Source organism: Podarcis muralis, chromosome 14 (assembly GCF_964188315.1).
Source record: "Podarcis muralis chromosome 14, rPodMur119.hap1.1, whole genome shotgun sequence".
Lineage (NCBI taxonomy): Eukaryota > Metazoa > Chordata > Lepidosauria > Squamata > Lacertidae > Podarcis > Podarcis muralis.
Genome location: NC_135668.1, coordinates 29,283,667 through 29,840,121, shown reverse-complemented (window position 1 = coordinate 29,840,121; position 556,455 = coordinate 29,283,667). Strand labels below are relative to the sequence as shown.

The following is a 556,455-nucleotide window of genomic DNA, read 5'->3' as shown; positions in this document are numbered from 1 at the left end:
TTCTCGATCAGTACTGTACCTTGTGGCTGTACTAAAATATACCTCCCAAACATGCATTCCTAGGACTCTGCTGTTTTCCTGTACTCTGTGGTGACCCCCAGTGGACTTAGGCTGCATAGACACCCTGGTTTTAAAGTGCACTTGGAGCACATTCTTTTCCTCAAAGAATTGTGGGCCCTGTAGTTTACCCCACACTGCGTTTTAATTTCCAGCAACCCTTAACAAACTATAGCTCCCAAAAATCCTTGAGATGGGAAAAATGTGCTTCAGATCATGGGACCTGTAGTTTAAGGGTGCTGAGAATTGCAGCTCTGTAAGGAGAAACGACAGTTCCCATGATTATTGGTGGGTGAGTGTGCTTTAAACATACAGTATAGTTTGGATGCAGGCCGAGTATCTGTGAGCCAACTTCCTCACTGGATAAGTGCTTGAACATCTGCCATGGATGGCATCAGCAGAAACGCAACAGAGCAGTTTGTTCTTGCCACCTTCCCACAAGGCAGGATAATTGCTTGGCTGGTATCCACACTTCCACGTGTCCTGCAGATCGACAGCAGTCTGCCCATCCTAGTCCCTCAGTGGCTGAAGAATCCCTTCCTCTCTCCCAGGAGTGCAGGGATCAATAGTGGGAATGAACGGACAGCAGAAGTGATGCTTCAGTTTGAAGGAAGAGGGCAACGCTTCACTCTGAGCTGACAGTCAGGGGCTAGTGAGAACCAGTATCAGATGAAAGGTGTTATTGGTTATCTCTTCCCACCTGCCCCCTTTTTTGTATGAAGACACCTGTGTCCAGACAAAGGACATGGAAACATGTGCACAGGTGTTCTGAGCTGTGTGAAGCAAGACCAGGTGTTATGTACTGAAGTTCTCACCCTGGGCCAACAGGGGGATACTGTAGATAGTTCAGGTCCACATATGCAAATAAGGGATTGAAAGTAATGTTCAGTGATTGGATAGTTACATAAAGTTGTTACAGTTACGTTGTAGTGGAGCTCTATATAAGCAGGCTGGCTGAACCCTTCAGTTCACTTCTGTTCTGGCCTGTGAATGAACAAGAGCTGTTTGAAGAATCGCTGTGTCATCTGATATGTTCACCCACAACTTAACACCAGGCTTGTCCAAATGGAAGGAGGCCAGCAGCGCCCAGTTGAGCAGGTTTGCTGAAGAAGATACAAATCTATGTTGCAACTACCATGTATATTTCTGGCCACCTCACCTCGAAAACGATATTGTTGAGTTGGAAAAGGTTCAGGAAAGGGGCAGCCTAACTGATCATGGGGTTTTCTATGAAGAAAGGTTGTGGCATTTGGAACTTTTTAGTTTAGAGAAAAGGGGAGTAAGAAGCAACATGACAGAAGTTTATAAAATTATGCCTGACGTGAAGAAAGTGGATAGAGATAAGTTTTCCTCCCTCTCTCATAACACTAGGAGTCCTGTGTTTGGCAGAGAATAAAAGGTTCATTCTTAAGAACTGAGCACTCACTCCCCATACTTTTTGAACCCTGGGAGCTCCAGGAGGATGCCTAACACAATGGCTCCCCCGACTGATTCATTTTCTTTTCTCTTTCAGTGAGACGATCATGTTTTTACACCAGATCTTTTACCAGGGCCTGAAAGCACGCATCTCCAGCTGGCCAACCTTGGTGCTGGGTGAGTGCCACTCTTTGCTCTTTGTTCTCTTCCTGGTTCAACAGGAGGACAAGTGTCAACCACAACAAATGTTGCCACGCAGAGTTGCTCCTATTCAGCCACGACCTCTCCTCGGATGCGGCATTCCATGCCCTCACCCCCTGGTTTTCCGTATCCCTGCAACAACCAGCCAATATCCTGTGCCCACTAGGCTCCAGGGTAGAGTCAACAGGGGCTGGCTGCATCTCCTACACCCTCCTCTTCTCACTGTCACCTCTTTGCTCACAGCTGACCTCTTTGACATCCTGTTGCCGATGCTCAACATCTACCAGGAGTTTGTCCGGAACCACCAGTACAGCCTGCAGATCCTGGCTCACTGCAAGCAGAACAGGGATTTCGACAAGCTGCTGAAGCACTATGAGGCCAAGCCGGACTGCGAGGAGCGGACGCTGGAAACTTTCCTGACATACCCCATGTTCCAGGTGTGGGAGGAAGCAGCAGGTGTCTGTCACAAGGGGGTGCCCAAGACAGCCTCTCTCTCCTTGCCCAAGTGCAAGGAGAAATTCCAGTGTAGGTCCCTGGTGCCAGGATGCCAACTTGAATAAAATATTGGGGGGCCCAGGTAAGCCCCACCCGCATAATTGATCAAAAATATTTTATCGGGGGTGTGGATCTGAAGCAGTGGCATGCAGTGAAATTTTTCATAGGGGAACAGTTAGGGCCAGAGGCGCTAGGTTGCAAAGAAGATGGGGGGGGGGTTGAAGTCATGCATGTGACATTGTGGCGTCCTGACGTCACACATGTGAGCATCATGCCTGCCTCCCTAAATCGGTCAGAAGATTCCCAGGCTTTGCAAAGGATGTGCCAGGGCTCTGACAGGATGCTGGAGCCCTCCTGCCTCATTCCAAAAGCCGGGTGGGCTTTGGGAAGATGGCAGGATGGATCTTGAACCCATCACAGCCTTGCACCTCCCTCCCTAAGCCGGGCAGAAGCTTCCTGGGCTTTGGGAAGGGAGGCCAGCGGAACATTTAGGGGACTAGTCACTAGCCTAGTCCCCTTAGTCCAATAACCGCACACCCCTCAGTCCCTAGGAGTTGACTCTTATGCCTATTGCTGGGATGGAACAGAGCTGCAGGGCATCTTTTTAAAGCCTGGCTCTTTCTGAATCAGGTCTCTTAAGTACCCTATTAACATTTGAAGAGACTTTCAGGATATTTGTGACAGGCTGGTTTAGGGCAGATCAGGGCATTGCTCTTGGGATGGAGAGCCTCACTTTTTGAGCAATGGGGCCCAATACATTTTGCCCACCCCCAACACAAAAAAGAGGCCTGAGTGAACTAGAGCCACCTTCCCTCACCTGGTGCTCTCCGGACATTTTGGACCAATGCCAATGCCATTTTGGATATTCTGCCAGTGGCCATGCTGAGCTTCCCCCGCTTATTCTCAACAGCCATGGGGATTCTAGGGCAGCTCCAAAAAAAACCACATAAACCAAATAGCTTGGATCGAAGATGCCCAGAATTTCCTCCTGCTGCTTGCAGGTCTTACCTGTGGACTTTTCTGCATTGCACGGTATTGTTCTCCCACCCTCTCTCACCTGTCTCTTCTTCGCCCAGATCCCCAGGTACATCTTGACGCTGCACGAGCTCCTGGCTCACACGCCCCACGAGCATGTGGAGAGGAACAGCCTGGACTACGCCAAGTCCAAGTTGGAGGAGCTCTCCAGGTGGGGAGATTTGGCAGTTCAGGCTGTCGGGTGGAGGGTGTGGTGTGTTGAATTTTGGGCTCAAATTTTGCCATGAGGTTTTGGTTCTGGAAGGCGAGAATGTAGCCGGGTGCTACGTGACTGTATGTGCACCCCCGAATACTCGCCGCCATCCACGGAGAGAGCTCCCCACAGCACGCTTAGCTCAGTGCCTTAATGAATGCTGAACTTCTCACATTTTTGTATAATTATCACATTGGGGAAAATAAGCCCCCATCTGTACTCCAGCAGAGACACCGTGTTCAGGATGTGTGAAGGGCAGGATGACAAGGCAGCATATGCTATTTTAGAAAATGCTGAGAAGGGAAAACACACATCCCCGAGGAGAAGTTTCAAGCTTGCTTGAGAAACTTCAAAGGCGTGTTGGTCTCAGAGAGACTCCCCGTCTTTGGTTAGACCCGGGACTCTTCCACCGGCCAAGGCTTGGCCACATGGGCCAGAGATGGACCAGCTGGTGGGAAAGGGGCTATGTTGGGTCAAGCAGAGGAAGAAGAGGAATCATAGATCATAGAACCGTAGAGTTGGAAGGGATCCAAAGGTCTAGTCCAGCCCAAGTGATGGAGACCAGCTCTACCATTAGGCAGAGGGAGGTAGCTGCCTCAGGCGGCAGGTGCTGGGAATGTGGGGAATGACTGAGAGGCCTTAGAATCATAGAACCAGAGAGTCATAGACTTGGAAGGGACCCGAAGATCCATCTAGTCTAACCACCTGCAACACTGGAACCCTTGGTATCCCACATAGGCTGTCTGCCATCTTCTGCTAAGCTGCCCTCAGGGGCACTGGAGGGTGTTGTCATGTCACCCATCTTGAAATAAGATTCAGCTTATAGAATCCAGTCCAATGAACTTCTGTCCATGGAATGGGAGGGGCGCCATTTTGTCCTTCACCTCAGGCAGATGAATGGCTGAAGAATGGTCCGGTGAGTGACCTCCCCTCTTCCCGAATGGCCTTTCTGTTCTCCTTGGGGTGGAGAGAAGGCACAGAGAACAGCCGCCTCCCCTGAAAAACAGCTTTTCTGTCAACCCTTCACCACAAATGGCTTAAACTGGTGGAATGCTTGCTACACTTGGAACTATGCTGAGTGGTAACTCTATGCCAGGTGCTGTTATCTCCCCCCCCCCCCATCTATGGGTCCATTTTCTGGACTAGGGGTGGGGAAATAAAATCAGCTGCAGCCGTCCCAATGCAGTTGGCGTTTTGCTGACCTTTTTCCTCTTCCCGTAGGATAATGCATGACGAAGTGAGCGAGACAGAAAACATTCGGAAGAACTTGGCAATCGAAAGGATGATAATCGAGGGGTGTGAAATCTTGCTGGACACCAGCCAGACATTTGTCAGACAAGGTAGCTTCCCTGCAGAGGAGCGACAGAGTGGCCTTTTTCTAGCCTCTCAGCACAGCACCATTTCCAGGCCATTGCTACCCAGTCACCCCTTTGGTCGGGGCAGACCATGATGGTGCCCTCCAGGTGCCGTTGAACTCCAACTCCCATCATTCCCCTGAGCACTGGCTGTGTTAGAAATCATTTGTAGAGTTGGAAGGGGACCCCAAGGGCCACGTAGCCCAACACCTTGCAATGCAGGAATCATAGCTAAATAATCCATGACAGGTGGCCATCCAAACCCTGCTGAAAAGCCTCCACTGAAGTGGTCCATTCCATTGCAAAACAGCTCTTACCATCAAAAAAGATATTTAATGATAGCTATCGTACCATCTTTCAAGTCTCTTCTTCTCCGGGCTAAACATACCCAGCTCCCTCAACCATTCCTCATAAGGCTTGGTTTCCAGACACTTGGTCATCATATTCACCCTCCTCTGCACACATTTCAGCTTGTCAATACAGTGGTACCTCAGTTTATGAACTTAATCCATTCCGGAAGTCCGTTCTTAAACCAAAACCGTTCATACCCACAAAACCGAGGCCCACTTTCCCTAATTAGGCCTCCCGCCGCCAGTGCCCTTCCACCATTCGGATTCCATTCTTAGGCCGAGGTAAAGTTCTCAAACCAAGACACTATTTCTGTTTTTGCGGAGTTTGTAAACCAAATTGTTCTTAAACCAGACTGTTCTTAAACCGAGGTACCACCATATCTTTCTTAAATTGTGATGCCCAGAATGGGACACAGGACTTCTGTGGATGCAGCCTAGAATAGCATTATCTTTCGGGGTGTGTGTGTGTTGCTAATTAGATGTTGTCTGGGACTGATGGGATTCCTAGAGCACTACAGGTTGGCTCCCCCTACTCTTGAGGAGCCCTCCTCTTCTGTTGGGGAGTGAGAGGGGACGATCCAGTCTAGGGCCAAGCTAATGACTCTTGCCTGCTGCCCCAGCCTGTCTCCTGACTGTGGTGCCTGGGAAGGAAGAATGGCATGTGCCCAGCCCCTGTGACTTAGTGTTTTTCCTCCTCCTCCAAGGTTCCCTCATCCAAGTGCCGATGTCTGAGAAGGGGAAGATCACGCGGGGTCGCCTGGGCTCCCTTTCCCTGAGGAAGGAGGGTGAGAGGCAGTGCTTCCTCTTCTCCAAGCACTTGATCATTTGCACCAGAGGCTCAGGTGGGAAGCTGCACTTGACCAAGGTGAGTGGATGGGAGCAGGTGGCACCTGGCCTTGCAGTGGAGGGCAGTGGGTTCCCTCTGCCCTCGGAAGCCCTCTAAGAAGTTGCTGCAGGAGAGGGACTGTGAGCAACATCGTGGGAGGGGTGTCTCTAGGACCAAGGTGAAACTGTCAGGCTCCCTTGTTATTTTTGCTATTGAGTGCTGGGTGTTGTTTGCGTAATCTTGTTCTAATTATAGTATTGCCATGTTGCTTTTTATATGTTATTATATTTGCCATTGTGTTGTTTTGCTCTGCTCTACATTATTATTATTTTTGCACTGTTTACTTTTGAAATGCCTTTCTGTTTTCCTTGTCATAAGTCCCACTGAGCATGATTTTTGTGTTTGTGGAATAGCAGCATACAAATAAAATGAGTGGCTGGCAGGTGCAAAAGGGATCCATTTCCCACTCTTTGAAGAAGCTCCAGTCTCCCGTCACTCCCCTGAAAACTCCTCTTGCAGCCCATGCATGTCCTGGGAAAGAGACTTCCACAACTCTTTCAGAACATCTCCAGCCACAGCTTTTTTTACACTATTCGTTTCCACCTTGTGAAGGAAAGCTGAGTGTGGAGTTCCTTGGCTCTGTGGACCCAGGAAGGGGGCCTGAGCTGGACCGTGACATCCTTTCGATCACCTTTGTGAATGAACAGTTTATATCCAAAAAGCCCAGGCTTTATGTGCACACATACATTTGAATCCCATTATTTTCCTCAAAGGATCCTGAGAAGTGTAGTTTACCTGTTGCAGAGTGACAGTTCCCAGGACCTTGGACAAAGTACAGTTCCCAGGATCCTTTGGGGGGGGAATAATGGGCTTTAACTGTATAGTGTTGGCATAGCCCCAGTCAGAAACCGCATATCAACCCCTCCCCACCCCAGTACAGCTTTAGAAACATTCAGTGGGTGGGGTAATGGAAACCCAAATCCATACATGGGGCTTAAGAGACATTTCTGCGGAGTGGAGAGCTGTGCCTGAGAAACACTTGCAATAAATCAGGCAAGGACTCTGCAAATTGGAAAGGGTGAAATCTGGCTTGGCCAAGACACCTACTAAAGACCTTGTGCAAATTGTTCATGTCCCTGGCAGGTGAAATCAAAGGGTAGGTGCTGCCATACTAAAAGAGGTATAAGGGAGTCATTGGAGCACCCCACAATAGCCTAACCTTGGCTCCCATAGGTTCAGGTCAGGGGTCACAAGCAAGAGGCTTCAGCCAGGAGACAGAAGCAAAACAGCGCCCAGTAGGCCTGATCTTTATTGTTGCAACAAGACATCAAACTACCACACAGACCCAAACAATGGTTATATCAGTACTTTAAAGTTTCCCAAAGTTTCCCATAATACATTTCCAGAAGCATCATCAAGACATCACAGATATGTCACAGAGATCCAGGCATGCCCCTGTCATTCAGATATAATCTTTCACATGTACTCCATCACAGTACAAAGACTCAGTTCTCTGGTCCCTGAGTCAAGTCAAATACACCCCTTTGTCTTGTCCCGGCTTCAACCCTGACTATGGGGTGGGCAGGCATTGTGATTGAGATGCTTATCTGTCTGACACTTTGGGGGCAGGATATCACAGGTCATGATGACTAACTCTGATGTGACTGTACATCTCAGAGATTATGGTGGGCTCACTCACCCCTCCCCTTATACCTCACTTCCCTAGGTCCTAAATGCCATTGGAACTGAGACGATTGATACAACGATGTGATTTCTTAGGAATTTCTAAAGTTTTTCCATTGAGCCAGTACATAGATACATTTATCAGAGATTTGGTAATGTGCAGCGGAGGCTCTTTGCCTTGTAGTGTGGAGAGGCAAGGCTTGTAGGGTATGGTTAACAGATTTTTTTCAATGAATCCAGGGACACTGGTTTCTATTTAAGCTGAGTAGCAACAGGGAGTCAGTAGTGGGGATGGTGAGGCAAAAGACCCTGAGGCCAAGGAACATGCATATTGTATAAAGGTGCAAAGCCCTTCTTTCGAACCCTGGTTTTAAAAAACTGGGCAACTGCGTGCTGCCTGCCCATGACTTTCAAGCCTTCCCTGATATCCTGCCCCCTTCCCCCTTTGTTTTGACAGATCAGGGGAGGCTCGGGAGTTGCAGGCGGGCAGCCATTGCCCAGTTTTTAAAAAACTCTGTACATTTATGTTTCGCAGGGTGCAAAAGAAGGGCTTTGTATCTTGCCTGGCAGAGAAACCGCGCGCCTTGTGCCCCTTCTGGGCAACGACCACCCACCCACCCACGACTCCTGAGCCTCCCCCGATCTGTCAAAACAAAGGGGGAAGGCGGCAGGAGATCTGTACCGCCGGCCATCCCCGGTTCACCTTCAACAGTGACGGAGGCAGCAAGCAGCTCCTGAAGCCAGCCAGAGCCAACTGTGCTACCAGGCTGGCTCCGGGCTGCTGAGGCTGCTGCCACCACATTTCCCGGGACAGATTTGCAAATCTGGGGACATTCTGGGGACAGAATTTGTCCGGGGACAGATTTGCAAATCCAGGGACTGTCCCTGGGAACTGGGGACGTCTGGTAACCCTATCATTGGGGGGGGGGGGTTCTCTCAACCCCCCCTTCCAATTTAAAGTTCTTACAAATGCAATACAGGTGTAATATGGCACTTGTAATAGTGCCAATTCCGCCATTCAAAGGGTTTCTATGGGGCAAGACAACCTTGTAGGTAAACTGGTCCCAAGTTGCTAAGGGCTTTATATACTAATAGTAACACCTTGAACTTGGTCTGGCGTTTGACTTGACACCCTGACTAATGTAGCCAGTAAGTTATAACATCCAAACCTAGAGAGGCAGGTCTCACTAGGCAGCACCACCTCCTGCCCCTCCTCTGCCTCCCCAGGTGGGAGGAAAGACCTGCAAGAGAAACAGAGTGTAAGAACTTCCCGCTCAAGCGGCCCCCTCTTCATGTTTCTTTCTTTATTCCAGAATGGCGTGATCTCCCTAATTGACTGCACCCTGGTGGAAGACACAGAGAGCACCGATGAGGACAGTAAGTACTACTCAGACCTTAAGCAAAGTCTACAAACCAGAATGAGCCTCCTTCCTTGCCCCCTGCAAACTATGGCCCCACCCATATGGCACATTTAAAGCAGTACCGCACCACTTTAGGTAGTCATGGCTTCCCATGCATTTAAATGAAATAAAAGAATTTTTTAAAAAAAGAACCTGGGGCTTTTTGCATGCAAAGTAGATACTCTGCTTTCCCCACCCCACAGTTTAATTGAAGCTGGCCTATGAAGTGGTTAAAAATTGTATCTGTGAAGTTATATTTTGAAGAATGACTAAATTCCAGTGTGGGGGGAATCACAGATGGTCCCTGAGCAAAGACTGAGCCTGAAGACTGAGCTATGCAAATGCTGCAGAGATGGCTGCTTCTCTCCCACAGACAGCTGAGGAGGGTTTGATCCTGATGCTGCTCACAAACGCAGCAGTCACTGTGCCACCCTCTTGGCGTTGCACCAAGGCAGGCCCCAGCGCAGTTATGGTTTGCACCCCCAAAGTTATACTCACCCACCGTCAATCTGTAATTCACCCTCACAAATCGTCTCGCTGTTCTGTGCTCTCGATTCCAAAGCAAAAGGATCGGGACAAGATATAGACCATCTTGACTTCAAGATTGTGGTGGAGCCAAAAGACAGCCCATCCTACACAGTTATCCTTGTGGCCTCATCAAGGCAGGAAAAGGCAGCCTGGACCAGTGACATCAGCCAGGTAAGGCGGAGTCAAGCCCGGGAGAGGAGGGGCTACCCAAATCAAGGTGCCAGAGGATTGGGGAGTGAGGCACACCCTCACCCCACAGGCCACTCTATAAAGGAAGGAAAATACCCAAAAGAAGTTGTGGGGTGTAGCCCGGGAGAGGGCTTTCTCTGAGGCTGACCCTAAGCAACGAAATCCCTTCCACAGGTGCATCTGCCATCTTTATTCTTATTTATTTACTGCATTTATGTCCCACCTTTCACCTCAAGGTGTGGGGTACATGGTTCTCCTCCTTATTTAACCCCCACAACAACTTTGTGATTTGAACTTGGGTCTCCCAATTCCTGGTCCAACATCCTAACCACTAAACCACATTGGCTTCTGTTATACGGATTTCTTTAGGGACTCGCCTCTTTGCCCTTGCCTTTTGACACCTGACCTGAGATATGTGTTTTGGGGACCCAAATTCCTGTGGCTGTGATTTGTTTTAACCCTTTTAATGTTGAATTTTAGATGTTGTAATCCACCCTAGGACCTGCTAGTGAAAGGCTGTTAATAAATTTAATAACACTATCATCATCATCATCATCATCAAATGAATCATTCAGTGTGACTATAATCTTCAGGCCATCTTGCATAAAGGTTATTCTAAGAATAGTTTGGGATTGGGGGGGTGGAGTTTTGAATGGAGCCAGCATGGTGTACTGGTTAGAGCAGGCTTCCTCAACCTTGGCCCTCCAGATGTTTTGAGACTACAATTCCCATCACCCTTGACCACTGGTCCTGCTAGCTAGGGATCATGGGAGTTGTAGGCAAAGAACATCTGGAGGGCCAAGGCTGAGGAAGCCTGGGTTAGAGAGTCAGACTAGGACCTGGGAGACCAGGATTCAAATCCCCACACGGCCATGAAAATCACTGTCAGTCGGTCACTGCCTCTCAGCCTAACCTACTTCACAGGGCTGTTGTGGGGATTAAATGAGGAGGAAGAGAACCATGTGTACCACCTTGAGTTTCTCAGAGAAAAAGGTTGGATAAAAATGCAAGAAATAAACTAATAATAATTTTTTAAAAGATGTGATAATGGGTGGGCTTTCCAGAGTCTACGCAGACATCCAGATACCTCAGAAAGATTCACCAATGCAGAACTCTGTTGCAGAATTGCAGTCCCTTTGCTCTTTTTGAATGCAGTTTTGAATGCAGCTTTCACACTTCATCCACCTCATTCTTGTGTGTGTGTTTCAGTGTGTGGATAACATCCGCTGCAATGGCCTCATGATGAATGCCTTTGAGGAGAACTCAAAAGTCACCGTCCCCCAGATGATCAAGTAAGTGCCTGAGACGAACGGAGGCACAGGAAGGTAGTTTTCATGGAGTGTTTTTGACATTGTCGGCTTGCAGTTTTGTTCTCCACCCTATTAGGAGCCGGCGTCCCAGAGATTCAGTCCTGAAAGACTTGCCTCTGTTGTGAGAGGGATGTGTGAGCATCCCAGGGCCCTTGCACAACCTTCCCAGACCCCAGTAAGCAAGGCAGAAAGCCTAAAAAGCTCTTTCTGAAGCTGTTTTACCCTGCTCTCCATATATTTATTTATTTTTCAGCTGTGTACCCAAGGTTTCGATCACATAAGTACAGACATCCCCAAACTTGGCTCTCCAGATGTTTTGAGACTACAATTCCTGTCATCCCTGACCACTGGTCCTGTTAGCTATGGATGATGGGAATTGTAGTCCCAAAACATCTGGAGGGCCAAGTTTGGGGGTGCCTGCATAAGTAAATTAGGAGTAAGTGGCTGGTCAACTTTATTTTAAAAAAAAACTTCGTTCAAACTTTTCCCTTTAGATACACAATATTTTTTCAAGAAAAGCAATTTGCCAAACCCTAGGATTCCAGCAATCCAAATTATTAATTATTAATCCAAATTATTAAGATTAAAGGTCTTCTAGAATTTGGCAATACAACCCTGGGCTGCTGTTAAGAGATGAGAAATAAGTTATTTGTTTTTCAAACCCTGTACCGTTTCCATAGACAAGTTCAAAAGCACTAGGTGGAAAGATGGAGTAGCAGTTTATTTATCGAAGAGATCTTAGCAAACACCTTATTCCAAAAGTCAGCCACCTTTGAGCAGTCCCACCATATCTGTTCGTAGGTACTAACTATGGGGCGGGTTGAGGTGTATTCTTGCTTCCTTTGTTTAAAGTGGCTCTGAGCAAGTTGTGGAACAGTGGCAAACAAATAAAATGATGAATGCACAACTGAACCAGCTTACCCGGTTTGTCAGAGAATGCCTGCATGGGCCCCATGAATATTCTGGTTCCCCTATGTTCTGTGGCCAGAAGGAAATGATGGTTTGCCATGCTGCCGTTTATCTGCATCTTTGCACTTTCCAGGTCTGACACCAGCTTGTACTGTGATGATGTTGACATCCGATTCAGCAAAACAATGAACTCCTGCAAAGTCCTCCAGATCCGCTATGCCAGTGTGGAGCGGCTCCTGGAGAGGCTGACAGACTTGAGGTTCCTCAGCATCGACTTCCTCAACACCTTCCTGCACTCCTACCGGGTCTTCACCACGGCTATGATTGTCTTGGACAAGCTGATCACTATCTACAAGAAGCCCATCAGTGCAATTCCTGCAAGGTGAATCTTGCAGGGGTGTCACCTCCTCTTCCGCCTGTTGGAGGAGGATACTTTCTCCTGAGAAATGCAATATGGGCTTGTGGAGGTGAGGCAAAAACACCATGCATGGAGGAGAAGGCTATCAATGATTATTAGCCACGATGGCTATGCTCTGCCTCCACAGTAGGAGATGGCAACACTTCTGAAGACCAGTTGCTGGAAACCACTGGAGAGGAGAGGGCTCTTGTGCTCGAATCCTGCTTGCGGGTTTCCCACAGACATCTGTTGGTCCACTGTGAGAACAGGATGCTAGGCTAGATGAGCAACTAGGTAGATTTCCCAGCAATTAGAAGTTCCAGCCTCTGCACTGCTTGGGGATGGGGCAGACAAAGGAAAGGGAAAGGGAAAGCGATATCAGGTGCAGAGAGTCAATGAGGTCTCTTCTGGTTTTCTTGCCCACCAGGTCTCTGGAGCTCCTATTCGCCAGTAGCCAGAACACCAAGCTCCTGTACGGGGAGCCTCCCAAGTCTCCGCGAGCCAACCGGAAGTTCTCCTCCCCACCACCCCTCTCCATCACCAAGTCCTCTTCCCCAAGCCGGAGGAGGAAGCTGTCCTTGAACATCCCCATCATCACAGGTGGGAAGGCCCTGGACCTGGCTGCCTTGAGCTGCTCCTCCAATGGCTACGCCAGCATGTACTCCTCCATGTCGCCCTTCAGCAAGACCACTCTGGACATCAACAAGCTCTACGTCTCTGCCAGCAACTACTCCAACAAGATCTCCGATGAGGGGGAGGCGGGCACAGAGAAGCCGGAGGAGACCCTTCTGAACAAGCAAAGTAAGTGGTTTCTGGAGGAAGGGGATGTTCCTGTGTAGATTAGGGTCATAAAATTGTAGAACTGTAGGATCATCTAGTCCAACCCCCTGCAATGCAGGTATCACAGCTAAAGAATCCCTGGCAGGTGGCCATCCAACCTTCCAGTCATAGAGAGTCCACCACCTTCCAATGCAGTCCGTTCCACTGTCGAACGGCTCTTGCCATCAGAAAGTTCTTTTGTGTGAAATCCTTAAGTGATGCCTCCGTTTGCTCCATCCAGGCCCAGAGACGTCTGTCCGAGAAGAGGCTGACATGGATCCCAACCAGAGTGATGAGGCAGAAACGGAGACCTCGCCAACCAAATCGCCCACGACCCCAAAACTGGTCAAAGGCAAAAACTCCTCAGGTAATGCTAGCAGCCAACGAGAGCCCTCTCCTCCATGAATTTGTCCGGTCTTCATCCAAAGCCATCCAAGTGGGTGGCCTTCAGTGTCTCCTGCGGAAGTGAGTTCCACAGTTTACCTATGTGCTGTATGAAGAAGGACTTCCTGTTGTATGATGAACATCATCATGAACATCAGCTCTCAGCCATGCCTTTCTGAACACCATTGCACAGACCACTTGAGAGAGGCTGTTGACTCTTGTCGATGAGTGTTTGCCAGTGCAGTTCCTGGGGAAGGATCTGGCCCTCTCTGAGTCTCCTTTAACAGCCAGCAAGTGGGGAAGGAGCCCTTGGGGAGTGTTTCATGCCAGACGAAAGCTCAATGAGAATTTTCTCTCCCTCTTCCTGATGCAGAATTCCCTTTGTTCTCCTATAACAATGGGGTCGTGATGACATCCTGCCGGGAGCTAGACAACACTCGCAGTGCCCTCTCGGCTGCTTCAGCCTTTGCCATCGCAACCGCAGGCGCCAATGAGGGCACGCCAACCAAAGAGAAGTACAGGAGGATGTCCCTTGCCAGTGCAGGTGAGAGAATGGGGATTCTTCCCCTTCTTGGGGGCCCCACCCCACTTTCTCTGCAGAGAGAAGAGGCCATGGGGACACTGCAAAAGCCTCATTGATTTGCACGCTCCCTTTGCAGGAATTGTATCCTGAAAGGTAGGGCATAAACACTTGCATTGTGCTGCTGAGGGATTTATTTATTTAATATTTGTATATCACTATTATCATGCTTGTGTGCGTGTTTCACAACACCCCAGTCTCCAAGCAGTGTGAGGTTCTAGGAGCTTACCCATAATTTGTGTTTGCTTTGGAATGAAGTATAGCGGAAATTGTGGTGTCTTTATGATATGTGGTTTATTTACACATATATACAACCTGAGCCTGCGATGGATGGGTTCACAACATTAACACCCCAAGACGGCCTTGCTTTTCCTATAGTTACAGCCATGGATTCCCACAGAAATCAGGCATGGCTCTTTCTCTCTGCCTTTTCAACCTGCCCGCTTCCTCCAGCTTCTAGCTCACATATCTCAGCTCTCAACTCTGGCCTTTTGCCTTTCTAACTGGCAGCCAGTTGAGGGAGTAGAGCCCATCCTTTTGCTATCTAGCACAGAACCATTCCCTTTGTTTCCTTAATGGCTCATTTCCTCACCAGGAAGCTGGACTGGCTATTCCAGGACTTAGACAGGTCTTGACATACAGCCTATTCCCCTCCCCATGCCCCCAAGCTATACATATACCGTATTTCCCCGTGTATTGGACGAGGTTTTTTGACTCAAAAATCACGTCAAAAAACTGGGGTCACCCAATACATGGACAGTGGCATGGGGGGGGGGGAGAAGCTGCGTGCCACCAGCCAGCTTATTGGAGGGAGCGCTACTTCCCCTGATGCTGCAGTGCGCGGTGGGCGCTCCCTAGATCATTTTCCACGTGGCAGCATCAGAGGAGGTGTGCTCCCGGGAGCGCAACTTCCCCCGATGCCGCTGTGTGTGGGGAACGATCTAGGGAGCGTTTCCTGCCCACAGCTGCTTGGGGGGAGAGGCTCAACAACTTTGGGCCATCTCCCCTCATTTTCCTAAAACTGAGTCCCCCAAAATAGGGGAGGTCTTATACAAGGGGGCGTCCTATAGACATAAAAATACGATATATGCAGTTTCAGCAATAAAAACATAAAACCACACAATAAAAACCATATATAAAAAAGTAAAAACAGACATCAATTAACCATTGTGGGAGGATGTAGTCTTAAACTGGGTGGAACAGAAAAGTTTTCAGCTGGCATTTAAAAGTTGACACAGAAGGTGCCTGCTAAATCTCACCATCTAGGAGAACTTGCTGGGTCTTAGAAGGCAACCCTGGGCAACCCTCCTGACCTCCCAGCTAGGTTGGAGCTTATCCTCCCAGGCATCCCTGCATGGCCTCTTCCCCTCCCCTGCTCTGAAGCTGACTCGGCCTCCTCTGTGCTCCTTGCTCTCCTTCCAGGCTTCCCCCCTGACCAAAGGAATGGCGACAAGGAGTTTGTGATCAGGAGGGCAGCGACCAACCGGGTCCTCAATGTCCTGAGACACTGGGTCTCCAAGCACTCCCAGGTATGCTGCTCCCAGAACAAGTGGCGGCAGGAAGCTGCACTGGTAACGGTTTAATTAATTCAACGAGATGGATGAACTTGGTCCAGTGATTCCAGCTTCTCGAAGTCTGATAATCATTCACACCTCCTGCTACCCCCTTGCCTATTAGTGTTCCCCCTAGATAACCCCACCGTCCTCCAGGGGGCAATGCCACCCACTTTGGGAGCCACTGCTCTGACTTGTGAAAATGCAGAATTGATATAGAGGCTGGTTTTTTAAAACTAAGTCTTAGAGTAGATTCATTGGAATGAGTGAACAGGACTAAGTTAGGCCCATTAATTTCAATAGGTGTACTTTGAATGTAGCTTAGTGGAATAACACCCAAACATTTCTATTTTTCTTTTTGCAGGATTTTGAAACAAACGATGAACTGAAGTGCAAAGTGATCAGCTTTCTGGAGGAAGTCATCCATGACCCAGAACTGCTGACACAAGAGAGGAAGGCAGCAGCCAATATCATCAGGCTAGTTACCCTCCTGCAGATCTGTGGTCGGCTGGCAAGTGAGCTGGCCAAGGGCAGGGCCGAATCCCTGGCCACCCAGCTCTTATCCACTGCCACACTCAGTGTGATGTGGGTGAGGCTGCGGGTGCTCATAGACCAGGGTACAATTAAGCGTTGAGACAATAGGCTGGGCTGGGCCTGTGAGCCGCTAGTTGCCACCACTTAAACTAAAGCAGCTAGCAGTGAGAAGGCGCAGAGGGTTCTTCATGGTAGTTCCTCAAAAGTTGGTGGAGTAACTACCAAGAAGGCCCTCTCCCTTCTTTTCATTGGTAGCTGCTTAGGTAGGTCCAGGTGGTGGCAACTGGTGGCCCATAGGAAGTGGCCCAGGGGAGGGCTTTCTCTGTGGCAGCCCCTCAGTTGCGCAATTACCTTCCCATGGAGGTGCATCTGATACCTTCATTATACAGCTTCCAGGGAATGCTGAAGATGCACCTCTTGATGCTGGCCTTTGCCATTTGAGATGTGTATTTCCAGGACCCACCTCATCCCTGTGACTACAATTTGTTTTAGTTTCTGGGTCTTAAATTGCTGTAATCCGCCTGGGGCCTGCTGCTGAGGGGTTAGCAGTACATTATTATTTTTAAAAGAGAGGGAGTGATGTTTTCCCTAGGCCTTTCCACCTCGATGCAAAGAGGCTTCTGCGGGGAAGCAATGAAAATCTCCCATGTGCTTTGGGCTCTTATATTCCAATGCTGCCATTTGTCTCTTGCACCTCAGAACCTTGACTCAGGAGGACCCTGGAGACAATCAGATCACACTGGAAGAGATCCTGCAAATGGTAACTGTCCTCCCACAATTTTTGTCCTCCCGCAACTGGATCACAACAAAGAGCTGTGCTTATTTTTTATTTCCCTTCTGCCTTTATTTCCCTCCGATCCCTTTGTGTTTTGTGGGAAAGAGATGCTTTCATCGCCCACTAGTGAGCATTTCACAACCCAACATAAATTACGAGAGCCTGCTGGGCTTTGGGGCTAAGTGTCTTTGGGTGGTTTTTGTGTAACTCCCCGGTCGTCATGCAAAGGGCCATTTTAAGGATACGCCTGCTTGCACCAGTGAGTCAATGCTGGAAGTTTTGGGGCAAAATTCTTCAACAGCCACTTTAGAAGTCAAGCAGAGAACAGGAATGTCCCTCCTGGATGGCAAGTGGGCTGCCTGCCCAGGAGTCAAGTGGCTTATCCGGGAACATCCTGCACTTTTCTCAGCAAAAAGGAAAAGAGGGTGAGGGCTTTCTAGTCCAGAGCCCCACTCAAGGCAAAACCACTTTGGGAAATTCCTCCAAAGAGAAGAGCAGAACAGAGTAGATGTCACTTTACTTTGCAAGAAAGCGGAGTAGCAGGGGGCATTTTCATTTGCACAGTAAGTTCCTGCTTTACCTTGGTCCATCTAGGCCAATGATGGCCAAACTCGGCCCTCCAGCTGTTTTGGGACTACAATTCCCATCATCCCTGACCATTGGTCCTGTTAGCTAGGGATGGTGGGAGCTGTAGTCCCAAAACAGCTGGAGGGCCAAGTTTGGCCATCACTGATCTAGGCCATATTGTTGACACTGACTGTCAGTAGCCCTCCAGGTTTTCAGGCAGGGAGTCTCTCCTCACCCTTGCCTGGAGAAGCCAGGGTTCGAACCTGTGATTCTGTGAAGGGAAAGCAGATGCTCCACCAGTGAGCTAGATCCCTTCCCCTTTTTGTGTGTGCAAAGAGGCAAAACTGGTGCATTGCGCCAAGCATTTGAGGAGCCCCTTGGAGTGCAGGCTTGAGGCTGCATGGAGTGCAGAGTGCATTCCCCGCCCCCCCTTCACGTCAACAAACTTGTAGGGCTGCCATACATCCGGACATTACCGGGATTTCAAAGGAGGAACTGACATCGGGGGGGAGGGGGGAGTTCCCACTTAGAGAGGATCCTCATCCTGAAGCAGGCCTCTGCAGTCCAAGCTCAGCACTACTGTCATGCTGCCTCTTGTTCCAAGATGTAGATGCTTCCACTCTGTGGCACCTGTAACAGTGCCGGTTCTGTGAATCGAAGCAGTTGAATGGGCATATTTGGGGTAAGGCAATAGCTTGTAGGTATTGCCCACCTGGCCTCCAATGTAAACAGGCCTCAGGGTGAGCCCTCTGTGACTCTTGCTGGTGCTCACAACACACACACACACACACACACACACACACACACACACACGCACATATGCATAGATGCTCACCCCATTGAAGAAGAGGCTGAGCAAGGCCTGGGAGGAAAAGGGACCTCCTCATAGTAGCTCTCTGAGTCTTTGCTTGCTACCAGCAGATTTTGCGCTTGTTGTCTTTGCTTCCATTGAGGGGCTTAAATAAATGCTGGGGCTGTCTTCTTTCTCTCCAGGCTGCAGGAGTCAAGGCGGAGCCCTTTGAAAACCACTCTGCATTGGAAATCGCAGAGCAGATGACTTTGCTGGATCACCTGGTCTTCAAAACCATCCCTTATGAGTGAGTCACAAAGAGGCTTCTTTTTTCCTCCTTTCCATCTCTGGCATGTATGGAGAAGGCAATATTTATTTATTTCATTTCTCTTCTTCGCCTATTTCTCCAACGAGCTCAAGGTGGCAGACAAGTTTCCCTGCCGCCGCCCCCCCCCCCCATTTAATCCCCACGACATCCCTGTGAGGTAGGTTAGGATCCTGATCCTAGGCTCAGATGCTGCTGGCTGGTTTCCCATGGGGATATCTGGGTAGCCACTGTGAGAACAGGATGCTGGACTAGATTTGGCAGTTTGGCCTGATCCAGCAGGCTCTTCTAACATTTCTACTGTATATTCTTACCACTTTGCATTTTCAGAGAGTTCTTTGGGCAAGGCTGGATGAAATTGGAGAAGAACGAGAGGACTCCGTACATCATGAAGAACACCAAGCACTTCAATGATGTGAGTTCGGGCTCTAGGGATCTGAACAGCTTTGGAGGAGCCCAGAGGGGAAGAGGGAGCGGTGTCGTATAGCATTGCAGTCAGTGGGTGGCCAGGCTGGAGAGGTCCTTGTTCCCAGATCTGCCTCTGTGGTTTAGTGGTTAAGAGTGGTGGACTCGTAATCAGGTGAACCGGGTTCGCTTCCCCACTCCTCCACATGCAGCTGCTGGGTGACCTTGGGCTAGTCACAGTTCTCTGAAGTCTCTCAGCCTTCTCAGCTTCACAGAGGTGTTTGTTGTGGGGGAGGAAGGGAAAGAAGATTGAGAAGAAGAAGAAGAAGAAGAAGAAGAAGAAGAAGAAGAAGAAGAAGAAGAGCAGGAGTAGTTTGGATTTGATCCCGCTTTATCACTACCTGAAGGAGTCTCAAAGCGGCTCAGAATCTCCTTTCCCTTCCTCCCCCACAACAAACACTCTGTGAGGTGAGTGGGGCTGAGAGACTTCAGAGAAGTGTGACTAGCCCAAGGTCACCCAGCAGCTGCATGTGGAGGAGCGGAGATGCGAACCCGGTTCCCCAGATTACGAGACTACCACTCTTAACCACTACACCACACTAGCCTCTTTGAGACTCCTTATGGGGAGTGAAAGGCGGGGTATCAAGTCTAAACTCCTCTTCCTCCTCCTGTGAGAATCTGGATCTGCTCTCCTTTTCAGAAGGAAAGCACTCAGGCAGAAGTTTGACTTTGGCAGGATTTCAGAGGGTCTGCTTGACATGGAATGGCTGGAAAGCTTTGATGTTTGTTCAGCAAATGGCCAACTGGCTAAACCAGTCTCCAAAACCACCACCCCTCCTTCTCTCTTCTAAATAGCATTAGCACTTGTCGATTACAGTTGAAGATTTCTCCTGAGGTGCCGGAAATGCACACGTGGTTGGAAAGGGCAGAGGCAGAGGCAGGGGGCAGGGCAGGGATTGTTAAAACTGAGGCCAGGTGAAAATGAAATGCAGAAAAGCATAGATGGCCATAATGATGTCATGATCATTTCAACCTCCCAGAATTCTCTGAAACTGACCTTAGTACTTTGAACTGAGGCTGCCAAGTTTAAACTGTTTTTGAGAACCCCAAAGCTTGCCACACTTTGTGACACTTTCCTCCTTTGTCCTAATAAAAGGTATTATTATCCTACTGAAGACTGAAGCTCCATCCCCCTTATTGACCTCCCTTTTTATGCTGAATTACAGCTCGCCAAGAGGTTCAGGGCAGATAAAAGAAAGTCCTCCTTCACGCAATACATACGGTAGTTAAACTGTGGAACTCACTCCCACAGGAGGAGCTGGTGGCCACCAACCTAGATGGCTTTAAAAGCGGGTGAGGCAAATTTGTCAAGGAGAGGGCTATTGGTGCCTACCAGCCATGATAACTATGCTCTGCAATTGCTGGAAACCACTGAAAGGAAGTGCTCCCAAAGGAGGACTGTGTAATTGCAGTTATGAACACGGATGATTGTCAGAGACGCTGAGGGAAGTTAAAAAAAAAACCAAGAGGTAATTTGTTGTATTTTGGAAAACTGTATAAATGTTTGAAAAATAATAAAAATTTATGGCGAAAGGAAGAGTGCTCCCGTGCTTGGGCCCTCCTTGCTGGTTTCCCATAGGCATCTGGTTGGCCTCTCTGAGAACAGAAAGCTGAAACAGATAGGGTATTGGCCTGATCCAGTAGGCTTTTGTTCTCTTCTTATGTTCTGAGCTATTTTTTGTGGATGGAAACAGGACGCAGGTTTTTATTACATGATGTGTAGTAGTAGAAGTAGTAGTAGTAATATATTTATACCCTGCCCATCTGGCTGGGTTTCTTCAGCTACTCTGGGTGCCTCCCAACAGAATATTAAAAACACGATAGAACATCAAACATTAAAAACTTTCCTAAACAGGGCTGCCTTCAGATGTCTTCTGAAAGTCAGATAGTTATTTATTTCCTTGACATCTGATGGGAGGGCATTCCACAGGGCGGGCGCCACTACCAAGAAGGCCCTCTGCCTGGTTCCCTGTAACCTCACATCTTGCAAACCGCCAGAAGGCCCTCAGAGCTGAGCGATAGGGGTGGAGAAGCTCCTTCAAGTATACTGGGCTGAGGCCATTTAGGGCTTAAAGGTCAGCACCAACACTTTGAATTGTGCTCGGAAACATACTGGGAGTCAATGTAGGTCTTTCAGGACCGGTGTTATATGGTCTCAGTAGCCGCTCCCAGTCACCAGTCTAGCTGCCGCATTCTACATTAGTTGTAGTTTCCGGATCACCTTCAAAGGTAGCCCACATAAAGCGCATTGCAGTAGTCCAAGCAGGAGATAACTAAGGCATGTACAACTCTGGCGAGACAGTCTGTGGGCAGGTAGGGTCTCAGCCTGCGTACCAGATGGAGCTGGTAGACAGCTGCCTTGAACGCAGAATTGACCTGCACCTCCATGGACAGCTGCGAGTCCAAAATGACTCCCAGGCTGCACACCTGGTCCTTCAGTGCTAGGATGTCTGTTCATATGGGCACGGTTTATAACGTAATTATACCCATCTGTACTTTCCTGTGTCCCATTTATTTCTGATCTCCCTATTTACAATCCTGTGTAAGTGTGTGTAAATAGTTAGGTCACAATAACCTCCAACTCTGGATAACACTTCATGCACCTGCTGAAAACAACAACAACCTTATGCCACAATGAATTTGTTAGTCAGCTGAAGCAAAACAGCAACCAAGGTTCTTGCGGCACCTTAAAGATGAACATGGAAAACATGGATTTCAAACTCTTTACCCATCTTAGTTACAGATAGATGTCCAGTAAAGGTAAAGGTAAAGGGACCCCGACCATTAGGTCCAGTCGTGACCGACTGGGGTTGTGCACTCATCTTGCTCTATAGGCCGAGGGAGCCGGCGTTTGTCCGCAGACAGTTTCCGGGTCATGTGCTTTCGAACTGCTAGGTTGGCAGGAGCAGGGACCGAACAACGGGAGCTCATCCCGTCGCAGGGATTCAAACCGCCGACCTTCTGATCGGCAAGTCCTAGGCTCTGTGGTTTAACCCACAGCGCCACCTGCATCCCAAAATGTCCAGTAGGAGGCAGCAAAAAAAATGTGGTGAAACCTTGGCGACCTCATGCTTTAGGAGCCAACCCTGCGGACAAGTTCTGTAAACTCAGAGCCCTGTCAAGTCCATGCATGTGCCCCTGAGATAAAAGTACATTTGTTTTCCTGTCCTCATGTTTTTGTGCTTGAGCTTAGGGCTCTGTGATCCTTTTAAATGGCACACAGGCGGTCCTGATGACCGCCGGCCTGTGCGGCTCCCCTCCCCCCCCTACAGATCAGCAACCTGATCGCCTCCGAGATCCTCCACAACGAGGACATCACCGCCAGGGTGAGCGCCATCGAAAAGTGGGTGGCCGTGGCCGACATCTGCCGCTGCTTGCACAACTACAACGCGGTCCTTGAGATCACCTCGGCCTTCAACCGCAGTGCCATCTTCCGCTTGAAGAAGACATGGATGAAGGTGTCCAAGCAGGTGGGTATGCCAGCGGGGAGCACGAGGCAAAGCTCTGGGGTCACTTTGGACTCGTAGAATTGTAGAGTTGGAAGGGACCCCGAGGGGCCATCTGAACAAACCCCCCTGCAAGGCAGGAAACTGCAGCTAAATAATCCCTGACTCTCATATATTGAAATTTTGAGAGCTGTCATGGTAGTAAATAATATAAGAAAATAATTGTGGGGTTTATTTTATTTAAATGCATATGCTCACTATTAGTAAAATTGATGCAATATCAAACACATCTATCTATGTATCATCTATCTATCTATCTATCTATCTATCATCTATCTATCTATCTATCATCTATCTATCTATCTATCTATCTATCTATCTATCTATCTATCTATCTATCTATCTATTATCTATCTATTTATCTATCTATCTCTATCTATCTATCTATCTATCTATCTATCTATCTATCTATCTATCTATCTATCTATCATCTATCTATCTATCATCTATCTATCTCTATCTATCATCTATATCTATCTATCTATCTATCATCTATCTATCTATCTATCTATCTATCTATCTATCTATCTATCATCTATCTATCTATCTATCATCTATCTATCTATCATCATCTATATCTATCTATCATCAATCTATCTATCATCAATCTATCTCTATCATCTGTCTGTCTATCTGTCTATCTAAAATCATTCAGGGAAAAGGGTTGTAGCTCAGTGGTTGAGCATCTGCTTTGCGTGGAGAAGGTAAAATATTCAGTTCCTGGTGGCATGCCCAGGTAGGGATGGGAGCCCCCCCCCCCCCAAGAACTCTGAAGAGCCATGGCTGCCAGGCAGTGTAAAGCTAGAGGGATTATTGGTCTGACTTGGTAGCTTCTGAGAATGCAGATCCCTTCAGAATCATGAGAACTGGGCACCGATCCACGCAGCCCAGCACAATGACTGGCTTTGTTTGATCTTTGACTTCTGCTGCATGCCAGTCTATGTGCAGAGGCGCATGCTAGCTGTGGAGTGCTGAGATTTTTTTACTATGTAGCCACCCCACCCCCCTCTCCCAGCCACAGCAGAGAGCTTTGCTTGGCCTATTTTGTGCAGCTCCCGCTTCCTCCTTTCATCCAGAACTCCCCTGCCAGACCACTTAAGAGGCTGAACTTCCTTCTTTGCTGGAACTGAGACCTGGCATTCTCCCCGCAGATACTTATCATACGCTCAGATGGTTCCTCATAACACAAAAGTGCAGCCAAACCAGATGCAGCAGATTTCTGTCTCAGCTTCAGTTTCCGCAGAGGATTCACATAAAGAAAACATTGAGCTGGAACCTCTGTGGTCTTAAGGCAATTTCACAAGTGACCCCCACCCTGTGTTTGAACTTCTGTGTTGCCTTCAGCCCAGTTGTCTCTATTAGGCAACTTAGCTGTGATTCCAGCATTGCAGGGGGTTGGACTAGATGACCCTTGGAGCCCCTTCCAACTCTACAATTCTATGATTCTAGGGTTGCAAGCTGGGATTATTTGGTACAACTAACTGAATGAAAGTTTCCCTGGCCAACTGATAATTTGCCCCGCTTCCTGATTTTGATTCCAAACTGCTTTTTGAATTTGCTGGGCCTGCCTCTTCAGCATGTTGACCAATGCACCCATTTGATTTTCAGTAGCTCAGAAGCAGATCCTTGGTATCATTCCCCAAAAAGGCACACCCCCCCCCCGCCTCCCACCCCAGCCTGGATTCTTCTTTCTCCCTTAACCAGAGTCTGCACTTTCCACCTTACGTCTTTCTTTTCAGACGAAAGCTTTGATCGACAAGCTGCAGCGCCTGGTGTCTTCGGAAGGCCGTTTCAAGAATCTGAGGGAGGCCCTGAAAAAGTAAGTGGCTGGCAGCAGAGCTCGTCCGCCTGGGGGTGGTGCCCATCATGCCTTTGTTTGCAGAATGTGAGACCTTGCGCTGCGTCTGAGGTATGCGCACACAGAATGACAAAGCATGGCACACCTGTGAGCACCTCCAATACGTGCTCCTTCCCACTAGGTATTTGGCAGATATTGCCAGGACCTGAGAAAGTTCAGCTCTATTTATTTATTTGTATTTATAGTCCACATTTTCCCTCCAAGGAGCTCCAGGTGGCTCACCTGGTCCTCCCCTTCCTCGTTTAATCCCCTAGACAACCCTGCAAGGTAGGCTAGGCTGAGAGGGAGAGTGGCTGGCCCCCAAGGTCACCCAAGTGAGCTTCATGGCCGAGTGGGGGTTTGAACCCTGATCATTCAGGTCTTAGTCCTCACAACAGCCCTGGAAGGTAGGTTAGGTTGAGAAGCAGGGATTTGAACCCTGGTCTCTCCCAGGTCTTAATTTGACACTAACCGCTGCACAACACTGTCTCTCCCTGCTCAAAGCCTCAGCTGAGGAGGAAGAGCCACGGTGGGTAGCATGCTGCACAGCTGGGCCTCCAGCCCCTGGGACTTTGCACGCCCCTCATGAGCAAGGGGAAGGGATATCAGCTAAATAACCAGGCGTGAGAGACTGCGAAAAGGAAGAGGCCCTTCAGAGGGCAGGGAGGAATGCTTTGGCCTCTGCACTGAATGCAGAGAATCTCATAGGTTCCAGAATTCTAAGACATTCCTATTTGCGCAAGGGAGAGGGGTCTGCGAAGCTGGAAACTCATTCATACTTGATGTGGACTACATTGGAAAGTACCGTATTTTTTGCTGTATAAGACTCACTTTTTCCCTCCTAAAAAGTAAGGGGGAAATGTGTATACGTCTTATGGAGTGAATGCAGGCTGCACAGTTATCACAGAAGCCAGAACAGCAAGAGGGATTGCTGCTTTCACTGCACAGCGATCCCTCTTGCTGTTCTGGCTTCTGGGATTCAGAATATTTTTTTCCTTGTTTTCCTCCTCCAAAAACTAGGTGCGTCTTGTGGTCTGGTGCGTCTTATAGAGCGAAAAATACAGTATGGCATGGAAAGAGGGAAAGTTTTTCTCCCTCTTTCGTAAGGCTACAACTGGCGGGCATCCAACGTTGGATGATTCAAGACAGATAATAGGAATCCCTTCTTCGCACATTGCATAATTAAGCTCTGGAGTTCACTCAGGTGGCAGTGGTGCCTATCAACTTGGATGGCTTAAAACGAGGATTGGACAAAGTGATGAAGGAGGAGAGGGCTATTGATGGCTAGTGGCTCTGCCTCCCACAGGCATCCAGTTGGCTTCTGTGAGAACAGCATGCTGGACTAGATGGGTCATTGACCTGATCCATCAGACCCTCCTTATGTTCTTAAGTGTCAGACCTGATGTGAGGGGGACACAAAAGCTCTCCCTGCAGGGTGTAATCTGTGGTGACGGTTTACGAACCTATCTGAGCTGACATGGAGTGAGGACAGTGCCTGTATGAACTCAGGAGAAAGACTATTGGATCACATTAAGCCCATCACATTAAGTGGGACTTCTTTTCTCCCTTCCAGCTGCGATCCACCCTGTGTCCCATATCTAGGGATGTACCTGACAGACCTGGCCTTCATTGAGGAGGGCACCCCCAATTACACTGAAGACGGCCTCGTGAATTTTTCCAAAATGAGGATGGTAAGTTTCCTGGCACAGTGCCTTTTGCCAGGGAGAAAGGGCAAATCATAAGGAGGTTTCATAAGTCTGATCAGATGTCAAGAATAGCCTGACAAAAGGATAGTCCGTGAAGATGTGAACCGCCTGATTACTCCATTCACCAGCCTCAGGCCCTTTTATTTCATGAGCTTTGAGTGTTTCCCCAACAACTTTTATTCCCAGGAGCACAAACATAAGCACCAATTTGTTTTCTTTCTGCACAGATCTCCCATATCATCCGAGAGATCAGGCAGTTCCAGCAGACGGCCTACAAAATTGAGCATCAGGCAAAGGTAACTTCACCGCAGACCCTTTCGGGGGGTCAGGCCTGTCCCTTGCACCCACTGCCCAGAGGTGAGGGTGTCTGAGAGCTCGTTTGAAAGCAGCCTTCTCCATCCTGGAGTCCTCCAGATGTTTTGGAGGACATCTTCCACTAGCATGGACATGGTGGCTGGGGTTGATGGGAGCTGTGCTTCAAAACATCTGGAGGGCACTAGGTTGGGGAAGACTGTTTGGATAAAAACAATGGCTGTAGCTTGAGATCCACCTTGCAGGCTTCCTATAGGCATATGAGTGGCCCCTGCGAGAACAGGATATATTCCTGAATAATTGTTCCTAGGTAACCGTTGCTGAGGAAGGTACTTATAACTTCACGGAGGAGAGGGCTATCAATGGCTACTAGCCAAGATGAATGCTATGTTCTGCCTCCACAGCTGGAGGAAACAATGCTTCTGAACTCTTCCTACAAAACTAGCTCCCATAAAGAGAGAGAAACTATAAGCAGAAGTAGTCTGCTTCTGAATAGCAGTTGCTGGAAACTGCAGGGGAGGAGAGATGCTGTTGAACTCAAATCCTGCTTGAGGGATTCCCACAGGCATCTGGTTGGCCACTGTGAGAACAGGATGCTGGACTAGATGGGCCATGGGCAGGTGCTTCTTCTGAGGCCATTAAGGAACCCTATGGTTAGTTTGTTGCACGGTATCCCAAGACCAACAGATCTGTTCCCAGCCATCTGACAACAGGCTCACAGCACTGGGCTCTCTCCCCTTGGGTCCAGAGGGAGCAGTATTGACCCCTTGCTGCCTCCCTTTCCTTCACCCTCTCTCTGTTTTCTTTCTCTTCCAGGTCACCCAGTACCTCCTGGACCAGTCCTTTGTGATGGACGAGGAGGGTCTTTACGAGGCCTCGCTCCAGATAGAGCCAAAGCTGCCCACCTGAGTCCAGAGTGGCAGCAGCCCCCTGGGGGCCCTTCCCTGTACACCATGTACCATATTGTACATAGCAGCTGTTTGTTTCTTTTGGGAACCCTCAGTTGACTTCCTCGTATGTGCTTCTCCAAGACCCCACCACCACCACCACCACCCCTCTCCTTGTCCTTAGAATCTGACTAGCCACCGTTTGTCCTGGGGAGTCCGGCATAGACCACTTTGTTGACTGCAGTCCTGGTTCCTATTCAGCTATGTTCTCTTTGTTGTTGATTCTTTGCGTGCGTGCACTGGGGGCGGGGGGAGGGACGGAGGGGGTGGCAGCCGGGAAAGCCACCCATGGGGGCATGTGGGGCATTGCACAAGGGAGCCCCTCCTTACCTGAGGAACAGCTGCCTGCTTTCCAGGCCTCTGCAATCTGGGCACGGCCTTCCATTTTGCCGGGAGGGGGGCGACGGAACACACACACTCACTCCGAGTCATTTCGGACGGCAACCGCTAAGTCCCCCAATACAAGTCATGTAATAAGGGAAAGCAAATTCTTGAGGACGCATTTCACTGAGCAGCGGCAGGAGCAGAGAGAGCCAAGGGGACTCTGACCTCCTGTTGCCAAGGAGATAAGAGAGGCTTGAAGGAGAATCTGACCCGTGGTGGTCAACTGGGCAAAACAGGCTTGATAGTGGAAAGATGGTGGCTCTCTTCAATGGCCTCAGTAGGGTTTGGGTGACAGAGTAGGAAGGAGACAGGCAGACAGGTCTCCCCTGGGGAACAGGTACTCTTGGTGCAAGAGGACTCCCTTTTGTGGGGGTGCTGTCTGTCCCCACACAAATGGGTAGGGAAGCAGGGCAGGGAGGAGACAACCACCATTTGGGTTTCCTGCCTCAAGCACCCAGGTGGCTTGGGCCAGCCACGAGAGGAAGACAGACAGACAGAGACCAACCATATCTTTGAACCTTCCTGCTTCATCGCCCTCCTGAGAGGCTCTGTGTGAATTTCGCTCCTCCGTCCGTAGACTTTAGTGACTCTTCTTAGTAACATAATGTAGAATTAGAGAGGGGAGGGGAGGGAGGGAGGGGAATGGCCAAGTGTTTTTATTACATATACTGTAATCCTGTCTAACCACTTGCTAGCAGGACTACAGTAATGTACTGCTTATTCTGTGAATATTATCACGTATTTTTTACATTGTACAGGATATAAGCCCAGGTGAATTTTTGAGTGGCAGGCATGCTCCACAGTAACGGAAAAACCAGAAGAAGAAAAAAACAAAACAAAACCTTTTGCTGTAAGCAATACCCATTGGTATGAGAATTCTCTTTCAAGACCTAAAATATTTCGACTTACAGCTTGTTTGTTTGGGAAAAGGAAAAAATTTCCATTTTTGTAAAAATATATGTTTCCTGATTACCTCTTGCTAATAAATCTATTCTATCTCAGGGTGAACAGTGGCTTTGCAAAGGTGTATTTTGGACCCATCAGGGTGAGGTGTTTGGGATGGGCAAGTTTTAGCAGGGGAGGTTGCCTAGTTCATCATAAAAGCCTGGTTAAGACCCCCAAAATATGGCTAAGCAGAAGGTCACCTGAGAGGAGGACGGTCTGCAGGAACTCTATGGGAAGACAGGGAGTGGTAACTGTTGTAACCCATCAATCACCAGTTACCAGCCATTGCAGCAAAGCTGGGGGCCATGTTTCCTTATGGCAGAGGTTTTCAACCTTTTTGAGTCCATGACTTCCTTGACCAACTGCATTCTTTCTGCGGCAGCCCTGTGGGGCTCAGGAGCCCAGTTATGTCACCCCTTGCCAGCAGGGCTGGCAGCCTCTCATCCTTTCTTCAACATCCTCCCTTATGCAGTGTTACCTCAACCTCCTCTCTTCTCCCCTCTCCTTGAAAGTCCTCTGGGCTTCTGCCCCTGGTCTCTGAGCTGCCCCTCCCTGCCCCAAAGAAACACGCCTCCTCATACTGCCCCACAGGGGCCTGGGACTTGTCAGCCCATTCCCAACAGCAAGGGGTGGTGGACTGGCTGGCTGAGCTCCCTTGCCTGTCTGCTTGCTTACTCCAAGGCCACCTCAGCTCCTGGCAACCAGCACCCCCTGGCCAGCCCCAGAGGCACAATTCACCCGCAGAGCTTGTAGCCAGGTCTGCTGCAACAAACCACTGTGTAAGCCTTTGGAAGGCAGAGACATGAGAGGGCATCAGAGGAGGGAGGGAAGGAAAGAAAGAGGGACAGAGGCCAGTGTTGCCCGTGGCACCCATGACCATCCCTCAAGGCACCTCAGGGTGCCACAGCACCCTGGTTGAAAACCACTGCCTTATGGGTAACCTTCCAAGGCTCTCATCCCAGAAGTGGGTGGGGCCAGAGGCAAAAGTGGGTGGTTCAATTAATGGAAATATTTCCTTCTTTCACTAGCCCACTTTCTGCACACACTTGCACATCCCTCTCTGTCTTCCATCCAGATAAGCAAGGCATTGCTTATTTTATTGCTCATTTTAATTACAGTGGTGCCTCGCAAGACGAAATTAATTCGTTCCGCGAGTTTTTTCGTCTTGCGATTTTTTCGTCTTGCGAAGCACGGTTTCGGAAAAGTTTTGGAAAAGCTTCAAAAATCACCAAAGTCTTCAAAAACCTCAAAAAAGGCTACCACGCCGCGTGCTATGAGTTGCTCCTCTAAGTCAAGTCGCAACTGTATTAATGGTTTTAAGAAAAAGGAAACAAACTTGCAAGACGTTTCCGTCTTGCGAAGCAAGCCCATAGGGAAAATCGTCTTGCGAAGCAGCTCAAAAAACCAAAAACCCTTTCGTCTAGCGAGTTTTCCGTCTTGCGAGGCATTCATCTTGCGAGGTACCACTGTACTCCATTTATATCCTGCCCTTCCTCCTGAAGGAGCCCAGGGCTGCAGACACAGCAATTGTGTGTGTGTGTGTGTGTTTGTGTGTGTGTGTGTGGTTTGAGAGGAAGCATGGTGTAGTGGTTAGAGCATTGGGCTACAACCTGGGAGACCAGAGTTCAAATCCCCACTTGACCATGACACTCACTGGGTGACCTTCAGCCAGTCACTGCCTGTCAGCCTAACCTACCACACAGGGTTGTTGTGGGGATTAAATGAGGTAGGGAGGAGCCATCTACATCACCTTGAGCTCCTTGGAGAAAAAGGAGGCATGTTCCATCCCACCAAAAACACTTGAGGTTTGAAGGAATGTGGCCTGCGGAGAGTTCCTGGGGCCCAACAGAGGGGCTGGATGGGGGGCCACACTTGGGATTTTCCGTGCATAAGGGGTCTTTGACTGAGATGAACCCTTTGACTGGGATCAATCCCAATGGGAGAGGCAAGGAGGCCTCTGGCAGCCAAAGGGATGAGTTGCTCTAACCTTCTGGTCCTGGCTGGGTTGATGGGAGTAGCAGCTCCAAACACCATGAGGGCCACAGGTTGGGACAGGCTGGAGGTAAGCTGGGGCAGGAGTAGTAGAAGAAAACAGGGAGGGAGTCCAAGCTTGAAAACAACTGGTCCAATTGGGCTCTCACTCTGCTTCTGCCCCCACCACTGAAATGCAGTGTGGTGTAGTGGTGAGAGTCTTGGACCAGGTTTTAAATCACCACTCGCCCATTAAGCTCATGGGGGCAGGGACTGCATTTCCCAGCCTAACCTACGTCATAGGCAGTGCTATTTTTATGGACAAAGAGGTGCCGGAACTCACCATGAACACCTCCCTCGTTCACTTAGAATGGCAATGCCGTGGGAACTGTTCTGGCTAGTTCCCCCCTGGGGGGGGGGGGGATCCCTGCTCCCAGGGGTGCTGTGAACATAAGAAGAGGCTGCTGGATCAGGCCAGTTGCCTATCTGGTTCAGCATCCGTTTTCCACAGTGGCCAACCAGATGTCTGTGGGAAACCTGCGAACAGGATCTGAGCGCAAGAGAACTCTCCACTTTCCAGTGACTGGTATTCAAAATAATTACTGCCTCCAACTTTGAAAGCAGAGCATAGCAGCCATCAATAGCTCCCCCCCCCCATGAGTCTGTCCAATCCTCTTTTAAAGGCCTCCAAGTTGATGGCCATCACTGCCTCCTGTGGGAGGGAGTTCCAGAGGTTAACTTTGCGCTGCGTATGCGCCACGTGGGGATTAAATGAGATTGGGGAGAAGCAGGTCCGCCACCTTGAGCTCTTTGAAGAAGAATGCTGGATGAAAGAAAAAGAAAGAAAGAAAGAAAGAAAGAAAGAAAGAAAGAAAGAAAGAAAGAAAGAAAGAAAGAAAGAAAGAAAGAAAGAAAGAGGAAGGGAGGGAAAGAGAGAGAAAGGAAGGAAGGAAGGAAAAGAAAGAAAAAGAAAGAAAGAAACTCCTTCTTGACAGCCTCCTTGGAAGCACCTGCTCTTCGTTGGGAGAGCGGCGGCGTGGCTTCTGAGCGCGGGCAGAGTGCGCCTCTCGCCTTCCCCGGCCACGGGCTGGAAGGGGCCGGCCTTTCCTCTGCCCTCCCCGGAGGCGGCCACCGCTGCTGCTGCTCCTCCTCCTCCCCGCCGGCGTCCCGAGGCTCGCAGTCCGACTCCGGCCGTCTCCACCGCGGGCGAGATGCGGGCGCAGCTGCTGCCGCTGTTCCTGCTTGCGGTTTTCTCCGCGCTCGGCTCCTGCCTGCTCAGCCACCAGGAAGGTACGGCGGAGCGCGAGCGCGCGTGGGGGGCACGAGAGAGGGAGCCATTCCCCCTCCCCCGAGAGGAGGAGGGGCAGGAGCCGGTGACGATTTGTGGGGGGCTCCGAAGGGGGCGGCTGGCGCAAGAAGCGCACCTCTATGGGGGGGGAGAGAAAGAAAAGCGGGGGCGGAGGAGCCTCCGCGCCTGGCCCCGTTTCTCCCCACGCCACATTCCCTTTCGCTTTCACTACTTCGCCCTCGGAGGGTTTGGCCAGGAGCGCGCGTGTCCTCAGGCGCCCGCAGAAAAATGGAGGCGGCTAGGGCGAGAGCAGTCAACGTGCGCCTGCCTCCCCACGCTCAGAGTTTTGTGTTTTTATCTTGTATTTTATGCTGTGAACCGTCCTGAAATCTCCGGATGAAGGACGGTATACAAATTTAATAAATAAGGATTATTCAGTATTATAATATTATCTCCTCTGCCTCCCTTCACTGGCTGGGATGGCAGGAACTTGGGTGGGTGGTCACCATCGTCCTGGGCGAGGGGTGTGCGGAGGCGCAGCTTGCTTCTGTGCATAATGTGCGGTGTAGTGGTTAGAGTGTTGGACTAGGGACCTGTGTGAGCAGGGTTCAAATCCCCACACAGCCATGAAGCTCACTAGGTGACCTTGGGACTGACCGACCTCATAGGGTTGTTGTGAGGATAAATTAGTTATGCCTGCTATCTTGAGTTCCTTGCAGGAGAGGCAGGATATACAGGGTGAGTCTTTTAAAAGAGGCCCCGTGGAACAGGTGTACGGTACAGTGGTACCTTGGGTTAAGAACTTAATTTGTTCTGGAGGTCCATTCTTAATCTGAAGCTATTCTTAACCTGAGGCACCACTTTAGCTAATGGGGCCTCCCGCTGCCACTGCACCACCGCCACACGATTTCTGTTCTCATCCTGAAGCAAAGTTCTTAACCCAAGTTACTATTTCTGGGCTAGCAGAGTCTGTAACCTGAAGCGTCTGTAACCCGAGGTACCACTGTACTCTGTATCCACCGGGCCTCTTTTAAAGGACTCGCCCTGTAAATGCTAATACTGTAATAAGATGTGAAACAGAATCTTGCTAATTAGTAGCTTAGGGTAGCATTTAATACACATCCAGCTCACACTGAAAACAGATGACTTCCGCCAAAGACTTCTGGAAACTCATTTGTTAAGGCTGTTGCAGCCTATAGCTCTGTGAAGGGGAAACTACCATTCCCAGGATTCTTTTGGAGACGTTAGGTGGCTTAATGGGGACTTGGATGTGCATTAAATGTATTGTGCGGATCTGCCCTTTCTTTTTTTAAAGTCTCTCGTTTTGTCTTTTTCTTCTTCCCTCAACAGAGGAATTTCTCTTCAAGACATGGATGTCTCAGGTAAGGCCCTCCTGCCCATTCATAAGCCGCCACTCCCCCAAAGTTAGGTATAACCCCCCTATGCTCAAGGCCTGTTTCACTTTCCCTTGGCCTGGTTCCACTGGAAGGGACTTTCCTGCGGACTTTCAAGGGAGAGTGGGAGGGAAGAGAGCAAGTGCCGCCTTCGCCTCCCTCCCTCCCTCCTTCCTTCCTTCTCTCCCTCCCTCCTTCTTCCTTCTGTGTTGTCCTGGCTGTTCTCTAGTAGTGTGACCCTCCAGAGGGATTTTTTAGGTCTTTCTCAAGAAGTGCTGGATTTGGAGAGTCACTTTGAATTAAATCGGAACTAATGGGAAATATCTCCACAAGAATCAGCATTTTGCATAACTGTCTTCCAGACAGCCACCTCTTTTTGTCACCTTTCAGCAAGCAGTAAAAGGCAGCTCATTTCCTTCCATCCAGGAAGTACCTCACCCTTCCTATTCTCTATTCTATCCCCCAGGGAGGGTGGTCTGAGCTGTGTGTGTTTTTTTCCACACAGGTGCCTGCCTGCCAGCCTGCCTGGAAACAAAGGTGCAAAGCCATGCAGCCCCAGTAAGCCAGTTGCTAGGTCTGAAATGATGACAAACTGGTTTCTGAGCATCTCTCTTTATTATTATTATTATTATTATTATTATTATTATTATTAAATACTTAGGATATACTGTTGTTCATAAAAATATATAGAGAGTCATACATGTAGCCATGCAATAAAAACTGAAATTTTAGATTTTTTTGAGCATGTGGCCAAGAGGACCCCATGCTAAAGAATTGTTCGTTACAGGACCAGCTCAGGCACTCAGTGGCCTTTTAAACTGGGTTGGGGCGGGGTTATTGGTTTTGTTTGTTTTTATGGTTTTTATATTGCAATCTGCCCTATGATCTTTGGATGAAGGACAGTATAGAAATTTAATAATAGTAGTAGTAGTGGTTGTTGTTGTTTAGTCGTGTCCGACTCTTCGTGACCCCATGGACCAGAGTACGCCAGGCACTCCTATCTTCCCTCCCACAGCTTGGTCAAACTCATGCTGGTAGCTTCGAGAACACTGTCCATCCATCTCGTCCTCTGTCCTTTCTCCTTGTGCCCTCCATCTTTCCCAACATCAGGGTCTTTTCCAGGGAGTCTTCTCTTCTCATGAGGTGGCGAAAGTATTGGAGCCTCAGTTCAGGATCTGTCCTTCCAGTGAGCACTCAGGGCTGATTTCCTTAAGAATGGAGAGATTTGATCTTCTTGCAGTCCATGGGACTCTCAAGAGTCTCCTCCAGCACCATAACTCAAAAGCATAATTCTTCAGCGATCAGCCTTCTTTATGGTCCAGCTCTCACATCCATACATAGTAGTAGTGGTAAGGTTTACCTTACCACTACTACTATGTAAAGGGACCCCTGACCGTTAAGTCCACTCGTGGCCATATCTGGGGTTGCGGCGCACATCTCGCTTTATTGGCCGAGGGAGCCGGCGTTCAGCTTCTGGGTCATGTGGCCAGCATGACTAAGCCGCTTTTGGTGAACCAAAGCAGCGCACGGAAACGCCATTTACCTTCCCGCCGGAGCGGTACCTATTTATCTACTTGCACTTTGACGTGCTTTCGAACTGCTAGGTCGGCAGGAGCTGGGACTGAGCAACGAGAGCTCACCCCGTCGCGGGGATTCGAACCACCGACCTTCTGACGGCAAGTCCTAGGCACTGTAGTTTAACCCACAGCGCCACCCACATCAGGAGTAGTGGTACTAAATGGAATAAATGATGCCTGAAGAGCCACAGGTTCACCACCTGCATCACAGTAGGCAGCTTATGCCTTGGTCTCTTACCACCCACCAGTTCCCATGTCTCAGTTCCATGACTGAAATGGCTACTTCAGATTGAAGTGGGGTGGGGGATTTCCAAAGAAGGTGCGGTTTGTGAGCAAGGGAGGGGGAGGCACTTCTCTGTTCTAAATCTGCCCAGGGTTGCACTTTCAGTTCTGTGTGCTGCAGCTGCTGTGTCCTTCCTCTCTCCCACAGAACAATAAGCAGTACGGCCTGGAGGAGTATCAGCGGCGCTTTCAGATCTTCCTTAGTAACAAGCAGAAGATTGAGAAGCACAATGCTGGGAATCATACCTTCCAAAGTACGGACCCTGCTCTTGAGATACCTTTTAAAAGAGGGCAAGGTTGACGGCAGACCTGGCTTCACAACTCCCTCTTCTCTCTCTCCTTCTTTCCTCAGTGGGTCTCAACCAGTTTGCCGACATGACATTTGCTGAATTCAGAAAAAAGTATCTCTGGCGCGAACCCCAGGTAAAGGCTTGCACCTTCCTGCCCTTTCCCTCCCCACCCCACCACCCCCATCATACAAGGAACCTTTGGGGGCTCACCATGCAACCCTGGGCTTGCGTCCTTGCCATGTTCTCTATTGCACATGTCTTTCGGAAGTCACAGGTGCGCGTCCTTCACACCTAACCCTTAAGCATGCTTGTACAAGAGAGGAATCCTTACATGGGTTGACTGTGTGCCTTTGCCCCAGAGAATGCATCTAAGAAAGTTCAAAATCCAGGAAGCCAGACCCACACACAAAGCCCGGGATTGAATGCCAGTGCATCTGTTTATTGCAGAAGGTGGCGGGAGGGGTGGGGGTGGGGATTCAGTTTCACAGCAAGCAATGCACTGCAGCATACCAACATAAATTTATTGTCATAGTTATCATTATTATGTTTATTTATTTATATCCTGCCTTTGCCCCAGAATGGGACTCCAGGTGGCATACCCAAATTAAAGCAACACAGATAAAACGCCAAAAGCTAAAAACATATAACAGATAATGGTTAAAAAGCAATTCAACTCCGAAAGAATTAAAAATGTATAAAAAACAAATATACAAAAATGCAAATAGTATAAACAGCACAGCAATACAGTCGTACCTTGGATCCCGAACGCCTTGCAAGTCGAACGTTTTGGCTCCCGAACGCTGCAAACCTGGAAGTGACTGTTCCAGTTTGCGAACTATTTTTGGAAGCCGAATGTCCGATGGGGCTTCTGCTGCTTCTGATTGGCTGCAGCCAATCAGAAGCTGTGCTTTGGTTTCCAAACGTTTTGGAAGTCGAACGGACTTCCAGAACAGATTCTGTTCGACTTTCAAGGTACGAGTGTATTAAAACCCTTTCCTTTTAAAAGCAGTCCTTTACCAAAGCCTGTCAAAATAAAACAGTCTTCCCCTGCTGGCGGAATGGCAACAAGGAGGAAGCCAGTCTAATTTCCCTAAGAAAGGAGTTCAAAAGTCTGGGAGCAGTCACTGCCAGAGCCCTCTCTCATGTCACCACCAAGCATGCCTCTGAGGGTGGCAGGACTAAGGGAAAGGCCTCCTCCAAAGATCTCAGAGCCCAGGCAGGTTTGTATGGGAGAAGATGATCCTTCAGACAGCTTGGGCCCAAGCCAAATAGGGCTTAATAGGTCCTAACTTGTGCCTTTTGCACCAGCGTCAAAGCAATGATTCTTCAACATCAACTTCGTTGGACTGGTCATGTTGTGTGGATGCCTGATTATTGTCTTCCAAAGCAACTACTCTACGTATTCCGAACTTAAAAATGGAACGCGTAATGCTGGTGTTCAACAAAAGAGGTTTAAAGACTCTCTCAAGGCAAATCTTTAAAAATGTAGTATAAACGCACACCAACAACTGGGAAACACTGGCCTGCAAGCACTCCAGTTGGAGAACAGCCTTTACCAAAGGTGTCATGGGCTTTGAAGATGCTCGAACTCAGGATGCAAGGGAGAAGCACACTAAGAGGAAGGCACGCTTGGCAAATCCACACTGTGATCAACTCCCACCTGGAAACCTATATCCCTACTGTGGAAGGACGTGTGGATCCAGAATTGGCCTCCACCGTCACTTATGGATTCACTGTTAAGACCATGTTCATGGAAGAGAATCTTACTTGGCTACGAGTGATCGCCAAAGAAGAAGACTGTGCTCTTCTACTTTCACAATAAATTCTCAGAAGAGAGGGAGAAGCACATTGTCCTAAAGAAAAAGGAAGGAAGCACATCAGTTTGGTGCGAAGCTCTGGAAGATAGAACAGAGCTTAAAATTTACCTGTCACAGTAGTGTGTGCGTGCATGCTGTATTTAATTTTTTTAATTTCATAGAATTCATATACAGACAGTTAAAATGACTATTTAAAGCATTCAGTAAATTAAAATTATTATCAGTGATAAACTAAACACAGATTAGAACACAGATCGACATTCAACATACCTGGATAGGCTTTCCTAAATAAAAAATTACAGCAAAGGCTCTGTCAATTGGCAGGGAGTTCCAAAGTGTATGTGCTAAAAGACTTGAGTTTTTATACCTCTCTTTCCGAAGGATAAACATTGGACTTAGTATTTATATGGCCCCCTTTCAGGTGGTCAGTGTTAAGTTGTGGGTGAACATATCAGACAACACAGCGATTCTTCAAACAGCTCTTGTTTATTCACAGGTCAGAACAGAACTGAACTGAAGGGTTCAGCCAGCCTGCTCATATAGAGCTCCACTAGAACGCATCAGTAACCACTTTCTGTAACTATCCAATCACTGAATGTCACTTTCAATCCCTTATTTGCATATGTGGACGTGAGTGAAAACTATCTACAGTATCCCCCTGCTGGCCCAGGGTGAGAACTTCAGTACATAACAGTCATAGTGATTCACTTATACTATCTCAAGCCTGAAATTAAAGGTGATGCTGGACTAGCAAGGACCCAGCACCCAGGGGGCATTTCAGGAGGTTCCTTCACCTCCGCATGCCATATTCACGTGCCAGGGGAACCCATGGACCAGGCAGGTGCTGTATGGGGAGTGGCTGAGCACCCAGTTTAAATATGGAGTACTGCATTTTGTGAACACATTATTACCCAAATTGCATTCAGGTTCTGAAAATAGAGCTCTAACCGTCTAAAAATAAGGCATCCTGGAAACACACAAAGTCTGGAGGAGGAAGACAGCATGTTTTAAATAGAGGCTTTAAAAATACTTTCCTGTAAGCAATAAAATGCTGTGGTTGTGTTTTGTTTTTTCAAAAATAGGGACTTGAGCAGTTTTATTTCATTGCCTTATTTTTGCTCTGTAATGCATTGAAAGTGAAAAATATTTTTGTAAACCATGGAATCGGAAAAAAATATTTTCTTAAAACAGGCTAGCCAACTTACTTGTGAATTTTACTCTCAAGTCATTATTGCAATTCCCAGTAGGATTATTTTACATATAATTAGTGTAATATGGAGAAGGGTTGCCAAGCGTCATATGGTGAACTCGTGGTGGTGGTGTCTGATACTATTTTGCTCCTGCAGCTGATGTGAGGCTGTACGTGGGAGATGGTGGCTTGCGGAGGTGGCAATTGAGCCAGAGACTCCACCAGCCTCCAAGCCCCCGTTCTTATTTGATGTGCCGCAGCGGATTGTGGCCAACCAACCTGGCAACGCTCACCACTTGTGGCTCAGGGGCTTCTGTGTCTGGGGTACATCAGCTGCCAGCTGAGTGAGGGGCTCTCTTGTTGTTTCCAGAACTGCTCAGCCACCATTGGCAACTTCATCAGCCGTGGTGGGGCATGTCCAAAAACCATAGACTGGAGGAAGAAAGGAAATTTTGTGACACCTGTGAAAAATCAGGTAAGGAACTGATCCTGAAGGCCACTCTCCCACCCTCAACTGTTGGTCCCACAGAGCAATTGAAAATATGTTTCCACTGGAGGCCCAAAAGGGTTTTAAATGTAATTCCAGTTGTGGGCTTATGTTTTCTTAAGGTTTTGCTGATAGGGATAGTGCTACAGATATAAACTTGGTTTGCACATAACATTAAAACACAGTTTATTAACCCACGGCTCAGTGTTATGCGTGAACTATAGTTTCTCTGCTGCCAACAAACCACGACCTGAAGCCATGGTTTGATGTCAACTTAAGCCCTTGGGCTTGGCGTTACATGCGAACGTAGCCGCTTTCCTTAACTATGGTTTGTTTGGCTTCCCCACCCCAGATGCTCACCAAACTACAAAGGCACAAGTTGCTGGAAAACAAGCTGTGAGGAACAAACTGTGGTTGGTTTGACTATCTGTGGCACAGCTTTTGGTTTGTTGAACAAACCATGGGTTAGAATTAGGTGTGAACCAGGCCACTGTGCCTTCCTTTACCTGTGGGAAGAGAGTTGTTGCTTTTTCTCATGCCTTCCCCTTCCTTCTTGCCATTTTTGAATTTACTGACATGCTCTGTGTGTTGTATATTTATCTGTCCAACGAGCTGTATTTTGATGTTCTGGATGTTTGCTGTAAGCTGCTTTGGGTGCAACTTATTGTGGAAAAGCGCCATATAAGTAAACTCAGTCAACCAGTCTTCTTCTTCTTTCCTTACTTCCATCCATCTGACTTCTCCCTCCTCCTCAAGGGTCCCTGTGGCAGTTGCTGGACTTTCTCAACCACTGGGTGCTTGGAGTCTGCTATTGCCATCGCAACAGGAAAGCTACTGGACCTGGTAAGGCTCCCCTGTTGAACTCTGGCCTTGTTGAACTCTGGCCTATCTGGTCCCCTCTCTTCCATGTCTGTGTGGCCTGTGTTAACCTCATGAAAGTCTAGGCCACATCTGGGTTAAGAAAAAGTGGCTTGCCTCTTCAGAACCAAGTGGAGACAAAAGGACTGGGCATCCACGGCAGCAAAAAGGGAATGTTAGAAGCTCAACGTGCATTTAAAGCAGCTGAAAGCAGCAAAGCTCATGTACGTGCAGGAACACACAGCCAAACAGCTGAAAGTCTTGCTCAAGGAGATTTGTCCACAGCCAGAGGCAGGTGTTACAAGTTAATTAACAGTTAATCCTCTAACTTGTAATGCCCATTCCCTTTCAGGAGCCTGCCTCTGGCTGTGGACAAATCTCCCTGAGCAAGGAAAACATCTGGAGGGCCGAGTTTGCCTACGCCTGGATTAACTGAATGCAGGTTTTGGAAGGGACAGGCTTCCACTTCCTACTTTTAGTGCAGGCCAATTTACCCAGGGACGCGGGTGGCACTGTGGGTTAAACCAAAGAGCCTAGGACTTGCTGATCAGAAGGTCAGCGGTTCGAATCCCCGTGATGGGGTGAGCTGCCGTTGCTCGGTCCCTGCTCCTGCCAACCTAGCAGTTTGAAAGCACGTCAAAGTGCAAGTAGATAAATAGGTTTCCAGCGGGAAGGTAAACAGCGTTTCCGTGTGCTGCTCTGGTTCACCAGAAGCGGCTTAGTCATGCTGGCCACATGACCAGCATGGCCACATGACCATGACCAGCTGTATGCCGGCTCCCTCGGCCAGTAAAGTGAGATGAGCGCCGCAACCCCAGAGTTGGCCACAACTGGAGCTAATGGTCAGGGGTCCCTTTACCATTACCTTTAATTTACCTGGAAACCAGGGATTGAAGAAACCCTTCTTTGGCTGTAGTTAATGTAATCTTTCTATAAGGGGTGACCGGAAAGTTCGGTGAATGGTCACAGAAATCAGACAGCAAGAAATATTTGAACCTACCTTACAGGCCTTCAAAGTAGCCCCCCTCTGATACAATGCACCATTGACTACGTTTGTAGAACTGTTGGAAACTTCTGGAGAAGTCCTCTTTTTGTACTGCTTTCTGGAGAAGTCCTCTTTTTGTACTGCTTTCAGTTCCCTCGTCACAGCAGCTTGGACATGTGAAATGTTGGGAAATCTGTGCCCATTCAGTTCAGATTTCAGTTTTGGAAAAAGAAAGAAATCCGGTGGGGCCAGATTGGGAGAATATGGAGGGTGGGACAACTCAGTAATGATTTCATGCGGAACATACCATCATTTGGACAGAGAAATGACGATCCCATATCAATAACTCACGAACTCTGTCATTGCCGCCGTTCTGCTTGTTGACGGTCTGACAGACTGAGGCTCATCTTCAATGGTTTGCCGCCATTCACAGAAACGCTTAAACCACTCATACGCCGTCTTTCGAGTTACAGCTTCATCTCCGTACACAATTGTGAGCATTTTGTGGGTTTCCAGTGCCGATTGTATGTTTGAATACTTCTCGCTGTTCAATTTCTGTGACCATTCACCGAACTTTCCAGTCACACGTTTATTTATAGTACTGAAATTTTTTTGTATGTTCTTTTGTATGCTGTTTTATTATGTTACTATAACATTGTTTTTGCACTGTTTTGATTTTGGAATGCATTCCTGTTTTCTTTGCTGTAAGCTGTTATGAGCATATTTATTAATTTTTTGTGTGAAAAGGCAGTACACAAATAAAATTATAAATGAATGCAGGAGTTTCTCCCTCCCCCAGGCTGAACAGCAACTGGTTGACTGTGCTCAGGCCTTCAACAACCATGGATGTAGTGGGTAAGTTCAAGGTGTTACTATTAGTATATAAAGCCCTTAACAAGTTAGTACAAGTTTACATGCGTTATCACTTTACCTCATATACACCCACTCAACTGCTTTGGTTGGCGGAACTGACACTGGTGCCAAGTAACTTGTTCTGCATTTGTAATATTCATTCTTTTAGTGTTCCAGCACCTACACTTTGGAACTCCCTGCCTCTTGATATCATTGGGCATTTTTCGGTGCCAGCTGAAAACATTTTTGTTTAGATCGGCCTATTTAGACATTTAAAACATTGATGCGAGTTTTAATCTCTTTGTATTTTAACTTCCTGAAAGTGTTAAATTATTGTTAATTTTTCTAAGTGATAGTCTTATGGTTTCATCTTTTCTGTAAACTGCTTTGGGGATTTTCACAATCTAGCTGCATATAATTTTTATGAAATAGATACGTAAGTGGCAGCATCTGGGAAACAACCCCCCCCCCATATCTTCTGAGTAATCTCAGCCCTTCCTTATCATAGTAATACCTTCAAACTCAGTGTTCCATCCCCTGCACCCCCCTTCCCACAACCTTCCTCAATCTCCACAGCGAGAGAACGAGCTCAGAATGAGCAGGCTGATTTGTACTGTTGTGTCTCTGCCTCCCCAGGGGACTCCCTAGCCAAGCGTTTGAATACATCCTGTACAACAAAGGGCTGATGGGGGAGGATGACTACCCATACACCGCACAGGTATTGTTGCTAGGATTAGGATTGCAGAGTAGAAGAGGGCAGGCACTGCCCTCCCCAATGAGCCATCTCTAACGGGCCTCCCTTGTCTCATGCACAGAACGGGACCTGCAAATTCCAAGGTCAGAAGGCCATTGCATTCGTCAAAAAAGTCGTCAACATTACGCTGGTGAGTGACTCCTCCTGCCATGCATTTTGCTTTTCCCAAGAGGTGAAAATAAAATGTAACTGAACTTCTACTGGAAGTTCGAACTTGTCCGGCCCCTTCTTAGAAAGAGGGGTAACAGTAAACAGAAAACACCTGGCTGTGAGTGGCGGATTGCTCGTACTTTCCCACTTTGCACATCTTCTCTGGCCCTTAAGAAATGGGTCCTGAGTCTGGCCATTGTTTGCTTTGTGTCCTGGGGAGTTCCTCCTCAGCCTTTGCTGAGCCAGGGCCAAGCATTGCATGTTAAGCTCCGAGACGGAGAAGAGAAAGGACTTATTCATGCAGCACATAGTTAAACTCTGGAACTCTCTGCCACAGGAGGCAGTGATGCCCACCAACTTGGATGGCTTTAAAAGAGGATGAGACAAATTCACAGAGGAGAGGGCTATCAATGGCTATTCTCTGCCTCCACTGTTGGGGGCATCTTTGCTTCTGAATACTAGTTGCTGGAAGCCGCTAGAGCAGCCTTTCTCAACCTGTGGGTCCGCAGATGTTGTTGGACTACAACTCCCATCACCCCTAGCTAGCAAGGCCGGAGCTCAGGGATGATGGGAGTTGTAGTCCAACAACATTTGTGGACCCACAGGTTGAGAACCGCTGCGCTAGAGGGAAGGGTGCTCTTGTTCTCAAAATCCTGCTTGTGGGTTTCCCACAGGAATCTGGTTGGCTTATGTGATAACAGGATGTTGGACTAGATGTGCCCCTGGCCTGATCCAGCAGGCTCTTCTTATGCTCCTATGACTTTCTCCTTCCAGAATGATGAGCAAGGCATGGTGGAAGCTGTGGGGAGGTACAATCCATTGAGCTTTGCCTTTGAAGTGACAGACGACTTTATGTTGTACACGAAGGGTGTTTACACCAGGTGAATATATTGAGCCATGAACAAGGCAGTGTGTGTGTGTGTTTGTGTGTGTGTGTGTGTGTGTGTGTGTGTAATGGGACTGGTTTATAGATAATGCCAAGGGTCATTGTCATGGCCCTGTAGCTCATCTTGCATCTTGCAGGGCATGTTAGCATTTGTGTGGTTGCACCACTAGGACTCAGTGTTTGTCGAGCAAAGAAGGGAGAGCAGGAAAAGATGCTTGACTTTCCATCTGCTCTCTTACCTGGGTTACTTCAGTCTCTTCTGATTTGGTCAGATGACCTCACCTGGAGACTGCTGAAGCCATCAGGGTCAAGGCTCCACCTGCCTTTCCTGGGTCAAATTGCAAGAACAAGTACTGAGATTGAACACTAGGAAGCCTCAGTCTTGATGGTCTGAGCTGCTGGGCAGCGCAAGGGGCTGTCTTCAAAGGTGGTGGGCTCTCTTTCATGGGAGGGTTTTAAGCAGAAACTGCATGGCCCCCTCCTCTCATGGATTCTGCAAGAGTAGGTTTCCTGGACAGTAGGTTCCATATTCAACACACAGTAAATATTTTTTTAAAAATCATTTTCTTTCTACAGCAAACACTGTGAGAAAACTCCAGACAAAGTCAATCATGCTGTCCTGGCTGTGGGCTACGGAGAGGAGAATGGCCTTCTGTACTGGATTGTCAAAAATTCCTGGGGCCCCTCGTGGGGCATGGATGGGTAAAGTATTCCTCTTTAGTCTCTGAAGCCACCTCCTTTGCTACAGACTCTCTCAGATGCTAAGATCTGCAGAAGATGCCCTTTTGGTAACTCCTCTGCCTTTAGAGGCATAGGGTGGTGGCGGCGGCGGCCCAAGAGATTGCCTTCTCTGTGGTGGCCCCTAAGCTGTGGAATGCCCTCCTCACAGTGGTTTGTCTGGCCCCTTCATTATACAGCTTCTGGAGAATGCCAAAGACACACCTCTTTCCTGTGACTTTTGGTACCTGTGGTGTATGTTTTTAGGACTCACCTAATTTTATGCTTCTGGGTTGTTTAAATGGTTTTTAAGGCTTTAACCCGCCCTGGTACCTTAGGGTGAAGGACAGATAATAAAATTATTATTAATAATAAACCAACCTTTGCCAACCTGGTGCTGTCCAGATGTTTTGGGTTACAATTCCCATCAGCCCCAGCTGGCTGGTGGGAGTTGTAGTCAGAAATATATAGCTAGACTCAATGGCTGTTTTGGGATTCTTAGCTGATCCTCTGGCACCATCTAGTGGCTTGCTTCAGTGCTGAGGATAATAATATCAAGAATTAGGTTGCCAATTTCATCCATAGAAAGCCCACAAAGGATCCCCCCTGCCAGCTCTCCTTAGACTTGATCAGGCCATAAATATTCAAGATTTACTTGGGCATCATGTAAACCCCACCCCTTCTCCAAAATCTGATTTATAATGCAAAAGATTATTTGGAGTTTGTTGTACATCTTCATCCTGCCTATGCGGTCCTGAAGTAGTAGTAGTATTATTATTATTATTATTATTATTATTATTATTATTATTATTATTAAAATTTCATTCTCATTAGACAGCTGGGAAATGGGGCAAGAGAGGGTTTGGGGCTGGCAGCATCAGCTCCCGTAACTTCTAGGCTAGATTACTGCAATGTGTTGTATGTTGGGCTGCCTTTGAAGACTGTTTGATGCTAGTACAGAATGCAGTGGCCAGACTACCAGTTGGGGCTAGGCTGGTTTGAACATAGAGCAATTCTGGCCTGGGTTCACTGACTGATCATTTGTTTCTTAGCCCAATTCCAAAATGCTGGTGTTGAACCACAAAGCATTGCAGGGCTTGTGGTCACAGTACCTTAAGGACCCTATTTCCCTATCCAGCCAGACGCTCAGATTAACACCAGAGGCCTTTCTCTGTGTGCAGTGGCCCATCAGCTGCAGAATACTTTCCTCTGAGGCCCCTCTGGCACCAGTTTTGTTATCCTTCCAGCACCAGGCAAAGATGGGTTTATTTTCTCAGGTATTTGGACAGCGCTAATGGTCTGGCTTTTGGACATCTATTTTTGGTACTCAGCCTTGTGGTAATGGGGTGGTTATTTTGCTGACGGGTTTTTGTGGAAGAACACTGTTGCATATTTGTTTCATTTTAATGGATTTTTAATGCATAGTTCTGCTGTTATGTCTGTAAATTGCCTTGAGACTCCTTTGTGTGAAGTGAGACACTTAATAAATTGAACTAATCTAATCAAGAGAAGCACCATCCTTCAAACTGCTTCTCATCTTCAGGGTGCAGCGGGACAATTTTCTAGCAAAGCCTCAAGCATTCCAAGACACACCTTGTTGAATCGCGTCTTAGGAACATAGGGAGCTGCCTTAGACCAAGGGCTTGTCCACACTTCCACTTGTCCTGTGCCTAGAAAGTACAGGTCTGAACAGTTTTGCTTTTGCTTCGCTGCTTCCCCCTGGAAAACCAGCTCTCCAGCTCTAAAGAGGAGCAAACATTAATTCATAGAAAACCCAATTGATGTTTGCTCCGATTCAGAGGTAAAGATGTTTTCTCAGGGAAAAGCTGCAGGACAAGCAGAAGTCTGGATGAGCCCCAAGTCAGAACACTGGTCCATCTAGCCCAGTGTTGTCTGCAGTGATTGGCAGTGCCTCTTCAGGGTTTTAGACAGGGAGCCTTTCCTAGCCCTACCTGAAGATGCCATTGGGGATTGAACCTGAGAATTTATGCATGCAAAGCAGAAGCTCTACCTCTGAGCCACAGCCCAACCTGCCCTTAAGGGTTTTGTGTGCATTCCTCTCTGATAAGGCAACGCCTATGAATGAAAACCTGTTTTCTCTTTTAGATACTTCTATATTGAACGTGGAAAGAACATGTGTGGCCTTGCTGACTGTGCCTCCTTCCCAGTCCCTCTTGTCTAAAGCCAGCCTGGATTCTGGTGCCAGGGAGCTGGTAGTGATGGGCCGCTATGCTGAAAATCGAAGCTGGAATGAAGTTCATCGAAGCCAAGAAGCGGGGCAGTTTATCTTGTAATGGATTTTCAAGCACACACCTCCTCTACATGTGTGTCTGATACTGTGAAAAAGTTTTTGACCCAAGTTGCTGCACTTTCCTAGTTCCCTGTGTATCTTGTTTTTCTAGCACAGTTGCTCACCTTATCCAAAATCATGCTCCTTTTCTTAAGATTTTCTTTATTCCCTACCATTCCCCTAGCACGAGCTTAGGGCAGTACACACAATCATAAAAATCCAGCACTAAAACCAAGAGTAAAATCACAGTTTGCAACAAAATCCAGTAAAAATTAATGTATCACAGCCAGCAATAAGTTAGGTAGGCCAATTGCACTTATGTTATGAAGGCAATAGGACAAATTTTTAACTACTGTCTAAACACAGACCAACTGAAACAAGGTGGGGAAAACAAGTGCCATAACTGGGGGTCATGTGTACCTTTTACACCCTTAGAAAACTTGTTGTTGGGCTCATTGCTTTGTCTTTGTGTGCCCCAACTCCACTTTTTCTGCTTTCCAGAAACACCTCTTAGTGACTGACTTGAAATCTGTTCTCTCCCTTTCAGCAATTTCAGTGAGGCCTCAACCCATATGCCAAGAAATGCTGAGTTCTGACCAATTACTTTACACTATTGTTGGTTATCAGCTGCTTTCCCCCACTGCTGCCCCCCTCCCCGCCACAAGGGTTGAGTGTCTTTCTAGTGCCTTTCTAGTGAATTCAGCTGGCATGTGGTATAATGCTCTGGAAGCCTTAGAGCAGGGGTCAACAAAATTTCTCAGCAGGGAGCCAGTCCACTGTCCCTCAGACTTTGTGGGGGGGCGGACTATATTGGGGCGAGGGGGAAATGAACGAATTCCTATGCCCCACAAATAACCCAGAGATGCATTTTAAATAAAATAAAAGCACACATTCTACTCATGTAAAAACACCAGGCAGCCCCACAAATAATCCAGAGATGCATTTTAAATAAAAGGACACATTCTACTCGTGTAAAAACATGCTGAATCCCAGACCATCATTGGGCCGGATGCCTACCCATGCCTTAGAGCAGGCATGGCCAAACTTGGCCCTCCAGGTGTTTTGGGACTACAACTCCCATCATCCCTAGCTAACAGGACCAGTGGTAAGGGATGGTGGGGTTCAAAAAGCTTGGCTTTCTCATTCAGCCCAAACTGCTTCATATCTCCCAATTCCCAACATTTTGCACAGCTTTTGTTATCAGAATCCTACAATAAGAAGCCTTTGTGGAAGAGGTGGCATGCTTTTAAACCAATCCGTTCGTTATACAGATTGGCAAGGGGGGCACTTTTACAGCCCTTGTGATCACCTTGTTGATCACAGAAAGAACAAAACAGACACAAGGCTGGATTTTTCTTTATTGCTCTGTTTGCAAGTGAGAGTCTCTTCCCACCCTTGCCCCCAATGCAAGGGAGGTGAGAATTCTAGAACAAAATGAGGAACAACTTTAAAATACTTCAGAAATAGTCCAGCTCCTTAGCCAAGACCACTCAAAACCATAATTCAAACATCACAGAAATGGGTTGTACATGCAAATCAGATCATGCTCAGGGTTTTGTGTTTATTCAACATTTTTACAAGTCTATCACTCAGAGATTTGAACAATACCTGCTAATTGCTTTTCCAGGCCAAGCATCTTATTGAAAAGGTGAAAACCTTGATGTCAGAGATTATTGACACATACTGGCCCCATTCAAGTACAGTATTTTCTTTTGACATGTTTAATTGAGTGCTTGCAAGTGTAAAGATTTGTGGGCTGTGAAGGAGTGATTTTATCTCGAACTTCCTGCAACCTGTTTGGAGGGGTCTCACAGTTCCACCTGAGGCTGAAGATCGCCTTGCTCTTGCTCTGATGATTTGCCTGGTTCATGTTTTATATGTACACATATTCCTGAGCACATTTATGTACAGTACATATAACCCAATTTTGTATAACAAGTGATAATGTCTTTGCACAGATTGTTTTTAAAATTACAGTATTTGAACTGTTCTGCTTGAATTGGGAAACTCCTGTATGGTGTTAATATTGTAATGCTGAAGAAATCTTTAAGATGTTGGCATATTTGAAATAATCAGTTGCCTTTTACAGTTTATTTACATTAATCCTGTGTTTAAGCCCATAGCAATAAAACCAAGGGCTCCTGTAGGTGGTGATGATGAAGATCATGGGCTTAGGCAAGTAAAACAATAGAAATACTTACCGTAACTAATTTACCAATCACATCCCCAACAAAGTCTTGCTTCCCCCAACAAAAACCTTGGCTACACCCATAAAGATGGCAGAGCCCCCTTGTTCCTTTAACAGTCCTAATGAAGTGCAAATTCCCGGAAGCTTTTCTGTCCTCTTTGCTAAAACACTGCATCAGGGGGGAGGGACGGGATGTTAACAGTTTCTTTGCATTTAAGAGCCTGATTATTTTTGTAAGGATGATGTTTCTAGTTTTGACAAATAAAGGCTCAAAAAAAGGCTGGTCGTGAGTTTGTTCTGGGGGTGCCGGATCTGCATCTATCAGATGAATTAGCCGGGGGAAATGAGGTTGGGGCGGGTGGGGGGTTGCTTCTTCGGCGGAAGCCATTCCCCGGCCCGCAAAGGCCCGGAGGTGTCCTTTTCCCACCGGACCTTCTGCGGGCGCTGGACCTGTAGGTGACGTCACTTCCTTTGCAGCCGGGAAGGAGCTCTTCCTTAGCCAATAGGATACTCGGGAGGCTGAGAAGGCGCTAAATGCGAAGAGGAGGGAGCGAGGCGACTGCGGCGAGAGCCGCTTCTGCGGTGAAGGTAGATCCTTGGGAGCGGTGAAGTCGTGGGGGGAGAGGGGGTGCCACGCGGACCGATGCATCGCAGGGGGTTGGACTTGATCATCCATTGGGCTCCTTTCGATTCTGCGAGAGGCCGCCTGCTGCTGGACGACCCCCAGGTCTCCCGCCCCACTGCAAGCAGAGCTGGAGGGGGGCGGGAGCTGCGCTGGGAAGCGCAGACTGGGGTTGTGGGGGCGGCGCTCGGAGCGGCTATGCTGCTGGCAGTGCCAGATTTATGTATAAGTTAAACAAGCTTATACATACCATTGTCAAAACAGAGGCTCAAGCTCCTGCTTCTGCCTACAGTGGGGAACATAACTGCCCTTGAAGTCATTTTCAACTTCTTATTGACCAAAGTTTATTTTCGCTTACGATACTTTTGTATTTCAAGTGTGTAGGTTTTGTTTGTTTTCTCTCCCCCAGCCTACTTAAAAAAACAGAATGGCAGCCGTTCCTCAGAATAACCTGCAGAAGCAGCTTGCACTTCATTCAGCCAAAGCCCCTCTAAGAAACCTGGCGCCTCTCAAACCCAAGACTATGTAAGTATTGCGCCCCCCCCCCCCCGAGCATCTCAAACTGAACATGATCAAAAAGTGGCAATCAATATTTACCAGATATTGAGCATGTACTAGACATTAATGATAGTTACTTGGGGAAATATTTATTTTCCTCTTGCCATAACATGGAAAATACCTTAAGAACTGCATAAAAATAAGGGGGAAAGTAACTCTCTCTCTCTCTCTCTCTCTCTCTCTCTCTCTCTCTCTCTCATACACACACACACACACACACACACAAATAAAAGTGAACGATGTATACAAAATCCTTTTAGAAATTTTAAAAATAGGAGTCCCGGAAAGCTTGGGTAAATGTAAAACACATTTAAAGGTAATTTCTGTCTAATTTCAGGCATTAGTAATGCTTAGAAATAGTTAATGAGCAACATGTTTGGGAATTTAAATACATGGCTTGAAATGAAATGAAAGGCTAATTTTTAAAAAAATCTGGGCATGCTCACTTTCCTGGTCCAATTATCTGTTTCCTGGTACATACTGTATATTGATTGTTATATTTCAAGATACTTTGGTCCACTATAAACATGAATACTAATTTGCTGTTTAAAATTTAAACAGAAAAAGTGATAAGAAACTGAATGCCAAAATGAGACTAAGATTAAATATCTCATTTATTTATTTTTTGCAATGTTTGTATATAGTATTCAAGCATATGTTTGAAAGCAGAGGAAAATACCATGGCATAAAGAATGCAGGACTTGATGAATCACTCAAAGTCTAAATAAACTGTTTGGCTCTTTTGTAGGGGATTTACATTCAAAAAGAAAACCTCTCTTGGTAACTGTACGCCAGTAAAATATTTAGCTGAAACGAAGGATTTGACCTTAAAAGAGAAGGATGCTAACTCTTCCTTGACAAATCCAAGTGTGTCAAAGGATAAGCAGATGAGAATCAGTGAAGTTTTTGAAACAACATTGAAAAAGCAGGAAGGAAAGCACAATTATCCAAATGAGCAATGTCGAGATGTTCTAGATTGTTTCCAGTCTTCTGTAAAAGAAAGTGATGTGGGCAGCAAACCAGATGACCATCAGCTCCTGAAATCAGACCATAATTCTTCATACAATTCAGTTATTAATATTGATGATGTCTGGGATGACACTGATGACTTTGAAATATCTGGTCCACAAAAGGTATGCTCAAAGCGGCCTGGTTCCTTTTCAGACACTCAGTCTGTAAAAGCTAGGAAGGCTCCAAAAAACCATAGTCCCATCCCCAGAAAGTCATTAAAGGCAGATGGCATGGGAAAAGCTAACCAAGAATGTAATGGACCCTCTGTGTGTGAGAAGAACAAAATACAGATTCTTTACAAGGTACCAGATCCTGCTGGAAGCCAGTCTGTCATTTGCCTTGATTCTCCCACACCCAGCCCTTGTGAAAGCTTTGTAAGTGAAAACCTTCAGGAGGAGAAGCCTGTGGAAAGTCCCTTCGGTGACAAAAAGGAAGAGCATTTGAAAGGTAAATGGCTTTCTTTCTAGTCAAGTCTATTAATAGCATTATTTATTTTAAATGTTTATATAGCGTCCTTTGTCCAAGATCTCGATCTGAGTAACAAAGAATCATTAAACCACCCAATACAGAATAAGCCATAAAACTGCATATACTAGTTCATTTTCACACCATGCAAACAGATGTATTCAGTCAGTAAATGCTTTCTAGCACATAGTAGGCTAAATATAAAGGAGCAGGGAGTTTTAGAACTGGGGTCCCACCATGGAGAAGGCCCATCTCCATATGGGCTACAGCACCCAAAGGTGGGGTTTTTTTGCAGGGGGGATAGGTGGCTGGGTTTTTAAGTTGTGTCTGTTAGATTTTTTTCCTGGGTGGATTTTATGTATTACTTGGTGGATTTTATTGATTTTTTAAATTGTCCTCAGTGTGTTTTAAAACTGCTGTTAGTCAAATATTCTTATTGCTTGTGTTAAAGCACAGAATGACGCTGACTTCATCCTAAATGAAAGTGAGGAACCAGATGAAGTGTGGAATGATCCAGCTATGTATGATGTGTTTGAGGATGAAAACTACGTAGACTGCATTCCACCCTCTCCAGAGGAAGAGATACCGTCTTCTGCATCCTCTTTGAAAAGCATTAGGTATGATGGAAATGATAAGTCCACAACTTTGTTATTTACCAGGACCATCTCTGATAGAAGTAGCCCGGGTAGGATGGTGAAATCATGGATCTGGAGTTTTTTCATCAGTGAATGACCAAAATGCTGGTGGAACAAATAAGCTTAGTAAGAAGTGTTTTCTAGCTGATGCGAAAAAGTTTATTCACAGCAGTGTATTTATACGGGATGACTTAACGACTTCTTCTTAATGTTAGGTATGTTTCCAGAGAAGCTGCTGTTGAGAAAACACTGGCCCCTGAAAGTTTGAAAAGCAGCCTTCCAGACTTTGGAGAAACCACCCATGGAAACAGTGATAGGCAGGAAGGTAAAATAACTCCTCCTGAAGGGGCTTCACCTGCTTGCTTTCAGAAAGTGCAGACCTCATTGTGGTCTTCAGATACAGACCTGTCTGCAGCCTTGCACCTGACTAAATCACAGGACTGGGTAGTAAGTGCTTCAGCTTCTATTAAGATTTTTGCAATGTGACTTCAGGTTTTTAAAAAAAACACCTAAGAACTGTGTGGTGGGCATGTTTTCCTGTAAAACTTCCTTTGTTTCCCTTTGAATTACAAACATGCTTAAATTCCACTGAAGTCAGAATGAACTACTAGCACATGGGTAGTCCAAGGATTAGAGAATCTTAAGGACTTCCTTGAAAAAGCAGGTTATTTTCAAGTTGCTGGTAGATTGTGACTAAAGTGGTGCTTTAACCTTACTGTGTTTCATTTCAGACAAGCATTCACTTTTGGGATGGTCCCTCTACAGTGTGATGGAAGACATCTGCAAGCTGGTGGATTCCGTTCCAGAATGGGAGCTGAAATCTTTGTCGTGTGGAAAAGAGCTCCTTCAGCATAGAGATCGCAGGTCTGTCTTGAGATGCCACTAACCCAGAGTGTGTTCACAGACTCTGTTTATCTCTTGTGTCTCTGAGATAAATAGGTAAAGGTAAAGGGATCCCTGACCATTAGCTCCAGTCGTGACCGACTCTGGCGTTGCGGCTGTCATCTCGCTTTACTGGCCGAGGTCATGTGGCCAGCATAACTAAGCTGCTTCTGGCGAACCAGAGCAGCGCACGGAAACACCGTTTACCTTCCCGCCGGAGCAGTACCTATTTATCTACTTGCACTTTGACGTGCTTTCGAACTGCTAGGTTGGCAGGAGCAGGGACCAAGCAACAGGAGGTCACCCCGTCGCTGGGATTCGAACCGCCGACCTTCTGATCGGCAAGTCCTAGGCTCTGTGGTTTAACCCACAGCGGCACCCGCGTCCCCAAAGGGGGCTTTTTTTTGCCACCAGTGTCCCTCCTGAGATAAATACCCTCAAGAAATCCTGGTCTGGCAATTGAGGCAAGTTTATATCAAATTTTTTGGTAAGCAAAGGCATCTTTATCTGGCTCTTTGGCTATTAACCTGACCTATAAAAAGTTGAAATAAGAGGAGACTTGAGAGAAGATATGATAGCCATCTTCAAATATCTAAATGGCTGTCACATGGAGTAAGCTTGTTTTTGCTGAGATCCTTGCATTGCAGGCGGTTGGACTAGATCACCCTTGGGGTCCCTTCCAACTCTGTGATTCTGTGTATTAATAGTTCATATTTTTTCTTTATTTCCAGAAGAAAACTCTTAAAGAATGGCACTAATGGAAGTAGAAAGGACAGTGGCATATCTTTGGATGAAAATTGCAAACTTTATTCTGGACATGAAAGATCTATGGATGGTGGTGTTTCTTTTCAACTGGGAAAAACCTCTGCCACTGACCCTTGTAGGGAATTGTTCATGTCTAGACAACCTTCCCCAAAGGTTGCGCCCCAGCATAACTTTCATTCAACCCCCTCCTTTGTACCAAGCACTCAAGACTCCAGTAATGCTGACCTGTCAATTTTTTCCAAGACTTTTGCTATGGACAGTAGCATCTCGGAAAATGCAGGGTTGTCTCTTTCTAAAAGAGGAGTCGACAACAGAATCTCCTCTCTGAACAGTTCCATCAAAAATCCAAGGACAGAATGGGGAGAAAAGGGTTGGCTGTGTTCAAAGGGGAATCAAGACCAAGAGAAACTCACTCTCCTTCAAAGTAATTTGAGAGAGAATTCCTCAGCAACAGAGAATGTGGCCTTTGATGATGATTTTGATATTGATGACTTTGATGAGTTGGACAGCATAATAAACACTTCAACTTTACAGCCACCTAGTACTTGCTACCAGCGTGCTGAGGAAGCACAGCCTGCCAAACCATTCCTGGAAAAAAGCTCCCTTACAGCTAAGGGAAATGGTCATTTTTCAAATCCTATTTTTCCCAGAGCAAACTGCCAGGGTGCGCCTGCCAAGAACTGCTTGGGTAAATTATGCTAATTCTCTGTCACAGAAGCTAGTTGTGCCAGGGAGCTATTGTGTAATTAACTAATCTGACACATTGCTTGAGTTGCAATGGGAATACTATTCATTGCTTCATCACAGTCACTTGGTAGCAGCTTTGCTTTTCCTTCACGAGGTCACACTTTTGTCACTGCATTTCTGAGTTCTGAAATACTTTGAGAAATGTGACACACACACACACAGGATTTTTCTTCTGTACCGATACCAAATTCTGCTGTAGGGAGTGTATAGCATTTTCCTTTTCAAACAGCAGGAATTTGCTCTCGCATTAACTTGAGCAGTGACGTTCTCTGGTTTTGCATTGTGGTTGTGCTGCTGCTGCTTCTGTGGGGGTTAGGGCTGCTGTTGTGAAATGTCAGCTTTGCTGCCCGACACTGTTTTGTTTCGAAGATAAATTTTGAAAAGATTCACTGGGTCATGTCCAAAGTGAGAGTTAAGCTGGTGCCAAACTCTGCTGTTGTAAATAGTGGGGACAAAAATTGCTTAGATGTGTGAATCAATTACATTCAGTGAGACCAGAAGCATGACTTTGAGTTTAGATTTCACAGGGTCCTATAGTTATATTATTAAGGAATCCAGGATAACTCCCAGCTCTTGATTTTGCATTGCCAACACAGTTGAGGATCACACTCCACCTATCTAGTTCCACTAGTATACTTATAATTATGCAAAATGGGTTAAGAGTAAGCTGTTGATATGCTACAGAGCACACACAAAAACCAAGCAATTGTTATTTATTCTGGTAACCTGTTTTCTTCTAGATCCACAGGTTAAAAATTCACCTTCCAGAAATCCATTGCTAGAGCACTTCAGAGGCTTAGCATTTCCCCATTCTAACGAAATGATGAAGATATTTCACAAAAGATTTGGTCTGCATCACTTCCGGACGAATCAGCTTGAAGCCATCAATGCTGCTCTGTTGGGCGAAGACTGCTTCATCTTAATGCCCACAGGTGTGTGATGGCAAGGGTGCCTGCCAACCGCATGTGGTCTAGGGGGCTAGTCTGGCAACCTGGGAGGTTTTCAGAAGGCGTGCAATGGGTAAAAAGGTGCGGGAGACTCCTGGCAGATGACCTTTTGCCTCCTGAGGTGATGAAGTGCCACAACCTTTTATTGTGTATGTCAGCAAAGTGAAAGGTGCTGTCGTTAAGGACACACAGTGTGCATTTGGACAGCAAAGTTGAAGACTGACAAACAGGTTGTGGGGAGATCTGGATCATAGTGGAGGTGTGGGGTTGCTAAATGCAGGGTGAATTGATTTAAATCGCTGAATATAATCCATGAGTTGAATCATTACTTGTACCCGGCCCATTTGACTAGGTTGCCCCAGCCACTCTGGGCGGCTTCCAACAGGATATAAACAAGTTGCTAATATTTTCTAAGCTGGCATGCATTTCCACTGGCTCTAACGATTAAGCATGATTCTTTGCAACTGGTTAGAGACTTTATGTGACCTAGACAAAGTCATGGAGGAGGGGCTATTGGGGGCTACTACCCACGATGCCTGTGCTCTGCCTCCACAATTGAAGGCTGCAGTGCTTCTGAATACCAGTTGCTGGAAACCACGAGAGAGGAGCGTGCTCTTGTTCTTTGGATCCTGCTTCCGGGTTTCCCAGAAGAGGCATCTGGTTGGTCGTTGTGAGAACAGGATTCTGGTCTTGATGGGGCCCCCTTTGGCTTTATCAAGCACAACTCTTCTGATGTTCTTATGTAGACAGTGTAGCAACTCTTAAAGCATGACATAATGAGAATTTTCGATTAAAAAATAAAAAACACTGTCTGACAAAAGTTACCAGAACTAAAATTCCTAATGCATTGATCATAAAACCTGTACTTAAGTTGTGTTTGCAGTGAACCATTCTTAGTAGGAGTTGGAGGAGTGCAGAAAGTAATTTTGAAACCCAGATTGAAAATTTGTTGAAATATTCTAGGGCGGAGGTTTCTGGCTTTTGCTAAATCTCATCTGGACAACCTGCATTTGCTTACTGCCCAGGTGAGCTTTCCAACTAATCCTTGGTTTTTTCCCTTCCCACAGGAGGTGGGAAGAGCTTATGCTACCAGCTACCAGCTTGCGTTTCAGCGGGAGTCACCATTGTGATCTCCCCCTTGAGGTCACTGATAGTGGATCAAGTTCAGAAGCTAACATCAATGGATGTGAGTTCAAGCCCATGGTTTTCTCATTGATCCTTTGCATGAGGAGAGTTGTCTGCATCTTCATTAGTCGTGACCGATTCTGCTCTTTGCTCTGGGGTATGACTTCATGCAAATTAGAATCTTCCGTTCCTTATTTCCAATATTTGGGCATTGCTATTCAGATTCAAGTTGATCCAAATTTTGGGAGCTCGGCACCATAGCAGGCAAGGAAGGGAGCATGGACACACATTTAGGCCTACATCATGGAAGCTAGTACATTATCTGTGTGTACCGTTTTTGACTTACTGTAGATAATAGTGTAAAATGAGTGTTGAATTCACCTATCCATTTGCTGTTGCATCTATTTAGTCTATCACTGTATCTCAGTGGGAGAGCACCTGCTTTTCATGCAGAAGATCCCTGATTCAATCTAGGGCTGGGAGAGAACCGTATCTGAAATCCCAGAGAGCCGCTGCCAGTCTTTGTAGATAATAGTAAATGGACTAATAGATCTGACTCGGGAACACAGGGAGCTACTTTATACTGAATGCAAACAGCTCTTCTTCTGTCATAGATTCCAGCAACTCACCTGACAGGTGACAAGACTGATGCTGAAGCATCCAGAATCTACATGCAGCTGTCGAAGAAAGACCCCATCATAAAACTCCTCTATGTTACTCCAGAGAAGGTTTGTAGAAGGTCTAAGCACCATCAGCATTGGGTTTTATCATATATAGGATACAGCCCACCAGCCAAAAGAAGCCAGCAGGTTTGGATGGAGGAGAGCTAGGCTTCCATCCCTGCTCACACATGAACTCTGCTTGCATGACTAGAGCAGGCCTCTGCTTATCAATGGTGTAGAAAAATTGGGGTTTAGTTTTTTTGCTGCCCAACTCCCCAAGGGACTGAGACTCCTAAGTTCATGATCACTCAGAGATGAGTGGATGGAGGCAAGGATCTAAAGAAAGCAAAACAGATCCTTATTTATTTATTTATTTTGCAACAGAGTTCCCTCCCCTCCCTGCAAAGGAGGTAAAAGAGACCAAGTGCAAAGAAAAAACATCTCTTTTTAAAGGGCTACATTTTGGCCCCTTTACAAACCAGAAATTACATCACACACAAGGTGGGGCTACAGTGGCTCAGGCAGGTCAAGGTGTGACATTCCCGAGGATTTAGCAAGTTTTACATAGTTCCAGACAAGGTTTATGCAAAATATTAGCATTTGTTGAGACAATCAGGATGCCCAGCCAACATCCCTCAGTGCAGAGCATTTCGGCAAACAACGACAATTAACACAAAGGAGGTTCATAGATTTGGGAGAGGAATCCCTTCAGGAACTTTCCCTGATTGCTATCTGCCTTTGTGTTCTCAGGCAAGAGGGATTATGGAGGACTCGAATTATACAGTTATAAATGATTTTATGCAATGTTCCATAGGAAATTCAGGTTGTCCTTGTTTTAACAGGCTAGAATGAAAGTATACTGGTTCTCCAAGATACTTCCCTCTGCAGAGAAAACATTTAGAGTCCTTAGGAGAGCCAAGATGGCTTTTTGACATTGTTCTGTGTGTAAAGTGTAATTTCTCTCGATAAATTTTCCAAATGTTGAAGGGTGAAGGATTGGTTTTCTGTGGACTGGGTGTCTGCTATGTGTGCACCCTAACACCAAGTCTATCTGAAATGGTGGATGAGGGCAAATGAGATAAGGAGGCTAAAGCACTTTTTATGCTGAAAAGTGATGTAGGAAGGAATTTGCTACGTGCGAATATACAGTGATAGCAATTCTCCACTAAAGTTTCTGGATCCTTGGGTGTGGGTCTTCCTTAGGTCTGCTCGAGTGGCCGGCTGATGTCAACCCTGGAGAATCTCTATGAGCGGAAGCTGTTGGCGCGCTTTGTGATTGACGAGGCACACTGCGTTAGTCAGGTGACCTTCTCTTTTTTGGAAATGTCAGAGAGGTTGGGGAACCAGCTGAACCCTTGCATTGATCTGTAAGCAAATTAACTTTTTAAAAAAAATATTTTGACTAGTGGGGCCATGACTTCCGCCAAGACTACAAGCGGCTGAATATGCTTCGTAAGAAATTTGCTTCCGTTCCTATGATGGCTCTTACTGCCACCGCAAACGCAAGGGTGCAAAAGGATGTCCTGAATCAACTGGAGATGCTGAAGCCACAGGTGTAAGTTTGATCTACACCAGGAATTCTCCAGCTTACTATACCCAGTGGCCCACATGAGATCGCTGAAAACCACCAAGGCTTAAAATGGTGGCTAGTGGCATTTGCTGTGTCTGGCATCATCAGCTGGCAATTGCTGACATCTTTTTCTAAGCGATATCTAAACAGTCTTTGGAAATTCTCTGGCACAGCCTTTAGCTCATGAAAAGGAGTTCCATAGGTCAGCTTTCCTCAAGCTACCTGCAGGCATTTGTTCTGGAGGTATTGTGACTCAGCCTTACCATTTTTGTCAGAATTCAGTCCCATTTTAGTCGGGTAAGGTAAAGGTAAAGGTACCCCTGCCCGTACGGGCCAGTCTTGACAGACTCTAGGGTTGTGCGCCCATCTCACTTAAGAGGCCGGGGGCCAGCGCTGTCCGGAGACACTTCCGGGTCACGTGGCCAGCGTGACAAAGCTGCATCTGGCGAGCCAGCGCAGCACACGGAAACGCCGTTTACCTTTCCGCCAGTAAGCGGTCCCTATTTATCTACTTGCACCCGAGGGTGCTTTCGAACTGCTAGGTTGGCAGGTGCTGGGACCGAACGACGGGAGCGCACCCCGCCGCGTGGATTCGAACCGCCGACCATGCGATCAGCAAGCCCTAGGCGCTGAGGTTTTACCCACAGTGCCACCCGCGTCCCCTTTTAGTCAGGTAGAGAAGGCCTTTTATTTTTATATTTTCCTTGCCCTGCCCCCAAGCATCCCAGAAGTTGTTTTTTAATCCCATCTCCTATGATATCTCCCCCCTATTTTCCTTTCACACTCAGCTTGAATCTTCTCCCCACCCCACAAGCCCCAGACACTAGTTTTTCATCCTTTTGGCCTATTTCCTTTAGATTGACTTCTTTGCCCTATAACAGATCTGTTATCTCTTTCTCTTCCTTTCTCTTCCCTGTGTGTGTTTATTTCCTTCAGTGCCACTTCTGGCCCTTTCCTCTAAGAGAAAGAAATGACTTACCTGCCCTCCTTGGCCTCTCAGCCTCCTTTACTCAGCATACAAGGAGCTGCTGGTGTGTCCAGCCCAGACGCTATGGCATGGTGGGAGCCATACAAGTACATGAGGAGGCACTGGTGGCTTTTCTTAAGATATCATTTAAGATACTCATATCCTTTAGCAATTTACTGTTTTTTAAAGAAGAAAAAATTACTTTTCTTGTGATGGATATTTTCTAGGTTTAGTATGAGCTTTAACAGGCGGAACCTGAAATACGATGTTTTGCCCAAGAAGCCCAAAAGTGTTGCGCTGGACTGCTTGGATTGGATCCGAAAATACCATCCAAGTGAGTTTAGTTCCTTTCCTTCCTCTGGCAGGATGTATTTGTGTGAATTGAGGCTTTTTCAAAGAATGAAACAATTGTAGAGTTGGAAGGGGCTCCTGAGGGTCATCTAGTCCAACCCCCTGCAATGCCGGAATCTCAAATAAAGCATCCACGACAGGTGGCCACCCAACCTTTGCTTAAAAAGCTCCAATGAAGGAGAGGCCACCACCTTCCGAAGGAGTCTGTTCCACTATCAAACAGCTATCACTGTCAGAAAGTTCTTCAGTTCTGTGAAATGTAGCTCAGAGGGGTGTGCGACTTCCGCTGTCACTTTTAATTTACTTTATTTGAGAGGACTGAATACTCCAGCTCCCATATTTCGCCTGTTTTTTCCTTTTTCTTTAGATGACTCTGGGATAATTTATTGCCTCTCCCGATACGAATGTGACTCCGTTGCCAGCACTTTGCAGAGCTCTGGCCTTTCTGCACTTGCCTATCATGCTGGTCTCACGGACAGCACCAGAGACCATGTGCAGCAGAAGTGGATTAATCAGGACGGATGCCAGGTAAAGGAGACGAAACTGCAGAAGATGCTGATATCACACACAAGTAGAAATATTAAAAACGAACACAGGGTGTAGCCAGCACAGATCTAAATGGTTGTTAGCTCCTGTGGCAAAACAAATGGCCCTGTCTGTTTAGCTGGTCAGTTTTCTGTGGCCTTTCTCAATGGATTTGTGTGCGTGTGTTCATCTTTACCTCCTTGAGGTGAGCCGGAAGTCGATCAGAGTATCAAGCCAGAAAGCACTGTGTCAGTTCAGTGTATAAAGTGTGTTTGTGATGCACTGCTTGCCCTTGGCAGTATGCAAATCCTGTTTTTGTTCTCTTCCAGATTATATGTGCAACCATTGCTTTCGGCATGGGGATTGATAAACCTGATGTGCGCTTCGTGATCCATGCCTCTCTTCCTAAATCTGTTGAAGGTTACTATCAGGAGTCGGGCAGAGCTGGGCGTGATGGAGAAATTTCTCACTGCCTGCTCTTCTACACCTATAGTGATGTCAACAGGCTGAGAAGACTCATATTTAGTAAGCATTTCTCTGCGACATCTCAAATCTTGTGACCAGAATCATGCAAGAATAGGCTTCAGTGTGTGTGGGGGGGGGGGTAATTTTATAATTGTTGTCATAGAACAGTTTTAGCAGCCCACTTCAGCCATCATGGCTATAAAACATAGAAGCACCGCCTGCAATAGAATGACTTGGCGTTTGCCTCTCAAGTTTTAGGCTTTAAGCGTTTTCACTTAGGTTGCTTGGAACAAGCAGTGTGCAGCATCTAACCATAGGAGACTATAAATACTGTAAACTTCCTGAAGAATTCCTTTCCCATAAACAAATCAATTTTTATATGGAAAAAATGCTGCAGTGTCTCATTCCTTTCTCTTCTGTGTATCCTACTAAAATGGGTTGAAATGCAGCTCACAAACTTAAAGTTTGAACCTTTTGGCTTCTTCTTCATGCATGTCTGCAAATTGTTGGTCGGAAGGAAAAGCAAGCTCTCGCTCTGTGTGTATGTTCCGTAATAAGTCAAAAGGTGCATTATTTGAATTTCAGTGGAAAAAGATGGGAACAGCCACACACGGCAGACACATTTCAACAATCTCTACAGCATGGTCCATTACTGTGAGAATATCGTGGAGTGCCGGAGAGTACAGCTGCTGGCCTACTTTGGGGAAACAGGCTTCAACTCTAGGTTTTGCAAGGAACACCCTGAAGTCAGTTGTGACAACTGCAGCAGGAAGCAGGTAAGCTTCTTAACTCTTCAAAATGTGTTATCTCTTTAGAGGTTAGAACACATGTATTTCTGGTAGCGACTGGGCAGGAGTGATTTTTGGGCTGAAGAAACTATGGATGGCAACTTGCAGACAATGACTTTCAGCTGTTTTCTTCAATGTATGACTCGTTTTTTCTTGTATTTCCTTCAGATGAATCGCTCAAATTTAAACTAACACTTCACTTAGCTTGTATATCTTGAGTTTGGAACGGTATCCAAATTGGGGCCAATACTGTATTGTCAGGTGTAGTGCAACAAATCAATCTTTCCTCCTCAAAACTGTTTTTGTTAGGATTATAAACCACGGAACGTGACAGAAGATGTGAAAAACATTGTTAGGTTTGTTCAGGAGCATTGTGGCGAGAATCGAGTAAGAAGGAATAACACAGGGAGGTACACCTTGAATATGATGATTGACATTTTCTTGGGTAAGTTGCAGTGTATGCTGTCAACACTCAGTGTTGGATTTGTTTCTTGATCACTGGTTCCCAAAGCGAGTGGTACCAGCTCCTGGAAGGGGGGATTACCTAGGGGAGTGCTAAGAGGCAAGGGGGAGGCAGAGAGGTGTCAATTACTATCAGACTTTGAAAAGCTGGTATCACTGGATTAATTTAATCAATTTTGTCGAATTAATTAAAAAGTTTTAATTGGATTTTGAACAAATGTGCAATTAGTTGTTACTGTTTTGACTTCTGTTATCTTCCTTAGTGGGTCATGTATGTTAAATAATAATAAATATTCCTTACATAATTTTCTGGTGAGTGAGGAGTAGCTAGCCAACCTCCCAAGTGGTTTTGGTTCATTTTGCCATCTGCCCTTGGTCATGAGAGGGAAGGTATTTAAATCACTGGTGAGTCCTCACTCTGGGGATTCTTGTGCTGAAGCATCCTGCTTTTGCCTTTATTAAGAAGACACACTGTGTTTTTCTGTACAGGTACAAAGAGTGCCAAGATTCAGTCTGGCCTGTTTGGCAAAGGAGCAGCCTACTCACGCCATAATGCTGAGCGACTCTTTAGGAAACTGGTACTGGACAAGATTCTAGAGGAAGACCTTTACATCACTGCTAATGACCAAGCAGTTGCATATGTCCAGATTGGTGAGAAAGCTTATGCTGTGCTGAATGGATCTCTGCAGGTGTGTAAGAGCTAAATTCATCTATTTGCCTAAAGTGTCATGCCCTGTCTCCTCCTCAAGTAGGTGTTAGAAGCTTGGAGCCACCCTTAAGAAAATCTCAAGTCTTGCAGAGATGCTCCTTTTCCTCTAATGAGTACCTTCATCCTCTTCCTGTGTTGCTGTCATAGTCTCAAGCTGTATAGAAGGAAACTGCACATCTTAGTTTCAGTTGTACATTAGTGAGATTTTCTTCTGCTGCTTCCTTCAGGTAGAGTTCCATGAAACTGAAAGTGCCAGCAGCATTCGCAAGCACCAAAGGGCGTCCGTGATCAAAATTTCCCAGCGGGAAGAGATGGTTAAGAAATGTCTCTCAGAACTCACAGATGTCTGCAAAAACCTTGGGAAAGCGTTTGATGTCCATTACTTCAATGTTTTTAACACTGCCACGCTGAAAAGAATTGCAGGTGATGTTGGTGCTCATGGAGAAATGGTTCAAGTCTGTGTCTGTGAATGAAGTACAGTACCGTTGCGTCTTGTATGCACAATTTCAACCTTGTGTGGTTGAAAGCCAGCCAGCTGAAATCCTGCAAATTAATTGCATGCAAGCTCCTTTTACGCTGCATTTTCATGGCGTGGAAAGAGCTTTTAAGCTCTCAGACTTTCTTACTCAGCTGGCCCAGCAAGATTCTGTGAGAGCGTTCCTGAGCCCAGTAAGCTAAGCATGAGCTTAAAACTGCTCTGCCTTGCTTGGAAGGTGTAAGGATGGTCATGCAGGGGTGGTCCCAAGGGAGTGGTTCAGGTGTATGTGTTTTTGCATATATGCGCCATCCCCAGAGCATATCCCCCATGCAAGACGTGGTTGTACTGTAACTCTTTCCCTCTGTGATATTCCTGGTGTCTGCCAGGTGGCATGGCTTGCATGGGAATTTCAGAACAACTCTCTTAATAGCAGAACTGAGAGATTTTGCTGTGCTCTTTTTGTATGAAGATAGAAAGCAAATGGACTGTTCTGCTTGTAAAAGAAGTCACCGCCTTGTGTGGTGATCAATCTTTTCAACAACAAAAAATGTTCAGCATATGTATCCTTGTCCCTGCTTATAGCAGACATTCTCAGATGTCAAGCCATTTTAAAGATCTGTTTTTCTTTCCCGGTCTCCAGAGACACTGTCTCCAGACCCTGCAGTTCTGCTTCAGATTGATGGTGTTACGGAGGACAAGTTAGAGAAGTATGGAGCAGAAATCATTGAAGTGCTGCAGAAGTATTATGAATGGACACTGCCAGGTATTGTGTGACTTCATTTTCCGGTTATGCACGTTATTTATTTATAAGTGTGGTCACTTCAGTTATTGTTTTTCTCTGCATGATTACCATTGGAACGAGGAACTCCTTGGGGAGCCCTTTATATAAATGGCTTTTTATGCAATCTCGGTCACTTCAGTCATGATGATGATACTCCCCCCCCCCCCATGATGGAAGCAACTCAAACCATGCCAGCAGCCATTTATGCAGACTGCTCACATATTCCTTTTTCCGTGACAGTGGTGCAAATGGCACTGCCACCCTGAAGTGGTTTTCAGACCAGCAATTCTCTTGCTTTACATCATAACACTATCTGTGCTAAGGGGAAGCGGAGAAGCTGCAGGGTTATGGTCTGTGTTTGGCAACATCCAAAGCCACAGGATTAAAGACACCTGGGTCTGTTTCAACAGTGGAAAACAAGCCTCTTTCGGCTACAGAAGCCGATGCCGAAAGAAATTCCAGTACTGATGAAGCAGAGGAGGAGCTGCATACAACATCTGCCTATTTCCACAACAGACCCAACAAGGGAAGGAAGAGAAAAAAGCCTCAGTTCTTCAGAGAATCAAAGAGGAAAATGAGGTCTGGAGGCCAGCAGGCTCGTTCTAAAGGGTATGGCTGGTTGTTTTTTAATCCTTCGGTGGCAAGTAAGCCAGATATAACACATGGGATTAAAGCCCTTCTACGGTGCCAATTAAGAACACGTTTACAGTAAAGTACAATAATTTTTATTGTGAAGACCTCACAAGGAGTGAGGAGCACATTGCCATAGTAGCAACATGGGATCACTTAATTTTAAGCCATCCCATAAAATCTTGACTGACAAAGCTGCGATGCCAGCCTGGAAGTGCTGTCCCTTTCAGGGTGTCCTTGTGGAACACAGCAATTCCCACCTTACTTATGTGTAAGGCTGGGTGTGTAGGGCTGGATGAAATGGACAAAAACAATTGGGAGAATTCACCTAGAAGAGGGAGAATTCGCCTAGAAGAGAAGCACCTAGAAGAGAGGGATGTGCTGGTGCTAAAGGGTTAGTGTCTCAGCAGTGAGGTCAAGAGCCCCAATGCCAAACTGAAATCATGTTGGTATTCTGTTCTCCACCTTATAAATGTACAAATGAAACATTTGGCCAAAATGCAGAGCAGAAATGTTGGAGGTTGTTTTTTAGGGATTTAAATCTCATAAGGCTCTTGAGACAACAGAAAAAGTATATATGCATGCTTACAAAATTACTGGGTCAATGACCTATATTTCCCTTTCTAACTTTCTAGGGGTTACAGAACCGGCAAGAAGACATCATCTAACTCCAAAAGTTCCACATCTTACATTCCTCCTGCCAAGCCAGGAATTGGCAAAAGGCCTGCAATTATGGCACCGCCAAAACCACAAAGCAGACAATACCTTAAGCCTTCTTTCTCATTTTTGTAATATCCTTAGAGACTTTTTAATTTCTATGGAAGCTGTTTAACTAATTTTTTATTGAGGTGTAACACTCATGCCTAATGTTAATAAATACATTTGCTTGAACCATACTGTGAGAGTTTCTAGCAAGGCACCTTGTGAGCCACGCTAATAAAGTGTTTGGTGGTATCTAAGTCCTCTGTTGTATTGGTCCCCATTTCCCCAAATAGCTTGCTGACTTCAGTATTCTATTCTGAACATTTTGTCCATGAGAGATGGAGAACTTCATGCATTTGTGGATCATGCCACATCTATTTCATTTTACTTTGTTTGTTTAAAACATTCAAAGCAGCCCACTGATAGGTAATGAAGCATGAGACTATTTTATTCCTAATGATAAGAAACCTTGCAAAATGTATGTTAACAGACAAGCTTCTGGTCTGAACAGCTGTGAATACTAGAGTTTTGAAATTTGTCTTTGCAGAACTTTTTACACGGACGACAATAATTAAATATATGAATACAAACTCTTGAAGAAAAAGACCCCAATGTTATTAACTGATGGGTAATAGGACTAGTAACTTCATGTAGTATTAGCTGAGGCTTGCATGTTTTGGGTAAGTGTACTGAACACATCCCAAGGCCTTCCTGACTCCCAGGTTTAGCCCTCAGGGCCTGTCTGAGAAAGCCTCCTTCAACCTCTCCAAAATATTTCTCAGGATGCTTGCCAGGGTTCCCATCTGCCTTAACCTGCTCCACATGGATTCTGCCACAGTGCAGAGCTGATCAATGCTCAGTTCCCTCTCTAGGTGTTCAAAATTATCCTTTATTATATCAAAGAGCAAGATGAATCCTCAAAAATGTGGACTCCGTTATTCTGTGGCTGCAAGTAGTGCATGAGATCTGTGTGGAGTTTCTCTCTCTCTCTCCAAACTTGTAACTGAATTGGTACTCAATTCAGTTAACTCTAAAATAAATAAATTAATAATAATAATAATAATAATAATATATTTATGCCCCACCCATCTGGCTGGGTTTCCCCATTAAACATAGCCTCATTAACCACGTGACTAGAGGTATTAAGCACATTTTTTTGCTAGGATATCTCAAGTAAGTGTTCTAGAACAGGTAAATGCCTTTAAAATGCTCCAAACCAATGGCTGCCAAACACCTAAGGTCTAATATTTATGTGACAATAAACAAATTGGTCATTTTACCTAAGTAAATTTGGACTTCTGGATCACCATATCAAAAAGGCTGGGAACCACTAGTCCAGATGAATTCTAATGTACTGCAGATTTCACTGTGCAGCTGTACAAGCTAAACTGCATCCCTCAGCTTGTCAGCATTAACCTACCTGGCTAGCGGCTGTTCAACAAGTTATCTTAAAATATCTTTTTAAGTTACACTCCTGCAAACATGGCAGGTGTTCTGTAAGCTGTCACAATAAGAACCCCCTTCCTGTGTTCTGTCAGGCCTTGCAGAACAAATGCATATGAATGCAAATACTGATGCTGTCTTTTTGTAAGTAATGAGAACACGAGTCTTGTCACAGTATATTAAGATATACATGTTACCTGAAGAGCCAAGCAAACAAAATTAATTTAAACATTAATCTGCAGAAACATCAAAGCATGTTGGTGACAAGTAAGGGTGGAAAATATCTTTTGAAGATATTCAAAAGATTCACTCGGCAGAATACTTAGGAAAAAAATCTGTAAAATGTATAGTTTTAGCAATGAGTACATAGTTCACTGTAGCCTGGACATCCAAATCTGAAATACAGCAGTATTGCATATTGCCATTCCTCACTGCTCAGGTTATTGTATATTGCAATCCTAGTTACTTGCAATCCTAGTTGGCAAAGCCACCCCTTGGCTCCCCAGAAGGCTTATTCTTGCCCTATTTTACCACCATAACCTTTCTTCATGTGCTGCCAAACTCCAGCACCTTGTAACTGGTGCACAGGTGCAAAGGTTCCAAGCCGAAGTTTGTGGGAGCCATTTCTGGCTGCATTCTTCCAAGGCAAGCAGGATGCATGCTGTTATAAGAAAAACTGCTCCCTTTCCCTTATGGGGTATTCTGGAGCTTGTATAGAGTCCTTAAGTGGGTTCCCTATCGGTAGGAGAAAATAACAGAGGCCAACAAGAGTATATTGAGAAGCAAAGAGGATGGTAAGCCTGACTTTTATTCAAGGAACAGTTGCAACAGGCTCCCCACTCACCACATGCAGGAGGGAGAACCCTGAACAATGGTGCGCAAGCAGTTTTTTGAAATTGCCCACCCTGTAGCCCAAGACCACCACCCCTCAAAACATCATACATACATCACAGAAGGAGGTGGCCTATGGCAAAAATCCTGTCTGCTAGGATACCTACTTACTGATTGCATTACCTACTTACTGTCTGCTAGGATACCTACTTACTGATTGCATTGCCTGGGCAGTCTCTTGCCATTCTTTTGTGATGGTTAATACTTAGTTCCTCAATCCAGGTCACAGGCTCACCCTATTCATACACAGATATGCCCTTAAAACAGGATTTGTCAGTCCCCATTTGCCTCCCTTACTGCAGAGGAATATTTGAGGTCATTGTGAAGGACCCTTCCTTTGTTTTTTCCTTATCTGATACTAGGAGCATCAGAGACGCTGCAAGGAATCAAAACGACAGCAGTAAAAGGATCGGTTATTTTGTCATGACAAAAATGGTACAGACAAGCGTTTGCCCAATGTCTGCCCCCCCCCCCCCGGGCGTGCCAGCCGTTTATGCCCTGTAGAATGGACAGTCATCTGATTTCCGAGAAAACACGTGTTTTACAAGAAATGCCATAAAAATTAGGTTTCGTTTTTCCATATTTGGATCAACTTCCTTATTTCACATATTTCCAGCCCCTCCTTCCTCCTGTTTCAGCCTCCCTCCCTCTGGTGTTACAATAACACCCATTCAACCTTGCTCTTATCTCTACCCACCTAAGCCAGACATTCCTGAGAGAGGCCTATTTTCACTGTAACATCTAAAGCCTTGTTCTTCTGGCTGGTGTAAAAACCTCCCCCCCCCCTAGGGATAACATGAGAGAGGAAAAAATGCCTCAAAGTGTTTTTGGGATCATATATAGAACAATATTTTAATGGCCCTTCACTTGGGAGAGTCAAAATGGCTTCAGGATTGCTCTCCCATACTATTTCAGACACATGGTTCATATATGCAGATATGTGCATTTATGAATATTCTATATTTGAGACCTTAAAATTCTTATAACCAAGGAGATAAACCTGGCATTGCTATTCATTCTCTCTCCACCTCCACACAATAGCTGCCACATGGACTTTTTAAAGTGGATGTCTGAGCCCCAGACTTTACCTTTTGCAAGACTTCCTGTGCCTTTTCAAAGCTGTTTGAGTAAAGTCTCTCCACATCTGTTCTTGAGGCAAGGCTGCTCATTCACTTGGGGAGACCCAAGTTCAAATCCCTCCTCCGCCACTTAGCCATGAAGCTCACTGGGTGACTGGGCTAGTCACGGCCTCTCAGCTTCACCTACCTCACAGAGTTGGTGTAGGGATAAAATGGGAAGAGAATTATGTATACCGCCTTGAGTTCCTTGGAGGAAAAGCAAGATAAAATGCAATAAATGAACAAACAAAACTATACGCTTTAAGGGCCTAGTTGTGTGCGTGTGCTTTTTAATTGTTTACAACCAGGTGGTATATAAATTTTATTAATAATAAATATGCAAAGTCAAAATGGGCCGAGTGTTTCCTCCCTGTACCTCCGCATAGCAGCAACCAGCTCTCTCGCCCGCTTTGTGCCCGAAAGGCTGAAGCAAGAATGGCGGCATTTTTACTTATTTGGGGGTGTACAGTATGTGAGGGAGGGAGGAATGTCCCACATTTTAGCGTGGTGCTGCATTTGCAGGTGGCTTTTCAGCGTTTGACTCGTCTTTCGTTGCAACCCGCTTCGAATTTACACAGAATGAATTGGAATTTAAAAAAATAAATAAATAATCACAAGGGGCGCGCAAGGTTTTAGGAGTAGCCCTAGGCCAGAAGGCAGTAAAGGCGGGAAGCGACACAGCTGAGCGGGTCACGAGGAAGAGGAGGAGGAGGAGCGGAATTGGCGCCTTTTCCCCGCCCCGCGCGGAGCCCAGGAAGCCGCTTCAGCGCGCGGGAAAGGAAGGGAAGCCAGGATGAGTGAGCCGGCCGGCATGGAGACGGAGCGGATAGTGGTCGAGGAGGAGAAAGAAGCGGCGGCGTTGATCCAGCAGCGGGAGCAGGTGGGTTTTTCTGCCTGCTTGCCTGCCCTACCTTACAGGGAGGCGGGGAGGGCAGCGAGGTGGCGGGAGGCTCCGCAGGCGCGGCGGGCTTAAAATAGGCAGCGGCCACTTTTAAAATGGAAGCCCCACCTCAGTCGCCCTAATAATGAAAATGCTGCTCCTCGTGTGGCTCCTGTGGCGAAGGCGGCTTCCTTGCTATTCGTAGTAGGCGGCTCCCAATGGACATGCTGGAATTAACACTCTTAAAATTGGCCATGTCTGCTTTCATTTCAGCGGGTCGCCTCTGAGTTGCACCCAGCTTCGCTGAGATTAGACCCACTGGGCCCAAATTAATCAGTTCATCAGTTGCAGGAGGTTTACTCTTGAGCAGCGGTGCATAGGCTGGGACTCAAGGCCTGTTCCTGTTTCAGCTGCTGCAGGGGTCCCTGCCAGGTCCAGCCTCCTAGGGCCGCCTCATCAGCATGAAGGTGAAGCTTTTAGGCCACTGCACGCTCCAAAATTAAGCACTGAAGGACACTGGAAAGGCATGGGGCGCTTTTTGGGTTCAAGAGAATGGGGAGAAAACTATGTTCCAAACCCTGGAACTTAACAGGAGTTAAGTCACTCCAGAAGAAGATAGTGGAGCACTCCAAATAATTTGTTCCTGGTAGTGCAATTATGGAGTTCTGTGCTGGTTGCTGTAGTTCACCCCTAATCACTATTATTGTGTAAGTAATAAGGTTATTGTATAATCTTAGAAAGTTGTATAATCTTGGGAGGGGTGTGGCTGTGACTATCACGAGGGAACCCATACTTCTAAATTTGCCACTATGCTGCACTTAAGTAGCACTAGTATTGGATTATTATTACTTCTTACCTGCTCTTCACTGTGAGGGTCCTGGGTGGGTTACAAGAATCTGAAAACAAGATATTCAAAACAAAGCATGTTGCAATCAACATAAAAGTCCTAAAATACATGCATATCTCAAGTGTAGGGGGGTGGGGGTGGGTAAAGAGGTTGGTGTTCACTTGGGGCTCACTGGCAGGGACAGTACCAAGTTTTGCTGCGACAGCCTTCCTAGTTGATGTGATGATAATAGAATCAGAGTTAGAAGGGTCCCTGAGGATCATCTAGTCCAAACCCCCTGCAATGCAGAAATATGCAGCTGTCCCTTACAGGGAGGGCTGGTTTGGGATGACAAACTAGTGAGAGGGCCCAGGATGGACACAGGCAGCCATCCTCCCACATGGATGGATCCCAGAGTCTGTAAATTAACAAAATCTATACACTGCTTGAGCATAATAAAATCTCTTTAGTGGTTTACAACGCAATGGTGCACCTTGTTGCACGGGTCCTTATGGGTGTACTGTTTAAAGAAGACCATGCAGATGGACCTGTGGTACAATGTGTGGCCTTCCCCAGCCAGTGGTTCTCCAAATGTTTTGGACTGAAACTTCCATCAGCCCAGCCAGAATGTGCTCTCTGAGATTGATTGGAGTTGTAGTCCAAAACATCTGGAGGGCGCCAATTGTGTGTGTGTGTGGCATTCCTGCTCCCCAGTGTTAGATGTTTGTTCTCTGTGAGCTCTTAGTGCAGGCATAGGCAAACTCTGGCCCTCCAGATGTTTGTAGTGAAAATACAAAATTAGGGGATTATTAGCTAACTCTTTATACTGCATGTTTTTTCGAAGCAACACCCCAAGTGTTCGATGGTGATTACATCTTACATGTGTTTCTGGTCAGCGTTCATTTCCCCACTTGCAGCTGAGCATAAGTACCTCAGGGGCTGAGGTTACCCCCAATAAAATATTTGAGAGGGCTGCCTCCCAAAAAAGTTGAGGAAGATTGTCATTCAAATGGGGGGGCATGTGCTGCATCATGTGATCAGTTATGTGGGGGGGCTCCCCCCCCCCAGTATTTTATTCAAGTTGATACTCCTACAGCTGAGAACACCGTATCAGATTTTTAGAAGGCAGAATACGTTTTTTTTAAAAATTGTTCTTTGGAATGGAGTGCATCACTAGTGATATGATGATCTGGAGTAGAAAACAATTCTCAAATGACAGACAAACTTAGAACATTTCTGCTAATGGATTTCACGTAACTCCCAGTAAAAGTTCATTGGGAATGTATTGCAATAATAAATCAATAGATAAGGAATAGATAATGGTTTTTTTTTTATTATTCCTTACACATCTTCAGGAGACAACACCCACTGAAAATCCGACCACATGTCTCCCCAGAAGCCCTGTGAAGAGTAAGACTTTGACAAAACAAATCAGAATTCTTCTCACGCCTGTGTCAGCCACATGCGGAGAACACAACAAGCATTTGCCTCAGAAACGTTTGTTAGAGCAATTTTCCAGCTGTGAGGAGTCTTTCGGTAAAGAACCCAAAGCCAAGAAAATCTGTAGCGATTATTCAAGTCCAGAAACGAGGGCTATATCTCATGGCGTAAGCGAGGTAGTCTCCAACACGGATTCTCACAGATGTGGTTCAGTTGTAGAGGCTGTCGTCAGTGATTTGGAAACCGATGGGGATTCCGAGAGTGACAGAAATGATGTAAGTGTCTCTTAATTTGGTGAGGAAAATAACTGCTTATATACCGTGCTTAGAATTACATGTAAGATATGGCTTAAAACTTCAACTCCTGTGAATATTTTGAAACATAATTGCTTGCTTGCTTGCTTGTTGTTGCAGGAGGAAGTCTCAACACAACTATCGGCTTATGAGAGGAAAAGACTGAAGAACATAACAGAAAATGCCAAATTTTTTGCTTCCCTGAAGCTGTTTGAGGTTTGTTGGAGTGTCTTCTGGATTAGAACAAGAAGTTCTGATACTTGGGGTGCAGCCTTGGAAATACCAACCTGGAAGTAAGGCCCATTGAACTCAATGGGTCTTACTTCGGAATAGGACTACGCTGTTGATCTTGGTCTTCATCACGGCTTTAGCCATATTTTTAAGTGGTATAATTTACTTGAGAATCAGTGTTTGAAACTCCTATTGTTCTAGGCGCATTGTGCGACAGGGAATTCCATTAGTGCAAGCAGTTTCTGAGCTTTGGGCGCAGTACTGCGCCTAAGATTTCAGATTAAAACCGCAGAGTGGGAGGAAAGGAGGACCTTTTTCTGCCTCCCCACTTCCAACTACTCTCTGAAGACTGGAAAAGAAACCCTCTTAAGAATATTAGGGGGTGGGCAGGGGAAGGACTAGGTCATGTGAAAAATGAACATATATTAGCTGCAGTTCATTGATTTTCAGCTTTGTATTCTTGTTATAAAAAAGCGCACCTAGACATTCCGTTGTTGCGCCCGTAACCTAGGTTTAAGGTGCCATTTAGCTCCTAGCTTTCATATATCAGTTTCTAACACTGTTGAGAATCTATCTTCAGCAGTGGTTCCATAGCTAATAGTTGATACAGCAAACATCAGGGCCTTCCAAACATTTCCAGTAAGTCATAAAGCAGAATGGGTGGCATTGAGTTAAGTTTTGCCAAATTTTGCCATTCAAACTGAAGTGAATGGACCTACCTTAGTTATGTTCATTAATTTTAGTGTGTCTACTCTGAGATAAACTTAGCTGAGTACCACTCAATAAAACAGTAACAGCAATTGATATCAGTAAAGGGTATCGCTAAAGCCAAACGCAACAGAAATAAAAATACCTCAGAGGTTAAAAGCCCAGGGAAATAAAAAGATAAATGCAGGATATAAATGGAATAAATTGAAGCAGAAACAAAAATTTTGAAATTTTATGAAATGGATAAATCTTACATTCTATGCATCTGATCTTACTCTTTCACTCTTAAGTCGGCAGCAAGTCTTCGTAATATGACACCCAGAGTGCAGTCTCCGAAAATACAAAGGTAAAACTACATACCCATTCATTATGGTTAAATATTTTGGCAATTTTTTTCCCTTTCCCTCTTTATGTCGTGACAGTACCTGAATCTACTTAACTAATTAATACTGAGAGCTGAACTGCTGGTTGGCTATTGGGAATTCTTACCTGCTGTATTATACAGTGGTACCTCGGGTTAAGTACTTAATTCGTTCTGGAGGTCTGTTCTTAACCTGAAACTGTTCTTAACCTGAAGCACCACTTTAGCTAATGCGGCCTCCTGCTGCCGCTGTGCCACCGCTGCACGATTTCTGTTCTCATCCTGAAGCAAAGTTCTTAACCCGAGGTAGTATTTCTGGGTTAGCGGAGTCTGTAACCTGAAACGTATGTAACCCGAGGTACCACTGTATGTGATCATTTTAAAAGTAGTACAGTGGTACCTCAGTTTAAGGATAGCCCTGTTTAAGAATTGTTTGGTTTACGAACTCCGCAAAACCGGAAATAGTGTCTCAGTCTAAGTCTAAGAACGGAATCCAAACAGTGGAAGGGCACTGGCGGCGGGAGGCCTCACTAAGCAAAGCACACCTCGGTTTAAGAATGGTTTCGGTTTAAGAATGGACTTCTGGAACAGATTAAGTTCGTAAACTGAGGTACCACTGTATTTGGGTTAATAACGTCATGGCTGTGACAGTAGGAGAATATGCAGTTGCTCCGTCACCTCCTCCTCTGCCTTGTTTTTGCATGTGGGACTCCAGTTTTACTCTTGGCAAGTGAGAGGGGGAGAAGTGGAGTAGCAACATAATGTTTGCTATTTTGGAGCATTGACAGCTTCGTTGCATTTTTGCTGTTTAATTTCTAAAGTACTCTGGGAGTTTCATTGCAAACCGAATGGTAAGCTGTGGGTTATATTAAATGTACAGAGGGACAAGCAAGGTCTCCAGGTTGTAATTTTGCAACCATTGTGGTGTCTGACGGAGGCAGATAGAAAAATACGATGGAGGGAGATGGAAAGCAATAACAGAAAATGCAGAATAATCTAAAGGAAGAAATAAGGCTAAATCTTAGCGGCATGAATGAGGAACACTTGAAACCCTGCAAGGACTTAATGGAGAAATTATGTTGTCACCGTAGAATTAAACATTCCAAGGCAAAAACTGAGACAACTTGTCGAAGATCGATGCGCTTGCAAAAAGTGGATCCACTGAGCATTCCCCTGCCAGAAGCACAAGCACATCCAGAACCTTCAGTTGACGAATATGTAAGTTGACAGATACAACTTGCACTGGGTGCCGAGCAGAGGGGAGAGCCAGTGTGGTGTAGTGGTTAAAAACGGTGGACTCGTAATCTGGTGAACCGGGTTCAATTCCCCGCTCCTCCACATGCAGCTGCTGGGTGACCTTGGGCTAGTTACACTTCTCTGAAGTCTCTCAGCCTCACTCACCTCACAGAGTGTTTGTTGTGGGGGAAGAAGGGAAAGGAGAATGTTCACTGCTTTGAGACTCCCAAGGGTAGTGATAAAGCGGGATATCAAATCCAAACTCCTCCTCTTCTTCTCTCACTGAAATACCCAGACTTTGCAAGAGTATTTTGTTCATTCATTTTATTTGTATGGCTTTTCCACAAAAAAATCATCCTCAAAGCAGCTTACAACAAAGAAATAGGGCTGCATTTCAAACAAACACTACAAAAAAATTCAGAATAACATAACGAAACAATAACATAGCAATGATTTCATAATATAGCAACAATTTTATGATGGCATAACAAAGCAATAGCAAATATAATAGATATAACAAGATCCCTTAAACAACATGCAGCTTCCAGTGTAACAAAAATAGCAGGGAAGCTTCACAATTTCACCTAAGTTCTAGAAACACCCCTCCCATGATTTTGCTCACAGTCCTCCTGCAGCCACTTGCAAGGCATTTTACTCTGATACGTGAGAGGTTGCTGAGAGAGCTTTTCTGCTGTCCGGCACTGTAATTTGGTCTGAGCATCCTTGGACTTCCTTGGTTCCTCACAGATCAAGTGTATAGTTGCTTCAAACAAGTCTTAAGAACTTGGCTTTGTGAAAATAATTTGGGTTGGTGAATAAAGTGGAAAGATTGATTGGGATGTGGGAGAATAAATTTTTATTCATTATTTAACAAAATTTGTATACTGCTTAACTAAATAAATGCCCATGTGGTTTACAAAAAAGCATAAAATATTTAACGTTATCAATAAAAGTCAAAGTTAAAAAAAAAGAAAATACAATTATTATTTCATAATTAAATGGCTCTCTTCGTTATTTTCTGTGGGGTGCACTGATGAGCAAGTTGTAAAGCAAGCCAGTGATGTTTTGTGCCAATTCCTCTCTTGAAAGCCTCGTTTGCCACCTGGACCGCTTCAGATGATACCCATAGATCAAGAGGAAGGAAATGATGTAACTGAAGGTTTTCTGAATATGTGGGCAAAAATAAGTCAGGTATCATTGTTTTGACATGTAGCGAGCCTAAATACTTTTTTAAAAAATTAATTCAATATCTGCATGGTAAATTCCTTTTGTTTTCCAACCAATTTTACAGGTAAAGCCTAAGGTGATTGAGACGCCTACATGTAACTTGGAAAGGTAATTTAAAAACCAGTTTTATCTCCCCCCCCCCCCCATTTGCTTGGTTTTTGTGGATGTTAACATTCTAATGGTTTTGTCCCAGTTACCAGGCTCGTCTGCGTAAAATGGTCCTCCGAGAAGATTCTGTAGCAAAAGTGGTCCGAAACCGGATTCACTCCGTGGCTATCCATCCATCTGAAAGCAGAACTTTAGTAGCAGCTGGAGACAAGTGGGGACAGATCGGTCTCTGGGATTTGGTAAATAGCTTGCGCTCTATTGTCTTTGCTATCTATTACTGTTTATATCATAGAACCATAGAGTTGGAAGGGACCCCAAGGGTCATCTAGTTCACCCCCTGCAATGCAGGAATCTCAGCCAATGCATCCAGGACAGATGACCATCCAAGCTCTGATTAAAAAGCTCCAGTGAAGGAGCAGTCACCACATTAAAGCGTATTCTGCTGGGTCAGGCCAAAGGGTGCCCATCTAGTCCGGCATCCTATTCTCAAAGTGGCTAATCAGATGCCCCAATGGGAAGCCCACATGCAGGACTTGAATGTAACAGCAGCGCACTCCCTGCTTGTGATTCCCAGCAGCTGGTATTCATCAACAGTCTGCCTTCAGCATTGGAGGTAATACATTGCCATGGTAGCTTGGAGCCATTGATAGTTTTGTCCCCTGCAAACTTTTATGGCTCTGTCTTCTAACTGAGAAGGGAACCACACTGTAAGTTCTATTTCCAATTTTGAGAAGAGAAATTATGAGAAATGTACTAATTCTGTGTCTGTTTGTACTTCTTAGGACAGCGGATTGGAAGATGGAGTACACACCTTTGTTCCCCATAGCCAGGCAGTTAGCTGTATGTATTTTTCTCTGTCTAATCCTGCTCATCTTCTATCTGTGAGCCACGACGGCACGTTACGACGTGGGGATGTAACCAGAGCGGTCTTTGATGAGGTGAGTGTTGGTTGCAAAGTTGCATCTATTGCAAGGTCTCAATAAAGATTATTTATTCATTTATTTGATTTCTAATTCACCCTTCACCGTAAGTTCCCAGGGTGAGATACAATCATTAATGGAAAATAGAGTCATAAAAACAGATAAAATAATTAAAATTATAAAACAAGTAAAACCATTCCAAATGGAACAGAATAGTATACTGCTGCAATGACTTCTGCTAAATAGTAAAACTTGCATTTTAACTGAAAGAATGGAAGGAAATGTCATAAATTATGTGGTCAAACATTAGCAGAAATGCAACAAAATCGCAGTATTCCCTTGTTTAGAATGAGATCCCTTTGGATGTAGAATGCAAAATCAGATATGGTATTTCTCCATCTTTCTATCTTGCTCAAGCAGCTCCTCCAAGATGGATGGAAGATGGAAAAGAGCAGCTCTCTCTTGTGCTCTCTCCCTCTCCCCTTTTCACTTCTGTCTCATTAAGGACCATAACATAGTATTACAGCACGTGCTTTACAAGCATAAAGCCTGAGCTTCAATCCTTGGCACATCCAGAGGAAAAGGGGTGGCCATGGTGGGAGGGGGCGGTAATCAAATAGCAGGTGATAGGAATGACCTCAGCCTGAGACCCCAGAGAGCTACTGCCAGTCAGAATAGACAGAACTGGGTTAAATGGACATACAGTTCCACATAGCACAAGGCAGCGTCCTGTTGTTTTTATCCATTGCTACAGGCAGAATTCAGTTTCTTAGGCGGGGATGGAAAAGTCAGGATTTTTAACTCTGTACGTTTGGAAATCTTGTCTGTCTGCAAGCGTGCTTGTAGTAATTGGCAAAGAGGATTGAGGAAACCATGGTGTGGCAGCCAGAGAAGCATCCTACAGTTGTAGGGTATCCTACAGCTATTGTGATTTATCAGCATAAAATTGGTAATTTAAAATAGGTTTAGACTCCACCTAAAAGTAAACCTTGTTTCTCATTCTCAGGTGTACAGAAATGAAGAGGACGACCTTTCCTCATTTGATTTCTTGGCTGCAGATGCCTCTACTCTGATAGTGGGAATGTGGGATGGAGAGGTAGCTGTAGTAGATCAGAGAACGCCAGGAGCTTCCGCTGAGCTTTTTGTAGAACTTAATTCGAAGACGACAAGGACCATCCATACCAACCCACTCAGCAGACATTATTTCGTAGCTGCTGGAGCAGGGTAGGTGCAAGCTGTGATACACGATTGCTTGTTGCAGTACATTAGGAATTAGGAGCCCAGAAATCAAAGAGATGTGACGCTAGTAAGTGAATAGAGGCCTCCTCTTGGGACCGGAGTCACAATAGATTCTTCCCAAGCCTAAGACCTCTGGACATTCTCCAAATTTAGGGGAGGGGGGACTCTGAAGAGATTACAGTGGTACCTCGGGTTACATACACTTCAGGTTACAGACTCTGCTGACCCAGAAATAGTGCTTCAGGTTAAGAACTTTGCTTCAGGATGACAACAGAAATCGTGCTTCGGCGGCAGCAGGAGGCCCCATTAGCTAAAGTGGTGCTTCAGGTTAAGAACAGTTTCAGGTTAAGAATGGACCTCCGGAACGAATTAAGTACTTAACCTGAGGTACCACTGTATAGTGTTGTTATACAAAACTGGTCACAGCCACTGACTAAAATCTTAAGTAGTTTTGCTTTCCTGTGCCCTTTAAAATTCATTTCCACCCCAAAAGAAGTGTCCTGCACAAATTATAGCATTACACACACTGTTTCCCTGTTTTTAATTTACAGAGAAAACAGATTTGTGGTAAAAGATTGCATAAACTTACAGATTTTATGTGGGGCACAGAGAGAACTTCACGTGCTCCAAGATGATGAATGCTTTTCAGAGATTACAGAAAGAGTAAGCCTTTCTGTAAGAGCAATCTTATTTTTATCTCCTCATTCTTCAGTGGAGGGGGATATCCTGGTGAGGACACCCCCCCCCCCAAATGAACGCAGAGCCATTACACTCTCTGCCCCCTCCTTTGGAGAATTCAGTTTTTGGAGGAAGAGAGGAGCTCATTTAACACACTCAGTGGTAGATTAAAAACTCTTCACTTTGTTCGAGCCCTGGATAAACAGAAGCAAAATTTCCCAATTTCAGCATTGGCAGAGGGAGAAAAATATGGGAAGGCCCTAGGACCCCGTGGTTGCAGGGGAGCCTAAATGGCCATGGAAATTAGGAGTTACAAGAGGGGGGGGGTGATGTCAGAGAGCTGTACCCACCATGCTAGCTAGCATCACAATCTCTCAAGGAACTCCTTGTGACCTCACAGACTGGTTGAAAAAAGCTGTAGCAGACAGTTGAGAGTAGTAGCTTTTCTCCCTCCCTTACTTCAAAACTTTTTAAAAAGTTTTAGCACTTCCTTTTGCTTTCCCTGTGTTTGCAATTAGCCATCCACGGGAAATGAAATGAGAGAAAGAAAGAGGAGAAAAGCGACTGTCGCCAAAGAACCCACCCACACTGCACACTTGGGGACCAGTGAATCCCCCAGCCATCCCACCTCCACACCCCGAAGCAAAGAGGGAGCAGCACCTTGGACTGCTGTGATCCAGCAGACTCCTGGTCTTGAGAACACAGCATAGGCAGAAACAGTGCTCCCCTTTGAGCCAGAAAGTGGGCACCAATTCAGAGATGTGGTCTCATGGGTTCTGCGGAACCTTAGGCATGAGGTCTCCTCTGAGCTTTAGCATGGCATCTGGTAACTCATCCACAATGGGGGGGAGGAAGTGAGTGTATCTGCTGAGCAGCTCCCCTTAACCCCCTCTCATAGGAGGAAACTTGTTTCACTCAGAATTCGTACCAGTGTATTAAGATACTTTTATATGTTTATGATATCAAGAACATAAAATCAAACAGATCTGCAATTTATAGGCCAAAAGGGAAACGGGTACACACAGGGACATCCCATGACTTTTTCCTTCCCCAAATAATTATTGTCTCAATTGTAAGCAAACAGTGGAATCGTCCTCAAATTCTGTTATTCCCCCCACCCTCATATTGATACAGTGGTTTCGCATTTTCTTAAGTGCAGTTTGTCCCAATATTTTGTTTAACACCTGCAGGGTTCTATGTTTTCAATGTCCTTTTTTTCCTTGATGTGTGAGGAGCTCTCGCCACCACAAGAGACAGGAAGTCTAATAGATTAGCTATGCCTGGATAGTCCATTGGGAGGAGATGTCCCATTCAGGACACCCTCCTAGCCACTGAAGAAGAGACACCCAGGATGAAAGTCTTAACGTTCCCATTTATGCTGCAGGGATGTTGATATTTATGATGTTCGGCACCTGAAGGCGAGTGGCAGCAAGCCCGTGGTCTCTCTTGCTGGGCACACCAAGAGTGTTGCTTCTGCTTATTTTTCACCTGTGACTGGCAACAGGGTGCTGACTACTTGTGCTGACGATACATTGAGGTATGTGAGAGTGGGAAGGGAGCTGGCTTTTGTATTAACAATTTCCTCCTGTGAAAGTCCTTTTTCACAGATAACTGAATTTGCTGCCATGAGACTTGGCTGTGGCCCATGGCTTATATGGCATCAGTAGCGGATTTGAGCAAGTTAATAGGACTGTTGAAACATAGGGATGCTGTAGATCCTACCATGTTCAGAGGCATATATTGCCAAGGGTGGGAGAGGTTTGGAACTCATGCCTCTTGCTGACCATTGTTGGAAACAAATGTAGGAGATTCTGTGAGAGATGTGTATGGCTGAGTTACGGCAATTAAATATTTTGCATTGAGGTGTGTGGGCCCTTGCTTATGACCTTTTAAAAAATCTACCTCAAAATACTTGCTTGTATTTAGAAATCCATAGCATATTTTCACTCGATGAGCAGTAGGGAGACCCCTTGCAATATAATTGTTTACATAGTCTAAACCAGAGGGTAGGGAGCTAAATGTGGCCCTCAGGACTGTCCTCAGGCAACACACCTTCCTTGAGTGTTTTTGCCTGACGACTGTGTCCTTCAACTCTTTGATAATGTTTTCTGTTGATCCTCATGCTGGATTTGAATAAGTAAGTAAGTAGTTTTTGGGGGGGGCTAAATCAAATATTTAGGGTTTTTTTTTTAAGCCCCCACATTTTGTTTCTTGCAGGATCTTTGAAACCACATGTATATCGTCTTCAGTTCCTGTTCTCACAACTATCAGGTGAGTTAGAACAGGAGGATTTACTCTGGTGCTAAGATTCAAGTTTGGTGGAGGGGATTATGAGATCACAGACTCCACAGTGAGCAAAACACAATATTTGACCGTAGCAGAGTGGTTTTTTCCATTAGGGAGCATGCGCATCAGATTTAAGAACCCTGGTTTTCTAGATCAGCCCTCCCCACCTAGTGCCCTCAACCTTAACATCATTCAGTTGAGCTGGCTAGAGCTGCTGGCATGTTGCTGTCCAGAACAACTGGAAGGCAGCGATGTAGATGAATCTTAACTATTTCTCCCCCCCCCCTTCCCCTTTCTGAATAGGCATAATAACTACACGGGAAGGTGGCTCACAAGGTTCAGAGCTATTTGGGACCCAAAGAGGGATGACTGCTTTGTGGTGGGGAGTATGTCTCGACCAAGGCAAATTGAAGCCTTTCATGCGACAGGAGATTTGGTGCATTCCTTCCTCAGCGAAGACTACCTTGGCTCTGTTTGTTCCATCAATGCCTGGCACCCTACCAGGTACATTCTCGCAGGTGGTAACTCTAGTGGCCGCCTCCATGTTTTCAAAGAGTGAAAAAAAGTTGAAGAGAATGTTGAACCTTCAGGTAACAAAGAGTATGAGTTGCATTTTGGTTGTGTTAGGACTTTGTCCCTGGAGAAAGACAAATATATTCATTTTCAAAACTTTCTAAGTGATCTAGATTACCAATAACAAATAAATAAGGCTAGCCTTGTTATTCGAATGCAGTGACTTATTGCAGGTTTCTGCAAGGTTGTTTATGTGAAACTGTTAAATGGTTTCAATATATTTAAGTTCATTCATAGTGGCTTAAAAATCTACAGAGCAGGCTGTGTACTAGATTATGTTTAATTCAGAGGTCAATTGCTAACAATTATTCTGAGATCAAAAGGGCGTTTTGGTGTGTATCAAGAGTGGTGAGAAGGCACAGGCTTTCTCTTAACACCCACTAACTTGAACATAAGCAGCATGTTAATAATGCTTATGCATCGTTGCAAGATGGAAAATGCAATTATGTCTGTTGTGTTGTAACACCAGATGGCACCTTACACCAGGGAAGCATTCATAGTAAATGAATCAGTGTTAGACCTGCTCATCATGTTCAACTTTTTTAAAGTACGCACAATAAATGCTTTGGAATCTGTGTAGCATCATGTGGTGGTTGTACCAAAATCTTATGGATGATCTGGCAGTAAAAGTATATATATCCAATTTAAGTTGGTTAAGCATTCAAGTTCTGAAAACGTTAAAGACAGAGAGGTTGAAAGAAATTTTCCACAGTAGCAGGTAGCATTTTGGGAATTGTCTAAGCAGACATGTCACATGAGCAGAAGCATCAATTTACTCAACAGAAAACATTTTCATCATAATTAAATATTTATTTAAATTTAAAAATACTTCTATATGGCACCAATGATTTATGCTAACTACATGTTGAATATGTAGAAAAAGGTACATTATTTTGAAGGGAAAATGTAACACAGCATTTGGCACATGAAAGGTTAACGTCTATATTGTTATGAAAACTAAAATTCACATTTTCAGGTAACTTACTTTCTACTGCTTTTAAATATGCAGTACGCTAGTCCTTATTAAGAGTTTGTTTCCTCTGATACAGCAACCTATGGAAACCACCACAGTTTATACAAATGAGACCAGGAACAACTTAGTAGTAAGTGAAACATGAAACGTAACATGGGGCAAAACAGGAAAAATGACTTTTTTTTCAGTTGCCAGCTGGAAAGTTTTCAGGATAAAACATTTGGCAAAAACGAGACACAATCCATTAGGAAGAGGTTCTGCAGTGCAAGCCCCAGAGAAATGAAAGTGCACGGGAGACCTTAACTCTAGGATTGTGGCCAGAATTTTTAAAAAAGTAAAATAACTATCTAAAGCCACCATCAGTATTCATAAGTTGTCCACTTTGAAAATGAAAATGTCCATTGTACAAAATAGTTACAGATAACAGGACAGGTGTGTGGCATGATCAACAATACCAACAATTAAAACATGAAATAAATACTGCATCGTTATCTGGGATGGAGAATGTTAAAATTAAGACTTTTCACTCACTGCATAGAAGCATCGTTTACTACAGACTGAGGTAGGAACACTACACTAGAAGTTAATTTTGTTGCTGTGTTGCATAAAACAGTGTGTATCCTTGTAAAATCTATCCCTTGTATCTTCTTGGCAGGCATTCAAAAGTTTGTTTTTATGTACCTGTATAAGCAAAAGTGAAAGCCAATATCTCTCTTGGCTCTTGTGACTTCCAAGCTGGCAGTTGCAGTTAATGGTCAGTAATCAAACAGATCCTTGTAGCACTTCCACGATGTGTTCAAATAACAGGGAATCCTTTTCTAGTGTACCGTACACCCACACCCACACCCCAGTCTGCGTCCAGTAACCTTTGCCAATATTTAGTGTATTGCTAATAGTGTCATTGTGCTCTTTTCCCCCCTAAATGATGAATGACCAGCTGTGGGCAGAGTGTAACTGAACTTGGAAAGGAAATCAGTGCTTGAGATTCCCACGCCTATCCACGCACCCTCCCATTGGGCAAGTCCTGGCAGTGCTTCAGTTCTGCGTGAACTTGAAGGGCTTGTGTGCCTGCTGAAAATTGTAGTAGCCAAGTCAGAGACAAGATAAATGAAACCAGCCTCTTGAAATATTTCTGATTTAGATTCCCAAGTGACTTGAAATCTCTCCCTGAGATGAAATAAAACACTTGCCAGTCTGATTTCATTCTCTTGCTCTGCTCATCTTGGTGAGTACTCTCACCATGTTTAAAATTTATTGCTCCTTTTACAAATGAGCTGCTATTTGTCAGGCTTTTAGATTAGACTATCCACATCACAAGACAAAAAGTAGGAAAAAAATTTCTGAATTGCCTTCAGGATGGAAACGTGTGGGTCAGATTGTTCTATGTGTTTTCATTCCAGTGCTACCTCCCCCACGTCCTTAAGTTCTCCATCGTTTTAATGGCACAAGGTAACCCATTTTGCTTCCTCCAGAAGTTATGAATGGGTTAGCTTGATGCTCAAATACCATCCTAAAAACAGCCATAATATTTTGTTTACCACCAATCACTTTGAATACCACACTATATTCACCTAATCCATAAAGTAAAAAAGACTTGGTTTGCTCGTTAACAAAATAGCATTTTGTTCTTAAAATATATAGGTTGAAACAAGTTTGTTCTTTTGTAGTACAAAAACAAGTACAGCTTTCTGAGGCAAAATGTCTTTCAAAGAAATAGGATATGATCACTACTACTTAATACAGCAAGACTCTGTCAAGTATAATCAAATACATATATTTATTTCCCCCATATACTAACTCTTGCTTTATATGGGGACTTTACTGCTCTAAGAAAAACTGCATTTCTGGGATCCTAAAGGTCAGAAGTTGAAATTCACAAAGGACAGGTTTCTCCTAGTCACACTTTTCAACGCTAGGGGGAAGAATTAGATTTACACCTCGTTGCTGCCTCCTTGTCTCGTGCCTTACCTATTGCTTATAAAGAATTGAGTGTGTTTGGGTGACCATATGGTGTCAGAACCTTAATCCCCCCTGCCCCCACCTTCAAAATTCCAGATTAAGCCAGAAGTTTGATTGGTAAAATAGCAAGACTATGTTTAAGGTGGTGGTGCTGTACACAGTGGCAGTTTTAATAAAATAATAAAATACTAAAGTTACAACTCAGTAGCACCATTACAAAAGCTCCTGCATAAAATGACGCTGCCTTCTTGAACTAATGTCCTAGCTGGAGGCTGGCACTTAATGCAATAATCAATAGTAATAAAATAAACTCTCTTTACTTGAAATTTTTGAAATGGCCACCTCTAGGAAAGCTTAAAATTAAACTTAGAAGAGTGCAGAATAATTTAAAAGTTGGAAAGCAAACCAGTTGAAGACACTTCCAGGAAGAGGACGTGTAAAGAAATGGGCATTGTTTGAATCTGGCGCATGTGAGAAAGTCTTATCCCTTTCTTCTGCTTGGAAACAACTCTCCTAGGCCGCTGTTTACTTTGATTCATGAAAGGAGGACTTATTTTATGTGCCGATGGTGCCACGATGTGTCCCATTTTTCTGGGAATGGGTAGCAGGGATCTTCTGCAATCCACCTGGCTAGTTACTAGGAGTCCTGCCTTCAGGTGTCAATGAGTAGGCTGAGCACGGAGCGGATTTTGCAGGCAAACCATCGCCTGAGGGGACAAAAGTATTGATAATGGAATTGTTCAAACTCGGGGGTCTGGCGAATATCACGGAAAAAGGCAATGTCAAGGTCAGACTCGGTAAGGATGATCAGGAGGAGGAGCAAAACAAAGAGGAGCCCACCGGTCACAAGGAGCAAACGGAGGACACTGAAAACAAACTTATTCACCTGTTCTGCTTGGGCTCCGCCACCGCTGCCCACACCCTGGCACAAGGCTCGGAGCTCCCTCCCCAGCTCCTCTGCCTCGGCCACCGTGGGCGTGTTGGCCTCAGACTCCTTTTCTTCCTCTATGCTGCAAGGGGCTCCGTTGATCTGCCTGGTGAGCAGCATCAGCTCAAGGCTCTGCTCAGCTACCGGCGTGGGAAGGACGCTGTCCGAGGGACTGTAGACCTCGTCTGAAATGATGGCCACACGCTCGCTGCTCTCGACCCGGTAGGCCCGTGAATGCGGCAGGAAGGCATCGCTGTGGGAGGCTGACCGTACCGGGGTGGAGTGGGCGCTGTCCCGCAAACACTCAAGCCCTGGAGAGAGGGAGGGAGAGAGGAAGAAAGGGGCTGGCTATGGAGAAAGATGAGGGGAGTCGCCAACGCATTAGCCAGCCTCAGCATGGAGACACGGAAATTGGGCTTTCAATATAAAATACTGTTTATCCCAAGATCAAGATATCACTGTAAGTTGAACATGGAAGTGAGGGCTATAGTCTGGCCAGGTTCAAAAGAATCCTGGAGGAAGTTAACCTTCCCCAACCTAATTCAAAACATTCCTTAGATTCCTTTTCAGTGATTCTGAATGCCAAAAATTCAAGCACAATGCAGGCTTGTGCCTTTTAGTGGTTTGGTGGAAATTGGTTGCATGTTCCCAAAATCTGAAACTCCAAAAATTCCCCATCTGTATGGTAAGCAAATTTAGGGCATGTTTGTGAACACCTGGAGGCTTCCTGGCTGGATTCCCCCCCCCCTCCAAAAAAAAGAAAGAAATGACTGTCACCACACTGAGCAGGCTGAGAGCATCTCTGAAGGCTTTCACATCAATGGCTTGTTCTGTCCTGGCCCAGAGAGCAGACCTAGATCTCATGGCCTTAAATTACAGGTAGATTTTGGTTGGAAACATTTTGATGAAAGGAGCGACTCAACAATGGAACCAGTTGTGTGTTTTAGGAGGAGGGCTGTTATTTGCTGGGCAGCCATGTCTGCAAGGCTAGATGGTCTACAAAGCCTCTCTGCAACACCTCTGATGATAGAATTGGCCACATAAGAAAAGCAGGCCAAAACAGAATCCTGTTCTCTTAGTATCCAACCAGATGCCCATTAAGGGACACCTGAAAACAGGACCTGTGTGCAACAGCAGTGCTTATCTCATTTGTGATTCCCGGCAGCTAGTATTCAGGCACATTGCCTTCACTGCTGGAGGTGGAGCCCAGCATTCATGGCTAGTAGCTTCAATGTTGCCCCAACCATGAGAAGAAGCGACGTGGAGCTAAAACGTATGGGGAAAGTGTGGGTACATGGAGCACCACAAGTGATTGCACTGCTTACCTGGTGCAGAAGTCGTGGCCTGGGTGAATTTGCAACAGCCCAGACTGCTCTTTAAAGTTCAAGGTTTTTAAATTCTTCTACTCTTTTAGTTACGCCTATCATGTTAGTGGCACAGTACACACCACCATTGCACACTGTTCACATAGGCCCTAGGGAGTGACACTTTTTAATTGGGAGAATAACTTGCTTGGCTGATAAAATCTGCCAGATTTTATCCATTGTGGTTGTACAACAGATTAAAAGAAGGCTATCTCATTTCACAAGTTAAAAATCCAGCATCTTGCTAAAAGGTTCCATCAGCACTAGCATTTCCACCTACCTGATGGAACCACCTCCTTTCCCACCCTCCTGTATGCTGTTCAGGTGGGCAGGGGAGTGGGGGGGCATTGCATTAGCCAGAGCCCTTCGTGTTGGATCTCCCATTAGTGGAACTGCTTAGTTGAAGCTGGCCCCACATAAAAACTGCCTTTTTGTAGCCCAAAGTACACTATAGAAATTGGCAGTACACCCCAGAAGCAGCAGCCTCTGGCTTCACCTTGAGTCTTGCTCTTGACACTCAACCAACTTCAGACATTAAACTCCCGAGCTTGGTGTAGCACGTGCAACCCTGATGCAGACTGGCTTTTAATTTCCTCCGTGGGGCCTTGCCAGCCTTTAGCTAGTGTGCTGTGTGTGTAGAAGGGGAGAAACCCTTCCACAGCCATGTGAGAAATTTCATTTAAAAGGGTCAATCTTGCAAAGGATTTTGTCTTCTCCCATTAAGATGCAGGTGGCAAAGCAATTGTAGCAAGCACACAGCATTCTAAAACCACACACCAGCAGAATAACAATGCATGGAGTTGGCCAGCCCTCCCTACGGAAATTAGCATAAGTGCATATGAAACGGTCTCCTGTCCTTGCATTCCATAAATCACTTGAGACAGCTGCATCCCAATTTGGCCACAAGAGAGTGATACAGCACATACGAAAAGGACTCTGTGGAAAGGCAAACCTGGCATTTGTGAATGTTTCTTTCATTAAGACTGAAACCGAAATCACATTTAAAATAACACTCCCCGCCCCCGGTAACTACAGTAGTTCCACAAAATAGACTCAGATTCCATTCCGAGAAAGGAATAACAATGGATGAGGAGTTTGTAGCACACAGACCATCCTGACATCCCAAGGGAGGCGAATGTGCAAATGTGCCCTTGGCTTTGTTCAGAAGAGAGATTCAATCTGGAGAGTGTGCTGCAAAGCTACATGAAGTCACCATTGTGTCCAGACCTCACCTTCCATGATAGAGATGTGCACAGCTCTCCTTCGAGTTCTGGGGACGCTGCTTAGCCGTGGCCCATGAGTGATGGAAGGACAGCTACGGCTAGGAACCAGCCCTGCCCTACAGAAAGGAAGCACACAAAACGGTGTTGGGAATGCAGCCGGCATCAGAGGCGAGCCTCCTTAAGATTATGAGCCAAACCCAGGAAATGGCCCCTTCCAGAAAATGCAGGGGTAGAGCTGGAAAACACACCCTTTTGCAACTAGCAGAGGAACAGTCTGCTTATACTGAGTCAGACCACTGGTTCGTTTAGGCCAGGACTATCTACACTGACTGGTAGCAATGGCTCACCAGCCCAACCTGGAGATTGAATATGGGGCTTTCTGGATGCTTTGCTACTGAGCTATGGATCTTCCTCTATGGGGAAGCTGTGTCCCCCCCCCCCATTTGTTACTGAACTGCCACCAGCTGCAGCCAGTGTGGCTTTTCCCAGGTGAGCCCACAGCTTGTCTTCCAAGCTGCCTCTGCTGAGCCTTACCTGTGTATTTCTGGAGGCTCCCTCTTGATCTTGGCACTAGACTCCATCACTTCTTTTGCAACTCGGCCACTGAAAGTGGTTGGAGAACAGAAGCCGTGACAATAGCAAGAAACCACCCTTTCCCCCTTCAGAGTTTCTGCTAGCAACTCTTGCCTGCTTTAGACACGGGACTAGGACTTGCTTGAAGCTCAAAAGAAAAGCCATCCTTCCTGGCAGGCCCATTCAATGAGCAGAAAGGACACCCTCAGTATATTGGCTGTGCTATTTACTTCAAAATGTTATGTTGTTTTCCTTCCCTTGTTGCATGGCCTTGGCTGCAGCACTTTCCTTGTCACCTATTACTGGCTTTTGCTTCTTGGCTGTGCACTAGAGTGCATGGAAGCAGAATTTGGCCCAGCTATGGCAGTCCTTTTATTTCAGATTTTTACTTATTGTATTTATATCCCACCTTTCTTCAAGGCAGCTCCCCCAGTTTAACTTTGCAACAACCTTCTGAAGTAGGTTAGGCCGAGAGGCAGTGGCATAGCCCAAGGACACTCAGCATGTCCCATGGACAAGTGAGGGTATCAACCCTGGTCTCCCAGGTCCTACTCTGGCACTCTATAACCACTACACCTCACATTTAAATTCTGGCATCCGACAAAACAGCTCGCTCAGAAAACAAAGGGGAAGGCACCTCTTGAATCCCTGCATTATATTGGGAGCATCAGATGAGCAGCCTTGCCCCAGGGAGGAATCCAACCTCACCACCTTCAAACTGTTTAGTCAGTACCAGCATTTTAACTTGCCTGATGAAATGATATCCACCACAACCCCGTGTGCTGTTCTGGGGGTTCTCCCAACCTCCCCCCACAGCCAATTGTGGGACAGGGAGAGGAGAGAGGGAGAGAAGCCCTGCTAAGCTAGAAGGAAATCCTATTGCACTGGCAGGGCCAGTTAGCTGGAAATGGCCCTATAATTTTATCTCAAGATTCAACACAGCTGAACTTATAACAGACTCATTCCTCAAGCCACCCAGAGGAAGCATCCAATCACATACCCAGTAACTGCTACTTACGGTCATTATTTACCTGTATCGGAACCGACTCCCTTTGAAAAATAGGTTACTGCTGGACACAGTGCGGACCTGGCTTGACTTCTCCAACCTAAAACAAAAAGCAGGCATTGGCAGAAGGCCCATAACTTGGGTTTTGGCAGCATTCTGCTGGCAGACTTTGTTGGAAATGATGTCAAAGCTCCTGCTCTGGGAGCAGGTAGAGAGATACTTTCTGGTTTTCAAGAAGCCCCTGCGCTCCCCTCGGTTTGGTACCCCTGCCAGTGTCCAAGGTGAACAGTTTTTTAACTCAGCATCTTGACTCCTCCAGAAGCTGCTCTTTACTTCCCTCCCTTCTTTTTGCATTCCAAGTCAAAGCGAAGGGTCTGACATGAGAATATAAAAAGAGCCTGCAGGATCAGGCCAACAACTCCATCTAGTCCAGCATCCTGCTCCCACAGTGGCCAATCAGAACCAGATGCCCCAATGGGAAACTCCCAAAGAGGACCTAACAGCAACTTTCCCCTCCTGAGGTTCCCAGCAACTGACATTCAGAAGCATTGCCGCTTCCAAGTGGCAGAGCACAGCCATCATGGCTAGTAGCCACTGCACTTGTTGCCCACCCTGCAGTGCCTCTGCGTGAATTTCAGACTCTCGGCCCAGAGAGAGGTAACTTAGCTGCAGAGGAGAAAGAGGTGCAAACTGATCCAGAGTGGTAAAGCAAATGCAAAAGTCTCTCCGCAATGGAACATTATCGGCTAGAAAAACATTCCGCCCAATCTTCCTCACCTAGAAGTAACTGGGAGTGCACAGGAGGTTCAGGGTTGACACCTCACTGCTACCGAACTGCTGGAGCTGATCAGCAACCCCAACACTGGCTACTTCACTAGGAGGAGGAATGGGCTTGCTTTTTGGATAAGGATACGGGTTCTGGCTGCTTCCACTGCCACAGTTTTGCAGGTACACAAGTAAATTTTAGTCATGTAATTAAAGTAGATTTTGTGCTGTTATAAAGCAAACCCAGCTTCCAGGGGAGAGGGGGAATGTGGTAAGGAAAGTTATGAGAAAATGCACTGGAAAGTGTGGGTTAAGTGGGACATCACACAGCATCATACAACCTCCACGCAAACAGAGAATGAATGCTCACAGTGGGTGTTGTATAAACTTCCACACACATTTTAGCTCAACAAACAGGTTGTCTGGAAGAGCCCCTAGCCTAGAATCTTTAGGAGGGGTGCTTTGGGTGAGGCACTGGTTCTGTATAGAGGGGATCAAGGATAGAACAGAGCGGTCTTAATTGCATCCATCATCTGGTTTCTGGGGATGCATAAGCAGAAGACAATGTACCAGTGCTGCTATTCATCTGGAAAAGAAGCAAAAAGATTTGTGAAGCAAAACGGCAGCTGTGCTTCATGTTAATATAATGAGAAATGAGACGGCCTGATTGCAGCTTACCCAAACAGAACAAAGCAGCACACATTTTCCTTGCAGCCCACCGACTACAAGGAAGCACACTAGAGAAAGCAACCTTCTATTTTATAAGCAAAACACCAAATTAGAGGGAGAGAACAAAGGATTCTGTTTGGGGGCTACCAGAGATGAAACGCCTCTTCACAAACAGTCCGTGTTTCTGGCCCATTGTTCCTTAGTTACTTCTCAAGCTGGCTGTTCAGTTGCTGGTCAGAAACTTTCTGGGGCCAAGATATTCTTGCAACGCCCAGTCAGCCTACACTTGTCCTAGATCCAAACTGCAGCTAAAAGTGGGGTGGCCTAGGCAGAAGTGAAAAGGAAGCTGGCAGGAAAGCAGCCCTGATCTCTTCCTGCAAGTAGCTTTGGTGTTGTTTTTTGCAGAAAGGAGGAGGGCAATCCACATTCAGAGCAGCCCCCCCACATACACACAGTTTGCCCAGGCATGTTTCCACATCCACACCCGACACTGTCAGCGGCTGCTGGGAATGATCACAACTGCCCCACGGACAAAATTAATCCTGGGGAAATTTATTTCATGCTTACTTATAAAAGGCTTGATTTTCAATCCCACATTTCCAGAGGTGCTTGCAGGCTTCAGGAGTTGGAGCAAAATATGTCAGAACAATTTTCTTTTCCTATAGAAAGCCCAGGGGGGAAAAACCCGTAAGGTTAATTCACAAGCTTGGTTCACAGACAGCATGCTCAGTGAGCTAGCTTTAAATGCAAATGCCCCGAATGCTATTTGAACGGAAGAAGGATGGGAAAGCAATTTCCCTGAAGGAGCTGTGGGTTTGCTTTCCATAAATAAATATATGTGGCTCTATAAGCAGCATCACACACTGCAAAACCTGGAAACCGCTCAGCATAAGATGGCGATGGCATACTACAAGGGGTGGTGTGATTTTTACTTGGGCCGCGTAAACAGTGGATGAGATTGCAGTGCTGTTTGTGAGGAGTCTTGCACAGAAGGCTCTGGCTGTTTGTTTCCACTGTCAGAAATGATGGCAGGATTTGACTTTCCTCCTGGCAATACCAACAATGCTACCTTTGCAAATGCACCTGACCCTTAAGGGTACCTAACAGAAGTTATTATAAGGCCAGTAAGTATTAGATTGAGCATCCTTAAACTTAGCCGTGCCTCTCAATATATGTGGTGCTTCAGGATGGTGTGTGGCCAGAAACAGAGTCAGGAATCCTAAACATTGCATCTCTCTTGGAACAGAGGCAAAAACTATACCTACAGAGTTACAGCGGCTGAAGAAGGTACTCACCTCTTTCTGACTTACATATAAATAGAACGTCTTGCCTTCAAATTTCATTTTTGTCACTTCGTTCCTACAAGCACAAAAAAGGCACTTGTGTAAACCAGAGGACGCAGCCCGCCTCCCATCGCACAGCATTACGAATGCAGAGCCCACACACAGCGTGGAATAGATTCCGGCAAGATGCAGAAATTGAAAACCAAATTGTTTGCATGAAACGCAAAGTCAAGAAACAAAATGTTTTAGAGGGCAGCAGTTGCAGGAGTTTCAAGTCCAACATTTGCAGTTCATCCAAAGTGTAACATGGTTAGAGAAGAGGACTCCTGGCTCAAAAACAGTGGCTGAGGTGAGAGAGGAATCTCAGCGCAAAAAGGTGAGTCTTAAGTGGGGGGTGTCCAGGAGCCACCTTGCAAACTTTTTGCTTTATTAAAACGGGTGCATATCCGGATGAGAATACCAAATGTAAGATAACCACACTTAGCTGATGAGGCCAAAATCTGAGATACAGCAAAAGGATGAGCAACAATGCGACCAGGTCTGGAGCAGGGTCTGGAGGGGCTTTTAGGTGACTGTGCCAATAAACATGGACAATGCAGTTCAATGCAGACAGATGTACAAAATAATACATTTTGGGGCAACAAACCAAATATTGAGAGTACAGATTACATGGAACAGTCATGCAGCGTACTGACCAGGAAAGGGGTTTAGGGGTTATTGTAGAAAAATCCTTGAAGCCATCAGCCCAGTGTGTGGCTGCAGTAAAAAAGGCAAACAGGATACTGGGGTACATCAACAACGGGATACAATACAAAGCAAGAGAAGAAGAAGAAGTGACACTAACTACATTGCATGGACCAGATCACAGCTCTGCTTCTTGTGCCCTGAGCAGCGGGGTGGGGAAAGAGGCACTCTTGCCCCTTGTGACAAAACACAGCTGAGCATGGGAGGAGCCCCCAACAGGCATGGCGGGGGGGGGGGGAGGGGAAGGAATGTCATTCTTTTCTGCACTGGGAAATTCAGGGCAGATTATCCAGCATGGAAAAACTACAGGAGCTTTTTTGCAGGGGACGGATTCTCTGAATAGCTGTGGGCGTTTTGTACAAAACCCCATGGATCATGCTTTCTTACTAGGTGGGTAGATGAAAAACTATCTCATCGGAGGAGAAGGAGGGCAGGAACAAGAATCTTGCATCACTGCATGGCCGTTTTTTTGCATGGCAACAGTAGGATTGGAGGCCCAGGTGAAAACTGGTTCATAAAGACATCAGAGCTAATAGGTGAACAATCTGTCTTGGGAATTCCAGATGAAGCATTTTGCATATTTAAAAAACTACAGAAATAACCACAAAGGAAAGATCTTGAGGAAATGAACAGTATTGTGCATTATTGAGTTTCTCCCAGGAATGCTGCTCCTTCTATGTATTGCCCTGCGCAGCTATCTACCTTTGGGGCAAGGACAGTTTTCAGGGTGCCTTGGTCCTTTGTAAGGAGAGAAATTTGACCCTGGTGAGTAAATGACTTATTTGGAAATAGCCACTGGTAATTTCAGAGATAACAAAAAACCTGGGCAACTCTGAGCCTTAGTACCCATCGACCAGGTCCCTAATTACCAGGAACTCTCTTAGAGAAACATAATATGCTTTCAGTAAGCAAGGGACACAGCTCCTTGGGTTGTGTCCACTGACTGCCAAAGCACATTCCCTCCAGCAGCTAAAATGCAATGCCCCAATCTTTAACCAAGGGGATAAATTCTGGGAAGGATAACTGGTGGAGGGTGGGGAATCCTAAGGCTAAAAGAACAAGTAGGCTTGGGTTTTGCAGAATGACAAGATTTTGGCTTTTCTCTTCCAAAAATGAAGTGTTGTTGCTGCTAGCTCTGAGAGCAATAATGTGGTGCTAATAGGACACAGATTGGGCATACGTCCCAAGTGCGGCATGCTAATGGCTTGCCTAAAGCTTTTCCTGGAACAAAATGCCTAGCAGCCATTTTCACTAGCCATAATAAAGTCTGGAGCGACAGTGTGTAGCTCAAGGCCAAACACAGCTTCCAGGGTTGCAGACAGCCCTCCACAACCTCATTGCACAAGGACACCAGGATTCTCTTCCAGGTACATCAGATTGCCAGTTGCCTAGGTGTGAAACTGCACAGAGCTGGTTATTTACTTGTCACTGAAATACGGTACTTAATGTGGTCACCTGTGCACTCACAGCTCAACTTCCTTCCCTACCACAGGTCCTCTGACTTTAGAGTGGATGCCTTGCAAGGAAATGGGTGAGAAGGTGCTAATCCTGCCCCCCCTTGATATAAGTGCACATATCAAAAAGTCCTGGTGCTCCAACTCCCTGGCAAGAGCTTTGGGATGTTCCTAGAGAATGACACAGGGCAGGTGAGGAACCCAGAGATAGGTGTGACTGCACAGGTGACCACTCAACACTAGACTGAGAGAAGTTTCACAAATTCAAAGCTACACTTCTGAAAATTCCCCAGATTTTTCAGAACAAAATACTTGTACGCTACATGTAAAATTAATAGTATCCTTTACATCTCCGCTGTCACAATAAAAAGGCTGACTTGCCACATTGTCTCATATCCGGCTGACTGCCCATTTGCTTTTAACCACATGATCCCCAAGAAGGTCAAGGGAACAGGTAGATTCATGGCAAGTGTCTTCCAATATAATCATGACTTGAGAGAGGCCATCAGGAACACTGTGTCCAGTAGAAGCAGGTGGGACCAAAACCTGCTACCGTATTGGCCCGAATATAAGCTACACTTTCCCCCCAAATTCTGATCATGAAAAGTTAAAGTGCGACTTAAATTCGTGAGCCTACAAAAATGGGCTTTTATGATATCGCTGCCGAAACAGACATACAGTAAAACGGAACATTTGCCATTTGCGGGTGTGAGTGCCTGTGGAATTTTAAGGGAGTGGCTTATATTTGGGTATTGTCTTTTTTCTCTCCCCCCCCCCCTGAATTTTAAAGGTGCGGCTTCTTTGCAGATGCGGCTTATATTCGGGCCAATACGGTATATCTGAAATTATTTCCTTGCATTTCAGGTATCATCCCCCACAACTCCCAGCTAAGTCAGCTCCCTACCCTCTGCACCTATTGCATTGTTTAGCAGGAAACAGCTGCATGCTGGGTTGCTAAGTATTTGTGCCCAGTGGAATCTGGTTTGTCTATGTAGAGCAAAAGCAGTAGCATGCCTCTCCCCCCCCCACATGTTCTGGGGACTGCAGTTCCGACCCCAATTCACCATTTATAAAGTCACCAGTTGCACTCGCCACTAAGTGAAATGCAAATGGTACTTGTCTGGGGCAAGAATTAGACAAACTCTGTGTGTGTGTGTGTGTGTGTGTGTGTGTGTGTGTGTTTGTGTGTGTGTGAGTTCCAGCTCAGCTCACAAAGTCCTACCCACGTCATGTGTAGAAGCTGTAGAATTTAGTCGTGGGTTCCAGGAGAACGAATGGATGCTAAATCTGACTAGAAGAGGAAGCAAGGAAGGAAGGCACAAAACCTGAAGTTCTCACCCTCACATTAGAAGCAACGTACTGTCAAAACACATCAGCTGGCTGTGAAGGCCTCCCAGCCTCTGGACAAAAGGGGCAGAGCAGAGCAAAAGTGGGATGCCAAGCCAACTAGAAGGTCAGATCCTGTCTTGGTCAGCAGGTCTCTGTTCTGCACCAAAGGGGGTAAATGAGGGGCAACAGGGTGATATCAGAGAAAGCTTCCAATGCCACCCAAAAAGGAATGGTAGAACTGGGGTTTCCAGAGCAGAACTCACCATTTGATGAAGTGGACTCGCTTGTTTCCTTGCAGGACAACAAATCCAAACGGGGTGAAGGCCAAAAAAGCAGCATTTCCAGACACATCCTGCAAGAGAGCAATAACTTCTCGTCACACAGTGCAGAGCCAGTAAGGCTTGCAGGACAACTTCCACTTGCATCTACTGGCACAAGAAGCTGTTGGGTAGGAAAGAGCTGACAAGAGGCCTGTGCTATGAAAATCTCCTTTTTCAGCAGCAGAGAAATGAATCAGGGACGAAAGCAGATCCCACGTCTCTCCTCTTGAGCACGGGGAGGAGTGGCAGGTTCCTCACCTGCCCTTTCAGAAGACCCTCGGTGCCTTAGATCGTGTTCCTGGTTTCCAAAATGACTTTGCCCATCATTTCTTCACATCATTTACTGCATAGCAGGTCATATTCTTTGTTCCCTCCAGCCCAGCCAGCCAAGGATCCTGCCCCAAAGTCTAATAACCTCTTGACCACCCTGGAGACAAGTTAATTGCTCTGTTTTTAATAGTTAGAACCTTACGGGAGGTTTTCATACAGAAGTTGGATGGCCATCTGTCAGGAATTCTTTATCTGTGCTTCCTGCATTGAAGTATGGGGTTGGACCAAGTGACCCTTGGGGTTCCTTTCAACTCTGCAATTTTATGATTCTGTGTCTTGCAAGCCCCTTTTTGTTCTGAAGTCTCTCTAGCCATGAGGCACAACTCTTAAGGCAGGCTGGAGAATTCACACAGGGCCAGCCCAAGAGATTTTGCCACCTGAGGTAAGGACAAAATGGCACCTTCCTCAATCCCAAGCAGGAAAGCCAACCACTCAGGCAGTTGACCTTTACTTCAATGTTGGCAACAGGACATCAGAGTGCCATGTGGCACACATCCCTGCAGTGTTTGCCACCCAAGGCAGCTGCCTCCCTTTGCTTTATGGTAGGACTGGCCCTGGGTGGAGACATTATTGGGAGCAACCTCAGCCTTTGTCAGAGAAGAACTGGGGCCTCCCTGAGGCTTTCCCTCCAGCTCACCCACCTGGTCTGGAGGTGGGCACTTCTCTGTGGCCTCTCATTAGCCACATTCCCTGCATGACTGAGCAGGCATGGTAGGGTAGTGTGGGAGGCACCCAATTCCCCAGGCTGAGAGGAAGGTACCCACAAGGGTTCTGCAGGCTCTTTACTCCTGACAACCAGCCTCCTTGGTCCCAGTATCAGGATGAGGAGCCTGGTCCAGCTCTTTAGATGTTGGCACAGAAAGCCTCAGACTTGGTCCACCCACTCGCCTCTGGCTCCAGACCAGGGCCAGGACCCCACAGGGGTTGTGAGATCAAAAGACTGGCTAGAAAGAAACATAGGCGCCGACTCCATGGGGCTTGAGGGGGCCCGAGCCCCCTCAAAAATTCGTTTGGGGGGGCTCCGCCCCCCCAATAATCTCCGGCGCCCCTCCAGCAGAGCGCCATCGCCGCCCCTCCCCCAGCCCAAAATGCACAGGGAGGGGCGGGCTGCATGCCTCCTGCCCTCCCTCCCGAGCAAAAGCTCCACCCAATTTCCTTTGGAGCTGATTAATAGGCGCAGCACGCTCTCCCCTATTCGCTCACGAGGAGGCGGCGCCACTTTATTTGCATATTCATGAGCTTATTTATTATTCATGAGCTTTCCCGGCCCCCCCCAATATTTTTTATAAGTCCGCGTCCCTGGAAAGAAACCTTGGGGGGGGGGGGACTGTGATGCGAGAATTTGTATTGTCAGGCTTGTTAGTTGGCTAAAGTGTAATCTGACCCTAGCAGTTGTTTTGGAAGTAGGATGCACCCAGTTATTTCATGACACCTGATTATCTTCCCACAATCGGAGAAACTGAGGCTCTTATGCGTCCCTTTTCAAATGCTGAATTTATGAATTAGAGCTAAATTTCTAGCACCATTTGCTAGAAATCAAGGTGAGGAAGATGGGCCAGACCTTCAAAACCTTAGTTTTTTTCTTAGCAAACAGGTGTCTAGAAATACCTCTTTAAACCAGCAGCTTTTGCAGCTTTTACTGAATTTCATGGCACAAAATCTTCCTATGATCATGGTAGTGACTGTGTGTCCTATCTCTTGCCTATTGCAACACTCTGCAAAGAGATGGTTCCATTAATAATCATTTAATGTACTTCATTTTCTCATCTTTCTAGTGACCTGTGGCCAATACAGAAATGAAAATGAATGGAAAATTTAGATCCCTTGAAGTTGACTCATCTGTCTTTTGCAAGGGAATTCCTTCACGGACACGTAAATAGTGTGTGTGTGTGTGTGTGTGTGTTTTGCGGGGGGGGGGGGGGGGATTATGCTAGAATCAGACCAGTGCACAGCTTCCAGCATGCCAAGGAGCAAATTGGGGGGAGTTGGTGGCAATCCTCTGGGCTTGCTGCATTGTAGCACACAGCCTACTAAGCACAGACCCCCTCCTCCAGGGCTGACAAGGGGAGTGTGTATGGGGAGAAACTGGTACAAATTACTGGGGACCAGCAGTCCGGAAGGGGCTCCAACTATCTTGCATATGTTTTATGCAATTCTTAACAAAATACATATTTCGTGTTCAATGCATGCACAATTCTAAACAGTGCCTTTGCAAACTTCTCTTGTGACCTGAGCATTTCTGACTCTCTACGAACATTTGCACTTTGACAGTACAACAGCGTAGCTTCATCTTATTAAACACAGTCGCATTCATATGTTTTCATAAGTGCAAATACAACAAAGTTGTTGTGTGGTGCACACTGCATTGCGTTGCATGTACAAGTTTAACGTTCAAAGTGTCTGGTTAGTTCAGCAACGATGGTCTGGGTGCTTCTATTATTGATAATAGTCAGTAAGATCTTAGTATTTTCAACAGACACGACTATTACCATATTATTAACATAAAAAATGAGATCACACTTTTATTTCACACTCTATGTAAATATTTTTAGCCTGTTTGCCCTTGCTGGGGGGACCCCACAACCTGCTCTTGGCACCCCTGCCCTCCTCCTCCATTGTGGCAGAACCTGCAGCACCCACTGCGTTCATCACATCCCCCCCCCCCATCTGAATCGCAGCCACCTTCCACAGAGAGGCCTGCCAGGGCCCCCTGGGGATAAATTAGTGCTTTGCCCTGTTCAGCCTAATTAAATGAACTGGTAGTTTCTTCTGCAGATGAAGATCGCTCCCTAGGAGGGCAGCAGTAGGAACAGGAAAGGGAGGCATGACACTGGTTAGGTGAAAGTGAAGAGCCATGTAAATTATGACTGTCTTTGTGCCATTGTTAATATTCTATCCTCAGGCTGATTGCAACTCGTTTTGCTGAATTGTGGAATGCTTGAATTGTAGGATATTGTAACATTAGACTTCATTGCCGGCTGCCCTGAATGTCTGATCGAAGACCAAAAGCAACAACCACCAAGCATAGAAGTTTTACAAAACCATCTCACTGCAAGTCAAAGCTAGAGGGAAAGGGCATCTGCTTTGGATGTGGGACATCCCAGGTCCAGGTCCTGACAGCAGCTCCAGGTAAGGTGGAAGAGAATGAAAGACCCCTGCGTGAAACTCTGGAGAGCTACTGGGTACTGTGTGGGATGGAGGAAGGGTCTGATTCTACTTAAGGCAGCTTCCTATGGTCTCCAAACTGTCTCCATTAGCTGGGCTGGTCTCCATTAGTACTGGGCCTAGAGTACTTCCTTCAAAGATGGATACAGCCACCAAATTGTGGTTTGTTTTACTTTCTGGTTGCATGGCCAACTGGTATGTGTTTGAAGCAGCTACTTCCTCCATTACTGACCTGCAAGGCCAGTTAACTTCTAGAAAAGAGCTCCATGTAGAAGTGACTGAAATCCCACAAGAGATCTCCCTAAGGCACCGCCGAGTGTCGGGGAGGTTGCTGCTTTGTACCTTACACGGATGTGGGTCAACTCCGTACGTCTCCAGGGTCTGAGCTTTCCTTAAAAAGTTTAGCTCTGAAGTAGCTGGTGTCTGACCACTGGAAGAGAGGGGAGGGGAGAGAGAAATGGGGGCAATCAACTTGAATCAAAACATGCCCTGTTTACATTCATAGGTAAAGAGACAGTAGCATACAAATGAAGTAGTATACAAATTGTTGAAATGAGGAGAAAAGGAAAAGTTCACGTCTTAGCCATATGGTGCCTGTTGAATTTCTGCCTGTCACACAGGCAGAACAAGGTGCAACCCTTAGGAAGTCCCAGGGTACCCATCTGGGTCGCTGCCTCGGCCTGACCTCTTGTCGTCTGCCTGTGGCCTTTCCCTTTTGCCAGTGTGGGGGTGCCCATCCACAGTGCATTGGAAGAATCCCAGAAGTGTAGAGTTGGAAAGGACCCAAAGGGTCAGCTGAGGAATCCCAGCTAGGAGAGTGAGCCCTGCTAGGCCAACTGCATCTAAGACCCTCTGGGCTGCTGCAAATGCTTATGCCAACTGGCCTATTTTTTTTAAATAAAACTTTACTTAGGTCTTCCTGTTCTAGTTATTAACAGCTGGATTTATTATGTCGGGGTTGTTTCATGGCTTTTACTTCATCAGCACATGGCAACTAATAAGCCTAATAAATAAATAAATGAATAATTTCCTACTGGGATGGCTAGCAGCTCTGAAGGAGCAGCCTAGGTGGATGGCCACTACTCACACACACCCCTAATTCCCTCACCCCCAGGCACATCCCATCTCAGGGCAGATTTGTGTCTGAATGAATTTCCACTGCAGACCTAAGAATGGATTGCGTACCCACCCCCTGCCCCCAAGTAAGGATCCGGACTAAGCACAGAGCTGGAAGGTCACCTGAGCTCAATCTTGTGGATCTCCGCAATCTTCCTTTCCAGCTTTTCTGAATGCTTGGGAAAGAACTGGAACTTGGAGCTGTAGCCCTCAGGGTGCTTTCCGGGGTCATAGTCACCAATCTCCGCTGAAGGACAGAAGAGAGAGAGAGAGAAGAATCAGCGCAGGCAAGGGCTGCTCTGTTCCCTTTCAGTATATGGAGCAAGTCAAGTCAGAGAGCACTAAAGGCCACAGCCTTCCCCAAGCTGGTGCTCTCAAGAAGAGCCTGGCTGGATCAGGCCATTGACCCATCTAATCCAGCATCCTGTTCTCACAGTGGTCAGCCAGATGCCTGTGGGAAACTCACAAACAGGATTCGACCACAAGAGCACTCTCCCCCCCTGCGGCTTCCAGAAATTGGTATTCAGAAGCATTGCTGCTTCCAGGTGTGCAGGCGGAACATAACATCCATCATGGCTAGTAGCCATCCATATGGGACATATAGGATTCCACCAATCCCTGCCCCGGATGGCAGAGCAGCCCAGAAGCAGGAGCCCAAGACAGCAGCCATATGGCATTCCTATGCACGCTGCCCTTGTAGATGAAATTATGCCATCAGTACTTATCATGGAAAGCAAATGTACCTTGCCAAAAGGCATTACCTTGAAGGATGTAGGCAGCTAACAGAGCAGCGTCTGATGTCTTGCACAGGAGGCGGCCGTGATAGAGATCTCTTTTGATCTGCAAGAAGACGAGATACCTGACAAGAGAACCACAGCAAACAGGGAGTCAGTGACGCCTCTCATTAGACCCAACCAAGAGTAGCTTCCGCTACGCAGTTCTTGCAAGGAGCAGGGCTTCATAGCAAGGCCTCTCCCATTTGTTCCACTTGCAGAAATAAAGAACAGAAGGAAGGTTCTCACAGTGGCCAGCCAGATGCCCCCAAAGGGAAGACTGCAATGAAGACTTGGGTGCAACAGCCCTCTCCCCTCCTGAAGTTTCCAGCAGCTGATAATCAGAAGCATCGCTGTCTCCAACCATGGAGGCAGAACATAGCTATTGTGGCTTGAAGCCAATAACACCCATATCCCCCTCCAAGAATTCATCTGATCTTTTAAAGTTGGTGGCCATGGGAGAAATTTGGGTAGTTAGATCACCTGCCTTTATACATCTGTGCCTTTGATTAACTCTGTATTGCCCACTGTGCCTCAGCAATTTGCATATAGATCGCACCAATCTAAGCATTAAAGCAGGGCAGTCCAACCTCCCAGACCAAATGGGCTGCAAGAGCGTTTTGACAGAGAACCCGGCAGCCACACACTGAATTAAATTTCTGTATCGTAAATTAAAGTGTTTGCAATATAGTGTTTTTTTTAAAAAAAATACATACACAATTAATGTATTTAATTAAACATATATATTTAAATAGAACAACAGATTTAATTAAATACAAAAACTAGTAGATTTAAAACACTTATTTATTAAACAGATTTAATATGCAAACAGAGGCATGCATTTTTGTTAACAATGCAGACATCAGTGGGATGTGCGAACTAGAGAATTCTTCACATGTTGATCTATGTCCGCCTTGAGGTTCGTTGTTCCACAGGCATATCTTGAGTAAACTGTCTTGCTAAGTTGTTTATAGAGTTTTGGACTTTATGAAGTTCATGTTTGAAAATGCTTGTTCACAGACCTACCCCATGCTTCTTGGTACCAAAATTCCTTTCTCTCCCCCACCAATTGGTGCACCCCAAAGCTCAGACCTCTCTGTATTGCAAGAAAGAAAGCGAAGTATTCCATGCTGAACCACACACACACACACACACACACACACACCACACTTCTTCTCTGTACTGCCCGCATCCTGGGAAGCTCCAGTGCTCCAGAACCCTGTCAGTCTGGTGATGCAGCCACACTCTGAGTGGGCTCGAGAGCACAGCCTGGTGGCTGCACAGAGCTCCTGCAACAGCGGAGGAGGAGGAGGAGGAACAATAGCCGCAGCAGCCTACCTTCAGCGGCAGCACACGCACTCACTACTGTCTCCCCCAGCTTGGCTGTGTTGCCCTGGATGAGGTAGAGGGTGGGGAGTGGGAAAGCCACCAAGATTGGCCTCAGGGGCTGTGTGTTGGACCACCCTGCCTTTGGAAAGAATCTTTCTTTGGGTTCCTGTTCTTCCAACAACTGGGAGGCAGGATAGGTCTGTGCACAGTTGGATGCACGCTGTTCTATTCCTGCACTTTTGCAATGGAATATTGAGCCACACTAGTCAAGGCAGGAGCAAAGGGGGCCCCTAGGGTGTTCAAATCCATTTCCCCAAAGAGCCGTTCCTCCTCTGAGCACCTGATTGCTGTCCAACCTTTTCAGAAGCACTTTAATTTCATTTGCTTATTAAAATGAGAAGTTTTACTTTGCCCTGGTCCTTGCTTTGCCCTAGTGAAATCAGTGCTCAGTTGTGCCATTTTCCCTTTTGATTTGAAGCGTTCCAGTAAATACAGAGTTTGCCTGTATCTTTAGCAAGCAGAAATGATCATCTTTCTTCAATAAACCCGAATTAAGAAACTCTTGGATTTACTTTCACTGGAGATATTAAGAAATGACATATTTTTCAGCTGAAATGAACTGACTCACCAGCGGCCAGGCAGTTAACCATTTTGATTCCTACTTTCTCATTTGTTACATTCCCTGACTTTCCAACCCAGAAGATTTGAGAGACGACATGAATTAGCTTACAGACATGCCAGCTAAAATTAGGTTTGCCCCCATTTAAAATCTCCTGGCTATGAAAAGCAGAAATTGCTGGGTTGCAGGGACAGAGAAAGTAATCTAATTCCTCACCTGCAGGAGGGAGATATGCCAAGAGAGGGGGCCAGGCAGCCAGAAAATATGTAAAGCCAGATTATCCGGGAGCCAGGGCAGCAACTGGCTCCATCCCCCACCTGCAGCAACTCAGCCTCCTCCTCTGCAAATTCTGGGATTGCAAGGATTTGCTTTGATGACCTGAAGTGGTTGGGTTTCCATTGCCTCCCCAAATATATTTCTGGATGGGATTTCAATTTGCCTTATTATCTTTGATGACTGTCAAGGCACTGACCTCTGAGCAGTCCTGATTAGCATATCAACCATGGAATCAATGCCAGCCATACCTCCTACTGACCATTCCACATTCAAATTCAGGCCTAATGGCTGCACAATGCAGCAGTTGCTGAAAGAAGCATTTACCATAAAATCTGCAAATCAAACAGGGCAGCTGTGAGGGTAACTTGGAAGCCTGGGATCTAGCCTGGCAGATTCCAAGGAGAAGGGAGTTGTGCACTTTTTTCAAATAAGGACCCAAACTGAGCTGTCACCACCCAGATTGTACCCTGTTATTCTGCACTCTGTTAGGCTTGAAGAACCATCAATTGCAACAGATGAGCAGCCATGGTGGACTAAAATGGGTGAGAAGAATGAAAAAACAAAACTCTGCAAGTTGCTTGCCTTTTTTTTTCTTTTTTCTTTTTTTTGCTGACTCTAGGTAACAATTGTGTGGCATCTTGGATGATGCTACTATTGAAGGGAACATCATAGCACCAGTAAAATGCTGATAGCCAGAGTGTTGCAGTAGTTAGCATGTCAGACTAGAATTTGAGAGACCAGGGTTCAAATCCCCACTTGGTCATGAAGCTCACTGGGTGGCCTTGGGCCAGTCACTCCCACTCAGCCTAACCTACTTCACAGGCTTGTTGTGAAGATTAAATGGGGAAGGAAAGAACCATGTGTACCACATTGAGCTCCCCCAGATACGTTTTGGTAATCCACAGCCTGCATTCCACTTGGGCTCACCTAGGTAACTAATCTTCTCCTGGTCCAGTTCCTGATCATGATGAAAGTTGTACAGAGCATCATTTATTTTCTTTCTTTCTTTCTTTCTTTCTTTCTTTCTTTCTTTCTTTCTTTCTTTCCCTCCCTCCTGCCTCATCTCTTATTTACCTGCTCCCTCCCAGCTGTTTGGGTAAAGCAGGACATTATCCCAAAGTGCCCAGTAAACTACAAAATAACAGAGATTAGAAATGAACTATGGAATTTAGAAATTATGTTTCACCAGCAGATGGGCTGTGGGGGCTAGGAAAACAAATCTTCAGTTGGGAAAGGAAATAAACTCTTTTAATTGGAGCATTGTACAACAACAAACACATTGATTTGCTTCAGTAATAACCTTGAGTCTGCGGAGTTAACTCGTTATGCTTTACTCCCTATGCCCCTGTGTCACCAGTAGTGAGCAAATTTCAACCCTGATTAAAGGTAAAGGTAAAGGGACCCCTGACCATTAGGTCCAGTCGTGACCGACTCTGGGATTGCGGTGCTCATCTTGCTTTATTGGCCGAGGGAGCCGGCGTACAGCTTCCGGGTCATGTGGCCAGCATGACTAAGCCGCTTCTAGAGAACCAGAGCAGCGTACGGAAACGCCATTTACCTTCCCGCCGGAGCGGTACCTATTTATCTACTTGCACTTTGACATGCTTTCGAACTGATTAGATCCCCAAATTAAATTAAATTAAATTAAACCCTGATTAGATCCCCAAATTAACCGACCCAAGCCAGAGGTGGACACCGACATACTGTCAATAACTCAGATCTTCCTGGCAGCTGTTTTGGGGAGGAAAAAGCTAAGCTCATCAACTTCGCTGTTCAAGACTCCCCAGGCTGCCTCATCTTTCCATCTGATAATGTGTTTACGGACCACCTGAAATGGCCAAAATCCATGTTTTCTACACTTGCACTGGCTGCAAGCTGCCCCAACCAAGCCCCACTTCAGAACAAAATAGGCTTTTGCCTGCTGCTCTGATTTTTGGCAAGGGGGGAAAGGAAGCAGAGCCAATGTTCCACCTCTGATCATGATGGTGAGCATATCTGCAAAAAGCCACCTTCTCAATGCACACAGGTAAAAGACCTTCTTTCCAGAAACTTCCACAAACTTTCCATGTATATGACTTACAGAACCTTGCACTTGCTCAGTGTGCAGTATGTGCAGTCATCAATGAAAACAAAGGAGTAGCAATTCAATAGCAGTTCTCTGTGAGGCTCCAAGCACCCCCTCCACACCCTTTTTGGCTTCAGCCCTACAGAAAAGCTGATTAGAATGAGGATGTCCCACCAGACAGCCTCAGGGGACTCTCAGGGAGCGTCCAGGCAGATGTTTACTGAGAAATGGGGGCTCCTCATTCATGTAAAGTCTGTTGTTGTTTTTTGCAGCATCGACATGCATAAAAACACAGGCCCATAATTCCCTCTGCCACTGCTTTAATCTGGATTTACCCTTTAAAAATATATATCAAAAACTGATGTGGCGATATTACAAAAAAAATGAGAAACTGAGAAAAGCTGGAAAGGACAGAATCCGCCCATCCCTGTTGGAGGACCACAAATTTGGGAGCCAGGGCAGCTGGCCAAAGCCTCACCCTGAGGCATTCAGTACTGGACATTTTGCACTGCCAAAATAAATCACTCCCTGTTCCAAAGTATGGCATTCTAATTCTGGACTAAGACCTTAGAGAGTTTAAACCTCGCAAGAGGCTTTTTTTGGAGGAAAAGTCAGGGGAGGCCAGGTGAAGCCGTCCCAGCCCAGTAGAACACTGTGAAATCGGGGAGGGGAGAGCGAGATAGAGAACAGGTGGCCATTATTGATTCATGAGCATCCTGCTTCCCTCCTTCAAGCAAAACCATGACTATTCTTCTTAACGTTCTTCTGTCATCTTTTAAGAAGGACATCTGGGCCCCCAGAAACAGTTACAGAACATCACATCTTGCAAATTAATATTAAGTGGCATTCAGTTTTTTTTTTAAAAGTAGAGCAAGTGTTGGTGAAGATTGATCAAAAACAATATTATGCCCTACATTTTTTTGAAAATTCAGAATAGTCTTCTAGATTTTAAAAATACCTGAGATATAAGAGGAGCAGAGAAGAAAACCTGGCTTCCAATTTATGAAACAGATTGCAGCTTTACAACCCCAGACATGACTTTGTTTCCTGCTATACAAATGAGCAAGAGCTCATCGCCACACACAATTTCTCTGAGAAGAACCTAAATCGCTCTTCTCTTACAATCAGAGAAGCTGACTTGGCACAATGGGAGTCTGCAAAGAAATCAGTGTCCTGACTGTCAAATAACATTTTTTTTTTGCGTTCAGGAAAATGGTTAAGTGGATCATCTGCTTCCAAGGCTCCGCAAAGCTCTTTTTCTACAAAATGGCAACATCAGGAAAATCTGGGACTCTTGCTTTTGGTGAACCAAACAGCAGTAAAGAAAGGTGCCTTGGATGGGAGAGTTGGTCGCTCAGCAGCACAGCACCTGCTTTGTATGCAGAAGGAGCCCCTTTAGGCAAGGCTGGGAAGGTCCTCTGCCTAAAACCCTAGGGGCTTCTAGGGTCGACAGTACTAAGTTAGATGGACCCAAGTTCTGACTGGGTATAGGGCAGATTATAATGTCTCCACAATGTCTCAATATGCAGACACTTTCTATGTCTTTAGAGTGAGGAGGCAAAGCTACTCCTTTGCAAAATGCCCAAGGATCCTCCACATCACAATCAGCTCCTTTTGTGGCCAGACCCAATGATGTGGGAGGTGTTGGATTTCTGTTTTGTGCCACTGTGCAGTGCTTGGAGTCACAAGACTCGGTTTACATTCCAGAGATTCCAGACTGTTGGAAGTCTCACGGGAGACGGATGTTGATATTACTGGTTTCCTGTTCCTTTGTTCCAGTTGCCCCTCTGCTTTCACAGAGAGAGGATGTATATTTCTTTTCTGTGTGCGTAGTTAGAAATAAAACTCTTAGCAAAGTAGCTCCTATTTCTCATCCTTTGCTGATGCTTGAATACTCTGCATAATGAGGGAACGTGCCTGGAGCCTCATCAAAGGCTCAGGTCGTTAATCACCGTCGGAGGGCTTGACCGGAGGAGTAGCTCGGCCAAACGCAAGTTCCAACAGGAGGCACCCCCCCACACCTTACCTGGTGATTTCCTCTTTCAGGGCCGCAGGGTCGGTAGGGTAGAACTTCACCCGGAAGCACATGGTGAACGGAGGCTGTGCTGCAGGAGAGAACAGCATCATGATTAGCATATCAGCTGGAGAATCAACAGCAGCCTCCCCACCACCACCACCCATGGCCTGTTAGAAGCCTGTCCCTCCAGGCAAGATCCAGGGACAAGGCACAGCTCGCCAGTCCCCCTAACTCCGTCTTCCCAAACGCTACACTCAAATTCCAGTGAGCAAATACACTCTTCCTCCTGGTGCAAGCTCATCTTTGTAATGACCACTCTAGCAAGTCATTGAAACAACTCTGTACTAAGAAAGAGCACTTATTTCCTCCTCCCCATCAATCCGCTTTCCTTTTGTGCCATAACTTTTCAACTGTAAGCCAGAGGGCTTAGGGTTTCTTTTTGCTGATATTTGCAAGCCGCTCTGGGAGCTGAAGAGCAGAAAGGAAAAACCTAGGCTGGGAACTGGACACCCAAAAAGATGTCTAATGAGGAAACTGAATGGCTGAAACTAGAGGTGAAGCTTATGATGAGGAACTTGCCCTTGGACACAGACACAAGTGCACATACAACCCATGGCCACATGTGCAGAAGAAAGAATGAGCCTTCTGTGCCGCAAAGTGATGTTATTAGGAAGAGACAGATTTGTTTGGAGTTTGTGGGTTTAAAAAAACACCAATACAGGAAAAAGTCAAGTCGAATAATGCATGGTGTGAGAAGTGGGATCAGCTAGTTCCTTAGAAGCAAGTGTGGTAGCTCCTAAAGTCCAAAGGTGCTTAGAAAATACTAGGAAAGTATGATGTCCCATGAGGACATTCCTGCACAAGGAGAGTCCCAAAGGTGGATCCAGGCCAATGGCCCATCTAGTCTAGCATCCTGTTCTCACAGTGGCCAAACAGATGCCCATCATGGGAAATCTGCAAGCAGGATCCGAGCACAAGAGCCCTCCCCCCTCCTGTGGTTTTCAGCAACTGGTATTCAGAAGCGTTACTGCCTCCAACTCTGGAGACACAGCATAAGCATTGTGGCTAGCAGCCATCCAAAGCCCTCTCCTCCAGGAATTGGTGTAATCCTCTTTTAGAGCCATCCAACTTGGTGGCCATCACTGCCTCCTGTGGGAGGGAAGTGCATACATTATCTGTGTGCTGCATAAAGATATACTTCTTTTCATGTGCTTCATGAAGAAGTTATTTCTTTTATCTGCCCTGAATCTTCCTACATTCAGCTTCATTGGATGTCCACGAGTTCTAATCTTATGAGAGGAAGTAAAACCTTTCTCTATCGGTTTTCTCCATACCATGCTCAACTATAAACTTCTACCATGTTACCTATCATTTGCCTTTTCTCTGAACGAAAAGGTTCCAAATGCTGCGAGCTTTCTTCGTAGGGGAGTCACTCTATAAAGCACTATCCAGACCAGTGCAGAAGCCTTTTTCTCCTACTTTATTTTAGTAATTCAACAAAATGTAAATACAACCTGATTGTAATAAAACCTCAAAAACACTTTGCAACAAAAAGACATGCCACCCCCAACCCCCTTGGCAGAATCGAAAGCTGCTCCCTCCATCACATCAGGGGCTGCTTCACTGTCTCGGCTCTCTTAAGGAGGCAATACTTACATCGCATTTGCTTCACAACAGACTTTGTGAATTCCAACCAGTGCTGAAATGAAGAAGAAACCAGTTTTCAAAAGGAGGGGAAGAAAAGCACTAGCTACAAAACCTGTGGGGAGGGCCTCATGCAGACAACCAAACTGGATTAACAAAGGGTCCTGACCTAGATGGACCAGGGCGAGTTTCAGGGGCAGTCTTACTGGGATGTTTTGGTTGGCCGTTGTGTTGTTTTACGGAGGCAGCCTGCAACTTGGATTGGAGGAACGGCCAAGGGGAAAAGATGCACAGCTTTGGATGGCCATCTCACTGGATCTCTTGGAAGATCAGCAGCCTTTGGCTCCCCAGCTACCACCTACGGTAGCAGCAACCATTCCATCAGGCTGCAATGGAAGAAAGGAAGCAGGACCACTCCACTGGCTTTGCTGAGAGACCAGCTGTGTCCAGCTCTTCCTCTGCCTCAGCTGTCACTATCGGCAGTTCTTTCATCAGGCTGCCATAGAGGGAGAGAAGGGAAACAGGGCCACCGTATCAGTTCTGCTTAGAGACCAGCTCCTCTTGGCTCCTTCCCTCCCTCCCTGAACTGTGTCCACCCCAGCTGGAACCACTACGAGACTTTTAAAAATCAGTGATTAGGTTTATTGGTTTTTTCCCTCTTCCCTCCTCATCTCATTTTCCTTTCATATCACATCTTTTAGATTGAAAGCCTGAAGGCAGGGTCTGTCTCATTTCTTACTGATTTACTTTTGGGAGCCTTTTTGAATGCAGAGCTAAGTAAAACACTTTACATAAATAAGCACACAAACCTTTTCCGCATGGGCCATTTTCCCCCTGTTTGAAATGAGATCCCTTCAACTGTTTTTCCACCCATGAAAGCAAAGATGCAATTATCTCCCCCCCCCCCACTGCTGCCAAAGCAGCTTAGGGGATTTTAAGTAAGAAAATGTCCAGTGGGGAGGGGGGTACAGTATGCATCCTCTCTGATCAAATGTGCAGCAATCCCAGGGCTGCTTTTCATTTAAAAATAACAAGTTGGGTGACTTGGAAGAAAGGTGAGATATAAATGTAATTAATAATATAAACCCTGACAACTAAGTCAAGTAATGGGAAGGGTCCCTGCAGAGGGGAAAGCAGAGCACCAAACTGGAAAAACCAAAGCCAGCCTCAACCAACCAACCCCCCAACCCCCACGGTCAGGAAGCAGGAGTTGGGGCTGTATCCACATTTTGCATTCTCTCTCTGGAGTGAAGGGCTGGCTCACAGTTGAATGGCAGGCAACCAAGAAGCCCCATGCTGCAGAGCAAGGAGGTCAGATTTTGCACCCTGAATAAATTTTGCAAAGCCAGCCAATTTGCATAGAGTGCTTTTGCTTCTGCATAATTTATTTGTTCTGCTTTCACTGCAGCACCAGGCCTTGCTAACTCCCACTCCTAGCTTTGAAGCCTGACCAAGCTGGGCCTGCTGGGGCCTTTACCGCAGGACTCACCCGTTGCTTGTCGGGGTCCACGTAGCGGATCCCAAAGTAGTCCTTCTCCAGCAGGTTCAGGTGATGGCAAAGGAGGTCGAAGAGGTACTGTCCTTTTGCATCTCTCTGCAAAACAAAGGAAGGACCCTGATCAGAGCGGGAACAATAGCCACCACCGTGACTGTTACCAAATGGCCTGAACACATACTCCTCATGAAGCAGGAAGGGTCCAGTTACAGAGCATCTGCCTTGCAGACAGGTGGTCCCAGGTTTAATCCTCAGCATCTCCAGGTAGGACAGGGAAAGAATCCTGCCTGAAACCCTGGAGAGCCACTGGCAGTCAGTGTAGATGATGCAGAGCCAGGTGGACCAAAGGTCTGACTCAGCATAAGGCAGCTTCCTATGACATGGAATCGCTGAGATATGTGGACAAGGGGACACGATAGCATGAGTCCCACCCCAGGGCACCTGGGCTTATGAAAGGGACCCTGGACCTCCATCAGCTTTTGCTAAAGCCAGGTTGGAACCCTCTGAGGCACCTTCACTGCTTCCCTGGGCTAAACCAGCCATTTCAGACCATTGTTTGGCCAGGGACACCTCTCCTGGTAAATCCCACCTTGTGCTGAAGCAACCTCTTGCACATAGGCAGAACGATGCTCTGAACAGATCTGGAATTGGCAACAGACAAGTAATTACACAAATCTATAGAAACGAGGGAGATCAGTGCTTAAACTACAAATGTCAGGTTTACCGTTTTCCAGCAGGTAAAGAAAGGATAAATGCACTGCTGATGGTGGAGCATTTGACAGCAATGCCAATATATCCAACCTCCAGGCTCTGCAAAATCCTCATCCTTCCCAGAAGACCCGCTGGGTGGATAAATGACCTCTTCCATCTCCTTAATTCTACAATACCCACTTTCTGCTTTCCCCTCTACTGTCCGCTGCCATGTTTGGCATTTCTCCTCCACCTGCCTCTTGCCCACCGGAGGCAGAGCTCTCCTTCCGGCAGAGACCACATCACTCCTTGTCTTCTCTGCAATGCCAAGCACCCAACTAGCACTCAATCCCTGTTAAGCAGGCCAGCCATTGATTTAGTTGGCACTGTCTATTGATTTAGTTGGCACTGTCTATACCTTTTAGACAACAGGGAGCTATTGTAGTGCTCTCCAGACATTGTTGGACTACAGCCCCCATAATTTCTGACCAATGACCCATCTAGTCCAGCATCCTGTTCTCACCGTGGCCTAACAGAGAGCTCTGCAGGAACCCCACAAGCAGGATTTGAGCACAAGACACTCTTTCTTCCTGCAGTTTCCACCAACTAGTATTCAGAGGCAGTTCTGCCTCCAGTTGGAGTAGAACATAACTCCAGTTGGAGTAGAACATAACTATCATGACTCAAAGCTATCAATAGTGCTCTCCTCAATGAATTCGTGTAATCCTCTTTTAAAGCCATCCTAGTTGGTGGCCATCGCTGCCTCCTGTGGGAGGGAGTTCCATAGTTTTAACTATGAGCAACATGAAGGAGGTCTTTCTTTTATCTATCCTGAAGCTTCCAATATTCAGGTTCACTGGATGTCCATAAGTTTGTGTTGGGAGAGAGCAATAAACATGTTTCTCAACCCACTCCCTCCATGCCATGCACCATTTTATAAACTTCTATCATGTTGACTCTTATGTGTCTTTTCGCTAAACTAGAATGTCCCAAAGGCTGCAACCTTTCTTCATAGGGGATTCGCTCCACCCCCTTAATCATTCTGGTTGCTCTTATCTAAACCTTTCCCAACTCTACAATATCATTAACCTCCCATCAACTCTGTCTAGATGAGACACATCCCATTTTTATGAGCAACCACGGAAGGTAGGAGGGCAACCCATTGCCAACCCCCTCCCTGGCCCTTGCAGGGCCCCCAGTGTGGGCGCCTCTCCCTGCTGTTGTTGGGGAATCTGGTAGCAGCTCCTTCCTATTCCTCCCGGCTCCCTTCAGGGCACTCTCGACGACGTCCCTGCAAGGCGGAGAGTGCAGCAGACCGAGATAAAGATTGAGTTTAATTTCAAGCTCTGTTAGGAATATTCACTGTTGCCAGAAGGGAGGAAGGAGAAATGAAAGGAGGAAGATCAGCTGGGGAAGAGGCAGCCTTGTCAAGAGGCCACCAATACTAAGTGTGGCACTTCACAGTTCACACACGTTCAGAGCTGCCTGTTTAGGGTGTGTGTGTGTGTGTGTGTGTGTGTGTGTGTGTGTGTGTGTGTAGACAGCAGCACCCCCTCCCTTTTGAACTCATGGTAAAGGGAGCCCAAATCTACAACTAACCATTTAGCACAGGGGAAGGAAGAGAAACCTTTTTAAACTGAGGGCCACATTCCCTTCCAGGCAGTCCTCTGGGGGCCACATAGCAGAGGCAAAAACAGGCAGAGAAATGCGTGAAAATGCTGCCTTTGGCCCATCATAAGAAGAGCTCCGATGGATCAAGCCAATGGCCCTTCTAGTCCGCCTCAGTTTCTAACTTGGACCAGTTCTTAGGGAGAATTGCAGCCCTGAGCCCAGCTTGTTGGCTCCCTCCATCCTGTGTCCGCCTGCCATCCAGGAAATCCTGTATTTTCCAAGCAATTTATGGTGTTCTATTAAATCAGTCCAGTGATTCACAGCCAAGTTAAAATGCCATCCTATGCACACCCAGGGGAGTTAGGTGCATTCGACAACCACAGTTTCTCTGCAGCAGCGAACTCCAAACAAAATCCTCTCTGGAAACCTGTTTGGGATACTTTTGAGTGCTTTGTGTCGCGAAAGCGCCAAATGCCCTTTCGAAGAGGCCAGGGGAAGACAGAAAATACAGCTTGCGTCTGCAGCCAGTGGACTGATTAATTGTGCTAATTGATTGATTAATGCACTTGGCTCAGCTTCCTTTGGGTTCAGCATCTAGCAAGATCCTCAGGCCAGAATCCTCCCCATGATTCCTCTACGCACATGCAGGAATGTGCTGTCTTCATGAAGTCCAGTATCTCCAAAGATCATGCCCCCCCCCCACTGCCTTCTCTTAGTGCTTATAAAAGCAGAAGGGCACTGCTTGGCTGCTGTGACAGAATGTGCCAAGACAGAATGTGGGGCTGCTGACCTGATAGAGATCTAATCCTCCTCCTTTCACACAGCACATGCTGGGATGGGGAGGTGTTGGCTGGCTGGCTTGGTGGCATCCGTGCCTCCCCTCCTTCTTGCACATGGACTGAGCAACTGGGCTGTAAGTGATCAAACAGCCTCCAGCCATGGCGAGTTGTGCCATGTGACTTTGGAGCCCCCCGTGGCTTGGGCCACTGCTTCTTTTCCGGGGTCTCTGCCGCTAAATGTCACTGCATCTGGAATCGTCAACAAGCCCTGCCTGGATTCCGGCTGCCGCTGCAATGACAAGCTTGATGTTCCCATTTTGCTCGCTGAGAGAGGTGACCTTTTGCAAACAACTCTCCAAGCTTCACAAAGGCCACCACGACTGCAAGGAGAAGCAGGAGGGTGCATGGTGGCGTGGAGCCCGGCTGAGGGCTAAGCTAGACCTCTGGGCCAGGCTAGCTTCCTCTAGCCGATGCTCAGGGCCAAAATGTGCTCAACAAAACACAGACAGTGCACACAGCACCTGCACTCTTGGAGCTGTGAAAGCTGCAGCCCCCTAAAAACCAGCAAAATCAAAGGGAAGCTGCAGCTGCCTCAGGAGGACAGGAGAGGAGGCTGCTCCTTGGCTGCAAGAATTTGATCATCAGGGACATGGCCTCTGCCCTGCTTCCCACCCGCAGGCATCACACAGCCCCAGGCAAATGCTCTCCTTCACTGCTCCAGTCTTTGCCTTCAAAGACAAGATTGTTATCCAGCACTCAGCAGCACTGACAGGAGTCAAACGCAGCAAAGCTGGGGGGGGGTATCAATAGCCCTCTAGATAGCCTCAACACCCCCCAGGCCTCAGCCAGCAGGGCCACAGCAGAAGGTGCCAAGTTCCCTGTCCCTTGATGCATGGACCTGCCTCTCCATTGTTGCTCTGATCATTTGCTGCAGAGAAAGAGATTTTGCCCGAGAATTTTCGTTCTTTAAAAGCAATTATGAGAAAGAAAAGGAGACATTTTAAAGTTCATACATCTCATTCCTTTGAGCCACTAATAATATCCAGCTGAACCAATATCCTAGAATCAAAGGACTAGCCTTGTCTTTGAAAACCCATCAAGACTTGGAACAAGGGTACCTAAAAGATGGATGGTTCCCCAATCAGCTCAGGTGGCTGCAGGGTTTTCAAAGGGGGCTTATCTGCAGTGGCCTCAGTTGTGGGGCCCTTTCCCCAAGGAAGCTCACCTGGGCCCTAGGGTCCCTTCCAACTCAACTGTTCTACGATTCTTTGCAAGCTGACCTGGAAGCGTCTTTGAAGAGGAAGGCAGGAAAAAGGGCCCACAAGGGCTTGCCTCTTTCAACAGAACCACATTTCTGAGGTTTCTATATGTAGGGGAAGGAAACGTCTGTGCTGCCGTCTCACTCTTTTCAGCAACGCTGGAACCAGAGGACTGTGTGCTGTTGTCAAAGCAGCCTCTCCCCCCCTCCCCTCACACACACAGACATCTCTGTTTAGGTACATCAATCCCTTCATTGAAAACCGTCTGATGGTTTGGTTCAAGAGGCTTTGTTAGAACAAGACACCCATTTTCTTTTTTGACACATGATGTGGAACCTTGGGGTTGTTGGATCAATCAAAGATTAAGCCGTGAATCACCACCTTGCCTCCACTTACTCCCCTTCACGGATGAGCAGCCCCTAATGGGCACCACACTCTTTTACAACGGCACCTTACACCACGTGCAATGTGGCTGTGTGTTATCACGGAGGCAATGAAGCAGGCATCCCGCCGGAGATCACAAAGACAGCCTTCCGAAGCACATGCTGAAGCTTAGCAAGGGCTGCTTAACACTGCTACACAAATATATGGTGCGGCTGCACTTGGAATATGGTGCACAGTTCTGGTCGCCCCAGGATATTGTAGAGATGGGAAAGGCTTTAAGAGTAATTTAAACGATCAAGGGGATGGAATGACTCCCCTATGAAGAAAAGTTGCAGCTTTTAGGATTTCTTTTTTAGTTTAGAGAAAAGGCATGTAAGAGGTGACATTATAGAAGTTTAATAATGATGGTGGTGGTGATAGTGGTGGTGGTGATGGTGATGATGATGATGATGATGATGATGATAATCAGTGCCTTGAGCGGTACTCAAGGGTACACAGTACTGGCACCTTTTCTTCCTAGAGGAAAAGCACTGATAATAATAATGTTATTTGTACCCCACTCAACCTAGATGGCTTTAAAAGAGAATTGAACAAATACATGGAGGAGAGGGCAATCAATGCCATTAATTAATTAATTAATTAATTAATTAATGAAATGGCATCACTGCCCGATTGTAAAATCAAACAAACCTCACAATAGTATACAAAAATAAAAAAATAAAACAACCATTTAAAGCATTCAAAAAGAATTAATAATCAGTGGTAAACTAAAAACAGATTAAAAAACACATCCACATTCTGCGTATCTGGGTAGGCATGTCTATAAAGAAATATGTTTTTAGCAGGTGGCAACAAGAGTCCAGCAGAAGCACTTGCCTGATGTCAACAGGCAGGGAGTCCCGAAGCGTTAAGTACTCCCCTATGAAAATATTGATTTATTACAAATATAGAATGGGTATCATGTGGCACCTGTAACAGAGCCGGTTCCACATGAATGGCAGAGATGTATAAGATCATGAACAGTGTGGAAGAAATAGATAGTATTATGAGACAGTGAGAAAAAGTCTCAGAGGCCAGAGGGGTCATCTAGCAATGGGGCAGACATGGTCAGGAGGTGATGGCGTTTCCTTCACTGGGGATATTTAAGCAGAGATTTGACAGCATCTGTCAAGGATGCTGTAGTTCCATCCTGAGCAAGGAGGGTGGCAGGATCCTCCAAGATCCCTTGGGACATTGCTTTTTTATCTTGCCATGACAAATGGTAATGTTTTTCATTATTTCCGCATGCAGACAGCAAGATCCCAGGAAGCGGAGGAAAGGAAACATTTGCACCTTCTTGGAAATTTGATCTAAAGTTATAATGCAGAACTTTATGCTTCATTCAATAGAGAACTCTGTCTCTCTCTCTCTCTCTCTCTCTCTCTCTCTCTCTCTCTCTCTCTCTCTCTGCTTGGGCAGCCATGCAAAGCCTGAAAGCTGGATTCTTCTGATATTGTTGCAGCAACTTTAAATAGTATTTTACTGTAGTGACAGCAAATGCTGCTAATAACCCAGGAAGGCACCAGAGGCTGCAGGATTTCCACTTGAAACAGACACTAGCAGGCAGCAGCCCGTACTCTCTTCTCCAACCTGCTTCAATGTTTCTTAAAAGCATTTTTAGGGGGAAGATGCTCGGAGTTCATCCTGATGCCTGCAAGATGTTTTCCATTTCAATTTCAACAGAGAAAACATCACAGAAAACAAGTCAAACCGCATCCTGCTGAATTGCAGAGAAATGAGGTTCCAGTGTCAAAAAGCAAACACTGATATGCATAAAATTGTTTCCTCTTTGATCTCCCTAACTTGAATTAAACAGGTTTTAAATTAATCATTAAGAATGTGTCCTCCAAGGAATTCTCTGCATTCTTATGAAAGTAACAACTTGAAAAGGGAGGCAAGTCCCTTCCAGAGATCCAGATTAGGAGGTTTTTGGGATCGCTGTTTTTCATCTTACAGAAATGAGATTTCCATCTGTCTTAGTTGTTTGGTTGCTCTCTTAACTTGAGTGTTAAGTCCTTTGCAATTTGGAAACGGGGGTTGGCAAAAAGGAAGGCGTTTGCTTTCCCATTGCTATGTCAGTTCAAAAGCGGCTCAATAAGCACCACCAGTCTTTCAGAAATCCCTGACACAACATTTCCACATAAATTGTCAGCAGGGACCAAGCAGGCAAACTCATTCCAGAGCACTGATGCTGCCTCTGGGCACCAACTGGGGGTAAGAGGTGGTCTCCATCCATTTGCACCCTTTGCTGTTGCACCTGAGCACCAGGAGCTGGCTCAGCAGCAGAGCAAACCAAGAGGGTTATTGAAATTGGGTATTTCTCAGCATTTGCAAATGCTCCACGACAGTGCAAAATGCAGGTGTTTTCAATCATCTGCAACTTCCCCTTTGCAAACAGACTGTTACTACAGTATTTGCGTTTCAAATCAGCTTCCTCTACATATTCCTGAGATTATTATTTTTTATCATTTTGGGTTGGCACAATAAAAGCAAACCGCTCTGCCTGCTTCTGATCTCCCATCCCTGGGGAATAATGCAGGAGCCACTCTTGACTGAACACTGGATAATAGACACGTCTCCACCACTAGGAACACCGGCCTGTGTGTGCAAATGCGCACAGATTGCCTGCATGGATCAGAGAGGAGCTTGACCCTGTGGGTTTCATTTTATTGACAACCAGCTCCAAGGAAGCAGCTGCTCTAAGATAATCATCTGGAAAGAGCAGCTCACTTCAGACACTGCTTTCTTTCCAAAAAGCCCATCCTTGCGACAGTGGGGATATTTCTTGCAACTGGGAGGCTGGCAAGGCCTCAGTCAGGAAGGGGGAACCTGTTTCAACTCCAAAGCCACATTCCCTCATGGGTAGACGTCTGGCGGTGTGGGAGTGTGGCGCATGGGCAGGTAGAGCAATGAATGATGTGACTGTTCCCTTTGTACAATTGGCTTTGCAAAGCTCACAGGTACCTACATGTACTCAGACAACCCTTTCTCTGTCTACCCAGGCAAACACAACAACAACATTTATACCCTGCCCATCTGCCTGGGTTTCCCCAGTCACTCTGGGTGGCTTACAATACAGTGGTACCTCAGGTTACATACGCTTCAGGTTACATACTCCGCTAACCCAGAAATAGCACTTCAGGTTAAGAACTTTGCTTCAGGATGAGAACAGAAATTGTGCTCCAGCGGTGTGGCGGCAGCAGGAGGCCCCATTAACTAAAGTGTTGCTTCAGGTTAAGAACAGTTTCAAGTTAAGAATGGACCTCCGGAACAAATTAATTACTGGTACTTAACCCGAGGTACCACTGTACAGATAAAAACATAGTAAAATGTCAAACATTAAAAACTTCCTGATACAGGGCGGCCTTCTAAAAGTTCTGTATTTCTTTATCTCCTTGACATCTAATGGGAGGCTGTTCCACTCCGAGGGCAGTACTGCCAAGAAGGCCCTCTGCCTGGTTCCCTGTAACTTCACTTATCGCAGTGAGGGAACCACCGGGAGACCCTTGGAGGTGGACCTCAATGCTTTTCAGCATCTTATTTCTTGTCATTTGAATTCCTTGGTTCGGATCCTACCCTCGAGCAGCAGAAAACATGCTTTCTTGGAGCAGGCAGGGAGTTCTCTTTTGCTTCCCTTTTTAGGATATGCTGGGTACAATCTTCCCTGCACAGGTTTTCAGGCAAGGAGGATGGCATTAATATTCCTAACTGCAACTCAATTGTTCTTTAGATATAAAAGAGAAATTAATGAGATTCTGGCTGGTGTCACAGTGGTATTTATGTAATTACTTTTGATAATGCCGCCAGCTTCAGGCAGTTGGGGATGAGATCTCCTAATCAGCCCTCTGCAAGCGAATGACACCATCCAGCCCAGGCAATTGGGAGGCTCTGTTAGTCACCAAGCCATTCTGCAAAGGTGATGGTTGGTTAAACCACCGACAAGATCCCCGCCCATGCAAATACCATTCTCCCCCCACTCAATTTTGCCAAATTGGTTTGTTCCATCGCAGCAGCCTGGCTCATTCCTTGCCTTGCACTTCGCTGTGTGTGACTGAAGAGGACATGACTAGGCACAGGTGAGGACAAAGCGAGCTCAGCTGACGGCACCACCTCCAAGGCTGAAAGAATCAGCCTTGCCAGTCCTCAGAGCCACAAGCAACGTGATGGGGATTGGGCAGACAGTTCTGTTATTAGAGCACGAGACTCTTAATCTCAGGGCTGTGGGTCTGAGCCCCACATTGGGCAAAAGTTCCCTGCATTGCAGGAGGATGGACTCGATGACCCACGTGGTCCCCTTTCAACTCTACAATTCTATGATACTGTTGTGACGTGGGGTTTGTGATTTCAGCTCTCTTGACATAATATGCTGGAGACAGTTCTCTAGTAACACTTCTTTATTAAAGCCAACAAGACTAAGACCTGAGGAGGGGAGAGCTACATTTATAGGGACAGGGAACTAGCTAGAAAGGATACATTTTGGAGGGAACAATATCAGGCAATCACAGTCCTGCCTTTTGGATGAAACCAATAAGACAGAGGATCCAAATACAGCAGCTTAAATGAACCAATAGTAGCTGTACCCTCTGGAACCAAAAGGCAGTTACTTTACCCTAATGCAAATACAGACAATAATAATACAGATATAAAATCCTTTGACTCAATACACAACAGATACCAAATCTGTTTTTTGGAGGCAGCAATGCTGGATACCACAGGAAAGGAGAGGGTTCTTGTGCTTGAAACCTTGCTTGTGGAATTCCCACAGGTATCTGGTTGACCACTTTGAGAGCAGGATGCTGAACAAAATGGGCCATTGGCCTGATCCAGCAGCTGCTTCTTATGTTGATGCTGTTTTTTAGGCTTACAGAGCAAAGGCTGTGGAGTTATTCATATATGATATACAATACCTTTATTGTCATTGTCCCATACAGAACAACGAAATTGAAAATCTACATAAAACATTCAAAAACCCCTAAAAACCCTGAAACCCCATTTTAAAATACACTATACTATAGAGACCCCTTGAGGGACGCGGGTGGCGCTGTGGGTAAAAGCCTCAGCGCCTAGGGCTTGCCGATTGAAAGGTCGGCAGTTTGAATCCCCGCGGCGGGGTGCGCTCCCGCTGCTCGGTCCCAGCGCCTGCCAACCTAGCAGTTCGAAAGCACTCCCGGGTGCAAGTAGATAAATAGGGACCGCTTACTAGCGGGAAGGTAAACGGCGTTTCCGTGTGCGGCTCTGGCTCGCCAGAGCAGCGATGTCATGCTGGCCACATGACCCGGAAGTGTCTCCGGACAGCGCTGGCCCCCGGCCTCTTGAGTGAGATGGGCGCACAACCCTAGAGTCTGTCAAGACTGGCCCGTACGGGCAGGGGTACCTTTACCTTTACCTATAGAGACCCCTTATGCTGCGTTTAGAACCAGAATTGCATTTGTGTAGAAACTGTTTCTCAGATGGCTAGTCCTGGTCTTTATAACCCTATACTTTCTTCCAGAAGGCAGAAGCTGAAAGAGATCATTTCCAGGGTACGTACTATCCTGTGCTATCTCTGCAGCTTTCTTATGGCACCTGGCAGCATAGATTTGATCTAAGGGTGGTTTGCAGGAGCCTCTCCCATTCTGGTACCATCCAGATGCATCGCCCTCAGGTCCTGCATGTGGGCTTCTCATCTTAAGAAGGTCTACTATGACAGCAGAACCTCCATGCCCAGAGACAGTCTACCTCTTAATACCATAAGTTGGAAAACTGCTGTTGGAGAGCTGCTGTTGCTTGTGGGCTTCCCATTGCAGTATCTGGTTTGCCACTGTGAGAACAGGAAGCAGAACTAGACGGGCTCCTTTCGGCCTCATCCTGCAGCTTCAGGGCACTTCTTACATCATCACTACTCTTGCTGTGCTTACAGATCTGCTCAGAAAGTCAAGGGAGGGAAGGGTGCAAAGTTTCTTCAATCTTTAATCTCAACTTTTAAGTGGTGATCTTGACATATTTGAGGCAAATACATTTTGAGGCTAATTCCTTTTTCCTCTCTAATCCTCCTTCCTGTTAACTGACATTTTAATCTCTCCCTTCAAGGCTCATTATGGGAGGTCTTTTTTCTCCATATGTTTATATAAGCCCGCAGGAAGAGAACTTACTTAAGAGAAATGAGCTTCAAGTGCCTCTTGGTTCCTTAAGCCCCAAATTAGAGTCTTTATCTCTTTAAATTTTAATTCGTGCGCTGGATTTCAAAAGTCTTTCATCTGCCTTCACCCTCTCACCAGGTGCTCTCAGTGGGACAGATTCCCCTTTCCAACTTCTCTCTTGCTCATTTGGGCAAATGTCAACATGCTGAAAACCCTCCACTTTGTTCTTGGACTCTTCTCCATCCTCCCCCAAAAATTCTGGGAGTTGTAGTTTGGTAAAGGTGCTTAGCATTGTTAGGAGACCCCTATTCCCCTTCCAGAGCTACAATTCCCAGAGTTCCCTGAGAAGAGGGATTGATTGTTAAACTGCTCTGGGAGAAGAATAGGTTTCTCCTAGCAACTCTCTAAGGTCCGTATAGTTAAAGCCATGGTTTTCCCAGTAGTGATGTATGGAAGTGAGAGCTGGACCATAAAGAAGGCTGATCGCCGAAGAATTGATGCTTTTGAATTATGGTGCTGGAGAAGACTCTTGAGAGTCCCATGGACTGCAAGAAGATCAAACGCATCCATTCTTAAGGAAATCAGCCCTGAGTGCTCACTGGAAGGACAGATCATGAAGCTGAGGCTCCAGTACTTTGGCCACCTCATGAGAAGAGAAGACTCCCTGGAGAAGACACTGATGCTGGGAAAGATGGAGGGCACAAGGAGAAGGGGGCGACAGAGGACGAGATGGTTGGATAGTGTTTTCGAGGTTACCAGCATGAGTTGACCAAACTGCGGGAAGTAGTGGAGGACAGAGGTGCCTGGCGTGCTCTGGTCCATGGGGTCACGAAGAGTCAGACACGACTAAACGACTAAACAACAAAAAGCAACTCTCTGCACCCTTAACAAGCTACAGCTCCCATAATTCTTTGGGGTAAGCCATGACTGTTTAAAGTGGTGTCATAGTGATATTAGGACAGGTAAAATTATTTTTGTATACAACCACAGCTGCCAGGATGTTCTTTGGCCAGAGGTGGAAAGAGGACACTGTCCCAACAAAGGCAGAAAAGCAAGTAAAGTTAATGGACTATGCAGAAATGGCAAAACGTACGGGAAGATTAAGAATTCAAGAAGAAAGAACTTAAAGAATGGGGTAGACATGTGGATTATTAAAAAATATATTGTAAACATTTCAATACTTTAGCAGGATTAATTCAAAATCTAGTGGTTAAAAGGTGACTTTGGAAGACTTACAAAGAGTGATAAACAAAAGGTGCTAAGGAAGAGATACCGTTTTTTGCAAATGTTTGTATATGTTTGTATAGGGAACCAAGGAAGGGGAGGAGGGAAGTCTAAACAACTACAACTATGTATGCAATCGTATTTGACGGTTATTGCCGTCAATTTGAAAAACTGAAAAATAAAATTATTTTTAAAATAATTAAAAATAAAGTTGTGTCATAGTGCTTTAAATGTACGGTGCAAATGTGGTGTTGGTCTAAGGCAACTTCCTGTGTTTCAGTTCATAAAAACTAAGAAGATCCCTGCTGGATCAGGCCCATGGTCCATCTATTCCAGCCTTCTGTCCTCGCAGTGGCTGACCAGATACCCCAATGGGAAACACCCAAGCAGGATTCGAGCACAAGACCCCTCTTTCCTCCTTAGTTTCCAGCAACTGGAATTCAGAAGCATTGCTTCCTCCAGCTGTGGGGGCAGAGCACAGCCATCATGGCTAGTGGCCATCGATAGCCTTCTCCTCCTCCATGAATTTCTCCAATCCTCTTTTAAGGCCATCCAAGTTGGTGGCCTCCTGTGGGAGCGAGTTCTGGAGTTTAACAGTTCACAGTGAGTGAAGAGGCAGTCCAGGTCTCCTTCCTTCTCTGCCCCCAAAGCCATCAGAGTTGGAGAAAAAGCCCTAACCAGCTTGTACCAAGGCACCTCCTCCAAAACAAAGGAGAAACCCAGGAGCGCTGGCCTCATTTGCCCCCGAGCCCAGGGTGCATCAATCCCTCTGCCAGTCGTGGCCATCTGTTTCCTGCTCCTCCGTGGCTCCCAATTAAGGACACGCCGGAGACACGTTTGTGCCGCCAGAACAAGCCACTTAGCACCATTCAAATATTCATAATGAACGGGGCGCAGAGGAATGCTTCAGAATGCATTTTTTCAAAAGACAACATTGCACTCGGCAGAAGCCGCAGGAGCCTCCAGGCAGCCTCCTGCGGAACAAGCCAGGCAACAGAGGATGTGTCAGGAAAGCAGAGTTCCTGCCATGAAGGACTTTAATAAGGAATCCGTCAGCGCTGGGGAAAGAGACGCTCCTTCCACCCCCTGGGATCTGTGTCCCATTACCCACACTTGGGTTATTTGTCTGGATAAGGCAGCCCTGCTGGGCTGGGGATTGGCATCACCGCGGGCCACTGCAACTTCTGGCATCTGAGGAGTTATGAGAAGAGGAAGGAGCGGGAGCAGCTCAGAGAAAATCCAAATTCCCATTTAGATCCTCCGCTCTCTTGGTTGCAGGAAGGAAGCACAGGTCGCCGCGACCCCATTATTACAGAAAATTGAGTTATTAATACATGCGGGAACCTAATAGCCGAGGAGTGGAAATCTGCCTCCCCAGCGACATCTCCAAACCAGAGGCTGCCTCGTTTTTAAAAACAATTATCTAGAAAAGGGATGTCGCTTTCTTTCCTCACCATGTTAATTAAACGGTGGGGCAAAACCAACCTCCCTCCACTTACAAGGAGTCAGATCTAAAGGCCTGCAGTTGTCCTGCTCGCTTTCTGCAAAAAATCATCATTTGGGGATTTCAGGCCAAACTTTCTCCATCAAAACAGGTCACGGGGGCTAAATCAGGGCTGTCACATATGAACACGCAGCTTCAGGTCTTGAGTGAAGGAAGTGCAATCCCAACACACCGGCAGGAAAAATGAACAAGGCTGATTTCTGAAAAATCCGACTGCTAGCAGAGAAACAACTGAATTAAACTTCAGGTGCCCCTGTGAGATTCTGTCTCGTTCTTGGTTAATTTCACAGAGTCCCTCTGAGGTTGAGGCTGTCACAATTGAACCATTGCGCAAGGAGCCTCTACCAGACATAAATACAACATCTGCCCATCATAACAACCTAAGGAGAGGCTGCTGGGATCAGGTCAATGGCCCATCTAGTCCAGCATCCTGTTCTCAAAGTGGCCAACCAAATGCCCCAATAGGAAACCCACAAGCAGGATTTGACCATAAGCACACTCTCCCCTCCTGTGGCTTCCAGTCACTGGCATTCTGAAGCATTGGTGCCTCCAACTGTGGAGGCAGGGTATAGCCATTGTGGTTAGTAGCAATTGATAGCTCTCCACTCCATGAAGTCGATGCTAGTTCAACTATATCCTAGGAAATTTATGGACATGATGGTTTAGAATTGATGTATTCAATCACTGTTACTCTCTTATTGCAGAAATCTAGATCCAAGCTAGGCACTTTTTGCTTTGAAGTCCACAGATGCCTCTCCTTTGAAGGCTCCCATTTTTTGCCTGGAGGAGAGCAGCAGAGTACAGGGTGACTCTCTGCTTAGCATCTGCACAGCCTGTGTCTTGGCATAATTCCACTTGCAACCACTGCAAACGCTCAAAGGAATACCTATGAGCTGGTGTCCGTGGCGTTGTCACGACAATCAATTTTCCAGAGTTGTCTGTATGATTCAACAGAGCGATTGTCTGATGAACACAGGACCCACGCAATACTCAGGTAATACAAAACCCATTCCACAGCTCATTCACCTCACCAGTTATCGTGGCAGGTATTATTTATTTATTATTATTATTTTGATTTCTTCATGGGAGAAATGTTGGAGGGTATGGAATCACAGCTATGGCATTTCCCAGAACAAAGTCTTCTCAGAACAGCTCACAATCATGGAATCCTGATGTTTAATCAAAATACATTTTCATGCAATTCGCCCCTGCTGTTCTGTTTCCTGCCTTCTGGAGCAACAGAAATGAGGTCCATCACCTTTGTGAGAGTCCTCCTATATGTGATGACTATTTTGCCTCCTCATCTCAAAATGCCCAACTTCTCCTGCCACCTTTCCTCCTAGGATTTGACCCTTCAGCCTCCTCACCATCTCTGATGCTCTCCCCTTTGGAAACATCCGAAGGCACCAATATCCTTAAAGAGGAATGCCTAGAAGTGGACCCAGCACATCAGGTAAAATCTGACCAAAGTAGAACACAACGAGGCCATGACTTCTGACCTTCTGGATAGTATATTTCTTGTTGATGTAGCCCAGAATACACTCGCTCTTTGTTGCAGCTGTACCACACAGCTGGCTCATGTTCAATTTGTCGTCTACTAAAACCCCAGGTCCTTTCCCATTTTTTAAAATCAAGGAAGGTGCCACCCACCAGATGTATTTGTGCATCTGATCTTGCCTCGTGAAAAGGAGGATTTTACATTTATATTGGTTGAAATCCATTTGGTTGGCTTTGGCACTGTTCCCCCATCCTGTTGTTTCTTGAAGGTGCTGGTAATTGCAGCTCTGTGAGCGCTCTCAGGTTTCTTTGGGAAAAGCCATGTGCTCTAAATGTGTGTGATAGCACATGGTCGCTGCCTAAAGTCAAGCTAATTTGGTCTCAATAGGAATGAGACAGAAAATCTGAGTTCCAGCTGAAAGGATGCGTGCTTAGGTTAAAGCTAAGCATGCTCTCTCTTGAGTCTGGGCAAAAAATAGTAAACCAGGTCACTTAAGTTAAAAAGTTAACCATAAAACTGTAGATTTTGGAAGGGACCCTAAGGGTCTTCTAGTCCAACCCTTTGCAATGCAGGAATCTCAGCTTAAAGATTCCCTGGAGATGTCCAATTGACCTCTATTTAAAAGCCTCCAAGGAAGGAGAGTACTCCAGCTTCTAAAATAGTCTGTGCCACTGTCAAGCAGCTCTTACCGTCAGATAGGCCTTCCTAATCAAAATAACACCGTCTTTGCTCCCATGGCTCCCAAACAAGCCCCATCCTTCACATTTCACAAGCATGGCCAAAGCTTCGCACCTTTGCCTACACAGCCTTGCACCTTCCAATGCCAGCATGGAGGAGCAGGAGCAGAGAAGTGCCTTGGGCTGGATGTTTGCTGTCCTCCCCGGACTCATAAAATAATGAGTCTCCTAATAAGGTGCATTTGCTGCAGTGATAAGTGGAGCCAGGCGTCTTGCTTGCGCTCCTGATTGGAGAGGACAATAAGCTCTAATCAGCATAGCCCTATTTTTTCCCTGCGTAATCTTCCAAAGCTGTTTATGGGAAGATTTCCGCTCTTTCGCTCCACTTCCAGACACAGCCTCCTCCTCTCCCCCCGCCTCAATTAACATGTTTCAAATTTTAAAATATTGGTTCTTGGAGTTGGAGAGGCAGCAACAGCACAGCTCCCCACCACCCTGATGTAGGAAGGAGCAGGGGCCTCTTTCCCATCAGCAACAGGAGCAACCCTCAAAATGCATTATTTTGGCAGTTGCTATTTTACCATGGGACACGGGTGGCGCTGTGGGTTAAACCACAGAGCCTAGGGCTTGCCAATCAGAAGGTTGGCGGTTTGAATCCTAGTGACAGGGTGAGCTCCCATTGCTCGGTCCCCTTTCTAACTCTATAATTCTTTTATTCTTTATTGTGGACAATTCCTCACAGCACCAGCCACAAATTGAGCTGCTGTCGTGCAGGGCAGGGGGTGGGACTGGGAGGCTCTCCTCCGTCCTCCTTAGCTGTTTACCAAGGATCATTCCTGTATGGAAGAATTTCAACCTCATACTTTTCGTTTGTGCAAATACACCTCCCCAAATACCACAATGCACATGCCTGCCTTGTCTTGTGGAAAGGGCACATGGCTGTATATGTTATAACAGCCTGGTGCCTTCCAGATGTTTGGGACTACAACTTCCACCAGTCCCAACCAGTAGAGCTGAACGATGCTGAGGCTGATGGGAGTTGTAGTCCAAAGCATCTGGAGGGAACCAGCCTGAGGAAGACCCAGCCCACAACTGAACAGACCTGGCTGAAACAAAGCCGAGAGGGGCCAGGTTTTGAGGACACGTCTCAGAGAAAGAGTTCCATAGCTGTAGAAGAAGAAGAGTTTTGGATTTGATATCCCGCTTTATCACTACCCGAAGGAGACTCAAAGCGGCTCACAATCTCCTTTCCCTTCCTCCCCCACAACAAACACTCTGTGAGGTGAGTGGGGCTGAGATACTTCAGAGAAGTGTGACTGGCCCAAGGTCACCCAGCAGCTGCATGTGGAGGAGTGGAGACGCGAACCCGGTTCCCCAGATTACGAGACTACTGCTCTTAACCACTAGGCCACACTGGATTTGAGGAATCATGAGGGAGAACGTAATTATTATGGCAGCCTTCCTCCACCTGGCACCACATGTTTTGGACAACAGGTCCCATCAGCCTAGGCTGCCTGGGGCTGATGGGAGTTGTAGTTCAAAACATCTGGAGGGCGCCAGGTGGAGAGAGGCTGGTGTGCTTCATGGGCAGAACAAACCCTGCCCCAGGCAGCTTCTTACCAAATGAATAAAACAGCACAACAAAACACCCCCAGTGGACAAAGGCTGGAAGCCCAGATAAGGCACGAAGGCATTTGGCAAAACGGGGGGGGGGGGGGAAGGAGGCAAAGAATAAACACTTCCTGCACCCGAGTGAGCCTGTCATGCAAACACAAAGCATCTTGCAGCACCTTAAAAGAGGAGCAAAGGGAGCTTTCTGGAAACGGGGAGCCCTTGTCAGCAGAAATGGCTGCCTGAGACATAGCCAAGGGTGGCTGGAAGGAGGAAGGGGGATGGGGCCTGGTCCTTTACCCACCAAGGAGCTGCCTGCCTGCCTGCCTGCAAATCTCCCTCCTAGGAGAAAGTCCTCAGGAGCCCTCACAGGATCATGAGCTCCTGTGTCGTGAGCAAACCAAATACATGTGTCCTCAAAGACTCTCTGCTTTCCACTGCATCTTTGAAAAGGAAGGAATCGTTAAGCGCCCCCATGTGCAAAAGGAAGGTTCCATCAAAATGAGGGGGGATGGGGAATAGATGAGAAGAAGAAAACCTCCAGCCAGGAATCACATAGTACATAGGCTTTTTTAAAAAAGGCTTCTTCAGCAGAGGTCAGGCATCCTCAGAATCCCACCGGCAGCCTTCCCCTGCTGCAGCTGCTCCCCCTGAAACCAGGACCATGGCATCTCCACTCCCTTGCAGAGGCTCACAGACAGTGTCACAGCTCAGAAAATGCAACCAGGGAAGCATGCTGGCCAGGAAAGGAGGCAGGATCCGGCCCAGAACCTTCCCAGCCCATCAAATCAAAGAAAGGGTAGAGAGAGGGGGGTGTCAAGGAAATTACCCCCACCACTCAAGTCATACCCATTGAGGACCCATTGAAACGAATGCATCTGAGTCAGTTGTGTTCATTAATTTCAATGGATCTACTCTGAAAGGGATTAAAACTGGACACAACCCCTTGGCTTCAACACTACTTTAGACTGGGCTGCAACTCTTACTCAGGAGCAAGCCCTACTGTGGGACTTGCTTCTGAGTTTGTTTATGATTGTTAATTAATATTGTTTTGTGGATTATGAGTGATGTAATGCTTTGTGAACTTTATGACTTTTCTTGTGGTTGTGCTGTGGTTTTTAATGTTTTAATAGTGCTTATTTAGGACGTTAATTATTTCGTATAATTTATGTTACAATTGTGATGTTCTACTATATTATTTATTGTATGTAAGCCGCTTTGTGACTCATGTGAGTGAAAAGCAGCATAGAAATAGAATGAATAAATGAAACAAATATACTTGGAGTCGAGAGTGGATTTCATGCTCTTTATTCAGCTCATAGTGGTGAGGAGGAATGGAAGTTCCCCCAGGATGTCTGCTTTATATACATTATTTACACAATGGGCCCCATGTGATTGGCTAATTCCGGGATTCTCCTGTAGGCCAATCAGGTTGTGGATTCACTTCCACCTGGAGCTGGATTGGGTAGCTCCTGCGGACCAATCATACTGCTGCATTGTTCTAGGACCAATCAGACTGCTGCATTCTGAATCCTATTGTTCTAGGACCAATCAGACTGCTGCATTTTGGATCCTATTCAAATCAGTACATAACAGAAACACACACCTGGCCCCGCCCTTCATGCAGGATACATGGGTGAGAGTGTAGAAACCAACCTATAGCACAAAGGCAAAATTTACATTTGTTGCTCCACCTCCTTTTGCCTCTGTCCCCATCAGCCACTGGCCCGTGGCCCCCAGAAGGTTGCCCAGATGAAAATGCGGCCCCTGGAATGAAAAAGGCTCCCATTCTTCTGCTGTCACATTGTTTAAAACCATTTTTATGCTGTGCTGTTCTTGTGGGCTGCTCTGGGCTCCCTTTGGGGAAGGAGGAGAGCCAGCTACAACTGTGATTGTACCAGACAGAGCTCTCTCCTGTGGCTCCTCCCCTCAGAATGACGCTTGAGGATGGTGGCCTTGCTTCCGCCGGCGCTATTTGTCCCCATGTGCTTTTAGGGTCCTTTGATATCGTTTTAATCATTCTGATTGCTGCTTTAATGTTTTATTGCTGCTTTGATGTTTTAATTATGGAAGCCGTCTATAAAAACCCTTTAAATGCAGAATAAAAATGGCTGTATTCATTTATTTAATGGAAAATAGCTGTTGGTAGACCTTTTCTGCGTGGATCTGGCACTTAAATGGGGGCAGGAGTCAGACTGTCGGCAGTGAAACTGTTCCTTTGCAGGATTTTTGTCTTCTTCCCTATTTTAAATATTGATTATATTTTTATGGGTTTCTTTTTACTCCTGCTATAATGGAAGTGGTGAAATACAACCAACCAATCAAGGAAGCCATTTAGGTCATTGGCAAGTGTGATGTCCTGAGGCAGCAAGTTCCACAAGTTAACTCTAAAATGCCAGAAAGTTCTTCCCTTTGTCTGTTCTCAACCTCCTTAGCCCATAAACTTCTCAGTGACCCAGAGTCCTTCTATTAGGAGGGTGTGGGTGGATGCAAACCTTTCTACGATGTTCCTAGAGACAATATATAGCTATTATTACTAATAGCCATTGATAGCCTTATTCTCCATGAATTTGTTTAAGCACCTTTCAAAGCTGCCCTTGGTGGCAGCTATTAATACATGCAGGGGCTATATAGGATTTCAGACAGGGAGTTTCCCCCAGCGCTACCTTGAGATGCCATCAGGGACTGAACCTGTGACCTTCTGGATGCAAAGCAGATGTTCTGCGCTTCCCCTCACGGCGGATCATTTATGAACATGTTCCAACTCATGGCTCCCTACTGCTGGGCTGAACTTCTGAAAATCCTAAAGTCTAGCCTGGAAGGGAGTTTGCATAGGCATGGGTAGGAAAACTAAGGCCCGGGTGCCAGATCCGGCCCAATCACCTTCTAAATCCGGCCCGCGGACTGTCTGGGAATCAGCGTGTTTCTACATGAGTAGAATGTGTCCTTTTATTTAAGATGCATCTCTGGGTTATTTGTGGGGCACAGGAATTCATTCATTCCCCCCAAAAAATATAGTCTGGCCCTCGACAAGGTCTGAGGGACAGTGGACCAGCCCCCTGCTGAAAAAGTTTGCTGACGCCTGGTAGAGGGAACAAAGTCCTTCTGGGTCTTTAATAAGAGGAAGTTGCATGACTTAAAGCAGGTGCTTTTTTGTATGGCAAAATGTTCTAAAAAGGTGCGCAGCAGCTCTCTGCTTGCCATCTCAAGGACTTCTTACTTTGCCTGCAGGGTTTAACATTTCAAAACAAGAATTCATTTAAATGTTTTTCTTTTCTTTTTTTGTTGTTGTTCCCATTAGGGACTCGACACATACAAAAATCTTGCTGAAGTAATGTTGAATTTTCGCATTAATTTCTCCTTCCTCCTTGATCCCCTCCTTAACTTATCAAAGCCATGAAACAGGACTCAGTTTCCCACCCAAAGCTGTGAGATGAAGAAGAGTTGGAGATGGCTGAAGATGGAGGCTCAGCACCCCTGAAACAAGGTCAGGGTGCCCTTTTTGCCAAAGACACAATCGATGCAGGCAAAGAAAAAACAGTGTGGGATGGAGTTGTAAGTGTTGAATTACTAGGACCTGGGAGAACCAGGGTTCAAATCCCCACTTGGCCATGAGGCTCACCGAGTGACCTTCTGCCACTCACCGCCTCTCAGCTTAACCTACCTCACAGGGTTGTTGTGGGGATTAAATTAAATGGGGCAGAACCACGTGCACCACCTGGATCTCCTTGGAAAAGAGGTGGGATATTAACACAATATATAAAATAAAAAATGAACGGCACAGCTAGGTGGCAGTGAGAGAATATTGCAGAGGCAGGATTTTAATCTAGAGTAAGGAACACAATCAGAGATGGAGGCAGCATTTCCAGGGAAGGAAACCCACTCATTTCTCCAAGCCACTGCTTCCCTGCTGCTGCTGACTTCCTCTCTTCCAGAACCTGTATGCATTGGATTATTCAAGGTGGAGTTGTGGGGCAGACAGTCTCCAGGGCCTGGCTAATTCAATTGCACACATCCATTCATGCAAGGTGTGCGCAATCACCCCGGGGCCCAAAGGAACCAAAGCGTGTGGCTTGGTGGCGCATGGTGTCGCTCCTGACAATGAGCCCCACACAGCCTCCCTGCACCTGAAATCACACAACCCGACAGCTATATTCGTGACACACGCCTCCTGTTTCCCATTTATCAGCTGAGCACCTGTAATGAGAGATCATCCAACTTCCATTAAATAAATTAGTCTTCTCAGGCACAGATACGCAGAAATGCTCCCCCAGCCACAAGCATTTTACGACAGGCCTTTCAAGGTGCGCTCCCTGAAATTTCCTGTTGCATTAAGGGACCTAGTCTGCCTTCCTGTCTCTCCCGCTCCCCATTCTGGCCTTAAAACTCCTCATTCCCTGGTTTCATCTTGTACTCTCCCATTGCATTGCTACAGGATCTCTGCAACTGCTCCAAGTGAAAGCCACTGCCCCCTTTGATATGACCTAGAGAACAGCTGCTGCTCCAGGGATGCAGATTAACGTTGTGCCTGATTTGCTCTGCCTTTGAGGTGGAGTAAGAGGCATCCAGGTCTGAACTTCAACACAAGAACATAAGAAGAGCCTGCTGGATCAAGCCAGTGGCCCATCTAGGGCAGCATCTTGTGCTCACAGTGGCCAATCAGATGCCCTTATGGGAAATCTGCAAGCAGGATTTCAGCACAAGAGCAACCCTCCCCTCCTGCAGTTTTCAGAAACTGGTTTGCAGAAGCATCACTGCCTCCAATTGCAGAGGCAGCTGATAGCTATCATGGATGGCAGCCATCAATAGCCCTCTCCTCCATGAATTTATTTAATCCTCTCTTTTAAAGCTATCCAGCTTGGTGGTCATCACTGCCTCTTGTGGAAGGGAGTTCCATAGTTTAACAATGCACTGCATGGAGATGGGCTTTCTTTTAGCCACATCTCAGGTTCCTCTTTGCCAGCCAGCCCTCTTTCCAAGCCCAGCCTTGACCGTGCTGATGAACCCTTTGAAAAGAATGCTTTTTTTGCGGATAATCGGAACACACTTTCGCCTAATTAGAAAGGTATGTGGCGCTCTCTGCTGGTCAAGGTGGGGAGGAGCAACCAAAGGAATTGCCAAAATTAAAATGGAAAATGCATTTGCTTCTGGAAGGAAGGGCTCAGCCCCATCGGTCTACCCCTTCCAGCATGATGCACTTCCTTAGAATAATCTGAAATGTAAGGTATGAAGAATGGAGGTAGGGGTGCTCAGGAGAGTCTCCCACACTCCCTCCCTTACCCAACTGCAACACAACAGCCCTGCAGTGCTGCTAGTTGAGTCTTACTCTCCAGTACCTGCTGCCACCGCCCCCTTTTTGTCACCCACAACCCCAGAACCAAAGGGGGAAAACTGGGGATGCATCAAAGTGCTTAATTTGAAAAGGCTCTGAGACTGTGCACCCGGCACACAAATTACTGGGGAACGCAGGGCCAGCTCCCAGCTGCCTTATCCTGGTCCAATTTCAAAGCATCTTGTTTGATTCCCTGGCAGACCCCCACTAAACTACCTTAAACCCAAGAACTCTGAGGCCAAAGCATTCTGCATTTCCCAGACAGTTCCCATATAAGCCACTCAGGGTGGAAAGGCAGCCCACACGCCCTACACTCTCCCAGATGTGGGAAGAATGTGCTGGTCCCTTGCAACTCTGACCCTTCATTTTCAGGAGCATGGAGCCCAAGCATCTAGGCATGCAGATTCTGAGGCTGGAAGGTGCACACATTGCAGTGGTGAAACTGTGGAACTTAACTCAAACTAAATAGTGGGGTAGTAGAGCTGAAAATAATGGCAATATGTTTAACATCTGGCAGGCAAGTCTAAAAAGCCTGGGACACAAATTTTCACAACCCTCTAGCAGCTATGGTGGCTCATAGACCAGAAGTAATGTATTTAGCGTTAACTCTGAAAGTGTATACTCGATTCTGACCAAACTACGCCTCAGAGAGAGAGAGAGAAAATCAAACTTGGAAGTTGGGAGTTTTTCAGCTGAAAAGTTTTAATTCCCAGGAGACGTGTGTGTGTGTCTGTGCTATTTTTGTCTTACTTAGTCTGAAAATCTCCGCCAGCTGCTAGACAATAGACACACACATGTGGCAAACTCTTGACCTTCATGAGGAGAACTGTCAGATCAGAATGAACTTCTGAGAAAATCTGATCGAGGGGATGGTAATTTGGACTGACAGTCACAAGAACCAGAAGCAGCTTGGTATTTCCATGGGACTCGTGCAAAACACAAATCCTGTTTCTGGGGGAAATTAGCAAAACAAGGGCAAAAATTTCATCATCAAAGAAATCAATCTTGTCTTCCATGTACTTTACAGAAGACACTACCCTTTACAATCACGGAGGAGAGGGGGATGCTATAAATAACTGAATTCTGTTTATTACAGGGGGGAAATGCTATCCACTCATTCATCACACCCGAGTGATATGCTATTTTAGCACCTATGCTAATCCCCACAATGGTGAAACAATCTCCCTGGTCTATAAACCCCCATTTCCCATTCATTTCAATAAAGGCCTCACTAAGGAATTTTGTCAACCCCTCTTTATGTGGAAATCCTGAGTGTTTCATGAAGTGAAAAAATTCCTGTCGTTTCCCCCCCAATCTTTCAGTGAATACCCCAACATGAGTATTTAACTTTCCCTCCAAATCTCTTATTTCAGGTTTTGGAAACCGTGTCAGCCTTCAGCAACCAAAACGCCCTCCATTTCCAAATAATTCCCATCAGCCACTGTGTTAATTTGTCTCATCTCCTTTTAAAGTGAGTTTCTATCATCAGCCTGTCCTGCAGCAGGCAGTTCCGCCAATTAAGTAAGTATATGCTGTGAAAAGAAGTCCTCCTCTCTGCCTGTCCAGAATGCCTCAGCGCCACTGGCATTCACAAGGATGAGACAGAGAGAAAAAGGTATCTCTCCCCACTTTCTCCACACAAGGCATAATTGTATACAGTGGTACCTTGTGTTACGTACTTAATCCGTTCCGGAGGTCCATTCGTAACAGGAAACCGCTCGTAACATGAGGCACACTTTCGCTAATGGTGCCTCCCACCGCTTGCATCCCAGGGCAAAGGTTGCAACAAGGGGCATCTGCTTCTGGGTTAGCGGAGCGCATAACCTGCAGCATTCGTAAGGGGGCGGCGGTACGTAACATGAGGTACCACTGTAAATGTATGTCATGACCCCACTGAAGTAACCTTTTTTGTAAACTGAAAACAGGTAAACAGGTTCCTTTCCTTGTCAGATTACACACACCATTTAGAGGGCACTTTCCCACATTCCTTTCCAGTTTTACAATATAAAATTTAACAACAGCAACAACAACAACCACAACATCTGGTAACCTTAACCTGCATGTACTCAGACAACCCTTTCTCTGTCTACCCAGGCAACTACTACTACTACAACAACAAAGACATCCCGCCCATCTGGCTGGGTTACTCCAGTCACTATGGGTAGCTTCCAGCACATATAAAAACATAATAAAACATCAAACATTTAAAACTTCTTCTAAAAGTTGTATAGTTATTTATCTCCTTGACATGTTCCACAGGGTGGGTGCCACTACCAAGAAGGCCTTCTGAAGGCCCTCGGAGCTGGGATGGGAAGATCAGAACAGCACACAGTATTCCAAGCAAAGCTACCCCATAGATTTGCATGAAGGCATTTCCAGTCCTTTCCCTAAATTATTCCTAGCATGGAATCTGCCTGCCCATAAGACAAGAGCAGCAGGGAAGCAGGTCTCCTAGGGTGATTTGCCTAAGATGTCGCTGTCTTCCTAGAGCCAAGTGCAAAGGGTCTCATGCCTGTTTCTGTAGGAATCTGCCTTATACCAAGTCAGAACGCCAGTTCATTTAGCTCAATATTGTCTACATTGACTGGCAGCACCACAGCAGGGTTTGTGTCAAGGGACATTCCTAGCTCTACCTGGAGACGCTGTTGGGATTTGAACATGGGACGTTCTGCATGCAAAGCGGGGGCTCTACCACTGAGCTACGATGGTTCTACCATTAGAAAGGGTAAGATAATTTTGGTCTGGGTGGCAAAGAGGGTGACTGGCAAGGGCTCAGCCTCCTTTCCCCAGACAGACCCTTTTTAACATGAAAGCAGGAACTAGTATCCCAGATGGAGGATTCTGACATCAAGTCTCTGCAGCCTCACTCCATGAACAGAGCAAGTGGAGAGTTCTGGGGGTGGAAGGAAATGACTCCATCTCACTTAGCGCAGCCCGCAGGGGTAAACTCAGCAACCCTTGTCCTATTCCAGAGGCATATAATGAAGTGCCCAATCCATGCTAACCCCATTGCAGCCATGGCCTCTTGGCCGTCAGTGTCTCTCGCTGGAATAATCTAATTGCTTACATTTGGTACTAGACTCTATTCAAGGGAATCATCAATCTGAGGACATAGGCAGCTGAGTGCAATAAGAGATTTTCGCTTTGCTAAATACTAGGCTCCAAAAGGCACCCATTTGGAGGGTGGGGCAAGAGGGGGCCACCAGTCTTGATCTCACACAAAATGCAGTTTGGTGATCCTCAAATGCATCCCAGTTGACTCTTTGTTCGTTGGGAGAAGCCAACAGATTTAAGCAAAAACAAATGCCCCAAAGCTGCAAAATAATCACCTTCTGCAACATTTGCAAAAATGCTTCGGTGGTTGGCAAAAGCCGCGACGGCAGAGCATGCAGCTTAAACCGCTGAGCCTAGCCCAGCCCAGGCCTCCAACTCCAATTACAGTTGTGGCTTTGCTTTTAACAGCAGCAAATACAGCTCACCAACAACCTTTTCCGCAGGACTCAAAATGTGCCCAGACGGGGCCAACCCAAACTGCCTGCAGGATGGAAATAATTAGCAGAGCTGCACGCTCTGTGGTTTTCTCAATCGCCTCAACCATAAAATGGGAGCAATTAGAACCCAGGCCCGTTGGGGATTGTCGGAAGGGGAGGAGGAAGACGCTTCTCCGAGCTGCAAAGCAGGAACGGAAATAGAAGCAACTTTTGTTCTCTGTCGATAGCAAAGTCCGTTTTCTGACTCTCCTCCAGCCTCCAGTATAACCACCCTCCCCAAACAAGGGCTAAAATGCATTGCAAATCCCATTACGTTAAGTGAGGAGAGGTCAGCCCCTTCAATTACTGCAAGGTTTTTAGCTGGGTGATAAAGTGTTCCAGGGAGAGATGACAGCGATGCCTTTGGAGCCTCCCCCACCGAGAAGAGCAATCCTTTTTGTGACACACGCACGCACAGTCCAGCGCAGCAGAAGCTGCCCAGCTCACAGACACAGTGCTCAGCCATCCCAACACGTCTCCACCAGAAGGATGCTAACAGGGCACAATCTCCGCTCTGTGCTCTGAGGCTCCTGCGCTGCTCAAGGGCAGCTTTGTGCCTCCTCGCTTGTGCTTCTGAGATTTGGAGCCTGCCCTTGCAAATCCTACCCTGCTGCTGCAGGAGAGGAACTGTGAGCAATCTCATATGTGCATCATTTTATTTGTAAGCCGCTTTCCCACAAAAAAAATATCATGCTCATAGCGGCTTACAGCAAAGGGAGCAGGAAAGTATTTCAAAAGCAAGGCTGCAAAACAATTTCATAACAAGCCAGTAGCAAATGGAACATACCAAACGTAAGTTACCTTGTTATCTAACAGCAACCATATTCAACAGCAAGGGCCACCCTTTTCCTTTTTTACCTATTTTTTAAAAAACCCAGCGATGATGTTGCTCACCGTCTTCTCTCATCATGGAAGGGGTCTCTCTAGGACCAACGTAAAACTATAAAGCCCCCTTGTTATTTTTGGTCCTGGATGCTACAAATGTAATCTTATATTTATGGTACTGAAATGTTGCTTTTTGTAAGTTATTATATTTGCTATTGTGTTTTGCTGTATTGTTGGGAAATTGTTTTTGTACTGTTTGGCATTCCTGTTTTCTTTGCCGTAAGCTGCTTGGAGCATTGTGTGTGTGTGTGTGTGTGTGTGTGTGTGTGTGTGTAGAAAAGCAGCATACAAATAAATGAATGCATTTTAAGCAAGGCAGGGAAAGGGCAGTTTGCAACTTAACCCAAAAAATTCTGTTGCAAAAAATCAGAATGGGGGCCTGATTGTAGGGCTGCCCACAGGGCTGCCCACTCTTCTCCCAATAGCCAAATGATGCTCCTTCATGCCCACTCTCTCGGTGTGGCCATGGCTGTTCCTGGAATAGAAGCCACCTTCTTGGGGAAAACATCCTTCCAGGGCACTGCCCCTCAACCTGGTGCCCTGCAGAAGTTTTGGATTACAGCTCCCATCAGTCTCAGCCAGTACAGCTGTCCAAATCCTTCTGGAGGGCACCAGCTTGGGGAAGGATGGACTGGGGCATCTCACAGCTTTTCTACTCCTGTGCCAAGGCCAAGTTCAGGCTCTGTCTCTGAGTGCCACCAGCCTGGTCTCCACGTTGCCATTCCCCCATTCTTCTGTTCAGCCATTCTGAGGACAACCCTGTGCACACACTTTTGTGGACTGCAGCCAGGGTGCTCCCACTACTGGCTTGGGAAGGAGTGTGTACACATCTGCCAAATCTATATTGTTGTGATTTTGGCATGGGGGGTGGTGGTTAAGTCTGAATGTTGCCCTGAGTCTCTTCCCATTCTTGGGTTCCTGTAACCGTGGGGCTAGAGAAGGCATAGGCAAACTCGGCCCTCCAGATGTTTTGGGACTACAACTCCCATCATCCCTAGCTAACAGGACCAGTGGTCAGGGGTGATGGGAACTGTAGTCCCAAAACATCTGGAGGGCCAAGTTTGCCTATGCCTGGGCTAGAGGGTATGAGAGCAAGTTTGCCAGAATAATCCCTTTGCCTAGCAATAGTTTTTGGCCAGCCAGTCATGGAAGAGAATAATAGGATTGTCAAGATTAAAGGGAGTAATTGTCTTGTATTTTTGGAAAATATATATAAAAAAGAAGCATGAAACCCATCCCAGAACTCATTTCTGTTTTCTCTCAAAAAAGCCTTCCTTGCAAGATTCAAGATCTCAAGCCTGTTTCTTGCACAGGAACCCCGTGCTCCTAGAAGGCTACTCTTGCTTGCTGCAGCTCCTAACGTGTTCAGGTATGAGTCAGAGCTCTCTGTGTGTTGCAGAAGGAAGATGCATAGAGCCGAGTTCTGGGGATTTTGCTGCTTTAGGGTGGTATACCAAATGTTTGGGCGCCTGTGGTCTGCACACTTAACTCCCTCTAACCCCTATGGCTTCCCCAGGTAATGCTTAAATCTTCCATGCATAGATAGCCATAGCAGGGAAGAGCTGCAGCACAGAGGAGAGCATCTGCTGGGCATGTAGAAGGCCCCAGATTCATTCCCCAATGGCATCTCCAGCTAAGTCTGGGAGAGAACCTTGCCTGAAACCTTGGAGAGCTGCTGCCAGTCAGTGTGATCAATACTGAGTGAGATGGACCAATGGTTTGACTCAGCAGAAGGCAGCTTCCTATATCCCCTATGTTCAATCTCTGGGCCCCTTCTGGTTTGAACAACACTTTGCCTAACAAAGATCCAGCAGCTTAGCAAAGAAGAGGGGGGCTCTGGAGGTCCACACCTTCTCAAAGAGGGTGCCATGCTGGCATAGACAGGGTGGGTGGGGAGTCTAATTAGCTTCGCACTCCTCCCTTGGGCCTCTCTGGCTGAGATCAAGGCGCTCATGTGTTCAGAGGGCTCCGCCGAAAACCTGACTCTTACTCTTTGCAAACACTCAAATTAGAACTGACAGGAAAACAGAGGCAAGATCAGGAGCTGCCCAGGGATGCTTACAGAGTTGCACTGCTCCCTTGGGAGCGCAAGGGGGGCACTGCTGGCCACGGGGGGGGGGGGGAGCTGACCTGACAAGCAGCAATCAGGTCACAGAACATCACGAGGGTCATAACTGTGTCCGGCTTGCAAGGAGGCCATTTCTGTACAAGGGGACCCCACCTTTGAAAAAGCAAATCAAGGCTGTTTTCCAGCCTTACTTCCACCTGAGGGTTAAAGTTTCCTAAATTGGCAAAAATGCTTGCAGGAGGTCGGCGGTTCGAATCCCCGCGACGGGGTGAGCTCCCGTTGCTCGGTTCCAGCTCCTGCCAACCTAGCAGTTCGAAAGCACATCAAAGTGCAAGTAGATAAATAGGTACCGCTCCGGCGGGAAGGTAAACTGCGTTTCCATGCACTGCTCTGGTTCGCCAGAAGCGGCTTAGTCATGCTGGCCACATGACCCAGAAGCTGTACGCTGGCTCCCTAGACCAATAAAGCGAGATGAGCGCCGCAACCCCAGAGTCGGCCACGACTGGACCTAATGGTCAGGGGTCTCTTTACCTTTACATTTTACAGTATGGTTGCTGCATGGTTGGAATTAGGGATGTTTCCAAAATTCTCCTCATGCAAATTCTGGTATTTCAGAATTACCTGATCCAGCTTCCAAAGAGGAACAGATGTGTTTGCAATCGTTTCCCGTTTTTATTTCCAAATGTGTGCAAAGCACTTTGTACACATTCCTTGGGCTTGAGAACCGCACTGCAAAATTCAGAGAAGTGTGAATTTCAAAGGGCGGCTGTGTTTTGCTGTTTAGGGATTGTTTCAGAAAGTTTTTGAGTTAGGTAGGCTTGCCTTTCAATGCGAACTGCATTGAATCCATACCACTTCCATGCCGCAATCAATCCCTAGCCACCAGCACATGGCAATACAGTCAGAAGCTACAAAAAAAAAGCCCAAATCCACTTCCCCTGGGCTTGTGCTGGAAGCATAAAGCCATTTTTAAAAATTCATTTTGTGGGACTGCAGAGAAATTAAAAGGCACAGGATGGATGCAGTTGAAAATGGGAGAGATGTAACAGGATGGAAATTACCAACAGAACTGACTGTTTTGCTTTGAGGGAAACCCTGTGATGTGAATCAGATTAAGAACTTCAAAATGACAGGTAAGATGTTGACTGTAGCCCAGATCGGAAGGAAAGCAAATATATGGCAGAGGATTTTCGTATATAAAACAAGCTGACTGCAACAGACTTTTTTGGGGCGGAGGGCAATCTAAATCAATCCAGGGCATTTAGGAACGCTGGCACAGCTTTATAAAGCCCCAGTACAGAAATACCAATTATGAAAATGTTAAGTGGGAGGAATTAAAATGTAATTTAAGGACTTGAGAAAAACCAGACAATACCTTGTTTTGGTTTTTTGAATTGCTGATCACCAGGGACTGCTGAGTTGTTGTTTTAAAGCAAGGTTCATGACTGCGTAACTTTCTGGATTTAAGTTATGATGATCTACAATTTAATGCATAGTTATACTTCATGTAAGAATGATTATTTGATTACTCAAATCAGCTCTTAAGACTACGATAATTATATTATGTCCTGGTTAATTTTATACATTGCCCTTGGCCCAAAAGGCACCCAAAGCAGTGAAAAATACAGTAAATCAATTGAAACCGTTTCAAACAGCAAAGCTACCAAAATACCCACCGATTACACTGATACACATTCATGAGCTGCCTCTGTGTTCCCACCAATATCAACCTAACAGTGCAATCCTACTTCTGTCTGCTCAGAAGTAGGTCCTATTGAATTCAATGGGGCTTACTCCCAGGAAAGTCAGGTTAGGGACTGCAGCCTTAGACAGGTTTCCTTCATACTGATTTTGCTGTGTACTTCCTTTGTGTGCCCAGTTCCTTAGTTTTAATAAGACAATCCACCATACAGCTGTACTGTCTGGGGCCGATGTGCACTGTAGTCCAAAACATCTGGGGGGCACCCAGTTGGGGAAGGCTGGTCTATGCTCTCCCTTGCTTTTTTCCAGCGCCCTTAAAGGCAGACAATTTAAAGCAGAGTAGAACCCAAGTAGGAAATGCTACAATTTGCAAGATTCAAATGAGAGGGGGGGGGGGCATTCATAAGGTTTGGGAAATGCTACCTTCCACACACCCCTAAATACATTTTTACAGTGTGAAATCTCTAGCCAAACTTCTTGTTTCAATAAACAAAAAGCAGAGTGCACCATCTGTGTCCATGTTACTTGATGAAGCAAGGAATAGGTTCCTTTATGCATCCAATGAAGCTGAATGTTGGACATCTAAAGGAAGTAATGTCTTTATGGAGAGGAGGGCTGTCGATGACTACTAGCCATGATGGCTCTGCTCTGCCTCCACAGCTGGAGGCAGCAGTGCTTCTGAATACTGGTTGCTGGAAACCACAGGAGGAAAGAGGGCTCTTGTGTTCAGCTCCTGCTTGCTGGCTCCTTCCCATTGGGGCATCTGGTTGGTCCCTGTGAGAACAGGATGCTGGACAAGATGGGCCATTGGCCTGATGCAGCAGGCTCTTCTTATGCTTTCTGCTCCAAGGACACAGGAACACCAGAAGAGGGCTTCTACCAAGTCAGACCACTGGCGGTCCCATCTAGCCTAGTACTGTCTCCAGGGTTTCATGCCAAGAGTCTCTCCCAGCCATTCATGGAGATGACCTCGGGGACTGAACCTGTGAGCTTCTGCATGCAAGGCAGGTGCTCTTCCCCTGAGCTACGCGAGTCCTTCCTCCCAAAGGACCTTGCACTCTAAATGTAGATATTGAGCAACGGGGGAGGAGGAGGCATCCATGAGAGGGGAGGAGGGAGAGGGGGCACCATGTTGGTGTTCACAGAGACGCAGATATGAGCAAAAGGGACAGCAAAGGAGAAGAGCTGGGATTCATTTTGAAAAGGCCCTTTTGGAAATTAGGTCTGCACGGATTCCTTCATCAGTTTTAAAGTTAGGCACACAAAGAAGGTTAGGCCTCGGGGAGAGTGTCCCATCCAATCACAGCTCCAGCGAGCCCCAGAATTGCCGCAAGCATTTCCCTCTCCTTTCTCAGAGAGATGCCAGATTGGGCAACTCAAAGGGAGCTATATTTATCCCCTCTGCTATGATCCAGGCACTAGGAAGATCCTGCTCTCGTCCATGCTCTGAAGGTAGGTGTCGGACCCAATTTTGTTTGCCTGAAAAGAGTGACATAATTTGCCGCAATAGGATCAAAAATGTCACCCCAATCTCGGCTGAAGAGCAGCAACTCTGCCGTCTTCCACAGAGCCTGTTTTCCCCGAGCCTCCTGGCCGCATCAGGCCGGCCGGCCGCTTATCCGCCCTGGCACTGCGTTCAAGGAGCCACAGATTTGCCATCTCCTAAAGGCGCCACTCGATGCCATCATCCAGCCCTGGGCCTTCTGAAATCCAGCCCCCTCCTCCACCCAACCCAAGACGTGCGTAATGCTGCCCCTCACAGGTCACTGGCCCATATCAGGGGTGTCTCGTGGCTCCCACCAATTTTCCTGGGACAGGAGAAGAGTCAGCAGAGCCGCTGGAGAGGAAGTGAAGGTGGCACACCTGTGAGTCTGCCTTGAGATGGCAGGGCCCGTTTTGAGAAACTAATGGCAAATCTAAGCAACTCGGTCACAAGAGCCTTGGGAAATCCAGAGGGGCACTAAGGGAAGAAGACATAGAAATCTCAATGGCTTCCACTCACAAAGGAGCAAGTGGCAGGTGAGGTGTCAGCTCAGCCCAGCCTGCAGAAGCTATGATCAATTGCACCCTCATTTGGAGCCAATCTGAGCACATCTTCATGCTGGGTGAAATTGCATACTTTATAATGTTAGGCAGGAAGCCTGAAGCCCATGGCAGGTCTTGAACTGGAAGCCTCAGGATCATTCTGTGAGTCAGTGGGGGCTAGTCCATGAAGGCTAACGACTCACTGCCACACCATAAAAACCTACATCTCCTCTGTTGTGTCATGGTCAGTGACTACTGAAGCTAACTGGGCCCCTTTAAATGAAGAGGCATCTCCCACCAAAGACAGAGCCAGCTATTGAGACAATGCTGCTGCTATAATATAAGGCACAGTCTGAGGCTGGCTGGTGCTGAAGCAACATCTGAGCTCTCCTATCAGGAAGTCTCTAGTTTGAATGCTGCATGGAGCTGTCTAGGGTACCACTGAATCCTCACATCAGTACAGTTGAGGCTCAAATTCAAAACAGCACAGGGTCCAATGTAGGAAATGCTGCAACAGACATCATTCTAATAGCAAGGTGGCAGAACTAGAAAGGTGAATCATGTATGTGGATCCTGGTGACTTAAGACGCCCGCCCCCCGCATGCATTGAAAGCATTGTGTGAGGAGAGTTTTGGAGGCATGTGAGCAAGTGCCACCACAATGCTTCACTGCATGATCCGCTTTTAAAACCGTGCTTTGCTTCGATCTCCAAATGATCTTGGATGGGGGGGGGGTTAGGTTGCATTTTATTTTGCTTTTTAAATTCTATTTTCAATCTTATTCTCTACTTCAGTTTACTTTTTTGGTGAAAGCATCTCCTTTTCTAGAAACACGGGCTATACATTTGTAAATTAATAATGCACAACTAGGCTGCATGTTTAACTTGTTTTTATAGCGCTGTTTCTGGTTTTATGTTTCTATCTCTGTGTTTATGATACATTCATTCATTCATTGTCTACTCTAAGGCCCCGTGGTGGGTTACAAAATTAAAACACAATATTAAAAACAGTTTAAAACAACTTAACAATTGCAGAAATAAGGTGGGCCTGGAAAATGTACCCCCCCCCGAAGTGTCAAAAGTCAGGGTCGAGAGGTGCATAGGCAGCATTCTCTAGAAGCTATACAATGAAGATGCCAGAAAGCCTCTGTGGGGTAGGGCATACCACAGCTTAGGGGCCACCACAGAGAAGGCCCTCTCCTGGGTTACTGCCACCCACTGTCTCAGAGTGGAGGGACTACCAAGAAGGCCCCTTCTGCCAATTAAAAAAAAATCAAGCTGTTTAAAAAGGTGTTTGAATAAATGCTAGAATTCTGAGCAGACTTGTAGCTTGCCTGTGTTCTGTTCTTGGGAGCAGTGGTGGGATTTCAGCTCAGCTGACAGCACTGCCTCCACTGACCCTTTGGGCCGAAAGGGCTCACCTGGGCTTCAAATGGCCCTAGCCATCAAGGAGAAGGAAAAACAGAAAGCAGTTCAGACCATCATTTCCCATCCAAAGCAATTTCTTGGCAGGAAGCATATTGCAGCAACAATACATTATGATAAGTGCTTTTGTGCTACATGAATGGGACAGCTGTGGCTCTTCCTCAGTGGGCCCGTTTCACGGATAACAACAGCACAGACCATGTCGAGGAAGGAACCAGGAAGAGAGGCTGGTGTTTGTCTGCTTAATGACGCAAGTGCTGTTTTGTCAGCTCTACCTGGCTGCAACATCCCACCTTCTGTTGAAGAAAAAGGAGGGGTTGTTGCCCAACTGGTGTTTTTCTGCAGGTATAAAAGAGTTCAGATCCAGCCTGTAAAAAGCCACATGCTAATGTTTACAAACACACCTAGGAGTCCCTCTTCTTCCCAGGACATTCTCTGTGGTTCAAAGTACAGTGTGATGGCATCTTATGGAATGGGTTCTGCATGTACGTGAAAATGGTGCAGACCCAAAGCCTTAGAGCCATTCCACAGCTAGCAGGTGAAGAGGGCAGAGAGAATCCCCAGCACTCAGAGAACACATGCTCTGTGCAGGCCTTGTCTGCCTCTCCCCTGCCCTGCCCCCAAGCCAAGCAAGATGGGGAGCTTAAAAGCTTTTTCTTCCAGGTCTGCTTTGGTTACTTCGTGGGGAAAGAGCTTGGTCCAACTAGTTCAGTGTAGTCTACCCTGACTGGCAGCAGCTCCCCAGGATTTCACGCAGGGGCCTTTCTCCCAACCCTACCTGGAGATGCCAGGGATTTAACCTTCTGCTTACAAGGCAGATGATGTACCTTTGAGCCATGGTCCTTCCCCAATTATGAGCTATGGTTCATCTCACCAGTGCTGGCCTTGTACCTCCCTTGTGAAAATGATTTTTGGGAAACAAATCATTTCACCGTTAGTACAAAGAGCTGGCGAACCCAAGCCAATTTCTGGAAGCAAAAAAATGCAACAGGCTCCTGTCCCACATGGCAGTCAGTTAACGCACCAGTATCTGTTCCAGGCTAAGATGCTTCAGTGACCATGCTAATTTAACATCTCTCCGCCCAGCAAAGTTCAACTTCTGGGTCTCTGGAAAGGTAGCAGCATTTGCCTGGAAGAGAAACCCCATGGAATGTCTGCTTCTTGCTCCCAGGAAACTCAGCGGTGGCCTGCCCTGGATAGTGTGTGTGTGTGTGTGTGTGTGTGTGTGTGTGTGTGTGAGAGAGAGAGAGAGAGAGAGAGAGAGAGAGAGAGAGAGAGAGAAATACTTAGGAAGATGATTTAAAGTGCTAATTACCCTACAAACACCACTCCAAAGAATAATTAGAGCAAATTGAACTGGTGGGAAGAGGGCACAGGAGACTGGGAGAGGGAAATGTGGCTTGTGGTATTTCACACGCCATTGCTCAGCCAGAGTGGAGAGCAGAGCAGCTAGGAGAGAGAAGGAAGCCACCCATCTGAAAGAGAAAAGGGCACCTCTAGGTCTCGAGTCAGTCTCTTGCCGAGAGCCCCTCTTTTTGCCAACCTCTGCAACCCAGGCTCCTCCGTGTCAATCAGCCTGCCCCAGCCAGGTGCTGAATTTAAGCTGCTGGATCAGGGCAGTGGACCACCTAATCTCCACAGCCCACTTCTCACACTGGCCACACAGATGCCTCTTCTGGGAAGCCCACCAGCAACTTCAGGGGCGTTTACTGCCTCCAGCAGTGGAAAAAAGAACAGGCAGAAGATCAGGCCAATGGGCCATTTAGTCCAGCATTCTTTTCTCACAGTACCTAGCCTGTGGGAAACCCACAAGCAGGATTTGAGCCCAAGTGCCCCTCCTGCAACTTCCAGCATCTGGCATTCAGAAGCATTGCTGCCTCCAGCAAGGCAGAGGCATAGTCATCATTCCCCATAGTTGTTGATAGCTTTATCATCCTCCATGAATTTGTCCAATCCTCTTGTAAAGCCATCCATGTTGGTGTCCACCACTGCCTCCTGTGGGAGGGAGTTCCACACTTTAACTATGCTCTGCATGAACCTTCCTACAAGACATTGAGGCCAGTAGCCATTCCATGAATTTGTCTATTCAGGGAAGGTGACAAACCTGGACTGCCACACTTCGGCATTTGGATGCTTCCTAATAATGGAGGGAACAAAAAAATCAATACCAGAGAAAATGGCTTGTGTGGAAACAGCTGAAGGGAACATCACAAGTCTTGGAGAGGCCACATCAGAGGAAATATGCCAAGCAAACACCCACTCCCTCCAGGGGCCCCAGACCACTGCTTTTCTTAATTTAGTTTACTTATTCCATTTCTATCCCTCTTCCTTCCACGAAGTAAACATCTCCCCTTCTCCATCTTATCCTCAGAACAACCTTGTGCGGTAGGCTATGCTGAGACACAGTGGCTAACCTAAGATCACACACAAAGCTTCATGGCCAAGTGGGGATTTGAACCCTGGTCTCCTAGGTTCTAGTCTAACACCCTACCCACTGCACCACACGGGCTTCTAGACAGCCAAGGAAAAGTCTGGGTCTCAAATCATCATCATCAATAATATTTATACGCTGCTTAATATGCAAAATCCCTGGCGGTTTACACAAAACACAGTAAGGTAGCTTAAAAAAGGAAAAGGGAAATGAATACACAACATTTAAAACCAGAAACACAAATACATCAATAAAAATAGGAGCCATCAATAAAACATTCAGTTAAATATCAATAAATAATGAAACAGAACAATGTGATGAATCTTATGCGTCCTGGAATGCCTGCTTAAGTGAGACTTTAGGAGGTTTTTAAAGCCAACCAGTTTCTGCCTCATGAACAGCACACAGAAGGGTGTTTGACCACTGACTAGGTTGACTGGGGCAGTTGAGAGTCCAATAGCTGGAGTGCCACAGGTTCTCTATTCCTGGTTTAAAAGATACACCGAATATCAGGATGGGAGGGGGCTCTCAGACAAGGGATCCTCCATGGAACCTCTTAACCCGTAAGAAAAGGGCATGCAATTCTTTCCCACTCCCAGTTCTCCATACAAAGTGAGAATTGTGCCTGTAGCCAGACATTTTATGGGTGATCATTGCAGGGCAGCTGGAACATTAGCTGGAATAGTCCAACACCTTTGCTTCATTGTGTTAAATACTAATATGTAAAATGTGGGGGGGGGGGGGGGGCTTAGTGCTTCTCTGTTATTCCAAAGAACATCCATGAGACTTCCTGTTTTCAGAGATGGGAGGAACCAACTAAAGCCAGAAAAGGGTGGGGGCCTTGCCAAATGACATCCAAGGTGGCGAGGAAGTTGTGGAGTATAAAAGAGGACCAACAATCTTGTAGCTGAACAGGCAACAGGTAAGGAAAGCAACCATCAGGCTGAGACACACAGGTGAAGCATGGTAGCTAATCAGAGCATGTGTAGAATAAGCCTTGCTGAAGCACAACCAGCATGGCTTGGCAAATGGAAGCCCTGTCTCACCAACCTATTAGACAGGGCATTCAGGAAAGAAGAGGAAGCCTTTGCAGCCACCAGCGAGAAACTGGGTCAGGGGGTTCAGAGCCATCATCTCCCCAACACACTATTTTAAACATACACACCAGTTAACTTTTGCCAAGAGGCTTTCCCACGTTGCTGCAACTATATGTTTAGTGTTCAATTAGCATACTGTAAGCTGCTTTAGGCACAATCAGTGTAAAAGTGGCATACAAAGAAATGAATTCGCATTTTGTTGCCTCTCCAGTTTCTACATGGTTCCACATTTCAAGTTTTTTGTTGTTGCTGTTGACCATTCAAGCTGGAAAACTGGGTTTATCCCACCCAATCTACTTGCCTTTCTCTCAGGAGACCTGATGCAGCGAATTACGTTGCCAGCTAGAAATTCATTAGTATACATTGTCAGCAACAGCAGAACCCACTTCATGCATATGGATGGGATTTCTCTAAGGGGGAAAGTATTTTCAGCTGCATTGACTTTTAAAATCCCTGCCCCGCCTCCAAAGCACTGATTTTGCGGCAAACAGGTCATGTTCACAGAATGGAAGATGGCAGGATCCCCAAGGATGTGCTCTATAGGGAGCTGGCTTCAGGCACCAGGCCCATTGGCAGACCAACTCTGCAAGACAAAAGTGTCTGCAGATAAGACATGAAGGCTAGCAGAATCAACCATGCCACATGGGGATCCCTTGCAGGTGACCACAGTGCATGGAGACAATCAGGTTGTGCATTATTATTATTATTGTTATTGTTATTGTTATTGTTATTATTTCTACCCGCCCATCTGGCTGGGTTTCCCCAGCCACTCTGGAAAGCTTCCAACAGAACATTAAAAACAGAATAAAACTTCAAGCATTAAAAACTTCCCTAAACAGGGCTGCCTTCAGATGTCTTCTAAAAGTCGGATAGTTGTTTATTTCCTTGACATCTGATGGGAGGGCATTCCACAGGGCAGGTGCCACTACCGAGAAGGCCCTCTGCCTGCTTCCCTGTAACCTCACTTCTTGCAGGGAGGGAACCACCAGAAGGCCCTCGGCGCTGGACCTCAGTGTCCGGGCAGAATGATGGGGGTGGAGATGCTCCTTCAGGTATACTGGGCTGAGGCCGTTTAGGGCTTTAAAGGTCAACACCAACACTTTGAATTCTGCTCAGAAACGTACTGGGAGCCAGTGTAGGTCTTTCAGGACCGATGTTATATGGTCTTGGCAGCCACTCCCAGTCATCCATAGCAGTAATCAGAGGAGGAATGACGGCTGGGAGGAGACCAGAGAGAAGAAACCCCATGGTGCATTTGCAGCAGCAGAACCTGATGGCTTCGTCTGCCCCAGCTGCAGCAAAACATGTCTTTCCCTATGGCCACAGCAGGCATTGTAACTCTTCAACAGTTTGAGACTTCACCCCCAAAAGGTGCACTCCTCCATTGCCTCCCGAGACAGACAGATGCCAACAGGTCACTTGGTCCGTCACAGAGTCTGGCCTGATCTGGAAGCTACAAGAGGAGAGAGTGCTCTTATGCTTGGATCCTGCTCGTGGGTTTCCCACTGAGGCATCTGGTTGGCCACTGTGACACCAGGATGCTGGACGAGATGGGTCCTTGGCCTGATCCACCAGCCGCCTCTTAGGTCCCCATCACTTCAGCCATCCTGGCTCTCACCTGAAACTTTGCAGCAATGGATCTGCACCTCAAAAAGCTGAGATCATCAACCAAGACGATCCATCAGGTCAGTTCCAAATCCAACCACATCCCTGGAAACAGAAATGCTACATAATCTCCAGGGAACAAGGGAGAGCAGCAGAGTCAAAGAAACCCCAAGTCATCCTTTTTGCTTTTTACTCACTACTTCAAAAAAACCTTCTTGTTATTTCTAATCTCATTTTGGCTTTTGTTTTTTTCTGATATTCTCTCAATGTATTTTTTTATTTCAGGGATTTATTATGCTCCCTTTTTTGATGAAATCCTCCCTGAAGCAGCTTATGTTTTAAAATACAGGCTTCATATACAGTGAGGGGGGAAGTATTTGATCCCCTGCTAAATTTGCCCGTTTGCCCTCTGACGAAGAAATGACCAGTCCATAATTTTAATGGTAGGCTTATTATAGCTGTGAGAGACAGAATACAGGTACTGTACAGGTACTGTAACGAGCTGGGATTACAGGTAAAACCTCTCCATTACAGCAGGTGCTTCTAATCTCAGCTCATTACATACAGTGAAGATACCAGGTAGCCTGACATCTGGCTGCTTGATAGGGGATCAAATACCTATTTCACTCATTATAATGCACATCAATTTCTGACTTTTGTCTTCTGAGTTTCTGGGGGTTTTCCTGTTATTCTGTCTCTCACAGCTACAATAAACCTACCGTTAAAATTATGGACTGGTCATTTCTTCATCAGAGGGCAAACGGGCAAATTTAGCAGGGGATCAAATACTTTCCCCCCTCACTGTAACTTTTTAAAAACACATAATCAGCAATGAGCAGCATGAAAACCAACAGCACAGAAAAACAACTTAGCCAGCTACTCTTCATTCTGTCCCAATCAAAAGTTTTTAAGGAAAGCTAAGTTTGTTAAGTCTTCTTAACACTCACTTCCCATAATTGCAAGACTGCCACTGAGAAGACTCCCACTGCATTGTCCTGAACTCCTGTCCTACCTTGTGGTATGTCAAGTCCCCACTCCAGAATCAATCCACATGTTTAAACATAGCACAGTCCCACTGAGATCCATCAACATAAACAGCTGAGCAGACACAGCCCATCACCTCAGCTTCCCTTTTCTGCTTTGCCTGCTGATTGCAGCATCTGGGCTTAATGAGGCAGGTGACCATCACCTGTTCCAAGCCATCGCCAGCTGAGGAACCACACACCCCTCCTCCCAGAGCTAGCAAGCCCCACCTGGTCAGCTAGGGAGCTGGGCTGGGATCCTTGCCTGCCTCAGCCTCCTGGAGCACCCTGCCCGCTGCTCCCTATGCCTAAGAGCCCACAGTGTTTGGGGAGACAGGGGCTCCTCTGGTGATGGGTCCTGCTGCTCTGGTTCACGTGCACTGACCTCCATCCACTTGTCAGCTGCTGTCACCTTGTGAGTACTTCCTATACCAACCTCTCCTTCCCTATCCCCAGGCATGCCCATGTGTCCCAGTCCCAGCTACACCCCCCACCAGGATCCTCTTCCTCCCCCCAGTTATCCTGCCAGTTCATGGCATGCATGTGCTCCCCAGTTTAATGGAATCAAATGAACTCCAAAATGATCAAAGGGATGGAGTAACTCCCCTATCGTTTGTTTGTTTGTTTGTTTGTTTGTTTGTTTGTAGAAAATGTGAGTAAGAGGCAACATGACAGAAGTGTATAAAATGATGTGGAGGAAAGGGGCGGAGAAAAGCTTTTCTTCCTCTCTTCTTGTTGTTTAGTCGTGTCTGACTCTTCGTGACCCCCTGGACCAGAGCACGCCAGGCACTCCTGTCTTCCACTGACCTGGATCACCATCTATAACAGTGAAAGATTCCAGACCCCTTCAAAGAAAGCTCATGGGCAACTGAGACGAGAACCAACTTGTCTTGATAGTCTGGTGCATCAGCTGTGGCCCTACGCAGATGAAGGACCCTCCCAGGCAGTGATGAATACAGCAGCATCCCCAAATGGCAAACATGACCCATTAAGGAGGGTGCAGCCCTGACAAAGGCAAGTTGACCACAACCATCCAGGATTACCATTCCTCCACCTTGCCTTGTTTAAACGTCAGCTTGCTTCCCACCATCCAACCCAAAATGGCCCCCAAGCACAGGCTTAGAAGTCCCACAGACTCCCTGGGATGCACAGGTGGAAAAGAAAAGGCAGAGTGGAGTGTCATCTGCATAGAACATATGAGCCTCCTGCGCCAGGCCAATGGCCCCATCTAGTCTAGCATCCTGTTCTCACACTGGCCAACCAGCTGCCCTAATGGGAAGCCCAGAAACAGGACCCTGAGCACTCCAGGCCCCTTCCAAGCCTACAGTTCTATGACTGTGTCCCATTTCCATTATCCAAAAAGAAGCATCGTTGTTCAACGCATATACAAACAGATTTTGAACAGGTATTCTGCTGTCTGCCTTTCCTCTTTGTTTTTAATGGAGGCAAATGGTTTTGTTTTGCTTTCTGCTTGGATTCCAAAATGACAGGCACATGAAAGGCAGGAAGATCACAGAGCGGGAACGCTGAGCTTCGTGTCGCCACGCTGTTCGACGAGGAACGCCAAGTGTCCTTCATGGATTTTTAATGAGGATTTCCCAAAACACAGTAAAGATCTGTTCTCGTAAGCGCATCTGGGCTGACATCACTGATGCTGTTAATTGTCCAACCCCAGCGAGCGCAGAGGAAAGGAAAGCACTGGATTTGGGTTTCTTAGCCCTCTGATGGTGCTGCCTTCTGTGTGACAGGCACATTGGTGTAGGAGGCGCTTCAGAGCACACCTGGTGATGCAGGCTGCCTTCAGAAGGAGAGAAGTGGCAGGCAGGGAGATAGGAGAAGTCGGGCAGTGAGTCAGACTGCATTCAGGAAAGGAGTATTGGAGCTTCAAAATCACCTGTAAACCGTATCCCCTGGAAAGCTGGAGAAGAGAGCTTGGGAAACATTAGACTGGGACTGCTAGTTTTCAGCCACATTACTGAAGTTTTCCACACTTCCCCTATTGGTGCTTTCCCATTCCAAGAGTCCCCAAGGGCCACTGCGATCTCACAGGGTCAAAATGATTTGGAGCTTCCAATGAAGCCCAGTCAGTGGTGAGGTGGTCTGGAGTTACGGGAGCGGGATGGGTTGGAGGCCTGTTAATATTTCTGCAGCAGGGTCCCTGTCCCCAGTGCCCAAGAGCTTCTCAATCAGCATGAAAACAGGGGCTTTTTAGCCACAGTGTGCTCCAGAATCAAGCACTGAGGAACGCTGAAAAGACAAGGCGTTTCAGTTCACGAAAATGGGTTGCAAGTTCTGTTAGGTGTGATGCAATTTCACAGAAAACACAACTTGGGTCACCCTGATATAAGATGCAGGAGCACTGCAAGTCATTTGTTCCTGTTTGTGCATGGAAAATTCAGATCTTGCTGAAGGGCAACACATACAAGGTCTGACTTATCAATTGTTATTATTATACAATAATTGTATAATCTTAGAAGGCTGTATATCATAGAATTGTAGCGCTGCAAGGGACCAAAGGGGTCCTCTTGTCCAACCTCCTGCAATACAGGAATCACAGATAAAGGATGACGGACAGATGGCCATCCAACCTCACTTTAAAAACCTCCAATGAAGGAGAGTCCACCACATTTGAAGGTGGCCCATTCCGCTGTCGAATGGCTCTTACCTCAGGAAGTTCTGAATTGATTTTAGAATGTATTTCAATTAATTGACTGTGCTATTTTTATTTGTTGTTAGCCGCTCTGAGCCTGGCTTTGGCCGGGGAGGGTGGGATATAAATAAATTATTATTATTATTATTATTATTATTATTATTATTATTATTATTATTATTATTTTATTCCTAACATTTAGTAGGAATCTTCTTTCTTGCCATTTGAATCCATTGGTTCAAGTCCTCCCCTTCTGAAGCAGAAGAAACCAAGCTTGTTCCATCTTCCATGTGACAGCCCTTCAGGTATTTGAAGGTATTCGTTCCAAAAATTTCTGTACATTTCCCCATCACATTCCAAATCCTAAAACGTGAGGTGTTTTTTGTTTGTTTGTTTTAAAAAAAGTAAGTGGTCCGTTTTGTCCACTAGAACTCATGGACATACAACGAAGCTGAATGTTGGAAGATGCGCAGCAGATTTAAAAAGTCCTTCTTCAAACTGCACATAGATAAACTACGGAACTCTCTCCCATAGGAGGCAGTGACGGCCACCAATCCAGTTGGGCTTTAAAAGAGGATTAGACTGATTAATGGAGGGAGAGGGATATCAATGGCTATTGGCCACGATGGCTATGCTCTGCCTCCACACAAGGCAGCAGCAGTGCTCCTGAATATCAGTTGCTGGAAGCCAAAGAAGCAGAGAGTGCTGTTGTGCTTGCATCCTGCCTATGGGCTTCCCACTGGGGTGTCGCGAGAACAGGATGCTGGACTAGATGGATCATCGGCCTGATCCAGCAGTCTCTTCTCATGCTCTTATGCCAGCCTGGAGGCTGCTCCTTCTGCTGATTCTGCTGTTAAAGAATCTCACCCCCCCTCAAGGCATTTGATTCCCTGGAATTTATGGGCATCTCCTCCCTCACTGCATAATTATTGCCTGTTTTATGTTGCAAGGTGACAAATGCAGCATAACAGGAATCCTCTGTGGCTGAATCCAAAGAACGCCTGGCAGTCCAAAGCTGCCAGCAAAGGATTTGAAAGGCCAGCATCCCTCCTACAGAGGCAGTATTTAATCCTCCGACAGCAATTTCTTCAAAAATTATTTCTGTATTGCAGAACAAGCAGTGCCTTTCTTTTTTAACTTTTGGGTGGAAATGGGGGGTGGGGGGAGAGAGAGAGAAGGGAAGAACTACTGAAAAATCTCCACCTGATCAGTAAGGATCAGTTCAAAGGATGTTGCCCATTACAAACTGGCTTCTAATGCCTGCTTGAGCCCAGGCTGCCCAGCAATGCCCATATATTTAAGCATGGATCTGGCCCAGTTATGGAGAAAGAGGGGTGGTCAGGACTCCCAGCTCTGTCTCCAGCATTAACTCCACTGCATATTCCAATGGGAAACCCAGCCATAGTTTGCATAACAAGGACAAAAAAAGGATGGGAGGGGGGAAGGCTCAAAGAAAATATTTTCCCATGCCAATTTGGAAACAGGTTATTCTTCAGCAAGCCATTCCAACCACTTTTCTGACGTTGTCTAAAAAGAAGCCAACGCAACCAGAAAGAGTTAGACCCCCTGCTGATTTTGTATTCTTAAACATGCAACTCATAAAACTTTGGAAGCGGCAGAGGAATCCCAAAAAGAAACCCAAAATATAAGGAAAGGAGGATCTAATGATGCCTGAAAACAAAATCCAGCACACTTGGAGAAATCGTTCCTCCTGATTTGAAGGTAACGAGCCTCTGTGTTGATGCCTGACACCAATTATACAGAGACCTCTAAGCCTAGCCTGATTTGCACTATCAAGAGCAAATCTGTGCTAAGGCACCATATACGGCAGAAAAAACACCTCTTTCCCAGTCGGATGTCCCTGGACGGGCAGCTGTGCTCATTTCGCCATCCCTGACCCTGACATCTGGGCACACGCCGCCTCTGGCAATACAGATCTTCACTTTTCCCATTAGGCAACCCCCTCCCCCAAAATCCTAACCAAATATCTTGCTCCTAAAGGCACCCCCAGCTCACCCTTCCTTTCACCCACAAGTTTGCTAATGAAAAGGAAAAATCACCATCAGCAGAAAACAGGGGCACTTTTCTTACAAATGAGGATTACTTTTTTTTTTTTTAAGCCACCACCTTCCCATTATTCTGCAACTTGGCCAGAAATAAAGAGAAGAATCAGCTGGCATCTCAGCATGAGATCAAATGAGGAAGTATCGCTGAACCTCTGACTTGAGGTTCTCTTTTTCTCATCTTCTTCCTAAACCTCCAGCAAAAGCACAGGAGACTTGGAAAGGCAGTGGAAGAAGACGATGCTCCCATCTTTCGGGGGGAAAGGGGCACAGCTCTGGGGAATGCCCACAACACCATGGCAGCAGAGAAGGACCAGGCAGGGATGAATGTTGGGGCAGATAAAAGAAAGTGCTTAATAATAAATTTATTCCTCTTTGTGCTTCTTCATAGCTAAACTATGGAATAAGCTCCCAGAGGAGGCAGTGATGGCCACCAACTTGGACAGCTTTAAAAGGGATTAGAAAAACTCACAGCAGAGACAGCTATTGATGTTCTGCCTCCATAGTCTGAGGCAGCAATGCTTCTAAATTTCAGTTGCTGGAAACTAGGGGGCGGGAAGAGAGAGAGCTCTTGCGCTCAAATCCTGCTTGTGGGGTTCAGTCACAGTGAGAACATGATGCTGGACTGCATGGGCCATTTGCCTGATCCAGCAGGCTATTCTTACATTCTTATGATGCACCCCCACTCAAAGATACCCACTAAATAAGCCAAGCAGAGGACTCAATATTCCCCCCCCCCGAGTCCCCATGGCCCTCAAAGAACAGCCCCATTTTTACTCTTACCCTATATACACCCGCTCAACTGCTTCGATCAGCGGAACTGCCACTGTTATAGGTGCCACATAACCCATTCCACATTTGTATGAAATTGGTCTTTTAGTGTGGAGGCAACTACACTTTGGAACTCCCTGCCTATTGATATCAGGCAGGTGCCTTCGTTGTACAGTTGTACCTCATGTTATGTCTGCTTCATGTTACGTTCTTTCAGGTTACGTCCCGCGGCAACCCGGAAGTACTGGAAAGAGTTACTTCCAGGTTTCACCTCTCGTGCATGAGCAGATGCGCAAAATGACGTCATGCATATGTGCAGAAGCGGCAAAACAAAACCCGCGCATGCGCAGATGCAGCATTGCGGGTTGTGCTCTTTTCATGTTGCGAACAGGCCTCCAGAACGGATCCCATTCGCAACCAGAGGTACCACTGTAGTCTTTTTGATGCCTACTAAAAGCATGCATTAGACAAGTTTTCCCAGATATCGAGAGTTTTAATATGTTTTTAGTCTATTGTTATTTTAACTTTTTGAAAAATTTGAATTAATGTTAATTTTCCTTATTGGTGATTTTATTGTTTTATTTCCCCCCGGAAACCACTTTGAGGGTTTTGTTTTTTACAATCAAGCGGTGCACAAATTTTATGAAATGAATAAATAAATACTCCATATTCTGCCCCCACCCCAGTGAACCTGGAACAGCAATAACATGCTTGTCTCCTTCCTTGACGGAGCAGTGGGGCTCTTCTGGAAGAATGAGTGGGCAAGGCTGAAACCGAGGATGTGGCGTTTGCTGCTGACCAGCTACTCACGGAGACTCCTGCTTGTGTTTGGACTCGGAATCCAAAGGTAATCTGAACATAACCAAGGGATGGGTGAAGGTCGTTGTGCTGTCTGGGCTACGCAAAACAAAAGTCAGCACACAAACGCTGCCAGCCAGAGGCCACAACAGGATGTCCTCTCCTCCTCAGATGACCTCCATATAGCATCACTTCGCAATGTGCTGTGACCATCCTGGGGGCACAGAATCCAGCTTTTGGCCTGGCAAAGACTGGTTGTTGTTTTGTAGTTCCATGTCACATTTTGGAGCATAATCTGAAGCATCCAAGCATGAGCTCCTTTGTGCCCAAAGTGTCCCGAAAGCCACTTCCAACAGTGAAGGAAAATGAGATCTCAGCATCACAAAAGGGCTGCCATCTCCCTCACCCCCAGGAGATCTTTCAGCAGCCTCACGGCAGGCAGAAATTCAACTAATGCAGCTTCCCTTCACACCTCACTGGGTGCAGTGTTGTTTTGCTTTCACAACTCCCCCACAACCTCCCCACCACCTGCATTATTGATATTATTTTGGCACAGGGAATCCCTGCAGAGCCTTCCCAAGCCCAAGCCCTGGGAGACAGAGAGGCCTTGCCTGTTCCTGTGTTCAGGTTCACTGCGCGGGCCTTTTCCTCCAGCACTAACATCCTTTGTCACGGAAGGTGACCTTGCAAGACTTTCTCACAGGTGCTGGAAGAATACAAGGGGAGGGAAGAAAGTGCGAGTTGGGTGCTTCTGCCCTATTTTTGCACAGGAGAAAGCGACTTCCAAAGCCGATTCACTGTTCACAATGACATAAGGACCCGGCATAGCTCAGGTAGTAGGGCATGAGACTTTTAACCTCTGGGTTGCGGGTTCGAGCCCCACATTGGGCAAAAAGATTCCTGCATTGCGGGAGGTTGTTCTAGATGTTCCTTGGGATCCCTTCTACAATTCTGTGATTCTCTGATTAGAAGAGTGTGCTGGATCAGGCCCACCCAGCCCAGCATCCTGTTCCCACCGTGGCCAACCAGATGCCCATAGGAAACCCACAAGCAGAATCCCAGCAGCTTAAAGCAACTGGTATTCAGAAGCATTGCTGCCTCCAATTGTGGAGGCAGAACATAGCTACCATGACTAGTAGCCATTGATAGCCCCCTACTCCATGGATGTGTCTAAATCTCTTTTAAAGTATGGTTACCAGACGTCCCCGTTTCCTGGGGACAGTCCCCGATTTACAAATCTGTCCCTGGACAAAATCCGTTCCCAGAATGTCCCCGGATTTCATTTAATGTCCCCGGATTTATATTTTAAGTGTTGTAGATTTATTACTAGGGAATGAATGCTGCGTGAATGGTTCAACGGCACAAGACACATCATATGGGGACTTCTGGGGAGGCAAAATGGCGGGTGCCACGGCAGCAAGCAGCTCCTGAAGCCAGCCAGAGCCAACTGCGCTACCAGGCTGGCTCTGGGCTGCTGAGGCGGCTGCTGCCACTGCCACTGCCGAGGGGGAACCGGGGATGCCTGGCGCATCAACTGGGGGAACTGCTGCCCCCCCCCGGTGACCCAAATCAAGCTGGGAGCAGGAGCACCTGGCCGACTGCCCAGCAGCGCTCTGGGGCCAGGAAAGCCCCGGAGCTGATGCAGAGAGAAGGAGGAGAGGAGAAGTAGAAGGAAGAGAGAGAGGGAGGAAGGAGAAAAAAGAGGGGAGCCCGGACCCTGCCATCCCACCGCTGAGGGGAGGTAGGAGAGCACAGGGACGGCAAGAACACATGGCTGAGTCCAGGCCCAACCCGAGCCTACTCCACGGTGGCTAGCGCTCCAAGAGAGCAGGCCGGGGCCCAGAGGAAGGCTGGTGCGACAGAGGAGACAGAGAAAAAAATCTTTGGAAAAAATCTGGTAACCTGACTTAAAAGCCATCTAGGTTGGTGGCCATTCCCTGCCTCTTGCAAGAGTGAGTTCCATAGTTTAAGCTCAGGCACTTGCCCAGGTGCTTCGTGGCCCAGGGCTAGGGCCCTGCTCTGACCCAAGACCTGTCTTAATCAACCCAGATGTCAAAGAGGGCACAGATGCCTGCAGCACCATCAGAGTGTGGGTTGCCTTGCGCTGTTTTTAGTCTGTGAGGGGCTAACACCGAGCGCAGGAGAAGGCAGGCACGCGATGCCTCTACTTGCCACCCAGCATGATCCTGGCTGCCTTTGAACTTGACTTCAACCGTCATGAAGCTCACGGGGCCCCACCTCACACCCCCTTGGAGGTGCAGAGAGGCGAAGATCATTACTAAGCCTTCATGACAATATGGAAATTCACTGCCATCAGCGACGGGAAGGGTTGCCAGCCGTGCCAGAGTAGGTTCCTGCCTGCACCCGGCTGCCGCAGAAGGACTTTGGGAGACAGCTCAGAGTATTTTTATGCTGCTGTGACAAACATGCTCAAACATGTCACTTTGCTTCACGTCACGCAAAGGTCCATGAATAAACTCTGGGCCCCATCCAAGGTTATGCAGCCATCTGTATCCTCAGAAGAGCAGCCAGCCTGTGGGCATCATCAGTGAACCAAATCCCTGGACCCATCTCCCCCCCTTCCCTTGCCCACATCCCCTGGTTGTCACTTTTCTGAGCTTAACAGTAGACTGAACCCGTCAGGACAGAGCTGTCTTCCTTCCTCTATAAACTAACTCCCAGCCCGAAAAGACTCCCCCCAAAGAAAACTAAAATGGGAAAAAAGTCCTGCTTTCCTTTTTGCAAAAAATAACAACAGTGGTTTCTTCTATTTAAGATATGAAATATATGATTTATCTATTTCAATAGTAATTATACTCTGTCTGCTGCCAAGAGAGAGTCAGTGTGGTATCATGGTTAGATGAGGACCCAGAGGACCAGGGTTCAAAGCCCCACTCGGCCCTGAAGCTTGCTGAGTGAGTGATCTTGGGCCAGTCATCCACTCTCAGCCTAACCCACCTCACAGGGTTGTTGTGGGGATTAAATGAGAAGGTAGAGAAATTTGTATGAGATCTTTGAAATGCAATAAATGAGTCAAATAAAATGGTAGAAAAACACTGTGGTGCTGTTGTTTTAATTTTATTAGTATTTTCCACACAACAACAACACAAAAGATATCAAAAAATAACAATACACAACATACAAAAATCAACATTAGAAAACTAAAGAAAGCAACAACAACAAAAACACAAATCCATATCTTACAAGTTAATATTATAAACAATAAAACAACGACAACAAGACATTGACTTCCACCAATCCCACAGCACCTCCTTTATCTCTCATTGTGTCTTCCTGATTTCCTGTTTTCTTTATCATCTCTATCCTAACATCTAGATATAAATCCTTCTTTCATATCCTTTCACTTCACAAGGTTATTCCAGACTCAGCCAGATTTCTGCCCTCGAACCTTGACTTTTGAGGTATTCATTTAGGCACTCCCATTCTTTTTTTACTTCACTTTTTGGTTTTTGTCTTATTATGTCTGTCAATTTGGCTAATTCTAAGTATTCTGAGAGTTTACATAGCCACAGTTAAGGATAACACTGTTAAGGATAACAGTGGTGATGTAAATATACAGAGGTAAGGCAAGGCTTTTCAAATCTCATCGTTATGATTTTAAAAGGGGCCAAAAAGTTTATTAAATAAAGGTGTCTAGAAGGAGAGAAATTGTCACAATGTTGATGAACACACTATGTGTGCCCCCCCAAAAAAAAATTAGCTATAAGACGGAATGAGGGGCCAGCCCTTGTGTGATTTGTGGGGTGTGTATGTGTGTGTAGCAGACCATGCAGGGTTTGTGTGTGAGCACACAGCTCTTACTTTCTATTTTTAACTGCCTGATGTTCTCAGCTGTCAAAACCTGCTCATCTCTGTGAAACAGACAGGAGAGCCAGATGTTGCCCTTTGAAAGATGTAAAATTGAAAATAAAAAATTACTGAAGTTGAAGCACTGAGGGATCTCCAACGTGGGACCAGCCCTCACTGACCCTCTTCCATGCCCGTCACCTGCCTGGTGCTTCCATGTTTGTTAAAGCAGAATCAGAAGCTCACCTGGCCTAGGTCCACTGCTTCCTGCCAACGGCATTGCACAGCGAGGCTTTGTGATCTGCACCTTGACATGCCATCACCTGTGAAACAGATGCCCAGAGCCTGGCTGAGATGCAACTTCTGTACCTGTCCAGTGAATTATCACCTGCTCTAAGTTCCAAGCACTAGTAGGCCCCCTCTGTCTAGTTTCCTTTTAAATCCATCTGAACCCTCCAAAGTCCTGCTCAGTGATCCCACAGAAGAGACACTGGTACCACTTTAACCACCGCAGAATCACAGAAGGGACCCAAAGTGTCACCTAGTCCAATCCCTGCAAATGCAGGAATCATGGCTTCCCCCCCAAGAACCCTGGAAACTGTGGTTTGTTAAGAGCACTGGGAACTGTAGCTCTGCGACAACAACTCTCTTCACCCTTAACTAACTACAATTCCCAGTATTCTTTAAGGGAAACCATGACTGTTAAAATTGGGGTAAGAGTGCTTTAAACGTATCGTGTGGGTGTGAGCCCTGTCATGTATAAGTGGTCTCAGTGCCTGTTTCAGGACAATGCAGAAGGTTTTCTGCTGTCACAGATCCAGAACGGAGAGGGACTTCAGGCACTCTGGCACCTTGAGAAGGTCTTGAGCACAACAGCCCCAACTCTCTGAGCTTCCAACCATCCAGAATTTGTTCTGTTGCGGTTGCATACATGTCGTCTATGATCTGTGAGGGACAGCCTCAAGAGCAGACCTTGAGTTTTGGGGGTTGAGACTAGGTGACCCACTGGGTCCCTCCCACTTTGACAGTCTTATGATTCTATGTCAGGTCACCTGGACTACATTTTATTTTTATTTTTTTATAAAATATTTATTGAGATTTTTTAAACAACAAGAATAACATCAAACAGATAAGAAACAAAGAACACCTGGACTACATTTTAAAGCAGCAGCAGCATGGCAGGAAAGAAAAAAGGCTTCTGTTCCCTGATTCACATGAGCTTCCCCAGGTTTTAAGATCTTCAAGAGGGGCCCTTGTCTCCGTCCCACCAACATCCAAAGCATATATGCTGGTAACTTGAGAGAGGACCTTCTTTGTGGTTGCTCCCAGGCTCTGGAATTCCTTGCCACAGGAAGCCTGGCTGTGGCCGTCTCTAACAGACTTCCTTCAGCAGGCAAAGACCAAACAGGCCTTTGGTCCATATGTTAAGCACTTTAGAAGAGTCCTACTATATCAAACCAAAGGGAGCCCATCTGTTTCCACAGCAGTCACCCAGATGTCCCAACAGGAAACCCACAAGCAGGACCTGAATGCAACAGAGCAATGCTCTCCCCGCCTGGTATTCAGAAGCAACGCTGCCCCTAACACTGAAGGGAGGACATAGCCGGATCCTCCACCAATTTGTCTAATCCCCACTGAAAGTCATCCAGGTTGAAGGCACCTTTTATCATATGTGGTGGATATGCAAGATAGTAAAAGCATTTCGGGAAATGATATATAATGAATTGGAAAAAATGTTTAAAATAACTTTTATTTAAAAAAGGTCGAAGCTTTTCTTTTAGGAATTATAGGTGCAGAAATTCCAAGGGAGCAGAAAAGATTATTTATGTATGCAACCACAGCTGTGCAGATGTTATTGGCCCAGAGATGGAAAGAAGACAAAGTCCCTTACAGAGAAGAATGTCAGACTAAGTTGATGGATTCTGCCGAAATGGCCAAAATGACTGGAAGAATTAGAAATCAGGAAGGCCAAATTTTTAATAAGGAATGGGGGGAAATTATAATTTATCTTAAAAACCATTGTAAACAGCTAAAACCGTTAGTGGGATTAGAGTAACACTTGTAGTTTAATGGTGAATTTTGGACATAATGGAGATGTAAAAGATTTGGAATATCATAAAAGATTTAGGAGGAAATGATTAACAATAGGGCCCACAAAGGGGAGGAGGGAAGTCCAGGAGATTCCTTGGAATCTTGTCTTTATGTTGTATGTTGGATATGTGATTGTAAAAATTTAATCTGAAAACGAAATAAATAAATTTATGAAAGTCATCCGGGTTGGTAGCTGTCTCTACATAACGTGGCAGCAAATCACACAGTTTAAAAAGGCAATGCATGAAGAAATTCTTCCTTCTGTGTATCCTGAATTTCCTAACATTCAGCTTCACTGGATGACCCCACTGAGTTCTAGTATTATGAAAAATGTCTGTCTTCACCGTCGAAGATGTAAGGCCAAGTCTGCCCTGACATTTTTGGGCAGCAAGTCCGAAGAACTGAGGCAGGTGGCAGTGATAAGCGATGTTCCAAGTCTTACCAATTAAAATTAACAAGTCACCAGGTCCAGGTGGCATCCACCCAATAATTCTTAAAGAGCTCATATGTGAAATTGCTGGTCTTCTAACAAAAATATGTAACTTGTCCCTAAGATTGGCTTCTGTACCTGAAAACTAGAAAGTGCTCAATGCTATACCATTTATTATTATTTTTTAAAAAAGAAAGGGATCCAAGGCTGATCCAAGAAATTGCAGGCCAATTAACTTAATGTCTGTTCTGGGAAAATGGAAAGCATTACAAAAATTAAGAGAAGAACAAGCCTTGCTGAAGCAAAACCAGCATGGTTTCCAAAAGGGTAAGTCTTGTATAACTAAATGTGTAGATTTCTTTTTGTGTGTCAGTAAGACTGTGGATAAGGGATGCGGGTGGCGCTGTGGGTAAAACCTCAGCGCCTAGGACTTGCCGATCGTATGGTCGGCGGTTCGAATCCCCGCGGCGGGGTGAGCTCCCATCGTTCGGTCCCAGCTCCTGCCCACCTAGCAGTTCGAAAGCACTCTTAAGTGCAAGTAGATAAATAGGTACCGCTTTATAGCGGGAAGGTAAACGGCGTTTCCGTGTGCTGCGCTGGTGCTGGCTCGCCAGAGCAGCTTTGTCACGCTGGCCACGTGACCCGGAAGTGTCTGCGGACAGCGCTGGCCTCCGGCCTCTTAAGCGAGATGGGCGCACAACCCCCGAGTCGGTCACGACTGGCCCGTACGGGCAGGGGTACCTTTACCTTTACTTTAAGACTGTGAATAGCGGTGATTCTATGCAGACTGTGTGCTTGGACTAACAAAGGCCCTCAGCAAAGATTCCTGAGCAAACTTAACACTCATGGGGTAAGACGAAGGGCTTTCTTATGGACTGGTAACTGGTTAAAGAACAGGAAGCAGGGAGTAGGAAGGAATGGGCAGTTTTCACATGGAGTCCCCCAATGAATGGCTCTGGGACCAGTGCTTTTTTAACTTGTCCGGAAATGCTAAACCGGAAAGCACACTATAATGGAGATGAATTTTCATGCTGACTTTTGAAATCAATCAATCAATCAATCAATCAATCAATCACAAACCTCTGCAGAATTGTGGTGCACTGATCTTAGGTTTGGGGAAATGCGTAATCAAGACGCTGACACTGGCAGATTTGTCCATCACCCAAAGTTTTCTTGAGCTGAGCCTGTCTCATACCTTATTAGTCTCGACAGAACAGAGCAGCCAACCCACAATTCAGGCCTTACTACCCAAGGCCCGTCCTCCATACTCAGCCACTTCCATGAGGGTGGGGAGAGGTCCAAGAAGGCCTCAGGTGGCAGCTTGGAAATGCAAGAATGGACTCCAGGCTTGGCTGCCTCTTCATGAAGGAACAACAGCAGGACTTGCATTTGCTCAGAAAATATGGCAGAGCCAACAGCCTAACAGCCTAAAAGTCTCCAGCTTGGTTCTTTTCCCTCACAGTTCCAATTATGATGATATATTTGACTATCGATTTGCTACAAATGGCTCGCCTTGTGTTTTAGTCTCATTTAAATTTCCACCTTGAGCAACTCAATGAATTAAAAACTCAGAGAGAGAGAGAGAGAGAGAGAGAGAGAGAGAGAGAGAAGCCCTTGTTTTTTTTGTGTGTGTGTTTTTTGCAACAAGGCGCAGACTTCTGCTGTGCAGAGCATTTATCAGCCCCATCAAAAACTGAAGCTGCACCAAGAAAGGGGAGGGGGAGGAGCTTCCTCACCAGCTGCGTCAAAAGAAATGCAGCAAAAACTTTAAATCAATTACTTGGATTGGAGAAAGATGCAGCAGAAAGAATGGGCCCCCTGGAAACAAAGGGAATTCCTCCACTGAGTGGGTGGGTGGGTGTTGGGGGGGGTTAATGGGTGCTGCACAAATGGTAACATGCAGTCTGGATTAAAAATAATAAATTCAAAAGCCCTCCCCATACAGATCTTCTCTCTCTCTCTCCATCCCCCTCCCAATCTCCCCAACTTCATTTCAGATGCTGCAGTTTCCTGGGAGAAGGAGACAAAACGACACCCCCCCCCCCCGCCCTTTGCCTTCCGGCTTCTGAAGCTCCTCAACAAACAAAAAGCAGCATTTTGTCAGGTAGGGAACAAGGTAACCTCAACCCTCACAAGGATCCAGATCTTGGCAGCACTTTTATGTCTCACTGCGTGCTTTGAAAAACACATTGGATTTTCCCAAGGAGCGAAAAATAAAACAAATCTGTATTAACAGACAGCTCGAGATTTCTGCTGACGAACCAGTGAGAGACTCTTCGCACTCGGGCTTTGCAAAGGCACCGTTTTGGACAAGTCAAAACTGCTACTCTTTCGCACACAAGGACGCGATGTGTTAAGGAGAGGCACCAGTAGTAATTGCTGCAAATATTTCAAGCACAAACAGCCCTTTATTCTTGCCAGAATCTGTATCTCTTTCTCACTCATTCGCCACAAGTGACATACCAAAAAACCTGGGTGATATTGCACAGGACAGAAGAGCCTGCCTAGATCAGTGTTCATCAACCTTTGCTGACAGGGATGAAGGCAGTTGTAGTGCTTGGAGACCCAGGGCGGAAGAATTCTGGGCTGGACGGTATTCAGATCCGCCGCAATGGTTCTGTAATGATCACAGCAAGCTCGCTAACACTGTGTCAGACGCCTGGTCCATTTAGCTCAGTGTTGTCTAAAGTGACCAATAGCAGCTCTCCGGGGTTCCAAAGCAGGGGACATTCCTGCTGGATACTGAACCTGTGACATTTTGCATGCAAGACGATGCTCCACCACCAGGCAATGGCCCCTTTGCTGGTGTGGATCTGGCTCAGCTGGGCCACTGACATTCTGACGTAACCAAGACTCAACGCCACATCCTTCTGCTGTCCAGTCTGCTTGGGCACACATCAGACCTTGTCTACGTCAAGGTGTCCTGCTCCACTGGCCATGCATTCCCTCCTTTGACCAAAAAGGAGGGGGGGGGGGCTCCCTGGTGACCTGCTCACCTGCCACATGCCTCATTTCCCTGCCAGCTCAGAAAAGCCTCTGATTCCTCCATCATTTCTCTCTTCCAATTTATGCATCTCGCTGCCTGAGCTGAGTCTTTGCTTCATCACAAAGGGGAGGTCATCGCAAGAAGAGAAGCAGCAACAGCACCAGACCCGGCAACAGCCACATGGAATCTAGAAACACACACACAGCTACCAAAACTAAGCCACTTCCCAAAATAAGCCACCCCCAGTGAAGTAGATGACTGCTCTTGAAAGCTCCAGCTACAGTAAGTAAGCATGTTACCCGTTAGAGCAGGCTTCCCCAACAAGTGCCTTCCAGCTGTTTTGGACCACATCTTCCATCAGCCCCAGCTAAAGTTGCCACCTTTGTCCTGGCAAAATACAGGACAGGGCGGTGCGGTTGAGGGACGATATTTTTTTCCAATCTGGTGCCGAAGTGACTTCAGAGTAATCCATTACAATCTATTGCAGCCCAACAGGATGGCTCATCTGAAATTTGTCACACATGCTCACAGGCACAACATTTTATAAATCTGTCTATGCTTGCCTATCCGGAGCTTAAATACATGACACTTCACACACACTTTCAAACACATGTATTTGGAGAGAATCCCAGACTTGGCAGAGAGAGAGAGAGAGACAGACAGACAGACAGACAGACAGACAGAGAAGACCTGAAACACAGGACTAAACTGCATCAATACAGGATGTAGCATCTTACACTGAAATACAGGACAATCCTGCATTATAAAAAAAGGTAAAAGGTGATGGACCCCTGGATGGTAAAGTCCAGTCAAAGGCGACTATCGGGTGCGACGCTCATCTTACTTTCAGGCCGAGGGAGCCAGCGTTTGTCCACAGACAGCTTTCCGGATCATGTGGCCAGCATGACTAAACCACTTCTGGCGCAATGGTACACCCTGACAGAAACCAGAGCGCACGGAAACGCCGTTTACCTTCCCGCTATAAAGTGGTACCTATTTATCTACTTGTACTGGCATGCTTCAAACTGCTAGGTTGGCAGACGATGGGACAGAGCAATGGGAGCTCATCCTGTCGCGTGGATTCGAACCGCTGATCATCCAATCAGCAAGCCCAAGAGGCTCAGTGATTTAGACCACAGTGCCACCCACTCCCAGGACATGTGGCAACCCTAGCCCCAGCTAGCAACATCTGAAGGGTATCAGAATGGGGAAAGCTGCTTTGGGGAGCCACAAGGTCCTTTCTATCTAGCCAAAGCCACCATTTTGCAAGACACTTAAACACTTTGGAAATTGAGACAGACTTCCAAAGAGGTACATAAATGACATTTTTTCCCCTTTATGTTTGTCAAACACTAGCCTGACTGGTGCACAGAAAATCATTCTGAAGCTCAAGGCAGTCTAGAGAGAATCTCACTGGATTTGACATCCGCAAGGGAGAAAAGCTTGCTGTAAAAGGGCAAGATTTGACACTCAGAACCAAATACCACAGGGCTATAGTTTAATCACAGAGGCTGAGAGCACACACAGTGCTGGGCACAAGATGATCAAGGGTCTGCAAACCAAGTCCCATGAGGAATGGTTGAGGGAGCTGGGGGTGTTTAGCCTAGAGTGGAGAAGACTGAGAGGTGATATGACAGCCACTTTCAAATATCTGAAGGGCTGTCACATGGATGATGGAGCAAGCTTGCTTTCTGCTGCTCCAGAGGGCAGGACCTGAAGCAATGGATTCAAATGATAAGGAAGGAGATTCTGATACAACATTAGGAAGAACTTTCTGAAGGAAAGAGCTGTTTGACAGTGGAAAGGACTCACTCAGAAGGTGCTGGCCTCTCCTTCACTGGAGGCACATTGGAAAAAACCCAACAACCAGAAACCTGAACCTTTTCACAGTGGAGAAGGAGGAGGATGGCCTGACACTTGGTTTTGCTGTGACCCCTCCTGCCCATATACGATGACCTGCCACCGCTCACCCAACTTCATGACAGCACACTGCTCCTGCCACAGGGTGAGCAATCGTGTTGGCAAGGCAGAGGCACACACACAGAGGCTTAGCTGTGGAAATCAAATATGGCCACAGGGAAATATTCCCGTCTGCTGCGACTACACTCAGCAGCTGGAGTTTACACAGAGTCTTATTCAATAAAGATGACAGCAACCATTTCTGTGCCTAGGTCTGAAAAAAGAAGCAGAGAGGGAGGGGAGAAAAATGTGTCTCGCCTGCTTTTCTTCACCAGGTGCTTCTGTTCAGGGGGAGGACGAGTTCCAAAAAGGAAGTGAGCAACTAGCCCAAGCCAGGAAGGGAAGCCAATGCGGGGAGCAGTCTCAATTTGAGTCACTATGAACAAGAACGCAGAGCCCCCTCTTCCAAATGGGAGGTGAGCAACCACTCCTTCCTTGGAACATGTTAACTGACTAGACCAGAAGCTGTCTAGTCAGTTTCACAGCTTTACTGTCTTTTCTGGGGCTAGGGAAAGCAGATGCAATTAGGAATAATTAACAGGCTTCTCCATCGCTGTTAAGTCTATCCTGTTAAGTCTTGGGGCTAGGCTACCCAGAGGGTCATCTCATAAGAACATAAGAGCCTGCTGGATCAGGCCAGTGGTCCATCTAGTCATAAAATCATCGAATTGTAGAGTTGGAAGGGAGCCCAAGAGTTATCTAGTCCAACCCCCTGCAATGCAGGGATTGCAGCTAAAGAATCCCTTACAGATAGCCATCTAGCCTCTGTTTAAAAACCTCCACTGAAAATGAGTTCACTGCCTTCTAAGGGATTCTGTTCCACTGTCAAACAGCTCTTACCACTGGAAAGTTCTTCCTAATGTTGAGCTGGATTCTCCTTTCTTATAATTTGAATCCATCGGTTCAGATACCACCCTCTGGAGCAGCAGAAAACAAGCTTACTGTATCATCCATGTGATAGACCTTTAGATATTTAGACAGGCTATCCTGTCAGCTCTCAGTCTTTTCTTCTCCAGGCGGAACATACCCCACTCCTCCAATTGTCCCTCACAAGGCTTGGTTTCCAGACCCTTGATCATCTTGGTCACCCTTCTCTGCTCATGTTTCCAGCCTGTCAATATTGTTCTTAAGCTGTGGGGCCCAGAACTGGACACAAGGCTCCAGTTGGGGCCTGGCCATGTTCTTTCCCTACCCTATCAGCCACAGTAGAACAGCATTACCTGAAGCAGTGTTTCCCAACCGGTGTTCCGCGGCACACTAGTGTGCCGCGAGACGTTGCCTGGTGTGCCGCGAGATGTTGCCTGGAGGGAGGCGGGCGAGTCGAGCGGCGAGAGGCGGGGCGGCGGCGGCGAGGAGAGGCCGCCCAGCGCGGGGCTCTCGCCGTCTGCCTGCCTGGCTGCCTGCGTGGCGCTGACGTCACGGGGCTGTAACGTGCCCCACATAGGCACACGCGGGGCGGCTCCCTCCCTCCCTCCCACATCCCATCGCCGCTCGCTTCGGCCGGCCTACTGGGCTGTCGCAGGCGGAAGGCCTGCGCATGCACGAGGTTTTCGCGCCTTCGGGATTCCCTTCACGCCTTCCTCCTCCCGGGTCCTTGAGAGCGCGGGAAGCGGCAGCGCGAGACCGGCCTTGAGCCTGGTAGGTATTGCGCTTGCCAAGGCAGTCATTTGGGAAATGAAAACTTGCAAAGCAAGCAACCAGTTCAATCTGAAGTACGTGTATGCTTAATATCCTGTATCTGAAACCTGTTCTGCCCCCTCCCCCACACTTGGTGCCATTTTCATCTACACATGCAGCAGAGTAAGTTGACCCAGAATAGTACCAATTCAGATGGCAGATGGGAGAATGACAGTGCTGAATGCTTTCCCATGTAGAACAGTCCCTGCAAATAAAAACCTAGCATATTTGGAAGAGGGATGCTAGCCTAACCATTACCTTCTATGCTGTTACTATTTTTTTTTTTTTTTTACATAAGTAAAAAGTGACCTTTCCCCATCTGGCATGGTGGTGTGCCTCGAGATTTTTTTCATGACACAAGTGTGCCTTTGCCCAAAAAAGGTTGGGAAACACTGACCTAAAGCAGCAGCAAGATGTAGCCTAGGGAAATACTCTCTCCCTCTCCAAAATCACCAGGAGGAAGATGATCTGCAGATCTGAATCACCAATGGGCCATTCTGGACCCATCCGTAACTTGTGAGACTTCTTAATTTAAGCAGTACCTACCAGCAGCAAATCCACAGACCCAGCCCTGTAGCCATGGAAACATAAGCTAACACAAATTTTAAAAGTACAATTTTAAAAAAAAAATGATCTGAGTTCTGATTTTTGATCAAGAAATCCGCAGAGGCACAACGTCGTTGAAAAGCCGGCACACCCTATTTATCATGCATCATTATTGTCTTTTTAATGAGCTCTCTAGGAAACCCTGAAGTACGTTGACAGAATGGACGAGAGGGAAGGAAGGAGCATTTGGGGAGCTCAGTGCGCTCGCCAGTTATTCCCTCACCTTGGCCTGATTAATGATTGATAACCAAGGCCTTTACAAACAACACATTCGGGGTCTGTTTTTGTGCCATTTCCCCCCCTGCCTAAGCATTTGATGTGTCGGTCGTAACAAGATCCATACAAGATCATGGTGTATGTTAAGACGCTGAACATGGAAACTCACTCTCTCTCTCTCTCTCTCTCTCTCTCTCTCTCTCTCTCTCTCTCTCTCACACACACACACACACACCACTACCCCTGCTCAACTCTTCTCATCAGGCCTTGGGCACACAAAGAACAAATATCCCTACCTGTGCGCACTATACAGTATGTGCAAGAATCACCACAATCAGCTACTCAGCTGTTATGACGTGGGCCAAAAGAAGCATGAGGCGCTTTGGGTTCCACATCTACATTTATGTAGGCTATAGGTTTATAAACATGGAATCTGCTGCTGCTGCTGCTGTTGCTGTATTTATATTAATATTAATATTTATATCCTGCCTTTTCCCAGCCCAGAACTCAAAGTGGGTTACACAGACAAAGAAAACATAGAAAAGATGATCACTAAATGTAATTAAACCCTAACGGAATTAAAATAGTGTAAAAACAGCCATTAAAAACACCGATAATAACAATAAAAACGACCCTTTCCTCAAAAACAGTCAGTTCCCAAAGGCCTGTCAGAGTAGAAATGCCATCAAATGCCAGCAGAAGGGCAACAAGGAGGGAGCCAGTCTGGCTTCTCCAGGGAAGGAGTTCAAGAATCTGGGCACAGCCCTATTCCACAGCAAACATCAGAGTGCATACGAGTGTCCATCTCCTTGGCACTCAGGTGCCCGCTTTGAGCCCTGGACTTTGAAGTGAGCTAATGCCAAGTTGAAGCAGAGGAGAAACAGTTTAGGGTCTGCCTCAGTCTTGGGCTTACCAAGGAGAATGCCCTCCACCCCACAATCTTTCATGAAAACCAAGCCAAATGAGCATTTGCATATTGCAACCCCTTGGAGAAAAGCACAATCAGACTCCTTCCTGAAGACAACAGAGAAGTTCTGGCAGAGAAGAGACAAAGGCCCCAATCTGTGGAATCTATAACTCATTTCATAAGCCGACCTTGAGGACTCACTAAGGTCGTTCCCTGGACTCCTGGCCATTGGCCCAAACAGAGAGTTGCTCTTTGCCTGCCCTCTTGCAGTTGTTTTGTCATTCTGGTTTGTTCTGCTTGCTACTCATGCTGACTCCCCACAGAGCAGAAACACAGCGACTTAACTGCCCCAGCCTCAACCAAAATCCACCACCATTGGCTCCCAGGTCTTACAGAGATTGCTGGCTGATTTTGAAGAGCACCAGTGCCATCTCAAGGCTTTCTAACAGCCTGGCTAAACAGGAGGCTGCACTTTGGCTCCCAAGATTTTGAGCTGAAATGCGTTCAGCAAGGACTTCTGAACAAGGCGTAATGGTAATTACATAGGGTTTTTTATTTTATTTTTAAAAACGTTAGAAGGAAGGAAAGGAAGAGACATATTACCCAAGGGAGAGGGGGAAAGAAATGGTTTTAAAGTGTCAAGCAAACTATTATCTACAGAGGAATGGGAGCAGCCCAACCTTTTAGTGGCCTTTTCTGATCATGAAAGTCACTCGGTGCTGCCTGCTAATAATTCATTTTTCACTATGGCAACATATGAATTCTCCAAAACAGCCTGTCACCAATACTTGAAATTTTTGAAAAGAAATAATCACTAACTGCAGAGGCAGTTTAGTCAACGCACGGGGCTTGACAGGAGGTTGGTGTTTTTTTTAAAGCCAAACACATTTTGTCTTTACTGTGATAGCCGTGATCCAAGAGACCCCCAGATGCCAGACTGGAAGGCAGCCCTGGCAAACAGTTAGTACGTTTTTGTTTTTAAGTGTACTAGGCATGCACCATCTCAAACGGGTCTTCACGGCACATTGTTTGCAGAGAGTATGCTGGGCTAGGGCCGCAAGCAAGATTGAGCCCTGAGCCAGGCTCAAAAGTCCTGTCAGCCATGAACTCACAAAGGTGGCCTTTGGAACCTCTCCTGTAAGCCATTCCACACTGGCAAGGGTTATTCTTGTTATAGACTACTGAGATAATGGACTTGCAGGACTCTGAACAATCCAAACCACAGTGGCTGCTATGCTTAGAATTATTATTTCACAGGTGCCAAAATTACAGCCCCAGAAGCTCTGTGTCGTGGCACTAAAGCAGGAATCCTTGAAGGAATCTCCAGACGCTGGCTGAACCTTGGAGAAGATGGATCCACTTTTTGGTTCATCCCATGTAAAACCAGACGCATCAGAGCTCACATCTCCACCCATGAACTCCAAGGAGACAACTTGGCCACCAAACTCCAACGATGGGTCCATAGACTCCTTAGAGGACCAGGAGAGCCCTGAGGATTTACCCCAACTTCTTGGAACTCCAAGGTCTCATATAAGACAACAGCTGTGGAGGAAGGTACTGGCTCCTTAATGGGAAAATGAAATATTTGGGGGGAGTCAATGAATACATAGCTCAGGCTAGAAAGATCTGCCAGTTGTTCCCAGACCCTGCTGAAACAATTTGCATGCTCTGCCTCAGCTTCAGGGCCTCTAGCCATGGTCCTGAAACCTACAAGTACTTCCCTCTCCAAGGTGCTGATCTCACCTTTCCGCATGGAGTTCTGGGACTCCTGGGCTCCCCCTTGCTTGAGCCATCACCTCTCTATGGCACTGGGCATCCCCATGAATAAGGTAGGGATGACATATGTCTGAAATTTCCAAGACATATCTGGGATTTGGCTGTCAATACTTCAGATTTTGCCCCAAAAGCTCAACGTTTTGAAATATGGCAACCCTAAGATAAGGATGCCCTAAGTTATATCAGGAGAAAGGACCCCTTAGTGACCATACTAGAACATCTGCCTGGTTGGCAAAGACTGTCCTATAACTTTATGGCAATAGTATTAGGACTTAAGGAGAGACAACAGTCAACCACTGGAAGGAAGTCACTGGACCACCCACTACCACCAAGAGGTTTCTAGATAGAGGAACAGCCCTTCTAAACCTTTGCAAATATGCAAGAAAAAAACAACACAGCTGCCTCTGCTGACTTTTTTCTTGCCTGGCAGGGGTGGGGTGGCTATTTTCAAAGTCAGGCTCCTGGCTCCAGTGGAACCAATTTGGTAGTGGAAAGCTCTGACCTCTGTCCTGGGCTCTGCCTCTTCTCGGAAAAGAAATGGCCCAATTCAGAGAGCGTTTGTTCCAGGGTCAGCACTAAGAGCCAGAGACTCCCAGATTAGTGTCCAGGCTAGGAAAAATGGCAAAAATAATTGGATACTTGCAACTGCAAATGCATTCCTGCATACGAATCTGCCCTGAAAATTTGGCTGGGCACTCAGCATAATGGAAGGATCAGACCTTTGTTCCAACGGCTCTCGCAGGAGGCCACGCTCAGGAGCGGTCTCTGGCCTGTGTGTGTGTGACTAAAACAGTTGCCAAAGCCTTTCAAGAGCCAAAACCCATTTGCAAACAGAGCACAGGGATCCCCTCTCCATTTCAGCATGAAACCAGCTCCAGCTTTTAGTTATTCCACTGCACATTTTTACGGGCAGGAAGATGATCAGTCGGTTTTCATAAATCCATCAAATAGACGTGAACCTCTGGTGATCAGCCTTATTCATCCAGCCTCATGATTTAACTGATGCTGGTGCTTCCACGCACTTGGGCTGTGCAAGAGGATGCCACATCAGCCTTGGCTGTGTTGCTGGGGAACATGATGCACATCCACCAATGGCAGAGTCCCCAAGGACAAAGCAGCCGAAGTCTCTGAAAGCCACCAGCTGGCCTGTGCGTGAGGAGGGGGAAAGGAGGAAGCAGCAAAGCCAGAGTTTTTTGTTTAAAAAACCACGCCAGTCTAACTGGCTTCAAGGGGATGACTTGGTGGAATTCCAGTATCCGAGGCTGGAGAGGAGGGGAGAATCTCTTTGCGTGGCTGCAAGGAAGGGGTGTGCGCGTAAATCTGGCATAAGCAGTCGTGTGCGCATCAGAGTGAAAAGGCCTTTTGTGCCACACACTGGAGTGTTTTGTCCATCAGCCAGTGGTCTTTGCAAAAGAAGCGCTGCTCCAGAGAACCGGCCAAGACTGATGTCAACCGAGGTCATCCGTCACTCACAGTAAAGCTGCTCATGACTGAAAAGCAGACATCGTTGGGTGATGGGGTGTGCATTTTTCACACTTTGTCATGTTTCATTTCAGAACAAGGCTTTCGCTGCCCTCTTTCTGGCACACATAAGGGAGTGCAGCTCCTCACACAGGACACAGCCACCCCCAGGAACAGCAGGAACAACAACAGGCATACATTGCAATGAGTAAGTGGAGATAGTGGACATGAGAAGGGTTTTGGCAGCACGGCTGGATAGGTAAAGTCCTGAAGGCCATCTTGTATCATCACAGAGAACACCAGCACCCACTGATTGTTGCAATTGGCTAAAACATCTAAGCAACAGAAGTTACTCATCTGCACACTGCTATTGGCTTCTAGGGCACTCAAGAGTAGTTTTGCAACATTTATTTCTTACATTTATATCCCTCCTTTCCTCCAGGGAACTACCTACTTCTCCTCCTACCAATTTTTTATCTTCACAACGGCCCTGTGAGGTAGGTTAGGTTGAGAGCAGTGTTAGAAACTCAGGTATATAAGCTAGACACCAAACGGCTCCGTAAACCAGGGTTATAGTTGCCGAAACAGAATGATGAGTTGCTGTTTGTGGACCAGACGGCTCAAAAGTTTTATTTTCAATATGACTTTTTGGTTCCTGAAATTCATTTGGATTGTGCAAATAAAATACAGCTGATAGAATTCTACGGGATGTGTTATTAGTGTGTGAAAACGGGCAAGAGTCAAGGCTCCCCAGGCATGCACCTCCAGATGGAGGAGACATCAGGTGCCATCCTGGGCATCTTCACCTGGTCGCAAGTGGCCGATGGCCAGGTGTAAAATGCACCTGTTACCTGGCAATTTCGAATGCTGGTTGAGAGTGGCTGATGGCTCTGCTCTGCCTCCACGGTGGGAGGCAGTAATGCTTCAGAATACCAGTTTCTGGAAACCCCAGGAGGGCTCTTGGGCTCAAATGCTGCTTGCTGATTTCCCAAAGGCATCTGGCTGGCCACTGTGAGGATGTTGGGCTAGATGGGCCACTGGCCTGATCCAGCAGGCTCTTCTTAAATTCTTCGTAACCCCCATTTAGAATTTGTTAACACTTCGAAAGCCCAAAGCAGAGCAAAGCACATGCCCAAACATTTCCCAGATCACTACGATCATGAACAGCTCATTTAGCCAGATCAGAGCCGGGATCTCCCAGAAGTCCAATGCGGGTGCTTTTAGCATGATAGGACTAGCCTTGGGAGTGTCTTTTGACTCTTCCTTGTCCTATTCGCTTTGCCCCAGAAAATGGAAAGAAGTGTGGCTTCCTTCCGGACTTGCTCGTTTTCTGACCCATTAATTGGGACTTATTTCCATGCCTTGTTTCTCGCGGCTTGGCTGGTGGGGTGGGGGGGAGTCACATGGGCTGCCACTTGTCCTGGTGATGTCCATTAGCTGTAATGAAAAGCTACATCTCCATTACTTCCTATTAGAACTAAGTGGGTGTTTAACTTGGTTACTTTGCAATGGGAGGAAGCAACTTCCCCTTTGGGATCAACAGCCACAAGCAAGCTCAGTTTATATCCAACACCAGTGGTTTCCAGATGTTTTTGGGCCACCCCCTTGGTTCCATAAACGTATCCCTATTGCCTCCTACTCTATGAAAAACATAGTTCAGAATACCAGTTTGCACAACCCACGGAATAAGATAGCAACACAATAAAATTCAAAACAGTAATCATGAACTGCACATTTATTCAAAATCCAATCAAAACTAAGTAGTTCAATTAACTAAACAAAATTGATCCAGTGATACCAGTTTCTCAAAGTTTGACAGTCATTTATACTTCCAGTTCCCCCTTCCATCTCCTTGCCTCTTAGCGTAATGTCATCCAGCCCCCCAGGGAGCAATATCAGCCTCTCTGGCAACCTCTGCTCTACACCCTAGCTCCAGTAAACTCAGGAAGGTATCGTATTTACCTGAATCTAATGTGCCATCAAATCAAATGCGCACCTCAATTTTCAAAGCCTTGAAAACAAAAAAGTATTTGCTGGTGAATGTAAACGCACCACCAAAACTAATGTACACCTTGATTTTTGTGATGTAATTTGGCCAAAGATTGTGTACATTACATTTGAGTAAATACGGTATGTGTGAGCCTTCTCCCCACTTCCACTTTATCCTCAGAGCAATCATGTGAGGTTCTGAGAGATCAAAGTCACCCAGTGAGATTTGTGTCAATCTGAACCTGGCCTCTCCATTCCTAATCCAATATTTGGACCACTAGACCACACTAGCTCTCAGCACCATCTGGTGTGATCGAACCAGGAGGTGACTCTTTTTTTCCGTGGGTGGGAGGGGGACTTACGTAAGATTCCACTCATGTCCTGCCCTCTCTCACAAATCTCTCCAGCACCTCTAACACTGGGGTCACCAGTGCCCTACTACTGGCACCCACAAAAGTTATACACTCCCAGGGCTGGACTTTGGTGGTCTTTCATAATATGAGCCCCCCCCTGGATAACCTAAGTGTGTGAGTGCACATGTGAAGGCACACTATCTCTGTGAACAAGGGCGCATGATTCAGAGGGAGGGGAGGATGCACCTGGACCAGGTGGTGCCGGCACGCCCTCAAAATTCCACATGCGCTCGCAAGGTCTCTAAAGGCTGGTGACCCCTGAGCTAACATCTCACTCTCTGGAGTCTTTCACACCACGCTGCTGCTTTGTCGAAACTGCACTTCCCCAAAGTGCTCCCAAGAGGACAGGGATATTATTTTTAGTTCCCACTCTATTTTTGTTTCGGAATCGACTACAATGTTGACCTAGCATCCAGCGCGAATGGTGAGAAGTAACTGCTGAACCTCGCCCCTCCCCCCCTCTAGCAACAGGCTGGGCTGCTCCAGGTACCACCAACCAGACCCCCCACCCCCTTCTATCATGGAGGGCTTAGAAATGGCTGCTTTGAGGAAGGCGGGGTGTAGGTTTTTCAAAGGATAATGTTGATTCCGTGCTCCCCCCTCCATCAGCATCTAAAGAGCAGCTACCTAGGACCTGCCGATCAGAAGGTCTGATCGGCGGTTCGAATCCCCACAATGGGGTGAGCTCGCGTTGCTCGCTCTCTGCTCCTGCCAACCTAGCAGTTCGAAAGCACGTCAATGCGCAAGTAGATAAATATGTACCGCTCCGGCGGGAAGGTAAACGGACCTACACTGGCCGGCAGCAGCTATTCAAGGTTTCAGACAGGGAGTCTCTCTTAGCCCAACCTAGGGATTTTTATTCATTCTTTGAACAAAGTTTCTGTATCGTTCGATTGTAACAGCAACTCTAAGTGTGTGTCTTTTTTTAATTGAAATTATCAGACATTATTTTAAAACATTTGAAAGAGGATTAAATTTAGCCAACAGGTAAAACACATGCCGATTAAAACACATGCCGACGTTATGCATGTTTGGATAGGTTTCCTGAGCAAAAGAAATGTTTTTAGAGGGTGCCAAAAAGAGCTCAGTGAAGGCGCCTGCCTGATGCCAAAAGGCAGGGAGTTCCAAAGAGTGGGTGTTGCCCTGCTAGAATACCAATTTTTTACAAGGGCAGAATGAGTATTATACAGTGCCAGTTCCACAGAATGAAGCAGTTGAGTGGGAATATATGGGTAAGGCAATCCCACAAGTAAACTGATCCCAAGCTGTTAAGGGCTTTGTATGCCAAGAGTGGATACAAGGGATGCGGGCGGTGCTGTGGGTTAAACCACAGAGCCTAGGACTTGCTGATCAGAAGGTCGGTGGTTTGAATCCCTGCAATGGGGTGAGCTACCGTTGCTCGGTCCCTGCTCCTGCCAACCTAGCAGTTCAAAAGCACGTCAAAGCAAAAGTAGATAAATAGGTACCGCTCCAGCGGGAAGGTAAACGCCGTTTCCGTGCGCTGCTCTGGTTCACAAGAAGCGTCTTAGTCATGCTGGCCATATGACCCGGAAGCTGTACGCCAGCTCCCTCGGCCAATAAAGCGAGTTGAGCGCCGCAACCCCAGAGTCGGTCACGACTGGACCTAATGGTCAGGGGTCCCTTTACCTCTATGCCAAGAGTAGCACCTTGAATCTGACCTGGTAATGAATTGACAACCAGTGCAGATCATAGACCAGCAAAGCTCATAGAAAAATAAAACTGCAGATTTGGAAGGGAAGCCAAAAGTCATCTAGCCCAACCCACTGCAATAACAAGGATCACAGCTAAGGAATCCTTGACAGATGGTCACTCAACCTCTGTTTTAAAACCTGCAATGAAGAAGAGTCTGCCACCTCCCGGAGGAGTCCGTTCCACTGTCAAACAGCTCTTACTGTGAGAAAGTTCTTCCTAACGTTTAGCTGCAATCTCCTTTATTGACATTTGAATCCATTGGTTTGGGTCTTGCTTGCTGGAGCAGCAGAAAACAAGCTTGCTCCATCTTCCGCGTGACAGCCCTTCAGATACTTGAAGATGGCTGTCACAGAGAATTATGGAATTGGAGTTGGAAAAGACCCCAAGGGTCCTCTAGTCCAACCCCCTGAAATATAGGAAGAAAAGAAGAAGAATTTGGATTTGATATCCCGCTTTATCATTACCCTAAGGAGTCTCAAAGCGGCTAAGAATCTCCTTTCCCTTCCTCCCCCACAACAAACACTCTGAGGTGAGTGGGGCTGAGAGACTTCACAGAAGTGTGACTGGCCCAAGGTCACCCAGCAGCTGCATGTGGAGGAGCAGGGAATCGAACCCGGTTCACCAGATTGTGAGTCCACCGCTCTTAACCACTACACCACACTGGGTCACAGCCAAAGAATTCCCGACATCCAACTTTTGTTCCTGGTCTTTTTTTTTTCCAGGCGAAAGAGGCCCAACTCTCTCAATTGTTCCTCATACGGTTTGAACGTGTGGCCTTCTGCATGAAAAGCAGTTGCTCCACCCCTTTCCCAAGTGTCAAAAAGACCAGGAGAAGTAGCTGCAGGTTGCTTCTCCCACTGCAGCCGAAGGAATGCCATGCTCCTCTGGCGATGCACGACTGTCACCTCAAAGAGGGGTGCACATCCGCCGCTGCCTCCAGCTCTGCATGCAATATTGAAAAGCCTTCTTAAATATTTTAGTGGAAGGGTGGCCAAGTGCCTGCGCCCCTCCTGGCGTGCTTGGGCTGCGTGCTCCACGCCAGCTGCTTCGCTGGCTCGAAATCCTCCTGCCAGCACACAAGGGAGGCGACTCTGGGCCCCAGAGTCTGTTTCTGGATGAGGAACAGCCAAGCTGAGTCTGGCCAGGGAGCCTCCAAGTTCAGGCCACCCAGGCCAAATGCATTCTCTGTTCAGAAAGCAGGTCCTCCCCAGCACAGGTCACCTCTGTATGTGCAGAATGAGTGCCAAAGGCTTCCTACACATTGCAAACTACAAGCAGGGCATCTTTTTAATTGGACATAAGAAGGGTCTGCTGGATCAGGCCAATGGCCCATCGAGTCCAGCATCCTGTTCTCACCGGGGGCAACCGGATGCCTGTGGGAAACCTGCAAAGAGGATTCAAGCACAAGAGCCCTCTCCCCTCCCCAGTGGTTTCCAGCAACTGGTATTCAGAAGCATTGGCGGCTCTGAATGTGGAGGCAGAGCAAAGTCGTCATGGCTAGTCACCACTGATAGCCATGAGTTTGTCCAATCCTCTTTTAAAGCCCATGCAAGCTAATGGCCATCACTGCCTCCTGTGGGAGCGAGTTCCAGGTCAACTATGTTTAACAAAGCAACCCCAGATTCTGTGCTCGATGCAAATGAAGGAATGTGAATATTTCCATTTGGGAATTTGGGTTTTCAAAGGATTTGAAAATTGGGGAAGAACAGGGGCAGCCAAGGGAAAAGAAAGAAAAGCAGAGGTTGGCAGATGGGCAACAGGCAGCATATCAAGGAGAGGGGACAGGTTGGCTTCATCACAGATGGAACCGTCTCTGAGTCCGGCTGTGTCCAGAGAGAGAAGAGGAGATGAAGGAGGCAAAACTTAAATGTAGTCCGGACAAGAATGGCTCGTCCACCAAAGTTCCATCTCTCCTGCCCTGGAATATCTGCCCTGCCCAGGCCCATTCTGGTTTCAGACACCGTCTAAAACTTGGTCATCTTTCAGAACTGAGGACTAGGAACTTTTAAAAACAAAATACTAAGGATCCCAGATTCAGCTTTTCCATGGAACAGAGCTGTTCACAGGTTTAGGGAAGAGTGGAACATCCACCATGTTTCTCCATCACCTTATAGACAGTTGAAGACTGTTCTATTTTAATTGGCCTTTAAGAAGTGACTGCTTTTTAAGGAAAGGGCTTTATAACAGTGCTGTGTTTATCTGCATTTTAAGAGATTTTTAAATATTGTTTTAATTCTATTACCATTTATTTTTAACGATGATCTTTTATATCATATTATAAACATCTTTTCAGCTGTTTGTATTTTATCTGCCTTGTTTTAATGTGTGTCCAGGGATAAGGTGGGATAGAAATAATAAAAATTAATAATAAAAAAAATAAAAAATAGCAAGAGCAACCAGTAACTCTGCTGCATCTGTAATACAAGAATATCACAAAGGCTTTGGGGCTGAAAAGATCTATCTCGGAACGTAACGGTACAGAACATTTCTATTTTGCCAATGCCAGGAAATCTGAAACGGAGATTTCAGCTCCTGCCAGCTCCTGCCGCAGCTTCAAACTCTTTTCCCCGCATATCGGCAGCCATGGGGGCACCTGGGGGAGAGAGGAGTGGCGGCTGTTTTGCTGCACAGGCACTGGAGATGGCCAATAAATCTCTCTCCGGAAAAGGCTGCTGCAGCAGCAAGTCTGGCAAGGATCCTCCTGGAGGCCCAGCCCAATAACTGGGCCAATCCCTGCAAGGAGCACCCAACCAAGGCTGCCCAGGAAGAAGGAAGGGAAAAAGCAGAGCAACAGTGGACTTGGATGATGCTGACAGTGACATGCATGGGGACATGCTGGTTGGGGGAGGCATCCAGTCTGGCTCCCATATTAAATGCAAACCAAACTCAAATTCACGCTTCCCGAAACAACGCCTGAACCAATATGCAGCTACCTTTCCAAACCATCCCTTCTCCACATTTTTTTTGCAATGCAGTTCTCCAACCAACACTTGTGTGCAAAAGAAAAAAAAAGGGGGGGAAGCATCTATTAGAGGGAAATGCCCATAAGAATGCACAATATTAGTGGAATCAAACAAAAATGCATTTTGCTAAGGGAAATGGCTTGCAAAAATGTGCGCATTGGGCAAAACTGCATTTAAAAAGTGAATATTCATTCTTATGACACTTGAAACCAAAGAGTCTGTTGGTTGGGGGTGGAAGGAAGGGATTTAGTTTTATTTCAATTAGTCAGCTTATTTTTTTTTATAGCGGTTCGCTTGCTGAGTGAGGGAAGTGTAATGCAATTGTACAGAGGAACAGATAGCTTCCTCTGCTTATATATTTACTTATTCTTGAAAACCTAATAATATTTAAAGGTGAATATTGAAAGAAAACAGCACTAAAATTTGCTGTTGTTTAAATTGCAAACTGATGCAGAAATGTGGCAAACCGAAGAACAGAAAAATGAAGAAATGAGAGAAACTGAAATTGACAGATCCACCCATCCCTAGTTGACAGGCAACCAAATATGACACTCCAGGTATTTAAAAGCATCTCTCAGAGATATTTGTGTACAGGAACCTGAGGCCACCAGGGGCAAGTAAGACAATAAACCCAGCAAAGTGCAGAATGCAGAGCTGAAGCCGCCACAAATCAATCTCTGAGAAAGAAGAAAGAGATGGAGAAGCAGAGTGGTCTGGCAGCTGGAGCTGAAAAAAGAGGCGTTGGAGGGGGGGGAGCTCTCCAGGGGTGTGTGTGTGGAATCGACACAATTAACCAAGCTAGGCTCCTGCTATCAGCAGGAGGAGAAGCTTAAGGGCTGTTCTACAAGAAAGCAGTTAGGGGGCTTTTACAGCACCCCAAAACCTGTTGGAGACCCCAAATGGAAGACCAAAGAAAAGGGGGTCAGTGTGGCTCATACCACCCCAACCTGATCCAATGAGAAAGGTGGGCTTGGGCCAGGCATGTCTGCAGGGTGCTGTAAGGGGGAAGAAACTGCATGTAAAATGTTTTACCGCAGGAGTGTTATCGGTCTCCAGTGACCTTCATTCAAGGCATGTGCTGGGAACCCCCCCAAACCCCTCACTACTTAGAGATAGGGGGCAGCTAACAATACTTGGGTCTACAGCAGCTGCAGTCAGCTGTTAAGCTCCTCCCCTTCTATTCCAGTATGCATTAAGCCGGGGTCAGCAAACTTTTTCAGCAGGAGGCCGGTCCACTGTCCCTCAGACCTTGTGGGAGGCCAGACTATAATTGGGGGGGGGGGGGATGAACGAATTCCTATGCCCCACAAATAACCCAGAGATGCATTTTAAATAAAAGGACACATTCTACTCATGTAAAAACACACTGATTCCCGGACCGTCCGCCGGATTGAGAAGGCGATTGGGCCGGATCTGGCCCCCGGGCCTTAGTTTGCCTACCCATGCATTAAGCAGTTATAAGTGATGCCATCTGCATGCCAGGCTGGAATCAGAGATGGGTTTTACGTTGCTAATTTGCAGTTTAGTTTAGTTTTCAATTACAGAAAATCTGCACCGTGCAGAGAATTTTTCTTTTCTTCTCCTCCCAAACTAAAATGCACCCTTTGTTGCATCCTAGAGGGACCAAAATCCCCTTTTAACCTTGCTGCATGAGTCTTCTCAGACAAAACATTTAAGACTTATTTCAAATCCTCTGCCCGCCCAGTCCCTGGCTCTCTGCAAAGATGTAAAAGGGGTCTCTTTAAAAGGAGTTTCCCAGTAGACTATTCCAAAATCTCCAAACACACACAGGCGCACGTACCGAGGCGGAGAGGGCCCTTTTCGGTGTGCATGACGCACTGGATGCTGATTACATACCGAACATTCTTGACCTTTACAAAAAATAAAAAATAAAAAAAAATCCTCAAGGACATTTCCTCAGTTGTGTCAAAGTCATTTGCCTGATTAGATAATTGAGTCATCTTTCATGGTGCTGTTTCTAGTCGTTCTCAAATTTCTAAGCTACACCTTCCAATTCCAGCTCCCCCACCCACCTCAAGACACATTAAAGGTACCTTGCAAGGAGATTGCTGCAGAAATGATGCCAAGCATTAAAGCCATCATTTGGCTAAGGTCTCGCTTACATTGGCTCCCAGAACTGTTGAGGAGAGGAAAGAGAAGAACTAGTGTTCACTTGGGGACAGGCCATAGTTCAATGGTAGAGCAGCAATTCACTTTAATCTACAGATAGGACTGGAAGAGACCCCTGTATGAAACCCTGGAGAGCAACCTGTGTAGACAATGTTGAGCCCGAAGGACTCCTCATAAGGCAGCTTGCTATGTTCCTAAGGAAAGCCAGAATAGGAACGTAAGAAGAGGCTGCTGGATCAGCCAATGGTCCACCTAGTCCAACATCCTGTTCTCACAGGGGCCAACCAGATGCCTGGAGGCAACCCACAACCAACACCTGAGTCCAAGAGCCCTGTCCCCACCTGTGGTTTCCAGCAACCAGCATTCAGAAGCATTGCTGCCTCAGCTGTGGAGTCTGAGCATAGCCATTGCAGCTATGTAGCCATCAGCAGCCCCCTCCTCCATGAATTTGTCCAATCCTCTCTTAAAGGCATCCAAGTCAGTGGCCATCCTGTGAAAGAGAGTCCCATAGCTTAACTATTTGTTGTGTGACAAAGGATTTCCTTTAACTCTCCTGAATCTTCCAACATTCAGCCTCATTGGTTGTCTATAACTTCTAGTGCTATGAGACAGGAAGAAAGAATCCACTTTCTCCAGGACATGCATCGTTTTATAAACCTCTTATCATGTCATTAAAAACACACCTCATTACGTCCGGCTGTAAATTTACAAGCTACAGCGGTGTTCACGTAAGGCAGCAGACTCCAAAACATAACAGAATTATGCTTCTGTGAATTCTGGACTCCCTTGCTGGCTTGCTGTGAGAGGCAGAATTGTGCCTTTTCCTAGCAGTACCTTCGCTGATAAGGGAAAGTAATTTCCATCAGCCGCTATCTCCCAGATCCCTTTCACTCAAGCAAAGTTCCCTAGAGTTTAAAAGCGGAAATCAAGTCTCCGGTTTGCATTTCAGAACCCGCATGAAGGTGCTTCTAACTAAAGCAGTCCGGAGATGGAAGAGGATGTCATGACAACTTAGGTCACTGAGGAAGATTTGAGGGTGATTGGTTTTATTCAGCAACAGGTAGCAGGAGCCATGTATGGCTGTGCCCAGGGCTAGCCTACTCAGAGTAGACCCGCTCAAATTAATTAGCATGGCTACATTAGGTCTACTCTGAGTATAACTTCATTGGATCCAACTCTTAGATTCTAACTTGCAACCCCATAATAAATAGCAAGCATAATGTTCGGGTGTTCATCTTTTAATAGGGTGCCCCCCATTTTTGCATTTTTCACCTGTGGTCTCTCTGGATTATCTGTGGGGGGGCAGGGGGTCATATGGCTCCTGGTTGGGAAACACTGAACTAGATGACCCTTGGGATCCCTTCCAACTCTAGGATACTAGGATTGTTCAAAGTAACTCTGGCTTATTCCACCTTCCTCCTTGATTGGAAGAATTGCTGCAGTGTTTCTTCCCTGCAGTCCTTCAGTCTGAAGGACACTGAAAATCTCAAGCTGGGCATTCACTTTTTATAGGGCATCTACTTGATACTGTCATTCTGCTGATCCAGAGGGATCAGCGGAATGACCCACACCTTCGCAGACAGATTATGGCCCAAGCAAAGGAAGTTAAGTAGTCCAAGCAGTCAGGAAGGAGAGGAGAAGCAGGATCAGCACCTTTGAGAGGGACCCCTGTGTGGGTTTCAGGACCATGGCTAGCGACCCTGCAGATAAGGCTGAGCTTGCAAGTTGTTTTAGCACTGCACTGTCCTAAGGTGAAACTGGAAGGCCTTTATAGATAGGGATAGGTATTCGTTGATTAAATGTCCTACTCCCCGGATGCTGAACATGGCTGGTTAAAGAGCTGGTGCCTTCCTCTGAAGCTGCTGGCTTCTTCTTGAGGCATTCACAGTGTAAGAAGATCTCAGTGTTCTCCTGAGAAGTCTGGGGACCAGTCATCAGTCTCATAGTGGAATTTTCTCCTTATGGTTCAGAGAGGACATGCAGGCTCTGGTGACCATGGCTCCACATGCGATGGAGCAGGGAGGGGACTCCGTCTTCTCCTCAGGGCTGCTGACACCAGAGGGCTCTCCCTCCAGTAATTCCTGGTATGAGGCCATGACAGTTCACGGAATTAAGGTCACCCTGCATTTCCTCCATGGCTCTTCCACCTTTCCCATCTGCCCTGAGAAATTCAAATTAATTTAAAAAAAGAGTGGAAGAGGAGTGCAGTCTCCCATCTTCATTTAGAGCTTTATTTATTTAATTTAGAGCTTTATTCAGAGCTGCAATTTTGACCCCTGAAATGACATAAGGGAGACAGCCATGCTCTTTTACTTCTATTCTTGAGCAATTGTTTGCCATTTTTACTTCCACCTTTGCAATCTGGGTTGTGTGCATTTTAATTACTCTGCTTGATTGTTCTAATTGTCCTTTGCTTTCTTATGAACATTACGACCAGGCTAAATTTAAGGAAACTCCACACACACACACACACACACACACACACCAAACTCCACTTCCCACCCCATTCCCCCTTAATGGAAGGGAGAGGGGATGACCTTTTGAGTTCGGGAGAGTGCAAAAGAGTATGCCATTATTTCTTTTATTTAACAAAATGTATCTGTTGCTTGACTGCAAACAGAATCTCTAAGTGATTTGCAAAATGTGTTATAGAATCCACATACTTGCAGAAGGTTTCTCCCTACTAGCAACCTGAAGTTAATGTCACCTCATCCAATATGTTTCTCTGATAATCGCATTAAGATGAGATAGTCTGGAGACAAAACCTGGAGGTTTGCCGGATCTGTTACACCAGGGCAAAGCAACAGCCATGTTTAAGTAGCTAAGAGTCCAGAAGAGTCATGGTTGTGTGTGAGAGTGTGAATGAACATCTAGGTGTGTGTGGAATGTGAATGTGGAACAGAAAGAAAAGAGGTTCCTCTCCATCTGAAGCCTGCTTCCCTATGCTTCCACTATTCTACCACTCCATCCTTTTCAAAATATCTCAAATTCTAGAAACACCCCTCTCACCCCCCCAAAAAAACCCAGTCTAAAGGAGCAGGGCAAATGACACAACAGCACACCCGTTGCACTCCTTAATTGAACACCATTTGAACTCTGCTAGCTGGTGCAGACTTCAACTTCCCCAGGGAAGAGAGAGGCTTGTAGATGCGGTTTCTCCTGAAATCTGCCTGCAATGAATCAATAGGAATGATTTCAGGACAAACCGAATGCCAGAATTAGTGGGATCCTCTTGCCCAAGAATCTCGGGTTGCAGCACCAAGACCGCACCAAGCTGGGTCAAAAAAATCTGAGGTTCTTCACGTTCCCAAGGAGCAGAGCACTGTGCAAAAACACCTCGGTCCTTGCCCTCGCTATAGCTGCCTTGTCAGGGAGAAAGAGTGGCCAGCCGGTCTCTGGAAAGCATGGAAGACCCAGCCAACCTCCAGCTCCCTGGCAAGGTTCATGGAACCAGTAATGACAAGTGGGAGGCTGCCAGGGTGCAGTCAGCCAACCGGCTGAGATTGCTAGGAAAAGGAGGCCTCGTTGCACCAGCAGATAAAGCTTGGCAAGCCCTCTGGTTCTGCTCCTCAGAAGGCTGCTGGGAGGCCAGCATAGGAAGCTGCCTTATACCAAGTCAGACCACTGGTCCTTCTAGCAGCAGCTCTCCAGGATTACAGAGAGAGTGTCTCTCCCTGCCCTACCTGGAGATGCTGGGTATTGAACCAGGGGATTTCTGCATGCAAAACAGATGCTCAACCACTGAGCCACAGCACTGCCCTGATATGCTCACAGAAAGACCACAGAATGCTTGCAGCACTTTGTAATGCCTATGTGCTGGTCCCGGGGGCTAACTGAGAGGCGAGGTCCGAGTCCAGTCTGAGGTCGATGGTGCAATATGAAGGCAGTCCGTAGATGTAGAAGCTGGGTGCAGGGCGTCGGATGAGGTCAGGAGCTCCGGAAGGGAAGCAGGTCAGGGATCAGGCTGGAACTGACAACCAACGATGTTGCTCCCGCAACTTGGGACTGGGGCTGGCTGGCTTTTATCTTCCCTGAGGCATCCTCAGGTGACACACCTCTCCTGGCCTGGAGGCGAGAACTCCTCATGCGGGAACTTAGTTCCCTCCACCTCTCTGCCCGGAGTCTCTGCAGCTCAGGAGAGGCTGGAGGGTTACCGGACCCAGAGGCAACCTCAGCTTCCTCTGACGGGGCTGAGAGTGGAGCACCTGCAGGCAATGGGCCCTCCATCCCCTCAGGAGCCAGAGCAGACTCAGCTGGTGCCTGCACCTGAGGATCCAGCACAGGTGAGGACCCTTCAGGCTCATGCCCCAGCCCTGGCTCAGCTGGTTCTGGAGGCGGGGAATGCTGTGCAGGCTGGGATTCCTCAGGTTCAGCATCCGAATCCGATTCCCAGGCCATCACAGCCTGGATCATTGACAGATATACACAGAGAGCATAAGTGGAACCTGGGGCCAGGTGACCCAACGTAGGACCAGGAACCCAGGAACTCAAGAGCCAGCCCTGCAGTCTTGACAATCAGGCATTTTCTCTCAGGCTACATCATTTGCAGGACACCACACTCACTGTAAGGAGCACTGTGTCTTTGTAATTGACTATAGTAGGTGTGTGTTTGTAACCTGGTGGGCTGCAGGTGCCCCTTCTCTTGCGAGGGTTTGTCATCAGGCACACTAATGGAGCATCCAGGTGTGGACTTCCAAGATGGGTGGCTGTGCAATTCAGACCTAGACTGGAGTCCCAGGATCCACAGCCCCATCTTTGGGACCACACAAGGGCAAACAGAGGAAGAAAGTCAAGCCAACACTACTAGCTTTATATTTATACCCTGTCTTTTTCCTCCAAGGAGCTGAAGGTGGTATACATGGTTCTCCCCCTCCTCATTTAAACCCTCACAACAGTCCTGCGAGGTAGGTTAGGCTGAGAGGCAGTGACTGGCCCAAGATCACCCAGGAAGCTTCATGGCCAAGTGGGGGTTTGAACCCTCATCTTCCAGATCCAAGTCTGGCACTCTAACCCCTATATCATACCCTATATCACAATATGCTCTTGGCATGTTCCTAAAGTGTCTTGCGAGCAGTTAGCATGCCTGGGAGCCTCTTCCGCATGACTCCTTCCTTCTGCTAAAGGAACAGATGCAAACTAAATGGTCATTTTTAAGTCAATGGCACCAATAGCCACAACCCATCCAAAGAGAAGCTTCAGCATCCTTGCTTGGCTGGCTCCCTACACGTCCGCAGGCGGATGCGAGAATTGCTCGCAATTTTCGTAGCAGGAGAGGTGGCTCACTTGCCTACCGCACACACTCACACAAAATGAAAGGAGGCAAACGCTCCACTCCCCCCCCCCCACTTTAAAACAATGCAATTTTCAAGGAAACTTGTACGAAGCTTGTTAGCCTCGTGATGAGTCAATCAGCTCCCCATCACAGAATTTCCCAGGGATTCGGGGGCAAGACCTCCTGGCCTTCAACCTACACCTGCGGGCACCTCTCCCTATCTTGTGGAAGGCAAGAGACTTGTCATAAGAGTGCAGGGGCAAGTCATGAGAAGGGCAAGGCCTTCTCCAGGAGCCTCCTGCTGTTCTCTGTCCTTCCATCTCTCCCCTAGGAGGGCTGCCATAAAGCTGACGTTCCATTTTCAGCAGAGAAACAAAAACAACCTTCAAGCCACCCTGAAGCAGCTAACTCTCCCCTCCCACCCCAAAACCCCTCCTTCTTCAGCTGCTGAGAAGAAAATTGCTTTCTGATCCAAGAGTCCCTTAAGGCTCAGGGCTCCAAGCCTCAAAGGCCCCTCCTAGGAGAACATGCCCAGTCCAATATTTCACTCTCGGCTCCAAGCACCAGGGAGCCACCTGGGCATCCCTCCTGGAACAGCAGCACCAGCCTCAGGGCAACAGGGAAGCTCAGAGATGCACAGGTGTGCTTAGGCACATTGGCATGCAAAAGCAGGCAAGGAAGCGCTAAACCCCAACCCAGGCTGTTCCCTGCAGGAAGGAATGCAGGTTTGGATTTCACCTGGAATACCTGGCCCTCCCCACACGCACATCTCCACGCTAGAACTTGGGGGCATCCAAGGAAGCTGAACGTTGGAAGATTCGGGGGAGATAAAAGAAAGGACTTTTTAAAGCAGCACAAATTGTGGAAACCCGCTCCCACAGGAGGCAAGGATGGCCACCAACTTGGATGGCTTTAAAAGGGGATTGGACAAATTCATGGAGGGCTATCGATGGTTACCACAATGGCTATGCTCTGCCTGTGCTGTCAGAGGCACTAATGCTTCTCAGTACCAGTTGCTGTTAACTGCAGGAGGAGAGAAGGCTCTTGTCCTCCGATCCTGCTTGCTGTTTTTGCATAGGCGTCTGGTTGGCCACCGTGAGAACAGGATGCTGGCCTTACACGGGGCATTGGCCTGATCCAACAGACCTGTTTTTCTATTCCTGTGTACTGCCTGCCACTATTTTGAATCCAAGATTTCCCCTCCTTTCTCATATCCTTCACTAGAGCCACCACACACAAACACACCCCGACCCTCTCCTGCCCCCTTTATCCCTCTGGCTCTGACTTCCTTCACTCTGTTCATGTAACTCTTGAGACCTGCACTTCACACTCAGGAAAATTACCAGACAAACCCAATTTAGTATTTGCAGAGACTTGAAAAATTGGAGGCTCACCCAGAGCCCTGGCAATTATCTCTTGCTTTCAACAAAGCTAAGCAGCCAAGCGTTGGGGGGGGGGAGGGAGTGGGGGGGGATCCGTGCATCTTCCTCATGCTTGGTTTCCTACTCTCCATACACACACCCCAGGCTGGAAGTGACCATAAGCCTCCAGTTCATCCCCTTCTTCCCATGAAAGGGAGCGAGTAGTGCCTTTGGCTCCAGAGGGCATCGCCTGGGCAATACGGCATTCATCTCCCCCTGTCCCCGTTCCCATAGCAATGGTGGGCCCTGCAAAGGTCAGCTCCTTGTTTCTTAAAAAGACTCACACAACAAAGGCAAAAGGGAAACCCTTAAAGATTCCCTCATGGGGTCAACGTGCTGACACCCCATTCAACACACACATTTGCACATCCCGTAGTCTTGTCTGAAAGATCAACTGGAAATCTTTTATTCACCCTCCCCTCTTGCAAAACAGAAACCATTTCTCCCGGTTTAAATCCAAGTCAGGCAACCCATTTTTTTGTGAGACCCACAAGTCACAGAATCTTAGAGACAAGGAGTCATCTAGTCCAACACCCTGCAGTGAAGGGATCACAGCTGAAGTCACTGGTTCAGGCCCAGCCATGTGGGCACAACGCAGCTCCCCACACCTTCCCCTGTGTTACAGTCAGATTTTAGCTGGGATGTGAAAATCCGATCTGGCAGAAAGGTTCTTCTGGAGATGTATAACCCTGCTCTTCACTGAAACGTTCCTTTCCTTTTCTCTGGCTGGAAAAATGCTGAAGCCCTTGGGTGAGGGGAGGAAAGCAGGGTGGGAGACAGGAATCCCTTAACTCCTCCTGTTCATAGTAACACTGGATCCGTTTCCCCTTGGAGTCATATCCTCTTAAGCCCCCTCTTCCACAGCAGAAAGGGGTGGCTGCTGGATCTACTCAGCAAGCAGACTTCAGGCTTGCAGGGCCTGATGTTTCGGTAAATCGGACACCAAGATCCACCCAAAGAGAAATTGCCTAATAAGGACTACATACTCTTAGGATTAGAGAACACAAGTGCCTCTGAGCACATGCCCTCAGAGAGAGACCACAGCATGGTACTCAATGCTAGTCCAACTCACAGTAGACCGACTGAAGTTAATTGCAGGTTGGACTGGATGACCCTTTAGGTCCCTTCCAACTCTACAGTTCTATTACTCTAACACACATGGCTTAATCAATTTTAATGGGTCTACTCTGAGTAGGATTTAGCTGACTACAACCCACAGTTCCGCTGCACTAAGATCCACTCTTGGTTTTTGCTGTAAGCTTTGCTCAACTCAGCAGCCTAATTTAGAAGGCGGCTTTTCGTTGTTGCACTTGTTGAACAACTTGAGAGTGCTCTTGTGCTCGAATCCTGCTCGAGGGTTTCCCATTGGGGCACCTGGTTGCCTAGTGTGAGAACAGGATGCTGGACTAGATGGGCCATGGGCCTGATCCAGCAGGCTCTCCTCATGTTCTCATGAAGTTCTGCTCTTATAATAACCAGAGGGAAACCAAATATTCCAAAGGAATTAATTCAAATCAGTTTACAGGGAAGGCCCCACAAACAAAACACAACAAATGAGACCAGCCTTCAGCACCCTGGCGCCTGCAAAATGTTCTGGACTACAACTCCCATCAGCTCCAGTCAGGGTGGCCATATGGTGCTGGGGCTGATGGGAAAAGGGACCCCTGACCATTAGGTCCAGTCGTGGCCGACTCTGGGGTTGCTGCGTTCATCTTGCTTTATTGGTCGAGGGAGCCGGCGTACAGCTTCTGGGTCATGTGGCCAGCATGACTAAGCCGCTTCTGGTGAACCAGAGCAGCGCACAGAAACGGCGTTTACCTTCCCGCCGGAGCGGTACCTATTTATCTACTTGCACTTTGATGTGCTTTCGAACTGCTAGGTTGGCAGGAGCAGGGACCGAGCCACGGGAGCTCACTCCGCCGCGGGGATTCGAACCGCCGACCTTCTGATCGGCAAGTCCTAGGCTCTGTGGTTTAACCCACAGTGCCACCCATGTCCCTTGGTGGCTGATGGGAACCGAACTTCAAAACATCTGAAGGGTGCAAGGTTGGCAAAGGATGGGAGAGGCAGTCCTTTTTTGTAAAATGAAAAAGATGTTCCGCACCACAGTTCTCTCTGCTGCTCCACTCTCGCTTTCTGAACCAATTTGAAGCCAGAGCCTACGCAATTGCACAGGCTGGAGAGTTGCAACACGTTTAAAGTTTAAACATATTGTTGCTCACTTGGAGCTTTTGGGCAAGTTCCAAATCTAAATTGGTTCAGGAACTTCAAACAAACAACACAAAACCCAAACTAAAATATTAAAACAGGAAAGGTAGGGGAAGCAAAACAGCAATCATAATCCGAGTCCCGATGCAAAATGTAAGCAAACTTTGTCCCTATTCCAATTATTACGCTGCGAGGAATTTCCTTGGATAATTCCACCGATCAGCCTGCTACGTGATATGAAAGGCTGCTCTTCAGATTGTGCAACCAAAGTTCTTTTATTTGTCGAAAGAAACAAACCTGTGGTATTAACAAGTCCTCGTTTTCACTCCTGCATGACAGCTACAGAACTCCGTCCTCAGAGGACGCTTTACCCAAAAGCAACGTTGCAAATAACTGCCAAACAGAACATCTCCGGAAATGGCAGGCAGGGAAAAATAATATAGATGAAGTCCCTGTTTGTAGGGATGTATCTGGAATGTACTTAAAGGGAGTCTTTTATTAGCACTTTATTTATAGGTGCTACAAAGCACCTGCTAAAACTCTGGCTAACTGAGATGTGGAAGGAAGTGTCTACAATACCATTAGAATTCACACACTGCTCTCGGAACAGTTGCTGAGAAAAGCCACAACCCAACACTGCCTCTAGGGCAGCTTCTGCCAGCCTAAAGAAACCTGATCTTAATGAAATCTATTAACACTCATTCAGGGCAGGAATGAACAAGGGGGTTGTCTTAACATGAGAACATAAGAAGAGCCGGATGGATCAGGCCAATGGCCTATCTGGTCCAGCATCTTGTACTCACAGAGGCCAACCAGATGCCTCAATGGGAAACCAACCAACAGGATTCAAGCACAAGAGCCTTCTCCCCTCCTGCAGTTTTGACCAACTGGTATTCAGAAGCACTGCTGCCTCTGACTGTGAAGGCAGAGGATAGACACCCAAGTTATCCAATATTTCACTGGTTGAAAAAGTCAAGAGTCCACGGGAAATGCCAATGAACCTTCAGAAGGGAGTTGCTGCCATGGGCATGATGTGTACAGTATATATATTTTAATGAACTGAATAGAGTGAAAGATTATGAGTCATGGGGGTGTGGAGAGTGTGTGCATGAACTTAACAGTGCTTAGTTCATTTTTTGGGTTGCTATTTTGTTAATGTTCTTAATCTTGTTTTATAGATTATAAACGCTGTATTGATTTGGTAATCTTATAATATGACATTTGCTTTAATCAGTGATGTTTAGCTTAGAGTGTTACCTTGGTTCTTAAACTTAATCTGTTCCAGGTCCGTTCCAAAACCAAAGCGTTCCAAAACCAAGGCACGCTTTCCCACAGAAAGTAATGCAAAATGGATTAATCCGTTCCAGACTTTTAAAAACAACCCCTAAAAAAAGCAATGTAACATGAATTTTACTATCTAACGAAACCATTGATCCATAAAATGAAAACAATAAACAATGTACTGCAGTTACACAATCAATCAATCAGTAGCTGAACTGGGTTCCACACAGTCACCAAAAAAAAAAAAAAAAAAGAGCCACAAAAACACAAAATAAATAGCAAAAACAGACGGAGCTCAGTGTAACACTCAAAACAGAAACGTGGCACTCAAATCAGAAGTGTAATACTCAAATCGTCAGTGTAACACCTAAAATGGAAGTGTGGCACTCAAAACGGAAGTGTGGCATTCAAACTGGAAGTGTAACACCCAAAACGGAGCACGTTCGGCTTCCAAAAAACGTTCACAAACCGGAACACTTACTTCCGGGTTTGCAGCGTTTGGGTTCCAAGTTGTTTGAGAACCAAGGAATTTGAGAACCAAGGTACCACTGTATTTTTTTAGCTGTTGCTTTGTTAACAGAGTTTCATAGATTGAACTTGTTTCACTGAAGATTTTTTAATTATTCTAGATGATTTATGCTGCATTTGTGATGTTATACTTATTTATTGTTTCTAATCTGCTTTGGGATTCATGTGTATGGAAAGAGGCACAGAAACATGGTAAGATTCCCATACTGAGTTGCTTTAACCTACCCACCCGACCTCACATCCCACCCCCAGGAGCTCCTCTGCTTTGCCACTGCTCCTGGCCAACTCGCAAGGCAAAAGAGATCCTGAGATTCATACCTTAATGCTATTTTAGCTCCTCGGCTTTTGGCCACAAAGGCATCATCCACAAAAGCCAGTCGTAGCCGCTGATGGCGAAGGAGGCTTTGGAAAATGTGCTACTATCTCTGTTGAATCAGTACGCACACAGAGAGGGAGCAATCTTATAAAAAGATCAGAGTGTCAGAAAATTGCAGCTGGCGAAGAATCTGCAACAGAAATGTCACATGGAGAAAGACTGCAAGATGATGGTCGTCTCGAAAGTGTGCTTGATGCATGCATGCTGGGCACTCGGTTCATTATGTGCTTGTAACAGCACACATACCTCATGCTCATTTTGGACAGGTAGATGCAGGAAGCAGGTCCAAACAACCCTCCAGCTGCAGGTACCACTTGGCAAAGTACCGTATTTCTCTGTGTATAACACGCCCCCATGTATAAGACTTTTTTGGGACTCCAAATAGAGAAAATGGGGGGAGATGGCCTCCGTGTATAAGACGACCCCCACTTTTTAGCATTAATTTTAAATTTAAAAAAAAAAACCCAGCCTTATACACGGAAAAATACGGTAAGTCCCAAAAGCCAGATCTACACTGTGAGATATGGATTCCTTGTAGCACGTCAAGTCAATAATAGGATTTGCCACTTCCAAAGCATCCTGTTGAAAATCATTAACTTAAAATAAAAATATTGCTATCTATGCTGTACCCAGAATACTGTATAAATAACTCATATTGAACCAGTGTGTAAAATGTTTGGTCTCCAAGTCCACAAGAATCAATAGGAAGCTATCCATGCCCACCCTTTCATTTACACTCAAGAGGGGTTCGTTTCCCAAGCCCTGTATTTCAGCTTTAAAACTGATTTTTTTTCTTTTTGTTTTACATAATTTCTCTCTAGCTTACAGGCTGGTGATTGACAGGTGAGTCATGTCTTTCCCTGAGGGAGAGCATCATGGCCCTGGACCAGAAATTGTCCGATGCAAAGTCCTCCTACAACAGGAACCCAGAGGAGGAGCTGGATCGACTCCCTTGTCCTTCCCATGTAAATCCAATGGCAACACAGGCCATATCACACCCCTCAAACTCCAACTCCAGACTCCAATAACTGGACCACAGACTCCTGAGAATATCAAAATTACCCTGCAGGAAAAGTCAGCAGCCCATTGGTGGTCAAAGCCAACCCCCAGGGACCTGGGTCTTCCAGGGCAGCCCGTTGCTCCAAGACAATGCAGAGTCTGTTTAGTGTAGCGGTTAGAGTCTTGGACTAGGACCTGGGAGACGAGAGTTCAAATCCCCACTTGGCCATGACACTCACTTGGTGACCTTGAGCCAGTCACTGCTGCTCAGCATAGCCTTCCTCACAGGGTTGTTTTGAGGATTACATGTGGAAGAGGAGAACTATGTACAGGCAACTCCTCATTTGCCTGGGGGTTGCGTTCCGGGCATTCACAAGTGTCAGTGAAGCACACATAAGCCCGCCCTGCCCCTGTTCTCTTCTGCCCTGTCCTGCCCCCATTCCGCCCTCTTCTGGGTCCAAAATGACCCATGCGTCAGCGGTTGCATGTCAATCAAACATGCGCAAAATGGTTGCCATTTGTGCACCACCTTGAGGTCCTTAGAGGAAAACGTGGAATATAAATGCAATAAATAATAAAACCAATACAGCTTGGATTTTGTGCCTATTTGCAGGGCTGCTCACCATTGTCCGGAACAAGCACTTTGGTCTTTATCCAAGGTCCTGACCTTGTCTTGCCAGGCGATCCATTACATAACCTCAGATCTGTCGGCCCCCACCTTGGCGTACGTGGCCTAAGCACCCAATATGCTTTTTGGGAGTGTCAACCTGAAAAACTTCAACTCCAGCTGTTGAGAACTGGCCTCTGAGACAAACTGGGGCAGCGGTCTCCATCCAGATGTTTTGGATCACTACTGCCATCAGCCCCAGCCAGCACAGCCAGACCCTCATCAGCCCCAGCATAATACAGCTGTGCTGACTGGGGCTGCCATCCAAAACATCTGAAGGGCACAAAGTTGGGGAAGGTTGGGTGAACTCAAGTTGCTCTGCCCTCTCTCCCTCTGCTCAGAGAATCTTTCCAACCAGATGCACAGAATGGGTGCCAGACTTGCAATGAGACCATCAGTTAATACCAAGGACTGGCTGTTGAGTAAAGGAAGCAGAATCCATTGCTCCAGGAATGAAAATGACTTTTTACATAAGATGGCATTCCAAAGAGGGAACTCGAGCCAGCTAAGACCAGTGGCCAAAAGACAGAGACAGAGAAGAACCTGAATAGAAGGACTCTCTCTCTCTCTCTCCCCCTTCTCAGTTGAGAAAAGGAACAAACTCTGAACAAGGAACAAGCTCTCTAGTCTGGGTGCCAGAGGAAAGCCACTCTGGCAAAGACAAATAAGGAGCTGGTTTTGCAGGCACTCTGCTGCCTTGTCTAGGCTTGATGGTGTGTTTCTTCCAGAGCCAAGGCCTAGGGACTGAAGCATGCAAAAGATATCCGTGGACAACCATCAGTCATGCAGAGAGGGAGAACTAGAATATAAGATAAAGGTAAAGGGACCCCTGACCATTAGGTCCAGTCGTGACCGACTCTGGGGTTGCGGCGCTCATCTCGCTTTATTGGTCGAGGGAGCTTCCAGGTCATGTGGCCAGCATGACTAAGCCGCTTCTGGTGAACCAGAGCAGCGCATGGAAATGCCGTTTACCTTCCCGCTGGAGTGGTACCTATTTATCTACTTGCACTTGATGTGCTTTCGAACTGCTAGGTTGGCAGGAGCGGGGACCGAGCAACGGAAGCTCACCCCGTCTCGGGAATTCGAATCGCCGACCTTCTGATTGGCAAGTCCTAGGCTCTGTGGTTTAACCCACAGCACCACCCACATCCCACATTCCTCTAGGTAGCCGGAACCAAAAGGCTGAGCAGCACTGTTGGGAGGCCTCACTCTCCAGGTGCATCCAAAACGGAGAGGGAGAAAGCCCGCCACCTCCTCCCAGGCCACCTGCTTTATGGAACCCATTCCTCCAGCTGGGTTTTGAGAGCCTGCCTGTGTACGTGTGTGTCCCACTTTCCCAGCCTCTGCCTTCAGTGACCAGCTGGCAAAAAGCCCCCTTAAGATGTGGGTGGCATGCCTTGAGACCGGCCTCCTCCCTGGCTTAATCTGAAGTGGCATCCGTCAAAGCATCTTGGTAATCTGTGTGATAGTTTTACTCGGGACAGCAGCTAGGCTGGAATAATGTTTGCATGTCACTCTGTAAACTTTGTAATTTGACTGACAAGCCACTATATCTCTTGGAGGGAAAGATGGATGCACACGACTCTATGCTCAAGAAAGAGGCAACCTGGAAACTATTCAGGGTGAAGAGACGCCCAGATGTGAAGCCTCCTCTGGGGCAGAAGCGCCCCGATGAAACCCCTTTAGGAAAGGAAGTGGGGAGAACAGAGAGAGGCCACTGCCCCAAACTCTGCCCTTGACCTTCCCAATGCTTCTGTCACAGGGTGGCGCTGGACCCAACTGTGTAAATGAAGGTATCAGAAGAAAGTAATGTCTGCAGAGACTTCTGGAGTTCTTTATGAACAGCAGGCTAGAAGTTCTATTCAGCTACAGTGGTACGTCAGGTTAAGTACTTAATTCGTTCCGGAGGTCTGTACTTAACCTGAAACTGTTCTTAACCTGAAGCACCACTTTAGCAAATGGGGCCTCCCGCTGCTGCCGCGCCGCTGGAGCACGATTTCTGTTCTCATCCTGAAGCAAAGTTCTTAACCCGAGGTAATATTTTTGGGTTAGCAGAGTCTGTAACCTGAAGCGTATGTAACCTGAAGCGTATGTAACCCGAGGTACCACTGTATTACTCAAAGAGGATCCATTGAAATTAATGGACCTAGGTTAGTCATGGTCATCGTTTGAAATGCATCTACTGTAAAAGTTGGTTGGATACAACCCAAAATGTTCAGTCCCAAGGGCTGCCCCATGGAAGATGCAGCAAACTAGGTTTCTGCTGCTCCAGAGGGGAAGAACCCAAACTAATAGATTCAAATGATAAGAAAGGAGATTCGACTCAACATCAACAATTTTCTGACAGTAGAAGCTGTTCCATAGTGGAATGGACTCCCTTGGAAGGTGGTGGACTCTCCTTCACTAGAGGTTTTTAAACAGAGGTTGGGTGGTCATCTGTCAGGGATTCCTTAGCTGTGATCCTGGCATTGCAGGGGGTTGGACTAGATGACTCTTGGGGTCCCTTCCAACTCTACAATTCTATGATTCCATGACTATAAAACAGCCTTTCCCAGCATCTTAGGGGCCTCTCAGGCTGAACAGAAGCAATGGGCATCACGCAAATACAAATGTCAGTTGGAATCAGAAGGTGCCAACTCAACTGAGCAGCACACAAACAGCCATGAGATTCTCTGCTCCAATAAAAAGAGAGTCCAAGTTTCACTGAGCGGGGAAACAAAAGGAGACTGTGAGCATTCAAGCCTCAGGCAGAGCTGGCACAAGGGCGCTCCTTGCATTGATACAAAGCCACAAGTGGAAGAAGTGTTATGTAAAAGGACAGCACAATGCCCAGAATGCAGCTGTGCAACCACGGTGCAAGTGGAAAGAGCAGCGGGGTGGGTGGGTGGGTGTGGAATTGCAAGGGGGTTGTTGCAGCACGGAGCAGAATGCTGGCCACACCAGCAAGACCTTTGGCACCAGTGCAGCACCAGTATGCAAGTACATCCAAAGGCAAGAGCCAGCACCCAACAGAACTTCTACCCAAGCTTGCATCTTTCCTTCTCCCTCCTGATCCATTTTTCTTCTTGTGTCATGTCTTTTTAAATTGTAAGGCTGAGGGCAAGGATGGTCTTCTTTTTGGAACGATCTGTATCCTGCCCCCAGAGTCTTATTCATTTTTTTTTTTAAGCCAAAGAATGGGACAAAAGATATTTAAATAAATAAGTCAGCTTGCAACCCGGGAAAGGTGAAAAGAAAAGTCATTTCTAACCAGCCTCTTCAAGATCATTCTCATCCAGATAAAACTAGCTTTTGAGGCTGCGGAATAGGCAACAGAACTCTGAATGACCAAGCGGCCCCTCCAGCTGAGTGGTTTTCTTGCAGGTGTATTCTGCAACATATAATTATTGACAGAAGGATAGTGCATTAGTGGAAGATTTACCCTGGACAGTTCATGTGTCATTCCATTTGACTGCCTCCCCTATTGAGCCATTTGCTCTGCCTCCGCCTACCTGCCACGTTCATCAGCCACCCAACCAAGCACACTAATGGCAACTTCCATTTTGAGAAGATTTCCGCTGGGACAAAACGCTAGGGATCCAAACCACCCCAACTCTGAGCAAAAAGAAACAAACCCCAAGCCACCTGATTATTTTTGTGAACTGTTTTAAAGTGCTTTTGCTGGCGATCCAAATGAGTCATTTTTGTCCCTTCTGTTTGGAGTCCAGGATCTTCCAAACAACTTGTGACACTTAAAATTATTCCATTAACAAACAAGTACTCTGTTTTTAAACAAGGCCAAGTTTCTACTTCTCATGCTTGCGTGGGCTTGTTTATGACTACTGTATATAAAAAAAACCCAAAATAAAATTTCAGTCGAGGTTAACAAAGATTCTGCTGCTGTTAACACGATAATCTCCTACCTATTCACCCCTTACTTCCATCAAAAGTCCCTCTGCTAGAGGCAAAGATTCCAACTAGTGCCTCACAAGGTTGTTGCAAAAATAAAATGAGTCAGGGACCATTTACACCACTTTGAGTTACAGGAGAGGTAGGATATAAATGCAATTGAGCAGTGGTTCCCAAAGGGGCAGTGGGATTACCTGGGGGTGGTGGTAAGAGGTCAGGTGGAGGCAGCGGGTGCTGGAGGTGTAAATGACTCCTAGACTTTCAAAAGATTGTATATTGCATCAAGGTCATCGATTTTGTCGAATTAAACTAAACAGCTTTCGTTGGACTTTGAATAAAGGTGCAATTAATTGTTTTGAGTTTTACTGTGTTGTTATCTTCTTTGCTGGGGTGTACAAACCGCTCTTCTGAATCATGCTTTTTATAGGGCACGGTAGGGGGCACTGGGGATGAGCTTATGGAGCCAGGGTGGGAGCAGGCAGAGCCTCCAAAAAAGTTTGGGAACCGCTACAATAGATAAAATTAATAATGTGATAGTTATCTTTGCGGCACAAAGGATGAATAGATGCAGCCACTGCTTGTTCCTGCCATGCTCCAGTTCTACCAGGTTTGACTCGGGAAGAGACTGATGGGCAACGCTGCCTGCCCTTGGCTCAGCAGCTCTCAGCCCAGCGGCTCTACCGTGGCAGACCTGAAACCCTGCTCAGCAGCTGTGAGTCTCTCCCGGTGCAGCGGGAAGAGCAGCAGCGGACTCCCATTTATAACAAGTGACAGCTCCTTCTCCGCAGTCCCTCAGACCTGCAAGCCTGGCCATTCCACGAGCCTTCTCCCTGCGATAATTTAATTTCCTATTCTGAGGAGACAGCGGCGGAAACAAAGACGACAGACTCGCCTCTTAATGAGGTCACACCACGCATATCCTTGCTGCATCCTCCTGGATCTGGGTTTCCTCCGGGACTGGCCTATATAAGGCTAAAATAGAATCACGAGGCTGTCATGACCCTAATGGCCACCTAGACCAACTTTCTGCAGAGAAGGCGGAATTTGCAAAAAAGCAAACAACCCCCAAAAGGAACAAAGACATTGGGCACCAAATTCAGGCTCACCTGGTTCCTGCGAATAAGCCTAATTCTCTGCGACTCCATGGCTGGAAACCCAAATCTGTACCTTAGGACTAGCAGCTTGAGGGATCTAATACTTCATAGTAGGATGGGAAACCTGTGGCCCTCCCAATGTTGCTGGATGCCACACCAGGGGCCATGCTGGCTGGGGCTGATGGGAGTCGGAGGGTATCAGCTGCCTCTCACTTGTGAAGGCTCATGTTAGCGCATAGGTAGAGTGTTTGCTTTGCATGCAGAGGGTCCCGTGTTCAATCCCTCGCACCTCCTCTTCGGTGTTCAAAATTGCCCAGGTGCATTTTGCTACTAGCATGGGTCCAGTTGTGACTATAGTGGTGCCTCGGGTTAAGTACTTAATTTGTTCCGGAGGTCCGCATTTAACCTGAAACTGTTCTTAACCTGAAGCACCACTTTAGCTAATGGGGCCTCCTGCTGCCACCGCACCGCCGGAGCATGATTTCTGTTCTCATCCTGAAGCAAAGTTCTTAACCTGAAGCACTATTTCTGGGTTAGCGGAGTCTGTAACCTGAAGCGTATGTAACCCGAGGTACCACTGTACCTGGATATTTCTGAGCACCGGGTTGGTGACTGATATTTTCATTGAGGCAGCTGACTCGTGAACAGCAAAAGACAAGCGTCTTGTGCTTCTGTGCTGCAGCACGAATCATGGACCCCTTTGCTGGGCATCTTAGTCCTCCATCATCATATCAAGGAAAGTAAGTGTAGGGCTGAGCACAGATACATTTGACTGTGCTGCAGCCTTTCCACAGCCCACCCAAATAGAACCAAAAAACAACAGTTTAAAAACCTCTGCCTTGGTCCATAATTAATACCATTTGGAGCCTAGCTTATATATCTGAGTTTCTAACTCTGCTCCTCTTACGGCTAGGAAATGCACACACACATACCCCATCTAAAACCCTGTAGAGCTGCAGCTAGTCTGTGCAGACAACACAAGGCTTAGATGGACTTGGCAAAAGGCAGCTACCAGCAAACCAGACTCTGGTACTGAGGGATCTGAGATCTTGAATAAACTCGTCAACAAAACACCCCATCATCATTACCACCACCAAGGCGGCCTTTCACAGGAAAGAGTTACATTCGCATAGCCTCAAATTGGCCCATTCTTCCCATCCCTTATGAAAGACCCCAAGCGAGCTCACTGCTGCCTTCAGTAAGCAGAAGGCCAGTTCCAAAATCACAGGGAGTCTGGCATCGGGAACGAAACAGCAGATGGCATCTCAAAATGCCCTGTGATGGAACACACATTCCCAACTAATCGAGAACATCGCCTGTGTTCAAAGCATCCACTCTAAGCACCAGAGTCAATAGCACCGGAAGGCCGAATTTCTGGTACGTGAAAGATCATGTTCGATGTATGTGCATAAGCAGCAGGTAACAAATAGGCCAATGAACTAAGTGAAGAGCTTGTCTGTGTTCCTGGGGTTAGCAAACAGGATAGAGGTGTACCTTCAGAGGTACTGTATTAATTCTCAAGGCAAAGAAAGAATTAGCCATAGGTGAATTTACCCTGACTGAATTCAGAACGGAGCTCAGAAAGCTACATTACTGTCTAAACACGGCTGTGCACATGCTCCTGTTTACTCTGCATCCAGTGCACTCCCGTTGCTGGTTTGGGAAGAGGTGTACACATGGTGTCAGCCACAATCCACATTAATCCTGTCATTTCTGATTAAATACTGCGTTTGGACACATTTCCCCTCCAAATTGGGAAAAGGAATGACCTAGGCTCTTTTTCTGAGTCCGCTTCCAAATCTGGGAACCCGTTATTCTCCTAATGATTTATTTATTTAATGCTTTCCCCCCGCCACTCCTCTGTTGAAAAAAAAACTCTTAAAACAGCATGCAACGCTAAATGGTAACACAACCATTGCTTCGAGACTTAACAATTTAGAAAAGGCACAAAAGGAAAGGGAGTTGGGAGGGAAGAGGAAAAAGAAACTAACTCAGGCACTGGTTCTTAGTTGCATATTTGGTTTGCTTTCAATAACCAAAACACTTTCTCAGGAGTGGCTAGGATGCTGAATTTTCAGGGTGGGACCTCAGACTTCCTGGGCCTAGCAGAAATCTGCTTGCAACTTGTCAGTACTTCCCTGAACAGTAAGGCTCAAGGTGGTCTAAATGACGGACACATACACCCCCCCACAGAGCAGATGGAGCTGCTGCTGGATACTCACAGTTCAAGACAGGCCTTACTGAGCCATCAAAAAAGACGCTGGATAGGCTTTCCTAAACAAAAATCTTTTTAGCAGGCACCAAAAAAGAGTATAGCAAAGACATTTGCCTGAGATCAACAGACAGGGAGTTCCAAAGTTGCAATGCAAGTGGGAGTTACTGACCCAATTGGGTGGGGTCTTCACCTTCAGGGGCCTCACTGGAATCTGCTGGTGCCTCGCCATTCCCCCTCGTGCCAGGAAACACTCAGGAGGGGCCCAGATGACACCCCCCACCCCAGAGCAGATGATCCTGTTGGAAAGCGGAAAGCTCAGCTATTCCCACAATCTGGACTTATACCCCTGTGAAGCCAGGACCCCCTCCACCTCTACAATCTCTCTCTGGCATCCTGAAAAAAATGTGTTTCCTGAGGCTTGTTACTCAAGAGATGCTCTAGGTCAGCCTTTCTCAACCTCTGGGTCCCCAGATGTTGTTGAACTACAACTCACATCACCCCTAGCTAGCAAGGCCAGAGCTCAGGGATGATGGGAGTTGTAGTCCAGCAACATCTGGGGACCCACAGGTTGAGAACAGCTGCTCTAGATGAAGGAGGAAGGTGGGGGTGAGGCTTCCTCAGAGAGAAACCTTATCGTATCACCAACTCGACTCAAGGGAGAGGGAGTTGCAGAACAGAGAAAGCTTTTCTTTTAAGACAGAGAAGACTGGGGGTGGGGGGGCATAAGGCTCCCCTCCCATCAAAGGAGAGTCTTTGGAGCATAGAAGTGGCTGTCATCAGCATCACCAGCAAGAAGCGTAATAGAAAAGGGGCCCAGAACCTGCTAACGTTGACCGTAATCCCCCACTGAATTCTCCTATAAACTGAGCACTTCAGAGTGAACAGCCTCCTCCGGGCGATACGATGGTGTGTTATGCAAACTCATGGATTCCCCTGCTCATTTTAGAACTCCAGAAAACCAAGGAAAACGACACAGAAAGCTGCCTTACACTGAGTCAGACCCTTGGGTCCATCTAGCTCTGGCAGCAGTTCTCTAGGGTTTCATACTGGGGAAGCCTCCCAGTCTTACCAGAAGATGCAACAGGAGATTGAACCAGGAAGCTTCAGCATGCAAAGCGGATGCTCTGCCATGGAGCCACAGGCCTTCCTCAGACTAAAACATGGACAGGGCTCAGAAGGCAACTTGCTTGACTGCTGGCCATAGGGTGATAAGAATGGCATGAGAGGGTCGGGTGAGCATGCTTACCCCCGCAGACCTCCAACCATGTGCTTTTACTTAACCCACTGTCATCATAACACCTGAAAAGGGCTTATCATAGAACTGCAGACTTGTAGGGTCACCTATTCTAACCCCTTGCAATGCAGGAACCAGAGCAAAAGAATCTCTGACAGATGGCCACCCAACCTCTGCTTTGCAGGCATTGACAAACTCCGGCCCTCCAGGTGTTTGGGACTACAATTCTCATCATCCCCAACCACTGATCCTGTTAGCTAGGGATGATGGGAATTGTAGTCCCAAACATGTGAAGGGCCAGAGTTTGCCTATGCCTGTTCTAACGTTTCTCTTTTCTTGCAATCCATTGGTTCGGCTCCTACCCACACCCTACCAAACCGCGCTGAGAGCTGCATGGTGTGCACAGAACCTGTAGCTCTATGCGCAGGGCAACCTAGTGCGCTGTCCCCGTTGCTGTCGTCTTTTAAAAGCAACCCCTCCAAACGTTATCGGTGAAAATGCTTGGGACTTAAATGAACAAACAGTGAATTTTAGTTACAGTGCTTGTACGAGATCGACAGTCAATTCGGCACTGGCGGTGGCGGAGGCAGAGTGGGGCCTGCGAGGTCTGCTCCCAGGCAGTAGCCCCTCCAGAGGGAGCCCCAGCACATCCGCGGTTATTTGCCGTGCAAGAGTGTCAGCATCACAGCGAGGCAGGTTGGTGGGAGGCTGATGGAGAGACAGCTGCTACCCATCCACTTCCAATGCCACAGCTCTCTCTTGGGGGTCTTGGGGTCCTGCCTCTGGAAGGTGGAAGAACAGAGATGTCCGTGGTTCAGGCTGCATTCAAGGGCAGCCAGGATGAGTGAAGGGGATTTTTCATTTTTCTTGCATTAGGAGAGCAGGTCATTAATGTAGGGAACATGAGAGAAATTTACTTTTGGAAAGGGAAAAAATGAATCAGGGATAATTCATTAATGGGGTTATTTTGGGAAGGTCCAGGACGAAAATTAACTCCTTAGGATTAAATCCAATCTAAAATTAAATCCAACTGAGAAGGGAAATTAATCTGAAAAGAGAGGAGACAGAATTATGCAGTTTGACACAACCCCAAGGGTCATCTAGTCCAACCCCCTGCAATGCAGGAATATTTTCTTAAATAAGCATATTCTTAAACGAAAGCAGAGCAGCAGTAGCAGCATGGTTCAGGGTTTGGGCTCTTGCAGCACACAGGAAGCTGCCTTATATCAAGCCAGACCCATTGGTCCATCCAACTCAGTGTTGGCTACACTGACCGGCAGCAGCTCTCCGGGATATAAGGCAGGGGACAGTCCCATCAGTTTGACACTGATTTCAGAAAGAAGCTAAAACTGCATTTTGGATAACATCATGTGAACACGGGTTAAAAGCCCAGCCCCAGAAACGCAGTGAGTGTCCAGTCCATGAGGGTGTGAACACAGCCACAGTAAACAGGGAAGGAATCCAGGAGCAATAGAATTATTTTACCCATTCATCCGCTGCAAAATTGGGCTCTACAATTCTCATCTCTTTCCCCTCAACTTTGGGTAGAGTTGAAGTGAGGTATGGTGGGAGCGGTACTTGGAAGCGGTGAGGCTTGGAGCCCCCCACCTTTGAAGAATCACCAGCCATCGGCACGGATTTATGCCTGAAATCATCCCACCCAAAAGATTCCTTACGATGCAACAAGACTCTTCACTGCCTTTGCTACAACACAGACCAGCACAGCCACTCCTCTAAAAATAATCTAATGTGGTACCTGGATTTATTCTCCATCACAGGTCAGGCACAAACCAGAACTGTACCACTGCCAGTTTTTCAGGAGCCCCCCAGAAGTGCTGATGGATTCATATCCACTATTATCTGGAAGACTACTGGGTCTTTCTGACAAGCGGAGCGGGACCCTCCCTCAAAGGCAAATGCTCCCCAACACAAAAAGAGACACGCACTTCAGATGGGCTCTGCCATCATTTGAATCCACCACCCCAATCCAAACACAGCACAGCCATGAGTATGGACAGATCATTTATACAAATCATTTCAACTAAATCTCCAACAGTGAGTGTTCAAATATATCTTCTGTCTTGGAAACCTATTATTCTTTGCCTGACTTAATTAAAACAGTATGAGGGACAAGAAAGTGCATATACCTGCATTCATATTTTTAAAAAGTCAAAATGGTGCATATAGGTGTTTTTTTTAAAAATGCTCTTGAAACCAAATCCCTGAACCCAAGTAAGTGGATTCGGCATTTTCCAAAGGAATGACCTTCAGAACTCACTCTCGGTTTGCAAGACTGCACACCGAGCAGGCAGCAATTCCTCTCGATTGTGAAACATTACCCATCACCATTGTGCATACAGATGTCCATTTCTCACAGCCTGCAAATGCTTTTCCTCAGACCGAGCATGCGAAAAACAGGGTTCACAATCTTTCACTCTCTCCCCCTGATCCACGCAAACAGACAGGCGCAGATGTGACTGCAGCCACCCAGGTGGCCAAAGGAACACCAGCTAATCATTTCTATCCTCAGTGCAGCGGAACCACCAGAACCAAGCAATTGGATCACACACTGGATGCAGCAGCACAAGAGGCAGAAATCTCCATCAACTGCAAAAGGTGGCTTCAATTTTCTTTCCCCACCAGAAGCCAAAACCAAAACATTATATGCCGTGTGGCCCCCACCTTGCAACCTTGTTCATCCACTTCATTTACCTGATAGACATTCTATCCCAGATTAAGCATACACAAAAGTCTATTGGGGTTAAACAGAAGGAGTCAGTTTGTCATCTGAAGAGTGTGGCAGAAAAGAGATCCACAGAACAAAGAATATTCCCTCGGCAAATGACCGAAACCAGCATCTGTTAATGCCCACCCCCCTCTGGTTACAAGCAAGAATTTTGTGTCCCAAAACTCTTCCTTGTAGCAAATAAGCCAACAATGTATTGTAGATGTCTACACGCAATATCGAGACACAGATACACATCCTAGGGGGCTTTGCAATACTTGGCATTACCAATGCACAGAGAAAGCCAGAGGAAAATTAGGCTGCAGTGCACTCCTACCTACGAATTAGCCCCTGTGAACATAGCAGGTCTTACTTCCAAGGCAACGTGGATTGCATTATTAGAGGCAGCTGGAGTGATGCATGAATTACACATTCAGCCCCAAACCTTGCCAGCGTTCGCTCCTGCTCACACATTGCAGCAGTAGCAGCAGCAGCAGCTGCTACTACGAGCTTGGCAAGACCCACATTCGTTCAGAAGAGTCCAAGGATGAAGCTGCCTTCAGTCCACCTGGGCTCTCACTTGAAATGGTACATCAGCTTTTGGAAACACACAAGGGACGCACCCCCCTTCTGCCGAGGGTGCTGTGATTAAGCCACATCCAGGCCTTTGTGCTCACAACAGACAATGTGGAAAGAGAAATGCCACCTAAGAAAAATTAATGCACATCCTTAGGGGTAAAACAGACACGCGCTGACAATGCAACATGTCAAAAAAAAGCGGGAGAGGAGAGAAGAGAGCAGACTGTGTAAAGAGAGACTTTCTCCGGCATGGGTGTCGTTCCTCCAGTGACCTTGAAGAGAATGTGCCCGATTACCTTTACAGATCACCTGAGCAGGTGCTTCAATATCTCCCCCTCTCTCCAGATCTCCTACCTAGGACATTACTGCTCAAGCACAACATGAGAACTGCACCATTTGCTTCAAGTGAAAACTGAAAAAGTGTCTAGTCCTCAAGGATTGGGGGAGGGGGGATCATGGGGAAAGCTCTGGCTAGATCAACAAAAGCCTACAAAGTAAAGTAGGTGTCAGTGGGAATTATAGCCTAACCTCTAGGTTCTAGACTAAACAGTGGGTCCAGGGGAGTCTGAAAAAGGGCCCCCATGAGATTTAATGCCTCCATGTAATGGAGAGGAACTACTGAGCCCACCCTGGGCTAGGGGGGGGGGGCCCTCAGCCTTTCGGCTGCTGCCCATAAGTCTTAATGATCTGGCCCTACTCCCCTCTGCCCAAGATGATGGCAATGCAAACAGAAAGAGTTCAGCGAGCATCCCCATTAAAGAAAAATAAGATGCATCCAACCCCATTAAAGGCGAAAGAATTGTGGGCACGTCGTTATCTCTCCTAAGAAGATCTGCCACTCTCGGGAGCTAGCCAGCCTGGGGTGTTTTCAGGCTCTCTGCTGCACCCAATTACGGAGCCCGTCCTGCTGGAAGCCAGGAGGGGCCCCCAAAGGGAGAGAGGGTGCTCCATGCCCCGCTCTCTGGAGACAAAAGAGGTCGCCCCCCTCTTGCCCAGATTTTCGCTGGTCCCAGGCTAAGCAGAAGCCCCCAAGAGGTCTGTGCTCTCCTACGGGCGCCCCTCTTCTCTCGGGCGCTCTGCCCTTTCTCTACCACCCCGGGTCTGCTGGGTCTCCCTTACAGCTCCTTTCCCACCCTTGGGGACGGAACACCGACGGGTGGGGGAGACACCCCCTCCCCCCCCACCCCACCCCCTTTTAGCCAAAAAGGCACGGAGCTTTGCAGCCGAGGCGGAATTCTCTCCCCGCCCCCCTTTTGGTGCAACGCCAGCCCAGAGGGCGCCCCGAGAGAGAGAGAGAGAGAGAGAGAGAGAGAGGCAAGGAGCGCACGGCTCCTTCGCCTGGATGGCGGCGGCGGCGGCGGCGGCAGGAGAGCCACAGGTCTCGCCTCCGCTTTGTTCTGCGCCGCCGCCGCCGCCGGCTGCAAAGTTAGCGCTGCCAGCGGGGAAGTTGCGCCGCTCTGCCCTCCGGCAAGCTGGGCAAGGCGGGCGGAAGAACGGGCGGAGATCCCCGCTGCCTCCCCGACGGCTGGGGCAGGAGGCGAGCGGGCTCGTCGGGGCGCGGGTGCCCGGAAAGGCGGCGGCGGTCCTATCATCTCCCCCCCCCCACCCCACTGCACATTCGGTCGGTCAGTCGGTCTCCCGGCGCCGGGACGCACCTGGATGGTGCAGGAGTACTCGCTGTCGTCCAGGAGGCGGACGGTGCAGCTGTAGTCGCGCTCCAGGCTCCTGCTGCTGCCGCTCATCAGCCGGCTGAGCATCTTTGCCTGCCGGCAGCCCGGCCACCAGGAGGAGGAGGAGCTGCTGCGGGGAGGCGGCGCGGCTCCGGCGGGCCGGCGAGCGGGCCTCTCACATGGTGGGCGCCTGCCTTTGGCCGCCGCCGCCGCTTCTGCCGCCGCCTCCTCCTCCTCCTCCTCCTCGCGTTCCGTCCGCACAAAGCCCGGCCGGGAGGAGGCGGGCGCGAGGCTGGAGCGGTGCAGCGGCGTCGGGCGCAGCGAGGGAGAGGCGGGAAGGTTGCGCTAGGGCGGCCGTCGACCGCGGCAAAGGCCAATCCCAGCGCCGCAACGCGTCTGACGGGCTTCGGCGCCGACCAATAGGGCGCCGCCTGGGAGGGTCGCTCTTGGACGACTCCTCCTCGCGCCCACCGCCGGCGCTGCGTTTGCAGTTGCTGCTGCTGCTGCGGGTGACCAGGGCGCGCAGCACCCGCAGTTATTGCAGCAGCAGCGACGGCGGCGGTGGTGTCTACAAGCGCTCCCGTGCAGCAGCAGCAGGACCCCCGCCCCCCCCCCCAGAAGACTGCAGGCCGGGAGAGTCCCGGGTTTTTACTGCTGGGGGGCCCGGCCGGTAGCTTGCCTGCGAGGCAGAGCGCTTCTCCAGGGCACTGCCGAGAGCTCGCCTCTTGCTGCCTTTGGCCTTGACCCTCTACGGGTCCCGGTACAAAGGAGGGGGCGGGGTAGAAAAGGCAGGCATGTGCTCAGAGGAACGGGGGCGGGGGAGGCAACCTCCAAGGGAGAACAACCCAAGGGGGGGAGGAGGACTTCCTCCTCTGCAGGAAGGCTCCAGGGAAAGACGGGCATCTCGAGGATTCAGGGCCAGTTAAACATGGGACATGCTTCTGGCCAGCTGTAGCAAAGCCTCTCTGCCTTTTTGCCATAAGGCCACAAACCTTCAAAAGCGGGTGAGTGAAAATTAACCAGACAGGCCTGCTGAGATTGGGAGAAGCGGCGGCTCGAACCCGAGCCCCCAACGCCCGTCTGTAAATTTCATCCAATTCCGTCAAAAGGGAAGGGGGAGTACGGTAATAGCCGTTGTTTTTTGTTTTAATTCCCCTAAGAGTGAACAGAGAGGAACAGGTCTTTGGTTTTCCCGAACTGGTACATCAGAGCTGAACTGGAAAGCCTCCAAGCCTAGTCAGACTGTTTCCTAAACCATCCAATTGGGGGCTAAATTATCTTCCGGCTGGTGCACTCTCCCAATTTAAATTCATTCCTGATATCTGATCTGTTGTTTTGTAAATTCGTTTTGGACCTGTGGGATCACTTATACATCGAATAGAAGAATTTGGAGCTGTCAGCCTAATCTTCCTCTTCACCTAGAGTTTCAGCTCTTAAGTGCTCCAAGTGATCTCTCATATATATATATTTGAGTCATGCTAGAACATGGCATCAGGCCCTGAATTTTAATGTTGAAAGGGGGATCCCCAATTATAACGGATGCCCAAATGTTTGGCAGCTTGCTTGTGAAAGAGCATGGAGTCCTCTTGAGAAATATTGATACTGGTGTGTTTTTAGTGGTTACAGCTTCATGAGTTCATAATATATTGTTGGTTTAAGGGTACATCACACAAATCTGATTGTAATACAATAAAGTACAATATATGAAATAAAAGCAGCAATTAAAATGCAATTAAAATCAATATGAATATTTAATGCAGGCATGCTATAGTTCACCTAAATAAAGTTTGTCAATCACAGTTTTGGGACCCCTTGGCTTACATACATATAATCAGAAAGTTCTGCCTATAATGATAATATCACACTTTAAATAATACAGAAACAATCATCCAGTTATCACTTCAGGTCACATTGAGTTAAAGTGTACAGCTGGATATTATCTAGAAATTTCAAATTCCAATACTGTAGTTTATAAATGAACTCCATCTTTTGATACATCTATCATCAGCTCATCCTCCTCTGACAGCAGTGTACTTTTAAGTTTGTAAAAAACTATATTTCAGATTTTCATGTACTGTTACATTGTATCTGATTAATTGCTATCACCAACTTTGCTGGAGTTAATGTGAAAGCGAGTTCTTAAATCTGTCTTCCAAATGATACCTTTTAGGCTACCAAGGAACATTTACTTTGGGTCTAAAGCGATATTAGATCTAATTATATCACTGATAAGATTCAAGATTTCCTGCCAAAAGGGCTTGTCTCTTGATTCTAGTGCTCTGAAGCAGCCATCCTGATCATTGGCTAGCCATGTACATGCACACACAGGAACATCAGTTTTGTTCCTGGGACACGCACAAGCACAAACATCCGAAGAGTCGGATTGTTGGAGAATTTCAGCAGAAAAGAACAGAAATTAACTCTGTCTGTTTTTTCGTCCCATGTCTGGAATGGAAATCAATCCAGTCAATACAATCAGTATTCACTGTTGTTTTCAGTTCACAAATAGTACCTACTACACCCATTTGCACTGCATTCCATTTGCATTTAAATGATGTGGAATGACATAATTGTAATTAATTACACAGAATTTTGCCACAGCCGGCAGCAAGACAGATAACATAGTTTTCATTGGAAGCTAAACTGCAGTGGAATGGAAACAGCACTTCATGCGAAAGACATGGGGCAGAATGGAAACCGATGCTTTATTACGCAAGAGCATTCATCTTTTATTTGTGTCAAGTATACTGTGTTTTCTATAGTGGTGTGTGTTCATAGAGTTGGATCTAGAAGCCCTGCTGAACATTTTTGTTCTGTATGAGGCAAGAGAGTCCCTCAGTGGTCGAGTAAGCAAATTCAGTCATAGCTTGAGGCTAGTCACAGCACCAAGGCTGGCCTTCTCCTCCATCCACTGTGCGGCAACATCACAGCATTTGACAAGCACTGGATTTAATTTGCATTTCAGCTAAACTACTCCTGGCATTCCTTGCTTTGAACTCTGCTCGAATCTTCCAGTGTCTGATTTCAAAGACCCAGTTGGAATGGATGCCTTCCCAGCAGCTCACGCACAGCATGGCTCCATGCACACTGAATGCACATTCATGCTTTTACCTGTTGCATTGCTTTATCAGATCAACAAGGCAGGCAATTTGACCGGGGGGGGGGGGGGCGGGCGGCAGTGGCCTACCATGACTTTTCATGATATAGTGATTTACTTTGGATCAACTGATAGGTTTAAAAGGCAAAATATCAATTAGCTAAACGGATTTCATTGGTGCCTAGGTTGCATCCTTATCAGAACACTGCCTCAGCTAATATGGTCATGGCTTGGGACAGTTAGACCAGGTTAACCAGGCAGCCAGGGAAGCAAATGTAATCCCAGAGCAAGGATATAGTTCAGTGTCTATACAAATCAAATAAAAGATTAAGTTATTAGAATAGCCACACCAAATAATAATCATCATAAACATCATCTACAGTATGTCTCAGTTTGGAAGTTTTTTCTTATTGGGCATGTAGACTGAACCACAAACTGAAACTAATAAGGGATGGAGGCAATGACCTCTGGTGGGATACAAATTCAATAAAAAAGAAAGAAAAAGATGTTTGTGGAAGGGGGGTGGATCCTGAGAGGTTGGTGGGAACCCAGGTAGCTGGTGTGGGGCAGGGGTATCTGGATCCAGTGATCTGCTGTGTTGTAAACAAAATCTGGCCTTATTCCCTTATGGGGGGCACAAGAGCCATTATAGAGCCCTTTTGTCACCAAACTTGAAACCTGTCCGAAAGAGCTGGGGAAAGGCTCCAAGATGCTGTCTCAAACTTCCTTGACTACTATTCAAATTTTGTGAAGAAAAAGCTGCCTTTTACCAATCTGGCTTTTAAATAATGCCCCAGTTATTACAACATTTATATACTGTACAACCTTTCGACCAAGAAGCTGAAAGTGGCAGACATAGTTCTCTACATCTTTACTTCACAACAAGCCGATGTGGTGGGTTAGGCTGAGAGAGTGACTGGCCCAGGGTCACTCAGTGAGGGATTTGAACTCTGCTCTCCCAGGTGCTAGTCTGACACTCTAACCACTACACCACACTGACGCCTTACAGTAAACAGTCAACAACTCAGTTCTGTTAGCAGCACTTTGTTGTCTCTCCCCCCCCCCCCCAGCAACCAATTAGCAACCAGACACTCATGAATCTCAGAATAAGATGGCATGTTTTGAGTGTGACTTGAAAAGAGTATGGTTGGTACTTTGGGGTAACCAAGTAAATAAATGCTGCAGTCTTCCTTTTGGTATTCCTCACTCTCATTCCTACTTTCTTGGTAAGCAAAACACTCAATGGAACTGTGTATTTGCTGCTACACGTAAAACGCTTCACACTTCCTCACACACAATCTAGGAAGATTCAGCGCTGTTTATATTGATGTCATCTAAAAAATCAATACCTTGATGCCTTGAGTGTTTTTACTCAGTATATGGCAATTTTCCAATAAAAACATGGTTATAAATAACTTGATGCAGACCGTTTGAGGGGGCTGAAGTATTACCAGAACTTGATATGGTCAAGGAAGAAGTGCCTTTTTCTAAGACAGCATCCATCACTCACTGCAAAGGAACTCGGGCTTTCTGTACTCCCAAGATGAAACAAGTAAGCAAGCAAGCCCACCCTCATTTTCTTCATTATCTGCATTCCTGGATATGTGCATTTGGAGCCTGGAGGACCAAAGCGCAAACATGAAAACACTAAGATTTAAGATGGCAGTTCTACAGGATGCAGCCAAGTCATTTTGGGGAGGACCTGATGATGCAGCTGCTTCAAACAGTGCCTACTATATCCAGTGGTCCCATTTTGTCACAAGCACAACCTTCTGTCTGAACAAAAGGTGCCATTTGCTGGCATTTCATGCAAGCCTGAACCAGATGTTTCAACTTGGCATTAATGTTGCCACCAATCATAGAACTGGAGTGTTGGAAAGGACCCTGAGGATAATCTAGTCCAACCCGCTGCAGTGCAGGAATATGCAGCTGTCCTATACAGGGATTGAACCTGCAACCTTGGTGTTGTCAGTAATCATGAACTTCCTTCTTTGTTTTCATTAAGAAAAATGCAATCCCTTAGGAACAGTGGAAGAAAAATGATAAAGTATTAGAAGGAAGTTGGTAATAGACAAGAATTTGATATATAATGCATTGGAAGAGTTTGAATAAAAACACAATGGTGGTGAGGGTGGGAAGTCAATACATGAAACAATGCAACTATTTAATTAAAAGCTAATTTGGAAAAAAATCCATAAAATTATATTGGAGAAGTGCAATCCCACATTTGTTTATAATTATTCCCACCCTTCAATTTTTTGCATCTTTTCACACAGCCCTTTGGAACTGTCCTCTACATGCCATACGATGATTGGATTAGCAGGGCACCACCACCATGGCTTTTCATGTGCCATCTGTTTGAGGTTTCAAATGATAAAACCTTCATAAAATGACTGGCAATTCTGGCCAAATTTTCAACTGTTTGGCTGGCTTGCTGCTCAGCAGTTTACTCCATACCCCAAGGCACACAAACCCTTATGCGTCTCCCAACCACCTGCATCTGCTTTAATAAAAACTGGCCAGCTTAGGTAAGACAGTAGCATAAGCGTTCTTAAGAACACCTGCAGTTTTTGATAAGTTTGAGTTTCTTTCTGCTTCTGCCAGTTACGGGCAGTGTGTAAAAAAATCTGCAGGGCTCTACATGTCTCACTGAAAATGGGCTGCTGTTCTTTGTATATTGCATTTAGCAAGGAAAGTGCAGATTGTTCACTCTTTTCCACTTACCTGTAGCAGAACAGCCTGGCTCTGTCATTTTGGGTTTCACTCGAGTCTGTTGTGGAAGTCTTACAGACTCTCAATCTGTTCTTTCCATCTTCCAAGTATTATATGCTGCTCCATAGACCCATGAGGACCAATTATACCATTGGATGCACAGTTTTTCATACCGTCCTCATGATCTACTAGTTACAAGCATTTATTTCCTCTTTCTTCAAATCTGAAAAATAAACAGCTACTGATCTCTTGTCTAATAATGTTATATTTTGAGCTACTGGGATTTAAAATAATGTAAGTGCCTTTTCTTTTGCTTTGCTAAATTTTACCTAATGACAGGGGCATTAACTCAGTAGATTTAGAATCATGGCTAATATACAGCAGCCAAAAAGAAATACAAACAAACACAGTTATTAAAGATGGTGTCTTACAAAAGCAAAACTCAGGAAGTGACCTGAAAATTACGGTAACTTGTTTATTTTCACTGTCTTGAACTATAAACAACACGAGTGAGCCACTGCAAAAGAGGAGAAGAGCAATGCAAATACCCCGAGTGTCAGGCAAGATTCAGACAGAAATGAAAGGACAGGAGTGGACTGCTGCATCTTGCTGACTGGCAGTATAAGAATAAACCTTTCAAACAGACCTGAATCTGCAATGTTCTCAGATGTCAAACTGCCTCAGCTAATATGGTCATGGCTTGGGACAGTTAGACCAGGTTAACCAGGCAGCCAGGGAAGCAAATGCAATCCCAGAGCAAGGATATAGTTCAGTGTCTATACAAATAAAATAAAAGATTAAGTTATTAGAATAGCCACACCAAATAATAATCATCATAAACATCACCTACAGTATGTCTCAGTTTGGAAGTTTTTTCTTATTGGGCATGTAGACTGAACCACAAACTGAAACTAATAAGGGATGAAGGCAATGACCTCTGGTGGGATACAAATTCAATAAAAAAGAAAGAAAAAGATGTTTGTGGAAGGGGGTGTGTGGATCCTGAGAGGTTGGTGGGAACCCAGGTAGCTGGTGTGGGGCAGGGGTATCTGGATCCAGTGATCTGCTGTGTTGTAAACAAAATCTGCCCTTATTCCCTTATGGGGGACACAAGAGCCATTATAGAGCCCTTTGTAGGTTCTCCATCGGTAGGAGAAAATAACAGAGGCCAACCAGAGAATACTGAGAAGCAAAGCAGCTAGTAGGACTGATCTTTATTGAACTGTTGCAACAGGGTGCTCCCCTCGCACGCAGGAGAAAGGAGGACCCAGAACAAAGGTGTGCCTGCCCTTATATAGACATTTTAAATTGCCTTCCCTGGAGCTCAAGACCACCCCCTCCATACATCACACATACATCACAGAAGGGGTGTAACCCAAGACCACCGCCCACAAACATCATACCTACATCACAGAAAAGGCGGTCTACAACAGGAATTTGAATGTTGTTGTTTTTCCTGTCTGCCAGGTTATCTGTCTTTCCTGGCAGTCTGGCAATTCCTTTGAGATGGTGATTACCCAATTCCTGAGACAATGGGAAGGTTCCCTCACCCCCTCCCTCCTTGCAGAGAAAACATTTGGTCAGTTTGGGAGTCCAAACGGTTTCAGGACTGTATTCCTGTGCTGCTCCAGACATGTGGTCCACATATCTATGTATGTGCTTGGTTGGTACATTTATGAACATTTATTATTATATATATAAGACCTTAAATTTTTTATTACAGCTGGAAGAGGGGTACTCTCTTTGCTCCTCTGAGACTCCAGGTTTGATGTCTGTGCAGGGCTGAACCGTGACAATAACATGTCAGCCATGTTGAAGGTGACTGCTGCAAGGAGTAGATGATAGCAAAATAAAAATGCAATAATGAAATTGGGGCAGTGGGGTGAAGCACCGAAAGATGCCTTGTACATGCTAGGGATGTGCAATAAATCACCATATCCGTTGAAGGTGATATACCAGTGAAAAAGGTGGAAACTTACCCAGGGGGTAGCTCAGCTGAACAGATACTTTACAGATAATATGCAGGCAGGGTGTCTCCAGCTTTGTTTGCTCCTTCCCTCCTCCCTCCTAACTAATAAGAAATGAAGAGAGTACAGTGGTACCTCGGGTTACAGACGCTTCAGGTTACAGACTCCGCTAACCCAGAAATAGTACCTCGGGTTAAGAACTTTGCTTCAGGATGAGAACAGAAATCGTGCTCTGGCGGCACAGCAGCAGCAGGAGGCCCCATTAGCTAAAGTGGTGCTTCAGGTTAAGAACAGTTTCAGGTTAAGAACAGACCTCCGGAACGAATTAAGTACTTAACCCGAGGTACCACTGTACCCCTCACACAAACCAGCAAACTCACCATATCTTTCCACAGTGCTGGCCAACACTGACTTAAGAGCTCAGCTACTGTAATTATGCAGAGCCTTAATAAATAACAAGATGAAAGATGAAAAAATCTTTTTTAAATAATTCCAGTGGCACCTTAAAAATCAACTAAATATAAGCTTTCAAGGTATGAGCTTTCGTATGTAATACACACTTTGTCAGATACTCTGAAGCAGAGTATTTATGCAGAGCCTGTTAACAATACAGAAGAGACCTCCCCCCCCCCCATGCTAGACAATCAAAGAGGCAAAGTAAACAAAGAACTAGAAAGCACTTATTTCTTCCCTCACCAGTGAAAAAAAAGAGGGGGAAGAGTTTTAATTTTTATTTTCTGGTGGTGTTGGTTTCCCCTAAATAGCTTTCCTCCATTTTATAAATGGTGTTTTTTAATTTAAAGGAGACAACCTTTTTGTATGCTTGCTTGCCCTCCCCTCCTTTTGATAAAAATGGAGATATTGGTGGGATGAGGGCTTCTGGGGGGGCCCTTCTGTGGGGGTGGGGGCGAGTGGACGGGAGATGATTTAGCTGGCTGCCTTATGCTGAAATGGGAGGTTAAGTACTGTGCAAAAATGATGGGGAGGGTGTTTTTCAGTAAGCGGTGAAAGCAAATGCATGTCTACTCACAAGCAAACCCTACTGAATTCATTGGGGTTTACTCTCAGGAAAGTAGAAGTTTTTGAACTCAGTGGGGCTTATGCATGCACAGATTCCACTTAGACCTCTGAGTGGGGAAGCAGATGCAACTTGACTAGTAAATCACTTAAACTACTCATAAATTAGTTTAAAATATATTAAATATAATATATGGAAGTTTATTTAATATTTTAATTGAATCTACCACTTCCTTACATTTTAGGCCCTCCACCGCTGCAGGGAGCCTCGTCAAGACCCTCTGCTGCCATGGGGAAGCGGGGTGCAGCCTCCGCCGCTGCAGGGAGGTATGGTCCCCCCCCCCACAGGCCCAGCAAGACCCTCTACCACCAGATATATTATATTTAGCTGGCGATATATTGTGATGTTGAAAACCAGATATCGCCCAGTCCTAGTACAGGCTATAGTGGGGGTGGCGGCGGGGGGGGGGGGGGGGGGAGAGAGAACAGAACCGCTTCCTCCAAAGCCCTCTGTACTTGCCAGAAGATATAGGGGAAAGGGAATTTGTGGTAACCATAAATAGAGATTAGCCAGTGATAACTTGTGGTAGAATAGACCCTTCCGCCAGCTGTTGAAGACTCTTTTATTGCAATAGGCTTTTGCAGCCTGAATGTTTTTTTTAAAGAAATGGGCATTTAAATAGCACTGTGCTGTTTTTACTATTTGTGTTTTAATAGATCTGTTTGTATATTGTTTAATTCTATAACAGTTTAATTACTTTTTAATTATTATCTTTTATACGGTTATAGCCTTCAGTATTTTATCTATGTTGTTTTAATTTGTGTAAGTCTTCTTGAGTCCTGATCTGGGGAAAAGGTGGGATATAAATAAATTAATAGTAATAGACTGCTGATAGAAGAGGGGGAGGCACAAAATCAAGAAGGATGAATAGCTTGAAGAAGAAAATGGGGTACATTGGTTTAGTACTTGTCAAAATTAGAAGGCATCCAATCAAAGCTACACACAAACATCTACATAATTTAGCACACACTGCCACGATTTTTGACAAAAGTCAAATGGAAATGACTAAGCAGACTTTAGGATAAACGTTTTAATTGCTTTAAACAACATTGGGGTAGAGACTCGATCATGCACACTTTTTTTCTTTTGTCCAGAAGGCAGGACTAAAAGGTGGAAATTGCAAGGAAGCTGATTTGGGGGAAACATGAGGAGACAGTCCCTAATGATACAAGCTGTTTGCCTCAGGAAGTGTGGGCTCTCCTTTGCTGAAGGTATTTAAGCAGAGCCAGGAACTTCTGGCAAAGTTAAAGACATGCCACAACACTGTACAGACCTTTATGTTTATCATGTCCAGGAAGTGTTGCCAACTGGAAACTGAAGTCATTTGGGCATTAGTTTAACAGTGTCCCTGCCCATAATCCGTTATTCCTAGATCCATATAAAGATTCACTTCAGAGTGGTTGAAGCTGTCATCAAGGATGGCATCACATGGGGCCAGCTTCCTCACTCCCTTTCCTTGCCCAGCAGATGGTGCCCAAGCCACATGGAGACAAACACAGAGCAAGCCTTCAACAATGGTGTTTTCAAAATGTGAAATAAGATAGGGACCCAGGGAGCTGACTTTTGCGAAGTCAGACCAGTGGTCCATCTACCTCAGGGTTCAGCAAACTTTTTCAGCCATGGACTGGTCCACCATCCCTCAGACTATATATTGAAAAAAAATATGAACGAATTCCTATGCCCCACAAATAACCCAGAGAGGCATTCTAAATAAAAGCACACATTCTACTTACCGTATTTTTTGCTCTATAAGACTCACTTTTTCCCTCCCAAAAAGTAAGCGGAAATGTATGTGTGTCTTACGGAGCGAATACAGGCTGCGCAGCTATCCCAGAAGCCAGAACAGCAATTCTGGTTTCTGAGATTCAGAATATTATTTTTTCTTGTTTTCCTCCTCCAAAAACTAGGTGCGTCTTATGGTCTGTGCATCTTATAGAGCGAAAAATACGGTATGTAAAAACACCAGGCAGGCCCCTCAAATATCCCAGAGGTGAATTTTAAATAAAAGCACACATTCTACTCATGTAAAAACACACCGATTTCCGGACCATCCGCGAGCCGGATTGAGAAGGCGATTGGACCGCATCCAGCCCCTGGGCCTTAGGTTGCCTACCCCTGATCTACCTCATCTACTCTGACTGGCAGCAACTCTCCAGGATTTCAGGCAGGAGACATTTCCAGTCCTACCCAGAGACTGAATCTGGAGCATTGCATGGAAAGTAGAGGTTCTACTGCTGATCTATAGCCATTCCTGGGAAAGAGGAAATGTATTCACAATGCCACCTATGATTAATCAGGTTTCAACAGCCAAAGAAATCCCATGTTTTATGTGCCACTGGCTTCAGCACAAATGACTGTGAATACACAGCTATACACTGACATCTTTAGGCAAAAATGGTTTTAGATTTTTATGTAAGGTATTTATATACATCTTTTCAGGCAAGCCTGAAAAGGTTTTAAAAACAAGCACCAGTAACTCCCTTTAAATCCATATCAGCAAAAACAACATGAACCCACCGACATCACACAATTCAATATGAAAATTCCTTTCAGTAGCACCTTAGAAACCAACTAAGTTTGTTATTGGTATGAGCTTTCGTGTGCATGCACACTTCTTCACATACCAAATAACAAACTTAGTTGGTCTCTAAGGTGCTACTGGAAGGAATTTTTTTATTTTATTTCAACTACAGCAGACCAACACGGCTACCTACTTGTAACTAGAACAATTCAATATGGTTAACTTAACCCAACAACCCCCTCACATTCACACAAACAAATCCAACTGCAGCCAAAGAAAGAAAATCAACCACATCCAAGGCCACCCCAACCTGTCTCACCACCAAGGAAACGTATAGAAAGAGAACCTACCCAAGTGAGAGTTGACACAAAAACCCCATGCATACACTAAGTAAAAGAAAATAAACTTTAGCACCCCTTCCTCTCTTTTGCCCCCCCTTTTCTTCCCAATCCTATGCTGCATATAACAAACACCAATATCTCAGGGCAAATCTGATCTGTAGAAAACACAACCTGAAGAAAGAGACAATACATGTGCTTTTGTAAACGAGGAAAATCTTTAATATTTTTTTTTTGTTATTTTAAAAAAGCAGCAGCAATGAGTGCGCAATGCTAGAGAAAAGGCAAGCGACTGAGGATTTTTATTTTTGAAATTCTGGTCTTTCATGCCCTAATTTTAAACTAGGACATCTCTCTTCCTTTTTAAGTAACTGGCTGGCAGGCACCTGGCGCATCTGGATAGGGACGGCAGCTCCATTTCTGAACCGGGGACTGCAGTGCCACCGACTCCCGCCACCTCTCTTTGCCCCATGATCAGCAGCGAGGCTCCTCTGTAGCCGGACAAAGCCCGCCCCAGGCTCCTCCACACAGTCCTTCATTCCCCCGCCCCGCACCCCTCAACTGACTCTTCCCCGCTCAGTTAAGAAACTCAAAGCAACCAAGAAGGACACCGTCCCAGGAACAAAATGGGTTTGCGGAAGGGAGGGGAACCCAAGTCCCGCCGCCGCCGCTGGCAGTTCCCCGTCCCCCACCTCGCGGCGCTGTGGGAAGCAGCTTCCAGACAGGCCTCGGGGCTCCGCCGTGGCGGTACTCTGGGCCGCCGGACGAACAGGCGGCAGCACCAATGCAGACCGGGCTTAACCATCGGGGCCTCCCCTACCCGTGTGGGCACCTCATTGAGGCGGCGGCGCGTCTGGTGTGAGGGGCGCCCTTCCTCGGCCGCCCCTTGCCTGAGAGGCCTCCCGCCAGCAGCCGAATCCCACCCGGCAAAGCCGAGGCCGGATCATTTTTCTATCCGCGCCCGGCCACTCTGCCGCTTCATCTCCTCAGAGACGGCTCTCGCTCTCTCCGTCGGGCAAGACGGAAGCCTCGCGAGACCTGGAGCGGGAACGGGGAGGGAGGGGAAAAACCTGCGCTGCTTCCGCCGTTCTCGCGAGAAGCGGCTCCACGGCGACAGGAACGCGAATACGGAAGTGGCGGCGGCGCCGCTGCATCGGAAGGCGAAGACGGTTGGAAGGCGAGGGGGGAAAGGCCAGGAGAGGCGGAGGCGCGCGTGGCGCGGTGGCCGGGGGAGCAGAGGAGGTAGAGCGGCGCCTCCCGCCACCCCCACCCCCCGGGTAGTGGGATGGGCCTCTTCCTCCCGCATCAGCCCCTCCTTCTCCCCTCCCGGCGGGGACGCGACCTCGCGGGGCTCCTCGCTCGGCCTCTCTCGCGCTCCTGCAGAGGCGGCCCGAGCGAGAGAAGCCTGGGCAGCTGCAGCTGCTGTTCTTTGCACGGCGGGCCTGGGAGCTGGGGAAACGGGGTGCGGTGGGGGGTGGGCGACGTTGGCTAATAGCACCTCCCCCACCCGCGGCCAAGAGGACTCAACTGGGGAGGGGTTAAAATGTAGAGGGGAGGCGGGGAGAGATGCGGCCAACACAGCAACGGAGACAATTCGGGGGAAGCTCTTGCACGCAGCGCTGAACCAGCCCCCTCCCCTCTACGATCCCCTCCCCTACCTATCTTCCCGCACCAAAGGTGGGCGCAGGGTTCGGCTTTGCAGATGCAGAGCATGATTTAGACTGAGCTAGGACCTGGGTGCTATACGGGCTTTCCCCCTCTTCCCCTCCTGCCCTGAAAAGTGGGAGAGGGTCCATCGTCTGGCCCCACTTTTGGTTTCTGTGACGGTTTCTACGTTGCCTTTATTGACTTGGATTTGGCTTTCTCTAGTCCAGTGGTTGCCAAACTCGGCCCTCCACATGTTTTGGAACTACAGTTCCCATCATCCCTGACCATCTGTTATCTAGGGATGGGAGTTGTAGTCCTGCATCAGTCTAAACTTTATTTTAACCTGCTCCCATAACCCTGGCATACAGAAGAAAAAAACAAACTTGTTTCTATTTATATACATGCAATGGAAGCTGAACACATCCCAGTCAATGATTCTGTATATTCCTATTTCTTATATTTTGTTTCTGAAAAGTCAGTGGGGTTTTTGTTGTCTTTCTCTACTTGTGCTGACTTGGGAACTTTCTTTCCAGGTAGGTGCAGTGAGAAGCTGAAGCGCCCCCCTCCCCAGCCTCCCCCATGGTGGGGTTTGGGGCCAACCGGAGGGGGGGCCGTCTCCCTTCGTTCCTCTTTGTTGCCTTGCTGCTAGTCATTGCCGTCCTTGCCTTCAATTACTGGACTACCTCATCCCGCCAAACGGTCCTGCAGGAGGAGGTGGCAGAGTTGCAGGGCCAGGCCAAGCGCAGTGATGTTGCCAGGGGGCGCTTGGAGAAGAGGAACTCTGAGCTCTTGCTCCAGGGGGAGCTGCACAAGAAACAGCTGGAGCAGAAGGAAGCTGAGCACAGTCAGCTGAGCAACCAACTGCAAGCCAGGGAAGGCCAGATAAGGAAGTGTGAAGAGAGCAGGGTGAGGTGTCATTGCATATGATGGTTGCTTGTGTCTATTTTATGCTGTCTAGTACTGAATATTCCAAACAGCATGTCCGAAACTAACTGGTCACCAGCTGCCTTTTGTGAGTGCAAGGGCAGCTGTTATCAACCATTGAACTTCTAGCTTTCCCTTTCCGAGCTACTCCCATGAAGCCTTTTGATATGCTGGTACCTTTTGCCTATATAAAAAGCTTTCATGTGGTTTCTGCCCACCCACCCCCATCTCTCCCTCTGCCGCTCCCTTTCCCCCCCCTGTTTATGAGGCATGTTTTTAGTTTTCAGCTTTGCTTTCTGTTCCTAGATAGATTCCCCTCCTCATCTTATTTCAGAAGAGAAGGGGTATGTATGGGTGTGCTTTTAAGCAAACTGAGCTTTGTTTTGGGAGAGAGAGGGAGGGGGAATGAAATCAAGGAAGTTGCTTTGTTGTTGTTGTGACAAGTTTACTTCCTTCTGCTTGTGGGCATTCCTTTCTTTTTTACATAATAGTTTGGGACCTCCTCTCTTCACCCATCCCCCATTATTCAGAAGGAATATTATGGCATTTTAAAGACGGAACACATTTAAGCCCACTTGGTCAGACTGCTGAATGCATCTCATGAAGGAAACTAGCCTACAAATGCTTGTTTATATCACAGAAGTCTGACAGCTAGTTGTTTTGTTGTGTTGAATCTCTTAAGACTGGAGTCCCATTAGCTGTATTTACACAAGAAAACACTCTTGAGAGGACAAGGCACCCATCAAGGGAGAGAAAAGATGGTGCTTACATTAATCTTTTAATGTTTTAAGAGATTCTCAGATTCTAGGTTTTCAAAGGAAGGTTTGCAAAATGCATTAACATTTACAGAATTAGTTTGCTATGATAAATGTGGCATCCCAGATACCCATAACTTTTCATGTAACAAAATTTTGAAGGCTGAGATGTACAGGCAGTCCTGCAAAAAAATGTTCTTTTTGTGGAGGAGTAAATCGTGGCTGGGAGTAAGGAGCCAATTTGTCTAAAGCCTTGGTTTTCATAGATTATTCCCTATTCCCAGGATGTGTCAGAGCACTTCATTGTTCCAGCTGCCAACACTTTCATTGTGTGATCACACAGGAATAATTATGTGGCAGCAAAATGCTTTATCAATCAAGGCCATATTCCCAATGTGAATGCCTGGGTAGTACATTAATATCTGACCTCCAGGTACAAATGGTATCGAAAGTCAGAAGTAGTAGTCCTGGGATTAACATTGCAGCCTAATTAATGTAAGGCAGGCATATCAAACAGGAAGATCACGGCGTACTGGTAGAGCACAGGGTGTCTCAGGTTGATCGCCACCCCCCCAGGTCGATCTCACCCCCCCAAAAAAAAGCTCAACAACTCTGGTCCATCCATCAATGACAATGGGTAGATCATTGCCAGGTGTTTTTTTTAATACTGTGAATAGATCTCAGTCTCTTGGTAGTTGGACATCCCTGATGTAATTGTTAAATCATATTGACATAGCAACTAATGTGCAGGCACTCTAGGTGGGGAGGCTGATTATCATGACCTTTTTGGGTCCAGAATGATGTGTGACTTCCTGCAAGAGTGACAGGAGAAGTGTGTCTCTGTGATCCTTTTGGATGTGCAGCACCTTTTGAAACGGTTGAGCACAGAGGACTGGCTCTTTGGGTTGGGAGTGCAGTGGTTCCTCTCCTCTCTTCAGGAGCGAAAGGTAGCCTTGGGAGACTTCTGTTGGACCCCATGGCAGTTGATCTGTGGAGTCCCTCAGGGTTCCATTCTGCCCACAATGCTACTAGCCATGCAGATTCTCAACCAATGTCTGGCCACTGTAATAGGCTGGATGAGGGAGAATAAATTAAAAGTGACTTCGGATAAGATGACAATGCTGTGGCTTGGTGGTTTCTGAGTTCATGAATTAGCACAGGGAAGTCTAACTTTTCATACCAAGTGGGCTGCAAGAGTACTTCAACATGGAACCTGCTGGCCGCACACTGTGCGGGTGGGGTGGGGTGCATGCCCAAAATCTGATGCCCCCTGCACCCCTCACATTGCCTTCCCAAAGCTGGGAAAGTTCTCACAAGGATTTGAGAAGAAGGTGGGAGGACTCTAGGAACCTGCCCAGAGCCTTCACACCTCCTTTCCAAAGCCTAGCGCCTCTGCCTGGGCTTTGGGAAGGCAGCATGAAAACAGTTGTGGGGCATAAAATATTGCTAAGGGGTGGCTCTTGTGCCACACATTGGACCATTCTGAATTAGGAGAACAACCTATTCTTGGTGGGGTTCAATTCACTTGAAGGAGTAGGTACAGATTCTTAAGGGGTACCTCTGGATACATATCTCTTACTGGAGACAAAAGTATTCTCAGTATTGTGCAGTGGCTTTGCTCACCTTTGGCTGTTCCTGGACAGGGTTAGTTTAGCCACAATGATCTGTGTTCTGATAACTTCGTCTGGACTACTGTAATGCAGTAGTCATTACAGTATGTGGAGCTACCTTTGAATACTATAGTACTTGGGAACTGCAGCTTGTGCAAAATATAGTTTTCCATTGTTTGAGTGGGTCCACCAGCCAGAGTGGTTGTTACTCGGGTTCTTAAGGAACTTTCTGCAGTGGCTGCCAGTACATTTACAAGTCAAATCCAAGGTTTTTCAGATGATGTATAAAACCCCGATATGCCTTGGTACTTAAAATCTTGAGGGAGTCTGTCTCTGTCATTGTGTGGGAGATTGGCTGGGGCAGGGGGCTCCTTAGCATCCCACCACTAGCTTCTGTGCACTTCACTGGGATGTGGGGTAGTCCTTTTCTGTTGTGGTATCTGTTTGTAGGAAGGGATGCCCCAGAATTTGGTTGCTACCTTCACTGCTGCCTTTTAGATGCTTGGTTGAAAATGCAGCCTTCAGTGCAATAGTGCCACTCACATTGGCAAATATTTCAACTGCTGTTTCTACAGTTTGTTGTTGTTGTTTATGTTTGGTTTTATGCAATATTATTGTTACCTTTCCAGAGATCTGTGAAAGTGGGGCAGAATATAAATGAATAAAAAAATTCATTGATTAATCTGCATTCTAAGGAAACATTGAAGTGGTATTTTTAAAACAATCATTCCCCCCCCCCCCCGAATTTGAATGGCTACTGGGGTCAAAGTAAAAAATGTTGCTTCTTGTTGTCTTGAAGTGTAAATGGATTGTGTGCAATATCTTGAATGAAAAAGAAAATAGATTTTGGGAAGCCTTTGTTGAAACTTTAGGCTATTTAATAAGCTCAGTGTTTCATCAAAGTCTTGTTTACCATGATCATTTTGATATTAACTGTATAGTCATAATATGACCACTAATTTGCACAATATATATTTCCTCCTTTTCAGATTAAGCTTCAGAACAACATATCATACCAAATGGCAGACATACATCGCTTAAAGGGTAAGGAGTCAAAAGAAAGGAGAAGCATGCAGCAGTTAAACCTACTAATTCTGAGAGCAGTATAAAGAAAGTATACTGGTAGCAAAGTAGCAACTGGTGATGTGGATTATTTGGAGAATTGTGAATTGGAAAAGTTTCTGGTGCCCTAGAGATCTAATTTAGCAGGTTTATTTTACTTGTATTGGTAAGCAAAGCTTAAAACTTTGCAACTGTCAAGTTTTCCTAATACTCTTCCTCTTGACATGAGCTAGAGCCTTTCTTTAAAAAATATCATGCTGTGTTTGTTTATCTGGCACAGAAGGGCCATTGCCTCGCTTGCCGTTATCCCTTTTCTGTTCCTGCCTCAAAGATGAGAGCATGAGTTCTGTTTTGTTACAAATTCTGCAAATGTGCCCTCAAATGTCTCATAGACCTTCGATATGCAGCAGTGTTTTGGTTTTTAAAGGGAAAGTTGAAGTTATAGCATAGGCAGTGATTTCTATCTGTTGTACAGCTAAGTGCTATAACATTAAAATAATTTAAAGTCCTCTGGTGGAGATCTTACATTGCTATAAGTCAAAGAATTGCTTTGTTTATGCAACAACACACCACTGTAGTATGGTCTCTAATATGGTTCATTACCGCTGGTAATCTTCTTACACGGCTTTGTCAGGTGAAGTTACAAAGTCATGTTCTCACAGAATGGAAGTCATGTGAAATAAATAACATTATGCCATACCCTTTCCAACACTGATATTTGTTCATATATAAAGGGTGCCGGAGAGTACATGGCAATGCTTTACAAAGATAGATGCACATGCAGACCCAAGTTAAATCCCCATACATCCATGAAGTTGATTGGGTGATCTTGGACCCTAATCTACATTAAAGTGTTGTGAAGATAAAGGGGGAGGGGAAAGAAATATGTACACTCCTCTAAGTTTGAATGATGGGCAGGGTGTCAATAAATAAGTGCTGTGGCTCCTTGGGCTCTAACATTATAGTTTGCAAGATGTAGTAGCTGTAAGAGTCTGCTTTACTAAAATACAAGCATTACATACTAAAAATCGAATGTGGCATCACTGAGACCGTATTATGCCGCGGAGACTCCAGAAAGAAAAGTAACACCTCTTTCACACACACACACACACACAAGCTTTCTTCTATTTTGTAATGAGGTTCCTAAACAGTTATATTTTAGGTTTCGTATCACTTGTCCAAGACATTAGCGTATACAGAATATTCTATTTTAGCAGTCGAAAAAATAACAATTTCCCAACTTGTGGGGGAAAGTTGCATTTAAGTTATGAAGGCATTATTTTTCTAACCATCTGGACTTTTACACTTTGCCTTAGAACAACTCGCAGAGTTGCGTCAAGAATTTATTCGTCAAGAGGACCAGCTTCATGAATATAGGAACAACAATACACAACTTCTGAAAAGGTTGGAGTATGAAAGGTGAGCATAGTACTATATAAATCTGAACTGATGCCAATGTATTCTAATAATTCAGAGTTCTGCAGTCTTTCCAGCTTAGCTGTGCCATGAACTTTCAAAGTGGAGTCCTGCTTTTGACATCAGCGTCGTTTATTAGCTATATGCAGAAGGAATTAGAAGAAAAGCATATTTTAGGACAGCTGTGGTAGGGTAGTGCCCTTTCTGCCCTCACTGAAAAGGAGACTAGTGAAACTTCATGATTTTGACTTGCTTGCTAAAAGAAGCAAAAGAAATGGTGCTCAGAACCCGTTAATCAAGGTATCCAAGGTAGAATTCCTGAGGGATGGCAATCTCTGCACCAAAAATGTATTGATTATCCTACAGCACCACCAGTCAACACAGTGGAGGGTGCTTCACAGTTTGCTATGTTATGTGGAATGGAGGGAGAGCCAATTCCATGTTCCATCTCCTGACTCAGGCAAGGAATAAGCAAACACAATGATAGGGAAAGGTCTGACAGGAGAATTCAATTCTTGTGGCACTTATTCATAGAATCATAGTTGGAAAGGACCCCCCCCAAGGGTCATCTAGTTCAACCCCCTGCAATGCAGGAATCTTGAAACCATACCAGTCCCTGCTTAACTTTGCAAATGTGCTAGCAATTTTATTGCCGTTCATGTGTCCATAAGGAGAGTCACCTTCATTTAGAACTTAAGTCTTAGTAGAAGCTGGAACTCTTTCCTTTGCAAAGAGCATCCATAATATTGTGGTAGAGGATCTGCTTTGTATGTAGAAGATATGAGCTTCAGTCCCTGGCATCATCACTTAAAAGGATCTGTGGACTTCTGTCATCAACTCCAGGATTCTATGATCTTGGGAAATATCCCTCTTGCCTCGGACTTTAGGGAAACACTACCAGCTGGTGTTGATGACTTTTGCTATGCTAGATGGATTCATACATTCAGTGCCTTGCAAGGAAAAGAGATACTGTTTTGTTCCAGAAACAAATAGTACTTCGGCGGAGAGCATATAAAACATGTGTCAATCTTGGGAAAAGGTTATAAAATTTGTTACCTGTGTTGTACATTATCTGTTCTGCCAGTTTTCAGTGTGGACATCAGATCAAAGAACTGAGGATGCAGCATGAAGAAAATATGAGAAAGTTAGAGGACCAAGTAACACAAGACCAAAAGGTACATCATCTAAATGCTCAGTTGCTTAAGTCTGTGAAGGGCCATAGTTGAGGGGTAGAAAGAGCATCTTCCTTGGATGCAGGAGGTCCCAGGTTTAATCCCCAGCATCTCCAGGTAGTGCTGGGAATGTCCAAGAAGGTATCTTCATATGTTCCTATCATTTTTTATGGACACTTGAGAATGGTTTGAAATACCATTTTCCTTTGGTAATTTCCTCTCTACTTACTCATTAAGAGAAGGGTCAGGCTCTAACCCAGGCATAGGCCCTCAGCCCTCCAGATGTTTTGGTACTACAGTTCCCATCATCCCTGACCTGTTAGCTAGGGATCATGGGAGTTGTAGGGCCGAGTTTCCCTATGCCTGATCTAACCAGCTTTCACTCCACTTGGGAATGGATAGAGGTTTGCTTTGCATCCTACCCTTCACTGCTCGCTGCATGATTCTAGGATGGGTTGCCAGCACCCCTGTTGCCATGATGATAATGATGATGATAACAATCATGATAATAATAAAATTTATCATTTATACGCTGCCCATCTGGCATAGATCAGTTCTATCCATAAATTTGATGTTAGACTTTGTTATGAGAAAAGAACAAAACTTGGTTGAGATAGAAGTAGAAGTGAATTTCCATTGACAACAGACTGAATCATCCTAATGGAGTGACAGGCACACAGGATGTCTAATTCAAATGTGAACAACTGTGTTTCATAGTTGGTTCTTTACATTTTTGCAGCAGGCTGCACACAGAAGCCAGTCCAGTAAGGATATTGAGAGCAACCTGAGCAATAATCCAACAATATTGAAGACAACGCAACAATTGGATGAAAAGAATGTAATTAGGAATGAAACACCTTCCATCAACAATATCTCAGATGGCAAAGGTCTGTCTAGTACAATTGTGGGTCACATCGCTATGTACCTCTTAGGTGTCTTGGGAGAATGCAGAGTACCTGGCTGGCTAGGAACTCCTCAGTCTTGAGGCACAGATCTGGTGCCATTTTTAACATTGGCCAGCAATGAAGTCTTGGAGAAAGTTGCCTGCCTTTGCAGCTAGCTCACTGAGGGAGATGTATTGCTTTCTGTTCAGCAACTATGATCTACTACCTCTAGTCCAGTCCCTGTAACAATTGTGAATCCACTTAGAACTTAAAAGTAAGCAGCAGTAAGGAGAGAAATTTCTTCTTGTCTTGACAGAGAAAATAAAACCAGGAGATGATGCAGGCATGCCTGGGATAGAAGAGAACGATGCTGCTAAAGCTGAAGATACACTCACTGGTTAGCAAAGCTATATATATTTTACTACTACTACTATTTCTAAGTAATCTAAAATCTATTATTTTTGATAATTCTGAAATACCCATTTCCTCCCTCAGCAGTTTGTGGTTTTTTTTAGATGGGTTACTGATTTCAACTCCAGAGAAAGGGCTAGCTAGTGTCAGATTTCAGTTTGTTGCCAAAGATGACCAAGGTAGTTTACAAGAGGACTTGCCTGAAGAGGGGTGAAGTGCTATTGGCTAAAGCAGTTATCAGATGTGAAATAAAAAGACAGATGCTGCACCAGAATCTTGATTCTTAGTATAAACTGGCAGAATTAGTTGCCACTGATTCTTTCTCATCAATAAGAAGTATAAATAGGGAGGGGGAACTTTCGTCTTCTTTTTTTGCAACCCCGCAAAATTGCACTTAACTCTTCTCAGCATGTGAACACTAGCAAATGCTGTCCTGACAAAACATTTCAAACTGGTGAGAACGCAAACTTTTGTTATAGTATACTGGATTCTGGCCCTTGCAGGAAAGCCCCTGCTTCTGTATGGCTTATCTTGAAAATAGAGAAGAGCTACTGCCAACAACTGCATTTGTACCAATCTTGGTTCACTTGTCAGAAATCAGCCCTTTGCAGAACATAACAACAACAAAACAACAACAACAATAACAATAATTTTATTATTTATACCCCGCCCGTGTGGCTGGGTTTCCCCAGCCACTCTGGGCGGCTTCCAACAGAACATATCAGTTCTCTTTTTGAACAGTGCGCTCAGTGGTTGCCTTAGGATGTGCCATTGGTATTAGTAGATCAGGGAGTCATAGTGTGGTTTTGTTTGTTTAGCTTTGAAGAAGCCACTTGTTTCAGCTTCTCAGAATGAACCTCAACCCAATGGAAATCTTCCAACAGAAAAGCCCCATGCTCCAAACCTGGCTCAAGGTAAGAAGTCCCTGGTGTATCTTTAAAACAGGAGTAAATATTCTCCTTCAGTGAAGGGCATTCTAAAGCAGGTTATCCCTCACTCTCTTATGGCGGAATGAGGTCACCAGTTCTTCCCCAGCCTGCTAAGAGTCAACGGGGAGGACCGCCGGCTCCCTCGGCCAATAAAGCGAGATGAGCGCCGCAACCCCAGAGTCGTCTGCGACTGGACCTAATGGTCAGGGGTCCCTTTACCTTTAAGTTATACATACAGCAGACTTGTTGAAATAAATGGTCTTAAGAGAAAAAAAGTTGTTCTCAGTCTGGCCTCTCCTTTAGTCTTTATGCAGAGCCAAGGTGAATGTGATCTAAAACTTCTTTAGGAGTGTTTAAAACCACCACCTTCCTTCTCTGTTTCTCAGGTTTAGCAAAGACATTACAAAGCAGACATTATTTAGGAATTAGAGGCGTGAAGGTGTACATGTGGGCAGCTTTTATTTGTAAAGTGAGCAATCCCAGGGAACAGAGAGGCGATAATCACCAGAGAGTGGAAGTGAGAAGCAAATACTGACAAGGTTAATTTAACTTGTAAAAGGGCTGAAGTTAATCCAGTTTGTTCCCAATGTGGGGTGGGGGCAATTTGATTTTTATGGGGGGGGGCAATTCAAGAATGGGTTATTAACAGTGAATGGCCTTTTAGGCTTCCTCCACTTGAATAGGAGTTCACGTTTTGAATAATAAGAATTATATGTCCCAGGGGGTGGGGTGTGTCAGGATTTTAGAGATACTTAGGTGGGGCATGGCCAAAAAAAGGTTGGAAACCACTGCTGTCCCCACACCATGCATTAAATTAAAGAATGGACAAAGTGGTTTGAGTGACACAAGTGGTCACTAGACTTGGTAAGAAAGTAACGTCCAGGCATGGAGAAAGCCTGATGCTTCCAATGATGTATTTGCAGCATTCCTCTTGAGCTTTTAAAAGAAGTGTGACAGAAGTATCAATAGCTGATAATGGATGACACTCCTTCTTCCCCATTCTCTGCCTTGACTACTGAGAAAATGAAAGCACAGGTGTCAGCAATGTTTGGAGAAAAATCTGTCATGAGGTTTAAAAAACACAAAAAAACAAAAACACCAGGGGATCCCTTGCCCTTCAAAAAGGACTTAATTCATAAGCTGCTTTTCCTTGTGCCTGAACAGTGCAAATAGTCAACGTGTTTTAATTGTTTTTGTGCGCTTCCAGGTGTAAACAGTAACCAGGATGGAAATGCTGACATCATAAAGCAGATCCCACCAAATCCTCTTCAGCATTTGATTCCTGATCACGTCCTAGATAATCAGAAAGCTGAAAAAGAACATTTAAAAAAGGACAGAATCAGTGACTTCCAAAGAATGAAGCAAAGTAAGTTAATCAGACCCTTGCTCATAATTCTGACTCAGACCCTCACTCATAATTGAAGCAACACAGTAAAACCAAAGTGTGGATTTTCTAGATGAGTTAATATTCAGGTAATGTTAATAACACCAGATCTTGTGGGGGTGGGGAGCTTTAGCTGTGCCCTCTTCACTACCATTCTCACTTTCACTCAGTCTGAGCACTCTGGTAATTTTGAGGATGTGTTTGATCAAGAGACAATAGGTCACATTTCCATTGTGAGACACTGTGAATATGAACAGCTTTAGATAGGCACAACTTTCAGAATCAAGCTTGATTCCAAACTTTCTTTCCTTGAATTCTTGTGGCTTGTTATAAATAGGAACTTAGTGTGCTTAAAGTGTTGTTTAGTTCCAAAAGTGTTGCCTACTCTTTTTTGCAATTTTTCTTGAGGGTTTAAGGTTCATTTTCGCCATATTATGACAACATCTAACTTCAATTATTTCATTGTGTTAAACCTAGAAATAGACTTTCTTAGGCTGCAAATCCTGTTACAGGTAGTGAAGCATATACTTCTCTTTGGGCGGGTATAAGATTGCACTGTTAAACAGTTTAATAAACTCATGGATCCCTTTCTTTTCATAGTGCTTAACAATTTTGAATGGCCCAGAAACTGATAAATCCATGCATTGCAAGCTATATTCTAACTCTTTTTCTCAAGCTAGGAATTGCTTGCATCATTGAGGGTTTGCTTTAATATACCTCCTGGAAATTAAAAATAGCTGAGCTCTGGTCTTGTGATGCAGAAAAGTGGAACTTTTCATGAGTATCTTCTGTAGCTTTAAGTGAAGCATGGTCAGTTTGCCTTGACATGTTTATTTTAAAACTTCTGTATCCTGCCTTAAAGCCCAAGTTGGAAAACGATAGCCAATATTACAGAGCCACTTCTGTAACAGCGTGAAAGATTACAAAGATTACCAAGTAGACTAGCCAGTCTTAAAATTACTGTTACAAGTGAGATCTGCAACAAAAATGTTGTCGCATGGCATGCGTCATGTCCGCCTCCAGGGCTTTCTATTTTTTCCTCCCTTCCTGAGGGTTTTTCAGTGATGTTTTTTTGTCCTTCTACAAGCCTTTGGGTTTCCCCTCACTCTTGTATGTGGATGGTGCCATTTTGCTTACATAAGGATCCAGAATGTTCCATAAAACTTCAAGAATAGGGGGAATGGTGCCCCAAACTCCCACAGCATAGTTGAAATGACAAACTGAATTGACTCATCTTTGCCTTGCTGCAGAACGCCATTGAAGATAGTGCAAGGTAGGCTCCCTCATGAACCAATGGGGCAACTAATGAAGAAGGTCCTGTATGGCTAGAGTCAAATGTACGGTTAGAGTTAATGGGACACACAAGAGTATCATCACTAGCTCTTTGAAATGATCTTAGAAATAAATTAAAACCTAGTGGAGCTGTTTCAGCAAGAGAGTAGCATGCTCCTGATAAGCTGCTCTTGTTTTTTTACCTGACTGCTGTATTTTGGGCCAGTTGAATATATAATATTTCAATATATAGTTTTCGTTGCTCAGATTCTATTTGTTGAAGATTGCAGTTACGGCTGTCCGGTTTCTCCCACCATATTTGGTATGGGTATTCCCCCCCCCCCAAACCACACCCCTGTATGGACATAGAATGTGAAACTGTATTGCTTTGTAAGGGTCTCAAAGTAATGCCCGCCTATGCAACTTAGCAAGATTGTTGTGTTTGAAAACAGCCTTGGGTTTATAATCTCTTTAGACAGATGCAAATAATTCAAGCGATTCCAGGAACTTTCCACTGTATTGATTTCAATTTATTAAATGCTTCCTATAAAATATTTCTAAGCAATTTAACTATTAAAAACAATAACAATAAAAAGTGATTTTAACTTTTAGACATGGGAACTTCAGAGTTCTCCTGTGTGGCTGAATGGTAACTGAAGAATTTTTGAGAGAACTTTAAAATAACCACAACAAATGCTAGGGATATTGTCATAGGCCAAGCCAGGGCTGAGGAACCAGATCCACTTTGAAGACCAGATCCTGATCTGTTCCCTCCATCTGCCGGTCATTTTGGCAGGTGGGTCATGTCAAATGACACCCAGTGATTCAGAGTTCAAGTCACAGGGTCATCTCCAACTCTAGTGTTATAGTCCCATAACTCTTAAGAGATGAGCTTCTGCCTGCTGCCTTTCCAAGAGCAAGCAGGTGCTTATCACTGATCTTAGCATTGTGATGCTTAATGCTATGAGTAGAGATAAGAGATCACTCCTCTCCAATCCAAACATAGCACTTTGTAATCTTGGGCCAGACTCAGAGGCCTGGCGGGCCAAAGATTCTCCACTTTGTACCCCCAAGTACAAACATGTTTTATGTGAGCATGAATTCCTCAGTGCACCTGTTGGCACATCTGGCTCTGAGCAGATTATCTGACAAGGAAGCATTTAAAATTTCTCAAAATACTTTTAAAATTGCTTCATAGTTTAGCTGGCTGTGGAAATGAACTCTTGGGCCTTCATTTTTTTCAGATCTGCAACGTTGGACAGGCATTTAGGAAATAAGTTGTAAATTATTTTCATTTTATGAAGCTTCTAATTGTTTGCTTCAGTCGTGCTTAGCTGTAATTTTTCAAGATATAGAAAACAGATGAAGCGTGACAGTGTAACTGGAGAACTCTCAATCGTTGAAGTCTTTACTTGCCACTTACTGTTCATTTCATATGGAAGATTTAAGCGAACTTTATTTGCTTGCAGCTTATTGTCAACTCTCTGCTGTAGTCCGTATTTCCGACACTCAAGTGTGTGTGTGTTTATCTTAGCTGTTTAGCTCAAGTGTTCAGTTTGTAAATATTGTTATTGGAAAACACCACAGGCCTATGCAAGTTTTCATCTTCTGGAAATGTCAGTAGCCTTCTTTTGCAGAATCCTACATTGCTGAAAGATAAACTTTTGTGTTGTGCTCAGACCTTTGCCCAGAGCTGACACTTCCTCTGCTGAATCTTACTTTTTGCTCATGCGTATAGTGTGAGATGTATTCTTTTCTTTGGTTTAATCTATATTTCACTTTGTAGAACTACTTTTCCATTTTTCAAAAAGTTTCTAAAGCTTTGAAAAATTCAGATTAGAAAATAGTTACATTAAAGGCTATTGTATACCAACAATTATAAAGTTCAGATCTTGTCAAAGCAACCAAAATCTTTTGGTAAAGTTTCAAGATGCTCACTTATTCCAAAAAGGCAGTTGCCTTCTTTTGAGGCAAGTGTTTTGTGTCTTAGATATAAAACACTGGAGATTTTAAGGGGCTAGAGATTATAATGAAAGGTCATAAAATTTGGTGCTCTGAAGTTCCAGGCAGAAGGATTTGTTTTTTAAAAACAAACAAGCAAGGCCTTGAACTGCTGAATATTTTTCTCAATTTATAGTGCTGCAAGGATTATTTGCAACCAAACACTTTTAAACACTTTTCTGAGTTCAGATTCCTTCCTGCTTCTCTTTATTCCGCTTTTTTCTCTCCCCTTCTCTCCCCCTCCCCTTCATCCTGGCCTCTGACTATAAATCCTTTGCCTACTTCACAGGCCGGTTCTTTGATGAGAATGAGTCCCCTGTTGATCCGCAACATGGCTCTAAACTGGCGGATTATAATGGGGATGATGGGAACGTGGGTGAGTATGAGGCAGACAAGCAGGCTGAGCTGGCCTACAATGAGGAAGAGGATGGTGATGGTGGTGAAGAAGACGTCCAAGGTGAGCTTGGGCCTTGTCTCCATCCCATTCATGTGATTCCCTCACTTGAGAACCATGCTGCAGTGGTGTAGAGTTCCACTATTTAGCTGCTTAGAAAGGTCCCGCTGTGAACAGACAGCTGAATTTTGACTGTGTCATCTTCTAGCAGTTCAGCTTGTGAAAGAACTCTAGAACTTGAAGCAATTTCTAATTGGTAGTAAATATGGTTTTTTCCAGTAGTCTTGAATTTGTACCAGAGGGAGTCAAGGGTACTGTGGTGAAGCTGGTTCTTGCCTATGCAGGGCATGATAAAACCATTCTTGAAGGTGCTGCTGCGTTTTCCTCCTCATTGCCAAGGACTAACACGGTGGCTGTCCTGGAATTAATTTGTGCATCTAGCTATTAGGAAAGCATGCGGATCTGGCATAGGCCCAAAGCTGAATCTGTAGCCATCACTGTTGTGATTAACTATAGCTATCTGGAATGTTCTTATGCCTTACTAATATACATAATCGGTGGACCTCCATGGCGCATTTCTGTTGCTTCCAATACCTAAGGTGTTCTCATGCATGCTCTCATCTTGCACTTGGCATATGCCTTGGTCTATCACCCTCTTTTACCTGTTTGCTTCCATTGCTTGTGTGTGTGGTGTGGTATCGCTTCCAAACCCTAAACTGCCTCTACCAACTTGAAGAACAAAGTAGCACATAGTAATTTTTTTTTGTACTGCAGAAGACTCTAGAAATCAGTAAGAAATAGCTTCCACAGTTCAGTTTTCCAAATCACATTAGGGCCCAAACTGGTATTCATGTTAACTAAACCCCTTTTCTCTCTTTACCCTGCCCTCCCCGGAATACAGCAGTTTTCCCATTCATTTCAAGGGCTCTTGTGGAGACATCCTCTCATTAAATTATGAAATGTGAAATACAAATTTATTTTGCATCTTCCCAGGATAAGATGTTATCATTTTCCAAAGCTTCATTCTTGACACTGGTGTTCTAATCTTCTAGGTCAGTTGAAATTCTTTTAAATTGGCCTGCCTGCAAGTACCATAGAATTTTAAGAGAGTGTTTTTGTTTAGTTTGGAATGAAGTGCTGCTGGCATTTCTTTAAAAATATGCTTTTTTCCTATCAGGGAAGTTGGTAGGTCCAGCACACATTAATTGACAGAACAACTTCTATTAACTTACAGTCACATTGTAAGCATAATTGTATGTGAGATTAATCTGTTGGGAGACCATAAGAGAAAATGCTATTAGTAGTCTCTAAATACATTCCCGTCTGAATCCCCTCATGTAAGTATTGGGTGATAATGAAGTTTAAATCAAACTAGGTGCTATCCTTCAAAACACTATATTTGTGTGCAGATTATATTGCAGCTCTTTTTATGCCTCTTGTACCTATGAACAGCATTTGTCCACAGCAGTTGATTGTGGGAGGGTTACTTCTGGTTGGATGGACTCTGCTTTTGTGTGCCTAGCAGCAGGGTTTCAGACTGGGTGTGCATGTGTAAAATGTCTTAAGGTAAAGCTACTGTTCAATTAATTCTAGTATGCTGTAAAAGTCTAGAGGGGTATGGAGAACACCAGTTCAGAATCAGTACAGCTAAATAACTTACTCATCCTACTAAGCCAAAGGGGTGGGTAACCTGCAGGTTGGTGAATCCTCCTTGGGATTGTGTTATGTATAAAATGATACAGATGGGATGGGAAAGAGCAAATAGGAAGGAAAACAGTGGTTCAAAGCAGAAAGTTTACAGAAATGCAGACCTCTAGAACAAAGGATGCTAAGTAATTGTTTCTCTTAGTAAAGCATCTTGCATACAAAAATTCTGGATATGCACACTTCACACACCCATAATTTATATGGAAAGGCAGTGAATCGTTTCTCAACACATGGTCCTGTGGGTTTCAGAGAACTTACTTTAAAAACTTAATGTTGGTTTGCCTCCTTTGATTCCAGATGATGAGGAGAGAGAGCTTCAAATGGAGCTTGCAGACTACGGAAAACCACACTTCAACGATGTACTTTAAATTCCAAATTACCTTTATCTGAGGGATTCTGCAAGAGGGAAAAAATCGCAACTGATTTTTCAGTATTTACTGTAAGAGACACTGAAAAGAATGACAGCAAAGAGTTAACAGTGGAAGGAAAAGGTAAAATGCTGTGTATATGTATATAGTTGTACTTATTTCGCAAATGAACAGAACCAGAGATGGTTTGTTCTTTTAGGAGATGCTTAATAACCTGAAACTACGCAAAGTTGAGTGCACCTGGCTCTTTATTGGACTGGGCAGTAAGACTGTTCCTTACCTGTAACCTTTGAAATAATAGCTAACATTGCAAAATAACTTAGGTCAACATGTTTCTGAAACTAAGCCACTTTGTAAACTGGAGAACTTTGTACAGTTTGTATCTTATATATGAATTACTTCATTGCAGGAATAACTGTACAGATGGGACACTCTTTGATACCACAATGTATTTAACCCATGCAAGCAAATTATTCATTTCTCTTACTGTTGTGACTTGCATTTTAGAGACTACATTTCATTTTGAGAAAGTTGACTGAAAATGTGTTTGTGTTTTATGAAAGAACTTTCCTTACTATAACTAAGGAAGGTCTATGTGATACATACTACATTAATTCTATACAAGACAATATTGTTAACTCTAGGAGAGTGACTAAAGTTATCCATAGTAAAAATGCAGCAACAGTGTAGTAATTTTATAGGATAATTACCAGAGTTTAAATCTGCAAAACCTACAACCAGTATTTCCAACACATAAAAGCTATAAATATTTTATTTGCCTTTGTTTTTACAGCAGTGATTTCAATCTTATGCAATAATAGCCGAATGTAATGGAGAGTGGCTAAAAGTGCAATCTCATCAGTTTCTTCATTCATTCCTGTCTGAACCTCTGATGTGTTTCAGAATTGGAGTCATGCTCAGTTTGTTTCAACTTCAGTGCTGTAGTATGGATTACTCAAAACGCTGGGCATGTTCTATGTTCTTGCAGTTTTGTACTGTGTTTTTGTGTAAGAGGTCTTACTTTTTTTTTTTTGTTTGTTTGTTTTGATGTTTAAGCACTTTCTGAAGTTCACAGAAATGGTTATGCCCATCTATATCCTGAGCAACAAGTTATTAACCCTAGTTATCAACAAGGGCTACTGTGAATAAAGAATTTAGGTCCTATGACAGGGTTGATTGTACTTCATGATTTCTGCTGTACTCAGGTTATTGGTCTCTTTGGTAAGTTAAAGTTAATTTGCAGTAATTTAATTAACAATTTGTATTGAATAAAAAGGAGAGATCTGTTTAAGACTTCCGTTAGAACAGTGTTTATTTCTGACAACAAATATTGAAGTTTGTGCTTGGGCACTTCTCAAGCACACAAACCTGGACACGTGAGTGGTGACTGTTCGTCTTAGTTTTATTTTCAAGCTTTAAAACTTACAAGGCTGAACCTGCCTTAGAGGTAGTTTCTCTCTCCCTCTCCCTGCCACCATTCCTAACACCTCTTTCTCCATAAGTCTTCAGTGTTGTACTTTGTGAATTGACCAAAATGTGTCTGCCCTAAATTAGGTGTAATTTTATTAGGATTTTGCTGTTGAAATCCAAAATTTAATAGGTTCTAATAAAACTTAATGCAGTTTTAGTGCTTGTCTTTGTGTCCTTTCAACCATCCAGTGAAGGAGGGCAGTGCGTTCCAGGGATGTGCTGCTCTCCATTCTATTAACCTGGTCAGCCTCACAAGCTGTCCATGGGTCAATTTTTATGATGCACTCAAGGCATAAGTCATGCTTCTGTGGTGTAGTGAGAGCCAGTGTGGTGTAGTAGTTAAGAGCTCGTAATCTGGGGAACCGGGTTCGCGTCTCCGCTCCTCCACATGCAGCTGCTGGGTGACCTTGGGCCAGTCACACTTCTTTGAAGTCTCTCAGCCCCACTCACCTCACAGAGTGTTTGTTGTGGGGAAGGAAGGGAAAAGGAGAATGTTAGCCGCTTTGAGACTCCTTAAAGGGAGTGAAAGGCGGGATATCAAATCCAAACTCTTCTTCTGACCTTTTGGCATAAGAGACTGCCTTCCCGAACATGATACCTCTAGAAGGTTTGGATTTCAATTTCTATCAGCTCTAGTCAGCCAGAGGCTGAAAGTTGTAGTCCAGAACAGCTGGAGAGCACCAGGTTTGGGAAGGTTGGTATGTGTGCTGGTTCCTGAAAAGGGGGAATTGAGGCTGGCAGACAGACAAAAATCTGTATCTGAACAGAGATTGATTTCAGCTTTAAGACCCATACCAATTAACACATTATTTGGTAGTCTCATGTTTAAAGAACATCAGTTCTGCGGTTCGGTTTGATTGCAATGAATCCCAAGTAATGCTGCTTCACACAAAGAATTTCACTATGCAAAGTGCTTAGGTGTAGGAAAATTATCATACAGCAAAATGCACACTTGTGCAAGTGCATTGAGACTAAAGGCACTGTGGTCCTCCTGTGGTCCATCTGCTGCTACCATTGGCATGCTATCTGGGGCTAAGCCATTGTTTGGTTTAGCATTATTTCTGAACCTGGGCTATTGGTTTTTCTGGAGTAAGAGAAACCCCAAGCCCAGGTTTGAACATCATTCTATGTCAAACCCATGATTCAGTCCTGGGTAGCACAACAGCAATATTTGCTCCAAAAATCTACTCTTCTTGCTAAACTGTGCTTCAGCTTGTAGACATGCAGTCTTAACATTTATTTAGAGTACTTGCTTTCCAGTTTACAGTCCTGAGCACCTCTTAAAGCAGTTTATTAAAAAATTCTCAAAATTAAAGTCACACTGTAATCTAGACAGGATGGCACGGTACTTGTGTGAAACAGATTATTCAGCCCTTGTCCTTCTCTGGTGTCTGAGCAAGCAGCAGTTCCTTCCAAAGTATTTTTAGGCAAAGGTGGGGCTGAACAGCTAGGTCTTACTCAGCCCATGTTGGAAGCAGTCTTCCCTTGCTAGCAGGTGGCAGTTGCCAGGAAACAGCTCCTTTTGAGGCAAGGCAAGGGGGCTATACAGCTATATGTTGCTCAGGCTCTGACAAAAGTAGTCTTCCCTTGCTGGCAGTTGCCAGGCAACAATTGTGTAAAGCAGCCTGTCAGGGAAGAAGTAGAGAAACTGCATGTTGTTCCAGGAAACTGAGCTTTCTTCAGCAATTGCTAACTATTGGGACGGGGGGAGGGAGATCATATAAAGCAGACATGGACCAAACTGACAGTCTTGCTACAGCAATGCAACTGAACTTGTACAAGGTAAGCACAAATCTAACTCTTCTCCTATACATGCTTCTTGGTCTGTAAATTAATGGGCAGGAACACAGCCACCCTCACACTGCTAATTTGAATCTGCACTGGACGTACATAAAAGGTGATGTGTTAAATTGTCATAACTGCCTCTGTCCTGTAGGCATCCTTTTCTTAAAGCAACATGTTTGCTGCCTGTGGTGCAATTTGAGTATCTAAACAGCACATGCTTGCTGTACACAATTCCATGCATGCGAGATTGAAGAGGGAAGGGTTTGTGGAAAAATAAATATTAGAAAGCATCCACTTGTATTTCCTTCCAAACAAGCAATCTAAAAGCTGCAAGCTTGTGTTGGGGCTGTTTTCCAAAATGAGTGGTTTACACACCTACCAACTTATGTGTGATGCCATTGCCATGGAAACAGGTACCAGCTTGACACAAATAATGCTGCACCATTTGAGGTGCTTCCAATCCAACTGTGGCTTGCCTTAAGAGCCACATCTTGATTTGAAACCTGCAGCCCTAATATGCTAGAATAAAGAATTAAAAAAGCATTTTGCTTTCTGCAGCGAGCAAAATGCTTTGTCGTAAAGTATCTGGTAATAAGCATACCAAATCAAATTCTTAATGTCTGCTTTATAAATAGCAATGGCATTGCCCTATGCAATGATATGTTTTAAAACGGTAATCTCAGAAAGCAACTCACCATCCAACTTGAAAGCTTTGCATAATTTTGGATTAGGTTCTTTTATGCACAGTGGAAATGTTTTGAGTGCTAAGCCAGGACACATTGTTGCTCTAGGCAATTCAGAAGTTGTGCCCCATAATCCACTATAAATTTGGATTTTATCATCTGGTTATGGCCTACTGCTTTTATCATTTTACTTATTTTAAGTTTGAAGTAGAGGATACCATGGGAGTTTTATGCTGAAGGGCATTTTATAAGCTGTTTGTTGTATAAATAAATATTGTTTCAAATGGCCCATAAACATATAATTTATTGAACAGCAGAATGCATGTTATGAACTCCATGGACCAGGCCTATTGATGCTCTAATAAGCACCCTCTTCTACACTTTTACGGTTGAAACAAGGCATAAGGCTTGTGGAAAGCCTGGGCAGCAGCTTCTTGGGTGGTTTCTTCAATCTCATTCTTCCAAAAACCACAAAGCAGATCCCAACATGACAGCTTCCCTACACCCCGGTTTATAAACATAACCAGTTTTCTCTCACAAACAGCTTTTCTGAACAACCCAAACCCAGAGAAGTGTGCCAAAGAGTAGCCTCCAGGCACAGCAATCAGCAATGCCACCCTCACCCCCATCAAATCTTCTCACATCTGCCAGGCCTTTAAGCTCAATTTGATGGTCTTATCTTCAAAGGTGCGGCCTCCCTCTCTCTGCCAACTGTACAAGAATTATGATGTAGAAGTTGATTAATAGTTCACAGTTCCTTATTTGCACAGAAGTTTGAAACAGCTCAGGCAGAAAACTTAAAAGTTTTGGTCTATCCTTATCATGACTGATAGACTCTCTTTTGATAACATCATTGTTCTCCAGTTCAAACTGTTGTCTTGGTGCAACCCTTGTATAGATGCACAGTGACCCCAAATGACAATAAATGATAAGGAAATACACCATAATAAGCTTTGACCTACGCCAAATCGTACATCCATATATCAAGAGGAGTGTTGTCTAGAAAAAGTACAGTGGTACCACAGGTTAAGTACTTAATTTGTTCCGGAGGTCCGTACTTAACCTGAAACTGTTCTTAACCTGAAGCACCACTTTAGCTAATGGGGCCTCCTGCTGCCACCACGCCGCCAGAGCACGATTTCTGTTCTCATTCTGAAGCAAAGTTCTTAACCTGAAGCACTATTTCTGGGTTAACGGAGTCTGTAACCTGAAGCGTATGTAACCTGAGGTACCACTGTATGTCTAGCTCAATGTCTCTTCAGCATAGTGCAAGGTCAAATGTGACCCACCACCAATGTATATAGAAAAGAATAAGGAACTGGGCATGTATACCCCAAAAACAAGATTTAGGCCACACCTCCAATAAAGTATTTATAAAAGGCATTTAATTATGCCTAATTCAATGCTTATTGGGCATAGTGCAGTGCTGTATGCAGCAACCCTATGCCAATAATAGCCACAATATGTACTTTGGCCCACCACATCCACAGCATCAGGATAGTGTCCTCTATGAAATGGTACTGAATTGGATTAGGGAGCCAAAATATGTCCAAAAAAAGGAGCTAAGAGTGCACACTCTAAAATAACGTTTGGTCTACCACCAATCATACACCCATGCATCCATCATTTGGATAGCATTGAATCACATTCAGCCCAATGCATTTCTTAGGCACAGACATTTTCAAGTGCTAGTGCCCTCCTCACTCATACAACCCCAGTTCCTTTTTTCTGCTATTGATGGTGCCCAGCACATTTGAGCTTTTATAGGCATCAAGCTGCCACTTCTGACAGTTTGCTGCACCCAAATGCTATACTGGGCAGGGCATAGTTAAATGCCTTTCCACATACCTGGAGGTGTGGAATTTAAGATTTGGGGTGTGCACTGACCAAATTATTTTTTTGTTATTGCCATTGGAGGTCTTCACCCACTTGGTAGTATTCAGCAAACAGCAATTTTGATGGAGAAAACTATTGTGACTCTTGGAGGCGATAGCCTGTCACTCATGGAGATATACAATACATGATAGACAAAAGTTTATTCTGAGGTTCAGGGCCAGATAAACTTTAGTTCTCTTTTTTAAAAGAAGTTTTCTGCTTGACGTGTGTTTTGAACTTTCATGCAAGTAAGGAAATGGTAACTAGTAACCAACTTAAGCACCATACAAATATTGAATTATAAAAAAAAATGCATTCTGATACTGGAGTAAGGGAATGCAGGCAGGGATTCAGTAAACTGAATGCTTTCTGTCATTATGTGACTGGTAAAGCTATAAAAGATCAGCCAGAGAGTTCTTCCCCTGATTATATTGTTGTGGTGATGTTTTAACTAACAGATATTTTGTTGGATGGGTGGCTGCTCATTACCAAGTGAGCAATTGACACTATGCTTTGGGGATAAAATCAGTCAAAATCTTGATACACATGTTTTTGACCATGATGGTGATTTTCTGTGGACTAGACTCAAAAGTCTGAATGGACTTTCACAAGATGTATTTGGACACTGTTAGCTTGGAGACCTTGCAACTCTGCTACCTTGAAAACAGATAGCACCTTGCTGAGCAGACACATACAGCTAGAGATGTAACAAAGGACTCACCTCAAGATGAAATCACAGTGCTGGATACCTTTGCACTTCATAAGGGAGGACAAACAAAATGTGTGCCTGGAAAAACAAAAAGGCCTGTTTCTCCAGGAATGCATTGTTTTGGGCAGTTCTAACTGAAGAAACCCCTTCAAAGGTTTCAGGAAGGCCACTGTGAGGTCAGCGCTTTGATTCAGTGGTATACAAGTCCATCTCAATCCGCTAGGTGGCAGAGCCAGAAGCAGCATCCTTTGGGAAGGTGAAACACAGGAAAGTCCACTTAACCATCTTGTTTATGGATATCACTTAGTTACCTTTCCATGCATGGGGGGAAAATATTCAAGGCGTTAAGTATTACCAAATGTAACAGGATTAGCAGTCACGTAAATATAACTAGATATGTAGCCTCTAAGGCAGATTATACATTTTAAAGGTGACATAAAATTAATTAGTTGCAGGGATTGTGACTTCTGCAACCGTTATGCAAAATTACATCAAATATTTTTGTGGGCCCTTCTCTCTTTTAAACATTTCCTTGCCTTGGAGCTGCAGTACCTATGAAGTTGTGCTGCTGGAAAAACAACAGCCTTACCTGCCAACAGCACCTGTTGGATTTGCTCTATGCCGCCTTGTCCAAACGCCCTAGGCAGCGAACAGGATCTTGCTGCCGAGGGACCTGTTTCCTGCTGATCTTTTCTGTGGCTGCTCGTCTTCGAAATCAACGCAATCATTCCTCGTTCTCCGACGGGCGGGAAAATTTAAACACGCACACACGAAGAAACTGCTTCAGCAAGTCCGGGAAAAAAAAGGAAAATCCTCCCCGCCGCCCCCTTCAGTCATTTCGGAGCGCCTCCGAAGGGGCGACCAGCCCCTACGGTAGCTGTGGCCCGCGGGTCCAGAGTGTGTTCAGGGTTCGGGCGTGCCTTTGCGGTCCCTATCCTGGCGCCGGCTGCCTTCCCCGGCCGGCGGGGTCCTGCTGCCTCTCGCTCGCCAGTCCATCGGCGCTGGGCGGCCTCCCACAGACAGCAAAAGCAGCCGTTTCCTCCCTTGAGGCGAGGCTTGTGCGAGTGGAGGAAGTTCGCCCGAGCATGTGCAGAGTGCCGTGGCGGCGGCGTCGACCAAAATGCAATTCTCTGGGAGACGCAGGACCCCACCAGCGCGAGCTGCCTGAGGGCGCTTTCTTCCCCTTCTCCTCAGCCGGCTGCTCTCCTCCCTTTTCCCTCTTCCTCTCACAGCCGGAGAACCGATTCCCCTCAGGAACCGCTCCTCCCGCCCGCGGGACTAGCCTGGCGTGCGCGTGCGGAGTGCGCCTGCGCAGTAACTGCGTCGGCCCAGGCAGGCAAGCAAGGCGCCTCCCTCCCTCTCTCCGTCGCTCTCTCGCTGCCCCCTCCTTCCTCCTCCTCCTCCCGTCATCATCCGGGTCCTTCTGTGCGGTGCAGCAGGTCGGTAGGCGGGAAATGGCGACTGGCCGCTGCCGGGGCTGCTGAGCGGCTACGGAGCCCCCGGCGGCGGCGGTGCTGCTTCGTGCGACCAAGGTGGCGGGGGGCCCGGCCCTGCCGCCGGGGTAGCCGGACACCTGACGGACAGCAGAGACGACCAAGGCGACGACGAAGGCGGCGGGAGAAGTGAGGGACGTCCCCCTTCGCCACAGCCGCCGCCTCCTCACCCCCTCATCTCTCTCAGCGCCTCACAGGTAACCGCCGCCGCGACACCGCCCTGGGCGACTTCTGAGGGGACAGGGAAGGCAGCGGGAGGAGGCGGGGAGCGCAGCGGGCCCCTCAGCTGCCGCCGCGGGGGAAGGGAGAGAGGAAGGAGGGGTCTCCGGGCTCGCCCCCCTCCCTGGTCGGGCCTAGGCCGGAGGGGAGGGGCGAGGGGGGTCCTTCGCGCCCGAGTGACTCACGAGGCGAGCGCGGGAGGGGGGCGGGCGAGTGAGTAAACGAGCGAGCGGGAGCTTCTCTCTCCCTCTCCGCGCTCGCCTTCCCGCCCGCGCTGCTCCTCCTCCGGGGTGGGCTGGCTCTCTCTCTCTCTCTCTCTCTCTCTCTCTCTCTCTCTCTCTCTCTGTATCTACTCGCGAGTTGGATTTGTTTTGGGGGCGCCGCAGAAGGAGGAGCAGCAGCACCCGAACGAGGCGCTTGCGTCCTCTCTCTGCCTGCCTGCCTGCCTGCATGCTTGCGAGTGGGACTGGCGCTGAGAGCTCCACTCGCGCACGCCTCCTGCTTGTGCTCAGGCCCTATACGAGTGTGTTGGAGTGGGGCGGGGGAGAGAGAGAGATTGACCCAGAGCATGTGCAAAGTCTCAACGAGAGCAGGCAGGCAAACAGAATGGATCCTTAGGTTGGACTCTTGTGTTGGATGAAGATTGGAAGGCCCTGGGGCAAGATGCCCCAGGCACCCCCTACCCCACCCCACCCCACCCCAGATGGTAACACTGGCCTTCTTGCCTGGGATTTGTGGCTGGGGATTAGCCATTGAACACACCTGTGAAGCCTGCTTGTCATGCAAAACGTCCCAGGTTCAGTTCCCAGACACATCTCAAGTGGGATTGGGATGGTCTCTTGCATACCACCCTGGAGAGTCACTGCTCCCTGTCTGTGTGGGCAGGTGGTCCAGTGGTATGACTTTGTATCATACGGCTTCCAATGCTCTGTTCCTAAGCACTTGATATGCAACCAGGTGTGGGACCTGTCATGCTGAGGAGTGTATTGTGGATCCGCTGCTTAATATGGAAGGTATCTTAATATATGCATTTTTGGCTCCTTTTTAAAAAGAGAGAGTTCCAGGCAACATTTATAATTTTAGCTTCTCAACAGCCCTGTGAGGAGGGTTAAGTTGAGACAGGGTAACTGGCCCAAGGTCACCCAAGGAGCTTCACTGAGTGGTGGAATTGAACCTGGGTCTCCCCACTCAGAATCTGACATAACATTTTTGTGAGTCATTTGGAATTTATTCAGGCATGGAAAGCTCCTGTAAGCCATGTATTATACTCCTGGTCTGTGGTTGCCCTTCATCTCTATAATTGTTTATTAGGAATGTCCAATGTGGGGCTACCCTGTGTTCCTTTTTAATGTATTTGTTGAGACTGTGGGGAGAGGTTATTGTCTTGGCCATAGAATTAAGCTCAAATCCTTAGGGACTTGTGACATGTTCTAAGCTAAGGGGCCATACCTCTGCTGGGGTAGGACAAATTTTGACTGCTCACAATGGCACTGAAGAATGTGCCCAGGCAACCAAGTACCTGCCAGTGATGCTTTGGATGTGGCTTTGTCTGCCAAATGCATACCAAGGATAAAGCAATTGGGGGTCCTTTGATAGGAAAAGTGAGACAATATTTCATTGAACTCAAGTAGCTAAGCTATTATTACAGAGATAAAGAGTATTCACAGCAATCAGTACAACAATATATGGTTTATGGGGACTGGGAGTCAAGTGGTATGTTTTACTCATCCATCAGCTGCATCAAAATAGTAGGAATTATCAGATTGTGTTGCTGAACAAATGTATACAACTCTGCACTGAGGCTGCCTGTTGCTCTCAATATTTGGGCAATTAAATCTGAATGAATGTAGTTACCTGTTTGGGATCAGCAGTGCTTCACCTGCCCATGGCTTGTGGTGGAAATAGCATCAAAGCACAGTGCTTGAATGTGTCTGCCGAATTCTAAACTAATAATACTCCCAAGTGCTGAGTTTCTAATATGGGAGTTTACAACTCCAACTTTGTTTATGGATTCACTTTATTATTATTGCTATTTATATAACACTGTCAGTGCCTGTGGTGCTTTAGGGAGACATGCCCTGAGGAGCTTACAATCTAAAATTTGATACATTGAGAGCAGGGGAAGGGCAGGTGAGATAAACGGGGAAGGAATAAGCGGTTGTTGCAATGGCTTAAACTTGGTTGCAGGTTTAATTGCAGCCAGGCAACCTGGTGTTTTCCAAAAGTTTTGTACCACAGCTCCCTTTTTTTGTTATAGTCCAAAACAACCAGAAGGGCACCCAGTTGGTGAAGAACACTATAGGATATAGGAACAAGGGAGTCAAGTCAAAGGCCTCATGAAAAATAAATCTTTGAGAAATTTGAAGAAAGTGTCATCTCTTGTTGATATATGAGTACAGCACTAGTTTGACTCCTGTTTTCCCTAGAAGGTTTCAAATCCATTTATGAGCATTAATTACTGCTAGCTTGTATTGAACAAAAATAGTAATATTTATTTCCAATCTATTACAAAGGGCTGGTGCTGCAAAGGTTAATTATTAGTGTAAACAAAGGGCTTTGAATGGAAAATGGCCCACAGAAATGAAACTGTAAGTTACTGGTTTAATTTAATTGTAGCCCTGTGAAGTATGATAGTTGTATCTCATCTGCACATGAAAGAATGGAGGTACCGAACACCTGTGATGCTTTAATAAATGTTGTACATGGGTGACAGAAGAATGAACAGATTTGAGTGCTACTTTTCCTGTCTGTAATAAAACATTGCCTAAATAGAAAACAAACTTCATTTCAGTGAAATGGGCATATTCTTTCTTCTCCTGAGCTTCCACTTTTGCATCAGAGAATTACTTTTAGAGTTATAGTTTTGGGGGCTTTTCAGATTTTGGCTAGGTTTATTAGTCAGCCACAATTTGTTGTCCCTGGTCAACCAAATTTGCTGTGCATCCCAAAGGGGTGTGTGTGTGTGAGAGAGAGAGAGGTGAGTGTGAGTGTGGGTAATCGTTGGAATGTGTAGTAGTTGGAGCCCCTTGTGTGGCATCTGCCTACTGTAAAGCTCTTGTATTCTTGTTATAAATAAGTACACTAGACATTCTGTTGTTGCACCCATAACCTAGGTTTAAGGTGCCATTTAGCTTAAGGTTACCAGATGTCCTGGTTTCCTGGGGACAGTCCCCAGATTTACAAATCAGTCCCCTGACAAAATCCATATATTTAGTGAGAAGTTGAAAAGTATCCCTGGATTCATTGAAAAAAAATCTGGTAACCTTAATTTGGCTCCTAGCTTTCATATCTCAGTTTCTAACACTGGAGATGGCCTTACACTAGAGCAGATCATTTGCCCATCTAGCCATTATTAGTTGCTTTGATTGACAGTGGCTGTCCAGGATCACAGGCAGAGTCCTTTCTCCATCATTTGATGTGGTCCTTTTAACAGGAGATACAGTCATACCTCTTCTTGCAAACGCTTCATATTGCGTTTTTTCGGGTTAAGAATGTGGCAAACCCAGAAGTGTTCACTTCCGGGTTTCTCTGCATGCACAGAAGCGTTTGCGCAGAAGCTCTCTATCACGCTTCACACATGTGCAGAAGCGCTGCTCTGGTTACGGACTTTTTGGGGTGCAAACGGCACCCCAGAACAGATCGTGTCCCCAACCAGAGGTACCACTGTACAGTGGTATGTCAGGTTAAGAACTTAATTCGTTCTGCAGGTCCGTTCTTAACCTGAAACTGTTCTTAACCTGAGGTACCACTTTAGCTAATGGGGCCTCCCACTGAAGTAAAGTTCTTAGCCTGAGGTACTATTTCTGCGTTAGCGGAGTCTTCAACCTGAAGCGTCTGTAACCTGAAGCGTCTGTAACCTGAGGTACCACTGTACTAGCAATTGACCCTGGGACCTTTTGCAATCAAAGCAGGAGCACTGCTCCTTGAGCTGTAGCTCCTCCCCTGAAGTAAAGCAGGAAGTGAGCTGGGGCCCTTTCCAGAGGGCATGGGGCATATGTCCCCTGCAAACTGGCAGCTGGATGGTTAGTGATGCTACTTCCTTGTTTGCTTCCACAGGGTGTCTTGTTTCCTAGCTGAGCACATTCTCTGGGACATGCAGGATTTGTTTGTTTTGTTAATAAGAGTTTGTAAGCCACCTTTCTGTATTTGAGGCCCAGGGCAGCCAACAGCCACCCTGATGTATCTTGCCTGCCTGCTTAATTGGTTTTAATGGGTCTACTCTGAGTAGAACCCCTATGTGGCATCATTGCTCTGATACATCCCATTTTATTGCCATTATTTAGTGGTGAGTGGTTTCTCCTTGCAGGTGGAGTGTGGTTATGGTTTATGAAATTCTTTGCTCCTCCAATGTTTTTCAAATTTTGTGAATCTCCACCTCATTGGGTTGCATCCACTCAACAAATCTTTCCTCTTCTTCACATAGCATCTCATTGCCAACCTGAGCCTATTGGAGTCAGGGACTCCATTCCCCAGCCTCTCCCTGCCAGATTCCATTTAGGATACAATGAGGCTTCACTGATAAATCTACTGCATACAGTTTCAAACGTCTTATTTATAGCACATCCAAATTTGAGAGAGACCGTTTCCCTTTTCCTGTAGAAGCCTGGTAATGTATTTGTCTTGTCCTGGTCTTTTAGTTGTGGGTTTTGAAAACCAGGAGCAGCTTCAGTTTTTTCAATTCAAATCTTGTACATGAAAAGAGAAATGATACTGGGTATGTACTACTTGCAAATATATTGAAACAAAGTTGTCATTCCTCAGAGTAACACTTGTGGTGCCAAAGTTTATAATTGGCAGGGCAGGTGTGATATCATATTTTCAATATACTGTACCTGCAATAGTTTGCATTTTACTGGTTTTCGGTGGTAGACGATGAGGAAGCTTCTTTCTCACATATTTAATGACTTTAAGGTGTTTGCACACCAGGACTAAGTAATTTATAGGAAGGCATATTTCTACATTGCTAGGTAGACATTAAACCTTATGTGAAGTATGTGGAAGGTCCTTCAGAATGGTCAGTGTGTGCATGCACAGTGAATTCATTGGATGATTGAAACAGAGACATTGTTTCTGTTTCAAGAATATGCAGACTTGTTTGAAATGTGCATACAATATTAATTGGTAAACTGTATAAATTTGTTGTTGGATATATGTAAACAAACTTTCCTGGCCTCATATTTGGCTTGTCGTTTTCAGCAGTTCCATGACACTTCAGTCTTCCAAACGTTAGTCTCCTCTGGAGCAGGTCTGGAAAAATATCTCAACAACCCAGAAATCTGAACAAAGTATTCAAGAAGGGCCATCAGAGTTTGCAGCATGAAATCCTTTGATACCTAGGTGTCCAGGCACCCTGGAAATTTCCAGACCCATTTCTGTGAGTGGCTTTTCTCAAGCAGCATATGACCTAATTGAATGGATATATGTATGTAGGGAAGGAAATAAAAAATATGGTCCCAAACGAATAGTCTTGCATTGTCATTATTATTGAGTGGCTCTCTCAAATTCAGTATAGCTACGGTAACATTTTGGGTGAGTTTTCTTCATGTTTGGTGAAGAAATACAAACTCTGAAAATGAGGAAATAAGTTTCAAATTACTGTTGTTAAGTCTGACCTATGCATGAGATTACAAAGTTGTTCTTCCAGATTTATGGCTTTGTGACTGATCCCTTTTCTTTTCTTTTCTTTTCTTTTCTTTTCTTTTCTTTTCTTTTCTTTTCTTTTCTTTTCTTTTCTCTTCTCTCCCCCCACCCCCCATGTTGCTCCTTATTGCTATTTACTGACTTTGAACTTCATGTTTGTGCCTATGGTAGGGATAAACAGTTTTGTTCTTTTACCCAGGCTATCTCAGGCTGCCCTCTCAATATGCACATCAGTTTCTCATTCCAGTGCATTAACTAAGAAACTAGCAAAAGGAAGTAAGGTGTGTAAGAATGAAAATTTTGATAGAGCTTTCCATGAAGTTAATGTGGAAGGGAGGGATTAAAAATCATTTTGCCATGTCTTCCTGTATCTTGAATGGATAAGGTGCATTAGGTGGTGCCTGCCAAGTCCTCTATTTACACTTACATTAGGAATGAGGAAATCAAAGAGGTCTTTGCCTGTGCCCTAGCTTGGGTGAAGCCAATGTTACTGTCCTTTCAGCCTTTCCCTCTGGTAAAAAATGATAAAAAAAATATTTGCCAACCAGAGACTACAGAGCATCTCTCAACCAGACTTCTGAAGTCCGTCCATTTGGATAGTAGTGGCTTTCATAAGATGTTTCCACTTAGGGTCTAGGAGAATCTACCAAGTTTGTTTCATTCGGGGGCAATGGTGTTTTATTCTTTAAATATATTTAAATGCTGTTTGGGGGCACCACATAGGGCCCCCAAGGAAGCTTACAAAACATAATAAAATTACAATCCAAAAATAAAATAATCAGTTTAAACAAACACCAGAAAACCAAAATAGCATTTTGATAAACCATTACTTCGGAGATTGGATAACATCAAACATATGTCTGAACACAACAAAACCGGGAAAGTGGTAGTGGGGGTGGCGGCACTGAACTGGCTTCCCAAGGGTGACATCACCAAGAAGGCCCTGTCCTTCATATTCACCAGATATATCTTATATATACAACAAGTTCCACAATTTTGGTGGTTTCCTCAACAACTTTTGGGGTGTTCTGGTTTTTACTTTTTGAAATATGGCAACCCTAATATAGGGGTTTAAAGGTAACCACCTGCACTTTCAGTTGGGCTTGGAATTGCATTTGGAGCACTGTGGATTGAAGTAGCAACAGAGTTGCATGCTCCAAGTAATGGACCCCTGTCAACAGCAGGATGCAGCATTTTGAGTCAACTGTAATGACAAGACATATAATTAAAATGGCAGTCCTGCGTACAGCACATTGCAGCAGTCCGACCTTGATGTATGATATCTTGTGTGATCAACTATATGGAACAGAGTGATACGAGTGTCATGATTGCTGTATTGCAATTAATTATCAGTTATGCAGCAATATGTTCTACTTCTGAATTGCTAATATAAATGCTGTTGTAGATTTAAATGGGGAAGCAATTTAGTAAAAATACTTATTTTAGTTACAATGGTACCTCGGGTTACATACACTTCAGGTTAAGAACTTTGCTTCAGGATAAGAACGGAAATCGTGCTCCGGCGGCGCAGCAGCAGCAGGAGGCCCCATTAGCTAAAGTGGTGCTTCAGGTTAAGAGCAGTTTCAGGTTAAGTACGGACCTCCGGAACGAATTAAGTACTTAACCCGAGGTACCACTGTATTAGTATCATGCATTTAATCCAAATTGAACCTTTAGGATCACAGCAAGATAAATAATTTACTTGGTGAGAGAACCATACACTTTGTCATTTTAAAAAAAATATTTATATTCCACCTTTCCAACTACAGTAGAGGTCTTCAAAACATTTTACACAATAAAAGCAAATAAAAACAAACAACCATCATATTAAAATGCAGTGGTGACATTGAATGTCCTATATGCTACATCAATAAGTACAGTGGTACCTCGGGTTAAGAACTTAATTAGTTCTGGAGGTCCATTCTTAACCTGAAACTGTTCTTAACCTGAGGTACCACTGTATTGGAGAGAATTGGAGGTACTCTTTAGCCTCATTTGGATATCACACTAACCAATGTTGTAGTCTTTTGTGAATGAGCCTCAGTCTCGTATATTCCTCTCTCCTTTGGTGTGGATGTGTGGAGGAAATGGGAAGCTTTTGTTCTGTTTCTAACTGCAGCTGGGGAAACTGGGTAGTCTTAACTATGGTTTACTGAAACTAGTCAACTTCATGCTATGGTTTATTGAAAATGGAAGTGACATCAGCAGATCTCTTCATGACCACATTGGGGACGGGAGGTTTGTTCACATAATGTTAAGACATAGTCCAAATGAGGCCTTTGTATATCTTTTGGGGGGAAACGCTCATTTCATTAGAAAATTGTGCCACGATTTCAGTTTAATTTTAGATCTTTCAATGTGTGAAAACAAAACATGTATCTTCTTCTTTTGCCCTCCCCACACTGTTTTCATTCAGTTCGGCTTGACTCCCAAGGAAATAGTTACGAGCAGAATAGTTGCCATGTGTAAATAATAACTTTTCTATATTGCATTTTGACAAGTTAGGCCAATATAGTTATTGTGTTTAAGAAGGGGCAAGTCTGATTCAGGCATATACATTTTTCATGATGTACTTTGTACAAATACATACAAAGTAGTATTCCTATAATTATTTTAGACTGTGTGCTTTCAATGGTCCTTATTTAATCAGTGACTTAGCTTTTAATACAAAATTCTATTAGGCTGCAGTATTAAGTGTGTTTATTTGGAAACTAGTTTTAATGAAATTAGTAGGAAGTATGACCAGCAACCAGTTGAGCTGAGTCAAATTAATGTTATGCTGTGTGACCTCGAGGACAAGTTGCTCAATGTCTTTGGGCCTGAGGGGTCATTCTTACACTATGTTTTTGTTTTGGATAGATATACATTCATTGTAGTGTTAACATGTTATTTAAAAAATGTCACTTTCTACAGAACAGTTAGGACAACAATCTATGAGGTTTAAACATGACCTTGAAGAAAGTTACATACATGATTGCCAGAGGATGATGCCCCCCCCCAATAGATGTAGCTTCTGAAAAGATCCCTAATCCTAGTTTTGTGCCCCCTTTGTGCCCTTTCTTGATCACAAAGAGAGAGGTAACTGAATAATTATTACTGGTCATGGAAGCTGGAAGCTGCTGAGCTCCCATAACATCTCTAGATACCTTTCCTAGCTTATATTTTGTAAGAATTATTTCACTTCAGTAATGTGAAATAACTACTTTCTTATTTAATCTGAAAATTGTTCGTGTATCTTTTATTTCACACTGCATGGTATGGTAGGTACTGTCCAATAATTACTTCATAGGCTGCAGTTACACATTTTACATGGCTGCAAATGGGCAGCTCGTCGGTACATGTGAACCACCAAATGTTTCTTGCCAGTTTTTTTTACTCTCCTTTTGCCCCTACACACTGCTGAATGCCCAGTCATTTTCCCTATTTCCTTGAATGTTTGACTCTCCTAGAGCAGCTTCTGGCAGAGGCTCACCCCCAGACACCATCCTACGTATGTAAGCCAGCCTGCGCTAGCTCCCAAATAGCTGTGTGTCAGGCTGTAGGGGTGCATTATTATGATAAGGAGGGCAGCGCAAGGAGGGAAGAGCTAACCCTACCCTCCTTGTACATATTCACTGATCACTCACTGGCGCATGTGATTTCAAAATTGTTGGCAACTCCTGCACTTAACTGTGGTTTAGCATGATGTGCATGAGCTGGGATGAACCTCAGCCTTCTGCATTGCTCTCTCCTTTCTGCTGCCTTAACACAGCATGGAAAACAATTTTGACTGTTTTGTTTCACTGCCCCTGAATCTCTGGTTCTTGTTTGGCTTATGTTTTATAGCAAGCTCCTGTCAGTTTTAGAACAAGCTAATTCCAAACCATGGGTTATGAAGTTGTCTTGTTAAACTAACCAGAGTTTATTGTCATAAGATTCAGGCAGAGTGAAGCAAAATGCAGTCTGAGTAATTTTCCAGGCCATGTGGGCTGATGATGCCACTGTTGGGATTGTTCCATCTTGTGCACATCATGCTAAAGCAGGGGCGGGGAGGCTTTTTCAGCCTGAGGGCCACATTCTCTTGTGGAAAAAATTGTAGGGTCTGCATGCCAGAGGCAAAAGTAGGTGGGGCAAAGGATGCTACTCTTTCCTTTGTAGAGTAGGCTACATTCCAGCCATGCAAAGTCAGAGGTTTCTACAAGTGTCTCTTCCCACCCCTTCACATATTTTCATCCATGCAATCACAGTTCAAGGACACATTCCAGCCAATCAAACACTTGAGGAGACTACAGAAATAGGGCTTGTGAGAGGTGTGGCCTGAGAAGAAGGGGTGTGGCCAGAGACTCGATAGAGGGGCCTGGAGGGGGCTCCATTTTGCACATAGACCTTAGGTTCCCCAAACGTGTTCTAGACCATGGTTATAGCCTTATGAACATTGCCACTGAGTCATATGAGACAGGTAATTAGTAATCCCATTTAACATTTAAAATATAGTTTGAACGGAGTATAATTTATTTGGCTTGGTCAAAGTCATCTAAAAAGTTGATGATTAGGCATAGATTGGAAGCGGGTTTGATGGTTTTTTTAATTTGCCATTTTTATAGTCTGCCTTTGCTGAAAGATCTCAGAGTAGAAATACATAAAATCAAAGTTAAGCAGTAATATCAAAACAGGCCAACATGAATTCCATACAACAAAATGACAGCAGCCCTAAAAGTCTAATCCAATGTACCACACCCCTTTTTAAAGTGCCCAGAAATGGACATAAAATTCCAGATGAGGTGTGACTAATGCAGAATAAAGTGGAACTGTTGCTTCTTGTTATTTGGAAACTGTGGTTTGATTAATGCAGCCTAAAATCACAGTAGGCCTTTTGCAGCCTTTTCATATGTGCTGTTTCCAAGCAGGGTACAGTGGTACCTCGTGTTATGGACGGAATCCGTTTCGGAGGCCCGTCCGTAATGTGAAATGCCTGCAACTCGAAGCGCTGCGTCTGCGCAGGCACGTGGTGCGATTTGGTGCTTCTGCACATGTGCGAAGCGCAATTTCGCGCTTCTGCACATGCATGAGCGGCGAAACCCGGAAGTAACCTGTTCCGGTACTTCCAGGTTGCTGCGGGACGTAACGCGAAAAGACACAACATGAAGTGGACACAACACAAGGTATGACTGTATCTCCCATCTTATTACTGTTTGTGAATATATGTTTGCTTCACTATGTGCAAAGCTTTGCATTTGTCTCTGATGAATTACATTTTTTAGTTTCCACTCAATTTTCCCCACAAGTCATGCTACTTTTAGAACTTTGCACACTGTTTTCTTTTGGGGAGAAGGTGGAGGCAAGATTGATGTAGAATCTGATGGATCACTTAAGATTAATTGGCTTTAGACACCAGGCCTTTTTGCATGGGTGAGCATACTTGTTAAGGAAATGCAAACTTTTTCCACCAGGCCTTTGGCTTTTAATTATCTATGGCCTTGTTGCATAGTGGAATGTTTTAATCTAGCTTTAAAAAAATAAAATTATCTTTTAGACAAGTTTTTTTTTTAAAAATAATCTGGTTTTAATGTATGTGTTATTGTTGTTTTTTGCTTAGAATACTTTTTGTGGTTTTTTTGGTCATGTTTGAAAATGATTAATATATTTAATAAATAATAACATCTAAAGACCCCTGGCTCTCCACCCCGCCACATCATACAGATGACTAATATTATTTAAAAGTTGGTGGAAAGCCAGGGGAATCAGAGGTGGCTGAACATCAGGAAGAATTTTCCGGCAGTAAGAGCTGTTTGACAGTGGAACAGACGCCCCTGAGAGGCGGTGGACTCCCTTTCCTTGGAGGTTGGATGGTCACCTGTCATGTATGAGCTAGTTGAGATTCTTGTACAGTGGTGCCTCGCAAGACGAAAAGAATCCGTTCCGCGATTCTCTTCGTCTAGCGGTTTTTTCGTCTTGCGAAGCAACCCCATTAGCGGCTAAGCGGATTAGCGCTATTAGCGATTTAGCGCTATTAGCGGCTTAGCGGGCTTAGCGGCTAAGGTGTTAAAAGGCTATTAACGGCTTAGCCGCTTTGAAAAAGGGGGGGGAAGCGGGGGGGAAATGGCGAGACTCGCAAAACGTTTTCGTCTTGTGAAGCAAGCCCATAGGGAAATTCGTCTTGCGAAGCGCCTCCGCGACGGAAAACCCTTTCGTCTTGCGGGTTTTTCGTCTTGCGAGGCATTCGTCTTGCAGGGCACCACTGTATTGCAGTGGGTTCTTTTTAACTCTACAATTCTATGATGCTTCACTACCCTTTGGGGGGGGTAGTGTCTGTAGCTTTTCAATTGGTTACTATTTAAATTACTCCTGTTGTGAAGTGTGTGTGTGTGTGTGTGTGTGTGTGTGTGTGTGTGTGTGTGTCATATACATTTTAGCTTTGTAGAGACATGTGATAGCCTTCCTGCATTTCAAGGCCCTACTGTTTATAATTTCCCCCTCTGTATATATGTGTATAATATTCAAAGAGAACAGTTTTTGTATTTGATGGAAATGGGCTGCAGCCCATGGAAGCTTATATAATAATAAAACTGTTAGGCCTTTAAGTTGCCACAACACTCTGCATTGTCTTTTTCCCAAATTGCTGCCATTTGACAGGTGCTGCTGCCTGTTTTATTTTTCTCCATTCAGTGTGCTGCTGCTGCTGCATGGGAAGAACAAATGCCTGCCTCCAGTAGTAGGCACTCTGGGCATAAGCAAATCTTCAAAAAAGATAAGAGTGCCTTTGTTAAATTTTAGAGGTTATTTAAACTTCCAGTTGATGGTAACAGACGACAACATCACAGAATGAGACTTGAATGAGTTGGACAGGTTTTCATCTCTTTGGAGTAAGGAAATTATTTTTAACATTCTGGTCGGTCACAATAGACTAGACTTATTTTTTATGCTTGCACAGTGGGCTAGACATTAACTACCGGTTAGTGTTTGGAGGTTATATAAATAAATATCCCAACAGTGATACAAAAAATGAAAACACTTTTGTGCTATTCTTCTGCAACTTCATTCTCTAGATATTCCTCAATCAAAATAAGCCATGAATTGCCATGTGGTTCTTACACACACACACACACACACACACAGAGAGAGAGAGAGAGAGAGAGAGAGAGAGAGAGAGAGAGAGAGAGAGAGAGAGCCTAGTTAAAGAAAAGTATGCCTTATTCTTACAGCTTTGGGGGTCACCTCTGCTTACCATAGAGAATTCAGACTGATAATACTCAAACACTATACACATAAGTCAAAAGAACTCCACAAAATTATGTTTAATATTTTAGATATTTCTCATCTCTGTAGAATCTTAGACCAGTAGTGGTTCTTGTGAGAAAGTCACATGAAGGGTGAAAATAGAATATTTTGTCCATTTTCATAGTAGACATTTCACTTCCCTTAATATCACTACAAACTGTTTTAGAGGTCAGTAGTACCCCAAAACCCTTTAAAAACTTCATTAAAAGGTAAAGGTACCCCTGACCATTAACAAAACCCAGCAAAACCCAGCACGGTGATTCTTGCATTCATTCCATAAAGATGCTGCAATTCAGACAGCAGCAAGTCCATGCCTAAGATAACTTTACACTGGCTCCCACACCATTTCAGGACTCTTCCTACTTGTGTGTTGTGTAGTATGCCAGTTAGTCCTTACTTGTTAGCCTACCAAGTGTTAAATAGTAGGCAGAAATAATTACTGGCTGATAAAGCTTATAGTGTAAGAATAAATGCCTGGGAACCACAAAAATTAAGCCAGTTAAGTCTTATAATTACTTTGTTTTGCTCAAAATTACAAACATGCCTGAGGTAAGCAATTAAAGATGCCAATAAAATTATTATTTATGGTCATGACTTCCCATGAAAAACCTAAAGGGCACATTCAGGAAGTTTTTAGCAGTCTGGCTATACTACATCAGCTTTGAAACAAGAGGAAAATTACTTCCAAAAATAGGCTTCTGCATGTCCAGTGCTATGGATTATAAATCCAGAGAGCTTAATGTCTCCAGGAGCAGCTGTTTCATTCCTGAATCCCAACAGGAACTGCACAGGTTTTGCTGAAACTTATAAGCCACTAACAGTTCAGTCTTGCACATATATATTCAAAAGGAAGCCCTGCTGAGTTCATTGGACTTAGGCATTGCAACTTAACAAAGTTTTGTGAATTGTCAGTGCAGGATCTTAAAATTCTTGGTGGGGGAGGGGGGAAGTGTACAAGAATATGATAATGTAAAGCTCATCTCAACCCATTTCTTTTTTGTGGAATCATACTTGCTGCTGTCCAAAGTTTTTAATTGTCTAATCATCTTAATGTCAATAGATGGATTAAATCTATTTACGTTTGGATATTACAAATAGTGTTTTTGTGGATATTGAAGGGAATATAGATAAATTAGAGTTTAATTAACAGCTTTTTCATCATCACTAGTAGAAAATGCTATGCCGCACTCGTTTTAAATAATCAAAACGGATTTGGTTTTTAAAATGTCATTCTGTCTTGCACCAACAATTTAAAGCCCTCCTGCTCCCTTCATTGGTTGATGAATGTTCAGCTAAATTGATTAATGCTTGAAGCCCTGTTCTTTTCAATTTGATGCAGCTTCAGTGCATCCTTTCATTGGCCAGGTCTGGACTTAGACATTAATTGGCATATGGGCAGTTGTTGCTGTGTTTCTGTGTTGTGAAAGTGAGTGAAGCTTACAGTGAAATATGTGTGGTGTTACACTGGAAGTGTAGCTATTTCCACTTCAAGCAGAAACCATACCACACTTCTTGATATATCACAGGCAGTCTAGATGGAGCTCCAGTTGGGACTATATTTGCCCTTCCAACTCAAACCCATGTTCTTAGGAAAAGCAGGCAGTTTGACTCTATCCTGCCACTGATGTACCTGTAGCATCTGTCAAAATTCATCGAGTGTCATGTTTTAGGGATCAGCTTTGTATGACTTGGCATATTCATAGAAACATTGCTTCATGCCTCCCAATTCCAGCCTCCACACATCTATGCTTGGTGGGCTGAAATACACAATTCTAGAGTGACAGGCAGCAACAGCTGCCAATTACAACACGACTTCCGAACTCCTGCTGATTGATCGGCCTCTTAGAACTCTGCTCAGTGTTTGTGAGACACAAACTGCAAACACATTTGCAGATAAAAAAAGCTTTTCTTGTAATGTTATGGAAGGAGGTGTTAGAAAAGGTATTTTTACTAGTTTGGGACCAATCTTATAGCCTGTTGAAAAGGATATGTTTCTGAAAGGTGTTCATACTCTTTATAGGAAGGGAATTTCACAGTTGTATATAACAAATAATACTGTATTTACTCGAGTCTAATATGCCATTGAATTTAATGCACATCTCAATTTTCAGAACCTTGAAACCAAAAAAAGTGTTTGCTGGTGAATGTAAATGTTCCATCGAATCTAATGCGCACCTTAATTTTCACCACGTAATTTGGCCCCAAAAGGTGATCGTTAGATTCAAGTAAATACAGTAGTTCTCTATGTCTTTCATTATATGGAAGAAATATTTTACACATTTCCCCATCCTGATGCAGCTCTCTTTACTGCCCTCTGTCACTATTATCTGATTTTCTAGCATTTCTTAGAGTTGTACAGGTAGCAACATTCTTTGTTGGTTGCTAGTGCGCTGCTCCAAACTTTTGGCAAGCCAGAAAGGAAGCCTCGTGTCTAATTATGGAAAGCAGCTCAGATCTGATAGAACCTGGAATTCACTGCACACACTTCACTACTGTGTCTCATAGGAAGAGAGCATGAGGTACCTTCTCAGATCAGGCAGTTCTTCTTTGTCTTGTGTTTCCCATTAGAATTTCAGGCTTATCAGCCTTTAACTAGTGCTATATATGCATTGCTGTGGAAGGGAATGCTGCACCAGTTGAATTTCTGCCCGTCATATAACTGTTAAAGGCATAAAACTTCTGTGAGGAATCAATCGCCTTCAGCATGGTGGGCTACCAGTAAATGTCTGAATTGAGTGAACGTGTTTAGCACAAATGGTAGCATGGTGGGCTACCAGTAAATGTCTGAATTGAGTGAACGTGTTTAGCACAAATATTTAATGTTGTGCTGATTCTTCTGTGTTTTGTTTGTGTGCAATTCAAGTCAAAACAGCCCTTGTGTTCTGGCTGCATCAGGTAATGGGAAAACAAACTTCTGTCATCAAGAGGATTGTAGGTACCTGTTGCTAAGTCCATTAAGGATATTTATAACTGAGGTTTGATAGCCAGGATGTGAAGTAAGCCAAAGACACTCTGGCACTAGCAGTCGGCCCAGTTAAATGAACTGCAGCTTAGAGGATAACGCTCATGCTCTCTCAATATAGACACCTAATCTCCCATTCAAAAACATTTACTCTGTGTGCACGTTTGCAGCCTACCTTCTATCGCTTTCTGTAAAGAAGTGCAGTGTTCCCTTTCACACCTTTTGGATAGAGGACTGGTAGTAATATGTTTTCCCCTCAGGTTTTCCCCAAACTAAGGATACATTCCAACAAACACCTGGAAGCCTCATTAATTCCAATGGAATTGTTTTAGATAACACTGTCCTGTTGAAACCAATGGGACATTAAAAGACTTGGCATTGCTTGAATCTTGCCCTGTTAATAATATCCTAACAAAATTCCCAAGGCACGTTTTATAATTGGGTAATGCACTCTGTTGTTGAGAGACAATGGAGAACGCCTCTGAGAGTGAAATCAAACCACTGTGCTAGCAGCACTGAAGTGACCTCCACAGGGCACAAGCCTGGGCAGTGTGTATGGAGGTCCTGGGCCCAGATGATAAGAACCCCTCTCTAGCTTGCTGATGTGGTCCAAAGGAAAACAGAGCAATACGTTTGGCACCACCTTGGTGAGAGCTGAGTGCAGGGTGAGGACCAAAGGTGGACAAACTACCACAGAAAGAGCACAATGTGTCCCTACCAGAGGTACTCCTCCTCCCCTAACACCCCCTCCCCATACACATGCAATAACTGCTTCTTTTAAATTAACTTAAAATTAAAGAGTTTCAGCATGAAACTGTATGCTCCTTATCTTAGCTACTTCAAATGGAAAGTAACAATTAAGGCAAGACTACACCTTTGTGTTTCACTTTACCTGGTTAAGATTTCACAGCTCTGTTTATGGGTGGTGATTCTTAGCAGTTTTATTGACATTATACCTAATTAAGGCTTTTTATTGTTAGTGACATGAAGAGTCGGACACGACTAAACAACAACCACAATTGTTATAGAAAATCAGTTCACAGAGTAGTCCTGTGTTTTATAAATGTAGAAGTTGAAGTTATCAACACTGACAAATGGAAGCCCATTTACCTAAGCATACTGTTTTCATGATGTAATATTTTTACTGGTTTGTTAACTTTGGCAAAGTTAGATACCCTTCGCACAGTGCTCTTGGAGTTTAGCAGACTTGTCTCCCTCCTCATTGTTGTTAGCAGCTTACAAACATTAGTGAAAGCTCGCTTCCTCTCCCTCCCTCTGGTGGGCCACACAAACATACTTGTTCCCCAGATGGTAAGCAGAGGATCTGACAGGTTGTGGCTTGCCTCTAGCCATGCAGGAAGTGTGTAGGAGAGCTGGAAATTGATATGGTGTGTGTTCAGGTGCCAGTCACTGAATTACCCTTTTGCGAATATGGATGTACAAAGTAACATATTCCATTTGCCCTCTCAAACATAAGTGTTCAATTAGAATGTGATTAGGACATGGCTGTTTTACACCTTACTTTGCACAGTGATAATGCAGCAAACAAATAAACTGCCTGGTATTTTTCCTTGTGCTCTGCTGGGATAGACTGGGCTTGTCAGTATGCGTCCTAATGCACATAAATGAGAGAAAATAATTTTTTATTCAGTTCCGTACTTACATCTCTTGGTCATGCTGAACTTATTTTCAGGGAAAAGAGCCAGTAAGACCAATGACCCTGTTCCAGGTCAGGGCAGAAAAGTTGCAGGAAGGAGCCTGCCTTGTTTTCTTCAGTGGCTAACTTGTCATGGCAATGGGGAGATGATGCTTTAACTTCTTCTTTAGAAACCCATGAAATTTTCTACAACCATTAGGTATACTGATCTCTGGGAGTCAGACAGGCCCTATGCCCAAAGTATGGGGTAGGTTTTTCTTTTGTGAGAGTAGAATCACAAACTGCATCCTTTAGATTTCTCAGTTCTGAACGGCTGCCCCTTTCTTGCTAGAAGACCCACTCCAGAGCAGCATCCATGAAGAGTCCTGCTGAAAGGCATGTTGAGATTCTGGATAGAAATGTTGCAAATATCCTGAGCATGTGCTAATGTCCCCTTTGAAAATATGGCTCACCTGGATAATGAGATGGGTACCTGACCCCTCAAGTTCTCATGTCTTGATCTTGATCAAATATTGTGTAGGAGACTCAAACATATGTTCTTTAGCCAGGAATGGCTGAATTTTCAAATTCCTACATGCCAGCCTTAGCATTTTAGGGAGCTGGAAACCAGTTGTGCATGTGGCATTTCATTTATTTATTTTAAATAAATAAAATACTTAGTTAAAAAAGAAAAACAGTTACCCCAGCTTTGGATTAATTATTGAAAGTGCTATAAAACCATAGATGATTAGTACTTCTTGGGCTTTGGTTAATGTTAGGTGTTTGTTCTCTTATAGTTTTACATGTGATACCAACAAAATGAGGCTGAGAACGCGGAAAGCTTCTCAGCAGTCAAATCAAAATCACACGCAGCGTGCACTGAGGGTGAAGAGAAAGTACTCAGATGTAGAAGAGAGCTTACCTGTTGGGGGAGGAAAACCTCAGAAAAATGAAACAGGCTTATTATCTTCAATCAAAAAGTTTATTAAAGGAAGCACCCCAAAGGTAAGCTTCAAATATTTTGATCATGCTAATCTATCTATGGAATATTTATCACCACAGTCTTCCCAAAAGGGATTTACATAAAAAAGTTTTAAAACCACAAAAATTCACAATAAAAAGAAATGTAAACACATTAGTTGTATGTGGAATAAGCAGCCTCACATAACCAACATGCTTAAGTCTAATTAATGCATGAAGGGGTTAAGACCATAGAGCAAGCTGTCCTGCCCAGCTTCACTCAACTTGGAAGGGTCTACTTGAGAAGCTCCCATGTGAAGAGTTTTGAGTTGGTTGCTCCGGCTCAGACTGCATGGCTCTCACAAGCCACTCTTGATTTCCTATATCAGTAACCAAGGAACTTTCACCACTCTGTAACTAAGCTAAGTTTTACTTCCTGTGACTTTTTCTGAATGCTGTATGGAAAAGCACATGAATCTGACATTTGGAGTGTTTATAAGTAAGTCGTTTTTAACTTACCAAATGTGTGGTGTTTTTGTATGCCAGTGGGAAACTTTGGAAAGAAGCCTTTTAAGGGGACATTTTGATACTCACTTTAACTGGCACATTTTAAGGTTCTACGGCCTGTATTTCCACACTTGACTTTGCTGCATGTTTTGTGATTTCAAATCTCTGTTAGGGTTCTCTCACCAAAGAGTACTTGCCCTAAACTTGGATCTTGGCATCCAGGAATTCTCCTTTATACCTGTATAAATGTTGGTCCCTTTGAATCAAAATTGTAAACATAATGTCAGAATAAAAACTGGACCTTACAGAATAAATCTTAACACGTCCACTAAGGCCTGTGTGTGGAGTGGCCCTACCAGTTGTGTTGGCTGGGGCATCTAGTGCTCATATTAGAGATAGCTAGACTGCCACTTTATGAAGGGATAGAGAGAGGTTTCTCAAGGGGATTGGCACAGCAAAGCTAGCATGGCCTTAGAATTCTAGTTCACTTTGCGGGGGGGGGGGGGGCAAGCTTCCCATGCAAAATAAGAAGCAGTGAGTGACCTGAAGCTGCAAGGCTACTGAGCTAAGCAGGTGGGGAAGCAATCCTAAAGATAGCAAGAAAGCAGACTTTGTAAAGTTCCCTATGAAGGGAATTACAAAAACATGGGGCCACTACTGAAAAGGCTCTGTCCTTACTATTTCATAAAGCTAATCTCAAGTAGGTTATTATGAGAGTTGGCAGATCTAACATGGCTCCAAATGTTTTAGCACATTAAATTGAACCTGGAAATAAACACCAATGTAGCTGGTGTTGGAATGATGTAATGCAAGGGCAGGCAACCCCCAATGCAAACACTAGCAGGAAGGGGCTTCCCTCCTCTCCTGCCTGCCCCTTCCCCCAATCTTCTCTGGAGGGAACTCCCAGAACAGCACACAGTGGGAGAAGAGAAGAGGTCATTTTGTTGATGGAACAATAAGAAGAGTGCAGATGAATTCCTCCCAGGGTGCTGGAAAAGTGATTCAGCATGTCTTCTCAGTGATAAGAATGGAAACTTCCTGGGAAATTTCCATCATTCAGGTTGGTGACAATGGAGCAGACTTTAATTGGGATTATCTCAAGAGAGAAAGTTCCTCATCTACCCTATTCTTGTTTCACACCAGAATGCAGGACATTTTGTAAAAAGCTCATACTTTAGTAGAGCCATGTGTTTCCCAGTAATAACTTTACACAAAGCTCCAAGCAGTGATTTTGGGAGACTTTTAAAGGCAACATTTTAGGTTGTTAGAAAATTTCAGTTTGTAGTACCCCAAATATAGGTAACAAAAGCAGCCAGTCCTCATACAGCTATTATAATCTTAGAATACAAGTGTTGAAAAGAAAGAAGTTTGAGCCTTCTGTTTCTCCCTTCCCTCCTATAGTGTAACAATTTCTATAATTGTATTTTTCTATAGAGCTGTATAAGTACGAGGAATATTTTTTAAAAAACAAACAAACCAAAAGCTTGGACTTTGAAGGTTCCAACTTGAGTCTTTGAGCACACACAAGAAACCAACACACCCAACCACACTTTTGTCCCAGGCGGGGATGGGACCTGTGCAGCTTTCACTTGCTTTCAACTGAAGGGCCCCTTTATTTCAGCCTTTTATGACATATTTTCTGCCAAAACAGTCAGAGCTGAACCTTATGAAATGAGAGATGTGGAAACGAAAACGTGGTAGATGCTAACAGTGCCACCACCATGAGCATAAAAGTGAGGATCAGTTTTTAAAAGGGCATAGAAAGTTTGTTAGTAACCTACATATCAGATAATAAATTGTTTATGCTTTATTCTTTAAGGATGAAAGAGAACATCCTGCAAAGAGGAGTAGAACTGAACGTGATATAGATGACAACTTGATTACATCCACTCCTCGAACAGGAGAAAAACCTAACAAACAGATTTCTCGAGTTAGGCGGAAAAGTCAAGTGAATGGAGGTTTGTAAATATTCTACTCAAGTGACTCCTATGAAGCCTTTGGTCTTTCTACACCATTGAAGTAATTAAGATTTTGTGTCCTGGTTTCATGGAAGAGAAAATTTGAGCCTGCAGTGCCAGGAGTGCACATTGGTTATTGGGCAGCATATAAATATTTAAAACCAACTTATTTGGGTGGTTTAGAAGTAAACCTAGTGCCTTTATTGTGTAAAATACATTGCAGGTTTTTTTCTTGATGTTTACAGTAGCCCAATCTGACATAAGTCAAAATGGTTGGGTCCTTAGAGAAGTTAGTTTAAGAAAATTCACAGAAGAAAAGTTTGCAGTCCCCTCCTTTCCTCCCTTAGCCCCCACCCCGAGCTACTTGTGACCCTCACCCACAGTAGGCTCTGCAGAGTATTGGTTGGCCATCCTGAACAATATTAGAAGGGCAGGGAGGACTCCTGAAGGAAGGAAGGGATGGGCTGTGATTTTCATTTAGTTACCATCTTAGGATCCATGCATGGTACGGGAGGATTTCTCCCTCCCACAGCAGCCCCCTGCACAACATCAAACATTGTCCAGAGAAGATTTTGGGGGGCATTGGGGGCGTGGATCTGCTGAAGGTAGAAGGGAACACAAAACCATATCTCCATGAACTTTCTTAATTAAACTTATCTTAGAATCCAGAATTATTTATTTTGTTATAAACAAAGGCTAAAAGAGTGTTTTGCCTTACTGAACTAGGGTTTGAAATGTGATGCGTGTCCACTCAAACCTCTTGACAAGAGTAGCCAACATGGTGCCCTCCAAATCTTGGGCTATAGCTCCATTGTCCTTGAGCATTGGCCATGTTGACTAGAACTGATAGGAGTTGAAGTCCAACAACATATGGAGGGCAACACATTGGCTGACCCCACCCCACCTACACTGTAGTGGTTAATGATGTTTGGCAATGGGGCAGAGCACTCTTGCATAGCTTGTAGCTGCATAGATAGCAGAATCACCCGCTCCTTTTCCTCCTTCAGTGACATGGGCTATATTGTTTGCATTGGGGACAGTTAATGCTTAACATGCTGAACTGCATTTTTGTTTTACACAAATGGATCACTTAAGAAAAGAAAGAAAACAGTATTATTTTCCCTTAGGAAGGAGAGGATAGTTGGGTGAGTTGGCTGCTCCACTCAATGCAAATTGAGCTGTTCTTACCTTGGGTAGGAGGGAAACTGACCCTTCAGTTCCCTTTCCCTTCCATATTTAAGAAGGCCCTGACAACTGAGTGGACAGAGCCTGCGGGTGGGTGGGTGTCTGACTTTAGTATCTATCTGATATTCCAGATAGATTATGGTGAAAGCAGCCACTGTATATTATTGGATACATGTTGTGAGCAAATAACTGTGTCTTTAATAGGGATTTGGTAGTCAGAGGTGACCAATTGTGATGCTGCCTGCTTTACTGCCTTGAAGACTGCAGGCCACAGGATCTGCCTTAATCTCATCAGCTCTTTATGGGTTTCCTAGATATTGAGTGGCTGTTCTGGTGTTTAATTGCAGGGGTTTTTGTGTGTTTTTTTTACTGTAAAACAAACGCAGAAACCACTTGTTCCAGTTTTAAGAGGATTAAACTCCTGAAATAAGTATTTGTTGAACTAAGCATGTGTTTGTATGGATTGAAAATATTGCCTACTGAAATCCTGATAAGAAACAAAAATATTGCTATTGCTACTCATACGTATTGACTGTGTTTGGATGTAATGCCAGCTCCCCTTTCGCCTCCAGTATGGCTGCAAGGAGAAGTCTGCCTCAGGCAGCAAAATGTCTTGTTCTGGCCCTGGAAATTTACTTGAAGATACTGTGTGACTTGCTCATTCCAACCTATGTAGTAAAAATGACATCAGGAACAATGTGAGCATTGTACAATACTGTCAAGTCAAATGTTTTGTGTCTGCATTCTAGAAGCTGGAAATTATGAAATGACAAACCAGCATGTTAGGCAAAATGGAAAATTGGAAGATAATCCCGCAACCGGCAGCCCTCCACGGACTACTTTACTGGGGACCATATTTTCTCCCGTCTTCAATTTTTTCTCACCAGCAAATAAAAATGGCAAGTATTATGCAAAACCATGTTTAATGTGTTATATACACTTAAAAATAAAATAGCAATTTAGAAAAAGTAATCTCCTGTCTCAATGCTGGGCGAAAGATAGGTATGTTTTGATTACTCTTTTTTTAAAAAATATTTAAAGATTCTGAAGCTAAGAATGAAATAAGAATGTTAATTCTTACCTAAGTGCAATAGCAATTTGTGAACCAAAAACATCATTTCAGGGACAGCCGGCTCAGACTCTCCGGGGCAAGCTGTTGAAGCTGAAGAAATAGTGAAGCAGCTTGATATGGAGCAGGTGGATGAGATTATCACTAGCACTGCAACTTCAGCCAATGGAGCATCATATACTAGCCAAGCAGTGCAAGTCAGATCAACGATCAACAATGGCTTGGAGGAAGTAGAGGATGTAACTGATCGTGATTTGCCTCCTCTCACTGGTAAGAACCAGGCATATTTTGGTGTGGTTGTTTTTAAATCTTATGTACATGACTAATTTTGGGGGGTTGGGGGGGTACGCCCTCACTCTTCTGAACCGAATGGCTCAGGGACACAGGATTCTCCATGACCAGCATGGTTGTGCGGTCTGCATGGCTACCTTTCCATGATTTGTTGGGAGAGAATGATGTCCTAAACTTCCCTTCCTTGAGATACTCCAAGCGTTTCTATAGCCATGGACTACAGGAGCAGAGAAGCTTTTATCTGGACTTATTCTGTTGAACAGTGCTCTGCAATTTTGAATGGGAATGGTACAAATCTAGTTTACCTGAGCATGAATTAACAATTGTTGTTGTTGTTGTTATTACTATCATTCTTATTTATCCACCCTTCACACTAAGGTCCCAGGGTGGGTTACAACAATAAAAACACCATGTTGAAAACAGTTGAAAACACTTTACAATCACAGAAATAATGGGGGTCTTAAAAATGTACATCTCAAATGTCAGAAGCCAGGGGAAAGAGGTGTATCTTCTGCCTTCACTGAAAGATATATAATGCCAGGTGCACCTCTGTGAGGAGGGAGTTTCACAACTTAGAACTAAATACAGTGGTACCTCTAGTTACAAACTTAATTTGTTCTGGAGGTCCGTTCTTAACCTGAAACTGTTCTTAACTAGAGGCGTGCTTTCGCTGATGGGGCCTTTTGCTGCTGCTGCGCCTCCGGCACACGATTTCCGTTCTCGTCCTGGGGCAAAGTTCTCAACTCAAAGTGACGCTTCCAGGTTAGCGGAGTTTGTAACCTGAAGTGTTTGTAACCTGAGATGTTTGTAACTCGAGGTACCACTGTAATTGCATTGAGTGTCTTAGTGCCAAAGAAAGAAAAGAAAACCAAAGGGAATAACTCTTTGGTGGATGAGAATGTAGCCAAAGAAATGGATGGTGGTTTTTTCTGTCTTACGTTTGTACATTCTAGTTTCAGTGTGTCATTAACTATGCTCTGTTGTAACATTCAAATGAAATTATAGCTGACACTTGAAACTTAGCATTTAAGACTTTAATAGATTGATAAAAGCTGTTATTAGAGGTGAAACAGTTATATGTAGGACCATTCTGGGGAGGTTCCCACTAATTATTTTAGTAGTATTATATTTTTACATATATCCTACCTCTCCCCCACACCAGGACTGATGGAAGCTTACACAGATTAAATAAAGGTAAAGGTACCCCTGCCCGTACGGGCCAGTCGTGTCCGACTCTAGGGTTGCGCGCTCATCTCGCTCAAGAGGCCGTGAGCCGGCGCCGTCCGAAGACACTTCCGGGTCACGTGGCCAGCGTGACGAAGCTGCAGCTGGCAAGCCAGCACCAGCGCAGCACACGGAAACGCCGTTTACCTTCCCGCTATAAAGCGGTACCTATTTATCTACTTGCACTTAAGGGTGCTTTCGAACTGCTAGGTGGGCAGGAGCTGGGACCGAATGACGGGAGCTCACCCCGCCGCGGGGATTCGAACCGCCGACCATACAATCAGCAAGTCCTAGGCACTGAGGTTTTACCTACAGCGCCACCCGTGCCCCACACAGATTAAATAGAACAGACTAAAAAAAAAAAAATCAATCCTTCAAATGTGATTCAATGTAATTTAAGGCAAAAATGGAGACTAGAAATATTTTGATTATTGAATATTCCACTTAGCTGCTAACTGGAGCTTTCCTCCCCTCTTCAGATGAACTAATGAGGAGCTTTTGTGTTTATTAGCACCAGTATCTCCGGACAGTGGTTACTCATCAGCTCATGCGGAAGGTGCCTATGAGGAAGACTGGGAAGTTTTTGATCCGTATGTGTTCATGTTTGATTTCACTTTGTAATTCTAGATATGACATTTTGAGAAATAAAATACTTTGCCCTCTTTGTGAGTCAGTGTTGAAGACTGCAGTACTTAACATTTATTTTGAGCACAATACTGCAGCAGTTCTACCAGCCTCAGTTGTAGAGCCATAGCAGTAAAATCAACAATTATTTATTTGAACCCTCTTTATACTGCTCTTCATCAAAATTGATTTCAGTGGAGTTTACAAGGTTTAAGAAGAATAAAATATACATTACGTTCTCTAACAGCAAACTCAGCTAGTGAGCACTGACAAGAGTATGGCCAAAACTTGGCTGCTGAGAAACAAGGAAGAGATATTGATGTGCTCAAGGGAACCATATGGTTTGCAGAAATGAAAGGGGGGGGGGGAAGGAAAATGTATGGAGGCATTTGAAAAAAACAACCCAGTGAGGACTGCATGCTTACTGGTTACAGAATTCTTGATGTCTGGGGGGGGGGAATAAACTGAGGGGGGGGGCGTGGTGGAATAGAATAGAATATTTTGGAAGAGAGCCGAGCCAGCTGTCTAGAACCCTGAGCAGGAGCATGCCACGCTGCTGCAACATTTACAGCTCCCACTCACATACAGGTACTTCCCCATTTGTGCATGATCAGCACGTGCATGACTGCTGACAGGCGCACTGCAAGGGGGTGGGGCAGAATGGAGTGGGCTTATATCATCCCGCTGGTGCGTGCGATGCCTTAGAAGGTACCCCCATGTAAATGGGGATCTGCCTGTATGTACATAAAACGTTTATACATAAAAAAGACCTGCAGGTAAAAGAAAAATCAACAGTCCTTAGATGAGTGAATAAAAAGGTTTTATCTCAAAACATCTTCATTTGATCCCAAAACATTACAATTGCACACGCACGCCACATCCCATTGAATCATACAGGAAAGTTTTCCAGGGCTTCCCAGATTAGTTGTGTGTCTATTTCCATCCTGCATCCAGTGGGGACTGGGATTGCTGAAGATGTCTTCTTACCTCCCTGGTGGTTCATTACATTAGCCTGCCAGGGCGGCTTTCCAAATTTGTCCCAAGAGTTGTAAAGCAGCAGATGTAATAAATTACCAAACCGTATATTGGTTTGCCTTTCTTCTAGGTACTACTTCATCAAACATGTTCCACCACTAACAGAAGAACAACTTAATCGGAAGCCTGCTCTTCCATTGAAAACGAGAAGCACACCAGAATTTTCTTTAGTTCTAGACTTGGTAAGGAATACATATTGGCATTAGTTATGATAGAAAGGTGTGTGTGTGTGTGTGTGTGTGTGTGTGTGTGTGTGAGAGAGAGAGAGAGAGAGAGAGAGAGAGAGAGAGAGAGATGTATGCTGTGCAAATTGCAGGTGGGAGGGCTTCATTTCCGAGCATACTTTATTTCTACCTGCCTTCTAAGTCATCTCATTTTCTTAATTCTTTATAGGATGAAACACTAGTCCACTGTAGTCTAAATGAACTGGAAGATGCTGCACTCACATTTCCAGTCCTTTTCCAAGATGTCATTTACCAGGTAATCAAAACCACGTTCCGGTGAAGTATAAAACTGCTTATATAAATTAAATGTGCAAACACTTGTCATGCACATGGTGTCTTCTTGCCCTCCTGGAACATTGGCAATTAAGCAGTATTGATTACATTCTTTGAAATTTTGTCAAGCAAGTCCTCAGATATTAGATGTATTGTGACACACTGCTTCTTCCTTCTACACTTGCATACTTTTACACTTCCTTTTCATTTATTTGTAAAGAGCTCAAGCATGAGGAAGCCAGAAGGCTTCCTCTTCACTGTCTTTCTATGTGGCAGCTTTTCTCCCTGCCAGCAGGTGGAGGCAGGAGTTCTGGAAGCTTAAATAATTTTACTACAGAAGAGCTTAGTGCAGACTTGCTTTTCTGCCCTGCCTGAGTAAAATCGACCCATGCTATTCTGCTCAGAAGGGATTAAAAATACAGATCTGGGAATAACTTGTGCAGATCCATCTCTTCCTTCATAGTTAGGTGCTGCTTGTGTGGCAGGAGTTGCTTTTGTTGATGGAGACTACCAGATTGCTAGCTGTCGGTTGTGCTTCACAACATATTCTTAGCTTCCATCTACCGTGTGTACAACAATTCGGTCAGCCAAGAACAGAGGAAAGAGGAAGAGTTGGAGGTGTGTTCCAGCAACTGCCAAAGATGCTGCACTGACCCCGGCTGTTGTTCTCAGGTCCCTATTGTGTGATGTACCTAGGAGTAGCAACAGCTTCCCTTCATGTAATTTGCATGATATTGGACTCCTCTGTAGTATCTTTGGAGAATGACATCAGGCACCTTAAATGGACTCTTGTCCAGGTATTTTACCCTAATTTTAAAACTTCCATTTTGTCTTTTTGTTCTGTAAAACCCTCCAAAATTCTGAGGCTTAAAATGAGGTATTTCCTTTCCCCAGAAGAAATCAGGTTTAGTGACATCAATGTTCAGCTTCCTCTTTAATTAGATAAGTTAGGAAGTTACCTTTGAATATTTTGGATAATAAAAGCAAGAGCTGAAAATTGGCTGATAGCATCATCTTCTTTTCTGTGGCTTGCCAATATTACATCTTGCTGAGAACAGCTGAGAACAGCTGAGAAGTAAACACTACTTTATGAGGTTTCTTTATATAAATATTGCTGAAGTGAGCAACAACACATTTGAGTCTTGGGTGGAATAAATGTAGAGTTCCAATTTTACAAACCCCTCCTTGGTTCTTGGGCTGGGCTATTGTTTAGGGGGTGGTGTTTGGGGTGGGGTTGTTGTTGCTGTTGCTGTTAAACTGTAAAATCCAAAATAAAAATCCTAAAAATTATGTGGAAAGTATTCAATAGTTTTGATATTTTGTTTAGTGTTTATAACTACTTTTGTTACATTAGTAGTTAAGCAATTTTTTTATATGTTATAAGCTGCCCTGAGCATAGTTTTAAATTTGGATAGGTGGCATACAAATAAAATGATTGATTGAGTGATTGGTTTCTTGGCAGTCCTTTTCTGCCTAGCACAGGGCTAGCACCATAAAACTTGATTTTTGCAAACTTGGACATTTAGTTAGGAGTTTAGTGACCTCTGTTCCTCAACCTTTGTAATCCTCTATCCACTTATTCCACTTCCAGTCTCATAAAAAGCTCCTCCAGAGTAAGCAGGTTAAGAACTGCAGCTGTAAATGTTCTAGACCTGGTCCTAACCCTTAAGTATTTTGCCTCTCAAGCCAAATGCTCACATCTGGAAGTACCTTTCATTGCTTTGAGGGGAAACCAGTTTCCAAGTATGCTTGAAATTGCGAAATTGCAGTCACGGCCATCTATGGCTATAGATAAACAGAGTTTGCCCCTATTCTATTTTGATATGGGCCCAGTGAAAATGGCAAGGAAGTTTGAAGTGTCAGCTTCATAATATTATTGTTAGTCTGTGAAAAACCATTATTCAGTCAAACTCCAAAAGGCAAAAACAATCAAAAGCCTTTTGTAGACCAGAGTCCTCTTTATTTGCTACATAATTTATTTAGAACTAATTTGGTGCAAATGGTCACAATGATGATCGAGTGTTGTAGTGATGTGGTCCATTACTGCAGCTAAGCTTGAGCTTATCTGGGTCCTTTGGTCATCCAGAAGACTTCCTCCAAGATCTTGCTGAAAATCAGAATGGCAACAAGAGAGACTTTTTTGTGGTTTCCCCCCATTTCTGGGGTGCTTTCTCCAGAGATGCTCCCCTGGCACCAGTCTTTGTCGCAGCAGGAAAATACCTGTCCTTCCTCCCAGGCAGTTTACTATCATCTTCTCAGTTGGTGCCCTTAATGCTATGTGCCAGGGTAGCTCGATTTTTAAAATTTTAATGGGGGTTGTGTCCATACTTGAGGAGTGGATTTTGTTATTAGTTTGTTGCTTTGTTAAAAACTTGGTTATGCTGTATTTATCTTACAGGTTGTATTTACTTATTTGATGTTTTAAACTATTTTATTGTAAGTCATCAGGAGGCTTTGGAGTTGGTGACTAAAAATTTAATTAATAATAATCATAGGAAGGAAGCTTCAAGTAGTTACTTAACTGTGCAAGGAATGACTGAGACCATGCAAGTTCACTCTTTTGCTCTCCCCACCCTTTTTAATGATCATCTTCTGTTGATTGCAAAGGCCTGTGGTGACAGTACTGATTCAAGATGGCAGTATGGGGTTTAAATTCTCTGTCTTGTGGTCCTTTGGAAGTGGTGGTCTGCTTAATTTGTTTCTCAGTGTGGTTTTGAAGGCAAATTGAGAGTTGTAAAGCAAGTTGGGCACTGAAAGATACTATAGAATTAAGCATCCTAAAATATAGCAACTGTCTAGAGTTGAGGTTTTTTTAAAGGCCTTGCTCACTCCTTTAGCATTTGTGCTTTTCCCTTAGACGGAGGCATATTGGTAGCTTATCTTAAATGCTTATCTTAAATTATTGACACCAACTGGAAATAATGTGAACCCAAGAACTTCTATGTCCACTTTGCAGCCACATATTGTTTATTCTTCTGGATGGAAACCAATTCCTGCAATTCTAGTCGGACTAGACGGCACTTGGGGGGTCCCTTCCAACTCTGTGATTCTATGAGTCAGTACACACTTGGGTACAAATAACTTGTACTGGCACTTGCAGAGGTTCTGATGAAGGGATTGTTAATCAATGAATAAGACTTCTCTTTAGTTCGCTAGAGAGCAACCTTCTCATGCCCTTCAGTGTGCCTCACCACAGGCACTCAATCCACCCTCACTGCTGAATTTCATCCCCCACCCACCTGAGGGAGCACAATTTGGATGGACTGGAAGGTATTCAGGGAGAGTTATCCCTTCCTCCACATCACAGTCACTCTTCCCATACCTTGCTAAAGAGCTGTTTACATAGGGAGGAAGGCGCCTGGGGACAACCTGGGAACACCAGAACATAGGAAGCTGACTTAGACCTAGACAGTTCGTCTGCTGAACTCAGTATTTTCTCTCCCAGCTGTACCTGGAGATGTTGGGGATTGAACCTGGGACCTTCTGCATACAAAACAGGTGGCCCTTCCCACCATAACTTGCCCCAGGCACCAAAGCAGATGAACAGCAAAGCATCTGCTGCTGTATCTCTTCCATTTCTTGAGCCCAATTTGCTGCAATGGCTCGCTTTTTGGCTTCATCTAAGAACCACAGGGTGATTTACAATATAAAAGCACAAAAATACATAACATAGTAACAAACTAAAGCAATACCTCCCACCCCATGCAGTTTTAAAGGCCATAGATTGTTTAATTAGCCAAAGGCCTGGGAGAAGCAGGATGTGTTTGCCTGGCGCCTAAGATACATGATGAAGGCACCGTTGGGCACTGGGGTGCACTTCATTCAGCTCTCCTTTTCTCCAGTCCCAGCCAACACCAGCCTTGCCCATAGGCATGCAGCCACTAACCACCCACATGTGTCCTTTGTGAGCTAAATGGTGGCACATCCCTGCTTTAAATGGGGATCTTTGCTGAGGAACATTCTTGTGGAAGCTACAGAGTACAGCTAAGGCTTCCATCCTGTGCACACTTATGTCAGGAGGGATAGTTTGGCCACAGTAGTACTGCCCTTGGTCACCTTCTAGACTGGACTACACACTCTTGTTTGGGGCTGCTCTAGAGGTTGGTTCAGAAATTGTAGCTAGTGCAGAATGCTGCACCCCAATTGTTGCTGGAACACTGTATATTACACGGATGAAGAAAACTCTGCACTGGCTGCCTGTACATTATTGAACTAAGCTCAATGTATTATAACGGTGTATAAACCTAAATGACCTGGGACCAGGTTACCTGAAGGGACTGCCTTATTCCTTATGTACTGTGCTTATCTGGAGAAGCTTTCCTGGTTGTCCCAGTTATCCCATACTTTTATTAGTTTCTCCACATACCAAGGCTTTCAGTATAGGGGAACATGCTGAAATAGCATACCAAGGCTTTCAGTAATTTGGAACACTTTTCCAGGCACCTACAATCCTGGTATTTTGTTGCCTGCAGAAAACTTATTTGTTTTTAGAAAATTAATTTGATACAGTTTTGGTGAGACAAAGTGTCCTGTATTTTATGATTCTATAATTTTAAGATTTTAAAACTTTTATGATGATTTTACTGTACACTGTTTTGATACTTTTTATGTGTTGGTGGTTTATAAATATTCTTATAAATAAAAATAAAAATAAGATACTGCCTGGTACAGTTGCCATTGTATCAGGTGCAATAGATGATGCTACAAGTTTTTGAGTCAGTTGTAGCAATAGTAATTTTTATTCATTTATCATAAAACATATGGACAAACTAACATACGAACCAAACAATAACTGGGTTGTTTTTTGTTTTGTTTTCTTTTCCAATTATACAAGCAAACATTAATAAGAATTTTACACCCTCTCTAGCATTACTATTTCTTCTTCAATTACTGAATATAATAAGTATTTTACAGTAAATTTTCACCGCTGTCCACCAACTATAGTTTCAGAAACCCCTGCCATTTGAAGCAAAATGTCCCTATTGTATTCTGTGTATTTTAAAATTGCTTTTTCTTTTTGTTCTAGGTTTATGTGAGATTAAGACCATTCTTCAGAGAATTTTTGGAGCGTATGTCCCAAATCTACGAGGTAAAGGGAGTTAATTTGTATCTTGTATGATTATCTTTGCCTTCAGCAGTAGAACAGATAATAACAATGTCCTCCCTTCATTTTCAGATCATTCTTTTTACTGCTTCAAAGAAGGTATATGCAGACAAATTGCTGAACATACTAGACCCCAAAAAGCAACTGGTCAGGTAAGCTTGATGACCAAGTGGTGGCTGTTATTTCTTTTTTAATCAGAATTGCAGCATACACTATTATGATGTAGAACCTGAGTGCATTTTAGTTATCATAGCTGAATACACATGGAAACACAGATAAAACGCTGACAACAGGCTATTTTAAAGTGTTGTATTTCTGCATACTTTAGGGATCACTAAGCATTTTAAAATATTCCTCTTGATTCTCAGTGACTCCATTTTGGCTCCAATTCCCTGTCATCACTCAATCCCCTTGAGTTTGCTATTGGAGGATTTGATTATCCATTTTATTCATATATGTGGTAGCAACTCAGATGGTCTAGTGCAGGGGTGGGAAATCTGTGGGGGCCCTCTGGATGTGGTTGGTTACAGCTCCCACCATCCCTGACCATCATCATCCCTGACCATTGATTAGCTGCTGGGGGTGCTGGGAGTTGGAGTCCAGCATCACCTGAAGGGTCCACATGGGAGACAAATGGGGCTACCTGCCAATGAGGTAGCGCTTCCTACACATATGAGGGAGTGTACTGGTAAATGAAAAATAGGATTCTCAGTTGGCCTGGAATGGGGGGTGGGGTGGACTGACTTGCTTGAGTCCCTACCAGCACCTAGTATCCTGGAAAAATATGTGACTGACTGGAAGTCTGAAGAGAAGCACTCGTGTTAATGATGCAACATTTTGTTGCAGGTCCCACTTGTTCCTTCTAATAGTGAACTCATGTGGCTGAGTGCAGACAGAATTGGGCTACTGAGGAACAGGAGGGAGGTATCGGCACGCTTGGGTGAACCCCGAGGTATGCAGAAGTACAAAACCTTTTTAAAAGCAAAAAAGAAAAACTCCCAAATGTTTGCTGGGCATGCTCAGTAGTGTCCACGAGCCACAGAATGTTGGAATATTGGGAAAGAAAAACAGAAACTTGGGGGGAGGGGTCTGTTGGTCTGATAGCGTGTACTATTCTGAAGGAAGACACAGCTGGATGTTTGGAACCCTGAAGATGAGCCATCCTATTTTATTTATTCATAATATTTATATCCCACACAATAACAAAAGTTCTTTTGGCAGATTATATTAAAAATTAAATCAATACAAATAAATTAGGCTCAAACATGAAAACTACAACAACATAAGAACAACAACTGAATTCTCCTGGTGGACTTGTGCGTGAAAGATGGCAGTTGAGGCTTGGCTGTCTTTGGGTTCTCTCCAAATGTTATGGGATCATTGTAAAAACACTTCATCATTTCCTGATTTTCTTCCATAGTTAACAGCACAGGTGCTCCACCTCCTGGTCAAATTAATCACTAAGAACACAAGGCCTTGTTTGGTTTTGCATGATTATATATATGGTAAATATATTGTACCTCAGAGAATTAAAAACCTGTTTTTCAGCCAAAAAACAGGAACCTTTAGCTGTGTTTTTAACTTATATTTTTCAAATAGATATAACACCACACACACACAAAAACTACCATTTAATAAAAAGACAATTCTTAACATTAAATCCCGTGAAAGAGAGGAAATCTTGTAAAAAGCAGCATTTTCTTCATATACATTTTTCTCCATGTAATCTGAATGTGTTCTTTTAACCAAATACAGGCATCGACTTTTCCGTGAGCATTGTGTTTGTGTACAAGGAAACTACATAAAGGATTTAAATATCCTTGGTAGAGATCTCTCAAAAACTATTATTATTGACAATTCACCACAAGCCTTTGCCTATCAGGTGAGTGTTTTTTCTCCGCAGCTGACTTTGCAGACAAAACAAATGCTAACGTAACTTCATCTGTAGCCTCAGCAAGTAAAAAAGCATGATTTTTGTTTATGCATGTGGGGGCAAGTACCTAATTCACCACAAAACGTATACGGTATTTTACAATTTGAAGGGCAATTTGAAGGGCAGTTTGCTATCACAATATTTCATGATAAATATTGAGAAAGTGTGCTTATGTAAAATTATGTGGTTGAATCAGAGTTAGGACACTGCTGTTGACCTTATCCTGTATTAGTTTTGCTCATGTTAAGAGATTTGCCCTCACATGCCTTCCTGGATTATGGGCCAGGATGTTTCAGCACTAAGCATGAAATCTCTGGAATGGAGAGGAAACAAATAAAGTTTTGATATGATCCATTGACAGAAATAGAAGTTGCACTGTATTGATTGTGGCTACAATCTGTAGTAAGGCAGGATGCACTTAATGCACTGAAGTTTCCAGCTGCTTTCCCCAGCCTTCTTTCCCACTGTTACAGCTTTTCATATTTGGGGACAGTTGGGCTCTTAGGGGAATTGCCAAAAATGAAACTCACAGTAAGATGGTATTGCTACTTGCCTGAACTCGCTTCAGAAATTCTTGTAAATTGACCATATGTCTGGTGTTGGCCCATTTAATTGCATGTATTTAATTATAATATGCCTTGTGAGCTGAATGAAGGATGGGTTTATAAATTTAAATAAAAATATATAAATAATTTAACTTGCCTCTGATATTTTGCTTTTTCTAGCTTTCAAATGGAATTCCTATAGAGAGCTGGTTCATGGATAAAAATGACAATGAGCTCCTAAAATTGATTCCTTTTCTGGAGAAACTTGTAGAAATGGTATGTATTTCAGTGATTAATCTTTTGATAGAATTTTTCCTCTTAAAACTTGATAGCATTACAAGTTTAGTGGCCCTGTGTTGCTTTCTGGGCATAATTCAGGATGCTGATGTTGATGTAAAAAGCCTTCCCTAAAAAAACATTGTTTGGGATTCCAGATCATCATGCAGGGTTTGCAAATATTTCTGCACAGTGATTTCAGCACCTCTGATCAGCTGATCATGGGCACTTCAAAACACTTAGCAGGGCTGCCTGCAAGGAGATTTTCCTCTGCTCTTTGCAAGCCCCTTCAACTCCTTGTGGAGTTCTGTTTGGGGAGCTCAGTAGTACAACAAGTCCCATGGAGCTTGAAATTAGCATATGTTAGTTGATAGTCATTGACTTCTGCTTTCTTGTGGGGTTGGCTGCACTATGGAATTCCCCATGGGGAATTTAGTAGTGTACCCAATCCCATTTGGCTTGCACTTAGTGCCCATTCAGAGGGATGTGGGTGGCGCTGTGGGTTAAACCACAAAGCCTAGGACTTGCCGATCAGAAGGTCGGCGGTTCGAATACCCGCAATGGGGTGAGCTCCCGTTGCTTGGTCCCTTCTCCTGCCAACCTAGCAGTTTGAAAGCACGTCAAAGTGTAAGTAGATAAATAGGTACCACTCCGGCGGGAAGGTAAATGGCGTTTCCGTGCGCTGTTCTGGTTCGCCAGAAGCAGCTTAGTCATGCTGGTCACATGACCCGGAAGCTGTACGCCGGCTCCCTCGGCCAATAAAGCGAGATGAGCCCCACAACCCCAGAGTCTGCTACGACTGGACCTAATGGTCAGGGGTCCCTTTACCTTTTTAAGTGCCCATTCACCAATTGGTGGTGGCAGCAATCAGGTTCTAAGGTTTGGCACTTTGTGCACCTGCCCCACACCTGATGCTGCATATCTCATTAGGTGTGGTGCAGGTTGGTGTGGTTTGGGAAAAAGAAGCTAGAGCGGAGGTGGGAAACTCTAGCCTGCCTGGCTTAATTTGGCCCAGCACAGGTTCCAGTTTGGCACATGGGTTGGCGGTTCCCCACTCCTGCTATATCTTCTGCATTAGTAAATGTAAAGTCTGCCAAAGCTCAAGGATGAATGCTTTCAGGAGGCCGAGCAATGTGGAATTTTGCAGAGGATGGCTAGATTAGTGGGAGCTGCCTTGAATTTCTGGAATTGGGTTGGAGAGTAACAACAGCAAAATCCTTCGCTGGATTTTACATGCATGCAAGAAGTCAGTGTACTTGGAAATTCTGCATAGAAGTAGGTTTAACATTTGAGTAAAAGGGAATTGTGGAAAACTGCAGGTGTGCAGTTGAAAATTAGAATCTCTGTTGACATCTTTTCTTCTGCCGTGGTGGTGAACTACCGTGCACTTTACAAGTGGAGCTGCTTCTTACATGTGAGACATGGAAGTTACTGGTTTTTCTTTCCTTGCTTCTTTTTAGAATGAAGATGTTCGACCTCACATCAGAGACAGATTTCGCTTGCACGACTTACTACCCCCTGACTAAACACCAATGCTTTGCCAGGTAGCTGAAGGAGAAGAAAATGCAGGACCTTTTTTTTTTTCTTTTCTTTTTGGACTAAAACAAAAACATTGCCATTACTGTTGAAATTTTTGCATTTTTGTACCCTGTCTCGCTTTTCTTATCTCTGGTGCCCAACAATAATCAAGGGTTACAGAAGAACTTTATATAATAATATTCGCCAAATGGAATCCATACAGTAGGTAGGCTAGAACAGAAGCGTCTTTAGAACTAGTGCAACTCCAATAATTTTTTTTATGTACAGGACATCTGCCGTTTTTAAAGAATTCTGTTTCTGCCACCAGCAGTTTGACCTATAAACACACACACAGGATTTTATGAAATAACAGAGATTGAAAATGGACTCTTTTTCTTTTCTCTCTGTTCGGTGCTCTCTAAGTGGGTTTATAGCCACTTTGTGTTACTTTTAAGATTCTCATTTCAACAGGAATGGCCAGTAAATGTTTTTTTTTCCTGTTAAGGTTTATAACCTTCTTACATTTTTGACTTGTATTAGAGTTTAGAATTTCATTATGCATTCCTTTTAGTTGAGGCGGCTTCATAGTTTTTCTGGGAATAGCCAAGTTTTATTAGTTTTTTATTATACAATTGAATGGCCATTTTCCTGCTTTGACTGCCTGCATACTGTATATTTGTTTAAAAATATTATCTAGTTTTATTCCATGTAAGTTTCATTTAGAAATCTGCGTTTAAATATATATTTTTTGTTTCTGTAATATTCTACTGTAGTGGAAATCTTTTCAAAAAAAAATCAAGAGACTGGCTAGATAAGAAAAAAATATAAGAATTACTAATATTCAGAATATTTAAACCATTGTGATGGCATGTACTCTGGACAGAGATGATCTATTGTGGTGGTGCACATGGCTGATGGACAAGGATCAATACCTCAGAGTCTACTGTGCATAATACAAGTCCTTGGGGAGAGCTTGCTTGGTCTAATGCAATTCAGTTACTTCTGCCTTCAGTGTCCTCCAAGAATGAAGTATTGTGGAGAGCAGTTCAGTATTTGAAACTGTCTTGCGTGGGTTGGTCTCTCTGCTATGCAGCTTGTTACAATCAACGCTAAACTTCTTGCCTAGCAGGGACAGGGCCACCACAGTAACTGTGCATAACCCTGTGGTTCAGTACACTCCTTTGCCACCAGTGCAGCTGATATGCTATCAGAGTGGTTTTCTATGCTATATGGAAATGGTTTTCAAGCCTTGGTTCTCTAATGCAGCTTGTACAAAGAGGCTGATATTTTTTTAATGGAGTGTAATCTCCTTTTTAGGAGGCTTTTTATGGAAGGGAAAAATTTGTAAAAGTTAGTAAGCTTTGCCTCTAAACTGCATTGACATGCCATAGGCTCGGGCTGTTTTTGTGTAAAGGGTGTTGCAGAATGGCACTTTTTCTAAAGAGAAGTTTGATATTTTGTATGCTTGTTAAAGAAAGTACAGTATTGGAAATTAAAGGTGGACAACTGATAATTGAGAAGTATGTCAATTAATTTTTTATGTATATTACCTGTTTACTTGTACAATTTTATTGTACAAATTACACGCAGCTTCATTTTCAAATGAGTCCTTAAAATAAGGAAAATCTTTTTAGGAAAACATTTAATTTTTGTATTTTTTGATTTTAAAAGGCATGAGTTATATCAACTTTTTCCAATGTATTAATGAAGATTTTAACTTTTCATCAGGTTGAGTGTTTTCTTACTATATTATCTGTTGTATATGTAGCTAGCACATTGTGTCACTGAACTGTTAAAAAAAAGTAAGCATGTAGAGCAAGCCTGCTTTGTGGGAAATCATTATTCATTTGAAACAAAATTTTGGTGGATTTTCTGCAGAAAGAAAGAAAGAAAAAGAAAGAAAGAAAGGCATTTGCTATCTAGAATGCTAAAGGTATTTTGCTTGCAGGAAAATGATACAAATTCATTTTAATGAGAATCTCTGAAATGTATTTATCTTTAGGGCATCTGAACATCTTTATGCTGTTTGTCTTAACGTCTTTATTGAAATAAAATGTACATAATGTTACTAATTATATATATATATATAAATGTGTATATACATATATATGTATGTATAATAAATTATATATATATGTATATGTATATTAATATATATATACATATATAATTATAAATGTGTATGTGTTTGCAGAGAAGTGACCCCTGTAACCACTCCCTTCCTGTTTTGCTAAAAATAGGGATATAGATACATTTGATTTTGAAAATGTTAAGTTTTACATTTCCCACATATTTTTTTTTTTAAGGAAAAGATACATCTAGTGATAACCAAGAAACACTCCCTTATTGCTCCTACCGATGCTAGCAACCCACAGCAGTTTTTCCCAGTGGTCTCTAGGAAGAGGCATCCCCTGCACACTCTTTGTGTTCACACTTGGATACAGAAGTTGACCGAGGAGGCTTTGCAGGGACACCTGCCCAGGCTGAGTTTCTTCAGCTTGATAGAAGCACCAGCTAAAAGTGGGGTGACAGCAGCACGATAATGGCAGCTGCGATGGGAGCAAAATGTACCTGCCTCGGTGGAAGGTAGGCACAGAGAGATTCTTTATTTTCTGCAGTTCACAAATAAGTGAGTAGAACCTCCTCCCCACCAAATAAATAGTTGGACATTTTTTTGTGACTTGAAGGAAAAACTGTACAGCATCTTCTTTAGAGTACCTTTCTGAAGCATTTGTGCATTTCCATTTTTTTTTAAAAAAAAATCCATTACAAACCCCACTGCTTTTCGTGAAGCTGACACAGTGCATATTACTAACCTACCTGTTATGTGATCACTGAAAAGAGAAAAGAAGAAAGAATGTGAGCTTTTACAACAACGATTATTAGAAATTGTAGGGAAATCTACAGTCCTACCTAGGACAGCTAAATCAACCATTGCAGGCTGCTCTGTAAATACATATTAAAGTATCATTTTGTAAGTTGGTGCAAGTCTGATTTTTAATTCCCATTGTCCCTTTTCAGTGGAAATGTAAAAATGCTACTATGGTTATTGTAAATGTCATACGGTGTTGCGATTTCAATCTTTTGGCATGGTTTGGTTGTTTTTTTCTTGAATTTGGAATAACTAAACAAGGTAGTATGGGAAGGTCTTCCTTTTGTTATAGAGAACAAATCATTTAGGCCAAATGCATTTTGAGAACTATCATTGAAAAAAGGCAAAGGACACAAACTTGTATTCCATCACTTACTCCAGCTGAATTCCTACTTGCATAAAGAAAAGTCCAAAGTTGTTCAAATTTTCCTCATCTGTCACCACCACCCTTTTTAGCAAAAGCACCCATCTTTGATGTGATTTTTAAAAATCCTATCACCAAACCAGATGATTCTTTTCCAAATGGACAGGCAGACACAGCTTAAAGCTGCTGCCTCCTTTTATGTTCCATGTGCTCAGCAATCCCTGTTTCCATTCTCTTGGAGGTAAAGCTACAGCTGTAGTTATGGTTTGCCAAGTCAGACATTGTGTCATGGCCTAGTTAGCACAAGCCATGGTGTCTGAGTCCGATTGCTGCAGAGTATGCTTGGTCAATTCAGGTATCAGCCCAAACCATAATTAAGCTTCCTCAACTATAGTTTGGTTTGGCTATTGAACCGTATCAAGTTCCAATCTGCTAAGAATTATTTTAGGAGCACTTTCCCTTTGCAGGGTTTAGTCTGCGTTTGGCTATCACAACAAACTGCTGCTACTTTGTATTCATGAAGATTTGAGCACTTTCAGATCAGTGTCTTAATTCTTCATTCACTGGCTGTCATGTTTTGCATCCTTTTGTAAACTGGTTTCTGATGCTCAAAATGTGAGTCATTGTTCATTTTTTTGGTGCCTTTAAAAAAACAGTTAATTATGAATATAGTTTATGATTGACCAATCACATGCTGTATTAAAATATACAGACTATTAAAATAAAAATAAGAAAACAGCCATAGATTGTCTAAAGCAAATCACAATATTTAGGCATTTTGCAAATGGCTTAGTAATTTAAAAAAAGAACCCTCCAGTGAAATGATCAGCAGAGACTCTGAATCTTATCTTGAAAAGAACTATGTAATGGGACATACCAGTTTTTCTCGCTCCCTGATGAAAACTGTTTAACAATAATATATGACACTACCCCCACTGTTTAGTTATTACAAGGGCATAATATGTTATTTCTACTATACATTTTTCTTTGTTTTAAGTTTCTTTTTCAAGGATTTTGCATGCATAATATGGCTGACACTGGCTTGTGGGTTAGAGGTGAACAGCAAGAAAGAACTTAAAACCTAAAGCAAAACCTACTACTAACCCCTAAGCAGCAAATGACATTCCTTCCTGAATGGCTTAGGATATTGAATTCCCTCACTCAAGTAAACATCAGAAATGGGGCAGCAAGTCATCTGGCACCACCTATCCACAACTCCAGCTTTTTAAAAAAGAATTAAATCCTAACAAAACTTTTCTAAAGTTAACGGGTGTGCAGCGCTTTGTAAACAGTAAAAATTAGATCTATTATCTTACGTACATCTCCATAGGTTTGTGGATCTCTGCTATTATTATTATTATTTACTTATATGGGTTGCCCCAACCACTCTGGGCAGCTCCCAACAAAAAATAGTAAAAACGCAATATAGCATCACAAACTAAAAACTTCCCTGAGCAGGGTTGTGCAAGTGCTTGGTTTGAGCATGCTCAAGACATCAGGTTTCCTAACAAATGCAGCTTTAAGTTAAATCAAATCTTTATCTTCTTCTCTTAGAAGTAATTCTCACACAAAGGAGATTTACTCTTTTTAAATACAAAAGGGGTGGTGACTGCAAACTTGCGTTTGTTTTTTGTTAGAACCTAACACAACCTCTGGGACGCGGGTGGCGCTGTGGGTTAAACCACAGAGCCTAGGACTTGCTGATCAGAAGGTCGGCGGTTCAAATCACCGCAACGGGGTGAGCTCCCGTTGTTCGGTCCCAGCTCCTGCCCACCTAGCAGTTCGAAAGCACATCAAAGTGCAAGTAGATAAATAGGTACCGCTCTGGCGGGAAGGTAAATGGTGTTTCCGTGCGCTGCTCTGGTTCGCCAGAAGCGGCTTAGTCATGCCAGCCACATGACCCAGAAGCTGTATGCCAGCTCCCTCGGCTAGTAAAGCGAGATGAGCGCCGCAACCCCAGAGTTGGCCACGACTGGACCTAATGGTCAGGGGTCCCTTTACCTTTACTTTAACACAACCTCTGCTAGAGTGGTGCCTTCAAATGATTTGGACCATTAACTCCCATCAGCCCCCTGGTCAGCAAAAGATGCCCTGAGCCAAGCTGAATCAAAGAATCTCAAAACCCATCCAGTGGCAAAAAGCAGAGAAAGCCCAGGCAAAACTGATGAGACTTGTAGTCCAAAACACCTTGAGGGCACCAGGTTGGTGAAAGCTGCTGCTGGTCATTTGGCAGGCTACCTGCTATTGACTTCCCTAAAGTGCCTCTCGTTGTTTATAGCGGGCTTTTCAGAGGCACTTGAGAAACAAGGTTGGACTAGATTACTCTTCAGCTCCCTTCCAGCTCTACCAATCCTGATTCCCAGCGACCTGGAGGCTGCTAACTGCCTATCTGTCCCTTTTGATTGCAGCATCCAGGGCAGGTCTAGTGTATTCTGCAGTCTCCTGTCCGGCCCCTACAAAATTGATCACACAATCTGAAACATGCATGTGCTTAGAGTGTTTTAAAAACCTCTGCAGATTCTCAGAGCTGCCAGATGTAACTCAGTCTTGACTGCTGATTAGAGCTGAGCAAGGAGGTGGCAGGGCGCCCCCTAGAGTTAAAGGTGGGAATTTTGCCTGTTGCAAAGTCCTGAGGCTCCGTGAGCTCCCACTTCAGTCACAACAGTTCAAAGCAAAACAAAGGAGACAGGCATACTTGCCCAGGCATGGTTGCCGCTGCCTGCCAGCTCTTCTAATTCCCAAATTCAAACACCACACTGGTGCTCTTGCTGTCATTCTGCCAAAAGATGAGAGGCTGGGATTGAATTAAATAATAGGTAGGGTAGTGACTATCTGTCTTGACAGTGTCATGTGTGAAAAGGCTCTCAGGATAGCAGTGAATAGCAGCGATCAGGAGCCAGTCATGGTGTAAGGCTACAAAAAAGCCTAATGTAACAGAACCATTGTTTTCAAGTAGCAAAAAGCAACAGTCAACTTTATTCTGCATTCGAAGCCTTGAAAGTGGAGACAACAGCTGGGAAAGGTCAGTAGACTTGCAGTAATGCAAAAGTGAAGGGCACTAAGACAGGCCGCAGGGTCACCAGCTCAAATCCCTGCAGGCATAAGTGTTTCATATTTTCTATAAGTGCACTGTGTTTTATATTTTATGGCTGTCTCATGGAATATGGAGCAAACTTGTTTTCTGCTGCTCTAGAGTGGAGGACCCGAACCAATGAATTCAAATGACAAGAAAGGAGATTGTGACTAAACATCAGGAGGAGCTTTCTGACCGTAAGAACTGTTGGGACAGTGGAACGGACTTCCTCAGAAAGTGGTGGCCTCACCTTGATGGGAGGTTTTTACGTAGCGGTTGTCAGGAATTCTTTAGCTGTGATTCTTGCATTGCGTGGGGTTGGACTAGATGACTCTTGGGGTCCCTTCCAACTCCATGCAGTTCTGTGATATCCCCATGGTGGCGCAGGCTGGGGGTCTGCTGGAAGTTGGAAGGCAGCAAGTTGGGAGAGGCAGCATGGAATAAACTCCACGGGCTCCTCCCTCAAGGGTCAGCCATCCGCAGGCATCGCACTTGGAGCGCAGGGCCTCCCCACCAGCAACTTTTGCCGCCGCCTCTGCTTAAGCTGTTCTGCCTCCCCCAAGCTGGCCATGCCAAGAATTCCAGGGCCTGAGGCTGCTCCGCTTCCCCGATCTCCGCCCTGCAACCCCTTTCGCTTTTGCGCCGTGATTGTGTCAGAGCGTAAACCATGAGGTCTGGGGCTGTTTTTCCTCACCCGTAGAATAAATGAATGTCAAGGCAGCGGCCGGGAGTCTGCAGAAACCCTGCTTCTCCCTCTGCTTTTTCGGGTAACTCCCATCCGGCCTAAACAGAGCCGGAAGCTGGGTCCCCGCGGTCAAGTCACCATTTTAGTAAATCTATGGCCGACGTCGGGGTCTGAGAGGGGGCGGAGCGGGTCGGCGGGAAGTTCCGCCCATTGCTCCACTCCGCCGCCTCCATCCCGGCATGCTCCGCGCGCCTGACGCCTACTTCTCCTCCTCCCTCCTGCTTGCCTGACTGGCCTGAGCGAGCAAGCGGGCAAGATGGCGGCCGAGGCGGATTCCTGGGGTAAGTCCGGCCCGGCCTAGTCCGGCCCAGCGGCGCGACTCCCTCCCTCCCTCCCCCTTCCCCTCGGCCCTGCGCCGTCCGCTGACGCCGCTTTCCCTCCTTCTCCCGCCACAGACGTGGACTCCTTCGAGGCGCCCGACCCCGTGGCCAGGCGGCTCCTACCCACGCCGGCCGGGGTGGTGGCGGTGGATCGATGGGCCGGCGAGGACGAGGACGACGACGTCAAGGTGGGCAGCGGAGGGGCCCCCACTCAGGCCTGTCAAGAGGCTTCTCCCTTGTAGGCCCGGTCGCTATGGAGACGCCCCTGCCTCCCCCCGCGACAGGGGTGGGGACTTGGAAGCGGATTGGGGGGGGGGTCTTCTCCTCCGAGCGGGAACAGGGCGGGGGGGGGGAGCGTGTTGGATCTGCCTCCCCGTCCTTTCTCCGCGGCCCTCCATATGTCGACCTGGGTCTCCTCCCTCCGGGCTGGGTCTCCCTCCGGCTCGGGAAAGGGGCTGATGACTCAGCAGGAAAGGATCCTGTATGTAAGGGGGGTGGGGGCTGCTCAGACCGCCGCCTGCTGGGCCGCTTCCGCTTCTGCCATGTGGCGGCCCAACAGGTGCCGGGGCTGCTCGGCCAGCGCGGCCCCTCGGCGCCCCCTTGCCAGTCCTTCCAGGGAGCCCCGGACATGGAAGCCGTTTTCCCAGTCGATCTGGAAGTTGGCCCCGCCGCGGGAGAAGCCGCGTGGGACTTGGTTGTGTCGGGCTCGGCTTTGGCACCTGCTCATCTAGGGCAGGATTTGGCCCTGGGGCATGTGGCACCGCCAGGGCCAAATGCTTTACGCTGCCTGTATATATGTGGGGAGTGGAGAACGGGCCCAAGGAGATCTCAGCAAGGCCTATATGGTCCCGGCCCACTGGGTAGGGGTCACCTTTGTAGGACACCCCGCTTTTTTTCTATGGACTTGAGACCGTTCGTTGTCAAGTCCTGCTTCTCTTGCTTGCAGCTGGCTGGCTCCGTTTCTTGGCTTAGGCTGTGGGACCTCCCTTGCTCACAGCCCTCAGAGAGAAAGGCAGGTGGGATTACCCAGCTGTAGCTGCTCGCTGACCAGTCAGTATCTAATTACTATATGTTTTGGAAAGAGTGTGAGATCATGAAGGGGAAGGGCATAAAGGTGGGAGCAGCTACCATCACCTACACCAGGTAACATTACACTGGTGCCCAGGCAGGTGAAATAGGTAGTTTGAATCAAGCAGGTTCGGACTTCAGGTTAACCTAAGAACATGAAATAGGTTTAGTATCTTTCAGGCAAGGTTCTTGTTGAGTTTTGCACATTTCCCCTTAAAAGCAGACAAGGTAAATCATGAAATAAAACTTGTCAGGCAACTGTACCTTTCTGTGATGTAGCAGGGAGCTTAACAACAGAAAGCTGGGGAATGGTGCAGTGTTTGAGAGGCAGATATTTCCAATTGATCAAGCCATTCTTACTGGATTTGTCTCCAACAAAAATCATGGACGTGCTAAAATTCTTAATGATGGAAGAGTTTTTAATATATTTTTGGATTCTCTTAAAACAACCAAACAGTAACATTGTCCATGTCTGTCATCTTGGGGCACAAACTTTGGTGCTCTGATGGAAGTTTAATGGAAGTTAATAACCCTGTTGATGGTTCATGTTTGAGTCTCTTCTGGTTTCTGTTAGCTTTCTCTGATGCAGCTACCTTGCCAGATTCTTTCAGAATGAACATATTGTCTATATATAGTTTATTTCTATAGTGATCATATTCTTAGAGCTGGAATAACTTGTCATGAATTTGTTTTGTTTTTCTGGGGCTCCAGCCATGGTTGTATCAGGGGAGCAAATGGACTTGGGGCAGGGCCATATGTTCAGTCTTGCCCTTATCAGCCATGGGCATGGAGGTGTGTCAAGCCAGGCAAGAGGGTGTGGCTGCTTGTAGGGTTGCTGCTGAGAAGCTAGACTCTGGAAGTGGGATGTCAGAGGGCCTGTCCCTAGAATATGGCCAGGCACACTAGTTTACTTGTGGGAGATGAGTGACTGCCTAATGTATGTCATAATCCCTGCGGGTAAAAATAGCCACATTCAGTTTCCTTGGCTTATACTTCAAATATCTGTTGACACTTGTATATTTTGTCAGAAACGTTATTTGCAAAAGATAAGTTGGTCTCTATCCACACACACAGAGTGAGTTTTTCAAGGATGCAGAGATGAGTAACTTGTAAATCATTGCTGTTGATTATTGAAAAAGTTTCCCCATGAATGGAAATAGGAGACTCCCTTGCTACTGTTTCAAAAACAGGTTTGTAAATAGCCACTACTTTGGCTGCCTGCAGCAAGTAAGAACTTCCAGGCAGGGAAGGCAGTTCTTGTTTTGTTGTTAGTTGCAGACTGAAAGAATAGTGTGCAAGGGAAGATGACCTTGCTGAGCCAATGGGCCACGTGTTGGAGCTGCAGCTCCAGGCAGAACTCTTGTGTTCTTGCACTTGCTGGGTGAGCAAAGCACTCTGGACTGGGAAGTCCAGTTCCTCCCCTCTTGTTTTTCACTTATGTTGGTAATTAAAGTGTGCTACTTGGAGTTAGCAATTAAGTCTGATGCTTTGTTGCAATTCTTCAAGGCCGGAAGGACCCGAATCTGCGGCTGAGCTGGCTCCAGTGAGATGCAGAGATGCCATCGTGCAGCAGCTATATTAGCTCAAGGATGTTGTCTTAAGATGTCTTTGGTGGAAATAGCTAAGCAGCTGATGGCTGGCTTTAGTGCTCCAGTTGAGGGCTCCTCCCTGGAACAGCATCCACACAGGGTGAAATTCTATAGCTTTTTACACTGTGGGAATGTTTCTCATTTTCCAATGAAAATTTTCTTTTGTCCTTGGAAAAACATTCTGTTGAGTGGGTCATAAAGGAAGCCAGCCTACTGGCTGAGCTTGGCCTTAGTTGAGAGTCCATCTCTCAGTTCCTGTAACTCTTAAGGGTGGGAGCAGTGAGACTCTTAAAGAGCAGAGTCATAATTCTGCCAACTTTCCTTGCATAAGGCCTCAGTGATCTGAAGTGGTGGAAATGTACCTGGCCGCTTCAGTGGTAAGCCTGGTCCCAAGTTCTCCACTCCGGTTCCAAAGACTGCATTGAATTATTTGAAAAAGGATCTAGTGTTGGGGTCAGGGGCTGCTGCATTGGGCATGATTACTGACAACCAGTCCTACCTACTCTTTCCCCCATCTAGGATAATTGGGATGATGAGGAAGAGGAAGAAGAAAAGGAGACGGATGTAAAGACAGGTGAGAAATATGGCGGGGGAGGGGGACTCTGCTCCTTTTGTGGGGCAGGAGGATGCTGGTTGTGGCTTGGGCAGCCTCATGCATGTTTCCTGCAGATGGGATTGGATACCTATGGATGATGTGTGGGTAGCAGTTCTTGTTCTGAATCCGTAGCACTGAAAAATAAAATGGAAGGAAATAATGTTGTGCCCTGTTTGCAGAACCCAAAGTTTCAGAAAAGAAGAAAATAGCAGAAAAAATAAAAGAGAGGGAAAAACTGCAGAAGAAAAAGCAAGAGGAGATTAAAAAAAGGGTAAGGCATTTCTGAGATAGGAGAGGGTGGAGATCCTACTTCATGCACCAGATAAATTTCAGTGCCTTGATTCAGTTTTACCTGCCCTTTTGGTTTGTTAAGGAGTAAGCCCCAATGGCCTTTGCCTTTGAGGATGTCAAAGAGCTGGGGATGGGGAATACTTATCTGAGTTATCAAAGGCCAGCTCTGTCCACACAGTGAGATCTTTGTCTGGATGTTCCAAGTTTGTCCCATGAGGTCACACTGAGCTGCTCCAGTTGTTGCTGCTTTGAGTGAGTTGCTACATACGTAGCTGCCCCAAATCAGTTCCCTCTGCTTGTATGTAGATCACCTGGTGAGGTTAGCTTTGAGAGGCACCCTCCAACTCCCCAGGTGAACATAACTTCTCTGAGGGGAAGGCCCTTGATTTTGCTGCTGGGATTTGTAGTGTTGTATCTTACCAATCACAACAACAGAAAGTACCGGCAAACTTGATTATAATTAAAAAGGAAAGTGTTTTTTAAGACAACAATCAAGCTAGAAGAAGAAACCAAAAACTGCAAAAAGTTTTCATAACAGCCAGCTGTCACACTGGGTAAATAGGGATGACCACCCTGAGCACTACAGGGGTCTTGTGGATCTTTAAAGGCCCCATCTTGATGCTGAGGCCTCTTCCCAGGCTCCAATAAGGAAGGGGAAGGGGTGTTTGTATTTTAACCAAACTATATTGACTTTAGAGCAAGCATAGGAAAACTTGGCCCTCCAGATGTTTTGGGACTGCAACTCCCATCATCCCTGGCCACTGGTCCTGTTAGCTAGGGATGATGGGAGTTGTTGTCCCAAAACATCTGGAGGGCAGAGTTTGCCTATGCCTGCTTTAGAAGTATTTTATCTTGTTTTTCATCATTGTTGTGCCTAGTGATGGACACTAATGACTGACTGAAAAGCTAACTTGTGCAAAAAGGGGGGGGGGTCAATTTGACCCTGTAGAAGCAGTGTTATTAGAGTCTCACATGACTATCCATTTCTAGTAATAGCTGGGGGATTAAAAAAACATTTTGTTTCATACTGGACTCTGCAATTTTTGCTATGTTGTTGCTTAGTTTTATATATATATATATATATATATATATATACATACATATGCAATTATTTTTGAAGTTTCACTTTTTTAAATATAGTTGAATAAAGCAAGAGTTAAACCTGTTTGTGGTACCCTGGCATGCTCAACTAAGTGGTCAAATTTTTTTTCTAGAGGGTTCATGTAAGGACATTAAAGTAAAGATCCAAAATATTCCCATTGTTTGCTCACTATGTGAATGCCAAGCTTTCTAAAACCCACATTGGCTTCCATATTTAGTTTATTAAGCAGCATTGACAAAAGAGCTGCTGCATGTAATTGATCTTGATTTTGTTACTTCTTTCAAGTTAGAGGAATCGGAAGACTCTAAAGAACTTACGCCAGAAGAACAGTTAGCAGACAAACTACGGCTGCAGAAATTGCAAGAAGAGGCAGACCTTGAGTTAGCAAAAGAAACCTTTGGTAAGTGTTAAGAGACTGCTGCAGGGACATGTATGGAATACACAAGGATGTTCTCTTGTCATATTTGCCACCAGGGAGCCTGATACTTGAAATGGGGTGGGTGGGTTTGCCCCTCACTTCTGGGCACCACAGAAAGGTAATTGATTTTTGCCACCCTGTCTCCAACACCACTCTGATCAATTGGCTGTTCTTTCTACAGGTGTAAATAGCACGTGTGGAATAGATGCCATGAATCCATCTTCCAAAGATGACTTCACGGAGTTCGGCAAATTGTTAAAAGAGAAAATAACACAGTATGAGAAATCCCTATATTATGCTGGTTTTTTGGAAGCATTAGTTCGAGATGTATGTATTTCATGTAAGTATGCTTATCACAAATTTGCACTCTGCTCTTCTTCTAAACATGTGGAAGAGATAAAATGGGGATCAATTGGGAGAGCCTGGGTGGACAGGTGGGGTTAAACTGGTGTTCTTAGTCTGTATAATATGTCCTGTGCTCCATCTGAAGACTGTTACAAACTGCAGCACTTTGGGCATTTTTGTGACTTATTTTACACTTGGCTCCCCTTCTACTCCGTTTTGCTGTTTTACGTAACAGTCAGCATCCTTGTGGCATTTTAGTTAGTCCTAATCGGCATTGCTTGAGGGGTTTTGGGATTATAATCTCTATTTACTGGACCAACATGACCACCTAAAATATTTTCTGTGATTGGGTTGTGCCACTATGATCAGCCTTGTCCTTTATATCTCTGTCACAGCAGCTGGGCGGCCTCCCCAAGGGGGAGACTTGACGGGTGTTCCTTTCAGAGATGTGAGAGCTTGTGAGCAATTGCTTATTTCATCTGTCTCCTGTTTTCCACTTACAAGCAGTATAAGGAAGAGCCGCCTTGACCTGGGAATATTGACCCAGGGCTGTCTACCCTGCTTGGCAGAGGGGTCTTTTTCAGCTCTGCATTTGAGATGCTTGTAACCTGGAGATGGCAGCGGCTGAACCTGTGGCCACAAGCATCTGAACACCCACAATGCTTTGCTAGTAAGCTTCAGCCCTTCTTTCCCTTGGCTTCTTTCCATTCCGTCTGAAGCATTTTTTTCTGAAAGGGGCTTCCTGTGGAGATCTAAAATGCCACACTTGTTTTGTAAATAGGAATCCCATTATTCAGTAAGAGAAACAAACTGGACCCAGTGCTTGGAAAGCCATATGAATGACCCTCCTTACTGTGCTTTTATTTCCAATTTAGTGGAAGTTGATGACTTGAAAAAGATCACAAATTCCTTGACAGTGCTATGCAGCGAGAAGCAGAAACAAGAGAAGGTACGGCTTGAGCAAATTTCCTCTGAGAATGTTTGTGTTGGGTGCCCTCTAGGTCAGGGGTCAGCATTCTTAATCTCTAGGTTGCCTGGGCCAGATTGCACACGTGCGCAGATGCGATTTCTGGCACTGCGGAAGTGAGTTCCTGCGCTGATCCAGTTTAGCATAGCGGGCAGGCAACTGGGTTCGGGGGCGGCTCGGGGGCTGGTCAAACAACCTCTGTGGGCTGCTTCCAGCCCATGGGCCTTAGGTTGCTGACCCCTGCTCTAGGTGATGTTGAGCGTCTGTAGAATGCTTCTTTCCAGTGACCCTGGCAGCATTCGGTTCGTACACCTTTGTAAGTTGCTAATCCAACTTTCCCCAACTGGGTGCCCTTCAGGTGTTGTCGGACGCCCAAGTTCCCCTCAGTCCCAATGGCTTGGGATTATGGGAGCTGTAGTTCCATACATCTGGACCATGCCAGATCAGGGAAGGATTGTATGATCTAAATGGAAGGACTGATGCTAGAATTCTTTGCCATCTCCCTCTTACCATGTGCATCTTTGCAATACCTTTGCTGAAGCATCCCAAGATTGCCATGTTTAATGTGTTCAGTTTCTCGATTCTCGTTGCCTAATTAAATCCATAAATTTTCCTGGTGAAACACAGTACTGTACACACATTGTCAGTAGATGGTACAGAATATTGTTTGACTACCTCTTTCTCCATGAAAGAAAATTCAGGCAATGACCATTCTTTTATTTGTAAATCGCTTTGCGGGTGGTGGGTTTGTTTTTAAGAATCTAGTGACATATAAATTGCATGAAATAAATAAATCATGTTCTGTGTTTATAGAAAGTGCTGTTCTGTTTTCACTAACTGGGGGTAGGAATGCTGAGGCTGGGCTTTATTGTTCCCTTCCTAAACTGCTTCTGTCTTTTCCCGCAGCAAAACAAAGCCAAAAAGAAGAAAAAGGGTGTGGTGCCAGGAGGTGGTTTAAAAGCGACTATGAAAGACGACCTGGCAGACTATGGTGGTTATGACGGTGGCTATGTACAAGACTTTGAAGACTTCATGTGACATTTCTTCTCCCTCCTGTTGTCTTTCTGTTGCCCATAATCCCTTAAATGTGTAGCACAACTTCTTTCCTTTAAATTCTGCCAAATGCTACAATCAAAAAAAGGGCAGTATATTTGTGCTGTTGGGTTAGCCTGTCGCCACTCAGCTGCTGAAGCATTGGGATGCCCATCTCAATGCCAAGGGAGTAAAATTATGAGGCTCAATTGCTTAATCATAGGAAATAATGGAACTTTGTTCATGTTTGACTTCATAGCAGCAGAAGCAGCACTGAATTTGGAAACTAATTAATTTCAACAAGGCCAAAATTGTATTCTTACCAGCACAGTTTAGTCATAACAGCCTTAACTGTACCTCTTCCACTGACTACCCAGACAACAAAAGCAGTTTGCAGCAAGGGGGCATGGTGTGTATTTAGTATTAAAAATGGCTTTTATCTATTAAACTAGAGCTTGAGGTGTTTCATTAGGTTGGCAAATGGCCTGAGGGAGAAGATTCTGCACTTGGACATTGGAGCTTTTGAAAGCAGCAAATAACCCCTTCTTTGGGTCAGAACAGAGGCTGGTTCTGTTGCATTGCGCGGGGGGAACTTGTGGCTTAAGTCTAAGCAGTTTAGTTTATACACATTTTTTTCCTGACTCTTTGGGAGAATTCTTTGTCACCAGGTTGTGGTGGCTTTAGTTGAGCTCTCACAAGACTTTGCTGTTTTTCTTTTTTTTTTTTTCATTTACAGGAATCCTGCTTAGCAAACTGCAACAGTTACGACAGTTGGGTAAATTGTTATGTTAACAATTATGACATCTGCAATGTTTTATAAAAGCAACTAATTTAATAAAATCACTATTGTGAGGACTGAGAGCTTTGGTTTGGCTGTGCTTCCACCTCGGGCAAGAACTGTTGCTGGTTTGGGGCAAGCCCACTGCAGGGGTTAATCACAGGACATAAAGTCTTGTGGCACCACAAAATTCTAACAGATGTCTTAGTTTTTGTGAACTGCAGGAACTCCATCCCTGCCAAAAAAAAGTCCAAAGGGGCTGAGAAGCAGGGAGGAGTGAAGTAGGACTGCTTGGGCAACTGATTGGCCAAGAGGGCACCTTCATGCTCTTCCCCAACAGCAGAGCCAGAGGCCAACAAGTAGTGTTTATCCTACCCATATCAGTCTTCCTTTCCATTGCTATTTGAGGGATGGGGAGATGCTAGCCAGGCTTGCTGTAAGCAAGGTGAGGGTGAGGGACTAGACTGGTGGGCAGGCATGGTTTGGGGGAAATGGATCGTGTATAAAGATTCCCCACCCCTGCTCTCTAGGGTCAAAGGCTGTTAATTTTAATTCGCCAAAAAGCAATAAAACCATCAACCTGTAAGAGGTTGCTATGTTTTCTTTCTTCCTATCCCCTCTGATTTGCCCTCACTAACAGCTACAAGCTTGCAAATGGATATGTATTTGAGGAGCAAGCAAGAATTGTAGTCAAGCAGAGATCTCTTTCCCCAAAAGAGCTTCTTTGGCTCACTGTATACCCCAACTACAGGGAGCCTTGTAATGTTCTGTAGTCTTCACACAAGTAAACACCGCCATAGTTCAAGCTGTATTGGTGACTTTAGAAACACACAGCAAAACATGAGTAACAGAAACATTGGAAGACCATTTCTATAAACACTCCTCATTTAACTACCTTCCTACGGACAAAAACACACAGTGCCACTGTTGTTGACGCTCGTTCTGAAAAAGCTGGGCACTGGTGTTGGCTAAGGAACAGCTTTGCAGAAATGAGCAAGAACAACTCATGCACTGGAGTCCTAAGGGTTAGAGGAGCTCAGCACTCTCAGTGCCTCCAAGTTTCTATGACACTCCACCTACCTTGTACCCGAAATACTTTGAGAACATTAAATTATACATAACCAGGGAAAAGCAGGTATGGCAAAGTTTATACCATATGTTCAATATTAAATCTGCACAAAAAATATTTTTATACAGCAAATGGTTCTCCAGTTATTCATATCATCCAGCAATATGCAAGGGGGAGAGGTTACTGAAGAGAAAGCCTGCCCTCATCATTTTGTAACCCAGAAACTCAGCTGCAGCTTCAAGAGCCAGCTTAGTTTTTAAGTAACCTCTATATTCAACACAAGGATTCCCAGAGAGAAAAGCTCTCTCCTAATAAACAGTTCTAACTTCAACTGTCAAATTAACTCGAAACCAACCCTGAGGTTGATATTCCTTACCATTTCATACCATTGATTAATGCTGTTGTCCGCTTTGTTGCACGTTTCAGATACTGAAACAAATGTAACCGCTTCTGCACAAACCCCTGCCTGTACTGACCGGAGTTTCCTACAACCCCAGTGATGGCTGTGGCTCTTTCTCGCAAGCATCGTCTAGTTGGCCAGCAGGTCCTTCAGACAACAACCTGTCTGAGCATCTTTTAGAAGCGTGTTCACTACGTCGTTGAACTGGTTGTCATAAGCCAGCTTGTAATACACATAGATGTCATCGCAGTAGGTCAGCAGCCGCTTCAGGTTTTTCAAAGCAGACTCATTGCTTGTGTGCTGCTTGAACCTGGAACAGAAGGTCACAGAGGGGTTAGACATAAGCCTCGTCCCCCACACTCTGCCCTCTGACAGGATCCCACTTCTACCTGCCAGCTAAGTGCAGCAAGGGAGGAAGGTGTTGCCCTTGGGACAAAAAGGTGCCCAGTGGAGGGAGAACTCTACTTTCAGTACATACAGTATGACTGCATCTTACCGGGGTGGGGGGTTGGTTCCAAGGGTCCTATATAAACCTTGGAACTGCTCCTGTGTGAACCTTCTGGAGTGGGCCCTGCTTCCCAAGCACGGCAGAGAGCTTAAAAGCTCTCCACTTTGTTTGTATTTCAACTTGCAGGATTGCAACCTTCAACCGAGGATTAGAGTGAGGATCTCGACTCTACAGAAAGCCTGATTTGGGGAATGTCTCCCACTGGGAGAAGTGGGCTGCAAATGGTTCCCTTGGACTCACTTCCGGGCTATTTCCTCAAAGGTGCTGGTCTTGAGCAGGCCACGCTGCTTGTACTCCTCCAGGTAGCTGAAGTCTCCCTTCAGGATCACGTGCTGATACAGGACCTCAGCCCAGTCTGGGATGAAGTCGTAGGCCTCAGCCACAATGGCAGCCTGGGGAGAGACGGAAGAGAAATGCCAGCTGACATCATCCTCCCAGGAATGTGCACTGTGTCCTTCCATCAATAGGACACCACAGGCTCTTGTGATGGTGCCTGGCATCCTTACCTGGTAGAACCTGGGCAGGGACATGATACACTCCAGCAGGCTCTTCCTGCTCAGATTGATCAGCTTGGTGCTGTGGCTGCTGTTCAGGAAGTGGAGCTGCAGGGTGATGAGCTTTGTCAGCCTGTTGCAGCGCAAGGACTGGCGCACACAGAAGTCCTAAGAGAAGGGAGTCAAAGAGGCACGGATGATGCTGAGTGGCTGCAACTGCCTTCCCTCCTCCACACACACTTGCAAACATCTCGCTGTTAACAGTTCTCTTCTCACATCTGATGCCACCTCTGTAACTCTATGGGATACATCAATCCCTGAAGCAAACACTAACAAGGCCCTGCCGCTCGCCTTTCCACTTTTCACTCAGTCCTACTCCCATCTTGCCTTGGAATAGCTTTCTGCAGCATCTATGTAGAGGGTCAGGGCTTTCATCAGGAGCTTCTTCAGATTGGGCACATCCTGCAGGCACTCCTCTGAAAAGGAAAGAGGTGTTGAATACCTTCATGGGGAGAAGGCAGAAAATACAGAATCAAATACCAAATCCAGAGGGAGGGAAGAGAGGTAGCAAGTGAACCAAAGATGTATCCACCAAAGCCAATCCAGGCACCTCAGTGAGGACTCAAACGATAGGCACAAAGCAAGCAGATTATGCCTTTCATTAGATCAACCTAGGCTGATTCAGGACAATGTGTACTTTCAGGTATAGGCCTCCCTAATGCCAAGTTTTAAACTTGCTGTGGCTCAACTGGCCATTGCCTGATTTTTCTGAAATTTAGCCATATCATACACCTTACTGAACAGATTCCCTGTGCTAAATTTCATACTGCTAGGACGAACAGTCAGTTTTAGGGCCTATAGAATTTTGGGGTCTAGAATGATAGAGTTGCTTCCAAAAACTATGGAGCTGCTTTTGCGGTTCCATCACATCTCCTTCACAAGAGGTGAATAAGGAACTAGGCTGTTGAGCACCTCTTATCCTGGGCAGGTGGGCTCTCTGCAGGTCTAGAGTATACTGGCTCCTCTTTAGCTGGAGCTGATGAGAGTTGTAGTCCAAACTATCTGGACAACACCAGGCTGGCAAAAGAATTCATTCCTCTTCAGACAGCCTGTCTTCCTCCCCATCAGGCTGCCAGTGTCAGATGAGCCCCGAGAATACAGAAACTGCCCATCTACCCACTGCCGCCACTGGTCTAGCAACTTACCCCACGGCTGGGATTCAATGAGCTTCAGCTGGGTGTTGGCTGCCGCCTCGTGGTTCTCCCCAATCTCTCGGCACATGCTGAAGCAGAGGGCAATCATGTTGTGCTTCTCGCTGTCCCCTGGGCGACAGCGCTTGATGTAGTCCAGCAGAGCTGTCTTGAGGGTCCCGCTCTGCCAAAGTGGAAGGGAGGCAAGGAGTGGATGTGACAAAGAGGTGTTGAGAAAGCTTGCAGCTGAGAACAGGGGAAGCTAGAGCTCTCAGGCACTGCCCCCCCAAAAAAGTGTATTTAAAAAGGATTAGAAGAGATGGAGCCACAAATGTTAAGGAAAGGAATGGCTGAATTTCAGGGCTGCATTTGAACAAGTGAGCGAGAAAAAGCTATGAAAGAAGGAGCATTTTAGCTTTATGGCTTTACTATAGCAGGGACATTCTGGAGTGGGGATGCTGTGACTGGAATGATGATTTGGCAAGAAGGTAACAAATGTGAAGACTGAAGGCACTGCGGGGGAAGCAGATTTGAGAAGTGAGAATGAGCCTTCAGACAGAGAAATGCTTTGATCTGCATACAACTGCCACCTGTCCCAGGCCAGTCAAGTTCCCTTCAGAATAAAGAGCCAGCATATATCCTGGCTTCAACCTCCCTCCCTTGGATCACTCAGGATGATGATCCCCATGTGATGGCAGGCAGGCAGGCAGAGAGAGAGACTAAGCCTCATCCACATCCTGCTGAAAATAAAGGCTCAATGACACATTTGCATTTGGATTCCCTCTATTGTCCCTCTGATGGAAAGGTTGGAACTCTTGAGAAAGCATGAGGCAGATTTGCGTCTCCTGCACTCACCGGATCCAGCTTTTTCCTCATGAGCACCTCAAAGTAATGCTTCTCGTGCAGCAGGTCAAAGATATATGTCATCTCGTTATATCTGCCAATTCCAGTGAGAAGCCGAACCTTTGGTAGGGAGGAAGAAGAGATAAGGACTTGTACAGCAAGGCAGGCAGAAGGGCCTCACTCTGTGTCATCATGCACACTGAGGTAAGCCAGAAGGTCATGGCAGCCGCCGCCACCCCTCCTTAGAGGGCACAACAGAAGTCTGTGGAAGGTTATTGATCAGCCATTTCCAATAATTGGTCAGGGGAAAGCAAAGACAGCTTTCCTACCAGGCCAGGGGAAGCCAATGAAGGCTGCACATACTGCTTCTTATAAGAGGAGCTACTTGTTACTTGCTAACATCAATGCAGAGAGCAGCCGAGCATGAACCATCTGTGGGAGTCTTTGACCTGCCACTACCTTCCTTTTTCAGCAAAGCAAGGGGATGTCTTGGAATCAGCAGGATCCTTCAAAGGCCTGGTGTGTGTGTGTGTGTGTCCCTGAAACCAGTTCACATTTCCCACAAATAGGGCAGCTTTAGAGCAGTCACGTACCACAAGGCCATATTCTTCGTTGGGTGCCAAATGCTCCTCTGTGAGCAGCCGGGCAGCTTGCAGAACCCGCGTGATCCCTTCCATGTGACAGGTTAAGCTGAAGCAGTTGTGGGCCAAGATCAGCAGCTCTGTAGCTGAAAAAGGAGGAAAGGGGTCTTCATCAGCAAGCACATTTTTTTCAGTTTTGCAGGTGCTCTCCAATACAAGGGAGATCCCCCTCCCTGCCCCGATTTAAATTTCTCCCTTGGCCAAAGATTGTGTGGCATCTGGTCCCTCAACTGCAAAGTGGAACAACAGTCACTTTCAAATACACTGGACGGGGACAGCAGCTCTTGGAGGCAAAAGCTCCTCAGCTGCTCATAGACAAACCTGTTCCCTGCCTTGAGGACAGCTAGGTGAAGTCAGAGGCTACTCCCTTTCCCCCCAGAACTGCTAAATGCTCTTTTATGAAAGGCTCCAGCAAAAACCTGTACTACTGCTAAGACAGATGGAGAATGGCAGCATGTGGGTCAAACCCTTCACGACCACAGCTCCAGCTTCCTGGCATCAATGAACATGATCGGGGGTGGGGTGGGGTGGGGTTGTTACATTTTCCAAATGAAAACCACACAAAGATAGCAAACAGAAAAAAGGACACCCTCCTCCTGAGGCCTAACCCCACCTATGTTTATGTAGAAGCATAGTCCCAAGAACCTGAATAAGATCTGCATTCAAGTAAGCAGGCTTTGGATTGCAGCCTTAGCCATGCAGCATGCTAGTGTGCTGTTACTGGATGTTTAATCCCTGGCCAAAAAGGATCCTCCACCTGCCCATCACTGACTTACTGCATGCAAGTTCCCCGTGCGGCACAGATGAGATCTTGTCCAATAGCTTCATGCCAACCAACGTGTGGTCCTGGCACAGTTTAGCCAGCTGCAGGAATGCCTGGCTCTCTTCTGCTGGGTTCAGAATTTGCTTTTGTTCTGTATATACAAATGACATATTGGTGACAGGATATCCTCCAGCTGACAGGGGGAAGGGGAAGAAACAGCACCGCCTCCACTCCTGCCCAAACCCGATCCTAGGAGTCTTTCCGCCTCCCCACAAGTTATAGAATTATTCAAGAACAACAAAGGAGAACTCACTGCCTTTCCCTTGCAAAGGGGCCAGCAGCTCTCGGGTGACTTCCTCGGCCACAATCTCCGCCACGGTTTCCAGCTCCATTCCCTGTGTGGTGACAAAGGCCTGGGCTTTTTTGCACCTGTCCGGCTGCTGAGAAGACAGGATCACCCGAAGCAGCTTCTCGGAATCGTGGGCAGAGATCTCACTGAAGGGACAGCCCAGTTCCTGCAAAAGACCATGGGGAAGTCTTACGTCTGGGATCCTGAGGCGTCTCATCCTCAAAGGGCCCCTCAGTGCCATGCTGGCAGGCAAGGCCCCCACTGGAGAGATCCTGCAGCTCCCATCACTGTAGCACAATGGCTGCCCCTCCCCAGTTCCCAACCCGCACGCACCTTGGACAGCTCAAACAGGCAGAGGACCTGCCGGCAGTAGTTCCGCCCGTGGACACATTCCGCCAGCAAGGCCTGAAGGCTGCCCACCACCTCGCTCTCTGGGCCTGGACCTCCCACAAAGGAGCAGGACTCAAGGCTTGAGGCTGAAAAGGAAACAGAGACTCTGGATAGCAAGGAACAAGCAGAATGCTTGGGCAAGAGGAGAAGACAAGGCTGGAGATGGACAGGGCAAAACTGGGAGGAGAAAACCAACACTGGGTGGGATAAGGGAACATTTATTGCTCTTCTGAGCTCTGGAGGCCGGAGATTTTTAAACACAAGGATTCTTTAGCTGTGATTTCTATAAAGCAGAGGATTGGTTTAGATGACCCTTTGGATCCTTTCAACTCGACACTGCCATGATTCTATGACAAACGAGCACTGGAAATGCTCAGTGGTTCTCAACTGATCAGCTGCCACCCTCCCTTCTCTCCCCCCCTCCCAATTTTTGAAGGAAAAACATTGCAGCAGTTTTGAATGCTACGAATGGCAAAGTTTGAGATCCAAGAAACACCTACATTTCTAAAGAATGGGCAATGACAAGACCCACAAAATGGCAGAGAAAGGAAGAAATGGCCCAGGAGGGTCCTCTGTGGACTCCTGAGGAGAGATGCTTTTGTCCAATTTGCAGCTCCAAATGCTCCTGCTACTTACTGCTCAGAGATTTTTTCTTTGAAGAGTCCTCTCCCCCTCCATTATTCTTGTCCTTCGCCTCCTCTCTGTCTCTTGCTGCAAGGATGGCATGAACCTCTGGGTGAAACTCGCTCCGAAGGACTTCTCCAGATGCCAGCACTCTGCAGTGCAAGACCAGCAAGACATCTCGACTGTAGAAGTTAAAGTACCGGCAAACCCGGCTGGCCTCGTGGATGCTCCCCTCGTCCAGCAGGCGCCCAACCAGAAAGCTCAGCGATTCCACATCAGCCGCAGAAAGTGTGGCTTGCAAGGATGCATTGTGTGAGGGCAAACCCTCTAGCTGCAAATACTTGGGCACGTTCAAGGCAGCCAGCTTGGAAAAGGAAAACTCCTTGGCTAAGGAATCAAAGGACACTTCACCGCTCATAGAAATCTGGTGGGAGAATCTGTGCTTGGACTTCTCAGGGCCCTGGTTCAAAGCCTGCTGAGCAATGCGGCAAAGCCAGATTTCTTTCTCAATCCCTTCCAGCTCCTGAAGCGGAACCGGATCACTTTTGGCTAACCAGTGGCCAGCCAAGGTGAGCAGAAGTTGCCTCTCCGAGATGCCAGATGTTCTCCCCTCATCCAAGGACTCAGACAGAAGGTCTGCCTGAGCTAAGAAGAAATTGGAGGCCGCTTGGGTTGAGATGGCATTTCTCATATAGTTTTCGTGGCATTTTTCCCAGAACTCGATCCTTGTCCGCTTCTGAGGCCAGTGGCCAATTTGTTGCAAGAGATGAATATTCTGGAGGACCTGCAAAACACACAAAAGATCAAAGGGTTTCTCAGCCCCATCTTTCCATGACAACCAATGAAAGGAAGCTGAACTACTGATTCACGACCATTTGTCGATAGGGAGAGCCTGGCTGCAACTCCTTTTACACAACATGGGACTGCTCTTGAGAACTGTGTGGAGATGGAAGATAATGACAAATGTAGCTGCTAGCATACTGATGGGTCTGATGGCTCAAGAACATGTACCAACAGCTTTGAGAGACCTGCGCTGGTTGCCTGATTATTACAGGACACAGTCCAAGGTGATGGCTTTGACAGATAAATACGTATTCCCCTCTCACTGCCCCACAGCAGGAAACTACAAGCACCTCATTCTTGGTCCCCAAGTTCCCTTACTTACTCATATGTAGCCAAAGGCAGCACCGGATCTGGGACTGAGCCACCAAAACTAGGGGCTGAGTCCAATAGATGGGGAAGCCACATTCTAATTCTGCCTTGGTTGGAGTTGGAACATAATCAACCAAAACATGAGTTGTCAAAAGGTTAGCGCACCTCTTGGATCACCACGTTGTCCACAGGCAGCTCTGCCAGCTCTGCCACCTTCCGCGCTATTTGGAAAGAGCTTTGGTCCTGCAGCTCCTCCAGAATTCTTCTGCACTCCTTCTGGAAATTCTCTGGGGTGTAACTGCTCAGAATGGCACAATCGATGGAGACAGGAGAGTCCTTCAAGGTGAAGCTGAGGGCACTCAGCTTCTTCATATCAGGCCCTAAGCACAAAAGTGGCCCAAAAAGAGACAGGTCCTTAACTGGATAGTCTGTGCTTTAATGACACAGGCTTTTCTGGAAAGGGGCAAAAGGGATCCCCATCAAGCTGCCCATGCTGTGGCCCTTTGCTGAGCAACACCTTTGGCAGAAGTGAAGTGGAGGGCAACGAAGGGAGGCCTCGGAAGGGAGGCCTTTTTGGCTGCAGAGCCCCAACTAGGGGAGGCCCACTTGGCATCAGTATTTTTATTTTATTTTAGACACCAGACCAAAAACCTTCTTGTTCACCCCAATGCTTTTAAATTGCTGACGTGCTGCTGTTGCTTCTAATTCACTAGTTTATTCCCATGTTTTACTTCTTCTGTCTTTAAAGTTCACAAGCCAACCTGGGATCATTTTAGACGAAAGATGGTATAAAAATGAAGCAGAAGACAACCATCTCTTATGCAGATCAGTCCCTGCCTTTCTAAGCAGCACTGAGGATGCACATGATGGACAAAGAGAGAAGTGACTGGGTTTCCCAACATGCCAAGGAGAGGCGGGACTTGGAAAGGGAGGGGCTGCTTTCACACATGCACATCCCTTTTTCTGGTCTTCCAAACCTCCTGGATTACCATCTTCCATGGTCTTCCATGCCCCGAAGACCAATGATTTGACTACACTTAAAGGCAGAATGAACTCGGCAACTGATGCTCCTTTACTACCACCTCCCGAGGGCTGCCTGGTGTCAGGCACTGAAAGTAGATTTCAAGAGGAAGTCTTGGCTGCGCAGGTAACAAATTACTGACAGGGAACCAAAGGAAACTGTCCTTACCATGAGGGAGAACGGTGTCCGTATCTGCAAAAAGCTGAAGGACCTTTCCCAGCTCGTACTGAGTCCTGCACTGCTGGAGCATCAGCTCAAGAAGAAATGAAGCCTGCGACACCAGCCAGGGCACAGGCAAGAGGAGAGGTGGACCTTCAGGTAAGGCTTGCAGCTGTGCAAAAGTCATTTTGAAAGTTATCCAAGTGCCAAAACATGCCTCTCCCCCACCCTCTCCTTCATCTTTCTGACAAATTAAGCCAACTTGTACAATGCAAAGCAGCAGTGTGGTAGGGAACTGGGAAGGATACGCCCAAGGAAGAAGGGTGGGCAGCCATACGTGTGTGCCTGCATGCTCAAACAATCCTTCAACTGGAAAAATTAAACCTCACACACTCAAGAGAAGACCATGCTCTAGCCTAGAGATGCTAGCTACCTCTGTAATTAAAGAGTTGGTTCAAAAGCTTCAGCAAGCAAAGGGAAGGGTCTGCTTACTCTTGAAATACTGGCTTGGAATGCAAGGAGTCTGCTCTGCGCTTCGCTGTAGTTTCTGTAGTCCATGCACAACTCGTACAGCTCCAGGATCATCAGCAAAGGGGAGTCCTGAATAGATTGATGCAAATTTATGTTCAACATTTTTCACAAGTGTTGCACCATTTATTTATTTAAAAATACACCTCTGACATTGAACACCCCCCCATCTAGCCCCTGAGGCTCTGAAAGTGTAACCACAGCAGGAGGCAGAAATTGGACCATTTCCCTTCCTTAACTTGGAATGGAGGGTTCATTTGGGCAGCTCCATGTGCAGTCTCCATGTCTCGTGAAGCTTTCAGTTTGAAGAAATCACACACACACACACACACACACACACACAGAGGAACCCTTGTTACATTTATTTTCAAAGGCACTCTAGAAAATGTGAAGAAGCACAAGTTAAACAAATGGGAGTTGCATGCTGGGGCGGTTTCTGGTGCACCCAGCAGAGGCAGCCCAAGTAATATCAGGTAGAGGGACTTAAAGAGTTACCTTCAGAAAGAACTGAAAGCCACGAAGAAGAGTTTGGATTTTCTGCTTCTGGAGAAGTGTCTGCCAGAGGGCAGCCAAGTCCTGAAGATCCCATTCATGGGTTTCAGCTGAGCCTTCCAAGTGGTCTGTCACTTGGGCAGTGGTGGAGCTATCCAAGGAAGTTATGAGCCAAACACAGAGGCAATGGATAATACTGGTGTCCTTCCAAACGGGTGGATGGGGCCAGAGAGGAGTGGGAAAGAGGTAAAGAAAGTTAGATACAAGGAGGAAGTGACCCACTTTGAGGAATGTACTTGCAAATATTTCTAAAATATCACACATACGGCCTACGAAAATAAATGAACAACAGAAGCACAGGGCCATCCTCACAGCATTCTTACCTGGAAGCATGCAGCAAGGACGCTCAGGATGGGAGCCTGGTGTTTCACAGCTTCACCCAGAAGGTAATGCCAGGGACGCGGCTGCTCCTGACACCAAAGGAGAATGCGGAAAAGATCACTGGTGTGGGTGCCTGGCTTTTGCTCATGCCTCAGCCGGTGGGAGTTGCCACCCTGACCGTCCTCCAATGGAGTAACTGAGGACTGCAAACTCTCCAAGGCCAGCCTCAAGTGGTCCTGCAGAGGAGGGGGAAACTCCTGGAGGATGGGGACAACCTGGGGAAGGGAAAGAACAAACTAGGTGAACAATATAAAGTGAACAAACAGCGCAAAGAGGCAAGCAGACAATGGTTTATCGAAGTCTTCACCAACTTGGTGCCCTCGAGGGACTGATGGGAGTTGCAGAACAAAACACCTGGAAGTCTAGTTTATTGTCTTGAGCTCATGAGTCACAGCAAAGTGGTACACATACCAAACACAAATTAGAATTCTACTATATTAATGCCTTTATAGATTTGTACCTGTCTTTCTGCTGCCAGGGCAAATGAAGCCACATTAATGATCTCTCCCCCTATTTCAAGAGCATTGTCTGTTCAAAGCAGCCACTGCAAAGACTAAACCCCAAATTAATAAAGATGGCCATATCACTTTTGCCTGAAGGGTTCCTTACCTCAGAGGGTTGGTAGTTGTACCTCTGGGCTTCAATGAGGAACTGCAGCCATTCGCTGGATCTCGCACACACCTTCAGGTATGACATGCTCAGCTTGAGGCCGTGGAGCCTGCAAAACTGGGCCACCAGAGACCACTGCTTCCTTGCCTCGCTGGATGTCCTATGGGGAAGGGATGTATTAGCTCTACTGAAACAGCCAGTAACTTAAGCTTCCACCTCCATAAAAAACACTTGCCAAGAACAACCAAAACCTTTAAGGGACTAGCACAACAGCCCTCTAAAGAAAAGGCAAGTGAAGGCATAAGGTAAAGGTAAAGGTAAAGGTGCCCCTGCCTGTACGGGCCAGTCTTGACAGACTCTGGGGTTGTGCGCCCATCTCACTCAAGAGGCCGGGGGCCAGCGCTGTCCGCAGACACTTCCGGGTCACGTGGCCAGCGTGACAAGCTGCATCTGGCAAGCCAGCGCAGCACACGGAAACGCTGTTTACCTTCCCGCTAGAAAGCGGTCCCTATTTATCTACTTGCACCCGGGGGTGCTTTCGAACTGCTAGGTTGGCAGGCGCTGGGACCGAGCAACGGGAGCGCACCCCGCCGCGGGGATTCGAACCGCCGACCTTTCGATCGGCAAGCCCTAGGCACTGAGGCTTTTACCCACAGCGCCACCCGCGTCCCCTCAAGTGAAGGCATAGAACATTACTATTATTATTATTATCCATGGTGTGCAGAAAATGAACACATCATACTAGACCACACTTGGGTCATCCAATTAAGATAAATGGTGGAAGAGTAGAGACAAACAAAAGGAAAGACATTGCAAGAATTTGCTAACATAAAACGTAGCGATGGCCATGAATCTGGGTTGCTTTGAAAGGGGTCAGCATTCACGGGAAACAAGGCTATCAAAGGCTACTGGCTATGACAGCGAGATATTACTACCTCCAGTGTCAGAGAGGGCATTCCTATGAATGGCAGCTGCTATGGGTGGGAGAGTGCCATTGCTCTCGTGCCTCAGAGGTACCTGGAAACAGCACTGGATTAATTGGGCCCTTTGCTTCTTACACTCTTCTCTGCCCCTCCTTGCTTTGGTGTTCTTAACTACCCCTCTCCATCCCCTGCGACTCAAGTGAATGTGGAGATACAGGAAACTGAAACACAGAAACAGCATTTGGAAGGGGAATCTCTCTTTGCTAATATGCAGCTAGCAGGGATTCCAGGCTAAAAAGTAAAGGGGGTGGAGACAGCATGCAAGCTATACTTGCTTTCCTCTTTTTTTTTTTCTTTTTTTGTTCTATACATCACACTTCAACCTTAAGCTGTATTTGTGATGTCCTATCATGTTATTGTTATTTATTGTTTGTAAGCTGCTATGAGATTCACTTGAATGAAAAGTGGCATAGAAATATAATAAATCAAATCAAATCTACTCAAAAATCAAATCAATCCTTCCAAATTTGAATCCTTAAGTCTTCATAGAAGTAATATAAGGCCACAAAGAATGTATAGCAAATTCCCACCACTGGGCTCAAAGGGCTGACTCACTTGCTTATCTCCTGGTGCTCCATCTTATCCCACACAGCTTCCTCCAAGCAGACAAGGAGTTCTTCTGCTGCTGTTTTTTCTCCTTCTGCCAACTGAGTCAGCTTTTCAACTGTAAACAGAAAAGGCAAAGCATTCTGCTTCATGTGGCTGCAGAATACTTCAAAGTTATATTTCCCCCCAATAGGTTATCTACCCTTGGTTTAGCGTTTTGGTGCTTTTATCATCATTATGTATTTTTGTTTTGCCTTGTGATTTTATGGTGTCTACTTTGTAAATCACTTGGGATTTTTAAAACATCAGCCTACAAACTTATTAAATAAATATAACAGTTCTAACTTCACTGTGGATGTGGACTTTGCCATTCAGGAACAAAAGGGCAGGGGGCTTTCTGCTCTTGTGCACCCATCAAATATTACACTCTTTTCTCCAATATAGAAAACATGTAGAAGAAACGCTACCCAACGACTGCCTGATCGAGTTATGCTGAGGCTCCTCTCTTCGAGACATGAAGCTCAGGATCACGTTGGCAGCTTTAACATCCACCCGGAGTTTGAGGCTATCAAGGCCCAGCAGTTCCAAAAAGCAGGCACAGGCGGAAGCCACAGACGGCACATAAAAGAAGGAGAGGGCCAAGGAGTAGGCGTCATTGCCGGCTTGCTGGATCCTAGGGAAGAAAAGGCAGCAGCCGTTAGCATCATGCATCTGGAACAGCAGAGAGGTTGCAAGGAAAGGACCCAACTCTGCACACAGTCAAAATCAAAGCCAAGGGGACTATAAGCAGGTCAGAAAAAAACTGGGGTCCAAATCTGAAAAGTACTTTATATAAATTAATACCTCTTCTTACAAGGCAGCTTACATCTATCTAAAACAACACAATACCTTATTGCAATACAAAGATTTCTCCATAGAAAATGTTCTGTCGAGAACATGAGAGGCTCCTTTCCAAATCTCTGCTGCTTTCAAATACTCACAGCTGCTTTGGAGTTTTGCTCTTCGCTAGCTGCTGGACTAAAAAAGTCCCAAAAGCAAATGAGGGGCGTTCATGACGCAAGAAGTAGGAGAAATCCAGACGTTCAACTACAGCATATTTGTTGACAAAAGGGGCACTTGAGAAGTGAGGAAGGTCACTACAGGTATCTAAAGAGAAGAGAGAAAACGGTGGTGAGTAGACTCCACAGGCCCAAGTGCCAGACACAATTCTTCTGGCTGACTCCTTGAAACTTGGCCTCACACCTGGCCACAGGCACTTCTCTGGGATCAGTCCACTGAAAGAGCTATAAAAAGGCAGCTCTGTCCTTTCATGTATAAGTATTGTGGATTTCAATGGGGCTGGCACAGGAAAAGTTTCTGGTAGGAGGTTTTGCTGCTCAGTGTCTACAGCAGGAGGTAACTGACAATCTCGGCAATCTACATAAAAACTTAAGAGCCTATTGGATCAGACCCAAGGTCTGTCTAAAAGAGCATCCTGTTCTCACAATGGCCAAACACAAGCCCCAACAGGAAGCCCCAACACAGGACCTGAGTGCCAGAGCACCGCATGGGATTACAGCTGAAACACCAGCAACAGCCAGCCTTGGGGATGGACACTTTCGACACTTGAAAGAGGAAGCCTTGCCAAACTAGCGCTCTCCAGATGTTTTTGACTACAACTCCCATCAACACCAGCCAAATAAGGCCAAGCTGGCAAAGACAACCCCAGAGCCTCCATGGGGTCCCAACACTGGAAGAGTAACAGAGTTACAGGCTGTCCAGCTGCCAATGGAAGCAGACTGGGGTGGGGGCTATTTTCCCACAAAGCCTCCACATGCCCTTCTAATAGCCGCAGCTGAAACAACCACACCACTGCGAACTACTTCTAAGGAGAACTGCACTGGTTTCTAAAAGCAAGTTCCACTTGCATAAAGTATCTTGATTTATTATTGCACTCTATAATCCATAACTAGATACATCACAGATATGAACACAATTACTATATAGAAGAGAACACAACCCATTAAACAAACAAAACCCACAAGGACAATCCCTGGGACAATAAATTATGGTGTCTTTTAACCAGCTGCTTTCTGGTCTTCTCTGTCAGTGAAACCCTAGGAGTTTTATCTGCTCATCGAACCACTTGTATAAAAACTTACTGACCTATCCAGCAGTGACCAGAAGGAGGACAACTAGCTGGTTTCAAATTCCAGAATAAAAATGGCAAGAAGGGAGGACTTGACCCAACATTTCCACTTCCATTAGACCTTCCCTCTCTCAAGACCACCAAACTGTCAACAAACCTTCTAAATAAAACTTGGGAATGCAGAACCTCCAGGGTGAGAGAAGTGAAACACAAGTGGCATCTTGTAAATACAAATAATTGATAAATTGGATACATTTTCCATCGAGAATTTTAAAAAGTGCAGAGAAAATTTTATTTGTATGAACCAAGAGCTCTTGAAAACATTCTATTCCAGGATTTGATTAAACTTGTTGTGCAACTGAACTTGGCTTAAAGGAAAGAGGGGCACAGACCAGTGCTGCTGCAGGTATTCTAAGAGAGTCCATTTTCATCCATATACTATTACAGCTGTCACTTGGAGCCAGAGACACTTTAGTAAATGTGGATACAGAGCTAAAGTTTTTAAGCAGCCAACCATGCCCTAAAATCTGTGGGGCCAGTTTCCAAAGCAGTGGCTGCATCTGATCCAGAGTGCAAACCCGTAAAGAATTTGGACTGAGACTTTGGAATGGTAAACATTTCATTGCTGCTGGAACAGGCTGGCCTCCTCTGATACAGAAGAACCACAGGACCATTGTCTGACTTGCAGTGGCTTTCTGGACAGCGTAAAGCTTGTGTGTGAGATCCAAGAAGTGGATTGATGAAAGGGAGCTCCAAGGGAAGGAGAACTCTTTTTCAAGAATTTGTTCAAGAATTTGGCTGTCCAATAGCCACATCCACTGAATAAACTTTTTTTTAAAAAAAAAAATAGTAATCTGTAAACAATTTAAATTACAGGAGCAAGACAACATGGCCAAAAACCACTTAAGATCAAGTCTTAATAACTGGCAAAAAGACAATACAGAAATGTTCTTGTTGCCAACTTTAGGAGAGTGGCAGTCTGGGACATCATTTAGATTCAAGATAAACAGCTAGGAGGCAAGAATACAAGCTTGCCTAATTCTAGGGCTCTATTTCACCTTTTCAAAGATCAGATGCAACAGGGAGAGCAAAGAAAATTCTGCTGGAAGCCAAACCTCTCAGCATCTTGTCAGCTCCCAGAGAAATGTCTATTTAACAGAATGAAATACTGGGAGATTCCACGCACGTATACGTTATACTCACTTTAAATAGTAACAAGATACGGCAAAAGTTACCTACCAGGTATGACAAGCGTATTTGCTGACTGCCAGCCAAACAATTTTGTGGGATCAAATGGAACTAACGCCTGAAAAATTAGAACACAACATTAATTTCAAGGGCTGCTTAAAATGCAGCAAACATGTTAACCCAAGCTGCTTGACTGAGCACACATCTTGTGCAGCATCTTACACATGTAGTACAGCTGCTGTCACACATTGACCCAGATATTCTGGAATGAAACAGTCACATCAAATTCAAACCCAGTCTTATATACATACACTCCACAGAGCAGAGTGCAGCTCCAGAGGATTTTATTTATTCAAAAGCACATTTAAGCCACTTAATATTTTAAAATATCTGTGTCAAGTGAAACCAAGCTGAGGAGAAAATTATCCACAGAGGGCGAGGCAAAAGGGCATTTCACTCTTAAACATAGGTAAGCAAACTAGGGCCCGGGGGCCGGATCCGGCCCAATCACCTTCTAAATCTGGCCCGCAGACGGTTGGGGAATCAGCGTCTTTTTATATGAGTAGAATGTGTGCTTTTATTTAAAATGCACCTCTGGGTTATTTGTGGGGCATAGGAATTCGTTCATTTTCATTTTTATTTCCAAAATATAGTCCAGCCCTCCACAAGGTCTGAGAGACAGTGGACCGGCCCTCTGCTGAAAAAGTTTGCTGACCCCTGCTTAAGCATCCAACAAGATGCAGCAGCTCCATGAAATGCTCTTGTGGTAAGTGATGGTGGGAGAGGCAGGTGCCCTTCCACTTGTGCAAGTCAGGGCTATTGCTATGTAGCTGGGGCTAAGATGGGGAGAAGTGGCCAAGGGGTGGTGGTATGGGAGCCATGTCACCACACACACAGATCCCCGGCAGTACTGCTCCCTGCCTTGCAAGGCTTTTCCCACTTGACCTGGGAGGACTGACTCCAGCTACAAAAGCTAAAGGCTGCTGAACAAATTCTTAGGTTGGGGGCAGGGTAGTTGTTCTTGTTTCTATAAATTGTTTTGTGCCTTTATTTTAGATCTTATTATGATTTATGTGGAAATTGTTTAATTTGGTTGTGCACTATTTGCTGTTTTATTTACAGTTTATGACTACTTATGTTTGCAATTATGTGTCATTTTTAATGCTACAAGCTGCCTTGAGCATGGCTTTAACTATGGAAAGGCGACATGCAAATATAATTATGTATGTATATATGTTCTAGTGTACACTGCTGGGAGCCCGAGGCCCTGTACATTGGAAGGAGGTGTGCCATAGGCTAAGCCCCCAGGACATCCACACAGGCTCAGTCATGTGGCTTTTTTCCTACCTGCTCCTGTAACTGTGTGGTTAGGGAGCGGCTCTCTGAAGCTGGAGGCTGCAGCCTCTCCCTATCCAATCTTAAATTAATGCTGCTTGCAGAATACCCAGAAGGAAGAAGCAATGCCTTGCAGAGGTCACCTTCAGGATTTTGCAGGAGAGGAACTCAAACCTATGCCCCCCTTTCCCATTACAGCCCTCTTTCAAGTCTCACTGGTGTAAGTTTGGGTAAAGTGGCAGCTGCTATAACTGAACTAAAGCATTACAGCGCCCAGATCAAGGGAAGTAATAGTTCCACTCTATTCTGCCTTGCTCAAACCCCACCTGGGCACCACAGTTTAAGAAGGATATGGAACATGGGCAGAGGAGGGCCACTAACATGATAAAGGGTCTACAAACCAAGTCTTATGAGGAACAGTTGAAGGAGTTGTGTACATTTAGCCTGGAAGAGAAGGCTGAAAAGTGATAAACCTCCTTCCTTGGAGGGTTTTCAGCAGAGGTTGGATGAGTTTCCTGCATTGCAGGGCGTTAAGACTAGATGATCCTTGGGGTCCCTTCCAACCCTACAATTCTATGATTCTATTTGTATTGGGGGCAGATAGGTATATATTTATACCTGGACAAGGTGGTAGAGAGAAATGTCAGAAGGCAAGGTCCCATGACTGGTATACTGGGGGAAGAGGGCTGCTCTCAGCTTGGGATAAGGAGCAAGGGCCATCCTGAAGAGCTGGGCATCTACTTTCTCTCCTCCATCTCCATTCTGAAGGACCTACAATGAAGAAGAACCACCTGAATACACTTGCAAGGAAATGGGAACCGAACAGTTCATTGGCACAAGCCACAGCACCTGGCACAAGAAGAAGAAGAAGAGTTTGGATTTGATATCCCGCCTTTCACTCCCCTTCAGGAGTCTCAAAGCGGCTAACATTCTCCTTTCCCTTCCTCCCCCACAACAAACACTCTGTGAGGTGAGTGGGGCTGAGAGACTTCAAAGAAGTGTGACTGGCCCAAGGTCACCCAGCAGCTGCATGTGGAGGAGCGGAGACGCGAACCCGGTTCCCCAGATTACGATACTACCGCTCTTAACCACTACACCACACTGGCTCTCACACAAGGCTTTATCTGCACCTTCAGAGAGAGAACACAACCCAAATTTTCTCAGGCTGCTGGCATTTAAGATCTTTTTGACATTTCCCGTCACTTTGAAAGGAAACGGTCATCAACATCCTGCCAATATTCTACAGCATACCTGGTCAATACCTCCAGGGGTGTACATTGTGGTGGCAAGAGCAAGGAGCGTTCGGCCTTCCAACAGCATTGTGCTCACACTGGCCTGGTTGCTGGGAATCAAGATCTGGGCATTTGCCAGGCTAGCTTGGAAAATCTTATTTGCATCTGGAGGGAGGAAAGAAAAAAACAACTGTTGCCTTGTTTTCCATTATTATACCCTGTCTTTCTGCCCAAGAACAGGCTCCAAAGGCGGATGGCAAAAAGAAGAAATTCACACATTATTATTTATTATTTTTATTATTATTTTATTTCTTACCTGCCCTTCACCATTATAACAATTTTAAAATACAATATTAAAACCAGTTAAAACACAGCAAAACTTTAAAAGGCCAAGCACATGGCAACAATAATAGTTGATCAACAGTTGACTTTTCTAACATCAGCCAGAATGTTACCTCCAATTTAAATAAAAATAAAAATCCAACCCATGGCATATACAATCCTCTCTCTGAAAGCTCCTTGTGGGGAAGGTTCCATAGATGGGGCACTGCTATAACTAGTTCCCCCACCACAATGCTGTAGGTAGGGGAACCTGGAGCAGGACTTACCACCCCTTTGAGTTGGGTCCAGAAATCAACCAGGAGTCAGTTAAGAACAAAAAAGATTTCATTCCTCTGTCAAAAGCCCAGTATATTCTGGACCAGCTGTTGCATCCAAACGTTTTTTCAAGGCAGCCCCACATAAAGCACATTGCAGAAACCTAATCTTTGAGGTTAGCAGACTGTTATTGACAGTGGCTGGGTCTCCATTTCTCAGAATAGGATGCCAGAAAACCCAGAGACCAGACAACGCTGGTATAAAAGGTGCTCGTCCCCACAGCGACCACCTAAGCATCCACAGAAAAGGTCAAGCCCAGGTGAGTTCCAAGCTGACCATTAAGGGAGAATCCATCATCACTTGGGATGGTCAATGGCTCACAAATGTTTGTTTTTAATCAGAATTGCACAAAGAACATTGGCCCAGAAGAGAATCACAGATGAAGGTTCCTACCTCCAGAATTGCTGGCGATGGCTCGACACCGCACTAAAAACTCAAACCACGGATGAGCTTCGTGAAGTGCTTTGTCATCCAAAAGAGGGCAATTTGAAGGAAATAAACTGCAAAATCAAGGACAAAATATCAATTTCATAGAATAAAAAAGAAAAACAAGTTATTTTCCCCTTCTAAAATATTGGTCAGTAGAAAGCTGGGTAAGCAGCCACATGGATTTTGAGAAGACCAACTGCTCTGGCAGGAGTAAAAGAGACTGCTTAGTTAGCTAGAGGTGTACTGGCCACACAGACCCCACTGGGCAAGCACTCTCTCATCCCTGCTCCTTTAGGTTACAAAATTAGATGGTGCTCCAGCTGCAGAGTCCCGAACAAAGCTCCATTGGAGGAAGGCAACAGTCTGGGGACATGGAGAGAAGTTATGCTGCCTTTGTTCTGAAAACATTTTGGAGGTGCTGGTGGAAAGAGGATGTATAGTCTACACAAGACCAACCTGAACTACAACTCCCATCACAGGTAGACAAAGCAGGTAGACACATATACAAATGTGTGTATACGAAACCACTTCAGGTCATGTATTCCTACCTATAGTAGTCGAGATAGGTGTAGAGAAGATGGTCCAGCCCATGTTCTAAACAGTACAGGATAAAGCAGGCATGGAAATCTAAGCCACTGGTGGACATATATTCTGGAACAGGATGAGGATTTTGCATCACTCCTCCAACAAGAGTCAATCTCTGGAGAAGGCATTCAAAGTCTTCTAGTTCCACTGGCACAAATATTCCATTGCTACCAAGAAAAACAAAGCAACCTTTTTAATGCAAAGCAGCCAGTGATCTCTTCACAAAGTTGTTAAGGAGACTTCCACCAATAAACGATACTAGGAAAGCTTGACAGAAGTTGATCATCAATTTAGAGCTAGACTGGGGAACCCCTTTCAGCCTAAAGGTCAGGTTCAAAACCTGGCTAGTCTTCAGGGGCCACATTCCAATGGGGGGGGGGGTAAGTGATAAAAGTGGCCAAGGCCAATTTCACAACATAGATTATGTAAAATTATGGGCAATTATAAGTCTTACCCAGGAAACTGTGGGGACGCGGGTGGCGCTGTGGGTAAAACCTCAGCGCCTAGGACTTGCCGATCGCATGGTCGGCGGTTTGAATCCCCGCGGCGGGGTGAGCTCCCGTCGTTCGGTCCCAGCTCCTGCCCACCTAGCAGTTCGAAAGCACCCTTAAGTGCAAGTAGATAAATAGGGACCACTTTATAGCAGGAAGGCAAACGGCGTTTCCGTGTGCTGCTCTGGTGCCGGTTCGCCAGAGCAGCTTCGCCACGCTGGCCACGTGACCCGGAAGTGTCTCCGGACAGCGCTGGCTCCCGGCCTCTTGAGCGAGATGAGCGCGCAACCCTAGAGTCGGTCACGACTGGCCCGTACGGGCAGGGGTACCTTTACCTTTACCCAGGAAACTACAGAAAGTTGCAGGGCAGATCAAAATGACTGATGTCAAATGATGTCATACAATTGGCAAGTGGGCACAGTTTGCTGGAAATGGCCTGGTGGACTGAATGAGACCCGTGGCCAGAGATTCCCCCAACCAAGAGTTAGACAAGGCACATACCTGGCTAAATTGTCCAATATTTCATTTTGCATGTAATGGCTACACAATGTTCTCCGCTCAATGGTCTCTGTTGTCAGCTGTGGCCAGTTTGTGCTACTGTCCTGTTGCTGAGATGCTGCAATCCATGAGCTCATACTGGAGTAGTCATGCCAAGATGACAGGTGCATCCAAAGAACCTCTGGATCACATGATTTGCGTTCTGTGTGTGGTTTTTTAAAAAAGGTAGTCAGTACAATAAACTATGTGTATGCCTGTAGTTGCACACTGTGTATAGGGTCACAGGGTTAGTCCCCACTGTCACTGTAAAATAAAGCACTGTAAGCTTAGGAAGAGTAAATGTGTATGAGCCAATCTGTTTCCTGGTGTAATGCAAAGAATTAGGTCTTATCCTTAAAACCCTTTCTGGGTGCAGGATACCCAAAGGGCTGCTTCACCAACATCAGTCTGCCCTCACTCTGTCAGAGAGGCTCCTGTCCATATCCTGTCTGTGGCCAAGGAACAGTTAGTTAGGACAAGGTAAAAGGTCTTCTTGGCAGCTATGCCCTGATTACTGAATACATGACCCTTTGCTCCCCACTCTGGCCCAAATCCAGGATACTCCCGATTCATTCCTTTCAACAGATCCCTTATTATCAATGCAAACTGTAGGCAAGGGGGAGGGCTCATCCCAGACGTGGACTGCAGAAGGTAACAGGGGGTTAAAAGCTCCTCACATGCTGGGTGGAGTTCCCAAACCAAAACAAGTCCCCAGTGCCTGCCATTTCCTGTTTTTTCCCTTCCGTCTGCAGCCACTACAGAAATTGAGGGTGGGGAGCAAGTGAGGCTTCAGGGGCCAGACGGGAAGCCTCTGAGGGTTGCATCTGACTTGGGAGTCAGATATCCCCACACTTGCTTTGAAACATTATGGCCTATTGTTAGTCCCAAAAGTACAGCCTTAAGACACAAAACTCCCTGACCACAACAAATTTATGGCAGAGTACTTGCCTTCGGGAGATTGCATAGGAAGAAGAATCGTCTCTCGGGTAACCTGATCCCACCACTGAGCCCAGTTTAACATAATACTGTACTCTGCAATATTAACTCCGTCTTTATTGCATTGCAGGAATGAATCCAGAACAGGAATGTGGATAGACAGATCTTGTTCTTTTCTCCAGGAACTGAAAATGAGAACAAAACATCTCTATGAGGTCCATGTCATTTATCTACTCTTCTTGATGAGTTCAGATTTTCAAGCTAGCCACCTTGTTTCCAATACAACCATTTCCAATGAACAGTGAAAGTTTGCAGCCTACAGGACAGTTAAGCTGGAACTGCTAACAACCAGTTGAGTAAGAAGGAAAATCATCTCACACCTTCCACGGAAAGAAAGCTTGCAGCTGGAGAAAGCAGGAGCAAACAAAGACTCACGGTTTTTTTGCTGCATGGGTAGAGATTCAAAACCTCACACAATTCTCATCACATCACTGTTGGCAAAGATGATGTTTTTAAAAATTGAGGCTGAAAATCTATTACCTGGGCTGGGCTGTAGTCTTTTCCTTCTCTTGGAAATTTCTTGCATAGACATTTTCCACCTTATGCACAAATTCTATCATTTCCTTCTCAGCTTCAGAAAAGTAGTTTTCCTCTTTCAGTATGTTCACCTTGAGAGTCAGACCAAACCATTAACTAGCAATGCAATTTGCGCCCTAACATCAAAGGCACTGGAAAAGCAACTCCTTAAAGGGTTTGTTGTCAAATCAAAAATATGAGCAGGAACAGGAAGTGGTCTAGAACAAAACAACGTGGTGTGGATCCCTGATGACACTGATGTCACCGCAACAAGATTTCCACATCAGCTACTAATGCCAAAGAGACAACATGAAAGTGAAGTCATCACTGGGACCTAGGTGGAAACTAACACAATTTGTGAGGTGGGGGCAGGCAGTAGCAGCAGAAGTCACCCAGGAATGTACCCTGCACATGCAGGTGAGACATATGAAATTAAAGGACCACAACCCATGCAAAGGTTTTCCCCGCACTCACCAAAAAATCACGAACACGGTGATCAGTTACGTAGAAACATATTTTGCGCAGCTGCTCCATCACATTGAAGCCCTGTCAAGGGAGGGGAAGGGTAGAAGAGTTTACACAATAAAGTATTAATGGCTTATTTTCTCTCATAGGCTTTCTTTTGTGCATATCTACAAAGGATCTCAGGGCTCGGCTGCAGCTTGCAAAGGACTGAAGAAATTTCAACAGATTGTGAAATGGGCTTAAAATGCTCAACCCTTAAAAACTCCAGCCTCCCTTCCTCAGACAAATTATTACTATTACTGTTGGTTGCTTTTTAGAGCAAAGTGTCTCACAGTGACTTGCATAATAAAAATAGAGGTGAAAAATATTAAAACCAAATATAAAAATGGCAATAAAGCAAGACGTAAAGTGCTTATCCAAATATATGTACATAAAAGGAACATATACTACCCTTTTTAAAAAGATGACTGCAGAAAGTGACAACAGACCTATGTTACCCACCCAGTTAAGAATCAAATGCATACACGTACACATATATAAACGTCAGTGTGCATTTGTGTGTGTGTGCTTACCCTTCAATGGATCATGCCCACACTTATTTATACTTCTCTCCCTCTCCCCCCAATTAAGCAGAATATGACAGGAAAAAGAAAAACCTTAATGAGTTCAACTCCCATTGTTAACTCACCAAGGACCCCCAATGGCCATTCTTTAGCACCTGAAGAAGCAAAGCCAATCCCTTGCTGTGTGTACATGCAAATACACTGAAGTAAGCACTGTAGATCAAGCCACGCTCTGGACATGCATTACTCACCATGTTTCTTAAGAGTTTGGAGGCTTCTTTGACATCATCCTTCAGAAGGCTTTTGTACACCAGATCCAGTCCTATCTGGGTCAGCACCTTAAGATTCTGGGCAGGGTTACCTGCCATCCGGAAGAAGGTCTGAGCCTCCGGGAGCTTGTTGTTTAATATGGCTTCAGCAACCGTTTGCTGAAAGAGCAAAGAAAGGCATGCAATGCAACTAGCTGCTTTTGAAAAACACCACGCCTGACATTCAACCTCTTTCCTGAAAGATCAGGAGAGGCAAATTGGGGAATGGCGGAGGAGAAGTGGGTGGAAGTTGTTAAGGGCACACAATCCAGTCTTAAAAACACAGGAAGTCGCCTGCTTTAGCTGAGATTCCTGCATTGCAGGGGGTTGAACTAGGTGACCCTTGGGGTCCCTTTCAATTCAACAATTCTATGATTATGAGGAAGGGGGGAAATGTCCCTCTTGCTACTTTCCCTCCATGCTACTACTTGATCATTCTGGTAGCCCTTCTTACATATTTTCCAGTTCCAGGATATCCTTTTCTGTCATGAGGCAGCCAGAACTGGACACAGGCTTCCATCGCTATACTATCAAGTTGTACTTTCAAATCCTTCCTTAGCACACAACTTTTCAAAAGTTGCTCCAAACCAAGTTAATGTTTTTATTGTGCTACTTGCCTTTCATTTCAATGGGAGTGTTTGGCACACAGTCTCTAGCTCTCTCACTGAAATTAACGGGACTTCCAAATGCTTAACTATGGCTGGATTCTGCCGTAAACGTGGCTTTAGGTCACTAATTTTTCCTTGGGATAATGAAATTGTTTAGCAAACAGACACAATGTCTTGGACAATATATGCTCAGGAGTTGTTGAAACTGATTCTCCGGTTACCTCTGTATTAAACTTTTCCCACTTCTGGCTTTGTTCTACGCAGGGCACGTCTTCTTCAAGATAGCACGTGAAGCTGATGACACTGGAAGGCTTGTGAGGGAACTTTATCATAAACATCCTAAGTTTATTGATGTAGCTGGTTAAAATATCAACACATCTGTCCAGATTTTCATCCAGTTCTGTGAAGAATACAGGAAGACACTTAAAGGAACGAATGAAAACATCTCCCTGGGAGACTTGCAACACTAAGGGTAGCCCAACGAACATTAACATGTTCAAAGACATATCCCACCACATCCTGTTCCGCTAGCACTGGTGCAGAGGAGGAGAAAGACATTCTCCCCTTCATTCCTCTCCTCATTACCAGTGGTGATACTGACAACAGGAACACAGGGAAGCCTGCCTGGGCCACTCACCTGCCCACTCACACAGGTGCACTCAGTCATCAACATGATGACAAAGCAGTCCAAATATAGTATAGAGAAACACACAAGATGCAAAAGTGCCAAAGCCCACAGTATGAACCGAGTATAAGGTACTGACCCCTCCTGACCCAGTACAGGTGCTGGTCCAGCTACTCCAAAGGACTAGGTTGCTAAGTCAGCTTAAAATCTGGAAAACTGACTTAATCGTTTTATGAATCACAGCTTCACAGCCCATACAGCAACTATGATTGTCTGCGTGTTTATTCACGAGCACATCCCACGGAGTCCAAAAGGGCACACCTCTAAGTATGTGTGTATAGGATTTGGACATTACGGTAATGGGAGAAAACAATTATACACTATTCACTGAGCTGAGGACTGAATCGCTCCTCCTCTTCTCTCATCAAATATCACCACTGGAGAGGTGGTGTTGTTTTTTTAAAAAAAGATCACATGCAGGAGCACACAGCTTGCACATGAAAATAGCTCAAATAATAGAAAGGTTTCATGGCCCGTTACGGGGGAAATGCAGAGCATGGTGATAATTCAAGCAACACAAGCACATCCGTTACCTTCTCTGTGGATACAAATTTCACGGAGCTGTTTGTTAAGGAAAGACAGGGTGAGGTTCAGCAGCTGCTCAGAGAAATGCTTGCTCTGTGCTTCCAAATCATTTTCTCGGATTGCCATGCAAAGCAAATCTAAGGCTGGTGTAAGCTCTTCCATGCCTGTGTGAGAAAAAGCAGGAAATGACCAGAAGATCACTTTAAAATGCCTCCCCGCACACAAAAAAGGATTCTCAGAAAAGAAAGCACAGCTTGCCTCCATCTTTTATATGGCATCCATTAACCCCATTGCGCTTTCTGAAAACACAGGACATATTCCATCTCTCCCAAGAATGCTTCGCTGAACACAGTATGCCCTTATATAGCTCTCATTCTTTTCTATGTGGCTTGTGCAGCATTAATTTCACACGAGCTGTACCACAGTGAATTTCTTTCATCTTCACTACACCAGCCTTTCCTAACATGGAACTTTCCAGATGTTTTGGATTGCGACATATGGCCATGCTGGCTGGGACTGATGGGAACTGTAGTCCCAAATATCTGGAAGGCATCAGGCAGGGGAAGACTACACTATACTTTGCAAAGGTCTGTGTCAAAGCAATGTCCATTTCAGCATTTACATTGTTTTACTTACTCTTCAAGTAAAACTCTGACATAGTGCTTGCAGGCTGATCTTGTAAGGAGCAAGTTGCAGAGGGACTGAAAATATTCTCTTTGTTCTTTAAAAAGAAATCCACTGTGTCCAACTGACGGTTCTCTAAGCCAGCCTAAACAGCAACAACAGAATCACTGTTAAAAATGCAGCAACATGTAGAAACAGAAGTTCTTAACTAAGGGACTGATGTTGTTTTTGCAGATTGAAATGTTACTTTCTACCAGTTTCTAGGATGGTTAAACAACAAGACAAGAACAAAGTATTACAAAAAAAGGATCCACACAAGAATGCAATTAAATAAGCCAAAAAGTCAAGCAACAAGACAAGAGAGCCTGTTTTCCCCAAGCACTATTCCACTATGGACCCATAAGTGAGGCTTCATGAAGGAGGGTGGAATGTCCTCCTACCTATCAGAAAAATAGATGCCCAGCAGGTAAGAACTTCCATTTGTCTTTTTGTGGGAGGAGGACTTTCCAAGATAGGATGTGCAGCACAAGTCAGGAAAAGAAGGATCACCTCATGCTGAAAATACTGCAGCAGAATAAAAAACTAGGGCTGGAGGACAAAGTCACCAAGAGCAGTCAGTTTTGTCATGCTCCACAATTTATCCACATGGCAGCTCCACATATTACTTTGGGAGGTGCCCTTTCCAAGTAGCCTGCAAAGGCTGCAGGTTAGATAAGCCCAAAGTAAACATTTGAGGCTGTCAAAAAGAAAAAAAGAATCCCCTGCCAGTTGCAAGATCCCACCACTTCCAGCACAGGGGGATGTGGGGGGCACAGAACCTCAAGGGCCACAAGTGTTTCTTTACCTCCAAGGCATGTATGGGAATAGAGCATCTTCCCCATCCATTGAGCTGGCAAAGAGAATCTACAGTGCCAGCACTTCCATGGATGATCAGTCTATTCAAGAATTCCTCTTGAGTCAAGCCAAACAGAACCAAGGAGAGGCCGGGCTCTAAGGGTTATAATAAATAAAAGAAGAACTTATTCACCTGTCATATCAAACATGATCTATTTGGTACTTTATGAGAATGAATGCAATCTTCTTGCATCATCCTCAGTGGTGTCAGTACTTACAAACAAATAAATGCTTCCGGTTTCTAGACTGCAGGCTTTGGTTTTTATTTGCAACTAAAAGATGCTCACCTGAAAGGATGGGACATAACTGCTCCTCTCTGTTACACTCCACAAAAAATGAATTTTTGCCCACACAAGAACGCATCACGTCTTGGGTCTCCAAATCCCACAGAAGAAGAATCAGTCCTTCACTCTCACTTAAGAGAGTGAACAATGCACTAAATCCTGTCACAGATTTACACTCGAGTTTCGCACCATCTTCTAGTCCTCCTAAATCTATGCTCTTCCATAGTCTGTCTCTTCTGCCTGTGTTTTGGGGATCTTTTCCTCTTGAGTTTGAAAGGACATGAGCAGCATCATGCAGAAAGGAGGCCTCAGACGCTTCACGAGTCTTACAGTCACAGTGCTCTAGATGCAAAGGATACTGACACCAAGGCAAGAAAACGTTGGCTGCCAAACTTGAAGAATTAGATCCTTTTGTTATGTCAAACAATGAAGACAAATGTGCCTTCCAGGATCTGGAAAAAGGAGAAAAATCACACCAACATTTTTAACAATGAATCTATGAATTATCTATAGTTGTACTGCTTGAACAAAAAGGATTTGTAATACAGATAAACAGATTGGATAAGTATAAATAGTTTCTTGCCATCAAAACAACTGCAAACTAGTCCTGGGGAGGATGGTGTCTAGACATACTTGTCCATCTATTTGGAAATGATGCCACATGTCTAAGCTTATACTTATTCATCCTAACGTTCTAAAGCTATTTTACTAGCAGTATCAGCAATAACAGCAGGAACCAGAGAGCTAAAGTGGAAAGTAGGACTGAACAAACATATCCCTCTTTTCCACATAGATTAATAATGCAAGGCAGAAGTTCTGTAGACATACCTGTCGGTCCGAAATGGATGCTGCATAAGTTTCATGCTGTAATCTGAACTTCTGAGGTCATCCTCATCTGTCCCCTCCAACTGTTCTACAGGAAGGTTGTCAAAGTTTTTCTTGCAAATTAAATGCTCAGGATATTCTCTGCGGGGGGGGAAAGTGTTTATTTATAAATAAGATGATTTCAACTCCACCTTTCAACCCTCAAAAAGTTCCCTATAACAGTTAATCTAAAAAAAATCGAATTTTCACTGACAATAAATTATAACAATAAAAAACAGTGAGTATTAAAAAGTCACTGAAAGCAATTTAAGCAGCAGGGGGAGAAAGTGAGATTAAGACCACAAACGCCCAGCACAATAAAAAGTTTTAACCATTTTCCTAAATGTTTCAAGAGAGCAGGACCATCAGACTTTTCGGAAGAGAGGGGGTGGGGGAAGCTAGAACTGGCAAAGAATTTAAAAAGTGAAAAATCTGCCTGCCCAATACCACTTTATAGCATATTGTAGCCAACCTACTTGAAGTATAAATGGAGGTCAATCGCCACAACACAACTGGAGCTGTTGGCAACCACAGCAACACTGAGATCATGGGATATATTTAACAGTGTAAGAGAAGACAGGATGTCCAGACGCTTCTCATCTTGCCCCTCTGTTTGATAGAGGGAGACATCAACATGGGCAAGGTAGGCACCATCCGTAGCATCAAAAATATCTTTGCAACAATGTCAAAGAAAGACACTTTCTGAGTCACATGAACAGGCACACATGCAAAGAAAAACCCACCACCCCGACATGGCAATCCTATGCATGTTTACTTAGACCTAATGTGCAAGACCACTGGGCACTGTTTCAAATCGAAATAGTAGACTGAACCATTCCAAACTGCATGCATTTGGACACCTCTTAAGATATTGCAACTGTCAGGCACATGGCTAGAACAATCCTCTTCACAGAAAGATTTGGTGCTTCACAAAACAAGCATGAAAGAGAAACAGGCTGTGTCAATGCACAGTGAGACAGAGCAGGGGGATCTGGGACCTTCAGGTATCAGAGCATCCCAATCTGCTCTGCAAGACAGAGATGGCCCTTGCAAAGAATCAAGAGGCAGAGGCAAAGTTAGCACCAAGTCTAGCGACATCCTGGCAGATAAAGGTATAGGTGCACCCATCCAAAGAACAAGAACTCCTTGAAAATAAAGTGTTACTTGTGAAGAAGCTCCTCCTCATGAGAAGACCAAACTTCTCAGGCCAGAGGTTTTCAACCTTTTTGAGTCCATGGCTCCCTTGACCAACTACATTTTCTGCGGCACCCGTGAGGGCTCAGGAGTCCAGTTATGTCACCCCTTGCCAACAAAGCTGGTAGCCTCTCACCCCTTTTCAAACACCCTCCCTTGTGGAGTGTTCCCTCAGCCTCCTCTCCCCTCTCCTTGGGAGTCCTCTGGCGAGCCGCAGCTGCTGCCCATGGTCTCTGAGCTCCCCTCCCCCCCCACCCCAAAAAGAGGTGCCTCCTCCCACTGCCCCACAGGGGCCTGGGACTTGTCTGTCCATTCCCATCAGCAAGGCCTGGAAGACTGGCTGGCTGGGCTCCCTCACCCAGTTGCTTGCTTACTCCAAGGCTGCCTCAGCTTCTGTCAACCAGGTCCCCGTGGCCAGCCCCAGAGGCACCATTTGCCTGGGGAGCTTGTAGCCAGGGCTGCTACAGCAGCTGTGCAAGGCTTTGGGAGGCAGAGCATGAGAGGGCATCAGAGGAGGGGGGGAGAGGGACTGAGGCAAGCATTGCCGCAGCACTCCTGACCATCATTCAAGGCATCCCAGGGTGCCACGGCACACTGGTTGAAAATCACTGCCTCAGGCAATCCAGATGGCCTCCAGCTGCGCTCTGGGTGGAGCTCTGAAGCTTCCTGGTTAAAAGTCTCCAGTTGCTGGCAGAGTGCTTGAACAAAATCCTTGCATTAGCATCCTGACTTGCCTTGTGACCTAATGGGTTTTGACCTTGTTTTGATCGTGGGCTGTTTCTGCATCTTACCTTTTGTATTACTCAAGGCTAGCACTTTATTTATTAAGAGACAAACAACAACAAAAATATCCATTTATATATCTCAGTATTTGTCTGTTTGTTAAGAATTAGTGAGCAACACAGAGAACTATCTGCTAGTGTTTTATTTTACTGCTTAAATTACACATTTGTTTTGCAAACCACTCTGTCCTGGAGAAAGGGATGTTAAAACTCAATTTAAAAGGATACATATCCATCCAGATTCCTCTAACAAGAAAAGAACACCTCTGCAAAAGGCAACATCTACTATCCTTTCCAGAGCTTCTGACGACAGATCAAGAAGAAAGCATTCCTCCAACTTTTCTGCTTTCAGTTCTCCTCCAAGAAAAGCAAGTTGTGCAATAATACAGTTGTTGAGCAGCATCAAAGCTTTGCCATTTTTAAATGACAGCACTCTCAAAGAGGAGATTGAAGATAAACCTGCACGACGAGGACAAAAGGGATATTTTCATATGCAGTAACAATAGGTGCAGATAAACAAGCAATACAACATAGTCCTGATAAAGATAAATGGATCACCCATCCCACAAGTGGCAAAAGTGAGGCCGTCTGCATTCAATGTTTGAAACAGCCCCACCAACGTTTATAAGCATTACCTGTCTACAGCAAGTTACAACTCATGGGCTAAGGTCTGCAATAGATACCATATAACATATTTTGTTTTCTAGACACTGCTGAAGAATGGCCTCCAAATCAATAAACAAAATTAATAAACTAGTATCTTACATCTTGAATGAATGTTATACTCACTAATATTTTTAAGTTTGATGAGTTGCTTCTGTGTATCTTCACTGCAGCTCTGCAAGAGTGTTGCATCACATTTTCCAACCTCTAGATTAATTTCATATACGAGAAGTTCATGGGTCTTACTGACAGCAAGTAGTTTAAGACTGTCCACTGGAAGGTCCTCATCTTCCACACTCTCCCATGTGAAGCTAGGAAAACAAAACTTAATACATGAGCCATACCTCCAATTGTTCTTCTTTGAAATTTTAAGCATGTTGTGCCTTTCAGAGACAAATTACGGTACTTAACTGAATTACATTACTGTCCACTTGCACAAAAAAATGATCACAAAGCTTAGAAGAACCCAGCAGTTGAAAAGGACAACCAACATACAATCAATGAAACAAAAACTCTAGGGAGTGAAACCAGTAATAATCTACTTGGGTTTACAATTTTGTCTATGTCTCTAACAAGAGTAGTAATACTTCCTATCTATCCAAAGAAAAATGACAAGCAACTCAATTTCATAACAACAGAGGTAGGAAGGGACCAGAAGGTGAACTGGGGAACTGTAGATTCTGACAGCTCATTTTACATGCAGGCTCAAAGCCTCACAGCAGGTGGGGCTGTTGCAAAATGTGACGCTGGGCAGTAATGGGGGGGGGGGGATAAACCATCCTCAGTGGTGTGGCTAGATGATTTTGGACTTAATGGTCTGACAGCCCCGCCCTCCCCCCCTTTACACAACTATGTGCATTATTGCCATAATGAAGGCCAAAACTGACACTTCTCTTCTCTCCCTCACCCGCAATCCATGCTTTACAACTACTTCCACATTCAAGAGTTGCCAACAGAGGCTGTTGCTGATGTGTCTCCAGCCCCCTCTCCTAAAATGAGGTTTTAAAGAAGCAACAGGATAGTTTATGTGGTGTGTCCTTAGTTGCAATGCAGGGTGGGGGGAGTACCCAAGACAATTCCTCTGATTTGCAAAGGTGCTAAAGGCCCAAAAAAGGTTGGTGAGACCTAACGATGATAATACTGAGGTCACATGCATCTTTTATCAATGCACCATCATGAATACAGAAACAAACCCATATGTGCTGAAGCAATCAGCGGAATTGGTACTGTTTCAGGTGCCACATAATAACACCTTTGTAAGAACTCAAACTGTTAGTGTGGGAGGCACATTCACTGTACTCTTTTCGTAAGTTAATTTTTCATTTTCGTTCATAACACATAAACATTTGGGTGCCTGCTAAAAACACTGTCTGGTCAAGCCTACTCCGATGCTTAGAAACTTGATGCAAGCCTTTAATCTGTTTTAGTCTAAACTGTTATTTTAACTTTTTGAAAACTTAAAATCGTGGTTAATTTTTCTTAATAATTCCACTGTTTTATCTTTCTTTTTTTGTAAACCGCTTTGATGCCTTTCTTTTTTTTTCAATCAAGAGGTGCATAAATTTTATGCAAAAACAAACAAACAGCGTTTGCTTCTGCTGCCCCGACATTTACGTGGGGACAAACACCCTTTTGCTGCAGAGGATGATTGCTGTGCTTCAAAAGCAATAGTAAGTTAGCCTCTGAGATCACCATGGGGGTGGGTGCCTGGTCCCCGACTACGAAACCTTCTTAAATTGGGGGTGGGGGGAGAAGTCGCTGGGGGGGAGGCGGGGGTCGAGTCCGTCACCTGCTTCTCTCTATTGGGGGGGGGGGTCAACGCTGGACTTGGGCCCCCGCAGGCCCGGCTCTTGCTCCACCCCCACTTACTCTTCCCAGGCGCCGGGCAGGGCGATACTGCCGTCCCCGCTGGGCCCGTCCTGCCCGCCGTCGAGCCGGGCTGACACCAGCCCCGTCAAGCGCAGCTCCGCCCCCGTCACGGTCGCCAGCGCGTCTCGGCCGCCGCTGAGCTTGGCCCGGGTGATGCCCTGGCTGGGGCTGCGGAACGGCTGCAGCAGAACGCGAAACGACCTAGCCTCCGACGCCGCCATTCTCCTCTTTCCCCTGAGAGAACCGCGACCGCCGGGTCCGTGGGTCTCCTCAGAAAACTACCACGGCCGCCGCCATCTTGGGGCAGAGCCACAACAAGAGAACGAAAGCCGGGAGGGCGGAGGCCGACGCTCTTCCTTCGGACTAACCTTCCCAGAATGCCTCGCGGGGATAAGCTGCCGCACTACAGGCGGCGAGTGAGAGGGTTGCGAGTCGGGAGATGTAGTCCTCGCCGCGCGGAAAGCCGGGCGAGCGAGCGCGTTGGACGGCGGGAAATGTAGTCTTGGTTGAGAAGAGGGCGCGTTTGTGAGTACAGTACAGCGTCGCTTTGCCTGTGGAGCGCCCCGCCCACCCCGAGACCGGAAGTGCCCGCGAGGGCCGCCTGAGGGACTGAGGGCCGGTTGATGGAGGCTGCGAGCGGGCTTGGCTCGGGGCGGGATGCTGTCGCTGGGGCTGCTCTGGCGGGCGCTCTCTAGCGGGGGGCATGAGGCCCGGGAGAAGGAGGACGACCACCAGGCCCACCACCGGCCCGAGGCCCCGAGCAGAACCGCCGCTGCCATGGAGCAGGAGCAGGAGCGGGCCCTGGAGGTCTACGGTCAGTGGCTCCCCAGCCCCGTCCCTATCCAGGCTTCACGGGGCGGGAGGTCTTTCGCGGCCCAGGACCCGGCTTGCCTCGCAGTTGGAGGAGGGGGTGTTTAAAAAGAAAACCGAAACCTTGAAGGAGTGTACGAAGAGAAGAAAGCAGTAAGATAAAAATTAAAAACAAAAAACCCCAAAAGCAGCTCTGTAAATCATTCAACACATAAAATCAACAATAAACCGAGAACAGTTTAAACTTACGCACCTTCTCTCGTATGAAACGACAAGGTGCTAAAAATGTATTGAGACTGCAGCACAAACTAAACCAGCAGCCAAGTGTGTCAGAGTGCGCACTTTAAAATGTACAAATTTTAATTTCTATTTTTTATGAGAACTTACTTCTACAGCCCGGTGTCACTAATGCCTAGCCAGAGGAAATAAATGCGTTTTTAGCAGAGGCCCAATTGATTCTGGGGTTGGCACTTGCCTGTATATCTCTGAAGGAAGGGAATTCCAAAGAGAGGGGGCTGCTACCCAAAAGGCCTTCTTCCCCTTGCTTACGGCCCATGGGATCTGTGGGCACAGCCAGGAGGGCCTCACCAGACAGTCCTGGCTGCCAGACAGGGAGATAGGGAAGAAGGCAATCCTTCAGGTACCTGTTTAGGCTATTATAAGTTGGAACGTAAGCCTGATCCAGTAATTTATTGGCAGCTAGCATGAGACTCTTTTAAGCACACTGTAACATGCGTGACAACAGTATGCCAGCTAATACATTTTGCGTTGGCTTTAACTTCCAGGTCACTCTTAAGGGCAGCCCCACATAGAGTTTATTGCTGTGGATCCTAAACTTTTTGGGGGCCACCGCGCTGTTGGTTCCATAAACTCATTCCCACTGCCCTTAGCCTTCCCAATAAATAGCATGATTCATAATGGTGGTTTGCATGACCCATGAAGGAAGATAATAACAATCAAATTCCAAATTGTAACAATTAATTGCACATTTATTCAAAATCCAATTTTAGTTCAAATTATTTAACAATAAATAATTAATTTAGTTTAATTTATTTAAAAATAGTTTTAGTTTAATTAATTCAACAAAGCTGTTGAACTTTATCCAGTGATACCAGCTTTTCAAAGTCTGATAGTCATTTACATCTCCAGCCCCATTGCCTCTTACCTCCCCCCACTCAGGTAATCCCTTGCCCAGGTTTATTGCAATAGTTCCTTTCTTGAGGATAACAATGCATGAGTCACAGTGGCAAGATTATTTCCAATCCAGAAGAGACAAAAATAAATAAATCCAAATTCACTCCACAGTACCCATTTGCTTGCAGGCTCACTGGTCATGAAGCAATGAGCCTCAGAACACATTTCATATGTAATTTTTATCATTTCTTGTTTGAAATGTCACTTGCAACCTTTGTTCCTCCTAAAGGCTGAGAGGGACCGGATTGTGAAGAGTCCTGGCAAGGCTGGCATCAAACTCCCTTTTATGTCACAAGCAAGTGGATTTTCAGCTGACTCCAGGCCTAGAGTTTGACCACCCAACCTTTCCCCCATAATTAGACACTTCTGTTCTGTTTGTTTCTGCTTAAGATATAATTCGAACTATCCGGGACCCAGAGAAGCCCAACACTTTAGAAGAACTAGACGTGGTAACAGAAAGCTGCGTTGAAGTGCATGAAATTGGGGAAGATGAATATTTGGTCACAATCAGGTTTACACCAACGGTACCTCATTGCTCTTTGGCCACTCTCATAGGTAAGATCTGGGGGGAGGGGGTTCTTTGAGCGATTTGTGAAGTTGTTAGTTTCATGACATTAAGTAAACAAAGATATTGGAAAGGCAAATAAAGGGACACTCAGTTCTTCTGGAAGCATTTCTGGATTTGTGCATTGAAACATGCAGCAGCAGTATTGTGAATTATTAAATATGAATGGGTTGCAGGACCTTTCATGTTGAAAAATGTTTCCTTTAGGGATAGGCTTCTCTGGAACCAATTTAACCTTATTTTTGCAAGGCAGACTGAAGACTGTGTCCCTGTGTAAAGCTCAACACATTAGTGTCCTCTGATTGGGAAATCAGAGCTCATGCCCTGGCAGTGTGTGGTGCGAAACTCTTCAGTCTTTCACAGCTTATTACCAAATTGTAAAGCAGTTCTGTGCTTGAAAGCAGATCTCAAAAATGGATGCCGCTCACTTCATTTCCCAGCCTTTTTCACAGTTTAGATGAGGCAACGCTTGCTATCTTTAGAGCAAGATACACTGAGAACCAAGGCCAGCTCTCCCTCACATGTTTATAAAACTGAATTACAGATGGTTGAGCAATATGACCACATGCCACCAACTCTTTTGGTAGAAAGATAATGGAAGGGTAGTGCTTGAAAAGAAAAATGACATCTTTTTTCTTTAAAATGCAGGGCTGTGTTTGAGGATCAAGCTGCAGAGATGTTTGCCTTTTAAACACAAGGTACGCAGTTTGTACACTTTTGTTTGTATTTCTAAAAACATACTGCAGCTGACTCTCCAGAAATGCATGTTTAGAGGGCATTTTCTGGCCACACATTCCACTTCCAACTTTCCCCAAATGTTTTGATTCTTTGCTTGTATGGGGAATTTCAAGGGGTGGTGTTATCTGTTGCTCATGCAAAATGTGGTCTTAGAAGAGGACGTGAAATGAAGAACCCAGAGTGCTTTTGTTGGCAGGATTTCCAGAGGGATTGCAACCATGCTAGTCTCTTGCAGGAAGAACAACACAGATTTCTGTGACTAACACATTTATTGTTGCGTAAGCTTTCACTCACTGCAGTCTACTTCATCAAGTACACTTCATGCATCTGCTGAAGTGGTTTGTAGTCTACCAAAGTTTAAGTCATAATAAATTTGTACAAGAATCATATAATTTTAGAGTTGTAAGGTACCCAAAGGGTCATCTAGTCCAACCCCCTGCAGGACAGGAATCACAGCTAATCACAGTCTTTAAGGTACCATAAGATTCTCAGGAGACTCTATCATGTACACAGCTTTGGCAGGCATGTGAGAACTGCCAGATTGTAAGAGGCCATGCTTCCTTACCATATAACAAGCCCCTGAGTGGATGTGGAGATTGCATTGTAGAGAAAAAGAGAGACCTTTCATATTGCAAACACAAGTGAGACTTGCCCATTACAGTGGATCCTCCGGTTACGTTACTTTCGGGTGACATAACTTTCGGGTTGCGAACACAGCAAACCTGGAAACGTATTCTTCCGGGTTTCACCACGTGCAGAAGTGTTCTGTGCATGAGCAGAAACGGTCTATCACGCTGCATGCATGTGCAGAAGCGGCGCCTCTACTTGCAGATTTTTGGGGGTACAGATGGACCCCTGGAACAAATTACATTCGTATCCAGAGGGTCCACTGTATAGCAAGCCATCAAAACAGTGTTGTATATTCTGTGCAGATGCACACCTGTGCTATAAAAACATCTTAAGCAGTCATTTTCTCTCTCATGTAGTTGGAAATCTACATTTCAGAGGGAGCGCATTCCACGGAGGAGGACAGTAAGTATGTCTTCAGCTTGTGTTGGGGAATAAAGCAGCTGCTTGATATACATCACCAAGTGTGTGTGTGTGTTGAATTTTCCTGTTGAGCATGTCTTAAATCCTCTTGTGTGGCAGTCAGGCTGGGAGGGCCTGGCACCCAGCCCCATAGGAAGTGATGCATATGAGCTAACCACGCTGGAACACATTAGCTTCTGCTTTCATACTTGTTTGTAAGATCTCTTGCAATCTTAGCATTGCATGACTTCTCTATTTATCATATGCCCAAAGGTTCTAAGGCGGAAATACATAAAATTAAAAAAACAAAGTTAAAAACAATATTGGTGAAACTGGCCAACATAAATTCCCTACAAGCAGAAGCAATTAAAAAAAAAACAATCCAATGTACCGTTCCCACAGGAGACACCAAACTAGATGGCTTTAAAAAAGAATTAGAGAGGTACTCGGGTCCTGCTTGCAGGTTTCCCACAATAGGCATTTGGTTGGCCACTTTTAAAGTTCTTAAGGTAAAGGTAAAGGTACCCCTGCCCGTACGGGCCAGTCTTGACAGACTCTAGGGTTGTGCGCCCATCTCACTCTAGAGGCCGGGGGCCAGCGCTGTCCGGAGACACTTCCGGGTCACGTGGCCAGCGTGACAAGCTGCATCTGGCGAGCCAGAGCCGCACACGGAAACGCTGTTTACCTTCCCGCCAGTAAGCGGTCCCTATTTATCTACTTGCACCCGGGGGTGCTTTCGAACTGCTAGGTGGGCAGGCACTGGGACCGAGCAGCGGGAGCGCACCCCGCCGCGGGGATTCGAACCGCCGACCTTTCGATCGGCAAGCCCTAGGCGCTGAGGCTTTTACCCACAGCGCCACCCGCGTCCCATTTTTAAAGTTCTTACCCTTCCCTAAAAGCCCCGTAAGATGGTGATGAGATCTAAAAGTTGCAGGCATTGGACAGCAGATTGTGGGAGGCATTCACTGAGCTCTGATCCTTGGCAAATCTGTGTTTGTCTCTGTAGGACTTGCATCTTCATGCGCATACACATTGTGTGTGTGTGTGTGTGTGTGTGTGTGTGTTTTGCGATATTCTAGTGCATTTCTGTTCGTCATTAACCAAAGACGACTTGTTTGTTTTTCGTCATGCTACAGTTAACAAGCAGATAAATGACAAAGAGAGAGTCGCCGCTGCAATGGAGAATCCTCACCTGCGGGAGATTGTGGAGCAGTGTGTTTTGGATCCAGACTAGCAACCGTGACAGCAGCTCCTGTTGACCTGGGATCTTTCTGGCACTTTGGTGTTCATGTCTTTTTGGGTGGGGAATGGAGGCCTTGAATTTGATACTGGACAGTTCTTTGTACCTCCTGTATATTTTTAATAAATTATTTTATATAAAAAAAATCCATTTAATTTACGAAGGAGAGTGAGCCATGTATAGTCTTAGATTAATTTTGAAGGATTGTGAGATCTTCATAATTTTTTTTAAAAAATTATTATGAAACCATTCTGTTGACACCTGATGAATATACATTGTAATTTTTTTTTTTAAAAAAAACCCAACTGCTTTTGAAGATTGAATTTTACACATTGTTATGATGGAATGTGTTTGATTAGCTGTCAGTGTGAGAGATAAATAAAGTACAGAGTTTTAGAAACACAAGTTGTCTTCAATATGAAAACTTCCCTATAAGTTTTTTTAATGGTGTAAACCAAAGTAGATTTAAAAGATATATTTAAGTAGGCATTTCTGAAGACAGGTAAAAATAATGTGGTGGCTGCAACCTTGTAGATATTTACTAGACAGTAAAGTACCACAGTAGCCTGTAGAACTTACATAAACTCAGAAGTAAGTTCTGCAGGCTTCAGTGGTACTTTACTGTCTAGGGCTGGAATGCCAATGAGTCTGTTCTGTTTAATTCCATTTGATCAAGTTCAGGTTGTAGCCAACTTGCAAAAAGAAAGTGGTTCATACAGAATTTTCTAACAACACCTTGCAATGTGAAATTTTTTGGCTGGTAAATTGCTTTTCTTCCTATATCAATAACAAACTTGTTGTTTTTTTTTTATTGCAGCAGCATCAACAAGTGTACGTGAAAGTGGCTCATGAAGTCATGCAAAATAAGAATTAATTAAAAAAAGTAAATGTCATTTGAAACATGAAAAAGAGGCATTAATTAAAGGCATGATGGGGAAAGGATCAAGATAACTCTTAATGAGGAATTCTGATGCGCACACAGAACCTTTGGAAAGTTTTGTAGAAATTTTCTGAAGTAAAGCTTTTTTCAATATTCAATTTTGTTGGATTTTAATCAGTTAAAAAGAACATTCATTTCCCTAGAGGTGTTCTAAGGAATAAGAGTTAAATATTTCCTTCAACTTTAAGCTGTAAGTAATAGCTGCTTTTCATCTTGGAACGAAAGGAAGATAGTCATAGCGGTGCAATGAAGGACAATCTTTTTACTGGAATGTAGTACTGTAATGCTCTCTGAATTCTGCTTTGTGCCTTCTGTTCTTGACAGTGTCCTGTTATGCCAGAAGTGGTTTAGTCACGCTGGGCACGTGACCCAGAAAGGTGTCTGTGGACAAACACCGGCTCCCTTGGCCTAAAAGCGAGATGAGCACCGCAGTCCATAGTCGCCTTTGACTGGACTTAACCGTCCAGGGGTCCTTTACCCTTTACCTTTACAAGATAAAGGTAAAGGGACCCCTGACCATTAGGTCCAGGCGTGACCGACTCTGGGGGTGCGGCGCTCATCTCGCTTTATTGGCCGAGGGAGCCGGCGTACAGCTTCCGGGTCATGTGGCCAGCATGACTAAGCCGCTTCTGGCGAACCAGAGCAGCGCACGGAAATGCCGTTTACCTTCCCACTGGAGCGGTACCTATTTATCTACTTTCACTTTGACATGCTTTCGAACTGCTAGGTTGGCAGGAGCAGGGACCGAGCAACGGGAGCTCACCCCATTGCAAGGATTCGAACCGCCGTCCTGATCGGCAAGTCCTAGGGTGGGGTGGGGGAGCCTCAGACTGTGTCTTCCTCCATCTCTCAGGCAAGTTGGTGCTGCAGTTGTCTCAACCACAGAAGCCTTGCTGTACCAAGGCAAGATTTTTGTGACCTGTACCTGTTGGAAGGAGAAATCCCTATACTGTAAAAAATCTTTGCCGTTGTTGTTCTGGTGCTGTTCCTCGCAAAGCCAGTAGATGACACTCCTGTGCTAATTAACACTTCCTGTGGGTGATTCCAGCCTCCTGCTTCTCTGTGTGTGTATAGAGGGGGGCTGGGGAGCCTTTCTCAGCTCCAGAGACACATTTGCTTGCGGCTGACCATCTGTCAGGGCCAGACACAAAACTGGGCAATGGATGCGACACTTGCCTTTGTACAGCAGACAGCTTTCCAGCCTCACAGAAAGAAGCCAGAGGTTTCTCTTCCACCCACTCTTCTGTCTCCTCCATCCAGGCAGGCGAGAGGCTGGGTCATAGTTCAAGGACAATTTCCAGCCAAACGGAAGCACTCCAGAAGGCCATAGAGCAGGGCTGGTGAGTGCCATGGCCTGGGGAGGGTCCCAAGGGCCAGATACAAAGGTCTGGGGGGCCACTTCCAAACCCCAAGCTTCCACCTTGTTAGTGATACAGCTGACCTCACTCGGGCACAATAGTTCAGCTGTGAATTGCTTTGGCTTTTCCCGCTATCATTTACACTTTCATATCCTTCCTTTCTTGCAAGGAGGTGTACCTGGTTCTCCCCACCTCCCCATTTTATCTTCACAACAGCTCTGTGGGGTAGGTTAAGCTGAGAGGCAGTGACTGGCCCATGGTCACCCAGTGAGCTTCATGGCTGGGGGATGGGGGTGGGATTTGAACCCAGGTCTCTCCCACTAACCCCGGCCTATACCACCCTGGGCATTGTCAGAGATGGCAACAATCCCTGTTTGGGTATCTGGGGGCTGCATTTCATCTCATCCCCAAAATCCAGAGGTAACTTGGAATGTTCTCCTGCTAGTAACATGAAGGCAAGGAGTTGCCACTGAAGTTTCAGTTAACTGCATGTGCAATTAAAATAATTAGCAACCCACCCATCCCACACACATTTATTGTGCCACCATTGACTCCTAGCAGCTTCATGAGCTGAATGTGAGCTGGGTCCAAAGTATCATGCAAGTACAGTGGTACCTCGGGTTAAGTACTTAATTGGTTCTGGAGGTCTGTTCTTAATCTGAAACTGTTCTTAACCTGAAGCACCACTTTAGCTAATGGGGCCTCCTGCTGCTGCCATGCCGCCGGAGCACCATTTCTCTTCTCATCCTGAAGCAAAGTTCTTAACCTGAGGTAATATTTCTGGGTTAGCGGAGTCTAACCCGAAGCATATGTAACCCGAGGTACCACTGTATCCAATTATATGACCGTCTTTGGTTGGAGGGTGTCTCCTGGGGGGGGGGGGGAATGCTTTTTTGTCTGTTATAGCTGATTAGAGGGTGTGTTTTACCTGTAGATTGGGGTGAGATGATGAACTACCAGTTTTCCTTATGTGATTTTATATATATTGTTTCAATTTTTACATTTCAAAATAAATATTTTACATACTTTTGAATATCAGTGACTTTCCTCCTTCTCCTTCCATGGTTCATTTTACATATCTTTCATTCCCGTATATTTTACTATAACTATTTAGGTCAGTTCTCCACTTTATCATCACAAATTGATTACACTGCTGATTTTATCTTAATGCTGTGTACAGTTATTTTCCATAAAGTCAATAAATATTTTCACTCTTCTTTAAATATATGTTCTTCTTGATCTCTTATTCTGTATGTTTAGCCTGCAAGTTCTGCATATTCTAACATCTTAAATTGCCAGTCCTCTTTACCAGGGACCTCACTCACTTTCCATTTTGGGGTTAACAGAACTCGAGCTGCTGTTGTTGCATACATAAAGAAACCTTTCTGACACCTAGAGATTTCTGTCTGAATTACTCCCAATAAGAAGGATTCCGGTCTTTTTGGGAAGGTTATTTTAAACATTTTTTTCAACCCATTATAAATCATTTCCCAATATTCTTTTACCGTTTTACATGTCCACCACATACGAAAAAAATTCCCTCCATTTTTTTTTTTACATTTCCAACACATATCTGATTCTGCTTCATACATCTTAGCCAACCTACTCAGAGTTAGATATCATCTGTGAATCATTTTCATATAAATGGGATTTATTTATTTATTGCAATACCTATGACAGTTTCTTCAATTTTCATATGCACCCCGCCCCACTCAAAAAAAAAAAGGCTGGAGACCTCAATGTTTAATCACACTTTTAAAATCAATTTTACTGGAATAGGCATTAAGCTAAATGACTTGACAATTTCCTAGATCTCACCACCATTATCCTTCTTTCTTTATTTATTTTTTAAACCAGTGTTTGCTCCTTTCCAATCCTTCGTATTGGAGGACAATTTTTTTTGGGGGGGTGGGGAGCTTCATATTGCTGTTAGAAGCTTGCCAATTTCAGAAGTGTGTGTTTTGTCTTACGAGCTCTTGGTTGGATGCCAATGAAACCTTGTGAATTACTAATTTTCAGTGTGTTGATAACCCATAGAATTGTATCTCTTCACACCTCCAGTCCTTAAAAAAATAGCCGGATCCTAGAAACTTGCCTCAAGTGTATTTCTGTTATGGAATCTGTGGTTTCAGCCTGTTGCCTAGCTACCTCCTTCCCCATCCATCTCTGCTCCACCTAAACAAAGGTTGTTAAACAGAATCCCTCTCCACTAATTTACACCTGGAATCTTTTCCCATGGCTCTGTATTATTTGGAAAGCTGAGCGTTTCCTTTCCTCTCTCATAGTAGAGGATGTGTGTTCGGTGAATGGAGCACACCGCAGACAAAGTTCCCATCTGTGGTTGACACATGATTCTCTCTGGGGCTTGGGAAACAGATCTGCTGCTCAGAAAGGATGAGAAGCAGGGGGTGGTACTCAGTTACACTCTCATAAATGTTTGGGACAATTCAAACATCTGTTGGGATTTCCAAGGATTTGGAACTATGACTCTTCCTTTGTAATGAGCAACCCTCGGAGGCACGAAACAGACCGTCCTCTGAAGGCTGTGAAAATGAGATGTTGTAGCATGTTGACTTTTGCTCTGCGGACTGAGGGGTGGTCGCCTAAAACATCAGGAGGGTACCAGATTGGAGGAAGCTGACCTAAGGTGTCCAAGCGATGTACAACAATCAAACAGGACTTGACTTTTTTTATATATATAAGAAGAGATATGGCCAATGGCCCATCTACTTCCACATCCTATTCTCACAGAGGCCAACCAGATTCATATGGGAAACCCAGCTGGATTAGATCACAGAAGCACTCTCTCTGTAGTTTCCAGAAGCTGATACAGTGGTACCTCGGGTTAAGAACTTAATTGGTTCTGGAGGTCTGTTCTTAACCTGAAACTGTTCTTAACCTGAGGTACCACTTTAGCTAATGAGGCCTCCCGCTGCTGCCGTGCCGCCGGAGCACGATTTCTGTTCTCATCCTGAAGCAAAGTTCTTAACCCGAGTGAAATATACCTGGAGTCGAGAGCGGATTTCATGCTGTTTATTCAGCTCATAGTGGTGAGGAGGAATGGAAGTTCCCCCAGAATGTCTGCTTTTATATACATTATTTACACAATGGGCCCCAAGTGATTGGCTAATTCCGGTATTCACCTGTAGGCCAATCAGGTTGTGGATTCACTTCCACCTGGAGCTGGATTGGGTGGCTCCTGTGGACCAATCAGACTGCTGCATTCTGAATCCTATTGTTCTAGGACCAATCAGACTGCTGCCTTTTGGATCCTATTCAACTCAGTACATAACACCGAGGTACTATTTCTGGGTTAGCGGAGTCTGTAACCTGAAGCATCTGTAACCTGAAGTGTCTTTAACCCGAGGTACCACTGTATTCAGAAGCATTGCTGCCTCCAACTGTGGAGGCAGAGTATAACCTCTATCAAGGCTAGCAGCTATCAATAGCCCTCTCCTCCTTGAATCTGGGTAATCCTCTTTTAAAGCCATCCAAGTTGGAGGCCATCACTGTCTCCTGTGGCAGTGAGTTCCACAGTTTATATGCTGCACAGAGAAGTTCTTTCTCTGATCTGTCCTGAATCTTCCAACATTCAGCTTCGGTGGATGTCCACAAGTCCTGGTGTTACGAGAGAGGGAGGAAAAAATATATAGTACGAAGAACTCCTGGGAAAACCTTTCCCTGCTTATCCTTCCCTTTGGAAAGAAAAGTGTTTCCACGTTTCTTCTAATTCCTCCGGCCACCATGTGTGAAGAAGGGACCTCATGAAACTGAGAGGGGCCACAGTGTGCCTGCGTGTTCATTGTCCCCACTCCCCACAGGATCCTTCCCTCCATGGCTGGTTCTTGCGGGGGTTGCGAGAGCTCCAGACCTCATTTTTCTGCATGGCTGAGGCTTCGCAGATGTTCACCCCCGCTGGAAAATCTGCTTGAAAGCTTTTGCTTCATGCAGACGCCTCGTGCCCCAAAGGGTAAGAGCTGGCTGATGCTGCCTGCTACAAGAACGCAGGTTTCGAAAATAATAATAATAATAATAATAATAATAATAATAATGGTTCCTCTTGCTGTGAAAGTAATTTCCTCCTTTTGAAAATCATCTGGATTACATTATCTTAGGATGGTCTTTCTGTCTTTGCTGTTTAGGACTCAAAAAAACAACAATACAGTATGGTGAGCACTCTCTCCCCCCCCCCCCCCCTGCTTTGGAGTCTTTTCCTTATTGAAACCAGCTGAAGGCAGCATTAATGTGCAACAAGACCAAATGTTTGTTTTGGTAAACGACATGTGAGATGGGGTATCTTCTTGGTAACAGAATTAAATGTGAAAGTGTTCAACACACTTTTTGTTTTGGAAAAGGGCAAGAATATTTGAAGATCAAACCACTTAATATATTAAAACTTCAGTTACAGTGGTACCTCAGGTTACAAACACCTCGGGTTATAAATACTTTGAGTTACAGACTCTGCTAACCTGGAAAAATACCTCGGGTTAAGAACTTTACCTCAGGATGAGAACAGAAATCGTGTGCCACTTTAGCTAATGGGGCCTCCTGCTGCGGCGTGGCAGCAGCAGGAGGCCCCATTAGCTAAAGTGGTACCTCAGGTTAAGACCGGTTTCAGGTTAAGAACGGACCTCTGGAACGAATTAAGTTTGTAACCAGAGGTACCACTGTACTGAAAATGCAATTTGTTCCCAGACTTCTGAACAACTACTTTCTTCTGTGTTTTATAATATCAACTATACCATCCACTGTATCAATATCAGACAATGCAGAATTAGTCTGTAAATCTGTTATATATTTGTTGGCTGCAGCCAGACTGAGCATCACCCAAGGGCGGAGATATAAGCCAGACTTTCCCCTTAACATCTGGTTTAAGAAGGCCTTGCTTATTGCAGTTTCAGAATAATTTACTCATTCAGTGTGTGTTTCACAAGGCATTGCAAAGTCAATGGACTACACCACTATGGGGTGGAGGTATTGGAGGCATATTAGAAAACAAACATATGGTTGGCAGGTTCCCACCTAATTTGGTACTGATTACATCAAGAAGTGCTCACTGGAAGGACAGATCCTGAAGCTGAGGCTCCAATACTTTGGCCACCTCATGAGAAGAGAAGACTCCCTGGGAAAGACCCTGATGTTGGGAAAGATGGAGGGCACAAGGAGAAGGGGACAACAGAGGATGAGATGGTTGGACAGTGTTCTTGAAGCTACCAACATGAGTCTGACCAAACTGCGGGAGGCAGTGGAAGACAAGAGTGCCTGGCGTGCTCTGATCCATGGGGTCACGAAGAGTCGGACACGACTAAATGACTAAACAACAACAACATCAAGAAGGCAGTTTCCATATGTGCTGTAGAAGGAAGTGAAGAGCAGGTGGGGCTCATCAACATGGGAAGGTAGCTCATCAACATGGGAAGGTAGCTAATCTGTTATCCTAAACCTCCACTGCCTTGTGAGACATCTTCTGGAGAAGAAAAGGCTAAGGAGTAAACCCTATACCATGGGTAGGCAAACTAAGGCCCAGGAGCCAGATCCGGCCCAATCGCCTTCTAAATCCGGCCCGCGGACAGTCTGGGAATCAGCGTGTTTTTACATGAGTAGAATGTGTCCTTTTATTTAAAATGCATCTCTGGGTTATTTGTGGGGCATATGAATTCATTCATTTTTTCCCCAAAATATAGTCCGGCCCCCCACAAGGTCTGAGGGACAGTGGACCGGCCCCCTGCTGAAAAGGTTTGCTGACTCCTGCCCTATACAAATCTGGAGTGGCGTCCCTTGGATGGCACCTTGTATGCCTCCTTTCTGCGACTCCTGCTGCCAAGCTGGTGCCAAATGACTGCGCAGAGCCTCACTTCCCTTCCCTTGTACTGGCAAATTTGCAAGTGTGCAGGATGGGAGCCCAGCTGTTGTATTCTCTCCGACTTTGTGCTGCAAAGTTAGTACAATATTAACATGATGGTCTAGAAAAGCAAAAAAGTATCACCATCCACAATAGCAACCAGATATGACTCAGTGTTTACAGGAAACAGACTTTTGGAGAACAATCTCATGAGAATGAAAGACGGTGCTACTTTTTCCAGCCACGTGCCGAGTAGAAAAGGCATGAAATCTACTGGGAAGGAGGTTGTTCTCTGGCATGAACCCTGCTGAAGCGGAGAGGAGCTCAAAGAATGGAAGGGGCACTTTTGTCATTTTCTTGAGACCCTTGTCAATTTCAGAGACCTGTCTTAGCTTTAAATTTCACAGATATATGAAACAAACATTTGGCTGATTAAACAATCTGGCCTGTCTCAGGTAGACAACTTACATTTTGTTGTTGGCATCAGTTTGTCTTGAGAGACAATGGAGTACGCCTCTCCGGGGCGCAAGCCTGGGCATTGTGTATGGAGGTCCTTGGCTGCCCAGACAACCAGACTTATCTCTTGGCCTCACTGATGTGGTCCAAAGGAAAACAGAGCAATATGTTTGGCACCAGCCTAGCTACAGGAGTTTGCCAGAAGAAAGTGTACAAGACACCTTAAGGACCCCACTCTGGATTTGTGTAGGGTTTACACCTTAGCTTTTTATTCTCGTGAAGAAATCCCTCAAGGCAGTGGAGGTTTAGAATCAAGAGTTTTCCTTCTCCAAGATGGGTTGTTTCCAGGTTGACAAGCCCCATCTGCCCCTCATTTCCCCCTACATCACATGCAGAAACCTCCTTCTTGACCATTGGACCCACTACTGGTCTTATCCACACAATCATCCAGAGCCTGACTTCGCATGTAGAGGAAGTCCCTAACGCACCAAGGGTTTGACCCTCTCCTGGTTTAGTTGGCCAGTTGAAGCAATTTTCTGGAGTGTGGCCACTGTTGCATGCTGACAGTTTCTAGAAGCCACAGGTGAGAGCTGAGTGCAGGGTGGGGACCAAAGGTGGACAAACTACCCCAGAAGCACATGTCCGACTCTTCGTGACCCCATGGACCAGAGCACACCAGACACTCCTGTTTTCCACTGCCTCCCGCAGTTTAGTCAAACTCATGCTGGTAGCTGCGAGAACACTGTCCAACCACCTCGTCCTCTGTCATCCCCTTTTCCCTGTGCCCTCGATCTTTCCCAACATCAGGGGCTTTTCCAGGGAGTCTTCTCTTCTCATGAGGTGGCCAAAGTATTTTAGTCTCAGCTTCAGGATCTGTCCTTCCAGACATACTACTCTTCCCCTAACACCCCAGGCAACTTAAGTACCCTTTAGCATTTGACGAGACTGGGAGGAAGAGACATGACAGCTTGACTTAGAGGAATGGTGGAGGCAGATCAGGGCCATTCTTCACACTTATCTGCTAACCCTAATCTGAGTCTGACAATTTCCTTCCCTCTCCTGCTCCTCCACATGCAGAGCCATCAGTTTTATCCACTTTGACAGCTGGAGTCAAGCATGCTTCATTAAGAGCTTCCCTCAGGCTTTACATTCAGCTTGGCTGGAGTGTTGCCACGATGATTGACAGCTAGAGGGGGCCCCCTCCATATCAGCAGGACCGGAGGTGGAGCATCAAATGGGAAGCCTCCACCTCCAAAGTGCAGAGGACCGAAAGCCAGCTGAGATATTTCGGCACCAGAGGCAGGAAATCCCACAAGCATCTCTTGTAGTCAAAATGCAACTGTAATAAATAAAACAGCTAACAGACTCCACCTGGAGTCCTGCGTCCAGTTTGGGGCGTCACAGCTTAAAAAGGATACCGACAAGCTGGATGGTGTGTAGAAGAGGGCAGCCAAGATGATTGAGGGTTCTGCTCTCCAGCTTGAAAGAAGGACAGGTGAGCAGGCAGGACTAGCAAGGTCAGGGGGCTCTAAGGTTTGGATTTAATTGAGAAGGGAGATGGAGCAAGGACAGGTGATGCAGCAAGGCCAAATGGTGGTGCCTGCCTTCCTGTTTAGCCATGCTAAGATAACCATAGAGACTCTTCAAGAGGCAGCAGAAATGTTGTGGTGCCGAAACAAACCAACAAAGGCACAGCTCATACTTTGTTATAACAATTTAATTTAACACACTTGAGAGCTACAGACATTTAAAAAAAATTAAAAAGACACTCCTCCATAACATCTCCTTGAAAAGAGTTGGTTGTTTTTTTATTCCCATGTATCTGTGCTGAATCACTGGGGAAATTCCATGGTTGGCATGGGAGAAAGTAGAAATTTGGACGTGGTCTTCAATACGGTAATTGGTTTTGTCACTCCCCCTAGACAGAGACAAGAAGACAGCCTTGGTCTGGCGTTGACATAATGCAACTGATCCACGGCTAGTTCTGCTGGTACTTATTGGCTTTCACACTGTAAGGTATTTGTTACCCACCATGCATTGAGAGCAATTTATAACTATTCGCACTAAATAACCAAATCTTTGATTGATCTACATCAGAAATGCTGTGGATCTGGCAATCAAACCTTGACATTATCAGCTTTCAAAGAAGTACGAAAATGTTCTCTAGTCATATACTTCAAGTGCATTCATCAAAAGTTCACATAATATTATGCCAAATTATATAAATCAGTCTTCAATGGATTTGCAAATTACTTGGCTAGAATGAAAACAAACCTGTAACATAAGGCCATTTTAGATGAGAAAAATTCAGTCCATATGAAAATTCCAAGTTAAGGAACAATACATCTTCAGGGCCAAATGCTTTCCCATGTATTTTTTATTTAAAAAATAATAATGACATGTTAATTCCATATTCATAGAAAGTCTACAATGATCCTTTCAGAGAGAGGGTGTATCCCTGACACAAGTAGAATGATGAGGCCTTATCAGACTTCTAGAAAAAACACATTGGCAAATTATAACTTAACTAATGAAGGATTTTGGTGTTATGCCACCTTTGCACCCTGAAAGAATGGGGTTTTGGTTACGATGTCCATATATAACATGACTGTTGCTGTGAACTGAAAACAACAACAGTGGAGTCCTGATCATATTTGCTGGATTGATTACCATTCCAGACCTGGAAGGAAGAAGGAAGTACCACCCATTTCTTCATCCACTGGAATTTCCCAACATCCCTACCTCTGGGCTCCCCCCAGATGTTGAGCTCCAGTTCACAGCAGCCAGCAAGGCCATTGGTTAGGGTCCTGACACAGGGATGATGTAGTCCCAACAATGCTTGGAAGGCCACAGGCTTCCTTTTCCTTGCTTAACACATGCTAAATACCACAACGAGACTATCAGTGCATGATAGAAAGCAATGAAGTGTTCTTAAATCAGGTGCCTTCTTGACAATAAGGATATTGATACAATACTACAAATGCAGTCCCAACTTCCAGGGCTACATAATTGGCGGGGGGGGGGGGGACCAGAAACTGATCTTGATAGTCTTGGGCTTTTTCAGGGTAACCAAGTTAGCAGTCTAGAGAGAAAGGGCAGCTCACCCTGACAGATATTGAACTGCTGAGCCAGAGAACAGGGCATTAGATATGGAGGATTGTTCAGTCGGTAGAGCATGAGACTCTTAATCTCAGGTTCGTGGGTTTGAGCCCCACAGATTCCTGCATTGCAGGGGGTTGGACCAAACGACCCTCGTGGTCCCTTCCAACTCTACAGTTCTATTATTCAAAGACTCAAGCCAGAGAGGTTAGTTTTAGTTCAACCTGAGTGAAAACCAAACAACTCTTAACCCCAATGCTTTGGTCCTCCCAGATAGAGCAAGTGTGATGACCAGCTGGCTCAGCGAGTTTGAAATGGGGGACATTTCACTGCCGCTTTGAGCTCCTCCCACCAACCACCAGGGAGAAAGGCATCCCTATCACAACGAATGCAACCAAACAGTCAAGCGACTTGGTCAGGTATGCTGGATGCCCGTTCTTACAAAATACAAAAATAATTGCGTGTGTTTCCTGTTTGTTTTTTTAAAAAAGAAATCACTCAAGTCAAGAGTTTCGTGCTGGCCCGCCAACACCGAGTGAAACCTGAATATACCCGACGATAGCACCAGATATGTTTCTGAGATCATGCCAAGAGTTATTGCTTTTGTAGGCTACAGCACGTGGCCTTGCAGAGCAGATTCTCCTCTGATGCGCATTGGAGGGCAGCAGACTTGGGTAGCCCTGAGGGCAGTTTGGTGAGAGGAACTGGAGTTAAAGCACCATGCCTGTCCAATCTCAGTGAACAGCACCAGCCAAGGTCCCATGGGAGGAAAGAGAGGAGAGCAATTGGACAGAGACGGTGGCTGAGCTGCCTTCAAAGCAGCCCGCGAGGCGTCTTAGGCAGCCATTTCTCCCCGAGGCCACCGGTGGCTTCTTTGCGCCTGAAAGGGTCCTGAAGAGATGGGAGTGCTCACTTCCGGGAAGCCCGCTCGTTCCCGCGGTCCCGGGGGCCATGGCCCTGCTGACGGCACGTCTGGCAGCACTGGAGGCTGACGGTAGGGAGGTGGCACCTGCCCAGGAAGAGCAGCGTCTGGCAGAAGCTGAAGGAGAGCCTGTCGCGCTCGCAGGCAAAACCTGCAGGAAGAAAACAACATACCGAGATTTGAGCAGTGGCGTGTGGTTATTTTTGCAAGGGAACGGTTGGAGCTAGAGGCACCAGCTTGTGAGGGGCATTGTGGGGGGCAACATTGTACACATGAGAATCGTGTCTCCCCCCCCCCACCTAAGCCAGGCAGAAGCTTCCTGGGATTTGGGAAGGAGGTGCCAGGGTTCTGACAGGATGCTGGAACTCACCTGTCCTGAATCTTTCTACGTTCAGCTTCATTGGATACCCATGAGTTCTGCTTGTTGTGACAGAGGGAGAAAAAACTTTCTCTCCTTTGATTCACATCGTCTTCTCCCATTAGAGCCAGGAAGGGAGAAGAAGGGTTTGCCTTTCTCCTCCCACAACTGGGGAGGGGGAACACACAATTCCCACACTCTGCTGCCCATCTTCTGTCCCCTCCCCTTCCACCACCTGAAGCACTCATGCAAATGCCCCCCCATCCCATCCTGCCTCTCCTGATGTGAAACAGATGCTGCACTGCTGGAAGGGAGTGCATCCCACCATCACTCATCTCAGATCTGTCCATATTCAGGATAAATGTTCCCCTGGGTGAAAAAACAATGGAGTGCTAAAAACCACATTGCAGCGATTGATGTGAGAACAGGGATTCACCCCCAGATCTTTCCTGTGGCTGCCTAGATCATGGGTAGGCAAACTAATGCCCAGGGGCCAGATGCGGCCCAATCACCTTCTCGATCCGGCCCGCAGACGGTCTGGGAATCAGTGTGTTTTTACATGAGTAGAATGTGTGCTTTCATTTAAAATGCATCTCTGGGTTATTTGTGGGGCATAGGAATTCGTTCATTTCCCCCCCTGCAAAATATAGTCTGCCCCCCCCCCCAAGGTCTGAGGGACAGTGGAGCGGCCCCCTGCTTAAAAAGTTTGCTGACCCCTGGCCTAGATCTTCACTAGAAGAGGAAGGGAAGGTTTGTGCATCTCATCTACAACCTGGAGACACTCCTCCCATCCACACCACCTGCTGCTTTACACACACACACACACACACACACACACACACACACACACGTCAAGCAATCTCTGCATGTTTTTCCTCATCAGAAAGTAGCCCCTGTGAACGTCTGCCGGCCTGTTCCAGTGTTCCATGCTTTCACTTTGGAAGAAAGTTATGTCACCAGCAGTGACATCTGCAAATACTACCTTTTCCAATATCATCTCTTTCCAACTGTTATAAGAATTTTAAGGTCATATATTAAAAAAATAAATCTTCATAACTGTACATAACTGTATATATAAACCACATGTCTGAAAAAGGGTACTGAACAAATTGACCTCAAATATTTCTCTGCAAGGTCTGCAAGTGGGAAACCTCCCCATTGTCTTTTTCCTCACAAATCCTGTCCTCACAAATACTGTCTCAAGGGCACATTCAAGATATGAACAGGGTGTGAGCCTGTGACCTGTGACCTAGATTCAGGAATTAAGTAGTTATAATAACAAAAGAGTGGCCAAAACCCAGATAATGCAATCAGGTAACTTGCCAGACAGGAGATAAACAACGCACTCAGATTTCTGTTGTAGACAGCCTTTTCTGTGATGTAGATATGATGTATCTGGGGGGTGGTCTTGGACTCCAGGGCGGGCAATTTAAAAATGTCTATATAAGGGCTTGCGCACATGGCTTGGCGTCCTCCTCCTCTCTCCTGTGTGTGAGGGAGCACCCTGTTGCAACAGTTAATAAAGATCAGGCTTACTAGCTGCTTTGCTTCTCAATATTCTCTAGTTGGTCTCTGTTATTTTCTCCTATCGATAGTGAACCTACGAAAGGACTCTATATGGGCTCTTGGATACTCCATAAGGGAAAAGGAGCAGTTTTTTTCCATTTATATCACAACTATAAGGTGGGGAAGATCACATGCACACTAAGGAATAGGGAGCCACTTTTCAGACTCTTGTGAATTAGGATGACCTCAGGCTTTGGCAACTTGTCACAACTGGATGTGTTGCCTGAATGATGATCTGTCTCCTAATCTTCCACTATTTTCTTTATAAAAATAGCTTAATTTACACCCAAGAGGCTTCCTCCAGACTCTTTATTTCAGCTGTGCTAATCCTCTCGGAGAAGCCCCCAGCCCCCAATGCTAATATGGTGTGAAAGTTTGCTTTTGGCTGTTTGGGGGGTCAGGCTGGATGAGGAGGAATGTGTGGGATCAGGGCCTGTTGGGACACACAATTTGGTTTTGTATGCTTGCTTTTAAATTATGATGATTTTCTCTGCATATTATTCATAATTATTTTACTGGGGTCTTCCAACAAAGAGATTATTTAAGCTGTTTATAAAATTCCTTAACCAGCTGAAAGATGGTTAAGAAGGTGCCTGATGCTGTTAAAACTAAGCCCGTTGTCAGAGAAACGAACTAAACTTCATGCTTGAGAGACTGTTTTGCTTTTGTATTTCCATCACCCCCAACCTCTCTTGCAGTGGAAACAGAGCCAAGACCATCGGTTGACAAGGCTCCCCCTCCAGCACAAGAGTGAATTTCTGCTTAGCCCATTATCTCAGGCGATACCAGGTGAGGCCACCCCCCACCCCATCGCTAATCATTTACAGCCAAGAGGAATGGCCTGGGATTAACCTGCTGCTCAGTGATGTGGAATGGGAACCAGGAGGCTTGCTTGGATGCTTGGCAAGGCACTAGGCTCCTCCAATGAGCTCATGATCACTTGCTGTTTCCCATCACTCCCAAGGCTCAGAGCTCATAAACAGCTCACTGAGCACTGCGCTGATGCAGCCAGTTCCTCGCCTAGCGCTCCTCCAGCATCCCTTCCGCACTGTGCATTTAAAGCACTCTTATACCACTTTATGAATTATGGTGCTGGAGAAGACTCTTGAGAGTCCCATGGACTGCAAGAAAATCAAACGCATCCATTCTTAAGGAAATCAGCCCTGAGTGCTCACTGGAAGGACAGATCGTGAAGCTGAGGCTCCAATACTTTGGCCACCTCATGAGAAGAGAAGACTCCCTGGAGAAGACACTGATGCTGGGAAAGATGGAGGGCACAAGGAGAAGGCGACGACAGAGGACGAGATGGTTGGATAGTGTTTTCGAGGTTACCAGCATGAGTTTGACCAAACTGCGGGAGGTAGTGGAGGACAGAGGTGCCTGGAGTGCTCTGGTCCATGGGGTCACGAAGAGTCGGACACGACTAAACGACTAAACAACAACAACAACACTTTAGGACGCAGGTGGTGCTGTAGGTTAAACCACAGAGCCTAGGACTTGCCGATCAGAAGGTCAGGCGGTTTGAATCCCCGTGACAGGGTGAACTCTCGTTGCTCAGTCCCTGCTCCTGCCAACCTAGCAGTTCGAAAGCACATCCAAGTGCAAGTAGATAAATAGGTACCACTCTGGCGGGAAGGTAAACGGCGTTTCCGTGTGCTGCTCTGGTTCGCCAGAAGAGGCTTAGTCATGCTGGCCACATGACCCAGAAGCTGTATGCCGGCTCCCTTGGCCAGTAAAGTGAGATGAGCGCCGCAACCCCAGAGTCGTCCGCAACTGGACCTAATGGTCAGGGGTCCCTTTACCTTTACCACTTTAACGACCATACTTTTTCACCCCTGCCAAGAGTCCTGAGAAACGTAGTTTGTACAGGGTGCTGGGAGTTGCTAGGAGACCCTTAGCAAACCACGTGTGCAAGCCACGTAACCCCAAAGGCAGGACATGAGGTGGTGCTCAGCTCTTTGCAATGCCAGTCTGAAAAATGCAACTCAAAATGGTTCTTACTTTTGGGGGGGGAGGAGGCTGAGGAGATGGCTTTGAGAGAGGGAAACTGCCATTCCCAGGAGTCTTTGGGGAAGGTCATGTGCTTTCAATGGATGGTGTGTATTGTGGCCACAATAGCCCCGGGCTGCTACTAGACAGCAGCTTGAGATTCCAAATGGCTGTTCAACAATTCCAAATGGGTAATTGGCGAGGTGTCTTTTTAACTTACGTTATTGGATTGTACAAGGGACATGAAGGGCAATCAGGATTAAATAGCTGGAGTGTGTGTCTATTTACGACAATGATGCTGAGTAGACACTGCAACAAAACACCCTGCATGTGTGGGGAACCCCAATCCCACAATGAAGTCTCCCTGGGAGCCCCCCAGAGCATTAGGCAGCTCCCCTCCTCAAAGGCAATGGCTGAAGAGAGAGGTTTCTTTTGCCTACTGATAAAAAATGTGCCTGGAACACAGGAGCCATTTCCTAGTCCATGGAGATTAGCAGTCATGACCTCGCACAGGTCAGAGGTTAAGACCTCTAAACCTCTGGCTCGCCAGCTCTATCACAGGCTAAACCTTCCCTCGCTTTTGCAAATCGCACATCAGGAAGTTTATTTTCCTGCAGCGTTCAAGTATTGTGAGTGAATAGCACCATCCTGCACAAAAAGGCAAAGAAGCCTGTAGCCTAACCCTGGGAAACAAATACGAAAGGCCTGGTGTGTTTTTATAAACAGGTCAGCAGTCTGGATGGGCAGCCTGCTGGATCAGTATCCTCTTCTCACAGGGGCCAAACAGATGCCCATCATGGGAAATCCGCAAGCAGGATCCGAGCACAAGAGTCCTCTCCCCTCCTGTCCTTTCTAGAAACTGGTATTCAGAAGCATTGCTGCTTCCAGCTGTGGAGGCAGAGCACAGCCATCACAGCTAGTGAGCCCATCAATAGCCCTCTCCTCCATGAATTTGTCAAATCCTCTTTTAAAGCTATCCAAGTTGGAGACCATCACTACCTCCTGTGCAAGGGAGTTTCACAGGTTAACTATGCACTGCGTACAGAAGTGCATTGGTGCCTCCGGTTGCGCACGGGATCCATTCTGGAGCTCCGGTCGGATCCCAAGGTGTGCGTATCCGGAGGTGCCGCTTCTGCGCATGCGCGCATGGCGAAACCTGGAAAAATACTTCCAGGTTTGCCACATACGTATCCTGAAGGATACATAACCGGAGGTGAACGTAAGTAGAGGTACCACTGAACTGTGGACGCTCGGGTTGCGAATGCAATCCGTGTGGGAGGCACGTTCGCAACCCACAGCATCCGCAACGCACGCGCGGGTTGAGATTCGGCACTTCTGCACATGCGTGAGCACCGAAACCCAAAGTAACCTCTTCCAGTACCTCGGGGTTTTGGTGTGTCCGTAACCTGAAAATGTGCAACCTGAAGCATCTGTAACCCGAGGTATGACTGTACTTTCTTTTAGCCATCTTCAATCTTCCAACATTCAGCTTCAATGGATGTCTGCAAGTTCTAGTGTTATGAGTAGGGTTGGGTGATATCGGCATTTCAACATCGTGATGTATCACCAGATAAACATCACAATATAGTGATACATCGTGAAAAGCAGAGGGAGGAACACCCAGCATCGGTTCCAGCCCCGCAAAGAAGAAGGCAACCAAGGCCCAACCACAATCTACCAGGGGGGGAAGGCACCATTGCACTCTGACCCTCAAACCAGTCCTGGACGATGTATCAATACATCACCCAGGCCTCAACTGCAGCTGCTCTGGTGCTGTTCTTCAGATTAGTCTGAACAGGCATTTGTAGTTTTCCAGCTGCAAATCGTGATTATTTCTGTCGGGGGCTGGAACCAGGAAGCTGCCTTGTCAGGCTGTCGATCAGCCACAAGATAGCTTCAGGTTCTCTGCCCCTAACCTTCTCCAGCCTCTGGTGCCCTCCAGATGCTTTGTATTGCAACTCCCATCAACTCCAGCCAGCATGGCTGCATGAAGCTAGGGATGATGGGAGCATGACCACATGGGCTGGGGCTGATGGGAGTTGTAGTCCAAAACATCTGGAAGCCAACAGGGTGTGAAGGTAGCCACTGGGTCACCATTATAATCTGAAGGGAGGTTACTTTTTGGGAGGTCTGTGGATACTGCCTTGGGTAGATTGTTGGCTAGAGACTCATACCTGTCAACTGTCCAGATTTGACCGGTGCACACCAAAATCACAGAAGCCATCCTGGCTTCTGATTGGATGTCCTGTTTTCGGTGCTGAGTTCTCACGCCAGTCAGCTGGCTCCGTGAGAACTTGGCACCAAGAGACTCCCATGCAAAAGAAGGTGCCCATGGAGGTGGAGGGAGGAGCTGTTGAAGGGGCACATTGGGTTGCCTCTGCCAGGCCCAGACGCCATGCCTCCTGCCCCACAATGCCCCCACCAGAGGAGAAGAAGCTGACAAGGATGAGGATGATAACAGGGAAGAGGAGGAGCTGGAGGTGCTGGTCTGGGGCTGAGGGAGCTGCTGCTGGAGACAGGGAGCTGGGGTGAGCACAACACTGAAAGCCACACATCTTGATTTTAATCAGTGGGTTGTTGGAAGGTACGGAGACATACAAACTCCTAACCCGTTAATTTTAGATCCCAAGAACTTGTAGGTTTTACCTGCCATTTTTAAAAGCCGCTGGGGCAGCTATGGACATCTGAAGCATTTGCCCATTTAAGAAGAGCTACAATCCACAGGCTTTTCTGTGCGGTTCTGGGGCCAGCACCGATAGGCCAGCCTTACAACATGGAATTTCTCCAACTGGGGAACAAACATTGGCAGCCTTTCGTGTGGAGGAGATATTTTGCAGCTGATAATGTAAGCGTCTGTTCTCCAGTCCCGTCCCCCCCCCTCCCACCAGACAGGCAACTTAAAAGCATAATGTTCAACAGCAAAGCAAACTGAATATTTTAATTAAGGGCTGGTTGAGTCCCTCCGTGCCAAATCATACTCAGCAGAAACTCACAAGGTCTCGATGGGATCAAATCCCTCTTTGGATATTATTCAGAAGGTTTACTCCTAAATCTGCTGCTAAGCCCGGAGGGAAGAGGTTGAATTTTTTCACAGGGTCACAGAAACAAACTTTGATGCACATTCCTAGATAAGGAAACGGCAGCTTGGAGAGAGGGAATTGTCGGGTCAGCTTTAAAAAGTGTGCAGGAGAGCCAAACTAGGCAATGTCTTAGCTACTTAGCGGTACTGTTAAATGCAGAGGCTTTTTCATTCCCTTCAGAAGATGCCAGCATGGACCCAGGACCTCAGCATGGGGATCTGGGGGCTTTAACCCTTTCCCAACTGGAGGTTTCCCCCAGTGCAAAATGCAGGCAGGAGGAGACCAGTCCAGACTGGGTCCAGATCTAGGGGGAAATCAAACCCCATGGTCTTAATCCATATTGTGCTTGCTCCTTGCAATCTGTGTAAAAAAAGAGAAAAACATCCCTGCATGTAAGGGTACAGATCCATAGTTCATTGTAACTTTGCAAAATGTAGTGATGGCCTCTACTTTGGATGGCTTTAAAAGAGGATTGGACAAATTCATGGAAAATTAGGCTATCTGCGTAGCCTTACAGGTCACAGTGGCTGTGCTTTTCCTCCAGGGTTGAGGCCTGAAGGTCAGATACTGGGAATCACAAGTGAGAAGAGCACTTCTCTTGCACTTGGGTCCTGCTTGTGGGCTTCCCATAATGGAATCTGGCTGGTTGTCATGGACTGGCTGGATGCAGAGGAGGGGGGGAGGCACCAGCTGGGGAACAACCCCCCCCCAGGGAAGAAGACTCAGAACCAGGGTACTGGTGGTGGGACTATGATGAGTGGTCAGAGGGAGAAGCCTGGGAGGAGGAGGAGGAGTCAGAAGCTGAAGAGGTAACAGGGTTTAGTGAGCAGGAAGAGGCTATGGCAGAGAGAAGCCCAGAATCAGGGGCAGAAGAGGAGGCTGGGAAGGAGCGGGGCCAAGCAGCAGCAATGAGGCAGGTTGCTGAAGAAGCCAGGGGGTCTCTCCCTCCTGCTGCGACCAGCTCCCCTTCCTGCCTGGTCTCCCAGAACCAGAAGAGGTATGAAGAGAGAGCCTCAGGTTGCTGGGGAAGGAACCAGGAGAGGAGCCTTAGAGAGCGGGGGAAAGGCAAGGTCCTTGCAACTGCCTCATTGGGACAAGACCTACTGGGAAGAGTTACTGTGATCATCAGGCCTGCACTTCTGGTTTCTTTGAATAAAGAGTAAACTTCATTGGCACCGGTGTTTTTATTGCTGACCTACCCCTGACTCTGGTTCCTGATATTGGTCACTGTCAGAACAGGAGGCTGGATGCTAAATAGGCCCCCTCGGGCCACTGATCTGAAATTTTGGGCACATGTGCCCAAGGGGCTGACTCCTCCCCTCTGAGATCATGGACTCAGAATCAGGGGCATCATAAGTTTCACATGTGAACCCAAGAGGGTTCACACATTTGAATTTGTCAGTGTATGTATACTTACTCCAAGTCACTTCCAGATGACCTGCTTCTTGTGCCTTCATCCTCACTTGTTTGCATAGCGTTTGTGGGGAAGTGACATGACATCTGCTGTTTAATGCACAACCATCCTGGTTTGTTTGCAGGGAGGTTATACAGTGGTACCTCGGGTTAAGTACTTCATTTGTTCCGGAGGTCCGTTCTTAACCTGAAACTGTTCTTAACCTGAAGCACCACTTTAGCTAATGGGGCCTCCTGCTGCCGCCGCACTGCCGGAGCACGATTTCTGTTCTCATCCTGAAGTAAAGTTCTTAACCCGAGGTAATATTTCTGGGTTAGCGGAGTCTGTAACCTGAAGTGTATGTAACCTGAAGCATATGTAACCCAAGTTACCACTGTATGTTATAAATTCGAGCAATTCCTGGAGTATTTCCCCATCACCTTCCTTACTCCAAAAAGCCAAATTCTGGGGAGAAAGTGGGCTTGCTACACAACAGAGGGCATTATCAACACTTCCCTTCCCTTTGCTCTTTCTAGGCACAGCCTGTGCTTTAAAGTTCTGTATCTGAGTGCCTCCCCCCTTTTTTTGCTCCAGAGCGTTCCCTGCAAAAACTCGATCTTTAGTGCTCCATTGGCGCAAACATCAATCCATGGAAAACCAGAATTGACATTTGCTCTCACTGAACACTAAAGAGCAGGTTTTACCAGGGAAAGCTCTGGGTAAAAAAACAAAACAAAACTTGGACATCGAGCTTTAAAGTGTGGACCTGTGCCTGGAAAGAGCAGGGCAAATAAGTGCAGATAAACCCAGAGCCAAATCCATGTCAATCGGCTTTTAACTTGGAGTGTTTCAGATCCTGCAGCCTCCTTCATTGGGTGGGACGTGTTAGGATGCCGTTTATGCATACAAATGTTGTTAGCTTTCATTTTGTTCCAGTTTTATATTGCTTTTCATTTTTGCAGTATACGTTAAGTCACTTTGAGCTTACTTTTCGTAAAAAGGACAACTAATAAGTGTCAGCAACGCCACCACAATTTGAATTTGCTAGTATGCAACTGAATGCCACCTGCAAAATAGTAGCAGACTGGAAGTCGTTTGCTTGGCTTTGCCTTTGATCTTAATTGCCTTTGTAATGTGCACCTGTCGGTCACCCACCCTGGACCTCCGGACTGCGATGGGCTATAAATCCAATCAATGCTACCGCAGAAAGGGATTTCAAAAGTGGAGGCAGTGCTTTCTAATTTCTACAACACATCAAAGGAGAATTCAAAGGTCTTCGGGGCTTTATTAAGAGTTTTGGGGTCCCAAAGCAGGGGCGGCAGCTGAGCTGCAGACCCTTTTCTCTCTGGGGCAACGCAGACAGAAAGGAGCAGCAAGGAATCAGGGGAAAGAATGTCTAGTTTGACCACAAAGGTCTCTTTCAGCTCAGCAAACAATGACATCACTGTGTCAGAGGTTACAGCTAGCCCCACCAAACACCCCCTCCTCCAGCATCAAAGGGGCAAACTGGGGGAAGGGAGCGAGTGGATATTATCCTCTGGAGAAGCCCCCCAGGCCTGTAAAGAGACATTTCTGCCTTTCCTGGATCTTGAGCTGGCTCTTACTGGATCCCCTTTGAACACAAAATCACCTCCGTCCTTTTGTCTGGATGGATTTTGCACTTGGATTTTGCATTATTAGACTCAAATGTTTCCATGGAGATTCCTCCAGGGAGGAAGAACCGTACCTTGGAACTGGTTCCTGACTAGAGCAGTCAGGAAACAAAGCCAGGGAGTTAGCCAAGAGTTGCAGAGGATGATGCTCGCTCTCTCTCTGCCCCCCTGCCCTGCCTTGACTGCTACCACCAACTCCGAGCACCATCTGAAAGATGCCACAGGAAGCTGTGGAGAAGAACGCCTTGAGAATATTGCTCTGGTGCCTCTGGTGGAGCCCTGCTTCCTCTCGGCAAGGCCTCTTATCTCCGGCCTTCAAGAGGGCTCTTTCAGGGAGCTATTTCTGCAGGAAGGACCCGGCATCTGTCTCTCTGCCAATCTTAGCAGCCGAGAGTCCTTCTCCCAGGGCAAGACACCTCTTCACACACACATACAGGACGCTCAATAAATGATAGCTGTCAAGTGGCTCATTACAGGGACTAACCTGAGCATAAAATGGAAGGGCTCATGGCATTAACACCCGAACACTTGTGATTTCTGCACTGAAGAGGGTCGGACTAGTTGGAGTCCCTTCCAATTATGTGATTCTAAAAGATATTGCATCTCCACTGATCACAGGTTTGTATCCAGTACAGAGCAATCATGTCTACGTGTCTCCAGCCACCAGTCTGCTTCCAGCTCACCCATATATATATACACTGGCTCTTGATCTCCTACAAAGCAGTTAGGTGAGGAGGGTGGAGGAAAGGCCTACAGCTTGGAGGCACCACCCCACCCCCCAGTTGTAGCTCTTGCTGAGATAGTTCAGTAAGGACAGCATGAAACTTTTAATATCAGGGTCAAGGGTTCGAGCCCCACGCTCGTCCTGTGTTGGACGAGATGACCATCAGGGTTCATTAATTCTACAATTCTATGCTTCCAACCCATCTCGTTCTTTTGGGATGCCAATGAGGACACTTAAGTGGCCAGCTAAGGTTGTTGTCTTACTAAGAAACTTGTCTGACTAGGTCAGCGATTTCAGTCAGCCAGACTGATCCCCCCCCAAAATTACAACCTTCCAAATGCCCTGGGGTGGGGGGGACACAGAACATCCCATTTTCCCCCTCACAATATCTCAGTAGTCATTTTGGGTGCTACAATCTCAAGCTGTGTCCCCCCCCAAACCCCGCCACAAATTTTCGGGGTGAGAGCGAGGCGTAGGTCACATGATTCACCCCAGAGAACATGTTGCAAGCTGCGTGTCCTGGTTTTGCATCAGGGAAAGTTGGAAGGTATGTTTCCAAGCAGTTTGGCTTTCAGCCTAACATGCAAACCAGTTTGCACACACATGTCCTTGCACACATGCTTTCACTCAGTGCATTTTAAAAGCAACAACTTTTCCCTGTGACAGGAAGGGGAAAGCGGGCTTCTGCAGCAACTGAAGGATTCCCCTTTGGTGATTTGCGTAATCTTGTTTCGTGGCTTTCAGTTAATTTATCCCTGTTAGTTATAAAGTTTGGCTCCTTGTTCAGTCTTGAACTGGGGGAAGCTGACAAGCCACAGCTGCACAGTGTAACACACACACACACACACACACACACACACACACACACACACACACAAACACACACACTGCTCTTCCTTCTTAACATTCTGTGTTACTACATTTTTATTAGCCTTCTGCAGCTGATAAGAAGCGAGTTTATTAATAGCCTGATCTTCCACACAGAGAATCCAGCATGGGTTTATGGACTGCTGATGACGACGCTTCCCACTTCCTAAAGGGAGGCAGGATGCTGGGAAGAGAGGCATCACCACCTGGGGCAAAGGGCCTGCTTCCACTCAGGCAGCTCCTAATGCCACACAATCATCGCTTTTCTGCTATAAACTATAAGCGGAATCACTACTGACTTCTCACCCCTGGGAGTGGAGGGCGGACAGAGTCCTCTGTGCACCTGTTTGGGCCTCCCACCATGTTCCCCCATACACTGGGGGCACTGCAAGCAGGGACTGCCTCCTCCCCCTTCCGCCCGCCAGTCCAAGGCTACTTTCCCAGAGGCATCTGGCTGGCCACTGCAAGAAGAAGAATATGAGTTTGGATTTGATATCCCGCTTTATCACTACCCTAAGGAGTCTCAACTTGGACGCGGGTGGCGCTGTGGGTAAAAGCCTCAGCGCCTAGGGCTTGCCGATCGAAAGGTCGGCGGTTCGAATCCCCGCGGCGGGGTGCGCTCCCGTTGCTCGGTCCCAGCGCCTGCCAACCTAGCAGTTCGAAAGCACCTCTGGGTGCAAGTAGATAAATAGGGACCGCTTACTAGCGGGAAGGTAAACGGCGTTTCCGTGCGCTGCGCTGGCTCGCCAGAGCAGCGATGTCACGCTGGCCACGTGACCCGGAAGTGTCTCCGGACAGCGCTGGCCCCCGGCCTCTTGAGTGAGATGGGCGCACAACCCTAGAGTCTGTCAAGACTGGCCCGTATGGGCAGGGGTACCTTTACCTTTACCTTTTTAAGGAGTCTCAAAGCAGCTAACATTCTCCTTTCCCTTCCTCCCCCACAACAAACACTCTGTGAGGTGAGTGAGGCTGAGAGACCTCAGAGAAGTGTGACTAGCCCAAGGTCACCCAGCAGCTGCATGCGGAGGAGCAGGGAATCGAACCCAGTTCACCAGATTACGAGTCCACCGCTCTTAACCACTACACCACACATGCTGCACTAGATGGGTCCCCATTTGGACCTATCCAGCAGCCAGGCTCTTCTTCGTTTATTATGAATCCTAAAATGGAACCTCCACAGACAGAGACAGTCTACCTTACAATGCTGGAGAACAAGCGTGGGAGGAGGCCGTTGCCCTGGGGGCTTTGGGGCATCTGTTTGGCCACTGTGAGAACCGGATGCTAGACTAGATGGGCTCCCTTTGGCCTGATCCAGCAGACAGGCTCTTATTATGTTCTTAATTGTTTTCAAAGCCGCTGCTTTGATCATTTAATTATCAGTTTCCAGAAGCTATGTCTTCAGAGGGATAATGAAGCAAGGGGCGGCTGAAATTCACACGGTGCCTGCCAGGTTCACCAGTTCTCCCCTTGCAGAAGAGGAAACTTTAGTCATGCGTACACAGCCATAGCAGAAGCCAGAGACTTCAATTGCTTGGTTCCTGAAGCTTTTCTTTACCTGGTAACACTGCTGGGTTTCCAGAACAGTTTCAGAACATAAACATAAAAAGAAGGACAGAGGGGAAGAGAGTTGCCCTTATACAAATCTGTGGTGTTAGTTTTAAACACGTTCAGCTGCTTTGAGTTCGTTCATTTACAAATTCATAGCTGCTAGGAATCCAAGGAGTGTGTTTGTTGTGTTTCTATCCTGGGAGGTTATTTTGCAGATCATTTCCCCTAATGCCCCACGAGAAGGCTGTGAATCCCATATTGGGGGGTTGGAGTAGATGAGCCTTGGGCTCCCTTCCAACTCCACAATTCTATGACGTAAGACCACTCTGCAGCAGCCTGCATGGGGTTCTACACTAAAGGCTAAAGGGACCTGACACCTCTGTGCCCAGGCCTGCAGCTTTAGCAAGGATCTGACTTCATATGGCAAGCGGACGAGACTTTTCCCCTCCCTCCAGAGTTCAGCAGGATATGTTTTCTTTCCCATCAGCGCTTCCTGCCCTGGGCCATAAACCAAATATAGGCCATTAAAAAACCCAGAGCGTTTAGCCCTCCACATTCCCTCACATTGTCTTGCATTGTTTATGTGGGGGGGAATCATGACCCTATACATCAAGGCCATTGTATATCCATCATCACCGCAGGATCTGTATTCCCACTTTATCTCTCAGCGCTATTACCATGAGTAACAAGTATTCTTCTGGAGAGAGGCATTTGTTGCAAGGCTAACATTTCCTGTGCCCTGCCCTTGCACAGAAAACCAGTGTAATCTTTTGGCAACAGCCAGGACAATTCTGCAGGTCATGCTGGATCAGGCCCTTGGAAGCGTTTGCATAGTTTGCATTTTTGGACCAGAAGCAGGCAGGTGGTGCTGGACCTCTAAGTGGTGGGGTGGAGGGGGGTTGCACCAAAGGGGCCTGCTGGGAGGAGATCGACATTTCTACAGTGTACTGTTTGCACTGAGTGGCTAAGGCCGATGGGAGAAGTAGCCTTTTCAGTGGTGGCTCCACACTTATGGAATGCTCTCTGCAGGGAGGCCTGCCTGGCACCAACACCATCTATTTTAAGGCACCAGCTAATTGCTTCTATTTTTACCCAGGCCTTCAGCCCTTAAGGAGGTAAATTGCATGGGGGTGGCAGGGAAAGAGCTGACTACCTTCCCCTGTTGCTGTGGCTCTGGTGGAATCTAGACACATATAAAAAAACACTGTGAAAATGCTTTAAAAAAATTTTTTTGAAAAATATATTGAATTTTTCTAGTGACACTTAAGCCATTATATTTGAGAACATTCCACTAACACCCCCTGCCCCATATATGAAATATGCAACATCCTGGCTGTTTTACTCTCTAGCCAACCACTTCTGCCACCCAGCACATCACCATCTCTTCATCTAACCATGCTCCTTGAAAACACTGACTCAACACAAAAGTTTTTACTGAACGTACAGAACCCTCCTTGCACCTTATCTGCAGCTGTTTTTTTCACTCTAATATTCGGTTAGGTTCCTCCTAAACTGGTTCTTACCAGTTCCGTGGCCAGAGGCCGGACTCTTGTGTCCTCACCGCTAACACGTCTTGCAGAATCTCTAACTCTCCCACCTCTCTGCCCTGTTAGAATTCCTGCTCCGTGATTGCAGTCATGGGATTTTTGTCTATCACATGACAGTGTATGTTTTGACTCCACAGAGTGGGAAGTGACGGACACAGGATGTTTGTGTTACTGTGTTCCGTGAAGTGGGACTATTGTCCTTTGTCCTTTGTTCTTTTTCTCTTTGCTGTCTGATGCTAGAGAGAGAGGGAGCCATGTTGAAGTGCTCTGTGTGTGTTTATATGTAAACAAAGTAGATTAGCCAAAATGCTGAGTTGCTGAGGTCTGTTAGCATGATGCGCAAACTCTGCGGATCCCCAAGTGTGCTGGTGTTGGGTCGCTGTGGTGTTCGGGCTGAAGAAAGCTTTTGAAACTTCCGAACGAATAACCAGGAGGGAGAGAACATGCCAGTCAGGCATGTGTCTCTGCCAGGGTCCTACTCGAGTATAGGACGAGCCCCTGACACGCCCATCCCACCCCACCACTTACTTGGTCGGCTGGGGCTGCAGTCCTGGGGGTTGCACTTCTGCGTGTTCTCCGGCCATGGTTCGTGGTCGCAAAGGCTGCTGTCTTCTTCCACCTCCCCAGTCTTGGTGTTCATGCATTTCACCTGCCTCTTCTGGATGCCTCCCCCACACATGGCCGTGCACTAAAGAGATCAAAAAGGACTTCAGACCACCCAGCCACAGCCTGCCCTGGACCACCCCGAGGAAGGGGGGGTAGCACCCTAATTTCCAATAATCAAAAGTGTTCTGGATTCCTTCCCAACAGGGACTCAGGAGAAGGACTCCTGGCTTACCTGCCCCCAGGATCCCACTGTCCACTTGGTGCAGGGGTGGACGTTGCAAGGCCTGGTGTTGTTCGGGCGGAGGGCTTCATCGCACCGTCCAAATTCCGGGCAGGTCACCAGGCGTTCTTGCTCCCCTCCTCCACACAGCTCAGAGCACTAGCAGGAAACAGGCAGGAATCGGCTGAGAAGGAAGCACCACTGACCCACTACAGTGGACGCAGGCGGGTGCTTGGGCAGGGGCTAATTCTGAGCCAAGGAGCAAGCATGGCAGTCAAAACAGGAGTGGGAGGCCACACAGCAACCTCCATGGGCTCGTCTGCTTAGTGGGCTTCCCGTGGAGTAAGGAGGTCCATTTATGGCTGGGGTAGCACATCGTAGTGGCCCCCAGATGTAGAACTCCAACTCCCAACCAGCCCCAGTTGACAGGGATGCTGGGAGTTGCAGTCCAATAGTATCTGGAGGGCGTCATGTTGGCTACCCCTGGTTTAAGGCACATCAGTGGAGCAGCAGCATGCATTTCCTGCTCTTTGGGAGCTTCCAAGTCTTTGGGGAGAGGATGTATTTGCTAAAGCAGATCAGATCTCAGGAAGCATCACCTGGCAGAAGACATTCCTATTAAACCGAAATGGCACAGTAGAAAATTACAATTCAGTGCCCTATACAGCTTAGGTCCAAGCTATATGAAGGGCCATCTTCTCCCATGCAAACCTGCCTGCGCACTGAAATCTTCAAGGGAGGCCCTTCTCTCAGTCCCACCACCCTCACAGACATGCTTGGTGGAGACACAGGAGAGGGCCTTCTTGGTGGCTGCTCCCAGACTTTGGAACTCTCTCCCTAGAGAAGCCAGACGGGCTCCCTCCTTGCTGTCCTTCCATCATCCAGCGAAGACTGTTTTATTCCAACAGGCTTTTGGGAACTGACTGGGTTTTTTTTAAGGAAAAGGCTTTTACGAGAGCTGTGCGGCTTTGTTTTGTTTTTTAAATCCGTATTTTAACAGATTTATTTTTTATATTGTTCTTAATTCAGCTACTTTTCAACAATTGTTTTTAGTTTTTTCGTATTTGATTTGTGTTGTTTTGATTTGTGGAAGCCACCTTGAGTCCCTGTTGGGGGGTTAAGATCGGCTATACTGTAAATAATTAATAACTACAATAACGACAAGGGAGGGTGGGGGTGGGGGTCATTCATTGTCATTGGAATTTATTTTCCATTCAGCATGATGGTAAAAATGAAAGGATGCTACAGATGGTGGAGATCCAAGTCACACATCATCACCATCATCATCATTGCAGCCTACTCAAATCTGGGGTAAGAAAGCAGCAAGAAAAATTGGAGCAAGATGCCCCCAGCACAAGGGAGCTCTGGGTTGGGCTCACAGCTTCCTCCCCTCTCTGCTTGCCCCCTGCCCCCAACTCACCTCTCTCCAGGTAGAGGTGTACCAGCCGAGGCACAGCTTGCTATTGCAGGGCATCTGGGTGAGGGGCTTGTACAGCACAGCCTGGCAGTGGAAGGGGCGGAGGGGCCGCTGGTCCCTGCTGTCGACGCAGTGGGTATCCCGGACTTTCACACCGCCTCCACAGGTCCTGGAGCACTGGGTGCCAAATAGTGCAAAGAGAAGCCGGCTGAGAACTGGCCACTGTCCGTTGTGGGGTGGAGAGATATTGGGAAGCAGCCTGGCTGCTCTCAAAAGGAGACTGTTTTTGTTCCTACCTATTCAAGTCCCTGCTGTCCCGTCCCCCCATGAGTTCTAAGAAATGTCCCCCTGCTCCACTTTATGCTCACAACCACCCTGCAAGGTAGGCCAGCCTGAGAGGCAGGGAGTGGCCTCAGGGAAAGGTTTATGGAGGATAAGACTATCCGCAGTAATTGGCTGCCAGGGCCGGCGCTATCCTAATGCATTCTGAGGCAGTTGCCGCAATGGCACACTGGAGGAAAGCGGACAGGGGCAGCAGGCTTAGACCTGCCTCCATGCCTCTTCCCTTAAAGGTAAAGGGACCCCTGACCGTTAGGTCCAGTCGTGGCCGACTCTGGGGTTGTGGCGCTCATCTCGCTTTATTGGCCGAGGGAGCCGGGGTACAGCTTCCGGGTTATGTGGCCAGCATGACTAAGCTGCTTCTGGCGAACAAGAGCACAGAAACACTGTTTACCTTCCCGTCGGAGTGGTACCTATTTATCTACTTGCACTTTGAGGTGCTTTCGAACTGCTAGGTTGGCAGGAGCCTCTTCCCTTACCCACTGTTAGATTGCAAAGATCTGAGGCTTTTGCTCCAGTTGGAGTCACTGCATTTTTGGGTTGGAACAGACTTTGGAAGTCATCGAGTACAACCTGCTGCTACGCAATACGGAGCAAATACTAAAAAAAATTATCATGAGGGGTGTGTGAAGACGAGCCCCAGAGGCCTCCTCGGCAAAGGACGTTGCCTGAGGGGAGTTTTGCCTACTTTGCTCCAGTTCCCGACGCGCCAGCTAGAACACGGCCTCAAGTAGCACCTCCGGGCAGGGATGGGCTTCCGGGCTGGGCTGCAGTCTTGCTCCTGCCCTGTGCTGCAGCGCACTGTTCTCCAAATGGCGCCCAGGCCGCATGTGGTGGAGCACTGGAAGAAAGAGGAAGCCCTGTTAGCACCCAGGCCTGCTCAGTCCCCGCTAATTCGACAGAGCTAGGTTTTCACCTCCTGCCTCTCCAAGCAGGGCTAGGGAACCTCAGGCCCTCCCAAATGTGGCCTCCCAGTCCTCTCCGGCTGGCCCTCCTGACTCTCCCCAAGCCACACCCCTCCTGGCCTTGCTCCACACCCTCCTTGAGTATTTTGCCCTAGCTGGAGCTCCGGGGATGCTTCTTGCTTGTCTGGATGGAGGATAAAGAGGAGGGTGAGAATGTGTAGGGAAGCTAGCCTAAAGAGGTTTAAAAAATCCATACTTGTTGCTCCGCCCACTATTGCCTCTTGCCCCGCCCACTACCAGCATGTGGCCCCTGGAAGGCAACCTTTGAGTTGAAAAAGATTCTCCAGCCCCTCTACCCAGTGGCCCAAACTCTGGCCCATCCCCATCTGCCACTGCCTTCTCATACCACCTGCTGGAGCTTCTTGCAATCACCAGAGTCCCAACAGGCAAAGAGGCCACATGGTCTGAAAAGACAACCTTGGAGCCAAGACAGGGTCTTCTCTGCACCCGCAACTCCCCTCCCTTCCACCTCCTCTAGACCAGGTGTAGCCAACAAGGTGCATAGCCTCCGACAGTTCTCTGATGAAAATAGGGACACCCTAGTCCATACCCTCCAACATTTCTCCAATCAAAATAGAGACGTCCCCTCCAACATTTCTCTGGTGGAAAGAGGGACATCCTAAAGAAAAGAGACACATTCCAGGATAAACTCAGAAACCAGGACAGCTTCTGTAATGGTACTGTCTCTGGAAAATAGGGACACTTGGAGGGTGTGCAGGTGCCATCCAGAGGTGGTTAGACTACAGCTCCAGATCTGAGAGTCCTGCACTGGCTGCCAGTGAGATAGTGTCCAATTCAAGGCACTGGTGCTAGTATTGTTGTTGTTTAGTCGTTTAGTCGTGTCCGACTCTTCGTGACCCCATGGGCCAGAGCACGCCAGGCACTCTTGTCTTCCACTGCCTCCCGTAGTTTGGTCAGACTCATGTTTGTAGCTTCGAGAACACCGTCCAACCATCTCGTCCTCTGTCGTCCCCTTCTCCTTGTGCCCTCCATCTTTCCCAACATCAGGGTCTTTTCCAGGGAGTCTTCTCTTCTCATGAGGTGGCCAAAGTATTGGAGCCTCAGCATCAGGATCTGTCCTTCCAGTAAGCACTCAGGGCTGATTTCCTTAAGAATGGATAAGTTTGATCTTCTTGCAGTCCATGGGACTGCAGTGCTAGTATACAGAGCCCTAAAAGATGCGGACTTAAAGGAGAGCCTTACTCCATATGTCCCAACTTGCTGTTTATGATTAGGTTGGGGGAGCTTCTTAAGCACCTAAGAGCATAAGAAGCACCAACTGGATCAGGACAGTAGCCCATCAAGTCCAGCATCCTGTTCTCACAGTGGCCAACCAGCTGCCCCAATCGGACCTGAGCAACTCTCCTCTCCAGTGGTTTCCAGCAACCGGTATTCGAAAGCGTTGCTGCCTCCAGCTGTGGCGGCAGAGCATAGCCAGCATCGCCCCTGGATGGAAAGGGCAGTGTGAACATGGGAAGGGGCTTTATCTGTCAGGACCCCCATCTCTGGAACTCCCTTCCAGACAGCTCTGTATAGGGAAGTATTTTTTAAAAATGTTTTATTATTTTTTATACATTGTACGTTGGAAGCAGCCTAGAGTGGCTGGGGCAACCCAGTCAGATGAGCGGGGTATAAATAGGAATATTGCTGTTGTTGTTGTTGAATAGGATGTCCCTATTTTCAACGGAGAAATGTTGGAAGGTATGCTGTCATTTTAATTATTATATATTGCATATGTCCTTTCCCCTTATGTTTTTTAGCCAATCTAGGCACCCTTCAGGAAGGTAGGGGGAGAAATATAAATTTAATACATAAACAAATAGCAAATAAATAAAATCCCAACCACCAGCATAGCCAGTGATTGTTGTCTAAACAATTTTGCTTAGAAAGTCAATGAGAGTTTCGATTTGTTTTTAGACTTTAAAAACTTTTTAGAAGTTTTTAATTATTGTTGTTAATGCTTCTTGTCGATAATTTTATTGTTTTAACTGCTTTGTGGTTTTGGTGTTGTTGTTTTTTACAATCAAAAAATATGTACATTTTCTGAAACAAATAAATAAAAATAATTGCAGCACAACAATAACTGGAGGGAACCAGGCTGGCTAACCCTGCTCTGGACGAGAGTGTGACCCAAACCCTCCCACTTTCTGCAGAGCTGAGCTCTGGGGAAAGCAGGCCGGGTGCCAAGGGGCTCAGAGCCAAGCAGAGATCTCCCTGCAACCGGCAGGTATCCTCTCCTTCCTGCCAGGAACTTGCCTCACTCCAGTTTCCAGCTTCCCAGCTGGCATTCAGAGCAGCTGCGACGGTAGCTGGAGGAGCCACCGAGAGCGTCCTCTCCTCCTTTTCCTCCTGGTGCCTTGCAGTCGTGGGCCTGGGCCCGAGACCTCCATGGCTGCTTGCAAACATCCAGTGAGCCCCATGGGGGGCACTTTTATTTCTGCCCCCAGAGAGTCCCTGGTCCCCCACACTGGGAGGGATATGCTCAGCATCCCACTTGGTTTTCATTCCAACAGACTCCTCCTTCCGCCTTGGTGCAGGTGGCATGGAAGGGACAGAGCCAGGGGAGGAGGGCCCCCACTCTAAGGATGTCGGCTCAGTCGGCAACTGCCGCCCCAGTGAGTTGGGACTGTGTGGCATGAGCAGAACGTGGCTGGAAGGGGGCTGCCTCTCAACTGTATTGCTGTCAAGCCCAGGTGGCTCATATGCAAAGGTGGGTGTGGGCCCCAGGGAGGGAGACTCGCCCTTGGCCTTGACTACATCAGCAGGAGAGTGTTGGAGGTCCTGTGCATCTGCTGCAAGTCTCTTGCTGTTTGCCACATCGTACGGACTCACACCATCCTCAGGCTTCCTGCTTGTCTTGCTTGGGACCTGAGCTGGAAGGTGAAGGGTGGTTTCAGTAGGACCAGGCAGTGGAGAAATGAAGTTCCCATGCGTCCCCTTTGATGCTGTTTCTGCAGTTCCTGCCACAACTGTCCTAACCAGGGGTTCTTCCATTCTGCGTCCATCACCAACGTCATCTTTGAGATCAACGATGGCCTGGTCTGCACCACCACCTTCTCCACGGCCCAACAAGCCATTGTCTTCGATGGTGCTGAGATATGGGACCTTTGAGCCTCCAACGTCTTCCTTCCAGCTCTTGCGAGTGCTAAACTCATGGTCTTGACTGGGGTTGCCCTCAACAGAAGGTACGGTTGGAGTCAGGAGGGTCAAGTAAGGGAAGATCACAGAGGGGGCCGTGTTTGCTACCTTCCCTTCCCAATGTGTGGTGTCTTCTTGGGCATGATTGACAGATACATGGGTGTTGGTGCCAGAAGGGAAATCCGTTGAAGCTGCAGAAGTGGAAGAAGGAAGATCTCCCCAAATGGCTGGTGGGTTCTCCTTCACGTTAACTGCCATGGAGGAGGTCGGAGAGACAGCAACGGCTGTACCCAAAGAACCATGCCAACTGACAGCAGTGCTATGCTCTTGAAACCCACTGGTTACCCCTTTGCTATTCTGCCCAACAGCTGGAGATGTTGGGCTTCCATGGTCCATCTCTGGCTTTACAGTAGAGAGAGAATCAGGAGCCATTTCTTGAGGGTCCTCTTTCACATTGCTGACCTTCTTCACCCCAACATCCGGCAACAAGTCCTCTCTCCCACCACCCTTGGCGTCAGCTGGGTCGTAAGACAGATCTTCATGGAAGTTGATAAAATTGTAATCATAGTAAAAATCATCCACAAACACGTTTCCCTTTTTGTTGTTGCTGGGCGAAAAGTCTTCTTCCCTTATGGCATTGAGGTCTTCAGATTTGGGTGACAAAGGGCTGAATCGAGGGATGGGGTGGCTTGGGATGAAATTGATCTCGTTGTACAGCTCCCGGCTCGAGGAACCAGAGCCTGACCAGTCTGGGAAGATGCTCTCGATCTTGTTCCAGCAGGGCAGCAACGAACAGGCAATTTCAGAGGCTGGTCTTTGCCCCGGATCACAGCTGGCTCTGGTATTATTGGGGCAGTACACCAGGCGATGCTGTATCCCACTTCCACATGTGACCGAACACTGTATGGGAAAGGGGAGAGAAAATAAGGAGTGTGAGAGACATCAATGGCCAACACCATGCTGGTAGTTTCTCTATGTTCTGATCCTCCAAGAGAGATAGTGTGGTATAGTGGTTGGAGCAGTTGATCCCAAAGTGGGTGGTAGGACCCCCGAGGGGCAATGGGATTACCTAGGTGGGGGTGCTAAGAAGCGTTGGCAAGTGGGAACAGGAAGTGTAAATGATTATCAGATTTGAAAAAGCTGGTATCAATGGTTTGTCCATCAATTTTGTTGTAGCAATTAAACTAAATAGTTTTAATTGATTTTATATATGTGTGTGTGTGTGTGTGCAATTAGTTGTCACTGTTTTGAATTTAATTGTGTTACGGTCTTCCTTAGTGGGTCATGCAAACCACTATTCTGATAATGCCTTTTATAGGGTAGCGAACACTGGGGAAGGGTTTATAAAACCAAGGGATTGGTGGCCCCCAAAAGTTTGGGAACCACCAGTTAGAGCGTCAGACTAGGACTTGGAAGACCAGGTTTCCAATACAGTGGTACCTCAGGTTAAGTACTTAATTCCTTCTGGAGGTCCGTTCTTAACCTGAAACTGTTCTTAACCTGAAGACCACTTTAATTAATGGGGCCTCCTGCTGCCGCCGTGCCGCCAGAGCTCGATTTCTGTTTTCATCCTGAAGCAAAGTTCTTAACCTGAAGCACTATTTCTGGGTTAGCGGAGTCTGTAACCTGAAGCGTATGTAACCCGAGGTACCACTGGATCCACTTGGCCATGACCTCTTGGCCTAACCTACCTCACAGGTTTGTTGTGGGGATTATAGAAGGTGGGGAGAGAACCATGTATACCCCACCTTGGGCTCCTTGGAGACACGGGTGGTGGAATATAAGTGCAGTAAATAAACAAACCTGGTGCCCCAGTTGTAGTCCAAAATTTCTGGAGGGCACCAGGTTGGGGAAGGCTGGTCCATGCAAAAAAGGGCCAGAAATCATTATAATCCAAGGTCATTTGCTCTTTCCACTACAGAAGCTCAATCTAAACCCAGCCATCGTTCTTCAGTTTCAGGTCATCTTTGTTTCCTGACGAAGCTTGGCTTGCATGGAAAAACCCAGACAGCTGGGGGGCTGGCGGGTGACCCTGGAGGGGGCTGGCACCCAGTGACTTCATAGGTCGTCTCTATTTGGGGTTCCCATCAAGTACCACCCTTCATCCCAACAAGATTCCTAGCTGAGGGGGAAAAGTGTGAGTGGGGATTTGCTAACAGGGAGAAACAAAGCACAAGAAGGATGTTTGTTGCGGCTGAGCAGATAAGAGGTCTTCTGACCTTTCTCCAGAGTTGCAGCAACCCACATACCGAAAATAGTTTCATGCCACAAGGACATGTGACTCGCTGCCAGCCACATTAAAAGCGGAGTCTTTCTGTACGGACCCTGGGAGGGAAAACCCGGATTGCCCAAGGCCAAGGATGTTGGGCAGCCTCCTCTGCCCTCTCCCAAGGACCTAGCGAGATCTCTGTTGGGGCTTGCTCTCAAGTGCATTTGGATTTCAGAGTACAGTGTTGGCCTTTGCCAAATTTGCAAAAGTCATGGTTATTTATGCAATGGAGAATCCTCCAGTGCCTGTCTGGAGGAAGGTAGGAAGCTAGCTGCTTTATAATGAATCAGATCATGGGGTCCATCTAGCTCAATAATTGATTTGACAGCTGCCCTTCAGGATTTTAGACAGGGGCCATTCCCAGCCCTACCTGGAGATGCCCTTGTGGATTGAACCAAGACTTGCAGCAAGGGTTTTTGCGCTCGGATTCTCCTCACCTTGGACCAATTGCCAGCCAGCCACCGAGCCGGGCAGAGGACCTCTCGGTTGCAGGGGGCCGTGGCATCCGGCTTGGAGAGATGTTGGCATTTGCTGGCTTGCAGAGCCCGCTGCTCATCCAGCGCCACGCTCTGGATGCAGAGGACGGTTCTCTTCGTCAGCCCAGTGTCCCCACAAGTGGCAGAACACGCCTGCCACTCGCCAGCCCACCACCTGGAAGGGAGTGAGCAGGATAGATAGATAATTTATTATGGTCGAAGACCAGCTTATAAAACACACTTGGGGGGTACAGCCACAGAGGTAAAACAGACACTTAAAACAATGTACAACAATAAATTTAAAAACAATGTACAACAATAAACTATCCCAGGGGGTTGATCCAGAGTCACCCATGGAACCGAGTTTGGGGATTTTCATGGTGGACTATTTTGAGTTGGGAGATGGTCTGCACCTACAGATCTGTACACAGAATCTGGCGACCATCCAGGTCATCTTCTGATCTTTGCCTAACAGGAAAAGGTCAAATTTTTGCTTTTGCGGGAGGTCGGCGAGCCTCACCAGTAGGGGATCCATGGTCTTACTACGTGCATCTTCATAGAAGGGACATCTAAAGAACAAGTTTTCTGGGCTTCCTATCTCTCCCAATGGACAGGTGCAAAGTCTCTGAGCGTATGGGACTTTTCTAAAGCTGCCTTCCAGGACCGGCGAGGGAAGAGCCGAGTTTCTGGCGAGCGTAAAGGCCCTTCTTGCATTTCTAGATACGAGAAAGAAGAGATATGTTGCCGGTGCGGCTATATATCTCTCGATATCTCCAATTTTATAGCCGGGGCACCTTGTGCAGTCCTGTTGTTTCTCGGTGTCTAATAAGGAGTTCAAGGGTTAGGCTAGGGAAAGAGCAATTAGACGTCCAACTCTGGGAGCATGACCATTGCAAGGGTTTGGAATAGATGACCCTTTGGATCTCTTCCAACTCTACAATTCTGTGATTCTAAGAGGCTCCTTTCACACTTATTGGGGAACAGGATGCTTGGCTCAATGGACCATTGACCTGATCCAACACGCTCTCCTTATGTTCTTGTGGTTTAGACGCAGAGGAGTTGAGCTGACCTGGCAGGGCACGGCTCCTCACTGCAACTCTTCTGCTTGTCGTCCGGCCGGCTAAGGACGTTGCAGTAGTGCTCCTCCACCATCCCAGCCACTTTCTCCATGCAGTGCACAACCTGCCGCTGGACCCCTGAGGAGAGAAGGAGGTGCGTATCAGGCACGCCCCGTGCGCACAGTGGTACATGCTGGCAGGCCAAGAACTAAGGATCAGTGGGGTGTAGTGGTTAGAGTACTGGACCAGGACCTGGCAGACCAGGGTTCAAATCCCCACTCAGTCACGGCACTTGCTGGGTGACCTTGGGCCAGTCACTCCCTCTCAGCCTAGCCCACCTCACAGGGTTGTTGTGAGGATAAAATAGGGAGGCAGAGAACTATGTATGCAAGGTTGCAGGTTCGGTCCCCATAATGGACAGCTGCATATTCTTGCACTGCAGGGGGTTGGACTAGATGATTCTCAGGGTCCCTTCCAACGCTATGATTCTATGATTAAGTTATAAAACTCTTGGCATGTGCTTCCCCACTTGAAGGTTGATCATGAGGAAAAGAGGTTCTTGGACTGAAACAGCTGCACGTCAACGGACAGCAGTGGCCCTCCAGGGTTTCAGGAGGGGCCATTCCTCAGCCCTACCTAGAGATACGACTGGGGATTAAATCTGGCTCCCCTTTATCACATACACAGCCCAACAAGACAATGACAAAAATCCACCAACAGCATACAAATCAATATGGCTAACCTGATCCAAAACACCCACCCACCCCACTCACACATGAAAACAAAGACCACCACTGCCAACCACAAATGAACAACCACACCCTAGGCCAACCCCAACCTCTCTCACTCTCTCACCACCAAAGGAACACAAGTGAACAGCAGAGAACCTGCACAAGCAACGCTGACACCAAACCCCACATATATTAAGTAAAATAGAAACATCACCACCCGACCCCACCCCCACTCATCTCCCCCCCCCACCTCTTTCCCCCTATTCTTCCTAATGTCTCAACAAATGAAACTGATTTGTAAAAATGTTACATGGGGGGGGGGGAATACGAGAGAGACATTGCAAACACTTTTGTAAAACAAGAAAATCTTTAATAACAACAACAACAACAACAACAACAACAACAAATTGTTTTAAAAAATCTGGGATCTTCTGCATGCAGGGCTGATGGTACAGCCACTTCCCTGGCTGGGTGTTAGAGTCCCACCACCACACACAATTGCTGCATTGGGCAGCCAGCTGTAGCAAGGACCTTTTGGGAGCAGCGCAGGGGTTAATGATTGCAGAAGACGCTGCAGGTCTCTAAGCCCTGCACCTGTGAGCAGCTGTTACTAACAATACCCCCCCCCCCCCAGCCCTGCAAGGTTAGGGAGGGGAAGCAGCAGGAGGCAGCCTAGAGAACTTGGAATGTTGTAATTAAGTCACCACGGAGCACCATTGGGGGGCTGAGGTCAGCAAAGATCAGGTTGAAAACGGAGCATGCCAACACCAACACACACACACACTGCATGGATGACCAGTTAACAAACAAGGACCCTCTTTGTCTGCCCCCCTTCTTTGTTAGGGCCTCTGCGCCAGCAGCTCCTGCATCCAACTCCCTATCTTTAAGCTATTCTAAGATGGGGTGGGGCTGTGGTCTCAAAACCAGGCATAAAAGCGCTTCGTCCTGCAGGACAAAGAAAACCCGTTCCCTCAACCAGAACCCTCGAAAGCAGCAGACTTAAATAATGCCCAAACCGCTCCATTTCAGAGGTTGATTTGTCCGCTTGTGACCTTGGGCCCAGAGCCGTTAACAAGAAAGAAATCTAAACTGTTGGTCCTGGCCTTAAGTTTATTTTAAAAACAAAAGCTGCAATTTATTCCTCTGTGTTTTTGTTTTTATGGCAATGCCTTCTTGCAATAATTGGTGCAACCGGTAACGGGACTCCCGCGGAGTCGGTTTTCTGCTGGGCGGGCTCAGAGCCCTCCTCCACGTACAATGCTGCAGATTGTCTGCGGGAACAATAGCCCTTTTCTGCCAGGAACAGTAGTGCCGATCTGAAGAGAGCTCTTGCAATTGGATGCATGGAACTCCACAGGGCTGGGAAAGAATCCTGGAAACTGATCTCCTGCCACGTGGGGTGAGCTGCAAGCCAAGACTCTGCAATGAGGAGCGCCGGGCAGGAGAGCCAACAGCCGACCTCAGAAATCAATCCTAGCAGCGGGAGAGGCCCACGGGTAATCCCACAGGAGAGAAACCTTTTCCTGAGGATTTATTTGATTTGGTGTGTCCATGTTCCAACCAGTACAGTTACATTGCCACCTCCCTCTTTCTTTTGCAGAGCTCAAAGGAGCGTGCACAATGTGACCTCACCCTGTAAGCTCAGATAGGCTGAGGATGCTACCAGACTGTCTTGTGTTTTACGGCAGGTATGCATGCACATATCAGAAAAGTTCATGCAATTAAAGTGGATCCAAGTGTGCTCTGTCACCCCCATCACAAAAAACCCCGCTTTCTAAAAATAAACAAAATATCAGGATATGGATTTCAAATCGATTTGGGATGATATATCAATAGATCACCTTGCCAACAAAGGTCCGTATAGTTAAAGCTATGGTTTTCCCAGTAGTGATGTATGGAAGTGAGAGCTGGACCATAAAGAAGGCTGATCACTGAAGAATTGATGCTTTTGAATTATGGTGCTAGAGGAGACTCTTGAAAGTCCCATGGACTGCAAGAAGATCAAACCTATCCATTCTTAAGGAAATCAGCCCTGAGTGTTCCCTGGAAGGACAAATCCTGAAGCTGAGGCTCCAATACTTTGGCCACCTCATGAGAAGAGAAGACTCCCTGGAAAAGACCCTGATGTTGGGAAAGATTGAGGGCACAAGGAGAAGGGGACGACAGAGGACAAGATGGTTGGACAGTGTTCTCGAAGCTACCAGCGTGAGTTTGACTAAACTGCGGGAGGCAGTGGAAGACAGGAGTGCCTGGCGTGCTCTGGTTCATGGGGTCACGAAGAGTCGGACCTACTAAACGACTAAACAACAACAATTGATAGATCACCCAGCCCTACTTAGAATAATTGAATTGTCGAGTTGGAAGGGGCCCTGAGGATCAACTAGTTCAACCCCCTGCAATTCAGGAATATGCAGTTGCCCCATACAGGGATCAAACCTGCAACCTTGCCTTGCCATTATCAGCACCATGCTCTAACCAACTGAGCTACCCAGGCTCTAGCTCTGGCTTCCTGGAATACCCTCTGCTCTGCTGCAATAAAAGCATCAAGATTCAGGCAGAAGGTGTCCTAAGCTGAATTATGATCATGGCTCTTTCCTGCCTCCCCTTCCTTCTGTGCTGCCACGCCATTCCTTCCTCCAGGAGAAAGAGAGGCGCCTGCCCACCGCCCTCCCAGATGGCACAAGGGCTATTTCCAGACCTCTGGAGCTATTTTAGCACAACTGTTTGGACAAAACAGGCTGTTTGCTGCCCGCTAACCTTGGCGGCTTTAGATAGGAAGCATCTGGGAGATGGCTCAGTGAAGGCTGCCTGCTTCCATTGGGGGCCCCTTGGTCAGCAGCAGCACCTATGAGCCTCAGATTCTGCACATCAGCAACAGCTGAGAGGTGAAAACACAAAACAGCTGCGAAATCCTCTCCCTGCTGAAGCCAAAAGCAGGAGCGTCAGGAGCTCTTTGCATGGAATTGCTACAACTGATGGAGCCTTCATGGAGGAGAGGGCAATCGATAGCTACTAGCCACGATGGCTATGCTCTGCCTCCAACTAGCTTTGCGAGAAAAGACTTCTGGGCTGCTTCCAGACTGTCATTATTTTGTAGAGGTAGGGGCGTTTCAACTAAATTACCAGCCAATTCAGGTTGCATAATTAAACTGGGTTTGGCACTTTTGCAGGACTAACCCACTTCTCTGACCCTAAACCTGAGGGGGGGGGGCGGACTGGACAGTTTGCAGTAAGGAAAGGGGTGCGAAAGTGCAACAGAAATTGTGGGGCAACATTTGCTTGAGGCGACATCATTTCATCTCCCTGCAAACAAATCAGAACGAACACTCAATAAACAGTTAATGTTGTCTACCTTCCCTGCAAACTTTGTGGGAACTAATTAGGAAGCTCAATAAACATGTCATCTGGAAGCGACCCTGACCTGCTTCTTAGCCAGGCATATTCAGAAAAATGTCCCATGGAATTTAATAGGATTTCCTCCCGCAAGTGAGTGCGCACAAGATGGCATCTGATCCTTGGGTGACTGTGTGAATGTGCACCAGCTATGGGCTTGGACCTTGCAAACAGACAACACCTTCCTCCTCCTTACACCCCAGCCAGCATTGTTAGCTCCGGAGAGCCTCCTTTGCCATTTGTAAAATGCATGGCATGGAGGAAGCAGATAGAGAAAAGTTGTTCTCCCAGTCTCATAGTGCCAGAACTTGTGGACATCCAGTGAAACTGAACTTTGGAAGATTTGGGACGAAGAAAGTCTTTCTTCACGCAGGGCATAGTTAAACTTTGGAACTTGCTCCCAAAGCAGGCAATTACGGCCACCATCTTGCATGGCTTAAAAAGAGGGTCAGACTAAGGTTACTAGACGTCCCTGTTTCCCGGGAACAGTCCCTGGATTTGCAAATCTGTCCCCATACAAAATCCATTGAAGTTGAAAAGTGTCCCCGGATTCATTGGGGAAAAAATCTGGTAACTTTAGGTTAGACAAATTCATGGAAGAGGAGAGGGCTATCGATGACTGCTAGCCATGATGGCTTTGCTCTGCCTCCACAGTCAGAAGCGGCAATGCTTCTGAATACCAGTTGCTGGAAGCCACAAGAGGGGACTATACCTGAAGGAGTGTCTCCACCCCCATCGTTCTGCCCGGACACTGAGGTCCAGCGCCGAGGGCCTTCTGGCGGTTCCCTCACTGCGAGAAGCCAAGTTACAGGGAACCAGGCAGAGGGCCTTCTCTGTAGTGGCACCCACCCTGTGGAACGCCCTCCCACCAGATGTCAAAGAGAACAACAACTACCAGACTTTTAGAAGACATCTGAAGGCAGCCCTCTTTAGGGAAGCTTTTAATGTTTGATGCATTATGGTATTTTAATATTTTGTTGGAAGGCGGCCAGAGTGGCTGGGGAAGCCCAGCCAGATGGGAGGGGCATTATTATTATTATTATTATTATTATTATTATTATTATTATTATTAAATCCTACTTGTGGGCTTCCCACAAGCAATTGGTTGGCCAAAGGACACTGGATAGATGGTCCACTGGCCTGATCCAATAAGCACTTCATATGTCCTTATATGCATTCCCCCACCCTGTCACTTGCAACAATCTGCCTCTTGCTCCTGTTGTGGGCTCCTTTTCTACGAGACTCAGAACATCCCTTGCCTTGTCCTTTCTCCTCCTTATCACCAGCTTACCCTTTGCTCCAGAGTCTGACCTTGCAAAGGTCTCTCTCTCCCCGTTCAACCTCTCTCTCTCTCTTTCTCTGTCTCTCTCTCTCTCTCCCCCTCATCCTTTCCCAGCTGGCTGAAGCACACAGAGACTTCCCTGGGAGCAAGGAGGAGGCACGTGGGCCAGGGGTTGGCGTAGCTCAGTGGGGCTGGATGCTGGAGCTGCTCCTGGCGTGCAGGCTGGACAGTCCCCACGGGGGCCAGTCACAAGCCAGGATCTGATGTGCTTCTGGCAGCCTCAGTTTCTGGCAGGAAACCCAGAAGGCACTTGGCTGGCAGACTTCCTCTCTCCCAACCCAGCAAATGAAGAAATCATCCGAGAGCTCCCTGCCTCCCTCAGTCCATGATTATGTCACCCTTCTTCTGCTCCCTGATTGCCTATCTGCCCCTTCTCCTTTCCCAGACCCAGAACCTGCTTAAAGGTTCCCTTTCATAGTCTGGCGATAACAATTCATAAGGCCAACAGGCCACAAACGATATGAGCGGCTGGCGTCAATGTTTGCAGCACAGTAAGCACACCAGAGGCTTTGGGTGTGTGGGGGAGACCCCGGCTGGGACCCCTGATTGAAGTCTACTGGCAGCAGACCAATCAACAGCCAATCAGATTCAGGGAAATTCACCCTGCCAATCAAGCCTAGAGGAAAATCCACTTTCACAATCCCAAATACAGCCATATGTTTGTTGAGGGTGCTGGGAACTGTAGCCCTAGGAGCACAGGAGCTCAGGAAGCTGCCTTATAGTGATAACAGAATTGTAGAGTTGGAAGGGACTTCCAAGCATCATCTAGTCCAGGGGTAGTCAACCTTTTTATACCTACCGCCCACTAATGCATCTTTCTTGATGGTAAAATTTCCTTACCGCCCACCAGCGCTCGATGGAAGAAGGATTCAGCTTGTGCTGAAGAACCCCCTACTGCCCACCCAGAATCCTGAAACAACTACTAGGGACCAGGTTGACAACCTCTGGTCTAGTCCAACCCCATGCAATTCAGGAATCTAGCCATCTGGATGAGAGTCCACCACTTTCTGAGGGAGTCCGTTCCACTGTCAAACAGCTCTTACCATCTAGCTCACTTCTGCACCAACTAGCAGCTGTTTTCCAGAGTTTCAGGCACTAATCTCTCCCAGCCCTATCTGGAGATGTCGGAGATTGAGCCTGGGTCCTTCTGCATGCAAGGCAGCTGCTCTGCTACTGAGCGGTGTCCCTTCCCCTGTTTGTAGCTCTGTGAGGGGTAAACTGCCGTCCCCAGGATTCTTTGGGGCAAACCATGTGCTTTCAATGTATGGTGTTTATGCAGCCAAATACAAATACATCACAAGGAACACACACACACACCCAAACCACTGCCCCAAGTGCTGCTTTGGGCTTTGTCAAGGCAGTGTGACAGCATCTGTCAGAAAATCTGGAGCGACGACACTGCAGAGATGTCCTGGAAGACGATCTGGTTTCAGTAAAAGGGACAGAGATGCCAAGAAAGAAAGAAAGAAAGAACGAAAAGAAGAAAGAAGAAAGAAATCTTTGGCAAGTGTAGCTGTGCGTCAGGCCCCAATGAGCTGGGAGAACTGAAAGAAGAGAATCTGTGTCCTCCCAGGTGACATAATCTGCCCCCTCTGAAAACATCCAATTTGCTGCCTCTGAAGCTCAGGTTTCTGGGCTTTTGTGGAGCTGTGAAACCCATCTGCACAGGGCCTTCCAGGCAGCTGTGATCCATCACACAGAATTTCTCAGCAACAGACTGGAGGTGGGGTAGCAGGGTGAGGGATGGGGAGAATGCCTCCCCAAGAAATGTTTTGCCCGTAGGAGGTAAACATGCAGTAATGAGCACTGAGTTGGAAGGATCCGGCCCTGCCTTCACTGCAGTGCGCCCCTTCAAACCATGGAGCTGATGTTTTGCCACTTCTAGGACTTGTAGAAGCAGGCACACCAGGTGTGGCAGGTTTGTAATTTATGGAGGAGGGCTATCAATGGCTACTAGCCATCATGGCTTTGCTCTGCCTCCACAGCTGGGGGCAGCAGTGCTTCTGAATACCAATTGCTGGAAGCCACAAGAGGGGAGAGGGCTCTTGGGCTCGAATCCTGCTTGCGGGTTTCCCACAGGCATCTGGTTGGCCACTGTGAGATCAGGATGCTGGACTAGATGGGATGCTGATCCAGGCTGTTCTTTTGTTCTTATGTAAGGGAGAGCCAGGGACACGGGTGGCACTGTGGGTTAAACCACAGAGCCTAGGACTTGCTGATCAGAAGGTTGGCGGTTCGAATCCCCGCGACGGGGTGAACTCCCGTTGCTCAGTCCCTGCTCCTGCCAACCTAGCAGCTTGAAAGCACATCAAAGTGCAAATAGATAAATAGGTATCGCTCCGGCGGGAAGGTAAACAGCATTTCCATGTGCTTCTCTGGTTTGCCAGAAGTGGCTTAGTCATGACCGGGAAGCTGTCTGCAGACAAACGCTGGCTCCCTTGGCCAATGAAGCGAGATGAGCGCCGCAACCCCAGAGTTGGTCACGACTGGACCCTTTACCTTTACCTTAAGGGAGAGCCAAGTGCTATTGTGAAAATTTACCTGGAAAATGCTGCCTTCCGAACAACACTGGGAAATAGGGATATATGCATTTGCTTCAGAAGAACCTCATTCTGACCTCAAATCCCTCATGTCTGGATTAAGCAAACTGGAATAGTTATGAAATGGGTGATTTTGAATGCAGAGCCCTCCTATAACAATCCTTTCCACATATTGAGAAAACCAATGCAAACTTTAATCTTTTAAAAATCTATTGTTATTTTAACTTTTTAAAAGCTTTAAATTGTTGTTGTAAATTTTTCTTAGTGATAGAAAAACCACTTTGAGGTTTGTTGTAGCTTTACAATCAAGCAGTGTATAAATAAAAAGGTAAAGGTACCCCTGCCCGTACGGGCCAGTCTTGACAGACTCTAGGGTTGTGCGCCCATCTCACTCAAGAGGCCGGGGGCCAGCGCTGTCCGGAGACACTTCCGGGTCACGTGGCCAGTGTGACATCGCTGCTCTGGCGAGCCAGCGCAGCACACGGAAACGCCGTTTACCTTCCCGCTAGAAAGCGGTCCCTATTTATCTACTTGTACCCGGGAGTGCTTTCGAACTGCTAGCTTGGCAGGCGCTGGGACCGAGCAACGGGAGCGCACCCCGCCGCGGGGATTCGAACCGCCGACCTTTCGATCGGCAAGCCCTAGGCGCTGAGGCTTTTACCCACAGCGCCACCCGCGTCCCAATGTATAAATATTATGAAATAAATAAATTAAAAATCCCTTCCTTTTCTTTATTGCAAAAGGTCTGATTTCTGGGGGAATTGGGTGTGTTGCACAAGACCTCCCAAACCAACTGTAATTGCACAACCTGAATTAGCCACGACTGAATCCTGCCCCAAAATGGTGGTCATTTGGAAGCATCCTAAGGAGAGAGTGAAGAAGCATCCTTAACTGGCCTGTGCACTTGGTCCCCTCATCTCATGCTTTAATAAAACTCAGCTGTAGAGGAGGACTCTTTCCCAGTTACCCCAGTCAACAAGAGGCGGACATCAAAGGACAAGGCAAAGCCTTCTGCTTTTCTGTTTTTCAAGTTGTCTGTTTCCAAAGAGGCCTTGACCAGCTGGCAGCAAGAGAAAGGAGCACATGCAGCTGCGCAAACAGAAACCCATGTCCTTATGCACCACTGTGCATGTATTGGCACACACATTTGCAGAGAGTCAAGCATCCTGGACAAAGGGGCACAGGCAGGGTCTAAACACATCCAGCAGTGTTGCCGGTCTGATCGCTTTTATACATTTGCATTGAGAATTAATGCACTCCACAACAGTGTTTTCCTTATCCACAGGCTAGAGTGGGTGTCAGCGGCCTTTGCAAACGCCTTTCCTTGCCGACGGAATAAATTCTCTTGCCTGCCTGCCCTTCCATCTTGCACTCAGCTAGCCAGCACCTCAAGGCAGGACGCTGCATCCTCCAATTCAGGGCTCTAATTGAAGTGGCCAAACATGAAATGCATTTGGTACTTCCTACCCCAGCAGTCTAGACAAACTGCATCCTCAAGCCAGCACTGCATGCCTCTAAGCAGGGGATAATGAACACCATTAAAGGTAAAGGGACCCCTGACCGTTAGGTCCAGTCGTGGCCGACTCTGGGATTGTGGCGCTCATCTCACTTTACTAGCCGAGGGAGCCGGCGTACAGCTTCCGGGTCATGTGGCCAGCATGACTAAGCCGCTTCTGGCGAACCAGAGCAGCACACGGAAACGCTGTTTACCTTCCGCCAGAGTGGTACCTATTTATCTACTTGCACTTTGATGTGGTTTTGAACTGCTAGGTTGGCAGGAGCAGGGACCAAGCAACAGGAGCTCACCCCAGTGTGGGGATTCGAACCACTGACCTTCTGATCGGCAAGACGGGATTCGAACTACTGACCTTCAGACCACAGCACCACCCGCGTCTCATGGACACCATTAAGGGATAGCAAAATTTTCTGGCTACTTCATTAGCTAATTATTATTACCATATCCTTCTTACTACAAGGTGGACTATTGGGGGTTGGGGAGAGGATACGCCCATTGGCCTTTCCTGCCCCACATGAAAGGCCTGATCCTGGGCTCCTAATTCACCACTGTTAAAAGAAGGCTACAGAGCAGTGTCCTGAGTCCTTCTGCCACCATTCATTCATTCATTTCATTTGTTCAGTGCTCTATTCAAAAAACTGCCTTGAAATCGCTTAAAGCATCATAAAATACAAAACAGCTAAAATCAGTTAAATTTATTATTATTATTATTATTATTACAAAATATAGCAGACAAATATTTCCTCAAGTGCTCAATCAGCAATACTTTGAGAGAGACAAATCCTGCACACCACTGAAACAAGAGTTCCACAAAAGAGAAGAGAATCTTACAAAGTTATGATCTAAAATTGACAACCAGAAGCCTTGGAAAAACAGGAATGTCTTAGCCTGGTATCAAAAGGCTGACAATTATGATGCCTAGCATCTTTTCCTGGGGACAGCATGCCACTATACGGGAGCCACCACTGAAAAGGCCTTCTCTCTCTCTCTCTCTCTCTCTCTCTGCATCGCCCTCTGAGGAGTAGAGATTCTGGTGGTGACTGCAGGGCTTGGGGAAGGTTCACCTGCTTTTCTGGATTTCCCCCAAGGCATGAAGTTTCTTGCTCTGGCTCCTAGGCCAGAACATGACCACCCCCCGCCACTTCTCACCAAACACCGAAGAGTGAGACAAAGGCAAAGAAAGAGGCAGGCATCCTTACCTGTGCCACAGGTGGCCGTGCATTTTGTCCAGGGTCCATATTGCCAAAAGAATTCGGCCGGCGTGATCTCATTCTCGTTCTCAGATTCCCTTTGAATGGTGTATTGATAGCGGACTCCTGGGTTCTTCTCCTGGAATAAGAGCTGAGAGGCAAGGAAGAAAATGTTCTTAGGCAGCATCCAGCCAGACGGTATAAAAAGCGCTTAACGAAATGTGGTCCAAGTACCAAGGAAGTGTGATGATGTCCTGCCAAGAGAAAGAGGGCCAGCAGGAAAAGACCTTGAGATGCCTGCAGCAGAGGACCGGCAACTGCAAACTTACTGAAAGTTTAGGAAGTGACCAGTGTTTGGTTTTCAGAGGATCACAAGGATGTTACAATCGGGGAAGGGCCCCTCCTCAGAGCTAAGGAAAGCAGCATGGATCTGTGGGCTCCTCTTCAGCTTTCCACATGATCTGATTGTACAAAACTCATGCAGTGGTTAGACCAGTGGTACCCAAAGTGGGAGGGACGCGGGTGGTGCTGTGGGTTAAACCACAGAGCTTAGGACTTGCCGATCAGAAGGTCGGTGGTTTGAATCCCTGCGGCGGGGTGAGTTCCCGTTGCTCAGTCCCTGCTCCTGCCAACCTAGCAGTTGGAAAGCGCGTCAAAGTGCAAGTATATAAATAGGTATATTCTCTGGCGGGAAGGTAAACGGCGTTTCCGTGCGCTGCTCTGGTTCGCCAGAAGCAGCTTAGTCATGCTGGCCACATGACCTGGAAGCTGTATGCCGGCTCCCTCAGCCAATGAAGTGAGATGAGCACCGCAACCCCAGAGTCAGTCACAACTGGACCTAATGGTCAGGGGTCCCTTTACCTTTACCCAAAGTGGGCAGCAGCAGGCAAGGGGGCGCGGCAGGCAGGTGCTGGAGGTGTAAATGACCGCCAGACTTTGAAAAGCTGGTATCCCTGGATCAAGTTCGTCAATTCTGTTGAATGAATTAAACCAAATAGTTTTATTTGGATTTTTTTGTGTGGGGGGGGTGCAATTGTTATAGTTTTGATTTTTATTTTGCTATCTTGCTATTGTGCTATCTTGCTTAGTGTGCTGGGCAAACTGCTACTCCGAATAGTGCTTTTTACAGAGGAGAGGCACTGGGGGTGAGTTTATGGAACTAAGAGGGCGGTGGCCCAAAACAAATTGGGAACCGCTGGGTTAGACTCTGTCCCATCTTTGCAGAGCATTCATTCCAATTTGTTTATGGGGCAGTTATACAACGAGGATTCATCCTGATCTGCTTGCAGGGTGTCTGCAAAGTTTCATGTTCAATCATTCACTCACGCCACATGTTTCAGTACATGCCCCTGTCACTTACCTAATTGCAAAGTCTGCTGTTTTGGTTTTTTTAAGGTGGCTTTGTTGCACTAGAGTGACAAATTTAAGGCACAGTTTCCCTTCTTTTCCTCACTTTCTTCAACCTGGCCATTTAAATAGGTGTGTGTGTGTGTGTGTGTGTGTGTGTGTGTTTGTGTGCGTGATTTCAGCTCCCCCCCCCCATATCAGTCTCAGCTTATCATCAAACTTTATTTGCAGGCTTATCTGCAAAGGCACACCTGCCATTGAATGTGTGTCTACACAGCAAGCCTAAACCAGTTTCAAGGCTGTTTGGCTCACATCACCCCTGTGAACAGCAAGTCTGAGATAAGAGGGCCGAATCATTTCTCAGCATCCTTACAAGACTAGCTGCAGGGGGATTAGAGCCTTGAGATGCAAAGCAGCTTCTCAGATTTTATTTCCAAGCTGATTTCAGTGTGTTGTAGTGGTAAGTGAACGCCCCAAGGCAGACTACCTGCAGGAGGGTTCAAGTATCAGTCTGTGGAGGCACACAGCTCTGGCAAAGGCTTGCCAACTTAATTAAGGGCTTATCCGCACTTCCAACTCTTTCCAGGCACAGGTCTGTGCTTAAAAGCTTCATGTCCAAGTGTGGGTGTTGGGGTTTTTTGCCCCTGAGCTTGTCCTGCGATAACCTGCACTTCGGCTCTCAATTGGGGCAAGCGTCAATTTGGGTTTTCTGGGGATTGTCCCACTGAGCTTTAAAGAGCAGGTTTTCACAGGGACGGCTCCAGAGCCAAAGAAAAAAAGGAGTTTTAAAGCAAGGACTATGGCCTGGGAAGATTGGAGGAAAGGTAACTGTGAATAAGCCCACCCTCGAAGCTGCCGTTGTTGCCAAAACTTTGCTGCTCTTGGAATGGACTTGGGCATCGGTCCAAGAGACTTCTCAGGGTATATTTTTTTAAAACAACATTTTTTAAAAAGGTTTTTCAATTCCGTTACAAATCCCAGGGAATGTTCCAAGAGATAATGTGCTATAAGTCATTCCAAGGCATTAGCGTGAACATAGAAACTAATAATCTTTAAAAAGTCGGAGAAAGCAGCTTGAGACTCCCTCCGAAGTTGTTTTTTTTCCTGAATAAACAAAGGCATTAACATTCATCTAACCTCCCTCTTTGAACTCTTTCCCTTCCAGCTGGCTGGCATGGGAACTTTGTAACTTGGTACCGCTGCCTGAACTTGCTTTCTTCCTCCTCCCTCCCAGTCTTTTTCCTTTTGTGTCGTACCTTTTATGTCAATAAGTCCGAGTGCAAGGAGTGGGCTTATCCACACTTACCATTCCTCCACACTTTCAAGGTGTGGAAAACTCCGTGTCCAAGTGCCCCCCCCTTTCCTTCTTGGAAACACAATTGGAGCAAGTGTCAACCCATGGTAAACTTGAATTGACGTTTGCTGCGATTCAGCTTTAAAGAGCAGGTTTTGGGGGACAGTTCAGACAGAGAGATTTAAAGCACGGACATGTGCCTTCAAAAAGAGGGGCCAAAGGTAAGGGTGGATAAGCGCCAGCTTGCCTTCTTGATATTTGTAAGCCTCTCTGCAAGCTTTCTCTTGTCTGAAAAGTGAAATTTGCAAACGTATGCAGAAATTGGAGGAAAAATTAGAGAATGAAATTGACAGGTTTGGCCATATTGAACAAGGGGTATGCCCTGAGTTTTCTGAGGACCAGCCAAGAAATTCCGGGGAAAGTGTGTGTGTGTGTGTGTGTGTGTGTGTGTGTGTGTGAGAGAGAGAGAGAGAGAGAGAGAGAGAGAGAGAATTGAGCTTCATTTGCTTCAGAGCTCTTTCCATCAAGGTTTAAAAAACACTCCCAACTGAATGATGGGTGGTAGGGGGAATGGGAACATGGTTTCTGGTAGAATATTCCTCTCCAACCAGTCCTTTGGCTTATTAATATTCTACAGCCTTTTAAATGTGTCTGTGGGAAGGGAGGGGTATTATTTTGCTGTTTTGTTTTAATAATTTACTTTTATTTTTATCTTGTATTTTCTTCTGCAAACTGCCCCGAAATCTTAAGATGAAAGGTAGCATAATAATAATAATAATAATAATAATAATAATAATAATAATACGGTGGTACCTCAGGTTGGACACGGGTACCACTGTGGGTTAAACCACAGAAACTAGGGCTTACCGATCAGAAGGTCGGCGGTTCGAATCCCCACAACGGGGATCCCTGCTCCTGCCAACCTAGCAGTTTGAAAGCAGGTCAAAGTGCAAGTAGATAAATAGGTACCGCTCCAGCGGGAAGGTAAACAGCATTTCCGTGTGCTGCTCTGGTTCGCCAGAAGCAGCTTAGTCATGCTGGCCACATGAACCGGAAGCTGTACACCGGCTCCCTTGGCCAGTAAAGCGAGATGAGCGCCGCAACCCCAGAGTCAGCTACGACTGGACCTAATGGTCAGGGGCCCCTTTACCTTTACCTCAGCTTACATATGCTTTAGGTTACAGCTTCCGCTAACCCAGAAATAGTACCTCAGGTTAAGAAGTTTGTTTCAGGATGAGAACAGAAATCGTGCAGCGGTATCAGGAGGCCCCATTAGCTAAAGTGGTACCTCAGGTTAAGAACAGTTTCAGGTTAAGAACAGACCTCCAGAACAAATTAAGTTCTTAACCCGAGGTACCACTGTAATAATAATAATAATAATAATGATGATGATGATGTCTCCACAGTTGAAAGCAGCAGTGCTTCTGAATGCCAGTTGGTGGAAACCACAGGAGGGGAGAAGGCTGCTGCCCTCAGGAATCTGGCTAGATCTTCTTTGATTGATTGATTGATTGATTGATTGATTGATGTCTCTATTTCCCACCTTTTCCTCCAAGGAACTGAAGGTGGTGTACATGGTTCTCCTCCCCATTTTATCCTCACAACAACCCTGTGAGGTAGGTTCGGCTGAGAGGAGGCACTGACTGGCCCAATGGTCACCCAAGGAGCTTCATGGCCGAGTGGGGATTCGAACCCTGGTCTCCCAGGTTCCAACACGCTAACCACAATAGCTCTTAAGAAAAAAACCAAAGTTATTCTTGGAACACAAAATGAATAACCTGCCAGGGCAGTGGCAAAAAAGACAGGGGAAGCAGGCATGTACCGAAAGCCCCCCACCCCCAGCCTGGCATGCGTCTGATGTCCCCCAACAAGGTGGTGTGATTTGGGAAGAGGAGAGATGCCTGCCTGCCTGCCTGCCTGCCTGCCTGGTGGGTCTCAAAGCCAGCTCCTTTGTTTCAGAATTCACAAGCAGCTGGAGGAAGACAAGCAGGGGTCAAAAAAGGAAAAAGAATTCCTTTCCTTGTCAAGCTGGAAGGGGAAGAGAATGTTAAAGTAAACACCTCCCTGCAAGAGGGGAGAGAAAAAGAATTAGCCCTGAGAAATCCATTTAACTCCTAAAGAGCTCTCCTGGGAAGTCTGGCTGCTCCAAAGCAAAGACTTCCCTGGCAGCCAGGAAGACACCCACCAGACTTCCCTGCAGAAAAAAAATGGTGATGAACTGTCCATACAGGGAGGGCAGGAGCCTGTACTACTGGCAGGAGGGGTCCTATCATGGTCTCCGCATTCATAGCAGCCTCTGGGAAGGTCGGAGGCCCTTGGTAGTGCCTCTCCTCCAGCCCCCTCGGCAAACCAGGCCAATGAACCAGATGAGGGTGATGGGAGTGACAGTTCAAGACATCTGGAGGGTTCTGAGGAATGCTGCAACAGATTTCAATTTCAGCTGGGCAAGAGAGAGGCCAGGTCCACCCACGGAAGTCAGCAAAGGCTTCCCAGATCAGCAGGAACCTCCTGAATGCCAGATGCTGCCATTTCCAAAGTAACTCGAGAGGAGCGCTTTGCTCAGAACTTCGCAGAGCAGATTTGCAGAACAGAAGCGGCAAGAAGCATGGCTGGTGGGGGCAGGCAAAGCCCGTGAAGATGGAGGCTATGAAGCAATAGCCAGTTTATTTACATGCTGCGTTTCCCAGAAATCTGTAGTGCGTGCTCAAAGCAGTTAACAGAAAAGAGACAAACCCAGTTCCTGAAATGACAAAGTCCTCGTTCACAGACCATTTTAAACTACAGGGAAACGGAACTATGGTTTTAATTTGAACCGTGGTGACGCACATGGCAGCAATTGTGGGCATGTGGCTTCTCCCTCCCTCCTGGCGCTAACACGCTGTGGTGAGCCAAGCCATAGTTTGTTCTTGCCTTAGTGCTAGTGCACTCTGCATGTTCATGGATAAACCACAGTTGAACTATACAGTGGTACCTCTGGTTGCGAACAGGATCCATTCCAGAGGCCCGTTCGCAACATGAAAAGAGCGCAACCCGCAGCAGCATGTCTGCGCATGTGCGAGTTGCGATTCACCGCTTCTGCGCATGAACGTGACGTGATTTTGCACTTCTGCGCATGTGCGAGTGGCGAAACCCGGAAGTAACCCTTTCTGGTACTTCCGGGTCGCCGCGGGACGCAACCTGAAATAACGTAACATGAAGAGGATGTAACATGAGGTATGACTGTAGCTTAAAATGGCATGGAAGCAAGGCCAAAGAGCCTCATGGCACCTTAAAGTCTGACAAATCATAGAATTGTAGTGTTGGAAGGGACCCCAAGGGTCATCTAGTCCAACCCCTGGCAATGGAGGAATCACAGCTAAAGAATGCCTGACAGGTGGCTGTCCAACCTCTCTTTAAAAACCTCCAATGAAGGAGAGGCCAACACCTTCTGAGGGAGTCTGGTACACCGTCAAACAGCTCTCAGCATCAGAAGGTTCTGCCTAATATTGAGTTGGAATCTCCTTCCTCGTAACTTGAAGCCCTTGGTTTGGTTCCTCCACAGTGGAGCAGCAGAAAACAAGCTTGCTCAATCTTCCGTGCGACAGCCCTTCAGATATTCATAGATGGCTATCACATCTCCTCTCAGTCACATCTCCTTCAGCCTAAACATACCCAACTCCTTCCCCCGTTTCTCATAAGGCTTGGTTTCTAGACCCTTGATCATCTTGGTCACTGTGATTTCTGCACTGCAGGGGGTCAGACTAGATGACCGTGTGGGTCCCTTTCAACTCTGCAATTCTGTGAGAGCACAAATACCATACCGTTACCTACAAGAGTTTTGGGGTCTATTTCAATCAACTCTTTGTTGGCCGCGAAATAACCTTCCACTCCAGCTTGAGCTGGGAGGGGCTGTTTAAACACAAGCCAGGGATGAGCAGATTCCAGGACATGGAATCACCGAGGGCTGAAAATATGTTTACGACCTCGGCAGCCTCACAGCTGCAGTCGGAGAGTGAAGTCTCAACAAGTGCTGCTTTCCCTGATGCCAAAAAGCAGGGCTTTAGGAAGCTGCACCTGTTGAATTTCTGCTTCACGTATCTTAATTAAGTCTGCCCAACTCTGCAGCAGTGAGTCCACGACAGTGGCAGACTGGACCCAAAACTCACAGGTTCAAAGCCCAGCACTTGAACCCTCTGCAAGTACCTGAATCCACACTGGCTCCTCTGTGGGGCCTGGAGACGTGAGGTTCTCCCAGTTCCCAGTTCTCTCGTAGGTGAAGGTGGTCCCGGCCACCTTGTAATCGCCGTTCCATTGGATGGTCCAGCCGCCATTCAAGAAGTATTTCTCTGGATCTTCGCTTCTCAAAGCCAGGAAATTCTCTGCTTCCGCCACCTCCTCGATTTGGATCTCTCGTGCACCAGCTGGGATGAGCCCAACATCAACGTAGCCTGTTCAGGGGGATCAAACTCCTCATCAGTTGCAGGTTAACAGGACAAAAAGTAACCCTTTCTGTAAAGGGGAGTCAAAGTCCCCTTTTCTGAATGTCACCAGAGTAGTCCCTTCTTGAATGCTCACACCCTTTCCCAGAATGCCTGTCATTCTACTGTCAAAGGAAATGGCCACTGGGAGACCCAGCACATGACTTTACTAAGGAATATTTTTTGATGGAGGGGGAAAAGAAGGAGGGATGTTTCTGAACACAGCACATGAATGGGACAGAGGAAATGCTCCAACATTTGCCAAAGGAAAGCATGTGATGTGAACACAACACTCATTGGTGGGTAATGGAAAAACCTCAAAGAAGCGAGGGACCTCTGTGAGGTCTAGCCTCCTCCACAAAACATTTTGGAATGTTGCATTTCAAAGCTCCCCCGCTGCCTCAATCCATATTATTTGTACCTCTAGCTTCCATCAAGTGCACCTTTATATCCTTGTCACAGTGCATCTAATTCCACAAACACCATGTTATCTGGAACTTCTCAAAGATGGAGGGGGACTGAGGAGGAAAATGAGCAAGCTGGGTCTAAGAAAGGCCCCATTCAACCCTCCCCACCAACACCCTCCATCAGTGATGTTGGTAGGTGTTATGTATTCAATGGTCTGTGTTTGCCTGAGCTTCAGTCTGGACTAAGGATTCTGAGTCCCTGTGTTCCGATTCGATACATGATATCCAATCGCAGAACATTTCAGGATTTGGGCCTCTGCCATTGGCCCTTAAACTCTGAGTCATGATTCGCAGCTTGGAAGTTTTGACAGCCAATCACGTTGTGAGTGGGAGTGGCCAGGCCTTCAGAAATAAGCAGTTGCTTTGCCCCTGTTGTCCAGTTCTGTTAGTACAGTAAAGGTTCTTGCTGTTATTATATAGTATAGGAACCGGCCTATACTTCAGTAGGCATCCGTTTATGTTCTGATCCATGTTCATTCATTGCAGGCGGCTCCATTTCCATTTCTATCCTCTGACATCCCACCTTATTCCCAACCGGGGCCCCAAATCTGGCGGAAACATCCTCACCCAGCCCATCGCTCTCCTCAAAGGTCTTCTTGACGGTCTCGCAGGTCGACCCGTCTCCACGACAAACGCCGCATCGATCCTCCACGGCGTAGGAGTCAATCTCATAGTCACAACCGACATTCTGAAAGGCATCAGGGAAGGGCAATGGGTTAGCCTTGCCCCCAGCACCTCCAGAGCAACTGAGGGGAACTGTAGTCCAAAAACCTAGGGGGTGCTTGGGTGGGGTCGATTGGATCTTCACACTGGCTGACTTCTGAGGCAAAAATCCAGGCTTGCTCTCCGGAAGTCCAGGGCAGAAGCTCAAGGGCACATGCATTTATTACACAGCCACTGGAATTGCAATGTGCAGGATATACATGTATAAAGAGGTCATAAGTAAATACATAAATTCTAATAGGCTGCAGGGAGGAAGAAAGACAGATAAGCAGCCACTTCAGACTAGGCTCATGCACTGCCCCAACTCGCGGGGAGACCCTCCCCACCCCCAATTTCGTCACTTCCTGTTCCTCTCTGAGAAGCCAGAAGAGGCAAAGTATGGATTGCTCCACATCCCCTTTCACCTGTCATTACTTGGAGGGTTGTGAATCCTTCTCTGGCTCACCAGCCTCTCTGATCACTTAATCTGCTGGAGCCAGCGACAGGCTATTTCAAAACTCTCCAGGGGGACCTTCCTTTATCAGGGAGAGAAGCTGCCAGGCTAGGTTTGGCAGGGGAACTCTGGATTTGTTCCTTTCCTCCGGAAACCTTAGGCATCGTCAGGGTTTGCAAGAAATTCCACGCTTACTGTTTCCATGGTCTCTTTCCACACACAGGGACCCTGCCTACCCGGGCAGTTTTGGCCACAATACAGAATGTAAAGTGGCTGGGTTCTAGTTTGCACCAGTGTTCGAAACTCCCATTGTTCTAGGCGCATTTTGCGACAGGGAATTTCATTAGGGCGAGCCGTTTCTGAGCTCTGGGTGCACTACTGCGCCTAAGATTTCAGATTAAAACTGCAAAGTGGAAGGAAAGGAGGACTTTTTCTGCCTCCCCATTTCCAGCTCCTCTCTGAAGACTGGAGAAGAGATTCTCGTAAGAATATTAGGGGGTTGGGCAAGGGAAGGACTAGACCATGTGAACATCATATTTGAGCTGCAATTTATTCATTTTCAGCTCTGTATTCTTGTTATAAAAAAGGCGCGCCTAGACATTCCGTTGTTGCACCCATAACCTAGGTTTAAGGTGCCATTGAGCTCCTGGCTTTCCTATCTCACTGGATTGCACCCCCACCTTGGATTGCAGGGCTGTGTCTCTGAAGGCTCTCTCACCTGACTCACCATGCCCTGCATGTAGAATGTTAGCACAGCACACTTCAATATGCTAGATTACTACATGCAGGGATCTTCTTACAGGGCGAGGGCTAGTCTCTAAACTCTCTCTCTCTCTCTCCTCCATCCAGGGAGTCACACTTCCCCAAACCTCTCCTACCTTACAGATCCCATTAATGCACATGTCTCGGCTCGAGTTTCCTTCGTGACACGGGGTCCCATCAATGACAGCGTCGCGGAGCTTTTCTGCAAAGTACTCGTTCTCCGGGCGACAGTGAAGTTCGCAAGGGTTAACTGAGGATGTCAGAGAGAAAAGTCCAGACACTTGACTGCCTCTCCTCTCCTCTCCTGAAGCCCAGGAACAGCTTGCCAGCATTAGGTATTCAATACATGAGGTGTTACACATTGCTGGTCCCATGCAGAGATGCGGCGGGCACCCTCACTTTTGATTTTGAAGGTGTGTTTTTTATGCTGACCAGCCTGGGCAGCTGTTTAAAATGGCCATTGATTTGCTAGTCAGCTTAGTGAATGTTTTGTAGTGCTTCTCATTTTAAAATATGTTAATATTGCTGTACACTGCCCTGATGTCTTACAAAAGGGTCATATATAAATAATACTTCTATAAATAAACAAACATTTCTCTGAGCTAAGGCAGGCGCTGACTCTGATGAGATCATGGCACCTCCTTGAGACTTTCTTCTCCACACAAGCATTTACTGGCTGCTTAAGTTTTTAGCTTGGTGCCTGTGTGTGCATAGCTACAGTATGGATTTTGATTTATTACATTCCATATCCCACTTTTTCCCTCTAAGGAGATCAAGGTTGCGTCCATGGTTCTCTCCCTCGTTATTTAATCTCCACAACAACCCTGTGAGGTAGGTTAGGCTGAGAGGCAGTGATTGGCCTAAGGTCACCCAGTCAGTTTCTTGGCCGAGTGGGGATTTGAACCCAAGTCTCTCAGGTCCTAGCCACCCCCACCCTCTCTCTCTCTCTCTCTCTCTCTCTCACACACACACACACACACACACACACACACACAACCATGAATATAATCTTACTGAGATTATAAACAGATTAATGTGTGTGTGTGTTTTGTCTTCTTTGAACTGCTCTGCTATTGCCCAGAGGAACAACAGTGTAGTGCAGTGGTTAGAGTGCCGAAACAGGAATTGGGAGACCAGGGTTCAAATCCCCTAGCTGGGTGACCTTGGGCTGGCAACTTCCTCTCTGCCTAACCTACCTCACAGAATTGTTGTGGGGATTGAAGGGGGGGGGCAACTGTGTAGTCCACCTTGAACTCCTTGGAAGAAAAGTGGAATAGAAATGAAGCGAATAAGTAAACAAATAAATGTTTTAAATAACCGCAGGAGTAATCGTATGAATTCAGCAGCGGTCCAAGTCCTGGACTGGGGCCTAGGAGACCAGGATTCGTAACTGCCATGAATCTAACCGGTGGCCTTGGGCCAGTTGCTACCCCCCTCAGCCTAGTCTACCTGCCAGGGTCGTTGTGCAAGTAAAATGCAGAAAACCATGTATTCCACATTTTGGAGGAAAGGTGGAATACTAATACATGCATACATGAATAAATACATCTTTGTTGTTTTGCTGGAGAGAGAGAGAGGTGGACTCACTGTTATTAGGGAGTGGAGTCCATTTGTACAGCTTCCCCTTGTAGGCTCTGCCGTTGAAGCGGCTGCATTGGAGTTGGCGGAAAGAGGGTCCGTCGGAGGGGCAGGGCTTGGTGTTGCAAACCCTGAAGCGCTTCCTCTCCCCCAGGCAATACTTCCCACCGTACTTTGGCCTGAGGTTGGGACAGAAAGACCGACGCACACCCACATTAGGAAGAACTATCTGACCATAACAGCTGTTTGACGGCGGAACATAAGACATTGGAAAGCGGGGGGCTCTCCTTCATTGGAGGGTCTTAAGCAGAGGTTGGATGGCCAAGGAGAAAGGGAACCGCATTTCTCCTTCTCTCATGATGCTAGAACTCGTGGACATCCAAGGAAGCTGAATGCTGGAAGATTCGGGCCAGATAAAAGAAAAGTCCTTCACGCAGCACACAGCATGGGCACAGCCAGGGGGCAGGGGAGGCAGCTGCCCCCCCATCAAGTAAATAAATAAAAATACTTAACGGAAAGTAGAAATAATCAGAATACAGTGGTACCTCGGGTTACCTACGCTTCAGGTTATATACGCTTCAGGTTACAGACTCCAGTAACCCATAAATATTACCTCAGGTTAAGAACTTTGCTTCAGGTTAAGAACTTTGCTTCAGGATGAGAACAGAAATCGTGCTCTGGCAGTGTGGCGGCAATGGGAGGCTCCATTAGCTAAAGTGGTGCTTCAGGTTAAGAACAGTTTCAGGTTAAGAATGGACCTCTGGAACGAATTAAGTACTTAACCCAAGGTACCACTGTATCTGAAACTGAAATTCTCACTGAGGTCATTTGGATGATGTTGTGGCACATGAAAGGTACTCCCTGACGTTAATTTTTAAATTTAACTTGCTAGTTTTCAAACGACTGAAGATTTCGACAGGTTTTTTCTGAGCACTTGGGCTCAAAAGAAGGTAATTTAAAACAACAGTTCTCGAGACATTTCATTCCAAATCTGCTAGACAGAGACAGACAGAGGATGAGGACAGGTGGGTGTTCTGCCCACCTCCCCTGGCCCGGGCAACATAAATCCTGGCTACACCCATGGTGCATCGTTAACCTATGGAACTCCCTCCCACAGTGATGGCCACCAACTTGGATGGCTTTCAAAGAGCATTAGACAAATTCACAGACAGGATGCTGGACTAGAAGTGTTACTGGCCTGATCCAGCCGATGCTCTTCTCATGTTCTCATATGCTCCCCTCGCTCGCCCCCCACTGCAAGCAGAAGGGTCAGTCACTTACGTGGGGCTGTTGCACTGCCGCTCTGCGTTCTGCACGCCCGCCCCGCAGGTCCGAGAACAGGCCGCCCAGGAACTCCAAGCCGCCCAGCCTCCGTTGATGGACTCAGGGCGGTATCCCATGTGGACACATTCCCCATTGAAGCACCACTGTGGAGGAAGGGGAGGAGGAGGAGGACATCAGATGAGGCTGGCCTGTACATCCAGGCTCAGGCAAGGCCTTCTTCCAACCTGGCACTATCCAGATGTTTTGGATTACAGTGGTACCTCGGGTTACAGACACTTCAGGTTTACAGGCGCTTCAGGTTACAGACTCCTCTAACCCAGAAATAGTACCTCAGGTTAAGAATTTTGCTTCAGGATGAGAACAGAAATCATGCTCTGGTGGCGCGGCGGTGCACCCATTAGAAAAAGGGGTACCTCAGGTTAAGAAGAGTTTCAGGTTAAGAACACACCTCCAGAACAAATTAAGTTCTTAATCCGAGGTACCACTGTACATCTCCAAACTCTAACAATTGTAGCAGAATTTCAGTACCTTAGCAATCATATAAATAGACACGTGTGTGTGTGTGTGTGTGTGTGTGTGTGTGTGTGTATGAGAAAGATTCTGGGCTTTATGTTTGGGGAGTTATTTTAGAAACCCCACAGGCAATATCTGAAAATGCAAGCCTGAAGCAGGCAGTTTGATCATTTTCCCTCGAACGGTCTTCCTAATTAAGTACAACGTTTTATCCGCAAACCAGCAGAGCATGACTCACAAATTCTCTTTAACTCGTGACAGCTTTAAAAGAGGGGAAATTATGTCCTAAAAGCCTCACGACCAGAACAAATGGCATGATCCGAACCTAGAAGCTAATAGTAGAATAAAACCATTATCATAGCCTAGAGAGTACTTTTTACGAGGTGACTCATAAACCAAATTAATAAAATAGATGTAATAAACATTATGTCCAAATGAAAGGTTGTAGAGCAGTGAGTGAGCTCTCAAGTTTTCAAAAGTCTTCATGAGGCTGGAAGCTTTTTTTAAAAGAAGAAGAAGAAGAAGAGGGGGTTGCGGAAAAAAGGATTTTGTGGATTTTGTAAAAGCAGCCTCTCAGCCTGCAGTTTGGGATAGTTTTAAGGCAGAATTGGGAGAGGGCCCTGACAGATTTAATGAAGGCAGCCTGTGGCTGGTGTGTGAACATCTCAGGTTGCACCCAAGGCCAGCAGGAGGAAGAAACTTGAGATGCTCTCCTTTTAAAAAATAAAAACAATAAAGCCAAGAGTAATTTGGGTTCCATCTCCAGCTCTAACTGGAACACACTTTCTTTGCAGTGGAAGGAAAGAGTGGCTGTCTGTATATACTGAGAAAGAGTGCATTTTATAGAGTCAAGTAGAAGCCAAATCCAGCAGTGGGAACACAAAAAGCTCCCTTAAACCAGGTCTGCCCACTCATCTACCTAGCTCAGTATTGTCTGCACTGAGGGCTTATTCACACACACCTTTTGCCCTGCACTTTTCAGGCACAGCTCTGCACTTTAAAGTTCCATGTCTGAGTGCTCCGTTTTTTTCGCCCTGGAGTTTTCCCAGTGAAAACCTGCCCTTTAAAGCTGAAGCACCACAAATGGCTCTTGGCGAGGCGCTTGGACACAGAGCTTTAAAGTAGCGTGGACCATGCCTGGAAAGCATGGAGGAAAGTAAAATCTCCTTAAGTTGCAATAACAGAGGTAGCCTGTGCTCACCACCCAGTGAGCTTCATGGCTGAGGGAGGATTTGAACCCAGCTCCTAGTCCAGAGGAGCATGCGTTTGCAAGGTAATTACCTTGCCTTCGTCGCATTTGGTGCCATCGACCGCTGCGTCCAGCTTGGAGTGACACGTGTTCCCCACGGAGCACCACAGCGTGCTGCAGACACTCTGTAAGATGAGAAGGCAAAAAAAAGAGGTGAGTTTTCTCTCCTTATGGGTGGAATGAGCCCCACACTGCCCTACAGAAAAGGGGAGAAGCTCCCACTTATTCCTTTCTCATCTCCAAATCCAGGCAGTGCAGTTTCCCTGCCAATGTGGCCCCCAACACTCTGGATTCTTTTTGACAGTCTTGTGCGAACCAAAGACCAATTCGAAAGGAGCACAGTAAGAAAGGGACTGAAATTGGCATTCTTTACATAGCACCATCAATGTATAGCTGGTGCTTGATAAAGACAAGCGAAAATGGACAGGTCCCCGCTCCAAGGACCTTACGAGTCAGCCTTCCCCAATCGGGTGCCCTCTAGATGTTTTGAACTACAACTTCTATCAGCCCCAACACAGTGTGACTGAGACCGATGGGAACTGTAGTCCAAAACATCTGGAGGGTGCAAGATTGGGGAAGGTTGGCCTAAACTTTCATGGTGTGGGAGACTAGCAAGGGAAAAGTAAGCACACAGCAGAAAGTGGGGGAAGAGGAATGGAGGAAATGCTTGTGTGGTGTAGTGGTTAGAGCACCAGACTCGGACCTGGGAGGCCAGGATTTGAATCCCCCACTGGGCTATGGAGCTCACTGAGTGACCTTGGAAAGTGGCGAGCTCTCCTTCATTGACAGTTTTTATACAGAGGTCGGATAGCCATCTGTCAAGGATTCTTTAGCTCTGGTTCCTGCACTGCGGAGGGTTGGACTAGATGACCTTTGGGGATCCCTTCCATCTTTACAGTTGTGTGATTCTATATTCACAGTACTGGCCCTACCTGGGGTGAAAACGCAGGAGCTGCTTACCCAAATCTTGGTTGAACTGGCCTCCTCTCCACCGAAGTTTCCTTCTGGAGAGAGTTTCTCGGACGAGATTAGACCCCACCCCGACCTGCCTACCCTGTTTGGAATTTGATGCTGCTGCTGCACCCAAAATAACTGGGGAGGCCCCAAGGCTCCAGCCCCTCCTTACATCCATATCTTCACAGTAGGTGGAGTAGGCACCATACTGGAGCCGGCACTGATGGCTGACATCGTAGAGGACTCCCGGAGGGATGGAGGGGAAGTCGATCACATCTTTGGCCGGTGGGTCGTCCAGGCAGAGCCCCCAGCCCCGGCTGTGGAGAGAAAGAGTCAAATGAAAGGGGTGAACACAAAGCCATGGGTTGCTGAATTAGCCAAAGGCCTGGGAGAAGGAGTGTGTTTTCACCTAGTACCTAAAGATATGCAATAAAGGCTTAATAGCTCAAAACCAGCACTTTGAATTGGGCCTGGAAACAAATTGGCAGCCAGTGCAGTTGGGCCAGGATTGGTGTAATATGCTCAAAACTGTCTTGCCCAAGTGAGCAACCAGGCCACCAAATTCTGCACCAGCTGAAGTTTCCCAACAGTCTTCAGAGGCAGCCACACATATAACATGTTGCAGTACAGTGGTATCTCGGGTTACATACGCTTCAGGTTACATACGCTTCAGGTCACAGACTCCACTAACCCAGAAATAGTACCTTGAGTTAAGAACTTTGCTTCAGGATGAGAACAGAAATTGTGCTCCGGCAGTACAGCAGCAGCGGGAGGCCCCATTAGCTAAAGTGGTGCTTCAGGTTAAGAACAGTTTCAGGTTAAGAACAGACCTCCGGAATGAATTAAGTACTTAACCCGAGGTACCACTGTAATCTAACCTAGGTTTACCAGGACATTGATGACAGAAGTTAGGCTATCCCTGTCTGGATAGGGGCAGAGTTGGGGCACCAGCTGAAGCTGATGGAAGGTACTACGCGCCATCAAAGCCACCTGAATTTCCAGGCTGGCTTGAGCCCCAGAACCTCTTATCTGACACAATGGCCTCTGCAGGGGACCTCAAGCCTTTAGGCAGGGTTCTACCTCATTCCCAAGTGAGCCCAACGCAAGGCCTGAATGGCTTGGCTCATTCGCTGCCTTGGAGCCACGGGCCTGAAATCTGGGCTAAGGTGCTGGTTGTTTGCTCTGTCACAAGAAATAGCAAGAAAAGGGCTGACAGGCAGCTGGACTGCAGCTGCTGCCCTCACAACCTCTGTGGTTCTTTTCTACAAGAGCCAAAGCGGGGAAGAGCAGCTGGGCCAAGCAGGAGCTGACAGACAGACCCCCAATCCCCAGGCACTTGGCTTAAGTGCCCTGGGGGGAGGCAGGAATTGGCAGCAAGGTGGTGTTAAAAATAAACAATGCCGGAGGAAAGAATTTGGCACAGCCTTTCCAAGAGGACCAATCTTGTCTGGGACAGGGCTGGAGTCCACACTAGAAGCACAGGGCCAAGGCAGAGCCAAACCCCTCCTGGATCAAGGCTTTAACTGTTTATCTCTCATTCATGTAACCCACACACTGTTCGATTCTGAGTGTCGACCCACATACGGCCATCCAGTGATGCCGTGTCAAAGAGATAAGTAACTATTCAACCTTTAGAAGTCACCTGAAGGCAGCTCTGTATAGGGAAGGTTTTTTTTAAAAAAAGTTTAATTGTTTTATTATGTTTTTATATATGTTGGAAGCCACCCAGAGCGGCTGGGGCAACCCAGTCCGATGGGTAGGGTATAAATAGTAAAAAATACTATTGTTATTAGGAGGGACGCGGGTGGCGCTGTGGTCTAAACCACAGAGCCTAGGGCTTGCCGATCAGAAGGTCGGCGGTTCAAATCCATGCGCCGAGGTGAGCTCCCGTTGCTCAGTCCCTGCTCCTGCCAACCTAGCAGTTCGAAAGCACGTCAAAGTGCAAGTAGATAAATAGGTACCACTCCAGTGGGAAGGTAAACAGTGTTTCCGTATGCAGCTCTGATTCGCCAGAAGTGGCTTAGTCATGCTGGCCACATGACCCGGAAGCTGTACACCGGCTCCCTCAGCCAATAAAGCGAGATGAGCGCCGCAACCCCAGCGTTGTCCATGACTGGACCTAACAGTCAGGGGTACCTTTGCTATTGTTATTGTTATTGAATAGGACGTCTCTATTTTCATCAGATAAATGTTGGAGGGTATGGGATCAGGGTGAGGGGCAAATTTCTGCAGTGGGGTCCCTGCCTCAAGCCTCCTAGAACTGCCTCATCAGCATGAAAAGGTAACTTTTCGGCCACTGTGTGCTTCAAAGTTAATCATTGAGAACCAAGAAAAGACTGGTGGGCCTTCCGTTTCAAGAGAGTGGGGTGCAAGTTCTCCTACGTACCATGAAACTTCAATGAAAACACAACTGAAGTCACCTGAAAGAAGATCTTGGAGCTCCCCCAAAAATTTGCCCATGTACGTCCACAGAAAATAGTAGATCCAAGTCTATTTTTTCCAGCCAGAACTCGCCAGAACTCAGTTCCGGCACCTCTGAAGTGGGCACCATTATAAGAGAACAAGGGAGGTGTTCAAGGTGCGTTCCAGCACCTCTTTTTCTAGAAACATAGCACTGAGCAGAACTACCTGAAAGGCAATGCACGGAGATCTGCCCTGGTCATTGCAATGCATCTTTAATTATTATTATTGTATATTTGGATTTGATATCCTGCTTTATCACTACCCTAAGGAGTCTCAAAGCGGCTAACAATCTCCTTTCCCTCCCTCCCCCACAGCAAACACTCTGTGAGGTGAGTGGGGCTGAGAGACTTCAGAGAAGTGTGACTGGCCCAAGGTCACCCAGCAGCTGCATGTGGAGGAGCAGAGACGCGAACCCGGTTCACCAGATTACGAGTCTACTGCTCTTAACCACTACACCACGCTGGCTCTCTTTATGGGATTATTGCATAATCTTAGAGACGGCATAGGTGTGAGCAGGCACAGGTGCGACTATCATTTGCAGCGTGCCGTTCCTGCAGAAGTCCATGGCTTGTGACTCAGTCGGTAGAGTTGTGGGTTCAAGCCCCACATTAAGCAAGAGTCCTGTGTTGCAGGGGGTTGGAATAGAGGACCCTCGAGGTCTGTTCCAACTCTACAGTTCTATGATTCTATGGCTCATAATTCAAAAACCACCATGTCAAAAAAAACATTCAAAAGCCTAAAGGGGCATTGACTGCAGGAGCCCTCTCTGCTGATGTCAGCACCCGAGAGGGTCTGTAGGGAAGGAGACGATCTTTCAGGAATTTGGGGCTTAAGTCGTTTCATTGACCCAAATGACCCAATGCCTCGCCCCACCCCTCCAACACACACAGAGTGAACAAGGACCCCTGCATCACAGCCCCAGCTATCGAGAGCTACGCCAATGGTAATGGCCCCCAGACTTACTCGAGGAAGCGGGTGATGTACTCCCTGCTGCAGTGGGACCAGGTGAGTGGCGAGGTGTCGTACAGGAGCTGTGGAGACATGATGAAAGGTCTTTTCCCAACTGGCTCACAGTCATTGCCGCTTCCGTCATGCTGAATCCCAAAACTGTAAGAGCACAGCCCCGCAAAGGGGGAGGTGAGCCACGCGCCCAGAGACACGACCGCAAAGGAGCTTCAAGGGGGCACCCCAAGATCTGGGACGGAAGCCAAATTCACATCCACACACCCCGGGACGGGGGTCTTCCCTCCCCGAGCCTTTGAGGGATCAGCCTTGGCCGACCAAGTGCTCTCCAGAGGGGTTGAGACTACAATTCCCATCAGCCCTAGCCAGCAGGGTCATGTGACACTGGGGCCATGCTGTCTGCGGGAAGAGGGAGGTAGTAGGCTCTAAATCAGGGGTCAAGGATCACTCCCACAGAGATCGTCTGTGAGCCGGACTGGCACAGTGCAACGCCGGAAATCGCATCTGTGCATGTCCACAGTGCCGGAAATTGCTTCTGCGCATGCTCAGATGCCGAAAATCACGCCTGCGCAGAAGCGCTTTTCGGCATCTAGACATGCGCAGAAACGATTTCCAGTATCTGTGCATGCGCAGACGCAATTTCCAGTGCTGCTCAGCAAGTCCCCGCACTGCACCAGTTTAGTGCAGCGTGTGGGGGACTCGCTGAGCAGGCAGCTTGGTTCAGGGGCAGCTTGTGGGCTGGTAAAACGGTCTTCGTGGGCCGCATCCGGCCCATGGGCCGCATGTTGCTGACCCCTGCTCTAAATGCAGCATTCCCTGACCTGGTGATCTCCAGATATTTTGGACTACAACTCCCACCAGCCCCAGCTCAAGCCCTCAAGCAGGATCTGGGCACAAGAGCCTTCTCCCCTCCTCTGTTTTCCAGCAACCAGCATTCAAAAGCATTGCTGCCTCCAACTGTGGAGGTAGAGCATGGGCATCATGGCTAGTAGCCATCAATAGTCCTCTCCTCCACAAATTTGTCAAACCCATTTTTTAAAGCATCTAGATTGGTGGCCATCATTGCCTCTTGTGGGAGGGAGTTCCACAGTTTAGCTATGCGTTGTGTGATCAACGAGCGCTGCCCCTCCAGTACCTGTGTCCAAGTTCGTGAGCCACAGTGAAGGCCAAAGGGAGCCCTGTGTCCTCGTTGATGTTGCAGCTCCTGTGAGGCTGGCACATGCCGGAGACGTGAGACAGGCCGAGAGTCTCACAGGGACGGTTCATGGCGGCACAGAGGTCTTTCCTTCCCCAGGCAGGCAGAAAACACACACATGAGGAAAAAGAGGCAGCAGTCAGCCTGGTGTGTTTGCATAAAGGGTTGTGCAGAGGTTCTATCACATCTACTGTTAATTGCATATTCATTCCAATCTGAGTAGATAACAGCCAGTGTAATGTAGCTGTTAGATTGTTGGACCTGGGAGATCAGGGTTCGAATCCCCACTTGGCCAGGAAGCTCACCGGGTGACCTTGGTTCAATCCATCCCCCTCAGCCAAAAGTATGTGGGAGGATACTTGAATTGATAATGAAAAAAGTAACACACTGCTTGTGTACTGTGTAGTGCATATGAAACTTAATGTACCACTGGACAAGTTACTGTAGCTATATGTCGTTTTTGTATTTACATGAAAACCAATAAAAATTATTTGTAGGGGGTGGGGTGGGGAAGACGAGCAGGAGAACCAAATAATAATAATAATAATAATAATAATAATAATAATAATAATAATACCCCATCCATCTGGCTGGTCTTCCCCAGCCACTCTGGGCAGCTTCCAACAAAATATTAAAATATTAAAAGATGCTGTATATATGTAAGAAATAAAACAAACAAACCTGGTGCCCTCCAGATGTTCATAGAATTGTGGAGTTGGAAAGCACCCCAAGGGTCATCTAATCCAACCCCCTAAAATGCAGGCATCCTGCCCACAGCCATCCCTGGGTGGGGTTGAACCACCAACCTTCTGGTTAACAGCCAGATGCACGGACCCATTGCAGCACAACGGGCTCCATGTTGCATGATGCCTCCAGCTCTCTTTACCACCCCAATCGCTGGCTCTGCCAGCTGGGACCGAAGGGATCTGGAAACCTACGACATCAGTGGGGAACCACATGGGATGCCCTTGCTCGTAGAGCATGGACTTACCACTTAGAGACCTAAAAAAATGTTGGGCGGTTTATAAATGCCTTCAAAGAAATGCGTGGTAGCGCCAGTGCAGAGCCTGAGCAGAGCTATACCTTGTGAGCAGGACAGCCACGTCGTGGTGCAGCGGATGGTCGTCCCCCTTCACATTGATGGCCTTCTGCCACTTGCAGAAACTCCTCAAGGTGTTGTCTGCGTGGTGAGTGATTTTCAGGTCGTCCTACAGAAACGGAGATGAGGTCCCTCCCGGTTAGCAAACATTGCTTTGGTCCAACCCCACCTGTGTCCACTTGTGGGCATCACTACAGTGGTACCTCTGGTTACGTACTTAATTCATTCTGGAGGTCCATTCTTAACCTGAAGCACCACTTGAACTAATGGGGTCTCCCGCTGCTGCTGTGCCACCGCCGCACGATTTCTGTTCTCATCCTGAAGCAAAGTTCTTAACCCGAGGTACTATTTCTGGGTTAGCAGAGTTTGTAACCTAAAGTGTATGTAACCTGAAGCGTATGTAACCTGAGGTACCACTGAATTTAAGAAGGATGTTGACCAGCTGGAAGGTTTTGCAGAAGAGGAGGACCAGGATGATCAAGGGTCTGGAAGTCAAGCCTTATGAGGAACAGTTGAGGGAGATGGGTATGTTTAGTCTGGAGAAGAAGAGACTGAGAGGAGGTACGATAGCCATCTCCCAATATCTGAAGGGCTGCCTGTCACATGGAAGATGGAGCAAGTTCTGCTGCTCCAGAGGGGAAGACTGGAACCAGTGGATTCAAACGACAAGAAAGGAGGTTCTGACTAAATATTAGGATAACATTTCCGTTAACAAAAGTGGAACAGGCTCCCTTGGAAGGTGGTGGACTCTCCATCAGTGGGGGTTTTTAAGCAGAGGTTGGCTGGCCATCTGTCAGGGAACCTTTAGCTGTGACTCCTGCACTGCAGAATGTTGGTCTACATGACCCTTGAGGTCCTTTTCAGCTCTTCAATTCTATTATTCTATGCTTTGCGCTGAATTCCTGTTTAGCATTTCATCAAGACACATATTGGGGGCATTCCCATTACTCTGTGTCCTCCACCTTATTATTTACAAAGCTCCTAATAGGGTCGGATACTAAATCGGCCTTTGCCAAGCTGTTGCACTCTCCAGACATTTTGGACTACAACTTCCAGCAGCCCCGGCCAGTGTTTCAAGAGATCCTGGGCCTTGTGCATTGCATCACTGATGTGTCTACTGGTGTCATTGCCCTGAGCAACATCTCTTGCCGTTGGTCCAGCCCTGCTTTGAAGATTCCCCCTCCCCAATAATTGCATGCATAAGCACGCAATACAAGCACACAACATCTCCTCCCAACACACCCCAGCAGCCTAATCTGCACAGAAATGCACACACCCATGGACAAATTAGAAGACTCGTGCATGAAGGACCCTCACCGCTGCAAACCACCACCTTGGACAACCTTTCCAGAAACACTTCCTGCCTTTCACAGAGGCAGCGCTAGGCTGACAGGGGAAGCCTGAAAAGGCCACTGAAATTGCTTCAGGGAGAAATTGCTATGTGGTCTGCGGGTTGTGCAGAGAGGCACCTAAATTCCCAGAGGCCCGTTCAACCTAATTGCAGAAAGTTGCTCCTACATCTTGTGAGGTGCTGGCAGGAACAGAAGGTGTGCTAGCTAACCTCAGAATCATAGAATTGTAGAGACAGGAAGGACCCAAACGGTCATTTACTCCTATCCCCTGCAATGTAGAATTCACAGCTAAATGCTTCTGTTATTATTATATTTCTTTATATACCACATTTTCCCCAGACCAGAACTCAAGGCAGCTTACACAAATAAAAAAGGACGCAGATAAAATGCAAAAAGCTAAAAGCGTATAGAATGCAATTGTTAAAAAGTAATTAAACTAATAATAATAATAATTAAAAACACCTGAATCTATTAAAATACAGATAATGAAAACAGCACAGCGGTATTGAAAGCCTCTTTGTACCTCTTCTTCTTCCAGGAAGATAAGGCGCACAATGGAAACATGGATAGGGTTCCCAATGCTGGCATCGTGGAACATTCCGGCCACCTGCGCCAAAGGAGAAACAGAGCTGATGAAGGCTCAGGGGGTGGAGGGTGGGAAGACCCCGCTGTCACCACACTCCCTTTGTAACTTGCACTCATTCACTGCATTTATATCCCACCTTTTTCTCCAAGCAATACATGCTTCTCCCCCTCCTCATTCAAATCTCTGTGATGTTGTTTGGATTGAGAAAGGCAGTTAGCTTCATAGCCAAGTGGGGATTTGAACCCTGGTCTCTCAGGTCTTAGTCTGGCATTCTAGCCACCATGCTACACTTGGACCTCAGAAGATCAAGGCTGGTATTCAACGCTAGTCCTGCTCAGAGCAGACCCACTGAAGCTGATGGACCCGACATAGGGCTCATTCATGCTTCCGTCTGCCCCACTGCTTTCCTCCGGGGAAAGCAGCAGCTTGGCACTGAATTGGAATAAACAGCAATAGGATTTTACACAGATTGTCTTTTTTTCTGATTTAGAGCTAAGAAGTGATAAAAATTTCACACACAGTTACAGTCGTACCTTGGAAGTCAAACGGAATCCGTTCCAGAAGTCCGTTCGACTTCCAAAACGTTCGGAAACCAAAGCGCTTCTGATTGGCTGCAGGAAGCTCCTGCAGCCAATCGGAAGCCGCAGAAGCCCCATCGGACATTCGGCTTCCAAAAGAACGTTCGAAAACCAGAACACTCACTTCCGGGTTTCGATTGTTCGGGAGCCGATTTGTTCAGGAGCCAAGGTGTTTCAGATCCAAGGTACGACTGTACAGTGTTACGCTTCAGGTTACAGACTCCGCTAACCTAGAAATAGTACCTCGGGTTAAGAACTTTGCTTCAGGATGAGAACAGAAATCGTGCGGCAGTAGTGGGAGGCCCCATTAGCTAAAGTGGTGCTTCAGGTTAAGAACAGTTTCAGATTAAGAATGGACTTCCGGAACGAATTAAGTACTTAACCAGAGGTACAACTGTACCTATAAAAATGTTACATTAATATGAATGTTACTAATATATAGAAATCAGTATCAATTCCTTTTTCTTCTGACACACTCTCCCTCTCAGTCTCTGGGTTCTCGCCCAAGGTCCAACAAACTCTCAGTTCACCCACAAAAGTCTCATAACAGCAGAGATCACCCTAGTCTCTCACTCTAGACCTGTTACTATCTTCATTAGTAGGTTCTGCAAACCACTATTGTGAATAATACTTTTTATGGGGTAGCGGGCATTGGGGATGAGTTTATGGGACCAAAGGGGAGTTGGCCTGGAAAAGTTTGGGAACCACTGGTCTAGTGCATTGAGCAGCTTTCCCCACCCAGTACAAAGACCGGTTCTCTCTCTCCCACCCCTGAAGGACTCACCATGTTCATGACCGTCAGGACGTACTTCTCGACGTTCTCGCTGCCGTGATACTTGACCATCTTGGTGTCGGCCACCACCAGGGTCTCCACCCACTTCTCCTTGCTGACAGAGCGCTGCTTGATCCGCCGCTTCCTCCGCCGCTTCTCCTCCCACTTCTCTCTCTGCTTCTCAGAGGTCTCGAGGCTTTCTTGGAGGTTGAGAGGAGAAGATGAGAGGATGCCTGGGACCCTCTGCTGCCACTGCTCTACAAGCTGCTCAGCCTTGAAGCATCTGGGTCCCTTCAACAGGGGTATGGGTCCATCTGTGCCCTACAGATGTGGTTGGACTCCATCTCCCATCACCACTTATGACCACTGAGGGCAGCAGGCTTGGGAAGGCTGATGTCACTCAAGGATGGGGAACCTGAAGTTCTTCAGCTTCCACTCCTATCACTGCCAATTGACCATGCTGGTTTGGACTGGTGGAAGCTGATGTCCAACAGGCTTCCAACCCCTGGATCTATGCCATCTTCCCACTCAAATAATGGGATCTAACATACCTCTTTCTTCTGCAACAAGGATGCATGCCCACCACCCAACTTTGATTCTCCAGGCAAGTTTTTGCTGTAGTCCAGGGCTGGGGAAACTTTGGCTCTCCAGTTGTTACTGAACTACAACTTCCAGCAGCCAGCATAGTCCAACTGCAGGGGTGATGGGAGTTGTAGTTCAGAAAAGCTTCTGAAGCCATGTTTTGAATGGCGGGGGGGATCCTAAAAGCAACAGGGGCAAACTCTCACCCCCAAGCGAGCCTGCCTTCAGGTGGAAAGTGTTTACTGTAGGGGAACAGTATCCGTGGCTAATCAGTGTCTCGACTCAAAGTGAAATCTACAAATTAGATCCTCCCAGGCAAGGTGGGAGGCCCAAAGTGCAATCAAAACCCACCATGAACATCTCCCAATTTGCTCCAGAGGCTTCCCCCCCCCCAGCGGCAACATAGATGGAGATTTTTAGGAGCTGCATGGCATGAAGAAAACCTTGCCCTTTGGGGAATGCCCAGTCAGGGCTGCACCATCTCCCACACAATCCCCGCTCTCTCTTCCAGCCTTTGAACTGCGGTCACGCTCAATTAGGCAGCTGGAAAGCGAACTTTGGAAACAACTCCCCTGCAAAAATGCAGAAAATGCTCTTCTGAATTGTGTCCAAAAGATTTTGGACAGCCTTCCCCAACCTGGTGCCCTCCAGATGTTTCGGACTACAACCCCCACCTGCCCCAGCCAGCACAAACAAATTTTTTCTGCTTTTTTTTTTTTTGCAGGCGCATTGTTTCTGAAGTTCTCTTTTCATTCATGCTGGCTGGGGCTGATGGGAGTTGTAGTCCAAAACATCTGGAGGGTACCAGGTCTGTATTTAGAGCTCAAAAGGTCAAAACCAGCCCTGGTCTGCTTAGCTGAGCCACAGCTGAAAACATGTCCCCAGTAATTTCCATTAAGAAGCATGGATTCAACATTTTTCTGGATAAAAAGTCCCCCGCTACAGACTTGATTCTGCTTTTCTCACCCACGACTGCTGTTTACATTGACACGTACATTCATGTGAGCCGCATTCATGCCATTAATGTCACATCTAGGCGACATAATGTGAATTTTCGAATAACAAAGTCAGCATGCAATCTCGGGGAGGAAAGTAATGCTAACACATTAGGAAGCTAACACATTAGGAAGCTTCCTTCAGCCAACAAATCATTTGTGAACCAGGAGGAGGGGGGTGTTACCTTGGACCCCACACATCCTGACAACGGCAGACTGCTTCCTGTCTTGTTTCATGCTCACGACTGAAATAAACTCTTCGGCCTCATAATCTGGGACGTGGCGTCTATATATCCTGTGGGGATGGGCCGCCTTCTCCCTGGAGTTGCTCTCAGGCAGTGGCTCGATAAAGAAGTCTTCGTTAGCCAGCCTGAAGACTCCTTTCTGGAGACGACAAGAGTCATCATCACTACGGTACATCAATTTCCACGTCTTAAGAGTTTGCAGATGTGGTTGCAAATAACATAAGAACATAAGAAGAGCCTGCTGGATGAAGCCAATGACCTATCTAGTCCAGGAACCTGTTATATAATAAATAAATAGACCTGACTATCATAAAACCTTTCAGGATTGAACCATCACTGAGAGTGGAATGAGACTCCCAACATCGGTGGTCTCAGAATCTCATGTGTGTTGCACATGATCTCTTCGGCAAAGCTTTTCAGGGCACGCCGTGCAGGAGTCTTGTTTGTTTCCTTTAATCATAATATCTAAGAATAAAACATTACTTTTTTTAAAAAAAAAAGAAAAAAGAATCTGCAAAGGAGACGAGACTTATAATTACCTTTACTCGTGCCGGACAACAATCGCCAAACCAGATGTTGTACGAAAGCATAACAAAAGAGGGATGTTGCACTGAAGGTCAGCGGCATTTATAACTTGCCATTAAGGAAGTTTCCAACTCTACAATGCATCAAAGCCACCAGGTCAGTTCCTAAGCCAGGCTTCCCCAACCTGGTGCCCTCCAGGTGTCTTGAACTACAACTCCCATCAGTCCCAGTCATGATGAGAACACAGCCATGCTGGCTGGGGCTAATGATGTTGAGTTGATGGGAGTTGTGGTCCAAAACACCTGGAAGGCACCAGGTTGGTGAAGGCATTGGAATCACAGAATCAGAATTGTAGAGTTGGAAGGGACCCCAAGGGTCATCTAGTCCAACCCTCTACAGTGCAGGAATCTCAGCTAAAGCATCCTTGACAGATGGCCATCCAACTTCTGCTTATAAACCTCCAAGGGAGGAGAGTCCACAACCTCCAGAGGGAGACTGTCCCACTGCCCAACAGCTCTTACTGTCAGAAGGTTTCCCCCTATGTTTAGTTGGACTCTCCTTTCTTGTAACTTGAAGCCATTGGTTCAAGACCTGCCCTCTAGTGTAGGAGATAACAGCCCTTGAGATATTTGAAGATGGCTATTGCAGGGGATGGCTATTGCAGGGGGTAGGGACGCGGGTGGCGCTGTGGGTTAAACCACTGAACCTAGGGCTTGCCGATCAGAAGGTCGGCGGTTAGAATCTCTGTGATGGGGTGAGCTCCCGTTGCTCGGTCCCTGCTCCTGCCAACCTAGCAGTTCGAAAGCACGTCAAAGTGCAAGTAGATGAATAGGTACCACTCTGGCGGGAAGTTAAACAGCGTTTCCGTGTGCTGCTCTGGTTCGCCAGAAGCGGCTTCATCATGCTGGCCACATGACCCAGAAGCTGTACACCGGCTCCCTCGGCCAATAAAGCGAGATGAGCGCCGCAACCCCAGAGTCGGCCACGACTGGACCTAATGGTCAGGGGTCCCTTTACCTTTATTGCAGGGGGTTGGACTAGATGACCCACTGGGTCCCTTTCAACTCTGCAATTCTACGATCCGATGGTTCTACGTCTTAAGATGCAAAGAGTCCATGATGCTTACCAGCCCATCACAGGTGCTTAGAGCAGCCAATCCACTTTCTTGTTCCTGGTTCTGAACGGACCCGATCATATGACACAAGTTCTGCTTGTAAGCCTGGATCTTGGCGTGGGCGATGCCTCCAAACCGTCTCTCACTGACGAAGCCGGGAGCCAGGAGGCGGCTGTTCAGGCTCAAGTTGAACATCAGCTCCTGCCCTCGGTGGTACAGCTTGTAGAAAGCAAGCGGGCGATTCCTCGAGGAGATGGCCCTTTTGTACAGCGAGCGGTAGGACAGGTTGTAAGAGAGGAAAAAGCCTCGCTCGTCCACCTTGACGGGGTGAACGACGTCATAGCCAGGATCTTGTGCGTCGGCAGATCCAACCCCTGCAGGAAATACTTTGGAATGATCATCCGGAAAGAGGAAGGGCCAGTCTCTCAAAGGCGGCAACAAAGCACCTTCCAGGTGTTTTAGACCAGAAGCTGGTCAGCAATAACTCACAAGGTGTCAGTGAACTTTTTATTCAAAGAAACAACCTAGCTCAGGCCTATTGAGCACCGCAACTCTTCCCAGCAGATCTTGCCCCAAGGAGGCAGCTGTGAGGCCAGTGTTAGAAACTGAGATATAAAAGCTAGGAGCCAAGTAGCACCTTAAACCTGGGTTATGGTAGCAGCAAGGATATGCCTAGGCACATTTTTTCCTACAAGGTTATGAAGCTGAAGGAAGATGTGCTGGACTCGTCAGCAGGGTCATGTCAAGGTGCCAAAGGTGATGGCACTCGAGGCTCATGGAGAAGGAACAGTCAGGGAGTCTGACTGTCAGGAGCCTTCTCTGCCCCTTAACATTGGGGTCCCTCGCCCAGAGATTTCAAGAGACCCCTGGAGTTGGCACACCTGACCCTTGAGGTCCCTTCCAGCTCTACAGTTTTATTGTTATACTAAGCTGGAATCGAAGAGTCGGACACGACTAAACGACTAAACAACAAGAACAAGCTGCAATCTGTGCTTTCCAAAGCTTTATCACTTACGGTAAGCTCTGGCTGGCAGACAGCACCTGAGAGTGCAGGTAGACAAATCTCCAGTTTCCTCTGCTCTGCCCTCCAGAGGTCAAGAGCGGGAGATGATCCTGGCTGCTGGGTCAGGCCAAAGGGGGCCCAGCTAGTCCAGCATCCTGTCCTCTCAGTGGCCAACCAGGTACCCCAAGGGAAAGCCCTCAAGTGGGACCTGAGAACAACAGCACTCTCCTCTCTTGCAGTTTCCAGTCTCTGGCGTTTAACATCATGCTGCCTGAGCTAGTATATACTTTGGCCCTTGTGGCCAGTAACTATTGAAAGCGCCATCTTTCATGAATGTCTTTCATCCTTTTTTAAAGGCTACTAGCCATGATGCCTATACCACCTGTAGGGAGTTGCAGGTGGGCAGAGTGCTCTTGCACTCAGGTGCTGCTCGTGGGGCATCTGGTTGGCCGCTGTGAGAAGGGGGTGCAGAACTAGATGGGCCAGTGGTCTGATCCTGCAGCCAGGCTCTTCCTTCTGTTTTAAAAGCCATTGGTTTGACTTCCGGAGCCCTGGAAGTACACTCCATTGTCTCATGACACAGAGGGATGCCAGCTGAAAGCCATCCAACTTGGTGGCTATCACTGCCTCCTGTAGGAGTGAATTTCACAATTCAACTCTGCACTGCGTGAAGAACTCCTTTCTTTTCTCTGTCCTGAATCTTCCAACATTCAGCATCACTGAGTGACCGTGAGTTCCAATGTTAGAAGGCGGGGAGAAGAACTTTTCTCTATCCACTTTCTCAACTGGGACTCCAGAAAAGCTGAGATAGATCCCTCCTTTCTTCGGAGAAGGCCCAGCGGGTGCTACAAAGGAGACCCCCCCCTTGGATAAAAACAGGCTGCCGGATGCCAGGAGGAGGAGGAGAGCCTCCCAGCTCCCCCCCCCCCCCCCGCCACAATCTTGCCACAAATATTTCCAAGGAAACAATAGAATTGGTGAGTGGGGGGGGGGGGCGCTGCTCCAAGCAGCCTTTTGCCCAGATTCAGTGCACAAACATCCAAAGCACCCACTGAAATCTAGATGGCAGGCAGTGATCTTTTCAAAGGAATGCATAGAAGTTTGTTGCTTCTGCTGCTGCAAGAAGCTGCAACTTGAGCCGGGACCCCCGACTTGCCCCCGCCCCGCCACCCCCCGGTTTGGCACAGTCTCCTCCTGCACCTCTGCCTCCGCCGGCCCTTCTTGAAAAGGCACTCTGTGCATGCTCCGAGCACCCTAGCTTTGCATCCCTCCCCATGCAATAGGAACTATTCCCTGCCAGGAGCCGGGGGCTGCAGGCGAAGCCTCCAAGGGAGAAAGCAGGCGGCACAGTCCGACTCCCCACCCCGCTCCGCAGAACCCACCTGGCTTCTCGGTGCCGCCCCCCCGGCGGGCCAGCAGGGCGGCCACCAGGAGCAGCGGGAGGGCCATACTGGGCAGCGGCGGCGGCCGGGGGGCGTCCTCAGGCTGCTGGCGGGGGGCGCCCGGCCGCCTGCTCCTCCATGCCCGCGGCTCCCGGCTTCGCGCCCTGGCCGGAGGCAGCAGCTGCACGACGCGAACGCGCTCGCCGCTGCCGCCGCCGCTGCTCCTGCCCACACGGCGGGCAGCCTGGCCGGCGGGACAGCCCTACGACGCCGCCTGCTGGAGACCGGCCGGAACTGCGCCGCCGCGTGGCAGAAGTGCGGTCTTGCAGCTCCGCTGCAGCCAGCGTCGCCCCTTGACCTTGTCGCTGTCCATCAGCTGGGAATCCACCTTGCAGGGATGTTGTGCAGGTAAAGTGGAGAGGGAGGAGAACCACGCGCGTCGCTGGCTTGGAGGAACGGGCGGTGGGGAAGAATGCTTCTTCCCATGATAAATATTATTATTGTTATTACTTTTGTTAATCTATTTTTTGCCCACCTATTTTCCCAGGGCAGGTTAAAGCATATTTTTTAACTTTTTAATAAAAGAACACAACTTCCATGCATAAAAATAGGGTGCGTCCTTGAAACATACACCTTGACTTTGAAAGGTGTGCATCTTCTCCAAATGCTGTATAATGAAGGCGCCAGATGTCCCTCTGCTGGGAGGGAGTTCCATACCTTAGGGGACTCCACGGAGAAGGCCCTCTACTGGGCTGCCAAACCCCCCCCCCCCACCGCCAAGTCTCTGAGGGCATAAGAAGACCAAAAGGAGCCCCTCTGACAGACAGTCTGTGGGGAAGCAGGGCGGTCTCCCAGATATTTAGGGCTTACTGGGAGCAGTTAGAAGGTTCTTGATTTAAAGTTGTGCAATTCCAGGTCTTGCCTTTCTGACCGTGGAGATCCATTGAGCTTTGCTCACAGGTAAAGCACAATTCCTGTTTCCCTCTCCAGGCAGAGGTGACCCAACAGGACAACCAAGGCCATCTCAGTGCCAGAAAAGGGCCTGAAGCCAGACTGAAATGGATCTGGTTAATCTGCCTCGTACATCCTATAGTTTTGTTTTTCAGTAATCTGTTTAATCTGACTGCATCTTGCCTTTCAGTCCTCCAAGACAGTTTATGTAAGATAATGCACAATTTGAATATCCCATAGAAATAACTAGCATTAGATTGGAACCTGATGGGAATCAGCCTTCAATAAACTGCTCCTCTCCAGATGTTTTGGACTACAACTCCCACCATCCAGCTGTGCTAAAAGGACTGGTGGGCGTTGCAGGCCAACACACCTGGAGAGTCTCAGATTGGGGAAGACTGCCTGACATGCCAAACTATAGCTGGGGAAGCTTACCTATGGTTTGGCCCAATGTCTGAACTGATCAAGCATGCTTTGCAGCAACAATCAGATACAGACACCATGGCTTGCACTAAATAGGATACGGCACAATCCCTGGCTTGACAAACAGGTATCCGTGGCTCAGTGGGTCAGTATGTCTGACTGTTAACCAGAAGGTTGGTGGTTCGAGGCCACCCCGGGACGGCTGTGGGTGGGATTCCTACATTGCAGGGGTTGGACTAGATGGCCCTTGGGGTATATTTCAACTCTACAATTCTACGAAACCATAACTATGGCTGCAGCTTTGCCTCCAGAGACGGAGGTGCAATGGAAACAGGGAGTGCTGAGCATGTGGAACACCAACGCAGTCAGCAGTGATAAACTGTGGTTTGCCTGTCCATTCGGAAGCTGGAAACACTTGGGTATTGTGTCCATTTATTTAAATCAGTCACACACACTGCTTTGGGTTCCCAAAGTCACCTGGATTACTTTATTCTATTGGAAATAGAACTCCTGGCCTGATCTGGGAAGGCAGTTTCAATGTTCTCACAGGCTATCATTCCCTGCTCATTGAGCCCATTATATATTATTTCCTGCTTACAGAGTCCATCATTGAGCCCTGTCTTGGAACAAGGGTGCCATCTGGTGGGAAAAGGGAGAGGCTATAGTCCTGACAAGAAATCCTCAGCATGGGACATTTATCTCCACTGCCTCAGCACCCCTAGGGCAGAATGTGATCCCTGCCCCTTTGCCTTTTTCCCTCTAGGTGGCAGCATCAGAACCAGCACTATGGACAGCTCCATGCCTCCAAGTGGGGTGGGTGGGTGGGAGGTCTGAAGTCCCATTCTGCCTAGATTTTTTTTAAAAAACTTATTTTTTACTTGCTTTTCAGCTGAAAAAACCTCTCAGAGCAATGTACAAGACTGCTTGCTGGCTTGAAGCCTAAAAGTAATGACACGAAAGGGAAAGGGGTTGGGAGGGAGGAGGAAAAAAGCAAGCTCAGGCACGTGTTTTTTTAGTTGCAGAGTTATTGCAACCACAAGACTTGGAATGATAAAATTTGGAGAGGAAGATGATAGTGGTGTTTCTGCTGCGCTGGTGGGGTGGCCCTGTAGTCCCACCTCCCTTTCTCTGCTAAAGCATGATTGAAAGGCTGCAGTTGTGGGTAGGGCTTTCTGAGGCTAGTCTTTCTCCTGACTGGCAGATCCAATGATGGAGGAAAAGGGCTTTTGATGTAACTGCTCCTGAATCTGTGGTGTGGGAAGATGGGGCAGATGAGTGGGCAGCTCCAATTGTGTGTGGAAAGGAAATTATGGGTTGTAGCCAGCACTAGCCCAGAGTAGACCCAGTAAATTAATGAACCTAAGAAAGTCAGGTTCACTGACGACAATGAGGTCTATTCTAGGTGGAACTAGCATAGGATACAACCCTTAATAAATGAATAAAATACATGTTGTGTTTAACCCTGTTGTCAAATATAGACATATTTATATAAACTCTGACCCTACTCCCCCCTCCCAAGATTATGTGGGGTACCTGGCTGGCCAGTTGGGAAACCTCTGCCATTATCCCAGATACAGAGTTTCCATTGATTTTATTTATTTCATAAAACTTATACACTGCTTCACTGTAAAAAAGTAAAAAATAAATTCAAAATCCGCAGTGGGGGTAAAAAAAAGACAAAACAATTCAAGTATCACTAAGACAAAATAACAGCAACAATTTAAGACTTTCTAAAAGGGTGACTGACAATAGACTATAGACTAGGTAAAGGTACCCCTGCGCGTACGGGCCAGTCGTGTCTGACTCTAGGGTTGCGTGCTCATCTCGCTCTAGAGGCCGTGAGCCGGCGCCGTCCGGAGACACTTCCGGGTCACGTGGCCAGCATGACAAAGCAGCAGCTGGTGAACCAGCACCAGCGCAGCACACGGAAACGCCGTTTACCTTCCCGCTATAAAGCGGTCCCTATTTATCTACTTGCTCTTAAGAGTGCTTTCGAACTGCTAGGTGGGCAGGAGCTGGGACCGAACGACGGGAGCTCACCCCGCCGCCGGGATTCGAACCGCCAACCGTACGATCGGCAAGTCCTAGGCACTGAGGTTTTACCCACAGCGCCATCCGCGTCCCCAAGACTATAGACTAAGAGTAGATTCAAACTTGAATCAACTTTCTGATCATCTGGCATGTCTAAGGAAAAATGTTTAAGCTGAAAAGAAAACTGTGAAAGCATCACCTGCCTGATGACCAACATTGCCGCATGCTTGAAGGCAGACAGCAGCTTCAGGGGTTGCAGGCAGGAGTATTTCAGGGTGAAGGACTTGTGCTGATGCCCGGCTAGCTCAGTCGGTAGAGCATGGGTCTCTTAATACCAAAGTCGTGGGTTCGAGCCCCACGTTGAGCGCGCCTCTTTTGCCCATTGGCTAATTAAAAAGAAGGAAGTTTGTTTTAGCAACTCATGTGACAGGCAGGCAGGCGCAGCGGAGACGAGACGGGAAGCAGGAGGAACCACCGCCGAAGACTACAAAACCCAGCATGCCCCGGGAGAGGAGGAAGAGCCAGGCGTGGAAAGATCCCGTGCGCGCGCATGCGCCGTAGCGGAGGCTCCCCTCCTCTTGCCATAATGCGGCGACGCAGCTGAGGAGCCCCCGCGGGGAGGGGGAGGCGGAGGAGTCGCTTATAAATGGCGCCCAAGCAGGACCCCAAACCCAAATTCCAAGAGGGTGAGCAGCGGCAGGAGGGAGGGTCGAGCCGGGGACGGAGGGGGCGCCCTGCCGGAGACCCCCAACCACGGACCTCCAACCGCGAAGGGCGGGGGAGAGGGAGAGGAGGGGGCGCCCAGAGCCGGGCGGGGGGCGGCGGCGGCAGCCGCTCTGCCTCCCCCTCCCCACCCCAGGCAGGCAGGCAGTGCATGCACAGGAGCCCGTTTTCCCCGCAGCAAAACGGCCCCTCGGGTTCTTCTCTTTGTCTCCCCCTCCCCACTCCTCAGAAGGGGGGAGAGGGAGCCAGTAGGGGGTGTTTCCTCCCCTCTCTCCTGTCTGCGTCTTGCGGCTCAGTCTTCCTCTGAGGAAGACCCTGGTTGCTGGGTCAGGCCGAGGAGAATGAGCCCAACACACACCTGAATTTGTCTTTATTGCCTACTAGTCATAATGGCTACTCGTCATAATGGCTACTAGCCACGACGGCTATGTCCCCCCCCCCCCAGTAGGAGGCAGTGATGCTCCTGGATCCCTGTGGCAGGGAGAGCTGCTTCTGCCCTGTTGGGAGTCCGGCTGCCTTCAAGGCTTCCTACTAGGGGCACCTGGTTGGCCACTGTGAGAGGAGGGTGGTGGGCTAGGCGGTGGACCCCCTTTTGGCAGCTGGCTCAGCTGCAGCAGCCAGACGCTCCTCTTTCTGCCTGCAAATGCCCTCATCCTGCTCAGAGGCTTTCAGCCTCTCCTGTGGGCACCAGAGCTCCATTGCGTGGCCTGGCACAATAGTTGCTAGCCCAGGCTTTGTGTATGTGGGTTGAGCACAGGTGGGCATATGACACTTTGTCTCCTGTGCCATCTCTTGGTGTGGGACAGGATCAGTCCCTCTGGCATTCTCTGTGGTAGGCCCTGGAGTCTGGACACCCTTAATTAGCAATGCTCAAATAAGTCTTCCTCTTAGCTTATAGGGAGGCAGATTGCTACTTGACGGTTTGGTACTCTGTGCATTTCAACATGAAAATGAGGACATCCATGTGTGCGCGCACACACACAGAGGGCGGCGTTGGCGTCCTGTGCAATCCAAATCTCTGATGAGGAAGTTGCATTGCTTCAAAGGCACAGATGAAAAATCCTCTGATTTTTCTGTGTGTCTTATCGCTCAACTTTGAAAGCAAAAATATGTTGCCTTGGAAGCCCTTTTTGCACTTGTCAACAGAAACACCAGCTTTTGAACATGCGTGTTTACTTGGGTTGGTGGAAGGGAAGTCCAGTTTGAGCAAAATGGCGGTTCAGCTCTGCGTACCTTGGCCCAAGCTCTTACGAGGAGCTGAAATAATAAGATGAACGTTAACGGATCCTTGCATCTTCATTTCAGTGCGATGATGATATTATTCAGTGTTTGTGTGGTGCGTGTGCGTCTAGGCCTGCTTTTCCTACTAAATGGAAATTTTCTCACAGGTGAACGGGTGCTGTGTTTCCATGGACCTCTTCTTTACGAAGCAAAGGTATGTTGGCTGTAGTTTGCTGTGGCAGACGACGTTAACCCACCCACGGCAGTGCTGGATTTAAGGGGTGGTGGTGGGGGACGCGTGCGCTGTGCAAAACAAAACAAAACAAAAAAACCTGCTCTGGGGCTCCAGAGCCAAAGGGCCTGATTCACATACCATGCTTTCCTCTGCCAGCAATCTCGCACAGAAGCAAGCCTGTGCAAACACAGCAGCCACAAGCAGCCCGGCTCCCTTTCTCTGGTCCGCTCCATCCTGCCTTCCTTTTGAAGTCCTTCTGCAGTACTGATGGTATCGTATTCCTCATGCTAAGAGAGGCAGCCTGTGTGGCAAGTGACTGGGGACATTGTGCCCTCTGGGCAGCCTCCGTGTCCCCAGCTGCAAGGAGCAGGATGGGCTCGCACTTTGCATGCTGGGAAACTCCCAGAACATCTTGCCACAGCAAGGGACCCGATTTGGCTGGGGCAATTAAATACCCTGTAGGCTGCCTAAGAACTGTTAATCTGGCCCAAAGTGGCATAAAAGTCTCTGAATTGCACGTGGACTTGCTAAGTTGTTGACAGACTTTCTTCTTCCTCCTTCTAGTGTGTAAAGGTTGCTATAAAGGACAAACAGGTGAAATACTTCATACATTACAGTGGTTGGAATAAGAAGTGAGTATTTATTTTTAAGTAACAATAACAGAAAACAAAAAAACCCTGTGTTTGATACAAGGTATATATCCTACTCTTTCTCCAAAATGGAGCACAGGATGGCTTGTGACAATGGCAATCAAATACCCACATCATAACAAAACCATTATTAAAACCAAAAAAATCAATCTACAATGAACAGCAATGCTTAAAGTTCCTTCATTTCTCTGGCAAACTAATGTTTAAGGTCAGAAAGTTGGGTCAGCACAAAATATGTGCAGCATCTTTGCAGGATTTCACCCCTGGCATTTCCAGCCAAAGCAGATGGCAGCCTGTCCTCAGTCATCCTTTGGACTAGGCTGCCGAAACACACTGTGTGTGTGTAGCTGCTCCCGAAGGTGTTTTGATAACTACAGTTAGTTCAGGGATATGGCTTCTAGATGAGCAACTGAGGACAGCTGTTGTGATGCCAACGTTTCACCAACACGACCAGCTCCCTGTCAATTATTTCTGGGCCCAGCTCAAAGTGCTGGTTTTGATTTTTAAGACCCATCATGGCTTAGGGCCAGGATACCTGGAAAATTGCATGGGTTCACATATACTTGCCAGTACATTGAGATCTGCAGAAGAGGCTCTCTAGGTTTTTCTGACATATTCTGGTTTCAGGGGAAAGGGCTTCTCTGTGGTGGTGACTTTAGAATGCTTTTCCCAGAGAGGAATATCTGGCACTTGCTTTGGTATCTTTTTGGTGCCAGGCAGATACCGATTTTATTTTCCTAAGCTTTTTTAATTCAGTTGATCTGTTTTATTCACACACACATTTTGTTCAGCTTTCTTATGTGTTTATATTTTTGTGTATTGATTATTTTATTGCAACGATCTCAGATGTGCTTGAAGTTTCAAGATTAATAAAATAATAATAGTGTTGAACCCATAAGTCAACCTTATCCACTCACTGCCACAATTGTGAAGCTTTTGAGCAAAAAAGCCCAGGCAACACAGCTTTGTGAATTATTGAAGGCTCTTTGCTCTTCACCTCTTGCTGGAGAAACAGTTACAAGTGGTGTGAGTCAGAATGTGAAATGGAGATTTCTCCTAAGTCTCTAATTGCATTCATTCATATCTGCTTTCCCCATTCTGGCATCCTCCAGATGTTTCAGACTACAACTCCCCATCAGCCCAGGCAGCATGACTGTATGACGCTAGGGCTGGCTGGCCCTGACGGGAGCTAAAGTTCTAAACATTTGGGTGGCACCAGGACAGGGAAAAGATGAATTACATGCTAAGTAGCGATTATGGTTCCTGTTGCAGACATTGATAATTTACCAGAAAGGAGAAAAAGGAATAAAAAGAAACCACTGTCTAAATTCAAGCAGTGCCCCAAGTTTAACTAGTTATTCTATGGAAATATTAACTGAAATTTCCTAAGTTGAAGGCTACTCCCCTCTCTGCCAGGTTTAAGCTGATACAAAAAAGGAGTCTTCATCTGCCCACAGATTACAGGGCACCCTCCTGCTTTCCTCCCATGTGCTCTCCCAGCAGTGTGGGCCACAATCAAGGCATCCGAATACACCCTCTCTTTTTACTCTAATCTAACAGTCCTCCCTGAAGGCTGCTATCTGCTATCTATTCTCAGCCACTCCACACACTCCCAAGGTGGTTGTGGGGAAAGGGAGTAACTTACGTGTCCTCCCTCTCTAAGCTCCCACTAGAATAAAGCCTGTGCCTGCCTCAAAAGGCCTGCTGTGCCATAGCAAGGTTTTTGTGGCCTGCAAGAAGTGACAGCGGATTAGGCAGGAAAGGCACAGTGGAAGTCCTGGCAGGTTTCAGTGTCCTGATCAGTGGCAACAGAGCGATTGAAAAGGGGTGTGTGTGTGTGTGTGTGTGTGTGTGTGTGTGTGTGAGAGAGAGAGAGAGAGAGAGAGAAAACCCCACAGAATAAGCTGCAAATTGATCAGTAATAGGTGGGGATGGTAAACCATGAGGTTATAATCCTGTCGCCTAATCAGAAAGCGTCCCCAAACTTTCTCCAGGAATGTAGTTTTCAGCTAACTTTAAAGTGCTTCTTAATGAAAACAACAGCTAGAACAATGATTCTTTTTTCTACAGGAATTGATTGAATACCTGGATTCCGAAACTTAGGAGAAATCCACCCACTTGTGCCTGTAACCCCGTGTTAGGCAGGGCTGCAAGTCGGAAAAGCAAAGTTTTTATAAATAGCTGTCTATAAATATTTTTTAAATAAATGGATAAAGTTCATTGGTTTTCTGTGAAGCCACTGAATTAACAGCTAGGCGGTGGGCTTCTTGTTATGTAGCCCCTGAAAACTCTTCCCTTCCCTTGCAGCTGGGATGAATGGGTTCCAGAAAGCAGAGTGCTCAAATACGTGGACACCAATCTGCAAAAGCAGAAAGAACTTCAAAAGGCCAATCAGTGAGTATTACCTAGTAATGGAGGAACTAAGCCAGGCCAGTGTATAATAAGTGGTTGGGGTTTTTTTTACAGGGGTCTCTGTATTCGTGTGTAAGAAAGGTGTGGGGAACCTTTGGCCTTTGCAATGTAACACAAACTTAAAACAGCAAACCTTTTTACAAGATGAATACATTATTGCCTCTGCCAAAAGGGAAAGGGGTGTGCCCCCAGAGAGAGCAGCAGTAAATTCTTGGGGAGCTGCTTCTCCTTGCAGGCTGGGATGCGGAGGGCAGGACAAATGGGAAAGACAGCCCCTTGAGGGTTCAGCAAAGTCTCTCTCCTGCAGCCTGAATATGTATTATATGAATTTTATGTGTGTGTGAATTTTGTAGAACTCACTTCACCTAGTACGGGAGAAGGTTTCCTTCTCTCTCATTGCTCAAGCAGGAGAGCTCTTTGGAGCTATAATCTACTTACCCCCAAATTGCTTTAGACATACGCTATGAAATGCCTTCTGTGTTGTCCTGAACTACGTACTGGATGGAGCTCACATTCTGTGCAGGTATATATAAACATATAACACTGTTGGAAAAAATTGCAGCATGGGCACTGTCAGGGCAAGAGGAACAGACCAGGATGCCACAGTTTCAGTGCAATACTTAGGGACATTCCCAATGTTAAATTTTAACTGGTTGCACTGGCAGTTAAGAATAGCAAGATAGGTAGGGCTTCTGTTGCAGAGATACTTCTGTGCTATGGAGGCATAGAGATGCCTCTAATTAAGTCCTGTTTTGATGACTCTTTTTTTCAAAGGGAACAGTATGCAGAAGGAAAGATGAGAGGGGCCGCACCAGGGAAAAAAACGTCCGGACTCCAGCAGAAAAATGTTGAAGTGTAAGAAACTATTTTGCCTGCTTTATTCTTTTTCAATTTAAAGGCTTTCCCTCACAATCTTTTGGCCTTGAAGATCTTAGCAAGCATATTTCCAAAGCTTAAAACTGTACTGTTGATACATGTGGAATGTTGCTTTGGAAAATGTAACTTTAGTGCTGAGGAAGCTGCTTTCCAATGAAGAACCTTGATGGGAAATGAGCTTGCCACCATTTCCAAGAGGCTGGGATTTGAATGGTCCAATAGGCGTTCTTTAGGCAGTCATGGCTTCTACAGTATTGTAGGAGTTTTTGAGCCCAGCTCTTTCCCTTACTGTTGAGCAGTCTTAAGTGAGCAGGTGGCGAGATTTCGAAGGAAACTAGCCTTGTCCTTCTCAGGAAGGGGGCCTGCTGACTTCTCTGAGTGTCCTCTGAGAAAATAACACCAATGATCTGCGTAAGCCTGGGCTCAACCTTGTGTTGCTTCCATGGATGGATGAATAGTGTACATAACAGAGCCCAGATATGACAAAATAGCATTCAAGGTAGGAGGAAGATGTTAGCCCTGGTAGGCTTCCCACCCTCCAGACACTTGTTGAATGGGGCTTTAACTTCCTCTAAAAGCTGTCTTGCCTTTTCCAGCTGAACTGAAGTGCATTCTCTTAAAGGTTCCATGTGTCGGGTCTGACACTCTCTCCTTAACTCAACCCCCATTGTGCCTAGATTTTTCAGACGAGATGGAGCGCATACAGTTTGCGGTTTGGAGACCCCTGCAATATCGACGCGGTGAGTTAAGGATGGATTGTCACGCCAGGATCTTCATCCTGAAATCCAGATTTCCTTGCTTTGTGTAGATTTATAAGTTTCACTCTCTCTGAAAAATGATGTATAGGCATATTATGTGAGTACAGTGGTACCTTGGTCTATGAACTTAATTAGTTACGGAAGTCCGTTCTTAAACCGAGGCGTGCTTTCCCTTCTGAGGCCTCCTACCGCTGGTGCCCTTCCACTGTTTGTCTTCTGAGGCAAAGTTCACTAGCCGGAACACCTGCTTCTGGTTTTTACGGAGTTTGTTGCCCAAATAGATCGTTAACAGGACTGTTCGTAGACTGAGATACCACTGTAATGGAATATCCTCCCTGGAGATAGCTGGTAGAATAACAATTTATGCAGTTCTTAATGCATCAGACTTTCTCGAAGGTGTTCTTCATGATAAAAAACCCACCACCATCTTGGTTGATCGCTCCTTTTTGTACTTCCTCCAGGACTCGTGATGTGTGGATTTGATTTTCAGATGCTGCATATGGATATTCCACTTATTATTAAATTTATATACCACCCTTCATCCAAGGATCATAGGATTTACAGTATATAAACATGAAAATACATAGCATAGCATTATGTTATTATAACAAACAAAAGAATGACTCCCTGCCCCCCAAATTTAAAAGGCCATAGATTGTTTAATTAGCGAAAGGCCTGGGAGAAGAGGAATGTTCTTGCCTGGTGCCTAAATATATGTAATGAAGGTGCCAGGCGAGCCTCCCTGGGGAGAGCATTTCACAAACAGGGAGACACTGCAGAAAAGGCCTGTTCTCCTGTTGCCACCCTCCAGACCTCTTGTGGGGGAGGCACCCAAAGAAGAGCCTCAGGTGATGATCACAAGATCTGGGTCGGTGCTTATGGGTGGAGGTGGTCCTTGAGATATTGTGGTCCTGAGCTGTTTAAGGCTTCATAGATCAAGCTAGCACTTTGAATTGGGCCCAGAAACTAACTGGCAGACAATGCAGTTGGGCCAGGGTTGTAGTTATATGCTCAGTCTGTCTTGCTCCAGTGAGCTACCTAGCTGCTGAATTCTGCACTATCTGAGGTCTCTGAACCGTCTTCAGAGGAAGCCCCATGTGTAACACGTTGCAGTGATCTAACCTTTTCAGATGCTGATGAGAATTGTAGCTGTGCTCTTTAATAAATCATGAAGGCAGGTGGTTGGCTGGTCTGCCATGCTTCCAGCTATTAGGGTGGGGTGAAAGAGGCTGCTTCTACACCTGATTTTTTTAAAGGCAGTGTACATTTCTGGTGTGCCTTTGCAGCTGCAGGTGTCATGGGGGAAGGATACTAGTTTTATGGAAAATTTAAAGCATGTAGCTCTTCCTTTATTTTAGCAAATGCTGGAAAAGCAACTTCTACATATGCCAAAGCCTGTCCTTTCCGTATTAGGCCTAAGCACCTTGAATTATCCTGCGTGGATGACGTTCCTTTCAACACTGGGCCTTGCGCTTTGCGGCTTGGTCAGTCCCTTACAGATCAAGTGATTGGGCTTAGAAGAAGGAACTTTTTTTTTAAAAAAAGTGCTGGCCTTATACTTGCTTTGCATGTGCAATAACAGTGTCTCTTTTCCCTTTGGCAGGAAGACCAAAAAGAACAAACAGAAAAGTAAGAGCACCTCTTTTGAGTTGCCCACTCTTGTCTAGCATGACGTTCTTCTAGATTTTCAATGTTTCGCCAACACTTCTCCCCCGGCCCCACCTTACTTTTGTAAGAGCCAAAAGGGTTAAGGAAAAGATGGCCCCCCCAGTGTGTTGGCTCCAAAATTGAAGCTCCTAGAATCCGGGAGCAGCAGCAGGGAGTAACTTTCAATTAGTTACTTGGAGGCCATTTTTTTATCTCCTGTTGTTATTTTGATGCAGTAATTTATTCAAAGCTGCCCACTCTACATAAATACACATCCTGCTAGAACTTGAAATTTTTTTATATTGGTATCTTAAAAAAAATATAAGGGAAAGGGGAAAAAAGCAGTTAATTGCATTGGGTGATAAAAACTACTCTAATCAGGTGGCAGCCCTATAAGTCTTAGTTTGAGTTTTGATCATCTACCAGATTAAATCTGCATGCCTAGACTATTGAATATGGCCTGCCCTGAATGAAACAATAGTTACTTTATTATTTATTATTTTTTAAAAAAGGTTTTGCTTGAAACAGGGGTCTTCCCTCATACATAAGAGAGGGAAAGTCTTTTTTAGTGCCTGCTAGTATTAAAAGTTTTAATGTAACACTTCTTAATAAGCATTGCCCAATCAATTGGATGCATCTTTAAGTCAATCAAAAAGTTTGTAATAGTTCAATTAACTCAAGACATTGGAGCTACCCCTGAAGCAGTTCTTAGCAATGCTGAGCAACTTAAAAAATGGGGTTTGCATCCGGGATCCCAGTGACTATTTTAAAGGGGCTGCCACAACATTGGGGTGCAGTGTGTGTGTGTGTGTCTGTCTGATTTCTGGTTCTGTCCAGTAGACCCCTTCCGCGAGTGTGTGTTGTGTGTGAACTGCCACCTGTGTAAAACGTTTAGCTAAAACCACAACAGTGATTCCCTTGCCTGTTTGTGTAGCTCCTGGAATCGGTGAAGGCAGCAGCACTAATGAAAACCCTCAGCCTCCCAGGAAGAAAAGGGCTCGTGTAGATCCCACTGTTGAAAGTGTAAGTATTTTGGACTGTCTGGGACTCTAGGTAGAGTTCCCCTTGTTAGGTTGCAGTCATTACACAGTTTGCAAGTCTTAAAAAAGAAAGAATATCCAAGATGTTTTGGATCCATCTCAGCCTTTGGGCAACTTCACAAGGAAGGGGGATAGATGGCAATAATATATATTTTTTTCAAATCCCTTACTTCAGTATTGGAGCAGTTAGTGCAGAATGCTGCAGCACGATTGCTGACATGAATGAGGCCTTGTCTGCATATAACACCTGTGCTCAGAGACCTGCACTGGTTGCCAATTTACTACCAGGCCAAGTTCAAGGTGTACAGAGCCCTTAACAACTTGGGACCAATTTATCAGCAATATCTCCGTACAGCATATACGCCCAATTTACTGCTTCGATCAGTGGAACTGCTGTTGTTACAGGTGCCACATAATACATGTTCCACATTTGTAAAAACTCTTTTAGTGCGGCAGGACTTACACTTTGGAACTCCCTGCCAATTGACACTAGGCTGGTGCCTTCACTGGACTGTTTCAACGCATGTTAAAAACATTTTTGCTTAGACAACCCTACACAGATAAGTTGAATGCTGGTGTGAATTTTAATCTGCTTTTCGTCAATTGTTATTTTAACTTTGCAAAAGCCTTAAATTATTGCTGCTAATTCTTCTTGATTGTTTTATATTTTTGTAAACTGCTTTGATATGTGGTTTCTTTTCTTTTTTACAATCAAGAAGTGTACAAATTTTATGAAACAAATAAGAAACGCAGCTTGTGGGAATACGTGAATGCTTATATCGAGTGGCAATGAACATATTTTGCGGCTCCTTGAAACTTTGTAAGTGTCTTCATGGAACCACAAGAAACACTTGGCAGCCCTCCCTATAGGGCTGGCAATAGACAGCTGAGGTTTTCTTCCTTGCGCAGGCTTCTGAATGGTTGTGTCCTGCCGTCACAGTGCCAAGGTCTGTTCTCAGATCCTTGGATCTTGCTAGTAAGGACATCTCTGAATACAGAGGTGCAATATTGTTAAATTCACTGATACACTGTACATTTTCTGAGCCCCCAATACACAACAATGTGCTTTGCTTGGTGCCAGTATCCGAATGCAGGCCTTGTGTCTTTTATTCTTCAGGAGGAGACTTTTATGAACAGGGTTGAAGTCAAGGTAAAAATACCCGAGGAGCTGAAACCGTGGCTTGTGGACGACTGGGATTTGATCACCCGGCAAAAGCAGGTAACTCTGAAATTGTGTTACTAAATGAACTGCTTATTTTTAAGCCCCTGCAGTAACCTGAGTTGGTTGTTAGGTAATGTGATATTTCTGTTTGTTTGTAAGCCGCCTTTCAGCCAAAAAGGCACCCAAGACTAAATCAACACATAAAAATACAATAATGCAAGTACAATTGATAGAATTTCAAAATGTTTCAGCAGTATTACAAACTAAATACATCCATGCACCTTCCAAAAAGGCAAAGAACATTCCCTACAGAAATATTAAGAGAAGGCAAGAATTCTTAAGAAGCATAGCTGTCAACTTTTCCCTTTTCTTGCAAGGAATCCTATTCGGAATAAGGAAATTTCCCTTTAAAAAAGGGAAACGTCGACAGCTATGTAAGAAGCATCTTTGCCTTACAAGGTCCCAGGCAGCGGGTTGCAGGAAGGCAGGTGGAAAACCTGGTGGCCCTTGATGGCTCCTGCAGATTATACTTCTAAAGACCGTAGTGGGGTTTTCCCTTGTAGGCTAGTTAGCTACTTTCAGCCTTGCCATCTTGCGGTTGCAAAGGAGGTGCAAGTTTCTTCCAATTTGAAAGAAGAGGTTCCATGGAGTTACACCTCTCTCCTGGCTCCAGTCTTTTTTGTTCTGGCTTAGGCGCCTCTCGCTTTCTTCCTTAGCTCTTCTACCTTCCTGCCAAGAAGAACGTTGACTCCATTTTGGAGGACTACGCAAACTACAAGAAGTCGCGAGGGAACACTGATAACAAGTGAGGAGGGGTGGTGGTGGTGGTGGGGGCGCATCAGAAGGGCCCATTGTGGAGTATCTCTAACCAAAAGTATTGGTCCTTTGATATAAGGAGGCTGACCTCAAACTCTTTGTTTATTGCATTTATATACCCTCTTTTTTTCCAAGGAGCCCAAGGTGGTATATATGGTTCTACTTGCTGCCCCCGCTCCATTTAATTCCCACAACAACCTTGTGGCTGGCTCAAGGGCACCCTGGTAGCTTCATGTCTGAGTGGGGGATTTGAACCCTGCTCTTTCAGGTCCTAGTTTGATACCCAACTGTTTTGCCGCACTGGCTCTATTTGCATGAGACATGTATGTTCTGCACAGCTGTTCAAAGCAGCTTAGTGTGTTTATATTTCTTTTCCTTGTTCTATCTTGAAAACCCCTTCCAGTCCTGCAGGAAGGTTGGCTCAAATTCAGCATGAAGGTTTGGGGTTTTTTTGCAGCCATGCCTCAAGTAATCTTACAACCCAATTCAGTAGTTCTCTTCTCCCCCAGCCCTGTTTGAGGTAAAGTATTTGGGGGCTTGCTTTGTGTGAACCTGGAGGAAGAGGGTGCCAGGAATTGACCCTGGTCAATTGACCCATTGAACACCTGACTCCGTTTATCCACAAAGGGATTTTATAGAGTTTGCCCCACTGTAATATCCTGAAACATTTCCCGGAGCATTCTGGGACACAACTGAATTTGTAACTCTCCGAGGCCATCCAAACAAAGCTCTCCCTTCCATGCTGAAGAGGGCGACTGGATCCAACCCAGCCTTGATCTGGCAATAGCCGAATCATGGCAAAAGCATGGTAATATGCCATTTGCAGTGTCACCAGGATCCTGCTTTGTGCAAAAAAGTTAGTCTAGAATGTGACTGCCCAGTTTCAAGGTTGCCGTGAAGGCCAGGAGGCTATGCCAGTCAAGGCAGCTTCTTTGGGGGTCTTGAAGCCCCCTACTGTGAGAAAAGATGATTTGTGCAGTGTCAAAAAAAATTCTAGGTGCTCTTTTTAATTTTTTAAAAAAGCGATTGCAGGCTCATTATTTTATGCATGCACTTCCACATTTCCCCCACAAACTGATTATTGCTAAGATAGGCTTCTGATACACACAAAAGGGGATGGGATGACGTCCATTCCTGAAGGTCTGTAGCTTGGTTCTCACAGGCATCTGGTTGGTCACTGTGAGAACAGGATGCTGGGGAACAGCAGGCGTTTCTTATGTTCTTATGCAAAGGCCAGCCTGGGAGCAGAGCAGATAACACCAGGGGGTGGAGAATATCTGTGGCCCTCCAGATGTTGTTAGGCTTCAGCTGCCAGCACAGCCAGGGATGGTGGGAATTGGAGGTTCCCAGCTGCTGAGAACACACTGCAGATGTGCACAGATGGAGGTCAGCAGGAAATGAGGTGACAGCTAGAATTCCTAGAACAGGAGGGTTTGGTGGCCTTGTCCATTTCCACCCCCCACCCCCCGTGGAACGCCCTCCCTTCAGATGTCAATGAGATAAAAAACGCAACTTTTAGAAGACATCTGAAGGCAGCCCTGTATTGGGAAGTTTTTAATGTTTGATTTTTTATTGTCTTTTTATATATGCTGTAAGCCGCCCGGAGAGATGGGTGGGGTATAAATGAAATATTAATAACAATAACGAATTCTTGTTCTGGCTATTGCTGACCCTGCATTTTTCTTGCTGTGCACCAGAGAATATGCTGTTAACGAAGTCGTGGCAGGCATCAAAGAGTACTTCAACGTCATGCTGGGCACTCAGCTGCTCTATAAATTTGAGAGGCCGCAGTACGCAGAAATCTTAGCGGACCACCCTGATGCGCCGATGTCACAGGTGTACGGAGCTCCCCACCTCCTGCGGCTGTTTGGTATGTACATAGTTTGTGGGACACAAAAGGCTTTTCCCAACCTGATAACCGTCGCTTTGGACTGCGACTCCCACCAGTCCCGGCCAGCATGCTGAGACCTGATGGGAGCACAGCCATGCTGCCTGAGGTTTCTGGGAGCTGCAGTTCAAAACATTTGGAATGCACCAGGTCGCAAAGTCTGGCCTGAAAGATACATTTTACAAATGTGGCCACAGCACTTTTATGAGGAGGCTGTTCTTTTAAATGCCAGTGGAAGCCGCTTCTTAGCTGACAAACGAGGCCGTCTCTTTCCAGTATGCATGTCCTGTTCCTTAGGTGCAGCATTCATCTTGTTTTTGAACCCATCGGAAAGCTGCACAAAGCAATTTATTGAATCAGGGGGAAAATTATAACAGACATAAGAATTATGTTGGGGAAAATTGAGAGTTGAACACAAAGAGCTATTGGAGGCCCAGGGTGTAGGGTGGCCTCATTGCAGAAGTTCATGTGAGTGAGCATGTGGTGTGATTTCCCCATAAATGAGGCCTTGGGAGCTGCACTGCTCTCCTTTGGGTGGAAGCCTCCAGCCCCAAGATACGAAATACCTTTGCTTCCTTTAATCATTTCTAGTACTGTGGGCAGTGTAGGATGAGTTGCAGAAGATTCAGCGAGGTCCCCATCCTGGTGCATCATTCTATTAGACCAGTGGTTCTCAGACTTTGGGGAGCTGCTGCCCGCTTGGTTCCATAAACTCACCCCCAGTGCCCCCTGCCCTATAAAAAGCATTGCTCAGGATAGCAGTTTGCAAGACCCACTAAGGAAGATAACACAAACAAATTTAAAACAGTGACCGTGTATTTAACATTTTTTCAATATCCAATTGAAACAATTTAGTTTAATACAACTAAATGGATGAACATGATCCACTGATACCAGCTTTTCAAAGCTTGACAGCCATTACATCTCCAGCACCCCCTTGCCTCTTAAGCACCCCTCTAGATAATGTCGCCACCCCCGGAGGGTGGTACCAGCCACTGTGCTAGACAAAACTGCCCAGGCTATATTGGGGGTTAGCAGCACCTACTAAGTGGACCTTTCATAACCCTCAGTTCCCCTCAGTGCTACTCTTCACGGTGTTCCAAAATGCTTCCTCACTTGTTTCTGACCCAGGAGGCTTTCCAGGCATCCCTGAAACTTCATCTCTGCCTTAGGATCACTAATGTGTCACTTTTAAAAGGCAGCTGCAGTCATGACCTGTATGATGTGATGGCTGGACAACTCAACTGGAAATAGAGCGGGTGAATTTTATGAATTGTGGAAATGCTTCCCTTAACGTTGTCTTCTCCCTTGTCCTTAAATTACCGTCTGAACAGTCCGGATCGGAGCCATGCTCGCTTACACGCCCTTGGACGAGAAGAGTCTGGCCTTGCTGTTGAACTACTTGCACGATTTCCTAAAGTATGTACAATGGATCGCGCTTGATATCTGCCGAGTTGAGAGAGGCACCTTGATCCTTGTGAGAGCTTGTGTTTCGTACAAAGATGTTTGCATGGGGGTTGTGGGCACCTCCAGGGCTCTTCTTCCTTCTAGCGTGATACCAGGAACTGTGCTTTTATCTCTTGGCAAGCTGAAATTTTGATGGATGAGGGGACAGGATTAGAAATCCTCTTCCGTGGTCTCTTAGTCCCATGGATTTCTTAGAGAAGTGTGGCATTTTTTTCAGGCTTTTGAGAGGCAGCATAGATACAGCAAGCCCTTAATGGGCCAAATCTCAAAGGATCCACTCTAGTGATCTGACCTAGTCTACTGCTGTGCCACAAACTTTTGCTGCTAACACAAGCCCCCTTGTTTTTTGCTGCAGCAGGCAGTGAGCCCTCTGGGAATTCCTATTATTATTATTATTATTATTAATTATTATTATTATTATTATTATTATTTGTATCCCACCTGCCCTCCAAGGAGCTCATGGTGCTTACGTAGTTCTCACGCTTCCCATTTTATACTGACAACAACCCTGTGAGGTAGGTTAGGTTGAGAGTAAGTGACCAGCCCAAGGTCACCCAGTGAGCTTCATGGTTGAGTGGGGATTTGAACTCTGGTCTCCCAGATCCTAATCTGGCACACTAACACAGTGTTTCCCAAACTTTTTTGGGCAACGGCACACCTGTTTACTGAAAAAAAATCTCGCGGCACACCACCATTAAAGCCCCGCCCCGTGACGTCAGCGCGCAGCGTCACGCCGGGAGGGACGCACGAAAGTGAAAGTTTTTTCCCTCCCCCCTCAGTCCCTCGCTCGGAATTCAGCTTGTTTGGGGCATCGCTCCGGCTGCTCCCTCTCCCGCCGCGCAGGAGCGATGCCTCTCTCTGGCTCTCCCTCCGCGCAGTCTACGGAGACAAAGCGAGAAATGTAAGACTAAATCTAAGTGAATCAATAAGAAAGGAGGATATGATGGTATGTAAATTAGACGGGCAGGTTGAGATGACAGGAGGGGCTGGGATGGATGCGGCTCTGTAGGAGAGAGGGGCAACCCGGGCAGCGGCTGAGAAACCCGCTGCGTCCGCCGGTTTCCACTTATTCTGCCCCGCGTGGGGAAGAAGGCGGGAGGCCTGTGGCAGGAGCTCCGCCCCGAGGGTTGTCTTCTGCTGCGCCGGGTGAGAGGATCCGTCGCTAAGCCGGACACACGCACGCTCTTCTCCGCCCAGAGGTTCGGGAGCGCACGCAGCTCGGGCTCGGCTGAATCTCCCACCAAGCGCCTCCTGCTCGCCGCTGCTCTTGGCTCCAGCCTCCCTCGCTTTGCGCGCCGAGCGGCTCCTCGCCGCCGCCGCCCCGCCTCTCGCCGCCCGACTCGCCCGCCTCCCTCCAGGCATCTCGCGGCACACCAGCCGATGTCTCACGGCACACTCGTGTGCCGCGGAACACCGGTTGGGAAACACTGCACTAACATACTGGCTAGGATTTGCTCTGCCTTCTGTCTAAAGTCATAACATAATTCTGCTACTTAATATGGGCAGGTGAAAAATGTTTCCTCCCACAAGTGGGGAGAAAAAGAGATCATTGAATATGCAAAAACAAAGTTTTTGGAGAGGAGGCGATGACAGCATCCTTCTCTCTGAAATACTATATTTCTGTGTGAGTTAGTCTGAAGTGGTACCTGTGTAGGTGCCGAGGTTTCTGTCTGCCTGGGTGAGCAGTTGAGCTTCCCTTTCTTCCTTGCTTAAAGGCACAGCCCAGGGGTGTTCTGGCTGTCTGTCTGTCCTAGTTCTGCAAAATAGTGCAAGAGGGGGGCTTGTGGGGCTGAGGGGAAGCATGTGATGGAGCTGTGAGCTGGGTTTGTATGCCTGTCTCTCCACATTCCTTGCAAATCCAAGCTAACACAATAACACCAAGATTGGACACTGTTGTGGATTTTCTTAAATCAACCACACCCAGTTGTGATGTCTGAGATGGCTTGGTCAGAACAACACAGCAGTGGAGTCCACAGGCCTATAAATTAAACAGGCTTATGTAGAGGCATTCCCTCACTTTAGCTTTACACATGTGTAGAGTGTTATAGTCTGGTGATGACTAAGCAATGGCCTTATGGGACAGAGCAAAAGTGACATCCACAACAAGAACTGAGGAGGAACAGGGCCAAAGAAACATCTATCAGTGTTAGGAGGTTCCTTCACACATCTTCAGACAGCTTGACTCTTTTGCAACATCCTCTCCCCAAACCCATCCGTCTGCCAGCATTTTACCATATTTTTCCAGGTATAAGACGCCCCCTATTTTTTTTAACCCAAAATTAAGAAATTAAGTTTTTTAGCTTTTTGGGGGGGTGGGGGAGGTCACTTCCACCAATTGCTCACTCGCCTGCCCGCCACTGCCAATCGCTTCCCACAGCCACTGCAAATTGCACACCTTGCTGCAGCCGCCAATTGTCTGCCCGTTCGCCGCCACCAACAGCCCACCCGCCCACTTGCCACAACCGCCAATCGCCTGCCTGCCTGCCTCGCCACAGCCGCCAATCACCTGCCCAGTTGCCACAGCCAATCGCCCGCAGACCTTGCCGCAGTCACCAATCACCCGACCAATCGCCGCTGCCAATCTCCTGCTTGCTGCTGCCGTTAATTGCACGTCCCCCCCCCCTCTGCATTCACTATCCGTGTATAAGACGACACCCAATTTTTGCCTTTTTTTTTTAAAAGCAAAAAGTGTTGTCTTATACACGGGAAAATACGGTATTTGTATGGCGCTTTCCTACAACAGTAAATATAACAACATGCAAAACAACATTTCAGTACTATAATAAGATTACATTAATAACACCCAACAACAAAAATAACAAGGGAGTTTGACAGTTTCACCTTGCTCCTAGAAGCTCCTCTATTGCACAGCTTTTTATAAGGCTTCCAAAGACTGGGTGGGGCAGCTGGGGCACCCTTTCAACGCTTTCTTTCACTGCCCATACATCTTAGGCTATCAACTAAATAAAATATCTCACTAAGCCCAACCTCTTGGCTTCCACGTGAGATTCAAGCCTGTTGCCTTCCCCTTCCTTCCCCGTCCGCAGGTACCTAGCAAAGAACTCTTCCACGCTGTTCAGCGCGAGCGACTATGAAGTTGCACCTCCGGAGTATCATCGGAAAGCTGTGTAAGCTTCTCACACTCATGGGGTGTGCGTGTGTGTGTGCGCGTGTGTATGACTGTATCACTGGAAGGGATCCTTGGGTCTCTGCAGCAGACCTGCCCAGTTCCACGTCTGCTCACGGTCTCCTCTTGCACACGTCTTTCTGCACAGCTGACATCCGTGTCAAGTGAATAGTGTTTTGTGTCTTCAGATGGAACTGTTGCCGCCCCACGTCCCAAGGTCGCTTTTCCTTCAGACGGATCTCTTTCAAGGGGAGAGCCTCCCGGAGCGTGGTCATTGGATCGATTTTGGTGTTGGAATGTGGTGCTGGAAATGTGACGAAACGTTTCATAGTCTTGAGCCTCCTGCATGCTTTTAGGCCCATTTCCCCCCCTTGAAACCAAGCTGATGATGGTTTGATGGTGTGTTGTCTTCCTCTTCCATCCCTCAACCCCTTCAAAACAAGCAAACAAACTCTTGCTTCCAGCCGAGTGGGGAGGACCAAACGCAGATGTCTACTTGCAGCTTGGGAGGGGAGGGACAGGGTGGGGAGGGAGTTCATGTGCTTTCTTGGTGTTGGGAGGGTAAAAATGTGTGGGTTTAAGTCTGTGTTCTTTGCCTGCATAGCTGAAGAATTGTGGGGTTATCTTTTGTCTTGGGTTCAAATGCACCTTCTAACATAGGACGGATTTGCCATTGTGTCTCACAAGTTTTCTGAAATGTTTTTTTTTTTTTTTTGTAGGGGATGTTTACAGGTCCCCAAATAAACTTTTCTATTTCAACTGTTAAAAGACGGGTCTGTTTTGCTGCTTGCAAAACCATGCACATCTTTAAAATGTGGTTTTATTCCAGCCATGCATATAGTAAAGGTAAAGGTACCCCTGCCCGTTTGGGCCAGTCTTGCCAGACTCTAGGGTTGTGCACTCATCTCACTCTCTAGGCCGGGGGCCAGCGCTGTCCGCAGACACTTCCGGGTCACATGGCCAGCGTGACAAGCTGCATCTGGTGAGCCAGCACAGCACACGGAACGCCGTTTACCTTCCCGCTATAAAGTGGTCCCTATTTATCTACTTGCACCCGGAGGTGCTTTCGAACTGCTAGGTTGGCATATAGTAGAGTCATATAAATGTAGAGTTGGAAAGGATGAGCATGAGCATGATGTACATGAGCAAACAGGTTTGGGAAAGAGGCACTTAAGAACACCTAAATGGTGATCTGGGAGCAGGGTGGTGAGTGAGAGCGATGTGCAAATATTGGTGGTGAGGCTACATTTTGGGAGGTGGCAAGGGCACAAGTAGCAAACAAGTTATCACCTAACACCTTTCCCCAGCCTGCTGCCCTCCAGATGTTTTGGACAGCAAGCCAGCCTATCTGGGACTGATGGGGCTTTCAGTTCAAAACATCTGGAGAGCACAAGGTTGGGGAATGCTGACCTAACGTATGAGCAGTAGCTGCAGAAGGGGCTTATTGAAAAAGGTGAAAGGCCATGTGAGAAGGGGAGGGAGGGCAGTGAAGCTAACAAGGACTGAAATAATCTGTGTTCTTAATTATAATAATTTTATTATTATTTATATGCCACCCATCTGACTGGGTTGCTCCAGCCATTCTGGACGGCTCTCCCCAAAATACAAAAAACACAATAAAACATAAAGCCTGAAGACTTCCCTATACAGGCCTGCCTTCAAATGTCTTCTAAAAGTCAAATAGTTGTTTATTTCATTGACTGGTTTTGTCCTGATTGGCCTTGGACAATGTCGTTTAGAAGTGGATAGTTCTTAACACATTTGGTCACCTGAGAAGGGAGTTTTCTCGGGACTAAGTAGATAATGGAGGGTATCTAGATCATTAGCTGGGCGTAAGTGTTCTTGCCATGAGTGGTGAATGCAAAGGAGTGGGATGCAAAAGGGGTTCTATGTGGGTGAAGGCTTGTACCCATAATTGTCTGCTAGTAGGTGGCCCATGATCTGTTTAACAGTGGTTTACAGTAACAGTGGTTTACGCTCAGGAATGGAGCATCCTCAGAGCCCAAAGTAAACCCAGTCAGGGTGTACCTTGGGTGGCTGGATTGGGTTAGAGGACAGCTAGACAGAATGGGATGTGTGTTTTCTGCAGATCTTGCACTCTTAGTCCTTCCTCTTAACACCAACTGGAGGTCAGCAAGCACAGGCTGCAACGTTCCTCAGCTTTTTCTCTGCACACTGTCCTGGGCAACTGGAAACTTCAGAGTCCAGGCAGGTCCTAAAGGACACAAGAATACAAGAGCAATCTGCTGGATCAGGCAGAGGGGGTGGGGTGGGAAACAGACTATCCACTTTCTCCACACCATACATAATTTTATAAACTTCTGTCATGTCACCTCTTACAACAGTGACCTTGAGCTCCCAGGAACCAAGATATGGAATATACTCCTGCAATGGGTCTTTGGATGAAATCCAGTTCTGTTCAGCGGAGCTGTTTCCAGAGCAGAAAAGATTGGTTCCACCCTTTTTGGTTGAAGAGCCTGGTATAACAAAGAAATTATCTAAATAAATAAATTGCAGTTTCACTGGAGAGTGAGATGGCCATGAAATCCGTTGCCTCTTTTCTCCCGTCTCTCACTGGCCCTTTGTCCTCTGGCAGTGCCCTATATAACTGGAACAAAAATAACCCTATTCCTCATTTGTATCCTTCAGATGTTCCTGAAATAGGCATTGCTTGTCGCCTGGACCTGTCTCTGTCTCTCTGGTGGTTGAGGCTAATGGCACTAGAGTGTGGAATGAAAACGTTGGGTTATGGGAGGCTTTGGTGGTACAAAATCCTCTGCAGGTGGACTGGGGGCCTTTATCCCTGTGAAATGGCCTTTTATCCAGGCTTCCTGCTGCCCAAGGCCACCAGTCAGCCGCTTGACTGGATGGAGATTTGAATCTGGTGCAATGCCCTCTGCTCCCTGGCCCCACTTGCATAGCCATGCTCTTGTTCAGCCCTCCCCAACCTGGCTGGGGCTGGTGGGAGTTGTCCGAAACACCAGGAGGGCAGCAGTGCGTAGCTGAATTCTGGAACTCCCTCTCACAGGAGACAGTGATGGTTTTAAAAGATGATGAGTCAAATTCATGGAGGAGGTGGCAATGGATGGCTACTAGCCACAATGGATCTGCTCTGCTTCTACACTGGAGGCAGCAATGCTTCTGAATACCAGTTCCTGGAAGCCACAGGAGGGGAGATGACTCTTGCACTCAAATCCTACTTGTGGGTTTTCTGCAGGCATCTGTGAGAACTGGGACTAGATGGGCCATGGGCCTGATCCAGCAGGCTCTTAGGTTCTTATTCTCTTAGCTTGAGGAGGATTGGGGCAGGTTCTCTCTGGCCACTCCTAAGCCTTCCTTGCTAATGTGCATCCCAATCTCTTGCTCCACAGTTAGCTGTTTCTGGTACGTGTTTGAGAAAGTGCTGTGTTTTTTCAGGGCTGTTCCATTGTCCCAGCCCTTTCCTTCCTTTCCCCCTCCTAGCAATCTGATTTTCAGCTTCCTGCCTCCAATGGGGCTGTTTTCTTTTCACTCTATCCATATCCTTTGCCGTTACAATACATCAAATGGTCCACCGCTTTTTGCTCGACCTTTTCTCCCATGCTCAGTGGTGGTGGTGGTGCGTGTTGGAGCAGCTTCCTGCACCATCTACCTCTGTGATACCCGCAAAGCTTGCATGCTGAGAAGCCCACCTCTTGTCCCCTCTTGCTCTGTTGGCTGATTGGAGCCAATGATCCGGCGGACCAAGCTGCAGCGGAGGACTGAAGGCACCGTCTTGGCCGTCCCAGGGCTCTGCATCGCCCATCCTTTCCTTCTCCACGTCCGCCAGAGTTCAAAGATGGCCTCTTTCTGGGTGAGGCTGCCGTTCTTTGTTCGCTGTCCCTTTGTGCTGAATCTTTACCGGGCGGTGGGGGCCAGGACGGGGAAGTGGAAGGAGATAGGAGTCGGAGCTCTTTCTTTGCCTTGACTTCGCTTTCTGGAGGGGCTCAACTGCGAGTGAAGGGTGGGGGTTGGCCAAGAATGTCTGTCCTGTTGTGACTTTTTAAAGAAAATCCTCCTTTCCCCCCCTCACCGTGTGTGTTTTGTTTTGGCTGATGCAGCCAGCATGACCAAGTCATGGAATCATAGAATGTAGAGTTGGAAGGGATTCCAAGGATCGTCTAGTCCAAACCCCTGTACTGCAAGGATCATGACTAAAGAATCCCTGACAGGTGGCCACCCAACCTTTGCTTAGAAATCTCCAATGAAGGAGCGTTTACACCTTCCAAGGTTGTCTGTTTCACTGTCAAACAGCTCTTACAATAGGCTGGGCTTGCTTTCATCATGTATTTCTACTTAAATCTTCTTAGAACTGGGATGGGGAACCTGTGGTCCTCCAGATGTTGCAGGACTTTGAAGCCTTCCTATCTTTGTCCATTGGCTGTGTTAGCTGGGCTGTTGGAAACTGGACTCCAGCAACCTCTGGAGGGCCACGGGTTCTGCCCCTACCTGATTCAGATGCTGCGTCGGGGAGACCAGAAGGTGTCCTGAAGCAGAGTCTGTGTTTAAACCAGCAGGCACCAGGTTGACCAAGGCTGTTCTGTGCTACTTAAGAGTGTGAGCCTCAATCTGACATTGCTGCTAAAGTTCCCTTTCTGCTGGAGGAGATCAGTGAGGAATCTGAACAGCGGCCTCATGCCATGATTGTGCAGACCACTCCTAAGTCCAACGCAAAAAGTAAAGCCAAGTATTGGCAGCAGAGCAAGAGAGGATGTGGCCTTAGTTGGATTCCAGTTCTGAAGCAAGGGTCAGTGCTGGCCCTGAGGGTAGCATCCTATTGCACAGTATTTGGAATACTGTGTGCAGTTCTGGTTGCCTCGCCACAAAAAGGATATTGAAGAGTTAGGAAAAGTTCAGGAAAGGGTAACCAAAGTGATCAAGCAGAGGGAGCGACTGTCCTATGAAGAAAGGTTGCAGCATTTCAGTGTAGAGAGAAAAGGCGAGTAAGAGATAATAAGATAGAAGTTTATAAAATTGTGCATGGGATTGAATTAGAATAGAATATTCTAATATTCTAATGCATGGCATGGAGAAAGTGGATAGAGAAATGGTTTTTCTCCCTCATCTCACTAGAACTAGAACTTTAGTGATTATTTCTCTCATCTCACTAGAACTTGTGGACATCCAGTGAAGCTGAATCAGCAAGCAGAATAATAGAACTGGAAAGTATAATCAATTCCAACCTTCTGCAATGCAGTAATCTTTTGCGCAATATGGGGCTTGACTCCATGGCCCCGAGGTCAACAGTCTCATGCTTTGCCGACTGACTGTTGGGAGATTTGGGATAGATAAAAAGAAAGGACTTATTCACACAGTGCATACTTAAAGTTATTAAACTTGCTCCCACAGGAGGCGCTGATGGTCAGCCATGGCTTTAAAAGAGGAATGGGCAGATTTATGGAGAATAAGGTTATCAGTGACTAGCCATGATGGATCTGCTCCATCATGTTGGAGGCAGTAGCAAGGATTTTGAGTACCAGCTGCTGGAAACTACAGGAAGTGAGGGGGCTCTTATGCCTGAATCCTGCTTGCGGGTTTCTTACAGGTGTTACAAATGTGGCTTTGCCGTACAACAGCATGTGCAAGGTTGCAAGTGGGGAGGTTCTCCTGCTGCTAAAAGGACATCTCCCCCACCTTAACTGGTGCTTTGGGGCTATAGCAGCAAAGACATTGCTTTGACGTTGGAGATAGAGCTAGGTGCCCTTCACCTCCATCAGCCCCAGCCTCCTACAGCTATGCTGGGATGGACTGCTGGCAATTGTAGTCCAAAATGCCTGGGGCGCCCCAGTTTGTGGAAGGGCAGTACTAGGGGACGGTTCCCTCCCTTCCAACTCTTTCTTCAGGTTCTCATTAACACTTGAACTGTGCAAGGATGGATTACTGGCTGAAGTGTGTTAGGCTAAGCTGGATAAGTGTCCCTGTGACTAAACCTTGGCTTGCACACTTCTTGTTGCTTATGACGGGCCAAATTGCTCCTAATTCGTCCTGATGGTGGTGGGGAGAGAGAGGGCGCGAGGCCAGGGTGAACATAGTTGTGCCTTCTCAATGTCCAAACTGTAAAAGCATTTCCTCTGGACTCTGGAATCTTTCCTTCCAAATGCCTCTGGCTTTCTAACTTGAGCTGCTTTCCATCCCGTTTGAAGGCAGATTTCAGGCAACACGGGGGGAAGGTTTTGACCCCAAAGGAGCATGCCTCGGATTGTTGTGGCCGTGTGTCACCCGGCAGGTTAAGTTTACAGCGTGTCATGCAATTGCCTTATTTGTATTGGACGAGGGAAAACAAATGAGGCAGGAGACGGGAGAGCTGTCTGGTATGTTCTTGATGCGCCCCAAACTACAAATAGCCCACAGTGGCGGGGTTGGGGTGTGTGGAGGAGGAGGCATGGGGCATCTCAGCCACCAGCGTAGTGCTACTTTTAAAATGATAAATATCACGTCTGTAACCTCCTATAATTTTAGGTCACCCGCAAGCATGGCCTGAATTCCTAGCGTGGGGGCAGGTATAAAATTAGAGGATTTATTTTCAGATTGTGGCCGCTCCGTTGGGGGTCTTGAATGCGGGGCTTTTCAGAAAGCTACCCTCTGATCAAGGTTGGCCCTCGGTGATTTTGTTGTCAAATCCTGGGAGGTTTAATATGGCAATAAATCTGCAAAAAAAGGGGGGGGGGGTCTTCCCAAGCATCTTGTATTCAAAAAAACAACAGCTTTTCTCCCCGTGTGTAGCACTTTAAAATGGACAAACTGCATCTTGGCATAAATTGCAATAGTTGGAGTAGTTGAGAGTAGGAACCCATCGCTAGTCCCTGTCTTTGCAATGATCATATTGTTTCCTTTTTTCTTTCTTGCATTTATGCCTCACCTTTTCCTTCTAAGGATCTCAAAGTGGCAGACATGGTTCTCCTCATTTCACTCCCACAACAACCCTGTGAGGTAGGTTAGGCTGAGATGGGGTTGCCATATATACGGCATTTCCTGGACATAGCCAGAATACTGCAGTTGGAAGCAGTGTCCGGGTGGAAATCGCTAAAATGTCCAGGAAAATCCAGATGTATGCAACCAATGTCAGAAGTCTAGATTTTAGCGATTTTCCAGAAAAATGGCTCAAAAACTTCTTTTTTGAGATTTTGGGGGGGAAAAAAGCTAAACAACTTTGGGCAATTAAAAAATCAACAACTTTTGTGTTCAGATTTTCACTTTTTGAAATACAGTGGTACCTCGAGTTAAGAACTTAATTCGTTCCGGAGGTCCGTTCTTAACCTGAAACTGTTCTTAACCTGAAGCACCACTTTAGCTAATGGGGCCCCCTGCTGCCGCCGCCGCACAATTTCTGTTCTCATCCTGAAGCAAAGTTCTTAACCCGAGGTATTAGCAGAGTCTGTAACCTGAAGCATCTGTAACCTGAAGCATCTGTAACCCGAGGTACCACTGTATTGCAAAATTTGGCTGCGAGGTGTTGACGGGCCCAAGGTCACCCAGTTGAGAGCGTCATTGCTGAGTTGGGATTTGAACTCTGGTCTCCCAGATCCCCATCTAACATTCTAACCACTATACCATACTGGTTCTAGCAAGAGGGTTCTGTGAGTGCTCCCGTGGTTTTTTGGGCCAGGCTTATCATGCATTATACACCTCGTCTAGACACCTCTTGCTGGCACCAGTCTCTGCTTGTGCAAATAAATGGTTAGCAGCCTTTATGGCACGGAGCTGCTGGCTATTCCTGTGCTCAGAACAGGAACTGTTTGGTGGCACGAAGAGATCTTGGAACATTCAGAGGGTTTGCAGCGATGGCTTTGTAGCTCGTAAAGAACTCCAACCTCCCCCCATCCCAGCGGATTCTCTTGTCTCCTCCTATTGCACAGACCTATGCTTGCAATCACATGCTAGAATCATAGAATTGTAGAGTCGATGGGACCCCAGGGGCCATCTAGTTCAACCTGCTGCAGCGCAGGAATCACAGCTAAAGTATGAATGAGAACCGGCCCACCTGTGTACAGAATCTTGCGGCAACTGAAGTGGATGCTCTCAAGGCAAAGCATCGTGAGGCTTAGATGCGACAGACGGGCCCTGATAAGTCAGTTATGATCTAAGCTGTTCCCTGGGGTCTTGTCTCATTTTGCTAATGGCTTCATATTTTAGATTTCAGCTCCATATGTGACTTTAATTCTTCTGCATCAGCCTTCCCTAAGCAGCCAGCATGACCAGATGGAGCAAGCCTGTTTTCTGCTTCTCCAGAGGCTAGGGCCCGTACCAGTGGATTCAAATGAAAAGGAAGAAAATTATGACTAAACATTAGGAAGAACCTCCTTGATGATAAGAACTGTTTGACAGTGGAATGGACTCTCCTTCCTTGGAAGGTTTTAATCAGAGGTTGCATGGACATCCGTCAGGTTTTATTTAGCAGTGATTCCTGTATTGCAGGGGGTTGTGGTAGATGGCCCTTGGTAAAGGTAAAGGGACCCCTGACCATTAGGTGCAGTCGTGACCGGCTCTGGGGTTGCGGCGCTCATCTCGCTTTATTGGCTGAGGGAGCCGGCGTACAGCTTCTGGGTCATGTGGCCAGCATGACTAAGCCGCTTCTGACAAAACCAGAGCAGCGCACGGAAACGCCGTTTACCTTCCCACTGGAGCGGTACCTATTTATCTACTTGCACTTTGACTTGCTTTCGAACTGCTAAGTTGGCAGGAGCAGGGACCGAGCAACGGGAGCTCACCCTGTCACGGGGATTTGAACCACCAACCTTCTGATCGGCAAGTCCTAGGCTCTGTGGTTTAACCCATAGTGCCACCTGCTGTGACCCTTGGTACCTCTTCCAATTCTATGATTCACAGAGTCACTCCCTCTGTGACTCCTCTCCTTTGTCAGAAGCTCTCTAGCTGTGTGGAGATCCTGGTAGGGAGGCCTCTTAAGAGCTAAACTCCTGCCTGCCTGCAGCGTCTGTTCCCTGTCCCCCAGATATTAAGCTTCTCCATTGAGATTCTTTCCTGAGCACACATGGAAGGATCCTTTCTAACTGCAGTGTGGAAAAAAAATGGGTTTCTTTTCTCATGGTAAACAACCCTGATGAGATAGGCCAGCAATCTTGTGGAAAGTGTCATCTTCAGGAGGCAGACTCGCATGACATTTGACCTTTTAGAAAGAGAAGCTGCAGCCCAGCAAGGACTATGCATTTGCTCTGCATGCAGATGGTCCCCTTCATGCTGCCTTGTAGCCCAACACATCTGGAGGGCATCAGGCTGGGTTACATCAATGCCAATTCTAGCCAGCTGGCAGTCTTACCGCAATGGGTCCTATTGCAATCCAAGTAGGGTTATTGTCTGGAGCAGGGGACTGGCTTGCAATCTTTCTGCATCTTCTTTTTCCCCACATAAAACTATTATTCCCATTGGGTACTCTGAAAAAAAATTGTTTCCCTCCCTCCCCGTTAAAAGCCTCTTTTTGGGGTGGGGTAGGGTCAGGACCCAGTCACCCATCCTTTTAAGAGCATAAGAAAAGCTGCCTGGATTGGGCCATCTCATCTAGGATCTAGGTTTCCCTGTGGGAAACGCACAAAAGCCCTCTCCCCTCCTATGGTTTCCAGCAATCGGTATTTTGAAGCATATTTGCTGCCAACTCTGGCAACAGCTTCCCCTCTGCCAACAGCTTCCCCAGCTAGTAGCCATCGATAGCTCTCTCCTCCATGAATTTGTCTAATTCTCTTTTAAAGCCATCTCAATTGGTGGCCACCCACTGCCACTTCCAGGACTGAGTTGCAGAGTTTAACCATGTGCTGTATGAATAAGTCCTTCCTTTTAATTTCCCCTGAGCCTCATGGGCGTAGTCACAATTTGTAGGGGAGGAGAAAGCTTTTTTTTGGGGGGGGGAGAACCTTAGATTTGTATTGATTTATATTGATGGGGGGGGGCAACTGCCCCCCTTGGCTAAGCCCATCCTGGGCCTTAACTATCTATAGCACCTGCACCATGGGCCTCTGGCTGGTGCGCTTTCAGGACCCAGGAAAGCCTTCCCTGCAAGGATGGCCATACAGGCCACACAACCAGGCCTGCTCAGCTTCAGCAAGGTTAGTGGGGGGGGGATCTCTTTGGCAAAGTTATTTATTTGTTATCATTTTATAATGTATATAAAATAGACAAAAAATAAAGATGAAAAAACAAAACTATAAAATGGGCACGTAGAATGAGTTGGACATGAGTTAAAATAGCAAGGTCTAAGAAAAGATTGTCAACTTTACCAGATCAAGTATAGTTAGCAACGGGAGCGTTCGATGCGCCATTGATTCCTGGCCATTTGGCCCGCGCGATGCCAGGAGCGGAGGGCAGCCTGACCTGCCTCCCACCCGGGCGGCTGTAGCTGCCGCTCCTCCAGCGCAGGACCCGCGCGGCCCTTTTTAAAGCTGCGCGGCCTCCCGCCTAGGGGGCGTGGCCCCACAGGCACCTGGCCAGCCCCGCCCCTCTCCCGACCCAGGTGCGGAGTCCTCGCTCAGGGAGCCGCTTGCCGAAGGAGACCAAGGAAGTCCCGCCCTTCCCCCGAGGATCCGCCTCCCCAATGGCTGCAGCGGGGGCCTGGCCGTCTCCCATTGGCCGAGTGTGGGTGGAGGGGCGGGGCGAGGAAAGGGGCGCCGGCGCCGAGCGTCGTCCCGTCCCGAAGTCTGAGGGGCAGCGGCGGCGGCGGCAGTAACATCATGAAGAGCCTCAAGTCCCGCCTGAGGAAGCAGGAAGTGTCGGTGGCGGGAGGCGGTGGCAGCCTCGGGGGGGTGAGTGGCTGGGGGGGGAGGGCCAGGTGAGGAGGGGGCGAGAGTGAGGGGGCAGCCTCAGGCCAAGGGAGGGGGAGGGGCAGCCTCAGGGCAAGTGGGGGGGGAGGGGCAGAGGGGTGGAAAGGGAAAGTGGGGAGAACTGGGGGGGGGGCTCTGGCATGCAGCTCCCGCCTTTCCGGGGGATACAGCGAGGGAGGTAGTTGGAGGGTCGTCTGGAGGAGGGAGGGAAATGGGGTAATGTGTGACCCACAAAACGGAATGGGGGGAGGGACAATAGGAGCAGCAGCAAAGTCACGCTCTTCCTTGTTTTGACATATTTTTCTCAAAGCCCTCGCCCTCTTTTTTTTTGTGTGTGTGTGTGTGGGAGAGGATGGAGATCCAAATCCCGAGGTAGGAAGGTTTTCGCCCTTAATCCAGTTGCCACAAATCGATCCCTCCCTCCCTCCCTCTCTCTCACTGTTGCATGGGTTGCACTTTCCAGGGCAACGTAAGCTCTGCATTTGTTGTCACACACACACAAATAAAAAGCTGAATGAGTTTGGCCCTCCTCCTGATGCTGGTGCTGGCAGAATTTACGTGCAGTTGACAAGGCCTCCCCTGCATAGCGATCCTCTGCACTTGCTGAGCAAAGCTGAAATAGGAGCACCCAGGAAATGTTCTGTGAGAGCAAAAGAGATGGAAAGCTGCGTGTCATGTTTTTGGAAATAAGTTCATCTGGGAAACTGTTCAGCCGCTCCCGAAGTGAACTAAAAAGGCTTCTTGGTTAAACTGCTTCCCTTGGAAGTGAGTTGTTGAACACTTTGTGCATTCAATTTCCCCCCCTGAAAATGTGTTAAGAACTTTTTTAAAAAAATATGGATACAGGCATGATGAACATTATCTTAATTAAGTTTGACATGACTTCACAAAAGATGAAGATTTATTGTATCTCAGCCCAAAGTGTGTTGCTGTCATCCATCTGTCTCAAGAGACAGTGGAGTGTGTCCCTGGGGGTGAAGTCAAACTGTTGCAGTAGTGTGTATGGTTGGAAATAAGTTTCATTGCTTCCAGCCAGACATACTTCCAACTATATAGATTTGGGACAACAGCCATAAAATGATTAATTATGCTTTCTTTGAATATACATTGGAAAGGGCCCTGTTCACTTACGGTAAGTTGTTTATTGGTCCTCAAACTTTTTTCAGCCAACCACTTAAGAAACTTTTTTTTGTTCTGTAAAGCAAAGCAAACTAGTATTTTAATAACCATAGTATTGTCTTTTCTAATGTGATGAATGTACCTGTTCTTGTGAACAAAAGTTATTTGAAGTTGGGTTTGTCAGTTGCAACATTTTTCCTGTTTCTGTATTTAGACTTGAGGTGGAGTGATGAAAATCCCATATTGCGCTAGTGCTGTTGTATGAAAATCATGGGCCATAGCCTGTTTAGTAATCTGGTCCCAGTTCTAAATGGTCTTGTCAGTCATCAAAAAAGAAGAAGAAGAAATCCAGTTGTTCCACAGCTTTTCCCTGTTTTCATCTGTAACTGGAGCTTTTCCCAGGACCACCTAAAGGGAGCTTGCAGTTCACCAGTGGTCTGTGACCACTGTTTGAGAACCTCTGATGTGTCTGATCCACAGGCCTGAATCCATTTGTGTGCCTATTACTTCACATTAACATCTGTGGGAAGTGAAGTGAGCAGGCAGGTGAGGCAAACCTTGATGACTTCAGGGCAAGTACTGGAATTTCACGGTAGAGTTGTGTACCTGTTAATGACTTTGGTTGTCATCACAGTGACAAGACTCTGAGATACTTGACAAGATACATGCTAAATTAGTCATCTTTAATTTGGCATGTCGGAAAACGAAACTCTTGTTACCAGGAAGGGAGGCATCTCAGGGTGAATTCACATGGGAAGAGATTGAGGTTATGTGTTGTGTTGGGGTCTGAGAGGAAGGCGCTGAATAATTTGTTTGAGGACTTTGTTGTTTTTTTGCTTTGATTGCATGACAGATAATCTATAATTATTCCTTCATGCTCCATAACTGTGGAGTGCATCTCCCCTCCTCCAGTATTTTTCATTAGCTGCTTCTGGTGGCTGTCACACACCTTTAGTGTGCTGTGTTTGGTTTCAGTCTCTCCTTCAGTAAAATCTTCTCAAATTGTTGGTAGTCTTTGACCAATCCCCAGAAAATGATTCTCCCATCCATCATTGGAACAGCTTGATGCTGAGGCTTTGGAGCTGCTCATGTCACAGGGGAACTTTGCAGCTCTGTTGCTTTCTTGCTGTGAGGCAGCACATAAGTCCATGTCTAAACTCAGTTCTTTTTCCCTGCTGCTCTTATAAAATAGGAATAGAGCAACCTCTCTCACAAACTTGATGAAGTGAATGCATTTCTCTTGCAAAAGGTGTTATATGACCTGCGGGTATACGGCAGTATATAACTTCAATAAATAATAATAAGTAATAATAATATGGAAATGAATGAAGGTGTGAAAATGGAACAAGGTGCATTGCCTCTGTACTGAAGTGCATTCATAATTAGAACATGTTTTTGCTTCTTGGTGTTATGGATTGTTAATATATGGGAGAAAAAGTGGCATTGGGAACCTTAACATTGGGCTGACTGTGATTGTGAAAGCAACAGTCCCCCCCCCCCCGACAACATGTTTTTTAGATTAAGACTTATGCATATACATACTAAGTTAAAATGAGGTATAAAACATATCAATCTCTATACTGAGGCAGAACCTTAAATGTTCATCAGATTATGGTTAGAGTAAAATAAAGCCACTTGTGCACCCTTGACCAAATCCCTGTATGGAAGGTGATGAATGGCTTTTGGCAAGCTGTTGAAATTTGTGACTTTTAGAGTGAGTCAATAAATATGCTAGAGGGAGGAACTTTCTAACCTGCTCAGGGACCCTTAGGGTGAAGAGTGGATAATAAATTAAAAGAACTTGTGTACACACAAACTCGTTCTTTAGAGGCAGCTCATTTTTTAAAGATTTTGCCAGACTTATTTTGCTATGGAACCTGTTGGTCAAGGCTGTTTTGACACATTCATGCCCCCTGAACCATAGCTATGTAGACTCCAAATGGGTGGAATCTCCTTTGCCCATTATTAGCTTACCTGACCACATACAACAATCATTAGTGCTGTGTCAGCTGTTTGGAAGAACAAATTCTTATTTACAAAAACTCATTTGCTTTGTTGTCTGGAAATTATTGCTGCTTGCCAAAGGCATCCAGACCAATGCAAGCCAGTACTGTAGACATACAACCTGTACCATGAAATTAGACATTGTCTCAGCATTCTTTTCTTCAAACTTATCTCCTGTTTTGATTCAAATGTCAAAAATATGAGCGCTTAAGGAGGGTTTTCCTTGAGGCGTTTGCGGCACATTTTTTTGTGTGTATGCATGTTTTGCACATGAAATAGTACTAAGGTTGTGCCCATTGTGTGTTTGTGAGAACACACATTTTGGATGTGTAAAGTGAGAAGATGAGGTGTGTAGGAAGTGCTTGGGTTTTGTCGCATTAGGAAGGTAATTCACTTATTTCGTAACATCTCAAGTCAAGCAACTCTTGCTCTCAGCCTACTTAGGAATTTGGAATAGGCTGCAAAACAAGGAATAAAGTTGGCTAGCTACACCTGTTTTGGCTAAAATGGATCCCCTCAAAAGGAAGGCGCACAGGGAAAAATTCAGAACTGTCATAAACTATATAAATGGCTTGTAACTGATTTCATGAGGGCTAATGATTGACGTTGAGATTCATGCAGGCAGAACTCAGAGCTTTGCCCATTGAGATGGTTGCTGAAGATCTGCATATACTCAGGACAGTGAAAGATGAAGTGTTGTGTGTTTAGGCCAGAAATGAGGAACACAGAGAACAAATTCGAGGAGGACAATTTCCTCCTAGAATATGCCAGCAACTCAGAGAAATGTAGCCTCTTCATCACAATCGGACTTGGCAGTATCTGACTGCACACTGAAGTTAACCTTTCTGTCAGTTGCTGAACTTTGCTCCAAATGAGGATCTTTCTGGGCAGTTTTTTTTTAATCACAACTGGATTTTGCCCCATGAATTGTATCTTGTGGAAAAGTACTTTTTGAGACCCATGACTCCACCCGCCTGATACAGCCTTTACACAGCAGCAGAAGCAAGGAGGGGCTCTTGCTGTGTGAGTTTTCCATTTCATTGATCAGACTTTGGCTATTGCATGCTACAATTTCTGCTGTGCCTGGATTAATTACTGCTCATAAGCTTGCATCACTCATTAATTAGCAACGTTGAGGCAATCCGAGGTCATCCTGTGTCTGTAGTCATAGAAAGCCAGGCCCAGTTTGTAACTATGGGAATGCTGTTATTACCTCCTCTTTTTGAAACAAAGATTCCCATGCTGATGTTTCTGTACTCCTTGAATTTAAAAGCAGCCTTCACATTTGCTGGCATGCTTCCTCCATGACGATATAAATATAATGTAACTGAGAAATGGACAGTTTAGGTTTGGTTTGCCAGATTTGCTACTTGCCTGCTACAACCCCAAGATCCACTAACCAGAGCTGGGTGCAAAAGATGGTTGGAAGAAAAGAACAGAGTGCCTCCAAGCATAGAAATTTCTTTTCAGTACCAGACTTGAGCTCCTTTCTTTCACACACACAAAATGCTGCTCCTAATTCACTTTCTTCCTTTTGGCAACGTAATTTGGGTGGAAAAGGTCCTTTTGTTATTGCTACTGGAGTCAGCAACCCATGTAGATCTATTGCAAGTCTCCCAAGAGATCTACCAGTAGATCCAAATCTGCCTTCTACTCACCCTTGATGTAATTTATTAAGTTTACAGTAATGCTGATCACAGGTCTGTTCTTAAATTTCCCCAGACCAGTTAGGGGTGGTGTGGAGGCTGTGGAGTTGAATTGGGGCACAGGGTTATCAGCACATTCAGTGGGCAGCTTCCTTCCTTTGTTCAGATTTTGCATTCAACAAACAGCTTTGTGGAGACTGCTGACCCTTAATGTGAACAGATGAAAGGGAAAGGTGGCCCTTTTCTTGAGAGCAAACAGAATGCTGAGCATCTGATACTGGCTATGCTGACAGCCTTAGCTTTCCTGCAAACTGTTTACATAGGTTTGCACCTTGGTTGCCATCCTAGTTTAAAACTTCTTGGAAGAGAGTAGCAGTTAAAGTGGTGGTGTTGTAGGAGGAATTGCTTACTTCAAGGGCCAGAAACCTCATGCAATTGTCACACTCTTTGTAACACTGTTGTTGTTCTTTGTAACACCTGGTATTGGTTTTTATTTTATTTTCTTAAAACAAGCCTCAGCAAAGTGTTTATTTTTTGTTGTTTTGCTTCTGTGAAATAAGCCACTTGAGTGTGATAGCAATAGTTTTCAAAAAACAAATGTATGCTGATTCCTGCTTTAAATAAGATGGCATTAGAGGACTGCCAATTCCCTATGAAATTGGAAACGTTCCATACAGTTTCATAGGAAGGGACATTACCATGTTGCATCAATCCTAGGGGAACTTGTGGCCCCATTTGCATCACAGATGGGAGCACTGCACACTTTCTAGCTGCTCCAAGCTATTTTTACCTGTAGGAGAAATAAACCATATGTTTTAAAGATGGATTTTGGACCACCTAGAATTTGGTGGAGTGTGGATTTCAGAGAGGGACCATGTTCTAGTGTGCAACTCAGTCAGGAGTTGCAGGTCAAAAGAGCTAGCTGTGGAATGCAGACCACTGCACCCCCTTCCTCCAGTTCCTCCAGCATTCCCTACTCTGTGCTGCTTATGGGAATATGGATTTTATGCGGATATGTGTGGGGTCTTGATTGCTGTTGGCTGGATCAGTGATCTTCTGTGCCAAATTGCACAGCTATTACTTTACTAACAAGTGATAGTGGACATAATCCTCCTTGTTCCAAACTCAGGAGTCTTAACCCAACTGAAGGCAGATCAGTGGCAGCTTCCCTGCAGAGTCCAGCGATTGCAGCCGAAGAGAATGTTGGATCTTCAGCTTTGCTTAAAAGGACTGAGGAGATCTGCCAATGAACAAAATCATTATGGCCAAGTTGTAGATTTCTTCTTGGAGTCTCAACTGAGTGTTGCAACGGCATATTTCCATGCTTCAAAATTACTTCAGCATGCTCTATTGCTCAGAAGCATACTTTACTGAACTGTTTACTGATGTGTGTTTGTGTGTTTTTCATATATAGGGAGTGGACGTTTATGGAACTTCTTCTGAGAAGAAAAATGTGTGCCTTGTATGAAATGCTATTAGTGGTTAAATGTGTCAAGACTTGCCTGTATTAATTACAGGGTGGAGGGTTAATCTAAAACCTGCTGTTCTACTGTTCTAGAGTACACTGTCAAGTCATTGCTCTTCCAGCAGAGGAGGGGCCAGTGCTGCTCACTGGTGGAGCAGAACCTGCTTTGCATAGGGAAAGTCCCAGGTTCAGCCCCCCAACATCACGGCAGCCTGATGCCCTCCAGATGTTTTGGAATAGGACTCCCGTATTCATGCTGGCTGGGGAGTTGTAATCCAAAACTCCTGGAGGGCACCAGATTAAGGAATGCTGATCCACAGTGAAAAACTGCCTTAGGTAGCACAGTTGGCAATGACTTTCCTCTACTTGAGAACCCTGCTAGCCAGAGAAGATGATACAGGCCTGACTTCCTGTAAGGCAGTTTTGTACGCTCAGTGAATAGCTGCAGGCTTAGGCCTGTGATTCTTTGGCCTGCGCTTGCACTACATTCAGGTTTACCTGACTATTGCATAGGGACGTAAGGCGGCAGCCATCTCCATCCCATCCTGCATTCATTGCAATAACAACAACAACAATAAAAATAGTAAAAATAATAAAAATAAATGTAATAAATTGCATTTATAGCCCACCTTTTTCCTCCAAGGAGCCCAAGGTGGCATACATTTAATCTCATTTAATCTGCACAGCAACCCTGTATGTTAGACTGAGAGGCAGTGACTGGCCCAATAAGCACTGTTTCTATTCCACTACAGCTCTGCTTCCACTAAAACCTACCTTATTCATCTTGCTGCCAGCTGTGGCTGAAATGTACACAATTAATTTCAGTGCATGTCAATGGAAGTAAAATGTCAAAAACAATGCAGGGAATAATGCAATTTAAGTAATGTTTGTGGGTTTAAAAGACAGCCCTAGCGAAAACGACTCCTATTTGCTTGCATGATTTTCAGTCCTGACCTCTTACAAACATGCACATTGTGGAAATTCTCTTAACTTTCCTACTTTTGAGTGAGGCTCTTAGGTCGGATTGCTTGCATTAGTATTCCAGCCTGCGCAAATCACAGGCACCTCCAAATCTGTCAGCTAAGCTCTGCTGGTTTCCCTTTGAAAGGGATATTTCCATTTTGTCTTTCCATTTCATAATCGGAAATAAAGCACTCTTGCCAGTGTGAGTGATGGCATGTAAACATCAGCTGGATTTAATTTTGTTTGTCCCTCAGACTGTGTGTAAGATTGGGGGGGGGGTGCCTGCATATAGAGGTGGCAGTGGGGTCCTGTTTCTTTGCAAACTAAACATAAGCTTCAAGCTCCTTTTTCTTGTGGGAAGAGTAGAAGTGTGTGAAAGTGCTTCCTCCTGTTGCTTGTGGGTGTTTGCTTGGAATTTATTCTACCCTCGAGAAGCCATCTCATAACTGATGGCACTGTCCTTATTAATTAAGGTGCCACAAGACTTAGTCCTTCCACCCCACTTTGGTGAAGACACTGACATTTGCAAAACACACACTTTATGAGCTGGGCAATTAAACTGAGAAAGCTGCCAGCTAATTGAGAAGGAGCAGGCTGTCCCTCCCACATGTAACAGGAAGGTCAGTCTCTTCCTGTGATGTTTTAATCTTTCTGGAATGCTCTCCTCCTTTGGCTAAATCGTGAGTTAGGGTGAATGTAGCTTTAATGATAAGAAAAAAGCAGTTCCCCAAATATTTTTCCAAGGGGACGTGTCTATGCTGGGTGAGGCAGGCTTGAGTTTGAAGAAACTTCATGGGAGAGTTTTAGTTCATTCTCAGGATCTGATGCCTATTTTTCCAGATGTGTAAGCAAATTTTCCTCAAGGCCAATTGGCTTGTGACTCTTCCATTTCTTCCCCACCCCTCCTTCCGTGTCCACTTGTAAAGATTTACTCATTTGCTTAAGCCATTCTGGATTTATCTGCCCTGCAAACACCTTGGTGTGGTGTAGTTCAGGCTTTGCCAAGCTGGTGCCCTCCAGATCTTTTGTAACCACAATTCCCACCAGCTGTTGTACAAAACATCTGGAGGGAGCCAGCTTCACGAAGGCTGGTATAGCTTGTTCATCCCTCATCTCCACTTGTGGCACGGTCTAGTGGGTTGTATTCAGGTCCTAACCTAAGTTATTAACTTCAGAGAGTCTAGTCTGAAAAGAGCTAGCATGGAATATCACAGTATCTGTTTATCTGTCAGTGATGCTGACATATTGAGGACCATGTATTGGGACTACAAGCAGTTTGGCTAACTGTGCCCAGTTGCTGCTATGCCAATGACTTCCCCACTGCCCCAGCTTACCCCCAAATTCGCAGAATTGTTGCTACTGTAGGCAGACTTGTGACTTAAAGAGCAAATCTGTTCTTAGATACACTCCACAGAAAAATATTTATTTTTGTGAGCAATGTTGGTATCCAATATGTTGCTTGCAGTGGTGTGCGGTGAATTTTTTTGTAGGGGAACAGTTAAGGCGAGAGGTGTCATCTTGCAAGGACGATTGTGGGGACAGGAGGACTGGGACGACAATGTGCACATGTGCAATGTTGCACACATGAGCATCGTACCTCCCTCCCTAAGCCAGGCAGAAGCTTCCCAGGCTTTGGGAAGGAAGTGGCTGGGGAATATTTAGGGAACTAGCCTAGTCCCCCTAGTCCACTGACCGCACCCCACTGGTCGCTTGATAGTATTAAAGCTACTTACCATGTTAAATGAGGTAATGAGAGACTGTATAGCAGAGGAAGACCCATAGAGGAAGAGCCATCTGCCTTGCATGTAGCAGGTCCCAGGTTCATTCCCCAGCAGCTTTTCCAGGTTGGACTGTGAAAGACCCCATTCTGAAACCCCAGAGAGCTGCTGCCAGCCAGTGTGAACAAAACTGAGCTAGACGGACCAATGGTCTGACTCAGTATATGGCAGCTTCCTATGTTTTCCCCATGAGGAAGGCAAACAACCAGCAGTAGGTGGGGTCTACTGGAAATCATGACTGGTTGTGTTTATGATAAAGAAATGTGTCTGGACTGAGCGCTGTGTGTGTTTCTGCATGGCTTCCAGAGTGTCATCAAGGTGGGGTGCCATCTACAGAGGCACTCGCTTTGGCAGGGAGCCTGCTTTAAAATAAAAGCTGCTGTGTGGTTGGAAGCCTGTGCCTCTGTGTGTCTTGGCAGGAGAATCACTAGTGTTGTTGTTCTCGTGCTACAAGTCCGGGCCATGAGGCAGGAAGAAGCAAAAAGGGGAGGGTGTGTGTGTGTAAACAAACAGCCACTAATTTCACATGAGCATCTGTGGCAAAAACGACGGTAGAGGGAGGGATCTTGATGGCCCATGAAGACACTTTATACTGAGTTCCCCATTGGCAGCAAATGCCGCTTAAGGATGAATAGTTGGGGCAAGGCGTGGTTACCAAGTGCATGAGTGTGGGACCCTCTGCTGCTGATTCTTTCTGTGTGTAGTCTGGCATCATGTGAGGCAGGCTAGGGACATGCATAAACAACTACAGCCAATGCATTTGGAGAACCAGTGTGGTGCAGTGATTAGTGTGTTGGACTAGGGTTCAAATCCCTGCTCATCCGTGAAGCTCACTGTCTTGCAACCTCACCTTCCTCACAGGGCTGTTGTGATGATTAAATGGGGAACAAGAGAACCTTGAGCTCCTTGGAGGGAAGGTGGGGTGGAAATGCAATCAATCAATTTAGCAAATTTCCAAATGAAGAACCTTGGGAATAGTGGGTTTCAAAATGCATGGAAGCATTCCATCGGATCTCATTGAATTCCGAATCTTTGATACAAACAGTGGCATTTGTCAGTATGGCTAGTTCTAGTCAATTCCCACTATTATTTGAATATTCTTGATTCGGGTTGCACCTTGTATATATTTCCTTATGCTGATATCCCATTCCCTCCACCCACCCTAGAACCCAAGGTAGTATGCCTGCAGTTCCCAAGTGGTCTCCCATCCAGGAACTGACCAGAACTGGACCTGCTTAGCTTCAGCAAGTGGCCATGTAATGTTCCTCCCTGCATATTGACATCAGACAGGTGCCTTCACTGTATTCCTTCGGTGCCTGCTTAAAACTTTTTTGTTTTGGCAAGCCTTTCCAGAAATATAGAAGTTACATGTGTTTTAATATCATTTTAGCTAGTATGGAACTGAAGCCTCTTTTAATACCTATTTTTAACTTTTTTTATAGATGATTTAAATGCTTAATTTTATTTGGTTGTAAACTGCTTAGAGGTTTGAGTCCCCTCCCACTGAATCAAGTAGGATGTACATTCTGTTTAATAATAAATATTTTGGAGATTTGGGGTATGATTTATTAAATGTTACCCCGAAAATAAGTGCCCTGACAGATTTCATTGTAAGCCCTTGAGTACTCATGTTCCACTCATTCCTAGGTCATGTTGCTCAGCCTGATTTAGGATTTTATTGTGTTTGGATAATGTGTGTCTTGTTAGACTGGCTGCCTGGGTGTGATCAGAAGACAGAACAGTAATATGTTTAATAAAATTGAATCTGAATTTTTGCTTAAATTTGCAAAGCTGATGAAAAGAGAGGGCTTTGAGGGCAAGAGGTCATTGAAGAGATTAGCACAGGGCTGCATCACCCCTCGCTTTAGTTACTTGAGATCCCACAGAATGCCACTTTTATCAGTTATCTGTTTAATCATCCTGACCTTGTAGAGACTATCGGCTCCTTGGCCCAGGATTGTGGGAGTCTGATGTCTCTTACAGGAACTCTGAAAGTAACTCAGTTTAAAAGAAACTTAATCAGTTGTGGAATTCACAGGGCAGTGAGTGACTGGAAGAGAGAATTACAGCGTAAGAAGTACACTATGTAGCTTTCATAGAAATCCCTGGAATAATCTGGGAATGTCCCATGATTCTCCTGTTTACAGTTGCTCCACTTAGAGTTTCCAGCATTAGAATTGTCCCCTAGGCAAATTCTGGTGCATGGGCTAATAACTTGGTGCCAGGATATACACATTCCACTTGCAGAGTTTTGGATAACATGCAGTGAGCAAAAACCTGATTCTGAAGTGTGCTCTAATCCTTGGAACAATGTGGTGGCAGAGAATCAGTGCCACCACTTAAGCCAAAATCCCATAAAAATATATCAAAACATTAGTGTGAATTGTGCTGGCAGATTATGCTTCTTACTTCTTTTGCGGATTTTTGTGACCTAGAAACACGCAAGGTGGTAGACACTTCTTCATTTGAGGTTTTTCAACAGAGGTTAAATGATCATTGCTTGATTGTTTAGCTGTGTGATTCCTGCATTGCAGGGGGTTGGACTAGATGACCCTTGGGGTCCCTTCCAACACTTCAGTTCTGTGATTACATAAGGTTCCATTAGAATTCGAGCTGTAACAGTGCTCAGTGTATGTGGCTCAGAGATAAATGATTGTGACAGAGGAATAACAAGAGATTTCAGTTTTCAAATACTATAAGAGGACTTCAGAAGCCCTCACCAAGTAGCTCCTTTTGACTGGGTGCATCTGTGTTGGGGCTTTTCTGAGAGGGAGACCTCTCATTACCTTAACTGCAGGCCAGAGATTTACACTTGATTGGGTATGCGGGGCTGAGGAGGTTACACTTCTGTTGTCACCCTTTTCTTTTGGCATTCAGTGATCACCACCTTCTCTCATTTGGCATGAGTCATTAACTGCAAGAGAGATCACCTTACCAGTCCAGTTGGTAAGCCTTGTAAGGCAGGTGCTGTTTTTCTCAAGTTGAGAGCAAATGCTGAGGATTTATTAGCCTGTGTCCATCTCCATTTGTAAGAGAACTTGACAAAAACTTGAGTTCTGCAGAATGAAAGAAGAAATGGGTCCGGTCTAGTGGTGGCCTTGATCCTCGCTGCTTGGATAATCTAGAAACTGGAAAACTTCAAACTCCTTAGAAGCAGCAGAAACTATTAATAGCCTTTATTGCTGGTAGCACCCAGTGATTCCAATTCTCTGTGTTCACAGCAGCTGTATGCCCTTTCCGCTGGTAATTTAAGAACATCCTGTCTCATTTTACCCTGATCTGCAGGAGTAATCCATGCTCTTGGTACATTACATACCACAAACGCCTCTTTCTACCTTTACTTCAAGGTACTGTAAGTCTTTTATATGTAGGCTCTCAAAAACCAGACAAGTTAGGAAGGATTTACCCCTTTTAAACAACAGGGGCTGCATTGGGTGTATTGTGGGTATCTGCAAAACTTTATAATCTGTTTCATGTTAGCTTTTGGTGCATAGCTGTCAACTTTTCCCTTTTCTTGCAAGGAATCCTATTTGGAATAAGGGAATTTCCCTTAAAGGGAAAAGTTGACCGCTATGTTGGTGATATGACATGTTCTAAGATCATAAATTTGTAGCATTGGAAGGGACCCTAAGGATCATCCAACCCCTTGGTGAATAGACATTCCCGTTGTGGCGACTTTGACCTTAGTTTAAGGTATACCTAGCTTGTATACCTGAGTTTCTAACACTGCTTATATATAGTATAAATGTATAGCATTGTCAGCAGTTAGGATTTTCTGTGTTATTATTATCTTTAAATCTCACTCTCTTCAAAAAGAAGCTGAAAATGTCTAACAGTAATAAAAGCAACAAAACAACTGGCAGAAAAGAAACAGCAGCAGATAATGCTTTGTCAAGCATTAAAAGGAGAATAAACCCACCAGCAGGAGTGAGGTGGTTTCAGTAACTAACTGTCTTAGGAGTAAGCTCCATTGGACGTGGTAGTTAAAAGCCTTTTTAAACAAGACTAATGAACTCCTTCACATTTTTCAGGCTTGAGTGGTTAAAGAACTTAAACTTGCAGGAGACTTGCAACTTGGGCTGTATTCTGGTCAGGATGAGGCATGTCTTATGATTTATCCCCCACCTCCCAAAAAATCACTGCCTCGGTCTGCAATTCCTTTACTCCTTATTCCCATTACACTGTGTCTGGTTTATCTATCCTGCAGACTTTCTTCACTCCTCTCACTATAAATATTCCTTGTGTTCTTTATTCTGGCCTACAGGAACCTGATTCAACCTCATTTTTCAATCCAAGCAACTTGCTTCCACCAGCCCTGGATTCAAAAATCCATACAGCTGGAATCGGGCTTGAGGTTATTTAGTCAACCATTTGCACAGCTGAGGTTCTCTATATCTAAATGTTATTCACAGTCATTAATACAGCTAATACCATAAAACTTCCAAAAATAAACATGTGAATATAATGAAGATCACATTAAGACTATCACAAAAAATCATTATCAGACACACACACACACACACACACACACACACACACACACACACAGACCACCCACTCAAAGAAAGCAGAAAAGACCTGAATACGTAATTTCACCCCAGAAGGGATATTTAATCATGTATTTACAGTGGTGCCTCACAAGACGAAAAGAATCCGTTCCGCGATTCTCTTCGTCTAGCGGTTTTTTCGTCTTGCGAAGCAACCCCATTAGCGGCTAAGCGGATTAGCGCTATTAGCGGCTTAGCGGCTATTAAAGGCTTAGCGGCTGAGCTGCTAAAAGGCTATTAGCGGCTTAGCGGCTTAGAAAAAGGGGGGGGGAGCGGGAAAAAAAATGGCAAGACTCGCAAGACATTTTTGTCTTGCGAAGCAAGCCCATAGGGAAATTTGTCTTGCGAAGCACCTCCAAAACAGAAAACCCTTTCGACTAGCGGGTTTTCCGTCTTGCGAGGCATTCGTCTTGTGGGGCACCACTGTATTTAGGAGCAGGGGCAGTGGGAATGAGTTTATGGAACCAAAGGGGAAAGAGCCCACCAATTCCTTGGGAGTATAATATTTTTCACCAGGTTGGAACTTGGATGTGAAATTAATTTGGCACCTGCTGTAGGCCGAAGGAAGTAAGATGTAATGTGGCAAGTCAGGTAAACAACTTATTTTTAAGATCTTTGAAGCTAGTTTAATTTGCCCTTGAACTTTCTTAACATTATAAACCAAATTATGGTAGATTTACAAAATGACTTGCTAGTCCCATTAATATGAGATTTTGCTAACCATTTCAGTTTCATTTTTCTTGGAATGTTGTTTTTGTGAGGAAAAGCTGCTGGGTTGCACAGCTGGTTTCCTAGAATATACCGTTTTCCAAGTTCACTCTAACGTTAAAGCAGGAAGCAGAAAGCAATTCAGCTGCTACTTTCCAGAGTTATGAGAAGTGGATGCACTTCTGCCTTGCCAGGGAAGCGAGTTCAGTTGTAGAAAATGACCAACAACCTTTGCAACAATGCAATTTTGCATGGGTGGAATGGAGGCTGAGGGGAGCGTTGGTTGAGGCCAACAGTTCGCCTGTGTCTTGCATCGCCAGATCCAAGACCAACAATTCATCTATGTCTCCAAGTGTTTTCGACATCAAGTATGCATACATACCCACTCAGGAAAAAGGAGCTGTAATGTTAGCTCACCTGCCCATACCTGGTAGATCTCCTGAGTACTGCTGCAATCTCTCGAGTGTGATTTCTTTGGGGCAGCTTATCTGAGCCCAAGCACTGAGGCAAACCAAAGAAGCTGTCAATGGCTGCTCCCAGCTTTGAACCACTCAGCATCACCAGAGTGATATCAATGCAAGACCTTATTTAGGCAAGCATTTTGTGGCTGGGGATGAGTGAGGGGATCCTTCTATTTTAAAATGCTGAATGTTGTTGTCCATGAGTCTTTTATGGGGGTGGGGGGAAGGAGGAACTGGAGTTCGCCTATTGAATGGACAAATGTCCTCTGGTAGACCACAAACCGACCTCTGAGCCACCATTAGAACTTTCCAAGAAGGGTCACCTCAGCAAATTGTATTTTCAGTCCCTCTGTCTTAATAGTCTGGAGGGCTCCCCCCCCCCCCCCGCATATTTCATGGGCTCCCTTTGGACCATTTGATCTGGAAGATTCAAAGCTGGTGTCATCCAACTGTGCTAAAGATGGCATTTTAAGAGTGTGCCTTCCTTGTTAAAACTGAAAAGGAGAAAAGGGAGCACCGCATCCCTAGCCCTGTTAATCACTGCGTTGTCTATTTGATGGTTTGACAAACCTCCATGGGGCTTCTCAACTAGCCAGCAAGGAGACAGCCTGGCAGCAAAAGTAAACTGAAACCTCCTTGGCTTTCAGAATGGGGTCCGTGCTTGTAAAAGGAGAGTTCTTTTAATTATTTAATTTTTTTTAGAAAAGCAGGGGCACGTGTGTCTTCTAAATAAACATCTGAGATGCTTTTGTCAAAATAGACTCTTGCATTCCTCTCCGCTGGACGCAGTCATATGATTACAAAGCCGCAATCGGCTCTTAAGCTGTTGGGAGCCCGTACTGGTTAATGACAGGGGTCCCTGGTAGAACTGATCATGCCCTATTTTACAGTGGCTTAGTTTCCCTTGGAAAGTGTCACTTGAAAGCTAATTGGGCACAACGTACTGTATTTGCTTCTTAGAGGGAGCGCAGCGCCTGGGTCAGTAGCACATGTCGCCCGCTCGTGGTGTGAGCAGTTTGTGCACATTCTTGCCTCTCTGGCCGGCAGCGGCCGTCACGTATTACTCACCGGTTGAGCATGCACTGGATATATTATTAGCTATTTCTTTCGATCGCTCAGCTATCAAGTACCGGGCAAATCAAAAAATAGCTCTGGACTGGTGTGAGACTGTCTGCATATTGTTTACAGGATATTTTGGAGCGGGGCAATATTTACTGTGTCTGAACTGCAGAGGCAGTAGTTGGCGCTACGGCGCAGGAGGAGTGAAAACAAAAGCCACGTTGGTGTTGGGCATCCCCCTCCTCCAGTGCCAGGCGGGGGCAGCTGCAGCAGTTGGCACAGCCCGCTGGAAGGGACGGTGCCACTTGGCACAGCCCTGTCCCTAGAAGCTGCCCAGTTGTCTTCTCAAGAGTGATGAAGTCTGAAGAAGACCCCGAAGACGGAGACAGCATGTCAGGGGATCCGAGCTAAGGGAAGAAGGACCAAGATGAATGCAAAAGGGCAGCAGAAATTCAGGTTGCACTGGGCAGCCCCCTTGGACTCTGGCTGTAGCTGAATGTCGGGTTTGCTGTTCACTCTTGGCAGCCAGGACTCGGGAACTCTAGAATGAGTTGCTGGTTTTCCTGTGCCCTTAAAAACGCAGTAGGTATCGTCTTACGGCAGAGCAGCTTCCAACTTTTTGCCACAGCTTGCATTGTTCCTTCTCAATGTGGCCTGAATTGCAGCATTTGCTTGTTGTAGTATTCTTTCCGCTTAGAACTCTTTGTGAGAATTTCTCTTAATTTACGCCTTTTTGTGCAGTAGACAGCAGGTGAATTGAAGAGATGGACGATCTCGGTGCTGCACTCTTTATGGTAGATTTCTGTTCAGAAAGAGTTGCTGGGCTTCTAATGTTTGAAATCCTTTAAATTGTATTTCTGTTGTCTTTATATCCCACCTTTATTCCATCTTGGAAGCTTGCACCTGTGACAGACACACTGTTTGCAGCCCTCCAGGTATTCGCTTTGAGAGGAGCTTCTATTGGTGTATTTATCTGTTTAACTGTAACTGGGAATGTTTGACAAAACCATTCTAGTTCTTCTATATACTTAGCATGCTGGAGCACATGTGGGCCCTTAAGTTTTCAATGAAAGGAAACATTAATTGCCTAAACTTAAAAATGTCAAGTATGCTTAGGGAATGGGTAGAGGTCAAAAGCATTTATTTCAGTTCCTGGAAAGGGATGCATCACTTCTGCGTTCTGCACCAGCGCTGCCCAGCATATTTTTATGCTAGGTAGAAATGCTTGCCATTGAGAATTCTGCTAGTTTGTCAATGACACAGATGTGCAGGAATATGGAAAGTGAAGAGACTGAAATGGTGCTTCCAGTTGCTTTCTTCTTTTTGAAATGTGCCTGCTTGGGATTCCTTGAAAAGATTTATCAGGCTTTTTCAAAGTCAAATAGGACTTGATTTCTGCTGCAAGTGCTTGGTCCCAATCCTGAAATAAATAGAGAATGTGGGGCACTTGTATTGGAGGGCCTGTGGTATTTAGCTCCTCAGGTGTTTGCCATTTCTTCCCTGTAGGTGGTCCAGGTGAGGCTGTTTTTCCCCCATCCAAACTGAGTTGTGGCTTTAGAGTCGCAGTGGTGGTGGTATTTGAGAATTTTCTGGGAGAGGTTTTGCAGGCAAGAATTGGCCACCTGGGAACAGCTTAAGTGCCACTCATCTGCCGATGCTTCCCTGCAAATGCCCCCGTCACCCCCAAAATCACATGCATTAAAATCAGCGTAACATAAGCATCCTTAATTCCATGCTTGTTTCTTTTGAAATGTCTTGTTTGGCCTTCAGATGCTGGATGTTTTGATGACTCCAGAAAGGGTTCAGTAGGTCAGTGGTGTTGCCTTTGCTCCTTTGAAGAGCCCTAGAAGGGAGCGGCTGAAGACTGAAGGGCTGAGAGATGAAAGCAGGCTCGCCCCATACCACTATAATCCCATACAGGCCAGAATTAGCCATGGGATAATCAAATATGACGTCCATTGGCTTTTGTGCAGTTTTTGCCTACTGACTTGGAGCAAATGCAAACGTGGAGTCCTGCTGCGGCCCCAATTCTAGATGGAAAGGTATACCTGGACATGCAGACCAACTTGTGGGTCACTGTGCCCTCAAATATGCCTTTCTGAAGCTGTTGATACCAAGGGGATATTTGTGTGCACAAGTTTTTAAATCTGATTGCTGGGAGGTGAAAGATTTAAATATTGTTGTTCATAGGTTTTTTAAACTACTGTTGCACATTGGAAATAGGGCTGTGCAATAAATACCAGTATTGAAATAACATCACAATATATATATCGAGATATTGTGATATTTAGCTGGTGATATATTGTGATGTTGAAAACCAGATATCGCCCAGCCCTAATTGGAAGTAGCTTCTTATTTGCAAGGTAATGAGTTGAGCAAAACCTGGTCTATATGTACAGTACATGGAACAAGGTAGCTTGGTGGACCATTGAATGGCAACATGTATTTGGAAGCTTCCTGCATGTAGAAAGCTAGCACATCGGGGGGGGGGAGTGGCTTGAATTTTCTGCCTGCTGGTACCAGTTTAGCGTTTGCTGCTGGTATGGCAACTGCTGTTTCTCCCTCTGGTGATGGATTTCCTGCTAGCTAATGGGGTGCATGCCCAAATTGTGCTACTGTGGTTTCATGTGACACTACAGGCAGAAACATGATATCCTGCTTTGGAATGCAGTTGCTTGCTGTGTAGTGGGAGGCAAATAAAATAAAATAAAATTATTGCTTCCACATTCATTTGGGTCACTTTGCAAGTTGTCTTTCCGTAGAAATGACTGGAAAAAAAGCAGGTGCCTTGCAGTGTTTGAATGACACTACGGATTGCACGTTCTCTCTCTTTTTGTGGTCTAGGTGTGCCTGCCAGGAAGCTGCAGTGGGCATTAGTTTTGGCTTCTTCTGTACATTTCCAGAGCAAACCACACATGCCGCCATTCATAGGCAGGAAGATACTGCTTTCATTTCAGGCAGAGATTTAATCTGCAGTTTGAGAGGAATAACACATGAAATAGGCCCACACCCAGTTGAGATGGGAAGTGGGAGAACCTCAAAAACAACACATTCCTGTGCAGTTCAAATGTAGCCATTATCCTTTGAGTAGAAATGCAAGGCTTTTGCAAGAAAGGAGGACTTGGGCGTTGGTGGGCTGAAGGAGGGGAAGAGAGTGTTTTGGATTGCAATACTTTTTCTTTCTGTCTATCTTGAAAACAAGAAATGCCAAGTAGGGCGGAGAACCTTGTTTCTATTCTGAGAAGGCACCGAGGTGGCCTGACTGGAAATCCAAACAGAACGCTCCTGGCAATTAAACCAGAGCAAGGAGGCTCTGGAAACAGAAAGGGCCTCTTGATGGGTAAACTGGTGTGCAAATGATATCATAGACTCCTTCTGTTTTAGAAGAACTGTAATTAGTTCTACCGGAAGCTAGAATTCTTGTACAGTCAAAGGAATAGAGGAAAAAGCTGTTTTGTGGGAGGTCTGGCTTATTATCCTATTCATTCATTCATTCATTCATTTGCATTTATATCCCATTTTTCCTCCAAGGAGCTCAAGGTGGTATACATAGTTCTCCTCCTCATTAAATCCCCCCAACAACCCTCATGACTCCAGCAACTAACTGAAGGGCCACAGATCTTCCCCAGCTCTGACCTAGCACATTGTCAGCTGTGGCAGGCAGCAACTCTCCACCATCTTGGGCAGGAAGATGCTTTTCCTATCAGCTTCTATCTACGCCAGGGATGGTGAATTGCCAGCCCTCAGGCTGGGTGCAATGAAGGCCCTGGGCCCTCCCCACACCACCTGAAATCTCCCTCTTTACCGCCTCTCTCCACACACACACTCTGTCCTTAGAAGCAATAGAATTTGGTGGTGGGCATTTTCAAAGTGGGTTGCAGCTGGGAAGGGTTGACTTGTCTTCTCCCCAGCTGTGACCCCTCTTCTGAAAACTTCCTCTGCACCAGAATTAGGCTTAGGGAAAAACCTATTAATTACGTGAGAGAGTTTTAAGTGTGCGCGCATGCATATATGTATAGAATTAGTTGTAACTGGAACGTTTGTTTATTTTTTGCATTTATTTCCTACCTTTTTCTCCCTTGGAACTCAAGGTGACTTATGTGATTCTCCCCCTCCTCGTTCAATCCCCACAGCAACCCTGTGAGGTAGACTAGGCTGAGATTGAGTGACTGGCCCAAGGACACCCAGCAAGCTTCAAGGCTGAGTGCAGATTTGAATCCCCGTCTCCCAGGTCCAGCATTAACCACTGCACCACCGCTGGCTTGTTGTGTGTGCTATGTAAAATTCAGTTAAAAAAGAAAGCCTTGTTGAAGCCTAACCGTGTGGCAGGAGAGGTGAGCTTTCTGGAGAGAGTGCAGTGAGGGTGGGTGGCTGTAGAACTTTGCCTCCCCAGCTGAAGTCTGCAAGAAGGTCACCTCTCCCCTCTAGCTATTAGGCTCGAAAAAGCCAAAACACTCCCCACACCGAGCCTGATTGTGTTTAAGGTAACCCATTCCTCTGATCGTTGTTTAAGTGAAGCTGCCCATTGAGCTGAGACCTTCTGCATCTCTAAGCACATTCAAATATACATTGAACTGCAGAAAGGTGCTGCAAATATCCTATTATCTTATTTTGTGAGAATAACATTGCATGCCAGTAAATAGTGGGATGCAAAAGGCATGAATCCTTCATGGTTTTCTCAGTGTTTGGATTTTTCTTAAGTACTTCCCGTATTAAACTGACACCATAATATGTGAAACCAAGCTCCTTCGGTTTTTTGTTTTGTTAAAGCCCAGAAGCAGCTTTCCCTGGCTTCCATTTCTTAAGGGATTTTCCCTTCCAGCTACATGGATGGCAGATGAATAACACTTCTCCCCCCTCCCCCACTTTATCCTCTATGGGAAACAGGCATTTTTGCTCGTATTTCTGAGGGATTTGCACCACTGTACTCTGAAAACATTTCTCCCGCATTCTTTGAACAGTTGACTGCAGACTGGAACAAGTACGATGATCGCTTGATGAAAGCTGCTGAACGGGGCGACGTGGAAAAGATCTCGTCTGTCCTTGCCAAGAAGGGCGTAAACCCCACCAAACTTGATGTGGAAGGAAGATCTGCGTGAGTAGAAGTCAGGGTTTTGACCTCAGCTGCTCTGCCCACCTCCCACCAAGTTTGTAGCCCACCCACCCCTTGGAGGAGGGCTGCTTAGATGTGTCTTTTTTGCCTTTGATCTTCCTGGCCCCTTCCAAATTTTTGAGAGGGGCACTGTTGTTTCTGTTGGCTCTTATCTGCCTAGTGCTTATTTCCTGTAAGCCTCCCTGAGCCTTGGAAAGGTGCCATAGAAATGTTTTAAATAAACAAAAAGCTGTTGGGACCTGCATCCTGCGGAAGAGCATTTTATGCTTCCACACATACAGGGCATGTTTAGATGTCATGCCGAACTGTGTAAACATGTGGTTTAGTGGAGGGGAAACCTGGGGGCCCTCCAGATGTTACTGGACTACAGCTCTGACCACCCCCACTCTTGGGCCATGCTGGCTGGGGCTGATGGGAGCTGTAGTCCAACAGCAACTGGAAGGCACTATGAAAGCTGCTTGAGATGAATTGTTTTCCTTGACACGGTAATATGCAGCAGATCCAGAAGCAAGTAATTGGGTGGTCTCTGCCTGGTTGATTCAAAAAAATCTGTCTAGGTTGCAGGGTGTGTTTGTGGTTTGGTTCCAAACTTGCTTCAGACAAGAATAAAAGGCCTGGGTCTTTCCCATGCGGTTTGTATTACTTGTGTGGTGTCTGTCCCACTCCCGGGTCCCTTTTTGTTTCACTCTCTGAACTCCTGTGTGTGCACATAATAAAAGGGGAGATATTTGTGGTAACTTCAGAAGCTTCTCAGTAGCCAATCCGGAGAAGGTTTGAATGGCAGTCTCAAGTTACTGCACAAAGCTGTTTTCTGTCTTAAATGGTAAGCGGTGAGGACGTTTAATGCTAGGGTTATTCTGTGAGCCATGTATTGGATGCTTTGTGGTGAGTGAATCTGTCTGGGTGGTTGTAGGTCACAGCCTGCATACCCCCAAGAGTTTCCAAGATGAAAGCCAGAGGTCAGAGGCATTCAGGCACAGCTTCTCACTCTCTGGAACCAGCATCCAGAGATGTGGCTTCTCAGCCTAGCCATGAGCTCACTCGTTGGTGTTGAGCAAGCCAGCACCTCAGCCCCTTTATTCTAATACATTGGTACCTCTGGTTACGTACTTAATTTGTTCCGGAGGTTCGTTCTTAACCTGAAACTGTTCTTAACCTGAAGCACCACTTTAGCTAATGGGGCCTCCTGCTGCTGCTGTGCCACCGGAGCATGATTTCTGTTCTCATCCTGAAGCAAAGTTCTTAACCTGAAGCACTATTTTTGGGTTAGCGGAGTCTGTAACCTGAAGTGTATGTAACCCAAGGTTCCACTGTATGGAGATAACAATGGCCGGCTTCACAGGGCTGTTGTAAGGATTGCTGAGAATTACAGAAATCTCTGATTTTGTGCATTCTCAGCAAACTGAAAAACAGAAATCCAGGGTTAACCTACATTCTATCTGGCTACTCAAAGATTGCCTTTCCATTAGGGTTTACCCGTTGCACATTCTTCTTCTTCTTCTTCTTCTTCTTCTTCTTCTTCTTCTTCTTCTTCTTCTTTATGAATTGCTTTCTGTGAGGCATCCCAAAGCAATTTACAATATAGCATATATACAACAGTTATGTATATTAACACAGTTAAAGAAATTGCAACAATAAAAAGAACAGTTTAGAAATCACCCAATTATAAATACAAAAACAGTTTAAAACAACAACAGTACATACATAAAACCAATTCAAATCCCAGATACAAACTGGGGTAAAGATTTTAGAAGGCTTGTTCTAAAAGATTGTTCTCCTGATTTGAACTGCAGTCCTTTACTCGCTTAACCCAGGAGTAAATCCCATTAAATCCCAAAAGGTCCTAATTCAGACTAGACATGTGTAGGATTGCACTGCACATTGAGACCAAGACATCCAGAAACCCCTTGGATGAGTGTCCTTCTGGTGCTGCCAGATCCAGAGCTGTTCAGGACTTTATGGCCCCAACACGTTATTGGCCTACGGGACATAGCAGGAGACGCTTGGTTTGGTTTTTCTCTGTGGGGCAGGAGGAGGATGGGAAGGTCTGAAAGTGGGATGGCTGTGTGTGTGTGTGTGTGTGTGTGTGTGTGTGTGTGTGTGTGTGTTTAAAGAAGGCTTTTGCCATGGTAAGACCATTTCCTGTTGAGGTTTAAATTTTTGTCAGCCTCTTCTTGCTTCTCTATAAAAGTGGTGGCCTATTAAATTGGTTCACCCCCAGAAGCTAATAGATCCCAAGGGCTCTAAGAGAATTTCAGCTCACATTTACTTATCCCATTTATATTTATAGTTGTGTTTTAATGTTGTAACCTCCCTGGGATCATAGGATGAAGGGTGGGAAATGATAGATAGATAGATAGATAGATAGATAGATAGATAGATAGATAGCAGTGGTGGTGGTGGTGGTGGTGTTGATGATGATGATAATAATAATAATAATAATGTATTACATTTGCATCCCACCTTTCCTCCAATGAGGTGAAGGTGGTGTACATAATTCTCTTCTTCCACATTTTATCCTCATAACACCCCTGTGAGGCAGGTTAGGCTAAGAGTAAATGTAGTGCAAGAATCTTTGGCTCAACATGGGGCTTGAACCCCACAACCCTGAGATTAAGAGTCTCATGCTCTCCAGACTGAGCTATCCCAGCAGCCTATTTGTTGTATTTCTTTTTATTCCCAGCTGCAGGTGCTTTTCTGTGCTGCTTTTGTATTTTTATAGCGTTGGATTGCACTTGCAACATTTTAATTGTAACCTTGTATATGCAAACATTACACAGACATTTTCCTGTTTTGCTTTGTTTAGGTTCCATGTTGTAGCTGCCAAAGGGAATCTTGATTGTCTGAATGCCATTCTTGTACACGGGGTTGACATTGTAGCTACTGATGCAGCAGGTATGAGTCCTTGTTTAAAATAAGAGGGTTGTCTCTCTGATAAGATCCTCCTAAAGAGAGATTGTAGAAGATGTTGGGCAAATGTTTTCATGTATTGCTCAAACTTGCTGAGTGAATATGGAAAGGGGTTGTTGTAAACTAGCTTCTCAGATGTGTATCAGTGTCCCTGTTGGGTTCCCAGCCACCTTTTTGCCGATTACATCCCTGGGGTTGTGGTGAGGGTTTGCTGTTGGCAGCCATGGGGAAGTTGAGACATCATGGAAGGGTCTAAACTGGGTCACTCTTCAAGGTAGATTGACTTAAAATAATCCATTGTCTTTCCATCCCTGGTGAATTGATGTATAAAATACAGTAATTACATCATGGTCAGTATTTTAACTCAAGCTATGTTCAGCACAGGACACGGGTGGCACTGTGGGTTAAACCACAGAGCCTAGGACTTGCCGATCATAAGGTCGGCAGTTCGAATCCCCGCAACAGGGTGAGCTCCCATTGCTCGGTCCCTGCTCCTGCCAGCCTAGCAGTTTGAAAGCATGTCAAAGTGCAAGTAGATAAATAGGTACCACTCTGGCGGGAAGGTAAACGGCATTTCCGTGCGCTGCTCTTGTTCGCCAGAAGCGGCTTAGTCATGCTGGCCACATGACCCGGAAGCTGAACGTCGGCTCCCTCGGCCAATAAAGCGAGATGAGCGCCGCAACCCCAGAGTTGGTCACGACTGGACCTAATGGTCAGGTGTCCCTTTACCTTTTTATGTTCAGCACACAACCCATCTCTGTGTGTGTGGGTCTGTGGTAGACACTGAATGAAAGCTCTGCCATGTCTTTCATGATTCCATTCTGCATTTCCTTGTCACTTTGACCTCTCTAGGAAGGAACGGTCTGCACCTCGCTGCGAAATATGGGCATGCACTCTGTCTACAAAAATTGTTGCAGGTACTGTAGGTTTGACAAATTGTTTAAGTGTTGCATGTAAAAGGCGGTGAGGGGAAACCATGACAGCAAAGCTTTTTTCCTTTCTCTGTGTGTGTTGTCCCTTGAAATATTCCCATCACGTTATAGCTGCCACTGTTTGGACACCTTAACCCAAATGTTGGTGCAGGAATGGCCAAAAATCTAATAAGGTTTTGATCACCCTAAACCTTGTTATTTTCAAATTGGGATGTAGAAGAAATCTGAAGAAACAAGCAGAAAACCGAGAGTCTTTGTTCTAGGATAGATATAAGCAGGTAATTCCTCTGTGTGTATGAAGCTTTCTGTTTCGTAAAGATTTATGGGGGAGGATTCATAGCTCACAGCATACAGAAGCTCCCATGTTCATCACCTGGCATCTCCTGGGAAAAGGCTGCTGTCTGAAACTCTGGAGAACCGCTCCCAGTCAGTGTAGGCTAGGCTCCCATAGCCAGATGTTCTTACATTGTCTCTCCCATCAGCTCCAGCCTGTTACTAGGAATGATGGGAATCTTAAGCATCAGAAGGGCAGCTAGCTGGAGAAAGCTGGTGTAGGCAATATTGTGCTGGGTGGATCAAGGTCTGACTCTATATTTGGAAGCTTCCTTTGTTATCTACAGTACAGCACAGCCACTATATGTTCTGACTCCTTTCTTTTAATTATCTCTGGCCTCCTTCTGTAGATGGGATGTTTTATTTTAAAAATACTGTATGAATGCATTTTAGATTTCCCCCATTTTGTTTTATGCTGGTTTTAATGTATGTGTGATTTACTTATTGTTGTAAGTCACTTTTAGTTATTTTTATTTTTAAAAAACTGCTAATAATAATAATAATAATAATAATAGATCTGCAAAGCTGAACAGCACATTTAACATTCTGGAGCTGAATCTTATTTAAATGTTTCTTGAAATATTTTCATCATGAGATTGCTGTCACTGTTGGGAACCCTTAACCGTAAATGTTAGAATAAATAAATTACAGGCCTATTCCATATTCTTGGGACAGTGATTTGTTTTAGCTGTTTTTAAAGCTGAATTTTAAATGGTTGTAACCTGCCCTGTGGCCTGCTGGTGAAGGGCAGGTAATAAATTTAACAGCAACAACGATAATAATTAATAGTAATAACAGTATTGATGAAATGTGTTTGGCTGTTCCCATAGTACAACTGCCCTACAGAAAATGTGGATCTTCAGGGTCGCACTGCTCTTCACGATGCAGGTAAGGGAGTGTCCTTCCTTTGGAGCAATTTCTCCTAACGCCTTGAAAAAGACCGTATTTGGCAAGGCATATGAATAGCTGCTCATTTTCCACATGTGGCTGGGACAGCCTCTCCCAATTTGTTGTCTCAATGTTTTAGACTATGACTCCCATCAGCTCCAGCTTCATATGACGCACACATCTGGACACCCCCCAGATGGGGAAGTTTGGCTGCAAACTTCTTATTTTAATATTTATTTATTAAATTTGTATACTGCCCTTTGTCCAAAGATCATAGAGTTGTTCTGAACATAAAAATTCACAATGAGAACACAAAATACACGATAAAACAAAAACAATCCAAGTACCCCCCCCCAAGTGATTGATGTTCCTCTTCCAGACCACCAGTTAGGAGAAGCTTTTAGGGAGAGGCTAGGTTCTCTTCCACACTATCTCTGCGCCTCAGGCAACTGATAAAGGTGTAGTTGGGTTAGGTGAGCCACTAACAACACACAGGCTTTTCTTGCAGGGCTGGAGTTCAGGTGCAATGAGTAAAGCATGGAAGATACTGGCATATTGGCCCTTTTTAATTGCTGTTCACTGGTTGGACCTTTGTCGTTAGAATGATTGTGGCTTCTAGATCTTAGAGGCGCAGCCATTCATAGAAATCTGACAATGTATAAATAGCCCACCGGTAGTGAAGTGACCCATTTACTAACGATGTGATGTCCTTCTGTCTCCCAAAGCGATGTCAGATTGTTCATCCAGCATCCAGTTACTGTGTGACCATGGAGCCTTGGTGAATGCCAGAGATGCAGTAAGTCTCTCCCTTTCAGGGTCCTTCCCCAGGATTGGTCAAGTTCATTTTGCCCTTCCTTTGTAATGTTTTCCTGCCCCTTCTCTCTAGGATGGGAGGACGCCTCTGGTGCTGGCCACTCAGATGTGCCGTCCAGCCATATGTCAACTTCTGCTCGACAGGGGCGCTGATGTCAATGCAAGAGACAAACAGAACCGGTAATGCATCCATTTAGCGCCTCGTGGGTGATGTCTCTGTATGCTTTCCAAAGAACACTCTCTGGGGATTCAAACAATGAAACTGTTGGACACAAGCTTGGGGTGTGTTGATCCGAAGTGGTGGGATTTCTTCAAAGATAGCAAAATTCTGACTCAGTTTGGCAATTGACAGATTACCTGCCTACATTCTGGCCTGGTTCAGATGTCACAGCAAACCATGGTTTATTATTACGTATATGAGCCTGGATGAATCTGGGACTTCTATGCTCTTCCTGCATCCCTCTGTGGCCAAGGGGGAAGAGGTTTAAAGGTCCCATTCCTGGTTGGAACAAACCATAGTTTATCGTTGTGGTTCAGTGTAGAAAATGGTGGTTTGTTCAAACTACAGCTGCTTAAACAAGGATACCTCTGTCAACAAGCCACTGGTAAATAAATAGCAGATAGCAGACCTCAAGTCTCAAACGTGTTGTGAAAAAGAAGAAAAGAAAAATCTCATTGTGATCATTTGTGGGATGATCTACTGTAGGAGGATTAGACCAATGGAATGTGAGAGAGTTTTTGAGTTGATGGAAATTTTGCAGGTGCATTTTTCATCTTGTACTACTATGTATTACATGCATATACCAACTTTTCTTCCAAGGAGCTCAAAGTGGTGTACATGGTTCTCCACCTCCCATTTAATTCTCAAGACAACCCTGTGAGGTAGGTTAGGCTAAGAGATGGTTTCTGGCCCAAGGCCACCCAGTGAGCTTTGTAGCTGAGTGGGGATTTGAACTCTGGTCTCCAACCATTATGCCACACTGACTACACATTACCACATGCCTGGTTTGTTGTGTGAACTGTTTTATTGCGCCTGTTTGCATATTGGGAGCCCCTTTGCCCACAGTTTTGCAGAGTTGGGAATATTAATGCAAGCGGATGAAAAGAAAAAGCATAGTGATTGTTCCACAGAGCCCACCATTGCATGTGCCATCTACACAAGACTCCTCATGTTCCCATGTGGCCTCTTCTTCCATCCTCAGGACATCTCTGATGTTAGGCTGTGAATATGGCTGCAAGGATGCTGTGGAAGTTTTGCTCAAAAATAGTGCGGACGTCACTTTGGTGGATGCCCTTGGCCATGACTGCTCTTACTATGCAAGGATTGGTGATAGCGTTGAAATCTTGGCTCTGATAAAGGCTGCCATGGAGGAGTCCAACAAAGGTACGTTACCTTTCCTTGGAGCTGAGGAGCGGGTGGTTAAAAATAAGTGAGGAATATTTACATCCTTGCATGTCTGGTTCCAGTTTGAGGCATGAGAAGTTGCTGTTAAGCCAGGACTGGACAGCTTTTGAGTTTTTATTTGTGATAGGCTGGAGACTGGCCTTTGGGACCTCTCTTGGTGACAGTCTGCACTCGATTGCTACCCATTGTTGAGGAACGTACTGTGACATGATGTGGTAGCTAACTTGAAATATCTGAAAGCCTGTCACATGGAGGATGGAGCAAACTTGTTTTCTGCTGCTCTGAAGGATAGGGCCTGAACCAATGGATTGAAATTACAAGAAAGCAGATTCTGACCACACATTAGGAAGAACTTTCTGATAGTAAGAGCTGTTTGACAGTGGTACAGACTCCCTTGGAAAGAGTGTTGCATTTTGTCTAATCCTCTGCATGGAATGTCTAAACAGAAAACAAATTATTCTTTTTTTTTAGCAAGTTACGAAGTCATGAAGAAAGGACAGCCTCATCTCAAGGTGAGGATTCGGCATGTTTTCATATGTGTTGTTGCGAGTTCATAACCAAGATAGGTCCTGCCTACTTAATATTTATTCAGGGGGAGTTTCTGCTTTCTAGGAAAAGTCTTGCCTTATTGACATCTCATCCATCCCTAACAATGCTAATTATAATAATATGATTTCACTTGTTAGTTGCTTGTTACCGGAAGGTCTAAAAGTGACTTAAAGCACAATTAAAGGATAAATATGAATATATTACACTATGAAAACAGCACAAAACAATCCCTATAGTCACCAGAGAAAGCTTTGGCAGCACACAAGTAACAAAACAACTTCATCTTAGTCCATTAAAAGCCTGGGAAAGAAGATAAGTCTTTACTTGGTGCTGAAAAGATGTCAACGAAGGTGGCAGGCAGACCTTGCTGAGGAGAGCATTCCACAGATGGGGAGCCACAACTGAAAAGGCCCTCTCCTTTGTCATCACCCTCTGAGTCTCCTTCAGAGGCGGGACCCGAAGAAGGGCCTCAGGAAAAGATGTAAGCGTCTGGGTATGTTTGTCAGTCTCCTCAAAATGAGCAAGGCCTGCCACCTTCGCCACCTTCTGGGCTGCTGTTTGCCTCCAAGACTCAATAGCTTTCTGAGATTAATGTGACTGGTGGATCTCTTACACTGCTGCTGCTGCTTCTGCTGGCACAGTTCATACGCGTCTCTTACTTCCTCTGACAATTCCGTGTTTCAATGCTGCACAACAGGTGACCAATATGCTGCCAAAATGGAGTCAACCAAGTGCCTTAGAGGACATGAGCTTCAAGACGCATCAGAAGGAACACTGGAATGTACAGGTGAAGGGAGAGATTTGGGCTTTGTGTGGGATGCTCTCAAGCGAGCAGGTTTGAGAAAACGCTGAAAGAAGTGTGGGATTCCAGCTTTTCAGGTTCTTTTCAAAGTTGCACAGGTGTGGCACAAAAGTTAAATGGGTGATAGGAACAAGTAAATGTAAATGAGCTGTGCTGGGATCCTCATGGGTGTCCCATTCAGAGCAGACCCATTGAAATCTATGGCGATGGCTAGCTTAGGTCCATTTCAGTGGGTCTACTCTGAGCAAAACGTGGCTGTTTAGGTTCTTGTTTGCATAGTACAAATGCACATAGTACAAATTGCATAGCACAAATGTGAGATCTGGATGAGGACCCATTTTGGTGCTGTCTTGTTTCTCCTCATGTTGTTTGTAGCTTTAACTGGTCCAGCCTTCCCCAACCTGGTTCCTTCCAGATGTTTTGGACTACAACTCCCATCAGCCTGAGCCAGCACAGCCAGGGATGATGGGAATTACAGCCCAAAATATCTAGAGGGCATGGGGTTCGGGAAGGCTGCTCTATGAAATATGAAGACATGCTTGGCATGGTCCATTACTGGTTACCATGATAGCTTTTCCCCTTTTTTTGTTTGAGTGTAAGAAAAGCTGCCTGTTTTTGCGCTAAGCACATCTGTCTGTGGTGTGTGGGCTGAGCAGTTCAGTGTCTGGCATATCCAAGTCAGAGGAAAAACACTTTAAGCATCTCTAAGAGCTGGTTTTTCAGCTGTTGACAGGCTGGAGATAAGCAGCGGTTTGAAGTGCTGATGGCCTCTTAAGTATGTGGATAAGGAAAGAGGGCTGTTACTGGCCACCTGCCATATTTAGGAAGGGTGCCCACTAGTGGTTGTTGTTAGGATTTACTTTGATTTGTCACATCTAGGGGCGGACAAATCTGTCAGCTGTTGTCTTGTTCGGTTTGCATCATTTTCCACATTAGTTTATTAATTTTTTAAAAGTCTGCATGAGAGTTCATGTGTGTTTCTCTTAATATACAGATCTTTGCAAGCAATTCACCTTAATATAAAGCATCTTTGTAAGTTGTTTTCCCTAATATGCACTTTTCCGTATGCACTGATCGACTGGAGACTTTTCTTTCTTTAAAAAAATTATACATCACTTGATTGTAAAAAGAAAAAAAACTTAAAAGTGGTTTGTAAAAAAGCTAAATCAATAAAATTATCAGTAAGAAGCATTAAGAAAAATTTAAGACTTTCAGAAAGTTAAATTAACAATAGACTAAAAACAGACAAAGTTGCAGCAGCTTTCTAAACACCTGGCCTTGTGCATAAATGCTTTTAGCAGTCACTGGAAAGATTACAGTGAAGGCACATAGCTGATGTCAATAAGCAGGGAGGTCCAACGTGTAGGTGCTGCCACACTTAAAGCTGGAGCTCTTAAAAATGCAGAATGGGTGGCACCTGTAATAGTGCTGGTTCTGCAGATCGAAGTGGTTGAGTGTGTTTATATCGGGTAAGGTGATCTTGCAAGTAAACTTGTGTCACAGAATGCAGGGAAGTGTGTATTTCGGAGGACAGCTGTGTTTTAGGTGAGCATAGTGGTTTGGGAGTGTGTGAATTTGGGAGGTGTGCATTAAAATTGGAATTGCTCCATTTCCCTAATGTTATCCATCAGTTGCTTTAATGCTGCAGGAGATAACTGATCTCAGTTTTGAAATGTCCCCTGTTTTAAGGAATTAGAAAGAGAGAATGAAGACTTGAAAGGCAGGCTAAGGGAGATCCAGCAGGAGCACCGGATTCTATTGGACAGAATCAATGGTCTGCAGCTGCAGCTGAACGAGGTAATGGAACACAGTTTGCAATGACAGCAGCTCAGAGGACCCTTCCAGGGTGATCTGGTGGATTTATGGGCTGGTGCGTTCATGGGTTTATGGTGCATTTGTTTGCCTTTATCCCCATTTTACAGACTGGGATACTGAATGAGGTTGGCCAGGTTTCCTGCTGACAATGTTATATAACAATATAAATCAAGATACAATTCCAATGGCTGTTTCTGTTCTTTGCAGGAGCAAATGGTCGCAGATGATCTCGAAAGCGAGGTAAAGAAAAAATCTTAGTTTTTCCCAACCCTAAACTTATTTGTTGAGAAATCTGAAGCTGAGGGGAAAAATTCTTCCATCTCTCTTAAACAACAACTGAACATTTGATTTGAAATGAAAAAGGAAGGAAGGGAACTTTGCTTTTGGGGTCAGTTCTGATAACATGTTTGGCATCCACCGTACCCACCATAAGATCTGCTCACACCACTCCCTAAAGCCAGTGCAAGAGTCATGAGGGCTAACCTTCCTTGCAGGCTGAATCCAGAAAGGAGGGTGTGCTTGTGTGCATGGATCAGATCTACAGGGGAAGGACTGCAGCTCAGGGGTTGAGCATCAGTCTTGGATGCAGAACGTCCCAGGTTCACCTCTGACAGCATTTCCAGGTAGAGTCGAGAGAGACTCCTGCTTGAAATCCAGGAGAGCAGCTGCTGGCAGTCAGTGTAGGCAGCATTGAGCTAGATGGACCAATGGTTCGCCTATATTATATAAAACAGCTTCCTATTTTTCTGTAAGCTACGATAGGCTGGAAAGTGTCATGTTTCTGTCCTGCAGGATTTCCATATTCATATTTCTTAGTGCTTAAACATTACCAGTATGTTCCATATTGATTTGTTGCTCACTTTCAGAAAGATGAGCTCAGGAGGCTGCTGACAGCAAAGGAGAAGCAGCAGGAAGAAAGTTCACGGATGCTTGAAGCTCTGAAGTCAAAGCTGAGATTCTATGAGGTACGTCGCCCTTTGGTGGGGAAGCCAGTCTCTGTTTCAAGCAGCCCTCCACTAAGTTAGCAGGAACTGGGAGCTGTGTTATTGGGTGACAAGGCTATAGTTACAGGGCTCAGTCCACTCTTGCACAGACCCGTCTGGAAGGTGTGCAGACGAGGGCGACCAAGATGATTGAGGGTTTGGAAACCAAGCCTTATGAGGAACGGTTGAAGGAGCTGGGTATGTTTAGCCTGGAGAAGAGAAGACAGAGAGGGGATATGTTGCTTATCTTCAAATATCTGGAGGTCTGTCATGTGGAAGATAGAGCAAGATTGTTTTTTAAGGAGAGGTTGGGTGGCCATGAGTCATGCATGCTTTAGTTGAGATTTCTGCATTACAGGGGGTTGGACTAGATGACCCTCAGGATCCCTCCCAACTCTACAATTCTGTTATTCCGTGAAGGTATTAAGTATCATATCCATTTCAGGAAAGTTCTCTGGATTAAGACTATGAAAAAACTAGTTCCATTCTGAAAACCCGAACCCTTGTTAATGGTTAATCTGTATCTCTCTGAACCAAAGTCTGTGTGTTTTGATTTCAGGGTGACCACGGGGGATCTGGAAACAGTTTTGGTAACAGTGAGTATTGCTGTTCCTTGATACCTTGTTTAGAAAGGGAATCGAGCACTAACATTGTGGAGTTTTTGTGCCCCTCTATCTGCAGTTGTGGCAGTCAAGTGAAAGTGGGTAATTTGGGGACATACGGAAGCAGCAGGGCTATAAAGTTCACTGACCATATCTGTTAATGTTGTAAGCTGCCCTGTGTGTAAATCACCTTGGGACATATGTCCCATTCATAAACTTAATGATAATGATAATATAGAGCAGGAACGGAGAACTTCAGACCTAGGGATCAAATGTGGCCGTCCAGGCCTCTCTGCCTTGCCCACAGGGCTCTCCTTAGGCCATCTCTCTTCTCCGGCCACAACTCTTTCACCCAAGACACACCCCTCCCTGGCACTGCTCTGCCCCCTCCTCAAGTGCTTTTGTCTGGCTGGGAAGTGACCTTGGTCTGAGATGATTCCTCTTGCTTGTTTGGATTAGGGTTGGAGAGGGATGTGTGTGTCAGTGAGTAAATCTCTTGACTTTTGTGCGGGTGGAATGCATCCAACAGACAGTACAAAAGTCAGCTACATCTGTTGCCCACCTGCTTTTTCCTCTGGCCTCACGCACACGGTTGCCAATGTGACCCTTGAGCTGAAAGAGATCCCCCACCTTGCCTTAGATCTTGCGCTTTCAGGACCAGAGAGATTTATAGTATTGACTGGCCCAAACCAGCCTGCTGCTCTGTGATCCTCCAGCCTCTGTGGTTCTCTTGCCTCTCCATTCCCTTTCCATAGATGCTGCCCTGAGGCCCGGTTCCCTTGACCCTCAACAGTGGGGGGGGGGCGGGGGGGTCCCTGCTTTCTATGACATCCCAGCTGCTCAGCTCCTGGCTACAGGGCCTTGCAGGAAGCAGCTGTCTGTTTAACTTTTAATAGTGCAGGCTGCGTTCCACCTTCTAAACATATAGCAGATTTGTACTTTGTCAGGTTAGATTGAACTAGTTCTTTATTTTGTCTTTTTGTAGGGAAAGAAGATGTTCTGCTGAAGCAGGGTTCTACGTATTCTGCAGAACCACAGGTACTCCAATTTGTTGGCTCGTTTGTGCATTTGGGAATGCCATGTGGGCATCTGCAGCGTGTCTATGATGTTGAGCATGTTAAAATGCCATTGGTGCACCTGGTCACTGGGCCGTCTCTTGGGGCTCCACAATGCCGTCCTGGTGTCCAGTTGCTGCGTGTCCCTTCTCCTGTGGGAGCCTTGCTGTGTACTGCACAGAAATGGAAGGTGTGGGCCAGCAACTGTCCTCTGGCAGAGCCAGCGAAATCAACAACAGGCTCATCCATTACTTGGATGTCACACTTATTTGGCTGGGAATCAGCGGAAAGCGGGAGGCTTGTTGCAATTGCCCCATTAGCAAGATAAATTGAGCTTCTGCCCTCAGCTTAGTAACTCGGTTACTGTGATCCGTGACAGATCCATTACACAGTCAAAATGTGTTAATGGAGCAGAGGAGGCCCTTAAGGATCTTCCTGGATGAGCCTATTGTCTGTCTGCTCCGTATCCCTAACGGTCAACTGGCAGTGACCCCCCAGTCTCTCTGCTCACTTACCTGAGATCTACTTACCTTTCAACTGGAGATCTTGGGGAATGGGACTGGGGCCTTTCGTACACAAGACACATGTACTCTGCCATTGAGCTGTAGGAAAGTTCTAATGCCGTACATCCGTGTTTCCCAAACGTGGGTCTCCAGCTGTTTTTGGACTACAACTCCCATCATCCCTAGCTTGCAACACCAGTGGTCAGGAATGATGGGAATTGTAGTCCAAAAACAGCTGGAGACCCAGGTTTGGGAAATGCTGCCCTACATAAAAGCTAGTTAAAGGTATTAAAGGTGTTTGTTGGTAGAAGCCCCTCTCTAGAGCCTAAGAAGTCCCTCTCCTTGTTTTCGAGCAGGCCCCTGCCTCAGTGCCAGCTGCCCACCAGAGTAGATCCATGGTGAGGCCCCTGGAGCTCCTGAGCCCAAGCCTGTCTCCTGCTGCCTCCGAGGCGGAAGCTCTGAAACGGGAGCTGGGCAACCTGAGGAGCTGCTACGATGCGGCCCGAGGGGAGGTGAGCAGGCTGCAGCTGGAGCTCTCCCACAAGGCGGCAGAGTGCAAAGCGCTGGCAGCGGAGTGCGAGAGAACAAAGCACGAGTCGGACCAGCAGATCAAGCAGCTGGAAGACGCCTTGAAGGACGTGCAGAAGAGGATGTTTGACTCGGAAGGGAAAGTGAAGCAGATGCAGACGCACTTCCTGGCCCTGAAGGACCACCTGACAAGCGAGGCGGCAGCCACCGGCAGCAAGGCGGTGGAGGAGCTGAAGGAGCAGCTGAAGGACACCAAGGCCAAGTATGAGGGGGCTTCAGCTGAGGTGGGCAAGCTGAGGAACCAGCTGAAGCAGAACGAGCTGTTGGTGGAGGAGTTCCGCAGGGATGAGGCCAGGCTGGTGGACGACAACAAGAAACTGCAGAGGGAGTTGAGCATGTTGAAGGTGGAGCATGAGAAGCGGGAGAGGAGGGCCTGCGAGGCGGAGGGTCAGCTGAAGGAGGCAGCGGCCAAGCTGGCGGAGAAGCTTGAGAAAGTGAAGAGCTCGCTCTCAGGCGAAGTGGAGGAGAAGGCGCGGAGGTTGGCAGAGGCGGAGGCAGAGCGGCAGAAGCTGCGTGCAGAGGCTCAGGGGCTGAGGGTGGAGCTGGAGGGCCAGAGAGGCCAGTTTGCCCAGTATGTGAGGCCAGAGGAGCACAAGCAGCTGAAGGTCCGGTATGAGCAGAAGGCCAGGGAGCTGGAGCGAGTGCAGGCGGAGCTGAAGCACCAGAGCCAGGCCTGGCAGGCGGAGGCGGAAAAGGCCAAGGCAGGCCACAGCCTGCTGAAGCAGCAAGTGGAGGCCCTCCGGAGCGAGATGAAGAGCCAGTACGTGCCTTTGAAGATCAGCGAGGAGGTGAAGCGGGCGAGCGAAGTCACGGTTGGGGAGCTGAACAAGAAGCTGGCGGAGAGCAGAGAGAAGTGTCAGAAGCACAGCGCGGAGGCGGAGAAGCTGCTGGCGGAAAACCTCCGCTTGAAGGAGACGGTTGGCCAGCTCCAGGCGGCTTACATCCCCCGGGAGAAGCACGAGAAGGAGACGGGAGCCTTGAAGCTAACCATGGCCAGCCTGGAGCAGCAACTCACTGAGCTCAGCCAAAAGTACAGGGAGCAGCAAGCCAAGGCATCCGAGTTTGCGTCCAAAAATGCCACTCTTCAAGAGACCATGGAAGAGCAGTACGTGCCAGTGGCTACTCACGAGGAGGTCAAGGCAGTGCTGAACAGCACTCTCGAAAGGACGGGCCAAGAGCTGCTGGAGCTGAAGGACAAAATGGAAAGTGTCAAGCAAGAGTTTGTGAGGGTGAGCGATGAGAACGGGACCCTGAAGAGGAAGCTGCGAACGCTGCAAAGCCAAGTGCAAGGAGGCGAATACATAAACACACGGGAGCATGAGGCAAAAGTCGCCGCCCTCCACAAAAACATTCAGGAGCTGCAGGAGAACAGTTCCGAAATGCAGGTAAAATACCAGGCGAAGCAAGAGGAGGTGGCCCAGTTGCATGCTGAGATCAAGGCCCAGAAGAAGGAGCTTGACATGATCCAGGAATGCATCAAGTCCAAATATGCCCCCCTTGCCAGTTTCGAAGAGAAGGAGCGCTGCTTCGAGGAGACGGCGAAAGAACTGAGGAGCCAGCTGCAGAAAGAGAGGGAGCAGCGCCGAGAGAGAGAGGAGGAAGGCAAGAAATGCAGCCAGGAGAACGAGAAGCTGAAGGCCAAGCTCCTGAGCGTCCAGAACGACTTGCAGCAGAACTATGTCCTGGCGGAGAAGTCGCACGAAATGGAGCGGATGTTTGCCAGCAAGATGGACGGCCTCAACAAGCAGTTGTGTGAGCTGCAGCAGAAGTTTGCTGAGATCCAGTGTGAGAAGGAGCGGCTTCAGGAGGAGAGCGCCCGGCAACGCTCCGAGGCCCGCGAGGCAGAGAGCCGCCTCCACGGCCAATACGTCCCACTGGAGCAGGTGGAGGCCCTGGAGAGGCAGCTTGGCCGCACCATCGAAGAGCTGAAAGGGGAGCTGAGCAGCAAGGAGGCCAGCTGCCAGCAGGAGGTGCAGAAATCCCAGGAGCTGCAGCGGGAGATGGCCGATCTCAAGGCCGCCTCTGTGCCTCTAGCCGAGCACCTCCGCATCAAGGAAGGCTTGGAGAGGGAAGCATCCGCCGCGAAATCCGCCTTAAGAGAGAAGGAGGGAGAGAGCCAGGAGAGGGCAGAGAAGGTTGCCAAGCTGCAGTCTGAAATCCAGAGCGCCAAAGAAGCCTTGTGGGAGCTGGAGAGCCGAGAGGTGGTTGGGATGGCGGAGCACAAGATGGTGAAGAGCAAGCTGGAAGGGCAAGTAGGCAGCATGGCCGAGAAGCTGGCCGAGCTCAGCCGGAAGCTGGAGGCAGCCCAGCAAGCCAGGATGGAGGAGGCACCCACCAAGGACAAGAAGGAGCCCCTGCAGTCCAGGAACTTCAGCATTGAGCAGGAGATCAAGGACCAGAAGGAGAGGTGCGACAAGTCCCTGAGCACCATCGCGGAGCTGCAGAAAAGGATCCAAGAGTCCGCGAAGCAAGTGGAAGCCAAAGACAACAAGGTGAGTTGGGCAAGGGGGCGGACGCAGTAGGCTAAAGGCCGGCCAGCAGCATATAAGGCACAAAGCAGAGGATAATGAATGCAGAGGGATCCTTGGTGGGAGAGGCAGTGCTTGGACTAGCGTCTGACATTAGCTGGGGGAGCAGGTAGGCCTGGAAGAGCTGCTGCACTGCAGCCTTTGCCAGACTAGGCCTGAGTGTTTTGGACTGCAACTCCCATCAGCCCCAGGGATGTATGGCCATGCCAGCTGTGGCTGATGGGTGTTGTAGTCCAAAACATAATAAGGCTCCAGGCTAGTGAAGGTGGTCCTGTAGTAGATGCAGGCAACCTCCGAATCCTGCCCAAATCAACTTGGAAGCTAAATGCAGGCTGATTGGTTGAAGTGGGGGTGGGCTGCACCCTTTAAGCTGCATTGGAAATGGATTCAGGCATGATTTCCTTGCATGAGAGGCAGACCTGCAGAGCTGGTTCATCTGATGAGATGCTGCCTGTGGCTTTCAGCTCATTGGGAATTCAAAACGGGCTTCTTTCCTGTTGGCTAGTTCAAAAGCCCATGTTTTAAATTATCCATATTTTAATTATTTTTGCTGTCTTGCATTTCTCGTATTGTGCACCAGCCTGTGTTCGGGGGGGGGGGGGCAGATTAATAATGATAATAGAAGTAGTGAAGTTCTGAACTGCTCCATGCACAGCCACCTTCTTGCCACTCCAGCTCAGACAAAACAATGTGTGTGCTGTGCTTTGACAGCCCTGGTTTTTCCTCCTTAATAGACCTTTGCAATGTGCATCCATGCACAGCTCCTGGCCCCAAGACAGTCCTTGTTTCCTTGCAAACTGGTGAATTGAATTTTGGGGACTTTGGGGTATCATAGCGCATTGTTTCCACCCACCCCCCACCAGCCCCAGCCCCCAACAAAGGGCCAGGGTTTTGGTGATCTTCCTGTTGCTTGCTTGACTCTGCTCCAGGCAGGGCAGAATACAGGTTGGAAGCAAGCAGCTTTCAACCTCTTTCTTTGCTTTGATCACACAAGTGTAAGTCTGGAATGGGAAACATCTGTGGCACTCCAGGTGCTGCTGGACTCCATCTCCCATCAGCCCCGGCAGCCAGCGCAGCCAGTGGTCAGGGATGTTGGGAGTAGTAGTCATCCAAATATCTGACAGGCCACAAGCTCCCCATCCCTGTAGTAGATGTTGCTGAGGAACCGCAGAGGAAAGGCTTACGGTTTGAACTTTGGCAATGTCTCTCTTGAAGATAACTGAGCTACTTAATGATGTGGAGCGGCTAAAACAGGCCCTTAACGGTCTCTCTCAGCTTACGTACAACAGCGGCCTCCCCACAAAGCGACAGAGCCAGCAGGTCGAAGTGCTCCAGGCGCAGGTGAAAACCCTTCAGCAGCAGCTGGCCGTAAGTAGTGAACTGCAGCCGTCAGGTAGCAGCTGAAACTTGTCTCATTGATCAGGGTTCTGGTGCTTGGGGGTGAGGGGAGGACAGCAGATCTGGGTGTGGTGACTATCCTTGAGCTGTGATCTTGCATGATGCTGGCAAACAGTTTAAGGTCCAATGACCTTTGCTTCCATTTTTTAAAAAAAGTTTTTTTCTGTTCTTTGCGGTTGCAAAGCTAAGCTGGAAAGTGTGTGGGCAATTTTATTTATTATGCATTTACTTAGAACCTTTGTTCCTGACTCTTCAGCCTTACATAAAGTCAAAGCGAGACAGTCCATACCTGCAGGCTTACTGTCTAAAAAATAAATGACACACAAGGGAAAAGGAACACGGAGGGAAAAGGAAAATAAAAATCCTGAACTCCGGCACCAGTTTCTGAACAGTGGTTCCTATAATGGCCGGCTGGCACAGTTCAGGGGCAGGAGGTGCTTGATGGAGCTGGGCATTCAGCAAAGCTCTCCCACGGCAGCAGTCTGAGGCAATGGCTGCCCCCAGATGGCTGTTGAGGGGAGAGGAGGCCTGATAGAGCAGAACGGATGGCGTGAGCTCTGCTTCCCAGCTCAATGCTTGGCATGGCATCTTAGGAAACGAAGGGGTTTTTGTTGGCCTTAGAAGTAGGGTGCCAGCATCCCTGTAATGCTGTGCCTCTCCAAGACTAGGAAATATGGGAAACTGCCTGATGGAGTCAGACCATCAGCCCACCTAGCCCAGTATTGTCTACACTGACTGGCAGCAGTGGCTCTCCAGGGTTTCAGGCAGGCAGTCTCTCCCACCCTTACCTGGAGATGCTGTTGCGATTGAGCTGGGGACCTTCTGACGAAACTTTGAGACTGTAACTGGAGAGTGACCAGGTGTGCTCTTTTATCCTAGGATGCTGAGAGGCAGCACCAGGAGGTCATCTCAATATATCGGACGCACCTTCTCAGTGCTGTTCAGGTACGTGTTTTGCTTTGGCTGCCGCCTGCTGTGTGTCGCACCCTTTTTGACTGATGCCTGCTGAACCTGCCTTAGATAAATCTTCAAGGGAGGCAGCATGGAGGGGGGGGGGGCATGTTCCACAGCTTGCCTGTGTTGTTTGTTCCACCACAGTTTCTCTTACTCAGTAGGAGGGACATCTCTCACTACCCACTGCTCCCTTCTGTGAATCATCCAGAGCCAGTGAATAGTTTAGGCTAGGGGTTCCCAAAGCTTTCAGGGCAACCTCCTCCTTGGTTCCATAAACACATCCCCAGTGCCCCCCTACCCTAGAAAAAGCATGATTCAGAATAGCAGTTTGCACAACTCACTAAGGAAGATTCAAAATTCAAAATGGTTTCAATTAATTGCACATTTATTCAAGTACCCGTTTAATCTGTTTAGTTTAATTCAGTTGATAGTCCTTTACACCTCCAGCACCCCCCTAGGGAATCCCACTGCCCCCTGGGGGGGTGTGATACCACCCTGTCAGAGGCTGCCCTAGGTCCCAGCTCACAAAGGACCAACGCCAGGTCGTTGCTGTATGAAATAGTCTTTATTTAAGTTCTGTTTCATTCTTACATTCCCAGCGTGCACCTCTACGTCTCGAACTCTAGACCGCCGAAGCTCCGTCTGAGTCTCCTCCCCCCAGGCACCAGTTTAAGACCCTAGCCTTGCTCCACCTCTTCCTTTGTTCTTTCCTCCTCTGGGTCCTCTTGCCCGTCGAGGACTCGCCTTTCCTAGACTCTTCAGAAGCTGAGTCTCCCGAGTCCTCCCCCAGCCTCCGGCGGGCTTTAGGACCTGGTTCCCACTCCGGGCTGTCAGCAGTCCCGCGCGCCTGTACATTTGAACTTGGCGCGCGCGCGCAGCCCGACACCTTCCTCCTCACTGCTACACAGCTCCTGTCGCTACTCTCCTCCCCAGGGGTGCTGCCTGGCTCTGACTTGCCCTCCATTCCCTCACTCTCCGACGGGGGCGTGGCCAGACCTGACTCCTCTTCCCCCCCACTGCGCTCCGGTGGGGAAACTGGTCCTGATCTCCAGCTACTACTTTGGGAGTCTCCGCTGGCCCCTTGCTTCTGGTGTGTCCCCTCTGGGACCCCCTTCTCCCTGGCCGTCGGCGCCCCCTTCTGGGAGTCTTCTGATTCACTGGAGAGGCTTATGGAATCTCTCGATTCACTGTCATTCTGTTCTCCGCTACCTTCAGATTCCTCCCCCTCGCTCTCCATTTCCTCTCTCTCCTGTGGCTCAGTCCCTGAGCCCCTGACACACCCACTTTGGGATCTATAGGTTTTGTCACTGCAACTGAAAAGTCACTGAAAAGTTCCAAGTCCTGCCTGTTTCCTGCAGCTCTCCTCTTTGTTTTTCAGGGTCACATGGATGAAGATGTCCAAGCTGCCTTACTCCAGATCATCCGCATGCGGCAAGGGCTTGTTTGTTAGGGGTGGGGGTCGGGGTGGGAGGGGGAGGTCATGCTGTTGGTCTGAAGGTGCCTACAGCTGTGAAAGCATGCCTTCCTTCCTGCTTCGATCCAGAAAGCGAAAAAAGGGCTATATTTACACAGTCTCGATTTTTTAAACAAAGCAAAGGGGCTATTAATTGTTTGCCTACTAAACTTAGAATTTGAAAGGTGAAATGCCTGCGGTTTAGATATCTGGGTAGTCAAAATGATGACAAAAGCAAAGTTCTTCTGAATGTCGGATTGACAACGCAAATGTTATAAAACATCGGGAAAGAAAACCCCTCTTTGCTCTTTTCCTGTCCAAACAAAACCCACTCTCACTCGACTGCACAGTGCAAAGTGTGAACAAAAGTGGGGGCCCCAAACCAAGTCAGTGTGGCCAAAATCTTGTAACTCTTCTTCTTTTCCGAATGGGCTTTACCCAGGGGCGCTGTGTCAGGTTGACTGTATTTCTAGCCCAGTCAGGTGAAACAAGCGGTTAAGGAGGCTGTAAGGGCCACGCTCCGCATCGTTGCAGCTTGGCTGGCCGAGTTGCATCTTCTCAAATCATTTTAAGAAGGAGTCGTGCCTTTCTAGCGCTGTCTTCACGAGCAAAAAATCCATCTCCTACAAACGGTTTTGCGTGTTTTTTATAAGAGATATTTTTTCACAGATTCTTTGTTACTGATTTAGGCATAGTTTCAAGAGCAGCAGGGCTGAGGAAGACGTGAATGAAAAGCTATTGCCTTATCTTGAAATGCAGCAGCCTCACGTTTGTTTTAGAGAATTCTCCGTCTTGTTTTCAGAAGCAAAGGACATTTCCTGCAATTAAAAAAAGGCGTAGTGGTGTCAGGAAAAAAAAGAGAGAATTCAGAGCAAACACTTGCAAAAACAAGGAGACGAACACACGTGCCTCCTGCTTTTTAAGATGACCTTGTGATCCCATTTGCTTTTTTACTCCTAGTGTATTTGGCCCAGCTGTCTTTTGCAAGCTGGGAGGGAGGGATCACTTGTTCTTACCAATGGCTGAGCTTGAAAAGGCTCATTGAACCCTCGTGCCAAGGAAAGAGGCAGCCTCTCCTGGAAAGGTGACCACTGGTGGTTGCAGCTTCACACAGGAGCAAGCAAATCTTCCTTCATGTACTGGTTTCTCTGTGAAAATTGGGTGCCCCTCCCCTTTGGCCTGGCAGCTAGCTGGCTAGCGTCACCTGTGTCTCTCAGAGTGGCTGCCAGCACCTCCCAGCCAACCTTCCTAGGGAACAAGCTCATGAGAATCCCATGTTCTCATGCAATGATCCTTTTGGACATCCCCAGGTGCAAGATGATGTCCCTGGTGGGGGTTGTGCCTGAAAGAGCTTGTATTCATCCAGTCATGTATTCATAGTGGACTCATTGAAGTCAATGAACTCTGGTGGGTCTGCTCTGAGTATGTCTTGGTTGGATTGAGCCCCTAGACCTTTTCTCCCGATATGCAAAAAGTGTAGATCGCTCAGTAAGCCTCCCCAAGAGCTGGATTTGACTGACATTCAATTTCGTAGTGACTTCTTAAGATGCTTTCTTCCGTTTTAAATACTATTGTTTTGTAAATTTATGTACTATAAATCACTACGGTGGCTTTTATTTATGCCGGGAGAAGCGTAGGTAGGATGAGAGGTGTAACTCAGCTTAGTGTGTGTGTGTTTGTTTCTACAAATAAACACTACAAGGCTTGATTGTTTTAAGTAAATGTGCAATAATTCTGAAAGCAGAAACGTTAAATCCTGGGTTGCTGGAAGAAGAAACGGAAACTTTTGAAACAAAAAAAATATTTAAAAGGGGGTTGTTTTAGAGAAATTCCAGTTTGGCGGTTGTACTTTGCAGAGCTGGGAATAATCTCCAGGCAAACTTGCTTGCTGCTGGGAAACTGTTCAGGCAGAGCGCATGCGCCGCTGCTTACTCCCACAGGGTGGTGTCTCCTTCCTCCACCATTCCCACCTGACATCCATTCCTGGAGGCAGAGCTTGCTGCAGGTTGCCCTGCCTCTTAGTACATGTTGCACATGCTTGAGAAACCAGTGCCTCCAACCATGAAGCAAGCCAAGCCCAGTTGCCTTCACTTTCCAGATTTGCAGATAGCAGGCTCTTGACTCTCAACATCATTAATTGGCTTGCAAGCATGAGCCGCCCTTCCTAGGGGCAGGATTGCCTCCTTGTTACAGAGCTGGCCGTCTCCACTGAGAGGCCAAAAGGGGCTTCTTATGTCCTGAACTCCCCAGAAGGGCTTGAACATTAACTGGGTAGCCTTGGGGCAGGACTTCAGAATCTGCAGAGGACATCAGTGAACACACCCTGCTGTTAACTACCAGTCACTGACTCTTTCTGAAGAAGGGCCCTGGGGTGGGGGAACCCAGTTCACCAAGTGTTCTTCGTGCTCTTAGCAGCAGTATTTTCTTTACCAAAAACAACTGGACAGTAACTGATTGGTTTTGATATACTAATCCTGACAGTTTGGGTATTGTAACTCCTTTTTTCTGGGAGGCATTTTGTGTATTTTTATTCTCTCTCCCACACTACATATCAATAAAGTTTTATCTTCTGTGTTATTGTTGCTGAGTGTTTCCTATCCCTCACTGAGACTGTGGGCTGCTTGGGGGAAGCAAGTTTGACCGTGGATTTGGGAGAAGAAATGAAGAACCATAGAGCATTGGCATTTGATGAGGAGGAGATTTATTCTCTGCACTTTAAGGTAAAGGTAAAGGTACCCCTGCCTGTATGGGCCAGTCTTGACAGACTCTAGGGTTGTGCGCCCATCTCACTCAAGAGGCTGGGGGCCAGCGCTGTCCAGAGACACTTCCGGGTCACGTGGCCAGCGTGACATCGCTGCTCTGGCGAGCCAGAGCCGCACACGGAAACGCCGTTTACCTTCCCGCTAGTAAGCGGTCCCTATTTATCTACTTGCACCCGGGAGTGCTTTCGAACTGCTAGGTTGGCAGGCGCTGGGACCGAACAACAGGAGCGCACCCCACCGCGGGGATACGAACCGCCGACCTTTCGATCAGCAAGCCCTAGGCACTGAGGCTTTTACCCACAGCGCCACCCGTGTCCCTCTCTGCACTTTAAATGAAATATGGAAACACCATAAAATATCCAACACATAAGAAGAGCCTCCTGAATTAGGAAATCTAGTTCAGCATCCTGGTCTCACAGTAGCCAACCAGATGCCCCAATGGGAAACCCCCAAGCAGGACCCCCAAGCACAAGAGCCCTCTCTCCTCCTGTGCTCTCCAGAAACTGGCATTCAGAAGCATTGCTGCCTCCAACTGTTTTAGCATAATGGGATTAAGCTTACTGAAAAACTGAATTTAGAAAAGCAACATAAAAATATCTAAATACTCCAAAGAAAGCTGGTCTGCAAAGATTTTAGAAGCCTTAAGATTTATTTATTTTAAGTGCCTTTGTGTCTTTTGAGGCTGGGATGTCTAGACCCAGTATCCAGTGGTTCCCATAGCAGTTCCTTTGGTAGCATATAAGGCACACTGCAGTGGAAACCTCTGGGGCTTAAATGAGAAGAATCTGCTGGCCTGAGGCTGGGACCTTGCCTAAGTGAGTTACACCAGCCTGTCCATGCCCAGGTGTCCCATCTTCTTAAGGTGTAGAAGGAACCCAGTGTGCAAAAGCAGTCGTTGGCCAGCAGTGTGAAGTCTCTGGATGGGCCAGGTCTGAGGTGTAAACATGAGGTGTCTTCTGGATTTCTGGCCTTACCCTGTCCACAGAAAAGTATCTGGTTGCTGTCCTTTAGGTTTCACCTTTGCCAGCCCCAATTCTACCCTGGGTTGTGGAAGGCACCTTCCCAGCTGAGGCTGGAAAACAGCTGTCAGCAGTCGTGGAAATGTGAGGTTTCTGGCAAGCAGTTTTCATCAGATGAAAGTTGTTGCATTCAGCAGTCAACCTGTGTGGGAACACTTGGATGTTGCTGTTCATCTTATTTAATATATATATATATTACTATTCAAGAGCTCCCTGGGGCCTAGGTTTGCTTGATCAATAAATAAGCATGAGGGAGTCTGTGTGCACTAGAAATGCAAAAGCTGATTTGCAAAGGAAATATGACTTTTGCATTAAACATTATGAGAAGGCAGCCTAATGTCAGAGAGGAGTGATTGGTATTAGGGCCTGGGATCCATGGAAACATCACTAAAATACTTGGATGGTGGCTTCATCCCATAAGTGAAAAGGGGTGAACACTGGCTCCTAGTGACAGAATTCAGCATTGCAGAATCCATGTGGAATACAGACTGAGCAACCTAGACTTCCTTTTATAGTGCTTTCTACACTGACTTAGTCATGCTGGCCACATGACCCGGAAGCTGTATACCGGCTCCCTCGGCCAATAAAGCGAGATGAGCACCGCAACCCCAGAGTCGGTCACGACTGGACCTAATGGTCAGGGATCCCTTTACCTTTTTACGCTGACTGGTACCAGTTCAGCCAGATTCCAGGCAGATGGTGTTTCTCAGCCCAACCTGGAGTTACTGGGATCTTTGAACCTGGGACTTTTCTGTAGGCAAAGCAGGTGCCATCCTACTAAACTCTGGTCCTATGCAAGTCTCTTTTTTTAATGCTCTTAAATATGCCGCATTGGGGTTAAACCTTCACGTATCTGGCCTGGCTTTATATCTAACTGTTGGCTGTCTTAAGATTCTTCCAAATAATTCCTCTTAACTGCTTTCGCTGCCAGGCTTTTAGATCTGTGTTAAGTGTAAGGTGTTATTTTAACCACCCTGCAAGCTCTCATCAGTACAGAGTGGATCTTCTCCCTCTGATCTGGGAGAGGTGTGCAAACATGCAGTTAATTGAATGGCCTGCTCTTTCTCTTCATCATTTGCATTTACGCCTTTTAAATATCTCTCTCAAAATCTCTTCCACTTACTTTCTTTAATCTTTCCCAGAGTTGTTGCTTTGCTTTGATCCTTGTCATCATCGTCTCTTTGATGATAACTTGGCTTAATTTGTATTTGAATGGAAATGGAGGTAGTCTAATTGCCCAGAGTTCAGTGTGTGTTTTGAGAAGGGGGGTGGTGGTAACTAAACCTGTTCTTCAGGCTCTCTCTCTCCTTGCCCTGAGCTACTACTGCCAGTGTGGGAATATTCAAAACATGGACTATTTCTCAAATGCATTCATCCCTCTCAAGAAAGGAGATTCCAACTAAGCATTAGGAAGAACTTTATGACGGTCAAACACCGTTGGTATCCCTATTCTGATTCTATGTTATTTATCTTCCTTATAAGCTCTTTGCCTATGAAGTCATCACCTTTGAAGAGTAGCCCAGTCGTCCATGCATGTCTACACCAGAGAATGACTGCACTATCTTGGTGACAATGTAAGCTAAGAGTTAGAAGCAAACCTCTTGGTTTGCTTGCGGGAAAACTTGTTATTATATACTCCTTGTTCAATATTTTCCCACGCTGCTGTCTGGGATCCCAAATGCAGCTCTGTGCCTAAACAGCAAACAACTGAATTCAGCAAGTTTTGTTCAACCGTGTTGCTTTAATATTAGTAAGATGTATTTTTCTTTAAAGTCATCTTAGAAACAAAATCTGGAAACTGAACACTGAGAACTACAAGACTCCAAATAAAGGATTCAAATTTGGTTTTCATCCTGTATAAAAGAAGATGCCACCCTGCAACTATGGACATGTGCAACTGTTAGTTTCAATCCCTGCCTGGTTGTTGTGTGTGGTTATCTGTTATCTCAGGCAAGTAGCATCAAAAACAGGGCTTCCAAACAGCTCTCAGTGAAGGCGGCTCTGTGTTAGAGCTAAAAAAGGTAAAGGTAAAGGACCCCTGACCATTAAGTCCAGTCGCAAACGACGGGTTGCGGCACTTGTCTCACTTTACTGGCTGAGGGAGCCAACGTTTGTCCGCAGACAGTTTTTCCAGGTCATGTGGCCAGCATGACTAAGCTGCTTCTGGCAAAACCAGAGCAGCGCACAGAAATGCTGTTTACCTTCCCACCGGAGCGGTACCTATTTATCTACTTGCACTTTGACGTGCTTTCAAACTGCTAGGTTGGCAGGAGCTGGGACTGAGCAATGGGAGCTCACCCCATCACGGGGATTCGAACCACCAACCTTCCGATCAGCAAGCCCTAGGCTTAGTGGTTTAGACCACAGTACCAACCCCGTCCCCACTGCGTTAGAGCTGGCGGCCTGCAAAATGATGTTCTCAGCTGACTTTGGAATTTCCCGTGTCTGTCATCTCTTCGGCAATTTCTGTGCAAAATCTTGTATGGCTTGTTTTTCCAAGCAGGCAGATAGGGAAGATCAGTGTGCCTGGCCCTCACTCTTACATGAGGGGTGTGATACTGATAGTTGATAGAATAGGTCGTGGGGAGTACTGGCTTTGTGGGGGGGGGGGGGCACCCACAACAGTTTCTCCAGCTTGCAAATGTGTTCCTGGGCCCAGAAAGGTCAATTACCCTTGTAAAAAAATTTGCAGTTGCCAGTTCAAAGTGGGGGAGAATTGAACAAGAGGGATTTATAACAGAGCAAGAACATGTGATGGCCAGCAGAGGTCAGTGTTTCTACATTGAAACAGGGAAAGGGGAAATGGAAAGAAAGATGTACAGTAGTACCTCAGGTTACAGACGTTCCAGGTTACAGACGCTTCAGGTTACTGACTCCGCTAACCCAGAAATAGTGCTTCAGGTTAAGAACTTTGCTTCAGGATGAGAACAGAAATCGGAAGAAGCTCTGGAATGGAAAGAAAGATAAAATATTGGAGAAAATACGCCAGGGAGAGGAAAAACTGAGAACCAAACCAAAGTCAAAGGAGCTGCTGAGAGAAATTAAATTCCATCAAGCAGAATATTCAAAATTGATTAACCAGGAGATTGAATGGAAAATAAAACAGATGAAGCAAAGATCTTTTGAATCAGCAAACAAATGTGGAAAGCTGCTAGCCTGGCAGCTGAAAAAAAGACAAAAGCTAAATACGATAACAAATCTAGAGATTGAAGGAAGGATGGTACAGAAACCAGAAGAAATTAGGAAGTGCTTCCACAGATATTTCAAAGAACTCTATACACAGGGGCCTCAGAAAGAATCTGAGATAGATCAATTTTTAAAGATAAATGGACTATCAAAAATAACTCAAGATAAAAGATCAATCTTGAACTCTACAATAACTACTCAGGAAATTGAAGGTGCCATTCAGAACATGCAACTAGGCAAATCTCCAGGCCCGGACGGGCTTACCTCCAAATACTACAAGACTTTGAAGGATTATTTGATACAACCTTTGTTGGAGGTATGCAACCAGATTTTGGACGGGAAGAGGGCACCAGAAACGTGGAAAGAAGCCTTCATCACATTGATACCTAAGACAGAATCTGAAAAGACTCAGCTCAAGAACTACCGCCCCATCTCACTCCTGAATGTGGATTACAAAATATTTGCAGACATTTTGGCAAGTAGACTTAAAAAAGTCTTAAATGAAGTAATTCACAAAGACCAAGCAGGCTTTCTCCCTGGTAGACATTTATATGAGAATACCAGAAACATCATTGATATTTTGGAACTTTTACAAACCAACATGAACACAAGGGCGGTGTTAATTTTTATTGATGCGGAGAAAGCATTTGACAATATATCTTGGAGGTTCATGAAGAAAAACTTGGAAGGGATGGGAGTGGGGCGGGGGTTTGAAAATGGGTTACGAGCAATTTATTCAGAGCAAAAGGCTAAATTAATAGTGAACAATGTGGTGACGGAGGAGTTTAAAATTGAAAAAGGGACACGACAAGGGTGCCCTCTATCCCCTCTTTTATTCATTTCAGTCCTGGAGGTGCTATTGAATATGATAAGGAAGGACCGGTTGGTACAAGGGATAGAGGTCGGAGTGAAACAATACAAATTGAAAGCTTTTGCAGATGATCTAGTTTTGACACTGCAGGAGCCAGAATCCAGTACAAAAAGAGCTCTTGAACTTATATCTGAGTTTGGTCGGGTGGCGGGATTTAAGTTGAACAAGCAAAAAACCAAGGTTTTGACCAAGAATTTGACACTTACAGAAACAGAGGGGTTTCAGAGAGAAACAGAACTGAATGTGGTAAAAAAAGTGAAATACCTAGGGATCTATTTGTCTTCCAAAAATTTGAATTTATTTAAGGACAACTATGAAAAATGTTGGTCGGAAGTTAAGAAGGATTTAGAAATTTGGTCAAGATTGAAACTTTCCTTGTTGGGAAGGATTGCAGCAATAAAAATGAATGTGTTGCCGAAAATGTTATTTTTGTTTCAAACCCTACAGATCGTGGACAGAGTGGAATGTTTTGGAAAATGGCAGAAGGATATATCTAGGTTTGTCTGGCAGGGCAAAAAGCCCCGAATAAAGTATAAAATATTAACAGACTCAAAAGAAAGAGGGGGGTTTGCCCTGCCGGACATGAGGTTGTATTATGAAGCTGCAGCCTTCTGCTGGCTGAAAGATTGGTTTTTGCTAGAAAACACTGATGTCCTAGATCTGGAAGGTTTTGATAATGCTTTTGGTTGGCACGCATACCTATGGTATGACAAGGTTAAAGTTCACAAATTGTTTAAAAGCCATATTGTCAGAAAAGCAATTTTTGCAGTCTGGACGAAATACAAAGACTTATTAGAGAGTAAAACACCGAGGTGGCTATCACCGGTGGAGGCCAAGGCTGGAAAAAGACCCAATATGGAGGCCTACTGGCCGAAATATTGGGAATTAATTGAAAAAATTGGAGACAGTTGGAAGTTGCAGAGCCAGGATAAACTAAAAAACAAGGTGCGAGATTGGTTACATTATGCTCAAATGCAAGAGGTTTTTAAAATGGATAAAAAAGTTGGTTTCCAGGAGGAGAAATCGAAACTAGAGACAGAATTGTTAGAACCAAAGACCAAGATTTTATCTAGAATGTATAACTTGCTGCTTATGTGGAACACACAGGACGAGTTGGTTAAATCTGCTATGATAAAATGGGCACAGGATGTTGGACATAATATTATGTTTGAAGACTGGGAGAGGTTATGGAACACCGGAATGAAATTCACGGCATGCAGTGCCTTGAAGGAAAACATTATGAAAATGATATACCGGTGGTACATGACCCCAGTCAAGTTAGCTAAGATACATCACCTGTCTGACAATAAATGTTGGAAGTGTAAGGAAACAGAGGGGACTTTCTTCCATCTCTGGTGGACCTGCCCAAAAGTGAAGACCTTCTGGGAAATGATTTATAATGAATTGAAAAAGGTATTTAGGTATACCTTTCCCAAGAAACCAGAGGCCTTCCTGCTGGGCATGGTGGACCAGAAATTGCCAAAGAAAGACAGAACCTTGTTTATGTACGCTAGCACAGCAGCAAGAATACTCATTGCTAAGAGCTGGAAGACACAAGATTTGCCCACGCTGGAGGAATGGCAGAAGCAGTTGATGGACTACATGGAGATAGCTGAACTGACCGGCAGAATCCGAGATCTGGATAAAGAAACAATTGAGGAGGACTGGAAAAAATTTAAAGACTATTTGCAAAAATACTATAAGCTGTATGAATCTTAAGATAGTGCATGATTAGGAAAAGTTATGCTTTTGCAATCATGATTAAGTAAATTGTAAAATAAGTGATAAAAGAGAAAAGGAGACAATTTGAATCGAACATGTTATGTTTATTTTAAAGGCATTGAAACTGAGATACAATATATCGAATTTGGGTACATAACATTTGAAAGTTACAATAAGGCATGAAATAAGGTAACAAAATGCTGACATTGTTAATTTAAATAACGCAGAATCGGAAGGGGTGGGGAAGTCCAAGTTGTTTGTTTTTGTTGTTAAAAAAAGGGAAAATTTGTTTCTTGCAATTATGTTATTTGTTTGTAAGCTATAAAATTATGGAAAGAAACGCAATAAAAAATTTATATAAAAAAAAAAAAGGATGAGAACAGAAATCGTGCTCCGGTGGCGCAGCAGCAGCAGGAGGCCCCATTAGCTAAAGTGGTGCTTCAGGTTAAGAACAGTTTCAGGTTAAGAACGGACCTCCGGAATGAATAAAGTTCTTAACCCAAGGTACCACTGTATACCAGGGAAAAGAGAGCCTGAGCGTCACTGGAACACAGGACCAGCCCAAGTGCTTCTGCTGGGGCAACTTGCTCCTCTGTCTACCTCCATTTCCAAAGGGAATGATTTAGCAGCACAATCACTGGCCTGGGACAGTCTGAGAGAGACTGCAGCTCAGTCTCCAGGATCCCTGTTGATCCCACAAGAGGATTTGGCATTTGTATTCCCCTGGTGCCCCAAGTGATATTCCTCAATATTAGATTTCAAAACTCAAAACTTTAAAATCCAAAAGATCCAGTTCCAGTTAATTTGATATGGTTGCAATACTATGAAACCCAAGGGAAAAGAAGCCTCGCATACCTTCTCACATCAGTATGACCCAAACATTTAATATTTTTATTATTTGCATTTAAACCTTTCTCAAGGTGGTGTACATGGTTACACCCCCTCTTCATTTAATTCCCACAACAACAACCCTGTGAGGTAGACTAAGGCTGAGAAAGGGACACAGGTGGCTGTGTGGTCTAAACCACTGAACCTAGGGCTTGCCAATCAGAAGGTCGGTGGTTCGAATCTGCTCGATGGTGGTGAGCTCCTGTTCCTGTTGCTCTGTCCCCAGCTTCTGCCAACCTAGCAGTTCAAAAGCATACCGGTGCAAGTAGATAAATAGGTACTGCTGCAGCGAGAAAGTAAACGACATTTCTGTGCACTCTGGCACTCGTCACAGTGTTCCGTTGTGCCAGAAGCGGTTTAGTCATGCTGGCCGCATGACCTGGAAAGCTGTCTGTGGACAAGCGCCAGCCCCTTTGGCCTGAAAGCGAGATGAGTGCTGCACCAGGGGTCCTTTACCTTTACCTTAAGGCTGAGAGGAAGCGACTGGCCCAAGGTCACCTAGTGAGCTTTGTGGCTGAGTGGGGATTTGAACCCAGGCCTCCCAGGTCCTAGTCCAACACACTAACCTCTACACCATGCTGGCTTTCATTTAACAGTTCAGTTTTCTTCTAATGATTCATACATGGGATTGCATTGCAAGTCATGCTTGGAGTACCGTAAGTCCCTTGAAATCAGTGTACTTACTGACTTGCCCATTGATTACCAGTGGGGCTACTCTGAGTAGGTATTGGTTACGATCCAAGGTTTCCGCTTTTCTTCACCACTAATGGGCTCTTACTACCTTTCCTTTCCAGGTGCATTTAAGAACTTTAACACTAATTAGGTAATATAATATACCAATCTCACCTTCTCCCCCTGTCCCCAGCACCACCAGTCATTCAGCTTATTTTTGTTCTGTCATTTCCTGCTATTAAGAAGTTACCTGCAAGAGATCTTTTCCTAGAACTCAAGGACTCATTACCAAATTTACCCTATAATCTCCTTGATGACAGAAGAAAGCGATTATAACAGGGTTCTTTCTGAAATAGCTAATCACATAGCACTTCTGCCAAACATGAATGAAGTCATCATTTATATAATGGCACCTCTTAATATCTCCCTGTCAAATTAGGGAACATCCTTTTAAAACTCATTGGGATGTAATACTATTTTTATTTTTTTTAAGGATACAATATAGCTCGAATATGAGAGAGGGAAAGAATATCCTGTTTCCTAAAGTGACCAATCTGATTTCTTTATTTACTTACTATACATAATTTATAACCTGCACCTTAAAAAGAAATTTGTTCCCTAGGCAGTAGCAGAAAACAAAAAGTGCATTTTTACAATAACAATTTTAAGATATTTTATTAACGCACTAAATTTAAAACGTGTATGCTTTACTTTACTGTTACTAACATGCCAAATTAAAACAGCAACAGTTCATCCAAATAGACAAGAGAATCAAACTTCTCTAAGTTAAAAAATGTGCTAAATTGCCAGTTCTTAAAGGCCATGGGAAAAAAGGAATTATTTCAGGGGTGGGGACATTGTTTTATAAAGTTGATGGTTTCTTTTGAATTCTAGAATCATAGAAGAGTTTTATTTTCAATCCCTTCCTGTGTCTCTATAAGGAGCTGCCTGCTACAGTACTGAGTGAATAGACATGTTCCTGTGTCACAGACTTCCAGCACTAGAGCCTCTTGAGGTGATGGCTTCTAGGTCCATCTTCCATTTTGCATTTTTCTACTTCTGTTTTATTATTGGACACCTTCCCCAGGGTTTTTTTTTTTATCTAAAAAAATGGATTCAGCCTCACTTTTTATTTAACAACTGAATAGGAAATCCAGCTTGATTGTAATAAAACTTTAAGGCTCCCTGCGGTGTTTGCAGAAAGGTGAGGATGGAAGAAAAAACAAACAAACAAACCCACCTTAGGAGCAGTGCTGGATTTATGTATAAGCTAAACAAGCTATAGCTTAGGGTCCCACTCTCTTGGGGGCCCCAAAAAAATTCAAAAGGAAAAAAAAACCTGGATGTATATTTCCAAAATATAAGATAAAAAATAAATAAAATTACCGTATTTTTTGCTCCATAAGACTCACTTTTTCCCTCTTAAAAAGTACGGGGAAATGTGTGTGCGTCTTATGGAGCGAATGCAGGTTGCACAGCTATCCCAGAAGCCAGAACAGCAAGAGGGATTGCTGCTTTCACTGTGCAGTGATCCCTCTTGCTGTTCTGGCTTCTGAGATTCAGAATTTTTTTTTCTTGTTTTCCTCCTCCAAAAACTAGGTGCGTCTTGTGGTTTGGTGCGTCTTATAGAGCGAAAAATACAGGTATGTGCAAATGGCTATATGGTAATCTATAAATTACCATATAGCATATATTCAACACAAAAACCAGCGACAATTTGTTGTTGACAAAGGACAGCTGGACATATAAAGGGCCCCATTGCCTTCAGTAGCTTAGGGCCTCATCAAACCTAAATCCGGCCCTGTGTTATGAGCTCAACACTTTTCAAAGTTAAATCACATCTTGCGATGTGAAATTCAGAGGCCACAACCAGCTGTCTTGCCCCAATTTGGGACGAGGGCTTTGACTCTCTGCAATATGTTGTTCCTTCTCCCTCTGCCTGTGGGTGGGTGTGCAAAGCATCCTTATCTGCTTGCAACACTGCTTTTGAGCAGCTCCCAAAGCAATTCATCCCCTGTTAACAAGAGTCAGTGAACCTGAGCTGGTGAGTGGAAGGCAGACAGGGGCTCCTCTCTGCTTGGTCCTGGACCACTTTGGGTGTCGACTTCAGTTGGAAGAAGCAAGCTTTGCTCAGCCTTAGAAGGCTCCCCAAACGCTGCAATGTTGCTTAGAGCCAGAAGCTCCCGCCATCTCCCCAAAGGCAACTCCTTGCCTGATTTTGCCTCATTTTAAAACATCTGCAACTCTGCAAAAAAAGAAGAAACTGAGCAGAGACTCTGGGATGCTCATTAGCTGCTGCTCTTCGTCTGGGAGTGCTTTTTCCTCTTTGCCCCCACAAAATGCTTTGCTGAGCTTTGGAGGGATTTCTGCCTCTATCAAATATTCAAGGCACAGGCCATTTGGGGGCTGGCGTGGAGCAGAGTGGAGTCGGGTGTGTGTGTGGGTGGGGGAATAATAAAGGAAACTTAAAAGGTTCGTCTGCAACCGTGGCTGACTCCTCTGCCTTCTCTGTGGCTCGACTTGTGCCTCTGTTAACTAAGCATCCATTGCTGACAGCTTTGGAGCGATGCTTGTTTTGCAATTTACAAGGTTGGGTTGGGCTGGGCTGCTTGTGCCGCTGAAAGAGAGAGCGATGCCGCAGGATTTGCATAAAATTTGCCCAGGCTAGTTGGTAATATCAAGGTGCAAATTGAGAAAGGGTTACTGTAATTTTCATAGAAATCGCACGATGTGATACCTCTCCGCTGTGAGGGAAATGGGGAGCGAGGTCCCTGCTCTCTCTGGTTTGGTTTGCTAATTCCTGATGGGCAACTTCAAGGAACGTAAGAAGAGGCTGCTGGAACAGGCTAGGAGGGGCCCATCTAGTCAGGCATCCTGTCCTCACAGTGGCCAGCTAGATGCCCAAATGGGAAGAAGCCTGCAAGCAGGACTCAAGGCCAGGAGCCCTCTCCCCTCCTGCAGTTTCCAGCAAGTGGGATTCAGAAGTACAGTGGTACGTCAGGTTAAGAATTTAATTTGTTCTGGAGGTCCGTTCTTAACCTGAAACTGTTCTTAACCTGAAGCACCACTTTAGTTAATGGGGCCTCCTGCTGCAGCTGCACCGCCTGAGCACGATTTCTGTTCTCATCCTGAGGTAAAAGTTCTTAACCTGAAGTACTATTTCTGGGTTAGCGGAGTCTGTAACTTGAAGCGTCTGTAACCTGAGGTACCACTGTATTGCTGCCTCCAACCATGGAGGTAGAACATAGCTGTCATGATTAGTTGTTGTCGCTAGCCTTCTCCTCCACAAAGCCTCCTCTTGCTTTCTGCTCTTAAAACCAGACTTGGACCGACCAGCCTTTGAAATACTGTCATCGGTGTAGTTTGATGTGTGCCACAGCCTTAAACTCCACCTGGGCACCATCTGAGAATCTGGCCTGCCCCTCTCCACATCATCCTCACAACAGCCCTGTGCAGTAGGCCTGGGTGAGAGAGCTGGCTCAAGGTCACCTGGTGAGCTTCTTCGTGGCCCAGTGGTCTCCCTCACGAGGTGGTGGACTCTCCTTCCTTGGAGGTTTTTAAGCACAGGTTGGACAGCCATCTGTCGTGGACGCTTTAGCTGAGATTCCTGCATTGGACGGGCCCCTTACAAGTCTATGATTCAGAAATTTGACCCCTGATCTCTCAGCTTGCACCTGTGCCTTGCACCTTGCACCTCTTTGTGTCATTCCAACCTCTGGTTTCGGTGTGGGAGCTCCTGGAGGGCTGTCGAAGGAACCTCTGTGCTTCTCAGACGTCCCTCCGGCGAAGCGGTGGTGACCCCACCCAATCTTGCTCAGCAGCCTGGATGATTAACAAGGAGGAGTGATCAGATGCTGGCACTGGGTGCAGCAGTCCCCCCCCCCACCCCCTCCCCGCCGCTACCTCCTGCCTCCCATGACTCAGGCAACGGCAACACAACACCTCTGCCTCTTGCACCGTCTCTGTGTGTGTTCCTCTGGCATCACCTCCTCCTTGGCGGCTCTTCCTGTTCGGTTCCCACCCCCTTCCCTGGAGGCTGGCACCTGCAGCCCTTGGCTGCCGAGCTAATGAGCCGCCCGCCACCCACAGGCAAGGCTGGGTGACGTTCCTGGGGTGGGGGAGAGGCCGTGTCTCGTGCGCTTTCAAAGAGATGGCTCCAGATAGCAGCACAGATGTGCTCAGGTCTCCGCCGCCCTGTCTCATGTTCACACAGGAACGAGGCCTGCTGGCTGGCTGGCTGCCTCCGAGATGGGTCTGCACCCTGCAGTGGGGCTACTGGCTGCCCCAGGCCGTCAGGTCAAGTGCACTTGGAGGCACAGAGAGGCGAAACTAGGCTTTATTTCACCCGGGCCAAAGACCCAGTTTGGCACACACACCTGCATTTGCGTACGCACAAATGGCCAGGGTCCAAATCCCCACTCAGCCATGAAGTCCACTGGGTGATTTTTGGCTGTCACTGCCTCTCAACCCAACCTACCTCACAGGGTTGTTGTGGGGATTAAACGGAGGTGGGTGGGGAACGAGCCTTGGAGGAAAGGTGGGCTATAGATGCAATAAACAAACAAATAATAAACCCTGCCTTGGGGTGGGGACTGTGCTGACCAGCAGAAACTTAAGTGCCAGTTTCAGCTGGAAAGGAGAAGCAGAAGCAGCTGTTCTTGCAAAAATAAAAATAAATGCCACCAGCACATTTTCCACCAAACTTCTTTGCCCTGAACTCAGTCAACTCTCTCCAGAAGCCTCTCTGCGTTCGAAACAAGCTCCCATGTGATAACAGGCTTTTTCTTATAAGGCAGAGGTGCCAGCTGTAATGTTTTGGCCTGCGCTACCAGATGCCATGCCAAGGTGGTGGTGGAGGAGCTGGCCCTACAAGTCTTCCTACCGAGAGGAGATTGAGTATTTCTGGCACAGCCCCTGGCAAATGTGGAAACCTGGCTGTGCTGAGACTTCAGTGTGTTTCTATGTTCTTGCTCTGTCATACGTATTTTATTCTGCTTTTGCCAGCCACGAGGAAAGATGCAGAAGATGCAGTCTGAGCAGAGATGTCCCTATCCAGGACCACGGCAGGACTTCTAACATCCTTCCCTCCCTCCTCTTCCACTAGACCAACCCATTGGCAAGCACTTTTTGGGATCAGTTAATCAACCAGCTGTAAACCCACCTAACAGTAACATTGTCCAGCCCACATTTAACCAGCTTCTCCCCTGCCGGGGAGTGTGCTGAAAGCCTTACTGAAATCAAGATGCACTACATCTGCAGCGTTCCACTGATCCACCTAGGTCATTTGCCAGTTGGTGCTTCCAAGCAAAGAGAGCCCAGCTTGGTGTTTCAGCAGCTGTTTGGCCGCCTTCCTTTCTGCATCCCTGCCTAACCAGTGCAATATTGCTTCTCGGTGCCTCTGTGCTGTTTTCCCTGCCAAAGCTCTGCCATCCTCGAGTGGCATCTCTCTTGCCGCCTCTGTGGGCGTGACACACGCCGCAAATGGCAGGGTAGATTTCACTACCTTTCCTTGCCGAAAGGAAAATGCCATGCAAAGGCCTGCCCTGCCCTACAGAATGAAAAGGATGCCTTCCAGGGGGCAGGGCTGGTTCCCACTCCCTCTTTCCAATATACATATATATATACAGACATATCCTTTTTGCAACAAGCTGGGTGGGTGCTGTCAGGGTTCTGCGTTCCGGGAAGCCTGCCAGGCCTCCCATGTACATTGAATACTTTACAAGTTGTCAACTGAAATTGCACCCTTGGAGAAAGTTTGTCTATATGGAAAACCACCCAGCAGTCCCTCTCTGAGCAGATGCCAAGAGAACTCCCCACCCCTTTGCCTGCCTCTCGAGCTTGTCATCAAGATGCAGAGCCCCTCGGAGGCGTGAGTGGGAGGGAGCACCCCCAGGTGGCTGCCAACTTCCAACTTCAAAATTGCTGGCTGTGCTGCAAGGGCGTCTTAGGCAGGGGGCAGCAGCTGTTTGTGGATGTATGACAACATCGTCAAGCACTCTGAACCCGTGCAAAGTCCAGCAGCCTTGGTTCTTCTTGCCTCACCCGCTAGTTCCCGAAAAAAGAGGAGGAAGCTTTGCATCCCCCGCTCCGGAAACCTTGCCCCCTCCCACAATTCAAGAGGGTGCTCAACTGCTGAGAGGATGACACTCTGCACATGATTAGAGAAACTCGCTTCTTGCTTTTTTCTGCAGCCTTGAAAGGCATGGAAATGAAGGGCTAAATTTGGAGCAGACACAGAGGGGTCCTCTGAATGGGGATCACTGCCTTCTGAACCAGCCACCACCCCAAGAAGGAGGAGGAGATGTGTTTGTTGGTGCCCAGAGATTCCTTATTGAGAAGGACAAAAGGCTGCACTGTGCAAATCTGCCAGGTGGGTTGCCTTCCTGCCACAGGTTCTCCAGGGGTCGATAAGTTGTCAATGGACTTTTCAACCCCACCCCCTGCCCTTCAGTCCTGCTGGCCCATGTAGGAATGAATGAGACGACCAGCAGAAACATACATAAAGACAGCCAGGAGCCAGCGTGATTTGGTGGCTGGAGTGTCAGACTGTGACCTGAGAGAGAAACAGTGTTCCTATCCCCATGTGGCCATGAAGCTTATCTTGGGCCAGTTACTCACTCTCAGCCTCACCTAACTCACAGGGCTGTTGTGAGGATAAAATGGGGAGGAGGAGAACTATGTTTGCCACCTTGGTCTCCTTGGAGGAAGGATGGGATAGATAGAAATGCAAGAAAGAAGCAATAATTCTTGAAATGATCTCCAAAGACTATGAGGCTCTAGGGAGGAAATCAATGGTCTTGGGGGCATGGTGTGTGTGTGTGTGTGTGTGTGTGTGTGTGTGTGTGTTTGCTGCTCCTTCCTGTTTGAAGAAAGGGAAAGCAAGGCAACCTTGGAAGTCAGGGGTGATGGGGGAAGCCGTGCCCCTCCATACATCCTTGGGCTCCAGCTCCTGTCAGCCCCAGCCAGCAGGAGGCTCAAGAATGATGGGAGTTGGAGTCCAGCAACAGCTGGAAGGCCAAAAGTTCTCCATCCTTGCTGGAAGTGCACAACTGGCAATGCAACTCCTCCTGGGCAAGGGCTGGGATTTTGGGATCATGACGTACCCTACCAAAATGAAATACTCTTGGCAGAAGGTGGAGAGCACCTTACGAGGGCTGGGAAGGACCTGTTGAGTGGGTAAGTTGCAAGCCAGACCACAAGGGCTTGAAACTGAACAGGAAGGCAAAAGTCCAGGGTTTAAGCCCTGAGCCAACTTGTCTTGTGGACAAGAACAGGCATGGAGAAACAGGAAGCAGGCCCAGGGTAGGAGGTGGTGCTCCGTATTTTATAGGCAAATGTGTCAGGCAATCCAGGAAGGTGAGATGAGATTCCAGATTTGGACGAGAGCAGTGGGAGGGGTTACACATTGTTCCAAAAGGACAGAGAGCAGTAGGTAAGAGGAAGGAGTTCCCCACACAAAAGGGTAGTTCAACTGTGGAACTCACTTCCTCAGGAGGTGGTGCCGGCTTCCAACTTGGATGGCTTTAAAAGAGGATTAGACAAATTCATGGAGGAGGAGAAGAGGGCTATTGATGACTACTAGCCCTTGTGGCTTTGATCTGCCTCCACAATTGGAGGAAGTAATGCTTCTGAACACCAGTTGCTGGAAACCGCGGGAGGGAAGAGTTGCTCTTGTGCCTGAATCCTGCTTGCAGGTTTCCCAAAGGTTGGCCACTGTGACAAGAGGATGCTGGAGTCGATGGGCCATTGGCCTGATCCAGCAGACTCCATGTTCTTATGCACATGTTGTGCACTGTGTTGTGGTTACGTTAAAGCTCTTTGGTATAATTACTTTTAAAAAAGCTTTTATTCAAGATTTTCTTGTGTAACAAACAAAGAAAGAAAAGTACGCATAGTGTCAATTCATAGAGTCTTGCATATTGATATTGTGGTGTCATGGATTAAATATTTTAAAAAACAAGACAGGGACACCAAGTGACCTCCATGCAAATTTTGTATACAGGCCCCTGTAGTCCAAGGGATCTGTAGGGTGCCCTTTGGAGGTAGGTTGTGTGCCAAGGTGTACTTAAAATGCCAACGAGGCTTCTCTTGGGATGGTTGGTAGTCAGTCACTATCGCTCAGTTTAGCCTACCTCACAGAGTCGTCGTGAGGATAAGGTGGGGCTGGCTGAATTGGTGGCTTTAAATACTGGCTACACTGGGGGACCACATCTGGCTAGGAAATCACGCCTTCTGGACGTGTCTGGGAAAAGTCACTCTTGCCACCCACTGTTTCTCAAGCCACTTGGGGCTGACTAATACTGAAACTCTGGAGGAGGAAGAAGGCGAGCAGCAGACCACAGGCAGGTGCTGCCTTGAGGACTTCTTTGCATAGCTAGACACATGTCAAAGGAAGGAAGGCTCACCCAGAGTTGCAAGGCTTCTTCTGCTGAGTAATTGTGTGGAAGGGCCAGAATGCAATGGATTGCAGGGGGTTGGACGAGATGACCCTTGTGTACCACAAAACTCTACAATTCTTTGATTCTATGTAATGAAAGCTAAGTCCTTTTTCATTTTGTTTCATTGAGAGGAGGGAGGGAGCAAGCTGCAAAATAGCTAGTAAATGTTCCGTATCAACGAAGTGTGCCTGTGCTTTCCCAGGTTGCATAATTTTATTCTGCTCACTGGTAGGAAGGGACCGTGAGCAAGCAGAGAAGCGGAACCCATTGGCCTCATCCAGTTGCAGTCATCCGGAATCCTTCCTGCCCCCTCCAGCTTTGGAGAGTTTGCTTGTAACTGCCCTAAATGCGCGAGCAGTGGTGCACCTACATTTTGGGGGGCCCATGAAAAATTCACCAGATTTGTTTGGTGCAAACGTCTCCTAATATGCACGTCATTCCCCTTGATTCAAAAAGAAAAAAACTGGGATGCCTTAGGTTTCCTGCAACTGGGCCGATCTTCACCATTGGCTCCCCAAAACTCTGTGGGGAAGGTGTTTATTTTACTAGCTTTTTTTTTAACTTTAAAAGGGGAAGATGTGGGTGGAGGGAGATCGTAACTCGAGTGATATGACCTTTGGGGGAAACCCAGCTGCCCCAAGCTGCTCCCTCCTCGCCCTGGGTTTCTGCATAACCAGTCATGTGCCTTTTCTTCCAGCTCTCATTTTTATAAACTTCTGTTCCTTAACCACAATGCTTGCAGTTCTCGAAAGGTAACTGCTGCAGCAGCTCGGTGATAGAGAATCTGCCTTGTGTGCAGAAGGTTACTGGTTCAATCCCTGATGACATCTCCTGGAAGGGCTGGGAAAATAACTCCTGCCTGAGAAACCCCAGAAAGTTGCTCCTATTGCCAGACAGTGCACACAGCACTGAGCTAGCTGGGCCCAGGGTCCGACTCTGTGGGAGGCAGCTTCTTGTGTCCCCTAGGCAAGTTCCCAACAGTCTGTTTTAGGACTATCGCTCCCATTGAAAATCTCCCAGAGCAGCACAGAGCTGACCCTGTGGTTGCATCCTGCCCTGCAAATCTGTTAATTAGGTCCAGCATATACAACAATTAGGGACGCGGGTGGCACTGTGGGTTAAACCACAGAGCCTAGGACTTGCCGATCAGAAGGTCGGCGGTTCGAATCCCTGTGACGGGGTGAGCTCCCGTTGCTCGGTCCCTGCTCCTGCCAACCTAAGTAGTTCGAAAGCATGTCAAAGTGCAAGTAGATAAATAGGTACTGCTCCAGCGGGAAGGTAAACGGTGTTTCCATGTGCTGCTCTGGTTCGCCAGAAATGGCTTAGTCATGCTGACCACATGACCCAGAAGCTGTACGCCAGCTCCCTCAGCCAATAAAGCGAGATGAGCGCTGCAACCCCAGAGTCGGTCACAACTGGACCTAATGGTCAGGGGTCCCTTTACCTTTATACAACAATTAATCAGCATAATGGCATATCCTATCATTCTAGGACCCACATCTCTGCCCTGCCCAGCCTCTGCCACTTAATAGGCACATTTATTAGATTTCCTTCTGCCTTTCTCATTTACTTTTTAAATTTTGTTCTTTATTAATTCTTTTCTTTTTTCCTGGTCTTTAATTCCACTTGAGCATCAGACCAAAAGGAATCGGTTTAGAAAAAGATTAGCCTGCCTGGGAGGAAGAAAAAAATCTTTCCCGAGTATGCGCTGCGCTTAACAGTTCTGGCTGTAGCTGGAAATGAACCTACAAGTATGAAAAGTGGATTAGGGACACATTGGATCGGGGCCAAGGGGCTCCTTCCTGCCTCCTAGCGGGAGATGGAAAGGGTCTTTACCTTTTAGGAACAGCTGTTTCTTCAAAAGAGTTAATGGGTTATACAGAAAAGGTTGGCATCTGCAGATGCAAAGCAGGTGAGGGGTGGCAGGGAATGGGGTCACTGCCCCACCAAACTCAGTCTATACCCAGCCAGTTCCAACTAGCTTCCTGCCCAGGCCTGCCTGCCATCTTCCCCCTCCAGCTCCTCTACCCCCATCTCAGTGTCACCCTTGCAGAACATTAGAACAGAATAAGAGCCCCCTCCTGGAGCAGTCTGCTTTTGAAAGACAGCTGTGCTTTGGGTCTGGTATCGTTTCAGAAAGTACAAGTAATACTGTTGGCATCTGCCTGTCTTGAGAGACAAAGGAGTGTGCATCTGAGCTGAAGTCAGACAGCTGCATTAACAGCACGGACGTGACCTCCGCTGGGCAGTATGTATGGGGGTCCTTGGCTGCCCAGGTGACAAGACCCCTCTCTCTACCTTGCTGATGTGGTCTAAAGGAAAGCAGAGCAATACATTTGGTACCAGCTTGGCTGCAGGAGTTGCTGGAAGGAGGCGTACAAGATGCCATTCAACCGTCTTAGGGACTCCACTCTGCATTTGTGTAGGGTTTACTCCTTAACCCTTTCTTCTCCCGAAGATGTCCCACAAGACAGCGGAGGTTTAGGGTCAGTTTTCCTTCTCCTAGATGGGCTACTTTCCCAGGTTGAGGAGTCTCATCTGCCCCTCACTTTCATTTGAAGGTAAACAACCAGTCGGAGGCGCTTGTTGATGCAAATACAACTGGAAGCTTCCCCTGATGTCACCGGGGGTCATGCCATGGCCCTAGCCACCAGCAGGGCATCGGACAGGATCCACGACCACCGGATTCCTTTAATGGAATACCCAACAAGGGGAGGGGTACACATATTCCAATGCCTAACCGCCACCCGAGCCGAAGAGGCTCACCACCTGATACCCTCATAGCTGCAACCAATCCCTAATGCTACTGATGATATCGGCCAACCACACATCATTTCCTTGATCAGACAAATGAACGCCATCTTCTCTAAACAGGGCCGCCTCGCTGAACCTGATGTCAGCATGCTTGATCACATGGCCGTTAAAGGTAAAGGTACCCCTGCCCGTACGGGCCAGTCTTGCCAGACTCTAGGGTTGTGTGCTCATCTCACTCTATAGGCCGGGAGCCAGCACTGTCCGCAGACACTTCCGGGTCACGTGGCCAGCATGACAAGCTGCATCTGGTGAGCCAGAGCCACACACGGAAACGCCGTTTACCTTCCCGCTGGTAAGCAGTCCCTATTTATCTACTTGCACCCAGGGGTGCTTTCGAACTGCTAGGTTGGCAGGCGCTGGGACCGAGCAACGGGAGCGCACCCCGCCGCGGGGATTCGAACCACTGACCATGCGATCAGCAAGTCCTAGGCGCTGAGGTTTTACCCACAGCGCCACCCGTGTCCCTACATGGCCGTTAATATAGTGCAATTTGCGGTCCACCACACGATTCAAGAGTTTCCTGGATTTGTTGATGGTCACAGGCAATGACTGCCACGCCAAACTCTCCTCTTCAGAAGGGAGGACCAAAACAAGGTAGACTCTGGAAATAAAGCAGCAAGTTTGTCTAAGTCCTTTTTTACACTCTTGGCCTCATCTGCTGCATAGGTTTGCATTCAAATGTGAATGGAATTGCATTTTCCCTACTCACATGTAGCAGCTGCCTTTTCATTAGGAGTCTTTTTTCCAAGCAGGAAGGAATTGTGATTGTTGCCATTGCTGGGATGTGGCTTATAATTGTGGCAGAAATAAGTGTTTGTGTCAAATTTTGCTTTAAAAGAGAAGGGAAAGGGAGCCAGCTCCTTTTCCTGTTGCCTTTTCTCCGCTTTTGATCCTTGAATAATCAGCTGCGCTGGCCGATTTAGCCTGGGAAATTAAATTAATTCTCCTGCTCTGATTCCTCCAAGTGTATGTTCCATTATGAATTATTGAAACAGGTTTATTTATGCAGTTTGATATTTTTCAGTTTTAGGGAAGCAATTAAGTTTTGCCCAAGTTGCTGATCAACAGCCTCCGTCATTAATCTCTGCTTTCTTTGGGTTAATTTTCCTCCTTTGTTTGCTCTCTACACAACAGGATCACCCAATATAGATTTTTTTTTTCCTTTCCGCTTGTGGTTCACACAACCTGCTTCTCCCTCTTGATGTGGGACTACTTAAGTGCATAGCCAGAAAGTCTAGAGCAGCCAACCTGGTGGTCTCCAAAAAATTCGGATGGTGACTCCCATCACCTAGGCACAATGGCTATGCTCTGCCTCTGCAGCTGGAAACAGCAATGCTTTTGAATACCAGTTGCTGGAAGCCACAGGAGGGGAGAGGGCTCTTGTGCTCAAATCCTTCCAGTAGATTTCCTACAGGCATCTCATTGGCCACTGGGAGACCAGGATGCTAGACTAGATGGGCCCCGTACGTTCTGATCCAGCAGGCTCTTCTAATGTTCTTAAGTTTCCTGGCCCAACCTGGTCTGCTGGGCTGCCCCACCTGTTGCCTTCCTGCTCTTCTCGGCCCAGTTATTGCTCCTCCGAGCTCCACCTGGCCTTCCCTTCACCCCTCCCTGCTTTGCCTGGCTCAGCCTGCCCCTCTCTGACAGCCACCAGAGCCCTACTAAAACCAGCTGAGCTGAAACTGGCATGTAAAAATCTCTTGCAAATTTCCCCTCTGAGAAGCAAACTTTGTGATGAGATGTGCCTCAAAGGGATGGTTTTCCTTCTCCATCAAGAGAAGCGTCTCTCAGGAGCCAGAATCCTCATGAACAAGCAGCAGGAAGTCTACCATGTGCACACACCCCTCCTACATTATTCTCTTTGTTCCTTCCTAACCTGCTAATGCTGTTCACCTTCCATGGCTTCTCTTTCATCTCTCCTTTCACCTGTTCCATCCTTCTCCCTTTTTTCTTCTCTGTGGCTGCTGCACCTTGGAGAACACCAAGAGTTTCTCTGTCTGATGCCCCAGGGTTGTACTGAGGAGGGTAGAAACTGGAGTTGGTGGCACTGGAAAAAATAAATAAAAGGTATATAAAGGAGAATTCCCTGGATGCCAAGATACAGGTGTGGGGCAAGTACTCTTTGGTGAGAGAACCCCAGCAGAGATTTAAAATCATAAAACATGCAGCAAAGTAATGCATCAAAATATAGGCTGCTAAACCTTTAAAATATGCCCTTGTAAATTCCTTCAAAAGTTTCTCTCTTTCCCTAGGAGAAAACCCTCCACATGTTTGGTAAGTTAAAAATGGTTTACTTGCATATTCTCCAAAGGTCAATTTCATGTGCTTTTCCATACTTCATTTAGAAAAAGTTACACAGGCAGTAAAACTTGGCTAAGTTGCAAAGTTGTGAAAGTTCCTAAATTGTGGTTTTAGGAACTCAAAAGAGGCTTGTAAGAGCCATGCAATCTGAGCTGCAGGAACCAGCTCAGACCTCCTCACACAATGAGTTTCTTTGGCAAACTGGAAGATGAACAAAAGCTTGATTACCTAGTCCCAAGGTGAGCTAAGCCTGGCAGGACAGCTTACTCTATGGTCTTAACCACTTCATGGATTAATTAGACTTAAGCATGTTCCTTATATGAGGCTGGCGCTGTGGGTTAAACCATAGAGCCTAGGGCTTGCCAATCAGAAGGTCAGCAGTTCGAATCCCCGTGATGGGGTGAGCTCCCGTTGCTCGGTCCCAGCTCCTGCCAACCTAGCAATTCAAAAGCACGAAGTGCAATTAGGTACCACTCTGGCAGGAAGGTAAAGAGTCGTGCGTGACTGGACCTAATGGTCAGGGGTCCCTTTACCCTTTTTATACCACAACTAGGACATCTGTTCATTGACCTGGTGCCCTCTAGATATTTTGGACTAAAACTCCCATCACCCACAGCCCAGAATGTATATGACTTTGCCCTCAAAGTGCCCTGAAAATGTGCAAGAACAGGTTTCGGAGGTCTTGGAGCTCTCCCCAATACGTCTCAGCAATCAGGACCCAAATATCCATAGGAGGCAATGATGACCACCAACTTGGATGGCTTTAAAAAAGTAATAGACAAATTCATGGAGGAGAGGGGCTGTCCATGGCTACTAGCCATAATGGCTATGCTCTGTCTCCACAGCTGGAGGCAGAAAGGCTTCTGAATATCAGTTACTGGGAACCACAGTAGGGGAAAGGGCTCTTGGGGGCAAATCCTGGTTGAGAGCTTCCCAGAAGTGGCTTCTGGCTGGCCACTATGAGAACAGGATGCTGGACTAGATGAACCATGGGCCTGATCCAGGAGGTCTCTTGTGTTCTTCATGTGATTCTTTTCTTGGCCAAACAGATCCAGAGTCAACATCACTTTCCAGATGAGGCAGAAGTCCAAAGTTTTCCCCCTCCCTCCAGATCCCGGCTGGGGCAGATGGAAGTTGCTCTCATCAGGCTCCATCAACATGGCCAGGCTGGCTGGGTCTGATAGGAGCCGTAGTCCAAAATATATGGAGGGCACCAGGTTGGCCAAGGTTGGTGCAGAGTGCAGAGAAGTCTTCTCATACCCATTGGGTTTTCTTTGTCTTGAATGGAGCTGCCTGAAAAGTGCTACGTTCTGATGAAACTTGTCAAAGGGATATTGATTTGCGATCAAAGGGATGTGGTTGCGGTGGTGGTTTGGGGGGTGCAGGAAGGGAAGAAAGCTCCGCTGAATAAAAGGAATATTTGAATTCCCCTTTCTTTCTAAAAAGAAGTGAAGGAAGCTGGTTTCTCTCTAGGTAGGTGTTGCTGCCAAGCCTTTCATGTAAAAGCTTAAATGGAATCTGGAATGAGGGGGAAATCTCACCGGAGCCTTGGTGATCCTTGTAGCCCTCAATTAAAATTAATACGAGCATTGATCTGTACAATTTATTAATGGGCCGGCCCTGACGGGGGAGCTGCTCTGATAAACAGCTGCAGCCCCAAACAGCCCACGCTGTGTCCCCCCCACCCCGCCACCGCAACTTACTGGGCTCCTTCGGGGGTCCCCCGTCACTGCCTCCCGACCGGTTTTTAATTGGTCTGACTTGTTACTATTCAAACACTGCAGGACCAATTAGCTGGCGGTCTTTTCTGACCCACGGCTGGCGTGGGGCGAGGAAGCCCCTGAGGCTCGCTGTGAAAAATAGGAATAAAAAGAAGTTGCAGCTTCAGCCTGCGAGCTTCCCATTCCTCTTTCTGGCTCCCTGATTAACAATCCTGTCAGGGTTATCGCAAGCCTGAAATATTAATGCTGGTTGCAGCTGGGGGGGGAGCTTTCCCCCCTTTTCGTTTTATGCTTTCTATTAATCTTTAATGATAGCATTGGTCATTGAGGCTCTTTTATCTTGTCAGATAAATGTATGGTTAACAGGCTAATGAGACTTCCAAAGCCGGCTGCCAGCCACCCAGGGCATGCGGCGACCTTTGACCTCTCTCGCGAGGGCGAGGCAGGGAGGAGGGAGGCATGCCATGGCGCCGTTGGCAAAGGGGCTGAGGATGGATGGAGAGGAGCTGATGGATGGGTTAAGCTGTGCGGCGCCAGGGTCAGGGGGGGTCCCTTGGCTCGGGGAAGCAATTGCGGTTTTATTACCGGCAGGATCCAAGGGGGGTGTAATTAGATGTAGCTTGGCTGCTTTATTAATAAGTAATCTGTGCTGTCATTGCTTTGGGTTCGCAAGTCTCTTCCGCTGGTAATTGAGGGCATTGGTGTGGCTTTATTTATTAATTAATGCGAGGTGCTTTCCCCCGCTTACGGCAGAGAGACCGCGGTGGGGGAGAGGAAACCAGTCCATCCATAGCCCGTGGCTGGAAAAGATAATGGCTGCATTCTCACCCCCTGGCCACCTATGGCTCATTAACACAGCCACTTCCGAAGCTTACAAACCAGGGCCACGTATACTCGTGGGATTTCTGTTATTCCAGTGCATTCCACTGCTTGTATTTGCCATACCCTCCAACATTTCTCCTATGAAAATAGGGAAGTCCAAAATAATAATAATAATAATAATAATAATAATAATAATAATAATACTCTGCTCATCTGATTAGGTTGCCCCAGTCACTCTGGGTGACTTCCAACATACAGTGGTACTTCGTGTTACATACACTTCAGGTTACAGACACTTCAGGTTACAGACTCCGCTAACCCAGAAATAGCACCTCGGGTTAAGAACTTTGCTTCAGGATGAGAACAGAAATCGTGCTCTGGAGGCGTGGCAGCAGCAGGAGGCCCCATTAGCTAAAGTGGTGCTTCAGGTTAAGAACAGTTTCAGCTTAAGAACGGACCTCTGGAACGAATTAAGTACTTAACTCAAGGTACCACTTTATATAAAACAGTAAACGTTTTAAAAAACTTCCCTACACAGAGCTGCCTCCAGATGTCATCCACTGTAAAGGTTGTATAGTTATGCCCTCCCTACCCTCCAAACATACCCTGGCATAAATCCATACCCTCCAACATTTCTCCAACGAATATAGGGGCCTCCTAAGGAAAAGTGGGCCATTTTGGGATCAAATCAGAAACCAGGGTGGCTTCTGTAAATCTAAGACTGTTCCTGGGAAACAGGGACATTTGGAGGGTCTGGGGTTGGGGTGGGGTGGAATCCAGTGGCTCTTAGCACTGATCATCTTGGGAGTGATCTCTGGGGAGCAAGTACCCCCAGAGACACAGAGGTCAGCCTGTGGCCCCACCTCTGGATGTTGCTGGGATCGGGCTTCCCTCAGACCCCATCTAGCGTGGCCAATGGTCAGGGCTGAAAGGAGTTGAGGCCCAAGAAGCATCTGGTGGGAATAAGAAGAAGAAGAGTTTGGATTTGATATCCCGCTTTATCACTACCCTAAGGAGTCTCAAAGTGGCTCACAATCTCCTTTCCCTTCCTCCCCCACAACAAACACTCTGTGAGGTGAGTGGGGCTGAGAGACTTGACTGGCTCAAGGTCACCCAGCAGCTGCATGTGGAGGAGTGGGGAAGCGAACCCGGTTCACCAGATTACGAGTCTACCACTCTTAACCACTACACCACACTGGCTAAGGTTGGAGGCTGCTGATGTAGGCACACATGAAATGGTAGCTCAGCCAGTTAGAGCATGGTGCTGACAAGGCCAAGATTGCAGGTTTGATCCCTCTAAGGGACAGCTGCATTGCAGAGGGTTGGACTGGATGATGGTCAGGGTCCTTTCCAATTGTATGGTTCTATGAATAGGGGCATGCATCTGGATGTTTGGTGCAGGCCATGCCCTTTCAGAAGTCCCACTGCCTCAGCCTCTATTTAAGGAGGGCTGCCAGGACCTTCTGTGTGCTGAGCGAGTGCTTCATGGTAAAGAGTTGCGCATCTCCCTTCGATTTCGCATTGCAATCTGCCGCCAGAAATCGGGGGTGGGTGACATAGCTGTCTGTCCAGCACCAAGCAAAATGCAGATTCCTCCACCCACCCCCAGAACAGCTCCGTTCTTCAAGAAGCAAACACACACACACACACACACACACACACACACTGAGGACATGCAACATGAAAAGCAGCTGCTTGAGCAACGGTGCCAGTTAATAGCACTCTGAAATTAAAACGCCCACGCAAGACTGGGAGCAATTTCTCCAGGAGGGGATTCAGCAATTGTCTTCATGTTAATCAGCCTCGACTCATCTTAGCCCACATTAATAATAAAAAAGGCAAATGCATTCGAGGAAGTGCCCTTCAGTGGGAAACATCCACAATATCGTAATGAGCTCCAAGGGAAGGGGGGGGCGTGGAACCCCTCTGAAATATAAAGGCAGGAAGAAAGCAGCCATTGCAGTTGGCTTCTCAGCGGACAGCAACTTATTCTGATCTGGGAGATCTGAGGTGCATGTCCTGAGCCTGGTTTCATTGCTCTGTTGCAGCTAGTGAATGTAACTCCACGTTGGTTGTGGTTGTTATTAAGGATGCAGAGTGGCCTGTGGTGAATAATAAAAGGTCACTATGAGCAGGTCAGGGATGCGGGTGGCGCTGTGGGTTAAACCACAGAGCCTAGGGCTTGCCGATCAGAAGGTCGGCAGTTCGAATCCCCGCAACGGGGTGAGCTCCCATTGCTCGGTCCCTGCTCCTGCCAACCTAGCAGTTCAAAAGCACGTCAAAATGCAAGTAGATAAATAGGTACCGCTCCGGCGGGAAGGTAAACGGCGTTTCCGTGTGCTGCTCTGCTTTGCCAGAAGCGGCTTAGTCATGCTGGCCACATGACCCAGAAGCTGTACGCTGGCTCCCTCTGCCAATAAAGCAAGATGAGCACCACAACCACAGAGTCGGTCACGACTGGACCTAATGGTCAGGGGTCCCTTTACCTTTATGAGCAGGTCAAGCACATTCCCTGCTTTTGCAGTGCATCCTGCAAACAGGGAGGGTGAACAGCAGAGTTTGTCTGCCTTTGAAGCTCTGAATCCAACAAGCAGACTTCCTTGGGATATTTGCTCTTCTGCAGAAAGCAGACAACTTTACCCTCTCACCATGACAGGTCAAAGGCTTTGGCAAGGGAGATCACCCTGTGTAAGAATCGTAGAATCACAGAATTGCAGAGTTGGAAGGGATGTCAAGGGTCATCTAGTCCAACCCCCTGCAATGCAGGAAGCACAACTGAAGAGTCCCTGACTGGTGGCCACCCAACTTCTGTTTAAAACTCTCCAGTGAAGGAGAGCCCACCACCTTCCGAGGGAGTCCTTTCCACTGTCGAACAGCTCTTTCCATCAGAAAGTTCTTCCTAATGTTGAGCTGGAAGCTCCTGTCTTGCCATTTGAATCCATTGGTTTGGGTCTTCCCCTTTGGAGCGACAGAAAACAAACTTGCACTACCTTCCACATGAGAGCCCTTCAGACATTTGAAGATGGCTATCACGCCACCCTTCTTCTCCAGGCTAAAGGGACTTGGTGGAGGAGGAGGAGGAGGAGGAAGACGAAGACGAAGACGAAGAAGAAGAAGAAGAAGAAGAAGAAGAGTTTGGATTTGATATCCCGCTTTATCACTACCCTCAGGAGTCTCAAAGCAGCTAACATTCTCCTTTCCCTTCCTCCCCCCCAACAAACACTCTGTGAGGTGAGTGGGGCTGAGAGACTTCAGAGAAGTGTGACTAGCCCAAGGTCACCCAGCAGCTGCATGTGCAGGAGCGGAGACGCGAACCCGGTTCACCAGATTATGAGTCTACTGCTCTTAACCACTACACCAAACTGGCTGCTGAGTCAGGCGAAAGAGGACCCATCTTAGCCCAGCATTCTTTCCTTGCAGTGGCCAACTGGATGTCTTCAGGACGCCTGAGAGGGAGGGACTAATTTACACAGGTGTAAGACCTCAAAAACAGAAAATTGGCAACATATGCATCTTATGGCATGTTTGCTTTAGGCAACTTACAGGTTATTTTGTCTTTTGGGGAAGGTTTAAACAAATATTTTGATTCCCCCAAACAGGAACGTTAACCACCGCCATTTAGACGACTGCGTCTTTCACCCTATTAGTCGTACACAATTTGTTCCCATTTTGCTTGGAATCATCTGTTTGTTTCTGCCATAAAGATTTGATTACTTTCCTTGTTTCATTAATCTTCGTTTGTCTAATTATTTGCTTAATCTTTTTAATCACTGGTTTAAGTGGAAGGAGAAGGCATTTAGCGGGAGTTGCTCATTCTGATTAATTCCAGGGGTGTTCCTTCGTGCTCCCCACTCTCCTGCGGACGGTTAACTTGCTAGTTTCCGAAAACCGATTGGTTGGTTAAGAAGGCTAGTTCCTAAGTTGGAAAGATGGCAGCAAGCGTTTTATCCAGGGCAGGAGTAGGCAGCTTCAGATACAACAGGATTTCTAGTGGGAAGCTCACACTTAATGGCTTGGATGCTATGGGATATTATTCATTTACTACTCATTTATTGGGACGTGGGTGGTGCTGTGGTCTAAACCACAGAGCCTAGGGCTTGCCGATCAGAAGGTTGGCAGTTTGAATCCCCGCGACCGGGTGAGCTCCTGTTGCTCGGTCCCTGCTCCTGCCAACCTAGCAATTTGAAAGCACGTAAAAATGCAAGTAGATAAATAGGTACAGCTCCGGCGGGAAGGTATACGGTGTTTCCGTGAGCTGCTCTGGTTCACCAGAAGCGGCTTAGTCATTCTGGCCACATGACCCAGAAGCTGTACGCCAGCTCTCTCGGCCAATAAAGTGAGATGAGCACCCCCAGAGTCATCTGCGACTGGACCTAACGATCAGAGGTCCCTTTACCTTTACTCATTTGTTATACTTCTATGCCACCTTTTTCCCAAGGAGCTCAAGGTGGTGCACAAGGTTCCTCTTCCTTTGAGTTTTATCCTCACAACAACCCTGTGAGGTAGGTTAGGTGGAGAGTGAGAGGCTGGTCCAAGGTCTCCCAGTCAGCTTCATGGCCAAGTGGGGATTTGAACTCTGGTTTCTCCCTTGTCCCAGTCTGACACTCTAACCACTGCGTTACCCTGGTGGTAGGGTTGCCATACATCCAGAATTTCCCAGACATACCTGGAATACTGTATCTGAAAGCAGTGTCCGGGTGGAAATTGGCAAAACGTCCGGGGAAATCTGGATGTATGGCAACCGATGTCGGCAGTGTCATTTTTGCTAATGCTCCTAAAAAATAGCTCAACAACTCTGCCAAAAAAAGCTCAACATGGCAACCCTACTGCTCATGCTGTGGCAATATTCTCACATCCAGGAATGGACAAATCTGTTAATTCCCCTCTTTCATTTTCCCAGTCTTCAGTTCAGTTTGCCACTTCTCTGCATCAGTTTGCATTTTTTTTATGCATGTCTAAAAAAGCCTCCATGAAGATCCACCTGCATTTTAGTGAGCAGCTCTCACAATATACACATTTTGAAAAATGTAGTTTTGCCTCATATACAGATTTTTGCAAACAGTTTCCTCAAATGCATCCCCACCCCCATGTTATGTTTTCTTGTAAATGAATCTCCACACACCCCTTCCCCTAATGCACATGTATTTGGATTGGAGAACTGCATTGCAAAATTCAGAGAATTGCAAATTTCAAAGGCTAGCTGGATTTCGGTCTGTGTATTGATTCGGGGTGTGTGACTTAGATAGGTCCCCCATCCCACCCCTGCCGCCTCAGAAAAAGGTGTCTGTTGAAGTCAGAAATGCTTCCTTCCACCTTTCTTTAAAACTCCTTGAGCTTTAACAAGGTGCCTTCAGACAGCTGAAGTATACTGCCCTTTGCTTTGAAGGAGAAATACACACAATTTTGCAAATAAGTGTAATTGTTTAAATGGTTCACATGGAGAAGGGACCCCAGCAAAGGAAAGCGAAAATATACCCGGCCTCTGCTTGATGATTTCCCTCTTTCTCTGACTCTTTCTGTGATAATATGCCACAAGCAAAACTTGAAAGCCTTGTTCTCACCTCATCTATTGGCCAGAACAAGGAACACCTGCCATTTACGCTGGCACTCTGGAAGATGACTCCCTTGCGCCTGCCCAGAGGAAGGCGTGCTTCACTGTGTTTCCCCCTCCCCTATGCTGCATACGGCTTCCCTTTGCTCTCCTGCGCACATCCGTGTTGCTCAGGCAAGCAAATCCTTTCCTTCCACCTCCCTTCATATTCACCAAATCTCTAAAGCTTCCAAGAGCGTCCCTTTGATCTTGCAGGCCTTGTCCTTGCCTCTCCCCCGCTCCCCCCGCAACTCCGCTGAAGGCTAGGAAGGATGAATATTTCATGCTATGTCTGTGTTTTGACTCTTGCTATGAGAGATGCAATTTTTCACCAGCCCGGGGTGTTTGTCTGCTCCTGTAATCACTCGCCTCAATCACGGATGTAGCATTTTATGAATTAATAAAAATGATCATGGGTAATCCAGTGGGATTCTGGGAAAAAGAAGGTTGCTTGGCAGAATCTTAATGGGCTCGGCTGAGAATGGGAGGGCCTCATTTCCTTTCATGTTATCTGTCTTTCTCGTGACTCTGCTCTCCCTCCCCACAGCCCACACCCTTTCTGTTCCGGACACCCCCTTGCAGTCTGCTCCCCCTAAATCACTGTTGTGCAAATGAGGGTTTTCCTGTCCTTTCTAACAGAGCCATCCACTGCCGACCGTTCACTGCAGCGAAGGGCACCTGCTCTCCTCTCCTAATTGAGTGCGCAGCCTGCCAATTTGTCATGTTTATCTCCAGCCTCTTCCTGGGAAGCATGAGACTGAACAGCCAGTGTGTTTGTGTGTGTGTGTGTGTGTGTGTGTCTGCTCCAGAACACTGAAGCCATCGCATTAAAAAAATAAAATTGACAGCTCTCCTGCTTATTACTGAATAATTCATTGTTGCACAAGGGCCTTCAGATACCATCTTCCTCCCTGTTCTCTTCCCCGCCCCCAACTTCTCTCTCTACAATGCCCCCCCCCGAACTCTGCCCACTTGGGGAAACTTTATTATGCCTTTGCTCTTATTACAGAATCTGCGGATAAAAGATAATTGCTTGGCTTGACTCTGCCATTGATATGAAAATAAGATTTAAATTATTCACTCCTGCTTAAAGGTTAGTTGAAGGTTATTATGGAGGATGGAGAACGGCGGCTCTTCATAACGTTTCTGGTCAAGATGAGGTCCGGCTGGGAAACAGGAGAGAGACGGTAGGGAAATCCTTTTGCACCACAAGCAAAGAAGGTGTCCCGCTGTTCTGAATGAACAGAGAAGGTCCTTAACCGTTCAGAAGTTGGTTATGCAGAAGGACAGAGCTGCCACCTCTCGCCCTTGCATTGACACACTTGCAAGGAGGGTTGGTGCGTTTTGTACTCTGACCCCAGAATTCCTTGCAGGACTCGGACAGCTGCTACATGGACAGTGTGGAATAAAAGGGATGTCAATTTTTAGGGGTTCATCTTCCTGCTTTTTCAAACAACAACCCGGTTGGAATAAAATGTGCATCTTACTGAAACTTCAGTATAAGGGCCATCTTCAAATGGTGGATGATGCGTTAGGATAATGCACAGTTCCATAAACAGAAGAACCATCCCTTAAGCTATGGATCTAGTCATGCGATCGTCTGGCAGCTCTGTGCATTAGGGAGATGATGTGCTGTTCCAATACACCTTGCTTGTTCCCATTTGCATAGACCAGCGGTTCCCAAAGCTTTGGGTGCCACCAGCCCCTTGGTTCCATGAACGGCTTGCGGAGAGTGCCCAATAACCTATAAAAAGCACTATTCAGAATAGTGGTTTACATGACCCACCAAGGAAGATAAATACCGTATTTTTCGCCCCATAGGATGCACTTTTCCCCCTCCAAAAATGAAGGGGAAATGTGTGTGTGTCCTATGGGGCGAAAAAAACTAGGTGCGCCTTATAGGACGGTGCGTGCTATAGGGCGAAAAATACGGTAATAAAATAATAAATAATAAAATAAAACAAACAATAAATAGATAAACGATAAAAAAATTAAAAAACACAATAACATTCAAAACAGCCCCTTTTATTCCAAATCCAATTGAAATGATATCTTTTAATTCATTCAACAATATTGATGAACTTGATCCAACGATACCAGCTTTTCAATGTCATAGACACCTCCAGGGTCCCCTTGCTGTCCCCTTGCCTCTTAGATCCCCCCCCCAGGAATCCCCCCCGTCAAGGGGGCAGTACTGCCCACTTTGGGACCCATGGGTCTAGGGGATGAGGAGACTGAGTGAGGGGAAAGAGTATAGGATGCTGCCCACCCTGAGCAGCTTAGAGCCACAGAATTGTAGAGTTGGAAGAGACCACAAGACTTACCTAGTGGTCCAACTCCCTGCCATGCAGGAATATTTTGCCCAGTGTGGGGATCGAACCCACAAACCTGAGATTAAGAGTGTCCTGCTCTACCTGCTGAGCTTCAGGGTTGATTAACCCTGTCCTCACCCCCATCGGCTTCCTTTTACAAGAATCTTGAAGAATTTGGCAGAACCATTTCCTCCCTCCCTGGGCAATCTCTTTTTGTGCCACTGCCTCCCCCTGCCATGCCAGCATCCTTCTGGAAGGATAACAAGCACCAGGATGCTCTCTGGAAGGCACCCAGCCTTCCTTGGCACCGTTGGATGTGTTCATAGTGAAAGGCTCTTGGGTCCTCCTCCTCCTCCTGCATGCCAATCCGCTATGGGAGTGGGATGTTTTCTTGGCTTGGCTTCCGCCCTGGCTCTGCTCCATTTTGTACTTTTTTCTACATACAACACCATCCGTGTATTCAGGAAGGTTTTTACACAGAGTTAAAACAAATTGGATTCAGTGGTGGGTGGGATTGCCAAAGTCATTTTCCCCAGAGCCTCAACCCCCCCCCCTTTTAATTTTATTTTTTTGCCATGTACATAAAGCTGAATGTGCACAAATTGAATGTGTATAAGTTACAGGCATACTCTATTTAATAACACAGGTGGCGCTGCGGCCTAAACCGCTGAGCCTCTTGGGCTTGCCGATCAGAAGGTCGGCGGTTTGAATCCCCATGCTGGAGTGAGCTCCCGTTGCTCTGCCCCAGCTCCTGCCAACCTAGCAGTTCCAAAGCACACCAGTGCAAGTAGATAAATAGGTACTGCTGTGGTGGGAAGGTAAACGGCATTTTTGTGTGCTCTGGTTTCCATCACGGTGTTCCGTTGCACCAGAAGCGGTTTAGTCATGCTGGCCACCTGACCCGGAAAGCTGTCTGTGGACAAATGCCGGCTCCCTCAGCCTGAAAGCGAGATGAGCGCTGCAACCCCATAGTCTCCTTTGACTGGACTTAACCATCCAGGGGTCCTTTACCTCCCCAAAAAGTTAGCCCAACGGGGTGAGGGCAGATAAGAATCTGGTCCTCCAGGCCAAAAGGTTTTCCTGCCCCTCTTAATGGATATGGTGTTCTTCACCTACTGCCTGTTGGGCGTGGCAGACAGAAGAACAAAGGACTCAGAATGGCTTGGCATGATTAGCTGTGATTCCTGCATTCGCCAGGGGTTGGACTGGATGACCTTTGGGGTACCCTCCCAACTCTGCAGCTCTATTATTCTGTTATGAGTATCACTCCTCAGTTAGTCCTATCAGCAGTGAATTTCCTGCAGGCTCTGCCTGTTTGCCTCTAGCCTGCATCCTATAATCGGGGCTCTTATATTTAATCTCCAGGCTGCGTCCGCACTGGCGAGGCCCCTTTCAGTCAGCCAAGATCAAGGCAGGCAGGAGTCCAACTCCCGCAGGACTCCCTCTGACAGAACATGGCTGGCTGCGTTGAGGCGCTGGGCTGTGTGATGTGCCTGCACTGCGAGCAATCAAAGTGTGAGCTATGGCGGCTCTCTCTCTCTAACCCCCCCCCCCCCGGGTCTCGCTGGCAGTTTGGGGGTTTGAAGAGAACTTTCTAGCCCGGGGCTGCTTTCAAAAATCTGACGGCTTCTCCTGTTTAAACAGCCTGGCTGGGGGGCAAACTGTTTATTTCTGTGTCAGTCACAGAAGGTAGCTAAGCCGTGAGGTTTGGCGGGACCCCCTCCCTGCTTTGGAGAGCGGGGGCAGGGAGAGAGGGAAAGTGATGGGGGAGAGGAGGTGGCTGGGCCAGATTTCCATTCCAGGAGCCAATCTATTCTAGCATCCTGTTCTCAGAGTGGTCATCCAGAGGCCCCGGATGAGAAACCAGCAAACATGACCTGAGCACAAGAGCCCTCCCCCCTCCCCCCTCCTGCAGCTTCCAGCCAATGGCGTTCAGAAGCATCACTGTCTCCAAATGTGGAGGCAGCGCATGACCTCCAACATGGCTGGTAGCCACTGATACCCTTTGATAGCCTCAGGGCCGCCTTAAGCATATCCAGCGCCGTGGTGCAAAGGTCCCTGTGATGGCCTGGGAATCTGATTCAGAGGCTGAACCTAAGGAATCCCAGCCTGCACAGGATTCCCCGCCTCCAGGGCTGGCTGAGCTGGGGCAGGGGCTTGAACCTTAAGGGCCCTCACCTGTGCTGGATCCTCAGGAGCAGACACCAGCTGAATCTGCTCTGGCTTCGGAGGTGATTGAGGACCCATTGCCTGCAGGTGCTCCACTCTCTGCCCCGTCAGGGGAAGGTGAGGTTGCCTCTGAGTCCAGTAACCCTCCAGCCTCTCCTGAGCTGCAGAGGCTCAGGGCAGAGAGGCAGAGGGAACTAAGTTCTCGCAGGAGGAGTGCTCGCCTCCAGGCCAGGAGAGGCGAGTCACCTGGGAACGGGGCCACCCTATGCCTCAGAGGAGATAAAAGCTAGCCAGCCCAGTCCCAGGTTGCGGGAGGAACATTGTTGGTAACCTGTTCCTGCCTGCACCCTGCCCTGCTCTTCTGCCAGAGTTCCTGACCACACCTGACTCCTTGCCTTGGATCCCGCTTCAGCCTTGACGGACAGCCTCCATACCACCCCCTCGGACTGGACTCGGACCACACCGCACGGTAACCCCCAGGACCAGCACAGGGCAGCTCTTCCAGTGGGGAAGAGGCGGAGGCTGGACGTGGCGCCTCACGACTCAGCTGGCCGCTTTGTGCCACAGTGGCCACAGCAGACGGAGGCTCCGGGCGTGGCGCTGCTTTGGCGCGGCATGGCGGAGGCGGGCAAGGTTGGCGAGCTGATGCCAGGAGGCGCCACGTCCAGCCTCCGCCTCTTCCCTGGTGCCCTGCAGAACTTGGCGCCCTGGCACCCCGCGCCACTAGCCTCTATGGGTAAGACGCCCCTGGATAGCCTTATCTTCCATGAGATAGCCTTCTCCCTTGATCTCTTCCTCTCTGCTGTGTTGCGGCTCCCTTGTCTACATCTGGTTTATTCTTTTGTGTGTGTTTTCTTCCTGGAAAGGGAAATGGGTGTGGTGTGGTGTGTGTGTGTGTGTGTGTGGAAGAAGACTCCCCAAACAGCATCTTCTGTGTACATTGGCATTTATTCAATTGATAGATTTACACCCGTGTTCGGCCTGCACTCTAAACCCCTCTAAACCATTAGGGAGCTGTTTACTTCAGTATGACCTTTGTTATCTGTTGGCGAGTCTATAGACAAGGTCGGTTTTAATCATCCCAGCCACCTGGTGATCAATAGAGGCACTTTTCGCACCAGGAATTTCTTTTTTCTCTCTGCCTATATTTCCCCGTCATTTCATGAGACAGATTCATTTGGAGAAACCGGGATGGACTTTGCTCAGCTGAAGCCCACTGGGGCCATGGAAAGTGGCGGAGGGTTATTTCCTCCACTGTTGTTGTTGCTGATGCTTTTTTAAAAATAGCTGCTCCCCACGAAGCTATTCCACAGCTCGTCAATACCTACTTAACAAATCTGCTTTTAAAACAAGGCATCCAATTTTGCTTGGCTAACTGCCCTGGGGGCCCATCCAGGAAGCCTTTAACAGGTGAATCGATGGCACTTTGTCTCCACTTTGTCATTGGGGAGGATGTGAGTGAGCAAGAATCCCTTAGATCCCTAAGATGTCCTGGTGGCTTCTGAAAAACAGTGACATTTAGGACAGGACACAAAGGAATGGAGTGTGTCTCCTCAGTTGGTGCCAGACAGAACGTGGACCACCAAAGATGCTGAGTGCTGGAAGATTTGGGACTGATGAAGTCCTTCTTCACACAGGAGGCAGTGGTGGCCACCAACTTGGATGGCTTTAAAAAAGGTTGGACATCTTCATGGAGGAGAAGACTATGGATGACTTCTAGCCATGATGGCTCTGCTCTGCTTCCACAGTGAGAAGCAGCAATGCTTTTGAATACCAGTTGCTGGAAACTGCAGGTATGGAGGGTGTTCAAATCCTGCTTGTGGATTTCCCAATGGGGCATCTTGCTGGCCACTGTGGAGCAGGATGCTGGACTGGAGGGGCCACTGGCCTGATCCTGCAGGCTCTTTTTATGTTCTCATGCCGTTGTTCGAGAAAAGCGCTCCCCCTCCCTGCCCTGCATCAGTATTTAAGCTCAATCTTTCATCCAAATTTAAATTTAAACATAAGCCATCATCTTCACTTTGAACCCCCTCCAACGTTCATTAATATAACAGCACTTTATATTGTTTCATTGGTAACATAAGAGGAAAAATCACTCATGCTGAATCTAAGTACAACCACCAGGGCTCCTGATTAGGTGCAGAGCTATGTGATGTTGAATGTCAGCTGTTAACTCTGTTCTGTGCTTTTTTCCCCTTTGTTTTTGTTTAAACCAATTCTTACACAGTTACCATTAATAATGAACCATATGTTGTAGATACTACTGCAAATTTATTGTGCTATTTTTGAGATATGCAGATGGCATAAGAAGACTTGGTCTATTTATTTGCATCATTTGTTATTCCTAGGATCCTCGTTTATAAGACCCAATAAAAGTTATGTTTTAAAAACCCAGCATGTTCTTGAGATATCACTCTGTGTCAAAAAGATGGCTTTAAAAATAAGGAAGGGTTGTTGTTGTTGTTGTTATTTGCACTAGTAGATAGGTAAGTTTTAAGAGTGCACAGCAGAGAGATCCAATGTGTGCAACAAAGTTACTAGTAACCTGCTTTTCCCTTCTCTTGTGCAAGAATTGCTCCACTGGTGCAAAACATTTTGCCCATGGAACAAGCATACTGATTTTAGCTTTGTGCTGCATTGGATATAACCTGAAGAAATGTAATTACATATTAAATTGTTGTTTGTTTATTGCTTAGTTGTTTTCAACACAAACAAGTGTCACAAATTTCCCAGTGCATATTCCCCCTCCCAGTATGGCTTGAGCTTAGATGGACAGAAATGTTAAATTTCTGAACTGGGAACGATTTGGCTTTGGTGCAAAAGGTCCTCTGTGTGTTGTGATTTTGAGATGCAACGGAGGTGCCTGGGGTTCTGCGATGGAAATATGAATCTGTTGATGTTGCAGTTTGGCTGCAAAGTCCACTTGACTCTAAAAATAGCTCTATATGGGATGTAAAAGCTCTTTCAGGTCAAAGTTTCAGATTCCCAGACCCTGCTGCCATTTGTTCCTGGATACATGTTGGAACAATTTTCACCTATTCATTATTTCCCCGCTCCCCCTTTGAACTCTAAATCCATGTCAAATATCCATGTTGGCCTTGTTTTTTTATAAAAATAAATAAGGGGGGAAATGATGCTGAATGAAATTCTCTTGTAGTGACTTCCTTTCCTGCCTCTTTAAGCCGCCTATTAATCAATCCATTCTGAGGAACAAAACTTCAAACAGATCCTGGAGGTAGCTTTTTACCCAATATGTGTCCAGGATCTTGTGATATTACTCTATGTCAAAAAGATGGCGATAGATAGATGATAGATAGAATGATAGATAGATGATAGATAGATAGATGATAGATGATAGATAGATAGATAGATAGATAGATAGATAGATAGATAGATAGATAGATAGATAGATAGATGATAGATAGATAGATGATGATAGATGATAGATAGATAGATAGATGATAGATTGATAGATGATAGATAGATAGATAGATAGATAGATAGATGATAGGGTTCATTGAGAAGTAGTTGGTTCTGAATTGCTTAGGCCACCCACCACCAACCTGGTGCCCTCCAGATGTTGTGGACTACAACGCCCATCAGGCTCAGTCAATGTGGCCATGCTGGTTGGGTCTCATGAGAGTGTAGTCCAAAACATCCAGAGGCTGGGTAAAGCTGGTGGTAATGAAATAGCACTCAATTGGGGAGATTTGCTTTCCACAAACCCTTTCAGGAAATGCTGTAGCCCAACTCCTGGGCTGCTCAGCAGGAATAAAATGTACTGGGCCAGCTCTGATGATTACAGGATTTTCAGCAGCGCTGGGCTTGAGCCCCAAGAGATCTGGGGTCACTCCCAGCAAGTGAGGATTTGAACTCTGGCCTCTCTGAGTTCCTAGTTGAACACTCTATTCTAACCACTACAACAGCACTATACCTGTTGCAAGTAGCTATGTATTTCGAAGTGTGTATGTATGTGTTTGTGTTTAGTATTGAGGGGAGGGGATTCTCACTTGTGAAGGCAAAACATGGGAAGGAGAAGCTTATCTTTTTACCCCCACAAGATTGGAATGGAGATTGCCTCCCTGTGCAGCGAGGCTAGGGAGTGGGGAAGTCCCAACTGGTAGGATGGGGTGGTTGTTGTTTTGCCCTCAAGTTCCCCCCTCTCTCCATTCTGATCTCAGTGGGGAAATGAAGAGACAAGCTTCCCTTTCTCACATGCTGCCTTCACCAGAAGAATTGGGCTCCCCACCCCTCCAGTGGTCAATCCCACTTGCCTGCCACGTATTAAGCCCACGTCAGTTGCAGCTCTCAGACTACCCATTTTTAGCCTTCTGCGGTGCAGCTTTCATATTGTGCATGCCTCCAGCACTCATAATTATGGGGGTCAGTGATGTTGATAGAAGAGTTAAAATTAACAAGGTTCTTAATGAGCTCGGGCTGCTTGGCAATCCTCCACTCTGGCAGGAGAGCACTTTGGTAGGATGAGTTTTGCGTGCACTGGAGGGCCCTTCAGAGCCTGTGCTGTGGGCTGCCTTGGGAGGAATCTGGGTCAGGGAAACCTCTGCCCCTCCCCCCATGTTGTTGGACTACAGTTCCCAGCAGCCCCAGCAGCTGGCATGGCCAATAGCCAGAGATCAGGGGAGCTGCGGGCCTCAGAAGCTGTCATTCATTCATTCATTCATTCATTCATTCATTCACCTTTAAGTTTGTATCCCACCCTCCCTCCCAAAAGGAGCCCAAACGATAAAACATCTAAAAGCATTTCCTGTGAAGATACAGACTGAGAAAGATCTCTACTTATGAGGCTCATTGGAGGTGGAAAGTCTACAGCAGGTACCGGAAAAGAAAGACAAGAGAGACAGTGGTTGCTGAATACGTCAGGTGAGCAGATTCCAAGGGCAGGTGCCACAACACTAAAGGCCCAATATCTATATTATGCAGAAAGGACATCCTGATGAGATGGTATCTCACCCAAGGCCGGCCCATGAATGAGGTGAGGTGAGCAGCCGCCTTGAGCGGCACCCGAGAAAAGGCGGCACTGAAGAGGCAGAGGAAGTCGCTGCCCCACCTCTTTTTGCATGGCGGAGTCATCCTAGCTGCTGTGTAAAGTGGTGGTGGTAGTGGGGCTGTCCTCCTCCTCCTCCAGGTGCCAGCCCTCTCCACATGGCCTTGGCAAATAGGCATTCTGCTCTTATTGCCTACGTGAGCTATTTGTAGCTGTCCTTCCAAATCTGCAGATCTCCAAATGCTGCTATGTAGCTCTTTAACCAAGATTTCATATTAGGGAAAGTTGTGCCCCAACTATTATTATTATTAAATTAAAATTGTAAAGCACCCTATATCTGTAGATCTCAGGACAGTTCACAGCATAAAATCACAAAATAAAATCACAAAATACATAATAAAAACGAAAACAAAGACAACCCAATAATCCACCACACATTCTAAAAGGGCATCAGATGTCAATCGGCTGGATAATGAAGGCACATGTGAATCTGCATGAAAGTAAGAACATAAGAAGAATCTGATGAATCAAGCCGACGACGCATCTAGTCCAGTCTCGTGTTCAGCGGGACCTGAGCACCAGAGCGACTCTCCCCTCCTGTGTTTTCCAGCAACTGGTATTCAGCAGCCATGCTGCCTCCAACTGCAGAGACAGCACAACCATCATGACTTCAAGCCATGGATGGCCTTCTCCGCCATGATTCTGTCCAATCCTCTTTTAAAGCCAGCCAAGGCGCAGGTCGTCACTTCCTCCTGTCGGAGAGGCTTCCATGGTTTAACTACGCACTGCATGAAGAAGACATTTCTGTCCTGAATCTTCTAATATCCAGCTTCCTTGGATGTCCATGAATTCTAGTGTTATAAGAGAAGGAGAAATACTTTTCTCGACCCACTTTCTTCATGCCAGGTATCATTTTATAAACTTCTATCATGTTGAGTCTTAGGCTGGATCTAGACACATAAAAAAAACCACAACGTTTCAGGAAAACGCGTTGTAAACCTCATAATGGGAAATCACATTGCCGAAAGACGGAACTCCACAGCGCCATCTGGTGTCACAGTGTTATAACACATTTAAAATGTTTCTTTTTATTATTATTTAAAAAAACTAATGTATCTGAGTCCTTACTCGCCTTTCCTACAAACTGCAGCATCAGGCCAATGGCCTATCTCAGTCAGCATCCTGTTCTCACAGGGAGAAGGGTGCAAGCAGGACCTGAGTTCAACAGCACCACCCTCCCCACTTTAGATTCTGAGCAACAGGCATTCAGAAATCTACTGCCTCACATCAGCAGGGCCGCCTTACCACCACAGCCAATCACAAACAAACAACCACACCCTAGGCCAACCCCATCCTCTCTGACCACCAAAGGAACACAAGTGAACAGCAGAGAACCGGCACGAGTAACACTGACACCAAACCCTACATACATTAAGCAAAATAGAAACATCGCCACCCGACCCCACCCATCTTCCACCCCTTTTCTTCCTAATGTCTCAACAAATGAAACTGATTTGTAAAAATGTTACATGGAAAAAATACGAGAGACATTACACATAGTTCTGTAAAACAAGAAAATCTTTAACAACTACAACAACAACAACAACAACAACAACAACAATAATAATAAAGCGGGGCCATCTTACCCATAGGTGCTAGGGGTACAGGGCACCCAGGCACCAGGCTGAGAGTCTGGGGCCCAAGAGTTGAGTCTGGGGAAGAGCCTGCCCATTGGTCAGAGCGCCGCGGTGGGCTCTTCTGCTATGGGCAGCTCGGCGCCACGAGTTTGGGAGTGACCAAGCCAGCAAGACACTGAGGCAGCCAGCTGGCTCCGCCCTCCTGCGCGCCTGGGACTGGGCAACCTGGGGTGTGTGTGTGTGTGTGCTGGGCAGATCTTTGCACCCTGGCGCTGCATATGCTTAAGACAGCCCTGCCCATCAGTGAAGGCAGAACCCAGGTATCGTGGCTAGGAGCAGTTGAAATGCAACAATGTGTTATATTAGCAGGAACAGCTTACAAAAAGGTGTGTATTAGGGGAAATGCAGGCAAAACTCTTGTGTGAAGATTTTCATATGGACTTTAGAAATGTTTGCAAACTGGCGTGGAAGTGGGGTGAACTTAAGTTCGGGGGGAAACGCGGGATGAGATAACCCCAAACAGACAGATTGGGTGAAAGGAAATACCTGTCGTGCACCGGGGAGCAGAGGCTCCTGCTATCTGTGTCAACAATTCCATGTTCGAACCGGTGTGCTGATAGAGGGATCCGTCGCCTACCTCGTGCGTGGCCTGCCGCACATGTAACAGCATCATATAATTAACAGTCAAGATCATTTACATTGTCGCTTAGCTAATTTTCATAATGTTTTCTTTATTATCAGAGGAAGAAATTAACCCAAGAATTTATTTACATACCAGTCTCAAACAGTAACAGCTTGCTAATTGCCTGTTAGGTGATTAATAAGCTTACAGCAGATGCTAATGAATCGAGGGCTCCCTCTTCCAAAGGTGCTCCGTGCGGCAGGATTCTGTTTTGGCAGCTTAATTAGTGCAATAATTATGTACTTGTTGCTCCTTCTTTCAAGCAAATACTGTCAAATGCTTAAAAGATTAAAGTGAATTATATCACCAAGAACTAGCAGTACTTAAGGACGCTGCTGCTGCTGCAAACTTCTTTGTTTATTCCAAATATAGATGGGAGCTGAAGGCGCTGGGGCTTGCCATCTGCACAGGCCTTTCCATTCTGTTTCTTTTTACGGCTGCAAAGGTTCTGCCTCCAATATCTTGAAAATCAGCCACAAAGAAGAAGAAGAAGAAGAAGAAGAAGAAGAAGAAGAAGAAGAAGAAGAAGAAGAAGAAGAAGAAGAGGAGGAGGAGGAGGAGGAGTTTGGATTTGATATCCCGCTTTATCACTGCCCTAAGAAGTCTCAAAGCGGCTAACATTCTCCTTTCCCTTCCTCCCCCACAACAAACACTCTGTAAGGTGAGTGGGGCTGAGAGACTTCTGAGAAGTGTGACTGGCCCAAGGTCACCCAGCAGCTGCAGGTGGAGGAGCGGAGATGCGAACCCGGTTTCCCAGATTACGAGTCTATCGCTCTCAACCACTACACCACACTGATAATAGCCTGATAATAACTGCAATTCTTGTGCTGCAGAGGGCCCAACTAGATGGCCCTTAGGGTCCCTTCCAATTTGGAGGTTCTATGATTCTATGAAGTCTTTCCTTACATATCCAGAGTATTGATAGCTGGCTTTTTAGGGCTCCTTGGGGTCCTATTTGAAAACTACAACCTCAATTCAAAGAACTTGCCTCTGACCTGGAAGGTCTTCCACCAAAGAATGTAAGAACGTCACAAGAGTCCTGCTGGAACAGACCAAAAGGGGCCCACCTGGTCCAGCATCCTGTTCCATTATTGGCCAGCCAGATAGATGCTTCTTGTGGGAAACCTGTAAGCAGGATCCTTCCTGGACTTCCAGCAACTGGCATTCAGAAACATTACTGCATCTAACCATGGAGACAGAACATCTAACCATGGAGACAAAAATCCTCACGTATCAAATCCTGGTGGACCACTGTGAGAGCAAGTTGCTTTGGCCTGATCCAGCAGACTCTTCTCATATTCTTAAAATCCAGCACCTCCCAATACCCCACAAGTGTCCCGTGAAAAATGGGACATCCTGTTTTCTCTTGTGAGAGAAAATGGCGGCCATTTTGGGTGCCTGGAAAAAAAGTGCTCCTCCTCTGAAGAAAGTGTGTCCTTTGGGCTGCATGATCTTGTGTGGGTCACAAGACTCACATGGGAGCGCAGCCTGGAAGACACCCCCCCCCCCCAGTTTTAGGACTCAAGGCGTTGGAAGGTATGTACATGATGGATGATCTATGCCATTCTCCAGTAGAGGTGATGGTGACGACGACAAACCTTAGATGACTTTTTAAAAGGGATTTGACCAAAATGAGGGCAATGGACCCTCCATGTTCTGGAACAGTGTGTCTCTCAGCACCGAGGGCTTGCTAGGAGCCATGGCGTCTGGCCTTCATTATTCATGGACTGGTTGTGAGCTGTCTGCTTTGGGAGTCAGAAGGTGGGCCTTTGTGGGGGACGGCCGCCTCCCCTGGCCTTGAGACGTCCACATTGGCAAGCTAGCTCCTTCTCTGCCTCTTGCCCTTTGCCCTTCCAGACTTCCTGCCTAGACAAGGCAGTTGGGATGAGGCCACATTGGCCAGTCAGCCCTCCCGCCGCTCGCTCAGATTTCCTCTTTCGGTAGCTGTTGCTCTTGCCTCGCTTAATCCCGGCATTATCTGATTGTCGCAGTGTGTTTTTCCACATCAGGCCCCTCGCCAGGGAGTTACTTAACCTACAATTGCACTATAATGCAGCCCATCTGAAACCAAACGCTTTCCAGAGGGGGTCTTATAAACAGGCCATCAACGGCTGCCTCCTTCTTTCTGCCTGAGCCCTCAGGAGTCTGGCTCTGGCACCCGCTCAGGCCCTCAGAGTGCCCCTCCTCGCTTTATCGCTGGCCAACACGTTGAGTGCAAGTCGAGAAGAAGGGGGTCCGTTCGGAGACTGCGGCCTTTGGAAAACAAATTCCACAGGCTGGAATTTATTAGGAATGCCTGAGTCGCTGTGGCTGATCTGGTTCCAAAAAGTTCAGGTCAACCAAAGAAATCTCTGACTCAAGTTCAAAGAATTCGGTGTTATTATGGGAAATGTGGCTTGTCCTAAGGAACGAGAACAGGAACACCTCTCCTTAGATATTAAGAATAATCAGGCATTCGAGAATCAGTCTTGCTGCCAGCAAAGGCTCTTTTTTGTGGTTTGTGGTTTTTTGTGTGTGTTAATAACTCTGCTTTCACAAATGTTATGCTGATAGCATTTTTATTATTATTATCCTGGCAGTCCTGGCTCCCTGCTGCGACGGAGAAAGGGGAGGCGTTCAATCTCCATCAGAACTCATTAATTTTAAAAAGTTGGCCGGTGTTTGCAAAGTGTTAGGCGCATGAAAATTAATGTTGACAAACCTTTGAGGAATAGGATGCAACGATACAAATCAATCGAAGGAAATAGCCTGCAGTTAGACTTCAGCATCGATGCGTCGTCATTTAAAGAGGGGAAATTTTTAGAAGGGGCTGGTTGAGTGCAGGCGTGTAGAGCAAATCTTAAGCTGCCACCTGACGTGTGGCTTTAGGGTAAAGTCGGTCGATGACTGGCATGCAGGAACAGGCCATCAGTAGGAAGGCATTGAAAATAAAACTGCCAGTATCCTAATGCTGATGGACAATTCTATGGTGAGACCACTTTTGGAATACAGTGGTGCCTCGGGTTACAGATGCTTCAGGTTACAGACGCTTCAGGTTACAGATGCTTCAGGTTACAGACTCCGCTAACCCAGAAATAGTACCTCGGGTTAAGAACTTTGCTTCAGGATGAGAACAGAAATCGTGCTCCAGCGACGCGGCAGCAGCAGGAGGCCCCATTAGCTAAAGTGGTACCTCAGGTTAAGAACAGTTTCAGGTTAAGAACGGACCTCCAGAACGAATTAAGTTCTTAACCCGAGGTACCACTGTATTGTGTGCACTTCTGGTTGCCTTACCTCAAAAAGGATGATGATGATGATGATAATAATAATAATAATAATAATAATAATAATAATAATAATGATAATTTATACCCCGCCCATCTGGTTGGGTTTTCCCAACTACTCTGGGTGGCTCCCAGCAGAATATTAAGAATAACAATAAAAAGGTGATAAAACATCAAACACGAAAACCTTCCCTAAGCAGGGCTGCCTTTTGATGCCTTCTAAAAGTCAGATAGTTGTTTATTTCCTTGACATCTGACGGGAGGGCGTTCCACAGGACAGGTACCACTGCCAAGAAGGCCCTCTGCCTGGTTCCCTGTAACCTCGCTTCTCACAGAAGGCCCTCAGAGCTGGACATCGGTGTCCGGGCTGAACGATGGGGGTGGAGCTGCTCCTTCAGGTACACTGAGCCAAGGCAGTTTAGGGCTTTAAAGTTCAGCACCAACACTTTGAATTGAGCTCAGAAACATTGTAGAGTTGGAAAAGAATGTTGTAGGATGTTGTACAGTTGGAAAAGGTTTGGAAAGGGCCAACCAAAATAATCAAGGGGATGGGGCGACTCCCGTATGAAGAAAGGTTGCAGCATTTGGGACTTTTTAGTTTGGAAAAAGGCAAAGTGCTGGAAGTTTATATAGTGATACCTGGCATAGAGAAGACAGATCTAGAAAAGTATTTCTCCCTCTGTCATAAAACTGGAACTCGTGGACGTCCAAGGAAGCTGAATGTTGGAAGATTCCACACAGATAAAAGAAATGACTTCCTTGTGCAGTGTGTAGTTAAACTATGGAACTCTCTCCCACAGGAGGAAGTAGTGGCCTGCAACTTGGCTGGCTTTAAAAGAGGATTAGACAACTTCAGGGAGAGGGCCATCAATGGCTCCTGGTCATGATGGCTGTGCTCTACCTTCACAGTTGGAAACAGCAATGCTTCTGAATACCAGCTGCTGGAAACCACAGTAGGGGAGAGTTGCTCTTGTGCTCAAGTCCTACTTCTGAGTTTCCTGTAAGAGGTATTTGGTTGGCTGCTGTGAGATGGGATGCCAGAATAGATGGGTCATTTTCCTGATCTAGAAGGTTCTTATGCTCTTATGAGTTAAATGGTATATTATTATCATTATTATTTAGATCATTTAGACCAGACCTCCCCAACCTGATACCCCTGAGATATTTTTGACTGCAACTCCCATCAGCCCCAGACAAAGGACAGGGTTGAGAATTGTTGGCTACCCCTAGCATATAGGAGTTCTCAGTTTTATTTTTGTGTCTCTCCAGGTTGGTGACATCCAGGTAAGGTGCTGTCCTTAACTAGCGATGCCATATATATAATTGGTTGGACAAGAGATTCAGGTTCCTCTGCTTGAATTTATGCAAAGTAGAAATTGCCTTAGCACTTTGTCAAGGATAATGATATCCATATAGACCTCTCGTAAGATTTGAAACTATACTGATTGATCACAGATTGCAAAAGGGCTTACTATCAAGGAAGTATTAGGTGGCAATTATCAGAATTACACGATGTCGAGAGCAGGGTTAAAAATAGATGGGTAAATGTTTCGGGATTATTATCTCTGATTACGTAAAGTTGGCCCTAATTACTCGGCTGATGTGGCTGCAAAAGAAAGTTTTATAAGGTCTTGTATTTATGGTATGACACACCATATGAGTTGCAAAAGATGTGTAAATGATCTAATGCACGTCATTGGTAATATGGGCAAGAATTTAGGCATGTTTGATTGTAATTTAATAAATGGAACCTTTAATTTAATAAATGGAACCTTGTGACATCAGCTGCAACACAATGGTACTGGGTTGTTATTGGTGGGGCTTGGGAAGGTACTACCAAATACGTTTAATAAAATGGTAAGTAAAATGGCGGTGGGTATTGAGAAGGAACCATATAAGAACATAAGAAGGGCCTGCTGGATCAGGCCAATGGCCCATCTAGTCCAGCATCCTACTCTCACAGTGGCCAACCAGATGCCTGTGGGAAAACAGCAAGCAGGATTTGAGCGCAAGAGCCCTCTCCCCTCTTGTGGTTTCCAGCAACTGGTACCCACAAGCATTTACTGCCTCTGACAGTGGAGGCGGAGCCGAGCCTCTAATATGGCTGGTAGCCATCAATAGCCTTTTCCTCTGTGACTTTGCCTAATCCTCTTTCAAAGCCCTCCAAGGTAGTGACCATCGCTGCCTCCTGTAGGAGTGAGTTCCGCAGTTTAATCACGTGGGTTGCCTTGAGCTCCTTGAAGGAATGTCGGGATATCAATGTAGTAAGTGATTAATAAATGAAATAACAAAATGAGTTCATTGCATTATTTGTTTCAGTGGCTAAGAACTGGAGGATACCAACAACCCCCCCCCCCCCATTTCTAGGAGACTGGAAGCATCTGGGAAGGAATTTCAGCAGGTAAGTTTTTCTATGGCAAGAAGGGGGGTTAACTAAAAAAAAAAAAAGATATGTTAGAATGTTGGTGTAAAATGTGTATGTTGTTGGAAGGAGAGAATGGTCCAAAAGCAGATAAGGAAGAAGGAGGTGCTAGAATGAATTTAATTAAATGATTACTGGATGACAAACAAGATTAATTGTGACTCAGCTGCAGTATTCCTATAGATGATGAACTGGATATGCTTCAGGCTTGTGTTCCCTTAATCTCTCTGCCCTCTGTCAGCCTGTTTTAAAATTCTTATTTTATGAATGCAAAGTTTAAAACGAGACAGAAATGCTACTCTGTCTGGCCACAGGGTAGTCAAGGGGATACCCTCCAGATGTTGCTGGACTACAACTCCCATCATCCCTGCTGGTTAGGGGCTGGTGGGAGTTGTGGTCTCCAACATTTGGAGTACTTCTTCATGCTGTGCATAGTTAAACCGTGGAACTCACTGCCACAGGAAGCAGTGATGGCCACTAACCTAGATGGATGGACAAATTTATGGAGGAGAAGGCTATTGATGGCCACTAGCCATGATGACTATGTTCTGCTTGCACAGTTGGAGGCCGCAGTGTTTTAGAATCCCAGCTGCTGGAAACCAGAGGAGAGAAGGGTGCTGCTCTTGTGCTCAAATCCTGCTCATGCGTTTCCCATTGGGGCATCTGGTCAGCCACTGAGAGAACAGGATGCTGGGCTAGATGGGCCATTGGCTGATCCAACAGGCTCTCCTTATGTTCTCATGAGAACAGCTCCTGACCTAGCAAGTTAACCTCCCCAGTCCCAGTGCAGTTTTGAGCAGGAACCTGAAGAGTGTCACATGACCACGGTCGATATGCAGTAGATGGAGGGAACCTGTGTAGGGGCATTAGGAGAACCTTTGGCAATCCCCAGTCTGTTGCCCTCCGGACTACAACTCCCTTGATCTCCGATTGTGGGGCTGATGGGAGTTGGAGTCCAACAACATCCGTAGGACCATAGGCTGGGTAAGTCTGGGCTAGTAGGGTGGTGGTGGTTGGGATCAAGGCTTGCTTTGATGCACAAAGCTTCTGACCCATGGCAGCCCTTTCCACAAAGTGAGGGTGCTGATCCTCTTAGCAGCAGGAGAAAGCACTGGTGAAAAGTGGCTACTTAGCCTGGAAGAAAGACTGAGAGGTGATATAGAAGCCACCTTCAGATATCGGAAGATGGAGCAAGATTGTTTTCTGCTGCTCCGGGGGGGATGGGACCCAAATCACTGGATTCAGATTACAAGAAAGGAGATTCCAACTAAACGTTAGGAAGAACTTTCTGAGCTGTTCGACAGTGGAATGGACAACCTCAGAAGTTGGTGCACTCTCCTTCATTGGAGAAGAAGAAGAAGAGTTTGGATTTGATATCCCGCTTTATCACTATCCTAAGGAGTCTCAAAGCGGCTAACAATCTCCTTTCCCTTCCTCCCCCACAACAAACACTCTGTGAGGTGAGTGGGGCTGAGAGACTTCAGAGAAGTGTGACTGGCCCAAGGTCACCCAGCAGCTGCATGTGGAAGAGCGGAGATGCGAACCCGGTTCACCAGATTACGAGTCCACCACTCTTAACCACTACACCACACTGGCTCTCACACTGGAGGTCTTTGAGCAGAGGTCAGATGGGCACCTGTCAGGGATTCTTCCATTGAGATTCCTGCATTGCAAGGGATTGGACTAGATAACCATTGGGGTCCCCTTCCAACCCTACAATTCTATGATTTTAAGAGGCCCCCCTATCCTTGTGCCTTTTGGCCCTATGGGGCCTGGCAGCAGAACCTCCCTATATAACAAAGGATTGCCCTTTCCTGCTGCCAGCCAGTTATTTCTGCTTAAAATGGTTGTTAACAAATAGAATCCGAAGTCTGTGAGATCTGATCAGTGTTACTTCAGGGCTTGTACATTCTGAAAGCTCCACAACCAGAAGGTGACATCACCACAACCAGAAGGTGACATTGCCTCCATCAGCCGTGGCAAAGTCAATGGGAGATTCCCGCTGGAGGGTTCTAGTTGCCAGAACGAGGCTGATCATGTACCCAGGAATGCGGTAGAGGAAGAATGTGAAAACCAAGCCATGTCGTCCACTTGAACCCACATACCATCTTTACACAAGCAGGGAATGCCTGCCAGGGGCCTTCCCAACACGCCGTCTCAAATCACTCACAGACCAGTTGAAGGAACTATAAGCTACCCCATTTCTGTGCACTCAAGATAGTGGATAATCTCCATTCTATTTTATTCTTTAAAAATTCATCCCATCCTTCAGCCAAAGATGCTTACAGATCGCTAAAGAAAGAAAACTGTAGAGCTCAGGCTTGCAGTATTAAAAAAGACGTGGCGTAAAAGGAAAATGTTTTGGGGAGGGAGGAGGAAAGCAGCAAACTCAGCTATGAGTTCTAAATTAACAGTAGTTCTCTTGACCAGCAGAGGTAAAAAAGTAGAGAAGGCACCAAAAGCAGCTGGTCTCCCCACTGTAAGGATGAAGTGGTTCTGCACCTCCACTCTTCCTTCTTCTGCTGCAGTCTACTGGAATGACAGCTGAGAGGTGGTAGTTGATGGAAGGAGAAGCCTGACTTCTCAGCAGCGATGGTGTGAGTGAGGGGGCTGCATCCCTTCTCTTTCCTCCTTTATTACAGCTTGATACAATCAGATCAGATAAAAGATTTCCTTTTCAATTGTTCCGAAACATTATATTGTTACATGCTACCCCAATCTCTGAGCAGTGAGAGGTTCTAGGTCCTTACCCATGTTTCGTTTCCTTGGAATGAAGGTTAGTGGAAACTGTGGTGCCTTTAGGATATATGACTTTATTTGCACATATATACAACCTGAGCATAAGATGGAGGGGCTCACAGCATTCTCCATTAGTCACAGCTTTGGATCCAGCACAAAACAAGCAGGTCTCTGTGTCTCCAGCCTCCAGCCTGCTTTCAGTTCAGTTCACACCCACTGGCTATTGTTCTCCTACCTGGCATCTAGGTGAAGGGGTTGCCTTTGTTCCTCCCACTTCATACCTCTCCTGGTCCTGGGAGACTAGGCAGGAAGGGAGCTGGTCACAGCAGGAGGGGGAGACCCCCTGGCTTCTCCATCAGCCTGCTTCATCACTGCCTGTTGGACCGTCTCCTCTCCAGCCTCAGCTTCTGCATCTGATTCTGAACTGCTCTCTGCCACAGAATCTCCCTGCTCACTAAACCCTGTTACCTCTTCAGCTTCCAACATCTCCTTTTCCCCAGTCTTTTCCCTCTGACCACTGATAGTTTTCCCACTCCCTGGGCTTTCTTGGGGGTTCCCTGGCTGGTGCCTCCTTTTATCCCTCTGTATCCAACCAGTCCATGACAGAAGAGGGAGCCTACCCCCCCCAATTGTCCCTGTTGTTCCTTTGCAGATCCTGTCTAGCACTTCAACTCCAGCCCTTCCATCTGCAAGTCCTTAATTAAGCCACGTTTCCTTCGCCCCTGGTATCTGCTTTATGAGCAGCCATCCAATTTTAAAATAGCGGTTCATTTTTTATGGTAATGCTAAATTTATTCAGCTGCTCAAATCAGCTAGAAAATAATTATATCGGCAGCAACGAACCTCGCCTCCTATTTACATCTCGAGCAGAGCCCCCCTCTGGGACTGTGTGGAATACTATTTGCATAGCCAAATTAGTCTCAGCCCACTTCCTTGCAGACAGGTGTCCACACCTCAAAAACCATGGCACTAATTGGGATCTTTGCTCATTGGTGGAATACAGAGGTCACCAATTAGCTGGGGACTGGGAATGGAGTGGGCGGGGTGTGTGTGTGTGTAGGTGAACTAAATCCATCCATTGCACAAACCATAATGTTTTTCTAAAGCACAAGAAGAGCATGTTCTGAGGGCGTCGCTGCTGGTAACAGAGACAGGGGGCTGGGGTGGAGAAGCCCCAGCTGGCTCATGTGGAAGTGCAGTACTGAATGATGCACACCTTGATTTTAATCGGCGGAATTTAGGAGGGTATGGTGTCTTTGTTTTTCCTGGCAAGGGAGCCCCAATCACTCCTGGGAAACAGATGCCTGCCCCTTTTCTGCATTCTGGACACAAGTTGGAACATGACAAGGGCCATCCTCCTGCTCAGCCCATGTAGGTGGTGTTTGACCTCGGGGGACCGATTCGGTCAGTCATGCCTCCCCTTGGAATTCACCCTGACTTTTGCTGTGTGGTGCAAATTTGTTAAATTCCATAAATGTTAGGGTGACCCATAAAAACCCAGGGACACGTTCTGGCTTGTTTGCTGAGGCTTGTCCTCGCTCCTTTGCACAATGTAATTTTAACATGTCAATTTGCTCTGCAACAAAAAACATCTGGACTTCACATGTGCCAAGAGGGGTGGGGGTGGAGAGAGAGTGGGAGACGAGCCAAAGATGGCTGCGGGGGGGGGGGGCAGTTACCGGCCGGCCTGGTCTTTTTTGTGCAGCGTTTTGTGGTCAGGGCAAAAGACTCTTGGAGGAAAGCAATCTCTCTCAGATCAATTGCGGGCTTCTCTTGGCAAACTTCCCTTTGTATGCTGAAAAGATTAGTAAATTTTATCCTAATTAAAATTTAAGAAAAGCCAAGATGAGTGCGGAGACTATTTAACTGGCGTGCAATTTGCAATTAAATTTCCTGCTGAGCCGCCTGCCCAATATTGACATCTACTCTATTGGATTTTTCTCCCTCTCTCCAGCAATCTTATTATTTTGTAATCATGAATAACAACGAAGGAAATTAGACTTTTAGAAAGGATTTTCATTGCTGGATTGGAGTACAAAGCCCCACTACATTAATTCACCTTCTTAAGCTTGATCGCGTCAGATTCCTCTTTAAAGAAATAAAATGAAAAAGCTGGTTATGTAGAACCCCGCAGATGTCCAAAATGGGGAGAAACTCTCTCTCCTTCGACTCACCAGCTCAAATCCACCATGCCTTCCCTTAATCCCTAATAAACCCGATTTATCAGCCCTCCAAACCGAGACTGTTGTCTAGCGGACAGTTGTGACCTAAATAAGAGGCATCTCAAATCCATGTTTGAGCAAGGCACTCCCCCCCCCCCCCACGGGTTTTCTGTCCTCGGATCCAGCCACTCACACTAGTTCCCTCTGGGTGAACGAAACATGGTTTTGCACAGGGAACCGACACTTCCATGGGCAAATGATTTGCAAAGGCAGCTGCGTACTGCCTCTGATCGCTGGGTGTTTGGGGACAGACAAGGGGTGTGGAAGAAAAGAGCAGCAGCTCAGCAGTAGAGCATCTGCTTGGCATGCAGAAGGTTGCAGGTTCGATCCCCAGTGGCATCTCCAGGAATGGCTGGGGAAAGATCCCCTGTCTGGAAGCCTGGAGAGGCGCTGCCAGTCGGTGCTGGCAATACTGAGATAGCTGGGCCAATGGTCGGCTGGATTCATTATTATTCATATTTCTATACCGCTAAACCACGAAACGTATCAAAACGGTTTACGACATTAGACATGGACTAAGGTTGCTTCTTATAAAAAGAGCCATAGGGTAGCATCCAACTAATATACAGGGGTGCCCCCTCCCCCCCTTGTGCAGGATTGACTCTCACATAAGCGCATATATGAGTGGCGCTGGGAATAATTAACTAATTCGATAACAACCTGAAATCGCTGGGAGAGAGCTGGGAAGTCCTCATGGCTCACGAGGAGATCCTCCCCAGAGTCCAGAAAAGAGACTCCAAGGGTTCCAAAATGGCGTGCAGGAGCTCTCACTGCTGCTGCACCACCCCACGTGACAGCTGTTGGGTGGGGAGATGTATTTACCACAGAAGGCTCCCCACTTACACATATTTCGCTTATGAGTGTGGGGGCCAGGAACGTAACCCCTGCGTAAGTGGGGAGTCGTCTGTACTCAGAGTAGACCCATTGAAAGTCTTGGACCTGGGTTACATAAGAGGAGACTGGATTAGGCCAAAGAGGACCCATCTAGTCTGGCATCCTGTTCTGACAGTGATCATTATGGGAAACCCACGAGCAAGACCTGAACACCGTAGCTTTCTTGCTCCTCCTGTTGGGCTCTGCTGCTAGAGAATTGCTTGAACCTATCATTGTAGGTTTTGAAGAGAATCGGACATCTTTCTGGAGGAGAAAGCTATCAATGGCTACTAGCCTCAGTGGCTATCCTCTGCCTCCACAGTTCCGGAAAAACACAAAGCTCCAAGTAAGTCACTGTCAGGAGATGGCTTGAAAGGTTTATCTTTGCCCTAGTGAAGAATTGCACCCCAAGTCGATGCTTCTTAAGACTAGCATTCCTTGTGTCCTGCTAAAACCACTTGGCGTTCCTCCACAAAAAACCCTCCACCCGTTTGCTGATTCTGGTTAATGTTTACCAAGAGACATAGAATGGACAGGGCGACCTGACCTTCTCTCCCATTAGTCTTGGCTTTGAGTGTCTCTGTTTATCCTGTGCATGACAGCACGCTGCTAGATTTCCCTTCCACCTCCCCCCATGGGAAGAAACCCCAGATAATGGAGATAATAATAATTGCACCATAATAATGATATCATTGATTGAAATAATGATAACATATTTGCTTCTGTGATATGCAGCCACTTCCGTGATATGTCACGGAGCACACAGAAGAGGTTTTGAAAGGACATGTCTGGTTGCATAAGAAGTCACCTCTTAAGGAATTAGAGGGAGAGGTTGGCTGCAAACAGATTCCAGGCTCTGTCCTGACAACAGACACCCTGCAGCACTTACAGGGTGCTTAAAATGTAAACCATCATCATCTGCTCAAGCCAAAGCTTGTGTTTGAAAGACAGAGGAAACAAATGTCAAGTCTAAGTAGAAAATGCTTGATACTCCCACTGGCTTCTTGGTGCAATAAACAGTGTGCTTGGTAACAGACTGGAAACATTTACTAGGGCAGGAGAGCTTAGTGTCCTCCGGGAACTGCTGGACTCAAACTCCCAGCAGCCAATGCGGTCAAGGAGGAGGATGGGAGTAAGATCCTACCCAGAGTCCTGTGTTCAGTTCTGGGCAGCGCAGTTTAAGAAGGATTTTGACAAGCTAGTGTAGGGTAACCAGACCCACTTGAGTCTAGTTAATGCATGAAGGGGTTAACACCATAGAGTAAGTTGTCCTGCCAGGCTTAACCTATATCGCTGCACCTCATCTTGGGAGGAATGGGCAACCAAGCCTTTTGTTATACTCAGTCAACATGTGAATTCAGTGTGTGAGCTGGTTGCTTCTGCTCAGCCGCATGGCTTTAACCAGCCTCTTTTGTTTCAGACAAGAATGGAGTCTGAAAATAGCACCCCCCATACCAATAGTTACTGCCTGCACATCTTTTTCTGATTGCTGTATGGAAAAGCACATGAATCTGAACTTTGAAGAGTTCTGTAAGGAAACCATGTTATAATTTACCAAACAATAGCTCAGTTGGTAGAGCATGAGACTCTTAATCTCAGGGTCATGGGTTTGAGCCTCACTTGGGGTGAAAGATTCCTGCATTGGAGGGGGTTGGACTAGATGACCCTTGGAGTCCCTCTCAAACCCGCAGTTCTAAGATTTTATGAGTTTGAGTCCAGCAATTTCTGGAGAGCCATAGGTTCCTTGACCTGGCCACAGAAGCCCCTGGGATGACTGTAAGTTCTGCCAGGATACATGAAGCACTTTAAGATTCTGGGCCTAGAAAACAGGACTCAGATTCATGGCCCACCAGCACAGAACATCTGAGCCAACACTGTGGGGAGGGAGGCTGGCTCATGTGCTGTCTCTGCTGTCGGAAGTGGGATTAACAGCCATTGATGCACATCGATGCCTTTATCATTTGCAGGTGTAAGCATCTAAGGTACACCTAAGTGGCTCATTACGTGCAGGCGCAGCATTGCCTTGTAGCTGAGCATGAGAGCTGGCAGATTGAGCCCTGAATCACAGCTTGGCCTCTGTTTGATTGCCAGGATTGATTGGGCCAGGAGGCAAGCCTCGTGGTGGGACCAGCCGCTCCTGGCTGCCTTTCATCATCAGATCGCTCTGATGACTCACCTGGAGGAGAACCAGCTGGGGAAAAGAGACTGTGAATGTCTGCAAGCTTAATCTGGCCTGGCTTTGATGAGCATTTGGTGCCCAGGTGTGCTGATCATGTGGGCAGAGAGGCTGGAGAAATGGGCTGGGTAGCATGCCAGGATCCTTAGACGTGTTGGCAGAGTAGGTGAACAAGAGCTCAGAGGGCCTTTTGAAATGGCCGTTGAATTATATATACTCCAAGCCAGGCCAGGGTCACCCTGATGAGAGGTGATGGGTTAAAGTGGCCTCCCTCTGACACCTCCCCAAATGTAGGGCTACTTCTAGAAACAAGTTTATCCCACTGCTTGATTATAGCCCTTTACTTATACAAGAGGGGACGCGGGTGGCACTGTGGGTTAAACCACAGAACCTAGGACTTGCCGATCAGAAGGTTGGCGATTCGAATCCCCACGACAGGGTGAGCTCCCGTTGCTCGGTCCCTGCTCCTGCCAACCTAGCAGTACGAAAGCACATTAAAGTGCAAGTAGATAAATAGGTACCGCTCAGGCAGGAAGGTGAACGGCGTTTCCGTGTGCTGCTCTGGTTCGCCAGAAGTGGCTCAGTCATGCTGGCCACATGAACTGGAAGCTGTACACCGGCTCCCTCGGCCAATAAAGCGAGTTGAGCGCCACAACCCCAGAGTTGGTCACGACTGGAACTAATGGTCAGGGGTCCTTTTACCTTTACCTTACTTATACAAGAACTTGTGTGCCTTCTCTACTGTACATTTAAATGCATCCTCTGTTTTACTGATGCTGTAATATTTTCTAGTTTTACATAGTGTGCCTGATATAAATTTATTTATTGCATACCATCTGTACACTGCTTGATTGTAAGAAGACCTCAGCACGGTTTACAAAGATGATAAAGCAATATAACTATCAGGGGAAATGGGAAGAACAACTCTGTAAAAGATTGGAAAAGGATAAAATCAGCAGTAAGTTAAACACAGATTAAAGCAGCATTCTACATGTCTGGGTAGGCTTGTTTAAGCAGAAATGTTTTTAGCAGGCACCAAAAAGACTACGGTGAAGGGGCCTTCTTGGATGTCCATCAGCAGGGAGTTCCAGAGTGTAGGTGCTGCCATACTAAAATATCAATTTCTTACAAATGTGAAACAGGTATTATGTGGCCCCTGAAACTGGGCTGGTTCAGCCAACAGAAGCAGTCAAACAGGCATATGTGGGGTAAGGTGATTTTGCAGATAAACTGGTTCCAAGTTGTGTTATGATTATTACTACGGTTACTACATTATACACAATTATGAACCCTGCCCCCTCATGTGTGTGTGTGTGTGATTACCAGCAACTATCCTACCGTCTTTCCCTTCTGTGGCCAAAGTGTTCCGAACATCCAAATCTCTAGGGAAAGCATTTAAAGTCTATCCTTTCCATTCTGCCCTCTTTTTCTTCTTGCCTTACTTGAAGAGATGAGAACTATATTGGAGAAATATCATTAGGCTCCCCAACCAGAAGAAATATTCACGAAATGCAGAGTCATAAATAAGCAAGCAGCAATATCCTGCTGTAGAGAGACATAATTTTAGTCTTTAGGAGCTGAGGAGGCCCCTGGGATGGCACAGATAAAGCCTGTCTGGCCTTGCTCTTTTTGTAAGAACAAACAATGCCATCAACAAGGACCTGGTTCCCTCAACCAATGGAACAATTCCCTCTTTACAGGAAATTTTGTAGGGTAAATGGACACTGACAGATCCCAGAGAGATTTGTGGAGCAGCCACCACAAGCCCACTTGCAATGTGGATAGTTGACTACTACGAGGGCCACATCTGTCCAGATACCAACTCGCTGACTGTGGATGCCACTATTCCTAATTTTAATGAGCAAAGCTCTTTGCAATTCTTGGGGGTGGTTTGCTCATATGCCAACCTGGTAGGTGGGCCATTGGAATACCTGTTTTGCAGCTGAGGTTCAGAGGGAGCCACTTGTCCAGGGCTAGAGGGCGTCTTCATGGAATATAAAGGACCCTGGATGCTGTTGCTGGTTTTGTTTTGTTCAGATTCCATGTGTGTCTTAATTATTTGCATTTTAAAAACCCTGTAAACCACTCAGAGATCCTTTCTTATAGGGCAGTATATAAATATTGTAAATAGATGGGGGTGGTATTGATTTTTTTAATTATTATTATGTATTTTGTGTTTTTATCGTGTATTTTTATGTTGTGAACCACCGTGAGCTCTTTAGATGAAGGGCAGTATACAAATTTAATAAATAATAGTAAAAAATAAACAGCTTTGTGGCACTCAAATCAAGCATCACTTGACAGTCAGTCCATCTTCTGACCTGGAAGCTGCTACCTGTCTTGAACCCTTGCAGTTTATCATACCTGCTGGGAAGCTAGCTTTGGCCTTGGCAGAATGGAGGTGAGATGGAGCAAGACTTCAGCAGCACCCTGGACAGCTCCCTGTATGGCTTAGGCTGGAGGTTCCATAAGAGCAGGACTTAAATGTTGTTTCAGCACCACACATCCCCAGACTGAGACTTAGAGGGGAGCTGAAGCTCTGACTTCTGTGAAAGGAGACTCTTTGTTTAAATTGGTCCAACGTGCTTTAGAACTCATTGATGGGGTCTTTGTAGACCAGAAGCTTAATATGAGTCAACAGCATGATGCACCAGCAAAAAGAAGCTATTGCAACCCTAGGCGGCACTGACAGTAATATAGCGTCCTGATCAACATAGTACCGCTCTAGTCTGCCTTGGTCAGACCCCACCTGGAGTCCTATGTCCCCGTTCTGGGCATTACAGTTGAAGAAGCATAGTGACAAGCTGGGACGTGTGCAGAGGAGGACAACCAAGATGTTAAAGGGTCTGGAGTTGTGTTTAGCCTGGAGAAGAGAAGACTGAGAATTGACATGATAGCCATCTTCAAATACATGGAAGATGGAGCAAGCTTGCTTTCTGCTGCTCCAGAGCAGCAGCGGATTAATTCAAATGGCAAGGAAATTCTAACTCAACATTAGGAAGAACTTTCTGACGGACTCAAGAGGACGAGATGGAGGAGGAGGACTAGTGGGGATCACATCCCCTTCTCCTGATGCTACAGGAGAAGAGGGACACAGCCTTGATTTACAGCAAGGCTTTGGAGAGTTTGAGGAAGGTCACAGCGTAGAGACAGACGAACAAAGGAGTTGGGATGTGTTAGAAGAAAGGGGGGGATTGCGACAGGACAGCCAGCTGACACATTGTCACTGGAGAGTATTTCTGATCCCCCTTCTCCAAGAACTCAGCATTCATTAAGGGTGCAACGGAATCAGAAACCTTTGGCTACAAGCAGCCACCATAAGGGGGGCTACTGTTGTTAGGAATGTGGGAGGAGGAGCCCAGTTTGGAGCAACGCCATGTTAAGGCTTGTTGCGTTCTTTTGTCTCTTGCTATTAGGACTGAATAAAAACTAATTAAAAAGGGACTCTCCTTATTTTCTATGCTCTTGCTGCAACCAGGGCAGGAACGGTTTTCCCGAAGCCTTGGCAGAGCCTTGACAATTAGGGAGAACTTTCTGATGGTAAGAGCTGTTGGACAGTGGAAGATCCTCCCTCAGAAGGTGGTGGGGTCTCCTTCATTGGGGGCTTTTAAACAGAGGTTGGGTGACCATCTGACAGGATTTTAGCTGTGATTCTCAGTCTTCTCTTTTCCATGTGAAACCTAACCAGTCCCCTCAACTGTTCCTCATAAGGCTTGGTTTTCAGACTCTTGATCCTCCTCCTCCTCTGCACACGTCTAACTTCAGAGAAGGGCATGGGCAGAATTCTGGGCGTGTTCATTTCTCCCTTTGTGCTCCAGCAGGAAAAAACAGAACAGATTCACAATGAGCAAAAAAGGCAGCTGGCTGGCAGCTGATGGAGACGGTGATAGCCTTCAACTGAAAGACCTCAGCACCAAAAGAGACATGGTGGGAGGAAGGGACCCAGCTTATTGTGAGGCAAGTTTGTGCCGTTATTAAATTAGATGATGTTTTTCAAAGGAATGACATGCCGATCTGTTTCATTCCAGTAAATATGTAATTTACATTTAATTCCAAGTAACCTTTCCAGGGTTGCTGAGGTGTGAAAGAATTTAATGACACAACGCTACATTTACGAAGATGCCATTCATATTCATTAGGCTGGTGCATTAGCAGGCCGGCCTGTGGCTGCCACGCTGATATATGTCGGGGCCTTTACAGCTTCAGTTTATGGGAAAATAACAGCGCAATGCAGCGGAGCTGGCTGGTGTGGCTCTGAGATGCACCAAGAGGCCACAAAGGGTGGAAGATATGGCACCTCTGACCTGCGGCTGGGCAAGGCCTTTTTTCAGGCTGCAGGCTGGCAAATTCAGGTGGGCTTAGTGCTCTTGAATAGCAAACCAGTTAAAAACCAACAACAACCACAGAATATTTTTTTGGGGGGGTGAGAAAAGTGATGGGGAGATGCACTGGGATAAATGTGGGATAATGTGGGAGAAGAATATCAGGTGTGAAGGTGCAATGCAAAAACAAATAATGCCTCCCCCTGCTTTTTAATACACACAAAAATAAATGAGATGTTTTACTGCTCTCTTCTCTCAATTCTTCATCCCAGCCAGAGAGAAAGAAAAGCGAGTTTTGTGATGACGCTTGAGGTTGTTCCGGAACACATTAAGGGAAGCAATTGGCGGCGCTGGTTCCTCTGCTCTGCATTCTGCCCACATGCTCCAAAAATTGCAAATGGAGATTTGTTACATTTCATTTGCTCCTGTCCCCAAGAAGCCATTTGTGATGAGTCTGTATCTCCCAAGAGGCTGTGCTCAAATCAAAGGGAAAAGAGAGAGGATAGAGGAAACAATTGGATTAGCACATCTACAAAACACACACACACAGAGAAAGAATTCAGTGGGGTAACTTAAAGATTATCTCATTTATTGTGGCCTGAGCAGTCCTGGGCAAGAGCCAAGGTGTCATGGGGTGGACTCCCCTCCCCCTGCCCCATAAGCACCACTGTTTTCCTCCTGTTTCTGGGATTAAATACAAGTCAGCTCTAAACAACGTCTTGCAAGCACAACTAGCGATAGGGGTGCAACTTGATTCAGGTTGAATTGAAAGACAAACCTATCCAGTTTGCACTTTCCAAAACAATACAAGACTCCAAACACAGCCGCTCTTTGAGAATTGCTCTTCTCAGAATTTTGCAATGCAGTTTTCCAGACAAGTAAATTGTACAGAAATGCACACACCGGGGCGTATAAGATTGCATACAAAAATGTGGAGATGGGAGAAATTTGTACTAAAGTGCTGATGAAAATCCAGGGGAAGGGCTGTTGTTGTTTTTGTAATTGCTAACTTTCCCAGACAAGGATCTCGTTACTTACTTGATAATTGCTGCATGGCTTACTACTGCAAAGTATTGGAAGACCCTAAATGCAGACCTGTTTGGGAACTGGATCTCACAACTCTGGGACTGAAGGGACAAACTGACAGCCCTTGCCCAAGAGAGTTGAACAGGCAAGAAAACCACTACTACTGACATAGTTTCATGGCATTCACAACATTGACAGAACATGGTAAGACCATGATTATAGGCCTCTCAGAACACAGGGCAAAATGTGGAATGGCACTTCTGTTTAAAAACTGAAATGACTTAAAAGCAGTGGGTTTTTTTCTGGGGGGGGACGCATACCCCTAAACATTTTGTGAATCTTTGTACT

The 556,455-nt window shown here is 46.3% G+C and overlaps 13 protein-coding genes and 3 long non-coding RNA genes across 48 annotated transcripts in view; 11 read left to right on the top strand and 5 right to left on the bottom strand.

Moving 5' to 3' along the window:
* The window catches only part of RASGRF1 (Ras protein specific guanine nucleotide releasing factor 1), an 85,098-nt gene extending 57,400 nt beyond the window's left edge, over positions 1-27,698 (top strand). The window contains exons 6-27 of one of the 2 annotated variants that reach the window (XM_028706484.2): positions 1,571-1,650; positions 1,918-2,111; positions 3,246-3,355; positions 4,619-4,737; positions 5,807-5,967; positions 8,925-8,988; positions 9,574-9,710; positions 10,938-11,020; positions 12,081-12,329; positions 12,772-13,145; positions 13,405-13,530; positions 13,921-14,091; positions 15,550-15,656; positions 16,045-16,157; positions 16,914-16,974; positions 18,550-18,653; positions 19,002-19,086; positions 22,409-22,606; positions 24,382-24,461; positions 26,053-26,170; positions 26,413-26,481; positions 27,314-27,698. In XM_028706484.2, coding sequence (XP_028562317.2) covers positions 1,571-1,650; positions 1,918-2,111; positions 3,246-3,355; positions 4,619-4,737; positions 5,807-5,967; positions 8,925-8,988; positions 9,574-9,710; positions 10,938-11,020; positions 12,081-12,329; positions 12,772-13,145; positions 13,405-13,530; positions 13,921-14,091; positions 15,550-15,656; positions 16,045-16,157; positions 16,914-16,974; positions 18,550-18,653; positions 19,002-19,086; positions 22,409-22,606; positions 24,382-24,461; positions 26,053-26,170; positions 26,413-26,481; positions 27,314-27,406 — 2,896 coding nt within the window. In that variant the 3' untranslated portion in view covers positions 27,407-27,698. The remainder of the gene's footprint in view (positions 1-1,570; positions 1,651-1,917; positions 2,112-3,245; positions 3,356-4,618; positions 4,738-5,806; positions 5,968-8,924; positions 8,989-9,573; positions 9,711-10,937; positions 11,021-12,080; positions 12,330-12,771; positions 13,146-13,404; positions 13,531-13,920; positions 14,092-15,549; positions 15,657-16,044; positions 16,158-16,913; positions 16,975-18,549; positions 18,654-19,001; positions 19,087-22,408; positions 22,607-24,381; positions 24,462-26,052; positions 26,171-26,412; positions 26,482-27,313) is intronic. The other variant, XM_077919117.1, reaches the window with a different exon arrangement.
* A 4,179-nt stretch (positions 27,699-31,877) lies between these two features.
* CTSH (cathepsin H) lies at positions 31,878-48,706 on the top strand. Its single transcript, XM_028706464.2, has 12 exons — positions 31,878-32,034; positions 33,383-33,414; positions 35,434-35,539; positions 35,638-35,708; positions 38,952-39,056; positions 39,825-39,911; positions 41,711-41,766; positions 42,400-42,481; positions 42,579-42,647; positions 43,442-43,548; positions 44,130-44,255; positions 46,377-48,706. Exons 1-12 carry the CDS (start codon positions 31,956-31,958, stop codon positions 46,450-46,452), a joined length of 996 nt encoding a protein of 331 aa, XP_028562297.2. The 5' UTR covers positions 31,878-31,955; the 3' UTR covers positions 46,453-48,706.
* A 527-nt stretch (positions 48,707-49,233) lies between these two features.
* On the top strand, positions 49,234-65,784 carry BLM (BLM RecQ like helicase). Of its 5 annotated transcripts, none has more exons than XM_028705943.2 (22): positions 49,234-49,336; positions 49,780-49,895; positions 50,677-51,386; positions 51,856-52,021; positions 52,255-52,364; positions 52,771-52,903; positions 53,653-54,350; positions 55,174-55,365; positions 56,448-56,566; positions 57,120-57,233; positions 58,371-58,469; positions 58,574-58,722; positions 59,932-60,038; positions 60,423-60,583; positions 60,910-61,105; positions 61,631-61,821; positions 62,143-62,278; positions 62,785-62,984; positions 63,232-63,427; positions 64,123-64,245; positions 64,638-64,872; positions 65,529-65,784. In XM_028705943.2, exons 2-22 carry the CDS (start codon positions 49,798-49,800, stop codon positions 65,683-65,685), a joined length of 4,290 nt encoding a protein of 1,429 aa, XP_028561776.2. In that variant the 5' UTR covers positions 49,234-49,336; positions 49,780-49,797; the 3' UTR covers positions 65,686-65,784. The 5 variants fall into 5 exon arrangements, with proteins under 5 accessions (XP_028561776.2, XP_028561777.2, XP_077775242.1 ...); XM_028705944.2 differs by having other exon boundaries at positions 53,653-54,374; positions 64,674-64,872; XM_077919116.1 differs by having other exon boundaries at positions 53,653-54,374; positions 64,644-64,872.
* Positions 65,785-69,744: 3,960 nt separating this feature from the next.
* Positions 69,745-82,628, top strand: WDR76 (WD repeat domain 76). 2 transcript variants are annotated; one of them, XM_028706126.2, is made up of 13 exons: positions 69,746-69,927; positions 72,109-72,468; positions 72,607-72,702; positions 73,716-73,771; positions 74,878-75,004; positions 76,112-76,213; positions 76,314-76,357; positions 76,443-76,596; positions 77,140-77,295; positions 78,284-78,501; positions 80,579-80,731; positions 81,412-81,465; positions 81,784-82,628. In XM_028706126.2, exons 1-13 carry the CDS (start codon positions 69,841-69,843, stop codon positions 82,037-82,039), a joined length of 1,863 nt encoding a protein of 620 aa, XP_028561959.2. In that variant the 5' UTR covers positions 69,746-69,840; the 3' UTR covers positions 82,040-82,628. The 2 variants fall into 2 exon arrangements, with proteins under 2 accessions (XP_028561960.2, XP_028561959.2); XM_028706127.2 differs by lacking the exon at positions 76,112-76,213 and having other exon boundaries at positions 69,745-69,927.
* A 214-nt stretch (positions 82,629-82,842) lies between these two features.
* On the bottom strand, positions 82,843-211,853 carry FRMD5 (FERM domain containing 5). Of its 6 annotated transcripts, XM_028706131.2 has the most exons (15): positions 211,535-211,847; positions 111,467-111,571; positions 109,990-110,032; positions 108,343-108,421; positions 102,016-102,113; positions 101,378-101,501; positions 100,481-100,568; positions 96,587-96,675; positions 92,809-92,872; positions 92,081-92,172; positions 90,105-90,179; positions 89,035-89,103; positions 88,510-88,616; positions 85,872-86,224; positions 82,843-85,692 (listed from the first exon to the last, which is right to left on the bottom strand). In XM_028706131.2, the coding sequence occupies exons 1-15, from the start codon at positions 211,634-211,636 to the stop codon at positions 85,645-85,647; spliced, it is 1,536 nt and encodes a 511-aa protein (XP_028561964.2). In that variant the 5' UTR covers positions 211,637-211,847; the 3' UTR covers positions 82,843-85,644. The 6 variants fall into 6 exon arrangements, with proteins under 6 accessions (XP_028561964.2, XP_028561963.2, XP_028561962.2 ...); XM_028706130.2 differs by having other exon boundaries at positions 82,843-86,224; positions 102,016-102,094; positions 108,343-108,416; positions 211,535-211,853; XM_028706129.2 differs by having other exon boundaries at positions 82,843-86,224; positions 92,824-92,872; positions 211,535-211,850.
* Positions 98,298-102,724, top strand: LOC144325529 (uncharacterized). Its single transcript, XR_013390711.1, has 2 exons — positions 98,298-98,845; positions 99,876-102,724. It is a non-coding gene; the product is annotated as an uncharacterized LOC144325529 (long non-coding RNA).
* A 1,327-nt stretch (positions 211,854-213,180) lies between the features above and the next one.
* On the bottom strand, positions 213,181-220,811 carry LOC114583917 (uncharacterized). 2 transcript variants are annotated; one of them, XR_003703612.2, is made up of 3 exons: positions 218,005-220,811; positions 217,371-217,581; positions 213,181-216,664 (listed from the first exon to the last, which is right to left on the bottom strand). It is a non-coding gene; the product is annotated as an uncharacterized LOC114583917 (long non-coding RNA). The 2 variants fall into 2 exon arrangements; XR_013390710.1 differs by having other exon boundaries at positions 217,371-220,811.
* Positions 220,812-224,352: 3,541 nt separating this feature from the next.
* Positions 224,353-242,825, top strand: GOLM2 (golgi membrane protein 2). 7 transcript variants are annotated; one of them, XR_003703609.2, is made up of 12 exons: positions 224,353-224,504; positions 225,443-225,815; positions 229,188-229,242; positions 230,577-230,679; positions 231,761-231,851; positions 232,588-232,735; positions 233,049-233,129; positions 233,962-234,057; positions 235,280-235,438; positions 239,019-239,186; positions 241,128-241,321; positions 241,992-242,825. XR_003703609.2 is itself a non-coding variant. In XM_028705247.2 (11 exons), the coding sequence occupies exons 2-11, from the start codon at positions 225,489-225,491 to the stop codon at positions 241,196-241,198; spliced, it is 1,296 nt and encodes a 431-aa protein (XP_028561080.1). In that variant the 5' UTR covers positions 224,353-224,504; positions 225,443-225,488; the 3' UTR covers positions 241,199-242,825. The 7 variants fall into 7 exon arrangements, 5 of the variants coding, with proteins under 5 accessions (XP_028561080.1, XP_028561077.1, XP_028561084.1 ...); XR_003703610.2 differs by adding an exon at positions 240,117-240,175 and having other exon boundaries at positions 241,128-242,825; XM_028705247.2 differs by having other exon boundaries at positions 232,591-232,735; positions 241,128-242,825.
* Positions 230,800-249,042, bottom strand: LOC114583916 (uncharacterized). 2 transcript variants are annotated; one of them, XR_013390708.1, is made up of 4 exons: positions 248,310-249,042; positions 241,089-247,966; positions 231,733-235,381; positions 230,800-231,626 (listed from the first exon to the last, which is right to left on the bottom strand). It is a non-coding gene; the product is annotated as an uncharacterized LOC114583916 (long non-coding RNA). The 2 variants fall into 2 exon arrangements; XR_013390709.1 differs by lacking the exon at positions 230,800-231,626 and having other exon boundaries at positions 233,780-235,381; positions 241,089-244,293; positions 247,733-247,966; positions 248,310-248,985.
* Positions 249,043-249,156: 114 nt separating this feature from the next.
* CTDSPL2 (CTD small phosphatase like 2) lies at positions 249,157-288,631 on the top strand. Of its 4 annotated transcripts, XM_028705291.2 has the most exons (14): positions 249,157-249,410; positions 254,629-254,806; positions 267,725-267,932; positions 270,214-270,352; positions 272,287-272,436; positions 272,661-272,876; positions 274,633-274,711; positions 275,851-275,962; positions 276,174-276,260; positions 281,304-281,366; positions 281,454-281,533; positions 283,137-283,263; positions 284,040-284,135; positions 285,596-288,631. In XM_028705291.2, the coding sequence occupies exons 3-14, from the start codon at positions 267,747-267,749 to the stop codon at positions 285,659-285,661; spliced, it is 1,401 nt and encodes a 466-aa protein (XP_028561124.1). In that variant the 5' UTR covers positions 249,157-249,410; positions 254,629-254,806; positions 267,725-267,746; the 3' UTR covers positions 285,662-288,631. The 4 variants fall into 4 exon arrangements, with proteins under 4 accessions (XP_028561124.1, XP_028561123.1, XP_028561126.1 ...); XM_028705290.2 differs by lacking the exon at positions 254,629-254,806 and having other exon boundaries at positions 249,158-249,410; XM_028705292.2 differs by lacking the exons at positions 249,157-249,410; positions 254,629-254,806 and adding an exon at positions 261,897-261,914.
* A 4,225-nt stretch (positions 288,632-292,856) lies between these two features.
* On the top strand, positions 292,857-301,295 carry EIF3J (eukaryotic translation initiation factor 3 subunit J). The gene is made up of 8 exons (XM_028706672.2): positions 292,857-292,988; positions 293,103-293,215; positions 296,204-296,258; positions 296,459-296,550; positions 297,958-298,072; positions 298,272-298,430; positions 299,311-299,384; positions 300,309-301,295. Exons 1-8 carry the CDS (start codon positions 292,964-292,966, stop codon positions 300,438-300,440), a joined length of 765 nt encoding a protein of 254 aa, XP_028562505.2. The 5' UTR covers positions 292,857-292,963; the 3' UTR covers positions 300,441-301,295.
* A 712-nt stretch (positions 301,296-302,007) lies between these two features.
* Positions 302,008-335,160, bottom strand: SPG11 (SPG11 vesicle trafficking associated, spatacsin). Of its 2 annotated transcripts, XM_028706671.2 has the most exons (40): positions 334,837-335,160; positions 333,094-333,278; positions 332,533-332,763; positions 330,805-331,000; positions 330,293-330,430; positions 329,468-329,916; positions 329,131-329,276; positions 328,299-328,431; positions 327,671-327,826; positions 326,674-326,852; positions 325,788-325,964; positions 324,983-325,054; positions 324,473-324,600; positions 323,945-324,117; positions 322,961-323,159; positions 321,932-322,135; positions 321,348-321,454; positions 320,317-320,462; positions 319,684-319,836; positions 317,782-317,848; positions 315,395-315,560; positions 314,882-315,087; positions 314,424-314,532; positions 312,886-313,045; positions 312,219-312,491; positions 311,839-312,039; positions 311,308-311,415; positions 310,825-310,987; positions 309,801-310,015; positions 308,496-309,267; positions 307,803-307,945; positions 307,434-307,635; positions 307,134-307,271; positions 306,310-306,443; positions 305,729-305,836; positions 304,889-305,057; positions 304,071-304,159; positions 303,696-303,851; positions 303,430-303,581; positions 302,008-302,991 (listed from the first exon to the last, which is right to left on the bottom strand). In XM_028706671.2, exons 1-40 carry the CDS (start codon positions 335,055-335,057, stop codon positions 302,811-302,813), a joined length of 7,305 nt encoding a protein of 2,434 aa, XP_028562504.2. In that variant the 5' UTR covers positions 335,058-335,160; the 3' UTR covers positions 302,008-302,810. The 2 variants fall into 2 exon arrangements, with proteins under 2 accessions (XP_028562504.2, XP_077775236.1); XM_077919110.1 differs by lacking the exons at positions 329,131-329,276; positions 330,293-330,430; positions 330,805-331,000; ... (1 more) ...; positions 333,094-333,278; positions 334,837-335,160 and having other exon boundaries at positions 329,468-329,604.
* Positions 335,161-335,340: 180 nt separating this feature from the next.
* On the top strand, positions 335,341-340,700 carry CIAO2A (cytosolic iron-sulfur assembly component 2A). The gene is made up of 5 exons (XM_028706673.2): positions 335,341-335,650; positions 337,231-337,395; positions 338,054-338,103; positions 339,130-339,175; positions 340,309-340,700. The coding sequence occupies exons 1-5, from the start codon at positions 335,494-335,496 to the stop codon at positions 340,404-340,406; spliced, it is 516 nt and encodes a 171-aa protein (XP_028562506.2). The 5' UTR covers positions 335,341-335,493; the 3' UTR covers positions 340,407-340,700.
* A 10,007-nt stretch (positions 340,701-350,707) lies between these two features.
* Positions 350,708-419,087, bottom strand: ADAMTS7 (ADAM metallopeptidase with thrombospondin type 1 motif 7). Its single transcript, XM_028705450.2, has 24 exons — positions 418,869-419,087; positions 416,496-416,857; positions 414,785-414,983; positions 413,035-413,222; positions 411,610-411,693; positions 409,719-409,843; positions 408,576-408,725; positions 407,441-407,584; positions 404,187-404,331; positions 403,093-403,185; positions 401,296-401,441; positions 400,024-400,193; positions 398,553-398,686; positions 397,086-397,206; positions 395,777-396,021; positions 388,963-389,104; positions 378,253-378,379; positions 377,145-377,358; positions 373,557-375,338; positions 371,024-371,176; positions 370,000-370,173; positions 368,592-368,738; positions 368,282-368,441; positions 350,708-353,180 (listed from the first exon to the last, which is right to left on the bottom strand). Exons 1-24 carry the CDS (start codon positions 418,933-418,935, stop codon positions 353,017-353,019), a joined length of 5,436 nt encoding a protein of 1,811 aa, XP_028561283.2. The 5' UTR covers positions 418,936-419,087; the 3' UTR covers positions 350,708-353,016.
* A 3,718-nt stretch (positions 419,088-422,805) lies between these two features.
* Positions 422,806-441,063, top strand: MORF4L1 (mortality factor 4 like 1). 7 transcript variants are annotated; one of them, XM_077919104.1, is made up of 14 exons: positions 422,806-422,959; positions 424,385-424,431; positions 425,017-425,084; positions 427,410-427,496; positions 428,289-428,369; positions 429,068-429,130; positions 430,752-430,777; positions 431,706-431,818; positions 432,953-433,054; positions 433,714-433,802; positions 435,511-435,683; positions 437,036-437,120; positions 440,216-440,296; positions 440,444-441,063. In XM_077919104.1, the coding sequence occupies exons 1-14, from the start codon at positions 422,920-422,922 to the stop codon at positions 440,445-440,447; spliced, it is 1,059 nt and encodes a 352-aa protein (XP_077775230.1). In that variant the 5' UTR covers positions 422,806-422,919; the 3' UTR covers positions 440,448-441,063. The 7 variants fall into 7 exon arrangements, with proteins under 7 accessions (XP_077775230.1, XP_028562294.1, XP_077775229.1 ...); XM_077919106.1 differs by adding an exon at positions 424,609-424,722 and having other exon boundaries at positions 422,852-422,959; positions 440,216-441,063; XM_028706461.2 differs by having other exon boundaries at positions 431,730-431,818; positions 440,216-441,063.
* A 2,742-nt stretch (positions 441,064-443,805) lies between these two features.
* On the top strand, positions 443,806-492,589 carry UACA (uveal autoantigen with coiled-coil domains and ankyrin repeats). 4 transcript variants are annotated; one of them, XM_028706459.2, is made up of 19 exons: positions 443,806-444,127; positions 471,791-471,924; positions 474,749-474,837; positions 475,705-475,769; positions 476,948-477,005; positions 477,731-477,801; positions 477,892-477,998; positions 479,021-479,202; positions 479,695-479,735; positions 480,470-480,559; positions 482,264-482,371; positions 482,597-482,629; positions 483,256-483,354; positions 483,932-483,968; positions 484,960-485,012; positions 485,886-488,612; positions 489,924-490,016; positions 490,926-490,991; positions 492,379-492,589. In XM_028706459.2, the coding sequence occupies exons 1-19, from the start codon at positions 444,005-444,007 to the stop codon at positions 492,448-492,450; spliced, it is 4,248 nt and encodes a 1,415-aa protein (XP_028562292.2). In that variant the 5' UTR covers positions 443,806-444,004; the 3' UTR covers positions 492,451-492,589. The 4 variants fall into 4 exon arrangements, with proteins under 4 accessions (XP_028562292.2, XP_028562291.2, XP_028562290.2 ...); XM_028706458.2 differs by having other exon boundaries at positions 443,808-444,127; positions 485,889-488,612; positions 489,864-490,016; XM_028706457.2 differs by having other exon boundaries at positions 443,809-444,127; positions 489,864-490,016.
* Positions 492,590-556,455: the final 63,866 nt, after the last annotated feature.

Excerpts from the sequence above, each read along its gene's own strand:
- EIF3J (XM_028706672.2), top strand. The coding sequence starts at position 292,964 with ATGGCGGCCGAGGCGGATTCCTGGG. Across the intron at positions 293,216-296,203 it reads ACGAGGACGACGACGTCAAG|GATAATTGGGATGATGAGGA; the intron begins GTGGGCAGCGGA and ends TCCCCCATCTAG. Across the intron at positions 298,073-298,271 it reads GTTAGCAAAAGAAACCTTTG|GTGTAAATAGCACGTGTGGA; the intron begins GTAAGTGTTAAG and ends TTCTTTCTACAG.
- ADAMTS7 (XM_028705450.2), bottom strand. The coding sequence starts at position 418,935 with ATGGCCCTCCCGCTGCTCCTGGTGGCCGCCCTGCTGGCCCGCCGGGGG. Across the intron at positions 414,984-416,495 it reads TAAGCACCTGTGATGGGCTG|AAAGGAGTCTTCAGGCTGGC; the intron begins GTAAGCATCATG and ends TGTCGTCTCCAG. Across the intron at positions 408,726-409,718 it reads GTGGCTGTCCTGCTCACAAG|GAAAGACCTCTGTGCCGCCA; the intron begins GTATAGCTCTGC and ends TGCCTGGGGAAG.
- UACA (XM_028706457.2), top strand. The coding sequence starts at position 444,005 with ATGATCCGGCGGACCAAGCTGCAGCGGAGGACTGAAGGCACCGTCTTG. Across the intron at positions 477,006-477,730 it reads CACTGCTCTTCACGATGCAG|CGATGTCAGATTGTTCATCC; the intron begins GTAAGGGAGTGT and ends TGTCTCCCAAAG. Across the intron at positions 479,203-479,694 it reads CATGGAGGAGTCCAACAAAG|CAAGTTACGAAGTCATGAAG; the intron begins GTACGTTACCTT and ends CTTTTTTTTTAG.
- CTSH (XM_028706464.2), top strand. The coding sequence starts at position 31,956 with ATGCGGGCGCAGCTGCTGCCGCTGTTCCTGCTTGCGGTTTTCTCCGCG. Across the intron at positions 35,709-38,951 it reads ATCTCTGGCGCGAACCCCAG|AACTGCTCAGCCACCATTGG; the intron begins GTAAAGGCTTGC and ends TGTTGTTTCCAG. Across the intron at positions 44,256-46,376 it reads CCCTCGTGGGGCATGGATGG|ATACTTCTATATTGAACGTG; the intron begins GTAAAGTATTCC and ends TTTCTCTTTTAG.
- CIAO2A (XM_028706673.2), top strand. The coding sequence starts at position 335,494 with ATGCTGTCGCTGGGGCTGCTCTGGCGGGCGCTCTCTAGCGGGGGGCAT. Across the intron at positions 335,651-337,230 it reads GCGGGCCCTGGAGGTCTACG|ATATAATTCGAACTATCCGG; the intron begins GTCAGTGGCTCC and ends TTTCTGCTTAAG. Across the intron at positions 337,396-338,053 it reads CTCTTTGGCCACTCTCATAG|GGCTGTGTTTGAGGATCAAG; the intron begins GTAAGATCTGGG and ends TTTAAAATGCAG.
- WDR76 (XM_028706126.2), top strand. The coding sequence starts at position 69,841 with ATGAGTGAGCCGGCCGGCATGGAGACGGAGCGGATAGTGGTCGAGGAG. Across the intron at positions 73,772-74,877 it reads CAGTCTCCGAAAATACAAAG|AATTAAACATTCCAAGGCAA; the intron begins GTAAAACTACAT and ends TTGTCACCGTAG. Across the intron at positions 80,732-81,411 it reads TGTGCTGACGATACATTGAG|GATCTTTGAAACCACATGTA; the intron begins GTATGTGAGAGT and ends TGTTTCTTGCAG.
- CTDSPL2 (XM_028705291.2), top strand. The coding sequence starts at position 267,747 with ATGAGGCTGAGAACGCGGAAAGCTTCTCAGCAGTCAAATCAAAATCAC. Across the intron at positions 267,933-270,213 it reads TTAAAGGAAGCACCCCAAAG|GATGAAAGAGAACATCCTGC; the intron begins GTAAGCTTCAAA and ends TTATTCTTTAAG. Across the intron at positions 281,534-283,136 it reads CCCAAAAAGCAACTGGTCAG|GCATCGACTTTTCCGTGAGC; the intron begins GTAAGCTTGATG and ends AACCAAATACAG.
- SPG11 (XM_028706671.2), bottom strand. The coding sequence starts at position 335,057 with ATGGCGGCGTCGGAGGCTAGGTCGTTTCGCGTTCTGCTGCAGCCGTTC. Across the intron at positions 325,965-326,673 it reads GGGAAAAGTTTAATACAGAG|CAAACGGTTGCTGAAGCCAT; the intron begins GTAACCGGAGAA and ends TTGCTCTTTCAG. Across the intron at positions 311,416-311,838 it reads GCTTTCAGTTCTTTCTGAAG|GACTCCCCTTTGCTGATGAT; the intron begins GTAACTCTTTAA and ends CAATCTATTCAG.
- BLM (XM_028705942.2), top strand. The coding sequence starts at position 49,798 with ATGGCAGCCGTTCCTCAGAATAACCTGCAGAAGCAGCTTGCACTTCAT. Across the intron at positions 55,366-56,447 it reads CTTCATCTTAATGCCCACAG|GAGGTGGGAAGAGCTTATGC; the intron begins GTGTGTGATGGC and ends CCCTTCCCACAG. Across the intron at positions 60,039-60,422 it reads GATCCGAAAATACCATCCAA|ATGACTCTGGGATAATTTAT; the intron begins GTGAGTTTAGTT and ends CTTTTTCTTTAG.
- GOLM2 (XM_028705244.2), top strand. The coding sequence starts at position 225,489 with ATGGTGGGGTTTGGGGCCAACCGGAGGGGGGGCCGTCTCCCTTCGTTC. Across the intron at positions 231,852-232,587 it reads AAGTAACACAAGACCAAAAG|CAGGCTGCACACAGAAGCCA; the intron begins GTACATCATCTA and ends ACATTTTTGCAG. Across the intron at positions 239,187-241,127 it reads TGGTGAAGAAGACGTCCAAG|ATGATGAGGAGAGAGAGCTT; the intron begins GTGAGCTTGGGC and ends CTTTGATTCCAG.
- FRMD5 (XM_028706128.2), bottom strand. The coding sequence starts at position 211,636 with ATGCTCAGCCGGCTGATGAGCGGCAGCAGCAGGAGCCTGGAGCGCGAC. Across the intron at positions 110,033-111,466 it reads TGGACCCCGACAAGCAACGG|CACTGGTTGGAATTCACAAA; the intron begins GTGAGTCCTGCG and ends TCTTCATTTCAG. Across the intron at positions 96,676-100,480 it reads TTGACCCACATCCGTGTAAG|GATGTGTCTGGAAATGCTGC; the intron begins GTACAAAGCAGC and ends GCTCTCTTGCAG.
- MORF4L1 (XM_077919104.1), top strand. The coding sequence starts at position 422,920 with ATGGCGCCCAAGCAGGACCCCAAACCCAAATTCCAAGAGG. Across the intron at positions 422,960-424,384 it reads CAAACCCAAATTCCAAGAGG|GTGAACGGGTGCTGTGTTTC; the intron begins GTGAGCAGCGGC and ends ATTTTCTCACAG. Across the intron at positions 431,819-432,952 it reads TAGATCCCACTGTTGAAAGT|GAGGAGACTTTTATGAACAG; the intron begins GTAAGTATTTTG and ends TTTATTCTTCAG.